The sequence below is a fragment of the Sus scrofa genome, chromosome 6, assembly GCF_000003025.6.
Source record: "Sus scrofa isolate TJ Tabasco breed Duroc chromosome 6, Sscrofa11.1, whole genome shotgun sequence".
Classification (NCBI taxonomy): Eukaryota; Metazoa; Chordata; class Mammalia; order Artiodactyla; family Suidae; genus Sus; species Sus scrofa.
Window position 1 is genome coordinate 34,326,511 of NC_010448.4, and position 576,716 is coordinate 34,903,226.

The 576,716-nt window shown below is 47.3% G+C and overlaps 6 protein-coding genes and 1 pseudogene across 22 annotated transcripts; 3 read left to right on the plus strand and 4 right to left on the minus strand.

The window, feature by feature from the left end:
• On the plus strand, nucleotides 151,498–193,112 carry BRD7 (bromodomain containing 7). 2 transcript variants are annotated; one of them, XM_021094213.1, is made up of 17 exons: nucleotides 151,503–151,785; nucleotides 152,225–152,433; nucleotides 167,333–167,462; nucleotides 167,796–167,853; nucleotides 171,601–171,745; nucleotides 175,416–175,526; nucleotides 180,081–180,265; nucleotides 181,748–181,871; nucleotides 182,499–182,574; nucleotides 185,873–185,980; nucleotides 186,506–186,641; nucleotides 188,656–188,767; nucleotides 190,034–190,090; nucleotides 191,469–191,583; nucleotides 191,875–192,018; nucleotides 192,249–192,392; nucleotides 192,923–193,112. In XM_021094213.1, exons 1-17 carry the CDS (start codon nucleotides 151,737–151,739, stop codon nucleotides 192,976–192,978), a joined length of 1,959 nt encoding a protein of 652 aa, XP_020949872.1. In that variant the 5' UTR covers nucleotides 151,503–151,736; the 3' UTR covers nucleotides 192,979–193,112. The 2 variants fall into 2 exon arrangements, with proteins under 2 accessions (XP_020949873.1, XP_020949872.1); XM_021094214.1 differs by lacking the exon at nucleotides 185,873–185,980 and having other exon boundaries at nucleotides 151,498–151,785.
• On the minus strand, nucleotides 194,993–259,874 carry ADCY7 (adenylate cyclase 7). Of its 13 annotated transcripts, none has more exons than XM_021094204.1 (26): nucleotides 259,852–259,874; nucleotides 224,186–224,623; nucleotides 221,964–222,167; nucleotides 220,642–220,803; nucleotides 219,656–219,805; nucleotides 219,212–219,360; nucleotides 217,833–217,944; nucleotides 214,246–214,373; nucleotides 212,447–212,605; nucleotides 212,091–212,223; nucleotides 208,457–208,648; nucleotides 208,162–208,196; nucleotides 207,582–207,665; nucleotides 207,287–207,359; nucleotides 205,974–206,071; nucleotides 204,994–205,078; nucleotides 204,442–204,567; nucleotides 203,544–203,642; nucleotides 201,846–202,039; nucleotides 200,900–200,990; nucleotides 200,345–200,500; nucleotides 199,553–199,699; nucleotides 198,881–198,985; nucleotides 198,418–198,532; nucleotides 197,674–197,798; nucleotides 194,993–197,503 (listed from the first exon to the last, which is right to left on the minus strand). In XM_021094204.1, exons 2-26 carry the CDS (start codon nucleotides 224,354–224,356, stop codon nucleotides 197,357–197,359), a joined length of 3,240 nt encoding a protein of 1,079 aa, XP_020949863.1. In that variant the 5' UTR covers nucleotides 224,357–224,623; nucleotides 259,852–259,874; the 3' UTR covers nucleotides 194,993–197,356. The 13 variants fall into 13 exon arrangements, with proteins under 13 accessions (XP_020949863.1, XP_020949865.1, XP_020949862.1 ...); XM_021094206.1 differs by lacking the exon at nucleotides 259,852–259,874 and adding an exon at nucleotides 259,796–259,817; XM_021094203.1 differs by lacking the exon at nucleotides 259,852–259,874 and adding an exon at nucleotides 259,735–259,756.
• On the minus strand, nucleotides 276,647–343,269 carry PAPD5 (poly(A) RNA polymerase D5, non-canonical). Of its 3 annotated transcripts, XM_021094216.1 has the most exons (13): nucleotides 343,173–343,269; nucleotides 341,941–342,542; nucleotides 295,335–295,458; nucleotides 293,105–293,151; nucleotides 291,107–291,227; nucleotides 289,310–289,417; nucleotides 285,403–285,531; nucleotides 284,465–284,678; nucleotides 282,881–283,007; nucleotides 282,677–282,780; nucleotides 282,386–282,573; nucleotides 280,554–280,718; nucleotides 278,204–279,380 (listed from the first exon to the last, which is right to left on the minus strand). In XM_021094216.1, the coding sequence occupies exons 2-13, from the start codon at nucleotides 342,507–342,509 to the stop codon at nucleotides 279,204–279,206; spliced, it is 2,073 nt and encodes a 690-aa protein (XP_020949875.1). In that variant the 5' UTR covers nucleotides 342,510–342,542; nucleotides 343,173–343,269; the 3' UTR covers nucleotides 278,204–279,203. The 3 variants fall into 3 exon arrangements, with proteins under 3 accessions (XP_020949874.1, XP_020949875.1, XP_020949876.1); XM_021094215.1 differs by lacking the exon at nucleotides 343,173–343,269 and having other exon boundaries at nucleotides 276,647–279,380; nucleotides 341,941–342,788; XM_021094217.1 differs by lacking the exon at nucleotides 343,173–343,269 and having other exon boundaries at nucleotides 278,454–279,380; nucleotides 282,386–282,432; nucleotides 341,941–342,795.
• Nucleotides 351,468–376,517, plus strand: LOC110261351 (annotated as a pseudogene).
• HEATR3 (HEAT repeat containing 3) lies at nucleotides 380,051–432,662 on the minus strand. Of its 2 annotated transcripts, XM_021094219.1 has the most exons (15): nucleotides 432,346–432,662; nucleotides 432,026–432,198; nucleotides 429,444–429,531; nucleotides 428,405–428,517; nucleotides 425,093–425,202; nucleotides 421,147–421,287; nucleotides 416,569–416,846; nucleotides 409,389–409,479; nucleotides 409,125–409,282; nucleotides 408,490–408,572; nucleotides 406,640–406,776; nucleotides 398,581–398,669; nucleotides 389,780–389,923; nucleotides 387,824–388,000; nucleotides 380,051–382,762 (listed from the first exon to the last, which is right to left on the minus strand). In XM_021094219.1, the coding sequence occupies exons 1-15, from the start codon at nucleotides 432,478–432,480 to the stop codon at nucleotides 382,640–382,642; spliced, it is 2,040 nt and encodes a 679-aa protein (XP_020949878.1). In that variant the 5' UTR covers nucleotides 432,481–432,662; the 3' UTR covers nucleotides 380,051–382,639. The 2 variants fall into 2 exon arrangements, with proteins under 2 accessions (XP_020949878.1, XP_020949879.1); XM_021094220.1 differs by lacking the exons at nucleotides 432,026–432,198; nucleotides 432,346–432,662 and adding an exon at nucleotides 431,695–431,713.
• Nucleotides 448,934–461,798, minus strand: CNEP1R1 (CTD nuclear envelope phosphatase 1 regulatory subunit 1). Its single transcript, XM_021094221.1, has 6 exons — nucleotides 461,641–461,798; nucleotides 460,494–460,565; nucleotides 458,273–458,346; nucleotides 453,935–454,044; nucleotides 453,756–453,810; nucleotides 448,934–450,295 (listed from the first exon to the last, which is right to left on the minus strand). Exons 1-6 carry the CDS (start codon nucleotides 461,663–461,665, stop codon nucleotides 450,254–450,256), a joined length of 378 nt encoding a protein of 125 aa, XP_020949880.1. The 5' UTR covers nucleotides 461,666–461,798; the 3' UTR covers nucleotides 448,934–450,253.
• LOC110260966 (nuclear receptor coactivator 5-like) lies at nucleotides 474,197–531,053 on the plus strand. Its single transcript, XM_021094222.1, has 11 exons — nucleotides 474,197–474,370; nucleotides 482,392–482,455; nucleotides 486,733–486,799; nucleotides 503,809–503,889; nucleotides 508,109–508,194; nucleotides 508,374–508,494; nucleotides 513,267–513,466; nucleotides 517,568–517,843; nucleotides 519,677–519,889; nucleotides 522,908–523,063; nucleotides 530,289–531,053. The coding sequence occupies exons 3-11, from the start codon at nucleotides 486,741–486,743 to the stop codon at nucleotides 530,303–530,305; spliced, it is 1,209 nt and encodes a 402-aa protein (XP_020949881.1). The 5' UTR covers nucleotides 474,197–474,370; nucleotides 482,392–482,455; nucleotides 486,733–486,740; the 3' UTR covers nucleotides 530,306–531,053.

Consider the following 576,716-nt stretch of genomic DNA (forward strand, 5'->3'; position numbering starts at 1 on the left):
AGGACGCAGGTTCAACTCCTGGCCATGATCAGTGGGTTAAGGATCCAGCATTGCTGTGATCTGCAGTGTAGGTCGAAGATGGGGCTCAGACCTGACGTTGCTGTGACTATGGTGGAGGCCGGTGGCTACAGCTCTGATTAGACCCCTAGCCTGGGAACCTCCATATGCCACAGGTGCAGCCCTAAAAAGATCAAAAAAAAAAAAAGAACGCAATCTGGGCTGAGACCTGAGAATCTGCATTTCTGTGGATGCTGCTGATCTATAGCCCACGTCTGAGGCTCTAGAGAATGAGGTCTAGCAGCTACTGGGGTTATAGAAGTTGCTCCATCATTGAGTGAATAGCAGTACTGGGTAGGAGAAGAAGGAACAGACGGTGAGGAGGAGGGACCTGAGAAATAAAAGCGCTCTCTTTTATTCATTCAGTCAGTCAACAAAGATTTGTTGAGGGTCTAATTTATACCAGGCTGTTATGTTAACAGAACAGACAAAAGATAAGTCAGTGACAAGTCAGTGATTTTGTGTATGGGAAAAATCAAGTGGGGAAAAGGGAGGAGAAATACCGGGGAGGGGTTGCAATTTTAAGTAGAGGAGTCAGAAGGTAGCTTTGGGGAGTTCCCGTCGTGGCGCAGCAGAAACGAATCCAACTAGGAACCATGAGGTTGCGGGTTCGATCCCTGGCTTCCATCAGTGGGTTAAGGATCCGGCATTGCCGTGAGCTGTGGTGTAGGTTGCAGATTAGCCCTGGATCCCGCATTGCTGTGGCTGTGGCATAGGCAGGTGGCTACCACTCTGATTGGCCCCCTAACCTGGGAACCTCCATATGCCGAGGGTGCAGCCCTAAAAAGACATAAATTTTAAAAAATTAAAAAAATTTTTTTAAATAAGGTAGATTTTGGAGCAGAGCTGTGAAAATGAGGAAGGGGACCATAAAGATGCCAGGGGAAAGCAGGTTCAGGCGGGGGAACAGCAAGTGCAAAGGCCCTGAGGTGATGGGAATGCTTTGGGAGAGAGGAGCCCAATGACTCTGAAGCAGAGAAAATGGGTGGGGGGAAGGAAAGATGCGACTGGAAGGTGACCAGGCTAGATCATGAAAAGCCTGCAGGCCTCGGCGAGAGCTTCAGCTTTACTCGAGGGAAATGGGAGACATCAGAGGATTGTGACTGTGACCCGGGCTGCTGAGTTGAAAGCTGAGTGTGGGAGCAGAGGTGGTGACAGATGACAAGGCAGAGACAAGGAGACCCACCAAGAGGCAATTGCCGCAGCCCTGGCGACATGTGATGGTGGCTTAGACCATGATGACGGCAGTGAGGAGGGGGGAGGTTGGATGCTGAATGTATTTGGAAGTCAGAGGCGACGAGATTAGCTAATACTCTGGATGTGGGGAGAGAATGAGCAGAGTTAAGGAAGATGCCAAAATGGCCTGAGCCACTGGGAGGAAGGAGCTGCCATGAACTGAGATGATGAAGCCTGTGAAGGGGAGAGAAGGCAGGTGGGGGAAGCTGTCTGCTGAGCAGGGAAGCTCAGGGCTCAGTTCGAACACGTTATTTTGAGAGGCCTGTTGCATATCTGAGCAGCCAGATCAAGTAGGCAGTTGGATCTATGAGCCCAGAGTTCAGAAGCAAGCTGCAGGCTACAGAGATACACCTGGGTGTCATAAACCTATAAAGGGAATTTAAAGCCTGACATTGGATGAGATCCCCTGGGGAGCGAGCGCAGACAGAGAACAGAAGCAGCCCAAGGATAGAGCAAGTTTGGGGATCGGCAAGTATCTGCCCATCTCCGCAGGATCTCAGCAGCTCCGTGACCTCTTGACCTCCATCCAGTTTTCATGGGCTCCTGGAGAATCCCCTTCTTGGCAAATCCTTCTCATACCTGCTCACCCCACCCCTGTGCACACGCACGCGTGCGCACACACACACACACACACACACACACCCATAGCAGACAGGATTCCTGGCTCAGCATCTGAACTCTCAAAGCAGTTCTTTGTTCACAGCAGCCCTAGAGATAAACGAAGCGCTCCGGGCGTCCAGCGCAGGACCTGGTGGATGCCAGCTCCCTCTCTGATGAGGTGGTTACAACAGAGCACTCCGCCCCCCCCAAGTCAGCCTCATACCACCCTGTGACAGGGACTTTAGGAATATTTGCCATAGGCAGGAATGACTTACCAAACGAGCCCATCTGACCAGAGGGGACACTGTCCCCCATAGCATCTCCCAGAGTCCTCCCCGGCCCCGATCATTTTTCTTTCTCTGGGCTCCATGCCCAAAAGAAGGTCACTGCCACCCTACCACTCCAAGCAGCTTTTGCCCATCTCACACACACACACCCAGCCCTGGCCAGGGCAGGAAGGCAGAGGGAGCTGATCAGACACCTGACCACCATCGTCCCTTCCCTCTGAAACCACAGGGATGAGCTTTTGTTTCGCCGCAGCCCTAAGGATGCTCCATTTGCATCTTCCGACAGAGAGCTGGGGTACATCCTCCACCTGGCGCCTCTTTTAACATCCTCATCTGCAGGCTTCTCTGGGTGACAAGTATCTTTGTACTGTGCCCCCCTCCGCCGCCCCTCCCTCTCTCCCTGGGTTCTGACTCTCTCTCACAGGCTTCCGTCTGCACAAAGGGACCATTGAGAGGCAGGCCGTGGGACGCCGCCTTTGATCTGGGGTTCTAATAACGTGTGTATGTTTGTGTCCCAAAACAATGCAGCAGCCTCGCTGGATGGATGGAGGTGGGGGGTGAGGAGGAAGAGACAGTCGGCAGGATGGAGGATGGTTCCGGTGGAGGCTTGTCGACGAGCATCCGCACGTTGGCTGGTGCATTTCAGGAGCACGTCTGCTGCGTTCTCCGGTGAGGCACACTTGTCACACAGACAGTGGCCCTGGCACTGCCCATGACTTGCCAACCCAAGACCTGAGAGGTTGCTGGGACCGCCCTGGAGCTTTTCAGAGCAGGCAGCCAGGGGTTCACCAGGGGAAGGGTAAGAACCCTAAGGGAAGGACTTGGACAGGTAGAACTGGTGGCATCTGCTCAGCCTAAACAGACAGCTACTGCCCAAGGGCCCAGAGTTGCTAGACCGCTTTGATTTTTCAGGAGCAGCTGCAACTCCAAGCTCCTAGGTGGAAGCTCCAAATTTTAAAATACTGGCAGCAGAGAGTTGCTGCTGTGGTGCACTGGGTTAAGAATCTAACTGCAGTGGCTCTTGGGTCACTGTGGAGGCACAGGTTTGATCCCTGGCCCAGGAGAGTGGGTTAAAGGATCCAGCATTGTCACTACTTCAGATGCCATGGGTGTGGCCGTAAAAAAAATAATAATAAATAAAATAAAACATTGGCAGCAAATTTTAAAAATTCCAAGTCATGGTGTGGTTCCTGAAACATGCGTTCCTGCTGGGACCCAGCCTCTGAGCACAAAATCCACTCTTCGTTTAGGTAAGTGCATCCAGAGAAAGTGTACTTTGGAGACAGGTAAGGTGGGGGGAAGGCCATAATTCAGACGAAGCCCAGGCTCTCCCCCAAAAGGGGAAAAGCAGGGTGATGATGGGGCTTCCTGCCCCAGTGTCCCTCAGACACCTCCTGCTGCCGTCAGCATCATTCCTCCAGTCTCCCAGCAAAAGGGTACCAATTCCTTCCAATGTGTCAGGACTTGGCTGGGCACTGGGGATGTAAGCACAGATCAGAAAGGACTCCCCCAAGTCCAGGCAAGCAGACAGTAGCATGGCCAGCTAAGCTGTGCTGAAGGCTCACTGTGCACATTGCTTTGCCTCACAGAATCCCCACCAGCCCCTGAGGCGAAGGGACTGTGATTACCATCCCCACTTTAGAGATGAGGAAATGAGCTCAAGGAGAAAAATAGAGCTTCTCAACAAAGCAGCAGAGACTAGATGCCCAACTTACTGCCTGCCAGCTGAGCCCTTGTGTGTGGCTACTATTCTACACTGGCTCATGGGCTGCAAGATGCAGCACCCAGCTTTATGCCACGGAACTGTTGGTGTTGTGCAGTCAGCAACCTGTGCAACTGTACACACCCACCTGTGGTAGGACAGAGAAATTATAACGAATTAAGGGTTCATCGAGGAATATAGAAAGCCCAAATGTTGAGATTGGGGCCTCCCCTGGGAGCCTTCTTCCCAGCATAAATCTTGCTTCTGGAGAAGAAAAAGTTCCTTCTTTGCCCAGACCTTCCCCCTTCCACGGGTACCTGAGAGAAGCAAAGCCAGAACATTAGCACTTTCTGGCTCCAATATCTGCCTTCAGTTTTCTTGTCTGTCAATGGGGATGGTAGCTAGGAAAGGAATCAAACATCCAAAACAATGGGAGAGGGATTCTAGACTAAAGGGGGGTAGCTCTGCCTTCCTCATCTGCCAAGGGGGTGACCTTCACCCATAGATGGTAGAGACCCTCCCTTCCTCCATCCATAGATGGCAGATAGCTCCCAGGCTTTGAGAGCAGGAGGGGGTGGTTCTCTGGAACCATCAGCCGTCATTAATGTTGCCTCACTATTGCCATCATCGTGACCTTCCACCGCTGGAACCATGCTCGGGAGGGGCCCTGCCTCCCCCCTCCTCCCCCCACCCTCCCGCATAAAGCATCCCATGGTTCCCGCTCCCATCAGGCATCAGGCCAGCTCTTTCCAAGAACTCACTGGGCTGCACAGCACAGCTGACCTTCTGTGTTTGCAACACAGACGCAAAGTGACGAAGCTCCAGACAGTGTCAAGTAAGGTGGGGCCCGCCTTGCCCACTGCCCTCCATCCTTGGTTGCTTGTTGCCCTGAGCAGGGCTGAGGGGTGGAGAGGGCCTGAGGGGCAAGAGCTGAAGTCCCTCCATCTGTTGCCTTGAATCTCTCTGGGGAGGGTGCTGGGGAAGAGGGCCTGGGTCACATCTTATAATCCACAGGTGGCAGGTCAGACCCTAAGAGAGGAGAGGAGAGAAGGACTGAGCCCCTGGGAGGCCCTCCCCCTCTACTCCCTGCTCCTCCTCGAAAGCCTTAACCTTCCTCTTTGTAGGAGGAGATCTCGGGGGCCCGGTTGGTTCAGGGGGACCTACAGAGGACTAGAAGGAGAGCTGCAGTCCCTTTCAAACCCAGTGTCCCCTTTGGATAACATTGCAATGCACATGGAACTTGCTGGATATCTCTAACTTCAAATGAAAATCACTCCATTTCAAAAAATTTTAAATGCCCATAAAAATGCCAGCTTTTCTGTCCTCAAAAATCAGCAATGTGGACTTCCCATTGTGGCTCAGCAGATTAAGGACCTGATGTTGTCTCCATGAGGAGGTGGGTTCAAACTCTGGCCTCACTCCATGGATTAAGGACCTCAGCTCTGACTCGATCCCTAGCCCAGGAACTGCCATATGCCACAGGTGCCGCTGTAAAAAGAAAAAAAAAAAAAATCAGCAAGTGTGCCAGCATATGGAAGTCCAGAGTTGGCATGCCTGCTCTCTCCCTCTTCTTGTACCCCAGGCCTCTCTGAGATCCAGCATCTGACCAGCTCCTCAGTCGCGCAAGTGGCCTCCTGAGTCAGTCCTCTGGCTTCTGCTCTACTTTGGTTTCCTGCTTATCCATCGGCCCCAGCATAGCTGTCGCCTCTTCCTCCACAAGCCAGCTGTCTTTCTGCTGTTTCAGCCCCTAGCCAGAGCTAGGGGAGTGCTTAACTTCCATCCAAGCAGCTTAGTTAAACAGTTCTTCATCCCCCACTCTCAGCCCCCAGATGGAATTCCGGAGCCAGCTGTTAATAGACTAATAGGAAAGGAGCAGCCAAGCCTGGGGTTTAGAGGATGAGCAGGAGTGGGGAATCCATCCCACTTTTACGCAGCTACCCTCTGAAGATCAGTCCCCAGCCAACTCCTGGCCAGAGGACCAGCTCCTTGGAACCCAGGTGGTGACAGACGGTCTCCACCAACCACCCCATCCACCCCATACTTGTTGCTAAGTTCAAGGTGATCCATTGAGACACTGTCATCAGGCTAAACCAGACCAGCCTGATGTAGAATAGGCACCCAGCTGGGTGCTCTAGGCAGGGCTGAGATGAATCCAACCTTGGGAGATGAGCACAAAATAGCATTAGTGGAGGTGAATCATAAGCTAAGGTATGGGAAGGCTTAGCACAGAGCCTGGCAAGCAGAGGTACAGTAAAAGAGATCTCATCATTATTCATATAAAAGCATCAAAAATAATGTTTTCTTTAGGACTTTTTGCTTGTAAGTGACAATGACAGAAACCCAATAGTCCCAAGCCAAAAGGAATTTTATGGGCTCATATAACCCAAGGGCTAGAAGGACAGATCACGGGCAGCTTCAATTACAACCTAACGACCATGTGTTGAATGTGAAAAGAGAATGATTCTTCCCCAGCTCAGATGAGAAAAATCCTGGGGAAGGATTCTGATTGGTCTAGCTTGGGTCATGTGCATAATCCTGGACCAATCACTAGAGGAGTTTGGTTGGTCCAACTTGAGTCAGAGGCCCAACCCCATGGCCAGATGGAGTTGATTGGCAGCCCCACCTCAACCTCAAACACCCACTGAACCTCCACACTTCTTAAGAATAAGAAATGAGTTCAGGAGTTCCCATTGCATCCCAGCAGTTATGAACCAGACTAGTATCCATGAGGACGCAGCATTGATCCCTGGCCTCGCTTAGCGGGTTAAGGATCTGGCATTGCCGTGAGCTGTGGTGTAGGTCGCAGACACGGCTCGGATCCCGCATTGCTGTGGCTGTGGGGTAGGGTGGCAGCTACAGCTCTAATTCGATCCCCTCGCCTGGGAACCTCCAGATGCTGCAGGTTCGGCCATAAAAAGACAAAATATAATTAAAGAAGGAGTTCATACTGGCAAAGCTCTTGAATTTTTCCAGCACATAGTCAGTACCATATGAATGTTTCTCAAATAACTATTGAAATAAGTCCCTTCCAGGCCTATGGGTGCAATAAGGCTTTTTTGGTTGCCTTTTCCCAATGTGGTAAGTTCAGGTCCTTTCAAGGTGAACTCAAAAGCTACCCTTCCCCAAGGCCTTCCCTAAATTCCAGCTGGGAAGTGACTTCTCTTTCTTCAGTACCTAAACCCACTTGATCAGCCTTTCTCTTCCACTGCTGGGCAGGTCTGGAGTCTTCTGTGAACTCGTGAGGCCTGAGGTCTCCCCCAGAGCTGAACCCAGGGCCTGGTGCCCGGTGAGTATGGAGGAAATCCTGGGAGAATGCCTGAGCCTTTCACCCACTGTGAAAGCCCAGCCTGCCTCCAAACCCTCAAAAGGGCAGCAGCAGGAACACCACTGGAGCTGGGGCTAAAACATACATACATATACAGCCCAGCCCAGCCTGCTGGTGAAATGCCACAGTGCCACAGACCTCTGGGTCAAAGTCCCTAATTCCACAGGCTGAGATTTCAAATGAGTACTCCAGCTTCTGAGCTGAGCACATGGAACCTTCTCTTTGGAAACACTTTGCAAATCGGCAGCTCTAAGAGGAGAGAGGCCTGGAGCCGGAGTGGGTGAGGTCTGGCTCAGAGGCAGGAGGCTGTCTTCTCCAGCCCTGGCCCTTTCATTAACATCATTTCCAGGAGTTCCTGTCATGGCTCAGCAGTAATGAGCCAGACAAGCGTCCATGAAGACTTGGATTCAATCCCTGGCCTCGTTCAGTGGGTTAAGGATCTGACATTGCTGTGGCTGTGGCGTAGGCCGGCACCTGCAGCTCTGATCTGCCCCCTAGCCTGGGAACATCCATATGCTGCAGGTGCAGCCCTAAAAGAAAAGATACCAAAAAAAAAAAAAAAATCATTTCCAGCTACAAGTCTCTTGAGTCAATGTGAGAGAACCAGTGGGGACAGAGGGGCCACCCATATCTTCTTGAACCCCTTGACCTGACTCTTCATTGCTGGAGATCTGCTTGCAGGTGGCCAGAGATCTCAACCAATATCCCTCTGTGTGGGAGTGCCACTACCCCAGCTCTGGCCACTCGGAGTCGTGACTCACATGACCCTAGAGCTGCCCTGGGGACTGAGCCCAGACCACACTCTGGAGGACCCTGCTTCATAACACTCCTTGCTGGGGTAGCTGTGCGCTGGTTCCTCTCCTTCCTGGCCCTGCCTTGCCAACCCCATACGCACACTCCTCTTCTGAAATCTGCTTCTGGGAACCCAACCTCAGAGAAGACAGAGGGAGGGGGATTAAAATGATGGAAGTAGCTATGGGTTATTGAATGCTCACTCTACTTCAAGATCTTTTCATGAATTATCTCTTTTAATGACCTCAACGACCTTGCAAGGAATTTTTATCCCTATCTGTGTGTGTGTGTGTGTGTGTGTGTGTGTGTGTGTGTGTGTGTGCATGCGTGTGTGCATGCGTCTTTTTAGGGCCACACCCATGGCATATAGAAATTCCCAGGCTAGGGGTCCAATCTGAGCTGAAGCTGCCAGCCTATACCACAGCCACAGCAAGGGGGGATCCAAGCGTGTCTGCAGCCTACACTACAGTTCACAGCAACACTGGATCCTTACCTCACTGATTGAGGCCAAGGATCAAACCCACATCCTCATTGACACCAGTCAGTTTTGTTACTGCCGCGCCATAACAGGAACTCCTATCCCCATTTTAAAGATGAAGAAATTGAGTCTCAGAGAAGTAAAGCAACTTGCCCAAGCTTATAGAGTGACCAAGTGTTGAGCAGGGTTTTCTAACTGTTCTGTATACCTCCTTCCATTGGAAAGATGCCATGGGTAAGGTCTATACACATATCTGTAAATTAAATTTGAAAATGAAGCCATAACCAATCCATTAAACAAGCATGGAGGACAGGACACATCTACGAGAGATCGAAAGTGTGATAGCGATTGCTTCTGTCTGCCAGGCATAGCTCCCCCTCTCTACCCCATCTTTTTCGGGTATCAAATAAGGGTAGAGGTACACTAACCATTCTTTCCCCCTACCTGGTCCTTGAACTCAGAGATGGATGGTGCCTGCAACAGAAACATCAGCTGACAGAACCTCTTGCCGAGATCCAGCTCTTCAGCCCCATCTTCAATCCTCTGAGCTACCCACCCCGGGATTAGGCCATTAAAAGCCCCCCAAAGGCTCAGGTTAGTCAGAGGCCATTGCTGCAGTTTATCAACAAGTCACCCCAAGGGATGCAGAAATTGGGATGAGGAGCAGGGTGTGAAAAGTGACTTACCCCCAGATATGAAATTGAGTGAGAATATGAGCCAACAAACGCCCGCTCATTATGTAAGCAAATGTGAGTAGAATTTTTGCACGTGCAGCCAAACAGACCTTGGGGATGCGTGAAAGAAAAGGGATGGGAAAATGCCTTCTGTGGATGCCCTTTTTTAAGCTACGTCTCTCTGCCTGTTCGTCTTGTTGACAGTGCGCAATGCTTTTGCTTCCTTCTTTTCACATTTAAACCATGTTGGTGATTTGCAAGGTGACAGGGCATGAGGAATCTGATGGTCAGCTTGGGTAAGGCTGGGTCCTGGATGGAGCAAAGAGTTCTGGGTGGTTCAGCAGGAAGGCCATAGGCTGGGGAGTGAGGCTGGGGGGATGGCAATCGGTTCTAGTGACACTCTGGACTTGCTGCGTGTCATTGGACAAGCGTCTTCCCCCTCTGGGGCTCAGCCACCCTTTTATAAATTGAGTGGGTATCTCTGAGGTCATGGCTGAATCTAACAGGCTCACATGTTTGGGATAAGCATGGGGGCACCTGACCTAGGTCACATGAAGAGACGGACAAGAGGAGGAGAGGTGGCAAGGCGGGGTTGCCGAGTCCATTCAGGCCTCTCTGGGCTTTCGCCTGAGACTCTTTCAGAGCCTGAGAGCCTATATACGCCGCATTCTTGCCATTCCCATGTCCTTCTCTCCTGACCCTACATGACTCCCATAAGTAGCAGAAAGAGTTATTGATGCCCAGGATCCACTCTCCCAGACTCCGTTTTCCTGCCTCCCTGGCAGCTGAGCATGGCTCTGTATGACAGCACACGAGCAGAGGGGATGTGTGTTTGCCCTTCACCTTGTCCTTCCCTCGTTTTGCAGGTTGGAGCTTAGGCACAGGTACCGATCAGCTTCAAACGTAGGGATGGGCAGAGGATGAGACCGAAGTCACTTGGGCCCCTGACCCGCATCATCAAGCCCAGCTGCCCTGCACTCCAGACCACCTGCTAACTTGAGTTTCACCTGCTAGAAAGAACCTTCTTTGTCATTTAAGTTACATACTTTGGGGGACCATTTTTCCAGCTGCTCACCCTGTGCCCTACCTGATGCCTCTTAGCCCCCATCCGAATTCATACCAGATCTTCAGAGGCTTTGCCAGCCAGGATGGAGGAGCTAATCTCCGCCAAAAAGAGAGGAAAGGAAAGAGAGAACTGGGAGCAGGCGAGGAGAGCTCATTCATTGGACGCCCACTCTGTCCCAGGCATCCGTTATCTCCAAAGCTTTCAATTTTATCATCGGCAGCAACTACTGTCCATTTTTTCCCCTTGAAGTGACAGGTGCACTTCTTTCCTTTTTGGGAAAAGGTCTCAATACTCAAGTCCGAATAACCGTAACTTCTCTCTTAATAATTTTTTTTCTTCCCCAAGTGAGGATGGTGTTCGGTGGGGTCAGCTCACACTCAAACAACTGCCCAAGCTCTTGTCCTTGGGCGGTTGCATTTGCACTTCGGTGCACAGGAGAACTGCCACATGCATTCGGTGGCACAGAATCTGAACCTGGCATGTACTCAAGGGTGGAGAAATTAAATTTTTTATTTATTTTTAATTTAATTTAATTTTGTATTTATTTATTTTGTCTTTTCCAGGGCTGGACCTGTGGCATATGGAGGTTCCCAGGCTAGGGGTCTAATCAGAGCTGTAGCTGCCGGCCTATACCACAGCCACAGCAACTCGGGATCCGAGCCGCATCTGCGACCTACACCACAGCTCACAGCAACGCCCGATCCTTAACCAGGGATCGAACCCACAACCTCATGGTTCCTAGTCGGATTTGTTAACCACTGAGCCACGACGGGAATGCCATAATTTTAAATTACAGTTGATTTATCATGTGGTGCCAGTCTCTGCTGGACAGCCAGGGGACTCAGTTATACATACATATATACATTCTTTTTTATATTATTTTCCAGTCTCGGAGATGGGATAGAGTTCCTTGTGCTCTACAGTCAGACCTTGCTGTTTATCCATTCTAAATGCCATAGTTGGGGGTTAGTAGATGCAGACTCACCAAGGACATTCATAAGTGGTGACTGTCTCTTTGTCTGTCTTTATTTTTTACTGTGAGCGCATCACAGCCTGATGCGGGCTGCAGCCAAAGCAGTTTTATCCACCCTCACTCTTACACCATCAGTGCAAAAGTCCACACAGTAAGAAGGGCAAAAGGGAGTTTCCAGTGTGGCTCAGGGGTAACAAACCTGACTAGTAACCATGAGGATGCGGGTTCAATCCCTGGCCTCGCTCAGTGGGTTAAGGATCCGGTGTTGCCATAAGCTGTTGTATAGAACAGCAGCTATAGCTCTGATTCTATCCTAGTCCGGGAACTCCCGTATGCTGTGGGTGCAGCCCTAAAAAGCAACAAGAAAAGAAAAGGAAGAAGGAAAGGAAGAGGAAGGGAGGGAGGGAGAAAGGAAGAAAGGAAGGAAGAAAAGGGCAAAAGGCAAATGACATCTGAGTATGGTCAGAAAAATAGCTCTTAGAGTTTCTTTCCATCGTGGCACAGCAGTAATGAACTTGACTAGTATCCAAGAGGTTGCGGGTTCGATCCCTGCCCCCCGCCCCACGCGCTCAGTGGGCTAAGGATCCAGCATTGCCATGAGCTGTGGTGTAGGTCGCAGACGTGGCTCGGATCCTGTGTTGCTGTGGCTCTGGCGTAGGCTGGCAGCTGTAGCTATGATTTGACCCCTAGCCTGGGAACCCCCATATGCCGCGGGTGCAGCCCTAAAAAGCAAAAAGGAAGGAAGGAAGGAAGGAAGGAAGGAAGGAAGGAAGGAAAGAAGGAAGGAAGGGAGGAAGGAAGGAAAATAGCTCTGACCTTGTATATCCTCTGACAGGGACCCAGGCATTCTCAGACCACACTTCGATGGGCACCGCCTTTCACTGTTCTGCCTTTTTCCATAAGCATAAAAATGTGCGCTCGCGCACACACACACACACACACACACACACACCACAGCTTCTATCATTTGATTTTTAAAAGGGCATTTGAATATCAAAAAGAAGGACGTCATCTCAGAAGAAAGGATACCCCATTAAACTGCATGCGTTTAGATTTATGAACAACTCACCGCATTGTCCTCCCTTTTCTGGTTTTGCCAAGGCCAAGGGGCAGATGCTGGCATAGAAGAATGGTGTTTGGAAACCGCCTCCAGCCTGACACACCCCTTCTGGCTCCGAAGAGGGGAATTATGCCCCAAGGGCAGAGTACTAGCAGGGGCATCGCCAGCCAGGGTTCCGTGGGGCTGGATCCTGGTTTGCCTCCAGGTAGGGACCAACTGGCAGGAGGACCCTGAGGTCAGATGTTACTCCCATCTCACCCATCCCAGGAGATCTAGGAGCAGAAGAGCCCCCCTCGAAGCCCCCAGTGAGGCATGAGTTGGAAGCAGGCTTTGTCTGAAGGAGGTGAAGGTTTGGCTCTAGTCGGAGCATCCTAGAGAATCAGTCTGATCCATCAACCAGCCGACACTGCTTGGCCCTTACCCAGCTCTCTTGGCCCCTAATCCAGCATCCACTGTCTGGGGTCACTGGGTAGGAGCCGCAAGGACTCACTACCTACTCTGCACATGGCATAAGCATGTCTGGGGCACACCCCCAGCTCACACTCACATAACTCCCCACCCCCGTCTCCACCCCCGTCATACCACTTACAGCCTTTCTCCTCACTGCCCCACCACTCCCACTATCCCAGGGAACACATGGGAAGACCAGGGCCCGAGGGTCAGGGCAGCGACCCCAGGCAAGTCCCCTCCCCTCTCGGGGCGCAGCTTCCAGCAGCAAGGAGGCAAAGGCAGATTGCAGAAGATCCTCCATCTCTAAAAAGCAACACCCAATGGGTCTAGGAGGTGGGAAGAGCGTTGTGAAGGCCAGGCTGGTGGCCCAGGTGGGACAGGGAGAACGAGGCCTCTAGGAGGCAGGAGGTGAGGGGGTGTCAGTCATGAGGTGTAGGCAGCTGGGACCACCCAGGACCAAGGATCTGGGATTGGATCTGAGGGTAAGGGGGAATTTTGTGGGGTGGGGGTGGGGCTAAAGGGTGGGATAGGGAGAGCACAGAAATAGGGGTGTGGGGATGCAGTTTAGGGGGTACCGAGGGCTCATCAGCAGATGGTAAAATTGGGGTACAGTCATACTGACCCTTGGAAGTCCCCGCAGTGGCCCACAGAGTGGCACGATGCCTTTCTCTGGGTCCAAAGCTTTCCCTCAGCAATGCCAAGGCGGGGAGCATAAGCACAGGGGTCCATGTCTTTTCAAGGAGTTGGCATCTCTGGGAAGTGGTGATGCTGATTTGCGTGTGTCAACCTGAGTGGGTCCCAGGGTGTGCAGACACTTGGTCAAACACTATCCTGGGCGTGTCCTCGAGGAAACTTGTGGATGAGATTCAGTTTTGCATCGGGGGACGGAGTAAAGCAGATTGCCCTCCCTCCTGTGGGTGGCAATGCCCGATGGATTTTACCAACAAGGGAGCCCTCAGCACCCAGCATACCACAAAGGGTGGGGACCCTCTTCACGGTGATTTGGGTCCTGCTTGGATTGACACTCCGCAACGTGATTGGTGAGCAAGTGGACAGAGGTCTGACTTCATGAACCTAACTCAAAAGTTGGGTGGATTTTATGGAGTTTCCATTATGGTCAGCCCATTAAGGACCCAGCGTTGTCTAAGTGAGGATGCAGTTTCAATCCCTGGCCTTGATCAGCAGATGGAAGGATCTGGCGTTGTCAAATGCTGCAGCGTAGGTCAGAGATGCAGCTTGAAATCGACCCCTAGCCCAGGAAATTTTATATACAGCAGATGCAGCTGTTAAAAAAAAAAAAAATGTTGGATGGATCTTAAAAATCTGTGACCAATGAGAAGAAAAACACTCATGTGTGTCTATAAAACTGCTTCCAGGGTGGCCTCCTGGATTTGCTTGGCCTTGCTCAGTGGGGACTTGGCCTGACCTCACAGGCTCACAAATCTCCTGTTTCAGGAGCTGAACCAGAGTCCCATCTCCAAGACGCCCCCTCCGTGGATCCCTCTCCCCCCTCTACCACCAGGAGGATGGGAGACGCTGCCTCCCCAGGGACTTACACTCTTTTTTAAAAACTGCTGTGTAGCATTGAGAACTATGTCTAGATACTTACACCGCAACACAACAATGGGAGGAAAAAGTATGTATACATGCATGTATAACTTGGTCCCCATGCTGTACAGCGGAAAAAAAAATTTTTTTAATTGAAAAAATTTTTATTTTTTGCCTTTTTAGGGCCACACCCATGGCATATGGAGGTTCCCAGGCTAGGGGTCGAATTGGAGCTGAAGCTGCCAGTCTATGCCACAGTCACAGCAACATGGGATCCGAGCCACGTCTGTGCCCTACGCCACAGATCCTTAACCCACGAGTGAGGCCAGGGATCGAACCTGCATCCTCATGAATGTTAATCAGATTCGTTTCTGCTGAGCCACAGCGGGAACTCCGAGTTAAAGTCTTCAAGAGTGGCTTTTCATGTCACAGAGGAGACAGGAGCAAGGCTAATGTCCCCATTACATCTGCTCGCTGGTAATACAATGGATGTCAGGTCACACCAAAGGATCTGAAGCTAATAATTGGAAACAGAAAGCATAAAACAAAAGCTAAAGGAATTCCATGTCAAAGAAAGGGCTGCCTTCTATTTTATATACTGTCGGTCGATAAAGCCAGACTGTCCTTGGGCTGTCTCCCCAGATGTAGGACCCCCTTTCAAGCAGGGAGCAGGGAACGGAGCAGGGAGAGGCATGGCCTGGGGGCCAAGAAGGAGGAAGCCTCCATCCTTTCAGAAAGTTCCTGTCTTGGAGTCCCTGCCCACAAGAAAGGGACACACATGGTCCGGGACCGAAGAAATATTCTCCCTCCAGGCTTTCTCAGGTGAACGGAATCAGCAGCTTAAAAGGGAGAAGAAACCAAGCCGGAAAAATGAGGCCACGGAGCCAGACAGTGTGGTAAGATGCACCGTGGATAATATCACAGGCTTGGAGGGTCCAGCTCTTCAGGGTCAAATTCCTGCCATTCTGCTTTGCTAAAAGGCCACGTTACGTCAAGTCCACCCTCTGCCTCAGCTTCCTCATTTGTAAAACAAAGATGATAATCCTCGTGATCACCTCAGCAGGAAGCGTAAGGATTCAAGGGGTTCATGTACACAGAGCCCTAAGAGTGTCTGCTAGAGAAATCGCTAGTCCAGGCTGTCGCCTTGTGTCCTCTTCTGAGGAGGTAACATAAGGACTTCAGGGGCCAGGAGGACACACATTTCCTGCTCAGTCACCTTGCTTAGGGGATGTCACTGAACCCCTCTGAGCCTTAGTTCCCTCATTTGAGAACCAAAATGACTGTCTTGCAGCATTATCGTGGCGAAAAATGGAATGTTGGGAACAGTCAAGCCCTAGACCGTCAACAGCATCTCTGGCTTGTGCAGTGCACAGCCTGAGCAACGTCTGCTGCAGCCCTGATAATGAACATAAAGCAGTTGGCACACTGGAGACACCAACCCCATGCCTCCATCTGCGGGCGCTTACCTACCAAACCTTCGACCTAAACTCAAAGTCCTTCCTGCAACTTCCTCCACAAACAGCACTGTGGATGGTGCAGTGGAAACGAATCGGACTAGGAACCATGAGGTTTCGGGTTTGATCTTTGGCCTCACTCAGTGGGTTAAGGATCTGGCATTGCTGTGAGCTGGGGTGTAGGTCACAGACGTGGCTCAGATCTGGCGTTGCTGTGGCTGTGGCATGGGCCGGCAGCTGTAGCTGCGATTAGACCCCTAGCCTGGGAACCTCCATACCCCTGGGGTGCGGCCCTAAAAAGGCAAAAAAATAAGAGTACGGCGGATGCCAACGCTGAGAAAGAACTGCCATCCACCATCCATGAGGATTCCTGCCTTCAAGGAACAAACATTTCTAGGAGGAAATATCCCCAGCCCTGCAGTAATGCAGAACCAAGCTCCACGGGCCAGGCTCCAGAGAGTGAAGCAACCCACAGCCGGTGAGGGGGACCAGGCCAGGCACGTTCCCCACAAGAGAGTCCCCAGAGAAGGCCTGGACTCCTACACGTGGGCAGAAGGCGAGAGGTCACGTGGGTGGCAGTGTCAGCAAAGGTGAGGAAATCGTGCTCCTGCTGTCTCCTCTGGGGGGGTCCCTCCACGTGCACCCAGGAGTGGGGGTGAGGGTGGAACCCAGGCAGAGGCTTTGGGACCAGCCCCTCGTCCTGTCCTGTACCAGTCGGTTGATCTATTTCAAATGGGCCAGCTCGGGGAGAATCCAGAGTGACCCCATTGTTCTATTACGCTTCGTCCCCACTACTTAGATCTTTTATTTTATTCCGAACGTTCTCTAGCCCAGTCACGGGCTGATCTCCTAATTGGAGCCGCCGCCTCCACCCCCTCCCAGATCAAAGCCGCCCTGTTTGTTTGTGGAGGATGGAGGATGAACCGTCTTGCCGGCCTTTGAACATGAAGGCCCCTTTGTCTTTCTGCTGAAGTCATCCCTGGCACCGGGTGGGGAGGGGGTTGATGCGGGGGTGGGAGGGGGCGGTGGCCTGGCCAGAGACTCGGCCAGAGCTAGAGTGGGGGCCAGCCTTCAGAATGAGACCCCAGATCTTTCCCGGCTCTGAAGAGGGCTCGCAAACCGGCAGCCCCCCGGGGAGAACTTATTTGACTCTCATGGTGATTTTTTATTTAAATATTTAATTCAAACATATTTTTTGACTTCCAGTAGAGCAGACCTTTACATATTTCTTTAGACATAGAGTATTTCCTTTCTAGTTTTTCTTTAAAAATCAGAATACCTGGCAATACCGGGCCTCTGCAGAAGGAGTGAGCTAACCAGCTTTCTGAAGGTTTTCTTCTCATCTGTGGGGCATCAAGGGGCTTTTCAGGCCCCATTTTTTTTTTTTTTAGGGCCGCACTTGCAGAGTATGGAAGTTCCCAGGCTAGGGGTCAAATTAGAGCTGCAGCTGCCAGCCTACCCCACAGCCATGGCAACACCAGATCTTAACCTCGTCTGTGACCTACACTGCAGCTTGTGGCAATGCCAGATCCCTAACCCACTGACCAAGGCCAGGGATCAAACCTGCATCCTCAGGAACACTATGTCCGGTTCTTAACCCACCAGGCCACAATAGGAACTCCCAGGTACTTTAAAAAAAAAAAAAAAAATCAACCTGTGGCTGTGAACTATTGTTTCCCTTGAAGTTCCTGCTTTTATTTCCCTGGGCCCACCAGCACCTTAGCCCTGCCGTTGGAGATGGCAGGGAGTACTGGGGAAATGAGCATGCCCATTTTACAGAAGGGAAAACTGAGGTCTGGTTACATTCCAATAACTGGCCTGAGGTTACACAGAGGTTAATGACAGACTGGAGAAGTAAGTATTATAAGACAAAGGGAAATAACATTTTGTCCTTTCTTCTTTTGATGTTATGGTCAATGTAACTTTTGAAAGAGAAAAGCACAACAAAGGGGCCTTCCTGTTAAGCAGGGAAGCTTCATGTTAACCCTAGAGGTCTATGAGCCTGCAAGTTGCTGAGTAGACATCACCTACTCTTCACAACAACCCTATGAGCTGGGTTCTAGTTTCTGCATCTCACAATTGAGAAAATCGAGGCTTTGGAAGCTCAAGGACTTGCCCAAGTCGAATCCAGCAGGGCCGAGGATTAGACCCTGGTCTACCTGGCTCAAAACCCTGCCAAGTGGTTCTGCTATGGGCTCATCAAGAGCTGGGCGGTTACTTCTCAGCGCCTCTGGTTTTCCTACATACATGGAGGCCACCTACTCAGAAGACACTCCGCCCACCCAGGACTGGACCTCCCTACCCCGGAGACACCCACAGCCTCGCTTAGCTCCGCCCCCCTCTGCTGTGCCCGCCCTCGAAACAACCAATTGGGCCAGAAGTGGTCACCTGACCCCAGCTGGGCCAATCAGATCCTTCCTCGCGGGGAGCGGGACCCTGTTGTGTAAAGCTAGGCTGGTGTGACCAAAACTGGACCACAGCCTGCAAGCGGGATGATGATGACGTGTCTGAAGGGAAAGGAGGATGGAGCTGACGTGCAGGGAGAAACAGATGTTGAGGCCAGATGGCCCCAGAGATCCCAGAGAGAAGCCTCAACTCTCCACGTCCAGTCTTCCAGCTTCTCCCCTTCCCTCTGACATCACCCTGTATCCTTCCTACCGAGCACCGTTTTATATTTAAAGTGATTTGAGAGATTATCTGTTCTTACAGCCATACAATCCCTCAGGTAAACAGTGTAAACAGAGCCGCATTTTAATCCTGTCTTTGCCCCTGGCCGTGTGCTTTTAGACAAGTTATTAACCTCAGTTTCTCCTATTAACAAAGTGGGAGAATTAAATTCCTATCTCAGGGGTCTTTTGAGATATTCAAAAAAAATAAATAACTGGAGATTTTTGCACGCAGAACCCACCACAGTAGACCCGCAGCACCTGGCTGGTGCTTTGACCATCGTTGTATCTGCTTTAGAAAGCTTTTAGTGCTAATTTTCACCAACGCTTTTTAAATTATTATTAAATGTTTATATTTTTATTTTTTAATTGTAATTTTATATTAGAGTATAGTTGATTTACAATGTTGTGTTTGTTTCAGGTGTACAGCAAGGTGATTCAGTTATATATACCCATATATCCATGCTTTTTCAGATTCTTTTCTCATATAGGTAATTACAGAATACTGAATTCCCTGTGCTACGTGGCAGGTCCTCTCTGGTTATCTGTTTTATATAGAGAGGTGTGTATATGTTAATTCCAAACTCCGAATTTATCCCTCCCCCCACCCCAACCTTTTCCTTTTGGTAATCATAAATTTGTTTTCCATGTCTGTGAGTCCATTTCTGTTTTGTAATTTCATTTGTACCATTTTTTTTAGATTCCACATGTAAGTGACATCGTATGATATTTGTCTTTCTCTGTCCTCCTTCATTTAGTATAATAATCTCTATGTCCATCCATGTTGCTGCAAAAGGCATTATTTCATTCTTTTTATGGCTGAGTAATATTCCACTGCATGTATGTACCACATCTTCTTTATCCATTCCTCTACTGATGGACATTTAAGTTGCTTTCATGTCTTAGCTATTGTAAATAGTGCTGCAGTGAACACTGAGGTGCATGTATCTTTTCAAATTATGGTTTTCTCTGGATATGCCCAGACATGGGATTGCTGGGTCATATGGTAGTTCTATATTTAGTGGTTTTTTGTTTGTTTGTTTTGTCTTTTTAGGGCCCTACTTGTGGCATATGGAAGTTCCCAGGCTAGGGGTCAAGTCAGAGCTGTAGGTGCCAGCCTACACCATGGCCACAGCAATGCCGGATCCTTAACCCACTGAACGAGGCCAGGGATCGAACCCACATCCTCATGGATACTAGTTGGGTTTGTTACTACTGAGCCACGATGGGAACTCCTATATTTAGTATTTTAAGGAAACTCCATACTGTTTACATAGTGGCTGCACCAGTTTACCTTCCCACCAACAGTGTAGGAAGGTTCCCTTTTCTCCACACCCTCTTCAGCATTTATTGTTTATAGACTTTTTAATCATGGCCATTCTGACCAGTTTAACCAACTCTTGACTATTCACTTTGCAGAATATCCACAAACTATTTTGTATCATCTGCTGACATCTTTCTACATATTCTCAGGAAAGATGGAATTCTTTATCGGTGGCAAAGCCTTACAATCGTGGAGACAGAGGTACTTACAATTCAATCATCTAGAGTGGGTATGAATTTTACTCTGTCATCTTAGGTATTAATTTATTTTTCTAAAACCAATTTAAACATGATTCCAGGCATGTTCTCAGCAGCCTGACTAGAAATTTGTCCCTGGTAGCTGTTGATCAGTCCTCATCCCAAGGCAGAGCTGGACAAGCCCTCCAGGTCCCTCGGAGGCTGCAGCTTGGATGCCTCCAGCCATGTGTGGGCACGGGGTTTTTGCTAAGGCCTGGGGTCTTGGTCCAGCCACCTTAGGTGTAGCCATTTCCCTCAGGGGGGCTGCCACACCCCTCTCACCAGGTTCCATCCTGTTACTTTAAGGATGTGAGAATTCCACACAGCCCTCTCCTCCCGCAGGGAATTTCATTTTCCTCTCGTCACCTCCCCTCTTCAAATTAACCTCCTCCACTCAGAATTGTTCTCCTCCCTCTGCTTCATTCTGGAATGATCTAGGACAGTGGTTCTCAAAGTGGCCCAAGCCCAGCAGCCTCTGCATCACCTGGGAATTTGAGAGCCATGCAAATTCTCAGACTCCTCCAGGGCCTGCTGAATCTGACCCTCCGGGGGTGGTGCTGGCAATTTCTGTTTCAACAAGGCTTCCAAGTGATTATAAAGCATGCTAGAGTTTAAGGACCAGGATAATGATCACAGTGAATCTGTAAGAGTAAAATCAAAAGCCAAGAAGGTGGGGTTATCTTGAGACGACTTTAGGCTCTGGTCTCAGCTACATGGCATCCTCCCACCTGGTGAGCAAACAATAAACACCTGAATCCAGGGCTGGGGAGGAGCAAAGGATTTGGCTAGTGTGTACAGCAGTGTGAGTTGTGCACTGCACAATTCCAGAGGGCACCATCCCCATAAACTACCACCTGAATAGTGAAACATGGTGACCGAGTGAGGAACATCAAGGAACCAGAGGGCATAAGGAGGGATCTTGCGGTCATTTGAATAATGAGGTTTGGGGGATTCAGTCCCAAGGCAAGGAGTGATTGGGAAAATGGGAAGAAAAACAGTGCAAAACCTGAACTCAGCCCTAGGGGGCGCTGTCTATGTGGACAACACACATTACAGGTCAAATAGAATAGTGCATTATTCAGAGGGTCTCAAACTTAAAAACCTACAGGAACCAGGCTGGCCAGTAAAGAGGCAGGAGACTGGAGGATGCAGCCAGTGTAAAGATGCAGGCACTATCCAGCCTCAGCCACTGTTGCCACGAGGGATACTGGGCTCAACCTTGCCAGATCTTCCAAAAATTTTTTTTAAACCAGAAATCCCACTTTTACGTGAAATCTCTTAAAATCCTTTTAAATATTATAAACATCTTTTGACTTTTAAAACACTTTATATTGCATCTGAAATATATAAAAATACTCTCAAATCCTAATTAAAAACAAATGAAACAAAAGTTTCAAACAGTGCACCAGTGATATACAGATGGCAAATAAGCAAGTGAAAAGGTGTCCAACATCCTTGGTCATTAGGGACATGCAAATTAAAATCACACCTACTAAGATGGCTACATTTTTAAAAACTGACAATACTAAGTGCTGACAAATATATGGAGCAACTAGAAATCTCTTGCATGGCTGGTGGGAATGCAAAACAGTACCACTGCATTGGAAACTTTGGCCGCTTCTTCTAAAGTTAAACATACCCTTCTGTGCAACCCAGCATCCCACTCCTGAGTATTGTCCACGACAAATAAAAATGTATGGCCACACAAAAATCTATCAGGGTGTGTTTATAACAGATTTATTTGTAATCGCCCAAAATGGGAACAATCCACATGTTCCCTCCACTGGGTGTTGGATAAACAGACTGTGGTATAGCCAGGTAGTGGAATACTAAGCTGCCGTAAACAGAATGAACCCCCTACACATGCTACAAAATTGCTGACTCTCGTATGCATTCTGCCAAGTGAAAGAGCTCTGACTCGACAGATGCCATAGTGTAGCATTCCATTTCCATGACATTTTGGAAAAGGCAAAACCATATAGGGACAGAAAACAGGTCTGTGATTGCCAGGGGTTGGGGATGGGGCAGGAATAGATTAAAAGATGCGCGCGGGGCAGTCTGGGGAGTGATGGAGATGATCTGTGTGACGCTCGTGGTGGCGATTTGTCAAATTTACAGAACTGTATACTAAAAAGCGTGAATTCTAGTGTATGTCGATTATGCAGTAAAATTACACTCATACATCAGTATGTCTTGATAAAACATGAAGAATGAAATAAAATCACTCTGGGGGCCAAACAAAGCAGCAGTACGAATCAGATCCAGCCCACAGCTTGTCCTATGCTGGGCATCTTGGGAAACACAAGGAGGGATGGAAGACCTGGCCTCTGCCGTCGAGGAGCAGAACTGCAGAGGCACGGCTTTCAACCATGCTCCTCAGTGACAGCCCTTTTCTCTGATTTGAATCTGGGGTTATATGGAAGACGCCAAAAAAGATTTCCTGGAGCTTCTGTTGTGGCTCAGTGGTTAATGAACCCGACTAGTATCCGTGAGGACGCAGGTTCGACCCCTGACCTCGCTCAGTGGGTTAATGATCCGGTATTGCCATGAGCTGTGGTGTAGGTCACAGACGTGGCTCGGATCTGGCGTTGCTGTGGCTGTGATGTAGGCCGGCGTCTACAGCTTTGATCCGACCCCTTGCTGCCTGTCCACCAGGGCCCCTGGGAGACCCAGTGAGACAGGCGTATGACCAGGTTCCGGTCTGTGAGGGGTGAGATGGGCAGGAGTGTGGGGAGAAAATCCTGGAGTGGCGGAGACACAGGTTGCCCGCCCCTGGAAGTAAGCAGAGAAATGCCCATTAAAACAGCAGGGAGAGGCGTTCCCATCGTGGCTCAATGGTAATGAACCCGACTAGTATCCACGAGGACATGGGTTCAATCCCTGGCCTTGCTCAGTAGGTTAAGGATCCGGTGTTGCCGTGAGCTGTGGCGTAGGTCGCAGATGTAGCTCAGATTCAGGGTTGCTGTGCTCTGACGTAGGCCGGCAGCTACAGCTCATATGCAACCCCTCCATATGCCATGGGTGTGGCCTTAAAAAGACCAAAAAATAAAAATAAAACAGCGGGGAGGTACTACTTTTCTTCATCACATTGGCAAAGGTGAAAAGAATACTGAGAGTGGCTGAGGTAGTGGTGGGGAGGGAACCAGCTCCCGGGGCTGTATGCTCTGTCCTCAGCCCTGCTGCATGCTGGAATCTCCGGGGCAGCGTCCAATCATCCTGAAGCCCAGGTGAGCCTAACCAATTCAGTAGAATCTCAGAGGTGGAACCAGAATCAGAATTTTTAAAATAATTTTTAAATAGGTGCTTTAAAAACAAAGCAAGCAAGTATGTGTTTGTGTGTATGTGTTTATATATTTAAGGAAGACATTGCCTGTTACTAGAATACCCTCTTCTTCCTCAAGGCAGAGGTCCCAGGGTTTGGGGGGGTTTCTTGCTCTTGGATTTGGGGTTTTTTGTTTGTTTTTTGACCACACCTGTAGCATGCAGGTGCAGGGATCAAACCCATGCCATAGCAGTGGTAACACCAAGTATTTAACACCACTGGGAGCCACCAGGGAATTCCCGGTGCAGGTTTTAGAGGGAGTCTGGACTCCATCCCCAGGAAGAGTCTTGACCAAAATCCATCATAGCGGTTCCGTTTCTGGTGTTGAACCAGCCTAGTGTCACTTCTGGCCCGTGAGAGGTATAGGTTGGGCTGGGGATGCTTCTAGGAGAGGGTTTATTTCCCGCAAAGAGAGACACATGAAAGAAAGCCAGCCATTTCCTGTCCCCAGATGGTGACACAGGAACGTTTAGAGGTGCCATGGCCATCTTGAGGCCAAGAGGAGGGCCAGGCCAAGAGGCCGTGCAGATGCTGAGAATGGTGGCAAGAATAAAGGGACAGGAACCAGGTACCCAAGATGCTGTGGACCAACATAGAGCCACCTTGTCATTGGGCCTCTCTTAGGTGCCATAACAAGCGGCCTAGGGAGTTCCCGTCGTGGCGCAGTGGTTAACGAATCCGACTAGGAACCATGAGGTTGCGGGTTTGGTCCCTGCCCTTGCTCAGTGGGTTAACGATCCGGCGTTGCCGTAAGCTGTGGTGTAGGTTGCAGGCGCGGTTTGGATCCAGTGTTGCTGTGGCTCTGGCGTAAGCCTCCGGCTACAGCTCCAATTCGACCCCTAGCCTGGGAACCTCCATATGCCGCGGGAGCAGCCCAATAAATAGCAAAAAGACAAAAAAAAAAAAAAAAAAAAAAAGTGGCCTAGTTGTCAAGGTCCCTTCTTGTTGGGTTCTCTGTCCCTCCAACCTGACAGCATCCTCAGAGCCCCCTCTTAGAGAGGCGTCCAGGAGAGCAGAGTAGCCACCTTGGGTGCCTGGCTGAGCAGAACTTCCCGGGCCTTTATGGAGGTGGCCTGGCTTGACGATGTCCCAGGACTCAGGACTGCTGGCGGCTCAAACCTCCATGGTCTCGCTCAGTGGGGACCTGTACCTTTCAGGGCATGGGGGAGCACGTGGAGTCAGGGTCTCCTTGGAGCTTGCAGAGGAAGGACCCCCAGAGCTCCGAGGTCTTGACTCTTGAGCGCAGGGCAAGAGCAGTTTCTATGTCTTCTACCCTCACAGACCCGGCGGGGAGGTAGGAACAACGGAGGAGTGATTTCCAGGCTCAGTGCTATAAGGAAACTGAGGGCCACCGAGTTTGAAGGCAGAGCCGCTATGAAAACAGCAATCATGAGGCCTCTTCTGCGCACCGGGCATCCACCTGCTCAAAGCACAAAGGTGTGTAGCAAGGAAATGCCCAGGCCTCCTGGGTCCCTTCTACTTAAGACCCCACAGAGCTGGTGGCAGCCCCGGTGCCAGAGGACACCTGGGCCTGCCCCTGAGGTGTCCAGTCAAGGTGAGAAACAGGCCAGGGCCCCAGCTCCAGGCTTTGGAGGACTCAGGCTAGATAGATGCAGAACATCCAAAAAAAAGGAGTTCTGGCAAACTAGACCTCAGTCTCCCCACCTGTAAAATGGGCATAACATTAACATCACAGGGCATCTGTGAGCCTTGAATGTCTCCAATGTGGCAGGTGCATGGCTGGTGCACAGCGATGCTAGTTTCCTTACAGAGGATCCCACCCTCCCACTACCACCACCACCCACTTTCAGTAGCCATCAACCCAGGTGACAAGTCACCCAGGTCCCTGGGACGTCAGGCTGCTTCTTGCCTTAACTGACCAGCCCTGCCCGGAATGCAAAGACAGGCTCCTGTCCTGGCCATTCATCTTGAAAGGCAGCCACCAAGACTGGAGGTGAGCATGGAGGTGAGAAAGGCCAGTCCTCCAATGAGGATGGGAAAAGAAGGGGTATCCCCAAGAAGCTGAACGGAGGAGCCCGGCGGAGGAGAGGGTGGTTGTGAGGGGTCGTGAAGGACGAACGGGTTGAGGAGTCAGTTACAAACAGCGCTCAAGGAAGCCCCCTTGCACACCTCGGCCTTGCGTCCTGCTCCTTGGAGGACTCAACTTCTCTCTGTTTTTCAGGCAGAGAAGCTGAGCCCTCCCAACTCCACCCCCCCCCTAACAGCTCACACCCACCCTTTATAAGCCACCAACCTGGGGTTCAACTTCATAGGGTCTCAGATTAAGGTCGAGCCACGAACCCATTCAGGGAGATGAGGGGAGTCCTAGCTCCGCTCTGGGCCTCTGTTTCCCCGCACTATTGACCCCTGGAAAGCCTCCCAGGTCCGAAAGCCCCAGGTCCCAGAACTTTGATCCCTTCCCTCTGGGACTGGCTGGAAGCCACCCCACCCTACCCTGTGGCCCTGCTCCAGCAAGAACCCCCCAGCCTGCCCTGCCCTGCCCTGAGGTATCACCCCTAGGAGATACCCCAGCTTGGAGCAGTCAGCTTTCTGGAAGAATGACCCCATTCTTCTGGCTCATCACTGTCCGCAGCTACCCCAGGCCACATCCTCCTCCCCGCCTCTGCAGACAATGCCCCGGCCCCAGGCCAGACCCCCTGATCCCCGCCCAGCCCTCCCCCCACACCATGGCACACAGATGCCCCCCAGCCCCTCGGCATCAGGCATCTGCCGCCCTTCTGGAATCTGTGTCAGACAGAGCAGGGGCGGGCAGGCCTCCAGCCCCAGAGGCCCAGGGCCCCCCAAATGCCCTCTGGACCCCCCAGGGCCTGCCCAGGTTGCTTGGGAAACCATTTCAGGTCATTTGAGACGATTAGGAGTCTTAGCTCTGTTTTGAGCTAAACAACGTGAAGAAACAAACCCCTGTCTGTCAAAATCCTTCAAACGGAGTTTTCCTGGGGGCTGGGAGGGGCGCCACACCTCACGGGATGGTGGGGTGGGGGGGACTCTTCTCTGAAGCCTCTTTATTCAGCTTCACAAATATTTATCAAGAGAGTTCCCTGCCTTGCTGGCATCAGTGTTGGGGAGGTTGGAGGGGGGGATGGGTGGGTGAGCAGAAGAGAGAGGGGAGCCCCCGGAGGGAGCAGACTGGGTTTCTGCCTCTCTCAAAGCAAATGTGTTCACTACCTGTGTGGCTCGGCCATCCTCCAAACAGCCAGTGGTGTCCTCCACGTCTAAGTGGTCCTGAAGATGGAAAGAACCCAGACGCTGGCCATTTGCTCCCACAGGGGAGACGTTCTCATTATTCTTCCCCGGGTGTTCCCATTTAACGCCATGGGCAATGATTACTTTTAAATTTGGAGAGGAGTTCCACTGTGGCTTAGCAGAAATGAACCCAACCAGTATCCATGAAGATGCGGGTTCGATCCCTGGCCTCGCTCAGTGGATTAAAGATCCGGCATTGCCATGAGCTGTGGTGTAGGTTGCAGATGCAGCTCAGATCCAGTGTTGCTGTGGCTGCAGCCCTTTTCACCCCCTAGCCTGGGAACTTCCATATGCCACCAGTGTGGCCCAATTTGCCGCAACGCCAGAACCTTAACCCACTGAGAGAGCCCAGGGATGGTACCCAAATCCTCATGGATACTAGTCAGGTTCTTAACCCTCTGAGCCACAACAGGAACTCCAATACTGCCAATTTTTAAATTTAAATCTTGGAGTTCCCTGGTGGTTCAGTGGGTTAAGGATCTGGCATTGTCACTGCTATGGCTTGGGTCATTGCTGTGGCAGGGTAGGGGGTTCAGTCCCTGGCCCCGGAACTTCTGCATGCCATGGACATGCCCCCCCCCCAAATTAAAACTTATGCCAAACAAGTACATTGAAAAAGGAAACTGGCAAGTAATGATTATCACCAGGATTCCCTAAAAGGATGAGCATTTAAACACAAAAATAGGAAGGACAGACTCTCAGAATAAAGGGCTCTATGAAGAAGTCGGCATGCTGCTCTTGCCTTATTTTGCTGTGAGGAACTCAAACCCTCGATGAAAGGCTGCAATTCAGAGTCAGGCTGGGAGACATGGATTTTCTCCTCTCTCTGGACCTCAGTTTTCCTATTGGTCTAAGATTTTTCTTGCTCAAAGATTCTGAGTCCCCTTAACCCACCCCACGCCCATCATTTCTCTCTCTCTCTCTCTTTTTTTTTTTTAATCTCCAGTGACAAACAGCTTTGTCCTAATGGTCACCTTCCAACATTCCATACATAGTAGGTTATTTGAAATGCCAACCCCTAGAGAGAGGGGCAGAGTGACACCCTGGGAGCATCAAAAGGGAGGCTGGGATAGAAGGGGCAGGGAGGTGAGGCCACAGAGGCATCTGAGCTAGACAGGGAGGCTCAGGGAGTCCAAGGGAAGCTGATAAGCTGGGGGAAGGTGGAACCGCCAGGGCTGAGGGTCTCTGTCATTCTAGAAAGGGGTGTGAGTTGTAAAAGGAGCCAGGAGAATATCTCCAGAGGTAGGGTTGTTTTCTGGATGGTCTTTCTCAACGTAAAAGCCACATCCTCCCCATCAGTGGAGTCAGCGCTACGGCGGGATGGCAGGATGGAAGGAAGGCGTGGACCCTCCGGCTTGCCCTGCCCTCCCCAGCACTGCGGTTCCTTCCGGAACCCCTTGGGACATGTGCTCTGAAAGTCCCCAGCCGAGGCTAGTCCTCCAGGGCTGGGATCTCACTGGGAGAGCGCAATGGGAAGAGGGAAGGCTCCAGCACCCCCTTTTCCCTCCAGGACCCTCCTCCTCTCCTTCAGCAGCCTCGTGCCCTCTCCCCAGGATCTCCCCACCATCTGAAAACTCCGGCCACACAAATAAGGGGGAGTGATGGGAGGTGAATTCAGGGCTGACATGGGTGTGGGTGGATCATCTCATTCAATCACTGCTCACTGCACAGAGAGGACACGGAGGCCAGATGCCCTGAAGCTATTGCGTGTTAATCAGTGAGTGGGGAGCTGAAACAATAACAGTCACTCTCCCAATAATAATAATGATGATAAATATTTGTCGGATTCTCATCTCCTATATCTCTCTCCTGGATTTAAGCTGGATCTCAGAGCCAATGGGTCTTTCAGACCCTGTGGCCTGAGCTGGAGAAGCACCTGGGGGATCCAGAAGCCTTCACAGTGCCTCCAGGGTCACCCCACCTGAGACCATCACAGACACGCGAAGCCGGCTGGAGGCAGACAGTCTGCGTGTCTCCCGAAGTGGACATTTTTAAGCAGTTAGATTTTCTCGTCTTCCCAGCCCCTCGACCCCACCCCCACCCCTCCCAGCAAATGGATAACAGGAAACAGCCAAAGCGTCTTAACTTTTCTTTAATCTTTCCCTCTCCGGCAAACTAAAAAATCAAACGATAATTGTCTGGGTGATCTCATTATTGTCAACAAAATCCAAGCCTTGAAGTCCGAATCCACTGAAACGCTGACACATTAAACACAAAAGGAAACTGAGCTTGCATGTTGTTCAATAAATAAATAAGGCTGGCGGGAGCTCGGCTCAGGCCTGGCACGCGGAGGGGCCAGACTGGCGGAAATGTGGGCAGGCGAGGCGACGGTGGGACCTGCGAACCGTGGCCTCTGAGAAAGACCAGGTCCAGGGGTCGACATCCCATCCTTCCTGTTTGTATCAGTTCGGTCCCTGCAGGAAACAGATGGCATCTTCCAAAGGGGAAAGTGAGAGGAGATTGCGATGGGGGAAGGGCAATCGGAAAGGTCCCAGAGACAGTGAGCACCAGCAGGTAGCAGGTACCACCCTTAGACCTGAAAGGATAAGGGGATGATGGAGCCAGAACCAGCATCCAGAGAGGGTGGCATCTGGAGAGGCCACCAGGTAGGGGCTGTGGCTGGGCAGGGAGAATGAACACAATCGCACTCCCATTGGCCAAACCCATGCCAAAGCCAGAGGGAGGTGCCCGTGGAGAGATGGAGCTGCCCAGAGAACAGAGCAGGATCCGGAGGGGCAGGCTCTCCCCTGCGGGACACCCCTGCAGTGTGCGCCCCCTCTGGCTCCTGCATGCCTGGGAATGGGAAGCTCCCCCAGCTCCTCCTGCAAGGAGCCCATCCACGTCTGAATACTCCAAATCTCAGCTCCTGGCAAAACTCCGTTCTGGGGTTGGGGAGCAGGCCTGCAGGAAGGGGAGCAGGCTGTCGTTAAGTGTGGGAGCATGAGGCTGGGGATGGAGGGCCAGGGCAGAGCTAGAGGGGAGGCTGGCCTCCTTGGAGCATTGGTTGGTAAACACAGAAACAAAGGGATCCCCATTGGATCACTTTCTCTTTACGGCTCTTGGCCTCGATTTTTCTTCCATCTTAATCAGAATCCTCACCAGTGCCGTAACAACACGGTACATGTCACTTTTATGGAAAATGGGTGCTTTGGGGGAGAGAAGTGGGTGCTCGCTTCCTCTCTGTGCTGTTGCAGGCTTGCAGGGACAGACCGGGCTGGAGGCGGGGTTGGAGCCAGCACTGCCCGCACCCAGGGCAAGCTGGGAGCCGCTGTCCACCCAAGGCCATCGCACCTTCCTTCCTCTCTGGCCCCGAAGCAGCTATGGAGCAGGCCAGTGGACGGAAAGGACATCAGGGGACCTGAGTTCTCACCTGTCCTTGCCACTTCCTGGTCATGTGACCCTGAACAAACCCTTCCCTACTCTGAGGCTCTGTGTCCCTATCTGACAAGGAAAAGAGACTTTGATTCTGATCCCAGCCAGCCCAAGACCCCCGACATAGAGAGGAGCCCCCTCCCTCACTCTGCAGAATCCCTCCCCCACCATCCTCGCCTAACTCCCTTCTATCCTAAAGGGGAAACTGGCTGCTTCTGTACAACAGAAAAGTTAACTCTTTTTTTTTTTTTTTAAGGGCTGCACTAGCAGCATATGGAATGTCCCAGGCTAGGGGTCAAATAGGAGCTACAGCTGCTGGCCTACACCACAGCCACAGCAACGTGGGACCCAAGCTGCATCTGCGACCTACACCACAAGTCACGGCAACACCAGATCCTTAACCCACTGAGTGAGGCCAGGGATTGAACCTGCATCCTCATGGATACGAGTTGGATTCGTTTCTGCTGCACCGCACCAGGAACTCCCCAAAGTTAACTCTTTATTTGTAAGAAATCTCTGAGCCGTCTGGATTTTTGCTAAGAGCTTCTGTCTGGGGTATTGTCACATTCGGTGCATTGCCAAAAACTCCGTTTTGCCTGTTCAGCCATGGCGTGATCAGAGGGGGAGAGGGAGGACCTGGGTGGCCTTGACCCATTTCCTCAAGCCAGAGACTGTCCCCACATCCCCTCATCTCTCCCTCCTCTTGTCATTGCTGCCTGGCTCTCTGAGCCTCCGTTTTCTCAACCGTAAAATCGGGGCGCTAATTATAACTACATGAGTGACAGCACACGATAACTTTTGCCTTGATGCCTGGCACATAATATGTCCTTTTCTTTCACCCTCATGATTCTGCCCTCCCTGAGGGCAGGTGGATTTTCTCTGCAAAGCCAGCTGGTTCTGATACCTGCCTGTCTGGTCACTGAGAAGTTCCCCAGAGCTTCATTCCCCGGCTTTCTTCTCCTCATAGACCAGGAGCAAAACCCCTCCCCGGAAGACTATGCAAATGAGGCTGAAAAAGCCACCTACAAAATGCAAATGACGGCATCCTTCTAAGGAATTAAGAAGATATGTTTGTCCTTTCATCTGTCTCTAGCTCGTGACCTTGAACAAGTGCTAAACTCTTTGAGGGTAGAAAATAAAGGCAGGACGCTAATGTTTATTGAACACTGTGGGATATATTACAAAGACGCCCTGATATGTGATTAGCTTTTCCTTCCTGAACATATAGAAAACTACGTAACAGCACCCTTGCTGTTAGATGGGGCCATGTGACTAGTTCCAGTCAATTAAAATGGAAACTAGGAGTTCCCATCGTGGTGCAGTGGTTAACAAATCTGACTAGGAACCATGAGGTTGCAGATTCGATCCCTGGCCTTGCTCAGTGTGTTAAGGATCCGGCATTGCTGTGCACTGTGGTGTAGGTTGCAGATGCAGCTCAGATCCTGTGTTGCTGTGGCTCTGGCGTAGGCTGGTGGCTACAGCTCCAATTAGATCCCTAGCCTGGGAACCTCCATATGCTGCAGGAGCAGCCCTAAAAAAAGACAAAAAAATAAATAAATCAATAAAATAAAATGGAAACCAAAGTCTTCTGCCTAGTTCTTTACTTAAACCCTTCCTCTGCTGTAATGAACATGGGGTGGGGGGCTTCTTATTGGAATAGTGGAACCAGAACTTGATCTTCCGGATCATGTGTCCTATATGGGGGAAAGCTGCCCTGGGGAGTGGCCTGGACCGACAACAAACGTTTTAAGAGTGAAAAATATACTCTTATTGTGTTAAACCACTGAACTTTGGGGGATGTTTGTTACTGCAGCTTAGCCTTGCCTGGACTGACTGGTACAAGCACTATCATGTACAGGTATTTTCATATGCCTTATGATCTCACTTGATCCTACCCACAACCCTTGAGATAGGTTTTATTAGTAGTATTATCTCCATTTTCCCGAGGAAGAAGCGGACTCGGACATGTCAGATAACATGCCCAACGTCAATGGAAGGTAGATTCGAGGGTAAATGGAGGATTTTTTGCCTCCCGAGTTCAGGGTCTTCCCAAGTAGGCAGGTTCTACTCCCCAGAAAGGCCAAATTTGGGAGGCAGACATGTAAATGGTCAACTCCATGGAGAAATGCTCTCGGTCACTTTGGGGTCTTTATTGAGTAAATTGTAATCCTTCAAGTGTGGCCTTCCAGAGTCTGGGAAAAAAAATGTTCTCAGCTAAAAGTAGCTACACCAGAGGGTCCCAGCCAAAGTCCAACTCTAGGCTGGCAGACTTCTCAAATGGCTTGGAATTCCTGCTGGCCAGAGCTCCACCGGCATGGAAGTGTTTACTCTCGCCTCAAATTAGTTCTCCCACGCCTTCCAGAGCCCAGCCCATATTTGGGATGGAAAAGGGAAAATGATGCCCAGTGGGGATTCAAAAGCATCAGAAAAATTCCACAGGGGCCACAGCCTCTCTCTACATGGACCAGGTCTCCCAGCTGTCACCTTCCTGGTCCCTCACACCTGGACCCCACGCCCAGCGGGGCAAAACCCCCTCACACACTAACTCAGAAGGAAGGCATTTCTGGAAGGACCCTCACGAGGGCCTGTACACCTCTGCAGCCACATGAAAGGCAAGAAAGAAGAAAAGACCTAATTTTGTTTCCTGTCAGTTGAAAGTGGGCTTTTCTTTTTCCCTTCAAGAAGGCGCCATGTGGCTGGATTGCCTTCATCTGTGGGAGCAAAAGCCCCCAATAAAAGTGTCTTTGCAGAAAGAAAAACTCCCAGAAGACCACGTGGTGTGTACCCTTTTATAATGCTCAAAAGCCAGCAAAACAAAGCAATACGTTGTTTGGATGTACATTTAGATGTGATGAAACTCAACACACACACACACACACACACACACACACACACACACGGGAATAGTAAACGTAGAATTCAGGGCAGTGCTCATCTGGGGTGAGGGGGCTGGGGTGGAGTTGTCAGAGGGCCAGTTCAAGAGAAACACCCATCAAGAAGTAACTACAAGTGGCAATATTCTAGTTCTTGAGTTTTGAGTCAAGCGATGGGTCCACAGGTGGTGTTTGATTTTGTTTTTTGTTTTGGACACCCGCGGCATATGAAATTCCCAGATCCAAGCCGCGGCTGGGACCTACATTGAAGTTGTGGCAAGGAAGGATCCCTAACCCACCATGCCAGGCCAGGGATGGAACCTGTGTCCCAGCGCTCCAGAGATGCCTCCAATCCCATTGTATCACAGTGGGAACTCCATGTGTTCATTATTTTATTTTATTTATTTTATTTTATTTTATTTTGTCTTTTTGCCATTTCTTGGGCCGCTCCCTCAGCATGTGGAGGTTCCCAGGCTGGGGGTCCAATTGGAGCTGTAGCCACCGGCCTACACCAGAGCCACAGCAACACAGGATCCCAGCCGCGTCTGCAAACTACACCACAGCTCATGGCAACACCGGATCCTTAACCCACTGAGCAAGGCCAGGGAATCGAACCCACAACCTCATGGTTCCTAGTCAGATTCGTTAACCACTGTGCCATGCCGGGAACCCCTGTTCATTATTTTAATAAATACACCAGAGGCATGTCATGAACCAAGGCATATGATGAACCCAACATGGTCTGCCTCTTGACCTAGATCTGTCTGTAAAGGGGGCGTAAACAACCCGTCACAGCCACTGTGTACGCCATTCCCCGCGGGCCAGTCATTGCTGTAAGGCCTCCACACGTACAAACACATTTACACCTCACAGCAGCCTTATGCAAGTGGGTTTATTTTATGTCCATTTTGCAGAGGAAGAAACCAAAGCAAGAGAAGTTAAGCATCCTGCCCCAGGTCAGTGGTAAGTGGTAGGTGTTAAGATGTCAGAGACCACAGTCCGGGCTCCTACACGAATGAGAATGAAATCACCACCTCAGAGGACTACAAGCCCAGAGCCAGAGCTGGTGTGTGTGTGTGTGCGCGCGCACGCGTGCGCGCGCTGGGCCAGAGGGTAGTTCTGTGGTTCAGCAACATCATCAGAGCTGCTGTCCTCACCACGTCCACCATGTCTCCCCACCCCCACTGTCACACTGTAGTTGCAGCGTTTTCGGGAAATCACGTGCAGTTCAGCAATCCCTCTTCCAAATCTAACTTTTGAGACTTCCCTTTAGGACCACTGACCAAGCTGAGTTTCAGGCCCAGAACCAAACGAAGCATCGGCCACCACAGTAAGTTGAGAACATTTGCCATTTCACCCCCTAAGGCTGCAAGGTAGGTGGGAACGGCTGATGGGGGGCTGGTAGGGGGCAAGCGACAGTGTTTGCCTTTGCGAAGTTCCCCTCATGGCTGAGCAGTAACGAATCCAACTAGTATCCATGAGGACCTGGGTTTGACCCCTGGCCTTGTTCAGCGGGTTAAGGATCCAGTGTTGCTCTGAGCTGTAGTGTAGGTTGCAGATGTGGCTCAGATCTGATGTGGCTGTGGCTGTGGCATAGGCCTGCAGCTCTAATTCAACCCCTAGCCTGGGAACCTGCATATGCCATGGGTGCAGCCCTAAAAAAACAACAAACAACCCCCCCCAAAATGTTGACCTTTACCACCATTTGGGGTTCCCCTGCAAGGGTTCTGAGAGGATTAGATGGGTGACTCCACTTGGACTGTGAGCTCCCTCATCAGAAACCACGTCTAGGGGCTCTCCTGTGGAGCAGCGGGTTAAGGACTTGGCATTGTCACTGCTGTGGTGCGGGTTTGATCCCTGGCCTGGGGAACTTCAACATGCCATGGTGCAGCCAAAAAAAAATTTAAAAAAAAAAAGAAATAAAGAAAGCATGTCTAAGTTTTCCTCCTCTCCCTGGCTCTCTCTGCCTGGTCAAGGCCCACCAAAGAGCAGCCACCCAGCTGTACTAGATGGGTCAGTCCTGGGGCCTGCCATACTCACAGTCCCCATACTGAGGGAAGAGGGGGCAGACAGACTGTGCCCCTGGAGTGGATTGGCTGGTATTTATCCTATTCTGCCTCTGACCAGAGATGATTGGTTGAGAAGTGATCACCTGACCTGAGGGAACTTACCTCATAGGTTAGCCAACAGCCTATGACACGTCGCAATACAAAGGTCTCCCCAATCGAAATGGTGGTGGCTTAGTGGATGTCTCACCCCAGATTCCCCAGAAAGAGCCTGGGTCAGACTTACCTCCTAATGCCAGAAGGTGGGGACAAGGGAGTGAGGCGGGGAGAAGAGCACAGTGGACTCCCCTTCGGCAGTCAAGAACTGGGGAGTTCCCATTATGACACAGGGGGACATAATCCGACTAGTCTCCATGAGGACGTAGGTTCAATCCCTGGCCTCGCTCATTGGGTTAAGGATCCGGTGTTGCCATGAGTTGTGATGTGGGTCACTGACGGGGTTCCAACACCCACGTTGCTGTGGCTGTGGTGTAGGCCAGCAGCTACACCTCCTATTTGACCACTAGCCTGGGAACCTCCATATGCCACAGGTGCAGCCTAAAAAGACAAAAGGAAGGAAGGAAGAGAGAGAGAGGGAGAGAGAGAGAGAGAGAGGTAGGAAGGAAGGAAGGAAGAAGAAAAAAAGAAGTGAAGAGATTTTCCCCCAGCTCCTGGAACTGCTGTTGGAAGACCAGCTGCCAGCCGTCTTCCGAGCTGTCTTCACTGAAGTCACGTGGGCCCAGGCCTTGCCCCCTTCCTGGAGCAGCTGATGGAATGGCTGATAAGCACAGGGCCGTGAAGGCTGGGCCTCTCACCCCAACTCGGGACATCCTGAAGGCCGTGCCAGCTTCAGGACTCCCCTCAAGGAAACTACATTGCAACTGGCTTCTCCCTCTGCCCAGCGCTGCTTCCATCCAGCCTGTCCACCAGCAGTGACTGCAGGAGCACCCCCCAAACCTCCTGCGTGCTGAGCTCCAGCTCAGGCGCTGCTTCCCAGGGAACCAAGAGGGACAGAGGGAAAGCACCATTCAAATGTAAGTGTGACCTAGTTGGTTCCAGCACCCTGGGACAATACAGGGCATTGGTCAGCTCTACGGAGATGGGACCAGGGGAGCACCGCAGGTAAGAAAGGTCTGGCAGAGGGAGGACAGGTGAGAAACCACATCTCTGACTCTTGCTGGTCCAGGTTCGCCTCCCAGGGTGGTCACTCTTCTTCCGCATGTCTCTCAGCTCCTCCAGGCAGCCGCTGGTAAAGCTTGTGCCTCCCCGACAAGCGATCAGATGGATCCCAAAGGCTTCTCCCACCTGGGCAGGTACCGTGGAAGCCATGCCAAAGCCAGAGCTTTGTCCCCAAGGGGGGGGGTTGAAGTGGCCAGCAGTACTAAGAGGTGAGCTGATAGGAATGGCAGCCAGGGTTTTAATACCTACAGGAACAGCACTAAGCACTCTGGCTGGGGACAGAGCGTGGGGCCAAGGGCTCAGAGCAGGTGCAGCTGGATCTGCTCAGGGTCTAAAACACAGGCCCAATCTGACTCTCCTCTCTGAACTGGGAAGCACGTGGGGGCTAGAGGCTGAGAGGCAGTGACAGTGGAGCCACAGGGGCCTTGAGTGGGCAGAAGTTAGGAGAAAGCTGATGTGAGGTGGAGGGACGCTGAGCAGTACCCAGTGAGGGCTCCAACTGCCTACAGAGGAATCCCCTTCTGAGCGGAGGACTCCGAGCTCCACGCTGACAGCCCTGTGAGGATGGCTGCCTGGCACTCTGAACTCCCTTCCATGCCCTATTGCTCAGTGAAGCAGTGACCATCCCTATTCTTAGAGCCCCCTTGGACAGTGTTATGGCGATAACTTGAGAGGCTCTGTTTCCTGTGGCAGGAACAGCTCCTGGGGCTCTAGGTGAGTCCAGTGAGAGCCAGGCTGAGGTTGGACAGCTGCAGAAAGAGACTGGCTCTGTCCATCCAAATGCTGCTCCCTCTCTTTTGGTGATACAAGAGGAGGCCTTGGAACAAGGAGGGCTGAGGAAGGGCAGACACCCCTGGAAATCCAAGGATGAAGCCAACGCCAAGGAGGGTGAAGTAAAGAGACAGCTCCGATGGAGAGAAATCAGGTCTAGTATAGCGTCTCATCCTTGAACTTTTCCATCTGTATTCCGTCTTCCATCAAAAGTTTCCCTTCCTAGGAGTGCCCATCGTGGTGCAGTGGTTAACAAATCTGACTAGGAACCATGAGGTTGCAGGTTCAATCCCTGGCCTCGCTCAGTGGGTTAAGGATCCGGCGTTGTCGTGAGCTGTGGTGTAGGTCACAGACGAGGCTCGGATCCCGAGTTGCTGTGGCTGTTGTGTATGTAGGCCAGCCGCTACAGCTCCGATTCGACCCCTAGTCTGGGAACCTCCATATGCTGCTGGTGCGGCCCTAAAAGTACAAAAGCCAAAAAAAAAAAAAAAAAAAAAAAAAAAAGAAGTTCCCCTTCCTAACCCTTGTGCACTGTTAGTGGGGATGTAAGTTGGTGCAGTCACTATGGAAGACACTATGAAGGTTCCTTGAGAAATTAAAAATGGAATTACCATATGATCCAGCAATTCCACTTCTGGCCATATAGCTAATGGAGATGAAAACCATTCTTGAAGAGATAGCAGCATTATCCCAATAGACAAGGTGTGGAAACAATCTAAGTGTCCATCAGTGGATGAATGGCTAAGGAAAAGGTGGCATATATACAGCGGAATACTATTCAGCCTTAAAAAAGGAGGAAATCCTGCCTTTTGTGACAACATGGATGAGCCTAGAGGACATTATGCTAATGAAATAAGCTAGACAGAGACAAACAAATACTGTATGACTTCACTTATATCTGGAATCTTGAAAAAAAAAAGTGGAACTCAGAGAAACAGAAAGTACAATGATGGTTGCAGGGGGTGAGGGATGGGGGAAATGGGGAGAGGCTGGTGAAAGAGTACAAAGTTTTAGCTAGAAGACGAGTAAGTTCTAAGGATCTATTGTACAGCATGGTAATTATAGTTGACAATACTGTACTATATGCTTGAAATTTGCTAAGAAAGTAAATCTTAAACATTCTCACACACACACACACACATTTAAAAAAAAGGCAACCATGTGAGGTGATGGATGTTTAGTAACCTCACTGTAGGACTCTTTTCACAATGTCCATATATGTCAAACCATCACGCTCTACGCTTTAAATACATTGTAATTTTATTTGTTTATTATACCTCAGCAAACCTGGAAAAGAAAATTACCATTCCTTAGTACCAATCTTTCAGAGCCCTTCGAGGAGATGAAAAGCCAGAAACAAACAATCCAATTAGGAGTTCCTGTCATAGCTCAGCGGTTAAGGAATCCAATTAGGAACCATGAGGCTGGGGGTTCAATCCCTGGCCTTGCTCAGTGGGTTAAGGATCCCGCGTTGCCGTGAGCTGTGGTGTAGGTCACAGAGGCAGCTCGGATCTGGCGTTGCTGTGGCTGTGGTGTAGGCTGGCAACTGTAGCTCAGATTCATCCCCTAGCCTGGGAACCTCCATATGCCTTGGATACGGCCCTCTAAAGACAAAACAAACAAACAAAAAAATTCTGATGTGCTGTAACACCAATGGTCCTTGAAAACATGCGAAGAAGCAAGTCGCAAAAAGATAAAAACTATGTGATTCCACCTATATGTAAGTGCCTAAAATAGGTCGAATTCATAGAGACTTTAAAGGGGAATGGTAGAATGTATACATGTATGTGTGACTGGGTCACCTTGCGGTACAGTAGAAAATTGACAGAACACCGTAAACCAGCTATAAGGGAAAAAAACAAAAATCTTTTAAAATTAATTAAATAAATAAATAAAGGAGAATGGTGGTTTCCAGGGGCCAGGGGCATATGAGAGTCTCGAGTTATTATGTAATGTGTACAGAATTGAAATTGGGTAAGATGAAAAGGTTCTGGAGGTTCATGGTTGCACAATAATGTGAATATATGTAATATCTCAGAACAAGGCACTTAAAGTGGTTGAAATGCCAGGGGATGGGGGGCAGGGAGTGGGAGTTTGGGGTTAGTAGATGCAAACTATTCCATTTAGAATGGGTAAGCAATGAAGTCCTACTGTACAGCACAGGGAAGTCTATCCAATCTCTTGGGAGAGACCATGATGGAAGATAACATAAGAAAGGGAGTGTGTGTGTGTGTGTGTGTGTGTGTGTGTGTGTGTGTGTGTGTGTATGACTGGGTCATCTTGCTATACAGTAGAAATTATCACTATGCTTTAATTTAAAATTTTTAAAGACTATTGCAAAAAAAAGCCATTGAAATGGTTAATTTTATATTATGAGTACCTTATCATAATTTAAAAAAAAAGTAGATTATTTGGTCAAGTGTGAGAGCTTGTAGGAACCCATGAGACCACTGGGACCCCCGTTCACTGAGTAGATGAAGCTCATCAGAGGAAGAGACTGGTTCCAGGTTGGAGTCGTGATAGCAGAGGCAGGGGGGAATTTAGGTATCCGGACACTCAGGCCTCCAGCTCCGGCCTTTTGGCTCAAGCACTCCATCCTCTGTCCAGCATCCCCGATTGATGGTGCCACACAAGTCCCAGCTCTTCCAAGTGTCTTAGAACCACCAGGACCACTGACCCGTATCCCCTCAAGGAAAGGGACAGGCCCAGGGGACTCACAGCTCTGGGGGCAGGCAAGGCTGCAGAGACATAGCCCGGGTTTCATCAGAAGATTTCTTAAAGCGAAAAACCTTGGGAATTCCCATTGTGCAGCCCCGACCATCCATCCCTCATGGTAACTTGATGGTAGGTCATTGAGGAGATTTGCCGATGTCACGCCTCTCTCAGCAAACCCGTTTTTGTTTGTGGTTCTTGTTGGTTACAGCCATACCTGCGGCATACAGAAGTTCCCAGGCTAGGGGTTGAATTGGAGCTGCAGCTGCAGCTGCAGCTGCCGGCCTACGCCACAGCCACACCAACACCGGATCTGAGCCACATCTGTGACCTATGCCGCAGCTTGTGGCAACGCCAAATCCTTAACCCACTGGCCAAGGCCAAGGCTCAAACCCACATCCTCACAGACACCATGTCAAGTGCTTAATCCACTGAGCCACAACAGAAACTCCAGCAAACTTCTTTGGATTTTCCTCTTCTTGGTCTTGCCAAAACACTCCAAGAAGGCCTATTTCCAGGGCCTGTCTCAGAGCATCCCTCTGACGTCTAGGCAGAGATGACAGAAAACTGGCATATCCACCACCACATTCCCACAACTGCTCATGACAGACATCATTAATCGATCAAGGGTCTGTTCCCCACCAAACAGGAAGACCTCGGAATCATATCATCAGAGCCTCCAGCTGCCCAACTGGTCAGCACTCACATTCAAAGTGAGAGCTCTTTGCCAGCTGTCATCTACACTAGCCTAACCCTCTCTGGGATCTTCAGAAAATCACTTCTCTTTTGGCCTCAATTTCTTCATCTATTATACGAAATGATTTTTGTGTCCCTGCCAGCTCTGTGATTCAGTGAAATCTATACTAGTGGACTGGAAAATTCTATACTGTGGAGAGTAGAGGGAAATTCTGTTTGGTTTCAAAAAGAAGTTTCAAAAGAAACTCCTTTTCACATATTGTTTTGGCAGTAGCTCTGCCCTCCTTGCTTTATTTTACTGGGGAGCAGTCACGAAGCCAGGCATCAGGAGCTGACTGTGGGGCTGGCCAGCCAGGGTTCTACTGCCTTCTGGGAGTCATTTCCCACTTCCTGGAGGGTCCCAGAGCCAAGAAAGTCCTGACACTTCCATTCAAGGTGGGACACTTCAGCCCCGCCACAACCTACCAGCAGGAGACGGCCAGGATTGACATTTCTGCCCCTCACATGGCCTCCCACTTGTCCCTGTCCCCTGTTCTGGGCGGGCGGCTATGTCGCTCCAATGGGGCTTAGACAGCCTTTCTTGTGTACTTGCCAGCCAGCCAGGCCACCCTCTCCACGGGGTTCTCAACCAGCCAGATAGGGATGCATCAGAAGCGGGGGAGAGGACAGGGCCGCCCTCTTGCCACCAAACTCTATAAAAGAGAGCATTAAATCTTGGCCTCCACCAGGGAACTGCCTTAATTAGGGTGGCGCCGAGCAGGACGCCGTAATTAACTGTGTGTCTGTGTTTCCATCCCAAACACCCATTTCCAGAGCTTTGTGATCCAGTCTTCTAAGAGAAGCTCGGCCAGAAACTTGGCACCAGCAGCCCCAGAGGGGAGGGATGGCTGGCTTTCCCTGTTCTTTCCTTTCATGGCCCCACTCAGGGCGAGTCTCTGGAGGTGGGAGCCATGGGTCCTTCCTTAAAAGGATTTTAATTGTGGGCTCAGAGCTACTGGCTCGTCCTGGTCCCCCAAAGCAGGGAAACCCAAAGGTCTGATGTCAGTGTGGGTGGATACATGTTTGTTAGTTTTGCTCGGATAACATGCGTAATTCCAGCAACTTTGATTTTCTTTGAGGAACCAGTCTCAGCCACGTGGAGCTTTATGGGATTGAGCCCAGTGATCTGGGCTGGCCAATCAGAGCGTTCATCTCCTGGCCGATGATTGGCTCAAAGTTGGACCAATAAGGGCCTGTTGCAGGAGGCTGGATGGAATCATTGGGAAATGAGTATATTTGCTTTCTGCTGGGGCTGCTGGGGACCAGGTTTGCCACCTCATGAGAATCTGCCTGAGAATAAGGCTAAGTTGAAGAAAGCATGGAAAAAAGATGGAGAGTTTTTATTGTTTTCTTTTTTATAGTTGATTTACAATGTTCTGTCAATTTCTGCTGTACAGCAAAGTGATCCAGTCTTTAGACTGATGCAGTCTAAAGGATGTATATATACACATTCTTTTTCACAAAGAAGAAGGAAGGACGGAAGGGAGCAAGGGAGGGAGGAATGAAAGAGAGAGAGGGAAAGAAGAAAGACAAAAGAAAAAGGAAAGGAAAGAAGAAAGAAAAAAGAAAGAAATAAAGGAGATGTGGTACATATGTAATGGAATATTACTCAGCCATAAAAAAGAATGAAACAATGCCTTTAGCAGCAACATGGATGGACCTAGAAATTATTGCACTAAGTGAAAGACAAACATTATATGATATCACCTATATGTGTAATCTAAAAAGAAAGGATACAAATGAACTTTTTTGCAGAACAGAAATAAACTTGCAGACTTTGAAAAATTTATGGTTAACAAAGAGGACAGGTAGGGGTGGGAGGGATGAACTGGGGGTTTGGGATTGGCATATGCACACTGAGGTATATGGAATGATTGGCCAACTCTACCTAGTGTTCTTTGATCATCTATGTGGGAAAAGATTGAGAGAGAATGGATATGTGTATATGTATGACTGGGTCACTTTGCTGTACAACAGAAATTGTTACAACTTTGTAAATTAACTATTCTTAATTTAAAAAAAAACTATACTTAAAACTTAAAAAGAAAGAATAAGCTCAAAATAAAGAAAAGAAAAAAGATGGAGAGTGCCAAGAGACAGAGAGAAAGACCTGATGGCATCTGTTATGCAACAGAATCCAGCCATACCTGAAGCAAAAATACTCCCACATGAGAGGCATTACATAAGAGGCAATAAATTCCCCATTTTTGTTTCTGTTGATTTGAACTGTTTGTCACCTAAAACTTAAAGAGATTTGGCTAAGGAGTTCCCATGGTGGTTCAGTGGGTTAAGGACTCAACGTTGTCTCCGTGAGGATGTGGGTTCAATCCCTGGCCCTGCTCAGTGGGTTAAGGATCCAGCGTTGCTGCAAGCTGAAGCCTAAGTTGCAGATGTGGCTGGATCTGGTGTTGTCATGGCTGTGGTGTAGACCAGCAGCTGCTGCTCCAATTCAACCCCTGGCCCCGGGAACTTCCATATGCCGCAGGCATGGCCATGTAAAGAAGATAGATAGATAGATAGATAGATAGATAGATAGATAGATAGATAGATAGATAGATAGATAGATAGACAGACAGACAGACAAACAGACAGACAGATTGATTTGGCTAAAACAGAGGTCATTACATGGACTCCATGAAATGCAACCCACACACCCCCATGATGTGCTTGGCAGCAGGGAGAGTTCAGGGGTGGATGAGAATGGCGCTCAGCCTTCTTGAGCTTCTAGCTTCTTGGAGAAAAGGAGACATAAGGGTAAGCTGGACTTCCTGTTCTAGTGCCCCCCACACACTGAAAGGCTGTCTTTCTTCTGAGCAGCTTGAATCACCGCCTCCAAAGGAGACTGTTATCCCTTTATTGGACAGCTGCAGATGTGCCCACCTAAAGAGCAGTCACACTTCATCTGATTAGAGTTCCTTGTTTCAGAGTGACTTGTGTGAATCATTTGTGTGAATTAGCCCTTGGTTCGAGGAGTGACCTCATGACCAGACCTAAGTCCTCAAGAGATTATGCCCCCAGCCATAATGATTGGTGTAGGAAGGAGCACATAACCCAAGGTAAACCAGTGAGCATCTTTTAGAGCTTTGGCTGAAATTACCAGGGGAAAGATACTATGCCTCCCGGAGCTGCTAAATAGAATTTGGGTCTGATGTGGCCAGTGAGGTGCTCTCTTTGAGAAATTAAGTCAAAAGAGAGGAAACTAGGAGTTCCTGTCATGGTGCAGGGGAAACAAATCCAACTAGGAACCATGAGGTTGTGGATTTGATCTCTGGCCTTGCTCAGTGGGTTAAGGATCCGGCATTGCCGTGAGCTGTGGTGTAGGTCACAAACGCAGCTTGGATCCCGCATTGCTGTGGCTCTGGGGTAGGCCGGCAGCTACAGCTCCGATTTGACCCCTAGCCTGGGAATCTCCATATGCTGCTGGTGCAACCCTGAAAGTACAAAAGACAAAAAAAAAGAGAGAGAGAGAGGAAACTAGAGCCACAATAAAGCGAATCAGAGAGATTCTGTCCTGATACAAATACAGTTTGAGCACCTGGAACTACCTGTGCCTGAAACCCATTCTTCTGGATGGTTCCATTTGAATAGGGATTCTGTGATTATAAACCTAAAGAAACTTGATTGATGCCCCTAGGACTCAAGGCTCCTAACAATCAAACCCCAGCCCACCTCTTCATTCTTGTCTCTAATAATGAGCCTCATACTCAACCAGCTAAGCTGCTTATCATGCTACTATGCACCCAGAATTTTGTAAAGCTTTGTGCTCCACTTTTCTCCCCCAGTTGCCCATAAAAATCCTGCCCATCACTCAAGGCCCAACTCAATGGACTCCTCCTTCAAGAGGCCCTTGAAAGGCTCTCCATTGTCTGTGTTGTACAGCAGCTCTGGACACTTGGACCCATGGACACACCCTCTAGTTCTCACCTTCCCTGTTGGCCAATGAGCTCCAAGAGGGCTGAGAAATGGGGTGGGACAGCTTCCCCACCACCTCATCCAGTTGAGTCTGCATCCAGGCCTGAAACCCAATTCATTGCCAGATTTTTCAGTCGCAGGTGCCAATTAATGGTGTTTTTTCTTTAAATAAAACTGAGCTGGGTTTCTGACTCTTACAACTGAAAAGTTGTAATGGTGGTTATGTTTGTCCCTAATTACAAAATGAACACATACTCATTGAAGACAAGCAGAAAATGCTGATAAATATGCAAAAGGAAAATAAAAATGACTCCTACTCCCAACACCTAGAAACCATTTTAAATTGATTTTTTTTTTTTTTTTTTTTTGGCCGCACCTGCAGCATATGAAGTTTCCTGGGTTAGGGGTTGAATCGGCACTGCAGCTGAGGCCTATGCCACAGCCACAGGAACACCGGATCCAAGCCAAATCTGTGACCCATGCCCCAGCTTGTGGCAATGCTGCCTCCTTAACCCACTGAGCAAGGCCAGGGGTCAAACCGTCATCCTCATGGATACTAGTCCGGTCCTTAACTCACTGAGCCACAATAGGAACTCCCAAATTAAATATAATAAATGTCACTTTAGGTAGTTCCTATTGTGGCTCAGCAGAAATGAACCTGACTAGTATCCATGAGGATGTGGGTTCTATCCCTGGCCTCCCTCAGTGGGTTAAGAATCCACTGCTGCTGTGAGCTGTGCTACAGGCCGGCAACTGGAGCCCTGATGCGACCCCTAACCTGGGAATTTCCATATGTCAGAGGTGTGGCCCTAAAAAAGCAAAATAAAAAATAAAAAACAGGAGTTCCCGTCGTGGTGCTGTGGTTAACGAATCCGACTAGGAACCACGAGGTTGTGGGTTCGATCCCTGCCCTTGCTCAGTAGGTTAAGGATGCCGCGTTGCTGTGGCTCTGGCGTAGGCCAGTGGCTACAGCTCCGATTCGACCCCTAGCCTGGGAACCTCCATATGCCGTGAGAGTGGCCCTAGAAAAGGCAAAAAGACCAAAAAAATAAAAAATAAATGTCCCTGATTTTATATACATATGTGTACATATTTATTTAGATGAGATCATACTCTAATGTTGGTGGGAGATTTTTAATCTTTGTTGAACATATATACAGAAAAAAGGCACAAATCACAAGGATATAGCCTGACAAATTGCACAAAGTGAACACATCTGTCATCAGTATCCAGATCAAGAAACAGTGTTGGGGAGTTACCATTGTGGCTCAGTGGCTTAAGAACCTGATTAGTACCCGTGAGAATGCAGACTTGATCCCTGGCCTCATTCAGTGGGTTAAGGATCCTGCGTTGCTGCAAGTTTCTGTGCCAACTGCAGATTCGGCTCAGATCCTGTGTTGAGGTGGCCATGGTGCAGGCTGGCATCTGCAGCTCGGACTTGACCCCCAGCCTGGGAACTTCCATATGCTGCAGACGCAGCCCTAGAAAAAAAAAGAAAGAAAGAAACAGTGTCGGTCAAGGACCTTCAGATCTTTTTCTGGTTCATCCTGCAATGGCAGAGAGCATTGCCCTCGTGGAATAAGCCTCCTTAATTCTTGATGAGCAGTCAATTTTTTTTCAACTTTTTTGCTGTTGAAAACAAAGCTTCAGGGATCATCTTCTGTATACACATCACTCTGCACGTCGGAGCTTCGGTTCCAGGACAAATTCCTAGTTATAACTCCCATTTCTCAAGCCCTTTCTGCCAGGCACTGCATTAAATGCTTTTTATGGAATAGCTCACTGGAGACTTGCAGCAATTAATTGAAATAGGGACTTTTATTGTCCCCATTTTACAGAAGCGGGACTTCGGCGTCAAAGATCAGGCCCATTTTCCATCTCGATTCACATTTTCTAAGTGCCCTCCATCCAATTAATTCCCGCTCCAACAGTACAAAGGGTCAGTTTTCCTTCCAGACGCTGGATACTATCAATTATTTTAATTGCTAGTTGAGGGCAAACTGATATGCAAAGAAATCATAGCTTATTATAGATATTCATTCATTTCTTTCATTTTTTTTTAGTAAGATTGAACAACTTGTTTCATACGAATCAGCCATCCATGTTTCTTTCCTAAGTTGCCTGTTCATGTCTTTTGCCTATTTTTTTCTTTCTGCTGAGGACACTGGATTTATTTTTGCATATTTATTTATTTCAACTTATTAAAGTACAGTTGATTGACAATGTTGTGTTCATTTCTATGGTACAGCAAAGTGGTTCAGTTATACATATATCCATTCTCTTTCATATTCTTTTCCATTATGGTTTATCACAGGATATTGACTATAGTTCTTTTTTTTTTTTTTTTTTTTTTTTTTTTTTGTCTCTTTGCCATTTCTTGGGCCATTCCCGCAGCACATGGAGGTTCCCAGGCTAGGGGTCCAATCGGAGCTGTAGCCACTGGCCTACGCCAGAGCCACAGCAATGCAGGATCTGAGCCTCGTCTGTGACCTAGACCACACACAGCTCACAGCAACGCCGGATCCTTAACCCACTGAGCAAGGCCAGGGACCGAACCCACAACCTCATGGTTCCTAGTCGGATTCGTTAACCACTGCGCCACGACGGGAACTCCTTGACTATAGTTCTCAGTGCGAGACAGTAGGACTTTATTGTTTATCTGTTCTGTATATAATCGTTTGCATCTGCTAATCCCAAACTCCCAATCCATCCCTCCCCTCCCCCAGCCCTTGGCAACCACCCGTCTGTTTAAAGATATTCATATTTTGCTTTTCATATATATTACAGAGATTTTCCAACTTTGCTTTTTTTTTTTCTATTCTAAAGTTGATTTTTATGACATAAAAAGAGTTGGTAGGGTGTGGGATGGGGGCGATTGCACTTGCATGATCATCAACAATTTTCCATATGATTCCTCATTTGTAAAATAGAAAGGAATGGACCAAATCGATGATGTTTAAAATGTGCTCCTGGAGTTCCCGTCATGGCTCAGTGATAACAAATCCAACTAGTATCCATGAGGATGCATGTTCGATCCCTGGCCTTGCACAGTGAGTTAAGGATCTGGCGTTGCCCGTGAGCTGGGGCGTAGGTTGCAGCCCCTGTCCCTGCTCCTGCCCTTCAGAGCCACCTCAGCCTCATGAGCCCCAGACCCGTGGTGCCTTGGTGCCTCTCACAGCCCATGCTCCACTCCCTCAGCATTGGGATCAGCCCCTCAGGCCTCCTTCTTCGTCCCAGTCTTGCTTAGTCGCTACCCTTGTCCGCTTTGGCAGGTTTTAATAACTTTGAATGTCAGGAAGACGGTCCTCCCAGAAAATAACCAGAGTGTTTAATAGCATGTCCCGCGCTTTTCACATTGAACTTCAAGCTCTGCATAGTCCCTCTAAAATACTGTGATGTGGAGTTCACATTGTAGCTCAGTAGGTTAAGAACCTAACCTAGCTTCCATGAGGATGTGGGTTTGATCCCTGGCCTCGCTCAGTGGGTTGAGGACCTGTCACTGTTGCAAGCTGTGGTGTAGGTCGCATGTGTGGCTCAGATCCTGTGTTGCCGTGGCTGTGGTGTAGGCCCGCAGCTATAGCTCCAGTTTGACCCCTAGCCCAGGAACTTCTATATGCTGCAGATGTGGCCATAAAAAGAAAAAGAAAAGAAATAAATAAAATAAAATACTATAACACTCTCCTCACCAGCTTGTCTCTCTCTCTCACTCACACACACACACACACACACACACACACACACACAAGGATTAGGAATATCAAATTCTGGAATCTTTGCTTTGCAATTTATCTGCTGTGCCACCACGGCCATGTCACTTACCCACTCTGGGCCTATGTTCCTTAATTTCTAAGAAGAGAGTACCAATATCTATGACCTAGGATGGCTGAGGATTAAATGAGATGATGCGTGTCAAGTCACTCCTTGTCAAGACTCAGAAATTGTCATGTTATGGTTGCATCTCAACCTCTGAATAGCGTTTCAAAGCCTGCAGAGTGCCTGACTCCATTTGACCATCAGACATCCACAGGGGGGAAAGGGCTATGTCCCATGTTACAGGTGAGGCAACCGAAGGCCAAAGAGGTCAAGTGATCTAGTCAAGGTCACGCAGGCAACTCAAAAACCAGTTCTGTTAGCCAGGCTCTCAGATTCCAAGCCCAGGACCCAGATCATACCACCTCCCTGACCTCCATCTGTATGGCCCCAACTGCTCAGCCACCAAAAGCCTGGGAAGTCTTGTAGGAATCAAGTCTGGGCCCTTGGTCCTCTCAAGGTCAGAAGGAGCAGGGGTGGCTGCAAATACCCAGGACAGGGGAGGAGGGTCGCCTCGTCCAGCTCACAGCCCAGGAAGGGAGAGTAGCTTCTTAAAGGACCCGAGTCAGGAGTGACCTTCCAAGAATGCAAACCCAAGACACAGAAATTAAAAAGACAGACGCATGTGACTACATAAAATGTTCACCTTTTGAAAGGCAAAAGATGCCACAAGCAAAGTTAATAGACAAACAATAAATTCGGAAGAAAATATTTGTGATGCAGAGGACAAGGGGTTACCATCCATCATATACAAAGGGCTCTTACAAAGTGAAGAGAAAAGGGCAAACAACCCAAAAGAAATGATGGCAAAGGACATGAATAGGCAATTCACAAAAGAATGAAGCCAAATGGCCACAAACAAATGAAAAGATGCTCACACTCATTAGCGGTCAGGGAAATGCAAATTAAACTGACAATGAGATGTCGCAGAGGAATATTTAAAAGAACAAGAACGCAGTGGCTGGCAGGGGTTTAGGGAAAAGCCATGTTCCTCCATCAATGCTGAACATGTAAATTCTTACTGTCTTTTTGAGAGGAAATGTGGCCCCACCAATTAGAACTTCAGGCATTCCATGAACATTTTGCATTTAAAAATATCTCTCAATCTTCTTTGACCTGGCAAACCTAACCCTGGAACTCCATTTGATAGAAATTATACTACCCTATCGTAAGGACAAATGACAAAAGATGTTTATTGAATTATTATTACCAATGGCAAAAAGGAGTTCCTCTTGTGGCTCAGTGGTTGGTGAGCCCGATTGGTGTCCATGGGGACAAGGGTTTGATCCTTGGCCTCGCTCCGTGGGTTAAGGATCCGGCGTTGCCGAGCTGTGGTGTAGGTTGCAGATGCAGCTCGGATCCTGTGCTGCTATGGCTGTGGTGTAGGCTGGCAGCTGCAACTCCGATTGAACCCCTAGCCTGGGAACCTACATGTGCCAAGTGATCAAGGGGTTCAGCTCTTAAAGACAAAAAAAAAAAAAAAAAAAAAAAAAAAAAAAAGACAAAAAAAAATAATAATGGCAAAAAAATTCTCAAAAGAAAGCATGACAGACTGACACACAAGGAAGACCTGGTTTCCTAACAGCCCTCGAAGCTTGGTTGGGACCATGTGATGGGGTTCCAGCTAACAGACTGGGGGGAAGAAGTGATGTGTGGCCATAAAGCCCACGACCCAGCCCCCCTTCTCTTTCTTCCCCTCTGTGGTGACCACCCGAAGCTGGACTCCCTGTTTGGAGAACACCATCCCAGGGTTTCCCAATCTCACTGCCTGGGGACAGGAACAAGAAATAAACTTTTTTTTTTTTTTTTTGGCCATGCCCACCACAGGCAGATGTTCCTGGGCCAGGGATTGAACCCACACCACAGCAGGGACTACGTGGAATCCTTAACTACCAGGCCACCGGGTAACTGCAAGAAATAAACTTTTGCTGTGTTTGGGGGCTGCAATCTCACCGCTTCCTTGTGGCGAAAGCAGAGCTTCGCTCACTTTAATGAATGCACAGCCTGAGTGTCCCTCAGTGGAAAATGACTGACGGAATGACAGCACAGCACAGCCTAGACTCGTCCTCAGCCTGGGGTTTCCACACCACCAGAGGAGAAAAGCAAAATGAAGAGACGTGCCCATGATATCTCATTTGGGTAATATACACAATGGTGGAGGTGACCCTCTAACAGTCCGTGTGTACATGTCTGTGCCTGTGTGTGTGAGACGTGCATTTGCGGCTACGTGAGAATAGATGGAGACCTGGAAATACGCTTTTAGTTTGCAAACATGAGTTGGGAAGGAGGGGGAGAACAGAGTGAGGAAGATCAAGCAATAAAGTAGAAAAATGCATCAACAAACATAGTGTTCATGAGTATGTTTTTGCATTTACAAATGTGCAGATGTAAACACACAAAGGTTTTCATATTAGTGAATAAAACCTATTTTCCTTAAGGCAAGAGAAAAAAGCAGTCACATAGCTGGAGGATGCAGGGAAGGATGGGGCTGGAAGCACCAGCCGTGGGTGCCGAAGGTCCAGCCCAGAGTTCCCATCATGGTGCAGCAGAAACGAATCTGACTAGGAACCATGAGGTTGTGGGTTCGATCCCTGGCCTCACTCATTGGGTTAGAGATCTGGCATTGCCGTGAGCTGTGGTGTAGGTCGCAGACACAGCTCGGATCCTGCATTGCTGTGGCTGTGGCTATGGCTGGCACCTATAGCTCCCATTTGACCCCTAGCCTGGGAACCTCCATATGCTGTGGGTGTGGCCCTAAAAAGGCAAAAGACAAAATGTATCTGCTGAATGAACAAAAGGACCACCAATTCAGACTTGAGCCGCATTGAAAGGCCTGCTCGTCCATGCAAGAAAGACATGTACAGACACAAGACCCAGCTAGTGTGAGCAGCATTTTCTCGGCCAAATGTAGAGATGCCTCTGCTCATTCCAGGTGCCTCCTCTGGCCCACCTTCCCCCCAGTCCAGAAGTGTACTCCTTCTCTCCCTCCTGTACGGCTGATCCACTTCCTGCAGGAAGTCTTCCCTAACTTTGTGGCCACACACACACACACAAAAGCATGCAGCACAAACCCTTACACACTCTCAAACCCCAAAGAGCAATTAATTGTGGGCCTTGGAGATCAGGACAGAACAATTGGAAGGCAAGACTCAGTCTCAGCTCTTTTCCATTCCACCTGCATTTCAACAGGTGCCCGCCCTCCCCCACGTCATCACAAGCCCAGGGAACGTGTCCTCATTAGATCAGTCTTCCAGCCGTGGTGAGTCCATCTCCCCTCACCTCTGGATCCACATGGGATGTGATTCTGAGACCTGAGGGGGAAACGGGCTGGGGCTTCTGTGAAGTTTCCTCACTGACAAAGTGTGAGGTACAGGAAGAGAGGCTGCCTTATGGCCACATATTGTTGCAAGTGTGTGAGAGCAGCCAGCCTGAGCTTGCAGAATAGACTCTGAGTTCCTCGACGCTCTTGTCGTGGACAGCCCTGGGCTCTGCAAGACCCCCTCGGGGGCCTGTCCCTATGTCTGTGCCGCTGTTCCCCACTTCCAGCTCCTGCCTTGCTTCTGATGGCCTGCACCTGCACCTGCACCTGCACCTGCACCTGCACCTGCACCTTCCTTCAGAGGCCTGCCTTTGGACCGCTGGGGTCATTTCTTTGCAAAGGAAGAAAGCCTTAGTTTGTGGTTAGGAGGGAGCTTTCTCTGTCCTGCTGGACATGGCCAAAGAAGCCTGTGGCTCCTCTTGTCACAGGCAGTCCCTTTACAACCATCTGGCTCTGAGGATGACAGGGTAGAGAGACAGAAAGAACTATATCTTTGAGCCGCCGATTATCATGGCCAAAGCCCATCTTACCTCTAGACTCCTGGGTGGGTGCAATAATAAAGCTCCTGGCTCTTGAGCCAGTTTGATGTGGGGTTTCTGTGCTGTCCAGCCAGAATTATTCTAAATTGTCTAAAGGCCATGCTCTTGTTAGAGTGACCTCTACACACACACACACACACAAAATGCATGTACATGCTCAGGAATGTGCACACAAATTGAGAGATTCATTTTCAAAAACCCAATAGCTTTCCTACCGACCAGCAAAATTAATTTGAAGGAAAGTGGTGCCGCCACTATGGGCAAACAGTGGGGCAGTTTCTCAACAAATGAAACCGAGAATTACCATATGATCTGGCAATCCCATCTCTGGGCATCCACCCAAAAGAACTGAAAGTAGGGACTCAAAGAGATACACCAGGTTTATGACAGCATAATCCACAATGGCCAAAAAAAGAGAAACAACCCAAAGTCTGCAGATGGATGAATGGATAAACAAAAGGCCATCTATACATCCAATAGAATTAGCCTTAGAAAGGAATGAGATTCTGACATGCGCTACAACGTCGGTGAACCTTGAAGACATGATGCTAATGAAACAAGCCAGTCAATTTCAGGGTAAATATTGTCTGATTCCACACATATGAGGGGCATATAAAAGGTACATTCATAGGGACAGTAAATAGAATGGCGGTTTTCTGGAGCTGGGGAAAGGGGCTAGTGTGTAGTGGGTTCGGAGTCTGAGTTTGGAAAGGTGAAAACATTCTGGAGATGGATGATGGTGATGGTGGCACAGCAATGTGGATGAGCTCAATACCACTGAACCATATACTTGACAGTATATAAATTTAAGATGGTAAATTCTATGTGTATTTTACCACAATTTTTTAAAAAGACTTGAAAACATAAAAGAAAAAAAATCCCCTTCAAACAGCAATGACACACAAGGCACAAACTCAGGATTTCGCAGGACTGTGGAGAAAACCACACCACTATATGGAGGAGATGTAAAGGTCCATCCAAAGTGGAGATATACCATGTTCATGGAGGAAAAGAACCAGTGTTGTAAAGAGGGCAGATCTTTCCAAATTAATCCATAATACAACACAAATTCCAACTAAGATCCCAACAGCATTTTGTATCGAACTGACTAAACTGATTCTAAAAATCCTATGGCAGAAGGACTATAATACAAGAAATAGCACACACTCAGGAAAATGCACAAGTTAGAAGGGTACAATTCAATAAAGTTGTTTGTGTGTGTGTTTGTTGTACCCAAGGCATATGGAAGTTCCCAGGCCATGGATCTAACCCAAGCCAGAGGTGCAACCTATGTCACAGCTATGGCAGTGTCGGATTCTGAACTCACTGTGCCACTGCAGGAACCCCCTCAACAAAGTTTTAAAAAGTGAAGCATACCATTTCACTGAGACTCAGATCAAGAAACAGAATACTTTTTTAGAAGACCTCCCTGTTACCCTCCTGCAGTCACTACCACCTTTAAGGATAACCATTCTCCTGGCTTCTATCTTAATCAACCCGCTTTGCCTGGTTTTAAACTCCTTATGCCTGGACTCTTACCATAGATGCTCTTTTGTATCTGGCCTCTCACTCAACACCATGATTGTACAATTCTTCCATGTCGTTGCCTGAGCTGTCACTCATTGATTCTCATTTCTGTGTAGTATTTCACTATAGGGCTATCTCACCCTTTATTGATCTATCCTACTGTTCTCAGGCATTTGAGTAGTTTCCAGCTTGGAGACACTGAAATAGCATTTTGGTAGGTTTTTTTTTTTTTTTTTTTTTTGTCGTTTGTCTTTTTAGGGTCACACCCACAGCATAAGGAGGTTTCCAGGATAGAGGGTCCAATCAGAGCTGTAGCCACCAGCCTACACCATAGCCACAGCAACGTCAGATCCAAGCCACGTCTGTGACCTACACCACAGCTCATGGCAATGCTGGATCCTTAACCCACTGAGCGAGGCCAGGGATTGAACCTGCGTCCTCATGGATGCTAGTCAGATTCGTTAACCACTGAGCCACGATGGGTACTCCTGTTTCTTGTTTTTTGACCCACATTTACGCACACATTGGTGGGGCACTTTCCTAAGAGTGGGACTCCTGGATTATCAAGAAGAAGTTTTTAAAGAACAGAGGGTGTTTGTGGATGCAGTGGGAACAAGGCAGTCTTGCCCTACTGGAGATGGAGATGCATTATGAAGCTATAGTCATTCAAAGGCACACATAGTGACGCATTCCCAGATCTACATATCCACACACACACACACACACACACACACACACACACACACACACACGAGCATATACAGGCATCCACACACAGGCATGCTCTCCCGCCCCACACACTCCACCAGTCAGCACAGACAACTCATGGTCGGACTTCCCAGACCAGATAACTGAGTGTCGCGGTCCCTTTCAAGTGGTATCAGAGCACAGGCCGGCAAGTATCCAGGAGACGGCTGATGGAGAAGGGGAAGAAGAGAGAGAGCCCCCCCTCCTCAACCCGCCCACTGGCTTTAAAGGGAGAACAAAGTGAGCGGGATCAGAGGGTGCAAGGTGATGGCAGCGACGCTGAAGCCATTTATCACTGCCAGATGTGTGAAGGGTCAGGCTGCGGGGCTTGCTGGAAGTGCCAGCAGGGGTGCCTGGACCCCAGACACGGCGAGAAATAGCCTGTCCGGTGGGTGAGGGACCTAGGAAGGGCTGCCAGGATCCTCTTCTTAACAAAATGACAATGCGCTTGCTTTTTCAGCAGGGCCAGAAGGGGCTGGGGGCCAGGACAGAGGCAGCAACAGCTTAATAAAGGGCTGTCAGTCAAAGCTCTAAAAATACCCACCCGCTGCCAACAGGCTCGCTCCTGCGTCTAAATGGTCCCTCAGCGACACACAAGGACAAATGTTTGCCCAGAGAGGCCTGATGTCAGGCAACATACATGGCCCTGCTGGGGCTGGCATCTGTCCTCTTCCCCTACTGCACCCCTCCAGGACCCTCAGAGAGGCACACCCTGGGCCAGGAAGCAGGTCGTGAGGATCGTGCCATCAAGATATACGTCCTCCCTGGGCCTCCCTCCTCTCTGGAAAGGCATGAACATTTGACACCTCTCCTTGCAGGCTCCCAACCCCCCGCACCCCCCGCACCCCCCCCCAAAGAGTCACAAGGGAGCCTGGAGACTTCTAATCAGATGAGGGAGGCACTCCAAGCTTCAGGCAAACTCCTGGTCTGGAACCAAAACCCAGCTCGGCTTCTGCTAAGTTTCCAGTACGGTGGGGGAGGACCAACACCTGTCCTTGGAGAGATCCCAGTCTGCCCAGGGAAGTGTGGCCACTGGCCTGGAATCGCTTCTGGTCTGATGGAGGAGGCTCAGCTCTTGGCTTGACGAACTCCCGCTCTGATGCAGGAGGAACCGCTTCCCAAAGACAGCTTCCCGCACAGTGACAATAGCAGACTTTTAGCCAAAATGTCCTGATAATCCAGGGCTCCTCAAACTTTCATGCATGTCCAATTCACTGGGAACCTTTTCAAATCCAGCTTTCATCTTGCAGGCCTGGGGCGGGCCTGAGATTCTGCATTTCTAACAAGAGCCCCAGTGCTGCTGGAGCCTGAGTAACAGGATGAGATGTATGGCGGGTGGAGACGGCTAGGCCCTATGGGCTATTCTGCTGACCAATAGAACCCTGAGCTGGGACTACCTGGGAAGGCTCCTTGGAGGAAGCAGGGTAGAATCTGATGGGCAGAGGGAGAACTCTACAGTCCACTGGCCCTAGGCCTTTATTAGCTGTGGTCACCTCTCTGAAATGAGGACAACAATGTCCCGCCTCACGGGGTGGTGTGAGCAGACTGGAGCACTGGCACAGGCCTGGCACTCACCTGGCACATGTTAAGGGCTCAAGATATGCCAGCCGCTGCTATTATTATTATTATTATTATTATTATTATTATTATTATTATTATTATTATTATTATTTTGGTCTTTTTAGGGCTGTGCTCATAGTTTATGGATGTTTCCAGGCTAGGGGTCGAATTAAAGCTGTAGCTGCAGGCTTACACCACAGCCACAGCAAAGCAAGATCCAAGCCATGTCTGCCACCTACACCACATCTCATGGCCACCCTGGATCCTTAACCCACTGAGCAAGACCAGGGATAGAACCAGCATCCTCATGGAGTCAGTTTCTTACCACTGAGCCAGAGAGGGAACTCCCAACCACTGCTTTTATTTTTATATTTTTTTGTCTATCTCTCTTTTTAGGGCCACACCTGCCGAGGCATACGGAGGTTCCCAGGCTAGGGGTCCAATCAGAGCTGTAGCCGCCAGCCTACGCCAGGGCCACAGCAACGCGGGCTCTGAGCCACGTCTGTAACCTACACCACAGCTGATGGCAACGCAGAATCCTTAACCCACTGAGCGAGGCCAGGGATCGAACTTACGTCCTCATAGACGGCAGTTGGGTTCCTTAACTGCTGAGCCACGACCAGAACTCCCAACCACTGCTTTTACAATCAACTGTAACCATGGTGACAATACCTGGAAAGGCCCCGCCACAGACAGAGCTGGAAGAGGGCTGCTCCCAAAGGCAGAGATACAGACAGACGCTGGGCGGCGGGCAGCATCGGTGCTGGGCAAGTCCTTGACTTTCTGAGCCTCCGTTTCCTCACCGGTAAAATGGGAATCATAGTCTGGCCTGTCTCTGCAGATTGTAGTGAGACGTTAGGAAATCTTACACACGCCGCTCCTGGCAAACAGTAGGCGCTCAATAAAGCGCTCTCTGGGGTTGGGAGGTGGGGGGACAGCCTTGCAGGAGCCGCCCGTGGGCTGGGGCCAGGGATGAGCTCAGGAGGCCCGTGCACCCGCCCGTCCCCCACCCCCACCCCAGGCCGCCTTTGAGCCCCGCGCTGCGCTTTGAAGTCCCAGATGGGCCTGGAGGAAAGAGGATCCCGCGCCCAGCCCCCAGCCCGCACCTGGATAAACACGCGCCGCCAGCCCCGCCGCCAGCCCCGGACCGACGGCCTGGCGGCAGGGACGGCCAGGCGGCCGGAGCGGCCCGGCAGCGGCTCACTTCAAAGCGGCAGCGGCCGCCAGCGGGAGGGGGCCCTAATCAGGCCCGGCTGCCGCCGCCTGGGCGCAGAGCCCTGCCCCGCCCGCCCGCGCCGCCCCCGCCGCCCGCGCCGCCCCCGCCATCTGCTCCGCGTTAGAGCGCGCGCGGGAGGGGGCAGGGGCGCCGGCGATTGAATGGCACAGTCCCGGGCTGTCCGAGCTGGGCGGCCACGGCGGACACCCCCCCCCCCCGGCGAAGTCCGTGTCATCACCCCTGCATTAGTTCCTTCGTTAATTCAGCAACTATGTGCTGAGGGCCTGGGAGGTGCCAAGCCCAGAGCTTGGTGAGGGAAATGCGGTTGATGCCTGCCTGCATTCATTTAACCGGTATTTGTTGAACTCCTCTTTAGGAACAGACCTTAAGGATACAATGCGTGCATGCATGCATGCATTCATCCCCGAAATAATTTTTGAGTGTCTGCCATGTGCTACATGCTGTCCCCTGCTTCATCACCCTCCAGCCACACTGCCCAGCCGCCCTAAACCCCTCACAAGCTCCTCCTTGCTCTCCTCCCCCACCTCTATGCTTTAGCACTTGTTCTCTCTGCCTAGCATGTCCTCCTCTGCCCTGAACAAACTCCTATTCATCCTGCAAGAGCCCAATTTGAAAGTTTCCTCCTTTGTGAAGCCTCCTCCCGGCTGAAGTCACCAATCCTAAGCCCACACAATGCCTCCCTCCTGGCAGAGAACATATGGCTTTGAATGAGTGATTTATTCCTTTGCAGGGTCTGTGTGTCTCCCCCCCTCCCCAGACTGACAGCTCCCACCAGGGCCGTGTGGCTCTGTAAGCTCTCTGTGCCTCAGTTTCCTCCTCTAGAATCAAGAAAGGAAAAGATCAGGAGTTCCCATTGTGGCACAGCAGAAACAAACAGGGCTAGTATCCATAAGGATGTGGACTCAATCCCTGGCCCTGCTCGGTGGGTCAGGGATCCGGCGTTGCCTTGAGCTGAAGTGTCGGTCGCAGATGCAGCTCAGATCCCAGGTTGCTGGGGCGCAGGCCGGCAGCTGTAGCTCCAATTTGATTCCTAGTCTGGGAACTTCCATATGCCTTGGGTGTGGCCCTAAAAAGCAAATAAAATAAAAGGAAAGGAAAGGAAAGGAAAAGATCCCCCTTACAGGGTTGTGGGAAATAGAAATAATTGGGTGAAACACAAGGCTAGACTGGGTAGCCCAAAAGCCTGGTCAAAGGCAGCATTCGTTTCCTGGTCCTCTGACTCCAGGAGGTTTATGCACCTCCTCCAGGAAGCCCTCCTGACCTCCTGAGGACAGACTTCCTCTCCTTCAGTTGAGTTCCTACCAGTCCAACTCAGCCTATTAGCCACTGTCATCCAGTTGTTCCTGGCTATTTGGGCCTTCCAGGCCTGTGTCCTGGACCCCATGCTCCAGGAGAAGGGGGGAGCTGGCCCTGGGTGTCTCTTCTCTCCCCCTGCAGTGCCCAGCACATGGCTTAGCACACCCTGGATCCAGCAGATGAGAGTCTGTTTCCAGCCCTTGTCCAGTGGGGAGCTCGGGCTAAGTAGGGCACTTGGATGCTGGGCTATCACCCCCGGGGGCACCAGGAGGTGCCTGAGAGTGGTGGGGAGGTAACAAGGCTGCCTGCCCTTGGCAACCTGTGGGCTGCTGGGTGCCCAGTGGTTGAAGATAACCAGGCCTTTGGCTCTGAGAGCCACTGAGACCTCCTGGGCACCCCAGGGAGCCATAAAAAGCAGCCGCAGGGATGAAGGCTGAGATGCCTATCGAGGAAGCCAGAGTGGCCAGGGTTGCCAGGGAGTCTGAAAGGGCCTGGTTACCCAGAGACACTGACTGGCACACAGACAGACAACAGGAAAAGCACTGGACCCCTGAGGTCATGGCCTTCCCAGGCTCTCTGGTCCCCTCTCCCTTTTTCTCCATCCTCTTCCTCCTGCAGAGTTCACAGTCACTGTCCCTGATGTGGCCTCCGTGTCTCTCTTGGCCCATGAGGGGCGGGGAGGAAGAACTTGGAAGATGGGGTGCTTGGAAGAGTCTCAAGCCCAGGGCCTGCAGCCAGTACATGCGTGCGGCTATTTGGGGGGAAAGAGGAGTGACTGGGTTTTCAAGCCAAAGACTTGTGACCAAAGATCCAGGTTCAAGTCCTGACTCAGCCACTCACTCGATAGGGGAGATGGAGGGGTGCCCTGAGAACATCCGCCTGGCGGTCCCTGAAAGCAGAGTACGTGGCTTCCCAGCACTTTCTCTGAGCACACACTGCATCCTCTGTCCCCCCGGGGAGAGCCTCCCTGTGCTCTGGGGAGCTGGTCCCTGTGCAGGATGGAGCAGAGCTTCATGCTGGGCCTTCTGTGGGTGCAGCCGTCGTAGGTCCGAAGCCCCAGGACCAGATACCGAGGTAAGAATTCAGGCACATGTGATATTTGGGAGCTGCTCGCAGGGAGGCTGGCGGGGGGAGTGGGGGGAGCAGAGAGTGGGACCAGGCGAGGTGCCATCTCAGGCAAAGCCCCGCAGAGGGTGGCGTCACCTTGATCCCGCAGGGGGCTCTGGACGGTGTTACACCTTGGACTTGTCCCAGCCAGGGCAAGGGAGCTTTCATACACCTGTCCTGATGAGGCGTGTTAATTCTCAGACACTGTAGACTCCCCAAGGTGTGGACAAAAAGCGTTGCAACCCCCTAGGGCTCCCTCAAAGAAGAGCCTCGCATGCCGGCTGGCCCCTGACAGCACACATAGGTGGAGCTGGGTGCTCAGAAATGATAAAAAGGGACCCAGAAGTTTGCCTACGAATCCAAGCCCTGCCCCTTGGAACACTTTCTTGGAAAGAGCTTCCAGGGGCCACCCAGGACGTGGCAAGCAGGAAGGATTCCCCAGATGCTCAGAGCAGATCCAAAAATCCTGCTGGCCTTGCAGCCTACGGTCAGGGTACCTAGTGCTGCTGAGCAGGTGGTCTTGGCACCTGTGCCCTGAGGGCCACAGAAAGTCATGCTTTGACCAAGTTGCTGCCCAAGTGAAAGAGGCACCCTCCCAAAGTCAGGATAGGTCAGGGTTCAAGAGCTTAAAAGTGCCACAAAATCTGGCCCCCCATTTATCAGCAGCGGGCACTTAAGTCAGTGATTTTACCTCCCTGAGCCTCAGCTTCCTCAGCAGGAGATGGGGGATGATTATGACAATGAACCAGACCGGGGCCAAGCTGGTCTTAGACCGCTGGGCTTCCCGGGTCCTTATAGCTCATTTTTCACAGGCAGTGAGGCTTGGAAAGTTTTAACAACCAAACCATGTATCTTGAATTTCATTCGCATCACCAACATTCAAAAAACAAACTACTCCTGAGAATCCTAGGCTAATTAACAAATTCTTGATGTTGATTTTGGTAACAAGCGTTTGAAGGTGTGGATTCCCGATGAGGACCCTTCCTGTGTAACGTAACAACCTCCAGCGGAATCCCTTGGTACAGATGCACAGGTTGTGCACTGCACAACTCCAGGAAGTACCACAGTATGAATGTGCCCCCGGAACCTTCTAAGTGCTGGGCTTGCTCAACCTCTTCCCTATAGCCCTGAACCCAACAGTGTGGATTGCTGACTTAGGTAGTTGTGGCATTAACCTCCACCTCTAGGATGTAGTCACCCTATGTGTGCACATTCATCACAAGATTAAAAGTGAAGCTTTTGTTTGTTTGTTTGCTTTTTAAGGCTGCACCTGTGGCATATGGACGTTCCCAGGCTAGGGGCTGAATTGGAGCTGCAGCTGCCGGCCTACACTGCAGCCACAGCAACGAGGGATCCAAGCCACAGCTGTGAGTCACACCACAGCTCACAGCAACGCTGGATCCTTAACCCACTGAGCAAGGCCAGGGATTGAACCCGAGTCCTCATGGATACGAGTTGGGTTCGTTTCTTCTGAGCCACAACAAGAACTCCAGTAGTGAAGCGTTTTTAAGGTAATTACACAGGCAATTAAGCAAGCACTTACCCCATGGCTGGCACACACAGTCTTAGAAAACAGTGTTATTATTTTGGTTCCACCTCCAGCATTTTTCAGCCCCAGCATCAGCACTAGAGTGGCTTTGGCTTTCAGAGGTCCAGCTCCAGCTCTGAAGACCCTTCTAGGAGACCTCAGCAGGCTAGGAATTCCACCCTGGCCCCCAGCTCCCACCCACCAAGCCTCTGCTCCTATGGAGAGGGCCCCCCCAGAAGCCAGTCACGTCCCCTGGGGAGATAAAAGGTTGGATTGCGATGTCTCTTCTCTTCTCAGGGTTCAAAGCTACCGCCAGCCCCCACGTGGCCGGCTTGATTTGTTTCTTATCTTTAATTTTTTTTTAATCGAGCAGATCCCCTCTGGTTACTTTTTCCACAGCATCTTACAGCATCTTTGGAGCGGGCAACAAAAGCATTCTTTTTGGAGCCGATGGGGGGCCAGGGCAGAGCCACTTCAAAGGGAATGCAAAGCGGCAGCGATGTCCCCGTCATTGTCTTCCCTTGCGTGTCTGCCCCCCATTGTCCTGAGGCCGCCCTGAATAGGCAGGCACAAAGGCCACCGTTCAAAGTGGGCACCACATGCTCCATCAGAAGGCCAGCCTTTGCCTCTGCTCTGTTCCCTTCATCCTCACGCACACAGGTTTCCAGCCCGGGGAGGGGAACTGGCCTTGAAGTGGGTTTTTTTTCTTCTCTCTCTTTCTGTCTCTCTCTGTCTCTGTCTCTCTCTGTGTGTCTCTGTCTGTCTGTCTGTCTCTCTTTCTATCTGTCTGTCTCTGTCTCTCTGTCTCTCTCTCTGTCTTCTGTCTCTATCTCCCCTCTCTGTCTCACACTCTCTTTCTGTCTCTCTTCGTCTCTCTCTGTCTCCCTCTCTCTCTTTCTGTCTCTCTCTCCATCTCTCTCTCTTTGTCTCTGTCTCTCTGTCTCCCTCTCTGTCTCCCACTCTCTTTCTGTCTGTCTCTCTTTGTCTCTCTCTCTCTCTGTGTCTCTCTGTCTCCCTCTCTCTCTCTTTCTGTCTCTGTCTGTCTGTCTCTCCTCTTTCTCTCTCTCCTCCTGAGCTAAAATGTAGGATTGTATTTTCCTGTAGCCCCTGCTTGGCAGTCTTTTCCTCTTCTGTAGAACCAGGACGATTCTCCCCACGCTGCAGATCCACCGGAGCTTTCTCTTGGGGCAGGAGCCTGGGTGGGACTGGTTTCCCCTCCACAAGGGAGGGAAAGGGAGAAATCCCACTCCTGACCCCCAGGGCTCAGAGACTCCGGCTGAGCCAGATGGGAATTTAGAAACAGATTATCCAACCATGATTTTACAGAAGCGGAAACTGAGGCCAGAGATCGGAAGCAACTTGTCTATTATCGTCATCTTTGGAGGGAGAAGGAAACAGGCCCAGAGAGGGTAAGCAGCTTGCCCAGAGTCACACAGCTGGTTTGTGGCAGAGTTGGGGTTTGAACCCAGCTCTTCCAGACTCAGTGGGACATTGAACATTTGTCCTGTGGCTCTGCAGTTGTCTTCGAAGGCACACTGTGTGCCGCATCTCCAAGTGGAGGCTGGGATCAGGCCCTATGGGAGCTGAGGGGGAACTAATCACATTAAGTCTGGATTGGAGTTCCCGTCATGGCTCACTGGTTAATGAATCCGACTAGGAACCATGAGGTTGCAGGTTCAATCCCTGGCCTCGCTCAGTGGGTGAAGGATCGGGTATTGCCGTGCGCTGTGGTGTAGGTTGCAGACACGGCTTGGATCCCACGTTGCTGTGGCTGTGGTGTAGGCCAGCAGCTGCAGCTCCGATTCAACCCCTAGCCTGGGAACCTCCATATGCTGCAGGAGCAGCCCTAGAAAAGGAAAAAAAAAAAAAAAAAAAAAAAAAAAAAGAAGAAAGTCTGGATTGAGAAGTTTAGCGACGTCCTTAGCCCTGAGCTGGGAAGGCCCCGGGGAAGCGGAGCAAGCGGGTCACAATGCGCCTTGAGAAGACTCCAGGCCCACAGGAAAGGTAGGAGCTGCTTGTGTGGAAGCAGCCTGGCCATGTGACAACGATGGAGTCCCTCAAGTCACACGGAACCTGAGTTCCAATCCCAGCTCTGCCGCCCTGGGCTTTCATTGGGAGGGTGGGGCCACAGTTTCCTTCCCTTTGCAGGAAAGGGGTCTCAGGCAGCCCCCCGCCCACAGGAGGCGCTCAGAAAGCATCTCCTCTTTAGACACCATTGACTTTCAAATCAGCTCGCTTCTCCAGCCCCGCATGGCAGAAAGAGAGTCCAAATGCAAATGTAGCATAAACGACTCTATAATAAATGCTCATTCAACATTTATTCTTTCTCAAATCATCTCTTAAAGCCCTTTCATGCTAATGTCTTGGAGATGTGACATTAGAAAAATTGCTTTGACATGCTAAGGGGCTCCAAGATTAACAAAAAAAGAAAGGACAAGATAAAGCTTTCGGAAGACCTATTTCAGAGAATTATTCCTGCCTTTGAAAGTGTTCCAAGGTTGCTGCACATTTCAGCTTGTTGGCATACATGTAAATGAAGTGCTACAAAAGTCCCCGGCTAAATTCCACTTGAATGAAAGCTCCCCGCCGCCACCGCTGCCGGCACAGTGACAGGGAGGGCGGCCAGACTTCGGGACAAACCCTGAAAGGGGCAGGAGGGAGCTTTCTGGCCCCAAAAGCAGGAGGAGACAGGCTCCAGTCCAAGCCCTGGACAAAAATGTCCAGGTCCAGCGCGGTTGGGGTGGCCAGCTCCTGATGGGCCCGTTGAAGAGGCAACATCTCCATCTTTTATTCAACAAACGAGCCAACCCACCAGGCTTGCCTCGAGCTTGTGCCACTTGAGCAAGTTGTATAAGCCATGCGGGGCCTCTCTTAAAGGGAGATAACAGGAGAGCCCACTTAGAGAGGAGGCAGTGACAAAGTCTCGGAGAGTGTGCAGGGAAGTGTCTGACACTTAGTAAGCGCTCAAGAAATAGGTGGTGGTTAATGTCAGGATCATGGCTTATTCTCCTAAAACCCTGCTGAGGTTACAGGTTGGAGGCAGGAGAAAGAGAAAGAACAGGGAGGAAGCAAGTGAAACTGACCGCACTAGTGGTCTGAACCCAGCCTAAACCCGACTGGGACTTGAACCCACGTTTTAAATTAGAATCACTCACCCGGTGTCTGGACTTACTGAGGTTCAGGTTCTTTATGTCTCTGTGCAGAAGGAATTCAGGGAGAGACAGACAAAGTGATAGGCAAGAAATAGGTTTATTAAGACAGGGAGTTCCCATCATGGCGCCGTGGTTAGCGAATCTGACTAGGAACCATGAGGTTGCGGGTTCGATCCCTGGCCTTGCTCAGTGGGTTAAGGATCCAGCATTGCCGTGAGCTGTGGTGTAGGTTGCAGATGAGGCTCGGATCCTGAGTTGCAGTGGCTGTGGCGTAGGCTGGAGGCTACAGCTCCGATTGGCCCTCTAGCCTGGGAACCTCCACATGCCTCAGAAAAAGATAGGATGCTTGTGAGAGATGCAAACAGGCAGGCAAGGAGGCTCTGCCCCCAGGATCCGGTGGGCTAGTTTTATCCTCCAAGGTGAGTGGGAGTCAGGAAAGACGGCCTCTTCCTCTTCCTTTGAGTAGTAGCTCCTCCTTAGGTCCTCAAACTCCTGCCCTTGGTCTGAATCTGAATGCAGGCCTCATCCCAATCCCCACCTAATGACCTGTGGCAATTCTCACACCTCCACTCGTCAGGCCAGCCTGCCTTGTGCTGATGGCTTTCTTGAGCAGTTATTAGCTTATGGCAGTCTCCCAATGCCCCCTAGGTTCCCTTGCTGTAATCCTTCACTGGGACTTCTACAACTACCTGTGCCTACTCCATCCGGAGCCAAAGGATGTCACAGATGAAGTCACCAAGGCCCAGAGAGGCTTAGTGACTGTTCCAGGGTTCCCCAGAGCGATGGGGTCATGGCCAAGTCTGCTCTGTGGTCTGTCTCCACGCCCCTCCTCCAAGCCTAGCTTGGGCTGGTCCTTCCCAAGCAGCCCTCACACTGGCCACATTTCATCTCCTAGAGTCCCCGTGTCTTCTGTGCAGTTCCATCAAAGAGTAGACTTTGAATTAAGGGCCCGGGTGACACTCCAGGACACCACACTTCAGACCAAGTCGGGATGTGCTGTAAACATCATGCTTTAGTTACTGGAGTGTCTTAGAATTTCCTGGAAAGGAAGGAAAGGAATTTCCCCTGAGCATCTGCTTTAGGCTCAATTATGTCCCTCAAATTCCCTTGCTGAAGTCTAAAACCTCAGAGTGTGACTGTACTTGGAGACAAGGCCTTTAAAGGGGCAATTAAGGCAAGATGAGATCATTAGGGGGGCCCTAATCCATATGACCGTGTTCTCATCCGAAGGGGACAGCTGGACACAAACAGATGCAGAGGGAAGCCATGTAATAGACACACGGGGAAGGCGGCCGCTTGCAAGCCCACGAGAGAGGCCTCCTCAGGAAGCAGCCCTGCGGACACCTTGATCTCAGGCTCCCAGCCTCCAGAACTGCAAGAAAGTAAATTTCTGTTGTTTAAGCCCCCGCTCTGTGGCCCTTCATTGTGGCAGTCCTGGTAGATTTGTCTAACATCTTCTAATCAGGTTGCATCATTAATGTTGGCAATAGCCCATTGATTGATATTGCCCTCACCTTGTGTGTGTTTTTCCATTTTTAAAGTTTTATGGAAGTACAGTTGATTTAGTATGTTATGATAATTTCTGCCGTACAACAAAGTGGTTCCGTTATCCATGGACACACATCCATTCTCTTTCAGATTCTTACCCCACATAGATGACCACAGAGTTTTGGGGAGAGTTCTCTGTGCTGCACAGCAGATCCCTGTTGGCCAATCATTCTCTATACCTTAGCGTGCATATGCCAATCCCAAACCCCCAGTCCATCCCTACCCCTTCCACCTGTCCCCTTTGGCAACCATAAGTTTTTCTTTTTGTGACTTTTTTTAACTAAAATATAGTTGATTTACAGTGTTGTGCCAATTTCTGCTATACAGCAAAGCCCTAAGTTTTTCAAAGGCTGTTGAGTCTATTTCTGTTCTGCAAATAAGTTAATTTGTATCCTTTTTTTAGATTCCACATATAAGCGATATCATATGCTGTTGGTCTTTCACTGTCTAACTCTACTTAGTGTGAAAATGTGGTTCGTATACACAATGGAATATTACTCAGCCATGAAAAAGAGTGAAATAATGCCATTTGCAGCAACACAGCTGGACCCAGAGATTATTATACTGCCCTCATTTGAAACATTTCTATGTTAGTTGAGGTGAATAAACTGTTCTAACCATTCTAAAACCTCAGTGGCTTACCACCATAAAAGTGTATTTCCTACTCGCCATATCGCCATATCGTCTGATGGGGCCTTGGGTGGGGTCCCCCTGGGCTGTTCTCCTTCCATGCTGATTGGGGCCTGGTTCCTTCCACCTTTTAGTGGCAGATGGAGAAAGATAAGGAAGGATCAGGCCTGGGGAGGCTTAGGGAGAAGCTTGAGGTGGGAGGATCCCTTCTGCCCACATGCTCTTGCCAGAACTCAGTCCATTGGTGAACTCCTGAGCCCCAAGGGAAGGGTGGCTGACCTGAGTCCCCAGCAGGGAAAAGAGAACCATTTAGAACAACCAGCAAGTCTCTGCTGTAGGAAAACAGATTTAAAGAGATTGTGACCTGTCAGAAGAAACAGAACAAGTTAGCTACAGAGCAATCCCCAGGACCTGCTCAGCAGAGACCTTGTCGCCTTCACCACCTTCATCCTCAGACCCTCAGCCAAAATGATAGGCTTTACCTGAGTACCTACTATGTGCTGGATGCTGTTCCGGGCACTGAGACTCGGAGCTGCATCCTGTCTCTTTGGGAAACAAGCTGCATGCTGAGAAAGTGGACACCAACCAGACCCAGCCCTGGTTAGGACCAAGTGCGTGCTACAAATGGCCAAGCTCCCAGAAGCCTCTAGAGCCAGAGATGCTCAGGGAAGGACCAGGGGCTGATCCGTGTGGGAGGAGGAGTCTGGAGGATGGAGAGAAGAAGGTTGGGCATGCCGTAGAGGGAAAGTGTTATGGGAGGGCACAATTCCCAGGGGCCCCCTGGGAGAGGGCTTCCCAGGAGAGGGCTTGTGGAGTGCGAGCGAGGCTGGCAAGGTGGGAGATGCCAGGTGGCCAGGGCCTCAAAGTTCAGGGTTAAGTTGTATGGAGCAGTGAAGAGGTTTGAGGCAGGAGCGTAGAAAATGCCCTCACTGCCCTACCCCTAACTCTGGGCCTTTCTGACTGCCAGCACCCGCATCTCTTTGCCTGAGGGTTTTCTCCGATGGCCAGCGTCCCACAGGTTCACTCCGCCCACGGGATAGCAGTGCTGGAAAATTACCACCACCCAGGAACACACTCTCGAGCTGTCGGAGGAGGCTTGGTGTATCATTACCGCAGCTCACTCGTGCTCAGGGAGGCGGGGTATCTCGGATGTTCTGCGCTGGTTCCCAGGGCTCCCCAGCAGGGTAAAGCCCAGTTGTCTTCAGCGGTAATACACTTGCAAACACGCCCTCTATGGCTACCTTTCCTTTTTCATCTCACTGTCCTGCCCCTTTGCTGATGTTCTCCAGGACCATCTTCCAGATAAACTACTGGGAACCAGACGTGCATGGGTATCATGTGATTCTGCCCTAACAGTAGAAAATGCTGGCACGGATCCAGCAGGTGACAACGTACAGACCTCCTCCTTCATCCCAGGAGCCCCCAGTGGCTGCAGATGTATGGTTGGGGGAAGGGGACCCTGGGACTTTTTTTTTAATGCTAATAAGCCAAGAGCTTTATTGATGTAAGCAGGCATTTTACAATGAACCCAAGAGACCCTACCTTCTCTGAGAGGACGGGATGGCTGTACAAACTCTCAGGGGGGGGTTCCACTTCAAAAAAAAAACCCAGGCTCTCCCTTTTACCATTGCCCTTGGATCTGCACCTGCTCAAACCACCCCTCCCTCATTCTAAATGGGCAGTGCTCCCAGGTACACCTGACCGGCACTGGCCAGCCACTCTGGTAGACAGACACAACGTCAGAGGGGACCCTGGGGCCTGCCCAGCCCCCTGCCTGTCCATCTGCTCAAAGCTACCCAGCTCTCCCAGAGAAAGTCACTGTGACTTAGTACCTTGGGATTGGTGCGGTGGGGGGCTCTTGGCCTTTCCAGCTCGGCACCTGCCATTGATCCAGTAGCTTCTAGAGGCCCAGGAGCCAACAGTATCCATAGCCTTCTCTCCTCCCATGCTGGATGCCTAGGGCATCTTGCAGCCCCTCCCACAAGATTCTCCAACACTCAAATGTGCAACACTTCACGTGCACCATCTTACACCTGCCAAAAATCTCGACTGGGAAAGACCTCTCAGGCCAACCCCTCCAGGCTCCCTGGATCCATCATCACCCCCGACTCTCAGTTACCTTGAGCTGACCCAACCTGAGACAGTCACTCTCCCCGGAGGAGGGGGGTGACATGCGGGAGGGGCATGAGCTCCCTCTTGGGAGCTTGATAGGGGCTAGGGCAGGGGGAGCAAGAGCAAGCAGAGCTTCAGGGGAACACGTCCCCCTTCTTAATATAGATACTGTGACATCAAAAATCAGACCCCAAACCATCAAAGGCACATGGAATCAACCAGTAAACTATGAAACCCAAGCCGGTGTTATGTTTTACAGTGGGAAATTTGCAAGAGGTTTATCAGGGGGAATCACATTTTCTTAATTAAAAAAAATATATGCACCCAGAAGCAGTTGGCTGGATTCCTTCCTGTCCCAGGGTTGAGCAACACGACAGAGCGCTCTTGCCTCGGGACCTGGAGTGAATGGCTCATGCAGACTAATTCCCCCCATCCTGCAGTTTTTGTCATGGTTTCCTCTATTGTCTTAGGCTGGGCTTCCCAGAAGCAGACCCTGAGACCAAGATTTGAAACACTGAGTTTGGGAGTTCCCATTGCAGTGCAGTGGTTAACAAACCCAACTAGTAACCATGAGGCTGTGGGCTCGATCCCTGGCCTCGCTCAGTGGGTTAAGGATCCGACATTGCCGTGAGCTGTTGTGAAGGTCGCAGACTCAGCTCGGATCCCGAGTTGCTGTGGCTGCGGCGTGGGCCGGCAGCTATAGCTCTGACCAGACCCCTAGCCTGGGAATCTCCATACGTTGTGGGTTTGGCCCTAAAAAGACAGAAGACAAACACACACACACACACACACACACACACACACAAAAAGCTCGGAGTTTGTCTGGGAGGGGATCCCAGGAAGCCCCAGTGGGGGTGGGGGAATGGGAGGCAGAGAAGGGGCATAAGGAGTAGGTCACTACTGCACAGCTGGGCTCACCGCCACTGAGATGGCAGAGAGAACTCAGGCCACCCACCAGAGGGGTGAGAAAGTGGCCCATCATCGGCTGAAGTCTACTCCCAGGGAGGCTGACTTCCCCACAATTTCACTAAGTCCCAGCAGCCAGAGGAAGCATCCAGAAAGAGCCACAGATATTGGCATGGGGTCAGCCCAAACAGGAACAGCGTGCGGGGATCCGGAGCTGAGCCCCGGCCACATCTGCTATACCTGTGGGGACAAGAACAGGCTTTCGTGCTCTCCAGGGGTTCACCCAGCTCGGGAATGGCTGCCAGCATCCACAAGACATGGGAAGTGTGATACCAACTTTTCACTATTACCATGTGAAATCTGAGCGTGCCCTGTGGGATCAAAGCTGAATTCTGCAGAGTTAGGCTCGGCATAGGGATGGGACAAAGAGTCCTGCACTGTGTCTGAGGCAGATGTAACCTAAGGAATCAGGGCTGGACCAGGACATGCGGGCCCATTCAGGCTGGCCAAGAAGGCAAGTATCTACCCACTCTTGACTTAGCAGAGAAGCTACATTCTGTGTTAGCCACCCAGTCCTCTCTCTCCCTCTGCTGCTCCTCCAGGCAATTCAGCTCTGGCCCCAAACTTGCATTCCCATTCAGCCACATGAAACCCTAAGTTACCAGGCCTGTCAACGTTAGAAGGCAATTTGGGGACCATCACTTGTTACTCGACTGTACTCCTTAGGGGTCTTCCTCCAACCCCCAAATAGCTGATCAAAGACTCTCTCCCAGCCGGGTACATCACACTCCCACACTCCTATCAAACACAACCTTTCCCATCTTGCTGCATTTCCAGGGACTCCCCTCCCCACCCTGGCCACATCCACAAGCCCTGTTAGGGATCATCTAATCTTCATTTTATCATGGAGGAAACACAGACCCAGAGAGGTTAAGTAACTTGTCTAAGGCCACACAGCAGGTTAGAGGCAGGCCAGGTCTCCCAGCTCCCCCCTCAAAACTCTGACCTCAGACCCCATTCGATGCCCTACATCTGGCTCGGTACTGCTAGCACACCCCTCATCAGAGCTTTCGTCCCCTAGGGTCCCAGAGCCACAGCTGTTGGTAGCTCTGGTGAAGGAGACCAAGGGCAGGTTCCAGATTCTGAGGCCAGGCTCCCCCCGGCCACCCCCAGGCATACCCGCCCATCCCACCACCAACCCTGCTAATACATATTTTATGGGGCCCTTCTCCCTTCCTCACACACAGTGTCATTAATCTGCTCCCTGGCTGTGCAGAATAACACCCCTCAAGAACAGACCACTTTCTGAATATTTTATCATTCCTCATTTGTTCTCCCCAAACTAATATATATTTACACAGTCTACCTCCTGCAGGAGAACTATATTGTTTTCTCTCACTGCCCAAGAACTTAGACACAGAATCATGCATAAGTAAAAAAAAAAAAATATATATATATATATATATATATACACGCCTTGCTCTTCATGTTGAAAGCGAGAACCAATCATTTATCAAGCTGTGAGGGAAGCCGAGAGGAAGATTTGCATACGGAAGGAAAAAAAAAAAAGAATAAAACAGACCCCACCCGCAGAGGGACGAAATGAAAAGGAGGTGGGCATCTTTTCTCAAACAGGGAAACCTCCGCGTTTCTGTGCCATCCTCCCAGCATCTGGCGAATCCCAGCGGTGGGGAGAGCAAAGAGCTTTTTTTTCTTTCTTTCTTTTTTTCATTTTTTTTTTTTATTACTCAAATGAATTTATCACATCTGTAGTTGTATAATGATCATAACAATCTGATTTCACAGGATTTCCATCCCACAGTCCAAGCACATCCCCCCACCCCCCAAACTGTCTCCTCCGGAGACCATAAGTTTTTCAATGTTTGTGAGTCAGCATCTGTTCTGCAAAGTTCCGTCTGTCCTTTTTTCAGATTCCACATGTCAGTGAAAGCATTTGATGTTGGTGTCTCATTGTATGGCTGACTTCACTTAGCATGATAGTTTCTAGGTCCATCCATGTTGCTAAAAATGCTGGTATTTCGTTCTTTTTGATGGCTGAGTAATATTCCATTGTGTAGATGTACCACATCTTCTGGATCCACTCTTCTGTCGATGGACATTTAGGTTTTCCATGTCTTGGCTATCGTAAATAGTGCTGCAATGAACATTGGAGTACATATGTTTTGCGAGTCATGGTTTTCTCTGGATAGATGCCCAGGAGTGGGATTGTTGGATCAAATGGTGGTTCTATGTTTAGTTTTCTGAGGAATCTCCATACTGCTTTCCACAGTGGTTGCACCAATTTACAATCCCACCAACAGTGTACTAGGGTTCCTTTTTCTCCACACCCTCTCCAGCAATTATTGTTTGTAGACTTTTGGATGATGGCCATTCTGGCTGGTATAAGGTGGTACCTCATCGTGGTTTTGATTTGCATTTCTCTAATAATGAGTGACGCTGAACATCTTTTCATGTGTTTCTCAGCCATCTGTATGTCTTCTTTGGAGAACTGTCTGTTTAGATCTTCTGCCCATTTTTGGATGGGGTTTTTTGTTTTTTTGGTATGGAGCTGCAGAAAGTGTTTATAAATTTTGGAGATTAATCCCTTGTCAGTGTATTCATTTGCAAAGATTTTCTCCCATTCTGTGGGTTGTCTTTTTGTGTTGTTTAGGGTTTCCTTTGCTGGCAGAAACTTTGAAGTTTGAGTAGGTCCCATTTGTTTATTTTTCTTTTTATTGTCAATACTCTGATAGGTGGATCTGAGATGATATTGCTGTGGTTTATGTCAGAGAGTGTTTGGCCTATGTTTTCCTCTAGGAGTTTTATAGTGTCTGGTCTTATATCTAGGTCTTTAATCCATTTGGAGTTTATTTTTGTGTATGGTGTTAGGGAGTGTTCTAATTTCATTCTTTTTCATGCGGCTGTCCAGTTTTCCCAGCACCACTTATTGAACAAGCTGTCCTTTCTCCATTGTATAGTCTTGCTTCCTTTGTCACAGATTAGTTGGCTGTAAGTGTATGGGTTTAATTCTGGGCTTTCTATCTTGTTCCACTGATCTATACGTCTGTCTTTGTGCCAGTACCATGCAGTTTTGACGACTGTTGCTTTGTAGTATAGTCTGAAGTCCGGGAGCCTGATTCCTCCAGCTCCATTTTTCTTTTTCAGGAGGTCTTTGAGCTATTTTATCAGCAAGGTCAAAAACGACCTACTTGGAGATCCAAACCGAGGAGACCAAAGTTCTTGCCAAGTTTTACAGCACCGTTTTTTATCAGCATGGGCTAGTTTTGTCAAGGAGAGTTTGAACACTTGCGGGGCCCTTCTGTTTCTCTGGTTAGTATTCTGTTTTGATCCAAAAAAAAAAAAAAAAAAAGCAAAAACCAAAAAAACGGTCTGAGAGAAGGAAAGGAGAGATGGTGACTTCCGTTTACACATGAGGGCAGACAGACCTAAAGAAGGACATGCACGGGGATGCAGGTTAAAAGGCTAAAGAAAGGAGTTTCCGTCATGGCTCAGTGGTTAACGAATCCCGACTAGGAACCATGAGGTTGCGGGTTCCATCCCTGGCCTTGTTCAGTGGGTTAAGGATCTGGCGTTGCTGTGAACTGTGGTATAGGTTGCAGAAGCTGCTCGGATCCCGCGTTGCTGTGGCTGTGGTAGAGGCCAGCAGCTATAGCTTTGATTGGACCCCTAGCCTGGGAACCTCCATATGCCATGGGAGCGGCCCAAGAAATGGCAAAAAGACCAAAAAAAAAAAAAAAAAAAAAAAGCTATACAACAGTTTGTTCCAAAGTCCGTTTTTTTAGTTTGTTTGTTTTGTATTTTATTTTATTTTATTTTTTAATTTCACTTTATTTTATTTTTATTTTTTTATCACATCTGTAGTTGTATAAAGTGGGATGGAAATCCTGTGAAACTGGATTGCGATGATCCAAGTCCGTTTTCAAGAGGAAATTTGGTTTAGAAAAATATCTTGCTGGGGCACTTCGTGGTGCAAAGGTGGGGCCTTGGCACACTCGAACGGAGGATGAGGGTAAAAGCAATGGCTCTGCAGGAGGGTTTGGAAGGGATTGGAGTGAGTTGGAGAAAAAAAAGTGGGGTTGATGTGGCAGAATCCCACACAGAGTGAAGCCATGGTCCGGGAGCCGCGGCTAAGGGGCTTTTCCAGATAAGGATGCTAATACTGATCTGGACTTGTCCGCTTCTGTAACGTAACCTTCCTTCTCCTGAAACTCCCAACCAGCAACGTTGGCCATGCGAAGGTGTGTGTGTGGCATTTGGGGAGATGTGGGGAAAGTGTGAGTCCAACTCGGAGCCACACACAGGGCCAAGAAAAGAAATAGTCACGGGGGTGCAGGGTGAGAAGAGGGGGCCGGGAATCAGGACCAGAAGTGAAGCACAGACACCTTAGAAATCTGCAGGGATCCCAGGCAGGTGGGGTGACCCCCCCCCATTCCAAGATGTCAACTCAGAGCTGGAGTCCACCTCAAGAACATCTTATCAATGGGGTGCCCTCTGCTGACGTCTGGGTTTTGCCAAGATGAATAAAGCCAAATCTCAGCTCAAAGGAGCTTACAGTTTAAGAACAGAGAGGCTGGGAGTTCCCACTGTGGCTCAGAGGGTTAAGAACCGGACTAGTATCCATGAGGATGTGGGTTTGATCCCTGGCCTTGCTAGGTGGGCGAAAAGATCCGGTGTTGCCATGAGCTATGGTGTAGGTTGCAGACGCGGCTCGGATCTGGCACAGCTGTGGCTGTGGTGGCCCTTAAAAAAAAAAAAAAAAAAAAAGCCAGAAAGGCAGGCCTGAGACCATGCATGTGAAGGGAATTGTCTGAGGACTGGTAGGAAGCAGAGTGAGGGTAGAAACAGCCCCCAGAGGGAGTTATTGTTGAGGCTCAGTGGTAATGAACACGACCAGTATCTGTGAGGGCTCAGGTTCGATCCCTGGTCTCGCTCGGTGGGTTAAGGATCCAGCGTTGCTGTGAGCTGGGGTGTAGGTCGCAGACACGGCTTGGATCCCGAATTGCTGTGGCTGTGGCTCTGATTCAACCCCTAGCCTGGGAACTTCCATATGCTGCGGTTGTGGCCCTAAAAGAGAAAGAAAGAAAGAATGGAAAGAAAGGAGAGAGGGAGGGAGGAAGAAAGGAAGAGAGGGCTCCCAGCCTCCCAGCCTCCCAGCCTCTCTTGCCTCCCTCTCCAGTCCAGAGTAAGCCCGCCCCTCAGCCTCGACCTCTTCCTTCCCCTGCTAGGTCCAGTCTTTGTCCCTGAAAGCCTTTTTGCCCATTAAAAGCCTTTGAAGGCTTTTATGAATTATTGTGACCTTAATCATTATTTTATTATCAATGAATCCCACACCAAATAGGTCAGGACACCTGCTTTCCAGGCTCAGTTTTCCAATCAGCCGGCCTCTTGGTGAACAATGGGACTTCTGCCCCCGACTGCCTCAAAGCCGTCCTGGCCTCTTCTGACCTGCTGCCCTCTCTTCTGTGGCCCTTCTGAGATGGTGAGTGACAACTGCAGCTCTTGCAAGAGCCCTGGCCCACGTCCCACAGCTTTGACCACGTGGATCGCCGGCCCTCCTCCCAGGGGCTCGCTCCCCTCGCTGCCTAAGTCACATGGCAGGGGCTTCCTAGTTTGTCTCTGGGGTCTGCGGGGCACAGAGCCACCCCCAAAGGGACGTGGGAAACATTGCCCGGGTGCAGGTTGTCCTCGTTATTATGGAAGATCACAAAGACCATCCCAGCAGGTGCCATGTGTTAAGCATTTTTCGGTACCAGGCTGTAAGTGTCCTCGTTTGAGCCTCACCGTGACACTTAGATTAGCGGCAGTGGGTAGCATCATTAGCCCCATTTTAGGAATGAAGACGCGGAGGCTCAGGGAGGTTAACCAGTTGTCCAGGGTTCCAGACCCGGCCAGGGCTGGGATCTATACCCCAAATGCCTGCAGATCGCTCTGGCTCTTCAACACACTGAGTGATAAACCCTCCTCCCCGGGGTCTTTCTCCTGCAAGAGCACAATAATTACGGGTTGGGCTCATTGGGCCAGAAGTCTTGTCCGTCTCCGAGGGACAGGGTCTCTGTTGCCTCCCCAGGGTGAAGGCAGGAGGCTCCAGATAGAAGGACAGATGTGTGGGTGGGATAAAAAGGGAGACGTTCCCAGCAGTTTGGCCAGAACCCTGGCTGGACTGGCTTCCTGGTTTCCCCAGGGCTGAGGTCAGCTTGGAGAGGCTGGTGCCAGAGGGAGGAGGGGACAGAGGAGGAGGGGGAAGGAGCAGGCAGATTTGACGAGGAGCACTGCCCCCCACCCCCAGGTGGCCTGTGTGGACCGGGATGCAGGGCCCCCCTTTGCACACCCTCGGGGTTTTCCAGGCCCAGGAGTCCTAAGATGCCTGGGGTTTCATGGCCACTTAGATGGACCAACGGAGAAAAGAATTTCGTTCCGCCCGCTTATCTCCTAACCTTATAAACTCAGGATTAGCAGATCAAAGGCGGATTTGGCACAGCTGAGAGACAACAGTGGCTTCGGAGAATAGTTTGGGCTCCATCCTTCATGATCAAATGAGCCTAAGTCATTGATAAATAAACGGCGTTTTGAATTCCTCTAATTGGGCGTGCGGGTCATGCCTGAGCCACACCAGCCCCGCCATCCGGGCAGAGTTAATGAGCTAGAGAGGGCTGGGGGTGGGGGTGGGGGGGCAGACGGTGGCCACGAGAAGAGCTTCCAGGGAGCACCCAGGACACGGGCAGGGGTTCCAAGGCAGCCAAGGGTTAAGGGCATGAACTCTGGAGCCTGGAGAGATGGGTCAAGCTCCCAGCACTGCCGCTAATGAGCTAAGTGCTTGCGGGAGTTGGGGGAATAAGGAGGTGCCCCGTGGTGACCTGTCTACACCTCCATTTCCTCAGCTATAAGAACGGGGAAAATGATGCACCCAACAACCACCCTGTATTGAAGCAGGCACCACTCAACCCAGAGCCCACACTCCTGTGCTGGCTGGAGACCAGCCCTGAGGCGCATTGGCAGCAAGGAGGGGAGAGCAGAACGAGAGCACGAAACCAGGGCTAAAGCCGGTTCCCCCACTGCCTGGCTGAGAAACTTTATTACTGCGTCCATCTGCTTTTTTGTCCATAAAAGGGTTATCGTGAGGTGAAAAGTTACTGCATTATGTACCTGGTGAACATTTAACCAATGGTTGCTGATACAGCCTCAATGCTGTCGCCACAGTGATACTGATGACCTTGTGCCTGTCGATCCCAGATCCTAGCCTTGCTCCACATCACAGGAACTACATTTCCCAGACCCCTTTGCCATCTGGCTTCTGGGTTGGTTTGGCCAATGGGAGGCACTGCAGAGAGTGCAAGGTGTCCAGATCGGGGGAGCCAAGGTATTTCTCCCCTCCTCCCCCATCTCTGGGTTTCCTGCAGTGTCTCCAGTGGAGACTGTGCTGGGTCTCTGGTCCCATGCTCATCAGACAGTCCCTGCCCAGATCTTCCTCTGGCCCCAGCCCTGGTGTGGCAGGAGCTTCCTATGGTTGCTAGGCTACCAGCTTTCTTACGTTTCTCCGCTTGGCTCCTCAGCTCTTATATCGCTTGTGTAATCAACTCCCTCTATTGAATTCTCTCTTGTTGAAAGACCTGGAGAGACTTTTGACGGGTACAGACCTTGGTTGTCCAGGCAAGGAAAATTCAGCAACTGCTCTTAGGGAGACATTTCAAATGAAGGCCCTGCCTCCCACTCAGCTTGATGCCTCCGAAAGCTGGCCTATAACCAATCTACCAAATGGGGCCCAGGGCTCACAGGACTCAGTGGGGAATCAGGCCCACCTAGTCTTAAGCACCTTTGCATCCCTGAGAGCTTGTGCATGGAGCTTGAGTGACTGGTCCCATTATAAATAGGCAGATGGAGCCCCCCGGGGAGCTAAGGTGATGGAAGACCATGAGCTGGAACAGAGGAAGCCCTGGAATAGAGTTAGTACAATGGGGAGTGCCCCTCGGCTAGCAAGTGACCTTGAGTAAGTGCCCTCCTCTCTCTGGGCCTCAGTTTGTCCATCTGAGAAATGAACAGCTTAAAAGAGGTGATCCCCACAATTCCTTCCATTGCCATATTTTGCAGCTTCTTATTGTTCATCAAAAGGAAAGAAAGTAGGGGAGTTCCCGTTGTGGCTAAGCAGTTAGCACACCCAGCTAGCATCCATGAGGATGTGTGTTCCATCCCTGGCCTCACTCAGTGGGTTAAGGATCAGGCACTGCCACAAGCTGTGGCTCGGAGCTGATGTTTCCGTGGCTGTGATGGATGCTGGCAGCTGCAGCTCCGATTCATCCCCTAGCCCAGGAACTTCCATATGCCTCAGGCGCAGCAGTAAAAAGAAAGAAAAAAATTCATTTCTTCAGAATACAAAATGCATTTTAAAAAAAAGAAAGAAAGAAAGAAGGTAGGAAAAAACACCTCTGAGCTGTGGGGTTTGGCTCTTGACCTAAGAAGGTACCAGGTCAGGACTGAAAATGTGCAGAGGGCGCTCCTTTGGGTCAAGCAGGCTTGAGTGTGAGTCCAGCACTGCCACTACTCCCTATGGGGCCTTGAACAAGTCCCTTTCATCTGAGCCTCAACTTCCCCATAAGAAAAGGGAGGCCCAGAGCAGTACCCATCCTAAGGGATGTATGGATTGAAAAATACGATATGGGCACAAAAGCACTCAGCACACAGTAGGCGCGCTCAATAAACACCTGCCACACTGCCGCTGGAACTTTGTTGAAAGGAAGGCGGGGTGGGGGACCTGGAAACGTAACAGTAAAAATGTTAATTTCCTAGGATTTCCTGACAACCGGCCCTGAAGTGGACACTCTCCCTACTGGGGACCTTGCCCAGGAGGAAGCTGGGGGTGATGAAAGTGGGGCACTCCCAGCACCCAGATGATGTTTTACAGCAGCGAAGGAATCTCAAAAGGCTGACAAAGGCTACATCCTCTCGCACAGAGTCTCACAAATGTCCTTGTCCCCTCCACTCAACTATTGGTTTAGCCTTCTCCAGAGCCAACACCTGAAAAGGGAGGGAGGGAGCTCCCCATGGGAGGTGACCATGCAGGTGTCGGAGATGGCCAGCTGCTTTCTTTATTTGTTTATTTATTGTCTTTCTGCCTTTTCTAGGGCTGCTCCTGTGGCATATGGAGGGTCCCAGGCTAGGGGTCCAATCGGAGCTATAGCCGCTGGCCTACACCAGAGCAACAGCAACTCGGGTTCTGAGCTGCGTCTGCAACCTACACCACAGCTCACGGCAACGCCGGATTCTTAACCCACGGAGCAAGTCCAGGGATCAAACCTACAACCTCATGGTTCCTAGTCGGATTCGTTAACCACGGTGCCACCCTGGGAACTCCGCCAGCAGCTTTAGTTGGCTGCACAGCAGAGAGCCTGGCGGGAGGAGACCCCAGCCCCGCCCCCCGTGGAGGTCTGGCTCGGGCCAGTGCCTCTGGGCTGGACACAGTATGTGTTAACTTTGCCTAGGGCCACCCAGCAAAGGAGGGGGTCCTGGGGAGAGGGGCAAGTGGACAGGTGGGTGACCAGCCTACTTCTTTTCAAGCTCCCAGCTCACTCACATGCTCTGGCTAAAAATAATACCTCCCCAGGAGACTCGCTCTTGCTGGCATGGCTGGACCATGCATAAAACATCGGCCGGTCAGGTTTCCTCCTCTGAATGGCTTCATTCAGAGAATGCAGGGGTGAAAGTTTATGGGAGGGATCGCTCAGCTCTCTGGAGGGACTAAACGCCCTCGCCTCTGCCTGGGCCCCCAGCCTCCCTGCCCTGTGCCTGGCACCTTGGCCCCCGTGGCAGCCCACACAGAGGGCTCCCAGGCCGGGGCTGGCCAGCAGCAGCTCCCTTCTGTTATCCCCCAAGGTCCTTTTCTAGACCCCTTAGTGGAGAAAGAGGAACTGTCCTGCCAGAGGCAGACCGACCTGAGCTTAAATCCTCTTTCTTAAACATTCCAGCTGTTTCCACATATCCGCACATGCCTCACCTGGCAGGTAAGAAAATGTGCTCGGAGAGGTTGAATGGCGTTGCTGTGAGCTGTGGTGTAGGTGGCAGACATGTCTCAGATCTGGTGTTGCTGTGGCTGTGGTGTAGGCCAACGGCTACACCTCTGATTTGACCCCTAGCCTGGGAACCTCCACATGCTGCAGGTGAGGCCCTAAACAGACCAAAAAAAAACAAAAAAAAAAGCTAAAATAAAATAAAATCACAACATCCTCACTCCAAGATACCAAACACTGATGTCCTGGCATATTTATTCCTGTGTCAGTACTTCGTTGGATGTAAGCTTGCACAAAAAATTGCACAAACAATTTTGTAATCTGCTTTTTTTTTGGTCCACACCTGCAGAATGCAAAAGTTCCCAGTCCAGGGATCAAAACTGAGCCATAGCGGTGACAATGCTTGATCCTTAACCAAACCTTGAGGCCACCAGGGAACGCCTCTCATTTTTAAAAAAATTTAAAAAAACTTTTTTTTGTCTTTCTGCCTTTTCTAGGGCCACAGCAGCGGCATTTGGAGGTTCCCAGGCTAGGGGTCCAATCGGAGCTATAGCCGCTGGCCTACACCAGAGACACAGTGACGCGGGATCCAAGCCACGTCTGCAACCTACACCACAGCTCACAGCAATGCCAGATCCTTCACCCACTGAGCAAGGTCAGGGATCGAACCTGCAACCTCCTGATTCCTAGTCAGATTCGTTAACCACTGAGCCACGACGGGAACTCCCTCATTTCTTATTTAACATTGGATTATGAGCGTGTTCCCTTGTCATTAAAAACTCTTTATAAACATCATAATATTTTTTCAGGCTCTTGAACAGATGCCTTTTCACAGTTGAAATTTTTTTTTAATTATGAAAAATTTAAAAAAGAAAAAATAATCACTGTCTCAGTATATATATAGTTTTATCTCGGTCCGAGCAAAATACCACTGACTAGATAGCTTATAAACAACAGAATTTTATTGCTCACAGTTCTGGAAGCTGGAAAGTCCAAGATCAAGGAGCCAGCACGGTCACCTTCTGGCGAGGGCCTGCCTCCACCTTCTTACGTGTCCTCACCCGATTAAAAGAGCGAGGGATCTTCTGGGCTTCTATCAGGCAGGAATCCCACCCACAAGGCCTCTGCTTTTATCATTCAAGCATCTCCCAGAAGCCCGTCTCCTACTACCATCAACCTTTAGGGATTAGGACTTCAATATATGAAATCCTAAATTCCAAAGGGATATGTTCAGACTGTAGTTCTAATCCTGATTTTTTTTTTCACTGAACGTGGGAGGATAAGCAAGTTCTCACATCATTCTTTTCATTACCCCCTGCGAGTTAGATGCCCCCTTCACACTGCAGACGAGGAAGCAGAGGTACAGAAAGGTTCCTAATTTGCCCCCACGGTGCCACCGCTGGTATGAACTGGTAGACCCTGGATCTAAGCCGAATCTGCAAGCACTTCACTGCACCATGGGGATGTCAGGGTGGGTTTCTGCCGGCGGGGGTGGGCACCCTGGGTAAGCGGGGAGAGAGTCAGAGCCCTGGCTCCCCCGGTGCCAGGGGAGGAGACGGAGATCGGACTTGACCTCTCCTGGGCATCTGGAAAGAGGCTGGAGAACACGAGCACGCCGAGGGCTGCATCAGCTCAGAGTTTTCTTGGCCTCTAGTGGCTTTTAGGGTGAAGAGTCAAGAGCAGGACCACGGAAAGAGTTCCCGTTGTGGCGCAGCGGAAACGAATCCGACTAGGAACCATGAGGTTGTGGGTTCAATCCCGGCCTCACTCAGTGGGTTAAGGATCCGGTGTTGCCATGAGCCGTGGTATAGGTCACAGACACGGCTTGGATCTGGCGTTGCTGTGGCTGTGGTGTAGGCCAGTAGTAACAGCTCCAATTAGACCCCTAGCCTGGGAACCTCCATATGCCACAGGTGCGGACCTGAAAAAGACAAAAAGAAAAGAAAAGAAAAGAAAAAGAGCAGGACTACCTGCAGGGACCTGAGGGTGGCCTTGGACGGGCCCAGCTGGTTCTCTCCACTCCATAGGAACTCAGGGCTGTGACCTTTGCTCCCAAGACCAACCCCCCCAACCCCCTGGCAGCCCACCCTACATGCACCATGGCAGCAAAGCCTTTGGAGTCTGCCTCCACCTCTCTGCTCCCCATGGCCACCATCCTGGTCTACGTCACCATCTTCTCTGGGACAGTGGTACAGGCTTCCTAGCTGGCCTCCCTGCTTCCCCTCCTGGCCCCCTACATACCATGTTCCACACAGCAGCCCTGTGATTTTTTTTTTTTTTTTTTTTTTTTTTTTTTTGTCTTTTTGTCATTTCTAGGGCTGCTTCCATGGCATACGGAGGTTCCCAGGCTAGGGGTCTAATTGGAGATGTAGCCACCAGCCTACACCACAGCCACAGCAACTCGGGATCCGAGCCGTGTCTGCAACCGACACCACAGCTCCCGGCAACGCCAGATCCTTAACCCGCTGAGCAAGGCCAGGGATCAAACCCAAAACCTCATGGTTCCTAGTCGGATTCGTTAACCACTGCGCCATGATGGGAACTCCAGCCCTGTGATCTTTTATGAAAATACTGATCTAATCGAGTCACCCCCTGGCTAAAACATTTTAATGCTTCCTGTTGATCTTCAGTGAAAAGCAAAACTCCTCAACCTGGCCTGCAAAGCCCTGCAAGACCTGGCGCCTACCCACCTCTGCAGTACCTTCTCCCAGCCCATCACTCTGCATCACGGCCGCACTGGCCTTACCTCAAGTCCTTGGGTCATTAGGCTTCTTCCCACCATGAGCCCTTTGTACATGCTGTTCCCTCTACCAAGAAAGCTTGTCCCTCCCTCCTCTACCCTCAGAACTTCCTCATTGTTCAGGCCCCAGCGTCCTCCAGAGCGACTTTTCCTGTCTCACTACCTGGTGAAACTTCCTATCACAGACCCAGTTCTAACAGCACGGTTGCTGGGCCTTCCATCGCTGTTCTGGACGGTGAGCTCCACGGGGGCAGGCACCACACCTGTCCTGCTCCTCCATGTGCACCTGACAGGGCCAGAGAGGTGCTTCCAGAGACATGTTCCATCAATGCCTGACTTTCAGGAACAGCTGACAGCTGCGGGGCTCCAAGGGTCGGCCACACTCCCTTCTCTTATATTAACCCGTTTAATCCTCACACATGAAGTGGGGCTCAGCAAAGCTGTCATTTGCCCAAAGTTCCCAAGTTGCTGAGACAAGGAACAGTCACAGAAGTGGCAAAGCCACACAAGGATCCTCTGGGCTCAGGGATCGTCCCCACTGAGCCCACCCCCAGGAGGCAGACATCGGCTCAGGGCTCGGCAGTGCGCAGAAACCCAGGGCCACCCACCTCCAGCCAGCCAGCCACCAGAGCCCGGGACCAATGGCTTTGACAACGTGACTATGGACCCAGGGCGGCCAGCCCACCAGGAAAGACATCAGCTCACACACAGGACGAGCCCTTCTTGTTTGCTTTGTATCTGGTTCCTGCTCGCAGCGCCTGCCAGGGGCAGCCAGGGCTGTGCTTTTTTTATCTAATGGTTAAAATTCTTAGAAGTATTATGCTTCTGCTTTGCTTGGCAGCGCCACAGAACATACCTCTGATGCGGCAGGTAACTGGATAGGGTCTTGGTCACAGCAATTTGCTGAACACGGGGTTTTGTGCACGAAAAACACATTACAGCACTCGGGGGTGTCACTCAGGAACACTGCCAGCCATGGTCGGAATTTTGTATATCAGAGAGGAGGGTGCAGGTGTGGGGGTTGGGGACAGAAGAAGGATGCTCGTATGGGGGATGCAGGAGCCCTAAAGTGCTCAGCAAAGTGGACCCCACGACTCACCCTAACAGTAACACTCAGCCTGTTCTCTCAAGGGGGAGAACGTGATCTCAGATGGGCCCAGGGTTAGGTCTAGCCTCACTGACCTTGTAAAAGGCAATTAACTACTCTGAGCCTCAATCGCAAAAGCGAATAAATCAAAGGATTTACATCCTCTGGAGTCCTGCAAAATGCACACACTGTATCAATTCTCTCTGATCGCTGCTGTATCGACCAGACCTGGAGCAATACCCAGCACATAGTAAGAACTCAATAGACATTTGTTGTAGAGACTTGAATTGCTCACAGCTATATGCCCAGCGCCTAGAACAGTATATGACATAGAGTAGTCAGGGCCAAAATTGTTTGTTGAATTGCCTTAATTGTTCACAGCTGTACTCAAATACCAAGCCTAGCACATGGCACCTACTCCTTACTCAAAAGGTGTTTTGTTTGGGGTTTTGTTTTTTTTTTTTTTTGTTCAGTGAGTGAACATTTAGCATTTGGCATAGAACACAGGATACAATGCTTAATTTATGGTTAACTATTAGTCTTTGTTCACTCAACAAATTTTCTTCCTGAGGGTTTGTACCTGATTTTTTCTGACACCAATTCTTTTTTTTTTTTCATTTATAATGATTTTTATTCTTACCATTATAGCTGGTTTACAGTGTTCTCCGACCCCAGTTCTTTAATTCTCCTACACCAACTAGGTCTCCATCGATTCAATTTAATTCTTTTTTTTTTTTTTTTTTTCTTTTTAGGGCCACACCTGTGGTGCATGGAAGTTCCCAGGCTAGGGGTCAAATTGGAGCTGCAGCTGCCGGCCTACACCACAGCCACAGCAACGCAGGATCCGAGCCGCATCTGCAACCTACACTGCAGCTTGCAGCAATGCCAGATCCTTAACCTGCTGAGTGAGGCCAGGGATCAAACATACATCCTCACAAGAGACCATGTCAGGTCCTCAACGTGCTGAGCCGCAATGGAAACTCCTGTCCAAGAGTTTTTATTTTTATTTATTTATTTATTGCTTTTTAGGGCTGCACCAGCAGCATATGGAGGTTCCCGGGCTAGGGGTCCAATCGGAGCTACATCTGCCGACCTACCCCATAGCCACAGCAACATCAGATCTGGCCACCTCTGCAGCCTACACCACAACTCACGGCAACGCTGGATCCTTAACCCACTGAGCAAGGCCAGGGATCGAACCCGCAACCTCATGGTTCCTAGTCGGATTCGTTTCCACTGCACCATGACAGGAACTCCTGTTTTTTTCCCCCCAAGAGTTTTTAATACCTCAATCTCTAGCCCTTTACCAGAGGTTTGGGGGGGGGGGGAGTAGGGCTGAAAGTTCATACCTCTAATCACTATTTAGTCTTTCTGGTGACCGGTCCTCAACCTCTCCCTTGAGTGGCCTCATTAGCATAACCTCTGGTGTGGTTAAAGGGCTCATTACGAATAACAAAAGATACTCCTATCCCTCAGGAAAAAACAAGGGCTTTTTAGGAGGTCCATGCTGGAACCAGAGACAAAGACCAAATATATTCCTTATTATGGCTCAGGCTGCTACGCATATGTCACCATCCTGGGCCCTGGGTAGAGGAGCCAGACAGGCCCCGGCCCCCCGCAGCCTGTGGTCTGTCAGATCTGATCCCCAACCCCCACGTCACCATCAAGCTGCACTCAGTGGCAAGTCTTTGCCGAGGCCCAGTGTAGCGCTGGCACCAGGGGAGGGACAAGAGAAAGGGACCTTCCTGCCTTTGATGAGCTCGCGCCCCTTCGCTAGAGAGAAGAGACTGACGCAAAGGAAATCATTGAGGGCCCAGAAGAACACAGAAGACGGCAGCTCACGGATGGTGCCAGCACCGAATCTCTCTGGGCATCAGAAGATAAACATGGCTCCTGGGATGGGCTGCGGGCCCGGCAGGGCTGGGCGGTCTCCAGGAAACCCATGGAAAGTAAACGTATCTTGTTATGGGGGCAGTTGCCATGGTGTGGTGTCAAGCTGACATTTTTGTGCTTTTACTGAAAAGAAAGAATGGCAAACACTATGGGCATAACCAGCATGTTCCCGGGAACCATGGGCCAAAAGAAGTGTGTGTGGGGGCCGGGGGTGGGGGGTGACAGAGAAAGAGACAGAAAGAAACTGTTCCAACTGCCTCTTGCAAGGTCATGGACAAGGGTGCTCCCTATATGCTCCTCCAGTCCCAGAGCGGGGCTGAGTTCTGTTTAGAGGTGGGGGAGGGCCTCATCCAGGCCTGGTGACCCCCAGAGTCGCCTGGGTCACAGAGCCATAGCTGGGCTCCCAGTCTCATAAAACCTCCTGGTGAGCCTTGGAGCCTCATCAGTTTGCACCTCCAGCTTGTAGCTTCCCCAAAAACCCAGAGCTCAAGGCAGCCCAGGAGAACAGATACCTTAAAGCCCATCTTCCTATCTTCCCTGGGCCCTCTTCTCACCAGATACCTCCACACCCAGGCCAATCAGAAGTTCGTACATACATGAGAATGGAGACGTGTGTGTGTGTGTGTGTGTGTGTGTGCACATGAATACACACACAGCCAAAAATGCCCTGTTCTCTCCCCATCTTACAGATGAACAAACCTGTGTGGGGGGTGCCAAAATTCAGGAATCAACTCCTAATCAGTGTCTGTCCCCTACTTATCAGGCAGGAGCTGCTCATCCCACGGCTTGTCTGGCTGGCAGTAGCCCCAAGAAGTGACTCCTGGATGATTGGGTGGCTTTGGGGGGAGGGGTGCCACTGCGTTTGGGGAGACTCTGCAGAGGGAGCTCGGTGGCCAGTGGAGACTGCTTGCTGCCAGATACAGCCTGGATTGTCCCCTCTTCCTCCATCCACTTTATGAGCTGCAATCCAGTCCATGGGCTCCAGCGACAGCGGCAGCCACAGAGGGGCAACCGGATGGCCTGGGAGGCACCTTCCTGCTTTTTCCCACAACAGATGTGGGGACCACCGGCCCTGCACAAGTCCCATGTCCCCTTGTCCTGTGGTCTTGGAGTGCCCATCAAACAAGTTCAGGGACAACATCCAGGGAGCCAGGAGAAAGTCCAGAGAAGGGCTCTGCTGAGAAAGTCCAGCCCTTGGGGCATGGTCCCCCAACCAAAGCCTCCGCCTGGGTGCTGATCAGGCAAAACCACCTGTCCCAGAGGAGCTGTTAGTTTTCTTTCCCAATCGTTGCAAACACAGATCTGGGAGAGGAAGGACAACTTGCGTTCGTCAAATGCCTACATGATGCACGTCCACTTAATTTGCCATTTCTGCAACAGGGACGTTTGTCTCTACCAAGCCAGGAAAAAGAAGGCAGTGACTAAAATAGCTTATGAGTCCCGGCTGGGTACTTTTACACATTCTGTGTCCTTTGCATCTTCACGCTGTGGAAGGGAACATAATGTCTTCTCTATCAGAGGAAATCTTGGTGACTCCATTTTGCTCCCGTTCACCTTCCTGCGACGCCCCCTCCTCTCTCCCTCTTCTCCCAGTAACAATGGGTTTCAAATTAGCCAACTGGGAAGAAGTGCGCCCTGACCTGACCTATGGGAAGGGGACAGGTACATCACCTGCGTTAGGGATAAATAGGGTAGGGTCCTTTGTTTGGCACGCGTGCTTTTTGGAGCGCCCGCGCCCTTCTGCAGAAGTAAAGAGCCTTGTCGAGATCTCCCCGTGTTCATGTGTCTCATTTTTCGACACTGATAATCCGAGCCATGTCCCCAACAACACTGAGGTAGAGGTTTTTGTTCTCAAAGGAGAGATGCCCCAACCTGACACCCTTCTGAGTAACCCCTCACCTTCTGAGACTTGGTGAGAAGCTGAACGCACCTCCAACCACAGACGCTGAAAGCTTGGGTGCTTGCTTTCTGAGCATCCCTCGCAGCAAAGGTGCAAGCATGGGCCTTGACCTCTCTCCCAGGCAACCAGAGGACATACCTCTCCAGACATAAAGATGCCAAGAATCAGAGACACTTTCGGTGGCGAAGCAGCAGTGAGAACAGCAGGGGTGTTCAATTTGCAGCGGCAGCCAGAGGGTGAAGAAACACAAATCAAGGAAAAGACAAAGAGCCCCCAAGGAAAAAGAGCAGTGGACATGAGTGGGCAGTCACAGAAGAGGGGAGCAAATGGCCAAAACACTCGTGCAAATATGCCCGATTGCACAGGTAAAAAAGAAGAGGGAAATAAAGCGATGACAGGCTATTTCACAGCCATCAGATTAACAGCAATGCTAGAGTCTGAAAAGGGGCAATTGACATCCCCTTAGAGTTTTGTAGAAACAAATTCCAATACGTAGGAAAGCTGACAATGTACGTACCCTACAACCTGCAGGCCCTCACTGAGGTATATCTATAGCCTGTGTGGAGATTTCCAAACCCTGAGTGCTCTTCGTGAGACTGATCCTCTCAGGCCTGGGGGCGGGTGTGGGAGGGAGAGAACCCACTGGAGCCCCCCATCAGCTGCAATGCAACCAGGGCTCCAAACTCTTTCCTCTTCACTCCAATGCAATGTACATATATTTTCATATTCCAACTAGGTTGCAAAAGGCAAACGAAGTGGAAATTCTTGCTTATATGTATTCACAAAGAAAGAAATGTGCAAACGTGGTCAGGACAGCTTTGTTACAACAAGTTGGGGGGAAGGGGGAATAGAAATCTTTAGCCCCTCTGTAGTGGCTACTGTTGTGAGCTGCCCAGATCCCCATTCAGGACTGAGGCCCTCACTCGCCCCTCTCCTGGGAGGGTTGGCCGCTAATGGCCCATCACTGAATTCTCCTCTCAGAATGGCCTTCAGTAGAAGGGAGCTGCCTTGCGCAAGGTTACACACCCTCCCCAGGGGAGCCCAATTCCAAGGACAGGTCAGCTCAGGAACATAGAAACCCAGCCCTTTTGCCTCAATTTAACACAGCTGAGAAGGGTTGCCAAGCTCCAGCCCTCCTGATGGAGGCTTCTGGGGCATCTGCCTGACAGCCCAAGTTCTCCTCCACCTGAGCCTGCTTCCCCCAGCCCCTCACAGGTATTGGTCTTGAGAGCACTCCCCAATGGACCACTTGTGTGCAAATCTTGGTCTCAAAGTTTGTTTCACTGCAAACCCACCTGTCACAGAGGTGGTCCAAGGATGGACAAATGCTCTAAATTGGGATTTTAGAGCTGGATCACTCTACTGTCCAGTTAGCAATGAAGACTACGTCACTAGGACTGGTAGAGTACAGAAAACACCTGGCAAGTGGACATAGTGTAGTTGTTAAAATGTTCACAGGGAGTGGACTGGGATAGGATTAATACAACATCTCAGGCATTTAAGAGAGGCTGTGGACGGCTATTGTTGAGTGCTATAAATGCACTGGAACAAGACAAAGGCTGAAGGTAATTAATTACCATCTTAAGGTGGAATATAAGACTCTCATCTTCTGCAGCAACAGGCCATAAAAAATTCAGGATAAAGCCTAGGACTTACCAAAAATATAACAGCACTCTACTTTGCTGTACACCAGAAACTAGCACAACATTGTAAATCAACTATAAGCTTCAATTTTTTAAAAAATTAGCAGTGCTCCAAAGAAATTCTCAATCCCAACGAATCTATTTATGCTAAAATTAGCACCCTGGTTGAGAAGGAGCGGGACCTTGGTACTTGGGATGGGGGTCAATGTGCTCAAGAATCTTGAAACCCCCCCCCAACCCAAAAAAGGGAGTTCCTATTATGGTGCAGTGGAAATGAATCCAACTAGGAACCATGAGGTTGTGGGTTCGATTCCTGGCCTCTCTCAGTGGGTTAAGGATCCAGCATTGCCATGAGCTTTGGAGTAGGTCGCAGACACAGCCTGGATCTGGCGTTGCTGTGGCTGTGGTGTAGGTCGGCAGCTGAAACTCTGATTCCACCCCTAGCGTGGGAACCTCCATAGGCCGTGGGTGCAGCCCTAAAAAGACAAAAAAAAAAAAAAAAAAAAAAGAATCTTGAACCCTCTAGCCCTGCAGAAGTGGTCTGTCCATCCTTAAAAGTCACTGCTGGAGTTCCTGTAGTGGCTCAGTGGTTAACGAACCCGACTAGTGACCGTGAGGTTTCAGGTTTGATCCCTGGCCTTGCTCAGTGGTTAAGGATCCAGCGTTGCCGTGAGCTGTGATGTAGGTCACAGATGTGGCTCAGATCCCTCATTGCTGTGGCTGTAGTATAGGCCGGCTGCTACAGCTCCGATTAGATCCTTAGCCTGGGAACCTCCATATGCCGAGGGTGTGGTCCTAAAAAGACAAAAAAAAAAAAAAAAAAAGTCACTGCTTCCCTTTGCTTAAAAATGGTGCAGAGGCCTCTACTTTGTAAGATGAGATTTATCCTTACCTCCCCTCCTGGCCACCACCAATAACTAGGATCAGGACATACCCTGGCCATGGCTCTGGGCTTGCAAAGAAAGGGAAAGGAATATACCCTGAAGGAGTCGTGGGGTCTCAGCCACTGGCCAATACTGGCAGGATCCAGGAGAATGTAATGGAATTAGAACCTGAAGATTCTGAACTAAGAGGGAGAGACTATAAAGTCGAATAAAGGAGAGTGTTATGGGAGCCCTCTCCCATGATCAGGTTTCACACTCCAGTAAGGACCTTGGGAGATGTTATATCCACCACTACTAGAACTGATCTTGCAAACTTGGAGAAAGCGATGGACCACACAAAGTAAAGAAAAAAAATCCCAGAGATGTTATGGCAGGTGGTAGAGGAAGGCATCGGAAGGCTCAGAGACTTTGGCGTGCTAGTGTAGACATCCCGTGTAAGGCTGAAATACCTACCAGCTGGCTTGTTCCATGGAAAGCCCAGAGAACACTCCATTTAATAAAGTGATAGGAAAAGACATGGGGAGGTGGCACCAGCATCACTAAGAAGCTTACTCTATATAGACAGACCTATGTGGAACCTTTAGAGAAGGAAGAAAATGCTGCTATAGAACTGACTTTCTCATAGCAGGGAGGATGATAAGATACTGAATTAGTTAATCATGAAAAACAGAATGAGTGCAATTAACATAAGGAAAAGTAAAACTGAAGTCGCAACCTGAGGGCATGATCCAAAGAAAGAGTATGGAACTTATTCATGGAATACGACATCCCCAGAGGCAAGATAGAGGAACATCCAACAAGGTAATGCTCAACCTATCCAACCAAAAGAAATCAAGGATGGTTTACCAGAAGGCCAAGGGTAGCCATCCTGATAAAGTCTCAATTCCTTGCCCAATTTCTGGACCTGAGCCTTTTCTCAGACCCAGAAACCACTGACTAAAGGAGAAGCCCCCACTGCCATGGCAAGTGTATATGGAAATAATCCCCCCCCCAGTTTTTCTCCAAAGGGATCTAAAGTCTTTACATGGATAACCGTACACTAGAGAAAGGCAAACTCTTACATTTCAGTGGCTTTCAGACACAGGATCTGAATTAACACTGATATTTAAGAAACTCAAGTGGGGAGTTCCCGCTGTGGCACAATAGGATTGATGGCATCGCTGCAGCACCTGGACACAGGTTCAGTCCCTGGATGTGGGTTCAATCCCTGGCCCAGAACAGTGGGTTAAAGGACCTGGTGTTGCCATAGCTACAGCATAGGTCACAACTATGGCTCTGATCTGATTCCTGGCCCTGGAACTCTATCTGCCACGGAGTGGCCAAAAAAGCAAAAGAAAAAAAAATGAAGTGCTACCATGCTACCATGCCCGCACCATTAGAGAAGGATGCCCAGAGGCCAGCAATAAATGATATCCTGGCACACATCTGAATCACAGTGGGTTCACTGGATCCCTAGATCCATGCAGTGGTCATTTTTCCAGCCGCACATGTGGAATGAGAATAGACATTCATGGTGGTTGCTACAACCCCACATTGGGCTAAGAGCTATTGTAGCGGTGAAGGCCAAGTGAGAAGCCTCTGACACCACCCTCCCATTCTAGCCAAGGATAATAAATCAAAACCAGTATCATAGCCCAGAGAGAACAGCAGAGGTCAGCGCCATCCTTAAAGCCTAAAGCATATGGGAGTGTGGTCTCCATCCTATTCCCATTTAATTCCCTAGTCTGGCTCCTAAATAACAGATGGATCCTAGAAGATGATAGTGAGCAATTGTAAACTCAAGCGAGTCGCAGCCTCAATTACAGCTGTCAACCAACGTGTAAGCCCCGCTAAACACAGTCCCCAGGACCGTACATGGTGGGCAGCCCATCCATCTGGCAAATGCATCCTTTTCCGTTCCTTTCAGGAAAAGGATCAGAAATATTTCCCATTCACAGGAGAAGAGCAACAGCATATATTTAGTTTCCCCAGGGTTAAGTTAATTCTCCTGCTCTCTGTCATAATAAAGAGACCTAGACGGGCTGGACACCCCACACAACATCCCTATGGTCCATTATGCCAATGACATATGCTAATGGGATGAGCCAGCAGTGGTGAGCACTTTGGAGCCTTCCTTAAAAAAATGTCTTTCAGGAGTTCCCATTGTGGCTCAGCAGTGAACGAATCTGACTGGCACCCATGAGGACGCAGGTTCTATCCCTGGCCTCGCTCAGTGGGTGAAGGATCTGGCGTTGCCACGAGCTGTGGTGTAGGTTGACGATCCCACGTTGCTATGGCTGTGGTGTAGGCCAGCAGCTACAGGTCTGATTCGACCCCTCACCTGGGAACCTCCATATGCCACAGGTGCGGCTTTAAAAAGCAAGCAAGTAGATGAGAGAGAAAGAGAGAAAAAGAAATGTATTTCAGAGAAGGAGATACAGACCCTATGTAAATTCAGGATGTTGCCAACATCAGCGAAGTTCTTAAGAGCCCGGTGGCATGAGACATCCCCTCCAAAGTTAAAAAAGTGAATTATCGCAACTCACACCTCCCATTACAGAGGATAATGTTTGGGAGGCTCTGGAGGCAGCACACTCCACATCTCGGAATAGTGCTCCAGTTCACATACCACACGGTATGTAAGGCTGCTAGCTTTGAGTGGGACCCAGAGCAGGAAAATGCTTTGCAGCAGGTCCAGACTTTAGTGTAAACAGGCCTGCTGCGTGGGTCATAGGATCCAACAGACACTATGGTATTAGAGGTATTTATGGTATTAGAGGTATATTTGGGAAAAGATACCACATGGAGTTCATGGCAAGCCTCTTAGAAGAGCAGGAATGTACCATTTGCAACAGAAAATTACACACTTTTTATAAAACAGCTCCTGGAGGGCTGCTGAGCCCTGGTTAGAGATGGACCGTCTGAACTTGGGTGACCATGTAGCCCATCATGAGCTGAGTTCCATCCGACCCCTAATCAAAAAGTTGGCCAGGGCCACCAGAAATTTAGCATATGATGGAACTGGAACATCTAGGATCAGGAATAAGCAAAGTCAGAGGGCATGAGGAAGCCGGATGGCTGGGAAGTCCACGCTTTCACGTGATCCACCTCTGTTGCCCTGATTCTTCTCCTTCAGCTCCCACCCATGTCTTCATGGTTGGGGGAAGAGTCTTGAGCAGCTGATAGAGAAAGGAAAAGCCGGAGCCTGGTTTACAGAGGAGTCATTTCTTAAAAGGAACAAGCCAAAAAATAGACTGATGCTGCTCTACGGTCTTGAAAGACAGGGATGGAGGAAGATCTTCCCAGCTTAAGGTGACGTGTCTGATCCTTCCATCAGTACAGGAAGGGAAGCGGCCCAAGGTCAGACTCTACATGGATCCATGGGCAGTGGTGAGTGGCTTGGCTATTTGGTCAGAGGCCTGGAAAGAGAAAGAACAGAGGATTGGCATCTGGGTCTGGCAAAGAGGGCTGTGACAGGCGAATGAGAGTGAATAGGAAGTGTAAAGATGTTTGCAGTTCGTGTTAACTCCCATCAGAGCACATCTACCACAGACAAGGACTAAGCGACCAAGTAGACAGAACCACATGGCCAGTCAATGTCAGCCAGTCTCTGTCCTTGGGCACCCAATGCTGCTAAGATGGGCTCATGAATGGAGTCACCAGAGTGGCGAGGATGGAGGCGACTTGGGGGCCAAAAACTATGAGCATCCAAAGTGGATCTAGTTATGCCACTGAAGGATGCCCCGTGTGCCAGCAACAGAGACCAAGAATGAATCCTCCATATGCTGCTATTGATTGAAAAGACCAACCAGTGCCTTGGAGATAAGTTGCCTACACTGGACCCCTCCCCCCAGAAGGAGTCAGCAAATCTCCTTGGCTGAAATCAGTACACATTCTGAATATGGACTCCTCCTTTCTTGCCTGCAGGGTAGCAGACAGCAATACTATCCCAGGATTTGCAGACCTTATATGACACTTCCCCAGATCAAGAAACCCTCCTAACAACGAAGGAGGTACAGCAATGGGCGAATGACCACAGGATCCCCATCACAGACTGCATCATTCAGAAGCCACTGGCCTGAAATGAGTAGCTGAGAGGCCAGCTTAGAGGTGGTGTCCAGGGAGGATGGCACATCATCCTTCAGGATGAGTATAAAGTCTAAAGCGATGGTCACTATGCACGGAATTCCCAAGAGACAAAGCAGAGGAGTCCAGGAATCACAGAGGGAGGTAGGAATGGCCTCCTTATCGTCATTTCCAATAACCCAACTGAGTCTCCCATTCCCTCAACTTTAGACTTTGTGGATCTAGAAGTTCCGGTTACCAGTGGGGAGCAGGGTGCTCCCACCAGGGGACACGGTCAGAATTCATTGAACTTAAAGCTATGGTTGTCACACAGCTACTTCAGTTTCCTGATGCCAGGATGCCAACAGACAAGATGAGTTACTGTACTGTCAAGGGAATTTCACTGGTGTCAGAAGGATGTAGAGCTACCATTACATGAGAGCAAGGAGTCCAGGGAATCCACTGAGTGTCTCTTAGTAGATCCCTGCCCAGTTCTGACAGCAAATGGACAAAGACAATAACTATGGCCTGAGACGAAGTGATAAACCAGGGTTCAGCCCCTCAGGGGAGAGAGTCAGGGTCGCTTCAGCAGGAAGGCCACCTAGACTGGCACAGGTGCTAACTGAGCATGCAATGAACAGAGAATTGATATGAAACAAACATACATGGAAAGTAGCAATGACAGCGAGATCCTCACATAGTTTCAACCAGCTGTGGTGACAAGGGCTACAGTTTGTCCAATTAAGTTTTTTCTCCCCTGGAAAAAAGAGATCAACCAGAATCCTGGAGGAATAGTCGCCAGATGTGGTGAACATGAAACAAGTGGATCAAAGCAGCACAAGGGGTGGACTGTAGTGGGTGCTGTGGTCAGTGGCTCAGAGCCCTCTAAGCTGAGAGGCACTCACTCCCCCGGCTGCCACAAGTGTTGGCTGCAGATGGTCCACAGGTGAGTCTTTCCTGGGACTTGACTGTGGGCAAACAGAGCTGCCTCACCCAGAGTCATGACCCTTCCTTGGAGGCAGCCTTTATCCAATGACTGGGCAATGAGGGATACCAAGGCATGGAGGGACACCAAGTCTTTTTTCTGGGGGGTCTTTTTTAGGGCAGCACCCGCAGCATATGGAGGTTCTCAGGCTAGGAGTCAAATCGGAGCTGTAGCTGCTGGCCACAGCCACAGCCACACCAGATCAAAGCTACATCTATGACCTATACCACAGCTCAAGTCAATGTTGGATCTTTAACCCACTGACGGAGACCAGGGATAGAACTGACATCCTCATGGATACTAGTCAGATTTGTTACTAATGAGCCTCAACGGGAACTCCTGGAACCTCGTCTCGGTAGGTCATCCCAGCTCCAGCACTCCTGGTAGAGATCAGCTGGGGTCTCTGCCCAATGACACCACAGTCCACCCTCTCCCTTTGTTCAACTCTGTTGCTCTCCATCCCTCACACGTAGTATTCCTGAGCGCACTTCCCAGTAAACTTGCTGCTCACAAATCTCCATCTCTAAGTCTGCTTCCCGTGAAACCAAGTAGATCAAATGGGAAAAATATATACATTCTCTTTCATTCATCAATGGAATTTCATACAGATCCTAGAAGGAACGAACCAGAACCAGAGAGATGAACAGCAGCAACAACCACAAAATCTCAAACATTTCGAAAGTATAAACTTGTGCGGAAAAAAAAAGCAAGATATTAAAAGATAAGAGCCTGTAAAGATTTTAGACACAAGAAACCACATTAGGGGAGTTCCTGTCATGGCTCAGTGGAAACGAATCTGACTAGCATCCATGAGGATGCAGGTTCCATTGACCCCTGGCCTCGCTCAGTGGGTTAAGGATCTGGCGTTGCCGTGAGCTGTGGGGTAGGTCCAGACGCAGCTCGGATCCCGCGTTGCTGTGGCTGTGGTGCAGGCCAGTGGCTACAGCTCCGATTCGACCCCTAGCCTGGGAACCTCCATATGCCACGGGTGCGGCCCTAAAAAAAAAAGACACATACAAAAAAGAAACCATATTTTATACTATTTATTGCTGAGCAAAACTGTAATAAATATATAAAGACATGGGCTGGCTCACCAAATTCTTCACAGTGGCAGTTTTGGGGAAGGGGGGAAGAAGATAAACACAAAAGGGGTTCCAAGAGGACTTTCATGCTTTAAGTGATATATCTTTTATTTAAAAAAAAAAATCCAAGGAGTTCCCATCGTGGCGCAGTGGTTAACAAATCTGGGCTAGGAACCATGAGGTTGTGAATTAATCCCTGGCCTTGCTCAGTGGGCCGACAATCCAGCGTTGCTGTGAGCTGTGGTGTAGGTTGCAGATGCAGCTCGGATCTGGCATTGCTGTGGCTCTGGTGTAGGCCAGTGGCTACAGCTCCGATTAGACCCCTAGCCTGGGAACCTCCATATGCTGCGGGAGCGGCTCAAGAAAAGGCAAAAAGACCAAAAAACAAACAAACAAAAAAAACCCACACACACATACATGTAAAGGCTTTAGATCCAAATTAACCTTAGTCCTCCCAGGATCTTCAGCTCTGATCTAACAGCCTCACACAGACACACTGACGACTCCATGGAGAAGGATAAATCCCAAACTGTGCAAAATGTGGCCGAAAGTCTGACCCAGATTGTACATTTTCGTGCATCTGATGTCCTGTAATAAAGACAGTAAATAACATACTCTATGGACATAATGAACCACTTTGGGCCAGGACCCTGTGGTCAAGCCAAGCTGGGTTTGCTCTGCCGTCAACCATCTGACAGGCCTTGAGCAAGACAATGACTTCTCTGAGCTTCGGTTTTCTCATCTGTAAACTGCGGGTGACAATCAGCCTTCCTGTGAGGGGACTGCAGAGATGCAGGGAGGTGACCCATGTCCCGTGCCAGACACAGTGCCGGGCACAGAGTCAGCCTCCCCATCCCTAGGAAGGACCCTCCCAGTGCCCCTGCCTGGTGCTCTTCTCGAGAAAAAGCCACTCTGCCTTGCGAATTAGGAAAGGAGCCCTTCCTGGGCAGTCCCCAAATTCCTCACTCCTCAAACAGGAGGGGATAAAAGAGTTCCTTAATTGGTACCACAAAGACTTTTCCACGGAGAAAGACATAGAACTTCTAAATTAAAGGCAGATTTCTCTGCAGGAGGGGCAGCTGGCCTGGAGTCAGAGCCCAGCTGCTGAGCCATTTTCCAGGAGGGAGGCCAGGGTGGAGAGTGTGCTGTCTGGGGACCCCACCCAAACTCGCCTTAGCGTCTTCATGTTTGGTATCCGATGGGCACCCTCTGGGTGGGTGGCGGGCTATGCCAGTGTTGCGTGGCTGCATCTCCAGCTGTAGCTTGGCCTGGCTGGTACATTGTGATGGGGCCCTAGGGAAAAGAGGGGGTCTGTGCAGAGCCTGCCTCGGGAAGGTATAACCCCCAGGGGAGCCTGGCCAGCTGGGGCATTGGGTGGAGGAAGGGCCTCGGCACATCAAAATGGGCTCCCGGAGTTCCCGTCGTGGCGCAGTGGTTAACGAATCTGACTAGGAACCATGAGGTTGCGGGTTCGGTCCCTACCCTTGCTTAGTGGGTTAACGATCCGGCGTTGCCGTGAGCTGTGGTGTAGGTTGCAGACGCGGCTCGGATCCCGTGTTGCTGTGGCTCTGGCGTAGGCTGGCAGCTACAGCTCCGATTCGACCCCTAGCCTGGGAACCTCCACATGCCGCGGGAACAGCCCAAGAAATAGCAAAAAGACAAAAAAAAAAAAAAAAAAAAAAAATGGGCTCCTGTGGGAACAAGTCCCAAGCTGAGACCCACTGAGAGGTCTCCTGGTACATGGCTGAGCCTCTTGAATGGCCTCTGGCCTGAGAAAGGACTGGGGACCCAAAGACAGTGTAGGTTTCAGGAAGATCAAGAGCCCAGCGTTAGGGCTCGATAAGCATTCAACCATCTGCTTGCCATGCGTTCATGCATTCATTTGTCAGGAAACATTTTGGAGGCTTGCAACACGCCCCAGGGCCCAGAGACTCGGCAGTGACACAGTCCAGCCTCTGGAGGGCTCAGTGAAATGATGCATGATGCCTGACTTGCAGGTAGGTCACTGAGGACAGTGCCCCCCAACCCCATCTGACCTCCTCCCATCTCAGGCCTTTTCCTCTCCTGGGCCTGGTAAGGGTCCACACCAGATGGTTCCAGCTGAAGGGAGGACAGGCCTCCAGGGGCCAATGGCAGGCAGATTTCAGATCAAACCCTCATCTCACAGAGTAGAAATCCTGGGTCCAATGTCCACTCTTGGCCCCGCATGAAATCACTGATTCAGGCAAAGATGATCAACTGATGTGTAACGACCATTAGCTGAACAGTTGATGCATAACTGGGCATTCGAATAATGCAAAGAAAGACCCCACAGACTTCCTTCTGGCTCAGGAGGAAAAAACAGAACTGGGGGGTGCCCACCCTGATCCAGGAGTCAATCTTGCATCAGCAGTGGTACCACCAGAAAGCCTTTCTCTCTTCAATGACACATCAACTCCCATGACACATTCCAGCCCCAAATGTTCACCTGGGTCCATCAATCTTCAGACTTGACTTCCGGTTCACAGGATGGAAAGCAGATCAAGGAAGACGCTAAGTGGTGACAAAAGGATGTCACCGCACTAATCCAGACAGCGGGATCTTCTGCCAGATGGGAGAGCTGCTCTCTTCAACCTGCCACACACAGTAAGGGTCACTGTGCTAGGAGGAAAGCAGTGGAAGGGACATGTACCCCAAGGCACTGCAAAGGTCCCGGACAAGACTCTGCTTTGGACAAACCAGCTAAAACACATTGCTAAGAGAAGGGCTTCCCTCACTAAATATGGGCCAGGTATGAGATGATATGTAGAAATATTTATTTTGTGAAGTAGGATAGCGTTATTTTAGCTCTATGGGAAATGCTCGTATTTTTTGAAGATGCACACTTGAATGATAGAATCACCCCAGTATGTTCATAGTCACTTGTGGCAGAGAGAATTCCAAGATGGACCCTAGATTCCCATCCCCACTCTACATGCCCTGAGTGTGCATATGATCAGAGATCACTCCTGTGATAAGGTTATGTTATGTGGAATGATGAAGGAAATTTTTCAGATGTCCCTAATCAGCTGCCTTTAAATTAATCAAGGCTAGAGTACCCTGGGTGGGCCTGACCTAATCAGGTGAGCTCTTGCAAAGAGGGTCTAAAGGTCAGAGATGGAAGAAGTCAGAGAGCTTTGAAGCAGCCAAAGTTGTACCCCTGTTGGCCTGGAGGAGACAAACTGGCATGTTGTGGAGAGGGCCAGGGAATAGGTGACATCTGAGAGCCAAGAACTTCAGTCCAACAACCACAAGGAACTGAATTCCACCAACCATTCTATAAATATGGCAGAAAACCCAGCCCTAGAAGACACCTTGATCCCAGCCAGGTGAGACCCTGAACAGAAGGCCATACTAATACCTGCCTGGATACCTGACATCCAGAAGCTGCGAGATAATCATTTGTGTCACTTTTAGCCATTACGTTTATAGCAATTTGTGATGCAGCCATTGAAAACTAATATACTTCTTTATTCTCAGTCACCAAAAGCCTGAAATATCCTTCAGCCAGAGACTAAACAAACTGTGATACAGTCACATAATGAACTAATAATACTCAGCAATAGAGAGCAATGAACTATTGATACATGTAAAAACTTGGATGAATCTCAAAAACACTATGATGAGCAAAAGAAGCCAGACACAAAAAGCTTGTGAGTCTGTGTTCTTATGCCACAATTCTGTTTACGTGGTATTTAAGAACAGACAAAAACTAATCTATGGCCACGGAAATCAGAACTATAATTGCCTCGGGTGGGAGGCGGGGAGGATTCCCTGGAAAAGAACATCACGAACTTTCTAGGGTGATAAAAATATTTTCCACCTTCATGAGGGTATAGGCTCATTGGTGAAAACGAATCAAACTGTATACTTGAGATGGCATATTTTACTGTATGTAAATTATTTGTTGATTTTAGCATAATACTACTTCTACCCCAGATGATTAGAGGTTGGCAGATGGTTCTTCCTGAATTGGGGGGCAAGAGGGCAGTGGGTGGGGGGGATCATTCTTCAGTATGCTCACACTCACACGTATGTGTACACACACACACACACACACACACACACACACACACAGATGGCGGCATTCCAGGCCAAGGAAGCCTCCCCTTTGGCCTTTGCCTCGTTTAATGTGGAGAGAGCAGCTGCCTCCCAGCTCCCAGGTCACCGCTCCGTGTGTCTGCCTGTCAAGATAAGAAAGCAAAGGCAGATGCTGCTAATTACCTGGCCTTTCAAGTGGTCCCGCCGCCTCACATCTGGCTCCATCTCCAACATCCAGCTTGAGCCAATAAAAGCCAAATAAAATCACAAAGGGCTAATTTGGTGGTCAGGGCTCTGACAGGCTGCACATGAGGAGGTGTGGGGGCAGGACGAGGACATGGCTGGGAGCGGGGGGTGCAGGAGAGGAGCCTGGCTGCCCAGGCCAGCAGGGCAGGGAAGTTGAGAATGCTGTCCTGACCTCTTGGCAAACTGCTTCTGCTCTGGCCAAGCCCAGAGCTGGTCCTGGGCAAAGACTGGCAGCTTGGATTGGTTTTGCTGAGCGCCCACGGAGGAAGGCATCATCTTCCCAGCCAGCTGGTGGCCAGAACCAGTGCATCCTGGGAAGTTCAGTCCCAACGGCAGGTGTGGTGACACCAAACATGTGCCCCAGAGCCCCTGCGGTCCTGTTTCCCATGGCAACCAGGTCGTGTCCCTGGCAGTTCTGTGGGAGAACAGGAACCTATCCCAAATACTGGCAAGGGGAGACCTACCCCAGGGACCACCTCGGACTGAGCAGAATGGACAATTACCCAACACTTGAGGGACATTTGCCCTTGTCCTCCAGCCCTGTCACTCTGTCTGAAATCCCACCATTGAAGAGAGGTATTTCTTTGACTCATAAAAGCTTTTCGGTGTCCCTTATTAAAATGCAAATTCTGGAATTTCTGCTGTGGCCCAATAGGACTGGCGGCATCTTGGGAGCACAGGACACAGGTTCAATCCCCAGCCCCCACGCAGTTGGGTTAAGGATCAGCATTGCCACACGTGCAGCTTGGGTCACAGCTGCACCTCGGACCTGACCCCTGGCCGGGGACCTCTTGTGGGCCATGGGGCAGCTGAAAAAGAAAAAAAATTTTTTTTTAATTAAAAAATAAATAAAATGGGGAGTTCCCATTATGGCGCAGCGGAAATGAATCCAACTGGTATCCATGAGGATGTGGGTTTGATCCCTGGCCTCACTCAGTGGATTAAGGATCCGGTGTTGCCGTGAGCTGTGGTGTAGGTCGCAGATGTGGCTTGGATCCTGCATTGCGGGGGCTGTGGCGTAGACCGGCAGCAGCAGCTCCAGTTCAACCCCTAAGCCCGGGAACTTCCTTGTGCTGCAGGTGTGGCCCTAAAAAGCAATAAATAAATAAATAAATAAATAAAATGCAAGTCCTGGGGAGAGGTCCCTCATACGTTGGGGAGTACCTGTCTTGAGTCTTAGAGGAGAGAGGCAGCAGGTGGAGGAGAAAGATCAGTGAGATCTCTGAGAGAGACAGGCCTCGGTTTCCCCATCTGAGACCATGGTACCAGACGACCCCTCAGATTAAAGGGGAGAGGTGAGCCTGCCCTCCCCGCCTCTTATCTCTGCCTCCTCCTCACATTGCCAACTGGCAGCCCTGCGAGCCAGCTTCAGCCAGAGGACATGTTTGGTTTGGCCCGCGGGGTGTTTGAAGAGAATGTGGGCCAACACTTAAAAACGGGCAGATTTCACATTTTTTAAATGCCAAGCGCCTTGCTCCTTTGGGGGAACGGGAAGCTCTGAAGGCACAGGGCCCACATTCCCAGCCAGCAGCCATGGTTCTGCGCGAAGACCAGCTGCCCCCTTTAGATGGGACCTGCCGTCTCCAGTTTGCCTGAGTCTTTACCCCCCCTCGATGGTTGCTCCAGCTCACTCGGCCCATTTCCTTGACTCGCCTGACCCTTGCAGGCATCCGAGTTGCCAAGCCCCTTCTGGAGGGGCCTGGCCGGCAGCCCCTCACCGCACAGTGGAGGAGTGACCTCTGGCCCTACACTCCCCATGGGCCCATAAGCACCGTTCGACTCCCTCTCTGGAAAACTGGCATAGAACTGGAGAGTGTGATGCTGAGAACCCTTTGAAGGCGAGGCTGTGGGATTATTTTGCTAAACATAAAAAGCCCAAGGCAGCAGGGCCACTGATGTGTTTTTGCAAATTCCAGCAAATTAAAAAAATGTGTGTGCAGAATTCAATTGGGGGCAAGGCCTGGCTTTCATGAAAGAATAAATTGTGGGCCAAGACAAAGCAGCAGATTAACTTTTACAGAATATGTTTCTCTCCAGGATGCGGCTCCCACAAGCAGACTCCTCGTGTCTATGACGAGAGATGCCGCTTCAGCCTTTATCTGCAGCCAGTTGAGCTGCCGAGGCCAGCGACAAGCCTGTAGTCGGACTTTAAATGGCACGGCAGCAAATGTCAAAACTGTTTGATCTGCTTTTAGAAAGTCACCTTTCAAGGCACTGGAAGATACTCGACACTTTGCAAAGAGATTAGAAACTTTTCAGCTGACTTGGAAAAAAGGGACCAGGGAGGTTTGATTCCAGGGGAAGCAGGGGATGGGGGTGGGGGCTGGGGTGCCCGGGGCCAGTAAGCCTGAAGCCAGTGACTTCACTTTGAAGGGACGAGCCAGCTCCCAGCATGGCTTCAGCTGCCAGCACCTGCCCTTGGCCTCTGGGATGGTCCCCGAGAGCTTTCCTTTCTATGGTCTTGGGGAAAGATGGCTACAGGGAGGGCTGATATTCAATGAAACAGTCAGCGAGTTGTGGACATCAGCATTCAGCCAACTGCCAGTAGCCTGCCCCACTGCCCCAGCCCACCAGCTGGTCTGGAGTCCATGCAGAATCAGGGCAGGGCCTGGGCTGGCTGGCTGGAAGCAGGAAATTGGATCAGTCAACACAGGTGACTTGAAGCGTGCTGAGAAGAGTCATGCAACTGTCACCGCTGCCTGTTCCTCCTTCCTCGGGCTCTCATGACTGTCCTTCCCCATCACACCCACAGGCCCGCCACTGCCCTGAACCTGCATCAAACAACCACCTGCATTACTGCAACGGCTTTGCAACTGGTCCCCATCCTCTGCCCTCCTTCACCCTATGCCAGGTCCCCAGCTGGAACTTCCTAAAGCATTCTGCTTCTGCTCTCTCTCTCTCTTTTGCAACAACATCATGTGCAGCATATGGAAGTTTCCAGGCTAGGGGTCGAATCAGAGCTGCAGCTGCAGGCCGACACCACGGCCACGGCAACACTGGCTCCGAGCCACATCTGTGACCGCCACCACAGCTTGCGGCAACTCTGGATCCTCAATCCACTGAGCAAGGCCAGGGATCGAACTCACATCCTCATGGAGACTATGTCAGGTTCTTCACCCACTGAGCTGCAGGGGGAACTCCTGCTGCTCTTAAATCACCCACTAGACCAAAATCCTGGCATTCAAACTTCCACAGTCTTCCGCTAATAATAGTGACTATGGTAGCTTGCTGTATTTCAGTCATACGTCAAGTACTTTTACGGTTTAATTTAATACAACCTCTTTCTGATTGGCCTCATTTTACACCTTAGAAAATTGAGGCTTAAAGGGATTCATTGATTTGCGCGAGGTCACAGAGCTAATAAGTGGGACTATACCTTGGGCCTCCCTGACCTAAAACCATGCGCTGTACCATCAGATCATACACATGGTCCCCCTTCTAAAACATTTGCCGGAAAAGTCCTGTCTACTAAAGCCATGACAAAGATCAGTGACAACTCTAATAGGCTGCACCCCCACACCACCAGCTGCCTTTCTCCACAGTGAGTGGATCTGCATTGTTACAGGAAGTGATACCATAAAATGTGGGCTGATAGTAGGAACTACAGGATGAGAGAGAGTTATTCTCAAGAAAATGATCCTTCCGATCATATGAGGATCCCCCCATGTCAGGTCGGCCCCTTTTATTTATTTTTTATTTTTTGCTTTTGTTTAGGACCACAGGTACAGCATATGGAAGTTCCCTGGCTGGGGGTCAAAGTGGACCTACAGCTGCCAGCCTTACACCACAGCCACAGCAACAGTACGTCTGAACTGAGTCTGTGACCTGCACCACAGCTCACGTCAATGCCAGATCCTCAACCCACTGAGCGAGGCCAGGGATCGAACCCGAAACCTCATGGATACTAGTCAGGCTCATTACCTCTGAGTCACAATGGCATCTTCCAGGTCAGCCCATTTCAGAAAGCTATACATATTGGCAGAAGGCAGTAGCAAGGAATCTAGGATGGGGGATTAGGGAAATGCGTTCCATCTCCATTTCTAAAATTAAATTATTTGCATGACATTGGGTAACCTCTTGCATCTCAGTTTCCTTCTGTATAAAGGAATTATAGCACTGCCTAATTCAATAGTCAGGATAGGCTTGGTGGTGCTGCAGTGACAAACAAACCCAAAGCTTTCGTGGTTTGCCACAACAAAATTTAATTTCTTGTACATATCATATGTGTTACTGAATGCAAGTTCAGGTGCCAAGGTGAGGCCAAAAAAATTGAAACGTCAGAGTTTGGAGCAGAGAAAGGTTTTTTGCAGGGCCATGCAAGGAGATGAGTGGCTTCAAAACCCCCAAACTTCTTGAAAGAGTTCAGCAAAGCACTTTTAAAGGCCAGGTAAGAGAGGGACATGGTTGGTTGTTGCAAATTTATTGGTATAGGAGTCTTTTGTCCTTGCAACTGTCCACGTAGATCAGGTCAAAATGTTCCTATAAATCTCTAACAAGAGAAATACTATTCTCTGTTCTGCAAATTTTATCTCTATATGAAAGGACTCTTAAAGGTCAAAGCCCTGAGAACAGACTATCCTGTATATTTCAGACTATAGACAACATTCTTTTACAAAAGGTGCAGACGTGTGTGTGCTCTGTTGCCCGTGCTTAGTCATGCTGGGTCTGTACTGAGCACAGGCAACAGAGCACAAACGTTAAAGCAAAAGAAACAGATCTAATATGGAGTCAGTCTTGTTCTTCCCTATTACATATGCATGTGGTCAGCAAAGGACTGTCCTCTACTGTATTACTCTTCCCTCAGGAACCCAAGGTGACAAAGTTTCCTTAATCTATAACCTATAGCCATCATCTCAAAACAAGTCTGCAGATTCTCTGCAGCAGGTGTAGAGAGGGTGAGAGAGTAAAGCACCAGATATTAAATGCCTCAGCTCAGGAATGACACAGCACTTCCGCCTACATTTCATTGGGCAGAACTTGCCACAAGATCCTGCCTAACTTCACAAAATTTTGGAATCATAACCCTGTCTACCAAGAAGCAGACAAGAAGTGGGTTTGAATGAACATTAGCCATGCCCACTACACCTGCCTCTCAGGTTGCTGCCAGCATCAAATGAACTTCCCAGAAAAGGTAACTGGGGAACCGGCTTAAGCCAAAATTCTGATCCCAGGTAAAGTCCAAGTCCTGGTTTCAGGAAACTGCCTGTGACCTTGGGAAAACTACTAAACCCCTCAATTCCAGTTCCTGATCTGTGAAATGGGGATATTAATACCTATCTCATAGAGTACTATGCAAATGAAATAAGACAATGCAGGAAGTACTCTGAGCACAGAACTTAGTAAGTTCTCCATCATTGGTTAGTGGCATAGATGAAATAAAGTTGGCCAGGATTTGATAATTTGGAAAACAGTTGGTAAATTCATGGGGATTCATTAAAATACCCTCCTCACTGTGGTGAATGCTTACATTTTTCAATAATAAAAAAAAAAATGTTTAAACCTGGGAAATTTTGCTTTATGTCACAGTAATGGAGGAGTAAGGAACTCTAAGAATTGAAGCAATCATTAAAAAAAAAAAAAACCTAACAGATTTAATTCTTTTGGAAATCTAGAATCTAATTTTAAAAAACTTATAGCAACTAGAGGAATGCTTAATAAACAGTCTACTAAATTTTAACAAGAAAGTATTTAGCATTTTGCTTACTTGCCTATCATCCTCTATTCTCCAGTTCAGTGGCACCCATGGGGATGGCAGCCAGCATTCCTGGTGTGGCTCACCGGAGCTGGAGGGCAATATAGAACTGGTTCTCAAAAAGTTGTGGTGGTGTGTTTCGAGTTAATCGGAAGTTCCCTGAGGGACCAGCACAGAAGCTGACCTTTGTTTTGTCCTCCTCAGGCTGGAGTGGCTTTCTGTGTGGCATCTGTAGAAAGCATTACACTACCTGTAGCCACCTGGGTGGGACAGATAAGCAAGCAGCATACAGATTCATAAGTCTGCGAAGGAGGAAGCTAAGAAAGAACATTCTTGGAGCAATAAGGGCTTCAAAGGACTACCACATATACCAGGGAATTTGTAGTGCAACGTGCATGCCCAGGGCTGGATACATACTCAGAAAAGATCTGATTCTAGGCTTCCACCTTTGACTGGTCTTTGGGATCTGCACAAGCAAGAGGTGAAAGCTAAGGCAGAACTGTATATGCCTGGATTAGCATTGAAGGAGTAACTGAGTTGAGAGCCAATCTGCAAACACCAGGAGAGTATTTATCTTCTTTTTGGCACCAGGATTTTAAGGACATTTCTCATGTCACTGGCTAACCTCTGAGATAAAGGAACAGAGAATTCAGTGACCACACATAACATGGAACACAGTATGTGTAAAAATAGTTTGGAAAAGTCATTAAACGAACCATGGCTGCAGCCCCTCAAAAATCAACAGCACTCTCTGGGGAGAATCTGATTTCAAGAGTTACCATAATATAATCTTCAGAATGTCCACTTTTAGAAACAAACAAAAAAAATTTACAAGCTCTACAAAGAGACAGGTAATTTTCACCCATTCACATGGGGAAAGAAAAGATATTCCCAGAAACTGTCCCTGGGGGTGGCTCAGATATTAAACTTACCAGATAAAGACTTTGTCAATTATTTTAAATATGCTTAATGAGCTAAAGGAAACCATGGACAAAGAACTAAAGGAAACCAGAAGAACAACATATGAACAAATAGCGTATCAGGGAAGAGATAAAAAGCATAAAAAGGAACAAAATAGAAATTCTACAGCTGAAAATTACAATAGCTGAAGTGAAAAGTTCACTAGGGAGATTCCACAACAGATTGGATCAGGCAGATGAAGGAAACAGCAAACTTGAAGATAAGATAATCAAAATTATCCAGCCTACTATGGAATGAATTGTGATCCCCAAAATTCATACGTTGAAACTCTAAAACTGTATGTGGAGTTGGGGCTTTAAGAGGTAATTGAGATTAAATACGGTCATAAGGATGAGGCTCTCACCTGATAGAACGGATATCCTTATGAGACAGAGACAGAGGGGGCGCAATCTTCCCTCTTTTGTGTTTTGTGAAAACACAAAATACCAAACTTATGGCATGCAACGAAGTCAGTGCTAAGAGGGGAATTTATAGGAGTAAACACATACATTTAGGGAAAAAAAAAAAAAGATTTCAAATCAATAACCCAGTTTCACCCTCTATGGAATTAGAATAAGAAAAATGAACCAAGTCAAGCTAGCAGAAGGAAGGAAATAATAAAGATTAGATCAAAGATATAGCGAAACTATTTATCAATAAATATATTTTAGAGAAGAGAAAAACAATAGAGCAAATTGACTAAACAAAAAGTTGGTTATTTGAAAAGATAAAAAAATGATGATTTTTCCTATATCGACTAAGACAAAAAACTAAATCAGAAATAAAAGCGGGGACATTACTACCAATTTTATAGAAATAAAAGATTATAAGAGAATACTATGAATAATTATATGCCAGCAAATTGGATAATCTAGATGAAATAGACAAACCCTAGAAAAACACAAACTGCCAAAATGACTCAAAAAGAAATAAAAAGTTTGAGCAGACCTAACAAGGAAGGAAATTGAATTAGCAATCAAACATTCCAACAAAGGAGTTCTCGTCGTGGTGCAGTGGTTAACGAATCCAACTAGGAACCATGAGGTTGCGGGTTCGATCCCCTGGCCTCCCTCAGTGGGTTAAGGATCTGGCGTTGCCGTGAGCTTCGGTTCAGGTTGCAGATGCAGCTCGGATCCCACGTTGTTGTGGCTGTGGTGTAGGCCAGCGGCTACAGCTCCGATTCGACCCCTAGCCTGGGAACCTCCATATGCCACAGGAGCGGCCCAAGAAATAGCAAAAAGACAAAAAAAAAAAAATCTATTAATGTAACATATCACATTACAAGAACAAAGGGGAAAAACATATCTCAGTGCAGAAAAAGCATTGCAAAACCCAACATTCTTTCATGATTAAAATGATCAAACTGTGAATAAAGTAGAACTTCTTCAACATGAGAAGCAGAGCTAACATTTTATTCAATGGTGAAAGACTAAAAGATTTTTCCCTAAGATCAGGAACAAGACAAGAGGCCTGCTTTTGCATTTTCTGTGGAACATCGTACTGGAAGATCTATCCAGAGCAATTAGGCCAGAAAAAGACTTAAAGGGCATCTAAATTGGGAAGGAATAAATAAAATTATTATTTATCTGTGTTCACAGATGACATGATCTTATATGTAGAAAATCCTGAAGAATCCATACAGGGGGAAAAAAAAGAGCTGATAAACAAATTCAGCAATGTTGCAGGATGTAAAATCAACACACAAACATCCGTTGTATTTCTATATGCTAGTAAGGAAAAATCAGAAGACTAATAAAATAATTCTGAGTTCTCATATGGTGCAGCAAGTTAAGGATCTAGAGTTGTTACTGCAGTGGCTTAGGTTGTTGCTGTGGTGTGGGTTCCATCCCTGGCCTGGGAACTTTCACATGCTGTGGCTACAGGAAAAAAAAAACCTAATAGAAGATTTCCATTTACAAGAGCAACTGAAAAAATAAAATAGGAATAAATGTAATCAATAAAGGGAGAGATTTGTACACGGAAAACTAAAAAACATTGCTGACAGAATAAAAATGGCCTAATAAAGGGAAAGGCATCCTGTGTTCATGAATTAAAAGACTTAACATTGTTAAGATGGCAGTCCTATTCAAACCAGTTTACAGATTCAATACCATCTCTGTCAAAACCCCAACAGTATTTTTTTGCAGGAACAGAAAATTATTTCTTAATGGGAACAAAGTTTCGTGGCTCAGCGGTTAGCAAATCTGATTAGGAATCATGAGGTTGCGGGTTCCATCCCTGGCCTCGCTCCGGGGGTTAAGGATCCGGCGTTGCCGATAGCTCTGGTGTTGGTCTCAGATGCGGCTCGGATCCTGCGTTGCTGTGGCTGTGGTGTAGGCTGGCGGCTACAGCTCTGATTGGACCTCTCCCCTGGGAACCTCCGTATACTGTGAGTGGGCCCATGGCATATGGAAGTTTCCAGGCTAGGGGTCCAATCAGAGCTGTAGCCACCAGCCTACACCACAGCCACAGCAACGCGGGATCCAGGCCAAATCTGTGACCTACACCACAGCTCACGGCAATGCCGGATCCTTAACCCACTGAGCGAGGCCAGGGATCGAATCCGCAACCCCATGGATGCTAGTCAGGTTTGTAAACCGCTGAGCCATGACGGGAACTCCCATTGGTGTTATACTTTTTAAATTTCTAACTCTTCCTTTAGTTTTTCATCTGTTTTAAAGTACAAAGGCATAAAACAATAATTAAAATTTTATGTTAATGTGCATACATGTATAAAAATGCAAATTTGACAATAATAACATAAAAAGGAGGGGACAGAGAGATATAGGAACAGAGGTTTTGTATGCTCTTGAAGCTAAGTTGGAATCAATTCAAACTAAACTATTATAAATTTATGATATTAATTGTAATCCTCATGGCAAACACAGGGGTAAATATTTAGGAGCTTGTATTTGGCAGTAGAGTCTTAGCTGTGATACCAAAAGTCCAGGCAATAAAAGAATACAATAAATAAATTGAATTTCATCAAATTTGAAAACATTTGTGCACTGACTGCACTATAAGGAGTGTGAAAAGACAGCCCAGAAAATGAGAAGAAAATATTTGCGGATTGTATATTTGAAAAGGAATTCATATCCTAAAAAATCCTACAACTCAACAAAAAAGAAAGCAACCCAATTCAAAAATGGGCAAAGGGCTTGGCCAGACATTTTTCCAAAGACATACCAATGGCCAATAAGCACCTAAAAAAATGTCAGCATCACTAGTCATTAGGGCAACGCAAATCAAAAATGGGGATGGTACTTCACACACCCTAGGGTAGCTACATTTTAAAAGGAAAAGGAAAAACAGGAGTTCCCATTGCGGCTCAGCAGTAACGAACCCAACCAGTATCCATGAGGATGCAGGTTCGATCCATGGCCTCGATCAGTGGGTTAAGGGCGTTGCCGTGAGCTGTGGTGTTTGTCACAGATGTGGCTCAGATCCTGCATTGCTGTGGCTGTGGCGTAGGCCAGCAGGTGCAGCTCCGATTCAACCCCTAGCCTGGGAACCTCCATATGCCGTACCTATGGCCCTAAAAAGACAAAAGAAAATAACAAGTGTTGGTGGGGATACAGAAAAATTGGGACCCTCAGACTCTGCTGGTAGAAATGTGAAATGGCTCAGCTACTGTGGAAAACCATTTGGTAGCTCTTCAAAAATTAAGCAGAATCACCACAGGACCCACCGGTCTCACTCTTCCCGTATATACCCCAAGAACTGAAAATAAGAACTCAAATACTTGTATCTTCATGTCCGTAGCGGCCTTCCTCCCAATAGCCAAAGAGTGGAAACAACTCAAATGTCCCCTGACAGCTGAGTGGACAAGCAAGTTCAGGTGTTATTCAGCCATAAGAAGGAATGGAGCCCTGACACATGCTAGAACGTGGATGAACCTTGAAAATATTATGCTTGGTGATCAAACCCAGACACAAAAAGGCACATATTATAGGATTCCACTTTTATGAAAAATGAGATAGAAAGCCAATTGGTGGTTTCTAGGGAGTCGGAGGGGGTGAGCAGCCGTGGCACCAGGGAATGGAGAATAGGCAGGGGTCGTTGAAGGGGTGCAGAGTTTCCGTTTGGGAAGACGAAAAAGTTTTGCAGGTGGGTGGTGATGATGGTTGTACAGCATTGTTCACAGGCACTAAATCTACAGAACTCTTCCCTTTAAAATGGTTCATTTCTATAAATTCACTTTTTTAAAAAAATCCTGGGAGATAGGTTTTTTTGGTTTTGTTTGTTTGTTTGTTTTTGTCTTTTTGCCATTTCTTGGGCCGTTCCCGTGGCATATGGAGGTTCCCAGGCCAGGGGTCTAATCAGAGATGTAGCTGCCAGCCTATGCCAAGAGCCACAGCAACGCAGGATCCGAGCCGCGTCTGCAACCTACACCACAGCTCACGGCAACGCCGGATTGTTAACCCACTGAGCAAGGACAGGGATCGAACCAGAAACCTCATGGTTCCTAGTCGGATTCGTTAACCACTGCACCACAACGGGAACTCCGGAGATAGGTTTTGCTATTCTTTATGGACTGGTGAGAAATCTAAGGCCCCAGGAGGCAAATAATTTGTTCAAGGTCACGCAGGTGTCTCTTAGCAGCCAAGGTCAAGAATCACATCTTCTGAACCTAAGGGCAAGCCATGGCTGCCCCAGCCTCAGGAGAGGTGACGGTAAAGGCAGGAGGATGGGGGGAGAGTGAGACACAATTCGTGGACTCCACCTAGATTTTATAGACCTGGCTGGTTGTTTGGTTTTAAGGGCTTTGAAAGGTTTTTCCAAGGGCACACTTACCTTTCCAAGGGTACATGTGTATTTCTTGTGCGGGAGCCAAAGTATTGAATAAATTTCGTAAATCTAGCCATAAACCCCAGCAATGCCTCCCACCGGGGCTGGCGGGCCACCAGCATGGGGGATCTCAGGCACTGTGGCAAAGTCACTCCCTGCCACTCCCGGGCCCCACCACCCACGTCTCCCCGGGTTATTGTTGCTGCGGGGACCATAAAGTCAGCATTTTATAGACTAGCCCGTTTTCTTTTTCCTCCATCAGTCACTGCCCTATATTTGTGCTATTTGTGACCAGACTAGTAAGAGGTTTAAAGGTTTTCGTATGCGCTGGAATATTTTTAAGCTTTTTGAAGACACGTTTGAAACATACTGAAAAGTAGAACAGGAAAATGAACATCCAAAAACTTCCCTCGGAATTTGACATATTTGCTTCACCCGTGTTTTTCATTTTTCCTAAACCATTTGTAAATTGCAGGCATCGTAACGATAATACTTCAGCATTGGAGTTCCCATTGTGGGGCAGCAGAAACAAATCTGACTAGGATCCGTGAGGCTTTGGGATTCATCGCTGGCCTCGCTCAGTGGGTTGGAGACCTGGCGTTGCCGTGAGCTGTGGTATAGGCTGGCAGCTATAGCCCCGATTCAGCCCCTAGCCTGGAAACTTCCATATGCTGGGGTGCAGCCCTAAAAATAATAATAATAATAATACTTCAGCATGCATTATCAAAAAATAAGACATTTTCCTACAATACCACTATCTCATCTAACAAATAGAGTAATCATTCTGTAATAGCATCCTGTAAGTAGCCCATATTCAAATCCTCATTCGTTCCCAAAATGTCTTTTATGGTTGTTTAACCTGGGACCCAATCAAAGACCACACTTGAATTTGGCTGTTATTTCTCTAAGGCCTCTTTCCGTCTAGAACAATCCCGTTGATCTTGTCTTTTTCTTCCCCCATGACACTGACTTGGTTAAAGATACTGAAATTGTTATCCCAAGGACGATGGCACACTCTGTATTTGTCTATCTGAGTGTTTTCTTGTGGTATCATTTAATTTGGCCCTCTGTCCTCTGTATTTTCTGTAGACCGAAGTTAGGGCTAGAGAGTTGGTTAGAGGCAGATTCAACATCATTGGTAAGAATACCTCAAAGGCAAATCTGTGCTCCATCAAGTCATCCCATCAGGAGACCCAGAACAACAGAGTTCCCACATTAGTGAAGCTCGGTGTGATTCCTGGGTAAGGAGGCATCTTGCCATTACGTAATTACACATTTCCTTTTGCAAGTAGACTCTAGGGTTGATACCTGACATTATGCAAAAATCTAGTTCTCAATCAACTTTTTACCTACTCGCTTCCAATATTCATTGATAAACTTTGCCTAAAGCAATTATTTCATTGATGGTTGCAAAATGGCCATTTGGGAATTGCCTCATTCTTCCAATTATTAGCCAGCATTGTTCCATAAAGAGGAACCTGGGGCTGTTTGGCCGCTGGAATGCAGTTCCTAAAGAAAAAGCAGGATAAATGTTCAAACATCGTAAGTAATCATTTTTTTTTAAGTTAGTAAGTAATCTTGACAGAAAATCTAGAAGCAGAGTCTGAGTGAGCAGCACCAGACCCCCCACAGTTGGAGGAGCTGGATGCACCTAGGACGCTGCAGCATCCTTCATCCTTCAGCCATTTGACAGACATCTACAGCTGCAGGTGAATTGGCAGATGGAACAATGGTCAAAGCAATGAAGTGTCAGAATTAGCCACCAGTTTTCCTTTCTTTCCTTTTTGTTTACTATCTCATGATTGTTTTCATTTCACTATCCGATAGTTTGGCTGCACTTAACTCTAGCTCAGCAGTTTTTAGACTCCGGGCCGCAGGGGTGGGGGCGTTGGTGTCTGTGAATTCTACACTCAGACAACATTTTTTAAAATGCCCTTATCGGTCTTTTTGTTCAGCTTTAAATTTTTAAATTTCAAAATCATTTTCAGGCAGGCTTGGCTTTCCCAATAACTTTACAATGTTGTCTATCATAAATTTTTAAATTTGTCTCTAGTGCTAAGTGAAATGCCCAAAATGAATGGCCAAAATGAATGCTTTCCTTAATAACTTTGGCTGTACCCAGTGGTGGGGTTTTTTTTTTTTTTTTACAACTTTGTAAAATTTACTTCAGGGACTACTATCTGCCATCTAGTTTTGCCTTTAAATTTTTTAAATGCTTATAAATCCAATACTGCTTACTTTATATACTCAGCAATATTTCTCACATTTTTATGGCATATTGACTTTGTATTTGAGTAGCTTTCATAAAAAAAAAAACACAAAACTTCCAACAGCAACGAGGGCATGAACAATTTCTTTTATTGGCTATTCCCGAAAACAACATTAAGATTTTCAATGTTATCTTAAGATTGGAATGTGAAATAAAGAGGTGAGAAATCATTGCCTAAATCATTTCCAAGTTCAGCCTTCCATTTATCAGAGGTGTGGCTATAGCTCTTGCCCTGTGCGAGGTCCTTGGTCCTCACTGTTGGATGGGGCTGTGACTTCAGCTGGACAAATCATTGTCAGAAAAGCCTTGAATCCTTCATTTGACTGTTCTTTGTTTGGGGCAGCAAAGTCATGATTGGGGTGGGGGAGAACGCAAGGTGGGAAATTACTAAGGGTGACTTTCGGCCCCTTAGGGAAGCCTCTCAACAGTTCTTCCTCCTGGGCCTCCTATTTGTGCCAAGAAATTTACATGGGGTCAGTTGGGAGGGACCAAAGGGCTTTCCAGGAGAGGGCAGGACCCAGATGAGGGCATATTCAGGCTGTTAACAGGCTAAGAGGGTTGTGGCAGATGCCACATCCTGAAGAAGCCCTTCTCTTCCACCCCCTCTCCCTCCTCTCCCTCCCCCTCCACCAGCCCCCTCCCTCCTCTCCCTCCCTCTCTCTGTATCTCCCTCTCTCTCTCCCCCCAACCCCATCCCTACCCAGAATCCAAATGTCCTTCCTATTTTGAAAGAACATCCCTTGCTCCTGGACTCTGGCCTTTACTTGAGGGGACCCCAACCCCCCGTTGATGCTACGAGCTCCCCAACGCTCCTCCCTCCCATTCCTCTTGAGCTTAAGTCTGCCATGGCCCATTTCTGTTGTAGGAAACCAGAACCCAGAAGGACCTGGGAGCATGAAAATACAAATCCTCCTAAAGAAAGAAAAGTCTGATGGTATGAGCCAAACTGGGCAACTGCACCTGAGAGCGAGAGGGGGAGAAAGGTTCTTGCCCTGCTGGCTCTTGTTCAAGCTCCTCCCAAGCCAGTAACGGTGGCAACAAGAGCTAAGACACCGGGGCTCAAGCAACTTAGCGGCGGGTCCCTCTGACCCAGTCCAGGGGCCCCTGCCCCTGCCCATTTCCTGTGGAACATGAGCACACAGCTCATCAGATGCCAGTATGAGGGCGGCCAGGGAAGAGGACCCCAGAGCAGCACCAGAGAGTGGCCTGAAGACACAGGATACCCTGAGGGCAGCTGTCTGAGCAGAACAGGGTGAGCAAGGCTTTGCTGCAAGGTCCAGGAGAGGAGGAAGGGGTGGCCCAGAGGCTGTGGCACAGAAAGATGGCACTAATAGGCATGTGAGATAAGGGCTAAGGGGACAGGCTCTGAAGACAGACTTCATGGAGTTTAATGACAGCACTGCTACTTCCTAGCTGGGTATCCTGGACCAGGTAACTCCCCGCCTCTGTGTCTCCATTTCCTGTTAAAATGGGATGATATGAGGTGTCCAAAGGGTCGATGTGGGCATTAAATCAACCAGTCCTTGTACAGCACTTGTACACCATGCCGATCAAGGACTCAGTAGATGGTCTCATTCGTAGTAATTGACAACTGTTTTAGTGTCTAGAGTTCTACAGACGAAGCGGGGAAGGGGGGTTGCTATCCAACAAAGGAAGGCCCACTTGATGTGTTAGGGTGATCTCATCTGAACCCACAGGCAGGGGAAGCTTAAGGATATTCAGAACACCTGAAAGCTCTGAGGCCGGTTGCAAGCCCTACGGCAAACAGAACTCAGCCCTGGGATGGGAACGTGCATTGTTTGGCAGCATCTAACTAGAGCTAAACATTTCCTCCTCTAGGACCCATCTGTTCTACGTCTACTTATATACCCAATAAAAGTCCATGCGTGTGGACACAGAAAGACCCATGAAAGAACGCTCAGCAGAGCATTCTGCATATGGGCCAAAAAAAAGGGGGGGACCATCTAAATGCCCAGCAACGTAGAATGGATAAATAAAATTTATAGATGATAGATGGATAAATAGATATAGATACATGGACATATATATAACATATATATGTGAATATATATACACATAATACAGTGAGACTACATATATATACGTCTCACATATATGGTGAGGAAATATATATATGCAAATATGTAAATGAGACTATATAGAGTCTCATTGTCTGCATGTGTTCATTCATGTTGTTGGTTGGGTGTAGTTTATTTTGCTTATGCTCATTAATGAAGAAGTATGGCACGATATATATGCCAACTAACAACGTGGATGAATCTCAAACATCATGTTGAACCAAAGACACCAAACACAAAAGAATATTCACTGGTGATTCCATTTACAGAACGTTCAAGTTTGCAACCAGGCTATTAGAAGCCAGGAGAAAGGGAAGTGTCGGGGGTAGGACACAGAATGAGTTTCTAGGGTGCTGGTAAAATTCTATTCCTCCATCTGGGTGCTCATGGGTATGGTCACTTTGTAAAAATTTATCACACGCTGATGCTTTGTGTATTTTCCTGCATGTTCATTACACGCCAATAAAGATGTACTTTTTTTAATGGCTGGAAAATATTGCTTTTAATTAGTTCGTGTTCCAGCAACTTATTGGCTTCTCCCCATTCAATGCCCGGCACAGCACGAACCACAGAAGGGATCCAGGGTGGTCCAGGCACAACCCTCATGCCTCAAAACGACACATGTGATTTAGCCTTTGCCCCTTCTGGTCGGAGCCCTTCCCTCATTGCCAGCCTGGGTCTCAGGTTGCTGACTCCACAGAGGAATGTCCCACCTTGGGCTCGAGTATCAGAACTGTCCGAGCACCCCGCATCGCCCCCAGGGATACCAGAGCCAAGTTTGCTCTCAGCTCCTTCCCCTTCTTGCTCCACGCCCTCCTGCCTCCCACTTATTGTGTGTTAGGTGTGATGCTCGGTTGCATGTATCAGCTCCCACTTGAGCTTCCTCTGCCCAGCCCGGCCCTCCACACAGAGCCCCAGGGAAAGGGATTAGAATGGAATTCGATGTGCTTTCTTGTGCTGGCCCTACCTTGTAGGAACCAGGTAACTTGGGCAAGTCCCTCCCCCTGAAGGAGCCTTAGTTTCCTCACCTGGAAAATGAAATTCCAGGGAATTCCCTTTGTGGCTCAGTGGTTAACGAACCCGACTAGGATCCATGAGGATGCGGGTTCCATCCCTGGCCTCAATTGGTGGATTGGGGATCCAGCATTGCCGTGAGCTGTGGTGTAGGTCGCAGATGAGGCTCAGATCCCACGTTGCTGTGGCTGTGGCGTAAGCCGGTGGCTACAGCTAGGATCGGACCCCTAGCCTGGGAACTTACATATGCCATGGGTGTGGCCCTAAAAAACAAAAAAGAAAAAAAAAAAGAAAAGAAAGAAAGAAAGAAAGGAAAGGAAATTCCAGTGGTACCTACTTCACAGGGTGGTCGGGATTACCGAGGGTCAATACACGTAAAGTGCTTAGCGCGATGGCACGTGGTAATTGGCAGTGATAATGGTTCAAATTTCCCAGGTATACATCAACGTCAATTTCAAAGGGAAAAGTCTCAGACGTGAACAGCCCAAAGCTCACAGTGCAAGAAAGTCATAGCCAGGGATGCGGGCAGGAGCAGCAGCCAGAGGCTGGGAGCAGAGGGATGGGCACCTCTGCTCCTCCTTGTCCTCTGAACCAATGACTTGGGGAATCCTGTTAGGAGGACACAGGGAGACAGGAACTCACAGGCATTGCTGGCAGGAAAACAGACTGTGTAGCCAACTTGAGAGCAACTGGAGCTATTCAGAAACGTTAGGCCTACTTATAACCTGATACAGGAGTCTGCAAACTTCCAGGTCCATTCCGGCCAGACCTTGTTCTTATAAATAAAGTCTTGGTTTTTTGGTTTCTGGGGCGTTTTTTGGTTTTTTTGTTTGTTTGTTTGTTTGTTTGTTTAACAGCCACAGCATACAGAAGTTCCCAGGACAGGGATCGAATCGGAGCTGCAGCTCCTGGGCTATACACACAGCCACAGCAACACCAGATCCAAGCCGCATCTGCCACCTATGCTGCAGCTTGAGGCAACCCCAGATCCTTAACCCACTGAGTGAGGCCAGGGATGGAACCCGCGTCCTTGTGGATACCTGCTGAGCCACAACAGAAACTCCTCAATGTTTATTAGACTATAGAGAAGCACACTCATTTACATATGCCCCAGGGCTGCTTTAGAGCTACAAAGGCAGAGGTGAGTAATTCCAACGGAAGCTGTGTGGACAACAAAGCCCCAAATATTTGCTATCTCACTTTCTTTTTTTTTTTTTTTTTTTTGGTCTTTTTAGGGTCACACCCAAGGCATACGGAAGTTCCCAGGCTAGGGGTTGAATCAGAGCTACAGCCACAGCAACATCAGATCCAAGCCGCGTCTGTGATCTATACCACAGCTCCTAGCAACGCCAGATCCTTAACCCACTGAGTGAGGCCAAGGATCAAACCCTCATCCTCACAGATACTAGTCAGATTCACTTCCGCTGTGCCACGGTGGGAACTCTGCTATCTCACTCTTTGTGGTAAGTTTGCCAACATTGATCTAGGGCCCAGGGCTCCCATTTTTAGGGGGACAAATCCTCCCTCTAGTCTGTGAGGAATACTCACTGCTACAATGCCCATTAAGGGTCGATCTCTAAGGAATCAAAAAGTAAAATGTAGGCATTGTACACTGTGGAATAAAGTGAAAAGGCAGGCGAATTCCTGTCGTGGCACAGTGGAAACAAATCTGATTAGGAACCATGAGGTTATGGGTTCGATCCCTGGCCTCGCTCAGTGGGCTGAGGATCCAGTGTTGCTGTGGCTGTGGCATAGGCCAGTGGCTACAGCTCCAATTAGACACCTAGCCTGGGAACCTCCATATGCCATAAGTGCAGCCCCAAACAGACAAAAATAAAAATTAAAAAAATTAAAAGCCAGGAACCAGAGGCCTGGGTGGTTCTCAAAAATATCATGCTGAGGGATAGAAAGCAAAAATGAGAAATAGAATAATGAACGTAGCTAACACTTTCTGAGCACTTAGCATATGCCGGGGAGTGTTCTGAGTGCTCCTTAAGTATCACCTCATTTAATCTCCGCACAGATATACTAACCCATTTCACAGATGGAGACACTGAGGCACCAAATGGCTAAAATAACAGCTAGCGAGTGACAAAGCTGGGGTTTGGAACTCGGGCAGTTTGAGTCCAGAGCCTGTGCTTTTGACGGCTACACTATACAGAATATAATACATCTCTCATTAAAATCCCAGACACTGAAAAGGTATATGTTATGTGACGTGTATTTTACCTCAATTAAAAATAAGCATACATCCACATACAAAGCAACATTATGTATTTAAGCATATTTACCCAACACATGGGAAGGCTGCCTCCATGCTAGCAGAATAGGGGAGGGATGGGATTGGGGCAGGGTGGTGGGGGGAAATACAGACAAATGAGAGTAGCCTGCTCTGAACTGAGCATAAACTCCATTCCGTGCACCTAGAGATGCATACTTTTCTCAGCTTTAAAACGTTTCAAGTGAATTCTAGCACTCCAAGTCCAGCGTGAGGGTCCAATCGGAGGCGGTGGCCGGTGCTGCCCGCTGCCTGGTCCCCCACCCTCCTCACCCTCACCTGCGGCCCAGCAGCTCGGCGGCCCGTCCCAGCAGCCACCAGCGGTGCGGGAACCAGGGCTGGCACAGTGGGCAAGGCAGGGCACCTCGGGCTGACTGCCTTATCGCGCCGGACAGAACAACCAGCGTGGGGCCTGACACAGGCCCTCCCCGTGGCCGCAGCAGGGCAGCCGGCTTTTTTTTTTCCTGACCATCTTTGAGCTGGAGATCAGACACAGGGAAAGATTAAAACAAATATGAATTTAATCAAGGGATTCTGCTATCCTGGGGTGGAAACAGGAGCCTGCTGACATAAAGAGAGGCTGAAACGCTAGGGAGCCAGAGTCGAATCAAAGCTGCTTGCTTACCACTAACCGCTCAGATGATCCATATCATAACAACAAAAAAGAAAAACAATTATTTATTCTTTTTGATGTTGCAGCTCAGCAGCAACTTGCTTTTTGAAGAGAGCAAGGTCAAAACCAAGTTATTGTTTTTGCCTGAAACTTCGACAGGAACTCCAAGTTCTTCCGTGTGACCTACTTAGAGGAGGGATGTGGGAAACTTGGAGAGGTTCATTTCTTCTGGGCCACGGATTAGGGCTCCCTGTCTTCCCGGCCCTCCCTCCTCCTCGTGCTTCCTCGAACCACTCTCTCTCTTCCCGTTGAGGACATGAGCAAGATGTCACGGGGAACCCAAAGGCCACCAAGCAAAAGTTCCATCTCCTGCAGGAGAGCCTGAAGCCAAGGTCTCGACACGCACCCCTCTGGGCCAGGCCTGAGAGAAGTCACCCCTTTCACTCCGCAAGTCACTTCCCAGACACCACTGTGTCCCCAGAGGCCAGGGGTACAGTCAGGAACACATCAGACGAGGCCTCTGCCCAGAATTTACCTTCCACGAGCAGAGCAGCATGATTAAACAACAGGTTATAATTCAGGGGATTTACAGAACCACGGGGGTTCGTGAGAAAACAGGCTCCCGTAATCCCGACCAGGGATCTAGAGGCATCCACGCCGTGGAAGTGGCGTTGATGCTAAAGCTAAAGGATGAGTCGGGGGTCGGCCAGGGGAGGAGGGAAGAAGTGTTGGGGCAGAGAGAAAGCATGTGTTAGGCCAGAAGGTGAAAGAAAGTGAGGTCTGGGAGTTCCCGTTGTGGCTCAGAGGGTTAAGAACCCAACTAGTATCCATGAGGTTGCAGGTTCTATCCCTCGGCTCACTCAGTGGCTTAAGGCTCCGGCATGGCCACAAGCTGCGGTACTGGTCACAGATGCAGCTCGGATCCAACATTGCTACAGCTGTGGGGTAGGCTGGCAGCTGCAGCTCCAATGTGACCCCTAGCCTGGGAACTTCCATGTGCCGCATGTGCAGACCTAAAAAAGAAAGAAAGAAAGGCAGGAGCTCAGACTGTGGCGCAACGGGATCGGTGGTATCTTGGGAGGCTTTGGGACATGGGTTCGATCCCCGCCCCTGCACAGTGGGTTAGAGATCCAGTGTCGCCGCAACTGCAGCTTAGGTTGCACTGTGGCTCCTATCCGATCCCTGGCCCAGAAGTTCCATATGCTGTGGAGCAGCCAAAAATGATAGACAAGAAAAAAGAAAGAAAGACAGACGAGAAAAACAAAAACAAAAACAGTTGAGTGCTTGCTCCAGACTCCCCAGTAGCAAGAAGGATACATCAGAGGGCATCAGAAAAAGCAAGAAATAAACATAATCTGACCCATTCCATCCCATCAAGGGCCAGAGAGAAGCCCAGAGAAGTGACACATCTGAAAATAGTCCAGGAATTCCCGCTGTGGCTCAGCAGTAACAAACCAAACTAGGATCCATGAGGACATGGGTTCCATCCCTGGCCTTGCTCAGTGGGTTAAGAATCTGGCATTGCTCTGGCTGTGGCGTAGGCTGGCAGCTGCAGCTCCGATTCGACCCCTAGCCTGGGAACCTCCATATGCCGCGGGAGCGACCCAAGAAATAGCAACAATAACAACAACAACAACAACAAAAAAGACAAAAGACAAAAAAATAAAATAAAATAAAAAAAAAAGAAGAAGAAGAAAGGGAAAAAAAGAAAAAGAAAATATTCTGGAGAAACATCTCCACATCCAGAGAACAACAAAATGTTAAGGACGTTCACTCCATTTCTTCCTTGAAGGAAGCAGGTGATGTTTCTTTCAATGACGGGGTCGTGTGCTGGGGGGGAGGACAGGGCGCAGCTGGTGAGGGGCCCTGGAGGCTGGCCCATTGGATGCATCACTCTTTGCTGGCAGCTGCCACAGCAGACCTTACCATTTCCACACCCAGTGACCCAACTTTCAGCCCCGGTGCCTCTTCCTCTGGCAACTAGAGCCCCGGCCAGAAGTGGCAGTGAATTACCATCCCCTAGGGAATAGCCTGAAGGAGCAATGCCTGGGGAGTTGGTGGGTGGTTATCCCAGCCCCTCGCCCCGCGGGGTAACGCAGAAGACTGTACTGCAGGCCCCGTCCAGCAGTCCCAGTGGTGCTGAGCTCTAGGGGCTTGCCCTGGGGTCTGGCTTGATTTTACATCATTTCATCCCCCTTCCCTCCCTGCCTCACTGACCCAGGTGTGCTGAAGCCAGCTCTTAGAGCCCATTCTCCCCATCTCTTTTTATTTTTATTTATTTTTTGCATTTTAGGGCCACACCTGCGACATATGGAAATTCCCAGGCGAGGGGTCCAATCAGAGCTGCAACTGCCGGCCTACGACACAGCCACAGCAACGCAGGATCCGAGCCGCATCTGAGACCTACACCACAGCTCACGGCAACACCGGATCCTTGAATCAACTGAGCAAGGCCAGGGATGGAACCCGCATCCTCATGGATACTAGTTGGGTTAATTACAGCTGAGCTACAACAGGTACACCTTTATTTTTATTTTATTATTTTTTTTTTGTTCTTTTTACAGCTGCACCGGTGGCATATGGAAGTTCCTGGGCCTGGGAGTCAAATCAGCGCTATGGCTGCAGCCTATGCTATAGCCACAGCAACAGTGGATCCGAGCCCCATCTGTGACCAATGACACAGCTCGAGGCAACACCAGATCCTTAACCCACTGAGTGGGGCCAGGGCTCAAACCCGCATCCTCACAGAGACAACATCAGGTCCTTAACCCTCTGAGCCACAATGGAAACTCCCTCCCCATCTCGCCCCAGCTCCTCACTCAGTTGCACTAGGCCAGTAGCCTGAAATCAACCACAGTGGGAACATTTATACCATGAAAATTGGCAGACACTAGTAATCAGAGAGCCAGGTTACCACTGCTCATTTACCTACTCCCCGTCAATGTTTCTTGGCATCACCACCCAAATAAACTAACGTGCACCCAAACCCTTGCTCGGGATCTGCTCCTGGGGAAACACAATGAAGGCAGCTCCCTGGAGGCTGGCAGACCAAGAAAGGGTCATCTGGGTCACATGGTGGCGTCACAGAAGCAGGAGGCCCTTTTTCAGTCCTTACATTATACTCCAGCCTCTTCTCCTACAGGCCCTTCTCCACCCCTCGACACCCGGCACAGCCATATCTGTCCCCCACCTTCCTGACACCCTCAGTGGACATGTACTGTTCATATCCACTCAGTAACCATTCTCCTTCTGCTATTGACAGTGCCCTGGTTTTCTTTAGGAAAGAAAGGTGCTAATTTATGTCAATGGTCCCAATCCTTCTCCCCTCCCCAATATTTCTTGTTACAGTCAGAAACCATCCCCCCCACATTCTCAGTCCACATGGTTCAGGGAGCACTGACCCCATCTCCTAGATCCAGACAGCACACTCTGTACCCTGACACTTTGTCCTCAGTAGCTCTTTCACAAAGGGGCATGTGATTCAAGCCAGGCCAATGAGACCCAACCCTGGGACATTTTCTGGAACTCCTGGAAAAGAGGTACTTGCTTCCCATGGGGGTTGCCTAGGTAGTGGGGTGTCAACCGGTTGCTATGGGCTGCCCTCTTGCTACTACAAGGAAAGTGACTTTTAGAGAATGGAGCCATTGTGTGCTAGTGAACAAGCCCTTCCATCACAGAAAGAAAGAAAGCCCTGGTTTGTGGCATTTGCCAGTTTCCATGATATAAATACTCCCACCATGGCCAATTTCATGCTACCAATGATTTAACAGCACTGCCCAAAATTCCTGAGTGTTTTACAGTTGGCTCCAGCACACCCCTGGAATGGAATCTATACCATGGAAAGTAGAGCCAAAAGATGGAGAGATAGACTATACCCCGGTGATATTATTTGAGCCTCTGGATCGAGCCATGCCTGAAATTCATTAGTACCCTCAGACTTTACTTTCATGTGAGCCAACAACTTCCTTTTGTTTTTGAAGTCAGTCTGACTTAGGTTTCTTTCATTTGCAACGGAAAGAAGACTGACTAATACATACCTCCTCATGCTCTGCCAAACTTCTCTACCTTGATAAATAATGATAATTCAAAAATAATAACAGTAACACAACTAGGTGTTTTACTGAGTACAAACTATGTGCCAAGCGCTTTATAGAAAAGTGCTGTCTGTAATATCCCCTATCAACCTTACAAGACAGACATCACTGGGTCCCCTTTTTAAATGAGAAACTGAGGCATGAAGAGGTTGAAGAATCATCCACTAGAGCCACTCTACCTCATAGAGGCTCCCAAAGTTTCGAACTCACTTTCTCTCAATCATAAATCTCCTGGAAAATAGAATTCCCTTTCCCTAACACACAAAAATAGTGAGCTTGACTTTCATTGACCCAAATTGGGACACGTGGCCATCCTTGAACCACTCCCTTTGGTAAAGGGATGGATATATGAGTTAGCTTAGGCTAGCATCACAATCCATGCCCTAGGTCTGGGTGTGAGGTCAACCCCACCCAAACTATTTAGACTTATTTTGGAAAAGAGGTGGTTTCCCCAAGGAAAATGGGGGAGTTCTTACTAGAATAAGCAACGGTGAATGCTGAACATAAAGACAACAAATTCCTGTGATATCCATATCCATTCTAGGCCACCATCCAACTCTAGACAGCCATTATTTCTCACCTGGTCTTCTGACCAACTCCCTAACTTCAGCCTCTCCATCTTAACTGTCCTCTGCACAGCTCTGAATCTTCCAACCTCCACTGAAAAAGAAAAAAACAAGCACACACTTCAATGGCTCTCTATCATCTAACCCATGAAAATCAAATTCCTAGACCTTCTCTGCTCTGACCCCAACAGAATTCTGTAGGCTCATTGCCCCTGCTGTTTTCCTCTCCCCACTTACCTAACATTTCACCCAAACCAAACTAGCTGCTGTTCTTCTAACCTATGTTTTCTCCCCTCTGACCCTTTAGCTCATGCTATGCCCTTCATCTGGAATGCTCACCTGTTCCCCTCTCCTCTTCTCCGAGACTGAAAGCAAACCCAGCTCAATGACCACACCACCACCAGGAGGGTTCATCTTCTGCCAAATCCATGCCAACTGCACTTCAGCCCAGCCACTCCTCTTCTGACTCCCAGCCCTTCATCATCTGGTCCTCCTTAGCATTCATCTCCTAGTATGGCTTCTCTATTGAGGGAGCTGTGAGCTCCTATGAGTGACAGTATTGTGAGCACGAGATCAGGCTTCCCAGGCAATCAAGCCAGCCTTGCCATCCATTGATCAGGACTCTTTCAATTGCAAGAAACCCAACTCAAACACTTGAAGTACAAACAGCAACTGACTCAGCCTTACACATATGCAAAATGGGAGTGCCTACATGGCAGGATTCAGGGCTTCTTTCTCTCTCTCTCTCCCCCCTTCATGTTTTATTTCTGCTTTCCTTAACTAGATGGCCTCATTTCCTCCAACTATATGCATCTGGAGAAGGTGTTTTCTAGTGATTCCAGCTTACAGCATCATTAGAGCTTGGGTCTCAGAGGATGGAAAAGCATCTTTCCTGACAATTCTGGCAGCAAAATTTGGGGAAGGACTCTAGCCTGGTTCGAGTTCTATGACTCCCCTGAGCCAGTCAACCACTGTAGTCACAGCAGATGCCACACCACCTTTAGAATTACATGGGATAGGACCCTTGGAAATAAGCCTGTTGTCAGAAGATAAGGAGAGAGAAAAGACAGCACTTACCCTAGTAACCCAACAACACTCAAGCATGAGAACTGGTTCACAGTGTGGGTTATCAGCTTAGCTGTTGCTGGCTGAAGACTGAACTACAGAAACAAGGAAAAAGAAAAGAAAAGGAATGCCCCTTGTGCCTCAGCAGTAACAAACCCGACTAGTATCCATGAGGATCCCACAGGTTTGATCCCTGGCCCCGCTTAGTGGGTTAAGGATCCAGCATTGCTGAGCTATGGTGTAGGTCACGGATGTGACTCAGATCCCGTGTTGCTGTGGCTGAGGTGTAGGCCAGCAGCCGAAGCTCCAATTTGACCCCTATCTGGGATCTTCCATGTGCCGCAGGTGTGACCATAAAAAGACAAGAACAAACAAAAACCAGTAGTTCAGATTTGTTGACTACCAATGTTCCAGGCCCTGTTCTAAACCCTTGACACATATTAACTCATTTATGCCTCATGACAAGCCTATGAGCTAAGTACAATTATTAGTCCCATTTTACAGATAAGAAAAGTGAGGCACAAAAAGAAAAGGCATTTTCCCAAGGTCCCCCAGTTGAGAAGCTGAGGAGCCAGTATTCAAACCTCAGGAATGTGGTCCCAGAGCCTGTGAGTCTGTACTGTGCACTACTGTCCACAGGGGGAGCTTGGTAGTGTCTGCTGTGCATTGTACATACAGGAGAGCAGGGGAAATAGATCCCGCCACACTGCCGGAGCCTTTAATCTGCCCCAAGCCTCCTTTACTAAAGTAGCCCAGGGGCCTGGCAAGCAGCTTCCGCCTGGCTCTGCTCCACGGGAGGACAGGCGGTGTGCCATCCCAGTCCTTGCCACCCCACCCCACCTCCAGCTAGCCTGCACCCCACAGGCTCTGGGGCTTCTCCACCTCTCACCACCCCCACCCCAACCCCAGCTCCTCACTCAGTGACAGGTGCAGCAGGGAGATGAGGCACCAGAATTACCTGGAGGCTATGGAGGCCCCGGTCCAAGAACAAAAACCAGAGCCCCAGTCAGGAGAGGTATGGGGAGGAGACAGGCAGACAAAAGTGGGAGACCCACAGGGAGAGAGGCAGAGGCAGAAGGAGGAGGAAGAGATGGGGCCACCCCCTCCTTGCCCTTCCCGAAGGTGCTCACATGTCGACACATCTAACGCTCTCCTCTCTGGGGCTGAGAACAAGACGGGGCAGATGGAAAGACCTTTTAACACCGGCAGGTAAACGCTGGGCAGCTACGTTTCTTTCTCGTTCCAGTTCTCCTCAAGTCTCAGGCCTGCGGCAAGTCACCAGAGGAGAAGGGAGTGAAGACACGCCCACGGGGGAGGTCTCTCACCTGCCTGCACCCTGACAAAGGGGCCTGATGCTCAGGGAGCCCCAGAAGCTCGTCTTGGCCAAGGCTCCAGAGGCCAAAGCCCACAGCCACTGAGCCCTGCCAAGCAGCAAAGGAAGGAGCCGGAGGGGACGTGCCAGACGCTGGCCATCTCTCCCATGGGGATCTGAACTCTCTTCTGACCCCACGTCACACAAGCCCCCATTATCTCAGAATATCTGAGCCTTGTGGGACACAGACTTCAGTCTTGCTTTGTCCCGAACCGGCTGTGGACTTTGGTTAAGCCCTTCCCCTCCCAGGCTCAGCCTGCAGCCTCTGCAGTGAGGGGCCCTTTAAGAGCTGGCACTTGGGGAGCCTGTGATTCCGTTGGCCTTCCCCAAAAGCCAGTGATACTCAGAGCCACACACCCCCAAATGTCCACCCTGAGCCTTCCCTGGTAGCCCCCCAATACTGTCCAGGTTTCTGCCTCCTCCCTGCCTGCTGTCCCATCCCTTCAAGGGCTTGCCAAGGAGCTGACCCACCATCCACATCAACTAAGATGACCCCAGGGGAGAGGGGAGGAGCTGGGAGCAGCCTGGAAGCAACATGCCTGCTGGAAAACTTGGCGGCACCGGATGGCCCTGGCCTTTGGGCTAATAGGGTGTGTGCCATGGAAAGACAGCTGCAGGCTCCCCCAGCCTTCTGAGGCCCCCAGAACAGGGCTGATCCCCGAAAGAGACAGCACGTGCTGGCAGAATTGCCGGGCAGAGGACCCCTCCCCAGGTCCCGAGAGACAGATCTTGGAATCTTAAAGAAGGGCAAGTGGGCAGGGAGGCTGGCCCTTGGGCACCTCGGCCATCTTCTCAATGGATGACAGGTGTTGGCAGCCGGCGCGGGCGCTTGGACCCTGATGTGATAGAGCAGCCCATCACACAACCACAACCTGTGCCAAATGTCAGCCACGTGGGGCAGCCCCCCACCCCAGTCCCGAAAACCAAAGGCATCCCTTCCCAAGAAAAAAAAAAAAAAAAAGAGGCGGGCGCCTCATCATTAATAGCGCTGGCGGCAAGGTAAAGGCACCCGCCCGCTCAGCGCACCCTCGCCCATAATTATGCCAGCCAGGCTTTCATCCCCACGCGCACGCGGAAAGTTTATTGTTGTATTTCGGCCTTTTTCTCAGTCTCCTCTGCCTTTTATGCAAGGGGAAGGGTGCTGCGGGGTCAAAACATCCTCCCCCAGCTCCGCTCCCTGCTTCAGCCCTTTTAGAAAAACACCCAAAGCCATAATTTGTCTTAGAATTTCTTTTGAAACAGCTACAAGAAAGACTAACGACTGCTCTTTTCCCTCTGTTTCTGATTCCAGCCATCCCTTTATCTGGCTTTCATTAGAGCCTCGGCCGCGCCTCTTTTGTGGGAGAGACTTGAGGGAGCCGAGGCAGTTTCCCAGCCGCTGTGATGTTGCTAAAGATTAAAAAGGAGCTTTGAAGCTGCACCATTCTCTCTGCGCCCCCTCGGTACAGGACCTCAGAAAGACCCAAGCCATCTGGCAAACCTGACATAAAGACAAAATAAAGTGATTGAAACAGTCTCTTCAAAGCCACAATGGCAGATTTGTTGATTTGGGCGTTATCTTTCATGCAAGGCCTTCAGAAGTCACCAGAACACCTAGGTAATCTCAGGCAGGCCTGACTGGAGCGGATGGAGCCTTCCAGGCCCCGGGCTGGGAGAGAGGCTGGCCATGCAGGGCGGGGCAGAGGGATGGACAGAAGGCAGCCGGAGGTGGGCCCCAGGGAAACTCCACGATTGGATCCAGAGCCCGGTCCTGGCGAGGGTTTCCAGCGAGGCTGGCTCACCCTGAACCCCCCGATCTGGGGTCCCACCCCAGGAGGGGTGCCTGACAGCGGCCAGATGGAGTCAGGGCAGGACGCGATGCTGATGCGAGGCTGGGCTGTCCGGAGCAGGAGAGTGGCGGGGAGATGAAAGGCCACTGCCCTAATTGCAACCGACAGCCCGTTAGTAACGCCCTGGCAGCTTCCATATCAGAACCTGCTTCTCACGGCTCCTGGCTGGGCCAAGCCTGGGCAGATGGCTGTCTGCCAGGGCCCTTGGGAGGGTCTCGGTTGGCAGCGGAGCCTGGAACAAGCAAAGATCCAAGAGGAACAGAACCAAAGGCAATTCTTACGCAGTCCCGTTTTAAGGCCCCTGCTGACACCCGCGTCATCTGGAGCCTGGCCCTCTCTAGATCTCAGCTGGCCCTCCTGCAAAAAGGGACAGGGCCTACTGTCACAGGCAGAGTTTCTCTTATCCTGTTGGGTAGCCGTGCCCAGAGCCCAAAGCCTTGGGTCACAGGTCCTGCACTGGCCCAAATGAGGAGCCTGGGAGCTGGCACCAGAGCCAGTCGTCCATCTGAACAGACACCCTCAACCCACACTGAGGTGCAGTCCAGGATTTTGGGACCTATCACCCCATACACCCAACACAGATGTGACCTCAGGCAAATCGTTCCCCTCTCTGGGTCTCAGTGTCCTAGTGGTCAAATTTGAGGGTTTTTTTTTTGGGGGGGTGTCTTTTTAGGGCCACACCCAAAGCATGTGGAAGTTCCCAGGCTAGGGGTGGAATCAGAGCTGCAGCTGCCAGCCTATGCCACAGTCACAGCAACTCGGGATCCGAGCCTCGTCTGAGACCTACACCACAGCTCACAGCAATGCCAGATCCTTAACCCACTGAGGGAGGCCAGGGATCGAACCCCCATCCTCATGGATCCTAGTCAGGTTCATTACCACTGAGCCACGATGGGAACTCCCCTAGTGATCAAATTTGAGAGTTGGAAATCAGCAGAGATATTTAGGTCCTGGGGAAAATCGGGTCCCATATACACTCCTTGGGGGCCAAGGTGGGGACAAGTGAAAGCTGTGCAGACAGGCCCTGCTTCTTTGCTTTTATCTGTTACACACTTTAAGCTTCAGGTAAAATCTCCAGGCTTGTTTTAAGGTTCTGCTGATAAAAACACAGTTTTTGATAGTTTAAAAGCCTCAGGTCTCTGTATCTTGGCTCCTTCCACTGACTTCCTTGAAGCTGTGATTCTAATTGGACCCTGATGAACTAAGAGATAAAATTCAGTCTACCCAGTTTTAGCAAAATGATGAATCCACAAAGTGTGACCATTGATCAACAACCAAGTATCTGTTGAAGGAGTTCCCACTGTGGCATAGAGTTAAGGATCCAGCACTGTCTGAGCAGAGATGCAGGTTTGATCCCTGGCCCAGCGCCATGGGTTAAGGATCCAGTGTTGCTGCAGCTGCAGTTCAGATTTGATCTCTGGCCTGGGAACTTGCATATGCCATGGGTGCAGCCAGGGAAAAAAGTCAAAAAAGAGTCTGTTGAAGATCTACTCACACCCGCCTGTCCCCAGAAAAGATACCTGCGGATGTCCACACTCACGGGGGCAGGTGATAAACTGCCATCTGCTTTCTAAACGAGAGAGAGGGTCGCTGGTCACAGGCCTGTGGGACGACTCACCCATCTCTGTCTCTCTTTGCCTCTTCCCTCTGGTCAGATGTAGGACCAGGTTCCCAGCTCTTCCTCCACTGCACTGCCCCCTTCAGAAGAACCAAAGAGGAAATTTCTCATCACAGCTGGCCCCCAACCACCCTTCCTTCCTCCTAGAAGCACAACTGGCCTTGGCGCCAGGGTGGGAAGCTTACTGCAGAGATTTCCTGGCATCTCAGCAGTGATGCACCAGCATGAGATCAGGCCGTGTGTCCTCCCAAAGAGAGGGAGGAAATTCAGCTCCCGAAAAGGAAGAGTGACAGAAGAGCACCTATGGGAGGGGACAGCTGCCCCAAAGTCCCAGATGAGAGCCTCCCAAGTTGACAAAGCATCTCTCCTTTTCCAACCACGCCTCCCCATCTTCTCTGTCTGGTAAACTCCCACTCATCCTTTAAAACCCTTGTCCAACATCACTCCTTCTTTGAGGGGTTTCTCACCCTCAGTTAGAGTCACCCTACCTGTCTTAGGTAGTTCTGAAATTAAATGACAGTGATTTTTCCATGAAGAGGGCCCCTGTCTGGAAATCAAAGGACCTTAGTTCAAATCTTAACTCCCTTACTGACCAGCTGTGAAAGCTTGGACAAGTCTCTGAGCCCCAGTTTCCTCTGGTGTAAAGTAGAGAAAAATAAAACTTACTCTCTAAGCTAGTTGAGGATTAAATAAGGTAATACATAGGAAAGGGCCTGAGATTGTGTTCAATGCGTAGATGCACTCAAGAAAATTGAGCTTCGGGAGTTCCCGTCATGGCTCAGTGGGTTAAGAACCTGACATAGTGTCTTTGAGGATGCAGTTTGATCCCTACCCCTGCTCAGTGGGTTAAGGATCCACAAGCTGCAGCGTAGGTCGCAGATGCAACTTGGATCTGGCATTGCTGTGGCTGTGGTGTAGGCTGGCAGGGGCAGCTCCCATTCGATCCCTAGCCCCGGAAATTCCATATGCCACAGGTGAAGCCCTAAAGAGAAAAAAAAAGAAAAGAAAAGTGAGCTTCATTCCTTTCCTGGTAAAGTGTGAGCATTTCAAGGACAGGAACCAGGTCTTTATTCATTCATTCAGAATTCAACCATCATCACTGAGCTCCTGCTGAGGAGCAAGCCCTGAGCCAAAAGCTAGGTTCTACAGCAGGTCACCAGACAGACCCCACCTAGGTGCCCATCTCACAACTGGTCTCCCTCACCACCCAAGTATCTTCAAGCACCCACCTTGGCTGACATGCCCCCACCCTTCCCAGGTAGTTGGCTCAGAGCAGGTCTGCAGAGTCCAGGATAACAGCTGCCCGCCCCCAAGAATTGTCAGCAGCCATTTCTCCTGCACTAGGCATCCTTTGCAGACAGAGCCCTGTCTGAACACTCTGGGAGGAGAGAGATTAAGAGGTGTTTCTTGGGAGCTCCTGGTCTGATGGGGGAGACACGCACCTCATCCCTCAGGAATTTACAGCCTGATGGAAGAGTCAGATACATCGTTGTCAACCTTGAAAACTCCCAATCTGGCGGGAAAGTTACATCACCTGATTTGGGGAACTCCTGGTCTGAAAGCAGATCATGGAGTCTCGTTTTCCCTCATCCTGGTGACTCTTAGTTTGATGGCAGAGACGTACTTATCCCCGGCTGTAGAACTCCCAGTCTGATGGAGGAGACACATGGTTCCTGATATTGGCCCCGTCCATCACTGATGGGGATGAGATGGTTCCTGGCACGGGAGGGCAACGCCTCTGATAGGAGAGGCAGTCTGTGGCCATAGATAGCTGGAGAGTCAGATAAAAACAACATGCATGGAAAAAAAAGAGATCAATCTAGGGTCCCTTTGAAAAGTTAGCTGTGCAGTGTCTCTGTGTATTTGTCTGGAGCCTCAGAAGTGATATTCTTGGCTCTGCAGATGCAGCATCCTAATCCACAGGGCTGGACACAAATGACATAGAATCTTCCGCCTCACAAACATCCAGCCATGCCCCCCCAGCAGAGAATCCTAGCCAGAGCTGGCCTCAAGCCCCCATTGCTGGCATCTTATGCCAGCCTTGCCAGGGAAGACTTTCTCACGATCAGGGACATCTGGGCTGGCCCAGCTCCCAGAAGGCCACCGACATGAAAAGCGAAGGGCTCGGCGGAAACACCATCTGCACATCATAAAGCCTCTTGGTGGTTCCCAGAGGCTGCCTCCAGCTGCGGCTGTGCTGCCCGGAAAAGCAGAGGAAGGTACCAAGTGGCCAGGAGGGGGTGGGGGGTAGAATGGCCAAGAGGGGAGAGCTGGCCTGGAGTTTTACCTCCAAGCACCCAACTCATTTTGTCAACGAATGTCACCTGTTTGCCTCCTTGTCACTGCCCGGGACCACAGCTCATGCCTATCTGAAGGTGACTTAGTGATGTGAGCAGTGTACAGGAGAGGTCATACACTCGGATTCAAATCCCAGACCCACTCTCTAGACAAGCGAATGGACTTGGCTGGGTCTGTTTTCATACCTGTACATCGAAGATAATAATAATCACACCCATAATCATGGGGTTGCTAAAACAAAACAAGTATTTATTGTATCTGTTGAGCTAATGCACTTAAAATTCGTGCACTAGGGAGTTCCTTTCGTGGCGCAGTGGTTAACGAATCCGACTAGGAACCATGAGGTTGCGGGTTCGATCCCTGGCCTCTCTCAGTGGGTTAAGGATCCGGTATTGCCGCGAGCTGTGGTGTAGGTCGCAGACGTGGCTCAGATCCCGCGTTGCTGTGGTGTAGGCCTGCAGCTACAGCTCAAATTGGACCCCTAGCCTGGGAACCTCCATATGCCAGTGGGTGTGACCCTAAAAAACAAACAAACAAAAAAAAGATTCGTGCACTTGTTCTACTTTGATAAAATTTCATTATAAATAAGGTAATGTGTGTCCCAAGCCAAGTTAAAGAAGTGTGCAGTCACCACCGTGTCTTACTATCATCATTGTCCCTCCCAGACACTGTGCTCTGGGAGCCAGCAACTCAAGGCATTGGAGCTGTTGGGGATATTTCATTGGCCACCCTCCCCAAGACCCCACCCCCAGCACCACAGTCACGGCTGATTGGACAAGAAGTGGGACCTGGCCCAAGGGAAGCTGTCTATTGGCAATTGAGCAAAGCCGGTCAGATTCTCCTGGGAGAATTCGAACTGCGGTCAGCCTGCTAGGTCCTGTGGATTGACAATCATATTTAACCCTGAAGAACAGAGGAAGGAGGCAGAGAGAAGAAAGAGACAGGTAACAGAACAGCAGAGATGAGAGACACAATGTTCCTAAGAGAAAGAGATGAGAAGGGGGAGGGGGAGGCCCGCAGTCCCCAGTTTGGGGAGCACTCCCACACGGTTTCCCAGTAGGCATATCTCCTGACTTTGAAGCCTGTGAGATGAATTCTGCCAAGAAGCACAAACACGCGTACACACATGTGCACATACTACACCCAAATGCCACATCTCATCCCACCAACATTCGGGCGCTCCTTTTTTACTTTTTCTTTACAATTCATCCCTTCTGAACAACTTCCAGAAGGATAAACCTAGAAGGAAACTGATTTCATTGAGTCCATACAGAAGCTAAGGGAGATAGAAATGAATCGTTCTGGACATAGACTTTTTGGAGAGGGTTGAGAGGAGAAGAGAGGAGGTGGCTGGCAGTAGAAGAGAAAATGCACAGAGAGACCTTGTGGGGAATTTCATAAAGTGTCTGAACAGTGGTATATGATTCTACTAGTAAAAACGTCATTAAAATCACCTCACCTGCCATCTCAATTCTCCTCTCTTCCATGTTGGCTCCATTCTTGGAAAGTCTGCCCCTCAGGGCTGGGGAGACAGCTGTGGCAGCTCCTAGAGCTGCATCATCCCTTACCACAGTGTACGGTCAGGCCACTCAAGATGGCTGTTCTCTTGCTCTCAGAACACACCTTGCTCAACCAGTGCCCGCTTCACCTACACGGTAAGCATAGGACCAACCTTCCTAGGTACTTGCTCCAGGCTGGTGATAGGTTATCACTAGGGTGATGAAGGGTGTGTTCTTCAATGGTTTCCCTGGTAACTAATGAGCCAACCTGATGTAACTGACAATCTTCCCTCCCCCTCCCCCAATGAGTGAAGACTGCCAATATGTCCCGCCCACCACTGTCCACTATCCATGGTGGGGTGTTGCTCCAGGACCTTGCTTCAAATGTGTAAGCTCCCCAACCCATGAAACCATTCATATCTCTGTTGCAGACTCCCAGCTAGTTCTTCGATTTTTTTTTTTTTTTTTTGTCTTTTTGGTATTTCTTTGGGCCGCTCCCGCAGCATATGGAGGTTCCCAGGCTAGGGGTCGAATCGGAGCTGTAGCCACTGGCCTACACCAGAGCCACAGCAACGCGGGATCCGAGCCGCGTCTGCAACCTACACCACAGCTCACGGCAACGCCAGATCCTTAACCCATTGAGCAAGGGCAGGGACCGAACCCGCAACCTCATGGTTCCTAGTGGGATTCGTAAACCACTGCGCCACGACAGGAACTCCTAGTTCTTTGATCTTGAAGCTGGGCAAGCACAGGGACTTGCAGGCCTGCAGGGTGCAGCCCAGCCCACAGCCAACAGGTGTCTTGGTTTGGGCTCTTCCAGAAGCTGACCCTGAGACAAGGATTTGAGTATAATTGGTTCACTGGGAAGCGATCACAGGAAATGCTGGTAGGGGAATGGGGAAGGGAGCCAGGGAAGGAAAAGAAGCCAATAAAGGCATGTTACTGAGCCAGTTACCTCTGCAGGCATCCAGAGCCTAATCTCACTGGAGAGCTGTGAGAAAGAGGGTAGCGCATGTACGCCAAAGGGAACTGGGCATTTTTCTACCAGCTCCCATCAGCCACTGGTTGAGGGCTGCTCTGAGCAGGGCCTAGGACTCCTTACATTTGGCACATGAGGCATGCCACTCCCCTCACCCCAGTCTCAGCCCTGGCTGCTCCTTGGGGGCATTGACTCTGACTCTGGCCTTCTGCTCTCAGGAGCACAGTGGGCTCCAACAGCCGGAGAAAGTCATCAGGCAAGGCCTGGGGGTTGGAAGTTCAGCCACTTTTCCTGGAAATGGCAGGTGCCAAGGGGCCATGATGGAGCAGAGGCAGCAGCTATGGAAGCAAAAGTCTCTTTGTTTTTTGTTTTTGTTTGTTTGTTTGTTTGTTTTTGTCTTTTGTTGTTGTTGCTATTTCTTGGGCTGCTCCCGCGGCATATGGAGGTTCCCAGGCTAGGGGTCGAATCGGAGCTGTAGCCACCAGCCTACACCAGAGCCACAGCAACGCGGGATCCGAGCCGCGTCTGCAACCTACACCACAGCTCACGGCAACGCCAGATCCTTAACCCACTGAGCAAGGGCAGGGACCGAACCCGCAACCTCATGGTTCCTAGTCGGATTCGTTAACCACTGCGCCACGACGGGAACTCCCTGCAAAAGTCTCTTTGTATCTCAAAGGTTTTGATTGGGTCATATGTTCAACCCTGGACCAATCACAGAGGCCAGAAGGATGTGCTATGCTAATTACATTAGGCATGGAATGAGGAGGTAGGAGGTGGGAGGGAGGGAGGGTGGGAGGCACCAGAGGGTGGTGAGGAGGTGTTCCCTCAGCACTTCATCGGAATTGGTGAGAGTGGACCCCAGCAGCTCTCAGCAATAAGGTGAATGGATGCTGGGCGACCAGAAAAATAAATCACACAAAGGACCACTCCTCAAGCCAAAATGGCCAAGTTAATTGGAAGAGGAGAAGGTTGCATTTGGCTGGTCAAAAGCCCTTCTAGCCAAATCTTTGATCTGGCCACTTTCGCTTATCAGAGTATAAAGCATTAATTGAGTGCTGATGTGTGCCAGACACTGTGCCAGGCAGTAAAGGGGCACACATAAAAAGGTGTCACTTCTGCTCTCTGACAGCTCCCCGCCCCCTCCAGGGCAAGGGTAGCAGGGTAGGAAATGACAACGACAAGTGTTTCAACTATGATCTCATCAAGTCTGTTCATTCCCTGAATGCAACCCACGCAGTTTTTATGAACCACCCAGAAAAACTGAAAGCCACCAATTAAACCATGTTACACCATGGATGACAATTCCTTCCAATTTCAGAAATAGGAAATGTTTTTAAAAAGCCCATCTCAGAACTGATGGATGAATGAAATATTTTTATAGTTTATAAGGGCTTTTCACAAACTGTTTTTTTGTTTGTTTGGTTGGTTGGTTGGTTGGTTTTTGGCTTTGTTTGTTTGTTTGTTTGTTTTTGCTTTTGTTTTTGCTTTTTAGGGCCACACCAGCAGCATATGGAAGCTCCCTGGCTAGGAGTTGAATCAGAGTTACAGCTGCCAGCCTATGCCACCGCCACAGCAACGTGAAATCTGAGCTGTATCTGCAAATTACACCATAGCTCACAGAAATGCCAGATCCCTAACCCACTGAGCAAGGCCAGGGGTCAACCCTGTGTCCTCACGGACACTAGTTGGGCTCGTTACCGATGAGCCACAACAGGAACTTGCACAATTTTTATTCCATTAGATGTTCACTACAAACTTGTCTGGGGTAATAGCACTGCTATTTTCCATTTCATGAAACTGCACTCGGAGAAGTCAAGTGACTTGCCCAAGGTTGCTAAACTTCTAAATGGTCGAAATGGGACTCTCCTCCGGGTCTGCCTGGTTGCAGAGCCAGGACACCATCAAGTCTTCCTTCCAAACTTCTTTGACTCCTGGTTCTCCTTTTTACCAAATGTGGACTCTTTCCACCTCTGCTTCTATCCTGCTCAGAACCTACAAGAAACCAAACCAGCACCGCCTCTTCCTGCTACAACTTAACTACATGCCCAAGCTTGAGATATTTCCATTCTCAAGAACTTGCCCCTTAGAATATCTTCAATTAGAACTATTTGGTAACAGTTTAGATGTTGGTTTCCTAAATGGTCACAGACTGAGAACCAGGGCTGGCTTCATGAGCGAGCCACCTTTGCAGTTAACACAGAGGTTCGTATTTGGTTTCATGCTCTGTTGTTGCCATCTTAGAATTCTTAATAATTTTGAACAAAGGATCTCAAGTTTTCATTTTGTTTGGACCCTGCAAATGAGATGGTCCCGTTGCTCTCAAAAGCATCTGAGCAAGGAATTGGCTTTGTTGCCCCCCATTCCTGGGACTCCTTTAATAGCAGACAGTGTTCAGTCCCAGAGCAGAGGGTATACTCAATAAGAACTAAATGAAAGAGTTCCCATCGTGGTTAATGAATCAGACTAGGAACCACGAGGTTGCGGGTTTGATCCCTGGCCTCACTCAGTGGGTTAAGAATCCAGTGTTGCCATGAGCTGTGGTGTAGGTCACAGACACAGCTCAGATCCCGTGTTGCAGTGGCTGTGGCGTAGGCTGGTGGCTACAGCTCCGATTAGACACCTAGCCTGGGAACCTCCATACACCACGGGTGCGGCCCTCGAAAACACAACAAAAAAAAAAAAGAAAAAAAAAAACTGAATGAAGTGTGTGGTGGGTGTGTGTTGTGTATACATACACACGTGCACACACAGGTCAGATTCTGGGTTCTTCAGGTGCAGTTGATAGAAACCCAGTTCAGGACGTCCGCCTTGCCTCTGCAGTGGCTCAGGTCACTGCTGAGGTGTGGGTTTGATGGGCCACAAGTACAACCAAAAACGGGGGGCGGCGGGGGGGGGTGGAGAAAAAAATTCTGTTCAAAGCAGCCAGAACTCGAAAGGGGAATTTATTGACCCCTTTGGATTAAAGAGACTGATGATCCAGGAACTCAATCACTGTCACCAGGGCACTAACTCTGGGCTCTGCTTTCTCCACTGTCACCCTTTTTCTCTCAAGCCCCAAACCCTCTAGGCTGACATACCACCAGTTTAGCAACCTCAGAGAAAATTTTTCACCAAAAGTTTCCACCAAAGTCAAGCCCCAGTCACAAGCCCACTCCTGCACCAATCACAAGCCAAGATCTGTGATGGTCTCATTGGCAGGTGTGGGTCACGTGACCATCCCTGCACCAATCACAGGCCAGGAGCCGTGATAGTCTCTGTTGTCAGGCTTGGGTCACACGCTCACTCTTGTACCAATCACTGGCCCTTGCAGCTGTAACATTTTCACTGGCCCGCTTCTGTCATTTAGGGGTGAGGAGAGTCTCCAAGGGGGAAGTCGGGATGGTGGTCTCAGAGCAAACGGAACTTGGTACTGGATTAGATCAACGAACCCCAAAGTGAACCCCAAAGCTTTCCTCTGCCTCTCTCCTGACTGGTCTCTTAGCTCTCGGCAGCCTGAGAACCCTGCTGATCAAGAAGAACAGCCTTGCAAACCTTGTAAAAAAGGGACGGTTTGGGAAATTACCACAGATCCAGCAAGCAAAAGCCAAGAATGTGGAACGGTCAGCATGATTCAGGCAGAACGGGCAGGGTCCCAGGGCAGATGGTCATTCTGCACAGTAACCACCAGAGGGCAGCTCTAACTGGAGACTACGGTAAACAGGAGGTTTACCTCTGAAGCCTACAGGTGACTTCTGTCCCTGCCTGAGTATAGCAAATAATGCCTGCCAACCCTTATTGTGTCTAACCCTGTCCTAAGCACTTGCCGTGCATCATCTCACTGAATTATCACCTATGAGGCTGGTACATATTACCCCATCCTACAGTGGAGAAAGATAAGTAATGGGTCCAAGGTCACACGGAAAGGGGCAAGTTGTGTACCTGTTCAACTAAACCCTGAACCTCCTGAGGTCAGGGGTTGTATCTTGTTCTGTGGGCCCCATAGACTCTAACACAGTCACTATTTACTTAATGAATATCTGTCAAAGTGAGAGCCCCTGTCAAAGCATTCCCCACCCTCCCACCCCACTCATCCCTGCCCCTGGAGGAGATCACTGGGCCCAATTTAGGCAGTACCTCATCCAGATGTGTTGTATCTTGTATGACGATTCTCTCCTGGCTTGAGATTGAGCCAGAATCTCTGGGACCACAACTCACCAGTGGACGAGAGAGGATTGCTATCTTTACTACTTCCAAGAGTGGCTGGCTTTGCCATTGAGGAGGGCTGGAGGTTGGGGATGGGGCTTGGGGAGAAGAGCCCTTGATGTGAATTCATTCAACAACCCCCTGAATGGGATCCCACTGTGGGCCAAAATGTAGGCTAAGTGCCTTGAGGGAGATAGAGGCAAATGTGACACAATCCTCACCCCTATTCTATTTCCCTTCGGGAAGAAGAAATCAGTGGTGGCCAGAGAAAGAGCATGAAAGGAAGTCTTGCCACCCTAACGTGAGAATGTCAACCCTCTAATCAGGTGGGCAACAAAAATGTATTATATACGTAATAAGTGCCAGGTGCAGGGGATATAGCAGTAACAAAGCAGAAAAATGGGACTGTTCTTGCCCTCATGAAGCTCTCAGTCTAATGGGGAGACTGATAACAGATAAACGCACAATTGCAAATGTGGCATGTTTAAAGGAAACAAGAAAAGCAGAGAATGTGGTGAAAGAAACTAAAGAGGACTCATTTCAGCAGGGTTTAGTGAGGGTTATTTTTCTGAGAAGGATGAGAAGGAGCCTGCTGTATGGGGAATGCAGAATAAGGGAAAGGCACATAAGAAGGCCCTGTGTGTAAAAGAACGTGGCATGTTTTTCAAAGACTAAAATTAGGGGTAGTATGTCTTTAGTATTAATGACTCAAAGTGGATTATGGTGCAAGATTGGGTCAGTACAAAGGGACCAAGGCAAAAGGTCGCATTTTATCTGAGTGAGAGGGAGGGCCACCAAAGGGTCATGAACAGGGCGATGGTACAGTCTAAACTCATCTGTGTTTGCAGAGGTCACACTGGCTGTCGTAGGGAGAATGGATGGAGAGTGGGGCAGAGTGGTAGCCGGGAACCATGGCAGCTCTTGCTAAGTCAATGTCAAGGACACATAGATGAGGGTCCATTTCTTCCTATTGGGACCATCGGGGAAGGCTTTGAGGAGGGGATTTTAACCCCCCCCCCCCCCAGTGAAATCCAAAGAGGCAGAAATGAAGGAGAAGGCTGCATTTCCCCCTTCCAAGTTTTTTCCTCCTGAATAAAGGGAAAACTCATTTCTCCTTTTTCTGCCTCAGAAACTAGAAAGAGATGGGCATTCATCAATCGATACCTTCCAAATCACCTACATGGAAGGTTAAACAACAATTATAACAAACCATCAGCAGTTTCAAGTGAGAATAACCCAATGACATTGTCAAATTTGGCATAAATAGATCTGGCTTAGCCTCACAAATTTTCTCCTGGGGCTGACAACGTCAGCAATTCCAAGTCTGATCCCCACTGGCCTCTGAATGACAAGATCACAGGAGAGAGAGAGAGAGAGAGAGAGAGAGAGAAAGAAAGTTCTCCCTGGTTGTATTTCCCTGAGCAAATGGGCATATTTGCCTCTGGGATGAGCAGGGCAGTGTCGACCAAGCCAATGAGAATGTGATCTGTTGGAGTCTCTCTGCCAGCTCTTCATTGGTGACCAGTCTCACAAAGGGCAAGAGTTCACATTTTGGGACACCTGTTGTGTTCCCTCAATACTGTATGTTCTTGTTCCACCAGGCATTGCCTGCCAGTCAGGTTTGCACAGCGACATGCCTCTCTGACTGTTTCCATCTCAGAACAGGTACCAGTCCCCCAGATTGTCCACATCCTCCTCTCACCGGGCTCTCACAGCAGTGGTCCTCTCAAAGCAAGTAGAGAAACTGAGTCTAGCGTTTTGTTTCTGTTTCTACTGAAGTACTTTGCCTATATAGCATCCAGTCTCCAAACCTGTGGTGACAGCACTCTAATTTTTCTTAGGGATCTCAGCCTAGGCCACATAGTTTAGGTGGCATCAGCTTCCCGCCCAAATTCCAGGGGTAGATTTACAATCCAGTTTTGGCTTGTCATTGAAATCCATCACTGTCGTGGCCATGCCCCGCCCCTTCATGGTGATTGGTTCAGAGTGGGCACATGATCTAAATCGGTTCAATCCGGTAACACCATGACTTTTTGCTGCGGGGGGAGCAGGAGTATTTTCTTTCCTCTGAATTAAGATCTCTGTGCATGTCAATCTGGAGCTGCTGGAGGCCACTCGAGCCTGTCCGAGAACGGGACCAGGGCAGAGGAAGCAGAGCTAAGAGATAGAAAAAGCCTGAATCTGTGACATCATTTGAGCTTCTGAATGTAGCCATACCTAATGTTCAGCCTCATTGGGGGGGTGTTTCTGACACCATCAAACAAAAGCATTCTGACTGTTACATGAAGGGGGAGTCATACAAGGATGAATATTTTTAGGAGTTGCCATATTTTTAAAACAAAAACATCTGATCACAACAGCATTTAAACTAATTGAATCACAGAACCCTGGAAGGGCCCCTGGAGATCATATCATTGAGTGGTTTTCCAGAATTCTTAGCAACTTCTTATTTCAAATGAAGTACTAAGCAGGGCTCGTGTGCGTGAGAAATAAAAGCAATGTCTAAGTGCAAATGTATTTTATCTTTTAAGTTAAAAGTTTTAACATGTACTTTTTTATAATTAATGACCTAAACTTCATGTGTTTTTTCCAAGGTATAAAAATTGGTTATATGGGAAATCAATAGAGGAAAATCAATGAAACCAATACCTGGTTCTTCAAAAAGATCAATAAAATCAATAAGCTTCTAGCCAGGCTAAGAAAAAAAGAGGAATGATGCAATTACTAATACCAGAAATTAAAGAGGGGACATAATTACAGCTCCTATGGACATTAAAAGGGTAATAAAGGAATGCTATGAATGACTCTATGCCCATAAACTTGATAATCTAGATGAAAGAGAACCATTCCTTGAAAGATGCAATTTGCCAAACTCACAAAAGAAGAAATATACCATTTGAATAGGCCCATATCTATTAAGGAAATCGAGTCAATAATTAATAACCATCCAAAAGGGGCCCAGATGGGTTCACTGGTGAAATATACCAGACATTTAAAGAAGAAAATACACAAATTCTCTACAATCTCTTTCCAGGGGTAGAAGCAGAGGGACTACTTCCTTACTCATTCTATGAAGCCAGCAATACCCAAATACCAAGGCCAGTCAAAGATATTACAGGAAAAGAAAACCACACACTAATAACTCTCATGAACATAGATGCAAAGTCCTCAACAAAACATTAGCACATAGAATCCAGTAAAGTGTAAAAGAATGATTCTTGACAACCAGGGAGGATTTATCCCAGGTATGTAAGACTGGTTTAACCTTTAAAAATATCTTGGGAGTTCCTGTCGTGGCGCAGCAGAAACGAATCTGACTAGGAACCGTGAGGTTGCGGGTTCAATCCTTGGCCTTGTTCAGCGGATTAAGGATCCGGCACTGCTGTGAGCTGTGGTGTAGGTCACAGACGTGGCTCGGATCTGGCGTTGCTGTGGTTCTGGTGTAGGACAGCAGCAACAGCTCTTATTAGACCTCTAGCCTGGGAACCTCCATATGCCACAGGTGTGGCCCTAAAAAAAGGCCCAAAAAAAGCCAAAAAAAATTTTTTAAATAAAAATATCTTGGAGTCTCCACTGTGGCACAATGGGATTGGCAGCCTCTTGGAAGTGCTGGGACACAGGTTCAATCCCTGGCCAGGCACAGTGAGTAAGGATCCAGCATTGCTGCAGCTGCTGCTTAGGTCATGACTGCAGCTCAGATCTGATCCTTGGCCTAAGATCTCCATATGCCACAGGCAGCCAAAATAGGAAAAAAAAAAATCTCTTAATATAATCCATCATTGGGAGTTCCCATCGTGGCTCAGAGGTTAATGAACCCCTTTAGTATCCATGAGGATGTGGGTTCAATCACTGACCTCGCTCAGTGGGTCAAGGATCGGGCATGGCCATGAGCTTTGGTATAGGTTGCAGAAGTGGCTTGGATCCTGAGTTGCTGTGGCTGTGGCATAGGCCAGCGGCTACATCTCTGATTCAAGCCCTGGCCTGGGAACCTCCATATGCCGTGCGTTCAGCCCTAAAAAAAAAAAAAAAAATAGGAAAAAACATAATCCATCACATCAATAGGCTAAAGAAGAAAAATAACATGATCATATCAATAGATAGGGAAAAAAGTATTTGACAAAATCCAACACCCAAACACCCATTCATTATTTTAAAAAACAAAAACAAAACTCTCAGTAAACTAGGAATAGAGGGGAACTCCCTTATCTTAATAAAGAATAACTACCAAAAACACCTCCAGCTAACAGTGTACTTAATGGTGGGAAAGTCAAAGCTTTCCCTCTAAGATCATGTACAAGGAAGGATGTCCCTTCTTAACACTCCTTTTCAACATGATACTGGAAGTTCTAACCAATGCAATAAGACAAGACAAGAAAACACAGATTGGGAAGGAAGAAACTGTCTTTGTTCCCAGATTACATGAGGGTCTGTGTAGAAAATCTGAAAGGATTGAGAAAAAATGAAACTATTAAGTGATTAGAGCAAGGTTGTAGGAATAAAGGTCAATATACAAAAGTCAATCCTTTTCCTGTATACCAGGAATGAACGAGTGGAATTTGAAGGTTAAAACACAATACCGTTCATATTAGCACCCCCTAAAAAATGAACTACTTAGGTATATATGTAGCAAAACATGTACAAGAGGAGTTCCTGTCATGGCTCAGTGGTTAACGAATCTGACTAGAAACCATGAGGTTGCAGGTTCGATCCCTGGCCTTGCTCAGTGGGTTGGGGATCCGGCATTGCCATGAGCTGTGGTGTAGGTTGCAGACACAGCTCGGATCCTGCGTTGCTGTGGTTGTGGTGTAGGCCGGCAGAAAAAGAATGTACAAGGTCTATGTGAGGAAAACTACAAAGCTCTAATGAAAGGAATAAAAAAAGAACTAAATAAATGGAGGCATATTCCACATTCATAGATAGGAAGACAATATTCTCAGGATATCAGTTGTTCCCATTGGTATATAGATTCAATGCAATCTCAGTCAAAATCCCAGCAAATTATTTTGTGCATATTGACAAACTGATTCTAGGGTTTATATGGAGAAGCAAAAGACTCAGAGTCGCCAGCCTAATGCTAAAGAAGAACAAAATTGCCAGGCTCACGCTACTCAACTGCAAGATTTGCCATAAAGTTACAATAATCAAGAGAGTGTGGTATGTGGAATTCCCATTGTGGGTCATCAGGTTAAGAACCCGACCAGCATCCATGAGGATGTGGGTTCAATTCCTGACCTCACTTAGTGGGTTAAGGATCTGGCATTGCTGCAAAATGCCTCGTAGGTTGCAGATGCAGCTCATATCTGGCATTGCTGTAGCTGTGGCGAAGGCCTGCAGCTGCAGCTCTGATTCAACCTCTAGCCCAGGAACTTCCATATGCCATAGGTGCAGTCCTAAAAAGATATAAAAAAAGATAGTCTAGTGTTGATGAAAGAACAGACAAATAGATCAACAGATCAGAAATGATAACCTGGAAATAGATCCATATAAATATAATGAACTGATAGGAGTAAAGGCTGTATAACAGGAGAAAAGTCTTCTTGACAAATGGTCCTGAAACAAGTGCACATCTACATGTTAAAAAAAAAAAAAAAAAAAAGATTCAGGACACAGACCTCACATGCTTCACAATAATTGAGCCGTGTTTCCTGTTTGATGGACAATTCCAGGTTTATCTTTGTCACAGCAGACTCTGAGTCCAAATGACTTTGGGGTTGTTGGCAATGGGCACCATGTCTTGGACTCACTGCACCCAAAGCAAGCAGCTTCAGGGCCACGAGGACAGAGGCAGCCCAGAGTCCCTACATGGACAGCTGCCATCTGCCACCCCTCTTTTGTTCACTGAGAGGTAGGCAGCTGGGGCAGCCTTTCCTGTGACCATGAGCAACCCTGGAAGCTGCACCATCAACAGCCTGTCACAGCGAATCACTTCAAGCCACTGCTCCCCAAAGAGCTGCCCACCAACCCAGCCACAGCCCCTTCTTGGCCTCTCCCAGCAGCACAAACAGGCTGGTGCCAGGTAGACCTGTCCCTGGTAGCAAATTGGGGCATCTGCTGCAGCTGCTGGGGACCTGGGCTTGGGAAATGCCACCTCCCCTTTCCTCCAGGGGACAGGAGGCAGGGCACCCCAGGGTATCCAGGAGAAGGGGCCCTTTCCTGCCCCCTTATACACAGGAAGGCCTTCGTTGTGCAAGAATGTGCCTTCATGTTTGCTGCCCCTCATGCCATCCACACAGGCTGTGCAGGGCTGGTTCTGCCCATTCCTCAGGGGAGAAAACTGAGGTCCAGGCAAAGAAAGACAAATGACGAAGCAGGAGCCCAAGGACAGCCGGTCGTGGGACTTCCTGGCCCTGCCTCGCTACTGCGTGAGAGGGCTTTGGGGGAACACAGCAGGGCAGAGGCGAGGGACATGGGACTCCCTGATGGGCAGGGCTTTCACTTTCCCTGTGTCTGGATCAGGCTCCCAATAAGCCTTTTTTCATCCGTCAGTTATAAGGGGATTCCTAGAAAGGGGTCCCAGGGGCCCTCCCAGAACTGCTTCTACCAAGGAAAGCCACACTCTACCCAGGGTCAGGGGTCCGGAACATCAGCTGTGTTCCAGAGACCCTCTCCATAGACGCACCAAAGCACCCGCTGTGGTGGGAGCCTGGCCACACTTGGGGTAACCAGTCTGCTCAGGGCCTGGCCTGCCTGGTTTCCATTCCCCCCACCTGGCAACCGCAGAGAGGCCGGGGCCTGAGACCGCTGGGCAGAGGCCATTTCCTGGGAATGCCACACCCCCCAGTGGCCAGCCTTCCTCAGTGCCTCTCTCCTCCTCCTCAGCCTCTGCCCAAGGCCACAGGTTACCTCCTGTCACCAACCAGAAAGACCCTCAGGGCAAGAGAGCCATAGCAAACCCTCGTCACAAAACAGGAGCAATTATTCATTCCTTCATCCCACAAACATTTCTGGGCGGCCTGTGTGGAGCCTGACATGGCGTCAGGTGTGGAGGACACAGTGTGAGGAAGACAGGCCCTGTCCCTGTCCTCAAGGAGCTGGGAGTCCAGTGAGGAGAGAGGGCAGACACACACACAGACAGGTAGCAGATAGGTGACTCGACGAAGACAAGCAAAGCCGGGCAGGGCTGAGGAGTCACAAATGCTGCTTGTGGATGGCTGTTCTGGAAGCTTCTCTGAGGCAGTCACTCTGCAGACCAGTCTGACATGAGGGCAGGAGCGGAGGGGTGAGAGTCTGAGACACAGGGAAGAGCAGAGGTGGGGGTCCCGGGCAGAAGCAGGCCTGGTGTGACAGACGAGGGAGGAGGCTGGCGTGGCTGTCTGCCATGATGGGGAGGACAAATGGGCCCAGATCAGGCCCTGAAAGCCAAGGTAAGGGGTTTGGTTTTGACTCTGAGGGAGATGGAGAGGGATGAGACAGTTCTGAGCAGGAGGTGACATTATCTGCATTATATTTTGAAAGGATAAAATATTTTAAAAATTAACATTAGCAGCTGCTGGGAGCTCCTGTTGTGGCTCAGTGGTAACCAACCCAAGTAGGGTCCATGAGGATGTGGGTTTGATCCCCGGCCTCGCTCAGTGGGTTAAGGATCCGGCATTGCCGTGAGCTGTGGTGTAGGTCACAGATGCAGCTCAGATCTCACATTGCTGTGGCTGTGGTGTAGGCAGCAGCTATAGCTCCAACTCAAGCCCTAGCCTGGGAACCTCCATATGCCGTAGGTGCGGCCCTAAAAAGCAAAATAATAATAGTAATGATAACATTAGCAGCTGCTATGATTGAGTGCTTATTCTATTACCAGGTCTCCATCTTGGCATTTTGGCATGATTTCCTTTGTCCTCATAACCACCCTATGAAGCAGCGGCCTGATTCCCTTGTCCTTGTTCCAGAGGAGGAGACTGAGGGTCAGAGAGGTCCTGTCTGGTCCTGATGCTGCCACAGCTCCATCCTCTGTAAGAGGGACACGCTACATCCTCCCTGGGTGTTTCAGGGAGGACTCTGAGGAAGGTTCTGGGCTGGTAACGGGTGCACAGCAGATGCTCAGAAAGCATCACAGCACTTATTCATCCCCAAAGCATCAGGGGCTGTGTCCTAGGGATCTGGTGGAATGCCCCAGGCCAGTCCACCTTAGAAGGAAGAGGTACCATCCTGCCTCCATGATGGAGCTGCAGCAAACCAGGCTGCAGGGGAGGTGACAGAGGCCCGCAGGTATAGGAAGGTCCTAGGTGGGACTAAGCAAGTACCGAGCCAGCCTTGTCCTCTCCCAAGATTGTCCTCTTCCTCTTCTGCCAGTGACAATGCACAAAACAGAAGCCTTCCTCTCCTTTTTTTTTTTTTTTTTGTTTTTTTTTTTTTGTTTTTTTCTTTTTCAGCTGTACCCACAGCATATGGAAGTTGCCAGGCCAGGGATCGAATCTGAGCTGCAGCTGCGACCTATGCCACAGCTGCAGCAACACCAGATCCTTACACCACTGCACCACAGCGGGAACTCCAAGCCCCCCTCTACTTTTAAGGGGTGACTGGCTGCTGCTAAGAAGCCTCCCCTCACAGCCCAGGTCAGGCTACCTGCACACGCCTATGCAGGTACTACAAGACCTAAAGATTGGCCATTAGAGAGCTTATCCATTAAGCCGAGAAGTTATCTTTTTTTTCTTTTAATGATTGCTTCAGCATTTCAAATTCTCTCAGGCTTTATTCATTTATATACTTATTTATTATGGCCAGGCCCATAGCATGTGGAAATTCCCTGGTCAGGGATTCAACCTGTGCCACAGCAGTGACAACCAGGGATCCTTAACCTTCTGAGCCACCAGAGACCAGAGAACTCCTGAGCAGTCATCTTTTATTGATCAAGTTCTCCATGTTTCAGAAATAAAAAAATAACTCTTCCATTTTTTTTGTTTGTTTGTTTTTGTTTTTTGTCTTTTGGAGCCGAACCTGTAGCATAAGGAGGTTCCCAGGCCAGGGGTCCATTCAGAGCTGTAGCCACCAGCCTACGCCAGAGCCACAGCAATGCCAGACCCGAGCCATATCTGTGACCTACACACCTACAGCTCATGGCAATGCCAGATCCTTAACCCATTGAGCGAGGCCAGGGATCGTACCCACGTCCTCATGGATGCTGGTCAGGTTCATTAACCACTGAGCCCCGACAGGAACTCCTCTTTCCATTCTTTAACGTACCTTCCGATTCTTTTCAATGCACAAACATCCATTCCTACGTGTTTCTGGGAGCATATGGATCCTCTTCTGGAATTTATTTTCATCTAGTGCTACTGCAAACATTCAAGAGAGGACTTTGGAGTCATCTGACCCTCTTTTTGAAGAGCAGTGTGGCCTAATGGTGAGAATGTGGGCTTTGGAGGCAAAGATTCAGATCCCTGCCAGGCAAGTGGTGTGACCTTGGACTAACCACCTGACTTTTCCGGGCTTCAGTTTCCTCCTGTGGGATGGGGATGAGTGCTCCTCTCACCTGGCCAGGAGAGGATAGAAGGGGGTGGGCAGCATGGGCAACACTCCAGCCAAGTACCCAGCACAGGGAATTGCTCAGTTTGTGTCACTTTAGTCCTTACTGAGGTACGTAGCAAGCTCAGAAAGTTTCTGTGTTTGAGATGATATTTCTATAACCTTTCTATTGCTATGTAACAAATTACTCTAAAGCTTAGTGGTTTAAGTAAACATACATTTATTATCACAAGCTCCTATGGATCATAAGTGTGGGGATCACTTCCCTGGGTCTTCTGCGTTGGGGTCTCTCTAAGGCTGCAGTCAAGGTGGGAGCCAGGGCTAAGGTCTCATCTGAACACTCCACTGAGGAAGGATTCACTTTGAAGCTCAGGCAGTTGTTGGCAGCACCAGCGGCTCAAGGGTAGCTGGATGGATTGGCTCAGTTCTTACGGGATATTGGCTGGAGTCTGCCCTCTGTACTTTACACGGGAGCCTCTCCAACTCAGCAGCTTGCTTCTTAAAAGCATGCAAGCCAGGAAGGCAGTAGAGTTGGCCAGCCAGATGAAAGTCATGATTTTCTGGACCTGAATCACAGAAGTGACATCTCATCACCTTTGCCATAGCCGATGGTCAGAAGCAAGTGTCTAGGCCCGTCTTCACTCTGTTGCAGTAAATGACTACCAGGAGGCAGGAAGCTGTAGGGTCATTTCTAAATGGTTGAGTTCAACTAGAATTTTCTGGTGTCTTTTATGTACCAGGCACTGTCTATCTCCCAGGACCTCCTTTTTGTGAGGTGTTTTATGTGTTAGGGCCTTACTCATTTTTCACAGCTATGAACACTTTGGGACCTAAGCAAGATCTCTGTTGAGGAAAGGAGGGAAACTGCTAACTTCCTAATGTAAATGAGTTAGCCAGTTCCTTCTCCTTTATTATAAGGTGGTCAGAGAGAAGACAGACAGACAGGCGCACAAACACACACACACACACACACACACACACACACACACAGAGTGAACTAGTTCTGAGGGGCACTGGCAGAGTAATGGTCACTGTCCTGGGTGCTGTGAACACAAAAGTGCAATGCTCCCCCATATCCATCCCTGCCTTGGGGGAGCATGCTGGGTAATGGGGAGAAGGCAGGTAAATTCACAGGCCTGGATAGAGGCCAGACCCAAAGGGGGAGGTGGCAAAGCAGTTCTCCTTAGAGCAAAAAGAATTATCGCTTGTTACAGGGAGGTACTAGACACAAACTTTTAGCCTTTGTGAAAAAGCAGCTCCCCTCCTTGAACGGAACCTCGTTTTCCCTGGCTAACCACTGGGGGCTGGTGGGGACTGCCAGTCACAGATTGTAACTCCACTTGGCTATACGGGTGGACTTGATATCCAAGATGGATCGATCTCCCATCCCCTTGGCTATAAAATATGTGACCTACGCCAAGCCAATCAGAGCCCTTCTCTGGAGCGAAGCCTTTTCCCAACTGGTCAGGGAGCAGCTGCTGTAAGTCGGAACCCCATATACACAGAGAGGAGGCAAAGAAAGAGAGAGAGAGTGAGACCTATGGCATCAAATCCCTGGTTCCCATCTTTTTTTCAGGCAAGCGTTACTTCTGCCCTTCCTGGACATGTGACTCAATAAATCTTTTTACTTACTTGAAGTCATTCAAACCGGGTTTCTATCATTCTCCAACCATCAGACCCTGAATTACAGGGCTACCATTTCACCCACTGCTAAAAGCTGCAAATCTTCCTGGGAGAAGTGATCCAGAGAGGCAAACTCTTACTCAAGTATAAATGACAAATGTCAGCCCCTTTCTTGAAAGCAGTCTGTGATTATGGGTTTATTTGAAAATATACAGGGCCGTAAATTTAAGGTAGAGACAATCAAGAATCCTTCATCATGTTCACAAGTAAAAAGAGCTTGTGGGAGTTCCCATTGTGGTTCAGCAGGTTAAGAACCCAACACAATGTCCCTGAGCACATGGGTCCAATCCCTGGCCTTGCTCAGGGGGTTAAGGGTCCAGAACTTCCATAAGCTGCAGGTGCAGCCACTAAAAAAAAAAAAAAAAAAAAAAAAGCTTGTGATTCAGATTCGGAAAACCTGAATTTGAAGCCTGACTCTACAATTAGCAACGTCCTTCATTTCTCTGGGCATCCATTTCTTCATCTGTAAAATGGGAACAAGAATATTTCTGCTCTTCCTATCTTACAAGGTTGTCATGTAGAAAAACGGCAACATTATTTTGTCTCCCTACAGCCAACATCCCTGGACGTGTTATATGAAAAACATCTTAACTTTTTATTTGGATGAATGCCAATGAGCAGACATGTGAATAGCTCATCTCACTAGCAGGGTTCAGCATCTTCGGATAAAAGTAAAGAAGGGCTTAAAACAGGATTGAGGAGTACACATGAATCTACAGAGCAAGAGCGTAAGTCTGGCCCCCACTTGGTGTGGATCCAGATATATTTTCATTGTTTTTTCTATTTAATTTTTAAATTTCAGTTTTCCCTTCAAAAAAAAAAATTTAACATGCACTTGAGAAAATTGTTAAACAGTGTAGAGACAATCCACTCCACCTCCAGTCATATCACCTGAGATAACCACTGTTAACACTTCTGTGTAGCCATGACATACTTTTCATCCAGATGTCAACATTTATTTCCTTAAATGCATCTTACCCAACACACTCTGCTCTATACCCTGTTGATGTGGTTTTAATTAAGGTCTTGGAGGCCTTTACACATCATCACATACGATTTTCTTTTAAGATCAGAAGTCTTGATTTACCAATGTGCTGGATCAGGTATCCAGTAAAGGGATCAGTAAGTATTGTTAAATGGAAGATACAAGCAAGGGGAAGTGGGATATAAGGGAGGAGTCAGGAAATGAGGGTGATAAGAAGGAAAGAAAGAGGAAGAAAGGAAGGAAGGGGGGAGGGAAGGAATCAAGGCGGGGAGAGAGGAAAGAGGAAGGGAGGGAAAGAGCCGGAGGGCAAAAGGAGTTCCAAAGCGGTGGGCCACGCCCCCTGCCCGCCCCCGGCCCGCCCCCAGCCCGGACCCCGCCCCTAGTCCGCAGGCTGCGGCGCCACCTCCAGCCGCCAGGGGCCGCCACTCGCAGCTACCTGCTCTCTGCGCGCGCGGCGGGCCCTCTCTCCCGCCTCAGCGCCAGCCGGTCGCCGACCCGCCGCCGCTCTTGGGCTCCGGCCGGGTCTCGCGCGCCGTCTTCTCGTGAGGGGCCTCGCGCCGCCCGGCGCTCGCCGTCCCCCTGCCTCGCGGCGCGGGGTCTCGCGGGCCCCGCTCCCGCCCTCCGCTCGCCTGGCCCGGACCGGAAGCGGCGCCGCACGGCCTGGGCCTGGCGCGGGGGGCGGGCACCGGGGCCCGGTCGGACATGGGCAAGAAGCACAAGAAGCACAAGTCGGACAAACACCTCTACGAGGGTGAGGAGTGGGCCGCGGTGGGGGGCGGCGAGCCCGCGGCTGCTCGGTGGGGTTTACGTTCCTTCGAGACCACTCTGGAGCATCCGAGGCGGGCCGGGGGGATGCCCAGGTCCCTCGGGCAGGCCCGGACCCGCGAAGGGGGCGCGGTCCATCTGAGCCGCACAGACCCCACGCAGGGGCGGCATTCGAACCCGAGACCCCCGGCCCGGGAGGGTCTCCTGTGGGGAGATGCGAGGCGGCCTCGAAAGGCCCGGGAGCGTTCGGGACGGCCACTTGGTAAGTGCCTGTCATTCAACAGGTGCTTCGCGGGGCGCCCACTGCGTGCCCCGGGCCGCCTTGGCCTGTGCGCCTCCTTCTTCCCCTGCCCAGGGGTCACTCTGCTCGTGGATACCGCCCAGCGAGGCCCTCCTTTAATCGAGACCCTTTTCTTTCGTTCAAGAATATGTAGAGAAGCCCTTGAAGCTGGTCCTCAAAGTGGGAGGGAACGAAGTCACCGAGCTCTCCACGGGCAGCTCCGGGCACGACTCCAGCCTCTTCGAGGACAAAAATGATCATGACAAACACAAGGACAGAAAGCGGAAAAAGAGGAAGAAAGGAGAGAAGCAGGTTCCAGGGGAAGAAAAGGGGAGGAAACGGAGACGAGTAAAGGTAAAGTCATTGCATTGCTTCAGCTTTTTTTGGTGCTACCACTTTCTGAGCATTGCCGCCTCCCGCTGCCAATCTTTTTACTTATTTTGTGTCCAGTGAAATGCTCAGCTGCCTATAAAATCAGACTTGTTTTGAGGAGGAGCAGGGCAGAATAGGAACGTGAATCACCTGTGAGCTTCAGCAGCTCTTTATTAGACTAATTGTACGCACACATCAGGTGATCGAGCTAAGTCCTGATTTTCAGGAGCTGCTTCAGAGTGCTTTTTCTATCTAGGAAAGGTTAAAGTCATGCTCAGTAAAGCCTCAGTGTTCGAGGTTTGTGGAAAACAGTCGTTTGAAAAGTGAATGAGTATGACTGAATCACTTTGCTGGACACCTGAAACTAACACAGTTAGTATATCAACTATATATCAGTAAAAAAAAAAAAGTGAGTAGGATCTCTTGGGGTTCAAATTTTGTTCCAAGATAAGTACCGTTATGCCACATGCATGATGAACAACTTTCATCTTTTGAAACAAAGTTTGAGTCTGTTGAAGAGAAAATTGGATTAGAAAACTTTAAGGACTATGACACCAGTAATTTTTAAAAAAAGTTTTCTTAATCACACACGGTTAATAGAAAAAAGCTGGGAGGAGTGAGCTGCCATCTTGGTTTCTAAGCTGGGTAAAACAATAACTAACTTTCCTTTCAAGGATGATCACATACACACTTGGAATTGTCCTACATTTATTCTGCGCTTCCTAAATATAACTTGTCACTGAGTGACTTGTTAATTTTTTTTGTTTTTTCTTTTGCTTTTCAGGGCCACACCTGTGGCATATGGGGTTGAATCAGAGCTACAGCTGCTGGCCTCCACCACAGCCACAGCAACCCAGGATGTGAGCTGTGGCTGCAACCTACACCACAGCTCACAGGAACACCAGATCCTTTCACCCAGAGTAAGGCCAGGGATCAAACCCGTGTCCTCATGGATACTAGTCAGGTACATTACCACTGAGCCATGACAGGAACTCCAAAGCGACTTATTATTAATGACTGGATTTTGAAGCTAGGTTTCTGTAGGTTTAGTTGTAAGTTTATATATACAACAGAAGTGTTCTGGTCCATGTGATTTTTTTTTTTTTTTTTTTTTTTTGGCTTTTTAGGGCCACACCTGAGGCATATGGAGGTTCCCAGGCTAGGGGGTTGAATCGGAGCCGCATCTGCTGGCCTACGCCACAGCAACACCAGAACCTTAAACCCACTGAGTGAGGCCAGGAATCGAACCCACAACCTCATGGTTCCTAGTCAGATTTGCCCCTTCTGCTCTACGATGGGAACTCCTGGTCCATGTGATTGAACACACTGATAAGTCACTAAATCTTAGAGGTTTCTTTCTTTGGAATTTCTTAATTCTATTCTTTTCTGCCCTGGTCTTTATTGCCTTTGTCTGTGACTGTGACAGCATAAAAAAAAACTTAATGTTTCTTTCTGAAGTTCCCATTGTGGCACAGCAGAAATTAATCTGACTAGTATCCTTGAGGATGCGGGTTGGATCCCTGGCCTTGCTCAGTGGGTCAGGGATCTGACATTGCCATGAGCTATGGTGTAGGTCACAGACACAGCTCAGATCCTGCATTACTGTGGCAGTGGTGTAGGCTGGCAGCTGTGGCTCTGATTCAACCTCTAGCCTGGGAACTTAAATATGCTGCAGGTGTGACCATTTAAAAAAAAAAAAAAAAAACCCACACTTCTTTCCTAAATTGTAAAAGCCACATATGTGTTTTGTTTTTGTTTTGTTTTGTTTTGTTTTAAGAAAGTCAAGTGGAGTTTCCGTTGTGGCTCAGGGAGTTGAGGACTGGGTGTTATCTATGTGAGGATGCAGGTTCCATCCCTGGCCTTGTTCAGTAGGTTAAGGATCCCTCTTTGTCTTCAAGCTGTGGTGTAAGCAGATGCAATTCAGATCCAGTGTTGCCTTGGCTGTGGCATAGGCCCCAGCTGCAGCTCCAATTCGACCCCTAAAAAAGTCAAATAATGCAGAAGTGAACAAAATGGAGGACAAAAAGGCTTACCCCACCCCAGAACGTCATTTAGTCTTCCTCTCCAGAAATAATCCGGTTTTTTAAAAAATTATTTTTTATTAGTAGTAAAGTTTGAACATAGTTTTTAAAAGTCAGGAGTACTATAAGCATGGAGTTTGCTTGTGGCTCAGCAGGTTAAGGATTCGGCATTGTCACTGCATTGTCTAGGTTTATCCCTGGCCCAGGAACTTCCACATGTGGTAGGCATGGCCAAAAAAAGAGTACAAAAAGCCTTTTAACATCAAACATAAAAGTCTTCTCCATCTTGGAGTTTTACTTCCCAAACTTTTAATTTTTTTTCTTTGGATATTTATCTTCATTTCTAAATGTGGGTCTGTATTGCGGTTTACTGACTTACCGGTTTATGTCTTTTACTGACATCATGTTACAGAAGATGAGCGCTCAAATTAGCATTCTTGTCCTGCTCCACCCCCACCCCCCCAATTTCCCTTCCTGCTTTCTCCCAGTGTGTGTACATCACAGTTGTTGGTTAAGTCAATATTCAGTGTTTATTCCTTTTTTTTTTTTTTTTTTAGGGCTGCACCTGAGGCACATGGAGGTTCCCAGGCTAGGGGTTTAATCAGAGCTGTAACCCTTAGCCTACACCAGAGCCACAGCGACACGAGACATGAGTCTGACCTACACCACAGCTTATGGCAATGCCAGATCCTTAACCAAATGAGCGAGGTCACGGATCAAATCTGTGTCCTCGTGGATGCTAGTCAGATTCATTTCCACTAAGCCATTATTTCTAATTATTGTTCACTGGAGACAAATGTAATCTATAGATCCAATCTTGACCAGCTGGTTAATTGCTTTCATTTATTTGGTTATTGTGTACTGATTCTTACCAAACTCTGATTTGTAAAACCCATCTGTTTTGTATTTTTCACATCATCAAACACTTTTTTTTGAGACATTGCAGCCCTCTGCCCCATCCTGCTCTGGCCTGGGTGAGTTGTTCTCTAGGCCTCCTGGGGCTCTCCTTTGCCTGCCTCCTAGGTCCCATGTCTTCCTCTTGATTTACTCTCTTTTTCTGGTGGAGTCTGTGAACTTCCTAAGAAAGCATTCATAGGTGGTAGGTTTTTATAAGTTCTCACATATCTGAAAATCTTTATTCTACTCTCATATAGTCTCCTTATATAGATTGATGGTTTGATTTAGCATGGAATTCCAGATTGGAAATTATTTTATCCTAGAATTTTGAAAACATTGCTTGTTATCTTCTGGCTTCCAGATCTGCTATTGAGAAGTCTGTTGCCACTCTGATGCCTAGTCCTTTGTATATGACCAATATGTGCTCTCTTGAGACTTTTCGGATCTTCTCCTTTATCTTCAGTGTTCTGTTGCACAATGAATAATCTTGCCTTCAGTTCTGAGATGTTTGCTTAAAGTATTTCTGTGATAGTTTTCTTCCCTCTATTCTCTTCTCTCTTTCTAGAACCCCTGCCATCTAGATGTTGAACTTCTGGATTTCATTATGTTTTCTCTCCTTTTTTTCCTCTCTCTGTTTTTGTGTTCTTCAAGGAGAGTTCCTAAACTCTGTCTTCTGGCTCTGCTGTTGAATTTTACTTCAGATCTTGTCTTTTGAATTTCCAAGGACTTTTTCCTGGCCTCTAATTGTCCATGTTTAATAGCATCCTGTTCTTGTTTTTACTTGCAGTATCTTTTTTTATTTCTCTGAGTATGTTCATTGACGGGGGTTAATTTTGTTATTTTTCTTTTACATTTTCTTTTGCTCCTCATGCTGTGTCTATTTTCCCCTCAAGTTCTTCAGTTTTTTTCGGTCTCCTTTTATGTTAAAAGCATCATTTAGTTACCTGTTGCGCCTCTGTAATCTGTATTTTAGATGTGCAACACAAAAGGCTGATGATATGCTTTGTGCCTGGTTCGTCAGCTGATGGACTTCACTGTAGGTCTTTAAGCAGAGACCTGATCATTTGGTGGGGAACTGTCAAATATCTCTCCTCTACTGATGTTTTCTCTGGGCTCTTGAGTTTCTCCAGAGAAAAATTCTTCCTGGGAGAAGGATTTTATCTGGCTGCTGGTATTTCAGAGCCAGCCAAGGAAAGGAGGCTGCAGGTCTTACCACCCAGTGCTCTGTTTTCTCCCCACTTCTGACTGGCCTCCAGGTTTGGAGATTCTCTGGTTCCTTATGGCTCCAGGGTTTCTAGGTTTCCGGGTTTGAACTTTTCTCAGCGCTGTCTCACCTGCAGTACAGGTGTCCTGCTTTCTCTGACCTATAGACTCCTTTGCTTGCCTTTGCTCTCCCAAGCGTGTTGACATCTTTCATTCACTGTCATCTCCTCTGTATTCTTTCTTCCTGCCATTGTCTTGTTTAACTGAAAGTTGAAAGAACCCCTTTTAACCACTTCTGGTTTTTTAGTTCTGGCAGTTACCACCATGATGCCAGCTGATAGACTCATTTCTTGTTTTATCAGTTATTTCATCTTTTTAGTAACTGTATCATCTTTGGTTCTATTGCTGTACCATATTTTATTTTATATAACTTTTAAAAGTTACAAATAATGCTGCATTGAACCCCGTTGTTCACATCTCTTTGTATATTTTATAAGAATGTCTTCAAGGTAGGTTCCTGGAAGCGTCCCCTCTGCCCCCTCCCCCTTTTTTTTTAGGGCCTCACTCACAACATATGGAAGTTCCTGGGCTAGGGGTCAAATGGGAGCTGCACCTCTTGGCCTATGCCAGATCTCAGCTGTGTCTGCGACCTATGCCACAGCTCACGGCAACACCAAATCCTTAACCCACTGAGTGGGGCCAGGGATCAAACCCACATCCTCATGGATACTAGCTGGCAGTTCATTACCACTGAGCTACAACAGGAACTCCCCCTCTGCCCTTGCTTGAATGTGGCTCTAAATATCAGTAACCTATGTATTTTTATTGCATTGCAAATTCAGATGCTTTTGGATCCGTAATTTCATTTGGACATAATACCCTGCAGAGTAGGGCAAGTCAGTGGGTGGTTTCCATTTTACAAAAGGTAAGGCAGAATTCAAAGAAATGAAGTAAATTTGCCCACAGTCTCACTTCTCTAGGATTCAGGGGTAGGGGCCATGGAACACTTCCGCATTTCTCTGGAGTGTCTTTGGTTCAGAAGAGACTGTTTTGGTTATCCTTTTTTCCAGGCCGGACTAGGGGTGGGGAGGAGGGCTCTTGCTAGGGAGACTTGCAGAAGGGCATTTCTCAGTGAGCTATGCACTGGTTCTCCAGGGAGTTTTAGGAACAGCAGTTGCCTCTAATCTCTTCTTGGAGAAAGTCAGCTGTGTGTTAACTCTGGACCTGAAAGAGGCTAGAGTGTGTGTGGTTCCGAGGGACTGATGACTTAGCTGTCAGTTCCATGTAGCGGAAAGGAGGAAGAGCACAAGAAAAATTATGCCTTTTCCCTTTTAAAATGTTTTTTAAAAGGCATTCATAACTTCTCATATTTCATTAGACAGAACTTAATCACTTAGCCACCCTAGCTACTCAGGAGGCTGGGAAATGTCTTTTAGTTGGGGGAAGGGGTGGGGGCATTGTATCCAGTAAAAATCAGGAATCTGTTACTTAGGAAAATAAGGAGAAAATAAAGGTTTGGGAAAGCACACATGCTTATCACACAAAACCCTATAATTTTTCAAAGATGTTTTAGTTAAGTGATTTTCTGATTTTGAGTAGGAACACTCTGATTATAGTAGTTTAAATGCCCCAACAGATAGGATCAGTAGTATCTCTGCCTGTAGAACTGTGGTGTTTAAGACCACCCATAGCATTAAGAATACAACATGCCGAGTTCTCGTCGTGGCTCAGTGATAATGAACCCGACTAGTATCCATGAAGATGTGGGTTCAATCCCTGGCCCCGCTCAGTGGGTTAAGGATGTGTGGTGTAGGTTACAGATCTGCTCAGAACTCTAGTTGCTGTGGCTGGCAGCTGCAGCTCCAATATAGTCCCTAGCCTGGGAACTTCCACATTACCACAGCAAAAGAAAGAAAAAAGAATACAGCATGCTTTAGGTTTTTTTAAATTTTATTTTATAGGGAGTTCCCGTCGTGGCGCAGTGGTTAACGAATCCGACTAGGAACCATGAGGTTGCGGGTTCGGTCCCTGCCCTTGCTCAGTGGGTTAACGATCCGGCGTTGCCGTGAGCTGTGGTGTAGGTTGCAGACGAGGCTCGGATCCCGCGTTGCTGTGGCTCTGGCGTAGGCCGGTGGCTACAGCTCCAATTAGACCCCTAGTCTGGGAACCTCCATATGCCGCGGGAGCGGCCCAAGAAATAGCAACAACAACAAAAGACAAAAAAAAAAAAAAAAATTATTTTATAGCCACACCCACAGCATATGGAAGTTCCCCGGCCAGGGACTGAATCCAAACCACAGCTGTAACCTACACCACAGCTATAGCAACGCCAGATCCTTTAACCCACTGCACCAGGCCAGGGATCAAACCCAAGTCACTGCAGTCAGATTCTTAACCCACCACAGCACAGTGGGAACTCCAACATGCTTTTGTTTTAATCAGACCACAATCTAGATACCACCCTTTTGGAAGTCTGCTGGTGTTTTTGTTTTTTGGTTTTTGTTTTTCCTGTAAACATTTGAGTGCTAAGCAGTTGACAGAATTTGCTTGCTGGCAACTTATTACATAACATTACCCTTTCCTAAGGATTCAGCCTTATGTTTTCAAGTCATTTATTCTCACATTATATAAAAAATAAGAGCTTATGAAAAAAATCCTCATACCATTTGACCTAGTAATATAGGCACAAGAGGACAATTAAGCAAAGCTAAGATTCAGAGTGCCCGTCATGGCTCAGTGGTTAACAAACCCAACTAGCATCCATGAGGACGCAGGTTTGATCCCTGGCCTCACTCAGTGGGTGAAGGATCTGGCGTTGCCCTGAGCTGTGGTAAAGGTTCAGATGTGGCTCGGATCCTCAGTTGCTGTGGCTCTGCTGTAGGCCTGCAGTTACAGCTCTGATTGGACCCCTAGCCTGGGAATCTCCGTATGCCACAGGTGCGGCCCTAAAAAGACGAAAAAAGCTAAGGTCCACTAGGCAAAATTTTTCGTTGGCCATTATATTGATGATTTATAAAAATTATAGACATTTATAACATCATTTTAAGTAAAATGACAACCATACATATGTTTGTGTATGTGTGTGTGTGTGTATACACCTCTATAATGATTACTAAAAGCTACACATACCTTTTACAAATGACAGCTAGTACTTAGAAAGCATGTGTTACATGCTAGGTTCTCAGCTTAGTGCTCTATGTTATCTCACTTTACTCCCTACCATAAACCTATGAGACTGAGTTTATCATCTCTTTTTTTTTTATTGTAAAATATACATAGCATAAAATTTACCATCTTAGCCATTTTTAAGTGTCCAGTTCCGTAGTGTTAACTATACACACACTGTTGTATCACCGATTTCTAGAACTAATTCATACTTACAAAACAACTTGCCATTTCCCCCTTACCCAGCCCCTGGTAACCACCATTCTGCTTTCTGTCTGTGGGTTTTGACCGATGTAGATAGCTCATACACGTGTAGTACAGTAACGCAGTATTTGTCTTTTTGTGACTGGCTTTTCACTTAACATAATGTCCTCAAGGTTCATCCATGTTGTGGTATGTGTTACAATTTCCTCCCTTTAAAGGCTGAATTGTATGGATATATTACATTTTGTTTATCCACTCATGCATTAGTGGCCATTTGGTTTGCTTTTTACCTTTTGGCTTTTATAAATAATGCTGCTGTGAACATGGGAATACAAGTATTTCTTTGAGCTCCTGCTCTCAGTTCTTTTGGCTGTGTGTATATCCAGAATAGAATTGCTGGGTCATGTTATATTCTCTTCATAAATGAGAAAACTAAGGCTCAGAGAAGTTGAGTAACTTGCTTAGGGTCACACAGTCAGTGCCAGAACAAGGACTCAAATCCTGCCATTAAGGCCGTTAGGCTAAAAGAGTTGTTAAAATGGACACCAACCTCCACCCCCTTCACAGTACATGGAAGAATAAAATCAGTGCCCTGACTGAGGCGACATTCTAGTTCTGAGGCTCCTGAAATTCCTTAGAGCTGGGGGATCACGGAAGACTTTGCTCAGGAAATAGCATTGGAGCTGATCTTTAGAAATCAGAGTATAGTGAGATTATACTACACTCAGCATGGGGTCAACTATATATTCTGAGCTATTATTGTAGTATAATAGAAATATTCTTTTCATATCATTAAACATAAAGGATCATATGTCTAAAGCCATTTATACTTCATGAGGTACTTCAGATATTTTCAAAGGTAATCTAACAACTCAATTTATATGCTGACTTAGGAGGCTGATCCCTGAACAAAATGCTAATTTTGCACAGAGATTTGGAGTTAAGGAAGCTTGCACACAAAGTAGAAAATAACACTAGCGTGAAAGTGGGCAAATGTGAGGGTGTGTAGGGAATATAAAGTAGTTCTCTTTTTTCAGCGCAGAACACATGAAAGGGGTGAGTATAGGATAAGATCTGAAAGGCAGTTGAGATGTCAGAGTAGGAAGTTTTAACTTGAATATGTAAGCTGTGGAGAGTCAGAAACTTTGAGTGAAGTTGAGCCTTAGTGATGTTAATCGGTTAACCGTATCTAGCAGATATTGGAGTAGAGGCTGTGTGTAAGGAAACCTACTTAAGAGGCGTTTCGGAGTTCCCGACGTGGTGCAGGGGAAATGAATCCGACTAGGAACCATGAGGTTGTGGGTTCGATCCCTGGCCTCTCTCAGTGGGTTAAGGATCCGGCATTGCCATGAGCTGTGGTTTAGGTCGCAGATGCAGCTCAGATCTGGTGTTGCTGTGGCTCTGGTGCAGACCAACAGCTGTAGCTCTGATTGGACCCCTAGCGTGGGAGCCTCCGTATGCCGCAAATGCAGTCCTAAAAAGCACAAATAAATATAAATAAATAAATAAATGGCTTTTCATTGAAATAGTTTAAATAAGAGGTCTAAATTCTTTTACTGAGACTCAGACCTGTTCTTCTGAAAAGCATAACCCTAACCTTAACTTCTGTCTTAACAGCGTTACAAGTCCGTTTCGAGTTGAGATGCTCAAAGGAATTAAGCTAGTTCCCTTACAGATGTTATCAGAATAAAATGACAGGGGTTTTTGTAAATTTCTTTTTTTTTTTTTTTGGTCTTTTGTCCTTTTAGGGCTACACCCACGGCATGTGGAGGTTCCCAGGCTGGGGTCTAATCAGAGCTGTAGCCGCCGGCCTACACCACAGCCACAGCAATGCCAGATCTGAGCCGCATCTGCAACCTACACCACAGCTCATGGCAACGCCGGATCCTTAACCCACTGAGCAAGTCCAGGGATCAAACCTACAACCTCATGGTTTCTAGTCGGATTCGTTAACCACTGAGCCACGACGGGAACTCCTTAATTTTTAAAAATCTTGAGTATTAATGTATATAGGATATTATTGATAACGCTACAGTTAAGTAAAACTTTGTTTTATTTTTATTGAGGTAACATTGGTCTATAACATATTTCATGTGTGCAGCTTTAATATTTCTCCTTTTGTATACACTACAGCATGCTTACCACCAAAAATGTAGTTTCTCTCCATCACCGTATAGTTGATTCCCTTTACCCTTCTAGCTCCTGCTGACCCGTTCCCTTCTGGTACCACTACTCTCTTCTTTGTATCTTTGTATTTGGGTTTTTTTTTGGTTTGTTCATTTATTTTGTTTTCTTGTTTGTTTTTTATATTCCGCATGTGAGTATTTGTCTTTCTGTGACTTATTTCACTTAGCGAATAATACCTCAAGGCCCATTCATGTTGCAGATGGCAAGATTTCATCTTTTTATGGCTGAGTAATATTTCATTGTGTGTCTGTGTGTGCATGTGTGTGTTTATACACATATATATATATAGATATATAGATATATACATACACCACATCTTTTTTGTGTGTGTTCATCCATTGATAAGCGCTTAGGTTGTTTCCATATCTTGGCTATTATAAATAATGCTGCAGTGTACATAGGAGTGCTTGTGTCTTTTCAAGTTAATGTAAATAAAATGTAAAACTTGTTCATATAAACTCCTATTTTATTAAAGCACTTACTAGGTCCCAAAGAGCATATGTAACCCATAAAAACTAACGTTCGAGTGTTTACTATATTCCAGGCATGTTCTGAGTTCTTTATGTTTACTATTTTAATACTTAATAACTTTATGGGGTAGGTACTCTTATTATCTCATTTTGTTGCTGAGTTAGCTGAGGCATAGAGGATGAAGTAGTTTATAACTAGAGAGGAAAAATGAATGGCTATCATCATTAAGCAGAGTGGGAATTTTGTCACAGTGCAATTCATTGACTTCTGTGCGAATCTGACACACCCAGGAGGGCTGCTGTGGCTTATTCAAGTTGGCAGAAGATTCTCCCCCCTTTTTTCCCACTCTGCCTTTCCCTCTTGAGGTTGTCACCTTAATCACAAAGATCTTCCTGGAGAAGAAAGGACTCTGGCTAGGAACAGAAGAGTTGGTCTTCAGATAGAAGGATTATTTATTTGTTTCTTTATTTAATAAATATTTACCAGAAACATGTACAAGATTCAAATGATGAAGATAATCTCTGTGGGAGCCCAGAGTTGGGCTGGAGAATCAGACACAAAAGGATAAAAAACTGTATGGCCCAGTGAATTCTCATAGAGGTGTGAATAAAGTGTTCTGTGAGTCCAGAGGAAAGTGTTTCTCATTTCTACCTTGAGGAACTAGGGGAAGGCATCGTGGAGATAAGAGCCAAATTGTGTGGCAGATGCTGTTTTGAACCTAGGGCCAAAGGTGTGAAGTATAGCTTCAAAGTCATAAAGCTGCTTTTTCAGTTGAATTCTCAAATCAGCTGTTAAAGTGAAGTTCTGAAGTTGTTTTGTACACTTATCACCTAGGACTTCAGTTGTTAATTCTCATGTTTTCATGTGCCTGTTTCATGCTATCTCTTATGATTGATTAATTCTGCAAATATTATGTATTAGGCATTATTGAACTTGGAGGTCCCCCGGAACTCCAGTGAAAGAAGCAGTAAGTGCTACAGTACTAATAAAATGAGCAAAGATTTGCTTCAGAAGTGTTACTCACAAATTAATAAAATAACTTGCCATCGAGTCATGGATAAATTAGAATCTAATCTGAAATAACATCTCTTTCTCTCTCCTGCCTCAGACCTTCATGCACACAGGATATTTACACTCCCTGGGATTCTGTTACATCCTCCTCCTACTTCCACCCCCAAACTGGCTAAATTCTTTCTCCTTCAGACCTCAACTTAGATCTTCCTTCCTTATAGAGGCCTTCCCACACATCACCAGTCTAAATTAGATTTACCCTACAGTTAGTGTCTCCGTGAAATCTGTTTGGTTTTGGTTTTTTTTGTTTTTTTTTTTACTGAGTTGTTTAATGTCTGCTTCTATCTTAACACTCAGCTTCCTAAGGGCAGAGCTTAGGAAGTGTGTGTTTTACCTACCAGTGTATATCCACACAGTACAGCCTCATTTATTATTGAATGCATGAAAGAATGAGTATTCACTATGCACTAGGTAGGTACTGCACTAAAAATTCACATACAATATCTTATTTAATCTTAAAAGCAGTCTTCAAAGGTATGTATTGTGTCTATTCTAAAGATGATGAAAGTGGTCCCCTCTTAAAAATTATGTAGTTTATCCATTATCTCAGCTAACAAGTGGCGAAGCCAGAATTTGAACCCATTTTATAAACTGTAATTATAAACCCTTCTTCTTTGGCTACCTGAAGTTAAATTGCACTAGTATTTTTGTTTAGTTTTCTGTATGTAAATTGCAAAATTACTGTTAACCAGAACTGCATTAACCTCTGGTTTTACATATCTGTTACTTTTAGTGAGTGACATTTAACAGTAGGAGTCTATAATATATTCTGAATTATTAAAAAAAAGAAAAGTGGAAGGTTGGAATCAATGTTAGATGGAGAGAGAACTGTAAAGATCAAAGCCTCTGGTTTTATAGGTGAAACTGAGACTAAAATAGTGGAACGACTTGTGCAGGGTCACATTCTAGTAAATTAGAAACTAAAGCTCCTAATTCCTAGTTGGCAATAACATGTTACAGTATCTCCATTCGCTTTTGGGCAGTTTCCAGGTATATGTTTTTTATATTCTTTTTCTCTTTTGGACTCTAGCCCAGAAGGCTGTATTCTGTTTGCCATACTGAATCATAAAGTGGTTCCTGTAGAGTTTCCAGGTAGGGGTATAGTTCAGAGACATTATACCTTCCTTTGATACTTTTTCAGTTTTTCTATTTCATGATCATTTCCCCATCTTATGAGCCATATAAACTATGTAAGATGAATAAAAAGCAACATTTAAATCTCATCTCACTAGATGATAAAGAAGTCTAGTAAATGAGTACCTAAGAAGATCAGAGTGTGTTAAAGATGAAGCCGGAACTAAAACTTGAGCCTCTAGACCAGGTGTCAGCAAACTAGAGCCAGTACCACTTGATTTTCTAAATAAAGTTTTATTGGAACACAGCCACACCCATTGATTTACATATTGCCTATGGCTGCTTTTGTTCTATACTGGGAAGTTAGTAGCTGTTGATAGACATTACAGACCACAAAGCCTAAATATATGCTACCTGACCGTTTGCCAACTCCTACTCTAGATTTCTTGCACTATGGCCTTAGTTCTTTCCACCTAGGAGAGTACTTACTGCCTTTCAAGCTGTCCTTTCTCCACAATTTACATTTAATAGGAAGAGATCTTCTCTGTGGGGTTCTTTTTCCATTGAACAGATGTTCTAAACCTGCCAACCTATGAAAGATTCATGCTAGTTTTTCTGGGGAAAAAATAGAAAACTTTCCTGTGTCAAAAATTACTGTTCTGAAATACGTCATGAGGCTATAAAAAAATAGACACCAATCATCTTAATGGAAACTGATATCAAGTGCGCAAGAATACAGTTTATAACGTTCTCTGGAGCTTTAAGCAATCATATGTTATATATTAGAGGTTTTGGACCCTGAGAATAGACTGTGAAGCTCTATATCAGTGATACTCAAAGTGTGATCCCCACACCAGTGACACTCACATGGTCTGGGAATTTCTTCTTTTCTTTTCTTTTCTTTTTTTTTTTTTTTTTTTTTGTTTTTTTTTTTAGGAAAGAGACGTATTTAAGGTAGGATTTAATAAAGAGAGTAGGAGATGCTTGATGCTCTGCCCCAAGGTTGGCCATTAGCACCAGGGGAGCCAGTGAAGCCAGCAGGGCTGGGGCACCAAGGTCTCCAGGAACGCCCTGTTCACTGGGTTGGCCTGCTTCACCAGGAGGAGGACCAGCAGGGCCAGGGAGACCCTGGAATCCAGGGGAGCCAGTAGGACTTTGTTTTTCTGTCACCAGTGGAACCAGGGGGTCCAGGAACACCTTGCTCCAGCTTTGTCAGGCGAGCCGGCGGCACTTTAGGCTCAGGGAAAACCATCACAGTCTGACCATGGGCACCATCGGGGTCTGGGGCAACCACTGACCAGGGGGGCCAGTTTTACCCTTAGCAGCAACAGCACCAGGAAAGCCAAGGAGACTATTAGGGCAGGGGGACCGCATTCGCCAGTGGAACCCTTGGGAGCAGCAACAGCATCTGCATAAGGGAAACCATGGTTATCAGGTCCATCACACACGCCAGGGGGTCTAGGCAAGCCAGCAGGCCCCAGGTTTAATTTTTACCAATCATAGAGATTCTAGGGAGCTTGAAGGTAGTTTTCATGGTTTGTAACATTTACAGTTGTTTTCTAAGATTTACCTGTGATGTCCCTTACCCATTTTCTCTTAGGTGATTTGCCTTATTACATAATTTTGTAGATGCTCTTTCTGTAATCTTTGCTAATTCTTTGAGTTATTTGTATTTCAAGCACTTTATCTCTGTCAATAGCTAGTCTTTTAAGCTTTGTTTATGGATGAGAAAATCTTTCCCTACTCTTGGGTCTTGAAGATTTTTCTACTTTATATCAAGTTTTAAAGCTTTACTTTGTACAATTACATCTTTAATCTATTTGGAATTTACTTTTGCATATGGTATGAGGTAGAGATCTAATTTCGTATTTTCGGTCCATGTAGGTACCAGATGTCTCAGCACTACCCTTTTGCCATTCATTTATAATGCCACCTCTGATGTATCAAGATACAGATATATCTACATGCTTGGGTCTGTTTCTGGATTCTATATTCTGTCCTGTAGGTCTGTTGTCTATCCCTATGTCAGACCCACATTGTCTTGATGCAAGTACTTTATACAAATAATATCTGGTAAAACATATTGTGACCTTATTCAAAACCATTCTGACTTTTCTTAATGATTCACTTTTCAAGATAAATTATACAATTGGCTTATCAACTCTCTTGAAAAATTCTGTCTTACAATTTTGATTGGCATTACATTGTTTTTAATAGAGCAAATTGACTATTTTTCAATTCATGAACATGGTATATCTTCTTTATTCAGGTCTTCCACAGTGACCTTTCAATAATATTTAATAATTTTTTCCTAATTTTTCCGTCTTTTAGTAGATTTACTCCTAGGTATTTTATCTTGTGTAAATAGTGTTATTTTTCTGATTGGTTATTTCTGGCATATAGAAGCACTTCCCCCCCAACATGTTATTCTCTCCTTTTCCAGTAGATGGCAGTAAAATACATTAAGATTTCATTATTAAGAATCTTTTCAGTGATAAAAGTATTTTTTTCCACTGAAGTTAAAATGATTTGTTTTAAAAGTTTTAATTGTAAAGTATTTCTAAATTATCTCCTTTTGTTCCATTTAGGAGGATAAAAAGAAGCGAGATCGGGACCGCATGGACAATGAGGCAGAAAAAGACCTCCAGTGTCAGGCCCCTGTAGGATTAGACTTGCCTCCTGAGAAGCCTCTTGCAAGCTCTTTAGCCAAACAAGAAGGTTAGAATAACTCTGAATTAACTGTCCTAAATGAAGAGGCTGAAATTATTTTAGGAATGATAGCTAGGGGAAGTGAGTGGGTTTTTAGCATTTGAGTTAAAGTTTAATATCTGTTTAATGAAATTTTTAAAATTTAAGTGTTCTTATTTCTATCACTGCTTAAGAGCTTTAAATTAGCTTCAGTTTTGTTTAATTTGATATTCTTTAACATATTTGAAAGATAATCACAATTTCTGTATGAGAAATTTAATGATGGTTTAAGTCATAGAGAAAATAAGATAAATAGTACTCTCTAGAATCTTTTTAAAATACCCTTTTCCTTCTTTACTTTAGAAGTAGAACAGACACCCCTTCAAGAAGCTTTGAATCAACTGATGAGACAATTGCAGAGGTAAATGTTTTTTCCAACATTTTTATAACATGGAAATCGAAATGGGAAATATAGATTCAAGCTATTTTTTTTTTAAGCCACATTTTGTGGCCTAAATCCAAATGTACTTGATTTAAAGTGGATGATAAATATTTTGCCTGGCAATAGAAGTACTCCAAGAGGCTGGCTTTTAAATGTTCTCATTTGGTTTGTTTTAACTGGCAGCTTGAAGAGTGTTACATAATACCCTTAATGGCAATTACTCCTTAATCTAAAGTAACTTCTGATGTTAAAGCTTTAAACTAGGAGTAAACAATACGGATATTTCCACTTTACAAATAGATGAAAATACCTTCTGTATGTTTGTGCATTGCTTATCATGTAATTCAACAATTACTAAGTCTGGGGGAAGAAACAAAATACCATGTAGGATTTGTGACCCTCTCATAAATGCATACATTTGCTCTAAAAAGTAGAATATCTGGATAAAACCAATGTTAAGTTCTTAAAAGGGAAAATAATAACTTGATCTTTATTAAAATATTTATTTTGAGGAGTTAGCATCGTGGCTCAGCAGAAACGAATCTGACTGGGATCCACAAGGATGCAGGTTCAATCCCTGACCTCGCTCAGTGGATTAAGGAGCCAGCATTGCTGCAAGATGGGGTATAGGTTGCAGACGAGGCTCAGATCCCGCATTGCTGTGGCAGTGGCGTAGGCCAGCAGCTACAGCGCCAATTCAACCTCCAGCCTGGGAACCTCCATATGCCTCAAGTGAGGCCCTAAAAAGACAAACAGACAATATTTATTGTGATACCTCTCTTTACTTAGAATTTGAATTTTCAGCTTGAAGACATTTACATTATGTGCAGAGGATTCATGGGTATAAGGCATGTAGTCTAACAATGAACTTGTCACTGTGACAGACTTATATGTCAACCCCAGAACACATCATAAATGATTTTTGAAGATAAAGCCTCTAGTGCTATCTGTACTCAACACCTATTCACCTTTGCAGTTAAGGTCAGAAATTAGTGGCTTCTCTTCCTTTTTGGTGTTACAGAGCAGTTGAGAAAATTACAGCTCAAGTCTTTACATTTGAATAAATCATTCATTACTTGTCCCAAAGGAGTGAACAGGTAAGTATTGAGCATTCCAATTCAGAATGTATGACTGTAAAGCATTTTATCTACTTTTTCATTTTTTTCTTTACAACGTAAGTCCATAATGTAGGTCAGTGATGTCACCTTAAAAGAAACCTACTTACCATAGTCTCTCTTAGTCCAAGGATATTCACATTGCTCAGAACATTTTGGGAATTAAGAACCCAGAGCCACATTTTTTTTTTTACTAGCCTTAGTGATTCTTCATCTTTGAGGCTCAGCACAAATGCTGGTAAAGAATATAATTGACCAAGTTTAGTAATGCCATTTATGGTCAAACCAAGTAGGACTCTATATTAAAATGACTAATTCTAGGGGGTCTCCGTAATTTTCTCTGAGAAAGTCCTCCAGAGAAGCTTCATGGTGTTATTCACAGTGGCTACTATGGGCAGCATGCATTGGGATGTATAAGTTCCAGACTGGATATTTTGCTTACTCTCTAGTCTCGAAGCCTAGGCATCCTGCTAGGAGGAACAAAGGCAGTTTCACACACACCTGAGTTTGGACTCCATCTCTCTGTTTTATCAGATTTGTGACCTAGAACAAATGATTTTTCCTCTCAGCCTAAGTATCCTCATCTAGGTGAGGTTATTGCCTCCTTGATAGCTTTTGTGAGGATTGGATAGAAAACAATATTAAGTGTTGGAGTTCCAGTCATGGCTCAGTGGTTAACGAATCCGACTAGGAACCATGAGGTTGCGGGTTCGATCCCTGGCCTTGCTCAGTGGGTTAAGGATCCAGCATTGCCGTGAGCTGTGGTGTAGGTTGCAGACGTGGCTCGGATCCCAAGTTGCTGTGGCTGTGGTGTAGGCTGGCAGCTACAGCTCCAATTCGACCCCTAGCCTGCGAACCTTCATATGCCGCAGGAGCGGCCCAAGAAATGGCAAAAAGACAGAAAAAAAGAAAAAAGAAAACAATATTAAGTGTCTACTATTGGACCTGGCCTGTAATAAATACACTTTTTAAATTGCCACTATTAATATTTTTAAACCATATTGTTGCTTTGATTTTTTGGAGTAAGAAAGCTTTGGTATGCCAGATTTCCAGAGGAAAATGTCAGCCTGATGAACTAATCATATAGAGCAGTGGTTCTCAACCCTGTCAATATTGGATATACAAAAACTCAACCCTAGAGGAACCAGTGCTTGGACCCACTCTCCTTTCCCCAAGAGATTCTCATGTAGTGGGTCTAGGGTAAGCCTCCCACCCCACTGGGATTTTTTATTTTTTTATTTTTATTTATTTATTTATTTTTTTTGTCTTTTGTCTTTTTTGTTGTTGTTGTTGTTGTTATTTCTTGGGCCGCTCCCGCGGCATATGGAGGTTCCCAGGCTAGGGGTTGAATCGGAGCTGTACCCACCAGCCTACGCCAGAGCCACAGCAACTTGGGATCCGAGCCGCGTCTGCAGCCTACACCACAGCTCACGGCAACGCCGGATCGTTAACCCACTGAGCAAGGGCAGGGACCAAACCCGCAACCTCATGGTTCCTAGTCGGATTCGTTAACCACTGCGCCACGACGGGAACTCCGGATTTTTTAAAGCTCTTCTAATGATTGTCATGCACAGCCAGAGTTAAGAACCCCTGACAGAAAGCACTGGATCTCAAGTTTCAGGGTTGAGGGCCTTTTTAATATTGGCTTTTTGAGTATCCTTTACAAACACAATAGAAATTGTATCCATTGATTAAGAAACTATATATACAGTCATCCCTTCGGATTCATGGGGGATTGATTTCAGGAGCCCCAGGGGATACCAAAATCCAAGCTGCTCAGATCCCTGATGTAGAATGGCAGTAGTGCAGTGAATATAGTCAGCTCTTTGTGTCTGCATTTGGCAAACCCACAGATACATAGGTCTGGGTATACTCACAAGGATGCAACAATTCTGTGGTGCACCAAGAGTGCAAACCTATAGTTAGAAACCAATGTGGAAGATAGCAGATGTGCATTCAGTTTTTTGTTTTGTTTTGTTTTGTTTTTTTGTCTTTTTGCTATTTCTTTGGGCCGCTCCCACGGCATATGGAGGTTCCCAGGCCAGGGGTTCATCGGAGCTGTAGCCACCGGCCTTCACCAGAGCCACAGCAACGCGGGATCCGAGCTGCGTCTGCAACCTACACCACAGCTCACGGCAACGCCAGATCGTTAACCCACTGAGCGAGGGCAGGGACCGAACCCGCAACCTCATGGTTCCTAGTCGGATTCGTTAACCACTGCGCCACGACGGGAACTCCGCATTCAGTTTTTATTTCTACCTTTTTCCTCAATGATTCATAAAAATAGTACAAATCTCCCAAAGTACAAGACATTGGTCACTTAGTTTAGGTTTTTTATTTTGTTTCATTTTTCTCTATGTAGAAGGTGCTACAAATTAATTAAGCTGCATGTTTTAAAAGATTCTCTCTTAAGGGTACAATTTGTATATAAAAACATCTTAAGCTTGTTAAATAGTTAGGTCTTTAAAATCATTACTTCAGTTTTCAGTGAAAAACATTAGCCCACTACAGATTCTTTCTGCATCTAAAGGGTTTCCTCTGGCTTCTGCTCCTTGACCAGTAGGTTTGTTTGTAGTAGAAATAAAATTGCCTTTTTCCCATATCTTCACAGAAAAGATCCAAGTGCTTTCTTTTCATTTCCTGTGACTGATTTTATTGCTCCCGGCTACTCCATGATCATTAAACACCCAATGGATTTTAGCACCATGAAAGAAAAGATCAAGAACAATGATTACCAGTCCATAGAAGAACTAAAGGTACTTTTTCTGTGTTGAAAACATAGGCTGAGCTATGCTACAAAGTAACATGTCAGTTCGGTTGAGAATAAGACTTTTCGACTTTTTGTAAGGATAACTTGATCCCCTTGCTGTACAGTGGGAAAAAAATAAATAAAATAAAAAAAAATAAATAAAAAATAAATTTTAAAAAAATAAAGACTTTTGGATCCTGTGTGTACAAAATCTTGGTAGAAATCTGCATGTCTGGTATTCAGGGTCTTTCTGAAGTTTATTTTAATGTCAAAATATATTTTTCTGTCATAGAAAACATTTTTGAGCTTGGTGATGGAAAACCAGACAAACTAACCCATTTTCTGTCTTTTATTATTTTGTGGATTTTGGTAAAATTTTGAATTTTGTGTGTTCTGCAAAGTATTTTCTCAAGCTGTAAGCTAAAAGATGTTTGGTTTTTAATTTTAGATCAATAGAGGTAAAATCAGTATTTTTTTAAATTAAAGTATAGTTCATTTACAGTATTAGTTTCAAGTATATAGCAAAGTGATTCAGTTACTTTTTTTTTCAGATTATTTTCCATTATAGGTTATTTAAAGACAGTGAATAAAATCTGTATTTTAAGGGAAGTTGATTTAGTTTCTTTTTCTAGACATTTTCTGATAAATTGGCTTATCCAGAAGAACCAAAACAAGTTTTAATTACATACGTTGAAAGTCATTTGCTCCCTGAGTTCACTTCACTATATGTTTAGCATATCTTTTTATGAAAATGAAATTAAAAACTTAACCTACAAGCTGCCAAGATGATATATCTCCCTAATATTATAGTTGAAATTTTTTCCATTTTTAAATAGCCTTGGTATGTGTTGGTTTCAGAGTTACACTTTTCATTTTAATGTTCCAGAGAAAAGGAATCCGTGGTTTTTTTAAAATTTGCTCTGTACCAAACCATCTCAAACATAACTGAACTGGTATAGATAATGTCTATCTTACCTAAGTTTTCTCTGTGTGAACATTATAGTGTTCACCTGACCCAAGGGCTAGACCCTAATCAGTTATAAAAGGAAAATAAAACAGCAAGCATTATCTTTATTTGGTCTCTCTTTTTTTTTTTTTCATCCATGTTGATCAGCTGAAATTTGTGACTAACACCAGCATTTAATGCTGTCTTTACTATCAGCTTGAATGTGTGAATAATATTTCACTTACTCTGAAAAACTGGAATTTTATTCAGAGAAATGCAGACTTCTCCCAGCTTTTCATCTGGTGAAAATTAGGCGAGAACTGTTTATTTCAGCATATTTCTGACCTTATTATTGCTTAATAGAAAATTTATTCACAGTTTTTTTTCCATTTTATGAATAATTTTTCTCTAGTCTTCCTCTTGTGATGACAGGAGGGAGAAGTATGCCCCCCTAAGTGTTTTGAGCAAATGTTTAAGATTTATCATGATTGAAACAAACATGTATTTTTAACTTTCTAGAGTTTTATACATTACTACATTTTTTTCCCTCAGGAAAATTCAGTAGCCTGATGTAATATTTATTAGCTTATCCAGTTCATTAGTTTGTTCAATTTTTATTGCTATTATTATTACATGAATGTATGCAGAAAGGTCATTCAGCCTTATGATTCATGGAATCTACAAATAGCCTTAACAGATCAGACCTGTAATCAATAGAGCAATCCATTTTCCTCTTGCCAGTTATACATAGGCCAGTGGTCATCTAGTGTCTCTCCTCACTTGCCCCTCCTTTTAAATATATAAATTATTACATATTTAATAATTCTTAATGAATGGAAGCTTTTCAGATTATCTGTAGCAAGAGTTCTTAACCTGGGGTCCTTTGGGTAGCCATGGATGAGCCTTTAGGCTGACCAGAAACTTCATAAAATTACATGAACATTTTTGTGTTCCCCTTTCTGTGTATGCTTGAGGAGTAGATCCATAGAGTCCATCATACTCTTAGGGATCCAGGACCTAACTTATTAGAGACATGGCCAAGAACTGAGGATGCACACGTACTACATCTACTTCAATACCAAATATATTCATGACCCTTAAGTCAGTCTTCTCAGATGCTTCTAGGTAATATTCACTCTACCAGTTTTCATTACATTACATGTTCTGAGCTGCCCTAGTTATTAAATAGTGTGGCTTGAATGTTTTGTTTGAGATTTGGAGGAGGAGTTTGGGAGTCCTTATTGCTGGGTTTTTATCATTTTAACTTAGTAAGGCCTTGACATAATCACTCTCACATTTATACAATGTAAAATTTTCTTAACCATGAAAATACGCAGTGAGATTGAGTTCTCTAGCACATGTGCATACTTTGAAATTTGAACCATAAGTACCCTTTTGATAATTTGCCTACTCCAGTTACATGTTGTAACTCCTTGAGGTTGTATGGGTTTATTTCACATTGGCATGATTTTGCAACATTCTGCACATTATGTTTAGCTTATAATAGTATGCAAACACTTAAAATTACTGTAAATGTTATGCCATTTTTGGTCAGTTAATTTGAATTTGGTAGGAAATATTGTGATAACTTAGCATTGTCCCAGTTTTCAGTCAAGTTCTGAAATAAAGTTCTTAATTTATAAGTGTAAAATAAACATGTTTGTTTTAAAACTAAAAATAGGATTTCCCTTGCGGCACAGAATGTTAAGGATCTGGCCTTGTTGCTGCAGTGGCTTGGGTTGCTGCTCTGGGGCAGGTTCAGTTCCTGGCCTGGGATCTTCCGCATGTGGCCAAAAAAAGAAAAAAACTAAGAATAATGTTTTTTAATTAAATAAACTACTCAAGTTAAAATTATTAAATGTAAGAAGTATTCTAATTTTTTTTTTTTTTTCCTTTTTAGGGCCGCACCTGAAGAATATGGACGTTCCCAGACTAGGCATCGAATTGGAGCTGCCACTGCCAGCCTACTCCACAGCCACAGCACCACCAGCTCCGAGCCACATCTGCAACCTACACTGTAGCTGATGGCAACACCAGATCCTTAACCCACTGAGTGAGGCCAGGGAACGAACCCACATCCTCATGGATACAAGTTTATTTCCACTGAGCCACAACAGGAACTCCTCTCTTTTATGTCTGCAGTAAGATTATACTGAGGAATTCCATTTTAAAGTTTCTCTCGGAATCAAAAGTTTATGTAGTTTCTCTAGAATATTAAAGAATTTATAAAGGAATGTAGTGGGATGTTTTATTTATTTATTGTCTATTTAGGGCCACACCATGGCATGTGGAAGTTCCTAGGCCAGGGGTCGAATCAGAGCTGTAGCCACCTGCCTACACCACAGCCACAGCAATGCCAGATCTGAGCCTCATCTGCGACTTACACCACAGTTCACGGCAACGCCAGATCCTTAACCCAGTGGGCAAGGCCAGGGATTGAACCCATGTCCTCATGGATACTAGTCGGGTTTGTTACCGCTGAACCACAGCAGGAACTCCTGTAGTAGGGTATTTAAATTGATTTAGCCGTATTTGTTTTAGTGACTTTTAAAACTTAATAAATTGCTGTTAATGTTTAGTAAACAATAAAAGATTAGATTTTCTGTTGTTTTTTGGGTTTTTTGTTTTTTGCTGTTGTTTTTAGTTTTGAGGAGCTACATGATTTCAAACTGGGATAGGAAGGCACTTTGTTTTGTTTTAATGCATTTCCTTCTTAATATTTTCTCTGCAGGATAACTTCAAATTAATGTGTACTAATGCTATGATTTACAACAAACCGGAGACCATTTATTATAAAGCTGCTAAGAAGCTGTTGCACTCAGGGATGAAAATTCTTAGCCAGGTAAAGGAAATTCTTTGTCATAAATAATAATTTATTGTAAAATCTATATCCCTTTGTTTTTTGGTCATAGTGATACAGATCCAATACAATACTGGTTTTATTTTAAAGGCTGGTCATATTTAAGTAGGAAATATTAAATGAAAAAAAGAAGAAAATTAAAGCAGGAAGATTCTCATTTGGAATTGATAAATAGTGGCATTCACTTATTTAGAAACTGTCAAATTGGTATTCACTAGATAGACTTGTATTTGCTGTGAAAGAAACATCAACCTGAATTCCAGAATGGGATAGATTCGATGAATTATGAGACTTTTTAGGAGGAAAGCTACTTCGCTTTTGTAAGGATGGAGTCTACTGTTCTCCTTCAAGTAGAAAGAAACTAAATGTACAAATGAGCAGTAACTTGGAATTTTCTCAAAGCCACCTCCCCGCAGGAGCAGACTCTCCCTTAAAGGACAAGAAGTGGTGTGTAGTAAGGCATTTGAGATGGGAGAAACATGTGCAAAGACATGGACACATCATCATCAAGCTTCAGGAGGGAGCTTAAATTTGATAACTTGTTCAAAACAGATACTGTAAATAGAAGCAGAGCGTTACAGGAGTGGCATCGCTGAATGATGGCTGACAGAAGATCTCGAAGGGTAAATTGAGGTGATTGATGGCATTAATCTGCTGGGAGCAAAGGAGAGCTCACAAGATTAAGTCACATCTTTTGAGGTTTTGCTCATGGTTCCACGTAGGATAGAAAATTAACTGAGATAATCCTGGCCTCTTGCCCTGGCAGGAAGTCAGAGGACTCTCAGCCCTTTTCCACCAATGTGTGGACCTTGGGCAAGACTGACCACTCGGGACCTCAGTGTTCTCATCTGGAGAGGAAAAGGTTTAGTCTGAGATCTCCAAGGTAATTACTAGCATCAGTATGCTGATTCTCAGCAAGAACTAGAGTAGGGAGGAGAGCAAGAAGAACAGATAGGAGAAGGATTTTGCAAAGAAGAAATGAGTGGCTACAAGGCCTAGGAAGAAGGAAGAGAAATCAGAATCAAGGGCTTGAGCTGAGAGTCGGAGGTTAGAGGATAGTAGAAGTGAGTCCTGTGTAAATGCACATGGTTTGCCATTTTTATGGTGATCAGTTGTATCACAGTTTTACATTTGAAGAATTGCCTTGGTGTGCAGATGTCTGAGTGTCTGTGTGCTTGGCTCTGAAAGATTCTTGGATTCACTTAACTAGGAAAAGAAAAACATTTGGATTGATGATCATTCTTGCACTCCTAATATTTAGACAACATCAGTTCCCACCCTTTCCTAAAGACTTGGGAAGCTGTAATGTAAGCCAGTTACCATCTTTGGCAAAGTCTTCAGAGGAAAGGGAAATATAAAATGTTTATCCCACTCTTTGCAGCAAGACTGAGAATCCAAAACCAAGCCATATTCTAGGTTTTAAAACCTGCAAATATTTGTTATTTCTGAATTTGAAGTAAAACTGCGCCCAGCAAATACAGTCCTTAGTCACTACAAAATATGTACATTGAATTTTTAGGATAAGTTTTTATTTGCAGACGTAACATATCCGAAGTAAATTTATCAATTCTGATTTACCAGTTTTCTCACCTTTAACTAGTGTAGTTAATATAACATACAAAAGATTCCAGTATCTCTTGCATTTTACAGGGGGTGGGAGGGCTGGAAGCACAGAAAATAAACTTTCTTCTCCACTTTCCCTTTTCTCTCTCTGTTGTCTTCCTTTTTTTCAGATCTCTTCCTGTTGAGGAGCCCTACCCATCCTGTGTTATAGCTTCCTGTTGACTGTTCTCTCCACCCTAGATGGGAGGGATCCTTACAACAGTGATTTTTACACATTTAAATTTAGACCTTCTAAGTCACTCTTCTAATAGCACATCTCCCAAGAGAGCCCAGTGCACCCTTCCATGAATGGTGTCTTTTTACAGATAACTGGTTTTGAATGTTCAGTGTAAAAATTGTAGAGCAGTTCATTCATCATTTTTTTCACATACAAATAGTGATTGTTAGTGGATATATTATTTTTACAAAGAAATGGAATATGTAGAATAACTTATGACCTCCTAAATAAATACCAAATGCTGCATTATAGTATAAATTTGTAGTATAGTGGCTTTGGATCAGAGTAATGGAGATTCAAGTCCTGGCTCTGTCAAGATGCTCTGTGACCCCAGACAGGCCATGTAACCTTTCTCAGCCTTTTTCCGGTCACATAAAATGGCCTAACAATAGTGCTTACCTCATAGAATTTTGCCCGGTGTGTGGGTAAGTACTCACTAGGTGTTAGCTATTATCAATGGCAAGGAATCAAGCCTTCTTAGTCATTTTCAAAATCGAGAATTGATAAACTGTGCTGATTTGAAGACATTCGAATTACCAATAAAGAAAGACACTGCTTCTGGAATAAAGTCAAACTCAGCTTTTTTCCATGACTTATGTTGAAATCCAGAAGATTTCTCTAATTGAACGATTTTAATTTTATACATGTTGTGTTTTTTTTAAATCCCCAAATGTTCTTAATGTAGATTCTGCTTTATAAAATTCTACAATGGAAATTAAAAGGTTACTGAGAACTTTGTAGAGTTCCCATTGTGGCTCAGCTGGTTAAGAACCCGACATAGTGTCCATGAAGATGCAGGTTCAAGCCCTGGCCTTGCTCAGTGGGTTAAAATCCAGCATTGCCTCGAGCTGCTGCATAGGCGTAAGATGTGGTTTGGATCTGGTATTAGCTGTGGTTGTGGCGTAGGCTGGCAGCTGCAGCTCCAATTTGACCCCTAGCCTGGGAGCTTACATGTGCTGCAGGTGTGGCCCTAAAAAGAGGGGGGGAAAAAAGTTACTGAGAACTATGTGATCTAAGCCCATTCATTTAGCCAACATTTATTGAATACCTACGACAAGCCAACCTCTGTTTCACGTACTAAAAATAAAAAAGTAAGAAATGGCTAAAGTGACATACACAGGGGGAAACACAAATGGTCAGTAAAGGCGTAAGAAGTAACCACACACTAGTATTTTTAAAGTATGTATTAAGACCTGTTTTAACAGTCAAATCAGCAGTTTTTTAAAATGGTATTCAGTTTGCCATGGATTCAGAGAAAATTTCAAACACTGGTGAAACTTTCAGATAAAGTTGTATAAATTGATACAACTTTTCTGGAAGGCGGTTTGGCAGTAAATATCAAAAGCCTTAAAAATACTCATTTTCTCTGACCTAGGGTTTTCACTTCTAGGATTTATCCTGAAGAGATAGAGACTCCTAAAGACATTTATTTATAATAGTGGAAACTTGGAAATAAGCTAAATGTCCAATAGGAAGCTGTTAATTAAACCATGGAAGGCACATGGGATGAAATACTATAAATTTGCTTGTTACAGAATGTTCAGGATAATTCCCGTTTGCTAATATTTGTGCAATGCTTAGAAAAAATACGAGATTGATAAACCCGTTAAGACTTTTCCTCTCTGGAGAATAAATTAACAAGATTTTTCTTTTCTCCTCTACCCATATCTTTGTCTACAACAAAATATATTACTTAAATGGTTTGAAGATTATTTTAGAATGCAGTCCAATAAAAATATCAGGGTCTTTTTTCTTGAGGCTCTCCCAGTCTGCACTGCTAACACAGCAGAGTATGATGAGGGAAGGCCCCATCGTGAGAGACAAGAGTCCTGGTCTTAGTCACTGGTTCTGTGACCTTAGGTGAGTCATTTAGCATTTCTGGGCTATATTGTTATTTGAATGACCTCTGTCCTTTCCATTCTTAGTGTCTGTTCTGCAGAAGTCTTCCATGCTGTCGTAGGCAGCCCTAAGGAGACTGCACTCCGTGTTTTATCCAGTGATGAGGACGCTCAGAGTTACAAGGCAGAGCAGTCGCTAGAACAAATCTGCCTCTTGAACATTTCTTCAGAAACTTCAAGCCCTTTAACCGTGATGAAAATTTCACAGCATATCAATGCAGTGGAAAATTCAGCACATGTTTCACAGAATAGAAATAACATTTCTTTGGTCAGAACATTTTGCACTCTGAGGAAGTAGCTGTGCTAACCCCCTTTAACCCTCTTTTATGCTCCTTGAGGCGTATTTTCATGCAGAGAAAAAGGCCAGAGTCATCAGTGGTCATCCCAGGATACCAGAAGCTTCACATGTTGACATGTTCCAGGTTTTACACACCTGAGAAAGAGAAAGTAATCTGTTCAATGTAAAATCTGAACATGCCATTAAATGAAATTTTACTTTTTAAATTTAGTACTGGAAAGTATGCTTAATCTTTATTCACACTTTCTCTTCTATGAATTTTTAATGATGCAGTAAAGTTACAAAATATTCTCATATGTTGGAAATTATCTGAGTTGAAGGAAGGGACGTTACTGTCCTCGTTCCTGAATACTCTACTCCGTTGGTATAATTACATTTAATTGGTTTTTCTTCCCTAGTTAATGACAGGATAAGTACAAACTCTGGTGGGGGAAAAAAAATGCTTCACTTTAAAAATGGGGTGACAAACATGCAATAAGAATATTCTTGAATATTTTCAGGAGCGAATTCAGAGCCTGAAGCAGAGCATAGACTTCATGGCAGACCTGCAGAAAAGTCGAAAGCAGAAAGATAGAGCAGACACCTCGCCGAGCGGGGAGGACAGCGGCTGCTGGCCGAGGGAGAGGGAGGACTCCGGAGACACTGAGGCACAAGGCTTCAAGAGCCCCAATAAGGAAAATAAAAAGTAAAGAATCTTTGCAATATTAAGGTTAAGCTTCTTTGTCAGTCCGGTGACGGGGGAAATACTGAGTGGAGGCCTGCCTTGGGTCTGTGGTTGGTTGGGTTTGTGGTGAAAGTCCGTTTTGGTGATGTGATACCCCTCTTCTGCTACAGAGCACTGTGTGGGATTGTCCAAACACAATTCCAAAAATAGTTCTGAATGTGTATTCTTTATGAAAGTAATTTGAAAGCCAGCAAGTTATCTTTAGAGGGTCATATTGTTAGTGAATTTATTTTAATAGAACTATTTGTTTAAGAAAAAAAAGCATGTATTCATTACCTCATTCCACAAAGGAGTTGAGACAGTACTTAAGCCTAAGCACAGTTAAAGCTACTTTATAAACACATGGCTGTCACTGAGATGTGTGCATGTTTTCCACTCAACGTCAGCTAGTAGGATCAGTAATGAACCACTGGTCCTTCCAGGCAGCAGCTGGTGTGGCTGGACACGGTCCTGCTCATACCATTGCCCACCAGCCCCGACGCCCAGCACCTCGCCGACAGCTCTGGGAGAGGGTTTCAGCAGCTTGGATGTTTGCTGTCATAATGCAAAGAAAGTAAACTTGTGCCAAAGTTTTTGTTTTATTTCTAAGGTTTATACGTTTTATTCTTTTTTTTCTTTCTTTTTTTGGGGGGGTAGGGGGGAGTGGGGAGGAGGGAGGCACTTATGGCATGTGGAAGTTCCCAGGCCAGGGATCTAACCCATGCTGCACTTGTGGCCTGTGCCATGGCTGCCACAATGCCAGATCCTTAACCTGCTGCTCCACAAGGGAACTTCTAGGTTTATATGTCTGTGTGTGTGCATTGGCCAGGTTTATGCATTTTAAATATATGTTTATTTTAAATTTAAATTTTAAAAATTGAACTTAAAAAAACAAACTGTAAATAAAATAAAGCAACAAGTTCCCATTGTGCCTTAGCAGTAACAAACCCAACTAATATCCATGAGGACAGAGGTTCAATCCCTGGCCTTGCTCAGTAGGTTAAGGATCCAATGTTGCTGTGAGCTGTGGTGTAGGTCACAGACTCAGCTCGGATCTGGTGTGGCTGTGGCTGTGGCTTAGGCCGGGCCACTGTAGCTCCAATTTGATCCCTAGCCTGGGAACTTTCATATGCTGCAGGTTCAGCCCTTAAAAAAAAAAAAAATTGTGCATCCCTCTCCCTTTAAAATATATTTGAGGTAAAATTCATTTCTGTGAATGTACTAAGAAAAATGTTTAAAGCAGATAACACTGGACAAAAAAAGGGAGTAAACTACCCAGCATACTTGGTTTGTTTGCTTTACTGCTTGTATAATATTAGGGCCCCTTACCAGGCCATTAAGGAACAGTGTTTTAATTAGTGCCAGTAGTGCAAATTTTTCCACTTTAGTTGTATTCATATTTGGAATTACATTTTAATGTTTTCATCTTTTCTTTTTTTACTTAGTATTAATGTGTGTTTTCAGGAAAGACAAAGATGTGCTTGAAGATAAATTTAAAAGCAATAATTTAGAAAGAGAGCAGGAGCAGATTGACCGCATTGTTAAGGAATCTGGAGGAAAGCTGACCAGGCGGCTGGTTAATAGTCAGGTGATGAAGCTTTTTCATTTTTTACATAACCTACTGATTCAGGTTGTCTGAAACTTTTCATTTTTAAGTTGCTTGTGTACTTCCAGTCTGTATCTGCCATAGTGCTCTTCAGGACAGCATTCACAGAAGAAAAAGTAATATATTTGTTTTTAAAGTACATAATATTGTCCTCACTTGACGGATGAAGGGGTTTGGGATAGGTGTTTTTTTAAGTGATGTTAATACGTTCTGAAGTTGGAAAATGAAGCACGTACTTTAAGCTTACCAGAAAACATTTACATACCGGTCTTTTGCACTCATACTGTTTAGCACATTGGCTTTAAGACCAGATGAATTCATATATGACTTGGGGCAAGTCACTCCCCTTCCCTGGCCTTTAGTATCCTTTTTTAATAGAGTGAGCAGAATCTGTGGCCTTAAGGACCCACACAGCTCTTTAAAAATCTGAGATGTCGCTAACCTTCATTTCTTTAACCCATCAGCTCCTATGTACGTGGAGACAAGTGTGAAAGTTGATGACTGAGTACAGGTGATAGCCACCTGTAATATTGGTTAGACTAAACATATATGAGTTACATATATGATATACAAAACTTTATGCCATTTGAATACTTTGGGTCATTGCAGTGTGAATTTGAAAGGAGAAAGCCAGATGGAACAACAACATTGGGACTTCTCCATCCTGTGGATCCTGTTGTCGGAGGTAGGTTGACAGAATTACACTGTGCATGAGCTTGATGCTAATTTGGCAATGAACAGTAGCCTTGGTTAACGTTTTAAAGCAGCAAGTCTGAATATTGCTAAACCCAACTGTGTCATTATCCACAAAGAACTTCCCTAGGCCTGTGTATTTCATGCTAACAGCTAGCCTAACTTTATTTCATCCCAAAATAGGTACTATAGATCACTTTCTTTAAAATATAAAAGTTCCTGGAATATCATACCTACCATTAACAAAGCCAAAATACTAAGCAGTAACTTCTAGCTCTGGTTTTAAGAGACTGTGGTATAAAGGTCCAGTTATTTCTTGAAGTAGCTTAAAACCCTCAGATTATGGCATAGTAAATTTAATTGGCTTTTTTTTTTTTTTTTGTCATTCGTCTTTTTAGGGCCGCACCTGTGGCATATGGAGGTTCCCAAGCTGGGGATTGAATTGTCACGGTAGCTGCCAGCCCACGCCTCAGCCACAGCAACGCAGGATCCAAGCCATGTCTGCGACCTACACCACAACTCATGGCAATACCAGATCCTTAACCCACTGAGCAGGGCCAGGGATCGAACCTCATGGATACTAGTCAGGTTCGTTAACCACTGAGCCACAATGGGAACTCCTTAATTGGCTTTTTAATTTCAGAGAATAAAATGAACATATATGCCATGTAGTACCTTAATAGTAATGAAATAATACATAGTTAATGACATTATGTCTTTCACTGTGGTTGATGAAGTTTTTATAATGGTTGAGAATCACTGTCATATTTATATTTTTCTCAAAAGATATTTTAATGGAGATAGTATAGGGAATATTTTAAAATTTGATGTAAGAATGGGAATTTTTTGTCATCCAACAGGGGAGTAAATCATGTATTGTGATAAGCAAATATGAGTGTGTTAATTTATTTTATAAATATCTATTTTTATACCACTGTTAGGGGAGAGAGAATTGGAGATACAAAAATGAATAATGACAGAATGCCTGCACGTGGCTGAGATCCAGCGTGGCTGTGATGCAAGCTGGCAGCTGCAGGTCCGATTAGACCCCTAGCCTGGGAACTTCCGTATGCCACCGGTGTGGTCCTTAAAAAGAGAGTACTCCAGTACTCCAGAGTTTATTGTTTGCTGTGAGCAAGGCACTCTCTACGGAGCTTGAAGTGTACAAAGGGGGGCAAAGCAGGAAGAGCCAAGTCCCTTCCTCTTATGTTCTGTGGGGTGAGGGAAAGGAGGACACAAAAAAGAATCATGTGAAGAGATGGTGACTTGTCTACTGCGAATCTGTTCATCAGAGTAACAGCACAGCAGAGTAGTAAGTAACAGGAGATGTACCTGTCTAGTGTCTGGGGGTCAGACACGGCTTTTTGAAGAGATGTTTGGGTTGAGCCCAAAATGGTGAGTAAGGGATTGGGAAATGGCAGGTCAAAGGAAAAAAAAAAAAAACCTTGAAGCAGAGAAGAGGAAGAGCTTGATGCATTTTAAGACTGAACAGGGAGTTCCCGTCGTGGCGCAGTGGTTAACGAATCCGACTAGGAACTATGAGGTTGCGGGTTCGGTCCCTGCCCTTGCTCAGTGGGTTAACGATCCGGCGTTGCCGTGAGCTGTGGTGTAGGTTGCAGACGCGGCTCGGATCCCGCATTGCTGTGGCTCTGGCGTAGGCCGGTGGCTACAGCTCCGATTCAACCCCTGGCCTGGGAACCTCCATATGCTGCGGGAGCGGCCCAAGAAATAGCAACAACAACAACAAAAGATGAAAGACAAAAAGACAAAAAAAAAAAAAAGAAAGACTGAACAGGCAAGCCTATCAGTGTACTCTTTTAGCCTTGCATTCCACTCATGAAATGCTGAAGAAGGAAAACATTATTAGTCTCCTTAACTTAGAAGAAAAGGAACTAGTGGTTGGTTTTCAAAGTGAAGGTCATTTTTTACTTTCACTTGAAGTTTTCATAGTAGAATCTTTCAGAGTCTCAGGTCAAAGAAAAGGCCACAGTTTTCAGAACATTGCTCTTTCTAGTGTATCTGTGGTGAAAATTTGGTGATAAGAGCTACAACTAAATTGACTTAGGTGACCCCTCAAGATCTGCCCCTTTCTTTGTACCTGGGGTTCTGGTCTCTGCTCTTGGTCTGGTTCTCGGGGTTTCCTGGAGGCATTAGGAAATGCCTCACCCTTAGAGCAGCTGACTTGACTGCTAACACTTAAAGCAGCTCCCCTGGGAGGCCAGTTGACTGGTTTAAGATGGAGGATGCCCCAGTTGACGTCTCAGTTTCATCCTCTTGGTTGGAGGTACCATTATCAATTAGGACACCAAATTCCAGACTGCTTATTACCAAGCAAAGTCTGATGTACACATTTGAAGTTTCTCACAAGTGTGTTTATTTTATCTCAGTGATCACCCGTGCAAGTGGACGCTGTTCCAGGGTCATGTTACAAAACTGAGATCTTCTTCAGGAGAAAACACCCTTTCTGTTGGATTTTGCCAGAGACCACATTTTCTTGTGCTTGGCCTTGATTCTTATTCTTGCATCACAGATTTCCATTGTCATTACAGGGGTTCATTCCTCGTTTGCAGCTCTCACATCTTTAAGGGCTGTTCTTCCCTGTACTACAAGTCTGCCTCTTGTAGAGATTAATTTATCCTGAATATAAGTGCTTTTCTTTAATGAGGTATCTTCCCTCACTCAGTCTTTTATTTGACCTTTTCTACTGGTTTACTTCCATCATCTTAACATTAAAAGGACCAACTTTTAATGTTTTTTTAAAGTGAAGTGCAACATGATTATAAAGAATTTCAGGGAGTTCCCGTCGTGGCGCAGTGGTTAACGAATCCGACTAGGAACCATGAGGTTGCGGGTTCGGTCCCTGCCCTTGCTCAGTGGGTTAAGGATCCGGCGTTGCCGTGAGCTGTGGTGTAGGTTGCAGACACAGCTCGGATCCCGTGTTGCTGTGGCTCTGGCGTAGGCCGGTGGCTACAGCTCCGATTCGACCCCTGGCCTGGGAACCTCCATATGCCGAGGGAGCGGCCCAAGAAATAGCAACAACAACAACATCAACAACAAAAAAGACAAAAAAAAAAAAAAAAAAAAAAAAAAAAGAATTTCAGGAGGCAACAGAGCGTAATGAAAAGGACCAGACTTGGGTTCCTGCCTTTCTCAACTCAGATTGTCTTATGTTAAAAATGGGTATAGTGAGGCCGCCCAGAGTCACATAGACTCAGACTCAGACACTGCAGAGCACCTGGTGGCTCGCTACCACATACACTTCCTCCACCGTGCTCCGTCTTATATTTTAGAGCCAGGCTACTGCCCTGTGAGACTGGGCATGACAACTGGAAGACTGCAGTCTGGGGTGAATACTTTGCAGGGGTTCAAAGAAGATAAAAGGAACAAAGTAACTCCAGGTAAGGCTCCCACATGGTGGTGGTTTTTTCTTTTCTCTCTTTCAGGGAATAGGGGGAAGATGCATAATTACCATGAATTGCTTTATACACTAACTCTCTTTATGATATTTTTGCAACATTAGTTAGCTGTTTTTTTAAGGAGAAACAGAAGGAGTTCCTGCTATGGCACAGTAGGTTAAGGATCCAGCTGCTCAGGTCATTGGCGAGGTGTAGCTTCAGTCCCTGGCCTGGCTCAGTGAATTAAGAATCTGGCATTGCCACAGCTGTGGCATAGGTCACAACAGCAGCTCAGATTCAGTCCCTAGCCCAGGAACTTCGTATGCTATGGGTACGGCCAAAAAAAAAAAAAAAAGGAAGAAACTAGAAAATCAGTATTAATGTTCCAAATGAGTCTTGTGATTTCTTTCCCCTTTGTGGGGAAAAATTCACTTGAATTGCAACTTCATTAATAATAATTAAAAAAAATAGAATGACATACAAGTTAAAGCATAGTATTGTAATTTTTGTTGTTTTTTTAATCAACAGTGTTATACTTGAATTATGGACCCTACAGTTCTTATGCGCCACATTACGACTCCACATTTGCAAATATCAGCAAGGACGATTCTGATTTAATCTATTCAACCTATGGAGAAGACTCTGATCTCCCAAATGATTTCAGGTGAGCCACCAGTTCATCAGTATTCTGAGTGCTACATTGTCCTAAAATAGAGATACATATAAGTAATCTATCAACACAGTTATTCAAATGGTAGAAAATGTGTCTAGCAGTTTTTTTAATTGACATTAATTAAATAGACCTGTAGTTATCATCATTCTTTAGTGGAAACTAAATACTTTAAAAAGAGAATGTATCTCCCTAGTATTTTCTGATGGTGGTATGTGCAGTACTTTAATTCTTGCAAAAATATCTTTAAAGATGCTATCTACCTCAGCTTGCTAAAGTTCAGGAGCTTGTTGCTTCACAATGTTGATGTGCCACTTGTTCTTCTGTAACATTTTTGTGTGGCAGTGAGTTGTTCCAAACTTGATCGGTTTGGGAAGCCGCAGCATATTTTCCCCAGGATCAGAGGGGGACATGGTTCGATTCCTAAGGCAGCCGTAACAATCGCAGCTGCACTCAGCCGTCCCTTATTCCATGTTTCTGTGGGAAGATCACTTTCCGTGTTGTGTAGGGTACTGAGTACTTTGCATCCCATCAACTTAATGAGATTTTGTCCTGGTTTACTGGGATTCTGGCTCGGGGTGGGACACTGAGCTTGGGTTATTCCTTCTTGGCATTGGAACCTTGTTAACTTCATTATGTGTAAGAATTTACTCCATAGATTAGCCAATCTCTTGGTCTTTCTGACAAAGAGGGGATTGTTCACTTTTATACATGTATGGTGGTGGTGGTGGCAGTGTTTTTACAGGGCAGAGGTCCTTAAGTCAGAGACTGACTCTGGTTTAAGATCAAGGTATTTGTATCCTTTAGACCTCTTCTCACCAGCTTGAACAAGTTCCTTCTGGATTATTCATACACGCATTCTACAAATAGGCATTGCATGTTCCTTATGTTCCAGGCAATTCTTCTAGATGCTGGGGGTTTCCACGGGGGAACAATGCTGTCATCAGATGATGACAGGGGTTTTGAAGAAAAGTAAAAACACAAAGGAAGATAGTGGCTAGGATTGAGAGAGGGGTGCAGCTTTAAATAGGATAGTCAGGGAAGGCTTTGCTAAGTGAACTTGGAGCAAAAACTAAAGAAGCAAACATAGCTGTCTTCCAAAAGAAGAGCGTTCTGGCCAGTGGAATAACTGTGCAAAGGCCCTGAGGTGGGAACCTGCCCTATACCTTTAAAGAACAAGAAGAGCGGTCAGGGGCAGAAAGAGTATAGGTAGATCTTTGCAAGGACTTGGAGTCTTATTCTAAGTGAAATGGGAAAATATTGGTGGATTTTGAGCAGGGTAGTTACTGAATCTGGCTTATCATTGTAAAAGGATCGCTGTGGCTGCGGTGTGGAAAACAGATTGCGGGTGGTAAGGGAGGAAACGGGAGCTGCTGTCAAGATCCAAGTGAGAAATGGACCGTGGAGGTGGCAGCTGAGGTGCTGAGAAAGGGCCAGTGGTCAGCCAGTCGGGTCTCTTGACTGGTCGAAATGGGGCATGAGAGTGAGAAGTCCAGGACTCCACGGTTTTAGACAGAGCCTAGAAAGATGACATTGCTGTTTACTGACAAGGGGAAGATTTTAGATTGAGCAACTCAATTTTGGACGTTTTGAGAAGCCCATTAGAGCTCCCCATGGAGCTGTCCAAAAAGTACAGTCCAAACCAGAGGTGTAACTTTGAGAGGTTTCAGTACACATGAGAGTCGTGAGTGACTGCAGTCGCCTGAGGGAGGCAGTGAAGGGAGGAGCAAAGAGCCCTGCTGACTGAGCCCGGGACCCCGTCCTCACCGAGGTCTTGTTTTTCCTTGAAGGTTTCCACAGGAGCATCTCCTTTTCACCGTGTTCTTGATATTGTTTAATTCCGTCCTGATCCCTGGTAAATACGTCAGTAGTGCTGTGCCTAGGTGGAAGGTGTCACACCGTGGTGTGTGAACCCAGGGTGTCTGGTGAAACAGCGGGCTGTAACAGGGAGATTACGCCAGTGGAGGTGATTTATGTGAAAGTGACTTTCCTAACACTCTTTTTTCAGCATCCATGAGTTTTTGGCCACATGCCAAGATTATCCATACGTTATGGCAGATAGTTTACTGGATGTTTTAACAAAAGGAGGACATTCTAGAACCCTGCAAGAGTCCGAGACGGTAAGAATGCTGCTCAAGAAACAGGGTGATTTGTCATTGGCTCTCAAGTGTTAGTCATCACTGTTATGAAACCATGGGATTAACCACTGTGACAGCTGGACTCCATTCCGCTGAAAAGACAGCCCAGCCCGGGTGGAGACCATGGGTGGAGGACAATGAACGGAAACGAGTAACTCGGCCACTAGGATCTGTGAGGCCAGAAGATTGTCATTATCGCCTCATCTTGAGAACGTAGGAATCAGAAATGGGGGTTATAACTCAAGAAGTCAGCTCATGTTATGTACCCTAACAAAAAAAGGAAGTCTTACTCACTTGAAACTGAGTCGACTAAAATGATAGGGAATGTCTTTTTCCTTATTATGCAGTAACAGCAGTGGCAGAGCCTTAAGTGAAAAAGTAAAAAGCTTTCTCACTGCTGTCTTTTATTAATACTTTAAACTATCTGGGATAATTCAGAGACTTGGCTCAAAGATTAGAACCAGAAAATGTTCCTTCTGGTATGGAGGAGAGTTCATCTCCAGAATGTCCTTGTCACTGTAATTAGATGAACCCTGTCTCCTCTGGGTCATAACTCTTCCTCGTGGCTCTGACTGTATTTGTCTTGTCCTCTGCCCTCACTGTACCTGTCATTTGGTTACCCGTCAGCAGAGCTGAGTCAGCACCTGAGGTTCAGTGAGAACTAAATATATATATATTTGCCACACCTGCAGCAAATGGAAGTTCCTGGGCCAGGGATCAAATCCGAGCCACAGCTATGACAGCGCCAGATCCTCAACCCACTGACCTTAACTCTCACTAAGCTGGGCTGGGGTTCAAACCCTCACTTCCACTGCAGTTGGATCCTTAACCCACTGTGTCACAGTTCGTTTTTTGTCCTTTTGTCTCTTCTAGGGCTGCATCCTCGGCATATGGAGGTTCCCAGGCTAGGGGTCCAATCGGAGCTGTAGCCTCCAGCCTATGCCAGAGCCACAGCAAAGCCAGACCCACAGCTCATGGCAACGCCGGATCCTTAACCCACTGAGCAAGGCCAGGGGGATCAAACCCGCAATCTCATGGTTCCTAGTCGGATTCGTTTCTGCTGCACCACGACAGGAACTCCTCACACAGTATTCTCAAAATGCAAATAATTATATCTAATTCATTTTTGTTTTAAAAATTATATTTTAATCATGTTCTTATTCCTTTTATCTTGCCATGAAATTCTTGATATTTTTCTATTTTCCTTGTATATATCTTTTAATAAAGTGTTTTTCTTTCTCCTTATAGTCATCACCTGAAGAGGAAGGCCAGCCTAGGACACTTGACACAGCAAAAGAAATGGAGGTGATTATATTTTTTTATTGTATTTTATTCTTTATTTCTTGTTTCATTGTTATTGTTTTTGGCCCATAGCATGCAGAACTTCACGGGCCGGGGATCAAACCCATTCCACAGCTATAACCAGAGCCACAGTAGTGACGATGCCAGATCCTTAACCTGCTGAGCCATAACAGAACTGCTGTATTTCATTCTTTATAAGAAATATTTAAATAGAGAATAAGCTAAAAAGCGTAAATGATAAAGCTTTTTTTTTTTTTCCCCCCATGTGGGGGTTCTCAGGCCACGGATCAAACCCTTACTACAGCAGTAACAACACTGGATCCTTAACCTGCTGAGGTTACCAGGGAACTCTGAAAGTTTTTATTTTAAAAGAAAAATATGAGTTCCTGTCGTGACTCAGGAGAAACAAATCTAACTAGTATCCATGAGGACACAGGTTCGATCCCTGGCTGTGCTCAGTGGGTTAAGGATCCAGCATTGCTGTAAGCTGTGGTGTGGGTCCCTCTGTTGCTGTGGCTGTGACGTAGGGCAGCAGCTACAGCTCTAATTGGACCCCTGGCCTGCGAACCTCCATATGCCGCAGGTGGGGCCCTAAAAAGCAAAAAAAAGAAAAAGAAAGAATCTTAAGAATGGGAAGGAAAGCTGGGCAAGAAGTTTATAGAGTAGAGTTGTAAGGCCCCGGCTGAAATGGCAGTCAGTATGCACTGATACCATTTTCTGCACCACACACTTTTAGCTCATATGTACACAGAGAAATTGGGTGATCAGACTGTTTGAGCTCGGAGTGCATACCGCAGTTGAAACAGAACCCTTAACTTTTGGTTACTTGTTATCAGGATTGATCTCTTCCTACAAAGCAGCGTTGGGGTTATGGAAACTCTGGGTCTTGTGATTCCAAAAATAAAACACTCTTTTTAGGATTTTGTTTCTTGCTTGCAATTCTGACAGTCTGGCTTTGGGGCCAGGAGGAGGCCCAGGAAGTATCTCGTGTTTGAGGTCTGTTGTAGAGGAGTGCCACTGTGTAGACTGAAAGATTGCCTGTGAACCTCAGAAACATGCAGCACTGTGATAATCAACAAAATCTTCACAGTGTAGGCAGGCAGTAACGAAGCCTTTATCTTTGGAGTAGTGATTAAAAAGGAAAAAAAAAAAATGCGGATTGTGTAAGACTCACTATTCCATTACAGAGAAGTGTGGATTTGTGGACACTGTTGCCAGGATTTGGAAATGGCATTCTAAAGGTTGTTATAGGCATCAGAATTATAACAATAAGTAAGACAACTCAGTTAATAAACACAAACCGTCTTACTAATTTCTCGTTCTAGCACTGTTAGGGCTTAGCAAACTGAATTTTTTTTTTTTTTTTTTTTTTTTTTTAAAGCTGGTTGCAGACATCGAGCCAGCAGGCTATTTAGACTCCAGTAATCAGGACAGGCTCATAGCACTGAAAGCAGTGACAAACTTTGGAGCTCCCGTGGAAGTTTTTGACTCTGAAGGTGAGTGTCTCCAGAAGGTTTGAAAGAAATTCTTCATGACCCAGGCACTCAAGATTGAATGTCACGCTAGCACAGAGCAGCATGGCCACTCTCTACAGGAGCATCTTGGCCGGCCATGCTTCAGTGAAGAGAAAGCCTGTCTGCAGTGTTGCTTTCTTGAGGGGAATCACTCCCTTGAGGAGAGAAGACTAACCAACAACTAGCAAAACCCCAGAGCATAGTACTCAGTTTATTGCACAAGATCGGAGAGACGTTAAGTCCATGCTGTAAGTTGTTTTTCTTACCACACAGAAGCCGAAGTGTTCCAGAGGAAACTCGATGAGACCACCAGACTGCTCAGGGAGCTCCAGGAGGCCCAGAATGAGCGTCTAAGCACCAGACCGCCTCCCAACATGATCTGTCTCTTGGGTCCCTCGTACAGAGAAATGCATCTCGGTACGTTGCGCCTCTGGTAGGAGGAGAAGCAGGGGGCTTAAAGGGAAACCTTCCCAGGAGTGACACAGCTATAAAGTAACCACGAAAGACCACCATGGACAGTTGATTTTTTGCATGTATATGTTTATTGGGCTTTTGATTTTTTTTTTTTTTTTTCAGTTATCTAAAGGAAACACATTTCAGTACCTTAAACTATTTTTATGTTGATTTTTTTTTTTTTTTTTTTCTAGCTGAACAGGTGACCAATAACCTTAAAGAACTGGCACAGCAAGTAACTCCAGGTGATATTGTCAGCACGTACGGAGTCCGAAAAGCAATGGGGATTTCCATCCCCTCCCCGGTCGCTGAGAACAACTTTGTGGATTTAACAGAAGGTACGTGCCTGTGTCTCGGGAGAGCAGAGGGCTCGATGTGAGTGAAGGGACTATCAGCCGTCTCCCCCCAAGTAACATCGGCAAAGTTGGGCCTCTTTGTGTTAATAATGCATGAGCTGTTTTAGTTTTACTTCCATCGTGTCTAAAGACTAAATGAAGATTTCACACATTCACAGAAAAAGCTCCAGTTATGCACCTAGTCTTTAACCTTGAACATGGTAAAAAAGGACTGTCAGCAGTTACTCTTCATCTTCACATCCCTTTTTTTTTTTTTTAAGGGCCGTACCTGTGGCACATGGAACTTCCCAGGCTAGGGGGCAAATGCAGAGCTGCTGCTGCCAACCTACACCACAGCTTGTGACAACACTAGATCCTTAACCCACTGATCGAGGCCAGGATTGAACCCGTGTGTTCATGGATGCTAGTCGGGTTCGTTACCACTGAGCCCCAGTGGGAACTCCTTCACATCCCTCTTTTAATTAAAAGGAAAAGAGTGCTGAATGAAGGGTTTTTTTGGTTTTTTTCCCCAGATTTTGAAGAACCTAAAAAGACTGATGTTACTGAGTGTGGACCTGATGGGATTTGAAGCTAACTGGTATTTGATTATATATTATGTACATATTTTTTTTCACTCTTAACTTGGAAATGCTTTTCAGAAGATATTAAATATTTGTAAATTGTGTTTTTAATTAAACTTTGGAACAATTTTAATGTTCCAGAGATTGGGCTTCTATTAGGTAATAAAGCTGAACCTGGGACTGTGAGCTGTATTGTGCATCTCAGCTAAGTTACCCCTTTGCCTTTCCCTGGGGCTGAACTTCAGGATGAAGTGATAGAGAAAAGCTTGGTAATGAAGCAGCCTTTTTCATGACCCTCCATTGAAAGAAGTTTCCCCCAAATTGGGAGTTCCCATTGTGGTTCAGCAGAAACAAATCTGACTAGCATCCATGAGGCTGCAGGATTGATACCTGGCCTTGCTCAGTGGGTTAAGGATCCCGTGTTGCCAAGAGCTGTGGTGTAGGTTGCAGATGCAGCTCGGATCTGACAATGATGTGGCTGTGGTATAGGCCAGCGGCCACAGCTCCAATTCAACCCCCTAGCCTGGAAACCTCCACGTGCCACAGGTACAGCCCTAAAAAGACAAAAAAGGTTTCCCCCAAATCATTTAAATCCCTCATTTCCCATATTTGCTATGCTTCTCATTAAGGAAATTATAACCAAATGGTTCCTAACTTACTAGATTTCACCTTGGTGTTTTATTCAAAAAGTGGCCTGGTTGGAGTTCCCGTCGTGGCTCAGTGGAAACGAATCTGACTAGTATCCATGAGGATTCAGGTTCGATCCTCTGGTTAAGGATCCAGCGTTGCCATGAGCTGTGGTGTAGGTCACAGACATGGCTTGGATCTGGCGCTACCGCGGCTGTGGCGTAGGCCGGCAGCTGTAGCTCTGATTTGACCCCTAGTCTAGGAACCTCCATATGCGGGTACAGCCCTAAAAAGACAACAACAAAAAATGCCCATCCAGTGAGATATTCCATTGTTATACCATGAAAACAAATACACTTAAAATAACCTTAGAATTTACTAGTATGTTCCTTATATACCTGTTGGGAATGATGTCCTTTTGTAGGTGGATGAGGTGATTACGGGTTTATCACCACAGGAAAAAAAAAGAAAGAAAATGGAGTTTCACATCAGTAATTTTGTCTGGTGTTCCTTTTCGGTTTGTTTTTCCCATTTGTAAGAGGGTTATTCGGAACTATAGTAAAAGGATAAGCCAGGTAGGAGAACAACAGACTAAATCACCCTTGAATACATAAGGAAATCACCACGCTTAAAGGAAAGTTTACGTTTCTATTTACTGTTTCTCACAGGTCACTTATGCCTCTGCCATGTGCCTAAACTAATACTCATCTACTTTTATCTGAAATGCAGACGTCACGTGCCTGAGCAGCTTATGGTAGGAGACCATGAGATGTGGTCCTTTTCTATGTCCAGGCACTAGTTCTTAAGACCCTGCTCAGGCTGTATGGGTCCCATCTGTAAAACACCAAACACCAAGCGAGAAAGTGTTTTACTATTTTCTTGACTTTGAAAACTAACATTTAAAAGAACAAGTAGGGTAAAGGAAAATTGATTCTCTCAAGAGAGTTAAGATGACCTAATCTTTCAAAAATTTGTATATTCTTGAAAGCATATGCCAAGAGAGTTAAAAAATCAGTTCAAATATTTATGTTTGTTAAGTATAATTCCTGCAGTAACTTTAGATCTAGTTAGCTAAAGTAAGCTCCTGAAGACCAAGAAAACATTTAAATTCAAAACACTTTAGGATGGGGAGTTCCCGTCGTGGCGCAGTGGTTAACGAATCCGACTAGGAACCATGAGGTTTCGGGTTCGATCCCTGCCCTTGCTCAGTGGGTTAACGATCCGGCGTTGCCGTGAGCTGTGGTGTAGGTTGCAGACGCAGCTGGGATCCCGCGTTGCTGTAGCTCTGGTGTAGGCCGGTGGCTACAGCTCCGATTCAACCCCTAGCCTGGGAACCTCCATATGCCGCAGGAGCAGCCCTAGAAAAGGCAAAAAGACAAAACACTTTAGGATATACAGGTTTTTCAGATTACTAATTTAATATATGAAAAGCTAAACAAAGTAGAAACTCTGGTACTTTATAAAATGAAATAATAACATTTCGAAACAAATGTTACAGATCTATAAATATTCAGTATGTAGAATAACCCCTAGTCAATTGCATGTACTTTCTCAAAGCATATTTCTGTACATATACACAATTTATACAGTGGTTAATAATCTTTTTTGTTAGGAAATTTTCTTGCTAAGTACACCAGAAACCTTCATGTGTGATTTTCACTAGTGTCAGGGAGGCCCCCTTAGTAGAAACCTGAAGCCAGTCCCTGACCCATAGAGAAGGTCACTGTTAGAAAAGATGCTTGTCCTGTTGTAGAGCAAAATGACAGTTGTGGAGAAATGACCTGGTGATTGGCAAACAGATTTATAAAAAATAAGTGATTTTTACGGTCAGTTACACACTATGATCTGAACATCAGAAGCCCGAAACGTAATATTCTTACCTGAATACAGTGCTTTAATTAAAAATAAAAATAACATGAATGATTACCAATTATTTTTTAAACTCCCAACTGGGATAACTCTTGGAACAAAATAATTTGCATATTATGGGAGTAGAAATCTGTCCACCCCAGAGAGGCCAGCTCACTGATGTGTATCTACACCGTATCATCGACAGAACCTTCCTGACTCTCCAGGAGAGCCCTGCCGAACAGCCCTGGTCACTGCTGACTTTAACGGTATAGAGTTCAGCGTAGTACTCACCTGCAACCAGCACTTTACATGAAGAGTCTGGGTGTAAAAAGGCAGTTTAAGGCTTATTTCGCTTACCAGCATTTTTCACCCTAAAATTTCTTTAGGACAAGTTCTCGTGATTTATTCATACCTATTTCAGTTTCATGCAGTGCCTCAGAGCTGCCGCTAGTCCTCCCTTTTCCGTGCCTGGGGTGGGCCTCAGTCCAGAGCCTTCCATCCTGGGCAGACCCGGCTGCAGCTTGGGGTCATCTTTTGAAGTCTCACATATGCAAGAATTTCCATATAATTTCAGAGGAATTCGTGGATGACTTCTGGCTAAGAAACCCCGCTGTGTAGTGAGATTCAGCTATATATTCCAAATCCCGGGGACGCGCCGCGCTGGGTCGGAGGCAGTGATGTCCGTTTGGAGAAGGGAATGGGCAGTTTGGCTACTCCTCACCTGGCACCAGGTTGACTTCTTTTGACGCTTGGAGCTGAAGCGCTCTGAGACCCCGCCTTGCAGACCCGGCTCTTTCACCCGCCTAGATTCATTCAATTCAGAACAAGAACATCCCAGCACTTGTGCGAGGGCTGGGCTCCCCACATACGGGAGCCTCTACACGTAGATCCTCTCTGCCTGGAAGCTTCTCCCAGCCAGCCCTGAGGACTGAAGGAGAGAACCACAGGTTGTCCAAGTCCTCGACCCAGACTCCATTCCTTTCCAGTGCAAAGCCAAGACAGAGTCGGAGGTTGCAGAGGGCACTCAAAAACTCATGAGGAGTCGGGGAAGGGCTGAGAGCGTATACCTTTCCTCCTGGGCTCTGCTTATTGAACCTGACCTCAAAACGCCGGCTTCAGAGTTGTCCGATTCCGAGCCAAGGCTGTGCTGCCCCAGCCTTCCTGGTAGGATCCCCGCTCCTCAGCTCCATCCCACGCTTGAGCTCATCCCCTAAGCTCACACTGGAGGGAGGAGAGTGTGTCTGGCATCTCAGAAGTCATTAAAAAGGATAATACCTCCATTTAAAACAAACACATGCCAGAGGTGACGGGAAGTAAGAAGTGTCTGTTACGGGGTTTTCTCCCTATTGTTGGGAACCATTTATAGATTTAAAACACCGTTTCAACTCTGTTTGCCTGTATGAGAAATGTGGAGTCTTATAGCTGCTCTGCTAGGGAGAAAGGGGTCATGTGTGTGTGTGTTCCAGGCCCACCATATCCTGGACCAGGAAAGAGGCATCTCCCCTGTGCAGCTCACAGGTGATGGGGGAAGAGGGGGGCGAGTGAGTGTGGGTGGCGGCATCTCTGGGTCATGGTCTAAGGTCTCCCCCACAGCACCTGGGGGAACGAGAGGCTAAAACTCACAAATGAGCCTTTCCCCGCTGTGTTGGAGCTGTGCAGGCGCCGACAGCACAGGGTTCTGGCTGCCTGTGTGTGGTGCAGCTCGGCGGTCACTTCAAGCCAGCATCTGGCACGGGTTCCAAGATTTCCTCCAGTGCAAGTCCGAGGAAGCCACGCACAGCCACCTGCCGGGGTGGTGATGGCCAGGGCCTGGGACTGCCCCTGTGACTGGAGGCGGGGGCTGAGCCGTCCTGTCTCTGGCTAGCTTCAGGGAAGATAATGGGCTTCCAGCATGTTACCAAAAGACCCTCAGTTCATCCCCAACCCTTGACACTTGGCCGTATCCGTGCAGACGAAGTAAGTCCTCAGTTCGCCTTTGCCTTTGACGTTAATCAGTCCTCGGCATTCGCAAGAATAGCCTAGTCCCTGGAGGATGGTACACGTCTCTTCTGTAACCTGGAAAGGAAAGCTGAGTCTTCAGAGGCTTGGAGGAACCAAGGGAAATCGGCCGACAGGAGCATACATGTCTGGTTTCCCTCAAGAATTTTGTGGCTCCAATCCCACAGCTGACTGATGCCAGGGAACGTCTCTCCCCCCGGGCCCAGGTTTCTTAGGTGAGTTCCTACCTGGATTTTCCCGAGCTCCCCAGTGCTCTCCATTCGACTGGCAACATTGACTGTGTTCCCCCAGATGTCGTACTGAGGTTTCCGTGCCCCAATCACTCCAGCAATCACAGGCCCGTGGTTTATGCCTGAAGGTAATGTTTGCAGTTGGCAGATCATAGAGGCAAAGCCTCAGGCCTGTAAGGCCACAGAATCCACCACCAACCACAGAAAGGGTTGACCACACACAAATGAGGGCTGGAAGGGTGCTTCCTGAGTCTGTGACGTGAGATGGGGAGTTGGTGCTGCGGCTGCAAGGAGGGTGCACCCTGGGCAGGCCGTTTTCAGACTTGGCTTTACTTGAGAAGAAGCCTGGGTCCAATGTTAACACTTTTCTTAGACCTAATCTCTTAAGGAGTGAATGGGCTTTGAGCACTGCCCCTTTTAGCTAACAGTGACTAGTTAGGTTAATAACTTGGCTTTGTTCTCAGTCTGTTTTAAGGTCACTTGTTTACAGCTAAGGGTTTGGGCTTTCCCTTCTCTGTAGCGATATAGTCCTATTGCAGCTTTCAAAGATAACTTCATAAATAGTATGCAAGGAAAGAACACTTAACCCACTTGCTGGTGTTGGAAGATCAGAGAGGGATTTCTGAAACTTCTCATAACAGATGGCAACATACACGGGGCAGAGTGGGGGCGTTGTCAGGAGCAGGGGGCCACACAGTCCCACCCAGAGCCCAGGCCCAGTCCGCTTTCCCCGGGCCTCACCCACTCGGAGGCGGAAGGAGTTGAAGGAGTGCCGGTTGATGCCATCCAGCTTGCTCATCAAGGCAGTGCTGAACTCCACCATGATGCCGATGTGGGCATGCTGCCGCTCCAGGTCCTGCAGAATGGGACGGCTCAGCTGTCACCCGACTTCCCACCTCCACCAGCCACGTGTCAGGTGGACCCTCCAGAGCACCTGACCTGGCATGTGCCAGCCAGGGTGTAAAACCCATGGTGGAGGCCACTGATGGGCAGAGATGTACCGAGGCGCCTCCACAGGGTCCAGGACCTGCTCCCCTCCCGGCAAGGGGCCTCCAAAGCCCCCCTCGGGCTGAGCCATGAGCTCCTTCGCCCTTCCCTCCGAGGACGGCACACCGGGAGGCACTCCCTTTAAGGGAAGTTGGGGCCATCTACTGAATTTCCCTCATTTGCGGCTGGATGGGGAGGCCACCAGATTACTGAGTACCTGGTTCTCGTGCCCTGAGGGGATGCTGAGCCCTGCAGCTGCCATGTACGTGCTGCCGATGGTCTTGATCTTCTCCACGCCACTGAACTTGGGCTTTAACAGAAGCTGTGGGATGAAGGAAGGCGGGGCCATACAAGGGGGCTGCAGCCCGGCCTGCCCGGGTTCTGAGAAGGGCTGAGGAGTCCCTTCCACCACCACTTCTAATACAGCTGGTCCCTTCCCTTTTGAGGTCACACCTCCGCACAGGTGGGGACACAATCCCTAGGTTCTCTCCCGGCTCCTCTGCTTGTCTCTGCTCCCTGACATTCCCGGTCTCTTCCTTGTCTCCATTCTCATCTGTCTCACTCCACTGAGGCGCTAACACACCACTTAGCAGTGTCTACACAGGCATGTCAATTATTTGTCTGCAGCTAAGAGCTAAGCCCAAACTGAGTGACTTCCTCTGAAGCAGGTTGATAGCATAGGCTCGGCAGGAAATCGGACTGTTCTTTGAGGACCTGTCTCTAACCTAAGCACGCTGCGCCTCACAAATGTAACAAAATACTTACTGAAGAGGCAAAAGGGCAAGTGTGTGTGTACTTTTTTTAATTTGTGTGATGTGTGCTCCCCCGGAGGGAGCTGCAGCCCGGGTGCCACCCTGCCCCCTGCAGCTCAGGCCTGGCGGGCCCGTACCTCGTCAAAGTCAGCGATGATCTCGTTCAGCAGGCGCAAGCACTCCAGCCCTTCCTTGTTGACGTCGCACTCCGTGTAGAACACTTTAAAGTCCGGCACGGAGGCAAACATGACGCACACGCAGTCGTAGGACTGATGGTACCAGTCCTGGATGGATGGGAGTGGGGAAGAAGCGGGACCCTGTGACCCCCGGCCTCCTGAGGGGCGGGAGCAGACTGGGAGGCGATGCCTCGAGCCCAAGGAGCGGGTGCTGGGGGGATGGGGGCGCTGAGCAGCGGTCCTACCCCCCCCCCGGCCCCCCAGCTGCGGCCGTGATAAAAGGGAGATTCAGAATCAGCTAGTCAAGGAGGCTCGGGCTCCAGCTGGCACCTGGGTCTGCACAGCTGGACTCCAGGACCCCCAGGTAGCAGAGGTTACAATCAGGAGGCCTGGGTTCTATACCCACTGGGCCCGAGTTTCTGTATCTATAAAACTCACTGCTACACAGAATGGGTAGAAATGCATTTTTTCATCAACAGATGGCCCAGGTTACATACACCTGGACGTTTGATCCTGCAGCAGTCCTGCCAGCCCCATTTTACAGATGTGAAAATCAGGGCCCAGCAATAAGATACCTTGTCCGTGATCACACTGGAACCCAGGCCTCTGATGCCAAAGCCTGGGCGCTTGGGTGAAGCCGAGAGCCACGGACACCAAGGGCAGACAGCACCGAGTGGCTCTGAGGCCCCTCCACAGCATGCATGTGTGCCCTCGGCCTCCCCACCCTAGTGTCAGCCCCTTTCTTGCCCACACCTCGTTTAACTTGTCACCAATGAAGTGGGCGGCCACGTGGGCTGGCAGGACATTCTCTAGAAGAAGGCGGTTCACGTTCTCCATGGTTTCAAACTCCTCGTGTTCCTTCTTGAACTTCTTCTTCCACAGACAATCCAAGCGGCAGTAATAGTCGATCTGCGGACAGCGGTTGGGGACCATCAGTGTCCCAGCCGCAGGGAGCTCAGGCCGACCACACAGGCCAAGCAGCTGGCAGGTCATGCTTATCACCCTGGGGGCTATGGAGCCAGCCCCTCAGCACTACCCTGTGCCAGGGTAAATGTCTCCAACTCAACAGCCATCCCCCAGTGACTTTACAACCCTAGTCAGCCAGGACTCAAGTGACCCACAGGATTAAATGTCACTCTGTCCTGATGGGAGTTAAGGACACTTACTCAGGACCTCTGACCCAGGGGCCGGAGTGGCCCTGAAGACTGCTGTCTTGGGTGCTGCTCCAAACCCAAGGCAGCCTGACCACCCCCCGTCGTCTCTCCAAGTAGGAGATAAAAGCAGCTCTGTTGAGCTGGGCTGCGGTACCTGTCTGGAGAGCATGATGAGGGTGGCGTAAAACAGGACCAGGTAGAAATTGATCATTGTCTTCAGATCCCATGAGCAGGATGGGGAGCTGCTGGATGGGGAGGAGAAAGGCAGGCGTCATCCCAGGTCCCCCTAAAGCCCCCCGGGGCGCAGGAGGCGGCGTGGGGCCCGGACACAGTGCCAGCCCGTGGGAAAGTGAACAGACGGAGAGGGCTGTCCTCAGAGCTCACAGGGGGACTTCAGGTTGTAAAGGAAAGAGGGCTGGGGGTGGAGGTTGACAGGGAGGCGGGGAAGGCATCCCTGAGGTGGCATCTGGGTGACAAGGAATAGCCAGAGCCAAGGCTAGAGGAAAAAAAGGCACCCCAGGCAGGCAGGGGAGCAGCCCAAGGTGAGCAGTGTTCGCAGGTCAGCAGGAGGAATCTGCAGGTGCAGGCCAGACCCACAGGAGCGACCTTGTCCTGGGTCCCAGGTTCCTACCTTTTAGTTCAAGGGGAGCCAGGCCCCTCTCCTCAGACCAGTGGCCCCAGAACACACACACACACACCAGCCCCTCCCATGCTTTCCAGGAACAGACAAAAGACAGATCTCGAGATCTAGGACGTGGCTCAAAGCAGGGGACTGGGCTAGAGCTGAAACCTCTGCCACCCCACCCCCGGGCTGGCCTAGAGACAGGATGACCCAGTGACCTCCTGGGACCGGGTTTGGGGAGGCGGGAATGAGTCACACTCAGCTCTGAGTGCTGCAGACCTGGGGCCTGAGCCCATCACTTCTGCAAAATGGAAACCAGGCCACCAGCCAGCCCACCCCCAGGGTGTCCAGAGGGGACTGTGAATGCAAAAGCAGCTTAGTTTAAAATGACACTGAGACGAAACAAAAAGTGCTACCGTGGGCCACAGTCACGACGGGTACTAGGACAGCGTCCTGGTGATAAATGACCTGGGCCTACCTGAAGGTGCCATTGGTCTTGGTGAGGTTGCCCAGGCTATGGCCACAGCAGTCCCACTGCCAGCATGGGGAGATGTTGAAGAGCACCAGGTAGGCCACCAAGGCCACTGTCAACAGCACGACCTTTAGCTCCAGGCTCATCCTCAGGAAGACAGAGCAAGCAATGAAGGCCAGGATGCAGCTGCAGGTGTAGTACTGGAAAGACAGGGACGTTGGTCACCCCACCATCTCCCGTCACCAAGAGGCACCTCCTGAACCAGTGATCACCAAACGGAGGGACACCTTTAGCCGCGGGGGAATCCATGAAGAGCAGGGTGTCTTCAGCATCGCTTGCCTGGCTGACCTCCCTTAATAAGGAGCAGGTAACGGAATCTAAAACTTTCTAGGAGTTCCCATCGTGGTGCAGCAGAAACAAATCTGACTAGGAACCATGAGGTTGCAGGTTCAATCTCTGGCCTCGCTCAGTGGGCTAAGGATCCAGCGTTGCCGAGAGCTGTGGTGTAGGTCACAAATGTGGCTCGGATCCAGCGTTGTTGTGGCTGTGGTGTAGACCGGCAGCTGTAGCTCCAATTCGACCCCTAGCCTTGGAACCTTCATATGCCATGGGTGCGGCCCTAAAAAGCAAAAAAAAAATTACAGTAAAAAAATAAAAAATAAAACTTTCTAGTATTGTGTGCTTTATACTGTATTTTTACTCTCACTTATTGCAAGTGAACGTACTTAAAGGAAAAAAATATAGTAAATAAGAACACAGGTGGTGTGGAGTTCCCACTATGGCTCAGCGGTAATGAATCCAACTAGTATCCGTGAGGACGAGGGTTCAATCCCTGGCCTTGTGGGTCAGGATCCGGTGTTGCCGTGAGCTGTGGTGTAGATTGCATAAGCAGGTCCAATCCTGTGTTGCTGTGGCTGTGGTGTAGGCCGGCAACTGCAGCTCCAATTTGACCCCTAGCCTGGGGACTTCCATATGCCACCAGTGCGACCTTAAAAAAAAAAAAAAAAAAAAAAAAGAATGCAGGTGGTGTTTGGCTGTGACAAGGTCAGGGCAGTGGTCTGAGTTCTGCCATGAGCTGGCCCCTCCCAAAGTGCATCCCCGCCCATGTTACTCTCCTGCTCAAGATCACGGTGTGGCTCCCCAGTGCCACCAGACTAGAGACCAAGCTCTTCACCCTGGCACTCAGGTTCCACCTGGAGCTGAATCTAAGCTACCTCTGGCCGCATCTCCCAATCCCCTGAAACCCGCTTTGCCCACTACCTGCCATGCCTTTTTCCCACTGTCCCCTCCCCCATCCCCCATCCCATAACCTCTCTGCTCTTTTAGAGACCAGCTCAAGTTCACCACCACCCCCTCAAGTCCCACAGCCCTCTTCCTGTCTGGAAGGGCACTCTAGACCGTTTCTGGTGTCAGCCACCTGCGCCCAGACCTGGCTCCACCGCCTGTGAGACAAATCCATCAACCCCTCTGCACCCGCTTCCCCATCGATGATGTGGGGCTCATGACGGGAGTGTCAGGAGACACCCACCAGCACAGGGCGCTCCCACTATGACCCAGCTACCAGACTCCTGAGCCCCACCCCGCCCAGCTCACTCTGCATCCCCAGGTGAGGCCAGACACCCGCGAGCTCAGGTGCTCAGCCTGTTCCGAGCACGTGCATGGCATTCGGCATGAGGACTCATGGTGCCCGAGGGACACACTCACCGGGAGGAGCTGACACAGGATCCTCTCCCGGCTGCTCACAGTCCTCAGGCCCGTCTCATTCCCAGCAAGCAGCCCCGGGGCTGGGAAAGGCATCAGCGGCTACAGAAAAGACAGGTGCCCATGAGGGCGGTCTGGGGGTTCCAGGCCTGCCCAGAGGGCAGGACGAAGGACCTGGAGGGGCCAGGGGGTGGGCCCGGGCTTCTGCAGGCACTGTGGGCATCTCCTGCAGGTCCAGTTCTAAGCCCAGCTGGAGCCATGGAGCCTCAGGGTCTCACCACAGCCCAGAGTCGTGCAGAGAAAGCATACAAAGGAAGCTGCCTGGACCCACCCCAGAGCCCTGGAGGCATTTTCAAGGAGCCCTCTTCTCCCCAAGTGACGTGGAGGGAGGTGGTCACAGAGTCACAGAGTGCAGGTGGCACGGAGGTGGGGGAGAGAGATGCTGGCTCTCGATGTCAGAGCAGGGAGGAACCGGCCGAGACAGGTGCATCTCAGCACAGAACACATGAGCCCAGCCTGAGAAGCCGGGTCCTTAGGGTCCCTGGCGAGGAGGCTGGGTCTCAAAGAGGCTGGGACAGGGGCTCCTCAGGGCCCAGGCAGGAAGACTGAATGTCAAGGACACCAGTGGCTCCAGACATCTCGGCCTGTGGGCTAAGCACATGCGCACTCCAGGGCCCCAGGTCCTTAGACAGAAAACACAGGGTGATGAGCTCAGAGCCACCACAGGAACCACGCAGGGCCTGCCCACAGGGCTCCGAATCCGGTCACACCAGATGCCGCTTTTAGGCAACAGGATTATAGGATTCTAGAATCTGTAGGTTCCCAGCATCAAAGACTGACTCCCTCCACCCGGGAAGCATGCACAGCCACCAGGCCCGCCTTTCCTGCCCCCAGAACCCACCAGGTTGACAACAGCGATGGCGAGCAGGCTGCCGATGGTCAGGACGGCCAGGGACACCCGCAGCAGGGGCTGCGTCTCCACACTCTCGGAGATGGCTCGGAGCGTCCCCCGGGCTGGGCAGCACCTCTGTGAATCATAGAGTCAAGTCACCCATCACCCACACCCAGACATGGAGGGGGAGCCTGCAGGAGGCCTGGCCCAGGAGACCCACAGCCCCAGGACCCAGCAGGTGTGAGAGCTCTGCTGGGGAGAGTTAGCAGGTGCTGTGCCACCTGGCCCACGGCTCAGGACATGTGTGGTGTGCAGACAAAAGGGCCATCCCCACCTCTGGGGCCAGGGACAGCCAGAGCTACTTGGGGACTCCTGGCACCCAGGAAAGGGAATCCTGGGAGAAGCTTCCAGAGCAGGCAGCAGACTGTCCTCCAGGTGGAGAGGCAGAGCTCAGGGGAAGCGGGTGGGGCAAGGAGGGGAGAGGGGCAGGGGCTCGTACCGCCACAGCCCCAGCACCCAGTGGGGCTGGCCGGCTGCTCCGTTAGGGGTCTCCCCACTCACCAAGAACCTGTCGGCAAAGCACAAGCCCAGCACCAGCCCCAGCAGGCAGGCCACCACCCCAAAGGACACGCCCAGAGCCGCCATCCTGCAAAGGAAGGAAAAACCTCAGTTCTGGGGGACCCTCTGCTCAGGGCCGAGCCACAGGCGAGCTCCCAGCCCCTCAGTTCGCCTTCCGCCCCGACCCAAACGGCTACCCTACTCTCAGCCAAAGGGGGTCTTTGAACACTGTGGTCCAGCTGCCCCACGAACAATGCACGAGGCCTGGCCAAGACATGAAGATCAAGATCAATGTCCCATCTGCCTTTCGGGGCCAAGTTACAGGAAATGAGTGATTGCACAGCCTTTCGACTCCTGTCTGGCACGAAGGACCATCCAGCGTTCCCTGTCTCACCTCTTAGGCACATCCTGAACCACAATCCTCGTGGAGCCTTTAGCCTAACCATCCTCCCAGAAGCTGCCATGTAGCTGACCTTCCTCCCTGGGACCTCAGCCTCCTGTCCCTGCCCTCGCCACACCAACAGGGCCCTTTGGCAGAAGCATGCATCCCTGTGGCTCCTGCGTACTGGTCGCCGACCCTGGATAAGGCATTAACCCCTGGTCCCTCCGTTTCCCACGGTAAGAGGGAGATGGTGGCGGCTACAGCTTGAGGCATCAGCCCTTCCAGGCATTCGAACACCTGAGGGAGGAGTCACAAAGAGAAATGCCAGCCGGGCCACACAGACACCTGGGGACTTTCAAGGTGACAGGCATCTGGGAGGGGGGAGGCCTGCAGCTTAGGAGACCAAGCACATTCAATTAAAACAAAATAAAAGTTGGCAACTCCGGGTGAGGGGACCATAATGCCTGGTCTGGTTCCGGGGCTCCAGGGTCTAAAAGTACCAACTCTGACAGCCAGCTCCTTCCTGCGGGTTTTCCTGTGGGTTCTGCAAGGTCCATCCCTCCTAGCCTGAACCCGTGGACTTGACCTTCCCCGGACCGACCTGGGCATCAGCAGGACATGGATGAGCAGGATGCAGACGAAGACCAGGCCGGCACAAGCGAAGTAGTAGCGGGCCCGGGGGATGGGCGCCAGGCGGTACTGGGGGCGACAGAGACCGTGAGGGGTGACCAGCAGGCTGAGACCCCCACCTGCAGGGTCACTTGCTCTGACCCCTTCTCAGGTCTAGTTAATCATCTGAGAAAAAAACACCTTACACCCCCCACCTCGACCTCCAGGTAATGCTGTTACATCGTCATGAATTAATATGTGTTTCCATCTTGCAGTTTCTCTTTCATATTTAGAGGGGCTGCCTTTCCCTCCCCCACCCTCTCAGGTCTCTGACTTTATTTCCAGGTTCCTGGAAAAGCCCGTAGCCCAAGTCCATGGACGAGACACAAACATGAGCTCTGGGGCTGCTGTGACCAGGGCCAGTGGCGGGTCTGTCCTCACCCCAAACCAAGGAGTACGGTCAGGCCTGAGCCCCGACCTGTCGGGTGCCCGCCCCTCACCAGGCCCCTGGCTCAACAGCTCAGGCCCCAGCGCTCTGGCTGCAGATGAGCAAACTGAGGCTCAAGGGAGCCCGTAGCCGGGCCAGGTCCCAGAGCCAGCAGAAGGCCCGCCCGGCGGCTCTCCTGTGAATACACCTGCCTCCAGGTCCCAAGCTCTTCATCGAGGGAGCCCCCCAACTCAGGGAGCCCCCCGGTCCTGGAGGCTGAAGCGGCAGAGAGGCCCAAGCACCAGAGCCATGGGCTAGTCCACCCTCTTTGGGCCACACCTGCAGCCAAGACACGCCAAACCTTCGAGTCTGTGAAATAGGCACCAGCGCCCACTTGAGCCAGCAGGGTGATGGCGGAATGACACTTATGTGTGCCCTGGATGCTGCCAGAACCAGCAGGCACTCATAGGTAAGTAAATGGTCACTAGTGGGACAAAAGCATGGTGTCACAGCAGCCAGACAGGAGAACATGTCAGGTCCCACCAATGGTGATGCCAGGTTTGCAGCTCTTTCCTAAAAAGGCCGACACTGTCAGCCAAAGGTGGGCCTGGCCCTTATCCGCTGAGGTTCTGGCATCTGAAGAGATGGCCCCAACCCAACTGGGCACACCACCAACAGGCACGTTGTCAGGTACCGGGTGAGGCCCACTAGGAAGAGAACCCAAACAGGGCCGGACTGAGTCCCATCCCCACCTCGACGGCAGCTGCAGTGACTCCTCAGCACCCTTCCTGAGCAGACCTCGCGGGGGTGCTGGCTGTCCGGTGGCTGACACTCCACACCCTACCAGCCCATTCCTGGGGCTGCTCAGAAGTCCTCACCTCTCGCTCAAAGCCCTTCTCCAGGAAGATGGACCCAAAGGTGGAGAAGTCATCAGACTTGGCGCAGCAGGGCCTATGGGGCAGCAGACACAGGCGGTGAGAAGGGGAGTCAGGGAAGCAGGGGTGGGGCCCACCCTTGGGGGGGAGGGGGGCAGGGGGCACAGGGGTAGAGGACCGGGCCCACCCTTGGGAGGCAGCACCATGGACACACCTGGTCCTGGGCCACACACAAAGCAAGCCACGTGGGGGGACCTCTTGGAGGGGGACGGGGCGAGCAGAGGTCTCAGTGCCTCACCTCGTGGAACTGAGCCCCTCGATGGCCGACAACATCTCATCATCGGACGAGTCATCCTCCGACCGCCCCTTGAGGGAGGCACTTCTGCAATCAGACACCCACAACTGCAGAGCCCCAGGGACCTACATCCACCTGCCCAGAGGCAGGGGTGTGGACGAGATGACTCACCCAAGTGGGGCTCCCAGATGCCAGAGGGAGGTCCCAGAGCCTCGTGCAGGATGGCGGAGCCACAGGAGGGTCCCAGGGAAGGCCCAGCAGCCCACAGCGTCACTTAGACAGCCAGCAGCCCAGCAACAAGCAGAGGGCATACCCCAGCCCCCGGTCCAAGGCCTCGTCCACTCATCCCCAGGGTTCCCTCTCCCCAGCCCCGCTGACTCCATACAGGATGGGTATACAACAGGCACTCAATCTTTGTGAAGTTCTGGGTCCTAGAAACACTCAGACCCCAGCCACAGCCAAACCCACAGTCAGGGCTGGGCCTCATGGAGCTGCCCTCCTGGACAAAGGCTGGTCAGGGCCGCCTGCCTAGAGGAGGGGACAGGGGCAGGAAGTCAGGGAGGCAGGGGGACAAGGTACGCACCTGTCAGGGGCCCAGTGGCGTCTCAAGGGAATGGCCTGGAAAGGAAGGGAGCGGGAGATGGTTATTTTCCAGGATACAGGGCCTGGGTCTACCATCTCCAGCCAGCCTGGAGCATTGGCCAAATGCCTTCACTGCCCCAAGTGCCCCAGAAAGGAGGGAGGGAGGCAGGGCAGGGCTCAGAACCCCTCTGCAGATGATAAATGTGAGCCTGGGCTGCAAGGACGCCCTTAGCACGTGCTCTCCTGCCCCCTTCCCAGGGTCCCTGTTCCCAGCTCTCTGGGGGGAGGGGTCCCACCTTAGGCCTCCGCCCATTGAGGACAGGCATCTCGTTGCTGCTCACACTTTCCCGCTGGTTGAGGTGAGCGAAGGGCCGCGCTGCCCCCCAGGACTCCAGGTATCGGGTCATGCGCACGGATGCCCGCATCTTCAGGGTCGAGTCCCCCTTGCTCCTGGGGAGGTGTTGGCTGGGCTGGGGTGGCTGCTGGCTCTGCAGGAGACACAGACACCACCTGTCCCACCCCTTCCCTCTCTGGCCAGGAAGTGGCAGCCACCCGCATCCTGCTTCCCCAGAAACACAATGCTGCCCTGAGGACAGGGCCATAGGACAAAAGGGGGACATGGCCAAAAAATAAAAAAAAAATAAAAAATAAAATGTAAAAATAAAAAAGGTTGCTGGGTCTGCAGCCCCTTCAGGATGGACGTAAGCCCAGTGCATTCCTTGGTTGGGCTGGGGGGATGCCCCAGCTCAGGGCCCTGTCCCTGCCTCAGGCACAGCTGTGCATGCCCCTCGGACCCTCCACTGCCCCAGGGCAGGAGGTGGGTAAAGGTCCTAAGCCCGAAGGCTGCACGTGACCCGTGAAGCCCCTCGGCCCCTCCCTGTGGAGGCAGCCCAGGGAGACGGCGCCCAGGGAAGCCACAAGCATCCTGCCCTGCCCACCCACATGTGGCTGGCACATGTCCCTCCTGCAGGAGCAGCTGGGAGGAAGAGGAGTGCTGGCCAGCAACCCGGAGAGATGGCCAACCCAGGGGCTGCCCCCTCGGCCCCCTTCCAGGGCCAGCATTCCAGAAGGTTCCACCTGAACAGCCCCCAGACTACAGCCTGGGTCCACTACGTGCCACATGCCTGCCGTGGCCATGTCAGGGACACAGTGGCTTAGCCAGGCCCTGAATGAGGGGCCCAGCCCCACGTCCTTCTCCCTCCCACTCCGACAACCCCGACCTGCCTGGGACCATTCTCAGCTGGCAAGGCCAGGCAAGCCTGGAAAAGGGGGGAGGGAAGCGAAAGACCCCCACAGCCCCCAGAAACAAGCTTGGGCCACCTCAAGGCCTGTTGCCACCCCCACCCCCTAACATATCTGCCTCCACGAGTCCCCGTCTCTGCAATTCCCACAAACGCCCAGATGAACCAGCACCTACAGCCACAAACACTCGTTAAGCCACAAGCGGCAGCTTTCCTGGAAACGTCTTGCCTCCTTCTGGGATAGAAACATTTTTAAAGCCTGAGCTGCGTCTGTCTGCCAGACCTGAGGCAACAGCCTGGAACTCAGCCCTTGGGAGGAGATCCCAGGGTCCCGAGAATGAGCTGTGCCCTGAGATGAGTGACCTGCCCGGGGAGGGGGCATTTCTTGGTCTCCTCCACTGCCAGCAGTTCTGCTGGCATGGCCTCCAGCCGTTCAAGGTCAAAATCACTGGCACTTCTCTCTTAGGGCAGGGAAGCCAGACACCCCGGCTCCCTGGAAATTAAATGTCTACTGAAGATCCATTTGTTCTGAGTAAAAACACCCCCAGTTCAGAAGTGGGGCTCAGGAGCTCCCATTGTGGCTCAGTGGAAATGAACCCAACTAGCATCCACGAGGATGCAGGTTCGATCCCCGGCCTCACTCAGTGGGTCAGGGATCCAGCATTGCCATGAGCTGGGGTGTAGGTTGCAGATGCAGCTCAGGTCCCACATGGCTGTGGCTGTGGCTGTGGCCAGAAGCTGTAGCTCCGATTCGACCCCCAGCCTGGGAGCCTCCATATGCTGCAGGTGCAGCCCTTAAAAAAAAGAAAGAAAGAAAGAAAGAAAGAAAGAAAGAAAGAAAGAAAGAAAGAAAGAAAGAAAGAAAGAAGTGGGGCTCAGGGAGGGCACCTGCAACCCTCACTGTCCCCTCTGGACACTCTTCCCCAAGGCCTAACACCTGTAAGCCTATAGAAACCAGAGCCGGGAAAAGACCGCCCCGCCCACAACAGGAGGTGCCCTCGAGCATCCGTGTGGTGCACGCTGTGCAGTCATGAGGAGAGACGAGGGCGGCCTCTGTGCCCAAAACCTCTGTCCGTGGGTGAAGAAGGCAAGATACGTCCTGGTGGGGGTGCGCTACCTCTGGGGAGGGCAGAGAGTCTTTCCAGCTACTTAAATGCACACAGACACCTCCGGAAGTACTGGGAACTCACCACACTGGTCCCCTTTAGGGGGGGATGAGCTGGCTACAGAGGGGGATGCTCGGAATGCTTTCTACAACATGCCCTTCGTGTGTTTTGAATTTCCAACTATGCAAATGAATAAAATTAAACCAAGAGAGGGGAAGGTAGCACTGCCAGATAAAATACAGGCTGCGCAGTGAACCTGGTGCAAGACACTTGTGCTAAAACCGTCTCTGCTGTTCATCTGCAACCCGAGCCTGGGCGTCCTGGGTCCTACCTGCCCATCTGACGTCCCTGAGGGGTGGGTTCTAGGGCTACACCTGCCGCCCCCTGGGGTGGGGTCAGGGGCTCTGCTTCATTCATTCATGAGCTCTGTGGGCCCCTGCTTCATGCCAGGTTGTTGTTCTAGGCATGGGGGTTTCACCCTGGAGAAAAGGAACCCCCACCCTGAGCCTGCCCACGTGGAGCCCCGACTGACAACGAACAAGTGCAAAGGATACACAGGAGCACCTGGGACAGAGGGAAGAGGGCCCTGGGCACTGGGAGCAGCAGTGGCAAGGGTCCTGGGGCGGAAGAGCCTGGCAGTGGAGGGACAGGAGGATGGCACAGGGCTGGGGGGGAAGGAAGCGGGGTGGTCAGAGAAGTGGGTGGGGCGCAGAGCTGTGGGTACAGGGTGACGGGCTGGGAACAGTTCCCAAGGTACCCCAGAGGGGTTCCCCAGATGCCAACTCAGCATCGCGGGGGCAACATCAGCAGGATGAAGCCTGAGGGGGTCGGAGAGGCTCACAGGCTGGCCCTCTGCTCCCCTGGAGACTGGCAGGGGAGCCAGCCCTGAGGACGGCCAAGGCCAGAGGGAGAGGGGGCTGGAAAGAGCCAGCCACAGCCAGCATTCTTGAGCAAGCCCCGCGGGTGATTCACGGAGGGCCGAGGGCCGCCAGGCGGCTGGCCTCCCACGGACCAGAAAGAATGGCCCCTGCAGACACAGGCAGGCCGGGGGGCAGGACCAGGGGCCACCCGCCTAGAAACAGCCCCACGGCCTCCGCCACCACGGGGTCCTGAAGAAGGGGAGGCCCACAGAGAAGACGGAGACACCAGCCAGGCAGGCGGACACGGCGGGGCCCCCGGCCATGGCCCGACGCTCATCCAAAGCGTGTTTTTAAAATGCGTCTTTGGGAAATCTGGAAGATTAGTGACGACCTCATGGAAAATAAACTGAGAGTGACTATTATTTCTAGAATGTCCATGATGCACCCAGTTCACGGCGAGGGCTCGGCCCAGATTAGCTGGTGCGCCTCCTGAGGTGGGCACTGCGGCTACTCCTGTTTCACAGGAAAGAACTGAGACGTTGTCACTTGGGGCCTAGGGCCCGCCTGGGTCTGGGGTGCTCCCTCCGGCCCTGGGTAGGTCTCTCCCCAGCTCTCCGCAGCCTTGAAGGGGAAGCCTCTCCCCTCCACAAGGGCCCATCCCCCACCCCGGGGCCCCCCCGCCCCCCACCCGCACCCCCAGCCTGCTGCGTCTGAGCCTCGTACCCGGGGGTCGATGACCAGGTAGGTGCGAATGTTCATCTCTTTCAGGTAGGGGTCCCGCTGCTGCCCGTGCCCATCTTCCACCTCATACGCCTTGTCCAGGTGGTTCAGCGTCGCCTCTGTGATGTGCACCCGGCTGGGGGAGACCAGAGTCAGACGGCAAGCAGCAAGGCCCAGAGAGGGCGGGCACCTGCCCAGGGGCGCCCAGCAGCCAGGGCCGAGCGGGTTGGGGCCCAGACCAGGCCCCCCCCACCACCACTTCGAGGTCACTGATTCCACCTCTGGCCCCGCCCTGGCCCTCCCAGCCCAGAGCCGGGGTCACGGGCCTGTGACCCCACTGCCGTCCAGCTGAGCCTCACCCAGGGACGCCAGCCGCCTCCATCCTGTTGGCCAGGGACACGTCGTGGGACCACACGTCGTACTGCCACTTGCGCAGCCCGATGACACCGCACAGCACGTTCCCCGAGTGTATGCCCACGCGCATGCTGATGTCCACGCCTGTGGCCTCCCGCACCTGCCTGGGGTGGAGGCCAGTCACCCCACCCCAGCCGGGGCTGCAGGGGGCCCTAAACCCTAGGACAGGGTCGAGGTCCCAGGCAGCGGGAGTGGCATGGGGCGGGGCCAGAGCAAGGGTGTGGGGGGCATGTGGGAACAGGGCAGGCCCAGCTCACAGGAGAGAGAATGTTCTCAGCCTGAGGGGCTGCCTCCCTGAAAGGGGATAAGCCTCCCAACTCTAGGAGTGTGCAAATGATGTGGCCGACTCTAAGCTCAAACGCTGTTAAATGGAGGAGGGGAGTTCCTGTCATGGCGCAGAGGAAACAAATCTGACTAGGAACCATGAGGTTGCGGGTTTGATCCCTGGCCTCGCTCAGCGGGTTATGGATCCAGCGTTGCTGTGAGCCATGGTGTTGGTCACAGACGCGGCTTGGATCTGGCATTGCTGTGGCTGTGGTGTAGGCCGGCAGCTATAGCTCCAATTAGCCCTCTAGCCTGGGAACCTCCATACGTCGTGGATGCGGCCCTAAAAGGTGAAAAAATAAAATAATAAAAGGAGGAGGAATTCTAATTGCCATTGGTCCCTACAGCTCATACTAAAAGCCTTAAGGTACCATCACTGGGTGTTCCCTGCCCCCACCCCCACCCCCACCCAGCAGCCCCGGCGGGGGTCTGCAGAGGGGTCCAAGCACCACCCCAAACCCAGCAAACAAAGAACATGGAGCCAGCCTTGGGGAGCCTTCTATGCCCCCATCTCTGGGGAATGAAAGCTCTGAAAGCTGCAATCCCTACTCAGTACGAGGAGCCCCAAACTGGAGATTCTGTGGGGTGCAAGGCCCCCCAAACATGAGCAGGGCCTCTGGGTCCCACTGACAAGTAAGCAAGGACCCAAGGAGCAGCTGGTGTCTTGTGTCCACCAAGACCAAGCCTGCCAAGGTCAAAGCCAAGGGGAGCAGAGGGCCCTGTACATCCCCTACCTGTTCCAGGGAGGGTACTGACCCCCGGGGTGTGGCACCAGCCCAAGGTCACACAGGTAGTGACACCGAGCCAGGCCGGGACTTGGACCCTCAACTCCCTGGCCAGTGCTTTCTCGGTGAGACTTTAGGAGGAAGACAAGCTGGGGCTGAATTTACGCCAGGAGCTGTGCCCCTTCCAGCAGCCCAGAGGGCCCGCTCTGCCCAAACACCAGGGGGTTTGGCCAAGGTCACTGGCTTGACCGCCACAGACCACACATGTTTGGGGCTCCAGAGCACCTGGCGGAGCCAGATATTGGTGGCAAGGGGTCTCAGTGAAGCTCTGAGAGCTAGCCCCCAACTCCAGGCTCCACCAGGGGAACAGGAAGCAGAGGGGGGCTTGGAGTGGCAGCCTGAGTCTGTCAGTTCCCCCACCTGCTTCAAGGGCTCAGTCTGTGGGGAACGGAGCCCAGCTGCCCAACCTCACGGCCCTTGGCTCTAAGTTTCTGAGACTCTTTGGAACTCTGAGTGCCAGTGGGCCCAGAGGGAGGCTTGCAAATGCACTGCCAAGCGGTCCAGGTGAGCCACCTTCACCCCAAGCCTGTTGTCTGTCTGCAAAGCGGGGACCATATGCTCCTCCCGTGTCTTGAGGGGCAGGGTTCCATCGTGGGGACAGGCCCCAGTGCCCTGGGCCTGCCCGAGGTACCTACTTAATGGCCTCACACATGTCCAGCCCCATCTTCACGCAGTTGCGGGCATGGGTGGGCAGGGACACGGGCAAGCCCGACACGCAGTAGTAGCAGTCACCCAGGATCTTGATCCGCATGCATTCGTTGGCCTGGAGGTGGAGGGAGAGGCCTGGTCAGTACACAGCCCGGGCACAGGCGTGCCGGGCACCTCTCCACACCCTCATGGGTGAGCCAGGCTCCTTCCTGCCCAGGGGCTTTCTCCTGGACCACCAGCCACCAGCAGCTGCCTTGGAGCCCAGCGAAAGGACAGGGGACACAGAGGCTCTGCAGGAGGAACCCCAGGTAGGTGTCAGGGATGAAAGCAAGTGTTAGGAAGGGCAGCCCCCCGAGTGCCTCTAGAGAGGTGCTGCCTTTATTTCCTTCGTCCCGCAATGTTTCAGGATCTACTGAGCACCCAGCCCTGCCCCAGACACCAGGCAAAAGAGAAAACAAGCCGGGGGCAAAGTTAGACATGAAGCTAGATAAATAAAATCTTAGATACTCACCCATGATGACAAGTGCTAAGGAGAAAAATAAGGAACGGGAAGGGAGGGGAAGTTTCCAGGAGGCCAGATAAGGCCTCTCAGTGAAGGAAACATTCGAGCAAAGTCCTAAAGGAACCGAGGGAGCAAGCCATGCCAGGATCTGGAGGAAGAGCAAGGCAGGCAAAAGGCAGCAGCTTGTGCAAAGGCCCTGGGGCCAGACAATAGGCCAGACATAGGCTTCAGTCAGCGGGGTAAAGCAGAGAGAGTAGGGGAGATGCAGACAGAAAGGCAGCAGGTGCCATAAGCTAAGGGGTCAGCAGGTGTCAAGGTAACCAAGAGATGGCTATGCTGCCAGGGACACAGGATGTGGGGGGAGGCTGGGGTCACATAGGGAAATGTCCCTGGAGGGAAGGGGAGGCCCAGACAGGCTGTCTGCGGTTCCATCTGAGGTGATGCTGCAGCTGTTGGACCCTCTGTAAGCCCTTGACAAAGACAGCCACACATCCCTAGGCCTTGGGGCTTAGGGAACAGGAAGGAGGAACTGCCTATGGGCTCCAGTCCTCTCCCCCCACCCCTCACAGAGGCCCTGGCAGGGAGTCCTGCCCCAGCTCCCTGCCTAGAGGGCCCCAAAGAGCTGGCCATCCTCCTGGAACCAATGTACCCTCTGTCTCCACAGCAGGGCTCACTCCCTGGTACATACCCCCAAGGCCTGGGGGTGACCAGCCAGCACCAATGACCAGGCAGGGCACCATCCCTCCCTCGAGGTTCCCCACCTGCCATGCCTCTGGGAGCAGTCCCCTTACTAAGGCCTCCTCCAGGAACCCATCTGAGCGTGTGCCAGCTGCTTCCTGCTGGGCCCCATCTGGCATGTGCTGAGTTCTGAATGGCCCAGTGGAGGCGGTGAGGGCAGTGTTTTCGTAGAAAGCAGCAGGAAGCTTGGCGACGGCCAGGACACCCAGGCACAGGCTCAGGGCGCCACCACCCTTATCTCCTCCAGGGCAAGACGCAGGATCTCTGTCTGCATCCAGCCCCGCTGTCAGGGATCTCCAGGAGGCCACATTCCCCAGGCTGTTCCTCCCTGTGCCTGAACCCAGAGGCAAGGCAGACACCTCTGAGACCAGACCCTGGCTCGTGCTGGGAGGTGACAGTTCTGGAATCTGATTGCTGACAGGAGAAAAAGCTGGGACCAGCTCTACCTGTTTCTGCCCAGGGCTGGATGCTCCAGCCTGAAGACCAGCACCTGCCATGGGCTCCTTCTTCCCACTCTGGACAAAGGGGCTGCTTCCCGGGCCTGCCATGGAGGGAGGATCAGGCCCAACACGGCAAGGGCAGGTCTTTGGGTTTTGTGGCAGAGAAAGGGCCAGCTGTGGCCTTGCATACTGAGGATGGAGCCTGAGCCCACATAAGGCCCAACCTCTGGGAACCCCCATCCACGGGTTCAGAAGTCAGGAAGCCTGAAGGAAGGCTCCCAGCTAGACAGGCCCTCAGAGTCACTCCGTCCACAATACCCAGGCCACCCCTGGCCAGTAGTGACCAACCATAGTTTGGTTACCTCCTGTGATGGGAAACTCATCCCCTGAGATGGCACCTACTCCCACTGAGGCAGTCCCTCCCAAGACTGAACAGCTCCAACCATGAACAATCTTTCCTAGTGTGGGGCCAGAAGCTGCCTCCCATCAAGTTCTAGACCACTGATTCTCTGCACATGGAGTCACCTGGGAGGCTCTTAAAAACTCTCATAGGGTGTTCCCGTCGCGGCTCAGCGGAAACAAATCTGACTAGCACCCATGAGGATGCAGGTTCAATCCCTGGCCTTGCTCAGTGGGTTTAGGATCTGGCGTTGCTGTGAGCTGTGGTGTAGGTCACAGACGCGGCTTGGATCCTGCGTTGCTGTGGCTCTGGTGTAGGCCAGCAGCTATGGCTCCGATTCGACCCCTAGCCTGGGAAATTCCATGTGCCATGGGTGGGGCCCTAAAAAGACAAAAAAAAAACCTCTCATGGGTGTGAACATGGGTACTGGTGTTTTAGTTACGTTTTCCGTGTGATTCAAACACGCAGCCAGGATGGAGAGTCACTCCCCCAAATCTACGCTCGGGTCTCTACCTAATGACCCCCACTTCTGGAAGCCTTCTTGACCACCTGAGGCTGGGCTAGGCACTCCCTAGTCCCGCCCCCTGTACCCCTCTTCGAACCACATAGCACGTGGGCCAGGAACAACGTGAGGGCACCACAAGGCCCCATGTGACTCCCCTGCCCCTGTCTCTCTCTCTCTCTCTCTCTCACACACACACACACATGCACACACCCCGAGCTGGGTGCTGCTTGCAAAGGCAAACCAGTGAGATCCCAGCTCAGCCCTGTCTGGTCTCCAGTGCTCTCCCACCTCGGCTGTACCCTGGAGATTCTCCTTGTCCAGTGCCCACCCCCTGCTTGGCACCTGCTATGACCCTCGGGGTCCTCAGATCAGGTCCTCATCTCAGCCCTCAAGTCTTTGCATGTCTCATCTTGTGACCTTGTCCCCCTCACACTCTGTCCCATTCACAGTGAGCCACTTTCATTGCCCGGGCACACAGGCTTTTGCACATACTGTTCCCTCTGCCTGTAACACTGTTCCCTTTCCTCTTCAGGTCTCTTTTGAGGTTTCTCGGACTTTGCTGTGCATGCTATCCACCTGCAATCTGTTCAAAAGGCAGATTCTGGATGAGGCCTGGCCTCCCACAGTCCTCCCAGGTTCCCCAGTGAGGCTGAGGCTGCTGGCCTTGCACAGGGAGGATGGATACATAGCCTCCTCCAGACAGCCTTCCAGAGCTCTCTCTGAGCTCTGAGTTCCCTGTTCATTCCCACATACTGTCAGTCTCAGTGGACTTGAACTTTTGAGGGATAGGATCCTGGCTCAGCCTTCACTTTGCCACTTTGACCATGGGGCGCTGGGAAGCCTTTGCCGACTGAATGCCAAAATCCAGCCCAAGCCCCTCCCATGCCCATCTCAGCACGGTGCTGGGCACAGGACACCCCATGGATGCGGTGGGAGGAGTCCTGACTTTACCAGCAACAGAGAGGAGGCAGCAAGGCCGGCAGGCTCACCTTGGCGATCTGGTCAAACTTGCCGAAGAGCTCATTCAGCACCACCACCAGCTCCTTGGGGGAGCAGTCGCTGGCCAGCTGCGTAAAGCCCACGATGTCAGCGTAGAGGATGCTGGGGGTGAAGCGGGGCAAGGGGGACAGTCAGGGCAGGTGGAGCCCGAGCATCCGCCAGCCCTGTGCCGTCACCCCTGCGAGTCTCAGGCTCCACAGGGATGGGAGAGAAGCCCCAGCCAGGAAGACACGTTAAAGTTCCCAAGGCTTCACATTAAGCAAAACAGTGAGTTCCTGTTGCAGCGCAGCAGAAACGAAACTAACAGGGATCCAGGAGGATGCAGGTTTGATCCTTGGCCTCACTCAGTGGGTTAAGGATCCGATGTTGTCGTGAACTGCGGTATAGGTAGCAGACATGGCTCGGATCCCGCATTGCTGTGGCTGTGGTGTAGGCCGGCAGCTACAGCTGCAATTCTACCCCTCGCCTGGGAATCTCCGTATGCAGCAGGTATGGCCCTAAAAAGCAAAAAAAAAAAAAAAAGCAAAATAGAGCAAACCCCAGTTGGCAGGGGCTCTTTGGAAGCCCAGCTCCTTTAGAGCCTGTGCTGCGGATGACTGAGCGGTGCCCTATGGGCAGATTCTCTGGCCCCTGGGAACCCTCCTCCTTCCCCACCCTGCATTTCAGCTCTGCGCAGACTTCAGAGCTCAGGCCCTTCTAAGATGAGACTCTGCGCCCCTCCAGCCGAGCTCCAGTGCTTCTACAGTCTAGTCTTTGCACTGCCCTTGTAGGACCCCTAGAATGGGTCCTACAGATGAGTAAACTGAGGCTCAGAGAAGTTCAGACTTGCTGGGAAGCCAGAGGTGCAATATGCCCCAGCTCTCCTGGCTCCTGAGTCCGTAGTCCTAGACCATCCACAGCCCAGAGAGAGGCAGCGGGCCAGTGTCAGGGGTAAGGCTGAGCCTCCAGGCAGGCCTACACTTCTCTAGGGTCAGCGCCAAGTAAGACTCTTGGCCCCTTCAAATTGGGCAAAGACAGGTATCAAGCCTGGGGACACCTGGTGGTCACCTGGCGGGGGGGCTTTCCCTGCTTCTGGGGGGCCTGTGCCCCTTGGAGAATCATCTGAAGAGACCCCTTTCTTCCCAACAGCCATGTGTGTGCACAGTTTGGAAATTTCAGGGGGTAGAGGGCCTCCCCCACTACCCATCGAATCAGACCCACCCCCTGGGGAAACAAGTGGCAGCCTGAGGCCCTGGGAGGGGCCTGGATTTCCCTCCCCACCGCATCCCCACGTGGGCTGGGGTCTGGGCCTCCAGGCAGGAGGGCAAGGGGCCGGCTGCCCGGGGGTGCCCAGGAGACACTGCACACCCAGGCCCAGCCGGCCGCCCACCTGACGTTCTGGTGCCGCTTGACGTAGAGGCTGTGGAAGTTGTTATCGGGCAGGTAGCGGCGGTCTCCACGCTCCTTGAGCCGCTCGATGATGGCCAGCTTCATGCCCATGGAGATGTGAGCTGGCAGCACGGACAGCAGCAGGTTCTCCTGGCACATGGGGCACACGCGGGGTGGTGTCAGGCTCTGGGCCCTGCCTCCATCCTCTCGGCCTTCCTGCCGCTCTGCCACCGTATCTCCATCACCACTGGCCTCTGCTCTGCCACCAACCCGGCGGGCACACACCCTCCCATGTCCCCAGCAGCCCCCAGGGTTAGGCTGGCACCGGTGTCTGGCCAGGTGCCCCGCACACGCTGTTCAGTGAGCACATCTTCAGAGAAAGGATGTGGGGTGCGGGGCCTTGGGGGTGGCTAGGGGGCTGGGCAGCGGGGAGGCAGGTCCCCACCTGCTGGCGCTTCTCGATGCGCAGCTTACGGCGGATCTGGATGCACTTCACGGTGTAGGTGAAGAGGTCGCGGGAGGCGTCCTGCATCTGGTGCTTGTGGAAGGCGCCCGTGAGGTTCCCGCACAGGAAGACCACAGCATTGGCCAGCAGCTGCAGGCGGGCCAAGGGGGCGCTTGGCATCCAGCCTGGCCTGGGCCCTCAGGACACAGGCCCCCTCGGCCAGCTGGTGCCAGCACCCCCCTCCCCAATCCCTGGCCTCCAACCCACTCAGGTTGCAACCTCCCTGGCCAGGCAGGCAGGGAGACAGCGGCCCAGATGGGGGCTGGTCCCCTAGTGAGCTGCGGTGACTCAGGCCCGTCTTGGCATCTGCTAGGCATTTCCTGCTGCAGAAGGGCTCGGGCCCCAAACACCGGAGAAGCCAGCCTCTGCCAGGGAGGCAGGAGCACATCCCCTCACAGAACCCAGAGCTCAGAGAGAATGCCAAGGCCAGTCACAGGAGGCACAGCGCCTGGCTGGCTGCCCAGACCCCTGGCCTCTGTCTCCTGGACTGGATACCAGGGCCCGTCAGGAGGAAAACACATCATAAATCACAACTAATTGTTCATGGTCAACACAAAGACACCAGACAGGGTGCCCAGCGGGGACCCCAGCCCTGTCCAGACGGGGCTCTGGGCTGAGCAGGTAAAACCTCAGAAACAGGGCCTCACCTGACAACACCGCACTGGACCCAGGAAAGAGGCCCGAAGTCAGGGCTCCAGTGAGAGGCTGAGCCTCCAGGAGTCCGCAGGCCAGCAAAGAAAAGGGTGCAGGGCAGGGCGCCTACCCCCTCGGAGGAAGCCCGGCCTTGAGGCCGTCTGGCTGCAAACACCTCTGTCTCCAAGGCCTCCAACTCACACGCTTGTGCCTTGGCCACCCTCTGCCCCAACCACAGCCCACCCGGAGGCCTTAGCCGGCCCCGTGCCCACACCACCCCCCTCACCCCTCACCTGCAGCCCCACCCGGATGCTGGGCCTGGTGAAGGCCCCCGTCAGTGCACCGAGCACCAGGAGGTGGGAGATGCTGGAGACGAGCCCGGCCACGACGGCCCCCCTCGTGCTGAAGGGCAGCAGCGTGTACACCACGAAGACCACGAACAGGAAGAAGGGCACCTGCACACAGCGCACCGTGAGCCCCGCCGCCAGGCCGCCCCCGCCCGGACGCAGCCCGAGGCTGTGCTGGGACCACCCCACAGCCGCATCTGATGGGACGACGGCCCCGGAAGCCTGAGCGCTGAGAACTCAGCGGCCAGTCCAGGCCCTCCGTGTCCTCAACCCCCAGGTGGGTCCCTTCCCCCCGCTGTGTGGTCAGAGGCAGTGACAGACACACAACAGAACAAGAAGAGGTCAAAATCTGCCCAGCCAGCCTCACTTTCTACACGCTGATGAATGATCTGGGGCCAAGGTCAGGCCTCCCCAGCCCTCGTGACCCAGGGAGCTCCCGCCTGGTACCCACCGCCTGCGGCTCCCTTCTGCAGGAATGGAAATTCCCAGAGGGCTGGGCAGGGCCCGCTCACCTGCCACCGCCACCACACCGTTCACTCCCAGAGCTGGCCACTGCTATCCCCAGGGGCCCTGCTCCTGCCCCTCCTGGGAACAGCACCCTCCCCTAGGCTGCTGAGCTTCCAGGGGTCTCACCCCAGCCCAGGCACAGGACCAGCCCCATGGGTCAGAGGAAGCCACTCCTTGGGGACAGGGAGCATCCAGGGCTGGGCCCATGACACAGACCAGCCAATGGGACACAAGCTGGTTGAGAAAGGGCTCCCTCAGCCGGCCCAGGCAGCCTGCTGGACAGGCAGCCTGGAAGGGCTGCAGCCATCTCTGTCCCAACCTGGGGACAGCCTGGCAGAATGGAACAGCACAGAGGACAGCAGAGCCGAGAGAAATCGGGATCTGGCCATCCTGCTGGAGCCCCGGGACCAACCCCTGGGCCTTTCCTGGCACTTGAGCCAATTCGGGCCTTTCTACCCCAGAGGTGGAAAGGTGTCATTTCCAGACATGGCACAGCCAGGCATTCAGGTGGACACGCTCCCCACCTCACCCCCTCTCACCAGCCCAGAGCTGAGAGAACAAGATCAGCCCAGGACTCTCTTCACCCATGGCCCACAAAGACGGAAGAAGGGCCGGGGCTGACACACCCAGGGCAGCCCCGTGTCCAGAAGGGACCTAATGCCAGAGAGGGCAGGAGTTACTGGGTGCACACCTGCAGGGGACAGGGACAGCTGGCTGGCCGCACCCAACCCCCAGGGACGCTGGGCCCCCCATCCTATTACCTGCTCCCAGGCACAGGCCTCCTTTGTCCATGAGTCAAACACCAGCACATAGCCCAGGGTCACGAGACAGGCCCAGATGAGCAGCGCCGAGGCCCTCAGCCACTGCCGGACGAGGCATTCAACATACACCAGTACGTAGAGAGCCACGAACACAGCAAGTGTCACGAACGCCGTCCCCAGGACAGCCTGGTGTCTGGAGGGCTCCTGGGCGGGGCAGACATACACAGAAATGCCACAGCTTCCCCCAGCAAGATGCCGCCTCCTCCAGAAAGCCTGCCAGGCTAGCCTGTCCAGCCTGCCCTAAGCAAAGTCACCTGCAGCTTCCTCCACGTGGCTGGTGCTCATTCCCCCTCTAAACGTCAGGTTTTCGTATCTCAGCCTTTGGGCACTTGCCCTCTGCCAGGGTAGCTTCACCACCACCTTTCCCCAGGCACCTGTGGGGTGCTGAGCATCCTTCCCCGGCGAGCCCTGAGATGCTCTCACTCTGCACCCCCCCACCCCCAGCGGGCCTCCCCCAGGGTTCCCAGGGGCTCTGTGCACACCTGCAGCAGACAGGTACAAGGACACAGGAGCAAAGCCATGGAAAGCCTCCTGGAGGAGAGGCCACAGCTCCTGACTCTCAGAACGAATGATGTTTATTACCTAAGGCATCCCGGACGGGGGGAGAGCTGAAGGAAAAGCAAAGTCACTGGTGGGGAGGGTGTGGGCAGGGAAGATGATTCAGAGCCGGACAGCCCCCGGTTTCCCCCAGGGGCCCCTAAGCTCAGACTGATGATGAGCACAGTCTATGATGACCACAGACGGACCTGGGGGTAGCACCCAGTGGGGATTTTATAATCATGTGCCGAATGATGAAACAAACATCCTTGGTATATCCACAGAGGTCCAGGCAGCACTGGTGGAGGACCTACTGGGTGCCGGCCACCTTACATGTATCCTGTTAACACCCTGTAGTCGCTGATATTTTCTGTCCCCGCCCCCTTTGATGGCCACACTTGGTGGCATACGGAAGTTCCCGGGCTAGGGGTTGAATGGGAGCTTAAGCTATAAGCCTAAGCTACAGCCACAGCCACGCAGGCTCTGAGCCACATCCGCGACCTGCGCTGCAGCTTGTGGCAATGCCAGATCCTTAACCCACTGAGTGAGGCCAGGAATGGAACCCCCATCCTCATGGATACTACGTTGGGTTCTTAACCCACTGGCCACAACAGGAACTTCCTCTGATATTTCCTCTAGAACTTTAAGGTCTTATGTAGTAACTACTAGCCACATGTGGCTATTCAAAGTTAACTTTCCATTAATTAAAGATAAAATTGGGGTTCCCTGGTGGCTAGGCAGGTTAAGGATCCACTGCTGTCACTGCTGTGGCTTGCCTTGCTGCCGGGATGTGGGTTCAATCCCTGGGCCATGAACTTCTGGATATCCCAGGCAGAGCCAAAAACAAACGAACAAAAAATTAAATAAAATAAAACTAAAAATTCAGTTCCTTAGTCACACTGGCCACATTTCAAGTGTTTAACAGCCACACACAGTATAGGTCGGCTGTGGCAGAGAAGGGCCTAGATCAGAGACAGTGTTAGTGGTTCTGCCTTCATAGCTGTGGAGAAGGATTCCGAGACTACAGCCAGGCACCATGAGAAGGAGTGCTGGGATTGATTCATGATGTCTGCCTCGGTACTGGAAGGGGCAGCAGTGATACATAGGCCACCTCTGACCTAGCCTGCAACAGCATCAACGTTCATTGTGGAGAAAGTGAGAGTAAGTTATTTGGCCAAATAAGTATAACATCTAAAACCATTCTAGGAGTTCCTGTTGTGGCGCCCAGGAACCATGAGGTTGAGTGTTCGATCCCTGGCCTCACTCAGTGGGTTAAGGATCCAGTGTTGCCATGAGCTGTGGTGTAGGTCACAGACACGGCTCAGATCTGGCATCGCTGTGGCTGTGGTGTAGGCCGATGGCTGTAGCTCTGATTCGACCCCTAGCCTGGGCACTTCCATGTGCCAGGAGTGAGGCCCTAAAAATCTAAAATAAAATAAAATAAAATCATTCCACATTTAAAAATGTGTCTTGCTCCAGCTTAAAAATGCTCCATAGTACTTTACAGATGCAGAAAGAAGCCTCAAGAAGATAAGGACTTGCCCAAGGCTCACAAGTACAAAGCATCAGAGCTGAGCCCTGGACCCCAGAGAAGCCCCTGCTGCTCGCGGGCCACTCTCACTCACCCCGTAGCTGAAGGCCAAGACGATGAGGGCGGTGCAGGCAGTGATGGCCACCAACAGCAGCGTGAGAAGCAGCGGCCCGTGCTGGCTGGTGAGGCGGTACTTCTCATAGAGCGCATCCTGGTCAGGGCCCTCCTCGCCCTCGTTGAGGAAGTAGCGCCCCTTGGCCGGCATCCTCCACCCTCGGCACTCCCGCCCAGCAGTCCACTCAGGAAGCCCCCTGGCCTGGCGAGCATCTGTCTGCAGACCCCCGCCCCTGTGTGCCTAGGCCTCTGGCCTCTCTGAGCCTGGCAGGCGGGGCTGGGGAGGTGCCCCCCAGGCCTGCAGCTCCATGGGCCCACGGGGCCTGCCCTGCTCCAGCTGCCAGGCCTTGCTCACTGCACCGCCAGCATCTTCCTTTGCATCAGGGCTGGACTGAACAGACACGCAGGATCTTCAGCTCTGCAGAGACACAAAGCAGACCCAGATGTGACCAGACTGAGACGGCTGGCCTCAGAGGAGACTGGGGCCGGGCCATAAAAATTAGGTTTGGGTTAAGGCCCTAAAAAGGTCCTGTTTAAAACATTGCCCACCCCCCCAGGTCATAAAGCTAGTCCCCTGTGTTTCCTAGAACTACACTGTCTGACACAGTAGCCACTAGCTAGATGTAACTAAAATTAAGCTGATCAAAAATGAAATTAAAATGGAAACAACCTAAATGTCCATCGGCAGATGAATGGATTAAGACAATGTGGTACATACATACACACAACAAAATACTATTCAGCCCTAAAAAGAACAAAATAATGCCATTTGCAGGGACATGGACGCAACTAGAGGCTCTCATACTAAGTGAAGTCAGCAAGACAAACACATATGACATCACTTATGTGTGGAATCTAAAATATGGCACAAAGGAGCCTGTCTACAGAACAGAAACAGACTCACAGACCTGGAGAACAGGCTTGTGGTTGCCAAGGAGGAGTGGGGGGGGTGGGATGGCCTGGGAGTTTGGGGCTCATAAATGCAAACCATTACGTTTAGAATGGATATGCAAGGAGGTCCGGCTGTACAGCACAGGGAACTCTATCTGATCACCTGTGATAGAGCATGATGGAAGACTACATGAGAAAAAGAATGTGTGTACATGTATGACCAGGTCACTTTCCTGTACAGCAGAAATTGACAGAACACTGTAAATCAACCATAATAAAAAAATTCTCTTTAAAGAAATTAAAAATTCAGACCCTCAACAGCCACATGCAGCTAGTGGCTATTCTACTGGACACCACAGATACAGAATCATTCTATCATCCAGAAAGGTCTACTGGACAGCACGGCTCTGGAAGTCTCTACCATCTCAAGGAATTCTCATGGACGGTGTGAGGCAGGGATCACGCTTCTTTTTTCCAGATGGATATGTAATTATCTCAGCAGCTTTCAGTGAAGCTACCACCCTGGCCTCAAGAGTTTCAGTGGAGCCACCTTTGTCCTAAGTCAGGTGACTACACATGTGAAGCCTGTTTGCAGGCTTTCTTCTGACCCAATGGCCCTTGTGCAAAGACCACACTCACTCAATTACTTGGGCTTTTCAGTGAGTCTTGTGACTCAGACTCTAACACCCGCTCCACCCAGAGCACCTCCCTTGCATTCATATTATGTTAAACTTCCACATAAGACTGAGTTTTTCTCAAAGGCCTTGCTGACAAGAATCTAAGAAGTTTGCAAGCCCTGTTTCATAGAAAAGGAAACTGAATCTCAGAGAAGAACACAGGGGACCCTTTATGACAAAGTTGACAGCAGACCAAAGAGGGGCTCCCTCTTTCCCCAGCACCATTCATTTATCTGCTCTTTTGATTATTCCGAAAAGTCTTGTCAATCATGCTTATGGCACACCAGGCCCCCTCCACCTCCCGTGTGCCAGACTGGCTCACTCTCCCTCTAGGGCTCCCAGTCTCCAGAGAGAGGAAGTGTAATCCCTGGATGCAGTGATTGGGGCTTGGGGCAGCTGCCATATTCCCAGCAGGATCCTTGTGTCAAGGGGGAAGTCCTGGACCAGGAGTCTAGGCCCCTGACATCCTCCAGCCTGCCTTGGAGACAACAACCAGGACAGGGCAGGTGGCAGAGAGCCTGTGAGACCTGGGAGGGCTCAGGAGTGTCACAATAGGTGCAAAGGGCCACTGCTGGAAGCTGCAAAGGCAAGGCAATCCAGATCCCCCAAAGGCAGAATATCAGGGTACCCAGAGTTCCAGAGTCTGAGTGAAGCCCCCCAAGAGTGCCTTGAGTAACCTGGGCCACCTTGGATCCAGGAGCCACTGTGGCACTATCTTATCTGCCAGCTCCTACAAACCCCAGGAACAAGATGAAAAACCACATATTTGAGGGAGGATAAAAGGGGTTGTTTGCCAGGGGTCCTGGTCCCTCTGCTCCCTCTGAACCCAGACAGGTGTCCACAAGTCTTGGCAACTACCTGTTTAACTCCTATACAGCTGGTCATTTTGGAAAAATCCAGCCCCACCCATCAGGGCTGAGAAGTCCCAGGCCAAACAACAAACTGAGTGAGAACACAGCCCCACTTATCAGCAAACAGGCTGCCAAAAGACCCCCCCCCCACCCCAAGCACATAGCCACCTCTAATCACACCCAGAGACAAAACCCCACCCACCAGAGAGATAAGAATCAGCTCCACCTACCAGTGGGCAGGCACCAGTCCCTCCCACCAGGAAGCCTGCAGCAAGCCCCCATACCAAGCTCAGCCCCAAGGTGGGTGGACATCTGAAGCAAGAGAGGGTACAACCCTACAGTCTGCAAAAAGGAGACCACACCAAAAATCTATACAAAATGAAAAGGCAGAAAATTATGACTCAGATAAGGGAACAAGGGAAAAAACCCAGAAAAACAGCTAAGTGATCTGGAGATTACCAACCTCCATGAGAAAGATTTTAGATTAATGATAGCAAAGATGATTCAAAATCTTGGAAATAAACCGGAGGCAAAGACTGATAAATTACAAGAAACACTGAGCAAAGAAATGGAAGATTTACAGATTAAGCAAGCCAAGATGCAAAATAACTGAAATAAAAAGCTAACTAGAAGGAATCAACAGCAGAATACAGGAGGAAGAAGAATGAATAGGTGAGGGGGAGGACAGTGGAAATCACTGATGTGGAGCAGAAAAGAGAAAAAAGATTGAAAAGGAATTAAGACACTCTAAGAGAACTCTGGGACAACGTTAAACGCACCAACATCCATGTTATAGGGGTGCCAGAAGGAGAAGAGAGAGAGAAAGAGCCAGAGAAAATATTTGAAGAGATAAAAACTGAAAACTTCCCTAACATGGGAAAGGAATCACTCACTCAAATCCGGGAAGCATAACAAATACCATATAAAATAAAACCAAGGATCGGAGTCCCCGTCATGGCTCAATGGTTAAGGAATCCGACTAGGAACCATGAGGTTGCAGGTTCATTCCCTGGCCTTGCTCAGTGGGTTAAGGATCTGGAGTTGCCGTGAGCTGTGGTGTGGATCACAGATTCGGCTCGGATCCCGCGTTGCTGTGGCTTTGGCATAGGCTGGCGGCTACAGCTCTGATTAGACCCCTAGCCTGGGAACCTCCATATGCCGCGGGAGTGGCTCAAGAAAAGGCAAAAAGACAACAACAAAAAAAATTAAATTAAATTAAATTAAATTAACCCAAGGAGGAACACCCTGAGACACATATTAACCAAACTGTTCAAAATTAAAGACAAAGAAAATATTGAAAGCAGCTATGGAAAAGAAACAAATAACATACAAGGGAACCCCAATAAGGTTATCAGCTGATTTTTCAGCAGAAACTCTGCAGGCCAGAGGGTGTAGCACAATATACTTAAAGTGATAAAAGGAAAAAACTTCCAACCAAGATTACTCTACCCAGCAAGGCTCTCATTCAGATTGGAAAGAGAAATCAAAAGCTTTACAGGCAAGCAAAAGCTAAGAGAATTCAGCACCACTAAACCAGCTTTACGACAAATACTAAAGGAACTTCTCTAGGTAGAAAAGAAAATGCCACAACTAGAAACAAAAATATTACAGGAGTTCCCGTCGTGGTGCAGTGGTTAACGAATCTGACTAGGAACCATGAGGTTGCAGGTTTGATCCCTGGCCTTGCTCAGTGGGTTAAGGATCCGGTGTTGCTGTGAGCTGTGGTGTAGGTTGCAGACACAGCTCGGATCCTACGTTGCTGTGGCTCTGGCGTAGGCCGGTGGCTACAGCTCCAATTCAACCCCTAGCCTGGAAACCTCCATATGCCGCAAGAGCGGCCCAAGAAATGGCAAAAAGACAAAAAAAAAAAAATTACAAATGACAAGGTTCACCAGTAAAGGCATATATGCAGTCAAGGTAGGAAATCATCCACCCACAAATATGCTACCGAAACCAGAAACCATGAGAAGAGCAGGGTACAAACACAGGACATTGGAGATGGACTTGCAATTAAAAGACCAACAACTTAAAACAATCTCATATATATATAGAGAGAGACTCCTCTATCAAATATTGGCAGCTAATTTTTTTAATTTGCCTGGTCCAGGCCACTAGTTCGCCACCTCTAAATCCACACTAGCTAGTCTTTGTTCAAGAGGATTTTTTTGAGTACTAACTATATATGCCCAGCCCTGTGCTGAAGGATCCATAAAATAAGATAAGATCCCCACTGAGAAGCCCCCACTTCGGGGCTCACCGGAACCAGCTGTCACACCAACTGCCTGCGCATGCGCCTCCATTCTCACCTTCATAACCTGCTAAGGCCAAGGTGTCACAGCCATTTTACAGATGCAGAACTGAATCCAGAGAGGTAGAGTGGCTTGCCTGAGATCACACAGCTGGAGGTGGCTGGTAGAAGGGCTGGGATTCAAACCTGGGTTGGCCAGCTCCTTTGGCCCAGCCTTGCCGTCTCACCCAACAGAGAAAGGCTTCCCAAGGAAGCTCCTTCCAGAAGCAGCAGCTCCCAGGGAATGATCCAGTTGCCAAAAGTATAAACAACACTGCCTATCCCTCCGGTCTGGTGCCAAACACAGGTGCCCCCCAGAATGCACCAAGAAACCCCAGATTCCAAGGCAACGCCCTGCTGTTGCTCCATCTGTCAGGCAAAGCCCCCAGACCAGAGTTGTGGAGGCCAGAAATGCACAAATCCACACGAGGCCTCCTGCAGATAACCCGGCACCAACAGCCATCTCCACGGGCCAGCTCCTCTCTGAAATGAAGACCCGGAGCGCCCCCCGCCCAGTCCATCTGCCTGTTGCCAACTCATCTGGCACCTGGGAGGGCCTCTCTGAGGCCCTGGATGAAGGAACTCCTTTGCCATGTCTCCACGGCTTGCAGGCCTGAGTGGTGGGGAGCTCATGCTCTCTCAGGGCAGGCTTCTCCAGCCGTGGGGCATCCCTCTGGCTATACGTCCCACTTCCGGTCAAGCCAGGCCCCGCCTCCCAGTCCCTCCCTCCCCCCACACCCCCGCCTGTGCTGCATGAACGCCAAAGACACCAAGACATCAAGGCCCCTTCACCTGGAGGGGCTGAAGTCCCAGGGTTCCCTCGCTGTCACTCACATCTCATGATAGCTCTGGTGGGGGAGCAGCCCCACATCAGAGGAGGGGGACCCCCAAGGGTCCTGTTGGGAGGGTGTTTTCTGCTTCTGCTGGATGCTATGCTCACCCCCTCCCTCAGCCCCTGGTTCAGGGACCACCTGCCCGAGGTCTGGCCATCAGCACAGTCTGTTCCAAGTCCCAGTGACTGCTTTAAGGATAGACATGTGGCCCAAACCATATCAGTGAGACCCCCCCTCTTTGGGACTTCTGCTGGCCCTCTTTTGGCCAGAGGCCTGGAGCTGCTGGCAGCCACCTGAGCTGCCCCAGCAGAGAGCCCCCCCCGCCCCCCGGCCAAGGAGGAAGCCCACACAAAGAGGTGGAGACAGGAAGCCCTGAACTACCCCGGGCCCCTGGACCCAGCTCTGTCTGAGGCTCAAGCAAATCCCAGGTATTTACTCACAAGGGCTAAGCAAGAACCCTGGCAGCAACTGAGAGTCCCAAGGTCCACGTGGGGCCGCCTGCCCCAGTTGGCTTCATCCAGAATGCCCTCGTGGTCCAGAAAGCTCCTGGATGAATCCAGAGCCGGGAGGATTAGCTCAGAGGTGATGGCGGCCCCCGCGGACGCAGCCAGTCCTGGCTAAGGCCTCCTCTGGAAGGGGGCTGGGCAGGGAGCTCCCACCCCACCCCCATCGCAGCTCCCAGGCTCACGCCTCTGTCACCCAGTTCCAGACTAACCAGGGTGGCAGGAGGCAGGGCTCCCCACGTCCTCTCCAGAGTCCTCCTTGCAGGAGGAACAGGAGCTGAGGCATAGACTTAGGAGGAAACTGACACCCAGGGAATCGAGCTTTTCCCTGAAGCTCCTCCCCTAGAGCTCTGAGCTTCCCGCAACCCTAGGGTGTGTGACTGAGCAGGACAGATGATCCCAAACACAAAACCTACTGAGTGCTTACTGGGTGCCCAGCACTGCGGTCTCTCTAACTCTGCTCCCCTGCCCTGTAGGTGAGTGCAGCTACTGTGTCTATTTTATGGATGTGGCAACGGAGGCACAGAGAGATGCATTAATTGCCTGAGGTCACACAGCTAGCGAAAGAGAGCTGGGATTTGAAGACAGGCCACCCAGGGTCCTGCCCATCACCCTCCCTGTGCTGACATCCACTGAGCCCGAGCTGTAACATCTCAAAATGCCAACCCCCTCCTTCCCTCCCGCTTCAAGGCCCCAGACCGGGTGGGGCGGGGCGGGGGGGGGGCGCGGGCGCGGGCAGAGGGGACAAAGGTACTTCCCTCTGCCTCAAAGGAGCAAGATCAGGCAGCCAAGCCAGTGAGCTTCCTTGCAGCCAGCCAGATCCAGGAAGGCCTCTTCCTCCAGGATGCCCTCTGAGCTAGCCCCCACATCCCGTCTTCTCTGTTCCCTGCAACCGTGACAAGACTGGGGTCCCCTTGCCAAATACTGACAGGCAGGGTCCAGGTCCCTCCGCTGGAAGAGCTGCTGGAAATTGGGGGCTGGGCCCTCAGGGGCATTCAGGAAATCTTTCCCCAGCAAAATTGATCTGGCGGTGCCCCCAGCCCTACCACACCCTTGGCGGGGGGCGGTTCTAGCCCACCCCAGCTTTCACAGACACAGACAGGATACCCACTTCCTCACCCAAGCACTACTGGCAGGAACCCAGCCTGGCTTCCTCTGGCCCTGCCCTGGCCCCGGAGCTGTACAGGGCCTGGTGGCCCCAGAAAGGGGAAGTGGGGCCTTAGGGTGTGAAGTGGGGCGGGCAGGCCTAAGGAGAGGAACGGCCAGTCCCTGTGCCCACACTCTGACCGGGAACCCACATGTAGTCTGGGCCCTAGGCCAGCCCAGCGCCTGGTGGGCTGGATCCTGGTGGACTTTGTTTGCTGGGGAAACCTCATATTAAGAAGGCCAGGTCAGAGTTCCCGTTGCGGCTCAGTGGTTAAGGAATCCGACTAGGAACCATGAGGTTGCGGGTTCGATCTCTGGCCATACTCCCTCTGTGGGTCGAGGATCCGGCGTTGCCGTGAGCTGCAGTGTAGGCCGGCAGCTGTAGCTCCAATTGACCCCTAGCCTGGGACCCTCCATATGCCGGGGGTGCGGCCCTAGAAAAAGACAAAAAAAAAAAAAAAAAAGGCCAGGTCCCTCAAGAGACCCAGAGCTCTGTGAGAGAGAGCCAGCAGCGGCTCTACCCAGCCCAGGCCTGGCACCAAGGGGCACCCAGGAAACCTCGTGGGACCAAGGGCCTCTCCATGCCTTAGCTCCTGCTGGGACCTCGCCTCCCTCCCCGCGCCCTCTCTCCTGGGCACCTCCCCGCCTTGGGAGGCCTTCCGAGACACCTAGCAAACATTCCAGCACCTGCCTCACCAAACTTGGATTTCAGTCTGTGTCCTATGGCTGGCCCTGGCAGATGCTCTTGGGATGGATGGACAGATGGATGAGCCAACCAGCTGGCAGCCTGAAGCAGGCAGAAAGGAGGGGGAAGCGGGCCGGGCAGCTTTAGTGAGGAAGGGGTGGGCATTAGGGATGAAGATGATGAAAACGGACAAAAGGGTCTCCTTCAGAACAGGAAGCACCTGCTGCATCCCACCTTTCCCCAGGTGAGCTACACTTAGGACGGAAGAAGCCTAGGTTCAAATCCCAGCTCCGCCACCCTTGGCCTTAGGAGTTGGCAGAGTCTCTCACGCTCTGGGCCTCGGTTTTCTCATCAGTCAACCCTTCGTTTTGGGGGGAGAGTGAGGTGCAGGACCTGATGGCCGACAGCAAATGAGCCCAGAAGGAAGTCTCAATTTCTCCAGCTAAGGAAGCCCAACCACAAGGTCCAAATAGAAGTGAGAGAGGTGCAGAGGGGCCAGAGCCCCTACCGACTCTCCACTCAAACTCCTCATTTCCGGGCGACAGTCTGCAAAGCCACCAGGTAGGGGCAAAAGCCTAAATCCTCCAAGAGCATAAGCCCCCAGCCAGCCCTGCTCCCCAGGACCCCCCAGGCTGGTGCTAGAACCAGAGGCTGCCACTTCCACTCCCAGCTCTGCCTCCAAAGTGCTCTGGGACCCTTACCCAGCCGGGGCCTCGGTTTCCCCTGTGGCAAAGGAGTGGTTATGTCAGACCTCGGAGACCCAGCTCTGGGCTGGGCAGGGAGTGGAGGCTGAATCATAAAACAAAATGGACAGAGGACAAGCTGAAAAGCCCGCGTGCTGTCACCTGGCCCTCAAAGGCTAATTCCAGGGGTGGGGTAGCGAGTTATTCTTAGTTCAGAAAGTCCTCCCTTGTACCCCGGGGTTAGGCATCACCCTAGTCAGCCTCTCCGCTAAAACACAAACACCTTGTCACCCCTCATCCCCAGCTGCCCCGGATAGTAAATCCAGTTTGCTATGTCCTGTGCCAATTCTATGCAGTCACTGACTGCCTCGAAAGAGCTCATCTATTCATTCAGTCACCCTGACAGAGAGTCATGCGTTCATTCCTTGAGCAGATGTGCACTAACGCCTTCGATGTGCCAGGCAACCACCAGACCAGCTGCCAAGAGGAAACTCAGCTCCACGCACAAACGGTCAAAAGGCAGAGACCTCGGTGCCCCCTTCCCTTAGGTGTCTGCAAGGGCTCTGCACACAGGCAGTGTTCAGGCAACAGTGTTCATTAACTGACTAATCAACCAAGTTCCCATACTGAAAAGACTAGCTATGTTTCCCTCTGACCCTTGCCTGAAATTCCACCATTAGAGATTCATTCCTTTAAAGCACCCCCCTCACTAGGCTCCCCCTTTAGAATGAAAACACTTTCACATCCATGTTTCATTCCTAATTGCTTTCCCCTCGATAAGGAAGGAGAGAAAGGGGAAGTCTAGATGGCTCGCAGGAACCTCACACGGTGTTAGTTCTGCCCACAGTGGCAGGACAGTAGGGTTCCCACGGCCCACCCAGCCAGCATGTCCACTGGTGACAGTGGCTATAACCCAGAGTCCTGGAGAGAGCAAGAAAGATTCAGGTGTTAGTCTTAAAGTACACCTGCCCTGCCTGTTTAAAGGGGCAGCAGAGCCCAGAGAGGGGAGAGAAACCTGGAATCATCACCGTGATGAGTTCCACGAAGAGCAAGAAACCGGGAAGGAATTCTCGTATGATGCAGTAGTGGGTCAGTCCTCTCTAACCTGACACAAATCCTCAAAGCCATAATGAAAAGACTGTTACATACAATTACATGTTCCATTTTTTTCAACATAGTAAAAACTATCAAAAGCAAAATCAAAAGACAAGCAAGGGAATAGGAAACATTTGCCATTTTTATCACAAGGAGCTAATCTCCCTCCTATGTACAGAGTTCCTGGAGTTCCCGTGACGGCAGTGGTAACGAACCCGGTTAGTATCCATGAGGAGGTGGGTTCGATCCCTGGCCCCACTCAGTGGGTTAAGGATCTGGCGCTGAGGTGTAAGCTGGTAGGTGCAGCTCCGATTCAAGAACTTCCCTATGCTGCAGGTGCAGCCCAAAAAGACCAAAAAAAAAAAAAAAAAAAGAATGTTTACAAATCAAAAAGACCAATAACCCAATAGAAAAATGACACAAGAGTATGAACAGAAAGTTCATAAAAAGACAATACAAATGGCTCTTAAACATTTGGAAAGAAGCTGACCTCACCCATCATAAGAGAAATACAAATCAAAACTGCTATGGAAACCCATGTTTACCTACCCAATTGGCAAAGATCAAAGCATTTCATAAACCTTTGTTGGCCAGGGGAAACACTCACCCCTGGCAGGCATGTGATTCAGCACAACCTCTGAGCAGGCAGTTTAGTCATACCCAACAAAGCCAGTATTGTACACCTTTTGACCTGGCAAATCCACTTCAAGTAATTTATCCTACAGACACTTTCACATGCATGAAATGACAGAGGTACAAGATTATTCATTGCAGCATTATTTGGGAAAGACTGAAAACAATGCATCTATCAGTCTGGTGAAGATAAATCACCATACCTCCTGACAGTGGAATACTATGCAGCTGTCAAAAAGAGTGCCACAGCCTGAACCATGCTATGGCAGGATATCCTGTGAACAATCCACCTAGTGACAGTTAATGCCTGGAATGGATTAGGACTGAACCAGGACACAGAAAAACCAAAACTGCGATTTTGACAGAGTGAACAAATCTTACTTCTTCTCATTTTCAGTTTCTATTTCTATTGTTATCATGCAGCTTGTACAATTTTTGTTACGTTTTCAATAGAAAAATAAAATAAAATCTACTATATACATAGTGCCTATCATTAACAACACAGCATGGTATACTTAAAAGTTTTCTAAGGCAATAGATTTTATGTGTTCTTATAAAAATGATAATAATAAATAAAGGGGGGAGCAAACTTTTGGCTGTGAAGGACAGGTTTATGGCATAGACCGTGGTGATGGTTTCATAGGCATATACTTAACTCCAAACTTAAGTTGTATACAATAAACATGCACAGATTTTTGTATGTCACACAAAGGGATTTTTTAAATAAATACATAAAGTAAAACAATAAAGACCCAAATAAAAAAATTCAAAAGGCAGTGTAAAGTGATCGATCACTGAAGTGACACTCTGAATTTATTAACATGGAAAGATGTGTTTGTTCCTGGCACGTTGGTCAGAGTGTGTGTGCGTGTGTACACATGTAAGTGTGTATATGAATACACAAAAAATAAATAGAGCCTATAAACCAAAAAAGGAGGAAAGAAAAACGACCCCCAGGTCCTTCATGTCCAAGTTGCCTGACCCTGAAAACGTCACTTCTCCTCTCTGAGCCTCAGTTTCCTTATTTGAAAAAAGAAAGACTCCCATTCCAACCACCCAGGGCTTTGGGGAAATTCAATGCGGGTGATGTGGGCGGAGTGTGGGCGCTGCGCCTGGCACAATGAGTCTAAGTCAAGATGACAAGTATGATCAAGGTAGCAGAAAAGGCTGCAAGATCTGGGGCAGGAGGCCAGAACCTGCCCCTTCCCCTCCAGCCCACTCCGTCGTGGGATCAAGCAACCCTCTCCCTGCCCACCTCACTCCCCTACCCCCGCTCTGGAAGTGGCCTGGCCCCTGGGGTGCATACAGCAGTGTCAGCACCCCAGGAATGCTTTCTAGGGCACGAGCAGCATTTCCAGCCAGCTGACACCCCCGTGGATACCTCGTCGGGTCTCCAGGGAATAGCTCTCCGCTGGGTCAGAGAAGGTGTCAATGTGGACCCGAGCTGGAGAGAGCTCCCAGGGGGCACTGGGTCCTCACTCCAAGGCTTCTGGGGCGGCGGAGAGAAAAGCGCAGCATTCAACCTTGAGACACTCGGCAAACTTGGAACCCAACGGGGAGACAGACGGCAGAAAACCAGCCAGGAGCTGTCCCCGGCTTGTCGGCCTCTGAGTACCTGCCAGGAACAGGCAAGGCCCTTGCAGCCTAACCCTCTGGGTTGCTCTCACTGTATTTCCAGCCAGGAGAACCTATTTGTCCAAACCCCCAGCTAGGATTCCAACTCAGACTGGCCCACTCCAAGGCCCAGACGCCTTCTTAACCCTGTGTCTGTGTTTCCTGAGGTTGTGTGTTCCACCCAACAGCCGGGCTGTGGAAAGCCACACGCACAGAGCCACACACACACCAGTTTCTGAGGAGCACAAGCCACACTGGGCTTAGCATTCTCTTCCTTCTCCTTCTCCAAAGACAGCCTGCCCACATTAGCAAATGAAAGGTTCTGAGAAGTCCTGCAGGAAAGAAAGCTGCTGGATTAATAAACACAGCTATATATTTCCCAGTCTTTTTGGCTCACAAGGATCTTTCCAGATCGGATCTCTAATGAATCCCCGTTGAGAAATGCTGACTTTGACACCTCTGAGACTGAGCTCAGGGCTCCTCCTCCAAGAAGCCTCCCCTGGGCAGCGGTGGCCCAGAGAGGCCACTACCTGCCTTAGCTGACTGCCTGGAAGCTCCCTCAGGCTGGGGCTCCACCTCCATCTGGCCCTGGGCTGAGCTGCATGGGCACAAGGGGACCAGCCCTGAGCTGGGTCTCCAGGGTGGGGTGCAGGGAAGATGGGGTGCCTCTGCCTGCCCTGGGGAAGAAAAAGTGAGAAAGAGGGAAGCCAGGAAGGACCCCCCCACCCCCACTGTACTTCCTGCCTCTCCTGTTCCAGGCAAAGAAGTGTCCCCACCTGGGTATCCCCACTTGCCACAGGCAAAGCAGAGCAGGGAAAAGAGACCCAAGGCTCAGGTCAGCTCTGCCTCCCCTTCTCTGGGCCCGATTCCTCCTGGGGCAGGAAAGTCCCCCAGGGCCCACGAGGTCCCCTCTCACTCAGACTGCCAGAAAAGCTAGCCCCAGAAAGGCCGGCAGGAAGGGCAGGTGGAAAGGCACCTCCGTGGGGACTCAGCAGGTCCCTGGGAGCCACGGACTCTCCGGAGCCCACTGAGGCATCGCCATCTAGTCTGGCTCCCGAGAGCCACCAGTTTGACTCCCGCCGTGCCAGCCACCGCAGGGCCAGGCCCTAATCCAAGATGCTGAGACCAACCCCACTTCCCCGGCTTCCTGAGGACGGTGCGAGGCTAAGAGGGCACAGGGCGGGCACAGGGCTGCGTGGTGCAGCCCAGCCCGGAGCCCGGAAGAGCCCTTCTGCAGGGGAAGCAGCCCCAGCCAACCTCCCGGCAACCCCCAAAACCACAGCCTGGCTTCCGGAGCTGCAAACAAGGGGCTCAGGAGCCCCTCCCCACGGCTGTCCCCAGAGCCGAGCACCCTCACTCCTGGGTGGTCACTCCTCTCTTCCACGGACCCCTGCCTTCCAGCGCCAGGCTCTGCTGGGCACAGGAAGTCGCTGTGATGGAGCCTCGGCCCTCGGCAGCCGCAGGTCCCCTCCAACCCAAGTCTCGCCTGGGCTGTTCCCACCACGGCGCCGCAAGTCCATCCACCATCCCAAGGACAATGAGCCCAGTCCTGCTTACCCCCCGCCAGCACGCTCCTCAGGGCGTCCGGAGGCCTCCGTGGCTGCGTGATTTGACTTATTTCGGTTCCCCAAACAAGCCCCACCCTTCCAGCTCCAGGCTCGGGCAGCCTGCAAGCACGGCCGCCGTCCCCACCCCCCAAACTCCCTCCGCCTGGCAGACTCCTGCCTGCGCTTCAGAGCCACGCTGCGCTGCCACCTCCTCCAGGTGGGCTGCCCAATCCAGACTCAGGGTCTGCAAGACCCCCCACAGCACAGGGGTCCAGTCTGTGACAACCTGACCACACGACGCCTCTCTCAAGGCTGATGTCCGGCCACAGGCCTGGCTTTCAGGATCCAGCCCTGCCTGGCACGTGGGGGACATTCAAACCCCAAACTCATAAGCGGAGTCAAATACAGCCTGCCCTGACATGGCAGGCAGGGCTTGGGGCCTCAATTTCTCAGGCCTCGATTTCTCACCCGAGCAATGGGGTCAAAAATGTTCCCTACTCCCCGGCCTATTCCGGCAGACAAATGACCTTGAGGCTATACAAACGCCTTATACATCCAGAAACTTCACACAGGGAAGGGGACTGGCCTTACTGTGTTGTTTTCACCTGGGGAAATAGGCCTGAGCCCCAGGCCCCCCGCACTGCCCACACCAGGTACCAGGTGAGGTGCTAACGCTGCAACAAACAAGATGGACAAGGGGCCCTTGGGAGCCCACGTGGGGGCAGGGAGAGTCACATGCCATATGAGCCACATGAGGAAAAGAAACGCCACAGTGGCGAGGGCCCAGCCTCAGGAACGCCTGGTGGCTGCGAATACAGGTTCTGAGACCAAACAGGCAAACCCAGGCTCCACATGAGGAGCTGTGTGATCTGGGGCACATCACTTAACCTCTCTGGGCCTTGGTTTCCTCATTCACAGAATGGACTCATGTCCCGGGGCCTCACCCAGAGGCTGGCACATAGGGAGTGCTGTCGCGTGGGGCCATCCTGACCCACTCTGAATAGGAGAGATGGCCTGAGAAACTCTGGCACGGCTCCCACCCCATCACCTCAAGCTGCGCCCAGGAGAAAGAGACAGGAGGTGGGCCTTGGGGACCAGGAATGCCGCTAAGGGCTACGGTACCTGCAACAAAGACCTGGGGGGGGGACACTACAAATCCCTGGGATCTCGGCCTCACCTCCTCTCAGCCCCCAAGGGGCAAGTCTCCGCTTCCCTTTTGCTCCACTGTCCAGGAAGGAGCATCAGACAAGGATGCCCGAGAGCCAGCCCCTGCCCGGCATTACAGCACCCCATCCCCGGGGACTGGGCAGCGGCTTCAGGGAGTCGGAGGGTTTCAAAAGAGAACGCTTCCCCAGTAGCTCAGGACCCCATTAAAGGGGTGCCTTCAGCCGACTTCAAAGGGCTCCTCCTTCCTGAGCTGGACGGGGTCCCAGGGGATGGGGGACAGGTGTCGGGGGCCAGCAAGCAGGGTTGGGCAGACCCTGCAGGTACCTGGCCCACACGGCACGGAGATGCACAGAGGTAGAGTCAGCCTGACCACCGCCAAGATGGGGAGACTGAGGCCAGCGGAGGGGACGACACCCCAAATCTACATCCCCCAGGGAGGGAGGCCAGTGGAAATGTGCCTCCAACACAGCTCTGACCAGAAGACGCATGGGCCGCGAGTCCCTGGGCCTCAGTTTCCCCATCTGTACAGAGAGGGTCTGTACCCCAGGGTCTTGGGCCTCTCCTTGATCAGCCAGCCAGTGACGCCGGGAACTGTCGACCCCAGTCAGCTGCACCAGAGGTAGCAACCCTGAGCCACATCCAAGGGGCAGGAAGGCCTGGATCCTGGAAGACAAAGAGGCCTCCATTCCGAAGGTAGGTGATGGCACCACTGACTGCATCACCCCTGGGGGCCTCATCATGCCCGAGAGCCAGGCCTGCCATGCCACCACCCCCAAGCGGGCACACAGTCCCCTTTGGGTCACAAGCACTCCCACCCCGTCACCTCAGGAGCACATCTGAGAACAAGGGTCCCCAAAACACAGACCCGTTTCTTTCTTTTCCCTCAGGCACAGTCACATCTTTCAGCATCAGGGGGGTGGGCAGCGTCAGGAGGAAGGAGGGGTGCTTCTGGTGTCCCCCAGCATGGGCACCAGCAAGAGGGGTCTCATCACAGAGCCGAGGACGGAGGGGAGGCGACCAAGGGGAGCAGACACACTCGAGCCCCTTCTTTTCCCAGCCAGAGGACCCCAGGGCGGGGGGGCCTCTGGGTGACACAAGGTAAGAGGGGGCTCAAGCGGTGGAAGCTCTTCAGCAGTGGGGACGGCCCAGCAAAGGGCAGAAGGAGGCAAGCCAGCCTGCTGACCAAGCCGCAGCTGGGCCCAGAGCGCACAAGACGGGGCACGGAAGTAGGGGAGAGGCTGGGCCAGGAACAGGCCAGTGGGGTGGGGAGAAGCCGGGAGAAGGGGTTCAGACATGCAGCAGCCAGGAGGAACTGACTGACATACATTAGAGGAGCCCAGAAAGTCCGTGGGCCTCCTCTCCAGAGCCCAGGGCCAGCTGTCCCACCCCATCTGGACAACAGGGTGGCTGCAGGGCAATCTCCCAGCACAGCCCTTAGTGCTCAGAAAACAAGGGTGAAAGAGAGCCACCCAAGAGATCAGCAGGTGGCAGGAGAACAGACGATCCCAGGGGTCACAGAGAGAAACGGTCGTCAAAGAGGAAATGAGCCCACCTCTGCCCAGGGCTCATGCCCTGCCCCACCCTGACAAGCTGTCCTGCAAAGGCTTGGGGTGGGGTGGGGTGGGGGGGAGTGTGGGGAAACGGAGGTGCTGCAGTGCAGCAGGTCTGTGCCTGGGGTTGGGCAATGCCCCAGCCATGACGTCGCCCCTTGTGAAATCCACGGGCAGAAGCAGGTTGAGCCAGATGCCGATGGCTGTTGGGTGGGCACCATGCCACCCTCCTTGGGGGATGCAGCAGCAGGAGCCCCAGGCGGGCAAGCAGAGACGCCATAGGGGGGTTTGGCTGGGAGGGTCGGGGTAGAGCTGGAGGGCCTCTGGGCAGAGGAAGGGGCTGACAGGACTCACCCCCCGCCCGCCACACACAGACTGGGGTCTCGTCACTGCTGGGAATCTCGAGGCCTGAGTTTGTTGGTCTCAGCTGCCTAGGAAGCATAGTTCACGCATTAACTTTCCCAGTGATCTGCCTGGGCACTGCCATTTTACAGATGAGGAAACTGAGCAGCAGAAAAAGAGTGAGTACCCCGAGGGCTAAGGGAGGCTCCTCAATGACACCCCTCGGCCTACCCTGCCCATCCTCACGTCCCAGGTTCCCTTCCCCAAGGATGTCCCCACTCCCACCCAAGGCAGGACTTGGTAGAGAGCCCCAAATACAGCCACATGACAGAAATACCGACAAGCCCCTCCACTTGGGTAGCGGCTCCTCTGCTAGCCTTCCACACCCTCTCATTTAATCTTACAGCTACCTTGACGGTCCCGTCGTGGCGCAGCAGAAACAAATCCAACTGGGAACCGGGAGGATCCGGGTTCCATCCCTGGCTTGGCTCAGTGGGTTAAGGATCCGGGGTTGCCATGAGCTGTGGTGTAGGTTGCAGACGCAGCTCAGACTCCACGTTGCTGTGGCTGTGGCGTGGGCCAGCAGGTGTAGCTCTGATTCAACCCCAGCCTGGGAACTTGCACTGGTGTGGCCCCAACAGCAAAACCATAAAATAAAAATAAAAGCTTACAACTACCCGGCATGTTGAGTACCACGAGCTACCTATTTTATAGATGCAAGAAAATGGCTCATGAGGTCCTGTTGTGGTGCAGTGGTTAACGAAGCTGACTAGGAACCATGAGGTTACGGGTTCGATCCCTGCCCTTGCTCAGTGGGTTAAGGATCCGGCGTTGCCGTGAGCTGTGGTGTAGGTCGCAGACTCGGCTCAGATCCTGCGTTGCTGTGGCTGTGGTGAAGGCCAGCAGCAACAGCTCCGATTAGACCCCTAGCCTGGGAACCTCCTTATACCGTGGGAGCGGCCCTAGAAACGGCAAGCAAAAAAAAAAAAGAAAGAAAGAAAGAAAAAAGAAAATGGCTCAAACCATTGCTCATCTCGCACACTGCCAGGAGGAGGCAGGGTGAGGTTTGAACCCAGGCCGTTATCCAACTCTGCCTGGAGGCAGGGGACTGGACCTAATGACCTTCAGAAGACCCTGCTCTTCTAGCTGCTGTTTCAATTCTGCAGCCGCATTCGCTCAGGCAAACTCACTCCCAGCTCTTGGCTACAGGGGTTTTTAAAACGCAGTAAAGGACCTAAAGGTCCATCAGCAGCAGCTCCCTCTCATCCCTGAGACCCAACCCCACAAAAGGCTAGAATCGGCTGTTTTGACTCAGGTCCCCAGTGTGACCCACTCTGCCTGCTCCCTCAGAGGCCCTGGAACTCTGACTTAACCATCGCCCTCTGTCTGGGCAACGGGACGTGGAGAGAGTGCCTTCGGCTCAGTGGGAACGGGCCCCAAGACAGGAGAGAGGCGAGGGGTGGCACTGAGGGACAGGCCACCGGCCACCCCTGCATGATCCCTGGTCACGGTGGGACAGCGAGCCATGGAAAATGCAAAGAGCCGGGTCGTCCACCTCCACACGGAGGCAGGACTGCAGCGTCTGTCCAAGGACACACAGCCCAGCCGGGGCCAGAGCCCTGACGCAGCCCCGGCCTCGCCATAGCGGGTGCCCATGAGACACTCTGCCAGTAAGGATCACCCCCCAAGCCACCCAGATCTCCTGTTCAGTGGTGCCCCCACAGCCTCTCCAAAGATGAGGCACAGTGTCCTGACCCCAAGCCCAGGCCTCAAACTTGGCAGCTCTCCACGAGAGGCGGTGCGGTGTGGCCCCTCCAGAGCATCTCGCTGTGTGGCCCTGGACACCACGGTGCCCCGCTGGGCCTCTGGCTTCTCCTCTCTAAACTGGGGGCAGATGACAGCATCACACAGGGCAGTGGGGGAGGCAGGGAAAGGGTTAAACCAATAGTCACTAACTGTAGAGGAGGGGACGCACCCCAAAGCGACAACACGTGGGACCCCGCTCTCCTCTGGAATAACACCTGTGGCCCATTGGGAGGCCCCCTTCCTGCTCCCCCCTTCCCTGCCTAGATGCTCACTCTACCCTCCGCCCCCCTCCCCAGAGCCCACAGGGAGACTGTCCCTCCCCCAGCCCATGCCAGGCAGGGACCACCGCCCACCCCCGGGAAAACAGCTCTCAGGCAACAGTTGCTTCTCTTCAACGAATTACCACTGGAGACTCTTCCCCACAAAGCGCACACCTGCCCGCTGAGAACCCACCCCATCTGAGACCCTCCCTCCCCAACACCAGGAGCCGCAGGAAAACTCCAGGAAGTCCGAGGCCCCAGCCTGGTCAGAAACGAGGGCCCTCGGACAAGACAGGCCTTCCAGACTCTGCGCCCCCGGGACGCCTGCACTTCCTGCAGGGCCAATCCCGGCTGCACTTCCTCTTAAGGCTACTCATTGCATCTCAGTGTCTTCTTCAGCCTTGTCCGAGGCAAAAATAAATGCATGAAGTCACAGATCCAAAGTCCTACTTACAGATTTTTTTCTGAAATACAGGAACGTATATACTCACATTTTAAGCATGCGCATCCACATACAGACCAAAGCCATCTGGGGAGCAGGGCCCCCACCCCGAGAAAGGCTGATCTAATCACCCCTCACATCATCCATCTGCACGTCTGCAGCCGAGAGAGCCAGTGACAGCCCACAGTCCCACAGCCACTCCAGGCCAAGCCAGCCTGGACTCAGGCTGCCTGTCCAGGCCTTGGCACCAGGGACCCTGTCTACTCGCTCAGGCCTCTGCCTTCCCTTCCCTCTTTCTCTCCTGTCCCCTAAAGGCTGGCCATGGAGGAAGCCCCCAGGGCCAGCTGTCCCCGGCGTCATGTGATGACAAAGACAAGAGGTGCCTGCTTCACCTCAAGTCTGTGCGCATGTGTTTGGATGAGTGGGCAGAAAGATCCAGAAGGCCCCACCCCCGCCTGGTCCCCAGGGCCTTGGGCTGGGAGGGCTCAGAGGGAAAGAGAGACTCTTCTATTTTCTTGAGGCTCTTGGTTCTCTGCCTCTTGGGTGTGTAACACTCTCAGAGTTTGGTTTTTGCTGGGTTTTTGTTGTTTTTTTTTTCAATCTAACAACATTCACCAGTCCCCCTTCCCCAGCCAACTTTGACTTTCATTGAGAAAAGCAGAGTGTACTCGTAAACATAAAAATTACAACCTGGAAGAGACATGCAGACACATCTGAGGGAGCGTGGGTCATGGCCCTCGTGGTGGACGGAGCCCAGTGAACACCACGCGGCAATAACAGTGCCTTCTTGTCCGGCTGGAGAAAGCCAGGGACGAGCTGCCTCCCTTTTGTCCAAGAGCCAACCCTCCAACCCGGGTGTCTGCCCAGCAGACTCCCCCAAAAAACCCCCCTACCATCATCCACTCCCAGGCCAGAACTGCCTGGTGGGGAGGGGCTGCCGGGCAGGCAGGGCAAAGAGGGCACCCCATCCCCACATCCTGCTTACCTGGCTCTCCTCCAGGGCCCCTCGGCAGCCGGCTTAGAAGGGGCCGTCGCCTGCCCCTCCTCGGCCAGTGTCCAGGCTCACACATGTGAAGGCTTCTTCCACCAGCTACCTAATGAGAGTGAGTCACATCTGGGACCCACAACTTCCTGCTCTGCCGGCGGCGGCGGCAGCGGCGGGAACAGCAGAAATTCTAACGCCGAACCCTCAGCTTAGCGCCTTGCGGGTGGGGGTTTGGGGGGTGCCTCTCCCAGCCACAGTGGAGCCCTCGATAGGCGTGGGGGCAGCCGTGAGGCCAGGCACCCGGCTCCAACAACTTCACGGAAATTAGAAGCTTTAAGCTGAAAGCATTTTCAAAAAGTAAAAATAAAACCAGCACCAAAAGCCTCCATTAGAAGCCTGGCGATGACGGCTGGAGGCAGAGAGTAAATGCCTCCTTAATGAGCAATTAGAAGCGAGAGCAGCCTGGCAGTGAGACTCATTCTGGCTCCGACACTCACACAAGGCGCTGAGCCTCAGTTTCCCCCCCTATGCACCCACCCACGCAGTGAGGGGGCCTCATCCATCTCGAGAGGGGATGGGCTGAGGGGTCAAAGATCTCCAGACTGGCCTTCTGCCTCTCCATTTCACAGCGGCCCCCCATGCTGGGGCCAGGCCAGGGGGCAAGGCCAAGGTCCACGCTTGGAGTCTCTGTTCCCAACACCCCCCCCGGAGCATCCCAGCAGCCCCAGACCGCAGGAGGCCGGGAACCAAACCCCAGGTCGCTTCCGCTTTGCCAGGCCTGTTCCCCACTGGGATCCTGGGGCGCTCAGTGGCGAGAAGTCCAACTGGGAAGGACTGGGAAGCAGGGTGCAGAGACCTCCCAAAGCAGAAGGGGAAAGCACCTGCTAGTCATCAGGGAGCCCCATGAGCATGTGACATGGGGACCTGGGGTCATTACCTTCTATCTGACAGTAAACCCTGCTGTTTAGTAACAAAGTGGGGAACAGAGTTCCAGTTTTCCTGGCTGAGCCGTCTTGCGATCCCTGGGCCCTCCTTCTGGCTCTTTCTTCACTGCTGACCTGCTGCACCCCTAGCCCTGGCCACCTGGCATTTGACACCCGACCCATCACACCAACTGCCAGGTCCCAGCAGGCAGGACCTGTGCACACAGGCTGACACACCCTGGAATCCGCATTTAAACGCTGACTGTTTGATGGGTAGCCTGCACAACCCCCACGAGGAGGTCCTGCTATTATGGCCACTCTATAGAAAACAGAGGCTCAGGGAGGCTACTCACTTGCCCAAGCACACACAGCTTAAATAATAATGATAATAAAGCAGAGCCAGGATTCAAACTCAGGCCTGCTGACTCTGTGGCCTGCGTTCTCAACCACTCACCTTCCCCAGGAGCAAAGGAGGGCTTCCCTGCTTCAAACCCCACTACACCCTCCACGGCAGGCGCCCTCACCCGAGATCTCGCAGCCCCGGCACTCGGTGCTCCCAAAACTGCCGGAAAAACTCGAGCAAATGGGGGCCGCTGTGGGCTTTCTCAGCATCGAGCAGGGAAGCCTGGTTTCTGGTTGCCCAAGGGGCCAGGCACAAAGCACAGCCGAACCCTCTCCTGTTTTCACTCAGCAACACCTGCCATCCTCCCTGCGGGCACGACCCTTGTCTGGTGCTGGGGACACAAGCATGACTCGGTTAAGATGTGCCGACCGATGACATATCACAAAGATCTGAGAGAAGCATCCGTGAAGGCAAGATATGTGGTCCAAGGAGTTCCCGCTGTGGCTCAGCAATATCAAATCCGACTAGTATCCACGAGGACTCCCATTTGATCTCTGGCCTCGCTCAGTGAGTTAAGGATCTGGCGTTGCTGTGAGCTGCGGTATAGGTTGCAGACATGGCTTGGATCTGGCATGTGGGGGAGGCTCAGGGCCTCCCTGGAGGAGGGGGCCCAAGAGAAGGTCTCCCAGGCCCTGGAGATGGCCCAGCCAATCCCTGACGGGGGCATGGGAGCATCAGGCTGTAGAAAGTGGCACGGCTGGGAGTTCCTGTCATGGCGCAGTGGAAATGAATCCAACTAGGAACCATGAGGTTGTGGGTTCGATCCCTGGCCTCACTCAGTGGGTTAAGGATCCGGTGTTGCTGTGAGCTGTAGTGTAGGTCGCAGACATAGCTCAGATCTGGCATTGCTGTGGCTCTGGGGTAGGCTGGTGGCTACAGCTCTGATCCTCCCCCCTAGCCTGGGAACCTCCATATGCTGTGGGTGCAGCCCTAAAAAGACAAAAAAAAAAAAAAAAAAAAAAGAAGAAGAAAGTGGCAAGGCTGTGAAACAACAGGCAAGAAAGAATAAAACTGCAACAACACCAAGGCAGACACGGTTGGCTGGCAGGCATCCAAGAGACAAATAACGCTGAAGGCTGAGCAAATAGCTGGGCCTCATTTGACAGATCCAGCTATCAAGCCCTTCTCCCTCGGGAAGAAACCTCACAGCACCCCCAGCGCATTTCGAACTCCAGGCAGATTTCTGAGATGGGAGATGAGCATGGAAACCACCTATTCTAGAGTCCCCGCGCCCCAAAGGAGCCCTGAGAGGGTCTGAGCACTCAGGCTGGCTGACACCCCCAACCCAGCCCCTTGTCCCAGGAAGGTGGGATGAAGACATGAGAGCTCTACAATCAGAGTCCCCATCGAGTGACCTTGGCCAAGTTACATGATCGTGGCAGCTCAGGAAGCCCATCCGTAATGTCAGGACAATATCATCCAACTCCTTGGGAGGCCATGAGGGTTAACATGAAAAACATATGTAAGGCACATAGTAAGTGCTCAATTAAAGCCAAAGACAGAGCTCCCATCATGGCGCAGCAGAAACGAATCTGACTAGGAACCATGAGGTTGCAGGTTCGATCCCTGGCCTCGCTCAGGGGGTTAAGGATCTGGTGTTGCCATGAGCTGTGGTGCAGGTCGCAGACGTGGCTCAGATCCAGCATTGCTGTGGCTGTGGTGTAGGTCAGCAGCTACTATAGCTCTGATTAGACCCCTGGCCTGGGAACCTCCATATGCCGAGGGTGTGGTGCTCCCCACCGCCCCCCGCAAAAAAAAAAGGCAAAAAGAAGGGAGGCCAGACATAGGGTGTCCTCTCAGTCCCAAAGCCCACCTCCTCACTCTACTCCTGCGCACCTACCCCAGGCAGAGACCTTCCATGGCTTCCCGGGCCTCCTGAGTCAAGTCCTGGCTCCTTCTCTTGACGCCCCTCCCCCAACACCTGGCCCATCTCATCTTTCCGTCCTGATCTCCCTTGACCCCAGGGTGCCGTTGCCCCAGCCTGCCATACCTCAGCCCCTTTTGCCACCAGGAACAGTCCAAATGCTACTCATTCTGCCAAGACAAGTACAGATGCCACCTCCTTTGAGAAGCCATGCCCCATCGTCACCTCCCCTGGGCCTGAGTACCACAGGCCTCTCTCTCCTTAGAGGATACGCCCTGGTCCCTTCCTTGGGTCGCATCCATTTCCACTTCCAATACGTAGCGCCCTATTCCTATGGGAACCAGCCCTTGAGGGGTGGATTGCTGATCACTGAGGAATGGGCAGGTGGCTCAAAGGGGTCTGTACTGAGATATAATTTGGGGACGTTTGTTGGAACTAAATGGGTTGGGAGGGATGCTCTTTATTGCACCCGGCTGGGAGCATATGAGCTGGAAGCTGCAGGGGCCACCTTTGCCACAGTGGAGCCAGCATCCAAAGGAGCCTTCATGACCCTTGCCTCCTGGTGTCCACACCCTCACCTGGTGCCCGCCCACATTCGCTGGGTGACCAACAAAATATCGCAGCAATCACGTTGGACTTCTGAAGTCATGGGAGACACTGTGGCTTCCCCGACCTTGCTCCCTCTTGGATGACTCACCCGGCAGGAAGCCAGCCAACATGTGGAAGGGACACCTGAGCAGCCCTGGGGTGAGGAACTGAGGCCTCCTGCCCACAGCCAGCACCAGGCTACCCGCCACAGGACCAAGCCACTTTGGAAGTGGATCCTTCAGCTCCAGCCGAGGCTGGGCTGGCCCGTTCTTCCTGGAGCATCCCTACCTGAGCAGGGGTGATAGAAGCTCCCCTCTTCTCTTCTGACAGACCCAGCCTGCCCCAGTCCCAGGCACTTAAGAAGCCTTCAAGACATTTCTGCCAAACCAATCTGCACCCAGTGTCCTAACAAGAATACAGAGCAGAAACACACAACCCACTCTGCACAGCCAGCAGTGCTCACCTCGCCTGGGAGGACAGAGCAGGCTTCCGGTCTGCCGGTCCCCTTCCTCCAGGCCCCCAGCTCTTCCATGCTCTAGGTCAGGAGGACGGAAGTGAGATTCCTAAGGAGACAGCCTCGCTGAGGCAGGCACAGCCCTGTGGTCCTGTCACTCCCCCTCCTCCCAGATTGCTTTTGCACCCCGAGGGGAGGGGGGTTGCATTCCAACGCAGCCACTCACCTCCAGCCCCTCTGCCTGCATCTCCTCCCGGCTGATGGACCGCAGGCTCAGGGATACGCTAGGATCCCTGCCTTTCCCAGGCTGAGAACATATGGAGGTGCTCTGGCTCACTCCTGCACTTAAGGGGCAGAAAACTGGCTTTCCAGAGAAGGAACCGACGGAGGTCATGCAATCAGTTACAAGTTAAAGGATGGAACAAGGGCCTTCGCTCCTCATCAGTGAGGATCCTAAGGGGTAACTTGGGGTGAGCCAGAAAGCCACTCCAAAAAAACACATGTGCTAATAAGTACACAGCATCTTGGCTACCAAACTCAGCTCCCCGTAGCCACAGCCCCTCCTCTGTCGAAATCGAAGTAGCTGCTGCTTGTTCCAGTTCCAAGGCCAGAGATGGAAAGATGTACACCCTTGCATCATGGTGGTGGTACAACCTGCCAGAGGGCAGAGGGCTGGCTCCCATGACCCCCATGGCCTCAGGGACAGGGCTTTAGAGAAGGAAAGGGGCAGCCCAGGTCATGGCATGTTGAGCAACTGCAGACAATCCTAAAAGAACAGATGTGAAAGCAACTGCCCTGCCAACCAAAAGTCCTATTTCCTTTGAAAAACTTGGCAGCCGGGCTACACCAGCGGCTGTCTGTCCTTCCCCACACCCCGCCTGGTATGAACCGTTGAGGGAGGGGAATGGGGAGGAAAAACACGCCCCTCCCTGCAGATCCTGAGAAGGGGATTCTAGAGACGCCATGGCGTGAAAACAGACCTGCCCGTGAAGTGTGACCCTTCATTTAACAGCATCACAGATGTGGTTAAGGATCTGGAGTTGTCACTGCTGCAGCTCGAGTCACTGCTGTGGTGAGGGTTCAATCCCTGGCCCAGGAACTTTGGCATGCCACAGTGCGGAAAAAAATAAAATAAAATCACAGATGTGCATATGTTTTTTTTTGAACACAAGAAAATCTGGAAAAGGAGTTCCCACCACGGCTCAGTGGTTAACGAATCCAGCTAGGAACCATGAGGTTGCAGGTTCAATCCCTGACCTCCCTCAGTGGGTTAAGGATCCAGCGTTGCCATGAGCTGTGGTGTAGGTTGCAGATGCGGCTCGGATCCACCGTTGCTGTGGCTGTGGCGTAGGCCAGTGGCTACAGCTCCAATTAGACACCTAGCCTGGAAATCTCCACATGCCATGAGTGCAGCCCTAAAAAAAAAAAAGAAAAGAAAAGAAAAGAAAAGAAAGAAAATCTGGAAGAATATACTCGAAATCTTAGGAATTATCCCTGGGTGATCAAATTAAGCATGGCTTTAATTTCATATTTGTCTTATTTATGCCCGTTTCCCTGTTTTCTCTAATGAAACTCTACTCCCCATGTATTCAAAGATAACAGAGAAAAGCAACCACTCTGAAGAAAAAGCGGGAATAAGAAAATACAAGAACCTGAGACTAGAAGTTCCCCACCCAATGCCAAACTCGGCACCACTGGTAACGAGGTGAAAATGGAACTTTTTCATGATAATTAAAAATACTGCTACCTTAAAGTCATCGCAGATCACAAAAAGAGATTGAGCCAGACTGAGCAAGCCTCCCAGTAGAAGTCTGCAGCTCCATCTCTAACGTGCTCTTGTGTGAAAACTAAATAAGATCAAGGCTCCACATACAACTACTAACCTATATGTGGTTCAGTGCATAAAACACACATTATATAGGAATCCCTACTATAGAAAAAGGAACCCAGCTTCCAAATACACAGCACAAGAGAGAAAATGAATGAATATTATTCCTATAGATGAAAGAAGACTTGAGAAATATATCAGCCACTTTCTCATTACAGAAACTTCATTTGGATCCTGATTTAAAAAATCTAAAATAACAGATTTTTCTCTGGGTTATTTTTTGGAGGGGGGGGAGGTGTTTGGGTTTTTTTTTTTTTTTTTTGCTTTTTCAGGGCTGCACCTGCAGCATATGGAAGATCCCAGGCTAGGGGTCAAATCTGAGCATCATCTGCAACCTACACCACAGCTCACGGCAATGCCGGATCCTTAACCCACTGAGTGAGGTCAGGGATCGAACCTGCATCCTCATGGATACTAGTTAGGGTCATAACCTGCTGAGCCACAACGGGAACTTCCTATACAGGACTAGCTTGATGGTATTGCAGGTTCAGTTCCAGACCATGCAAAACAAAGCAAGTTTTGCAACAAAGTGAGTCACAAGAATTTTTTGGTTTCTAAGTGCATATAAATTTTATGTTTACACTATGCTATAGTCTATTAAGCATGCAACAGCATTGTGTCTCTAAAAGGGTACATACTTAACTTTAAAAGACTTTACTGCTAAAAAATTCTAATCATCGTCTGACAAAGCAAGGTGGCCACAAACCTTCAATTAAAAAAAAAATAAAGCAATGCCTGCGAAGCACAATAAAACGAGGTATGCCTGCAGTACAGTTTTTACAGATGAAGCGCTCTGAGGTCGGGAGTGGGGGAAGTGTGTGGGAGCAGAGATGACTCCAGGTTGGCCAAGAGCTGGAAGCCGTGGCATCTAGGGGATGGGTATGTGGGGGTGGACGTGCTATTCTGTCTTCCTTTGTGGGTGTTTAATTTTTTCATAATGAAATGTTGCAACGCTGTCACTGTAAGAGCTCTGGCATTTGTTGTCTCCCTTTCGACTCGCTCAGTGAAGGGGTCATTTTCAGCCCCTTCCTACAGATGAAGAGTGTCTGGTCCCTTCCCCCCACCCCCAGGGAGTCTCAAAGACAGCAACACAGCATCGGCCTCAGCCCAGCTCCCGCCCGGAAGGGGTAGGGAAGAGCTTACCTCCCCACCCCACCCCGACTCCGTAGACCCCTCCCAGCCTGAACCCCACGCATGGGCAGCGATCAAACCAAGCCCTTCTGCGGGAAGCACAGGAGGCTCCAGGGCTGCAGGCGCAACCGTCACGTACCAGCCTGGAGCGGAGGCCACCTTCTCTGTGGCCTCCACCTTCACCCACCTCCCCCACAGGAGCTTAAAGGCTTCCAGGACCAGCCTGGGTGGCGGCATCTTAACCCCTCTCCTGGCCAAGCCCTCCAGTGGGAGCCCCTCCCCGTCTCATCCTCTGACCACAAAGCAGTTTACCAGGGGGAGCGGGGAGCTCTCGGCGCCCTACCGAGACGGGGCCCTACCGCAAACCTGAGTCCAGTCTGCAGCACCTCAACGTTGAGGAGTGGACCTGTCTTTATTTACCCTACAGCAAAGAATCCCCGACTCCCGCAAAGACTTAGCTCTTGGCTACTGAGCACGGAGCTCTGTCTGCAGCAACACTAGAAACAACCTCAAGTGTCCAGCAACAGGGGGCCCAGAAAAGCTACCAGACATGTGCCAAACACTGGGGTGAGCCTGACATGTGTCTAGGAACCCCCAAAAGTCTAAAGCCTGGGGCAAGCGGGACAGACCCAGTAAGAAATGTTATAATGTGCAATTTTTTCTCTCGTCACATGTGGAAAAAAAGAAAAAAGAAGTCACCAGGCAAAGAACTGCACCAATACATTAATGGGTTACAGAAGTGAGGACAGATTCTGGTTTTTCTCTCCACTTTACCGCTTAGGTATTCAGATTTCTCATGCATCCGTGTGAAGTAGGTCTGTAATGAACACAAATATTAAAGCCATTTGAAAAGAAGAAGAAAGGAGCTGACCTCTCCACCTTCCCAGGAAGGCAGCTCAGAGTCTTGGCTCAGGAGGCAGAAGTGACCCGTGGGATTTCTCAAGGTCACACCGCCTCTCTGAGACGCAAACCGAGCCTCAGGGTCCCCACCTGTCAGACACCACACCCAGCGCATGCGCTCCTCCCGCCTCTCCACGGCGCCTGTTCCCTCCTCGGTGAGCTGGGCCCTGTGAGGCACAGCCGCAAGGCCACCTAAACAATGCCCTCCCGGCCTCTCCTCCCCCAGGCCACGTGGACTGGTGCCCCCATTTCCAGCCTTCTGCTCCTCCGTCCCCTCTTGAGCCCCTCATGACCCAGCATCCAGCATGGTAGGGAACCCGGGGCCGCAGAGGCCAATTGTGGGATGAAATAATCCTCACGACCTATCGACAGACCTCCACCTGCCCAAGGCTGACGTGCTAGTCCCTTCGATCCTCCTAACCCCCCTCCAGGAAGGTGGTAGAGCCCCATTTCACAGAGGAAGAACCCAAGACTCTGAAAGGAGAGATCACCGCCCACCAAACCATCACCAAACCAAGATGAAGCCAGCACCTGCGGCCTTTCTGTGAGTTCCTCCTATTCCTTCCTCACCAGGTACCAGCAAACCAGCCTGGACCCCTTCTGAAAAGCTAAGCACACTGCTTAGGGTGGCGGGGACCCCTGAGGGAGGCCTGGACCGGGGGAGGACACAGCAGGCTGGAGCCACAAAACTGCAGCCTCTTCCTCCTCTGAAGCTCCCCCCGGCCCCTCCCCGCTACACACACAGTCCAAGCTGAGCAAAGGAGAGGCAATGCGGCACCTTCTGGAGGATGCAGCAGGTGAGGGAGGGGAGACCCCGAGGCAGGGCATGGGGCAGGGGAGGGCCCGAGCCTGGGGCCTGGCGCCCTGGCATCAAGTGTACAGTGGCATTCCCCCAGGACAGCAAACTCAGAGCCTGCAGAGGCCAAATGGGACATCCACAAGTGAGGCTGGCTAGCTGGGTGGGGACAGGGGCCAACCAGAGGCCCAAGCCCTGTGTAAAGAGGAGCTGTTGCTGAGGTTCAGCCAGTAGCTGCTACAAAGGAATGTGGCCTTTTTTTTTTTTTTTTTTGGTCATTTTTTTTAGGGCCACACCCGCAGCATGTGGAGGTTCCCAGGCTAGGGGTTGAATCGGAGCTACAGCTGCTGGCCTACACCACAGCTCACGGCAACACTGGATCCTTAACCCATTGAGCGAGGCCAGGGATCAAACCCACAACCTCATGGATACCAGTCGGATTCGCTAACCACTGAGCCACGATGGGCACTCCCTGTTGCAGGCCTTTTGAGTTATCAAAGGAAATCAGAAATCTAGGCTTACAGAAACAGTCTCGCAGACATAGAAAACAAACTTATGGTTACCAAAGGAGAAAGGGGGTGGGATGGATAAATTAGGAGAATGAGATTGGCAGCTATACCCTATTATATGTAAAATAAACAATAAGGATTTGCTGTATAGTGCAGGGAACTATATTCAATGTCTTGCAATAATCTATAATGGAAAAGAATTTGAAAAAAGTATATATATTTAAATTTCATATGAAATTTAAAAATACATATACTTTGTTTTCTATACACACACACATACATATATCTGAAAAAAGACATCTGGATTTTTATGTAAAATCTCATGGTTTCAGATGCTGTCAATTAATCCAAAATAAGTCTGAAGTAGTTCTATCAGTGCTCTGGGCTCTCTGCTGTGTGGCCCTGAGAAAACCACTTAACTTCTCTGGGCTTCAACTGCCATCTGTAAAGTGGAAAAGTAACACAGGGTATTGTGACAGTGGGATAAGATACTGTTGCCACGTTAATGAGAATATAACGCAACAGTAACAACAACAGCTACTGTTCACTGAGTGCCAGGCATTGTTCTGAGTAACATGAGTTAATGTCATTATTAACTTTGTATTTTGAAATCATTTCTCTCTCTCTTTCTTTTTTTGTTGATCTTTTTGCCGTTTTTAGGGCCACTCCAGCAGCATATGGAGGTTCCCAGGCTAGGGATCTAATTGGAGTAACTGGAGCTGAAGCCGCCAGCCTACACCACAGCCGCAACAACACTGGATCTGAGCCAAGTCTGCCACCCACACCACAGCTCATGGCAACACTGGATCCTTAACCCGCTGAGCAAGGCCAGGCAGGGATCGAACCCTCAACCTCATGGTTCCTAGTCAGATTCGTTAACCACTGAGCCACGACGGGAACTCCTGAAATCATTTCAAACTTGCAGAAAAGTTCCAAGTTCCAAGAATTCTCCTATACTTTAATTCAGATTTGCCTCTGTGTGCCACTTTTTCTTTTTTATTATCGGTCTATGTATGTGTTTCTCTTTTTAAAATTTGAGAGTGGTTTCCTTATGCTGTGCTCCTCTATCCCTAAACACGTCAAGGCATATTTCCTAAGGACGAGGACTCATATAAATAGTTGCCATGCCATTGCACATTGATACACTACTTTAGTCTACAGTCTATATCCAATTTCATCAGCTGGCCCAATAATGTCCTTTAGAAAAGGATGGGTTTTTTTCTGCCCTGATTCACATACTACATTTGGTGGTCATGTCGCTGTGGTCTCTTTTAATCTGGAATTGTTCCTGGCTTTTGAGATAAGTATTCTTATTCTGGCTCCATCTTAGAGATAAGAAACGGAAGCTTAGAGAAGCCGAAGTACCTGCCCAAAGTCCCACAGCTAGGAAACACTTGAGCTGGGACTCAAGTCCAAGGGGTTCCCTCTGGAGCCCATGTTCTTGTCCTCCAGGCATAAAATCTCGCAAATAATAGCCTTTGTTGCTAATAACTGAGAACAGTGGCTCCCTCTGCAAACAGGTGGATGGCTGCTCACAGCCACCTCACTCAGCAGGTGGTCATTAACTGAAGGAGTGGCCTTCTGGGCACACACTGGCGCAGCCTCCTGCTGCCAGCTCCCCGCACTTGGCAATGGCCCTGGCCTAATGCCCACTACCCCACCCTCTGGGACCCCTTTTAGCTCCCTCTACACAAGCTGGGCAGTGGAGAGCTCTGGTGGCAAGGCGGGAAGCGGGGAGGACCACAGCTCCTACCTTTCTTTTTCCCCCTCGCAAAGGGACAGTCCGGGCTCAAATGCCCACGTCCAAAAAGCAGAGGAAGCAAATACTCCAGAGACAGAGCCTGAAGTCAGAATGGCCCCCAAGTCATGTCCCTGACCCCCAGACCACCAGCACTGAAGGGGACCCCTGAGAAGAGTTGTCCAAGAGGAGGCCGAGCACGTTCTAAGACACGTGACCAAGCTGCACTGGAAGGAAGGGTTGACAGGAAGAAGGAACCGCAAGAGCAAGGGCTGGGGGTGGGAGTTGCGGGGGGCTCTCCGATAGGGAACAGAAGGGATTCAGGACAGACACCACACAGCCTGTGGTACAGGCAGAGAAGACCAGGAGGCTGTGGGCTGTTCCCACAGACCCAGCTTCCTCAGTGAGGACCCGCAGGGATGGAGTCATCCATTCCTCTTGGGCTCGAGGCCCCTACCTCAACTCCAACGCAGACCAGGTGGCATCGGCTTAGAAAACCTCTCCCTTTGGTCCCCAGATGGGTGTGGCTCAGGGCCTGGAAGCTGCCATCAACCTTGCCTCCAGCAGTTCCCGTTGTGGCACAGTGGTTAACGAATCCGACTAGGAACCATGAGGTTGCAGGTTCGATCCCTGGCCTTGCTCAGTGGGTTAAGGATCCGGCGTTGCCGGGAGCTGTGGTGTAGGTCGCAGATGCGGCTTGGATCTCGCATTGCTGTGGCTCTGGCGTAGGCCAGTGGCTATGGCTCCGATTAGACCCCTAGCCTGGGAACCTCCATATGCCACGGGAGCGGCCTAGGAAAAGGCAAAAAGACAAAAAAAAAAAAAAAAAAAAAAAACAAAAAAAAACCTTGCCTCCATTAGCCCTGGGCTGGTGTCTCTCCCAAGAGGGGTCACCCTCACCTCTGTTCACCCACCAGCCAGACCCCATCCGATAGCTAACAGTCAGTCATGCACCACAGATAGCAGACTCGCAGCAGGAAAGACGACACGGCCACCCAGAAGCTTTGCAATAGATGTCATCTTTTGCCCAATTTCCAGACCACTCTGTTGGGTTTTGAGGCTAATTTGTGCTGAAACGATCTCAAAATCCTCGGACCTTCCCTTTGGGCGTCCTGTTAAATTCGGAAGTTTACAGACCTTACCTGCAAATCCAGTTCCAAGTTTCAGAGGCAGAACATCTCTGGAAAATTTTCCAGGACAAACAAACAAAAAACAGTTCTGCTTTTCTTCTTCATTGCAGACAATTTTGAAAACACAGAAAGCATGAATAAATAAAATGACCTATTAACCAACTTCCCCAAAGATACCCCAGGGAAGACCCCTCAGGCCATCCTTCCAGTGCCCAGCACACAGATGCCCACCCACCTAGGGGGCCTCTCTCTAAAGAGGTATTTGGAGTCAAGGTGCAAGTACTCTGTTGCCCCTGTTGGCCAGTGGGCTTACAGGGAAGGGACCACACTAACTCATTTTTCGGTCTCCTGCCCCAGGCGAGCCATTCAAGCCTCCTTTGCTGGAATGGGCTTCAGAGTCAACATGAGCCATTACGTCCCGATCAGCAGTCCCTTTGAGCCCAGCTACAGAGGAAGGGGGTCCAAGAGGTGGGGTCAGCAGCAAAGCCCCAGTGCATCCCCAGGTTTGGGGTAGAAGAGGAGGAAAGGGGACATAGACAGGTAGGCAGGCCATGAGTTTTGCCCTAGAAGGGGCTGTAACGGGTTAACGTGAGACTCTGCCTGCTGGGGTGGGATCAGGCTCCTGATGGCACCCAGATGCCACCAGAACCAGGCCCAAACAGGATGGGAAGACCCAGAGGCCAGGCCCCAGTCCCAGCTCCAGGCCTACCTCACTACAAGACCTTTGATGAGTTCAGCTTCCCACTCATAAATGATGCGGCTCATTCTGGCCCTAACTCCCAGGATCAAACAATACGAGGGACATGCCACAGCTCTGTAAACCTCCTGGCCTTAGAAATCGGAGCTCTCCTCCTGCTTTCCACCTTCCTCCACAAAAGGTCCAAGAACGAGCCCTCTCAAAAGCCCAAGGGCTGAGGGACAAGACCCAGCCTCTGAAGAGCCTTGAACATTCAGCCCTGGGGATAGCATCTCTAAAAGGTACCCTGTAGACCCAACTCTGCCCCCTAGACCCAGGCAGCCACTCCTGTGGGGCCTCCTCACTACACTCGGGGTGTGGCTCAGGGCCCAGAAGCTGCCCCTGGAGGTCTGCCCCCCGCCCCAGCTCCAGGTCCGCAGGGAACCTGGTCCCCTCTCCTACGGAGGCACCACCCACTTGTGAAAGCAGTGACTGAGTACCGGAGACCCTCATCTCAGAGCCCAAAGGCCCAACCTGCCAAGTCCCGTCAGCCTCATGTCCTGAGACCATCACAGTCCTGCTGATCATTCATTCTTTCATTCATTCACTTGTACTTTTTTTTTCTTTTTTTGGGGGGGGCCACGCCTGCGGCATATGGGAGTTCCCAGGCTAGGGGTTGAATCAGAGCTACAGCTGCTGGCCTACACCACAGCCACAGCAACGTGGGATCCATAACCGGCTAAGTGAGGCCAGGGATCAAACCCACATCCTCACAGATGCTAGTCGGATCCGTTTCTGCTTTGCCACAGTGGAACTGCTCATTCACACTTCTGGTGAGCATCGCCCTGGACCAGGTCTGAGGGGGCTTCAGCAAGTGCCCCTTAGGACTGAACCTACAGCCAGTCCAGATCTGGCCACTCCAGGCACAGCCCCACTACCAAGGCCACCTGCGGTCCTGACGTCAAAGGCTCTACTTCTAGTGACAGAGCCCAAACTCTCATTTTCCAACTCCGGCTCTGGGACTCAGAGAGAACATGAGTGCCTGGCCTCTGAAGGAGGGGACCCAAAATACAAACCCGGAGAGAGAACAGCTCCAGGCCACACTGAGAAAGGTTCCAGCATCTTGCCCCCAACCAGGGGCGGTTACCACCTCTGTCCAACCCCTTCACAGGAAAGGCTGGGTTTCCCATTCCCCCAGTGGGCATCCAAGCTGGGGCAAATGCCTCCTGGGTTCTGCCATCAACACACCGCCCCCTCCCCTTAACTGGGAGGGGTCCGCTCACTGCTGCCTGTGACTAGACTGCTTCCAGCCCCAACCACTGGTCTTGCCCTTAAGGCAGGCTTCTCCCTTTGAGTTATTTTTTACTTTAAAGACTACATGGCCTGTCCAGGGGCCCCTGCCTCGCGCGAGTTCGGAAAACCGGACAAACCACCCCTCTTTACCATCCTAAGCCAACGGGCGGTCCCTCAGAGTGGTCCAAGGGTGCTGGGCCCGGGGGGACCCAGAGCCAGGTCCCACGTGAGGTCTCAGTCTTGCCACCTGGAGAGTGGGGTTGGGCCCCCAGTTCCTGCCAGGTGGGGTCCTGTCGAGAAGCATCTCCCCGCAGTACCTGAGGGAGGGGACAAAACCCAGCCCAAGCCTGGGCCAGAGAAAGAGCAAGACCGGGAAAGGGGGAGTGGGCGGCCCGCCGGTCCGGGGAGTTGGCCGGCCGCGCGCCTCTCCCGCGATCCAAAGGCCAGGGAAGGCAGGCCGAGCCACGGGCCCGGCTGCAGCCGTCCCGGCCCACACCTAGCCCTCCTCCCGGGTGCCGGCCGCCGGGCGCGAGGCGCGGAAGCCGCAGATGCCCCCACGCCGGCGCCCCGCCTCGCGGGGATCTGGAGCCCGGCCGATCGGCGTATCCCCGGGGCCCGAGCCGCGGCGCCAGCCCCCTCCGCCCGCCGGCCGCGCCTCTCCCCGCCGGGGCCGCCCGCGCCCGCGCTCACCTGCCGCCGCTGCTCCGTTCCCGCTCCGGCCGCCGCAGCCGCCGCCCGAGTGGCCGCGCGGCCGCGGGCGGGATCCAGCTGCGCGGGCGGGGGCGGCGGAGCGGCCACAGGCGCCCCCGCTGGCCGCCCGGGCCCCGGGCCCCGGGCCCCGCGGCCGGGAAGGCGGGCGACCCCGACGCTCCGGCCCCTTTGGGGCCCCGTGTGCCACCGCCCTGCCCGGTTTTCAGCAGAAAAGGCTGCAAACGCACAAACATCCCACCGCCGCCGCCGCCGCCGCCGCCCGCCGCCCCGCGCGCGTGGAAGCGATCGGCCAGGCCCCCTCGGAGCCTGAGCAGGAAACAGGACGTTTTCAAAACACGTTTTCTTCCTCAAAGTCACGCACGTGTTTGGACGCGCCAGGTGCAGCCCCACCCCAGAGGGCAACACTTTCTAGCAAACTCTCAGCTGTTTCTGCTCCTGGTTCCCACCCCATCCCCACCAGGAACGCCTGTTTCTAGAAGGATCTAGTGCCCTCCTGGCAAGTTGAAGGAAACTTTGGTCGAAACCTACTGTCTCATTCCGGCCTTAAACTCCTAGAGGGGCGGGGGGCGGGGGAGAGCCACCCAGGCACCTGCTGCCAGTTGGGTCTATTGGCTTTCTTCTCTGGCACCAGGAAGACCAGCCCACCTCAGAAAGTAGGTGTCACCTCGTCCTGATGCCGCTCACCGCTGCCTACAACCCAGGGTGGGGCCCCAGAGCTGGCAGAAAAAAAAAAAGAAAAAAAAAAAAAGTCTGTCCTGTTTCCGAGGCACCCAGGCTGGGAGAGCTAGAAAGCCCTCCTCTGAGTCACCGCTGGGAGGGACAAAGGAAGCGGACTGAAGGAGTAATCAAGACCAGGAGGGCTTTCAACTCATAGACTCTCATGAGTTTTTCCTTCCCTACCTGTCCAAAATTCCCTCATGCCCACGGTGGCATCCAGGCAATCCCACTTTGTTGAGAGGAACCACGTGAGCATCTGTTATACCCACTTGTCAGGTCTAACCTCAGAGGCCCCAGCCAGAGCTGCTCAGCAACGATTCCCGGGAATCAGCAGTTTAACGAGCCTCCAGGTGATCTGACGACAAGCAGATAGATGAGCTCTGGTCTACTTGGAATCCTGAGCCGGGTGGCAGCTTACCCCAGGGGGAAGAGACCCTGGATATGTCACAGCATGACCACGCAGGGGCACTAGAACCCAACACAGAGGCCACCTACTTCGGAACTATCAGGAGGAATCCGGTGATGGGTTTGCTGGAAGGTGAAAATCTAATTTCCATCCCAGATGGAAAGATCCAGCTGAGACTTCTGGAGTCAGCAGCAAGCCCTCTCTGGTCTCCCAGAGACTGGTTAGGCACCTCCTCTGGGTTCCCACAGCCTCTGGGCATCTGGATGGTAGCCCTTGGCCCTCCAAGCTGGAGCCCTGGCAAGGTCACTGGTGCTTCCGAGGGCTCACAGGGGAAGGTCTCCCCAGTAGCTGGAACTTGCCTCCACTGGAAATGCAAAGCACTGCAGAAAGTTACCTTCGTGGCTCAGCAATAACAAACCCGATTAGTATCCTTGAGGCCGCAGGTTCCACCCCTGGCCTCACTCACTGGGTTAAGGATCCGGCATTGCTGTGAGCTGTGGTGTAGATCACAGGCACAGCTCGGATCTGGCGTTGCTGTGGCTGTGGTGTAGACGGGCAGCTGTAGCACCAATTCGACCCCTAGGCTGGAACCTCCATATGCCAAAGATTGGGCAATAAAAAGCGGAAGAAAGGAAGGAAGGAGAGAAGGAAAGGAGAGAAAGAAAGCACTGCAGCCTCCAGTGGGTGGGCACACCTAACCCTTAACAGAGCTGCCTTGGGAACTGTGCCCCGCCTACCTCCTGCAGCTCCTCCCACTCAACCACCCAGAAGCTGAGGAGACCCACCTGTTTGCCCCAAGGCCTCAAGAACAGCAGGTGCCTCTGCCCTGTGGCAGTGACGGTGACAGTGTGTTCTGCTGGCCCAGGTCAGCCCAGGAGAGGGACATTTTGCCCTGGGCAAGGGATGGCCCGGCTCTGGCTTGCAGCTCAGCTCTTTCCCTCTCTGCTGGTCTCTCCACACAGTGCACTAGAAGCCTTCAGCCCTTTGTGGGGGGTGGGGGGGGAGCGATGCTATGACTTCCCACCCTGTCATGTATGTGTCATCTTGGTGCAACTCTATGACCAAGCCTCTTGGCAGCAGACCAGAAAGCAGAGCTGGAGAGAGTGAGGCAGGATGCTTGCATCAGTGCCTGCCATTCATTGCCAGGATGGCCCCATGAGTGCTGTGGTCACCTCAGTGGCAGTCGCCCCATCCCATACTCAGTCCTCAGTGACTCTCAAACTGTAGCCAGATCACCGCTGGATCACCCCGAGGCCTGGTGAAAAAACACACACTGCTGGGCCCCACCTCGAGTTTCTATGCAGCAGCTCTGGCGTGGCTACCAGGAGTTTTACCTTCCACCCAACTCCCAGGTGATGCCCATGCTGCTGGTCCTCAGGGCAGCCTGGGGAGCAAGGCCCGAGGGCACCGGTCTCCAAATGCAGCTGGATCCTTCTCTCCGAGATTCTGCTCCTGGGATGGGTCTACAAATATGCGGTATGAAAAAACCCGCATGGAGTTCCCATTGTGAGACCTCCACAGAAATGAACACAACTGGTTATCCATGAGGAAGTGGGTTCAATCCCTGGCCTCACTCGGTGGGTTAAGGATCTGGTGCTGCCGTGAGCTGTGGTGTAGGTCACAGACAAGGCTAGGATCCCCGTTGTTGTGGCCGTGGCATAGGCTGGCAGCTGTAGCTCTGTTTTGACCACTATCCTGGGAACCTCCATCTGTCATAGGTGCACCTAAAAAGAAAAAAGAATAAGAATTGGGGGGGGGGAAGCTTATGTGGGAGTTCCCGACATGGCGCAGCGGAAACGAATCCAACTAGGATCCATGAGGATGCAGGTTTGATCCCTGCCCTCTCTTTGTGGGTTAAGGATCTGGCATTGCTGTGAGCTGTGGTGTAGGTCGAAGACACAGCTCAGATACCCTGTTGCTGCGGCTGTGGCATAGGCTGGCAGTTGTAGCTCTGATTAGACCCCTAGCCTGGGAACTTCCATATGCCATGGGTTCGGCCCTGAAAAAAAACCTATGTGAGTTTCGTGATGGTACTTAAAATCAGAAAGGGAAGGAACGGCTTCTTCGATTACACCCTGTTGAATGAATTGGCTACCCCTGAGGGAAAACAACAGGCCACCAATAGATTTGAGATCTCTGTGTATGAAAACAAACCTTATAAAAGAAGATATTTTAGTAATTTGGGGGTGAAGATGTCTGCCTACGAAACCAAATCCACACGGAATGACTGCAGTTAAAATTTAATGTCAGGAGTTCCCTTCTGGCACAGTGGGTTAAGAACCCGAATGCAGTGGTTTGGGTCACTGTGGAGGCTCAGGTTCAATCCCTGCCCACAACAGTGGGTTCAAGGATCTGGCATTGCCACAGCTGTGGCATAGCTTGCAGCTGCAGCTCAGATTCAGTCCCTGACCTAGGAACTTCCATATGCTGCACGTGCAGCCATGGGGGAAAAAAAAGTTTGAAAAAAATATTGGTTATCAGAAGTCCCCGGTGGCTTAAAAACCCAGTAGGTTAAACCCAGTAGGTTAAAAACCCAGCATTGTCACTGCTATGGCTCAGGTTGCTTTGGTGGCGCAGGTTCAATCCCTGCCCCTGGAACTTCTGCAGGCCCCAGGCACAGCCAAAAAAAAAAAAAAAAAAAAAAAAGTTGAATGTTTCTATCCAGGTGAGCGTTCTCCAAATGCCCACATCTAGGATGTTTCTGGTTTTAATTATCCACTGTGTTGAAAACCTCCAGCGCACATCTGTCTCACTATCTCAGCGTTCTCCACGTGGATGAGCATCTGCCACTGGAAAAGCATCAGCACATGTGGCCTGAATGCATTTCTGTGGTAGGCGACAGTGCAGGGGCCTTGTTTCACTTGTGGAGCGAGAAGAAGATTCGCAAACCTAAAATCAGTCGCTACTACAGAAGCTATGATGCGTTTGTCGGAGCAAACTCAGCCCATCTCTGGAGCAGGCCAGGGAGGAGAGCATGCACGCTTCCTGAGGTCGGTGCTTGTCGTTTCTGTGCCGGGACAACTGCTCCACCCATCACTCCGTGGAGCAGCGTTAGCGTTCCCCGCCAGATGGCCCTTGGCACTTACCCCTCGCCCTCACTCCCTCCAGTAGCACTTGCCATGGACAGATGCCCCCTGAGACCCCGTGGACTGGCTGTGCAGCTACTGATCATTCATTAGACAGGGGGTATGTGTTTCACTGATAAAAAAATGAAACAATACAAAGATATGAAGGACTGGCAACCTAGCCTCTCCTGGATGCCACTCCCTGGGATCTCTGACTCTCGAGGCTTGGGATATACTCTTTTGACACCCTCCTCCCTGGCAATTTCACAAGACTGGCCAGATCACATCATTGTGCTGTACCCCTTAAACTTAGGCAGTGCTGTAAGTCAGAAAATAAGGTGGATTGAACCCGTCATCTACTCCTGCTGCCTCCTTAAACCCACTAAAACAGCACCTGGAAAGGATGTTTTGGTGTGTGTGGCCACGCCCATGGCCTGTAGAAGTTCCCCAGGCCAGGGATCAAACGCACACCACAGCAGTGACCATGCCAGATCCTTAACCTGCTGTGCCATGAGGGAACTCCAAAGGATTCTTTATAAGGCCCACAAAATGGAGAAACTGGAGTTCCTGTTGTGGCTCAGCAGTTAACGAATCTGACTGGCATCCATGAGGATGCAGGTTCCAATCCCTGGCCTCACTCAGTGGATTAAGGATCCTGTGTTGCCGTGAGCTGTGGTGTAGATCACAGATGCAGCTCAGATCCTGTGTGGCTGTGGCTGTGGCTGGGAGCAGTGGCCCCAATTCGACCCCGAGCCTGGGAAACTCCATATGCCCCAGTGCAGCCCTAAAAAGCAAAAAAGAAAGAAAGAAAGAAAAAGAATGGAGAAACAGGGGAAAAGTAAACAGTACGAATTTGGAAAACAAGTGGACCAGTGGTACAACTTGGCAGACATGAGAAACTGAATCTTCCGCTGGCAGGTGGGAAAACGAGGACTTAGTCCCAATGATGCTAGAGTAGGCTCCAAAGTCTTGGAAGGTGGAAGTGCTACGTATCTCAGGAAGTAGGGTAGAGCTCAAGCAAAGGTGGTGAGTTGAAAACCTAAGTAGGTAAAAGTGCCAATCACAGGAGTTCCCCCTGTAGCTCAGTGGTAACGAACCCAATTAGCATCCATGAGGATTCAGGTTTGATCCTTGGCCTCACTCAGTGGGTTAAGTATCTGGCATTGCCATGAGCTGTGGTATGGGTTGCAGGTGCAGCTAGGATCCTGTGTTTCAGTGGCTGTGGTGTAGTCTGGCAGCTGTAGCTCCAATTGGACCCCTAACCTGGAACTGCCGCTTGCTACAGGTGCAGCCCTAAAAAAAGAAAAAAACGGGGGGAGGGCCAGTCACTCCACCACCCTGACCACCACCACCACCCGCTCCTGACCCAAGCAGAAGTCTGCAGGGTTTTTCTCTGGGAAAGCTAAAATAGAGTCTCTGAATTAGACCACACCAAGCCCAGCTGCGAGAAAAGAGAAATTTCAAAGGCAAATTTATTTGGGAAGCTGAGACATACCCCCCACCCTGACCCCCAAGCCAGCCTCTTCTGCACTCAGCTCCCAGGATGCTGGCAGCTAGACTCTTACTCCCAGGCTGGAGGTATTCTCTGCTCTCCTCACCACCATCAAGCCTAATCACCCTGAGAGAAGCACAGCTGGCTGCCACGCTGAGTCCAGATCGTCCCACGAGCTTGTTGGGCCTCATTCTTACACATGTGCAGGCAACCAGAAAATACCAGGACTCTGAGGAAAGCCTCTCACCCAAAATAAGAGTCCAAGACAACAAAAGGCGGGGAGGAAGGTCACAGAGACTAGGCAGGTGGACAAAAACTATGTCATTCCTATCTTCAGAGATTCAAAACTACATTGTAACCATAAAATCAAATAGGACACTATTTTTTTTGACAAGGAGCATCTGAGGGCAAAAAGAAAAAAAAATCTCAACCAAAAAACATGAGAGCAAAAGCGAAAAGCCAAGAGAGGGGAGTTCCCGTGGTGGCGCAGTGGTTAACGAATCCAACTAGGAACCGTGAGGTTGCGGGTTCAGTCCCTGCCCTTGCTCAGTGGGTTAACGATCCGGCATTGCCATGAGCTGTGGTGTAGGTTGCAGACACAGCTCGGATCCCACGTTGCTGTGGCTCTGGTGTAGGCCGGCAGCTACAGCTCTGATTGGACCCCTAGCCTGGGAAGCTCCATATGTCGCGGGAGCGGCCCAAGAAATAGCAAAAAAAGACAAAACAAAAAAACAAAAACAAACAAAAAAAAGCCAAGAGAGGGAGTTTCTGTTGTGGCTCAGGGGTAGCAAACCCCACTAGTATCCATGAAGACAAAGGCTCAGTGGGTTAAGGATTTGGTGTTGCCATGAGCAGTGGTGTAGGTCGCAGACGCGGCTTGGATCCTGCGTGGCTGTGTCTGTGGTGTAGACTGGCAGCTGCAGCTCTGATTCAACTCCTAGCCTGGGAATCTCCATATACCACGGATGCGGCCCTAAAAAGCATAAAAAAAAAAAAAAAGGCAACAGATAAAGTTGAATAAAAAGTCAGAGATGGAAAATAGAGAAGAAGAGAGTTAAGAAAGGGAGACATCAGTCCAGGAGACCCAATATTTGAATAATTATGGAGTTCCTGAACAAACAGAAAGGAGGAAGAAAAAAAAGAATACAAGATTTCCCAGTACTAAAGGCCATGCAGTACCAGACTGGAAGGGCCTGTATCATCGAATGCACAGTACAACAGACAGAAACAGAACCACCTCATTTCACTCGCAGAGAAATTTCAGACCACTGGGGACAAAAGAGACTTTTTGAGATAGAGGAGGGGGCAAAAATGTTACTACCAAGCCTTCTCACAGCATTAGGGGAAGGGATGAAGGAATGTTTTCAAATTCTGAAGAAAAACTGTTTTCCAACCCAGAATTCTATATCCAGCCAAACTATCAGTTGAGCATAAATAAAGAACAAAGACTGTTTAGTTGGAAATTGACAGAACACTGTAACCCAACTATAATGAAAAAAATAAAAATCATCATTAAAAAAAGAACAAAGACATTTTCAGATGTTTACCACCTGGGCACACTTTCCCAGGAAGCTACTGGGGGCTGGGCGCTAATGAAAGGAGAGTCAAAAAGGGAAATAGAGGACCAGGAGAACAGGAGTTGCAGCCTGGGATAGGCAAAGGTCACGTCCAGGTGGAGGTGGGACAGACAGTCCAGGGTGATGTGTGCAAGGCCACGGCTGGCCAGAAGCTCCAGAAGAGATGCCTCTGATGCACCTGAGATTTGGAGAGGCTTAGAAAATTGGCAGAGTTTAGGGCGAATTAACATGGAAAACTAAAAACAAGCCAAGGGGGGAAAAAACTTGTGCAGAAAAAGGAAAGGAGGCGTTCCCGTCGTGGCTCAGCATCATGGGAAGTGATGAAGAAATGTTAACGAACCCAACTAGGATCCATGACGATGTGGGTTCGATCCCTGGCCTCGCTCAATGGGTTAAGGAGCTGGCTTGGCTGTGGCTGTGGTGTAGGCCAGCGACTGCAGCTCTGATTCAACCCCTAAGCTGGGAACCTTCATATGCTGTGAGTGAGGCCTTAAAAGGCAAAAAAAAAAAAAAAAAAAAAAAGGAAGAAAGAAAGAAAGAAAGAAAAGAAAGGGGAAAAAAAAGGAAAGGAGTCCTATTATCACAGAGTGCAATGAGTAAGAGCAGCATCTACACAGTGGCAATAATGTAACCACTGTATATTGTGCGAAGCAAAATTCAATCTGACTGTTGGGATGCACAGATCTAGGGGTGGTAGGAAGTCAACACATAATTTCAAGAACAAGAAAATAGAGAAGTGGCATTAGAAGAGTATTATTTAGAGACACGGAGGTAAACGCTCCACCCCCACGCCCCCAAAAAACCTCCCACTAACAGTCATAAGTGGAGAGGAAGAAAGAAGAGGGAAGGAATGGGAGAAAAACTTTTTGTTGGTTTTCATTTTGTTTTGTTTTGGTTTTGTTTCGATTTTGTTTTGTTTTAGGGCCGAAGGTGCAGCACATGGAGGTTCCCAGGCTGGGGGTTGAATCGGAGCTGCAGCTGCTGGCCTACACCACAGCCACAACAATGTCAGATCTGAGCTCCATCTGTGACCTACACCACAGCTCACGGCAATGCCAGATGCTTAACCCACTGAGCAAGGCCAGGGATCGAACCTGCGTCCTCATGGATGCTAGTTGGGTTCAGTCACAATGGGAACTCCCTAGAACTACTGGTTTAAATGACAACCACACTGCCGCTCTGCCCCTGTTCACCTGCCTTTCCCTTTCTCGGCAGGGCCCAGCTCCCCAGGGTCCCCTCACGCAGGCCTGGCCACCTGACACATCCCTCTCTCCACAGGCTGTTCTGTCACCTTTTCCCCTTCACTCAGCTTCTCCTGTGGAGATAATTTGCCTATTTATGTGAAAGCACCGCTTTCTTGAATCGGATTTTAAAAAACAAAGATACATGACTTAATCACCTTTCGACTATTTTGAGTGCTTGCACAAAACCACATTCCAGAAGATACCTGCTGAGGGATTCGAGTGCCAAAGTGGTTTGCAACCCAAATTGAGCAATAGCTCCTCTGCACAGGGATATGGGGATACAAAGCCACTTGATACTTTTTTCTTTTTTTTCGTCTTTTGCCTTTTCCTAGGCCGATCCCCTGGCATATGGAGGTTCCCAGGCTAGGGGTCTAATCGGAGCTGCAGCCGCAACGTGGGATCCACGCTGCGTCTGCAACCTACACCACAGCTCAGGCAACGCCGGATCCTTAACCCACTGAGCAAGGGCAGGGACCGAACCCGCAACCTCACGGTTCCTAGTCAGATTTGTTAACCACTGCGCCACGACGGGAACTCCAGCCACTTGATACTTTTAAGCCTCTCCTTTCATTTTAATATTGGCGTTAAACATCGACGTGTCTAGCTCTCATGGGTTTCTCAAAAACGTTTTCATCCTGTGTTTTCAAATCTGGGTTGCTTACTGCCTTATAAACGCACATGTAACACAAATGCATGCTATTTCCCAAAGCGATTATTTTGCATTTTCGTTTGGATTGTTGACAAGGAAAGTAATGGTCGATCTAAGATAAAAGTGGTTAGTTTTATTGGAGCCAGACTGAGACTTAGAACCCAGGAGACAGTCGGGGAGCTCTGAGAACAGTTCTGAAGAGCTAAGGGGGAGACACGAGTATATATTTAAGTTTGGCCACGGAGCGAGCGAGGTGGAATCAAGCCCACATCTGGGTAGGCGGTTGCTGCTCGCTGGGAGGAACAGACACCGCAGTTCATGGTTTTCTAAGTCTGGGGAAGAGGCCAGAACCTGTGTTCATCATATTTTCTCCTGAAAATACCCATCTGAGGGCTAGTCTCTCAGCTTTTCCTGAGCACCCAGGGCCTCATCCTGATGGTCCCCTCGAACCCCTGTAGACAGGTAGGGCAGGTCACCAGCATCAGTGGCTGATGACTGGATGGTGGGCGGCATCCCTTATTTACAATCCCTTGCCTTTAGGTCTTTTTTTTTTTTTTTTTTTTTTTGTCTTTTTGCTATTTCGTGGGCCGCTCTCGCGGCATATGGAGGTTCCCAGGCTAGGGGTCGAATTGGAGCTATAGCTGCCAGCCTACGCCAGAGCCACAGCAACGCAGGATCCAAGCCGCGTCTGCGACCTACACCACAGCTCACGGCAACGCCGGATCGTTAACCCACTGAGCAAGGGCAGGGATCGAACCCGCAACCTCATGGTTCCTAGTCGGATTCGTTAACCACTGCGCCACGACGGGAACTCCGCCTTTAGGTCTTAATTTTGACCACGGCAAGGGGGGCCGTTTGGGACCAGTTTGTTCCACGGCACCAAGAATGCTCATTCCCAGGTCAGGCGAGGAGTTCACTGATGGGCACTGCTCCCAGCAGCCAGAAGCGTCTGGACAGCCTGTTGCTACTAGTGTTACGATCCAGGAAATGGTTCTCGCTCGCTGCTTTTTCGCACATCTGGAGTTACCCTCTTACACTCATCGAGCCATTGTTTCCAGGTGTCGGATCATCATGACCTTTATCTGGGGCTCCGTCACATACGTGGCAGCACAAGAAACAATAATCTTGTAAAATAGGCAGGATATAAGTACTATAACTAGTAACATGATTCAGCTGGTAAGTATTTAAGAACTTCTATTAGCCTAGTGCTCGCCCCAGGTCATCTGACCAGTCCGTTCTGTACCCATCATTGTCTTTAAGGGAAATGGTATGTTGGCATTGCACACAAAGTTCACCAAAGAAAGATGTCAGCTCCTCATGGCAAGAGTTGAGAAAAAAAAATATTATCCTCTAAGGAGTTACATAGTTGACAGCAGCAGGACAAAAAATTGATCTTTACGGTGGAGCAGGTGTTTCTGCCATTGGGGAGATCTTGTTGGCACATAAGGCAGAGATACAACACATACTCAGTGGGAGGCAGGAGGCCAAACAGGCAGAGATGTTTGTCTAAATTGTTCTTCTCTTGTCTTAAAATGTAAATTTTTATTTCATCACTGTTTTGAAATGGTTTTCTTAGACAAGCAAGAAGCATAAAGCTTTTTTTTTTTTTTTTTTGTCTTTTTAGGGCTGCACCCGCGGCATATGGAGGTTCCCAGGCTAGGGGTCCAATCAGAGCTGTAGCCACCGGCCTACGCCACAGCCACAGCAACGTGGGATCTGAGTGCATTTTTCTTACAAAGTGAAAAATAGTCCCAATTTAAAAGTCAAAGCTGTTGCCTTCCTAAGCTAGCATGGTAAACATAGGACATCTCATCACAGACTTTACTGAGCGCTAATGAACAGAGATCACAGCAGAAATTCTACATCCACACAAAAGCCTGATAAAGTGATTTCAAAGAAAATATCTCCTTAAATGATAGCTCCTAAAAATTAGGGAGATCACTGTCTGGAATTTCCCACAGCTACCATTCATCCTCTTTTTCCAATAAATTTTTTCCAGGGGATTTTTTTCAATAAAATCCAAGGCAGTTCTCTGCCTTCTCTTGACCCAAATAGCTGGGTTCTTTTTCTCACCAGAGTTCTCTTTGCTCACTATGATTCTCTCTACTTTAAGACAGATGATAACTAATTTTTAGACATAATTTTACAGCTGCTGCTGCTGCAGTTATTGAAGGGTCTTAAAAGATTAAGTGAAAGGGCAGGTGGTAGAACGTGATCAATACAACTAATTTTTTCTCTGTTTTAGGGCCACACCTGTGCCATATGGAGGTTCCCAGGCTAGGGGTCCAATCAGAGCCACAACTGCCAGCCTACACCACAGCCACAGCAACGCCCAATCCTTAACACACTGAGCAAGGCCAGGGATTGAACCTGCATCCTCATGGATACCAGTTGGGCTCTTAACTCCCCTGAGTCACAATGGGAATTCCAACTAATATTTTTTCCTCAGTTTTGCCAAGGTTATTTTTTTCAAGTGGAAATACAGAAAAAGCAGGGCATAGTTTCAGATGACCATGTTGCATTTAGAACATTAGATCCTAGCACAAATATCCAAAAGTCACTCGTGAAAATTCTCCTAAAAGAAGATAAAACCGAGGGAAACTTTTTTCTCATAAAAGTGCGGAAGGAGAGTGCCATCAGATAGTAATACTTTAGAAAACTATTCAAGTTGAGCTCAAAAGTGCTGAACATTTCATAAGCACTTACGAGCGTCTAAGAGCCTTGGGGTATCGGACCTGTGAATTTACCAAAGCTCCTTGAAAGCAGAAGTCGGCATCCTAAGAAGGAAATGAGGCAGATCTGCAGGTGCACTGACGTGGAAAGATCCCTCCATACGGGAAGGGATCTGCAGAACACTCCAGAATGATTCCACTTAGGTAAAAGGGGGAAAGACCCCTCTGAAATTATATTTGTGCAGATGTTTCTGTATGAAAATGCATTTTCTAAAATCTAGAAGTAGACATCCCCAAATATTAAAGGCGCTAGCTTTAGGGAGCTCAATGGGACTAAGGGGGTGAAGGGTCACAAGCTCCTTTTATGCGGATATTTACATATTGTATGTACAATGGAGCATACATTCACATAGTAGGTGAGAAATTAAGTAAATTCACTGTTTGGGGAGCTGGCCAAAGCTGTCCTGTGTATTGTTTATTTTCTCATTTACCATTTGAGACGTTTCCGACATGCTAGTTGACAGGGTTATGCTTTTTTGCTTTTTTAAGGGAGCATTTCCAGTACACACATAAGAGGTGAACGGAAGAAATCAGGCTGGAGTGGGCAGTCTGGTTTTACCAGCTAGTTGTCTACAGACGGCTGAGCTGCTTTTCACCGAAACCAAGCTTGTAATTATCCCGAAGCAAACTACCCAGGGATTTTCCCCACCATCATTCAGTTGGGTTCCAGGCAAGCACCACTGGTCCGTGCCATGGAACTGCCAGGTCTACCCCCTAGGTGAGCAGAATCCTGAAAACATGTTTGAGCTGCACTTATTAACCCTGTTTCTCTGTTCTTTGGAAAATCAAACACTTTCATGACTCTACTGTTAGAGTCTGTGTCTGTCCCACTGAGCAATTTCTCGGTACAGAGAGCACAACCCCTTATATTAAAGCAAAGAATAAAACGGGGCTGATACTTGGGAATAGCCAAATTCTAGGGAGTCAGTTTCCAGGCTTGCAATGGCTGTGGGGAGGCCAAAAGGCTATCTTTGGCCAGGATATGGGCAGGAGGCGGGCAGGGGAAGCATCTTAAAGCTTCTCCCACTCCACTGCCGGCATTAAAAAGGATGAACTCCACCCCAAAGAAAGGGGAGTGCCTGTTGTGGCTCAGTGGGTTACAAACCCAACTAGTATCCATGAGGATGTGGGTTCAAACCACAGCCTTGCTCAGTGGTTTGGAGACACGATGTTGCCATGAGCTGTGGTGTAAGTCACAGAAGAGGCTTGGTTCCCGCATTGCTGTGGCTGTGGCGTAGGCCTACAGCTGCAGCTCAGATTCAACCCCTGGCCTGGGAACTTCCATATGCCGCAGGTGCGGCCCTTAAAAAAAAAAAAGATGAAAACCTCCCGAAATGGTATCCATATAGGTACAAGAAAACCTCTTAGTCTAAATAAGGGCTGTCCTTAGAATTACAAGATTAAAACTAAACTTTTAGGAGTTCCCATCATGGCTCAGCGGAAATGAACCTGACCAGCATCCGTGAGGTCGGAGGTTCGATCCCTGGCCTCGCTCGGTGGGTCAAGGATCCGGGGTTGCCGTGTGCTGTGGTGTAGGTCGCAGACGCAGCTCGGATCCAGTTTCTGTGGCTGTGGTGTAGGATGGCAGCTTCAGCTCCGATTCTACCCCTTGCCTGGGAACCTCCATGTGCTGTGGGTGAGGCCCTAAAAAAACCAAAAAAAAATTTAAATAAAAAAAATTTTAAGTAGCCATTCAAGTTTTACACAAAGGCTCATACCGGAGGTTTTGAAGATAAATCAAACCACGAAGCCTTTATTAAATTGCAGGTTATGAATAATAAACCCAATGTGAGTACTGTGGGCAGATGCACGTAGAAATGCAATTTATAAACTTTCCAAGGCAAACAATTGACATCTTTGAAGAAATCGTCGTTAGTGTTAAAAAAAAAAAAAAGAAAAAGCTTCCAGGTGCAATTCATTCACAGCATTGGTAACTGGTGCCCAGTGACAGGACCTCAGGAAATGTGGAGATTTCATAAATCGTTTGTATCAAATCTCTTTTCTCTGTAAATTCCTTAGTGCCTCTGCAGCGGTTAACTAGACAAGATTGGAAAGCTTTCAAGATGATTCAAACCTCCAGCACCTCGCAGGAGTCCGCATTTCTTAACACAGAAGGCAATGCTAATCAAAGAAGGAAATAAACAAACAAGTTGTTAAAAATAAACACTGGTTCATCAAAGTGCTAAACGTATGTATCTACATATATGCCACTAAAAATGTTTATCTTGGTCCTTCACATGCGTATCCAGAAACTAGACTGGCTGCCACCTAGCTTTTCGCCCTTAACTTTCGGAGGTAAACCCGTGTTTTTCAATAGTGAATGTAAAGTGAAGACTCCGAAACTTGCAACAAGTCTTTGAATTGTTTTAGGAGTACAAGATTTTCAAAAAGACTTTTTTTGGTCTAATTGGAGCTACAGCTGCCAGCCTATGCCGCAGCCACAGCAATGCAGGATCCTTAACCCACTGGGCGAGGCCGGGGATCGAACCCGCAACCTCATGGTTCCCAGTCGGATTCGTTTCCGCTGCGCCGTGACAGGAACTCCCAAAGACGTTTTAAAAAGTGCCTCTGGACTTTGCAATATGTAAAAATCAGAAAAGAGGGGATCTTAAATTTCCGAGATTTAGGGACAAAGAGACATACTATACGTTGCAACCAAATATAAAAGGTAATGGTAAAATGATGCAGGGAACAGCTCTGAGTTGCACAGAACCCAAGCGGAAAGGTGAAGATAAAATTGAAACTCAAAAAATGTGGCTGATAACCAAAAATCTCATTCTCTTTAAAAGGTACAGCTGACCCGTCCATGAGAGACAAGGATGAAATTTCCCCAAGTTACTGGCTTTAGGGAATGCTTCTCCTAGGCTTCTCTCTTCCTCGCTCCTCCCACCCAACCAGCAGGGTAATGACTAGCTTGCTTCACTTCATAACCTCTCACTACCACAGCATCTTTAAGAGAAAACAACACTCCAAACACATTCATCCAGACTGTTTGCTTAGTGGAGACCTTCCCTTTAATCAGGACACGAAGAGGCTGTTGCAATGAAAAGCAGCCACGACTGCGTGGAACCAAAAGGACTTAAAAGGCAAAAGTAAGATGATGGGCAAATGTCAATAAACACATTCGCTGAGGTACACAAAAGAAGAAGAACAAGAAAACACCTGTCTTCCCTCTTAGCATCTGTTCTTATGGCTAATGTCTCTCTCAGCAAATCCAGGAGACACCTCGAGCTTACAGTCATCAAAGGGGGTGCCTATCTTCATCGTCTGGTTCAGCCGCTCTCTGAAGTGTTACCTCCTTCTGCCTAGGAGACTACGGGCTCGGCGAAACTTAGTAAGGCACATACTCAAGTAGAAGACGTGAATGCCTAATACTCTGGGGTGGGGGTGGGGGAAACAAACTAAACAGCCCAACCTGACATGAGTAAAATGACATTAGTTTACTAGCTAAAAACTGTCCTTGAGTAAATATTTAACTCTGGATATCGAATAAATCAGCAGACTTTATAAGCAATTCCTCTGGTTAATAATTCTGTCAAAATTCAATGTACACAGATATTTAGTTCATTGTCTTTGACTTAAAAAGTTGCTTAAGGTGTAAAGTCAAGATAGCTCACAAGAAGATGGTCAAGGAAAAGGCTTCTGGGTTATGTTTTCCAGTCATGCAAATAAATAAAATCTGGTTGGTGTCTTAGTTATGTTCCGTATCAAGCAGCATATTAAAATTTGTTCTTTAACATTTATTCTGCCCAAAACTGTTCTGACAAAATTGCAGGTAGTTAAAGAGTCTTGGGCTTTAGAAACTGAGGCAAAAGGTCAGGACCCCACTCCCAGGAACCGCTTCTACTATCTCTGCTCCCACGTCAAGGGCACACCATTCTCTACATGTGTCTCACTGGACGAGCTCTGTCACTGATGACGACCAGCGTAAAAAGTACAAAATCTACCTTTTCTACTCAAGTTTAATCAACTCGTTTATAGAATACTTTGCTCACAAAATATGAGAATGCTGCCTTCCACTAATTCAAACAGTTCAAATGAGAGTTAAGAACTGATGGATAAGCATAAATTATTATTTTTGCTTTTTAGGATCGTGCCTGCAGCTTATGGAAGTTCCCAGGCTAGGGGTCGAGTGGGATCTACAGCTGCTGGCCTACACCACAGCCACAGCAATGTCGGATCCGAGCCGCATCTGGGACATACACCACAGCTCATGGCAATGCCAGATCCTCAGCCCACTGTGCGAAGCCAGGGACTGAACCCGCGTCCTCATGGATACCGGTTGGGTTCATTTCCACTGAGCCACCCCGGGAACGCCTAAGCATAAACTCTTCTGATTGTTAAATTTTAACATTTTCATATTTAATCACAGCAAGCCTGGAGATATTTTTACACCTTACCGTTTAACGTTTGACAGAGTAACTGAGAAGCAACCAATGTCCTAGCAACACTTCTAGTTAGTAACTGAAACACGAAGAAATCAACAGCTTGTAGCAAGTAAAGGAGCTGATGGGTTTCAAACTTTAGATTAACATCAAAATTGAGAAGAAATGTCAGCAACAATAAAAATAGCAGCAAAACTTATCAACAGTACCTGATAATGGTGACCTCAAGGATTCCCATAGAGCAACCTAGAAAACTACATTCTCGTCGTGGGGGATGTCTTTGCAGTGAGTACACGTCACAGCAATAGGGCCCTGTAGCTCAGAGCTGTCAGACTCTTACGACCCGTCTACAGATCAGAACCCCAGACACCAGTCCACGGGGTAAGGCAAACACAATGTCCACTTACCATCGCACGGGGTGGGGTGGGGGGAGGAATGAAATGGACACACACGGAGATAGAAGACTCCAGAGGAAAAAGACTATGAAAAATGCTCTCCCTACTGCAATGTATTTTGCTCCGTGAAGACTTTATCCAGGAATATTTGGAGCCAAAGCAAATAACCTAAATATGAATAAGAGGCTCAAAATGTAAATAAAGGCGAAACACTCAGAACAGGACCAAAAATATGCTGCGGTCAACTGTGGAAGACAGTGGGGGGCAGGGGGGCAACTCCATGTAAAACCAGTAGATCCCACAGATCAAAGGTGGACGTGAAAGCCACACGCAAGACTGCCAAACAAATCAAAGACAATAAAAACTGGGCACCTTCATGGACACCTTAAAACTGGAGGAAAAAAATGCATTTATCTTTATCATCAAACGTAAGCACTCAGCGTGCGTGCTGATACCTCTTTGACCCGTCAGCACCTCTAAAAACCAGTATTTAAATGTTTATTATGACTTCTGAAGAACACTTCCACACCAACCAGGCACACAGACATGACCGCCAGAGAAATGTCACCATAGATGCAGAACCTATAAGATTCCATTCTGCAAGTACTGGAAAAGGAAGGTTATGAGTCATGGATATGGATGGACTCTAATATATAAATGGCACGTTTCTGACACAGTCACAAAATCCTTATAGAAAATATTAAAACTCAAAAAAAGAAAAAAAGACAGGAGTCAAATACAGAGATGAAATGTACAAAACAAATGAGCAGGCAAACTAAAAGTTCTTGAAAGTATTTTACTTCAGATTGAAAAATGAACAGCTTCCACACTGTTCATTGCAAGATACATAGTATTCACGAATACAATGCTGGTCATTTGAGGAAATGTACACACCTCAATTTCTCCTTCATGCTTTTTCTTTTAGAAAGATACTGTTTACCAAAAAGAAACTTCAGCAGTACAGGAAAAACTATTTTCCCAATAAATTTACGAAAACCTAAGATTCCCAATGGAATCAAGATTATCTTCCCGCTACCACCACCTTAATATAATCACATGCTTATTGGAACACTAATATCTGCACCCTAAGAGTACATTTACTTTCAACAATGAGGGTGATTCTTTGCAAAAACAAAACAAAACAAAAACTTCAGTGTGGTTATGTAACATGGATCTCTCTGCAAGTATTAAGTGTCTGAGATAGGCAGCTAATACTGGATTTAATATTATTTTATAAATAATTGTTCCCTTAGTAGTAAACATAAGTCTACACATTCACAAGAGTCCTAGAAAATAAATACTGTGATTATGCACAATATGTTATGACAAACTAGTTTCAAAAAACAAAAGCTCAACATCTTGATAAAAAATTCTGATCAGAATAAAATGTGACTAAAATTTAAAACATTGTCAAAATAACATCACATTTAAAATCTTCCACAGTTTACACAAGTATTATGAATTTCCAGTTTTGGAACACATTTTTCCGTTGTGAATTAAAATACGAACATATTGAAAACTGTTACTTTCAATGATGACATCAGTTTTGGTCTTACTTTAGCATTATTTTCTCTATAAAAAGTTGCACTAAGTGTCCATTTATGGGCTGATTGGTCTTCAGTATTTCATAAATGCATATAAAAGAAATTCCTAAAAGAAGTATAGTACTTTATATGTGTGTGTGTGTGTGTGTGTGTGTGTGTATATATATATATGTATGTATATATATATATATATATATAAAAGAATCTCATCTCAGAAATGGCTGGAATTAACAGAGCCACACACACTGATGCTAAACATAAGAGCATTCACTTAGAAAACATTTTCAAACGTCACTTACATTCTATTAAATACTCCCAACTGAGTTTCAAACTCGACATGTGATGAGTAACAGAATTATACATCTCCTTTGCACTCAAAGCTGACCACAATCAAAATTTACAGTATGATTGAAACAAGCCAATGTTTAAAAAAGTTTTAATTAACGATAACAATTCCATGAAATGAGAGGATAAAGAATGGGATGACAAGAAGTATTTGGTCTTAATAAGGCAATACAAAATAGATCCATTATCAAAGACCATTTAATTTTTAAAGATCAACAATACCAAAAGCATAAAGTGGAGTATAAGAAAATAGTTTTTTATAAGTATGATTTAATTAAAGCTGTTTACAGTTATTCTCTCCCACAGTAGTTAAGCATGACTTTAAAAAAGAATACGAGATGAGAAAAACAAGCACACGCAGCACACAGGGTTAGAGAAGCCAGCATGCAAAGGCTGTGGAACTCGAGGTTTCACTGCAACGGGAATGGGACCAGACGCGGGCGGCCTTTTTTTTTTCCTACGAGGAAGAGTTTGGGGGGGAAAAAAAAAAAAGACTGCAAAGGAAACAAACACAAAGTCATGTAATTGCCCATTGCCCAAGACGACAGCACTATAGAAAACAGTTGCAAGTTAATTCTTAGAGATGACTAGAGATTTTTCAGTGTTTACACAAAAGTACATAGTACATATTTTTTTTTCTTTTTTTACAAAATAAAATAAACGTCATTTGCCACCATAACCTTTTCTTTAGAGAGGAAAATTTTTGCAGCAGGTCACAAGGGTTCTATTAAGTCATTTCAATGCTGAGGAAACAAATTGAGTAATAGAACTAATCACTTCCCTATAGATGGATGTTAAGATGACAATTCAGATTATTTTTCAAACTAATCCTGAGAAAAATCTGTTTACAATTTAAACAGTAATGTTATGTAAAAAGTATTAACAAATCCACTATTACAAATATCAATTTCCTATATGGTCATCTATATATACACACAATAAAATGGTAAATATATGCAAAAATATTAAAAAAAAAAAAGAAAGAAAGAAAGAAACATGCACAGATCACTTTCCCCTTTGGAATCGGGACTTCCTATAAGATACCTGTGTTTTCCTTCCCCACCCCATCCTCTGAAAATGTTTCTTGTTTCTATACCTACCCACACTGAATACTATTCCCTATAACTCTGCATAAAGCCAATGAGAAATAGATTTATTTTACATTCAAGCTTTAAATCTTAAAATGACCCTGTTGTAGCATATGACTTAACAAATGAGCAGCCTGTTTTTTTTTTTTGTTTTTTTTTTTTCCCCTTTTTTGCTTGCTTTTTGTTTTTGCAGTTGTCCGTCTTCATGATCCATTCCGTGGCGAGCTGGGAAAAAACGCAGTTGCTAAATCAACGTCTGAACAGTGTAAGGCTCCCGAACGTCTCCCAGGAGTCCCTATCCAACTGTCCTGAGCATGAGACCATTGCACACAGAAGACAGTCCATCGTGCAACGCCGACTATCTACAAAGGTCTGAGAGGGGGGCGTCCCTCTTGTGTTTCCTCTTTTTGCCATGGTAATACTGATTATTTGATTTGCCTTGATGTTGTTTGTTTGTCATCAAGGAACCATGGCTTGTTTGGGTTGTACCTTGGAAGCCTTTGCTGGAAGAACGAAAGAGCCTTGCTGATCCATGCTGCAGAGAAGGAAAGCGGTCAGAAAGACGTTAGTACCGTGGATTCAACAGAGCCCTCGCTACGACCTGACTCGGGCAGCTTTCCTAACTAGGAATACGCTGACTTATCTAGCAAGAGGAAAATGATGCTACAGGGCTTAATTTCCTTAGGCTTTAAAACTTTTACATTATTTTTTTTATGGAAATATTGAAAAACACAGACCACATCTTCTGTTAAGAAGCAGTCTTGCCATCTTAACAGAGTACGTGGATTGAAGGCTTTTCTTAAGGAATTTATCAAGCATCACAGCACATGATAACCAGCAGTACTGGAAGAAGCCTTTGGACAAGCAGGTGTGCTGCTAGCCCGGGGTCATCACGGCTGGGCACTCCTTTCCTGCTACCACCTGCTACTTAAACTGCATTTTCGGAGTAAGTCTGTGTTTGGTGTACATAACCAAGTCAGACATGGGGTGACTGACGTTAACAGTCAGTCTCTACAGCAAGCGCCTTCCCCAGGGTGCCCAAAGCACTGGGAAGGGTGGGATGGCCTCAGACCAGAGTCCCGTACGAAGTGGCTTCTTCCTCTCATTCTGATTCATTGCTCAGGATTAATAAAATTTTAGGCAACTGAGAAACTTCCAATAGAGTATCTCTGTGGCCTTTTGAAGTCAAAGCTAAAGCTAATCAGCTGACTGTGGCTGACTGCTATCTGATCATTTCAACCCAGGCAACTAACTCGGTATTGAATACTAAAATATAAAAAAAAGGTTGTTTTGTTATAAATTAATTAAAAAGGCTGTTATTCCCAGATGTGCACAGCACTGCAATGAGATCGTGCAAAAGCTTCATGTGTGTTTACTTCAAGTACAACTAAACCTTTTTATAGCCTGAAGAAATGTTTTTTGTAATGAGGTGGGTTGGCTGGGACATCTTATAAGGACGAGTCACTAGATGCGCACAAAGCCGTGTGTTACACTGGTGTCTCACAAAGACTCTCAGGACATCCTGTTACCTGTCATGTTTTAGAATCTCCTAGAACAAAATACGTTTGTCCTTCATCCTAGAGCTTTCTTCAAACCTGTGATATGTGTGTGTCTATGTGTATGTATGTATATACGTGTGTGTGTGTGTACACAAAACTCTAAAGTTCTATACTGAATCCTAACAACTAAAAACACAAGTTCCACACACCTGGGATTTGTTGGTGCTGTTGGAGGTGCTAGTGGCCTGGGCGCTCTGCATTTTTCCCACTGCCTGAGAGGATTCCAAGGACACATCCTGCGACCCTACTCGATTCCCAGGGGTCGGACGGCAGAGCAGCTGTTTGGGGGTTTTGCATGGCGTCGCGTCGGAATCCTAACACAAGTCACACGAGTCATAACGTGACACAGGAATGATGGAGATATCCAGTATTAAGAAGGGAAAACAACATCAGCTAAGCACTCGTTGGACTAAGTTTAAACATTTGGGAGTTAAAGGAAGCACAGCGAGCAATTTATAAAATTAACTGCTTAAGTTTTCCTCCAGACATTTCAAGTGGCTTATGGTATCAGAGGGCTTCTGTTCACTGGCAAATCCACTGCCCACGCCTGACCCTGTTAATCGGCCTTGAAGGAGCTCCACAGAGGTCCAAGTTTATTTGCATTTTTATTGACAGCGAAGGAGCCGTGCTAGAGTGGAAAGTGCATGGCAAAGAGTGGAGACCTAGACGCCAGTCCCTGATTCGAAGTCTTCAACCAAATACGAAACGATCACTTCCAAGGACGCAGCCTTTGAGAGTCTGCGGTGACAAATCGGCGTTTCCTCCAACCAACACGGCGTGTGGCGGGGGGCTTCCCACCTGTCTCCGGCGGCCTGGGCCATGACTGCTACTCTCCCGGGGTCTGCCCTTTGCCCTCGCTGCGCTCTGCCCAGCACTTAGGAGACACAGATCCTCAGTCCCTCTCTGCTTCCACCCGTCTGTGCCTTTAGCTCAGCACTCCGCCCTCCACGGCTCTGCCTCAGGTACCCAAACAGCACGTGGGTATCTGAGGATTTGTGTCTCCACTGTGATAAACGGCAGTCAGCAACATAAAACTGTCTCTTGTATATTTCGATGACTTTAGGTCATACACCTGAAGTCAATAAAGCCTGTTTAGATCTCAAAATTTTACGTAAACTCAGAATTCATCCTGATGAGGGTAAGTAACTGTAGGTATAACTGATACTAAAAATTCAATCAGGACAAGACAGAAAGATCCGGGATTGCCATTGCATTGGGGGTGTCGGGGGGAGACAGGAATTGTCAGGGGCTGCCTCTAGGCTTCTTTTTGGGGTGATGGAAATGTCCTGGAATCAGGCTGTATAATTTTGTAAATATGCTTTAAAAAAAAAACAAAACCTTGAATTGTACATTTAAAATGGTGAACAGAAGAGTACATATGCCACTTATATGACTATTGAAACAGATAAAACTAATCTGTGGTGTTAGAAAAACCATAACAGCGGTTACCTCTGAGAGTGAGATTGGGAATCGACTAGAAAATAGCAGGAGGGAACTTTCTGGGGTGATGGTATAATAGCCTATTTTTGTCAGGATTCTGGGTTACACGTGTGTATGTATTTGTTAACATTTATTAATTGAATAATTAAGATTTCCGCATGTGTCAACTGCCTATCAAAAGAAAAAGCTGGACAAACACTGAACTCTGGTTAACGATGAACTCATGACAGTCCTTTGCGGGAAGTGCGCTGATGTCTGCAAAACTGACAAGGTGAACTGGTGAATGGATGACTAGCTACGTGATAAATCAGTCAAATGTTAATGGTAGAATCTAGTGCTGCTGTGTATGGATATTCACTAAAATTCTTTCACTTTTGCCGTATGCTTGAAAACTTTCATACAATGCTGAGAAAAAGTACAATCATTAAAGTTTTCCAGGGACGAATAAGAAAAGGAGTTAGCCTTGGACTCTCGATAGAATCACCCCCCACACCACAGCTCCCAAGGGTCTAGGTTTAGCAAACTATGCCTTCATACTTACAACGTCACTAGAGCTGGACTGTGTGGCAGAGGAGGAAGACACTGGACCTGATGAAGAGTTTGAAGAGTGTTTACTAAGAGATTCCGAAGTTTTACTTCTACATTTTCCAAGGGCTTCATTTTCTTCAGATAGATTATTATTACATTTATCTAACTGCTGAGTATCTACTATCAAGGTAACACCATTTCCTGAAAGAGTGGCAAAAGATTGGAAAACGTTTCTTCCCATTAAGCACGCACAACAGAGCAAAGCCTCTAATACCCAGTGCATTGATCAAGGAGAAATGCTTACCATTGCATGAAGGCTCAGGCCTATTCTGCAAGCCCCACTGCTTTGATATCCAATCTCTGTATGTGGCAACTTCATCCGTTACTCTAATGATTCTACCTAAGATGCTGCAAGTGTTTTAAAAAAAGAGGGGAGGTAACGTTAATTCGAAGATAAGAAGCCACAACCAATTCTGACCCCAATGGGCAGACTTTAGTTAAACTTTACCTCTCCGTTTCGTTGTTGGGATAGTACTTTGCTATGGGCGATACAGCATGACTCAAGACCACGTAGGCATAATCGAAGGCCTGCTTCACCTGCATGGCCCCATAGGAACTCCTTCCAACATCATTACCTTTAAAAGAAATGCATACAGAAGACAGTCAAATTCACCGTCACTTCATATGAACGGAAAGTTCAGGAGAGCAAGGGCGATGACTATCCTGCTAGAGCTGCGCTCAGAATCTGAGCTGCCCGTCGGGGAGCCACCAGCTCCCCAGGCTCTAAACATGCTTATCAAGCATAAGTATGTTATGCTGGCATATAAACTGCCTACATATCTTCTGGTCCAAGAGAGACCATCCCAAACCCAGTCATGCAAATAAAGGAAGTAACTGCCTGTTCTCTCCTAAGAGTGAAACCAAGCTAAATTAGAAATGTCTATTTTTTTCCTTGTTAGCTCTATAAATATCTCCTGCACTAAATTATGAGCGCCTGAAAAGCTGTCTTGCTGAAAAAAATCTTTGTGTCCTTTACATAGAGTAGACTCCTCAATGAATAAACACACACAATTACTTTATACGATGGCTCCTAAGCAACTACTCTTTTCCTTTTTTTTTCTTTTTTTTTGGGGGGGGGGCCTTTTTAGGGCCACACCCTTGGAATATGGAAGTTCCCAGGCTAGGGGTTGAATTAGAGCTGCAGCTGCCGACCTACACCTCAGCCACAGCCATCGGGGATCCAAGCCTCGTCTGTAACCTGCACCATAGCTCATGGCAATGCCGGATCCTTAACCCATTGAGCGAGGCCAGGAATCAAACCCACTTCCTCACAGTACCAGTCGGCTTTGTTACCACTGAGCCACATTGTGAACTCCTACTCCTAACTCCCTTTGTTTTACTCATTTTCAAAGTCAGTGCATTAAAGCAAATGACTAAAGGCATTTCCACTGAAGTCCAAAAACACAGAACCTAAATACTTTATAATTATACAGGAAAAATACTGCCAATAAAAACCAGGATACAAACAATCAAACACTGCTTCATAAAAGAACAGAAGCAATACATTTTCTGCTCACTTTCGAGCCAATGAATGTAAAAGCTGGGAAAAGCACAGGGAGACTATGTAAAATTAAAGAGGAAAGAAGGGGTCCAAAAGGAAAATAAACCTGTCTCTTGATGCCCTTTCTCTCACGAGTTCTGAGATCTATCAGTATGCTTACTGCCTCTAAGGACCTCAGCATTCTCGCTTAAAAGCCCTAGCTGACAAATGCATAGACTCAGGAGCAGTGAAGGCTCAAGAAAGAAGAAAAATGGACACCAAACTGGACATGCCAAACCCACCCAAATAACAAACACCTTCTCTCCTCTGCCTTTAAGAGTCCCAGCTCACGGGAAAGTGTGCAGCAGGTCTTTCCGGTGTGTGCGTTTGTTTCTGTTCACGTGTTTGTTTATAAAACATTTTGATGAAAAAAGAATAACTGCAATTACAAGTAAATCCTTGATTTTTCATCTGAAAAGAGGTTACAGCATAATAGGATGACTGACGATGCCCTTTTCTGTGAATGCCCACAGATTTACCTAAATTCAATACCTGGTTGTAAAGGATCTTCAATATAAAGCATTGATGGCCTGTAGCCATCTAGCATATTTTTCTGTACTTCATCTTTGGCCACATAGGAACCACCATCCTTTATCCGGATGCCAGTCTTTAAATAATTGAAGTGTCGTCCATATAATTCAAAAAATTCTATTAAGAGAACACCATAGTTTGTATTGGGGATGCAAGCATCTTCCCTGGGATGTAACTAAAATGAGAAGAAAAAAAATCATATTGGATTTTCTCTCTATTATCAAGGTCAGGATAATAAATGACATTCTGGTTTCTATAAATAACACTATTATAAAAACGGTTTAGTATAGCAGCCAATAGGCAATGGAGGTACAGCGAGCTAACAGTAACAGTACTTCTGTTACAGACAACATTAGAGCCTCATGGGTGTGGATGGAACTGGTGAGGGACAATCTATAAGGCTGACAGGGCTGGCTTGGTCCAACATCATCAGGAGAGTCATTCTGACTCACCAACAGAGTTGGGCAGGTGGCCACACTGAGCCACATAAACACACTCGCTGATGACAGTAAGATTTCTAATTCATCTTACCCAGATAGCAAGTCTCAATTCCAGCTAAATTTATAGGATTAGCTGCTTAGAAGACATTTTTATTTTTGGCATTTATATGACTATTTTACACTTATGGAAACCACACCGTACCTTTGTATATTAAAATTTGTAGTGTAAAGTCTCAAAATACTAGAACACATGGGAGTAAGAAAAAAAAAAATTCCCCCCCTAGGGATTTAAAAATATTTGCTAAATTATAAAAGGTATCCAGTTTAAAAGGAAAAGTCATAAATAATCAAGGAAAAAATTCCAATTAGAGTCTGATTTACACATTTTTTCCAAAATGACTCTCAAATGATTTACTTAAAAACATTTTTTAGCATACACTAGCATGGTATGTAACTTACCTGAAGGAAACTGACTGCCATTAAAAAGAGACTGTAAGAACCAATCCCACCTGTAAATACTTCATTAAGGTCCCTCTGTAATAAGAATTGTTTCAATACTAAAACCAAGTAGGGTAATACAGGATATTTCTGAAAAAGAAAATTATATTTTCAATGAATTCCTACATTAGTAATTGCTCTAAGCATCAACAGCGTAACAGTCTCTAAGTATAAATTGGTCCTTAAATTACAAACTTTAGTGGAGATATGTAATAAACAATTTTTTAAATTTTAATTTTAATCTTTTGCTTTTTAGGGCTGCATCCACAGCATGTGAACATTCCCAGGCTAGGGGTCGAATCAGAGCCATGGCTGCTGGCCTACACCACAGCCACAGCAACACCAGATCCTTAAACCACTGAGCAAGGCCAGGAACTGAACCGGTATCCTCGTGGTTATCAGCCAGGTTCGTCACCCTTGAGCCACGATGGACACTCCTAATTTTCTAATTTAAAAACAACCTATAAAAGTATGCTCTAAGTAATTAAGGATTTTCTCCTCAATCTAAAATCTAGAACATGCAGGCATAAATAACAGCACCCAAGCACTCATTATAGAATAGAAACACTAGCAATATTACATATTTTCTGACACTCACTTATGGCCGTTACCAAGTAACACTCCACTGTAAACAGGTAACAGACAGTCTGGGGCAACATCTCAACTTTTTCTTCTTTTTTTTTTTGGCCATGCCCATGGTGTGCATAAGTTCCCAGGCCAGGGATCACACCCACACCACAGCAGTGACAGGAGCCATTGCAGTGACAGCACTGGATCCTTAACCGGGATCGCAAGGGAACTCCTCGGTGGGATTTTAAAGAATCACTTTTGGTGGGTGGCACTCCACCAGGGAGACTAGCATCCTTCAGATTATTCTGCACAGCCCAGGAGCAGTCCTGCCTGCTGCTTCCATGCAGGCAGGTGAACACACAGACCACCTTCCAGGCTTTACGAGGAAGGGTGAGACCATCCACACTGGCAAATATGGACAGTGTGAGGCTGTCATTCACTCAAGCACACACTCATTAAGCCCAGAAGGCAGGCTCTGGGCTAGGGACACTGACGAGGACAGAGCAGAATGAACATCTTAATAGCCATCATCTAGGGGTGGTAGAATTACCAGTGATTTCCACGCTTTTCCTGACACTTGGAATGAACACATACTGCTTCCATGAGAAAGAAAAATGTTTATACTACTGAAAACCACATCAAAGGAAGCAAACATGAGAAATAACAAAAATATGGAGAAATACGAGGCTCAGCAGGTTAAGGATCCGGCATTGTCCCTGCTGTGGTTCTGGTCACAGTTGCCGTGTGGGTTCAATCTTTGGCCCAAGAACTTCTGCATGCTACTGATGGGGGGGTGGGGGTGTGTATATATACATATATATATATGGGTTTTTTTTGGGTTTTTTTTTGTCTTTTTACGGCTCCACCTGCGGCATATGTAGTTCCCAGGCTAGGGGTCATATAGGAGCTGCAGCTGCCGGCCTACACCACAGCCACAGAAACCTATGCTGCACCTTATGGCAATGCTGGATCCTGGTACCACTGAACAAGGCCAGGGATCGAACCGGCCTCCTTAAGGATACTAGCTGGGTTCTTAACGCGCTGAGCCACAATGGGAACTCCAAGAAATAAGCATTTTTAAACCCTATGGTTAACTCAGAAATAGATATAGGCTCTTTAAAGAGTAATCAGGCAAATTTCCAACAGAATTTTCTCTGCATATAGCCTCTGACCCAGAAATTCCACTTCCAAGAATCTTCCTACAAATAATTTATTATTTATTTATTTATTTATTTATTTGTCTTTTTGCCTTTTCTTGAGCCGCTCCCGCAGCATATGGAGGTTCCCAGGCTAGGGGTCCAATCGGAGCCGTAGCCACCAGCCTACACCAGAGCCACAGCAATGCAGGATCCGAGCCGTGTCTGCAAGCTACACCACAGCTCACGGCAACGCCGGATCGTTAACCCACTGAGCAAGGCCAGGGACCGAACCTGCAACCTCATGATTCCTAGTCGGATTCGTTAGCCACTGCGCCACGACGGGAACTCCCTTACAAATAATTTATTAGTGTAAAGAAAAACATAGGCACAGAAAGACGTCCGCCAAGCACTTTTCGCAGCAGCAGAAAAAGACGGGGAGCGACACAAGAGAGGTGCCACACAAAGCAGGACACATCCTGACAAAGAACAACTACGCAGTCAGTGAGCAGACGAAAGGAACTGTGACTGTGCTGATACGGAAAAGCCCTGTAAAATAATACATTTTTTAAAAAGCAGGAGTTCCCTGGTGTCCTAGAGGTTAAGGATCTGGCACTGGCACTGCCGTGGTGCCAGTTTGATCTCTGGCCTGGGAACTTCCCCGTGCTGGGCACAGCCAAAAAAAAAAAAAGGATAAGGCATCGTGTATAAAGTGTGCTATCCTTTTATTAAAAATTTCAGAAAAAGGATCAATAAGCAAGAAAAAAGGTCGACGATGGCAAATCCTACGAAGCTGATCTAAGTAATAAGCACATAAGGTTTAAGAGTGATCACTCTTCACTACTCTTTTATACTGTAAGTTTTTTTTTTTTTTTTTTCTTTTTCAGCACAACCATGGCACATGGAAGTTCCCAGGCCAGGGACTGAATCCAAGCTGCAGCTGCGGCAAAGCTGGATGCTTAACCCACTGTACCAGGCCATGGGTCAAACCAACACCACCACAGAGACAAGCCAGATCATTAGCCCACAGTGCTACAGTGAGAACTCCCATACTGGCAAGGTTTTTTTTCATCATGCATATTATTCTCAGTTTTCAAAAAAGGTTTTTTTGTTTGTTTGTTGCTTTTTAGGGCCACACCCGTGGCATATGAAGGTTCCCAGGCTAGGGGCTGAATCAGAGCTACAGCTGCAGGCCTACGCCACAGCCACAGCAATGCGGGATCCAAGCCGCGTCTTCGACCTACACCACAGCTCACGGCACTGCTGGATCCTTAACCCACTGAGCGAGGTCATGGATCGAAACCATAGCCTCATGGTTCCTAGTTGGATTCATTTCCGCTGCGACGCAACAGGAACTCCTAAAAAAGTTTCTTTTTCAGTAAAAAGAACATTTACATACACATAATACCTCCCCAAAACAGTGGAATTATGGATTTCTCTTTTTCTCTGCACATTTCTACAAGAATATAATGTCTTCTTAAAAAAAAAAAGAATATAATGTTTACCACACAACAAAGCAGTTAACATTTTTTTCTTACATAAAAAAAAAGGTGAATCTGAAGAGCTGCTAAAGAAAAAAATTGTGAATGGACAGAAAAGATAGTCTACATAAGCCAAAGTAGTTCAGGCTCAGCTCAGGGAGAAAAAAGCTGATGCGTTCGAGCAAGTGAGATGTTCTACGGATGATGCTGACACACTGTGCACCATCTGGGAAGAAAACACCAAAAGCCGAAACAGACTGAGACCACTTCAGGATAAAGTAAGGACACCTACAGGACCTACTTTACAGGTGACCTGGGATTAAAATCTAGAAGAGGCTCCCTAAAGAGGGTCTTCATCGGAACTCTTGGGAACTGAAAGCAGACAGCAACCACTGTGCAGCCTGCCTCAGTCCTTATCTCCCCGAAGCGAAAGGAGCTACAGCAGAGAAGTTCTTCAACAGCTTCCGCGACCTGAATTCTTCCCTGAGGCCGCATTATAAATTACTGATTATTACAAGCAGATTCAAGGCAAGTAAAGCCACTGCACAGAAAAGAAGCATTTGTCAGCAGTACACATGCAAAAATAGTTTAGCCAGGTATATCAGAACACCACACGAGAATCTCAAAACCCAACTCCATTGCCAGTTGTTTCACTGAATAAACACTAGAAATTTCTCTGACCTTGGTAAAATCTTTGATGAGGTCAGCTGCTCTCACACCATTTTGTACATTAAAGCTGATATCAACTTTCACTTCGGTAAAAGAATCTGTTAATTTAATAATAGGTACCTAGAAAAAGAAGAAAGGTAAAATATTTAAATACTCTAACCAAATTAAGGGTCAAAATCAGAGGACACAAGGTTACCAGACTTGAGGTCCTGACCTCCCATGACAATGTAAGAACACTGAGTGTTCTCAACACTCGGTACCATAGCTGACTTGGCCTTCCAGACAATCCTAGATAATTTATGTTACATATTTAGCATTTAACTTCACGCAATGTAGTCTGTAATTTCCACTGATTGAGAATTTTGAAATCAGATAACAAAAACCATTCTCAACGTTATCTCCTTTGCAAAACAGTTTCCAACTCAAGAAGATCACGAATAACAAACGTCAGCCGATAGCAATGAACTGTTTCCAGTAAGAAAACTGATCGACAGATTAAGTCGCACACAATGACTCACTGGCACTGCTGGTCACTTTTGCAAATGGCCCAAGCAACAACCTAACAAGAGAACTTAAAATGTAAAAATTATTCTTAAATGAAAAATGATAGAAGAGCTTATACGCAATATCAGGAATTCTTCAAAACAAACAAAAAGGTTATTTGCACCAGTCATTAGAAAACTCAGGCCAGCAAACTGTGCATAAAACTGGGTTTCCAAATTAACAGCTTTTAATAAATCTTTCTTTTAATTAAAAAAAAAAAGTTGTTTTGCTCTCATAAAACCTAGTAAGCAAAAATCCAGGTGTTCCCATTGTGGCTCGGTGGTTAACAAATGAGCATCCACGAGGACCCTGGTTCAATCCCTGGACTCGCTTAATGGGTTGAGGATCGGGCACTGCCGTGAACTGTGGTGTAGGCCAGCAGCTACAGCTCTGATGGGACCCCTAGCCTGGGAACCTCCATATGCCACAGGTGCAGCCCTAAAAAGACCAAAAAAAAAAAAAAAAAAAATCCAAACTTTTAAAAGATACATTATTTCCAAAATAAGCTTCTGTGAAAATTCTTTTTTTTTTTTTGGCCGCACCATGGCATGTGGACGTTCTTAGGCAGGGATGAAACCCACGTCACAGCTGTAACCAAAGCCACAGCAGTGACAATGCTGCATCCTTAACCCACTGAGCCACGAGGGAACTCTTTCCAGAAAAATTCTTTAATGTCCATTCCATTAGTTAAAATATAACTTGATTTACAAAATTTCAATTACACTCAATTTTTCAAGGACACAAAATATGACAGAATAGAAAAGTAACATCTATAGTTATCTTCTGCGTAACTATAAACTTTCTATTAGATGGTCACTTTTTTTTTTTTTTTTTGGCCACCCCATGGCACATGGAGTTCCCAGGCCAGAGACCAGATTCAAGCTACACTTGTGACCCATGCCACAGCTGCAGCAATGCTGGATCCTTTAACCCACTGTGCCAGGCCAGGGATCGAACCTGCATCCTGGCGCTGCAGACACTGCCAATCCTGTTGTGCCACAGTGAGAACTATTTATACTCTTCATATTAAAAAAAAAAAAAAAAGCTACAGTGAGTATTGTGTATGATAAAATTGTGTAATATTTTTTTTCAAGAAATGTATAACCAGGATCATTCATTTGTCGCACAAATATAACTTTTTATGTCAAAGCACTGTGATCATTAACAAAAGGAAAAACAATCTGTGCTTACCAAAATTAAATTTTAATTCTACAAATTTCATGCATAAGAAACAAGAGAGTTTAAGATGAAATGCTGAAGACTTACAGTTGCTTTGTCTAGAACTTTCACCGAATCTTCATCTGCAACCTTATGCTTCCGAAGAGCTTCTTCCAAGGTCCAAAGGGGGAGGTTCTCCCACTTCCCAAACACCACGAGATCGATGTCACTGGACACAGAGCACATGCGAGAGTTGTTTAAAGAAGCAAGACACTGTACTTGCTTTAACTTACCTTCAAGCTACAGACTGCAAGTGAGGCCAATGAAAACCTATTTCTCACCCTGCCCGATGGAGACCAAAACTGTTGGTGAGGACTGTTTTTTAGAGAGGAAGTGAAAAAGGCTGGTGATTTTAACAACCTCCTCCTTCTCCAAGTCACTGCCCAGGGTGACTCTGAGAGAAGTAAAACCTCAAAAACACCACTGAGTGTTTCCTGTTCCTAAAGGCTTCTGGTACTGAAAACCTTAAGACCTTCTGGGTGAATGAGGTTAACTGAGTAACTGTGACTTAGATTACTACGGATAAAAAACAAGATGCAGGCAGTATATCTAGTGTGCCACCATTTGTGTAAAAAAGGAAGAAGCACATATTTCCTTTTATATGCACAGAATATTTCTGGAAGGATATGCAAAGAACTGCTAACACTGGCTCCTCCAAGGAGAGAAACTGGGGGACAGAGGTGGTATCTAGACTTTTCTTTGTCATTATTTTTGTGCCCTTTTCAAATATGAACTAGATGAATGTACTACCTATTCATAAAATTTTACTAAATTTTTAGAAAGATGACTCACAGTTTTCCTGAAGTTCAGAACCTAAATAAAGAAAACTCAAAGTGGAATATTTTCTGGCTTTTTTAGGCCTAGGAGAGCAAAGGGAAGAATGGAAACTGCTAGGATCCATCCACTTAACACATAATTTTAAGTGGATGAAAAACACCATGGGAAGTTCCCGTTGTGGCACAGCGGAAACGAATCCAACTAGTATCCATGAGGATGTGGGTTCTCTGGCCTTGCTCAGTGGATCAGGGTCTGGTGTTGCCTTGAGCTGTGGTGTAGGTCGCAGGCGAGGCTCAGATCCCAAGGTGCTGTGGCTCTGGTATAGGCTGGCAACTGTAGCTCCAATTCAACCCCTGGCCTGGGAACTTCCATGTGCATGGGTGTGGCCCTAAAAAGGAAAAAAAAAAAAAAACCCACAATGGATGCCTACACTAAATCATACTGCACTGTGCACCTAAACATTTGTGAAGAGGGTAAGTCTCATGCTGGGTGCTTTTACCGTGATAAAAACAAAAGCAAAACATGATGAAATGTTTTTGCTTCGTAAAGACAAGAGCATTTCAATTCTTAGAGAACTGGTACTCACCCCTCCAAAAGCACCCCCGACACATACACACCACCCCCACCCCCAGCTATGGGTCAAAACAGTCCTCATTTGAGAAGATGAAAATAAACAAGAAGCCTGAAAAGACAGAGACTTTCCTGAGAGAGAAGTCTGTACCCTGAATTTCTGGGTCAGAATGCTGGGACAGGAGCTAGGAGTATGAGCTCTTCATAAAAATGAGATACACACTCCTATCTACAAAACAGGTCCTACTGCAGAGCACTGAGAACAACCCTCATCATCCTGTAATACCCTCTAACAGAAAAGCCTCTGAAAAAGAATGAGTATCTAAATGTATATATATTTATATACATATACATATATGAGTACTTTGTACACTTGAAACTAATACAACATTGTAAGCATTGTAAATTAACTACACCTCAAAAGTGAGAGACCTAGCATTCCAGAATATACAAAACTCTGCAGCATCATCAGGTGTTTTACCATAAGACTGCATTACCATCTGTGTTAGTGAGTTAAGTTATGGGGGTGAACAGTTCTTTGCAGTAATATTTTACCTCAAGGTAATTCAAATAAAATATAGGTAAGTGACTTTTAGTTTCATAAATCTGTTTTGTTTCTACTCTTACCCCTTCAACAGTCAAAACAAATGCGCTATAGAAAAATGCATAATCTTTTAAAAGCTTCATAGAGGTACTAACCTAGTAGGTAAATAGAGGCCAGTTTTAAAACTTCCAAATATCTGGACCTGAAATAGAAAAAATTATTATATTATAATATCAGAGGAAAAAGCCACCGAACTCTGGAGAAATGTGAGATTTTGCTACCCTCTACTGGTAGTTCTTAGTACTACAAGAGCATTTTTTCTAGCACCATGCTTTCATGAAGCAGGATCCTGTGTCTCACAGGCAGACATTTGGAATACAGTTTAAACTTATTAGGTCCAAATATCAAACATGCAGGCTAAAAGAGAAACTTCCTAAAGTAATTTTCAGGTCACTAACGTTCCTTTATAATCGACAGACACAATCCTTAACATTGGTTCTCTAAGCAGGAGTCTTCTCACCGACGACTAAATTAGGGTCGGACTCCTTCGACTACAGGGCAAGTGCCGGCCTGCAGGCCCTCCCACTCCTCCCCACAGAGAACACAGCTTTATTTATGCTGTTACATAAAACCAGGACACAGGCTTTCTCAACCCACAGAGAACAGGCCAGTATGTGTATGCAAGTCATTGCAACAAAGGATGAACAATGAAAAAAGCTCAACCTTTGAGATGAGATGGACCCAGGAAAATAATCACAGCCTCGTGTTCCTCAAAAATGGTGGAGAAAATCCCCCACCTCAGAAGGCAGAGGACTGATTTAGATCAGGGTTTCCAAACTTCAGCACTGCTCACATCTGGGGCAGATCATTCTTTGTTGTGAGGGGCTGTCCTCTGCTCTGTGAGATGTTTAGCAACTGCCATGGCCTCTAATCACTACGTGCCAAGAGCACCTCTCCAGTCACCATACTCAAAAAAGCGTTTCTGACAACTGCCAAATGCCACCCAGGGAGAAACCTGTCTCCGGTTGAAAGCCACTGATCTAGATCACACAGGAGAAACAATATGGCATACAGTAGCTGCTCAAGAAAATATTAGTGTCCTCCCCTCTTCCCTGTATATTTGAAGCTTCTCTGTGTTGCCAACTGTACCAAAAAAAACTTCCTTGGCTTTGGCTTCACCGCCCCATGAGAGAGTCTAAAGAAGAGCCATATAATGCAATGGAATGGTCTAGTAAGTTACTTCTCTGAATGCATGAAATTATAGAACAGACCCTCAGAGGAGCCCTAAAAATAAATGTCAACAATAAGAACCACAAGGGAGTTCCCACTGAGGCTCAGCAGGTTAAGGATCTGACACTGTATCTGTGAGGATGCGGGTTCAATCCCTGGCCTCACTCAGTGGATTGAGGAGCTGGTGTTGCTGCAAGCGGTGACAGGTCGCAGGTGCAGCTTGAATCTGGCATTGCTGTGGCTGTGGTGTAGGCCTGCAGCTGCAGCTCTGATTCGACCTCTAGCCTGGGCACTTCCACATGCCACAAGTAGGGCCGTTAAAAAAAACAAACAAACCGAAAAGAACCACCAAAAAGCAGAGGAAATCTTGGGCAAAAGTTCCGTTCCCTGGGTGGGGACTACAGTGGGAGACAAGGAGTGATCAGAGAGAAGAAAAGAGCAATTTCGGGAAAGCAAAGTAGATGCGAAGCCATGCATTAGCCTATGAAAACACACTTCGAATGATATAAGGAATTCCTACATATACACTGTTTATACTGACAGGGTGGAACAAAATAGTAATGGGATTCTGGTTCGGGTACATCACATCCAAAGAATGCACGCTCTGCTACAACGAGGCTTGATTAGTCTTTCTTCTCTTTATACCAATGATTCCTAAGTAACACTTTGCCTTTGTAGAGTAGGTGCTGTTCAGTACGGCAAAGAAATAGTTTGTTTTTTTTTGTTTGTCTTTTTTGTCTTTTGTTGTTGCTACTTCTTGGGCCGCTCCCACGGCATATGGAGGTTCCCAGGCTAGGGGTTGAATCGGAGCTGTAGCCACTGGCCTACGCCAGAGCCACTGCAACATGGGATCCGAGCCGCGTCTGCAACCTACACCACAGGTCACAGCAACGCCGGATCGTTAACCCACTGTGCAAGGGCAGGGACCGAACCCGCAACCTCATGGTTCCTAGTCGGATTCGTTAACCACTGCGCCACGACGGGAACTCCAGCAAAGAAATAGTTTTAAAGCAAGTCATCCAACTCAATGCAAATAACTGAGAAGCCCCAAATTCTGAAAGCTGAAGAAAACTGCTTTTCAAATGTCACTAAACCACAGAAGCACACCCACAGGGATACTATCCTAAGCACCCAGTGACCCAGACAGGTACTCACGTCAGCGCTGGGCCAGAGCTCCTTAATCACACTCTCGATCCGGTTCACCACCTCCATCCGCATCTTCTCCTCCTCTGGTCTTGGAGACATGTACTCATAAAAATCACTGATTTCTTCATGCAGACTGGAGGAAAAAAGCAGAAAAGTTAATATAAGCAGGGCCAATCCAATGAGAAATCACTATCTTAACTAATCTTATCTTAAATTAAGTCTTACAACTCAGCTAATGATTCTACATTCATAGATTTCTCAACCTTAAAGGTTATGATTCATGCTAAGCTAAAATGGGAATGTACAAAATTTAATCAAAATGCCAAAATAATTAAATAAAACAAGGAACTCCAAATTCCAAAAGTTATTATTTTTTTTGCAGGCTGCACCTGCACCACAGGGAGGTTCCCAGGCTAGGGGTCAGATCAGCGCCTCAGCTGCCGGCCCACACCACAGCCATGCCAGATCCAAGCTGCACCTGTGACCTACACTGAAGCTTGCGGCAATGCTGGATCCTTACTTTACCCACTGAGCAGGGCCAGGGACCGAACTCGCATCCTCATGGATACTAGTTGAGTTCTTAACCCACTGAGTCACAACGAGAACTCCCAAAATTCCAAGAATTCTTAATGGATGTGTACTAGCACCTGCCACAGCATTTATTATCTGCCAGTGCAGAATACTTGCTCAGGGCTGCTGATTTAAAATTCTTCTAAATTTCAAGTGTAAGATCTGCCCTCTGCCTTTACACTTTGGATCCAGTAGATACTAACACATGAAGATACAGAATCCAGGTGTCACAGACAAGCTTCCTGGCAGTGGGGACCAACCCTCCCACCGCTATGTAATCCATTCCTCACAGGAGTGAAATAGCCAAACGTCTTCCATAATGCTTGCTTAGTGACTTCAGTGTCAAATGAACAGGTCAGCCAGTGAGTATCAGCCAAGACCTGAAAAGAATGCCCAGCAGACAAGGCTCTAGGAAGGAGCTAAAGACCTGCAGGGACCAAGAGGAACGGGCACACTCTGGGAGCACCGAGCCAAGAGCAGCGCCTGGGGCCGAGGGAGGCGTGGAGGGAGGAGCAGCACCTGAGAGGAAGGCGGGCGCCTGACAGCAAGCTTGAGCAACAAGCTAGGCGGTTCAGACCTCCCCCTACTCTGACAAGAAACTATTTAAATGTTTCTGAGAGGGACCACGGAAAGACCAACTTCAAAAACAAAGCATTTTAAGAAGATTCATCTGGCAATGGTGCAACCAATGGACGGGCAGTGACAAGACTGGATGCAGAGGGGATGGCTCAGAAATTACTGCCACAGTAGAAGCACTGGATGAAAGCCTGGAGGATGGTGACAGGCAAGAAATGGGCTCCAGAAACACCACACACAGCCTCAGGGGCTGGGCCGGAGGATGTGAGCAGCAGTGGAAAGGGAGGAGCGAGGACGCAGTGGGAAAGCAAGGGCCGAGGCCTGAGGGGCTGCGGGAATCGATGAACAAGAAGAAAGGACAAGCGAGGCTGGCTAAGGCGCTGGATGCAGTCAATTACTACGGCGGAACTGAAGACAATGAAAACAGCTGTCCTTTCCAAGCTGGCGCAAGTGCGCAGAGCTACCTTTAAGAGGGACACTGAGTAGAGAATGGGAGGACATCTGCTAAACTTGTGTGGGATGCAGACAGGCGGAAGGGCGGGCTCCAGAGAGCAGGAGGTAAGCCAGAGGGAGGGTATTCTTGCAGGGGCTCAGTCTAGCACAGCTGGGATGGGCCAGGAAGCCAGGGGAAGGGCACTAGTTCAACAGCAATGGGTGCCAAGTGCCAGAAGGGAACATGCTGAGGGGCCGTGCAGGAAGGGCTGCCTTGAAGGGAGAGGATCTGGAAGGAGGGGTGTGCCCCCAAGGGCAGGCCCATTAGGGTACAGGACTGACAGGAAGCTAGAAACACCCAGACCCAAAATGGCTGTAAGGAAAGGAAAGGAAAGGAAAATGCCTAAGTCCCAAGCACCACTGGCTATAACACTGACTGAAAATGTGGCCGAGCAAGCAGTCAACAGTTTCTGCCTCTTTCGATGTTTTCTTTTTAGACAGAGTCAAAAACCTTGAGTTCCAGACTCGGCCTCTGCCTGACGGCAGCTGCATTCCTTTTGAAAAGTGACTGGCAATTTCCGAACTCAGCGTCCTTAGGAACAATCTAGAAGTTGGCAACCAGGAGCCTTTTCAGGCCCTCAGGGCCGTTTGTAAGGCATGATCTAGAGCAGCGTTCTGCCTGCTCACTGTGCAACACTACAGCAAAACTGGATTTTAAAACTCCAGGGAGTTCCGCAGGTGAATCCAGAGACCCCCCCCCCCCCCCATGGAGTCAAGTCTTCCTTGCTATGCTTCTAGGTACCTTTGCATCTTCTGAAATTTTTTTTTTTTTAAGCTTCCCAGGTTTTAATATATTTCCTAAAGCCATCCTCCCTTCAGATTCTTCCCCCCCCCCTTTTTTTTTTGGCTTTTTAGGGCCGCACCCATGGCATATAGAGGTTCCTAGGTTAGGGGTTGAATTGGAGTTGTAGCTGCTAGCCTAGGTCACAGCCAGAGCAACGCAGGATCCGAGCCACATCTGCAACCTGCTCTACAGCTCAAGGTCACATCCTTAACCCACTGAGAGAGGCCAGGGATCAAACCTGCATCCTCATGGATACTAGTCAGGTTTGTTAACCGCTGAGCCACGATGGAAACTCTTCATAGTTTTTTTCTTTCTTTCTTTCTTTGAGAATCTTAAAGACTACATCTAAAACAACTTGTCAGTTAGAGAGCTTCACAGCTTGCATTACTCTTCTATACTTTTGGAAAGGACGGGGACCACAAATGAACAACAAAACTAATGATTTCTTATCTAAACGGACTATTTGCTATGAATTATCGGTTTCTTTGTGGCTTGAAAGCATATCATTCTATAGCCAAGACATGGAAACAATCTAAATGTCCATCAACAGATGAATGGATTAAGAAGATGTGGTACATATATACAATGGAATACTACTCAGTCCTGAAAAAGAACAAAATAATGCCATTTGCAGCAACATGGATGCACCTAGAGATTATCATACTAAGTGAAGTCAGAAAGAGAAAGACAAATACTGTGTGATATCACTTATGTGTGGAATCTAAAATATGGCACAAACGAACCTATCTACAGAACAGAAACAGACTCACAGACATGGAGAACATGCTTGTGACGGCCAAGGGGCAGGGGGTGGGCGTAGGATGGACTGGGAGTTTGGGGTTAACAGATGCAAACCATTACGTCTAGAGTGGATAAATGAGGAGGTCCTACTGTACAGCACCATGCAATCTCCTGGAATAGACCACGATGGGAAAGAATATTTTTTAAAAAAAGAATGTATATATATAAAACTGAGTCACTTTGTTGTACAGCAGAAATTGGCACAACACTGTAAGTCAGCTGTACTTTAATAACAGTGATTTTCAAAAAGCACATCACAGTAGAACACATCCATTTTAACCAACGGAAAAAACTTCCCAAATTCGCCTTACCTACTCTACAAAGGCCCGCTTAACACACTTTCTAATTCAAATACAGGCAAAAAGTATTTAGGCCAACATCCAGTGGATCTTCAAGTCACAGGCAACTGAGTAAGAATTCATTCTCTGAACACTACAGTGCGCCTGTGTTCAGGACATTAGAAGGAAAATGGCCAATCACACCTGATCCTGGCCTAGGTAGTTTCCCCCTAACCATGAAAAGAAATACTCATTTGAAACAGCTTTGTGATGGGTAATATATATGTGCCATCCTGTTCCTGCACAGGCAGATTGCAGATGAATAGAAGGAGTGATTTCCAATGATCACAACTTGGGGAAACGGAAAGGGGTTGCCTCACAGGGAACAGATGTCTCCGTCACTGCACATGTAAGTAAAGAAACCAGACAACCAAGAAGCAAGCAAAGGTCTTTTTTTCTTTCTTTCTTTCTTTTTTTTTTTTGTCTTTTTGCCATTTCTTGGGCCGCTCCCACGGCATATGGAGCTTCCCAGGCTAGGGGTCGAATCAGAGCTGTAGCCACCGGCCTACGCCAGAGCCACAGCAACGCGGGATCCAAGCCACGTCTGCAACCTACACCATAGCTCACGGCAACGCCAGATCATTAACCCACCGAGCAAGGCCAGGGATTGAACCCGCAACCTCATGGTTCCTAGTCAGATTCGTTAACCACTGCGCCACGACGGGAACTCCAAGCAAAGGTCTTTTAAGAGATTTCTGGACCTGGTAAAAAGTGGAGCAGATTCTAAAATTCCTATTTACCACTAGGCTTTTAGGTTTCTAATGAGCACATTAATTTAGAGGTAAGACATTACAGGTTTACAAAACAAACTCTTAAATTAAGACTACCCTAAACCCAGGAGTTTCCGTCGTGGCACAGCAGAAATGAATCTGACTAGGAACCATGAGGTTGCGGGTTCGATCCCTGGCCTCGCTCAGTGGGTTAAGGATCTGGCATTGCCTTGAGCTGTGGTGTACGTTGCAGACGCAAATCAGATCTGACATTGCTGTGGCTGTGGTGTAGGCCAGCAGCTGTAGCTCCGATGAGACCCCTAGCCTGGGAACCTCCATATGCCACAAGTGTGGCCCTTAAAAAGCAAAAAAAAAAAAAAAGACTACCCTAAACTTTAATATTCCATGAATCATCCTCCACAGAATATACAGTTCTACAGCTTATCCAGTTCTTTCATTGATTCGCATTTGCCATACTGGAAGAGGGGAAAAGGAATTAAGGACAAAAAGGAGAGCTCTTAAAATAAAACTATACTTGAACAGTAAGATCAAGAGAACCCGGCTGGGAGTTCCCTTCGTGGCTCAGCTGATAACGAACCCAATCCATGAGGATGCGGGTTCGATCCCTGGCCTCACTCAGTGGGTGAAGGATCTGGTGTTGCCGTGGGCTGTGGTGTAGGCCTGCAGCTACATCTCTGATTCGACCCCTAGCCTGGGAACTTCCATATGCCAAGGGTGCGGCCCTAAAAAGCAAAAAAACAAAAACAAAAACAAACAAAAACAAGAGAACCCACCTCAGACCAGCCAGGATCACCTCCTTGCCCACACGAAACACAAACATCACCACCTATCTCGTCTATGTTTAACCAGCTACATGTAAAATGCTTAAAGAACTGAGAAATCTTGGTATATTTAGGAAAAGAACTTCCAATAAAGATTTTAAAACAGTTCTGAGGGGCTCTAACTCTGTGGCCTGCACAGTGTTACAGGCAAGGTGCCATGTAGATCTGGGTGCTTCAAAAATCCCCAAGGAGCTGAATCCCATTTTTGGAATGCCCACTACACACCTGGCACACTTTTGAGTGACATGATGACCTAATAAAGGCTGGAAACGAGAGAGACTTTCTAAGTTTGCTTTCACATATTAATGTAACTTTATGCTACCAAAATCAATGACACACAGACGACTTCAGTTTCTTCCACATCTGGGCCACAACTCAATGTGATTAATTAGTAAATACTGCTGTATGCTACACACCCAGCTCTACAGTTTCTCATCTTAAGTTATAAAACACAACTCCCTTGTGATCAAAATACAGTGCCCTCTACTGGGAATAAATTAAAAAAAAAAAAAAGATAAAGTGAGCAAGGAAGCACATCACTTCCTGTTTTTAGAGGAAAAGCATATAAAAGCAACACAAAATAAGTGCCACTACATAACTGGAAAGGATGCCCGGCCCTCAAAAAAATTAAAAAATTGAGAATCAAGATTAATCTGCTGGAGTTCCCGTCGTGGCGCAGTGGTTAACGAATCCGACTAGGAACTATGAGGTTGCGGGTTCGGTCCCTGCCCTTGCTCAGTGGGTTAACGATCTGGCGTTGCCGTGAGCTGTGGTGTAGGTCGCAGACGCTGCTCGGATCCCACGTTGCTGTGGCTCTGGCGTAGGCTGGTGGCTATGGCTCTGATTAGACCCCTAGCCGGGGAACCTCCATATGCCGCGGGAGTGGCCCAAAGAAATAGCAAAAAGAAAAAAAAAAAAAGATTAATCTGCTGGGGTAAAATTTACATTAATCTCAAATTAATAATAGTACAAAAATTTAACAATCACAAGGGAAAATATCAATTAAAAATAGCTTCTGTATTTTAAAAAATACAAGCCTCCAGATAATTTAGGACAAAACAGAGACATGAAAAAAATCATTGTTGCTCTGACAAAAAGTTCTACCGGAAAAGAAATGCTAGCCTTTCAAAATGACCCTCAAAGGCTATTTCTCTGGCTATAAAAGGAAAGATTCTGCTTCATACCTTTTCGTCTGGGCTGCCCAGGATGGAGGTGTGAGTCTCTTAGGAGCTTCTGTACCCTCAAGAGCAGAGGCAACACGGCAGCCTTCCTGAAGCCTCCCAGGCCAAGGCAGGCAGATGACCCACCACCAACAGCCCTCTGCGCAAGGCCACCCTCTGAGGCACACCCAAAACCCGTTCAGAGCTACCACTGCTTCCTGAAGGACACCTGCCCAGCTTGCAATGTGCCTGAGCCCACTGTTGCATCAAGGTCAAGCTTTCTGGTTTTCATAACTTAAGTCCTCATTAATTATAACTTCAGGCTTACCTGAAGGCACCGACAAAGTTCTATTCAGTTACTGTCAATAACAAGATTACTCCCCCAAATTTTATGATTAAAAATAACTACTTCTGACAAAGATATATGGAAAAGGCATTCATATGCCATGTGTAAAAAATATAAATTATTACAACTTCTCCAAGGTGGTTATATTAATAAGCGCTAAATAATATTTACATAAATAATTTTTAAAATTCCCCTTCTTTCATTAACATCAGCCAAGACATGGAAACAACCCAATGTACACTGACAGGTGAACAGATAAAGAAAACATGGCACCTTTAACTATAAGGACATATTACTCAGCCTTAATAAAGGAAATCTTGCCATTTGCAACATAAACAAATCTCAAGGACGTTACACTAGGTGAAATAATCAGAGGAAGACAGATACTGCGTGGTTCCACTTACATGCAATATCTAAAACAGTCAAACTCACAGAAACAGAGAACAGAATGGTGGTTGCCAAGGGCCTGGGTTGGGGGCGGGGGTGGGGAGCTGTTCACCGGGTGTACAGTTTCAGTTCAACAAGATGAGTAAGTTCCAGAGATCTAATCTCCAATACTCTGCTGGGCACTTAAAGTTGTGTTAAGAGGGTAGATTTTATGTTGTATTCTCACCATGAAATAAATGAGGGGGACACGAGTAAACTTTTGGAGGTGCTGGACGGATCTCTTACCATGGTTGTGGTGATGGTTTGGGGGGGGGGCGAGTATGCATATGTTCAAACTCATTCTGTTGAATACTTGCATTAAATATGTGCAGTGTTTTATGTATCAATTATACTTCAATAAAGCTGTTTAAAAACAAATCCCTGGGAGTTCCCGTCATGGCGCAGTGGTTAACGAATCCGACTAGGAACCATGAGGTTGCGGGTTCGGTCCCTGCCCTTGCTCAGTGGGTTAAGGATCCGGCGTTGCCATGAGCTATGGTGTAGGCTGCAGACGCGGCTCGGATCCTGCATTGCTGTGGCTCTGGCGTAGGCCGGTGGCTACAGCTCTGATTCGACCCCTAGCCTGGGAACCTCCATATGCTGAAAAAAGAAAAACAAATCCCTCTTTTTTTTTTTCGTCCGCCAGAAATAGTTCCATGAGGGAACAAGGATATTCGCCACAGCATGATTTGGGATACTAAATAAAATACAAAGAGCCTAAACATCCATCAATGGGATCCAAATAAATAATCACAGGAGCACTCACTGACCTTCCCTTGAATTATAGTCAATAATTCATTTAGGAGTTCCCGTTGTGGCGCAGGGGTTAACCAATCCTACTAAGAACCATGAGGTTGTGGGTTCGATCCCTGGCCTCGCTCAGTGGGTTAAGGATCTGGTGTTGCCACGAGCTGTGGTGTAGGTCTCAGGCGAGGCTCAGATCCTGAGCTGCTGTGGCTGTGTGTAGGCTGGCAGCTCCTTAGCCTGGGAGCCTCCATATGCCGTGGTGCAGCCCTAAAAAGACAAAAGACAAAAAAAATAAAATTAAAATGCATACATGTTAACTACCATTGTAATCTTTATAACAACATCTTTATAACAAGGAAAAACATCACTAAAGAATATAACACACACAGGAGAAAGACTCACGTTACTCTAATAACCTAGCTTTGCAGACCAGAAGGCTACACACGAGGCACCTGGAAGACCCAAGCACAGAGGGACCCCGAACCCTGGCACGCGGCAGCAGACCGGGAGACATGTGCAAAGTCACGGCATGCACAATGCAGTGAGTGTAGCAGTGAGCTTCTGTTGGTGTCTGCCTCACCCTTCCTAGGGATTTACAGTCCTAGACGTGTGTGTAAGACCAGTACAGTGCAAGACCAATTTCTGGAAGGATACATAAAAACTGCCTGCAGTAGTTTCCTCCAGAGGGGGTGGGACTGAGGTCTGAGGGGCAGGGATTTAAGTGCCCTCTTGTACCGTTTGATATTTTTTCAAATGTACACAGGCACCAAGAAAAGTGAGTAACAGCAAGCCCTAGGGCCATCCCTAGAGCGGTCGGAGCGCTATCTTCAGGAGGTTCTACAATTCAATTTTTACAAAGAAACTGTCACACACACATATACACACGAATCCATTCTCCTGTATTTCCAGCTGCCAGCTAGACTCCTCTACCTAGATTGTCATCTCAGACTCAGGAAGTTCAAAATGAAATTCCTTCTCTTTCTCCAAAACCTATTCTTCCTCCTTGCATTTTCCTCCTTAGGTTATTATTTTCCCCAAATGGAAACCAAACTGGTTCTCCCTTCTCTGGGCCACCTTCCACATGATCCCCTGGGGTCCCCTGCCTCAAGCTATCTGTGTCACTTCCAAACACCTTACCAGAGAACGATCTCGCCAGCTGCCGGTCTGATCCCTCTGCTCCCCAGTACAGCCACAAAGAACCCGACCAGAACACACCAGGAGCAAGGCACTGCGTGGCCGGAATGCACCAGGCCTCTTCGACGGCCCTGCCCTTGCACAGGCAGGCTCTGGGCCCAGGAGACCCTCTCACTCAGCCGTTGAGAACTCAACTAGCCCCTTCTCCATCAAGTTACCAGAAGCAACAGGACTTTAGCGCCTGCTCAATGTTCCTGTCCGCTCTGGACCTAGTCCCGCCTCCTGCGCAACCGTCAACGCCAGCACATTCAAAGCCCATCCCCACGCACAGGCCTCCCTGCCCTGATTCTACTCTCTGATTCAGCTCTGGGGACATAGAGCCAGGACGCAGCACAGAGAAGTGCTTCTTGAGGAAGGAAGTCTGAGGTGACGTATGTACATCTATCCACAGCCATGTGCATGTGTCAGGAAAGGGAGGTTATGGGCCTTCAAATGAGCTCGATACTTGGATCCAAGGAAATGGACACTCACACTATGAAAAATGACAGAACCAGAAAGGGGGACAATTTGGCCCCCAAACTACAGATGTCCTTTAGAGTTAAAGACGGTAATTCCACTTCTCAGAATGTAGCCTAAGGAAATAAGTCTGCATGTGCCTAGAGATATGACTGTAAGAAAATATCCACAATGAGCATGTAACTTTTTTAAAACACAGCTAAAAGTATTTCAAGAATGAATTACCCTATTATCTTTACCTTTTATTTTATTTTTGTGGATTTTTTTAAAAATTAAAGTATAGCTGATGTACAATGTTGCACCAATTTCAGCTGTGCAGCAAAGTGACCCAGTCATACACACACACACACACACACACACACGCCCTTTCTTATATTCTCTTCCATCATGGTCTCTCCCAAGAGACTGGATAGACTTCCCTGCGCTACAGAGCAGGGCCTCATTGCTTACCCATTCTAAATGGAATAGTTTGCATCTAAAACCCCAGACTCCCAGTCCATCCCCCTCTCCGCATTTTAAAATTTGCACAATGGGTCTAATTTTCTATAGTATTGATAAGGATACAGCAAGGTTGCTTGGAAAAAACTAACTAAATAGGAACATCACCAGTATCAAAGTCAAAAGGTAAAAGCCCTCTACCTCTTCTTTTTTATTTTTGGGCCACATTCACGGCATGTAGAAGGTCCTGGGCCAGGGATCGAAAACCCATGCCACAGCAGGGACAACACTGGATCCTTCACCCGCTGTGCCACAACAGAACTCAAACCTCTTCTATTTATAGCCAAGAAATGTATTCATATCCCAAATAACTCGTAGTACATCCTAAGATTTAAAAAAACAAAGAAGGGAAAATATGGATAATAATGTAAAATTATTTAAAAGAAAAAAAGAGTCTAAATATCTTGGATTTGCAAACCTTGTGGGCATTTAAAACTTTTACTCATAGTTAAGCAATGCTGTATGTGCTATGTCAACCCCTCCTTGGTTAGGACATGGGAATAACTGCAAATAATGGATACTTGTGCCTGTATCCTAAGTTTTCTTTTTTTTTTTTTTTTTTTTTTTTTTTTTTTTTTTTTGTCTTTTTGTCTTTTTAGGGCTACACCTGCGGCATACGGAGGTTCCCTGGCTGGGGGTCTAATCGGAGCTACAGCTGCCGGCCTACACCACAGCCACAGCAACACCAGATCCAAGCTGCATCTGCGACCTACACCACAGCTCAAGGCAACACTGCATCCTCAAACCCACTGGGCAAGGCCAGGGATCAAACCTGAAACCTCATGGCTCCTAGTCAGATTCATTTCTACTGCGCCACGATGGGAACTCGTAAGTTATCATTTTTTCTTCTCATTTTCTTCTTGTAAGAGGTGCTCATATCTGCTTTCCTAGAAATTAGAGCAGTTCATTTCTTTTTTTTTTTTTTCCTTTTTTTTTTTTTAAGCTGCATCCGCGGTACATGGAAGTTCCTGGGTCAGAGACTGAGTCCAAGCCACAGCAGTGACCTGAGCTGCTACCTGAGCCAGATCCTTAACCCTCTGTGCCACGGCAGGAACTCCAGAGAATTCCTTTTAAATGCCATCATCTGTTGCTCTCAATTTCTGGACCCCATTTTCCAATGTTTCAGAAGGACGGTTTTTTTCCTTTGATTTCCTGTCTCTTCCGCCTTCACTGCTATGAAGGGAGATAATGAAAACCATCTGACTTTTCCCAAGTCTCTTTGACCACCCACCCCTGCCACTACTCTCAAGCAAATATAAGGAAAAGGAAAGGAAAGAGGAAGGAAACTATTACCTAAGAGTTGCCTTATCTAATTCTAGTTTTTAACTCTTCCCCCTTCCAGTAAAAATTCTGAACCCCGACCCCCCTCCTGTGACTAGATCTAACCAAATTTGGATAAAGTTGAGAAGCTCAAAGAAGAGTAGATGATATTTCCCAACTAAGAGTAAATATCTTCAAATAAAAGCTTAGTGAACAGATTTATTCCCCTATTGGAAGGTACCCAAATATGTGCTGAGTGAAAAAACAAAAAAAACAAAACAGAATCTTTCCTTATCTACAAGGTTCAAATGTCAACAAGTACAGTCCATTCTACAGCAGTTTGGTATACTCTTAAATATAACAATGAAATGTGGATGTGTTTAGCCCATACAATTCTAATACGAAAATCTCATTTCTTATTTGTTTTTCATTTATTTATTTATCTTTGGTTGGAGGAGCTGGTGTTTAAGAACAGACACCGTTGTATAAATAGACCGGCACTTGCAATGTCATCCCCTGTGTGGGAGCACTGGTAAAGAGGCAAAGGGCAAACACGGGGAACCCCACTTTCAAGGACCCCTACATAACGATTAACAGTGATCGCCTTGGATAATGGAACTGCAAACAAGGCTAACTTGGAGAAAGGCTTTCATAACTAACTACTTTTTGCCTGTATTGCTGAGATCTTTGGGATAAGTGCTGGCATTATTAACAGAATCTTTTAAAGCTTAAGTAAAAAGAAAAAACCAAATTGATTCACAAAGAATTCACTTACATATACACAAAAAACATAATGTTTACAAACCTAGGATGACTTTTTGAGATCCTACATTCTTTCAAAATGAACAACAAAACAAGCATTGAGAGAAATATGGAAATTCTGCAGAAACTGGCACAACAATGTAAACCAACTATACTCTAAATTTAAAAATATATTTAAAAAAGAAATATGGAAATTTACAGCTGTTTGGAAAAGCACGCAGGGGGAAAAAAAAAAAAAAAAACAAACTTTAAAATCACCTATAGCTCCATTCCCTAAAACAGCAGCAAAAACACAGCCGATGGTGACTATGTGCCAGACACACACACTCAACAAACACCTGCTGCAAACTGTTTTACTGCACAATCTTATTTTTTTATATTTTTTTGGGCCACTCCTGTGGCATATGGAAGTTTCTGGGCCAGCGAAAGAATCTGAGCCACAGATGTAACCCATACCATGGCTACAGCAATGCCAGATCGTAAGCCACTGCATCAGGCTGGGAATCAAACCCACGCCTCAGCGGTGATCCAAGCCACTGCAAAGACCACACCAAATCCTCAACCCACTGTGCTACAGCAGGAACTCCTCATGTACCATTTTAAAGTCAGTAGAAAAACAGTGGCTATTTCATGGTCACAGTGCATGTCAGCTGATACTATACAAATCAATTTATTATGACTGCACTTTATTCTAGTATATGAATCCAGACAAACTTCATGTGATTGCACTTCACTTTGTTGCAACTTGCAGTTACTGTATTTTTACAAACTGAAGGTTTGTGGCAACCTTGTGCTGTCAGATGAAGGTAGCATTTTTTAGCAATAAAGTTTTTGTTTGTTCGTTTGTTTGTTTAGGGCCACACCCACAGCAAATGGAGGTTCCCAGGCTAGGGGCTGAACTGGAGCTGAAGCCTCTGGCCTACACCGCAGCCACAGCAAAGTGGGATCCGAGCCACATGTTGGACCTACATACCATGGCAATGCTGGGTCCTTAACCCACTGAGCAAGGCCAGGGATTTGAACCTGTGTCCTCATGGATACTAGTTAGATTCATTTCCGCTGAGCCACGACAGGAACTCCAGTATGCACATTATTTTTTAAGACATAAATGCTACTGCACACTTAACAGACTACAGAATAAAGACAGCTTTTATAAGAGTTCCCTTTGTGGCTCAACAGTTAACAAATCTGACTAGGATCCATGAGGATGCAGGTTCTATCCGTGGCTTCACTCAGTGGGTTAAGGACCCAGCGTTGCCGTGAGCTGTGGTATAGGTTGCAGAAACAGCTCAGATCTGGCGTTGCTGCAGCTGTGGTATAGGCCAGTGGGTACAGCTCCGATTCGACCTCTAGCCTGGGAACCTCCATGTGCTGAAAGAGTATGGCCCTCAAAAGAAAAAGCAAAACAGAACAAAACAAAACAAAAAGATAGCTTTTATATGCACTGAGAAATCAAAAGATTTGTGTGACCTGTCTTATTGCAATATTCACCTCACTGCAGTGGTCTAGAACAGAACCTGCACTGCATCCCAGCTGTGCCTGTATAGCCTAATCTATTTTATCAATCCCCTGTCACTGAGGAGTTAGGCTGCTTCCAATTTTTCACTACTATAATGAATATTATAACTGCTATCTTTGCACATAAATCTATAATCTCTTACTTTAAAAAACTCTAATTTTTCTCTTAGAATAAATTCTCAGAACTGGAACCCCTTGGTGAAAAGATATGAACAGTTACTACTTTTGAAGGATATTCCCAAAAGGCCCTCCCCCAAAATGGGTGTTGATACAGTCTCTCACAGAAATGCCTGAGGGTCCTTTCCCAACCTCCACACCAATGGAAAGTATTGTTTTGGGGGGTTTTGTCTGTTTGTTTTGCTTTTTAGGGCTGCACCTAAAAAGCATGTGGAGGTTCCCAGGATAGGGGTTAAATTGGAGCTACAGCTGCCGGCCTGCACCACAGCGACAGCAACGCAGGATCCGAGCTGCATCTGCGACCTACATCAGAGCTCACGGCAATGCTGGATCCTTAACCCAGTGAGTGAGACCAGGGATCAAACTCGTATCCTCGTGAATACTATTCAGGTTTGTTACCACTGAGCCACCACAGGAACTCCCAAAAGAGTTTTGTTTTTATTCTTCAATTGCTTATAAGGTTAGGAATTTTCTCCATGTTTATTGAATATTTGTATTCCTTCTTTTCCAGTTCATTGCATTAAGCTCTTAGATGGAATTAATACAGTAGTTTAAAGAGGATGAGGTTTGTAGGGACTAAAAGAGAGTATGGAAAGGGGTCAGCCCAGGGTTTACTGCTTACTTTGCATAAACCCTCAATAAATATCAGCTATTTACTAAACACCTACAAAGCATGAGGCACTGTGGGAGGCAGTAAGATACGACACTGACCAAGACAGACACAGTCCTCGCCATCATGAAGCTTACAGCCCACTGGATGGGCGCATGACCCCAGCAGTCTGGGTGACGACCTTTCTTAGGGCATTACACGCAAGCACTAGGGAAGGTCATTTTCTTCTCTGACCTGATGCTGTAAAAACAGAAGCCAGGAAGTGTCAACAACCACACTTCCTTTTCCTCTACCTGCAGAAAAGGAAGCCCATCACCAACAGGAGAATGGAGGGCGTTCCTATTGTGGCTCGGTGGGTTATAGACCTGGTAAGTATCCATGAAGATGCGGGTTCTATCCCTGGCCTCGCTCAGCGGGTTAAGAATCTGGCTTTGCTGTGAGCTGTGGTATATAGGCCACAGACCTGGCTCGGACCTGGTATTGCTGTGGCTGTGGCATAACCCAGCAGCTGCAGCTCCAATTCATCCCCTAGCCTGGGAACATCTATATGCTGTGGTGGTAGCCCTAAAAAGACCAAAAAAAAAAAAAAAAAAAAAAAAGAGAGAGAGAGAGAAAGAGAGAATGGAGCCAACTCTGAGAAAGAAGCAAAAAGTCAGGAGAGACAGACATTTGAGCCATCTCTTGGTGTAACTCAAGCAAGTACCACCCCAAGGGAGCCCCAGGTGCTTGACAAAATAAATACTGCCTTTGGTTTTTCCTGAAACCAAGACGGCTGATTTTCTTTCCACTGCACTTGAAAAAATCCTGATTTACACACAAAGCCTTTGATTGAAATCAGTATATATGTATTAGTTATACTTACTCTATTTTTAGTATAGGTAGGTAATTTTTAAGTTGTAGTTTTTTTTTAACTTTTTTTTTTTCTTTTTTCAGCCACACCCAAGGCCACCTAAGGAAGTTCTCAGGCCAGGAACCGAATCCGAGCCACAGCTACAACAATGCTGAATCCTTAACCCACTGCGTTGGGCCAGGAATCCAATCCACACCACTACAGAGACAACACTGGATCCCTAAACCACTGTGCCACAGCAGAAACTCTGCTAATTTTTTTAATTGAAGTATAGGTGACTTACAATGCTGTGGCTTTGATTATATATTAAACTCGCACAGCTGGGTCAGGTTTCTACTGCTATTATTGCCTATTCTAGGGCTCAGGTTACCCCTTTAAAATTTTTGTATAACTCTATCAAGAGTTGATAGTACAAAAGCAATCCTTCCCTTGGGAGTTCCCATCGTGGTGCAGTGGAAACAAATCCGACTAGGAACTATGAGGTTGTGGGTTCGATCCCTGGCCTCCCTCAGTGGGTTAAGGATCCAGGGTTGCCATGAGCTGTGGTGTAGGTCGCAGACGTGGCTCGGATCTGGCGTGGCTGTGGCTGTGGTGTAGGCCAGTAGCTATAGCTCTGATTCAACCCCTAGGCTGAGAACCTCCATATGCCGAGGGTGGGGTTCTAAGGAGCAAAAAAAAAAAAAAAAAAAAAAAAGGAATCCTCCCCAAACTTATCTATAGTTTTCTTGGCTATTCTTGTCTGTTTATTCTTCAGAAACCCTTAAGAATCATTTTAACGAGTCAATCTCCCCTCTCAGAAAAAATTCACTGGAATTTTTATTTGAACAATATTAACAAATTACTGAGTTGATTTAACATCTTCAAGTCTTAGGCCACTCACTGTAACTTTCTAAATTTTTCCTCACATTTCTGGCTGTGTTTTACTTTATTTAGAGGGTCTGAAGCTGTAGTGAGTGAAATCTTTTTTCCTTTTTAATATTACATTTTCTTACTTAGGTAGAAAAGCTGAACGGCTTTTATGTTTATTTTATAACCAGCCAGACAATTTTCTAACCCAACTATACGAGCTAGAGTTACCACGATAAGGCCACACAATACCTGTAAGGGTAGGGATTCAATAGGAAAGGTTTCTAGTGTTTCACATAAGGTTGTGTATTGGTTTGAAAGTGTTACTCTTTATCGGGTTATGGAAGTGTCTACATATTCCTAGTTTACAAAAGTTGTACTCTTTTTAACAAATTTCACTTAAGGCTTCCCTAAATAAAGTTATTTTCAACAAACATTTATTAGACTTTTTTTGTCGGAACAAGGCAACATGGTAGCTTCTTCCTTTCTTAATGACACTAATGATGATGGACGTGATTAAAGTGGCTTCAGAGTTCCCATCATGGCTCAGTGGTTAACGAATCCATCCGACTAGGAACCATGAGGTTGCGGATTCGATCCCTGGCCTTGCTCAGTGGATTAAGGATCTGGCGTTGCCGTGAGCTGTGGATTAGGTCGCAGACGCGGCTCAGATCCCTCGTTGCTGTGGCTCTGGTGTAGGCCGGCGGCTACAGCTCCGATTGGACCCCTAGCCTGCGAACCTCCGTATGCTGCGGGAGCGGCCCTAGAAAAGACAAAAAGACCAAATAATAATAATAATAATAATAATAGTAATAGTTTTAAACATCGATTATAAAAAGTATTTGCACTTGGGACTGTATCATCATGTTATCTCTCAGACCAAATGTATTTTAAATACACAGGTCTGAACTGTGCAGGTCTATTTATACACAGATTTTTTTTTTTTTTAACAGTAAAACTACAGTACCAAAGGACTGTGTTGGTTGAATCCATGGATATGGAGGAACTGCAAACACCACTGAACTGCGGATGTAGAGGGCCAACTATGATATGCACAGATTTTCAACTGCATGGAGTCGGGGTCCCTAACCCCCACGCTGTTCAAAGCTTACCTGAACATGTGTCTCATTTACCACCTAACTTCTCTTAAAATCTGCGGAAGTTGTTAGCACGCACATCTATCTGCAATGTACTGAGACATTCTCCACACTATTTCTTCTACTTCAAAGTAAAGCCTGATGATCACTATTTCAAGAGTATTTCCCCCCCATTTTTATTTTGCTTTTTTATTTATTTACTATTTTTTTAGGGCCACACTTGCAGCATATGGGTGTTTCCAGGCTAAGGGTCAAATCGGAGCTACAGCTGCTGGCCTACACCACAGCCACAGCAACGCCAGATCCAAGCCTCGTCAGCAACCTACACCACAGCTCTCAGCAACGTCGGATCCACAGCCCACTGAGTGAGGGATCGAACCTGCATTCTCATGGTTCCTAGTCAGGTTCATTACCACTGAGTCACAAGGGGAACTCCTCAAGAGTATTTCTAATATGTCTACACTGAGCCATACAGCACTTGATATCATAATAATGCTTACTCATCAACCTTGTAAACACTCCCACTAAATTTATCCTTAACCCCCGAGAACAATTTAAAATTTTAAAAAATTTGGACAAAATAAGAGATCTATTCAGACAGCCTATCAAATCTATACACGTTTATACACATCCATTTTTTGGAAGACACTGTCAACACTTTGATAACTTGAAAGAGGCCCTGTAATGATAATAAAACAAGGCCTCTTCACTAAAAGAAAATGAAATATAGGAATGCATAAGGCAATGAGATCCTGCTGTGTAGCACTGGGAACTATGTCTAGTCATTTATGACGGAGCCTGATGATGTGAGAAAAAAGAATGTATACATGTATGTGCAACTGGGTCACCAGGTTGTGAAGTTAAAAACGACACAACACTGTAAACCAGCTTTAATGAAAAAAATAAAAATCATTACATGAAAAAAAAAAAAAAAACAGAATCACAGAGAAAAAAAAAATGAAATATATAAGCACTGCCAAACATTCCTCTCTACATGCTAAAACTTTAATTATGATAAAAAGTATGCTGTATCACTCTACCAGACATGATTTAAAGCCATCCTCTGGGGAGTTCCTGTTGTGACGCAGCAGAAACGAATCCGACCAGGAACCGTGAGGTTGCGGGATCGATCCCTAGCCTTGCTCAGTGGGTTAAGGATCCGGCATTACCATGAGCTGTGGTATAGGTCGCAGATACAGCTCAGATCTGGCGTTGCTGTGGCTCTGGCATAGAGCAGGCTGGTGGCTACAGGTCCAATTAGACCCCTAGCCTGGGAATCTCTATATGCCGTGGGTGTGGCCCTAGAAATGGCAAAAAGATGAAAAGAAAAAATAAATAAATAAATGTGAGCTCTGCTGCTTTGCTATCGGCTTTCTCTTACCATGACATTCTGACTTCTGCCCCTTCTCTCTCTCAGCTTCCATTATGCTTAATATGGGCATTACAGGAACGTGGACTCACTGAGAGCTTCAGGGTTTCTCCAAAGAATCAAGTGCCCGGTTCTGGCACTAGGCTTTGAAAGCAATATTGATAGGATAGGAGTGCACTTTAGAGGAGGCCTCACCTTGACAGAGTGTCTCACTGCTGTATGGTACTTCACACTCTGCCAAGAGCTCTTACCTAATCAAACCAGCTACAATAACTCTGTGAGGCAGGCTAGGCAGGAGGTACTAACTACAGGAGTTTTTTTTTTCTTTTCAGCTGTACCCATGGCATGTGGAAGTTCCTAGACCAGGGATGGAATCCAAGCCAGAGCTGTGACCTGTGCCACATGTGTGACAACACCAGATCCTTAACCCACTGCACCACAGTCAGAACGCCAAGAAATTTTTAAAAATAGGGAATAATTGACTTCCCTAAGATGACACAGAAAATCAGTGGCAGAATGAAATCTAGAAAAAAGATCTCACTTCACACACCAACCATCAAGATTGCAGGGGTAAAATTACTCCCAAATCCCAGTGAAGACTCTTCTAGCTGAGTGAGCTTTCAAAAGCTACCAACTTCCCGCAGTCTCAATGCCTACATCTGTAAAACAGGGATACTGATGCCAACTTAGCAGCTTTCTGAGGCTCCAGCCCACACTGGTGCTCCAGCCCACGCTGGTACCCCAGCGTGGCCCTCGGTATGCTACAGAGTCCCTAGGGACGTTCTCAGGCTTCAGCTGTCTCGGGTCTTCATGAGCTCACACCTACACAAGGTCAGTAGAGAGGGTATGACTAGTCACTTCCGTAAGACAGGTCTACCGTGAGAACGACAGAGTCACTTAACATGGCAGCCACCAACCCTCCTCCGCCCCCTTCGTCCTTCTCGGACCACCCCTCACTCTTCCTCCTCAGTACCTACATTCCCACAAAGCCTTACGGAAGGTGATGGTGTGCCAAGCACTGTGCCAGATGCTGGTTCAATCGCTTAATCTTTGTTACATCAGACACACATTGCATCTGAGATTGCAGGATCTACAGCTCTGAGCTCACTATTCCTCTCCGGCAGTCTGACTCTCTTAACCCTTGGCCCTTTGCCTGGACTAAAAAGTCATTTTCGTTTTCTTTTTTGCATTTTAGGGCCACACCCACAGGATATGGAGGTTCCCAAGCTAGGGGTCGAATTGAAGCCACAGCTGCCAGCCACAGCCACAGCCACGCACGATCTGAGCCACATCTGTGACCTCCACACAGCTCACAGCAATGCCAGATCCTTAACCCATTGAGCAAGGTCAGGCATCGAACCCACATCCTCATGGATCCTAGTCGGGCTCATTAACCGCTGTGCCACGAAGGGAACTCTCCAAAAAGGTCATTTTCTTTTTTTTTTTTTTTTTTTTGTCTTTTTTGCCATTTCTTGGGCCGCTCCCGCGGCATATGGAGGTTCCCAGGCTAGGGGTCTAATTGGAGCTGTAGTTGCTGGCCTACGCCAGAGTCACAGCAACACAGGATCCAAGCCATGTCTGCGACCTACACCACAGCTCACGGCAACGCCGGATCCTTAATCCACTGAGCAAGGCCAGGGATTGAACCCGCAACCTCATGGTCCCTAGTCAGATTCGTTAACCACTGAGCCATGACGGGAACTCCAAAGGTCATTTTCTTAATAAGTATGATCCTCTGGTTGTTTCTTGACAGAAATTTAGAAGACCATTATATTTTTGATAGAAATATTTAAATACATCCTAGAATTAGATTAGGCCTAAATTTCATGTCATGCACAGAAGACAAGAGTTTGATTTTAGGTGCTAAATATAGGCATTAACACTAACAGGAAATGCACTTACACACTGGAACACTCGAGAGAGGGAGTGAAGGGATTTCCTGACAAGAGAGTGGCAAGGGCTTTAGCTCGTGTCTTTTAGCCATTTGCCCCCAGACCTGCCTAAAGAGTGAGAGGGTCTTCCCTCAAAAAAAAAAGGAAAAAAGGAAAAAAGCTGTCTTCAGGTAGAAACAAATGCCAAAGCATTTACACTCAGAGGAACATGAAGGTTCTTTCTTCATAGCTTTATCTCACCATAATTCACTTCCAATATTTTAAAACCAAACTGACCAAATTTTAAAACCAAAACTTTTAAAACCAAAGTCTTACACTTTGAATAGGGACAACTTAGTTGAGAATTTAACAGAGAGAAGACACAGTATTCGAGGGTCACCTTCACCACATAAAACAAAACTAATGTAACAAAAGCCAACTTGACACATTTTTGGCAGTAAGATTATATTTAAGTATATACATCATGATCTGAGATGAACAATACCAGCTTTTATTTTGGCTGTAATCAAGGCAAAAAGCAGTAAGATATTCACACTAAAAAGAAGCAATAAAAAAATGAAGTTATAAAGAGCTGAAAGTAATACAATTAGGAAAAAGAGAGGGACCACCAGCTAAAGGTAAGGAATCTTATACCTCTGGGTAAAGGTAAAGCGGACAGCAGGGAGATGCCCGAGAAACGGCTACCACAGAAAAGTGGGGGGGGGGGGGGGGGAGGCAAAACAAGTTCTTCCTGCCAAACTTGAATATCAGCATCTCTACCCTAATCGTTTAATCCTGACTAGAAAAAAATTAAATTGTATAAGCAGCGTAGGAAGTAAGTGAATGTTTGTCAAATATTAAGATAGGCGTCTCAGACCGGGTCTGCAGACACGTCCTCCGAGTCCATACATTCTCCAGGAGAATTTTTAAATTGTGTTTTCACGTCCATATCACTCTAAAAACAGTAGCATAAGCTTGTTCTGGATCATCCAGCTGCTTCCCTGGAAACAGAGCTGCCCAGGGATTCCCCAGCCCACGTGTGGCTGTTGTGTGTACCATCAGGCTAAGGCCAAACGAGAGGATTTTAACTGGCATGTATTAACAGTCAAGAGCGGGGTAAGACCCAATACCTGCATCGCACGTATATGCCAAGTGCCCTGAAAACATTTACAGTTTTCTGAAGAGAGAAAAGCGATTTGAGAATTGAGTTGTCACCTGGCAAGGTAATAAGGGCATTTCCGGTGCACTCCCAAAACCACAGCAGGCACCATCACATTCACACTGAAAATCCAATTTAAGTAAAACATCATCTGTCCCATAAAGTTAATTTTATTGATTTTGTTATTTTATTTGTATTTAATTGGTTAATTGTTCTGTTTTTGTAATTTTTAGGCATAAGAAATTCATATTGGTGTACATTCTTTTTTTTTTTTTTTTTTTTTTGACTGCTCTGAGTTATATGGAGCTCCTGGGCTAGGGATCAGATCCGAGCCACAGCCTCAAAGCTGTGGCAATGCCAGCCTGTACCAGGCCAGGGATTGAACCCATGTCCCCGTGCTCCCAAGACACTGATGATCCCGTTGTGCCACAGCAGGAGCTCCTACTTGTGTGCATTCTTACAATAAAAATAAGTTAGGGTGCCAAGTTCAGTCAACTGGGAAAAGACAGTCCTTTCAACAAATGGTGCTAGGGAAATTGAATATCCATGTGAAGTTGGACTCTTACCTTACACTACATACAAAAATTAACTCAGAATGGATGAAGGGCCTAAACTTAAGAGCTAAAACTATAAAATTCTCAGAAGAAACAATGGAGAGTCATGATGGTGAATTTGGCAATGATTTCTTGGCTATAAAACCAAAAGCACAAGCAACAAAAGAAAAAAAAGAGATAAATGGGACTTCATTCAAATTGAAAACTTACATGTATCAAAGGGCACTATTAAGAGAGTGAAAAGACAATGAACAGAATGGGAGATAATATTTTCAAATCATATATCTGATAAAGGACCAATATCCAAAATATACAAAGAGCTCCTACAATTCAACAACAAAACCAGACACCTCATTTCAAAAACAGAGAAAGGACTTGAGTGGACATTCCTCCAAAGATATACAAATGACCAGTAAGCAGATGAAAAGATACTCAACATCATTTGTCATTGGAGAAATGCAAACCAAAACCATTATATACTATTCTCAAGCCATCAGGATGGCTATTATCAAAGAAACAGAAATTAATGAGTGTTGGTGAGGATGTGGAAAAATGAGAACTCTCCCGCACTGCTAGTGGGAATGGAAAATGGTTAACTGAGGTGGAAAACAGTTTGGCAGGTCTTCAAAAAGTTAAACATAAATTACCACATGATCCAGCAATTCCACTCCTAGGTATAAGCCCCAAAGAATTAAAAGCAGAAACTCAGATACACCAGTGTTCATAGCATTACCTGCAATAGCCAAAAGGTGGAAACAAGCCAAATGTCCCTCAACATATGAATGGATAAACAAACTGTGATATGATCACACAGTGGAGTACTAGGTGGCATTAAAAAGGAAGGAAATTCTGATATATGCCATAATATGCATGAACCTTAAAAACATTATGCTAGGAGTTCCCACCGTGGCTCAATGGTTAACGAACCTGACTAGTATCCATGAGGACAAGGGTTTGATCCCTGGCCTTGCTCAGTGGATCAAGGATCTGCGTTGCTGTGAGCTGTGGTGTAGGTCGAAGCCACGGGCGTGGCTGTGACTGTGGCATAGGCCTGCAGCTACAACTCCGATTCAACCTCTACCCTGGAAACCTCCATATGCCTCAAGTGCAGCCGTAAAAACGACAAAAAGACAAAAAACATTTAAAAAGCCATTGTGCTAAATTAAATAATAAGCCAGGCACAAAAGGACAAATACTGTATGTTTCCATTTATTTGAGACTCCTAAAATAGGCAAATTCAGAGGGAAAAAAGGAATAAAAGAATAGAACTTAGTTACAGGGACTGGAGAGGAGGGGGGAGTGGGGAGTAATTATTTAATGAGTAGACTAGTTTGTGCGGAATGATGGAAAGTTCTGGAAATGGATAGTGGTAATGGTTGCACAACAATGTGAATGTACTTAATGCCCCTAAATTACATACTTAAAAATGGTAAATTTTGTTATGCGTATTTTATCACAATAAGAAAAACTTAAGCTAACACTAGATATCTGCCAAAAATATTTTATGAAGATATTAATTTGAGAAACATTATTGTAAAATTAAAATTAAAAATTAAACCATTTACGTCATGTTTACAAATACAGACACCAATGGTATATACTGCTACAGATGTAAACATAGAAACATAAAAACAACTGCCTTGCAAGAGTGGTTACCTCTGGGAAAGGAGGGCGATAAATAGGAGGTATGCTAAACAGTATTCGAGTATATCTGAAAAGTTATACTCCTTAAGCAAAGGGGGAAAAAGGAAATAAAGAAAGAGAAGGGAGGGGAAAAAATCCTCAAATTTGTAAAATCCAGGTGATGGGTATGCAGGGGTTAACCGTTATTCCACATCTTCCCCACATGTTTGAAATAGTTAATAGTAAAAATCTGAGGAGCTCCCGCTGTGGTGCAGCGGGTTAATGATCCAGCTTGTCTCTGTGATGTTGCCAATTCTCTCTCCAGCCCAGAGCAGTGGGCTAAGGATCTGGCATAGGCCACAGATGCGTCTCAGATTTGATCCCTAGCCTGGGAACTCCCATATGCCGAGGTTGCAGCCAAAAAAGGGAAAAAAAAATTGAAATGACTAAGAATCAAAAGTTTACATAGTTTAGCAGATGTAAACGATTGCATTTGGAGTGGATAAACAATGAGATCCTGCTGTAGAGCACAGGGAACTCTATCTAGTCACTTGTGATGGAACATGATGAAGGATAATGGGAGAAAAAGAATATGTATGTGTGTGCGTGTATGTATGCGTATACATATATATGTGACTGGGTCACTGCTGTACAGCAGAAATTGACAGAACATTGTAAACTATAATAAAAAAAAAACACTTTTTTTTAAGTTTACAGAGTAAGGAATTAAAACTTCCTTTAGCTGGGGTTCCCAGAGTGGTTCAGCGGTAACAAGCCAGCCTAGTATCCATGAGGACGTGGGCTTGATCCTGGGCCTCGCTCAGTGGGTTAAGTACACAGCATTGCCATGAGCTGTGGTGTGGGTCGCAGACCCAGCTCGGATTTGGTGTTGCTGTGGCTGTGGCATCGGCTGGCAGCTGCAGCTCTGATGTGACCCCTAGCCTGAGAATTTCCACATGCCACAGGGGCAGCGCTAAAAAGACCAAAAAAAGTCTGAACACTTTCCTTAGCCATTCTACACGACGATGACGAGTGAGCAGATGGCCCTGACACAGGCATGCTCCTCGACTTACCAAGAGCTCCTCCCACCTCCCGTCCCCCCCTCTCCCCCAGAGGTGCGAGCTGCCGTCAGCAAGCAGTCAGAATTGTCCACCAGCCTTCACTAGCCAGACTCAACTCTCTCTCGCTCTGAGACCATGATTGGTCCAACCATTTGTGCTTGCCTCCTAAACAGCAAGTTAAAGAAACGATAATCCCCACTAGGATTAACGAAAAAACCGCAGCATTTCTACCAACATACGATTAACTTCACACCAGGCTAGTAACACTGTTAAGATCAGTTCATGATTACTTACTATTGGTAACTAAAACCTGTCAACAACAACAACCAAAAAACCCTATTCATAGTAATTCATATTCTCTCTCTCAAACACACACACACAGAAAACTAGATCTTTTTTTTTCTTTTTAGTCAAAACACTATTTTCTGGGTCACTTTGCTATACCGCAGAAACGGGCAAAACATTGTAAATCAACTATAATAATTTAAAAAAAAAAACCCACTATTTCCATGTAAGTGAGGGACACTGCTCAAAATCACACTAAGAGCCAAAAGGAGGAACACGCTTAGGTATCTACGCAAGAGAACTGAAGAGGTGTGCCCACAGAAAAAGCGTTCACAACAGCATTATTCACAGCAGCCAAAGTGGAAAATATCCAAACAATCGACTGATGAAGAGATAAACAAAATGTGGACTCATTGAAATGTTACTCAGCCACATAAAAGAATGAAGTTTTTGATACATGCGACAACATGGACGAACTTTAAAAATATTAGGCTAAGTGGGGGCTCCCATCGTGGCGCAGCGGAAATGAATCCGATGAGGAACCATGAAGTTGCGGGTTTGATCCCTGGCCTCGCTCAGTGGGTCGAAGAGCCAGCGTTGCCATGAGCTGTGGTGTAGGTCGAAGACGCGGCTTGGATCCTGCGTTGCTGTGGTTCTGGAGAAGGCCGGTAGCTACAGCTCCGATTCGACCCCTAGCCTGGAAAGCTCCATATGCCGTGGGAGCAGCCCTAAAAATAGGACAAAAAAAAAAAAAAAAAATTACGCTAAGTGAAGGAATGCAGACACAAAAGGATACCTATATCAATATGATTTCATTTATATGAAATGTCCGAGATAAACAAATCCACAGAGACATAAAGCAGACTGCTGGTTGCCTAGGCCTGGGGAGTTCTGGGGGAAAGATGGGTGTTTTGAGGAAAGTAACTGCTAGTGAATATGAGGTTTATCTGCGGGGTGATGAAAATGTCCTAAAACTTACTCTGATGACAAGTGCACAACTCTGTGAATATACAAAAAAACATCTGAACTGTACATATCTCAATGAGACTTTTATTAGGGGGAAAAAAAGGACAAGCTGCCATTACAGCCCAAGAAGATTCTGCCTTAACTTGTATGTTTTCACAAAGCAAAGTAAGAGAAACAGAAGAGTCTAGGAGTCAATACAAAGACTTGTATATCTAGGTAATAAATGACTTACTCAAACCCAAGACAAAACAACTTGATATTTTAGTTAACACATGGACCAAGGTAACAGGTAAATTGTCACCCTTTCTGAAATACTAAAAATACTAAGACCCTAAAGGGCCTAGGAATCCCAGGGTCAACATTTATTTAAGGCATTCAGAGCTTTTAATGCAAAATCAACCTAATCCTGGAGTCCCAACAGCTTTTCTCCGTGTCACTAGGGAGTCCGTGAACCTGTGTCTGACAATCCCCACTCCCTCCTGAGCATTTTTGGTTTCAGAGGATAATCTTCAAGCATCCACAGAAGCTCACAAACAAAAACCCTTTTCGCCATTAACTTCCCTGCCAACGAACACATATTCTATGGCCTTAAATCTACCATCACTTGGGGAGCCTTGTCTCATTTTATGGAACGTTACATAAATCTGAACAACCCTTTGGCATTCTTCTCCATCGGAAGACACGACCACTCATGTAAGGAACTGCTGAATCCCTCACCTTATCTTGTTCTTAGACATATGATCTCTGGCTGAGGACAATCTGCCAATGTGCTAATTCAATGGTGCCAAGTCCACTGTCACATCACTTTCAGATAAGAAAGTGATACACGTGAGAAAAATTACATTAACACACCAGTGAAACTTCAAAGTAGAGTAACAATATAGCCAAAACATTCACACATACCTCAAAACACAAACACACACATACACACACAAACACACATGCCAGCAGACCCAGGGGGCAAAAATCTAACCACTATACCAAGACGAAAAGAAGTAAACTAATAAAACTAGATCTAGCTGAGCCTGGGAGCCTTCAGAAAAGCAGTGAACTTCCCTCCCTCAGCGTTAACCCTCACGGTCTTTCTGGCAACACATAATGAGAAACCCAGCAATCTTATTTTGAGGAACACAGATGGAGAAACTGGCTGAAAAGTAAACAGCACTTGTAAGTATGCTTCTCATGCTTTAATCACAATAGAAAATAAAAAACAACGTGTGGATGCCCTACAATGGGGGAGTGCTTAAATAAACCTTGGTAGTCATATAGGAAAATATGTTTTACCTCCTCCAAAAAAACCTACATCATAGACTTTGTAAGTATAGGGAAAAGACCGTGCAAAAGGTAAACTAGGAGAAGCACGAGATCTTTCATGTAAAAGACAAAAAAATTTTTTTGTCTCTTTAGGGCCGCACACATGGCACACGGAAGTTATCAGGCAAGGGGTCGAATCAGAGCTATATCCACTGGCCTAGGCCACAGCCACAGCAACTGGGGATTCAAGCCGCATCTGCAACCTACACCACAGCTCATGGCAACACCAGATCCTCAACCCGCTGAGCGAGGCCAGGGATTGAACCCAAATCCTCCTGGATTCTAATTGGGTTTGTTACCACTGAGCCACGACGGGAACTCGGAAAATCTTATTTTTAAAAATGGATCTTTTACAATGACACAAATAAGAGTTTATGGAAACTAATAATTTATACCTATTAATTAAGAGGTTCTTTGAAAGGCCATATTTGTTATTTTATAATCAAGTTAATAAAATATACAAGAAAAATTATTAAATATATAACCTAACACTATTATGAGAGGCAAGCACCAAAGAAAATGCAGAACTCATCAGATTCTCTTGATATTTCTTGCTGTTTTGACACAATTATTCTGGCTACCATTATCTGTTAATCATCTTCACATCACTAACCTAATTCAGCATTTTTTATAAACTATTTCCAAGTCAGCAGCCAGCACACTGGCACTGAGCATACAGACATTCAGGGTCCGCAGAGCAAACCCCAAACACTGCTCACATTTTGACAATTATAAACGAAAAACTGAACTTGCTCTACTACTTTGTGTTTTCCCTCAAATATGTGCAAATTCAACGAAGTTCAGAAAATTCTCCTGAGTCCCCTTCTCAACCCAACAACTCTGCAGCATGGCCTGGCTGGAGGACAATTTAGCATTTTGGCCCAGCAATCACTGCACATGTGCACACAGAGGCATCTACAAGAATGGTCACTGCACCACTGCAATAGGAAACAGTGGCAAAACATTTGTGTTCCACCAGAAGGAAAATGGCTTCAAAAATCATGGTCCAACTATACAGCTGAATTCGGCCCAGCGTGGAAACTGACATGAAAAAATTTCCAAGATACATTACGTGGAAAAAAGCAAAAGTTACAAAATAATATGTATTTCCTGTGACCAGTCCTCCTGGTAGGAAAAGGTCTGGGAGGATTCAAGGGACTCTGGAAACAACCACCACATCCAAGGAAGCGGCTAAGAATAAGAACAGTGGTCACGTGAGCCTCCTGATTTTTCTGTGATGTTTAGAGTCTTTACAAGGAAAATAAATGTATGCCTTACAAAATTACAATTTAAGAAAAATCTCTGCATCATAAATCACATCTGGTTTATCTAATACTCCATATGAAGGAACTTTGCGCCTCTGTGAACACAAGTAGTTTGAATCTAACTGATGAAAGGCATTGACCGTGCCCTGTCTTCACATTTAAATACACAAACGCACTTCCCTCTGCCTGTCAACAATATAAACACTCTTCCTTGCTTAAAAACAATCCCATTCGCCCTCTCTGCCAAAAAAGGAAACAAGTACAAGACGAAATCTTTTTTTAAAAAAATCTTACACATAATCTCAAATTCCTTACTAAGACGCATTTTTACTTCTCATCCAAAATACAACAGTGTTACAAGGCCTTAGCCAAACTTTACCTCATTAAAATGATGTGTGTTGCCCACATAACTACTTTGAAGTTGTTTCATTCACTTGGTCTGGTTTTAATCAATACAGAAAAGTTAGTCGGGAAGGCAAAGCTACTCCATTTTGAGCATAACCTCAGAGGACTTTCAGCATCTCATTTCTCACCCCAACCAGGGGTGGAATCCCTCTGTAGCAGCGGGGTCTGGGGGTTCTGAGTTCCTGAGGGGATTCTGAATAATTAGCCAGGTTTGGGAACCCAGGCTTCAAAAGATCCTTTTAAGCAGTACTTCTCAACCCATGCTGCACATGACTTAAAGAAAAACACTTGATGTGAGAGTCACCACCTGCTACAGACTTACTCAGTCAGAATCTCTGAGCAGTGAGGAATGTTATGAACCCACAAATCTGATAACCTAGATGAAACAGTCCAATTCCTTGAAAGAGACAATCTACCGGAATTTACACAAGGAGAAAAGGAGAACCTGAGTAAGCGGGTATATATCAAGGAAACTGAATCAGTAACTAAAAACCTTTTTAAACCCGAAAGAACTGAAGTTTTATTGCGACTCAGCAAGTTAAGGATCCGGCATTGTCACTGCTGTGGCTCAGGTCCCTGCTGTGGCACAGGTTTGATCCCTGGACTAGGAACGTCTGTATGCCATGGGTATGGCCAAACACATAAACAAATAAATGTATGTAATCTATCACATCATCAGGCTAAAGAAGAAAAATCCCACGATCATATCAAATAGACAGAGAAAAAAGCATTTGAAAAAAATCTAACACCCAATCAAAAATACTTAGCAAACTGGACACAGAAGAGAAGTTCCTCAACTTAATAAAGAACATACTACAAAAATACTACAACATCATACTTAATGATGAGAAATTATATGCTTTCTCACTAAGATTAGGAAGAGGGCAAGATGTCCACTCTCACCACTCCTGATCAACATCATATTGAACGTCCTAACACAGTAAGACAAAACAAGGAAATAAAAAGTGTACATATTGGAAAGGAAGAATAAAATTGCCTTTGTTTGCTAACATCATTAACTACGCAGAAAATCCCAAAGAAAAACAAACAAAAAGCCCTGTGGAACTACTAAGCCAGTATAGCAAGGTTACAGGATACAAAGTTAATAAGCAAGCCAACTGTTTCCTTCTATACAAGCAATAGAAAATTGAAATCTGAATTTTAAAATGCAATATCATTTACATGAGCATTAAAAAAAAAACCCAGATAGGCGTTCCCGTTGTGGCTCAGCAGAAACAAATCTGACTAGTATCCATGAGGACGCAGGTTTGATTCCTGGCCTCGCTCAGTGGGTTGCCGTGAACTGTGGTGTAGGTCACAGACTCGGCTTGGATCTGGTGTTGCTGTGGCTGTGGCATAGGTCAGCGGCTACAGTTCCAATTCGATCCCTAGCCTGGGAGCCTCCAGATGCTGCAGGTGCAGCCCTAAAAAGCCAAAAAAACCCAAAAAACAAACAAACAAAAAAAACCCAAAAAAACCCATATAGAAATATTTAGGTATAAATCTAACAATTTATATTTAAGATCTATATAAAGAAAACTATAAAACTCTGATGAAAGAAATCAAACATCTAAAGAAGTGAAGAACTATTTATTCCATTTCTTCCCAACTTGATCTACAGATTTAATAAAACCCCAATCAAGGAGTTCCCACTGTGGTGGAGTGGGTTAAGAATCAGACTTTGGCAGCTCAGGTTGTTGCAGAGGCACAGATTTGAGCCCCAGCCCAGCACAGTGGGTTAAAGGATCCAGCACTGCTGCAGCTGCAGCATAGGTCAAAGCTATGGCTTAAATTCAGTCCCTGGCCTGGGAAGTCCACATGCCACAGGTGTAGCCATTAAAAAAAAAAAAAAAAAAAAAATCTGGAGTTCCCATTGTGGCTCAGCAGGTTAAGAACCCAATGTTGTCTGAGGATTTAGATTTGATCCCTGGCTTCACTCAGTGGGTTAAGGATCTGGCGTTGCCACAAGCTGTGGCATAGGTCGAAGATGCTGCTCAGATCTGGTGTTGCCATGGTGCAGGCCTCAGCTGCACCTCTGATTCCACCCTTAGCCCGGGAACTTCCATATGCTGCAGGGGTGGCCCGAAAAAGAAAAGGGGGAAAAAAAATCCCAACCAAAATTCCAGACAGTGTTTTGTGCAAATCAACAAGGTGATCCTAAAATTTATATGGAAAGGCAAAAGATCTAGAATAGCCAAAATAATACAGAAATGAAGAATAAAGTCAGAGGAGGGACACTACCTGACCTACTATAATGTTAAAGTAATGTGATACTATGACGAAGGATACATATCATGACACATTTGACAAAACCCACAGAATATACAACACAAAGAGCGGATCCTAACTGTAAACTATGGACTTTACTAAAGCGTAATGTATCAAATAAGGTTCACTGATTCTAACAAGTACAGTATGTTAATTACAGGAGAAACTAGAGTGAGAAAGTGAGGGAGTATAAGAGAACTCTGTATTTTCTGTTCCATTTTTCTGTAAACATAAAGCTGAAAAAAATCACACACACACACACACACACACATAGCTCCTGGAAAAGAAAAATAGAGGACCAGCTACTTCAGATCAGAAACGTCCACGAATATCTCCATTTCGCCTGTCCCTGCTAATGACCTCCCCAAAGGGGCGACCACAAACTCCTAAGGAAGCTGAAGCCAAATTAGGACCCAGAAGCTCGGCTCAGGTCATCTTCTCGGCACCTTCCCTTACAGAGGCCACGCTGCCCTGCCTTTACGCAGAGGCTACAGTGCTTGCTGCATGGTTCTTACATGTAAGAAATGACTTTTAAAATAAATATTTGATTGGAGGTAATTTTTTTTTTTGCAAATAGCTTTTATTTTCATTTATTTTTATTTTTGCTTTTTCAGGGCCACACCTGTAGCATATGGATGTTCCCAGGCTGGGGGGGGCGGGGTGAAATCGGAGCTACAGCTGTCAGGCTACACCACCGCTCACAGCAACATCGGATACCTGACCCACTGAGCAAGGCCCTGGATCAAACCCACATCTTCACGGATATTAGTCAGCTTCGTTTCCACTGTACCACAACTGGAAATCGGGAAGTAAAAATGTTAAAAGATTTACTCCCAATAGGAATGTTTCCTATAATGTTGTATGAGTTACATGAGCTTATGCTTAAAGAGTATCAGCACACAATGAAGAAACATAACCCAGCTTTAATTTCAAGGAAGAAATAAATGCATTACTCCTGGCTGCTGAGTTAAGGCTGTGAGACTCCTGTCTCCTGAGCAGAGGCTCACAGGCCACTACATCCATCTTGGTTTTCTTCGGCCACCACAAGCTGCAAGCAAAGGTCAGGTGAGGCTGCGGGCCAAGGGCTCCCCTGACAGTCCCAGCCACCAACCAAAAGCCAAGCCCAGTTCACTAATGCCTTTTCCACACCCCAGGCACTGGTCAGCCCAAAGCCCACTTGAGCTTCCTGCAGCCCACCTTCATCCTCTTCCCGGGGGAAGATGGCTCACTAACAGAACCAGTCCGAAGTTCTGTCCCCTTTCTCACTCTTACTCCATTTTCCCTATGAGCACTGTCCTCTCAAGACAACCAAGTGGCTGAGGAAGAAAAGCTTCTCCTTTTAGGAGTGTTCCAGCCCGATAAATGATCAAGAGAATATCACAAGATATAGATATAGATAGATAGATAGATACCACTAAAATATACAGGCAATGATCATTAATGTCTATTAGTATCACAAAAAGAAAGACATTCAGACATTATTTGTCTTCTGGGAAAAGTACACACCACCATCTAAGAAGTATTCTTGCAAAAAAAAAAATAACAAGAAAATCTAAACAAGGCTCTAGATCTAATTACAAATTTAAGAGAAAATACAGAGGGACAGCGAAACATATTAAAGTGATACCACAAGAATGCAACTGGCAAAACTCAGAAAGTAGAAGAGTCTATAGGAAAAACAACCCAGTTTCTTCAACAAATTAATTATTCCAGGGGAAAACAGATGGGAGAGGAAGCTGTTGATTAAAAGATTTATAAGACATTTCCTTTAAAACAGTTAAAAGCAATAGCAATGCAAGAGACTCATTTGGATTCTGATTTGAACACACTGTTTTTAACATAACATGATAAAATAATCATGGGACAATTGGGGAGATATAAACATTAGATATTTAATGCAACTAAGGAATTACTGTTAATTTGTTTAAGAGTAATAATGATATTATGCTTGAGATTTCTTTTTAAGTCCTTATCTAGAGCCACATACGGAAACATTTTTACAAAATGACTTGACATCTGGAATTTGCTTGAAAATAATGTGGGAATGGACTGGAGTGCAGGTGAAATGAACTTGGCCATGGATTGATGACTATTGAAGCTGTGTGATGAATACACAGAGGTTCATTATTCTATTCTCTGCTTCCCACACCATTTGCAATTTTCCGTAATAAAAGGTTTGGAGAAATGAAGTAGAGTAACTTCAGATCTCAAAATTCCTCTGAGAAAGGTCAACCATCAGAGTAGATGCCACTCCTATCTATCTCAATTACTAAATACTGCACTGTTGGCCCTCTGTATCTGTAGGTTTCACACCCTCAGATTCAACTAACTGCAGATCAAAATTTCAATCAAACATCAGTTGAATCCAAAGATGCAAACCATCTTGCATGGATGGATACAGAGCGCCAACTGTATTCACTGTACCACACCATTTTATGTAAGGGATTTGAGCATCCCCATGTTTTGGTAACTGCAAGGGCTCCTGGAATAATCCCCTGCAGATACAGAGGGACCAATGTATATCCAACCTGTCCCTTTAGGGTTCATCATATGAAACCAATACAATCAATTTTTCCTTTCTGATCCTCCACAACTTAACCAATCTTTCAAAACATCAGCAAAAATCTCCACTCCTCTCAAAGTTTGCCCTTACCTTACGAGTCAAAAGCAACCTCTCCACCCTTTACAATTTATCCAAACAGACCATAATTTCTTAGAAGGCAGAGAATGTTTTACTGTCTTTACTTCCCACAAAAAGTCTAGCACAGTGGTTTGCATACAGCAATTGAATATCCAGTCAAAAAATGTGTGGATCATTCTGGTCTGTTCAGAGATGAGTCACAAAATCAACAAGTGATAAAGAACCAAAAGCAGAGGCAAATTCTACAGGTCATAAAGAATGTGAACACACTGTGACAGGGCCATACAATCAAATTAAAAAGTAAAAAACAATATTACGCACAACATGGATGACTCTCCAAGACACCATGCTAAGAGAAAGAAGTCAGACACAAAAGACTACAGGAGAATCTATAATTCCATTTATGTGAAATCCTAGAAAAGACAAAAGTGGTTGCTTGGGGCAAGGGATGGGGTAAGGGCACTGAATTTTAAGTGACTCTTGGAAATGCGTGACTATTTTATGCACAATTAAAATTAAATTGGGCGAATATTTTAGGTATGTTATATCCTAGTATAAACTTTATAAATCATAAAATCAGGATTAAAAATTACATGTACTTGTATGGGACAGACCAAGTGCTCTTACAAATTAATAAGACAAAAGGTCTCCAGAAGAAAGACATGCAAGAGAAGTAAGAAATTGAAGAGAAAAATAAATAGCCAATTAATGTGAAGGCATGTGCAAATGAAATCAGTAAAATCCTCTTTTTTACCTACAAAATTGGCCAAAAAAACCCACAAAACCCTGTTTTCTTTTGTATTAGGACTTGGTTTTCATTGTAATCTGTAGCACTGGTGAAGATTTAGGGAAAATTTGGATTCTTGCACACTGCTGCCAAAGGGTGAACTGCTCTAATCTTTCCACAGGAAAATTTGGCCAAATATAAACATTCTCCAATCTAAAACTTTATCCTCAAGAAATAACCACGTGCCAAGACAATTTATGGAGAAAGAATAGTCTTTAACAAATGGTGCTGGGACAACCTGATATCCACAGGCAAAAGACTGAAATTGTACCTCTACCTCACATCATATACAAAAGTGAATTCAAAATGAATCCAAGACCTAAATATTAAGAGCTAAAACCATAAACTCTTAAAAGGAAAAATAGGGGTTAATTTTGTGATCTTGGATTAGGTCATGGTTTCTTAGATAGGACACCTAAAGCACAAGCAACAGAAAAAAGTAATACACGAATTGGAATTTATGAATTAGAAAAAACAAACAAAACTTTGTGCTTCAAAACACAGTATCAACAATGTATAAAGACAAGCCACAGAATGGAAGAAAATATCTGCAAACCATCTCTCTGATAAGAGTCTATACTTCAGGGAGTTCCCATCATGGCTCAGCAGTTAACGAACCGAACTAGTATCCATGAGGACGAAAGTTCGATCCCTGGTCTTGCCCCACGGGTTAAGGAACTGCTGTTGCTGTGAGCTGTGGTATAGGTCGCAGATGCGGCTCGGATCCTAAGTTGCGTTGGCTGTGGTGTAGGCTGGCAGCTACAGCTCCAATTCAACCCCTAGCCTTGGAGCCTCTATGTGCAGTAGGTGTGCCCCTAGAAAGACAAAAAAGAAAGAAAGAAAGAAAGAAAGAAAGAAAGAAAGAAAGAAAGAAAGAAAGAAGGAAGGAAGGAAGGAAGGAAGGAAGGAAGGAAGGAAGGAAGAAAGGAAAGGAAGGAAGGAAGGAAGGAAGGAAAGGAAGGAAGGAAGGAAGGAAAGGAAGGAAGGAAGGAAAGAAAGAGGAAGGGAAGGAAAGGAAGGAAAAGAAAAAAGAAAAGAAAAGAGTCTATAGTCCAGAATACATAAAGAACTCTTACAACAAATAATAAAGAATAAAGACAATCCAACCAAAAAAAAAAAAAAAAAAAAAAAAAAAAAACGGGCAAACTTGAAAATACATTTCTCTAAAGGAGGTGTACATATGGCCTGCAAGCACATGAAAAGATGCTCACACCCTAGTCACCAGGGAGATGCAATCAAATACGTTCATACCCACTAGGATGGCTATAATCAAAAGACACATAATGAAAAGTGTTCACAAGAACATGGAAACCTCATACATTACTGGGAGGAATGAAAAACATTAATATAAGCCACTTTATATGACCCGGCAATTCCACTTACCCAAGAAAAATGAAAATACATATCCACACTCACACACAAAAAATTGTACATGAATGTTCATTATTTATAATAGCCAAAAAGTGCAAACAACCCAAACGTCCATCGATTGATAAAGGGACAAAGGTGCCTTCAAATACAAAATGTGGTATATTCATACACTGGAATATTTAGGCATAAAAAGGAACGAAGTACTGATACCTGCTACAATACGGATGAACTCTGAAAACATGCTAAGTGAAAGACGCCAGACACAGAAGGCCACATATTATAAGATTCCATTCTTATGAAATGTTCAGAATCACAAATCCAGAAAATATATACAAGGTTGCCAGGATCTCAAGGGGAAGCAGCGAGCAGGGGGTGATAATGGATACAGGGTTTCTTTCTGTGGTGATGAAAATGTTCTGGAATTAGATAGCTATGATGGTTACACAACCTTGTGATAGTCTGAACTCACTAAACTGAACACTTTAGAAGGGTGAATATTATAACACGTCATCTTTATCTCAGTAAAAATAAGTCCAAAGTAAAAGAAATAATCCTCACTGGGACAAAGGATCAGCCCAAAGCATGTCTTTTATTAAAAAAAACAAAATACTAGAAACAAACTAAATGTCCAACTGGGGACTGGGGAAATAAATTTAAGGTGCACTCAATCAATGGAATACCATGCCCACACCCAGAGGTACACAGAATCGTATTCAAGGTAATGGGGTATTAAAAAGTGCTGGAGAAATGTATTCAATATACATGATGTTCATCACATCACAATTTTTTTAAGTCAAAAAGATAGGCCCACAATAGTCTGTTGCCTTTCTCCCAAAGGAGAAAACAATTTTAGGATTAAAAACCCAGTTCTAACTTCTAGCCTCCAGATTGTGAAAGAATAGGCTTCTTTAAATTGGAAAAAAAGGAGTTCCCGTCGTGGCGCAGTGGTTAACGAATCCGACTAGGAACCATGAGGCTGCGGGTTCGATCCCTGCCCTTGCTCAGTGGGTCAAGGTTCCGGCGTTGCCGTGAGCTGTGGTGTAGGTCACAGACGCGGCTCGGATCCTGCGTTGCTGTGGCTCTGGCGTAGGCTGGCAGCTACAGCTCCGATTCGACCTCTAGCCCGGGAACCTCCATATGCCGCAGGAGCGGCCCAAGAAATGGCAAAAAGACAAAAAAAAAAAAAAAAAAAAAAAAAAAAAAAAAAAAAAAAAAAAATTGGAAAAAAAAAATTTAAGTATACACATGGTGAAGTCTGTATTGATAAGACAGAAAAAAAAGGATATAAATGTATATATATATTAAAAAGTCTAAAAATATCTACATCAAAATGCGTTTAACAGAAGTTATGTCCTGGTAGCCGTAGTATAGGGGGCTTTTTTTTCTTCCTTTGTTTTAGCTATACTTTCTAGTTTTTTCACAATAAACATTGGTTGGTAGCATATAAAACATATGCTGTTTTTTTTTTTAAAGTATTCTAAGGAACAGTGGTATTAATGTCTCAAAGAAGAAAACAAAGGGTGAAATAACTAACTTCAAGGAATAAAGACATCAAATTTTAAAACTTCATCATAAACCTAACACTTCATTAAATTCAAATTACTTGAAGGTAACTTTTAAAACTCCACAACCACAACCGTAATGCATTCTTACCCTTGGCTTTGGCAGAAATATACAATATAATATATTGACAATTTATAATACAAATTCCATAGTATTAAAAGTTACGTTATTTTGACAACATCAAAACAGTGTCTATAGGGGGCTAGTAAGGGAAGCAGGTGAGACCAGACCCAATTCTCAGTTCAGAAAATGGTTTCAAATGAAACAGTTTATCTTAGCATAGACATAAAGTATTTATTCTACAGTCTGAAGGCATTGTTCAGATATAAAAATATTTTTAAAAGAAAAACTTTGGGGATGGAAATGCTATAAAATCTGGTTGTGATCATCATTGTATAACTATAAATGTAATAAAATTCGTTGAGTAATAATAATAAAAAAAAAACTTACCAGTACGAACAAAAAAACCGCTAACCACAGAGAATTATTATAGCCAAACCAAGGGAAAATAAAATTTCTTCATAACATATGAAAGGAAGGACTCTAAATTTTGAAATCAACTCTGCAGTTATCATTTTATATTTTTTTATTTTATTTATTTATTTATTTTTTTTGTCTTTTTAGGGCCGCACTGTAGCATATAGAAGTTCCCAGGATAGGGGTGGAATCAGAGCTGTTGCTGCCGGCCTACACCACAGCTCACAGCAACGCCCGATCCTTAACCCACTGAGCAAGACCAGGGATCAAACTCAAGTCCTCATGGATACTATTTGAGTTCCTTAACCACTGAGCCACGACGGGAACTCTTGTTTTTATTTTTTAATTTTTATTTATTTATTCGCCACACTCATGGCATGCAGAAATTCCCACGCCAGGAATCAGACCCAGGCCACAGCAGTGACCCGTGCTACAGCAGTGACAATGTCAGATCCTTAACTGCAAGGCCACCAGGGAACTCTTTTATATGCTTTTTTAGAAAATGAAAAATAAGTTCTACTTATACTGGTGTTTAACCAGTTTCTAAGAAAAAGCAACATGTAAAGGAAACACTGAAAAGTAGTTCAAAGATAAAACAAAGAGTTAAAATGATACTGCTAAGAAGACTGAGAAGTAAGGCCCCCTTAAGTCAATTTTACTTAAGACATTTTTAACTGCAGGCATTCTCAATACCGCCAAGAAATTTTTAAAATAAAAATTAAAGTTGGGGAGTTCCCGTCGTGGCGCAGTGGTTAACGAATCCGACTAGGAACCATGAGGTTGCGGGTTCGGTCCCTGCCCTTGCTCAGTGTGTTTAACGATCCGGCGTTGCCGTGAGCTGTGGTGTAGGTTGCAGACTCGGCTCGGATTCTGCGTTGCTGTGGCTCTGGTGTAGGCCAGCAGCTACAGCTCCGATTTGACCCCTAGCCTGGGAATCTCCATATGCTGCAGGAGCGGCCCAAAGAAATAGCAAAGGACAAAAAAAAAAAAAATTAAAGTTGGGAGTTCCCTTGTGGCATAGCAGGTTAAGGATCTGGTGCTGTCACTGCAGTGGCTCAGGTTGCTGCTGCAGCTCGAGTTCAATCCTTGGCCGGGGAACTTCCACACGCTATGGGCACAGCCAAGAAAATAAATTAATTAATTAAAAATAAAAATGAAAGTTAAAATTAAGTGGAGTTATGAGAAGGTAAACACGATAAAAGCACAATAAACTATTGCTACCCATATCAGAACAGCTAAAATAAAAAACAGTGATAATACAAAATGCTGGCATGGATGCAGAGAAACCAGATCTCACATACGTTGCTGGTAGGAATGTAATCTGATACAGCAACTCTAGAAGAGAGTCTGGCAATTTCATTTAAAACTAAACATGTACTTAGCAAATGACCCAGCGCTTCTGGGCATTTATCCCCCCAAAATGAAAACTTATGTTCACATAAAAATGTGCACATGAATGTTTATAGCAGCTTTATTTGCAACAGCCAAAAACTATAAACTCTTCTGGAATGTCCTTCACCAGGTGAATCGTTAAAACTGTGGCAAACCAAATTTTAGAACACTGCTCAGCATTAAAAAGGAAGGAACTATTAAGACATGCAACAATTTGGATAAATCTCAAAGGAATTATGCTAAATGGAAAAAAGCCAAAGTAAAGTACAGTATGATTCTGATTATATAACATTTTGAAAATGAAAAAATTATAAACATGGAGAACAGATTAGTGGTCATTTGAGGCTAGAGACAAGGGTGGGTGTGCATAAAAATAAAAGGATAGCATGAGGGATCTTTGAGGTGATGGTAGAATTCTGTATCTTGATTTTGGTGGTGGTTACAGAAATCTACATGTGAAAATTGCACAGAACTAAACACACAAACATAAACTATACAAATGAGTGCGTGTTATACAGGTAAAATCTGAATACGGCTGTGGACTATAACAATGTCAATTTCCTGGTTGCGGTATTAAACTACAGTTATATAAGATGTTATCACTGCACGAAACTAGGTGAAAGGAACATGGGATGTTTCTGTACTATTTTCTGCGAATGCATTTCAAAATAAAAAGTTAAAATTAGATAAAGCTATACATGAGGTTAATTAACGAATACGAAAGATTTAACACAGCATATGGTAAAAAGGCTCCATGAGTACTTTTATTATATAGAGCACTTTTAATAAGTCAACAAATTTGGAAACACAGACTTCTGTATACGATTCAAACCATCTCAGCAGAAAGCATGACTGGAGCTCAAGTTCAGTTACCAGATACTACACGAAATCTCTCACACACGGCAAGACGCTTCTTTTTCAAATCTGAAACCCTCCAAGTGATTAAGTAGCTTGCACAGCAAAAGCGTCTCCACATTCAGTTTTTCCCCCAAATCTCTAATTCAAATTTCCACATAGCCCAAAGCCCTTAGTATACAAAAGCCTCTAATATCATCAAGTAACTTACAGGACAGAAATAAATGTATCACTTGCTGTTTGGGTTCAAATTAATGAAAAGCCTAGCCCAAGGCCATCCTCAACTTCAATAAATATTCTCTTAGAAAAAAGTAATTTCGTGTCATGTTAAAAACGGTAAAAAGTGAATTTAAAGCCTTTTTGTCATTCTGTAGCAGCTGGGTCCCTAACAAATACTCTGAGGGTTAGAAAGAACATTCTATCAGCCATCCCCTGAATTCCTGAAGCAGGCTGAGCTGTCCAGCCAGCTCTGCAGCAGAGCCAAAATAGGAGTCTCAGACTAGGTGCTGGGAACTGGATCCTAATTCTTCAAAAAAGCATCCTCTCCGGCCTATAACCCCTTCAGGATTACTCCATACCTGTGTGTATAAATGACTAATACACACAGTCTCCAGTGCAGTGGGTGTGATCCTGAAATAGTTTCCTCACTAAATGTTATTTTAAAGGATTCCACAGAAGGAAAAATAGAAAGCTGAGTAAAATCATACAACAGCTTGCGCTTCCACCTTCCATACAGAAAAGTGGCGTAAATTTTTCTCAGCTTTAACAGGTATAAGAATATCGAACCCACAACTATCTGACCAGTCCAATATCTGCAAGGGAGCCCCTGAATTTTCTTGCCACGGACCCTCTTTGGAGTCCTAACACTAGGATTTACTGGCCAGGGTTTCACGTAAGAGGTTACAATGTCAGGCCATCTACCACACCAGGACCAGAAATGTTCTCACACACTCTCCCTCCTCCTCCTCCCTGACCTTAGCTTTTTCTAGTAGCCACGCTTCCTTTCCTGGGGGGTCGGGGGGAACAACAACTAAATCTTCTCTGTGACCCCAGGGCAGACTCTAAAAAGCCCTAGTCATTGTTTCCTTTTGCCCTCCAACACCTAAAAACTTAATAGATGCTGAAAACAATTCCACATGTTAAAATGCCAGTGATTCTGACACTGTGACAGCAGTTCACTGTTGCACATTTTATAGACAGAAGGTGAGTCCTGGCATGGAAGCAGCTTAGTTGAACACAGTATACTAGATTTGGGGAAATTCTCAAATATGAATTACACTGTCGGTGCAGAACCTACACTGCAGAAAACCCAACGTCTTCTTGAAAGCATGTCTCAGCATCCAAACGCAGTAAACTTCAACAACCTGAAGGTCCTGGTTCACTGAAGAAGTACCGTGGGCTAACGCTTACAAATGCACAGAAATTACGCTTACAGCAAACTGTAGAAATATGCCTCTGAATTATTTCATGTTAATCTGCCTGGAGCCCAGTTAGTTAGTTAGTCAGAGCCCAGCACTAACACCAATCCCACTGATCATACTGCGTAGACATAGGCAGAAAGAGGCCACAATGCCAATGCTGCAGGAGAGGGTCAACATCCTGGATTTACTGTGACATAGTGTCATACAGAAGGAAGGACACTGCCCCACGGCAGTAAGGACAATGTTATGTCAGCCCCCAAATTTCCATTCCCTGTTAGATAGTTCCATCTAAACAGCACTGCACCCTTTGCTTCAAACCAACAGGCCTCACTCTTACTTTCAGTAATAACCCAAACATTTCCCCAGTCACTCAAATTCAAAGCTTAGGGTGATTATTAAATCTATGACGGGAGTCAGAATCTTTCCTGTCCTTAACTTACAGCACTTCTCACGTTAATTCTTTCCCTTTCCCATCCCCATCACCCCAGTTCGAGAAATTATTTCTTAAACCCAAGTTTCCCGGTATGGACTTCTTGATGTCCCATAGTCAAAGTCATACTCCAAAATGTTATTTGAACAAGTCATTCCAGCCTTGAAAAACTTTCTACAGATCTGGCAGTGCAGCCAACACAAGCCTACCCTTATGAGCTTGGACAAGCCCCAAGCACCTTCCTTAAGAAGTTTTTAGACACCAGGGCTCAGGCCCAATGACTCTGAGGCTCCCAAATTTCCCATGTTTGTTACTTTTTTGTCATCTCTCTCCATGGTGATCAACAATTAAACCTTTTTTTTTTCTTTTTAGGGCCACACCCGCAGCATATGGAAGCCGGGCTAGGGGTCAGATCAGAGCTGCAGCTGCTGGCATACACAACCACAGCCACAGCAACACGGGATCCAAACCACATCTTTGATCTATGCCACAGCTGGCAGCAATGCCGGATTCTTAACCCACGGAGCAAGGCCAGGCCTCGTGGATACTAGCTGGGTTCTTAACCTGCTGAGCCACAATGAGAACTACCGACAATGAAATCTCTGAAAAGGGCTTAAAGTTCATTTTCATGGACAACCAGAAAGAGCAGGTAGACTTCTTCCTACACCATAGCCAGCACAGAAAGGGAATGAATCCCAAGAAATAGAATAAGTGAAAGCAACTTTAGGGAGTTCCCTTGTGGTGCAGTAAGTTAAGGATCGGCATTATCACTGCAGTGGCTTGGGTAGCTGCTGCCATGTAGATTCGACTCCTGGCCCAGGAACTTCCACATGCCATGGGCACAGCCAAAAAAAAGAACAAACAAAAATACAGAAAACAAAGACACTTTATAAAGAGAAAATAGGAGTTCCCGTCGTGGTGCAGTGGAAAAAAATGCGACTAGGCATGAGGTTGCAGGTTCAATCCCTGGCCTCACTCAGTGGGTTGAGGATTCAGCGTTTCAGTGAGCTGTAGTGTAGGTCGCAGACGCAACTCGGATCTGGTGTTGCTGTGGCTGTGGTGTAGGCCAGCAGCTGTAGCTCCGATTAGACTCCTAGCCTGGGAACCTCCATATGCCGCTGGTGCGGCCCTAAAAAGACAAAAGACAAAAAAAAAGAAAGAAAGAAAAAAGAAAAGCAAACAAACTCCCTGGATCTGTAGGCACAAGACAAGAATGCTGAGATAGTAAACTCAGGTGAGTTTCAACTTTGAAAGAGGACGATGAAGCCTTCACGATGAAATCCAAACATCGTACTCTACGTTTACAAACCCTCCATCTTACCTTAATTAATAATAAAAATTGGGAGTTCCCGTCGTGGCGCAGTGGTTAACGAATCCGACTAGGAACCATGAGGTTGCGGGTTCGGTCCCTGCCATTGCTCAGTGGGTTAACGATCCGGCGTTGCCATGAGCTGTGGTGTAGGTTGCAGACGTGGCTCAGATCCCGCGTTGCTGTGGCTCTGGTGTAGGCCGGTGGCTACAGCTCCGATTCAACCCATAGCCTGGGAACCTCCATATGCCATGGGAGCGGCCCAAGAAATAGCAACAACAACAAAAGACAAAAAGACAATAAAATAAAATAAAAATTTAAAAATTCCCTTTATTTTTATTTATCTATTTTTATGGCTATACCCGTGGCATATGGAAGTTCCTGGGCCAGAGACGAAATCTCAGCCACAGCTGCGACCTAAGCCACAGCTGCAGCAACACCGGATCCTTGAACCCACTGCACTGGGCTGGGGGATCAAGCCCCGCGCTTCTGCAGCGACCTGAGGGGCTACAGTCAGATTCTTAACCCACTGTGCCACAGTGGGAACTCCAAAATTTCTTAGAAAGAAATTTCATTGCACCTAGTGACCTAGTGGGTAAGAGAAAACATATACATAAAAGGAAAATTAAACATAAGCAAGCTCTACCAAGAGCATGAATCAAGTCCGGTAAGATTTCAAAGGAGGAACCAAAAAAACAAGAGCCTGGGCAACACGGTCAGGATTGTGAGCTGTATCTTGGTGTGTTCAGGGAGTAAGTCAACCAGTCTGGCCAAAGCAGAGAACACTGGGAGATCAAAGATATGAGAGTGTACACAGCTGTCCTACAGATTCGGTCTACTGTTCTTGGGCTCTTTCTTTCTCTCCCTGTCTGGACAGTCAGAGGCCCAGGGACCACCACAATTTGTTAACCTATTAGGTAAGTGTCAGTCACATCCCAAGAATAGCTTTACTATATTTAATCTCCGAAGAGCATAACATTGAGGTGCACTCTGAATTCAGGCTTCTTTAAATACTTGTATTAAAAAGCAGCAAAACTTTTGTAACAGCCAAGCAATAAGGATCTGTAAATCAAAACAAGAATTTTTTACGGACGGAGACACTCTTACAAAAACACTCTTAGGAACTGCTTAATAAAATGTAAGAACTTTAACTGCTGACATCCTCTAAAGAGGGAGGCAAAAGAATGGAAAGTCTGATGAAGTGATAAGCAGTTTTAAGGCAGGTTTACAACCAGTTTTTAAACAGTAATCTCTCTGGGAAATGCAAATTCCCCTCCTTAATCCCTTTGAGACCAATATAATATGTGAATTAGAAACAAGAACATCTTGCTTCTACCTAAGTTCAAATATGAGCCTTTTCTAGTATCCTTGACAATAAACAGCAAGTAGAGAGACAAGAATTTCTAATTTATCAAAAAGAGAGGTAGCCAGCATTTGGGGTTTAGAACATATCTTTGCTACACACATACACAGAAGCTTCAGGAAAACGAAATTAGGGAACTTCGAGGTTTTTAGTTGACAGTGATTACTTAACTGGAGCGTATTCCTAGGAAATGAAACTACCAGAACCCCTTAACATCAATTTGCTTGTCACTAAACCACAGGTTTATGCTTCATCTTGGAAATGTGAACAGGGTGAAACCATGAGCCTTTTATTAAAACAAGATGACCATGGAGAGCGCCCTTGAAGCTTTAGCACAGAGGGCTCAACCCTAAAAGGTTCCCCTCTGGAAAGTGAGGACAGGTTTGATATGTACCCCCGTGCCAGTCCTAGAACTCTTCACGGCATCTTCCATAAAAGGTGGGAGTTGTAATAGTAGCGTATAGCAGACACCAGCCCACTAGAAGCAGATGGAACCCACCAACTCATTTTACCCAGACCTTCAAAAAGGTACACAGAACGGTCTCTGCCTGCCAAATCTAAGAAAAGGTTTCACAGGGGACCACTGATGGTGATTTCATTTGCCTAGTGTGGCCCACAATGTAAAAGAGGATCTGGAAAGTGAAAATGTTAAAGCTCATTCTTTAATACTCAAAGGCAAACACACACACACACACACACACACACACACACACACACAGGCCCAAAGCTTTGTTTTACAAAATAAAAAAAAAGAAGACTGTAATCTATTCCAGCACAGGGGCTCTTCCAGGAGGGAAATCTAGCTGGAAATATCCCTGCTTCTGTACATAATTCACTAGGGGTCAGGTAAGATTCCATTTTGTAACAGCTGAACTTTAAACAGAAAGTCATTAGTGGTGCAACATTCACTCATTAGCATAAAGTTACCCCCTAGAATGAAAAGCACTGGCTGTCTCTGCCAGGATGACAACTTTACAGTGAGAAACTGGGGCCAAGGACCATGAACTCCTAGAAAGTTCTATCCGCCTTAGAAGGAAAGCTCACCATCTCCACCAGCCTAAACTTAACTGTCACTCCATTCCTCACTCCCCACAGAGCAAGGCATCGCTAATACAGGAATTGTTGAAAAAAATAAAAATAAATAAAATAAAAGGATGGGCCAAAGGGTCAATAGCAGGCGAAGCCTTTCAGGGCTGACACGATTCCTGTTTGGGATTGGGGGAGGGGGAGGAGCTTTCTGGATGTTTCTATTCTTGGCAAGGAAAGCACCTCCAGGTCCTGTACCGTCAAAAGGCGCTAACACAGGAATGTTCTCAGGGAATGAATGATTTGCCTGTGCTAAGCGACTTCATTCTGGGGTGTGATGATGGGGAGCACGATGGGAAGGGCTAGAGAGAATAGAGAGAAGGTGTGTTTGACGGGGGGGGGGGGGGGGGATGGGAGGAAAAAGTGGATGGATAAGGGGGGTCGGAGAAGACCTGGATGGTTAAGAGGGAGGATGTGGATGACTAAGGGAGGAGAGCAGAGAGTGTAGATGGCTGAGGGGACGTCCAGAAAAGGCGTGGAGCTGAGGGGGAGGGGGATGAGGTGTGGACCGCTAAGGAAGGTTGGGAGGAGGTGTGGATGGCGGAGGGATGAGAGATGGCCATCAGCTCCCAGAGGGGGAGAAACGAAGGCAGGCCGACGGCGGGGGTGGGGGGGTGGCCTCACCCAGACTCCCCCCCCAAAAAAACCCCTTCTGTGGGCGTGTGCCCGGCTGCGCGTGTGCAAGGGCCCAGGCCACCAGGCCGTAGGGCCATCACTCACCCCACGACTCCCTGGTTGTAGTTCCTCCGCTTCCACGGGGTCCCGCTGTACACGCCCCCGCTGCCCTCCGCCCGGCCGCCCCCCGCGGCCCGCCCTCCGCTGGGCTGCAGCAGGCTGTAGTTGAGTCCGTAGGTGCTGGCCTTGTTGTCGCGCTTCCTCTTGTTGCTGCTGCCCGAGGCCGGGTCGGCGGGCTCCGCTGCGGGGAGGGCGGCCGAGGAGTGCGGGGACGAGGACGCCGAGGGGGACGGGGACGCCGAGGGGCCCGTGGTAGCCCGGCGAGCCCAGGCCGCGGGCTGGTGGTGGTTGTTGTTGTTGTTGGTCGTCTCTAGGGGCAGGAAGTCCCGCTGCTCCGCCGGCTGCGCGTGGCCGCCCAGCAGGCGCTCCCCGGAGCGGTACATGCCGGCCGGGGCCGAGGCCGGGGCCGCGCCGCCCGGGCTGCCGGTGCTACTGCCGCTCCCGCCGGTGGCCGTGCTGCTGCTGCCGCCGCCGCCGCTCGCGCCGCCGCTGCTGTGACAGTGGTGGTTGAAGTAGAGGTTCCTCAGTCCCTGGGTCGTCTCCCAGATCTGCATCCACAGACTGTTGGACGGTCCGAGCTGCTCTGGCTGGAACCAGGCGATCCTCGGATCCATCAAACGGCGGCGGCCGTTGCCCCCGCCCCTCCCGGCTGCCCGCAGGGCCGCCGCCGCCGCCGCCGCCGCCGCGCCTTAGGCGCACGCCTGGCCTCGGCGGCTGCTGCTGCTGCTGCTGCTGCCGCTGCTGCTCCTGCTGCTCCCGGCCCGCCGCGGGCGGCGGGGTGGCGCAGGGAGCCCGGCCGGCGCCGGCGGCGTAGCTCCCGCCCTCGGGGGCTCCGCGGGCCCTCCCCCCCTCCCTCCGCCCCTCTGCCGAGCCCCTGTCACCGGGGTCCCCGTGCAAATGGCGGCGGCAGCAGCGGCTCTGGCAAAGGGCGAGCGGCGGCGGCGGCGGCAGCGGCGGCGGCGGCAGGACGCGCCTGCTCCGTAGCGTCCTCGCTCCTCCGGCCCCAGGGCGGGGCCTCTGCCGGCTCCGCCCCGATCGCTCCGCCCCCCCGCCCCCGCCCCTCCCTCCCGCGCTCGCCCCGCCCCCGCCGCGCCGCGCGGCCAGCCCTGCCCGGGAGGCCGCGCCGTGCGTCACAGAGGCCGCTGGGCCCCGCGGCTAGGGCCGCAACCGCCCGGCCCAACCGTCCCGGTGCTGTCTGTGGAGGGTGTCGCACATACCTGGGCGTCCGGGTGCCCCCTGACGCGCGCGCTGCCTCCGGTCTCAGTTTCCCGACCCCAGATACGGGGCGAGGCTGGACGGAGGTGGCCACCAGCTACGTAGGAAATAGATTGTGGGAGGTGCCACCCCGCCCACTGTCCCTTCCCCCACTCTGCAGCCGCGGGACACCCCTCCCCGCCCCGGGCTTCTCGGACAGCTCCCGAGATCTCCGCTCTAAGCTACGTTCCAGATGGGAGAAAATGTGCCCCCTCCCCACCCGAGCATGTGCCCAGCACCCTCCCTGAACGCAGGCTGCTCTGATTGCTCTGTTGTGGGGCCGCCCTGCTATTCCCTGCGCCCGCCTGGCCGCGCCCTGGCCAGCGTTGGGAGCCCGCAGGCCTTGGCAGAGGGTCCCCCCACCCGACTTCGAGACTGGAGAAACTTGTGCCCACCTACACGGCTGGACGCACTTCTTCGTAGAGTGCGTAAGCCGTGAGCTCAAAACCACCATCACGTTCCCCAAACCCACTTTACACAGACTTGCGCGCATAAGCACGCACAGACGCACGAGCTCCGAAGCGAGTAAAGAAACCTCACTTGAGCTGAGGTGCACCAGCAACCATGAAAAACCCTTCTTAGTTCAGATTAAAGAAAACCCAAAACCTTTTAGGCCTCATTTGAGGACCATGTTGTTGGCATCAGAAGAGATTTTCCACAAACGGGTCATGTGCACACCTTCCCCATCCCTGCGATAGAAGACGAGGAAAAGGGAATTTTAAGTATTTTAAATCATCAGGAGAAAAAAGGAAAATAAGTGGGCACGTTTCACCTGTGCTCTATATGGTTAGTCCAAAGTCCAGAAGAAGTCCTTAACACCCAGTTTTGACCTATTTGGGGAGCTCAGTATCCTGGAAAGATTTTTTTTTTCCAGAGATGAAAAATTAACAAATTTCTTGCTGAGAGAATAGCATAGGTATAAATATTGGAAAACACATCAAAAACCCTAAAGAATTTTGGTTCATTCTATTTGTTGCTTTACTGTATACCGGTATTAAACCTTTTCTTAGAATGGAATTTTCTGTGTACTGAGAATTACACAGCCAGAAAAATGACTGGAGATTTTTATGCTGTTAACACTGGCAAATTTAACAAAAATAAAGCATTGTATAGAAATAAGTTCATTTTCACTTTAAATTTGTTCTAAAATTCAAGTGAGAAAAATGCAAAGCTGAAAAAAGTAAACATTATCAAGGTCCCACTATCTAAAAATAACCATCACGAAGACTTTGTAAAACCCTCTTTGAAAAATCTCTCCATGCATATATGTGTCAAGACAGTCCTCCTTATTTTTACTTGTTTACTTATTTATTTTAAATCTTATTCAGGGGTTTAAAATATTTTTTCAGGAGTTCCCTTGTTGGCTCAACGGTTAACGAACCCGACTAGGATCCATGCAGATGCGGGTTAGATCCCTGGCCTCGCTGAGTGGGTTGGGGATCCTGTGTTGCCATGAGCTCTGGTGTAGGTCGAAGTTGTAGCTTGGATTCCGAGTTTCTGTGGCTATGGTGTAGGCCAGCAGCTACAGCTCCAATTTGACCCCTACCTGGGAACATCCATATGCCTTGAGTGTGGCCCTAAAAAGGGAAAAAAAAATTTTTTTTTCAGATGTCCAAAAGCACATTGAATGTCAATGATATCTACAACCAAAAAAAAAAAAAAAAATAGTATTCAGAATTAGCAATAGTACATGCCAGAAATTAACATTTGTTGTTATATTTGAGGCAAACCTTAAGAATTGAGGAAGTATTGGAGTTCCCGTCATGGCTCAGTGGTTAAGAATCCGATTAGGAACCATGAGGTTGCGGGTTCAATCCCTGGCTTTGCTTAGTGGGTTAAGGATCCAGCATTGCCGTGAGCTGTGGTGTAGGTCGCAGATGCAGCTCAGATCTGGCATTGCTGTGGTTCTGGTGTAGACCAGCGGCTACATCTCTGATGAGACCCCTAGCCTGAGAACATCCATATGCCACGAGTGTGGCCCTGGAAAAAGACAAAAAAAAAAAAAAAAAAAAAAAAAAGAATTGAGAAAGTATTAGCAAAGTATCAAATGAGTTAATATACATAAAATTACTTTGTAAAATATGGGCTGAAAGGCAAGACATCGCTGTTTTTATTCACCTGCAAGCAATGCTAACTGGTTAGCCATGTAACACATCCATGTTTCAAGGCATTCATTCAGAAAATCTTGGTTGAATGTCTAGCATCCTTGCAGAACTGAGTGAATTGTTTTAGAGAAGATAAATAAGCAGCCAGGGCCTTTGGCTGCCTTCCATACATTTTCTGTCTGGTTAGGGAGGTTAAAGAAAACAAAACAAAAAACAGGGGGAGTTCCCCTCGTGGCTCAGCATAAATAAATCTGACTGGCATCCATAAGAACACAGGTTTGATCCCTGGCCTCACTCAGTGGGTTAAGGATCCAGTGTGGCCATGAGCTGTGATGTAGGTCGCAGATGTGGCTCAGATCCCAAGTTGCTGTGGTTGTGGTGTAGGCCAGCAGCTACAGCTCCAATTTGACCCCTAGCTGGAAACCTCCATATGCCACAGGTGCGGCCCTAAAAAGACAACAAACAAAAACAAAAACAAAAACTGGTAAATATTTAAAGTTAAATTACAGTTCATTTAGTTAATTCAACAAATATGTCTTGAGCCATTATTATGTGCCAGAAGCTGTATTACAATGATGAACAATACTAATGAGGTCCCTGCCTTTGAGAACCTTATGTTTTAGTGAGTAGGGCTAGCATTTAAGGTCAGACAGTGGCTAAGTGCTATGAAGAGAAAGAAAGCAAGCTAAAAGGATAGTGACAGTATGCTATTTTTAGATGGGCTAATCAGGGAAGGCTGCCCTGAGGAAGTGATATTTGAGCAGGGACTCAAGTGAAGGAGTGGACCATGACCATCTAGGGAGTGATCCATCAAACAGAGGGAATAGCAAGTGCAAAGGCCCTGAGGCAGCAATGTTCTTTGTGTGCACAAAGATAAGGCAATGTAATGTTGAACGTGTATCATGGTATAGAATCATAAAGTTATCTCTTCTGGAAGTTTCCTCAAAAATTATCCAGTCTAAAGTAAGAGTAGGGAATTTTAAACACACAAAAAATGTATTCACTTTCCCCAACAAATCTGCAATGTTTTGTCTCAAAGTAATCTACTGCATCCAAAGAGAAAGACTACACTAATTTCAATAATAAATTTTGATTACTCAGCCTTTTCATTTTGCTATTTAGAATATTGCATTCTTTAAAACCACCTTCATTAAATTGATGAGGCAAAAACACAGCTATCAAAAACCGAGACATTTTCCTGCATAATGTCCTATTCATTCTCAGTACTCTTGTTCTGGGGTGGAGGGAAATATTGAGTTGAGGATCTCAGCTTGAAAGATTTATAGAAACACCAAGATTCTGCAGAGTAAAAACTGAGTAGAGAAATGAGAATCAAGTTACCCAAGAATCAATTTAAATGTGATTTCATTGATTTATTAACTTGAAAAAAAAGGGGGAATTGCACATACTACTACATGGTATTATTAATAATTGTCATTATAATTAAATCTTAGTGTGTGATTATATTACCCCACTCCAGAGTTAACAAAACCATGAATAATAGCCATATGGTTATAGTTATGAGAATCTTCTGTATTTATGAAATGAAGCATTTGCTCCAGGTATTAGTAATCTTGGGTTTATGCACCATTTACAACTTTTCCCTTTTTTTGCACAAAGTATGCACCATTGTACCATGTTATTTCCAACTTTATGAATACAAAGAGGATTCCAAGTAGGGAAATAAATTTCCATGAGACTTCAAAACCTGTATCTTGTTCTGTACAGTTAAAATTTCTTCCATTCCTAACTTGTAGGGGAAAAAAATTGCTCAAATTGTGTGTGTTCTGGCATCTTTAGTGAGTGTGTATGGATATGCATGTGTGTGTGTGTATACGTGTGTGTTTAAAGACAATAGTGTAATTTCTGTACTGTAAAATTCACTCATTTTAGGGAGTTCCCGTCATGACTCAGCGGTAACAAACCTGACTAGTATCCAAGAGGATGCAGGTTCAATCGCTGGCCTTGCTCAGTGGGTTAAGGATCCGCCATTGCCTTTGCTGTGGTGTAGGTTGCAGACAAGGCTCAAATTCCAAGTTGCTGTGGCTGTGACACAGGCTGGGAGTTATAGTTCCTATTTGACCCCTGGGAACTTCCATATGCCACAGGTGTGGCCCTAAAAAGGCAAAAAAGAAAAAAAAACAATTAACTGTGCAGTTCACTGTCTCTTTTTTAACTCATCACTACAGGGCGGTCTGTGGATGAGGGAGGAGACCCCAGGAATGGTAGTCTTGCCTAAGAACCTGCTCATCTACAACTGCATTTGTCACCTGTCAGTGAGCAGCCCAAGCAGAGAAATTCCATTTCCAAAGACAAAGGCTGTAACTAAAAGTCAAACAGTCTCTCCAGAATATTCTCTTGTTAGGACTTGAAATGCAGTCCAGACCTTCTCCTTGAAAAATATTTATTTTTCTTTTTGGGCCACCCAGCAGCGGATGGAGTTCCCCAGGCAGGGATCGGATCCTAGCCCCAGCTGTCACCTACACCGAAACTGCAGCAACATGGGATCCTCAACCCACTGTACTGGACCAGGGATTGAACCTGCTTCCCAGGAGCTCCAGAGAAGCCGCCAATCCCATTGCACCACAGCAGGAACTCCGAAAAAATAGTTATTTTGTATGATGGTTAATGTTATGGATCATCTTGACTGGCCATGGGGTGCCCAAGATGAAGCATTATTGATGGGTGTGTCTGCAAGGATGCTTTCAGAGGAGATTAGCAAACATTTGGTTTGCCTTTGTTTTTTTTTCTCTTAGAGCCACACCCATAGCATATGGAAGTTCCCAGGCCTAGGACTCGAATCAGACCTACAGCGGCCCGCCTGTGCCACAGCCACAGCAACTTGGGATCTAAGCCTCACCTATGACCTACACTACAGCTCACAGCAACACCATATTTCGGACCCACTGAGTGAGGCCAGGGATCGAACCTGCATCCTCATGGATACTAGTTGGATTCTTTCCCACTGCGCCACAACAGGAACTCCCAGCACACATTGGATTTGAATCGTGGATGCAGGAAAGTAGACTCCCCTCCCCAGTGTGTGCAGGGCTTACCCTATGGTGACGGCCTAAATAGGACAAAAAGAAAAGGAAGGAGGAATGTGCCCCTTCTTTCAAGCCTTAAGGATTGAGCTGAGACATCTCATCGAGGATCTTCTTTTCCAGCCCTTGAACTAGGATTTGCATCATTCGTATCCCTGGTTCGAAAGCATTCAGACTTGGACTGGTGGTCACCACTGGTGTTGCTAGGTCTCCAGCTTACAGACAGGAGGTCATGAAATTTCTCTACCTTCACGTTTGCATGACTCAAGTCCTCAGAGTAAAGCTCCATATAAATCTCTATATCTGGTTATAGATCATATATAATTAATTGAAATAATAAATAGTATATGGATCCTCCTGGTTCTCTTTCCCTGGAGAACCCTGACAAATATAGACTATTGGTATCAAGAAGTGGGGATGCTGCTCTAATACCTAAAATACCTAAAAATGTAGAAGCAGCTTTAGAACTGGGAATTGGGAGTTCCCATTATGGCACAACGGAAACGAATCGGACTAGTGACCATGAGGTTGTGGGTTCGATCCCTGGCCTCACTCAGGGGGGTTAAGAATCCAGTGTTACCATGAGCTCTGGTGTAGGTCGCAGATGCAGCTCAGATCCTGTGTTGTTGTGGCTGCAGTGTAGGCCAGAGGCTACAGCTCTGATTCAACTCCCAGCCTGGAACCTCCATATGCCATGGGTACAGCCCAAAAGAGACAAAAAAAAAAAAGAACTGGGAAATGGTTATAAACTGGGAGAGTTTGGAAATGCATGCTAGAAAAGCATGAATGGCCCTTTAAAGGTAATTCTGCTGAAAACTTTGTCAGGGAAAAGTGATTCGTAGAGAAACAATGAACCTTCTTTGGGGATACCTAAGTAGTCATGAACAGTATGTTGGGAGAAATACGGATGGTAAAGGCCATTCTGGTGAGGTCACAGATGGAAATAAGAAACAGGAGGGAGTTCCCGTTGTGGCTCAGGGGTTAACGAATCTGACTAGAGACCATGAGGATGCGGGTTCCATCCCCGGCCTTGCTCAGGGGGTTAAGGATCCGGTGTTGCCGTGAGCTGTGGTGTGGGTCACAGACGAGGCTCAGATCCTGCGTTGCTGTGGCTGTAGTGTAGGCTGGTGGCTACAGCTCTGATTAGACCCCTAGTCTGGGAACCTCCACATGCCGCGGGTGCGGCCCTAGGAAAGACAAAAAAGGAAAGAAAGAAAGAAACAGGATATTGGAAACTGGGGGAAAGGCAATCCTTACTATAAAGTGGCAAATACTTGGCTGAATTGTGTTTGTGTTCCTGTATTTTGTGAAGGTAGAATTTGCCAGCAATGAAATTGGATATTTACCTGAAACGATTTCTAAAAAAAAAAGTGTCAAAGGTGTGGCTTGGCTCCTCCCAGCTGCTTAGAGTCCAATTCAAGAAGAGAGAAATGACCTAAAGCCACATGGGTGAGCAAAAAGGAAGTAGAACTTAATGAGTGGGAAAATCCTCAGCCTATTCATATTGCAAAAAATGAGAACACTTAAGGATGTGGCCAAGTGATCATTTGGGGCCCTGAAAAAGGAGAATGGGTATGAACTGGAGATTCATCAACCACCCCCGGAGGAAAGTTGCCAGTTGGAACTGAAGGAGAAGGAAATGGGAAGGAATGAAGGAAAGCCGTCACACTTCGTGAATTTTGCAGGATGAGGCCATAGAGCTATTTGGTGAGCTCACGTGCTGTTCTTCAACACAAGGAAAGAGTGGTCACAAAGGCGACACAGAGATCCTCAGGGCTACCTCCCTGGTTTCAGAAAAGGGGACTATGGGCATTCCCGTTGTGGCTCAGTGGAAAGGAATCCGACTAGCATCCATGAGAAAGAAGGTTCAATCCCTGGTCTTGCTCAGTGGGTTAAGGATCCCGTGTTGCCATGAGCTGTGGTGTAGGGTGCAGACCCTGCTTGGATCTGGCGTTGCTGTGGCTGTGGTATAGGCCAGTGGTTATAGCTCCAATTCAACCCCTACCCTGGGAACCTCCACATGCCACAGGTGCAGCCCTAAAAAGACAAAAAAAAAGAGGGGTGGGGAATATTGCCTTGCTGCTAACAGGGAAGACAGCCTGTTTGCCCAGTAGATCTTTCCCCAGGGGAGGTGGGGCCACTGCCCCAGGGGGTCAGAAAGGTGGGATTTCTGCAACAGTGGACTCGGAGGGGAGAGTACAGAGCAAAAGAGCATTATTCTGGAGGTTTAGGATCTCATGGAGACACTTTGCTAAGTTCTGGACTTGCTTGGAACACATCACCCCTGCCTTCTTCCCTATTCCTCCCTTTCATTTATTTATTTATTTTTGTCTTTTTTTTTTTTTTTTTTTTTTTTTTGAGGGCCACACCTACGGCATATGGAGGTTCCCGGGCTACGGGTTGAATCCGAGTTGAAGCCACTGGCCTACGCCGCAGCCACAGCAACTCAGGATTTGAGTCGCATCTGCAACCTACACCACAGCTCATGGCAACGATGGATCCTTAACCTACTGAGCAAGGCCAGGGATCGAACCTGCATTCTCATGAATACTAGTCTGATTACTAGATTCCAGTGAGCCACGATGAGAACTCCCTTATTCCTCCCTTTCAGAATGGGAATGTCTGTTCTGGGCTTGTCCCATCACTGTAGCGTATAGAAGCACAAAATTTGTTGGGTTTCACAGATTTACAGCTGGAAAGACATCAACCTCAGGATGAATCATACTTCGAGACCCACCCATACCTGATATGGATGATGTTTAGATGAGACTTTGCACTTCAGACTTTAGAGTTAATGCTGGAATGAGTTTACGGCTTTGGAGAGTTGGGGCGTGGACCAAATGTATTTTGCATGTGAGAATGACATGGATGGGGTGATCCAGGGGCAGAATATCATAGACTGAATGTTTATGTTCTTCCAAAATTCACATGTTGAAGCCCTACTTCTCGATGTGATGGTCTGGGTTGCAGGGGTGCCTTGGGTATAGGATTAGGTTTAGATAAGGTCATGAGGGTGGAGCCCTCGTGAATGGGATTGGCGCCCTTGTAAGTATCGTGAGAGAACTTGCATCCGCTCTCTGCCCTCCACCATATGAGGATCCATCGAGAAATGGGCGTCTGCAACCTGCAGGAGGGTCCTCACCAGAACCTGACCCTGTGGGACCTTGACCTTAAGCTTCCAATCTCCAGAATGGTGAGAAATAAATGTCTCTTGTTTATAAGCCACCCCATGGTATTCTGCAGTATTCTGTTACAGCAGCCTGGACGAAGACACTTGCTCATGAAAGAAGTTTTCACATCCCTTGTGGAGAAGTCAGTTTTACTATTGTTCTTTTTTTTCTTTTTTTACTTTTTTGGGCCACACCCACGGCATGTGGAGGTGTCCAGGCGAGGGGTCAAGTCAGAGCTACAGCTGCCAGTCTACGCCACAGCTACAGCAACACCGAGTCTGTGACCCACAGCTCATGGCAATGCTGGATCCTTAACCCACATATCGAGGCCAGGGATCAAACCTGCAACCTCATGGTTCCTAGTTGGATTTCTTTCCACTGCGCCACGATGGGAACTCCAAGTTTTACTATTGTTCTTGTTCTACTTTGTGTGTCACCTTCCGCTCTGTATCCATCAGACACATATGGTCTTTCCTGCAACAAAACCATTCCTGCTATGCTCAGGCAACCTTAAGACCTTCCCGACTTTACCTGCAGGACACATCTCAAGCCCTTTTCCTTCCCCCTACTCCCATTCCCTCTGCTGAGCCCCAGCCACCAACACTCCTTGCCAGGGCCACTGAAATACCTTTCCATTTGTTGTCCCAGAGCATCTGCACTTTAACTTCTCAATCCTGTGTGTCACAGCAGCCAGAGAAAACTTTTTTTTTCTTTTTATAGCTATACCTGCAGCGTATGGAAGTTCCCAGGCTAGGGGTTGAATCAGAGCTGCAACTGCCAGCCTAGGCCGCAGCCACTGCAACTTGGGATCCAAGCCACATCTATGACCTACACCAGAGCTCACAGCAATGCCAGATCCTTAACCCACTGAGCAAGGCCAGGGATGGAACCTGTGTCCTCACAGATAATAGTTGGGTTCGTTTTAGTTGAGAGCCACAACAGGAATGCCTGTGACTTCTTTCTTTTTTTGTTTTGTTTTGTTTTTTCTTATTTATTCCCAAGACTTGTTTCTAACCAATACAACGTAGCAAAGTGATTGGCTGTCAGCCCCATGATCATGTTACATAATATAAGATTATGTTACATAATATAAGATTATGTTACAGAATGTCTGTCTTGCTAGGGGATTCATTCTCACTCTCCTTCTGGATGGGAAGAAGCAAGCTGCCTTTCATGAACTCTCAGAGCAGCATCTGGGACCTACGCATCTCTGACCCAGAGCCAGGTGAAAAACGGAAGCTCTCAGTCCAGTTGCCATAAGGAAATGAATTCTACCAACAACTGGAGGGAGCTTGGAAGCAGATGAAGAATCCTGTTGAGGAGTTCCCATCATGGCACAGTGGAACCAAATCCAACTAGGAACCATGAAGTTTCAGGGTTGATCCCTGGCCTTGCTCAGTGGGTTAAGGATCTGGTATTGCCGTGAGCTGTGGTGTAGGTGGAAGAGACTGCTTGGATCCTGCGTTGCTGTGGCTGTGGCAGCTATAGCTCCAATTCGACCCCTAGCCTGGGAACCTCCATGTTCTGTGAGTGCACCCTAGGGGGGAAAAAAAGAATCCGGTTGAGTCTCCTGATGAGAACTCAGCCCTGCTGACATCTTCCTTGCAGTCCATCGAGAGCTTGAAGCAGAAAACTCTCAACTAAGTAGCACCCAGACCCTTGACTCATTGAAACTTAGCGATAAGAAATGTCTGCTGTTCTTAGCTGCTTAATTTGTGGTAATACATTACCTAGCAGAAGAAAACCAACCTCGTTTTTTTTGTTCATTGTTCTATCCTAAGCACTTATAACAGGATCCAGCATGTACTAGGCACCCAGTAAATGTCTGTTGAGTGAATTTATTGTTATGAAAAAGCAAAACAGAAGTTCCCATTGTGGCTCAGTGGGTGAAGAACCCGACCAATACCCATGAGCATTGGGGTTCGATCCCTGGCCTCGCTCAGTGGGTTAAGGATCCAGTGTTGCCATGAACTGTGGTGGAGGTTGCAGATGCGGCTCAGATCCCATGTTGCTGTGGCTCTGGCTGTGGCCGGCAGGTGCAGCTCCAATTCAACCCCTAGCCTGGCAATTTCCATAAGCTGTGAGTGCATCCCTAAAAAGATAAAAAAAGCAAAACAGAAAACAAAATGGACAACAGCGTTGTCCAGCTCTGTGTGTGTGTGTGTGTGTGTGTGTGTGTGTGTGTGTGTGTGTGTGTGTAACTGCATAAATGTAGAATTTCTCTAGCAAGGTATACAAGAACTTGACCAAAGTCTGGGGAGGAAAACAAAAGTACTAGAAACTCATGAAGGAAGGAGATTTTCATCTCATTTTATACCTTCTTGAACTATTTGAAAACTAGTTTTATTCTATAAATGTGTTACCTAAACACAGAGAACACAATAGAACCAAATTGCCTCTGTGACTTCAAATTTTTTTTTTTTTTGGTCTTTTTGTCTTTTTGCCATTTCTAGGGCCCTCCTGTGGCACTTGGAGGTTCCCAGGCTAGAGGTCGAATCAGAGCTGCAGCCACCGGCCTACGCCAGAGCCACAGCAATGTGGGATCCAAGCCGCGGCTGCGACCCACACCACAGCTCACGGCAATGCCAAACCCACCGAGCAAAGCCAGGGATTTAACCCGCAACCTCATGGTTCCTAGACAGATTTGTTAACCACTGTGCCACGATGGGAACTCCTTGTGACTTCAAATGTTAAAGCTTTCTAATGGAAAATCACTTCTTCCCCATGGGCAGGGCTCTGCCTTCCCCATCCAAGCAACACCTTGGTCTATCATTCATTTCCACCTAAACCTCTCTAGCAGGATATTTCATGGCAAGCATCTTCAGCAAAAGAATTGCTGCTGACAGAACTAAACATGATTTGGATCTGCATACCATGCTTTGACTATCTCACAAAGAAGCAGAAAAGCAAATTTTGTTTCCAGACATGTGTAAGCCAAGCCACAGGGTCTTTTCTGCAGCAAAATGCAAGACAAAAGGTGCCAAGTTTTCCCCTTATTGTTATTGGGTATGCAGTCTAAAAGGCATGCCATTCAAGAAAAATGTGAAGAAATTAAGTTACAGAGTTACCCTGGAGTTTGGGGATGATTTGACAAACTTTGAAAAGTGTGGCCAGGAGTTCCCATCATGGCTCAGTGGTTAACAAATCTGTCTAGGAACCATGAGGTTTCAGGTTTCATCCCTGGCCTTGCTCGGTGGGTTAAGGATCTGGCGTTGCCGTGAGCTGTGGTGTAGGTTGCAGATGTGGCTCGGATCTCGCATGGCTGTGGCTCTGGTGTAGTGTAGGCCAGCAGCAACAGCTCCGATTAGACCCCTAGCCTGGAAACCTCCATATGCCATGGGAGCAGCCCTAGAAAAGGCAAAAAGACCAAAAAAAAAAAAAAAAAAAAAAAAAAAAAAAAAGTGGGGCCAAAATAATAGACAGGCAATTTCCACATTTGTTTGGCAGAAGTGAAAAACACACACACACAACAGAAAATTCATAGGCTGAGAACAGACAGAACCTATTACATAGCAAGGAAAACTGAGGCAGAGAGCACAGCATGGAACTCCGAGGGGCACATACACTGTATGCCACAGATAGAAATTGACAAGGTAACTGCTTATGGAGAAGAAAAAAAAAAAGCCTTGTAGGAGTTCCTGCTGTGACTCGGCAGTAATGAAAGCGACTAGTATCCATGAGAACACAGGTTCCATCCCTGGCTTTGTTCAGTGGGTTAAGGATCCAGCATTACTGCAAGCTGTGGCGTGGGTCGCAGACTCGGCTCAGATGCCTTATTGCTGTGAGCTGTGGTCTAGGCTGGCAGCTGCAGCTCCTATTCGACCCCTAGTCTGGAAACTTCCGTATGCCTCGGGGGCGGCCCTAAAAAGACCAAAATAAAACAATATAAAATTTAAAAAGCCTTGTAGAAATCATGCTAGTGGAATAATTTCTAATTTGTAGCCCTGATCTGTCTTGAAACTAGCCTAAATGAGAAATTTAAGATACACTAAAAGCCATTTCTCCTGGTACTCTAGATAATATTTGACATAATTATTCACTCTCAGTAATTAGCAAGGACTATGACCACAACAACACAAGGTATTGACCTTGTTCAAAGTTTAAAATGGAATCAGAAAACACACAGCCATAATAAGTGTTCAATGATTAATCAAATCTGTGAATTAATGGCTAAAAAACCAGTGAGTTATAAACTATCATTGCTGTACAGGAGGTCCCCTGTGACTCAGTAGGTTGAGGCTCTGGTATTGTCACAGCAGCAGCTTGAGTCTCTGCTGTGCCACAGGTTCAGTCCCTGGCCTGGGAACTTCCACAAGCCATAGGCACCGCCGGAAAAAAAAAAAAAAAAAAAGATATCATTGCTGTCCAGCATCTCAAATCATTTCTTGAGAGTGTATATATGAGTGTTTGCAAAATACTTCAGTGTTTCATAGGTCGACATGATTATGCACTCTGATCAAGCCACAGATTTTGCTAATGTGGCTACAAGTTCATGACTGAATCCTATGAAGGTCAAAAGCTATGCTCAGCCTCTTGGGTGCAATAAGATCCTTCCCAAGAAGCATTTGGATACTTTGCTAATTAGCATCTTTGCCATTTCATCCCATATATTACATACATTCTTTCATTCATTCCACTAACACTGCACACTAGGGTACCAAGAGGTACTGAGTTATGACTCAGTCCTATGGTCCCTGGGTGTGTGGGTATGTTTTCTAATCAATATATGTCATTGTAGCCCATCCTTTTGCACTTTTTGAATTTTTATTTATTTATTAATTTTTCAGGGCTGCCCCTGGGGCATATGGAAGTTTCTAGGCTAGGGGTCAGATGGAGCAGCAGCTGCTGGCCTACACCACAGCCACAGAAACCTATGCTGCACCTTATGGCAATGCTGGATCCTGGTACCACTGAACAAGGCCAGGGATCGAACCGGCCTCCTCAAGGATACTAGCTGGGTTCTTAACGCGCTGAGCCACAATGGGAACTCCAAGAAATAAGCATTTTTAAACCCTATGGTTAACTCAGAAATAGATATAGGCTCTTTAAAGAGTAATCAGGCAAATTTCCAACAGAATTTTCTCTGCATATATCCTCTGACCCAGAAATTCCACTTCCAAGAATCTTCCTACAAATAATTTATTTTTTATTATTTATTTTTTGTCTTTTTGCCATTTCTTGGGCCGCTCCCGCAGCACATGGAAGTTCCCAGGCTAGGGGTCTAATCAGAGCTGTAGCTGCCGGCCTACGCCAGAGCCACAGCAACTCAGGATTCGAGCCACGTCTGCGACCTACACCACAGCTCACGGCAATACCAGATCCTTAACCCACTGAGCAAGGCCAGGGACCAAACCTGCAACCTCATGGTTCCTAGTCGGATTCGTTAACCACTGTGCCACGACGGGAACTCCCACAACATTTAGTTTTCTGTTCATCCACAATGAGCATTTGAGTTGTTTCCATCTTTTGGCTATTATGACTATTGCTGCTATGAACATTTGTTTAGATGGGTTTTCTTCCTTGTTCTTTTTTTTTTTTTTTTTTTTTTAAACAAGTGGCCGCACCTGCGGCATATGGAAGTTCCCAGGCCAGGGGTCGAGCCACAGCCACTGTAGAAGCAACACCGAGTAGTTATGTTGTGAGCCACACAGGAAGTCCCCTTGTTGTTCTTTTGTTTGTTTGTTTGTTTATCTTTTGTCCTTTTAGAGCCGCACCTGAGGCATTTGGAGGTTCCCAGGCTAGAGGTCTAACCAGAGCTAAAGCTGCTGGCCTACGCCAGAGCCACAGCGACGCCAGATCCGAGCAGCATCTGCGACCTACACCACAGCTCAATGCCAGATCCTTAGCCCACTGAGCAAAGCCAGGGATCAAACCCGCAACCGTATGGTTCCTAGTCAGATTCGTTTCTGCTGTGCCACGATGGGAACTCCCTTGATGTTTTTACTTGAACACCTGTTTTCAGTGCTTTGGGGTACCTACCTGGGAGTGGAATTGCGGGGTCATGTGGTATTTCTATGTTTTAACTTTTTAAGAAAGAATGTTACTTTTTATTGTAATTAAATATTTAGTTACATGCCGCAAATGAGAAAGTATATGACAGGATCTTGAAGCGTCTTTTAATCTAGTCTCTCTTTGACCTTGGAGATTATTTACCTGAGTTAAAACAGTAATTTGGGGTTTGCATTATATTTTGTCTTGGAGTCTATTAGACATCCTGTACAAAATGAGAAGTCGAATGCTCTTGCTGTGAAGTTGAACTGCAACAGTGCATCTCAAAAGGATACAAGTATCTTTTGTAACACTGATACCCTCAGACAAGATGCCATGCAATAAAGTCATTATTCTAATTTTAGAGATACTGTTTATTTGTTTATTCATAAAACAACTATTCACTCCTTCATACCATTAGAATGGCTATTATCAAAATATAGAAAATAGCAAGTGTTTTCAAGGGTATGGAAAACTTGGCAGCCCTGTGCAAAGGCGACGGGGGTGCAGCTGCCGGGAAAACAATATGACGGTTCCTCTAAGAATGAAAAACAGAACCACCGCATAGCACAGCAATTCCACTGCTGGGTATATGCGCATAAGCATGGAAACCAAGGGCTTCACAGCAGCATTATTCATGATAACCAATGCGATACATGTTAGGACATGGATGAAACTTCAGTAAGTAGTTTTCTTTTTTTTTTTTTTTTTTTTTTGTCTTTTGTCTTTTTGTCTTTTTTTTTTTTGTTGTTGTTGTTGTTGTTGTTGTTGCTATTTCTTGGGCCGCTCCCTCGGCATATGGAGGTTCCCAGGCTAGGGGTTGAATCGGAGCTGTAGCCACCGGCCTACGCCAGAGGCACAGCAACGCAGGATCCGAGCCACGTCTGCAACCTACACCACAGCTCACGGCAACGCCGGATCGTTAACCCACTGAGCAAGGGCAGGGATCGAACCCGCAACCTCATGGTTCCTAGTCGGATTCATTAACCACTGCGCCACGACAGGAACTCCAGTAAGTAGATTTCTTTTTTTTTTTTTTGTCTTTTTGCCTTTTCTAGGACCACTCCTGCAGTATATGGAGGTTCCCAGGCTAGGGGTCGAATGGGAGCCTATTGCAGAGCCACAGCCACGCCAGATCCAAGTCACGTCTACAACCTACACCACAGTTCACGGCAACGCCAGATCCCTTAACCCACTGAGCAAGGCCAGGGATGGAACCTGCAGCCTCATGGTTCCTAGTCGGATTCGTTAACCACTGCGCCACGACAGGAATTCTCAGTAAGTAATGTTAAGTGAAATAAATCAGTCCCAAAACAAAAAAGATGATATGATTCCACTTATTTGGGGGTAACTAAGCAGTCAAATTCACAGAGACAGAAAGTAGAATGATGGTTGTGGAATGACAGCTGGGCTGTAAGGTGGGGGAGTTAATATTTAATGGCTACAGAGTTTGGGTTGAGGAAAAGGAAAAAAATTCTGGAGATGAAGAGTGGTCATGGTTGCACAGCAACGTGAATGTCCTTAATGCCACTGAACTGTACAGTTTAAAAAGATTAAAATGGTAAATTTCTGTTATTTTATGTATATTTTTACAACAAAAAAGAGAAGAGAAATACATACACATACACATAAAAATAACTCCTGCTAAAGATACTGAAGGTATAGAGGTGAACATAACATATAAAACATAGGCCCTGATTCTGGAGTTCCCTGGGAGCTCAGTGGGTTAAGGACTTGGTGTGGTCCCTGCTGTGGCTCTGGTTACTACTGTGGTACAGGTTTTTAGCCCCAGAACACTCTCATGCAGCAGGTGTGATTTTAAAAAGGAAAAAAAAAATTAGTCCTGATTTTATAGAATTTACTATGTAGCGAGGAGAAAAACAATAAAAAACTTAAAAATTCAGGGAGTTCCCATCTTGGCACAGTGGTTAACGAATCCGACTAGGAACCATGAGGCTGTGGGTTCGGTCCCTGCTCTTGCTCAGGGGGTTAAGGATCCGGCATTGCCGTGAGCTGTGGTGTAGGTTGCAGACGCGGCTTGGATCCCAAGTTGCCGTGGCTCTGGCATAGGCCAGTGGCTACAGCTCCGATTTAACTCCTAGCCTGGGAACTTCCACATGCCTCGGCAGTGGCCCTAGAAAAGGCAAAAAGACAAAAAAGTAAATAAAATAAAATAAAAATTCAACATGCACGCAAATACACACCCTTAGACACATACACGTGTCTTTATAAAAACATATAGCTTGTCTTAAAAATATAGATATGTATTTTGTAATGTCAGTTTCTTTTCACTCCACAATCTGAGAGTCCTGTGTTAGTACATGTACACCTATCTTCCCCCTTTTTTAACTCCATACAGAATTCCACAATGAGGAGTTCCCTTGTGGTGCATCAGGTTAAGGAGCCAGCATTGTCACTGCAGTTGCTTGGGTTGGTGTTGTGGCTTCGGGTTCGATCCCTTGCCCAGGAACTTCCACACGCCCAGGGCTTGCCCCCCCCCAAAAAAAAAGGAATTCCACAGTAAGACTATACTGTAATGATTTAGCCACACCTCCACAGGTGGACATTTGGGTTGTTAGCAGTCTTTTGCTATCATAAACACTGCTGTAAGGAAGATCTTCATAGGCGCCTATTCCTTTCAACTTTTTTTTTTTTTTTGCTTTTGCTTTTTAGGGCTGTGCCCGTGGCATACGGAGGTACCCAGGTAGGGGTCCAATCAGAGCTACAGCTGTCGGCCTACACCACAGCTATAGCAACCTCAGAATTGAGCCACATCTGTGACCTAACCACAGCTCATGGCAACGCCAGATCCCTAACCCACTGAGTGAGGACAGGGATCAAACCTGCAACCTCATGGTTCCTAGTCGGATTCGTTTCCCCTGAGCCACAATGGGAACCCCTCATTCTACTTAAAAGTGGGTCTTTCTTTCCTTCCTTCCTTCTTCTTTCTTTCTTTCTTTCTTTCTTTCTTTCTTTCTTTCTTTCTTTCTTTCTTTCTTTCTTTCTTTCTTTCTTCCTTCCTTCCTTCCTTCCTTCCTTTCTTTCTTTCTTTCTTTCTTTCTTGGCTGCACCTGAGGCATATGGAGGTTCCCAGGCAAAAGATCTAATCAGAGCTAAAGATGCTGGCCTACGCCACAGCCACAGCAATGTGGGATCCAAGCTGGGTCTGCAACCTACATACACCACAGCTCACAGCAATGCTGGATCCCAACCCACTGAGTGAGGCCAGGGATTGAACCCACATCTTCATGGATCTTAGTAGGGCTCGTTAACCACTGAACCACGAAAGGAACTCCAAGCAAGTCTTTCTATAACGACCTTTTTTGTATTTTTCTAAATGAATCCCCAGACCTATCCAAGCAATCACAAAGGTGATTCCCCCCTTGGTAGAGGCAGAAATGGAAGCACAGTTTAGAGAAGCAAGTTCTCACACTGTTTATACCTGATGTGTCTCTCCTGGATGAAAACATTCTTTTTTAAACTAGGGTGCATTGCTCTGATTTTCCAGGATCTCATTTCATCTTTCCTATTAGATAAGAACTTATCAGTTGGCTTTTCAAGGGCGGTTTCACGTGTAGTTCAGCAAGTATTTCCATCCACAAACTTTTAGATTAGATCTCAAAAAGCCGCTTTGAAGTCAGTTGTGTGGCCGTCAGAATTCACCAGTTTTGAATTTCAGGGTGAAAGATTTCCCTCTTGAACTTGCTTCCCATGTAACTAGCAATGACATTAGTGTGGGCAGTACCAGCACATTTTCCCATTAGTATTATTATAACTGTTTTTCATCTTTTGTCTTTTTAGGGCCACACCTGCAGCACATGGAGGTTCTCAGGCTAGGGGTCAAACTGGAGCTGTAGCCGCCGGCTGCACCACAGTCATAGCAACGCAGGATCCAAGCCGCGTCTGCAACCTACACTGCGGCTCACAGCAACACTGGAGCCTCAACCCACTGAGCGAGGACCGAACCCGTCCTCACGAATACTAGTCAGGTTCATCAACCACTGAGCCACGATGGGAACTCCGGCCATTAGCATTATTTACCACATTTCCCCCCCAGTTCAAACAGCTATAGTATTCTGACCCTAAATAGAACTAAATATAATTCAATTAATCATCAAATTAATTTCTATTAAATAGATATTTGGGCTGATGTAGGCAAGTTTTGATATTTGTAGAAGGAAATAAGTTTGATGAATGGAAATGAGGATTATCTTCCATCCTATGACAAGAAATCTAAGATAATCACTTTGCACAGAGTTGACCAGCTTCATTCCAAGGGTGTGGCTAATGCACACAACTCTTTTTGTTGTTGTTGCCTTTTCTAGGGCTGCTCTCAAGGTTTATGGAGAGTCCCAGGCTAGGGGTCTAATCGGAGCTGTAGCCACCAGCCTACGCCACAGCCACAGCAACACAGTATCCGAGCCACGTCTGTGACCCACACCACAGCTCACAGGAATGCCGAATCCTCAACCCACTGAGCAAAGCCAGGGATCGAACCCGCAACCTCATGGCTCCTAGTTGGATTTATTAACCACTGAGCCACAACGGGAACACCCAAATGCACACAACTCTTGCACACCCAGAAAGTAAATTTATGAACTTATGAATTTGGCACACACACAATTTCTCCCCTAAAATGCAACTTAAATACGTCTTGTGTTGTTTGGGGTTTTCCCTGAAGTGGGCACAAAGCCAAGGTTTCTTTTCTTTCTTTTTTTTTTCTTTTTTAGGCCACACCGGCATCACATGGATGTTCCCAGGCTAGGTGTCGAATTGGAGCTGTAGCCCCTGGCCTACGCCACAGCTCATGGCCACACTGGATCCTTAACTCAATGAGTGAGGCCAGGGATCGAACCTACGTCTTTATGGACACTAGGCAGATTCTTTTCTGCTGAGCCACGATGGAAACTCCAAGCCAATGTTTCACGTGCAAAGAGTTTATGTGGGAGGTGATCCCAGGAAACACCAGTGGGGGAAAAGGAAAGCTAGATGGGGAAGAGGGGGCAGGAATAAAAGGTTTATTTTGAAGCAGGGTACCCGTGTAATTATCCAAGATTTAATCCTGCTGGAGAACACTGGGACCTCGGAGCCACCCTGTCCAGGGGCAATTTCGCTGGGGAGCTATTACACCTCCTCCTGCCCATGGTTTTTTTGTTTTGTTTTGTTTTTTTTTTTTTTTTTTAGGGCCGCAAGTGCAGCATATGGAAGTTCCAGGCTAGGGGTTGAATTGGAGCTGCAGCTGCCAGCCTACACCACAGCCACAGCAACCCCAGATCCAAGCTGCGTCTTTGACCTACACCACAGCTCACGGCAGTGCCAGATCCTTAACCCACTGAGTGAGGCCGGGGGTGGAACGCATCCTCATAGATACTATTTGGGTTTGTAACCGCTGAGCCTCAGCGGGAACTCCATCCTGCCAGTAATTGATGGAGGGATCAGTAAGAGGGCAGTTTCGTCCATCACCCCCCTTGTACTTCCAGCCTGTCATGCTTGGGCAAAGAAAGACCGGGAGGCCAAAGAAAGTCCTCAGGCAAGGAAACGAGGGTGGGGCGTGGAGGGGGGAGGGCAGCTGGCAGTCAGGCTGGTGTGCACCTAAGTGGCAAAGATGAGGGCATATCCACAAGAGAGCAGCTACCACATCCCTCTTCTGGAAACTTCCAGGTAGGATTAATTGCTTTTTTTTCTCCTGTTTTTTTCAGAATTTATCTGGCTGCCCATGTCTTTACACATCAGATTCTCACAGGTCTCTCATTCTCTGCAGGGATCCTGCAAGCCCGCCCTGCCCCCCTTCCTGGAGGCAGGCACAGAAACTTCCTCACCTTCCAGCATTAGCAGGGAGGGCACGGTAAGCACTAGGTAACATGCAGCTTCCTGATGACCCGTTCTTTCTACAGCCCTCTTTAAAGCAATGGAAAAACCTGGAACCCAGGAGGTTTCTTAGGTTTCTGGTTACTATTTTGCTTTCCAATCGCAGAAAAGAAATCTGGTCCAATTCATGGAATTTAATGTATAATGCACTTCTAAATGTAATATATAAATATAACATACTTGTAAAAGTAAAATATAATCAAAACTATAATGAGAGGACTTCCCGTCATGGCACAGCAGAAACGAATCTGACCTGGAACCATGAGGATGCGGGTTCGATCCCTAGCCTTGCTCAGTGGGTTAAGGATCCGGTGTTGCCATGAGCTGTGGTGTAGGTCAGCAGACATGGCTCGGATCCCATGTTGCTGTGGCTGTGGCTCTAGCAGCTGTAGATCCGATTCGACCCCTAGCCTGAGAACATCCACAGGTCATGGGTACAGCCCTAAAAAAAAGGCAAATACATAAAATAAAATAGATAACCAGCAAAGACCTACTTATAGCACAGGGAACTACAATCGATAGCTTGTAATAATCTATGATGTAAATGAACCTGAATATTTATATCCACTGAATCGCTTTGCTGCACACCTGAAACTAACACAATATTGTAAATGAACTATACTTCAATAACAATAAAAATACAATTTAAAAATATATGTTGTTCTAAATAAATGTATAGGAGTTCCCTCTGTGGCACAAGAAGATCAACGGCATCCCTGCAGCACCAGGACACAGGTTCCATTTCCAGCCCAGCACAATGCCAGATCCTTAACCCACTGAGCCCATGCAACTCCCAGAAAAACTTTTCAAGGACTTTTCTGGCATTAATTCCTTATCATACATATGTAATAACTATTTTATTAAGTATAACTTTAAAACATTGAGAGGAGGCGTTCCCGTCGTGGTGCAGCGGAAATGAATCCGACTAGGAACCATGAAGTTGCAGGTTTGATCCCTGGCCTCACTCAGTGGGTTAAGGATCCCGTGTTGCCATGAGCTGTGGTGTAGGTCACGGCTGTGACTTGAATCTGGCATTTCTGGGGCTGTGGTGTAGGCTGGCGGGTGCAGCTCCAATTGGACTCTTAGCCTGGGAACCTCCACATGCCCTGGGTGTGCCCCTAAAAAGCACAAAAAAAAAAAAAAAATTGAGAGGAAATATAAGTTCTCTTAATAGAGCAATGGAAAATGTCATCTGAGTTTTTCAGACTTTATTTTACTTTGTCCATCAAGGTCAAAGTGAAAGGCCAGAGGTGAAAACGTCCTTATCTTTCCTACGGCTTAAAAAAATTTTGGTGGCTTATCAGTTTTACTTTCACCAAATTGTGAAATGCATTAAATTCATGTGTACATTTTAACGAAAACAATTGCATGCTATGGAGTTATTTCGTTAGAGTGTGTAATGTTTTTAAAACTGCCATATACTAGAAAACTCTTAGAGGAAAACATAGGCCAAACACTCTCTGACATAAACCATAGATAGCAATATCGTCTCAGAGCCACCTCCTAAAGTAATGACAATAAAAACAAAAATAAACAAATGGGACCTAATCAAACTTCAAAGTTTCTGCACAGCAAAGGAAACCCTAAACAAAATGAAAAGACAACCCATGGAATGGGAGAAAATATTTGCAAATGAAACGACTGACAAGGGATTAATCTCCAAAATTTATAAACACTTTCTGCAGCTCCATACCAAAAAAAACAAACAACCCCATTAAAAAATGGGCAGAAGATCTAAACAGACAATTCTCCAAAGAAGACATACAGATGGCCAAAAAACTCATGAAAAGATGTTCAACATCACTCATTAGTAGAGAAATGCAAATCAAAACCACTATGAGGTACCACTTTACGCCAGTCAGAATGGCCATAATCAAAAAGTCTACAAACCCCTAGAAAAGACAAATAAAGATAAATGGAGTTCCCGTCATGGCTCAGTGGTTAACGAATTCGACTAGGAACCTTGAGGTTTCGGGTTCGATCCCTGGCCTCACTCAGTGGGTTAAGGATCCGGCGTTGCCATGAGCTGTGGTGTAGGTCGCAGACGCGGCTCAGATCTGGTGTTGCTGTGGCTGTGGTGTAGGCTACAGCTCCTATTGGACCCCTAGCCTGAGAACCTCCATATGTCTCAGGTGTGGCCCTAGAAAAGACACAAAAAAAGTCTACAAACAATAAGTGCTAGACAGGGTGTGGAGAAAAAGGAACTCTATTACACTATTGGTAGGAATGTAAATTGGTGCAACCACTGTAGAAAACAGTATGGAGATTCCTCAGAAAGCTAAACATAGAATTACCATTTGATCCAGCAATCCCACTCCTGGGCATCTATCCAAAGAAAACCAGGACTCGAAAAGATACACATACTCCAACGTCCACTGCAGCACTCTATACAATAGCCAAGACATGGAAACAACCTAAATGTCCATTGACAGAGGAGTGGATAAAGAAGATGGGATACATACACACTACGGAATATTACTCAGCCAATAAAAGGAAAGAAATAACGGCATTTGCAGCAACATGGATGGACTTGGAAATTATCATGCTAAGTGAAGTCAGTCAGACAATGAGACTCCGACATCAAATGCTATCACTTACATGTGGACTCTAAAAAATGGACACAATGAACTCTTTGCAGAATGGATACTGACTCATGGACATTGAAAAACTTACGGTTTCCAAATGAGACAGTTTGAGGGATGGGGGGATGCACTGAGGGCTTGGGATCAAAATGCTATAAAATTTGGTTGTGATGGTTGTTGTACAATGACAAATGTAATAAAATTCACTGAGTAATAAAAAATATAAACATAAGGAAAAAAATTAAAAATAAAAATAAAAATTAGAGCATGGAAAAAAATAAAAAATAAATAAAACCGCCATGATTTTAAATGTATTTTCTGACAGTGTACACTAATCTTGGAAATAAAAAAAGGAAAAAGGAAGACAACTATTTCAAACACCTTTGTGAAATCATTTCAGCTCCCTGTTGTGTACCTGTTCCGCTCTCTGTAATTTAAAATCTCATGGCCTAAAAACAAATCCTCTTCCTTGATTCAATCACACCCATGCAAAAAAAAAATTTCATTTCTTCCTATTTTACTTGAATAACTTTAATTATCTTCATGTTAAATAAACTCAGGAAATTGGTTCCTATGAATGAGAGAGCCGAGAAGTATTTTTTCCTTGTTTCAGTCATACTAAATGGAAGTAATTGAAGACTCTAATTCCTTTATTCAAAAAGAATTTATTCTTTTCATGGACACGCTTACATTGCCAAAAAAAAGTTCACATTTAAGGGCAACTGTATTCTCATGATTAGGATTCCTGTACAAGACTAGGGAGGGTAAAACCCAGTCAAGCAAACACTGAAAACCACTTGCTTATAATTTCTCACTCTGTCTAGAAAAAAGTGACTCAAGTTAATTCTTTTTTTTTTTTTTTTTGCCTTTTCTTGGGCTGCTCCCGCAGCATATGGAGGTTCCCAGGCTAGGGGTCCAATCAGAGCTGTAGCCATCAGCCTAGGCCACAACCATAGCAACCTACACCACAGCTCACGGCAACGCCGGATCCTTAACCCACTGAGCAAGGCCAGGGACCAAACCCGCAACCTCACGGTTCCTAGTCGGATTCGTTAACCACTAAGCCACGACGGGAACTCCTCCAGTTAATTCTGTTCATTAAAATAAGAAAATGTTCAATGAAGAGACCCAAAATAGTTTCAATTAAAGGCATAAATTTTTCTAATGGAACAAAATTTGAGAACCTTCCACTATATGAAGACATGACATTTTTTGGTTAGAAGGTAAAACGAAGGTGAACTTTCCACTCCAAGAAAGTTTCATTACGACTTTGAAACTCTCAATATTTATTACCAATGGAAGCAGTAAGCAGGTTTTGAGGCTTGGGGAGGAAAAAAAAATGACTTCTTGAAAAGGGAAATTAGGATTTCCTAAGAAAACACTTCCTCTACTCAAACTCCAGGGATATTCCACCTCACATTGGGTCTTGCTCACCATCTCGACAAACAGACCACTAACTCTTCAAGTAGTTCCATAAGCTGGACACCAGGATCCTCCCGGGCTTTTCTTTTGCTCTAGCCTCTGTATCCAATGCATCCCTCATCCATCCATCCATCCATTCATTCACTCATAGTACATGAACGAGTATGACTCCTTCCTTCAGCAGCTGCCTTAGCTTATTTTTCCCCTTCGCAGAGCTCTCTGTAGACGGGCACCTGCACCAGTTTCATTGCCTCCCGTGCGCTCATCATTCCCCAGCTCCCCCTAGTCTGACTGCTGCCCTGATCGCTCTATGGAAATAGCTCTTGCTAAGGTCACTGGTGAGATCCGGGTCACTTAACCCAGGGGCTGTTTCTCCTCTCTCGTCTTCCTGGACCTGGACCAGAACCACATTCCAGGCTCTTGGCCCCTCCCTCCTGAAAGCATTCGCTTGGCCTCCCTGACTTTGCACTCTGCCGGCTTTTCTCGTCTCAGGTTACTCCTGTGCAGCCTCTTAGGTTCCTCCCCTAACCGGGCCATTAAATACTAGATTTCAAGGCTTGGGCGCAGGCTGCCTTCTTTTCTCTTTTTACCTCTTTCCACTAGACGAGCAGTTCTCAAAGTGTATTCCATAGAGCCTTTCCCGGGGCCCACAAGGTCAAAGCTCTTTTGACAGCAATGTTAAAATGTTGCTCTTGCCTTTGTTATTACTGTGTTGACACATTGGCAAAGCAGTGGTGAGTAAAACCGCTGGTGGCTGGGAGTTTCCTGGTGGCTCAGTGGGTTAAGGACCTGGCATTGTCACTGTTGTGCACGGGTTTGATCCCTAGCCTGGGGACATCCACAAGACACAAGTATGGCCAATAAACAAATAAATAAATAGTGTTAGAATAACTGATACCAGGGGCTCCCGTTGTGGTGCAGTGGAAATGAATCAGACTAGGAACCATGAGATTGTGGGTTCCATCCCTGGCTTCACTCAGTGGGTTAAGGATCTGGCATTGCTGTGAGCTGTGGTGTAGGTCACAGAGGTGGTTTGGGTCTTGTGTTGCTGTGGCTGTGGTGTAGGCTGACAGTTGTAGCTCCGATTCAACACCTAGCCTGGGAACGTCCATATGCCACAGGTGTGGCCGTAAAGAGAAAAAAGAAAAAAAAAAAAAAAAAGAACGGATATCTATATGGAAAAAGACAGGGATTCAAGAGACAAGTTGTAATAAACTTTAATTTTTTGTTGTTTTTTTCCACCATGCCCTCAGCATGTGGAAGTTCCTGAGCCAGGGATCCAATCAATGTCACAGCATCAGCCTAAGCCACAGTAGTGACAACACCAGATCCTTAACCTACTGAGCCACCAGGGAACTCCTCTAGCACCATTTATTATTTCTCTATTGAAGTAGTTTTGTACCTTAGTCGAAAAGCAATCAACATAAAATTATGGGTCTATTTCTGAACTCTCAATTTTGTTTCATTGATTTCTATGTCTTTCCTCAATTAATATAGCTTTATAATAAGTTTTATTTATTTATTTATTTTGCCTTTTCTATGGCCGCACCTGCAGCATATGGAGGTTCCCAGGCTAGGGGTCCAATCAGAGCTGTAGCCGTCAGCCTATGCCAGAGCCACAGCAATGCCAGATCAGAGCCGCGTCTGCAACCCACACCACAGCTCACGGCAATGCCGGATCCTTAACCCACTGAGCAGGGCCAGGGATTGAACCCGCAACCTCATGGTTCCTAGTCAGATTAGTTAACCACTGAGCCATGATGGGAACTCCATTTAGGTTTTCTTTAACTTCTCTCAACAATGTTTTGTAACTTTCAATGTACAGTATTACATATCTTCTATAAATTTATTCCCAAATATGATTTTGGATATTATACATAGAATTGTTATATGAATTTATTTTTTGGAGGTATTGCTAGTATACAGAAATACAACTGACTTGTGTGCATTAATCCTATATTCTATAACCCCACTACATTCACTTACTAGTTTTAATAGTTTTGGGTATGTTCCTTAAGATTTTCTACATACAAAATCGTGTCAAAAGCAAATAAAAACAGTTTCACCTCTTTATTCCCAATATATATTTCTTTTCTTTTTTTTTTTTTTTTTTTTGGTCTTTTGTCTTTTTTAGGGCTGCACCTATGGCATATGGAAGTTCCCAGATTAGGGGTCAAATCGGAGCTATAGCTGCCAGCCACAGCCACAGCCACAGCAACTCGGGATCTGAGCCGCATCTTCGACCAATACCAAAGCTCACAGCAATGCCGGATCCCCAAACCACCGAGTAAGGCCAGGGATCGAACCCACAACCTCATGGTTCCTAGTCGGACTCATTTCTGCTGCGCCACGACAGGAACTCCCAATACACGTCTTTTATATTTATTTACCTTATTACAGTGGTTAGGATCTCCAACATCTTAGGCAGAAATAATTCAGTCTTTTACCATTAAATATGATGTCAGCAGTAAATTTTTCTGTAGATTTCTTTTTTTTCCTTTTTTTTTTTAACAGCTGCGCCTGTGGTATATGGAAGTGCCTGGGTCAGGAGTCAAATCAGAGCTGCAGCTGGGGCCTACCCCACAGCTAACACAACATCCAATCTGAGCTGCCTCTGTGACCTACACCACAGCTTGCAGCAATGACAGATCCTTAACTCACTGAGCGAGGCCAGGGATGGAACCCGAATCCTCCCAGACACTGCGACAGGTAATTAACCCACTGAGCCCCCACAGAAACTCCCTGCAGATGTTCTTTAAAAGGTTGAAAACATTCTCTTCTATCCCTAGTTTGCTGCGAATGTTAGATCCATGTCAAATGCTTTTTCGGCACCTAAGATGATCATTTTAGTTTCTACTTTCATGCTTTACAAATAACGGAAAATGTGAATTGGCAGGTTTAAAACATATTAATTTTTTTTTTTTTTTATCTTTTCTAGGGATACTCCCATGGCATATGGAGGTTCCCAGGCTAGGGGTCTAATCAGAGCTGTAGCTGCCGGCCGATGCCAGAGCCACAGCAAAACGGGATCCGAGCTGTGTCTGCAACCTACACCACAGCTCACAGCAATGCTGGATCCTTATAAGGCCAGGGATCAAACCCGAAACCTCATGGTTCCTAGTGGGATTCGTTAACCACTGAGCCGAGACGGGAACTCCACTTTTTTTTTTTTTTTTAAACCATAATAAATTTTTATCTCATTAAAAAAACATCCAATGAGAGGGAATGGCTCACTCTTGGGGCTGAAACATGGCTCCAGCAATGCTGCTTTTGTATTCAGTCTGTTGGCAATGTGTTATGACTGAAAAATAGGAGGGGAATCTATAATCACACAGATATAATTAATAGATGCCACTCGTGGTAATTCCATTCCCCTTACCCGTGGTATTAGTAGAAAGAGACATTTGACCCAATACTCTGGCCAGTGACATATGAGGGAATAGAGGATTGGCTGCACACTGACCAATCCTGGCTCCTCTTCCGGTCACAGATTAACTACAATTCCCGGCCTCTTACGGCTGTTAGGTTAGTGTGGAGAACTAGTTTTGGATGATGTTATGTGGGCAGAAATAACACTGCCACTTGGGAGCCTGGTCCAAAATTTTCAGGTGAGATCCATAGGTCACTCTTTTTACCCACATGAAGGAAAGGACTCCAGGTTGGCAGGGGCATGCAAAAGAGGGATCCTAGATCCCTAAGAGAGCCACCTAATTTGCATGGATCTGTGATGTGAGTGAGAAACGTTGACTGTGTTAAGCCATGTGGATATTAAGTTTGTTTGTGGAGCTCCCGTTGTGGCTCAGTGGTAAAAAACCCGACGAGTATCCTTGAGGATGTGAGTTCGATCCCGGCCTCACTCCGTGGGTTAAAGAGCTGGTATTCCTTCAAGGGATAAAAAAATAAATAAATAAATAAAGAGCTGGTGTTACCATAAGCTGCGGCATAGGTAGCAGATGCGGCTCAGATCCCACGTTGCTATGGCTGTGGTGTAGGCCGGCAGCAGTAGCTCCGATTCTACCCCTAGCCTGGGAACCTCCATACGCTGTGGGTGTGGCCCTAAAAAGACAAAAAAAAAAAAAAAAAAAAAAATCTGTAAATTCTCTGAATGCTGATGCAGAATGAAGTGTATGAGGTGGTTTCAAAATCTGTCCACCAATTCTTTGATAGCCCTTCCTTCGAGATGTGCACCTTAATTGTCCTCCCCCCAAGTGTGGGTGGGGACTCAGTGGCTCACTTACGACAAATAGAACATGAAGTGATATGTAGAAATAGAAAGTGAGTGATGCTGTGTTACTTCTGAAAATAGGTTACAAAAGGCATCACCGCTTTCTCCTTCTTTCTCTCTTGGATATTGACTCTGGGGGAAGCCAGTTGCTGTGTCATGAGGACTAAGGCTTCCTGCCAATATCTGTGTGAATGGGCCACCTTGGAAGAAATCCTCCAGCCCAGCAAAGCCTTCAGCTGACTGCAGCCCTGGACGGCATCGTTACTGCATGCTGGGAGACCCTGAGTCAGAACCACCCAGCCAAGCTGCTCCTGAATTCCTGATCCCCAGAGACTGTGAGAAAACTAATTTTGTGATCTTAAGCTACTAAATTCGAGGTAATTTGTTACACAGTAGCTACCTAATGCAGAGCATTTATTTGAAGGGTCTGTGGTTTTCATCAGATTATCAGCTTGATTCATGACCCAGAAAAAGTTTGAGAATCACTTTTGTAAAACCAAGTACTTAGATTTCTAAAAATCTTTAGTCCCCAAAGTCTTATGGTTTCAATGGACTTATTTTTTATTTGTATTTATTTTTTGCTTATTTTAGGGCTGAAACTGCAGCATATGGAGGCTCCCAGGCTAGGGGTCAAATTGGAGCTGCAGCTGCTGGACTATGCCAGAGCCACAGCAACACCAGATCCGAGCCGCAACTGTGACCTACACCACAGGTCACAGCAATGACAGATCTTTAACCCACTGAGGGAGGCCAGGGATCGAACCCACAACCTCATGGATCCTAGTTGGGTTTGCCGCCACTGAGCCACAATGGGAACTCCTCTATGGGTTTATTTGTAATGCAAATTTGGGATTAGGTCTAACAAATAAGGCAATTCAATTCTCCAAACTCCTGGAAGATTCAAAAGAATGTTTAAAGTGCTGTCTCGAGAACATGCCCAGAAATGTGAAATTCACCCCAACCTATCAAACTCAGATCTAACAGACTACCTATTGAAAAATGAAATAATTGTTTATGTTCAAGAAGAAAGTTTCACCCTAAGACCTAAGCAGGATTCTGACATGACAGTACAACCCTCAATTCCTGTTAAAGAAACAAAACCAAGGGAGTTCCCTTAGCGGCTCAACTGGTAACCAACCTGACTAGGATCCATGAGGATGTGTGTTCAAACCCTGGCCTTGCTCAGTGGGTTAAGGATCCGGCATTGAGCTGTGGTATAGGTTGCAGACGCTCCTTAGATCCTGTGTTGCTGTGGCTGTGGTGTAGGCCTGTAGCTCTGATTGGACTGCTAGCCTGAGAATTCCATATGCCTTGGGTGTGGCCCTAAAAAACAAGAAAAGAAAAGAAAAGAAAAAGAAAAAAGCCAAGATGCAAAACATTACGTCCCTAGTGTAGAAACAATGTATTCACGTCAGTATAGAATATACCATGTACAGAAAAGTTCTAAAAGGATACCTGTCAATCAGTGTTTTTAGGTTGCAAGCAGTGGAAACTGAGTATAGCTCCTAAAAAATAAAGCGAAGTTCCTGTCGTGGCACAGTGGTTAACGAATCCAACTAAGAACCATGGGGTTGTGGGTTCGATCCCTGCCCTTGCTCAGTGGGTTAACGATCCGGCGTTGCCGTGAGCTGTGGTGTAGGTCGCAGACACGGCTCGGATCTGGTGTTGCTGTGGCTCTGGCGTAGTCCAGCAGCTGCAGCTCCAATTTGACCCCTAGCCTGGGAGCCTCCATATGCCACAGGAGCAGCCCAAGAAATGGCAAAAAAGACTAAATAAATAAATAAGTAAATAATAAAGCTTATTATCTATAGAGTTCTAGTTCACAGCACTGATGAAAGGGCAGGAGGATCAGTTTCTGTAAATGGACAGGAAATGGAGGCCCAGGGCATGAAGGGCCCAGTGCAGCCACAGGAACAGTCTAGTAAGAAACTGTCACCTCAAAGAGGATGCCACTGTGGCCACAGGCCTCTTGTTCCTGCCATGAATATCTTAGTGACCATTGATTTTTCGTTGGCTCCACAACCGTCCAAGTCCGGGGACAGAAGCATCCAAAGGACAGAGAATTTCTTTGGTAGCAGACAAGCTATCAGTATCACAGTCTACTTAAAATAGAAACCAATGCTTAGAAATAAATCTAAGCAGTAACAAGATAGAAACACAGACTTATTTTGAAGGGGACAGTGCACAGGGACTAGCCATATACTATAAATCTGTATTTCATAAAAATAAAATGACAGGGAGGGAGTTCCCTGGTGGTCTGGTAGTTAGGACCTGGTGCTTTCGCTGCTGCAGCCCAGGTTCAATCTCTGGTCTGGGCACTGAGATCCCACATCAAGCTGCTGCACGGTGCAGGGAGGCGAAAAAAAAGAAGGAAAGGGGAAAAAAATGACAGTGAAAGGAAGTGTTCTGTTCCCGAAAGTGGAGGGTTTAAAGTAGTATAGTTCACCGTTATTGTTGCTGAAAACAAAGGGTTTCTGGATATGGAGAAGAAAGTGTTTAAATTGCTCACGTCCTACGTATCATTTAAATCAGGCATCCTGGGAGTTCTCTCCATGGCTCAGCAGTTAACGAACCCAACTAGGATCCAAAATGCGTGTTTGACCCCTGGCCTCGCTCAGTGGGTTGAGGGTCCAGTGTTGCCATGAGCTGTGGTGTAGGTCACAGACACGGCTCGGATCCCAAGTTGCTGTGGCTGTGGTGCAGGCCAGCAGCTACAGCTCCGATTCTGACGCCTAGCCTGGGAACGTCCATGTGCTGTGAGTGTGGCCCCAGAAAACAAACAAAAAAATCAGGCATCCTAGTGTGGTTCCACTGGCCCAATCAATTAGCACCCGGTACTTATAAATCAGGCATACCTCATGATTCACAGATATGGTGTTTTTTACAAATTTCAGTTTTGGGGGCCGCCCTGTGTAGAGCAAGTCTATTGGCACCATTTTTCCGACAGCATTTGTCGGCTCCATGTCTGTGTTATATTTTGTTAATTGGCACAATATTTCAAACTTTTTTTATTATGGTTATGTTTGTTTTGGTGATCTTCGGTCAATGAACTTTTTTCCCCTTTTTTGGCTACCCTGCAGCAGAGGAAGTTCCCGGGCCAGAGAGCAGATGTGAGCCTCAGCTGTGACCTATGCCACACCTGCGGCAACACTGGATCCTTAGCCTACTGTGCTGGGCGAGGGTTCCAATCTGCAACCCAGGGCTCCAGAGACACTGCTAATCCTGTTGCACCACAGCGGGAACTCCATGGGATCAATGATCTTTGATGTTTACTATTGTAATTGTTTTGGGGGCACCACAAAGCACACCTACATGAGACGAACTTAGTTGATAAATGTCCTGTGAGTGTTGTGTCCCTGACAGAGCGTTCTGTTCCTCTCCCTCTCCTTGGGCCTCCCTACTCCCTAAGACACCACAATATTGCAATTAGGTCAATAAATAGCCCTACAATGGCCTCTAAGTGTTCAAGTTAAAGGAAGAGTTGCTGTCTCTATCTTTACTTATTTTATTTTTTGTCTTTTTGCCTTTTCTAGGGCCGCTCCCGCAGCATATGGAGGTTCCCAGGCTAGGGGTTGAATTGGAGCTGTAGCCACCGGCCTACACCACAGCCACAGCAACGCCGGATCCTTAACCCACTGAGCAAGGCCAGGGATTGAACCCGAATCCTCACGGTTCCTAGTTGGATTCGTTAACCACTGCACCACGACAGGAACTCCCGCCTCTAACTTTAAATTAAAAGCTAGAGGAGTTCCCTCATGACTCAGTGGGTTAAGGATCTGGCGTTATCACTGCTGTGGCTCTGGTTACAGCTGTTGCTCGGGTTCAGTCCCTGGCCTGGGAACTTCTGCATGCCACAGGCATGGGGGGAAACAAAAGCTACAAATGTTTAAGCTCAGTGAGGAAGGCATGTAACAGCCTAGATCAGCCAAAACCTCAGCCTCTTGCACCAGGTAGCCAAGTTGTCAATGCAAAGGAGAAGCACTTGAAGCAAATTCAAAGTTCTACTCCAGCGAACACCCAAATGATAAGAAAGTGAACAGCCTTAGAACTGAAGTGGAGAAAGTTTTAATGGTCTGGATAGAAGATCAAATCACCCACAACATTCCCTTAAAGCAAAACCTAATCCAGAGCGAGGCCCCAAGTTGCTTGAATTCCAGGAAGGCTGAGAAAGGTGAAGAAGTTGCAGAAGAAAAATGTGAAGCTAGCAGAGGTTAGTTCATGAGGTTTCCGGAAAGAAGCTGCCTCCACGACATCCAAGTGCAAGGTGAAGCAGCAAGTGCTGATGTAGCTGCAGCAAGTTATCCTGCAGATCCAGCGAAGGTCATTAATGAAGGTGACACCACTGAACAACAGATTCTCACTGTAGATGGAACAGCCTTCTATTGGAAGAAGATGCCATCTAGGACTTTCATAGCTAGAGATGACGTCAATGCCTGGTGTCAAGGCTTCAAAGGACAGGCCGACTCTCTCAGTAGGGGCTAATGCAGCTGGTGACTTTCAGGGGAAACCAAAGCTCACTTAGCATTCCCCAAATCCCAGGGCCCTTAAGAATTATGCTAACTCTACTCTGCCTGTGCTCTATAAATGGAACAACAAAGCCTGGATGACAGCACATCTGTTTACAACATGGTTTACCAAGTATTTTAAGCCCACCGTTGAGACCTATTGCTCAGAAAAGTAGATTTCTTTCAAAATAGTACTGCTCCTTGACAATGCACCCAGTCATCCAAGGGCTCCAGTGGGGATGTACGGGGAGATTAATGTTGTTTTTGTGCTGCGAACACAAGATGATCCTGCGGCCCATGGGCAAAAGCGTTAATTTCCACTTTCAAGTCCTATTATTTAAGAAATACATTCTGGGAGTTCCCGTCGTGGCGCAGTGGTTAACGAATCCGACTAGGAACCATGAGGTTGCGGGTTCGGACCCTGCCCTTGCTCAGTGGGTTAACGATCCGGCGTTGCCGTGAGCTGTGGTGTAGGTTGCAGACGCGGCTCGGATCCCGCATTGCTGTGGATCCCGCATTGCTGTGGCTCTGGCGTAGGCCGGTGGCTACAGCTCCAATTCGACCCCTAGCCTGGGAACCTCCATATGCCACGGGAGCGGCCCAAGAAATAGCTAAAAAGACCAAAAAAAAAGAAAAAGAAAAAGAAAAAAAGAAATACATTCTGCAAGGCTGTAGCTGCCATAGATAGCAATTTCTCTGATGGATCTGGGCAAATAAACTGAAAACCTTGTGGAAAGGATTCATCACTCTGGATGCCATCAAAAACACTCATGATTCATGGGAGGTCAAAATACATCTACAGGAGTTTGGAAGAAGTTGACTCCAACCTTCATGGCTGACTTGGAGAAGTTCAAAGCTTCCATGGAGGAAGTAACTGCAGATGTGATGGAAATAGCAAGAGAACTAGAATCAGAAGTGGAGCCGGAAGATGTGGCTGAACTGCTGCAATAAAGCTTTAATAGATGAGGAGTTGTTTCTTATGGATGAGCAAAAACTTTGATAAAGCAGCAGAGTCTGAAAGGATTAACTCCAATTTTGAAAGAAGGTCTGTGGGTAAAATGTTATCAAACAGCTTTGCATGCTACAAAGAAGTTACTCCTGAAAGGAAGAGGGATTCGGTTTCACTGGTGACTTAACAAATTGCCATAGTCACCCCAACCTTCAGCTACCATCCTGATCAATCAGTAGCCATCAAGATCAAAGCAAGACTCTCCACCAGCAAAAAAAAAAATTACAGCTCACTGAAGGCTCAGGTGATGGTTATCAGTTTTTAGGAACTTTTTTTTTTTTTGGTCTTTTTGCCTTTTCTAGGGCTGCTCCCGCGGCATATGGGGATTCCCAGGCTAGGGGTCTAATCGGAGCTGTAGCCGTCAGCCTGCACCACAGCCACAGCAATTCGGGATCCAAGCCACGTCTGCAACCTACACCACAGCTCACGGCAACGCCAGATCCTTAACCCACCAAGGAAGGCCAGGGATCGAACCACAACCTCATGGTTCCTAGTTGGATTCTGAGCCACGATGGGAACTCCAGGAATATTTTAAGTTTCATTGAAGTATAGTTGGTTTCCAAGGATGTGATCATTTCTGCTGTACAACAAAGTGATTCAGTTATACGTGTACACACATCAATTCTCCTTCAGATTCTTTTCCCATGTAGATGATCACAGAATATTGGGTAGAGTATACAGCAGCTCGGTTTTCAGCAATATTTTATTTTACTTATTTTTGCTTTTTTTTTAGCGCCCCACCCACAACAATATGGAGGTTCCCAGGCTAGGGATCTAATCAGAGCTACAGCTGCCGGCCTACACCATAGCCACAGCAACGCCAGATCCATGTCTGTGACCTACACCACAGCTCACGGCAACGCCGGATCCTTAACCCAGTGAGCGAGGCCGGGGATCGAACCTGCAACCTCATGGTTACTAGTTGGATTTGTTTCCACTGCGCCATGACAGGAACGACCTGCACATAATTTTTTTAAACATAACGCTATTGCACACTTAATAGACTACGGTGTAGTGTGAACATAACACTTACATGCACAGGGGAACCAAAACATTCGTGACTTGCTTTATGGTGGTGTTCACTTTAAGGCGGCTATTTGGAACTGAACCGCCCATATCTCTGAGGTCCACCTGTGCAATAAAGTATTAGTCTGTGCAATTTTAAAAGGGCAGGAGGCAGGCCTACAAGAGAACTTGCCGAACCGGACCGCTGAAGAGATAAGGACCTTTCCCTATCTTGATGACCCAAAGGTATTCTTTGAAAGACTAGATAAAAGCAAAAGATAAAACTGCAAATAAAGAAACCAAAGGACTAATATTTCAAAATTAAACCTATTTAAAAATAAAACGAGTTTCCAACTTCAAGACAAAACAAAGAATTAAAGCAGTGATTTTCTTTTCTTTCTTTCTTTTTTTTTTTTTTTGCTTTTTAAGGGCTGCACTCTCAGCATATGGAAGTTCCCGGGTTAGGGGTCGGAATCGGAGCTACAGCTGCCCGCCTACACCACAGCCACAGCAACGCAGGATCCGAGCTGCGTCTGCGACCTACACCACAGGTCACGGCAATGCCGGATCCTTAGCCCACTGAGCGAGGTCGGGGATCAAACCTGCATCCTCATGGTTCCTAGGCAGATTTTGTTTCCACTGCACCACAGCAGGAACTCCGATTTTTCTTTATTTGGGTAAATATGCCATGGCAGGCTAAATGCTTAAAAATATCTTCTAGGAGTTCCTGTCATGACTCAGTGGTTAATGAAGCCGACTAGTATCCATGAAGACATGGGTTCAATCCCCGGTCTCGCTCAGTGGGTTAAAGATCTGGCATTGCCGTGAGCTGTGGCGTAGGTCCCTGACGTGGCTCAGATCCTGCATTGCTTGTGGCTGTGATGTAGGCTGGCAGCTGCAGCTCCAATTCGACCCTTAGCTGGGGAACCTCCATATGCTACAGGTGCAGCCCTAAAAACACGACAAAAATTTAAAAAAATAAAAAATCTTCTATGTACAGCAGAAATGAACACAACATTTCACATCAATTCTACTTCAATAAAATAAATATATCTTCTAAAACACGGGCTCTCACATGAGAGACAATATACTTCAACCCTTAAAACAGTGTGTTTTGGGGGGATTTTTCTAGCTCATTTACAAATAAATGTCTTTTAAAGCAGACTGTTTTTTTCCTTTAGGAAAAAACTTATAGTTTCTATTTTACTGTGCCATGAAGAATATTCATATGTTTACTGAGCTATTATGTAAATAGTTAGAGCTGTAGCGTATACTTAAATCTTTTCCTATCTTTCTTGTTCCAGTAGCAAAATTAAATGGTAGCAATACAAACTATTAATGCCTCAGAGCCTAAAAAACTGGGGGGATGGCACATTTCCAAAATAATAACTCATGTTCTGTGGTTCCATAGGATCGTTCTGAATTCAGCAACTGCAACAAACTTGCTTAATAAAACAGAAACTCACTAATATTTATTTGTTCAACAAATACTTATCAAGTACGTACTATGTATTAGGACCTGCCCTAGGTAATTTGCATAATGATTACAGGTTGGAAAGTGAGGGGAAGATGACAAAACTGGAGATTTTCTTCTTGAAATTGAATACATGCCATAAATATATGAAGCAGAGAGGATTCTGAAACTTCTCTCCCTTGGAAGAGTTTTTCTCTCAAAAACACAATGAACCTTACACCTGCTAGAATGGCTATTTTCAAAGAGATAAGAGATAAGTGTTAATGAGGATGTGGAGAAAAGAGAACTCTTGTGCAGTTCTCGTGGGAAAGTAAACTGGGGTAGCTGCTATGAACATAGTACGGAGGTTCCTTGAAAAAATAAATAGACCCATCATACGATCCATCAATTCCACCTCTGGTTATAGGACTTAAGGAAACAAAATCATAGTCTCAAAAAGGTATCTGTACCTCACGTTTATTGCAGCATTATTCACAGTAGCCAAGACATGGAAACAACCTAAATCTCCAGTGACGTATGATGTATTACAGATAAAGAAGAGATAGCGTAGGAAGTACCCTGGTGGCTGAGTGGGTTAAAGATCTGGCATTGTCACTGCTGTGGCTTGGGTTGCTGATGGAGTGCTGGTTTCATCCCTGGTCCCGGGATCAATGTCCGCATGCCACAGGTGTGGCCAAAAGAAAACGAAAAAGAAAGAGATAGACAATGGAATATTCCTCAACCATAAAAAGAAGGACATCCTGCCACTTGTGACAACGTGCATAGACCCTGAGGGCATTATGCTAAGTGAAATAAATCAGAGAAAAACAAATAATGTATGATCTCACTTACGTGTGGAATCTATCACAAACAAACAAAAAGCCAAACTCATATATAGAACAGATGGTTAGTTGCCAGAGGCGGGGGTGGGGGAGGAGGGCAAGTGAAATGAGTGAGGGCTGTCCAAAGGGACAAACTTGCAATTATAAAATACATTATTGGACATGTGACAGCATGCTGACGACAGCTAGGAACACTGTATTGCATATTTGAAAGTTGCTGAGAGAGTAGATTCTAAGGGTTCTTATCACCAGGGAGAAAAAAGTAACTATATGAGGTAATGGATGTTAACTAAACTAAAGAGTTAAGAACTATACTGGGTATTGGCCTTTTTAACAGGTCAAATGAGATCAATGGTGGGGAAATTTTCAAATCTCCACCAACTCCTCATATTAGACAAACGGACAGGCAAGAGACTAGTCCTGGTCTGGGGCCCTCCCTCCCTCCGACACTGATAGGACCCAAAACGCCTTCCCTTTGCTCCACCTGTCACCCTGTTACTTCGAGGACATGGACAGGAATGCTGGAGTCTTGTTTTTATTTTTACTTTCTTTCTTTTTTGGCCAACCCACTGCAGATGGAGTTCCCGGGCCAGGGATCAGATTTGAGCCAAAGCTGTGACCTAGGCTGCAGCTAGAACAAAGCCAGATACTTGACCCACTGTGCCAGGCCAGGGGATCAAACCTAAGTCTCACCACTCCAAAGACGCCGCCAATCCCACTGAGCCACAGCGGAACTCCAAGTCTTATTTTTAATATCACGCATATATTCAAAGCAAGATCCATTAGCAAGGAGTTCCTGCCATGGCTCAGCGGTAACAAATCCGACTAGTATTCATGAGGACGAGAGTTCGATCCCTGGCCTCGCTTAGTGGGTTAAGGATATGGCGTTGCTGTGAGCTGTGGTGTAGGTCACAGACACGGCCTGGGTCCCGAGTGGCTGTGGCTGTGGTGTAGGCTGGCAGCTGCAGCTCCAATTCAACCCCTAGTCTAGGAACTTCTATACACAGCAGGTACGGCCCTACAAAAAAAAAAAAAAAAAAAAAAAAAAAAATCCATTAGCAAGCAAACACTCAGGAATAGGGTTCTCTGAATTTTAAAAAAGATTTTTCCAATACACAGAGCTTTCAAGTAAAAAGCTATTGAAAACCATTTTATTCTAATTCTGATTTCATATCAAATTAAATCATGAGTGATGTTACAAAGCAATAACTGATCAGACCGCTTGTATGGAGGATGACAAGGACCACGTCAGCTCATTAGTTAGCAGTGTAATCTGCAAACTAATGCAACACCAATAGTGGAACATTCCCCCTTTTTTTGTTTTTTGTTTTTTTGCTGCACCCGCAGCATATAGACGTTCCCAGGCCAGGAATCAAATCTGAGTCACAGCTTCGACCTATGCCGCAGCTGTGGCCATGCCGGATCCTTAACCCACTGCACCACAGTGGGTACTCTGGAACATTGCCCCCCTTCACAAAAGGTAGGCATCATTGATACACTTCATACCAAAATAAATTCATAAAGCTTGTCTTCATATTTCAGTTAAAAATTCAAAATGATACAGGCTTCAAAGAAGATCCAAGAAACGCTTTGGATTTTTCTTCTTTTGCAAAATTCAAGGCAAACATGATTGTTTGGAAGTGTCTTCACTGCTCACGCACAACCACCTGAGACTGTGTTTCTACTCTTCCCCACTTCAGGTTTCCACTGGTTAAAACATGCTGGAAAGGTTTTAGTGAGCACTAGAAATGCCACACAGATCCCGGAGCTTAAAAAAGAGTTGCTGACCAGTTTTAGAGTTTTTATGAACTTCAAATTAATGTACACAATACAAGCATTAAAAATAGAACTTTCAGGAGTTCCTGTTATGGCACGGCAGGTTAAGAACCCGACTAGTATTCAAGAAAACATGGGTTTGATTCCTGGCCTCATGCAGTGGGTTAAGGATCCAGCCTTGCTATGAGCTGTGGTGCAGGTCACAGATGTGGCTTGGATCCTGTGTTGCTGCAGCTGTGGTGGAGGCCAGCAGCCACAGTGCCAATTCAAACCCTAACCTGGGAACTTTCACGTGCCCCAGGTGAGGCCCTAAAAAAAGGAAGAGACCAAAAAAAAAAAAAAAAGTGACTTTCAGAAATGCACACACTGAAAGGAAACCCACTACAATTATTCATCCCTGAACACTTTGGGTTAAGGACTGGTCTCTTTCAGTGGTTCAAGTAGTCAGTCTTTTCTCAACAGTTTCTTGATAAGCAACAAATCTTCTCAAATTCATCTTCACGTTGTCAAGAACACAGAGCTGATCTGGACTGTATTTAGCTCTCCCTTCTTTCCGTATCTGCCAAAAAAGAAAAACAAACAAACAAAAAACACACAAAAAACAAACAAATATGGTCTATGTTACTAATTACTATAAGAAAACATTTAATTTGAGGAGTTCCTGTCATGGCGCAGTGGTTAACGAATCCGACTAGGAACCATGAGGTTGCGGGTTCGGCCCCTGACCTTGCTCAGTGGGTTAACGATCCGGCGTTGCCGTGAGCTGTGGTGTAGGTTGCAGATACAGCTCGGATCCCGCGTTGCTGTGGCTCTGGCATAGGCCGGTGGCTACGGCTCCGATTAGACCCCTAGCCTGGGAACCTCCATATGCTGTGGGAGCAGCCCAATAAATAGCAAAAAGACAAAAAAAAAAAAAAAAAAAAAAAAAAACATTTAATTTAATTTGAGGTGCGTTTATTTTCAGAATAACAGCTGCCAGAATTTGAAGAAACATTTCACTTCCAAGGTGATGGAACACAGTACCATAATAAAGGTAAATGAAGATTGTGCACCTTTTGTTTTTATTTTTGGCTGCACTTGCAGCATGCAGAAGTTCTTGGGCAAGAGATCAAACCCAAGCCACAGAAGTGACCTGAGCCACTACAGTGACAACACCAGATCCTTAAGCTGCTGAGCCACAATGGGAACTCCAGAAGCCTTGTTAAAAAGCAAGGGCTCACCTTGCACCAGTCAGAATGGCTACCATTAATAAGTCCACAAATAACAAATGCTGGAGAGGGTGTGGAGAAAAGGCAACCCTCCTACACTGTTAGTGGGAATGTAAATTGGTACAACCACTATGGAAAACAGTATGGAGGTACCTCAGAAAACTAAATATAGAACTACCATGTGATCCAGCAATTTCACTCTTGGGCATATATCCAGACAAAACTTCCCTTGAAAAAGACACATGCATCCCTGTGTTCACAACAGCCAAGACATGGAAACAACCTAAATATCCACCAACAGATGACACTGGATTGAATGGATTACGAAGATGTAGTTTATATACACAATGGAATACTACTCAGCCATAAAAAAGAACAAAATAATGCCATTTGCAGCAACATGGATGGAACTAGACTCTCATACTAAGTGAAGTCAGAAAGAGAAAAAAACCATATGACATCACTTATATCTGGAATCTAATATATGGCACAAATGAACCTTTCCATGGAAAAGAAAATCATGGACTTGGAGAACTGACTTTTGGTTGCCAAAAGGGAGGGGGAGAGAGTGGGATGGACTGTGAATCTGGGGTTAAAAGACGCAAACGATTGCCTTTGGAATGGATAAGCAATGAGTCCCTGCTGTATAGCACTGGGAACTATATCTAGTCACTTATGATGGAGCATGATAATGTGAGAAAAAGAATGTATATATGTATGTATGACTGAGTCACTGTGCTATACAGTAGAAAATTGACAGAACACTGTAAACCAGCTATAATGGGGAAAAAAAAAACATACCAAAAAAAAAAAAAAAAACCCAAAAAAACCCAAGCGAGGGCTCAAATCAACTATAATGGAAAAAATAAGAATCATTAAAAACAAAAACAAAAGCAAAAACAAAAAACATAAGGGCTCTGTGGGCCCATCCTGAGTTTCTGATTTTCAGGTTTGGAGATGGCTTGAGAATTTCCATTTGTAACAAGTTACCAGGTGACGACACTGGTGCTGCTGATACCAGGCATTTTTGAGAATGGCTCTAGGGAAGTTTTTTAGTAAAATGCACTGTACTATGTTTAAGAGCAATTTGGGGCTAAATATATATTGAACAGCCTTTAATGCAACTGTAGCTTCATTCACAAAGAAGTATGAAAGCCACATGCTGTCACTCTGGCGGACAAAGAAATTTCATCAGGGCTTTAGAGCTTTGAAATAAAAAAAAAAATCAATCAGAATAACGGACGTTCCAGAGTTTGGGGTTATGTTCCTGGTTCAGAGTTTACATAACTACTCTCTAAGCATTCGCTTCTGCAGAGCTTAATGACTCGGAACTGCATCTGCTTTCCCTACAGCTTCGGGAAAAGGGGCTATTTTCTCCTTACCACGCAGACTCCTTTTTCAGAAGTTTAAAGGGCCTGTGACCTTTAAGAACAATGTAGACACCCTTCGTGTACGGGTATGGAAATGTCCCTAGGAGACAGTGTTAATAAGGAAAAGCACATAAAGTGAAGGACTGTGAGTACATCATGGTACCTTTTGGATAATAAAGGAGGAAAATACTAATTACATTTGTCTTTGCTTAGAGAAACACCATTCAATCCGGTTACCTATGAGGTAAGGAACAGGTGCTTAAAAAATAAATACCAGGGGATGGAGACAGAGTGGGGGACATGGGATAAGGTGGCCAAACGGTACACACATGCAGTTACAGCTGACCCCTGAACAATGCAAGGGGTAGGGGCGTCAACTCCCCACCCTCTAGTCAAAAATCCAAGTATAGGGGAGTTTCCGTCGTGGCTCAGCAGTTAATGAATCCACGAGGACTCAGTTCAATCCCTGGCCTCACTCAGTGGGTTATGGATCCGGCATTGCTGTGAGCTGTGGTGTAGGTCGAAGATGCGGCTTAGATCTGGTGTAGGTGGGCAGTTCTAGCTCCCATTCAATCCCTAGCCTGGGAACCTCTATATGCTGTGGGTGTGGCCCTAAAAGTGGAAGAAAAAAAAAAAATCCAAGTATAAGCTTACTACTGGCCACAGATTCTACCAACTGTGGATCATGCAGTACTGTAGTATGCACCATTGAAGAAAATCCACATAGTTAAACGGATCTGGACAGTTCAAACCCATGTTGCTCAAGGATCAACCATATAAAAGAAATGGGTCCTGGGGATATAATGTATCACAAGGTGGCTGTAGCTAATAACACTGTGTTATATATTTGAAAGTTATTAAGAGAGTAGGTCTTAAAAGTTTCCATTACAAAAAAAAAAAAAAATTTGTAACTAAGCTCATTGCTGTAATCATTTTGCAATATATACATGTATCAAACCATTATGTTGTACACCTAAAACTAACACGATGTTATACATCAATTAAATATGAAACAAAACCAAACTGCAAAACCCCAGTCAAACAAAACTACAGCCTTAAACAATCATAAACAATCATAAACTGGTCAATTTTTCCCCCTGAAGACTAAAGTCACCTGGTGGTGAAGCTTAAGTCAGTAAATGTGTGTCAGACACTATCGCTTCATTTTTTAGCTTTTTTTTTTTCCTTTGCTTTTTCCACAATTTCCTTTAAGTTCTTTGGCTGTTATTTCTAATTACTGAAGAATTTCACATTTGGGTCCAATGGCTTTTTTTAAAATACATTCTATTTTCCATCATGTTCTATCCCAGGAGACTGGATAGAGTTCCCTGTGCCGTACAGTGGGACCTCATTGCTTATCGATTCTAAATGTAATAGTGTGTATTTAGTAACCCCAAACTCCCCATCCGTCCCATTCCCTCCTCCCTCCCCCTTGGAACCAAAAATCTGTTGTGTGAGTCAGTTTCTGTTCTGTAGATAGGTCCATATTTTCGATTCCACATATAAGTATCACTACATTTTTTTTTCTTTCTTATTTTTAGGGCCATCCCTGCAGCATATGGAAGTTCCTGGGCTAGGGGTTGAATCAGAGCTGCAGCCGCTGGCCATGGCCACAGCCACAGCCACAGAAATGGGGGGATCCAAGCCAGGTGTGTGACCTACACCACAGCTCACGGCAATACCGGAAACTTAACCCACTGAGTGAAGTCAAGGATCAAACCCTCGTCCTCATGGATGCTAGTCAAGTACGTTACCGCTGAGCCATGAAGGGAACTCCCTCACTACATTTTTAAATCTAAGATGCTAAACCATTAAAATGTTAAAAAAAAATGGGAGTTGTTCAGTGAGTTGAGGATCTGGCATTGCCGTGAGCTGTGGTGTAGGTCACAGATGTGACGTGGATCCCGAATTGCTGTGGCTATGGGTGTGGCATAGGCTGGTGGCTACAGCTCTGATTCAACCCCTAGCCTGGGAACCTCCATATGCAGTGGGTGCAGCCCTAAAAAGACCAAAAAAAAGAAAAGAATTAAATTCTGCTTTAGAAGCTTGTTAGAGAAAAGAAATACGTACTGGAAAACGACACCAGAAAAAGCTAATCTTTCATTAATGCCTCTCTTCCCTTGATAAAGATTTAAAAGCAAAGGTTAAATCTATAATGTAAAAGCCAAAAATACAATTTGTTTTTTTTTAAGGGCCACACTCGAGGCATACGGACGTTCCCAGGCTAGGGGTTGAAACGGAGCTATAGCTGCTGGCCGATGCCACAGCCACAGCAATGCCACAGCCAATCTGTGCCTGCGACCCATATACCACAGCTGACAGCAACGCTGGATCCTTAACCCACTGAGCGAGGCCAGGGATGGAACCTGCTTCCTCCTGGATGCTAGTCAGGTTTGGTTCCTCTGAGCCACCAAGGGAACGCCCAGAAATATTTTTATTTCTTAAAATGAAATGGAGATTTAGATAAGAGGAGAATGGTGAATGTGTGGACATGGGATGCAAGGCTAGGTTTTTCAATTTTCTGGTTGCTTTCTCCCAACGGCCAAAACAGATTTTCAAAATTATTTTTTTGATTCAAAGTCAGCTTTGATGCTTCTGATGAAACCAGCCATCCACCCATCAATCAACAAAAAAAGAGCAAATGAAAGTAGCTCCCATTCTCTATTACAGACCGACCTGGAGCCTGCCCTTCTTTCAGAGCACCAAAGAGAAATCTTCCTAACAATGAAATCGGTATATAAAGCTTTACATGATATAAAATAAATTGAACGTGACTATGAAAGTGCTTTGCAGGTTGGGCTGTAGCGCTTACACGCAGCATGACTAAACCACCGCAGAAAGGGGAACCTGTCGACACCGTTTTGGCTCAAGTCACAGTGATTCGACAGAAAGGACGACGGAGCGCTGACTCAGCCCACAGGCACGGACCCGGAACGGAGGCTGGAGTGTGATTGGAATCACTGGGGTTGCACGGAGGGAAGCACACACACCCTCCTCCCACAGAAGGCTGAGGCTCAGCCTTTCTCCACAAAACCTACCCACCTTCATTTTGAAGACCGGCTGGAAGTCTTTCAGAGCAGCTAACAATCTAATTTGAACGGAGGCCCTTTCAGCTTCTTTACCATCTGCAAAGACATCGAAGAGGGCATCCAAAGCCTCTCCTGCTACGACGAGGGAGGGATCCTTGGTGGCAACCTCCAGCAGAAAGCACCCGATGGTCTGGAGACAACAAAACAGAGGTACTGTCCGACATTCCAAGTCAGCATCCGAGAAATAAGTACTAGCTCCAAATGTGGCAACAACTCAGGCATAGTGTTTTATATAAAACTGCTAGGGAAAAATTCAAACTTTTAAAAGACGCAAGACTTAACACATATTTATAAAAATACCGAGTATAAGCAAGATGAAATTAAAATCTTAGAGTTCATATTCCGACATAAAATGAATTAAGATCCATAAATGATATATGAGAGACTGATATTGGAAATGATTAAAATTTCCCTCTGTCTCCATCAAAAAGGCTTTTCTTTTCTTTCTTTCTTCTTTTACTTTTTAGAGCTGCACCTGTGGCATATGGGGTCAAACTGGAGCTGCAGCTACTGGCCTACACCATGGCTCACCACAATGCCAGATCCTTAACCCACTGAGTGAGGCCAGGATCGAACCCATATCCTCATGGACACTAGTCAGGTGTTTAACCCGATGAGCCACAACAGGAACTCCCAAGATGTGTATTTTCACCATAGATTCTTTCCTAATTTCCTATATGTTTTGCTATGTGTATGCATCATTTTTTCAAAATAAATTTCTTAAAAACATCAGTCACATTGTTATCTTCTTAGCAAGAAGTACCTTAATCAGTTTATTATCCATTAATCAGTAATCCACACTTGAGCAATTATTATTAGCACAATGAAGGGTAATTTTACTCTTACTGTCCTGTGAGTTGCTCTGCTGCATCCCTAGCAGAGGCATTTCTGAGCAACTGTGCTGAGCTGAAGCGCTGGAAGCAAACATGCTGAGTGAGTTCCTAGTGTGTTGGCATCACCAGAGTTGCTGCTTACAGTTTACGGGGTGGTCTTAGGACCAACTGTCTGGTGCTATGCAGAATGCATTTCAGCCTGGGGTGCCGAGAAAACTGGCTGGACTGTTCCTTCATCAGTAGGAGAGTATAACAGACACACAGTTTACACCACAGCAAAGGCAGAGGCATCATTTTTTTTTTTTTCTTTCTTCAGGCTAGGGGTCAAATTGGGGCTACAGCTGCAGGCCTATGCCACAGCCACAGTAATGAGGGATCTGAGCTGCTTCTGCGACCTACACCACAGCTCATGGCAATGCTGGATTACTGATCCACCAAGCAAAGCCAGGAATCAAGTCCGCCACCTCATGGTCACTAGTTGGATTCGTTTCCACTGTGCCACAATAGGAACTTCGAGGCAGAGGCATCTTTAACAATTCTGAACCTTGATCTCTAACTGAAGATCAATTTATTTTTGAAAAAGTATCTCCAGGGAGTTCCTGCTGTGGCTCAGTGGTAAGGCACCTGACTGGTATCCATGACGATTTGGGTTCAATCCCCGGCCTTGTTCAGTGGGTTAAGGATTCAGCATTGGGGTGAGTTGCAGTGTAGGTCGCAGACGCAGCCTGGATCCAGCATTACTGTGGCGGTGGCGTAGGCTAGAATGGACCCTTAGCAGGGGAACTTCCATATGCTGTGGGCCTAGCCCTTAAAAAAAAAAAAAAAAAAAAGTATCTCCAGGATAAAGTTAAATGGCAAAATTCCACTTGACTTTTCAAACAATTATCTGACCCATGGAGTTAGATCAAGCCAAAGGGAAAACTTTAATAACATGCCTGAGTAAGCACATTCTGATATGATTTCTTCTCATAAAGTCCACAGAGGTTTTTAAAAATCCCAGACCTGGATTTTTATATAGTTACCCTACTCCCATTTCTAGTGATTTAACAGTTCGGGGTAGACGCATGTTGTCTTACCTTCAGAGTGTCCAGTGTGCCATCTTCTTTGGCGAGGACGCTGCCGGTGATTCCCAAAATACTGACCATGTTTACTCGAACCCCGACATTGCTGCTCTGGATGCCCGCGGTGCAGAGCGTCATCAGCTGGTCAGGAGTCATGCACTGTTGGAAGAGAAGCGGGGTGGTATCGAGAGTGTGAGGCTCAACCAATTCCAAGAGCATGTGCTCAGGACTGACCGGAGTCCCTTTACAGGCAAATCTACCAGTGACACAAACACTCAGAGAAGTTCTAATCACTCCCCAGCACAGCTGGAAATTCTGAACTCGGACGAGGGCCTTGACATGAGGTGTCGTGTCATCACCACATTATCCATTACAGCAGTTAAGCCTGTAAGAAGGCCTTCGGTTCCTAGTCATCTTACTGAAAACTTTCATTCAGAGGCACACATAACAAGGAGATTCTAATTTCTTTCTTTCTTTCTCTTTTGCTTTTTAGGGCCACACCTGCAGCATAGGGAAGTTCCCAGGTTAGGGGCTGAATTGAAGCCACAGCTGCCGGCCACGGCCACAGCCACAGCCACTTGGGATCTGAGCCACATCTGCGACCTACACCACAGCTCACAGAAACACCAAATCCTTAACCCACTGAGCGAGGCCAGGGATCGAACCCGCACCCTCATGGATACTAGCCAGGTTCCTAATCCTCTGCAACACAACTGGAACTCCCTCTGATTTCTTTAATAACACTGACCATAAAAAATACTTTAAGAATGTACAAAGAACCATGCAGCGTGAATAAAAATGGGCTGACTCCATTATAAGAACTTACTCTGAAATGTGTGTGTTATGGTAAATGACTGAAGACTGTAAAACCCATTAAAGTTGAGAGGGCTTCCACCGTGGGGCGACAATTTTCATTTCAAGCTGATGTGAACACACAACGTAGATGCAGGTATCATGAGAGAGTGTGGATGTCACTTTTCATTTCATAGAAATTGAGGGTCAAAAGTTGTGTTCTTGAAAAACATTCTCAAGTGTACAAAGAAAAAAAAAATGAAAGTAAAGAGTATATATACATCAGAGGTCAAGAGCATAGACTCTATTTAACAGTAAGACGCCAGAGACTTCCTGTTAAACCTACAGCAGGACCAAGTCTGGGCAGCACTGCTGCAGAGGTGCAGCCGTGGGATGACTCAGGGAGGGAGGAAGACAAGCCTCAGGAGGAAAGGAAGCCTAAGAATTACAAAGCCAGGTTCCTGCGGAGAGCATCCGTGTGCATTCTGAAATCACCTAGAATCATGACAGACTGGTGAAGAGTAATGGAGCTGGACAGCAGGAATCTTCAAGGAATGAGAGGCGCCCCTGGGAATGGTGAGTGACTACCACCAAGCAAGGGTGTGGCTGGTGTTTGTCTGGTTACACGTTACTCAAAACTGGAGGGTTTTAGGGGAGTTCCAGTTGTGGCTCAACCCGACTAGTGTCCATGGGGATGTGGGTTTGATCCCTGGCCTCACTCAGTGGGTTAAGGATCTGGCATAGCCACAAGCTGCAGTGTAGGTCACAGACGAGGCTCGGATCCTGCGTTGCTGTAGCTTCAGTGTAGGCTGGCAGCTACAGCTCCAATTCGTCCCCTAGCCTTGGGACTTTCATATGCTGTAGGTGTAAAAAGAAAAAAACAAAAACAAAAAACTGGAGGATTTTAGAAAGGAAGGAGTGAGGACGGTTTAGACCTGTGGTTCTCAAACTTCAGTGAGCACAACAATCACGTGGAGAGCCTGTTAAAATGCAGACATCGCTGGGCCCCTCCCCAGAGTTTCTGCTTCAAGGACCACAGGCAAAGTCCTAGGATTTGTACTTTTATACAAAAGAGGGAAAAGACCATTGACCCGATATGGCAAAAGATAGGAAAAGTGAAAGAAACAGAAATGCAAAGACCCTTAAGACACATGAAAAGATATGGAATTCCTGATAATAAGGGGCATGCACACTAAAAGTGAGATATAATTTCTCACCCATTCAATCAGTAACAATCCAACATTCTAACAAGACAGTCATCTTTTTCTTTCTTTTTTTTTTTTTTTTTTTTTTTTGGCTTTTTAGGGCTGCACCCACAGTGCATGGAAGTTCCCAGGCTAGGGGTTGAAAATTCGGAGCTACAGATGCTGGTCTACACCACAGCCACAGCCACACAGAATCCAAGCCTCGACTGTGACCTACAGCACAGCTCATGGCAACACCAGATCCTTAACCCACTGAGTGAGGCCAGGGATCAAACTGGCATCTTCATGGATCCTAGCTGGGTTCATTAACTGCTGAGCCACAAAGGGAACTCCCTGACAACATGCTCTTCCGATGAGGCTTCGGCAGAACAGACATCCTCAAACACTGCAGGTGGAGATTCAAAGTGGCTCAGACTCAAAGGAGGGGGCGAGAGCAATACCTAGCAAAGCTGTGAATCCACCTGTTCACTGAGCCGGCAAGCCCACTTTCAGGAATTGGTCCCAAGGATGCAATGGCAAAAATGCGAAAGAACTTCTGGAAAAACGCTATTCACTGCAGTTCTATTTGTTACAGCAAAAAGCTGGAAACAGCTAGGATATCCATCAAAGCAGACAGGTTGAATAAATATAGACTATGTACTCAATGGAGGGATATGAAGCTGTAAAAAGAAATGAGAAGCATGTTTATATACTATGATGATTAATAAGGGAGAAAAGCAAAGTGCACAAGCACTACTTTTAAGGAAAGGAGTGAAATACAAACACACAGATATTTTGCCTAGATTTTCAAAAAAGACAACTGAATGATAAAGAAAAAATCAAAAAGGAGGATTACCAATGGCACAGAGGAAAGAATAGGGGCAAAGGGACAGACACTAGATCTTCCCCTCTCCATATATATATACATGTGTAAAATTGTTTTTGGGAGTTCCCGTCGTGGCGCGGTGGTTAACGAATCCGACTAGGAACCATGAGGTTGCGGGTTCGGTCCCTGCCCTTGCTCAGTGGGTTAACGATCCGGCGTTGCCGTGAGCTGTGGTGTAGGTTGCAGAGGCGGCTCGGATCCCGCGTTGCTGTGGCTCTGGCATAGGCCGGTGGCTACAGCTCCGATTCAACCCCTAGCCTGGGAACCTCCATATGCCGCGGGAGCGGCCCAAGAAATAGCAACAACAACAACAGCAACAACAACAACAAAAAATTGTACTATAAAAAAATAAAAATAAATAAATAACATTGTTTTTGTAAAATATACATAAAACCTACCATTTTAACCTTTTTTTTTTTTTCTTTTTTGGCAGACCTGTGGCATATGGAGCTCCCAGGCTAGGTATCAGAGCCAAGCCGCAGTTGCAACCTACACTGCAGCTTCATCTATGCCAGCACCTTTAACCCACTGGGCCAGGCCAGGGATTGAATCTGTTTTGCTATAACAAATAGAACTGCTGATCCCTTTTTGTGCCACAGTTTTAAAAAAATTCCCCTTTTTTTTTTGCTTTTTGTCTTTTTAGGGCTGCACCTGTAGCATACGAAGGTTCCCAGGGGAGGGGTCCAACTGGAGCCATAGCTGCCAGCCTATACCACGACCACTGCCACACCAGATCCAAGCCGCTTCTGCAATATACACCACAGCTCACAGCAACACTGGATCCTTAACCCACTGAGCGAGGCCAGGGATCGAACCCAAAACCTCATGGTTCCTAGTCGGATTCGTTTCTGCTGCACCACGATGGGAACTCCAAAAACTCCATTTTTTAACCATTTTTAAAGTACAGTTCAAAAAAATAAAATACAAGAAAAAAATAGTTCAGTGGCAGTAAGTACATCCCCACTGTTGCACAACCAATATTACCAGCATCCATCTCCAGAACTTTTTCATCACCCCATACTGTACCCATTAAACACTGTCTCCCTACTCCCCCCTTACCCCAGTGTGGTAGGCACTGTTGTCCTTCTGTGCCTATGAATTTAACTAGTCTAGGTCCCTCATAAGAGGATACAGGCAGTATTCTCCTTTTGTATCTCGTTATTTCACTTAGCATAATGTCTTCAAGGTTCATCTATGTAGTAGTATGTATCGGAATTTCAATCCTCTTTAAAGCTGTAAAATATTCCACTGTATATACTAGACTTTTCTCTGAATATATCTGGTTTCAGTTTTAATTCTGAAACTGTGTAAATATTTCATATAATTAAAAACTAAAAATTAAAGCAAGCAAACAAACAAAAAAAACCTAAAAAAAGTCGAAACATCTGAAGCTAACATTTTAACAAGCCACAAAGAGAATTTTTTTCAAGCCACTTTAAAACAATAATTTGTACAGTCTTAGATTTTTTTCCCTAAGGACAAGAAGAATCACAAAGAAATCTTAAACTGCCTTCTGCAGTACTGGTGTTAATCGCTGCATTATTTTGAAACGATTAACTATATTCTGTAGGACAGGAGTTCCTGCTGTGGTGGAATGGGAAGAGCAGTGTCTCTGGAGGGCTGTGATGCAGGTTCGATCCTCGGCCAAGCAGAGTGGGTTAAGGATCTGCTGCAGTGTAGGTGGCAACTGAGGCTTGGATCTGATCCCTGGCCAAAAAAGGAAAAGAAAAAAACCGCAAACAAAAACAAAACAAAAATACATATTCCAGGGCGCTTCCACTGTGGCTCAGCGGAAATGAATCTGACTAGTACCCATGAGAACTCAGGTTTGGATCTCTGGCCTTGCTTAGTGAGTTAAGGATCCAGTATTGCCATGAGCTGTGGTGTATGTCACAGACGTGGGTTGGATCCCATGTTGCTGTGGCTATAGTGTAGGCCAGTGGCTATATCTCCAATTCCACCCCTAGCCTGGGAACATATGCCATGGGTACAGCCTTAAAAAAAAAAAAAAAAAAGAAAAAAGAAAAAAAAATATCTACATGTCCTGTAGGACAAAGTAAATAATAATGAGTTTTATCATGGTACTTTTTAAAAAACTTTAGTCATTTTTAGAGACTGTTACGATATTAACTCACTGTTCTAAAAAAAGAGTGGGGTGGGAGAAGGGGGAGAATCATACCCTACCTTTTGTTTTGTTTTGTTTTGTTTGTCTTTCTAGGGCCACACACGTGGCCTATGGCGGTTGCCAGGCTAGGGGTCCAATAGGAGCTACAGCTGCCAGCCTACACCAGAGCCACAGCAACACGGGATCCGAGCCACGTCTGCGACCTACACCACAGTTCACGGCAATGCCGGATCCTTAACCCACTGAGCGAGACCAGGAATCAAACCCAAGTCCCCATGGTTCCTTAGTCAGATTAGTTTCTGTTGTGCAACAGGGGAACTGCCATACCCTACCGTTTTTGGTATGAAGTTTATTTCACAGTTACTAAATAACTGATGAAAAAGGAAGTTCTTATTTATAGAAGAATCATAGCTAAAAAATATAAAAGGAATGACACAATAAGGATATCTTCACTTGCAAACCGCAAATGAAAGAAGGCAAAAATAACTGATTGCTACAAGTGAATCCATTGAATAATCTTTTTTTTTTTTTTTTTTTTTTTTGTCTTTTTGTCTTTTTGCCATTTCTTGGGCCGCTCCTGCGGCATATGGAGGTTCCCGGGCTAGGGGTCGAATCGGAGCTGTAGTTGCCAGCCTATGCCAGAGCCACAGTAACACAGGATCTGAGCCGCATCTGTGACCTACACCACAGCTCACGGCAACGCCGGAACCTTGACCCACTGAGCAAGGTCAGGGATCGAACCCGCAACCTCATGGTTCCTAGTCGGATTCGTTAACCACTGCGCCACGACGGGAACTCCTCATTGAATAATCTTAACCTCACTCCCTAAACAACAATATAGGACTTGTGACAGGAAAGCAGAAAAGGAGCTCCCACTGTGGCACAGTGGGTTAAGATCTGTCTGGTGTTGCTGCAGCTGAGGCATACGTCACAGCTGTGGTTCAGATTGGATCCCTAATTAGAAAACTTCCTTATGCAATGGGTGCAGCCAAAAAAAAAAAGAAAACGTAGAAAATATATACAGCATCATGAATTATTTCTGTGAAAAAAACAAAACAACATCTCAACCTGAATCTAAAGCTCTAAGAGTTCCCGTTGTGGCTCAGTGGTTAATGAACCCAACTCGCATCCATGAGGACTCGGGTTCGATTCCTGGCCTCCATCAGTGGGTTAAGGATCCAGCATTGCCATGAGCTGTGGTGTAGGTTGCAGACGCGTCTTGGATCTGGCTTTGCTGTGGCTGTGGCGTAGGCCGGGGGCTACAGCTCTGACTGGATCCTTAGACTAGGAACCTCCATATGCCACGGGTGCGGTGCTAGAAAGACACAAAGACCAAAAAAAAAAAAAAAAATACCAAAAAAAAAAAAACACCCACAAATAAAGCTCTAGACCTAGATCACAATTTATAGGAAATGGGGGAGACAGAGGGACATATTAAACAATAGCACTGTTTAGTCAACCAAATCTGAGAAGGGGGGAAATTCTTAGGGACAAACGACAGCTTTTTCAATGAATAAATAGTATGGGGAAAGGGAAATGTTTCAGCTTCAGAGATTTAAGAATCTGTCGGCATACTAAAAACTACTGAACTATATACTTTAAATGGCTGAACTGTATGATACGTGAATTAAATATCATTAAACCATTTTTTAAAATATTTAAGGAGTTCCCATTGTGGCTCAGTGCTAACAAAACTGACCAGTATCCATAAGGACATGGGTTTGATCCCTGGCCTCACGCAGGGGGTCAAGGATCTGGCATTTACTGTGGTACAATGGCAGCTACAGCTCTGATTCAACCCCTAGCCTGGGCACTTCCATATGCTGCAGGTGTGGCCCTTAAAAAAAAAAAAAATTAAGAAACCAAAATATCAACCAATAATATGTAGACCCTGTTTAGATGCTGATTGCAACAAACCAGTTGGAAAAAAAAAAAAAAAACACCTTTTTTTTTAACCAATCTGGGAAAACTGAACTCAGACTGCAGGTCAAACAAAAATTTTAAAATGTCTGGGGGACAGTTTTTTAAGGCATTAACCCACTGTGTCCCCCTTTGCCTGGCAAAGCAATGAAGCTATTCTTTTTCCTTCACACACACTAACAATTTTTAAATTTTTTAAAATGTCTGTTAATTTGGGGGTTCAAGACAATGATATGGTGGTTAGATTTTCTTTTCTTTTTAAGGCAGCACCTGTGTCATATGCAAGTTCCCAGGCCAGGGGTCAAATCAAAGCAGCAGCTGAGGCCTACACCGCAGCTATAGCAATGCCAGATCAGAGCCACATCTGCAACCTGTGCCTCTGCTTGTGGCAACACGGGATCCTTAACCTTCTGAGAGAGGCTAGGGATCGAACCCCCAACCTCATAGACACTATGCCAAGTTCTTTTTTGTTTTTTTTTTGTCTTCTTGCCTCTTCTAGGGCCGCTCCCTTGGCATATGGAGGTTCCCAGGCTAGGAGTCTAATTGGAGCTCTAGCCCCCGGCCTACGCCAGAGCCACTGCAACACGGGATCTGAGCCACGTCTGCAACCTACACCACAGCTCATGGCAACGCCAGATCGTTAACCCACTGAGCAAGGGCAGGGACCGAACCCGCAACCTCACGGCTCCCAGTCAGATTCGTTAACCACTGCGCCACGACGGGAACTCCACTATGTCAGGTTCTTAACCGGCTGAGTCACAACAGGAACTCCATATTTGTCTCATTTATTTATTTTTCCTTTTCGCCTGCCCCATGACATATGGAGTCCTGGGCTAGGGATCAGATCCAAGCCGCAGTTGTTACCTAAGCTGCAGCTCTGGGAACGCTGGATCCTTAACCCACTGTACCAGGCCAGGTATCAAACCTGCAACCCAGTGTTCCAGAGACACCACCGATTCCATTGCATCACAGCAGGAACTGTGTTAGGTTTTTTTTTTAAAGTTCATTTTCGGAGTTCCCATCGTGGCTCAGTGGTTAACGAACCTGATTAGGAACCATGAAGTTTCGGGTTCAATCCCTGGCCTTGCTCAGTGGGTTAAGGATCCGGCGTTGCTATGGCTGTGGTGTAGGCCAACAGCTACAGTTCCGATTGGATCCCTAGCCTGGGAACCTCCATATGCCGCGGGAGCGGCCCTAAAAAGCAAAAAAGAAAAGACGAGACATTGACAACTTGCTGACACTGGGTGATAATGCATGCAGGTTACTGTACTATTATCTTGGATTTTAGGAATGCCTAAAGTTTTCCTTTTTAAGTAAAAAATAAAAGTGATACGTCACCTATCACAGAGATGCACACAGATCTCGTGGAGGGTCTGGAGAACATGCTTGAAAATTTTTATAATAAAATGTTTTGTTTTCTACAATAAAATATTTTAAAAAAAAATGAGTTCCTGTCATGATTCAGTGGAAACGAATCTGATTAGCATCCATGAGGATGAAGGTTCGAGCCATGGCCCTCGCTCAATGGGTTAAGGATCTGACGTTGCTATGGCTGCGGTATAAGCCAGCAGCTACAGCTCCTATTTGGCCCCTAGCCTGGGAACCTCCATATGCTGCAGGTGCAGTGCTAAAAATACACACACAAAATAAATAAATAAATAAATGACTTTCAGAGAAAATACCTAAAACACATTCTACCAGGGAGGGAAAAAATGTATGTTTTGGTGGTGGTGGAAGGGTGAAGGAAAAGATTTTACTTTTTATATTTTAAGTAATTCTTTTTTCACTTTACAAGGATCATGCATTACTCTTTTAATGGAAATGAATACTTGAAGATAATTAAGTAGCACATTTTGCCTGCATAATACAGAATCTTTACTAATTTCACAAAAAAATTTAAAACCATTACCTGAGGAATGTTCTGGGAGGCCATTGTTTGCAAAAGGGCCCTCAAGGCACTACTTATGGCTTCTAAGAAGTCAACATGCTTAGCAAAATCTGAAACACAAAAGTGAAATATACATGTCTTTCTCTAAGAATATTTTGTAGAAAAAGAATCAAAACAGAGCATGTTAAACTTTATTACATGCTACAAGAAGAAAAAAAAAACACTGGATATTTAAGCCCAAACGTCATTAACAGCCTCCTGCGAGCTGTACTCTCAAGTTTGAAAGATGAACCACAAATGAAGTCATCTCGATACTCCATGACATCCAGATGCTGGATTTCCATGTACCTCACACTCGAGCTGGCCTCTGAGACTGAGGTCAGCTTTATGGATTGCCATCACAATGCTGGGCAATATAGGCAGAGAGTCATCTCTCAAATCGGATCTCCTTGCCAACCCAAACCCACTGCCTGGCCAGGAAGCGTTGCTTGTGCATGGTGGGGCCACTGTCCCTCTCTGGTTTTCAAGGGCTCCCACGGTTTTCCCTGACCCACCTGCCCTTTCCCACTCTGCTCATTTCTACTCTTTTCTCATTGTCCCTTCTTCCTGTGCAGGACAGACAGAACAACAGCTATAAACAATTATGCTAGGAGTTCCCGTCGTGGCACAGTGGTTAACGAATCTGACTAGGAACCATGAAGTTGCGGGTTCTATCCTTGGCCTTGCTCAGTGGGTTAAGGATCCAGTGTTGCCGTGAGCTGTGGTGTAGGTTGCAGACGCGGCTCAGATCCCGAGTTGCTGTGGCTCTGGCGTAGGCCGGCAGCTACAGCTCTGATTAGACCCCTCGCCTGGGAACCTTCACAAGCCACAGGAGCGGCCCTAGAAAAGGCAAACAAACAAACAAAAAAACCAATTATGCAAACACAGTCATACCACAGCGTAAGGGCCATCCAGGGGACCCGCCCCTAAACCCCTTGGGTAGGAGGGGAAAGTGACTGACGTCGTGTGATAGATTATTTTTTTCCAAAAATAGCCATGACAGCATTTCCAGTTCTGCATGATCCTGCAGAACCCTGCCACTTCCCATAAAGAAGTGGCGGCTGTGTCCTCTCCCTGTGAACCCGAGTGGGACTTTGTGGCTTCTTCAACCAAGAGAACATGTGAAAGTGACAGGCTGGGTGGGAAAAGGCATGACCTCTACCTGACTCACATGTGTCTGCTCACTTCTCTCTCTCAATTCTGGCCCTTGGAACCGAGTTATGGAAGCCCAGGTCACAGGGAGAGGTCACTTGGGGGGGATGTTCCAGCTGACAGCTCCCAGAACAACACTCAGCCATGTGAGTGCACAGACCTCAGGTGATCCTGGCTCTCTGTTTTCCAGCAGAGGCCCTAGGTTAGGGTTTACTCAAAGTCAGCATTGTGGACATTTTGGGCAGATAATTCTTGGCTGTTCATGTGGGGTCCTCTGTGCACTAGGGTATTTTATTTTATTTGCTTTTTAGGGCCTCGCCTGCAGCATATGGAGGTTCCCAGGCTATGGGTCCAATCGGAGCTACAGCTGCTGGCCACGGCCACAGCAACATCATCTGAGCTGCGTCTATGACCTACACACCACAGCTTACAGCAATGCTGGATCCTTAACCCACTGAGTGAGGCCAGGGATCGAACCCACAACCTCATGGTTCCTAGTCGGATTTCCGCTGCGCCACGATGGGAATTCCTGTGCACTAGGATATTTAACAGCACGTCTGGCATCTCCTCTCTAGATACCAGCAGTAATCCCCAACGAAAAACACCTCCAGACATTGACAAAAGGCCTCTCGGGCAAAACTGCTGCTAGTTGAGAACTAGTAGCCTAGACAGTGTAAAGTAGACAAACCACCTCCACTGGCCCTGCTAAATCCCTGACCCGTAGAAATCCTTAGAAATAACACATGATTACGGCTGCTTTCAGCCACAAAGTTTTGGGGTGATTTTGTTATGCATCAAGAGACACCTTGGCTTTCTCCCCCATGCCCATGACGTTTCTAAGAATTCTGGGCTGCCTACATGACAGCGAGGCAGCTTCTGCAGATCGGGACAAGGCCTGTTATATTTTTCGGCTCTCTCATTTGCAGACATATGTTATGCACAGAGGTAGGGAATTCCTGTCAGTCTCACAGAACAGACACCAGGATACTTTAGAATCAGACAGACCTGGGACAGAATCCAGCCTGTGATATTAATGTGACCTTTCACTTTGGACTCAGCTCAAGCGTTACCTCCTCAGAAGGGCCTTTCCACACTAACTAATGCAACACCTCAGACCATTCAGCTTTTATTTTTTCCCTTCCTGGCCAAAATGACATTGTCTTTATTTATACGAGAACGCAAGTACCATTGGCACAATGGCCTTGCCTATCTTGTTCATGCCTATATCCCTTGGACAGTGCGTGGCATAAAGTAAGTGTTCAATGAATAGGGGTTAGGGATTCCTGTTGTGGCTCAGTGGGTTATGAACCTGACTAGTATCCACGAGGATGTGGGTTTGATCCTTGGCCTCAGTGAGTTAAGGATCCGGTGTTGCCACAGGCTGTGGTGTAGGTCGCAGACTCGGCTCGTATCCCACATGGTTATTATGGCTGTGTAGGCTGGCAGCTATAGCTCCGATTTGTCCCCTAGCCTGAGAACGTCAATATGCCGCAGATGTGGCCCTAAAAAGCTAAACAAACAAACTCACTATATCCCAGGTTGGGTGCTACTACCAAACTAACTGTAATGACAGAGATTGCTGCTTCTCAAAATCTAGAGAAATGGGATCCTAAATGATTTTAGAATCCATGTAATGGAGCAAATGACAAACTGACCTAATTAGAGAACTGCTAAAAATTTCTCAAAGTTTTGAAGGTCAGTATTTTAAATGAAGGAGACAAAGATATTGGTGGTTTAAACGCAAGGACCAGATTCTACTTAAAAACTTTCTCCTTTTATCTCTGATGTCAGCCACAAAAATATACATAGGGGAGTTCCCGTCGTGGCGCAGTGGTTAACGAATCCGACTAGGAACCATAAGGTTGCGGGTTCGGTCCCTGCCCTTGATCAGTGGGTTGACGATCCGGCGTTGCCGTGAGCTGTGGTGTGGGTTGCAGACACGGCTTGGATCCCGTGCTGCTGTGGCTCTGGCGTAGGCTGGCGGCTACAGCTCCGATTCGACCCCTAGCCTGGGAACCTCCATATGTCGCAGGAGCGGCCTGAAGAAATAGCAAAAAGCCAAAAAAAAAAATATATATATATATATATATACATAGGTATGTATCATACATTTGATAACTATTCAGAACTGCATTTTAGCATTAAAATTGAAACAAGGTGTACCCAACATGACTCAGCTGAAACAAATCCGACTAGTATCCATGAGGACTCAGGTTTGATCCCCGACCTCGCTCAGTGGGTTAAGGATCCAGTGTTGCCATGACTGTGGTGTAGGTCACAGACGTGGCTCGGATCTGGTATTGCTGTGGCTCTGGTATAGGCAGGCAGCTACAGCTTGGATTCGACCCCTAGCCTGGGAACCTCCATATGCCGTTGGTGCGGCCCTAAAAGACCAAAAAAAAAAAGAAAATGAAGGTTTAAACAAAAATTTTTTTTTAAATTGAAACAAGTTAAATATAGCTGTATAACCCTCAAACATTTAACTTTCAAACATGGTAACACAAAAGTTAGAGAAATGTAAGTCCACTCTCCCCACCAAATTCTCCACTAACAGTTCCCATTATCCACACAGCACTCAGAGGGTGCCATTATTTAATAAATCCCAAGTTTCCTCGTGGTCTAGTGATTAGGACTCGGCACTCTCGCCCCCTAACCACCAAACTGTTTGGAAGGACTACATTAAAATATCATCTTTTTTTTTTTTTTTTTTTTTTTTTAAATTTTCCCACTGTACAGCAAGGGGGTCAGGTTATCCTTACTAAAATATCATCTTTAAACATAAGCAATTATCTGGAGTTTCCGTCGTGGCTCAATGGAAACGAATCTGACTAGCATCCACGAGGACAGAGGTTCGATCCCTGGCCTGGCTCAGTGGGTTAAGGATCCAGCATTGCAATGAGCTGTGGTGTAGGTCGGCAGCTGCAGCTCCGATTGGACCCCTGGTCTGGGAACCTCTATATGCCGCGGATACGGCCCTAAAAACAAAAAAAACCAAAAAACAGAAGCAATTATCCTTTACCAAAAATTTCATTCTGGGGACTTTCCTTCGTGGCTTAGAGGTAAATGAACCCAACTAGGATCCATGAGGATGAGGGTTCCATCCCTGGCCTCGCTCAGTAAGTTAAGGATCCAGCGTTGCCATGAGCTGTGGTGTAGGTCGCAGACTCGGCTTGGATCCCACATTGCTACCGGCTGTGGCGTAGGCCGGCGGCCACAGCTCTGATTCGACCCCTAACCTTTGAACCTCCATATGCCACACGTATTGGCCCTAAAAAGCTGTAAAAATTTTTTAAATTAAAAATAAAAATATTTCATTCTGATAAAAAGGCTATGTCAACAATAGTTATGAAAAATTGGAATTTATTTTAACTCAAAGTGTTTAATTATACTTTCCCACAATTCAGAAACTTTCCATTATTTTTCTTAGGCTCAGCTGGTTATAGTTTTCCTATGATCCTTCCAGGCAATAAATGTGCATGCACCAGCAACCACAAATAGCCAGCTGAACTAGGAGAAACATATTGAAGTATTTTCTGCCTAGCAGAGGCACAGAATATGTGCATTTATTTCCAGTGAAATAAACTCTTCATTCTGGTTAGGGATGGGGTTGTGGCTCCTCGATCAGACACTCACTGAGAAACAAACGGCCCAGAGGAAAGTGATGGCAACTGTGGAACTAGGGCAGATGGCATTCTCTCAGGTTAAGCAGATCTTCAAAGCATCAGAGGCTTGGGGAGGTCCAGCTCACCTGGGGGCCTGGCTGTGGACTCCCCTATCTGGCCCTGCTCCCTGCAGGGAGCCCATGAAAATGGGTGAATGGGAGCAGGAGAGAGCAGTAGCAGCCCTCCCCCTTCACCCCGCCACTGGACATCCTACTGGGCTGATGGGAGCCATCCCCCTGCCCCTTATGCCACCAGATCTCTTCAGGTTTACAAGGCTGGGGGAGAAACACAAAGCTAGTCAGCATCCGGCCAGGCCCCTCTGTACTCTAGAGCTGGCCCAGACCTGGCTTGGAATGGGTGGGGGGCTAGCGAAGCTTACAGCCCGTCTTGATGCCATGTTAGATATGTCTGGGCATGATTTCACATGCTCACACCAGCCAGAGAACATACAGCCTGAGGTCACTTGAAAACCACATCTGTTCACTGACAAATGTTGAAAAGGTTGATAGAGACAGAACGAAGCATAACTACATAGGAGTTTCTGAACACTGATTTACTTCACCTTTCAAAACTAATCTAGGACTAAAACATGCACCATTAACACAGCGCCTCTTGAGAGAGTGCGGAATAGGCGTCTCAAAGAATTGGGGGCTGACTCTGAAATGGAATGTTTACACAGAAACTTGCATTCAGTCAAAAGTGACTATACTTGGATCTTTTAAGAGTTTCAATTCTTGGAGTTCCCGTCGTGGCGCAGCGGTTAACGAATCCGACTAGGAACCACAAGGTTGCGGGTTCGGTCCCTGCCCTTGCTCAGTGGGTTAAGGATCTGGTGTTGTCGTGAACTGTGGTGTAGGTTGCAGATGTGGCTCGGATCCCGAGTTGCTGTGGCTCTGGCGTAGGCCGGTGGCTACAGCTCCGATTCAACCCCTAGCCAACTTCCATGTGCCTCGGGAGCAGCCCAAGAAATAGCAAAAAGACAAAAAAAAAAAAAGAGTTTCAATTCTTGGACTTAGTGTTGTGTCTGAGAAGGGGAAATGTGATGAGACAGCTCTCTAAGGGAGAAAACCAATTCCTATTTCCCATATTAACTCTCACTCTAGATATACAAGCCTGTTACAGTAATGTGAATTTCCCTTTACTATGTAAAATACCACTATTTCCTCTCACTCAGTCTCTGTGAATTTCATCTGAGCGCCAATAGTTTAAGGTGCTGAAACTAAATGAGATTCTACTACAGTGAACGATGACAATCTGTTAGGTCATTTAAAAAGAACAGTTGGAGTTCCCGTCGTGGCGCAGTGGTTAACGAATCCGACTAGGAACCATGAGGTTGCGGGTTCGGTCCCTGCCCTTGCTCAGTGGGTTAATGATCCGGCGTTGCCGTGAGCTGTGGTGTAGGCTGCAGATGCGGCTCGGATCCCGCGTTGCTGTGGCTCTGGCGTAGGCCGGTGGCTACAGCTCCGATTCAACCCCTAGCCTGGGAACCTCCATATGCCCCGGGAGTGGCCCAAGAAATAGCAACAACAACAACAACAACAACGACAAAAGACAAAAAAAAAAAAAAAAAAAAAAAAAAACAGTTAACTCTGAGAGGGAGTTCCCGTCGTGGCTCAGTGGTTAATGAATCTGACTAGGAACCATGAAGTTGCAGGTTCAGTCCCTGGCCTTGCTCAGTGGGTTAAAGATCCGGCATTGCTGTGAGCTGTGGTGTAGGTTGCAGATGAGGCTCAGATCTGGTGTTGCTGTGGCTGTGGTGTAGGACAGCAGCTGCAGCTCCATTTCAACCCCCATAGCCTGGGAACTTCCATATGCTGCAGGTGCAGCCCTAAAAAGCAAAAAAAAAAAAAAGTTAACTTTGCACAGTATCCCTCTAGGTTTCTGTGTATAAAGGAAATTAATCCACATCAGAGACCTGCAACCTAGAGGTTCAGCTTTTACCATGCTAAGGTGTTTTAAGAAAGACATGTGTTAGAAAAAAAGCCAAGGTATAGAATTGTATGGTAAGTCATTTGTCTTAAAAACACACAACCATACATAGTTTCATATCAAGAATCTCTCTGGCAGAATACACAAGAAACTGGCCACAGTGACCTATTCCGGGAGAGGAACTGGGTGATGTGAGAAAAAGGAGGGAGGCTTTCCACTTCACATGCTCTCAAGACTTGTGAATTCTGTCACAGACTTGTATTACCCAATCAAATATAAACCAAATGGTTTTATTTTTTATTTTTTTTTTTTATTTTTTTTGCTATTTCTTGGGCCGCTCCCATGGCATATGGAGGTTCCCAGGCTAGGGGTCGAATCAGAGCTATAGTCTCCGGCCTACGCCAGAGCCACAGCAACATGGGATCTGAGCCGCATCTGCAACCTACACCACACCTCACGACAATGCCGGATCATTAACCCACCGAGCAAGTGCAGGGACCGAACCCGCAACCTTATGGTTCCTAGTCAGATTCGTTAACCACTGCGCCACGACAGGAACTCCCCAAATGGTTTTGCATTTAAGACGAAAACTAAAGGAGGTCCTGTCATGGCTCAGTGGTTAACAAACCCGACTAGTATCCATGAGGACTTGGGTTTGATCCCTGGCCTTGCTCATTGGGTTAAGGATCTGGCACTGCCGTAAGCTGTGATGTAGGTCACCGATGTGGCTCGGATCCCGAGTTGCTGTGGCTAGGGCAAACAGTGGCAGCTGTGGCTCCGATTCAAACCCTAGCCTAGGAATTTCCACATGCCATAGGTGTGGCGCTAAAAAAAAAAAAGAAAACTAAAGAATAGAAAAGGACCTACATATCTTAATGAAGCCTAATCTTTATGATTCAGCCTTACTGGTCCTGACATAAGTGGATGCAAGCAATTTTTTTTTAAAAACTGGTTGGCTGCACCCATGGCATGCGGGCTGCACCCATGGCATGCGGAAGTTCCTGGGCCAGGGGTGGAACCAGTGCCGTAGCAGTGACAACGCTGCGGAGTGAGGCAGTAGGCCACCAGGGAAGTCCCAAGCATTTAAAAAAAAAAAAAAAAAAGAAAAATATAACCCACGGGCTTCGGTGCATACCTTGTTTTGACTGATTATCACTGGCAGCCATAAATATACGACCCATTAACTGGGAAAGGACTCTGCAGGTTGGATGAGCAACAGTGCACAAACTCCAAGTTCCTAGCTCTTCAAGATGCTGTTCCATCTGAGTAGTTTTCCACAATAAGGCCTAAATATTTACCTGGTTGAGAAAAAAGCAGTTGTGACAAGTGCTGGGCAAGTGTCTGAAGGGCTGCAGGTCCTCCCAGATGCTCCACATCCAGGAGGGACACCAGGCTCTGGAGACACACGAGGGCTCTGCACTGGATGGTGCTCATCCTGGAGAGGAAGACAGAGATCGCTGTCTGTTCCTATCAGTCACCCAGCAGAAGTCAGCACTGACTTTGAACCTGAGCTTCAGGTTCTGACAGGGACTATCTCTAAGCCGAAGGAGGTCTATGGCAGTTAGCAATACTCTCAAGGCGGACTGTTCATCCTCTGGGGCCTTGTGAGCACTCAAGGCCACAGGGGCACAGCCCATTTATGAGTCATACGGCACCTGCTTGAGAAAAATTCTATGCATGGCAGTATCTTTACAACTATTTTTAATTGTGAAATATGGCAGCCATCCAGTAAAGGGCTCAACAAATATACAAAGCTTAACAGTTTATAAAGCAAACACCTATGCACCCAGATGAGAAATAAATGCTGCTACCGCCCTCACAGCCCAACTTCTCTTCTCCATCATGCCCCCACCTCCGTGACTCCTAAAGGTCACCTCTTTATGGACTTTTCTGGCAAATGTTTCCTTGTTTTTCCTTCTTTCTTGGCTTTTTAGGGCCACACTCACAGCATGTGGAGGTTCCTAGGCTAGGGGTCCAATCGGAGCTGTAGCCACCAGCCTACACCACAGCCACAGCAACGCCAGATCCAAGCCACATTTGCGACGTACACCACAGCTCAGCTCACGGCAATGGGGGACCCTTAACCCACCGACTGCGGCCAGGGATCGAACCCGAGACCTCACAGTTATTAGTCAGGTTCACTTCCATTGAGCCACAACGGGAATTCCTTCCTTGTTTTTCTTTATAAGTTTACCTTCTAGGAATACTCCCCTAAAGAAAACAGTTGAATGTTACCTGCTTTTGAACTCTGTAAAAATTGCATCACAGTATTTTTCTTTTGTACATCTCTTTTTTTTTTCTTGGCTCATAACTGTAAGTTTCATCCATGTTATGAGTCGCTCTGGCTCAGATTCTTTTTTTTCTTCTTCTTTTTTTTTTTTTTTGGTCTTTTTGCCATTTCTTGAACCATTCCCTCAGCATATGGAGGTTCCCAGGCTAGGGGTTGAATCGGAGCTGTAGCCACCACCTACGCCAGAGCCACAGCAACTCGGGATCCGAGCCACGTCTGCAACCTACACCACAGCTCATGGCAACACCAGATCCTTAACCCACTGAGCAAGGCCAGGGATCGAACCCACAACCTCATGGTTCCTAGTCAGATTCGTTAACCACTGAGCCACGACGGGAACTCCTTTTTTCTCTTCTTTTTAGGGCTGCACCCACAGCATATGGAAGTTCCTGAGCTAGGGGCATAATGCAAGCTACAGAGGCTGGCCTACACCATAGCCCCAGCAACACCGGATCCAAGGGGCACCTGTGACCTATGCTATAGCTCACGGCAAATACAGGATCCTTGACCTGCTGAACCAGGCCAGGGATCGAACCCACATCCTCAGAGAGAGAATGTCAGTCCTTAACCTGCTGAGCCACAACAGGAACTCCTCAGATTCTTTTTATTGTTGTATGTATTCTACTGTATGGCTAAGTCAATTTTACCCGTTCTGCCAGTGACAGACAACTTGGTTGTTTTCAAGTTGGGGCAACTTGCTATGCACGTTCTCCACACATATGCACACAATTCTCTAGGGGAACCTACACAGGAATAGAACCCCTGAATCCAGGGGAAATCAGCAGCTTTTATTTCACAGTCTGGGGTTTCATATAATAACATAGTGACAAATGGTTTTCAAAATAGAAACATTCTTACTTTCTAATCAAAGGTTTCCAAGTGGGGTTCCTAGAACACAGGTCAACTGCAGCGCTATTTGGAAAGGCAGTTTTGTCAAAAATCTAAATTAAAAAGAAAAAAAAGACAGTTAAGCAAAGGTTAAAGGCCATTTTTTACGCATGATTCCTTTATAAAATCCCAACATAGGACTTCTGAGTGAGAGGGTAAGGCTTGATAAAGATATACTTCAGACTACTTTCAGTGCTGGGGGGGGTTATTTTTTAATTTTTTTTGCTTTTTAGGGCTGCACCCGTGGCATGTGGAAGTTTCCAGGCTAGGGGTTGAATCAGAGCTGTAGCTGCTGGCCTACACCATAGCCATAGCAATGACAGATCCGAGCCTCATCTGCAACCTACACCCCAGCTCACGGCAACACCGGATCCTCAACCCACTGAGTGAGGCCAGGGATGGACCCCGCATCTTCATGGATACCAGTCGGATTCATCTCCACTGCACCCCAATGGGAACCCCCCCTGCCCCCCCCCGTGCTCTTTTTTCGCGTCCCAGATCTTCCAATGACCTACACCTGTGTGCTGTTTTGCACACAAGACGAACAGCTTTCTTATGGAGGCTTTGCCACGCTCCAGAATGAGCCCAGACTGCAAAGAGCTCACCTTCTTTGGGATGAGGTGGTTGGTGAGAGCGGTGTGCACCTCATGGGAGAGGCAGAGGGGAGACAGCAGCTGCCCCCCGCACTCGCTGAAGGAGCTCTCCATGAACGCATCGCTTTCGTCGCTGCTGGAAAGCTCTTCCCATTCGTCGTCAGTGGGGTCTGGGAAGAGTGCGAATCACACGGAACTGGAATCTTTAAGATCATCCTCATGGAAGCTGCCCTCCCAGCCCCGGGGAGGGTATCTCAGTGTGAACTGGGCACAAACCTTCACTGCAGCACATGTTGACAATAATTTCCAGAGCCGTCTGCTGCGCTGTCAGCAGGGCTATGGTCTCTCTCAGCTCCTTGTCGGTGGGCTGGAAAAAAAACAACAGGTAACAACCAACGCTCAAATGTTTGGGAAAATATGTTCATGTGACTGTCCTTGGTGAAAGCCAACTAAACGGCATCTGCACTTGGAATTCTCAACTGAACTCACCCTCAAACTTAATCTGATGTGTTAAGAAGCGACTCACCATACTAAGATTGGAACAAGAGTTCATTTCACGCAGCTGACACTTCCACACAACAAACATGCTCTCAGGCACTTAGATATCTTCCTGGAAAAGCCTGCATTGACAAGAATTACTGGAGTTCCCGTCATGGAGCAGTGGTTAACGAATCACTAGGAACCATGAGGTTGTGGGTTCGAGTCCTGGCCTTGCTCAGTGGGTTAAGGATCTGGCGTTGCTGTGAGCTGGGGTGTATACTGCAGACACAGCTCGGATCCCATGTTGCTGTGGCTGTGGTTTAGGCCAGTGGCTACAGCTCCGATTAGACCCCTAGCCTGGGAACCTCCATATGCCACAGGAGCGGCCCTGGAAATGGCAAAAAGACACACACACAAAAAAGAATTACTAACAGGCCCTTAGACAATCAAGAGAACTTGGCTAAAGAGCAGACAGCCTTGCTGCTGCCTGGCTTCTATGAAGACTGCAATAAAGCATTTCTTTAAGACTCAAGAAAGAGCGGGATGGAGGGGAGAGGGTGGTTCCCTGGTGGCTCAGCTGGTTAAGGATCTGGCTTGTCACTGCAGGGGCTTGGGTCACTGCTGTGGTGCAGATTCAATCCCTGGCCCAGGAATTTCCATATGCTTCGGGTGCAAGCAAAAAAAAAAAAAAAGGGAGACCTGTTCTTCTGGAAATAAATAATATGAAATTAATTTATCAATTAACCTTCTCAAAATGAGTTGTATAAATTTACATGACCTTAATTCTCAAGTCACCTATGAAAAGTGAAATAGCTATACTGATATTCCAAGAGTGCATAAGCTAAAAATAATGTATATTTTGTTGTGTTTCTCAATTTCAACAGTTTTCTAATTGTCTTTTAAATAAATGGCTGTACAATACTCTATTAAGTAGATGCATTATAATTTATTAACCATTTCACTAGTGTGGAGTATTTCCCCTCATTTGGCTATCTTATTTCCTCAGATTTACTGGGTCAAAGGTTAAAAACACATCTATAAGAGTTTCGGTCATGGCTCAGCAGAAACAAAATCTGACTAGTATCCACAAGGACACAGGTTCAATCCCTGGCCTCAGTCAGTGGGTTGGGGATCCGGCATTACTGTGAGCTGTGGTTTAGCTCACAGATGTGGCTCGGATCTGGCCTGGCTGTGGCTGTGGTGTAAGCCAGCAGCTGCAGCTCCAACTGGACCCCTAACCTGGGAACCTCCACATGCTGTGGGTTCAGTTCTAAAAGGACAAAAATAAATAAATAAATAAATAAAAACCACATGTATAGATCTTGTGACATATTCCTGTCCTTCTTTCCACGATGTTCCTACTCATTTATGATCCTCCAGCAACTTCTTTGTGCAACAACTTAACTACATTTTAACTACAATTTTGTCTTTTTTTTGGCCTATGTGGTACAATTTAACTACTATATATATTTTTTTTTCTTTTTTCTTTTTCTTTTTTTTTTTTTTTTTTTTTGATTTTAGGGCTGTACCTGCAGCATATGGAGGTTACAGGCTAGGGGTCCAGAGCTGTAGCTACTGGCCTAACCACAGCCACAGCAATGAGTGATCTGAGCCCTGTCTGTGACTTACACCACAGCTCATGGCAACACCGGATCCCTTAACCCAAATGAGTGAGGCCAGGGATTGAACCTGCATCCTCATGGATGCTAGTCAGATTCCTTTCCTCTGAGCCATGACGGGAACTCCTTAACTACAATTTTGAACCACATTCTTAAAAAACAAACAAACAAAAAAGCAGATTGCTAATTGAGTAATTAGATGTAGCTTAGGATCCATGTATTTACACTCCCGTTACTGCTGGCACGAATACATCTAAAATTTCTTCCTCTTTGCTTTCTGTCTGCTACGTTACTCAACTAAACACAGCTTAGAGGAAATGCAACGCTAAATAAAACATGCCGTTGCTGGGCCCTCAGCCACAGAACGCGTGTGAAGATCCAGCTTAGAAGAACTCGGAAATTAAGTTCCACTTCTCTACCGGACTTTCCTGCTGAGAACATTGCCCTGCTTCTTCTTGTTCTCAAATTGACAGGAAGAACCAATCTAGAGGAAATGTTAGGATATCTGATGTTTGCTTCAGAATATTCAACAGTGAGGGGCGAGGGGGTAGGGAAAGAGATGAAATAAAACAGACCGTGGGGAGTTTTGGTTGTGGCTCAGTGATAATGAACCTGACTAGGATCCATGAGGACGTGGGTTTGATCCCTGGCCTCTCTCAGTGGGTTAAAGATCTGGCGTTGCCTTTTAAGCTATGCTGTGGGTCGCAGACTCTGCTCGGATCCCACATTACTGCGGCCGTGGTGTAAGCCGGCAGCTGCAGCTCCAATTCGACCCCTAGCCTGGGAAACTTCCCCATGCCGCATAGGAGGCCCTAAAAAGCAAAACAAACAAACAAACAAAAAAACAGACTGTGATTTGATAATTGATAACTGTGGAAACTGAGTAGGAGTGTTCTACTTCTCGCTGTAGCAGCAACAACTTGGGTTGGTTTTCTATAGATTTGTGATCATACCTTCTTAAGTTAAATGATGCAATGAAAGGCTTTGATTCTAAAGGACCTCTGCACAAACCACTGGGCATTGTGAGAGACCAGAGCTCCCTGACGATAAATCTGTATTCCTGGCACACAGCAACACGATGCCTAGCACCCTACTGGCATTTAAACACTGGCTGCCTGACCAGCATGTTAATTATCCAGTCTACTCATCTACGATAGACTGTAAAAGGCAGGGTTTTGTTATAAGGAAAAGCCAAATTTTTCTTCTCTTTCTTTTTTGGTCTCTCTCTTTTTTTTTTTTTTTTTTTTTTTTTTTTTAGGGCTGCACCCTCAGCATATGGAAATTCCCAGGCGAGGGGCCTAATTGGAGCTGTACCTGCCAGCCACAGCCACAGCAGCTTGGGATCCGACCTGCATCTTCGACCTACACCACAGCTCACAGCAATGCCAGATCCTTAACCCACTGAGCAAGGCCAGGGATTGAACCTGAGTCCTCACAGATACTAGTGGGGTTTGTTACTGCTCAGACATGATTGGAACTCCTGACAAAACACTGCATTTTTCTAAGCACCATAATTCTAAGCAATACTCAGGAAAGTGAATCTCTAAATGACACTTAGGGAGTTCCCATCGTAGCTCAGTGGTTAACAAATCCAACTAGGAACCATGAGGTTGTGGGTTCGATCCCTGGCCTCGCTCAGTGGGTTAAGGATCGGGTGTTGCTGTGAGCTGTGGCACAGGCCAGCGGCTACAGCTCTGGGAACATCCATGTGCCGCGGGTGCAGCCCTAAAAAGACAAAAAAAAAGACTACATGACACTTAAACATTGATCCTTTTATACAGTGGCACTTCATCTTGGTGGACTCGGATCTCCATCCCCACACACTCCCTTTAGGGTCTCTGGCAGCAAGACTGGCGATGGGGAAGCCGGCAGGAGTGCTGGTCCCCCGACTGGAATTTCCACTTCTACCCAGATGAGAGTTTGAGAGTTCGTGGTGGGGAAGGAGTATGCATGCATCCATCACGATAAGGTAACCTGGGCAGCATGATGCTGGCACCTGCAGACGAGCCGCCAAGCCCCGCTCTGTCACGCCTGAAGTTCCACCTGTGGGCCTCAGATTTGTAACTTACTCCATGGGGCAAACGAGGAGATGCTGCTGGGGTTCCTGATAAACACCCTTTGGGATGACAAGACACAGAGCTATTATGCCTTTGTCTCTCTTGCTTGACGGATTTTAAACTCTACCCAGTCTAACTCAGATGCACAAGAGAGACAAGGAGTAAATTTGGGGTTTAAACATGTGTCCCTTCCACCAAAAGGGGGGATATGATTTTTAAGATGGTTTATGATTTGCAAACAACTCATGGTCTTTTCAGTTTTCCATTCGCCCCAGCACTTAACACAATGCTCTGTGCCTAACAGACATTCACAGGGATTGAGAAAGCAGTTATTTTTTTCTTTTCTTTCTTTTTAGGGCTGTGCCTGCAGCATATGGAACCTCCCGGGCTAAGGGCTAAATTGGAGCTATAGCTCCCGGCCTACGCTACGGCCACAGCAACGCTGGATCCAAGCCGCATCTACCACCTACACTGCAGCTTGTGGCAACACTGGATCCTTAACACAGTGATTGAGCCCAGGCACTGAACCCACATCCTCAAGGACACCTTGTCGGTTTTTTTTTTTGTCTTTGTATAGGGCTGCACCCATGGCATATGGAACTTCGCCGGCTAGGGGTTGAAATGGAGCTACAGCTGCTGACCTAGGCCACAGCCACAGCAACTCGGGATCCAAGCCATGTCTGCGACCTACACCAAAGCTCAGAGCAACGCCAGATCCTTAACCCACTGAGTGAGGCCAGAGACCGAACCCTCGGCCTCATGAATACCAGTCAGGTTGATTAACCACTGAGCCACAATGGGAACTCCAAGAAGACAGCTGTTTTTTTTTTTTTTTTTTTTTTGGCTTTTTAGGGCTGCACACGCGGCATATGGAGGTTCCCAGGCTAGGGGTCTAATTGGAGCTGTAACTGCCGGCCTACACCAGAGCCACAGCAACTCCAGATCTGAGCCGCGTCTGCGACCTGCACCACAGCTCACAGCAACGCCGGATCCTTAACCCACTGAGCAAGGCCAGGGATTGAACCTGCAACCTCATGGTTCCTAGTCAGATTCGTTTCCGCTGCGCCATGATGGGAACTCCAGGAAGGTACTTCTTAACTACAACAGGTGATTGCTTTAAAACACCACCAATTCAGCTTCACAAGTCTTCATGAATGTAGGAAAGCAGCATACTTTATGCCCATTAAGAATTCTCTGGAGTTCCCGTCGTGGCGCAGTGGTTAACGAATCCGACTAGGAACCATGAGGTCTTGGGTTCGGTCCCTGCCCTTGCTCAGTGGGTTAACGATCTGGTGTTGCCGTGAGCTGTGGTGTAGGTTGCAGACGCGGCTCGGATCCCAAGTTGCTGTGGCTGTGGTTTAGGCCAGTGGCTACAGCTCCGATTAGACCCCTAGCCTGGGAACCTCCATATGCCGCGGGAGCGGCCCAAAGAAATAGCAAAAAGACCAAAAAAAAAAAAAAAAAAAAAAAAAGAATTCTCTAAAAATACAGTGAGGTCCTACTGTACAGCACAGGGAACTATATTCAGTCTCTTGAGAGAGACCGTGATGGAAGATAATATAAGAAAGGGAATGCAGGAGTTCAATAAAAAGAAAATTCTTTAAAAATAAATCTATCAAAGCTCTAAGACACTGAATCAAAACACTTCCCAGTTTCAGTTCATGGTACATGAAATCAGGACAGGCCACGTGTGAGATGGCAGGAAGTATGTGGATATTACTAGGGTTCTCTAGTTCATGCTTCATCATCTTTCTTCAGAATGACTTCAGCAGCCTCCTGACTGGTCTTAGTGTGTCCAACCCCCTTAAACAACACTAACCTGCTCTCACCATGTAGTGTCTTACCCTGTTGGTACGACAGCTCAGGTGTTCTGCCCGCAAAGCCTTTTCTGAGAGCCTCGTCCTTTCCTCTCCCACCAGGGCTCAGGCAGGTGTACACTCCCTTAGAAGTCTGTGCACAGCTCTAGCCTGATTTTAGCACAGGCATTAGAGGAAATTATAATTACATGTCTATCCTCTCAAGATGGAAAAAGTCCCTGAAGATAGGAAACATGTCTTTTTGGGGGGTGGGGTGGGGCCGCACGAGCACCATATAGACGTTCCTAGGCTATGGGTCAAATTGGAGCTACAGCTGCTGGCCTACACCACAGATCTGAACCACATCTGTGACCTACACCATAGCTCATGGCAATGCGGGATCCTTAACGTGCTGAGCGGGGCCAGGGATCAAACCCACATCCTCATGGATACTAGCTGGGTTCATTATTGCTGAGCCACAACAGGAGCTCCAGGAAATAGGTCTTCATCATCTTTCTACCACCAGCATCTGGCACAGTGCCTGGCACACATGTAAGCACAGAAAACAGGCACCTGGATGAAATAAAGGCCAACTCACCATGGTCCTCCCTGCTTTCCTGCCTCTACTTGCTCTCCTCCTCGGAGGGAAATGTTTTCCCAAAGTATGGCTCTGGCTCTGCTGACAGGCTCAGCTGAAATGTTTCCTGCACCCAAAGAGCGCCCACCTCAGCCCACTATCACACCCACTAGCACAAGAAAGCAACAATCACCCAGCCTGTAAAAACTACAACCATCATTAATCCTCACAGTTGCCCAAACTCCTCTGCTCAGCAGTGGTGGCTAAACCAAAGTCTGGCTTGCAACTCTGGTAAGGCTAAACACTAAGATAAAAGAGACACGAATGCGGGGCACAGTCCAAGCAAAGTAAAAATTCCTTTAGTCTGAAGATAGTAACTGGGAGAGAGTAACTGAAGTTGGGAGATGTAAGAGTTAGGAAGACAATCGCACATTTCTGAAGTATTCTGAAAGTACTGGTCTACCCTATACATACATATATTCTTTGTGTCCTTTTAGGGTCGCACCCGTGGCATATGAAGTTCCCAGGCTAGGGGTCAAATTGGAGCTGCAGCTGCAGGCTTATACCACAGCCACAGCAACATGGGATCCAGGCCATATCTGTGACCTACGCTGCAGCTTGCAGCCAACACCAGATCCCCAACTCACTGAGCGAGGCCAGGAACCACACCCATGTCCTCATGGATACTACTCAGGTTTATTACCGCTGAACCACAAGAGGAACTCCTTAAGGGATTATTTTTTTTTTTTTTTTAACCCTTTGGGAGATTTCTGATGTTATAATCAGAGTTAATGGGAAAACATGACTGTCTTTACTGAAATTCGCTTAATAATCAATTCTGCTGCACCATTTTCCTACAAAGCGTAGGATACCCACAGAACGAAAATGGCTGTATTAACCATGTTTGAAAGCATCAATTGGACTTACTGGAAGTAAATCTGAAATGAAAGTTTTCCTTCGGACTTTCCTTTTATGGGGAATTTCTTCCATTTCATCATCTTCAATCAGGTCATCCCCGTTAGTGCTCTGTGACGTCTCCTCCGTCTCTGCTGCAGTTTTTAACCTGTGCGCTTCGGCCTCCTTCATCTGAATGACCGTTTCACCAGCATCCATTTCCAGAACTTCCGATAAGATCTTTAGTATGGCATTTATGATTTCAGCCTGACTTTTGGATGGAATAATGTCCTTTAGATTCCAAATGGTGCCTGGGCGGGGGCAGGAGAAATGAGCATAAAGATAATGAAAATTGACAGTGAAATCACTTATGAAATAGTTTCCATGGGATCGATTCTTTAAGCTAAAGCCTAATTTCTTCTTTTTTTTTTTTTTATTTTGGTCTTTTTGCCTTTTCTAGGGCTGCACTCGTGGCATATGGAGGTTCTCAGGCTAGGGGTGGAATCGGAGCTGTAGCCGCTGGCCTACACCACAGACACAGCAATGCAGGATCCAAGCGGTGTCTGCAACCTACACCACAGCTCACGGCAACGCCAGATCCTTAATCCACTGAGCAAGGCCAGGGACTGAACCCGCGACCTCATGGTTCCTAGTCGGATTCGTTAAACACTGAGCCACGATGGGAACTCCACTAAAGCATAATTTCAAAAAATCTGGATCCCACTGCCTTTGTTCAATCTTTATTAAATATCAGACAGCTCTGCACAGAAGCAACTCTCCCGTGATTACAGTCCTGCACAATCATCTTGCTGTCCTGGCACACAATGCCTCGCTCTGCTACACCGCAGAGCAACAGACCAAGAGAAACCGCATCAAGTTTCTTTGAACATGACAAATTAAGTGGCCTTGGTTTCTTTCATTTTAACCTGGGCTGCTCTCCTAAGCAGCTTCTTCTATTTCAAGAGTGGACTGGAATGTCCTAAAACTCCATGGTCTCATAGAAAAGCCAGGGAACAGGTTCTTGTTTTTCTGTTTATGAAACTAGAATAGTTAAAGAAAAGTAGTTAAAGACTATTTTAAAAATGTGACTGTTGGAGTTTCCTTCGTGGCTCAGGGGAAACGAATCTGACTAGCATCCATAAGGACACAGGTTCAATCCCTGGCCTCGCACAGTGGGTTAAGGATCCGGCATTGCTGTGAGCTGTGGTACCAAAAAATTAAAAATTAAAAATAAAAATGGGACTTTTAAAGAGTTCCTGCTGCAGCAAAGTGGGTTAAGAATCCGACTGAAGTGGTTCGGGTTACTATGGAGGTACGGGTTTGATCCCTGGCCTAGCAGAGTGGGTTAAAGGATCTGGCATCATAGCTGTAGACTGGATTCAGCCCCTGGCCTGGAAACTTCCATATGCTGCAGGAGCAGCCATAAAAATTTTTTAAAAAGGAATTCTCATTGTGGCTCAACAGGTTAAGAACCCAACTAGTACCCATGAGGATGTGGGTTCAATCCTTGGCCTCAATCAGTGGGTTAAGAATCTATTGTTGCTGCAAGCTGTGGTGTGGGTCCCAGATGCAGCTTAGATCTGGCATTGCCATGGCTGTGGTGTAGGCTAGCAGCTGCAGCTCCAATTCAACCCTTAATCTGAGAACTTCCATATGCCTCGAGTGAAGCCCTAATAAGAAAAAAACAAAAAACTTTTTTTTAATTTTAAAAAGTGACTGTTAAAATGAAAGCAAGGATCACGGAGTTCCCGTCGTGGCGCGGTGGTTAACGAATCCGACTAGGAACCATGAGGTTGCGGGTTCGGTCCCTGCCCTTGCTCAGTGGGTTAACGATCCGGCGTTGCCGTGAGCTGTGGTGTAGGTTGCAGATGCGGCTCGGATCCCGCGTTGCTGTGGCTCTGGCGTGGGCCGGTGGCTACAGCTCCAATTCAACCCCTAGCCTGGGAACCTCCATATGCCGCGGGAGTGGCCCAAGAAATAGCAACAACAACAACAACAAAAAAGACAAAAAGACAAAAAGACAAAAAAAAAAAAAAAAAAAAAAAAAAAAAATGAAAGCAAGGATCAGATAGATATTTGTAGACCCGTATTCACGGCAGCATTGTCCAACAGCCAAAAGGTGGGAGCAACACAAGTGTCCATCCATGGATGAATGGGTAACCAAAATGTCATTTGGGCTTTTTTTTTTTTTTTTTTTTTTGTCTTTTTGGGGCCATGCCTGCAGCACATGGCAGTTCCCAGGCTAGGGGTCAAATCGGAGCTGTAGCTGCAGGCCTACACCACAGCTCATGGCAACAGTGGATCCTTAACCCACTGAGCGAGGTCAGGGATTAAACCCACATCCACATGGATGCTAGTCAGATTCGTTTCCCCTGAGCCACGATGGGAACTCCCAAAATGTCATCTATATGTATACACAGTGGAATATTATTCATCCTTAAAAAGGAAGGAAATTCTAGGAGTTACTGCTGTGATGCAATGGGTTCGGTGGCATCTTGGTAGCCCTGGGATGCAGGTTCAATCCCCATCCCACTACAGTGGGTTAAGGACCCAGTGTTGCCATACCTACAGCTTGGACTGCAGCCGTGGCTTGGATCTTATCCCTGGCCTGTCAACTCTACATGCCAAAAGGTGGTCAAAAAAGAAATTAGAAAAAGGGAGTTCCCATTGTGGCACAGCGGAAATGAATTAGACTAGGATTCATGAGGTTACGGGGTTTGACCCCTGGCCTCACTCAGTGGGTTAAGGATCTGGCATTGCCGTGAGGTGTGGTGTAGCCTGGCAGCTGTAGCTCCGATTGGACCCCTAGCATGGGAACCTCAGTATGCCACAGATGCAGCCCTAAAAAAAAAAAAAAAAAAAAAAAAGGACAAAAGACCAAAACAAAAAGTGGGAAGGAAATTCTGTCATGTGCTACCACATGGATGAAAGTTTTATTATGCTAAATGAAAGAAGCCAGTCACTAAAAGAAAAATACTATATGATTCCACTTATATGAGGCACCTAGAGTCATCAAATGCATTGAGAGAGAAAGGAGAATAGCATTTTGGGGAGCATAGAGGAGGGAGAAAAGGGGGGTTGTTTTAATGGGTATGGAGTTTCGGTTGTGGAAGGTGAAAAGTGCTCTGGATGAAGGATAATATGAGAAAAAGAATGTATGTATTTGTATGACTGGGTCACTTTGCTGTAAGCCAAAAATTGGCACACAACACTGTAAATCAACTATACCTCAATAAAAAATTTTTAAGGAGTTCCTGTTGTTGTGTAGTGGAAACAAATTCAATTAGTATCCATGAGGATACGGGTTCAATCCCTGGTCTTGCTCAGTGGGTTAAAGATCTGGCGTTGCCATGAGCTATGGTGTAGGTAGTTGAAGTGGCTCGGATCCGTGTGGCTGTGGTGTAGGCCAGCAGCAGCAGCTCCAATTTGACCCCTAGCCTTGGAACTTCCACAGGCCACAGGTGTGGCCCTAAAAAAAAAAAAAGCAAAAAAAAATTTTTTTTAAAGAGAAAAAAAGCACTCTGGAGATTGGTCATACAACAATGTGAACATACTCCACACCACTAAACTATACACTTAAAAATGGTTACAATGGTAAAATTTATGTTATGTGTATTTTACCAGTTTAGGAGGGGGGAAAAAAAAAAACCAAACTCCTCTTAAGATAAATCCCTCCAAGACTAAAGGGCAAGAGGAAAATACAAAATAAATTACTATTACTCGACATGTCATCAGGTTATTTCTTATTTGTGTATTTAGAAATTCATGGGAGAAGTGCTGGGTGAAGGTTTTATAGAAAAGAGGCCTACGGTCAACTTCCGAACTCCATGGTTTATAAATAGGCAGGGGGAGGGGGTCCTGAGAACATCATTTATCAGACAACAGTAGTTTGGTAAATTGAAAACCAATCTAGTCTCAGAAGGCTCTGAAATTATGCAAAACTGCTTGAACTGGGGGCTACTTAAATATTAGAAGTTTCAAAACAAACGTGAGCACACAAAGCCCTGATGTGATGAAATGAAAGAATGGGAGTTCTCGTCGTGGCTGAGTGGTTAACAAATCTGAATAGGAACCATGAGGTTGTAGGTTCGATTCCCGGCCTCGCTCAGTAGGTTAAGATCCGGCATTGCCATGAGCAGTGGTGAAGGTTGCAGACATGGCTCAGATCCTGTGTTGCTGTGGCTCTGGCGTAGGCTGATGGCTACAGCTCCGATTGGATACCTAGCCTGGGAACCTCCATGTGCCACAGGTGCGGCCCTATAAAGCAAAAAAAAAAAGAAAAGTAAATTTAAAAAAAAAAAATAGGAGTTCCCCTCTCAGCGCAGTGGTTAATGAATCCGACTAGGGACCATGAGGTTGCGGGTTCGATCTCTGCCCTTGCTCAGTGGGTTAAGGATCTGGCATTGCCGTGAGCTGTGGTGTAGGTGGAAGATGCAGCTGGGATCTGGCGTTGCTATGGCTCTGGTGTAGGCCGGCAGCTACAGCTCTGATTTGACCCCTAGCCTGGGAACCTCCATATGCCGAGGGAGCGGCTCAAGAAATGGCAAAAAAGACAAAAAGAAAGGAAGGAAGGAAGGAAGGAGCACACTATCGCATATGGCTACATTTTACCTGCCACCAATGTCTTTAATAGAATATATTCCGTGGAATTGACCGGAGAAAGCATTGCTGATTCCAAAACATGCAAAGCTGGGGCACTGAAAGACTTTAGTAGCTCTGGATTATCTTCAGTCACCGTCTGCAAACAATATGCTATAAAGAGAAAAATCAAACATTTAGAAACGTGAATTCTAGGAATGATTTAAACCAAAAAAACACATCTGCATTCTTTACAGCTTCTTTAGACAGAGGCAGCTTTTGCAGGAGGCACACACTTGCCCTCCAACATGTGCATGCAAAGGAGGCTTCCTAAACTATCAGAGCCATAAAAGGTCCTTTTCTCTTTTCTTTTTCTTAGAAGTTTCCTTTGGGGCTCAGTGGTACCTACGAGGACTCAGGTTCGATCCCTGGCCCCACTCCGTAGGTTAAGGATCTGGCGTTGCCGTGAGCTTCGGTGTAGGTCGCAGACGCGGCTTGGATCCTGCATTGTTATGGCTGTGGTGTAGGTCAGTGGCTACAGCTCCTATTTGACCCCTAGTCTGGGAACTTCCATATGCCACACCTCTGGCCCTAAAAAAAGAAAGAAAAATACTAATCCTTTACAGAACCATACTTTTATAGAATATAATTTAAAAGGCTCTTCACTGTCATGACAAGATAGAATTACTATAAACATCTATAAAGTTTTAGCCTCAATTGCTGTATTCACTGCAAGCCAGTAGCGAAGAGCCTGCAGACCAAACACCAGTGCACAGACAACGCTCCCAGGGTAGTTCTGTTGTCGATAAGCCCTAGGTTTGGGGATATTCTGGCTTTGACAGTCAGCATGACCTTAAAAGTTAGGGTTATCTGTGATGAAGCAATATTTAAGGAAAAATTTACTTTATATACAAATATGAAGAAGTTCCCGTTGTGGCTAGTATCCATGAGGACACAGGCTTGATACCTGGCCTTACTCAGTGGGTTAAGGATACGGCGTTGCTATTGCTATGGTGTAGGCCGGCAGCTGTAGCTCCAATTCCACCCCTAGCCTGGGAACCTCCATATGCCGCGGGAGCGGCCCAAGAAATGGCAAAAAGACAAAAATAAATAAATAAATAAATAAAGAGCAAATTAAAGGATGCATAAAATATTAACAGACATATGATTCATTTAACTCCTCTCTGGTGTTAAAAAAAGCTCATGGATTACAACTTATATATTAATCTACTTATAAACAACTGGCAGTGCATAAAAGCTTTGATAAAAGAGACCTCTGAAGTATACAAAAGAGGAAGCAAGCACAAATTTATTTTCTTTGAGATACTGTATTCCATACAAACACATTTCTTTCCAGGTATAAAAACCCCAAAACAGATTGTTTCCATTCAAATTAGTAGTCAAAATACTGCTATTGCCCTGATCTAGTTTGGTTTCCAAATACATTTATATACAAATCCATATATAAGCATATATGTACATATACATATATCCAAATGTAACTTTTTTCATTAAGAGACTAATTAAATTCACTCAGGCAAAAAGCTAAAATAAACTGTGATTGCTAACATGACAGAAATTCAAAGAAAGCTATAGTAATACATGGGATGAAATACCAGAATTTCACTTAACTTTACGTAAGCCTCGCTTTTCAAAAAAAAAGTACTTGGACATTTGTTTTAAAAATTTATGAACCTGGCTAAATGCAGAAGGGAAATACTGTTACACAAACGTAAAAATACTTTATTCAGATCCATTTTTTATAAGTTCCTTTTTAAAAAAATAGTTCTTGGGGTTCCCATTGTGGCTCAGTGGTAATGAACCCATCTAGTTTCCATGAAGACTCGGGTTTGATCCCCTGGCCCGGCTCAGTGGGTCAAGGATCTGGCATTGCCATGAGCTGTGATGCAGACTACAGATGCTGCTCGATTCTGGTGTTGCTGTGACCACGGCAGCTGCAGCTCCAATCTGACCCTTAGCCTGGGAACTTTTTAGGGCCACTATGAGTGCAGCCCTAAAAAGACAGAAAAAAAAAAGTTTTTCAGGAAAAAAACCTAAATACATAATCAAATCTAAAAGACTTTTAAGGAGTTCCCGTCGTGGCACAGTTGTTAAGGAATCCGACTAGGAACCATGAAGTTGCGGGTTCGGTCCCTGCCCTTGCTCAGTGGGTTAACGATCCGGCGTTGCCCTGAGCTGTGGTGTAGGTTGCAGACGTGGCTCGGATCCCGCGTTGCTGTGGCTGTGGTGTAGGCCAGTGGCTACAGCTCCAATTGGACCCCTAGCCTGGGAGCCTCCATATGCCGTGGGAGCGGCCCAAGAAATAGCAGAAAAGAAAAAGAAAAAAAAAAAAAAAAAAGGATCCAGGGTTGCCACTGCAGTGGCTTGGGTCACAGCTGTGGCATGAGTTCCATCCCTAGCCCTGGGAACTTTCACATGCCACGGGCGTGGCCAAATAAATAAATAAATAAAAAAAAGATTTTTTAAAAATAAAAAAAAAAAACTCTTTTGAGGCCCCAAAACAAAAGCAAAAATTTTCTTTTAAAAGCTGTGAACTTTCCTGTAATAAAGACTGTCCTCTGAGAGCAAGTCACCTACCCATTTCCTAGTTCAGCTGTGTTTAAAATCCACAAATCTCCCCTCTCCCAAAGATTCCATTTTGAGAAACTAATTTTTACATTTTTCTCAGCAGTATTTAATCCACCATTATGTTTTTCTTTTCTGTTCTTTTTTTTTTTTTTTTTGTCTTTTGTTGTTGTTGTTGCTATCTCTTGGGCTGCTTCCGCGGCATATGGAGGTTCCCAGGCTAGGGGTTGAATCGGAGCTGTAGCCACCGGCCTACACCACAGCCACAGCAACGCAGGATCCGAGCCGCGTCTGCAACCTACACCACAGCTCACGGCAACGCCGGATCCTTAACCCACTGAGCAAGGGCAGGGACCGAACCCGCGACCTCATAGTTCCTAGTCGGATTCGTTAACCACTGCGCCACGACGGGAACTCCTCTTTTCTGTTCTTAAAAGTAGCCACTAGAGCCAAGGGAAACACTGCTAAGGGGAATAAACTTGTTCTTGCCAGGAAACGTGCATAAATAAAAGGACATCTGGATGCCTACAGTTCAGATGAGTAGAAAAAAATGTTCATCCACTATTTCTCTACTTGCCCCAGAGTTCTGCTGAGCCTCCCAGCCTCTGGTTTCTATCTCCTCCCTCTGATGAGTAAGGACCCCCAATGGCTCTCGCACCCCATGTCCTGCAGGCGAGGGAGCTGAAGCTGCCAGACTTTGCTTTCCTCCTCAGGCAGGGAAGCAGGGCTACGTGAAATTCCAGTCTCTTATCTCCTCACTCAAAAAAAGCCCATGTGGAGTTCCCGCTGTGGCTCATCGGTAACAAACCCAACGAGGACCCATAAGGATGTGAGTGCCATCCCCGGCCTGGTTCAGTGGGTGAAGGATCTGGCATTGCCGTCAGCTGTGGTGTAGGTCACAGACGTGGCTAGGATCCCGCATTGCTGTGGCTGTGGTGTAGGCCGGCAGTTGTCACTCTGATTCGACGCCTAGCCTGGGAACCTCCATATGCCACAAGTGTAGCGCTAAAAACCAAAAAAAAAAAAAAAAAAAAAGTCTACATTCCAAGTAACTGTGGCTCAAAGGCCTGGAAGTTGTGGGTTGCTATTTCTCAGGAAATGGGAGATGAAAGCTTCAAGAATTAATAAAGCCTTCTAAGAATGGTAACACTCTAGACACCATATGCTCACATAATTATCTTCCTCCCTCTCAGGGTCAAGATCAAAAAAACTGTATGAATAAGTAAAGCATTAATCACAGATTTTAAATGATTCAGACTAGAACTCAGCTATGCATTTCTATACAATGAGAAAAACAAAATCACTCCTGTACAATAAACATGCAATGTTTGAATTAAAAATCTTGAATTAAGGCCACACATACTTAAGAAATCATTAGCTTTTCTTCACTTACCTACTGAAATAGCCAGGTCAACATTGGTGGAAAACCTACTTAGATACTTTAATACAATCTCCAAACACCCTTCTTTGTTGAATATAGACACTGCTCTACTATTGCATTCACTGAATTGAAGGGGAGAAAAAAAAAAGTTTTACTATTCACATTTTAACATGAAGAAATCAACCCCAAAATTTCATGACAAAACAGGTAGGCTTTATAAAAGAACCAGAGGAGTTCCTGCCGTGGCTCAGCAGGTTAAGAACCCAACTAGTGGAGTTCCCGTCATGGCTCAGTGGTTAACATATCCGACTAGGAATCATGAGGTTGCAGGTTTGATCCCTGCCCTTGCTCAGTGGGTTAAGGATCTGGCATTGCTGTGAGCTATGGTGTACGTTGCAGACGTGGCTCGGATCCCACATTGCTGTGGCTCTGGCATAGGCCAGCAGCTACAGCTCTGGTTCGACCCCTAGCCTGGGAACCTCCATATGCCACAGGAGCAGCCCAAGAAATGGCAAAAAGACAAAAAGACAAAAAAAAAAAAAAAAAAGAACCCAACTAGTATCCATGAGGATGCAGGTTCCATCCCTGGCCTTGCTCAGTGGGTTAAGGAGCCAGCGCTGCCAGTGTAGGTTGCAGATGCAGCTCAGATATGGCATTGCTGTGTCTGTAGCGTAGGCCAGGAGCTGGAGTTCCAATTTGACCCCTAGCCCAGGAACTTCCATATGCTGCAGGTGTGGCCATAAAAAGACAAAAGTAGTAATAATACTAGTTATAAAAGAAGCAAAGAGTTGGCGTCAAACACCTGCAATTTCACAGATGAAGAAACCAATGCCCATTCATATTTTCTGCACATGACCACCACTGGCTATCTGCATTTTTAATCCCATCACAGTGGCATCTTTGAGCCAATCTCTTTACCCAGCTTCCTTACAAGAGGTTGTAAAGAAGGAAGAGGTCTCACACCTTATTTACTTTAATTCCTCCTTTTGTGAATATGGAAGCCAAGACCCCAAAGGGTGAAGTGACCTGTCCAAAGGTCACACGTTTTCTCAGTGGTGAGTCCTTGAGTCCTGCCTACCTGTCTTTTCACTATATCACCATAATAATAAATTAAAGGAAGGATAAAAGGCCTCTACACTTAGCCCATGAAAAGCACAAATTTACAAGAAAATAAAATTACATTTTATTCATTCCTTCTAGGCTGCTATAATTTTGACAGAATTTGCAATCTTCCACAGAGAAACTGTTACAATAAATATTTTTGAAGTTGCACTACCTTTCAATAAAAAAATCAGAATTCATGTTACTGATGTTATTAAGGAATATAAATGCTAATGATAGGGTAAACAGAGCTAATTATAATAATTTTATCCATGTTTCCAGAGAAGAGTATTCCTCTAGACATACCACATACACATATAATTGACTAAGGGGTGACAGAGCTGACGAAATTATTACATTCCATCCTGTTGTCTAAAAATAAACTATTTTGGGAAGGAGTGGAATGGACTGGGAGTTGGGGATTAGAAAATGCAAACTATTACATTTAGAATGGATGGGCAATCCTGCTGTGTAGCACAGGGAACTATATCTGATCACTTGTGATGGAATATGATGGAGGGTAATGTGAAAAAAAAAAAAAGAATGTATATGGACGGCATTCCCGTCGCGGCGCAGCGGAAATCATCCCACCAGGAACCATGAGGCTGCAGGTTCGATCCCTGGCCTTGATCAGTGGGTTAAGGAGCCGGCATTGCCGTGAGCTGTGGTATAGGCCTGCAACTGTAGTTCCAATTAGACCCCTAGCCTGGGAACTTCCATGTGCCACGGGTGTAGCCCTAAAAAGACAAAAAGACAAAAAAAAAAAAAAAAAAGAATGTATATGGATGTAAAGCTGGATCACTTTGCTGTGCAGCAGAAATTGACAGAACACAGTAAATCAACTACCAAAAAAAAAAAAAAAAAAAAGAATGGATGGACAATGAGGTCCTGCTGTCCAGCACAGGGAACTGGGTCCACTCTCCTGGGACAGAACATGACAGGGGAATGATATGAGAAAAAGAATGTATATATGTATGACTGGGTCACTTTGCTGTACAGCAGAAACTGGCACAAGATTGTAAATCAACTATACTTTATATATGTGTGTGTGTGTAAAAGGAAAAAAAAAGAAAAAAAAAAGATAAACTATTTTCTGTCTATTCCATCTAATTCCTGCAGCACAGCTAAGAGCCTCTCTTCAAGAAGCCGAGGAAAGTCAGGTACAGTAGGGAAAATAAAGCAGGTATGTGTTAGAGTAATTTAATATATACACGTGTAAATTCAATTTAAAACATATACTATGAAACAAAAATGTTAAGAGCTACAGTAACCGGAAATGATACAGATAGGGCTCTCGGGCACTCAGAAAGAGAGATCACTGTGGAGTTCACTTTTTTAGGCTCTTTTCAAACAAAAACACTTTTTGAAAAATTTCCAAGTTAAAGTTATCTGAAAAACAGCACTCACTAGTTTGCTCCAATGCCACTTCCTCAAATCTGATCTCTCCAGTGTTCCCGGTGGAATGCATCCACTAGGTTAAAACAAAATCATAGCAAGTTTGGATGCTGTGTAGGCAGCTTTCCAGGGTCCAACTTAACCCTGCATGGTAAGAAAAATCTGTGCTTTGGGGTCAGAAATAATAACCCTCCAGTCTGAAAATTAGGAATGCAACAAAGTCTTGCGAGAAATGTGGGACAATAAAACAGGGTAGTTAAAAACAAAACCAAAAATAAATCCCAGTGTGTTTCTAGCCATTTCCATTCCTAAACGCAAGTCCACTCTACCCTCCCCCGACCCCAATCCCACCCTCAGTGCAACAATGTTGGAGGGTGTGGAGGGGCCAAAGGAGCTCTTCTCAGGTATCTACTTTCCTGTCAAATAGCACCTGCAGGGGGGAGGAGTAAAGCACCTGCCCAGGCCTGCGGTCCATGCCTCATTCCAGATGCCAGACCAAAGCGCTGACTACACTGGAGCCTGGCAGACATTAAGACAACTGCTGCTTAAGGCGCATGGGGCAGTGGGGGCGGGGGAGGGCCATGATTCCTCTTATTTTTGTCAGTAGCAATGACTGGGGAAAAGGGCTGTAAAGCAACAAAAGATGCAGTGATGCTACGCGGAAAAGGCACGGCTGATCTTAGGTCCCTTGACGAGACCTCCTACCAAGCATTAACATGGCAGATTTACAGGCCTACCAAGGAGAACAGAGATTCCTCTGCGGTTTAACAGCGAGTAGCAGCCCGCGTAAGCGCTGCAGCAGGAGGCTGTGTTTGGAGAGCATCTTACCATATATTCCATAGCACGTTTACGGCCTCGTTGGCTATGTTTTCGATAGAATTTCTGTTCTGATCTTTTTTTTCCTGTGGAGACATCTCATTTGAATCCAGTCCAGTACTACACTGTAACCAAATACCATGGTTAGCACCCTGGTTCAAAACAGTAATTAAACAGAAAGGCTCAGGGCAGTAAAGAATCACAAGAACTAACCATTAAAAATGACAGTGGTGGGAGCTCCCATTGTGGCTCAGGGGTAACGAACCAGACTAGCATCCAGAGGATGGGGAATGGATCCCTGGACCTGCTCAGAGGGTTAAGGATCTGGCTTTGCCGTGAACTGTGGTGCATGTCCTAGACATGGCTTGGATCTGGCATTGCTGTGGCTGTGGTGTAGGCCAGGAGCTGCAGCTCCAATTCCACCCCTAGCCTGGGAACTTCCATATGCCGCGGGTACGGCCTTAAAATTAAAATTTAAAAAAAAAAAAAAAAAAAAAAAGGAAAAAGTTAAAGGAGTCAGTCCATAGTTTTGGGATGGCCTTTTCCAAGAAGCATATAAATAAAAGTATTGGGGACAAACTAGAGACTAGTATCGACAGTGAGAGATCATCAGTGTTTGCAGGAGAAGAAATAAAATTCCCTTAGAATGTTTTGAGGGAAGACAAAACAACTAACACCAAAGTACTTAAAAAAACAAAAAAAAAAATAGGAGTTCCCATCGTGGCGCAGTGGTTAACGAATCCGACTAAGAGCCATGAGGTTACGAGTTCGATCCCTGGCCTTGCCCAATGGGTTGGGGATCCAGTGTTGCCGTGAGCTGTGGTGTGTGGGTCACAGACGAGGCTCGGATCCCGTATTGCTGTGGCTGTGGTGTTGGCCCGTGGCTACAGCTCCGACTGGACCCCTAGCCTGGGAACCTCCATATGCCGCGGGAGCGGCTCAAGAAAAGGCAAAGAGACAAAAAACAAACAAATAAATAAATAAATAAACAAAATACAAACTCCTACTGTCTGAGTGTGTACACTACAAGCTACCCAAGAGCACGGCCTACCTCTTTCAGCAGCGCGACCAGCGGAGTCATGATATCTTTGGTCACCATGTCGTCACAAACTTCAAAACCACCACAAGCACTGAGATTTCTACACAAAAAGTTTAAAATAAGTTTTCCTGTCAGATCCCATGTCACAGAACATATTAAACACTCAAATGTATTTCTATTTCTAACCATATGTAAGGCATCCTGGATGACATCACTTGTGATTTCTTTTTCTCCTTTCTGCTTCTTTAGGGCTGCACCCACCGCATATGGAGGTTCCAGGCTAGGAGTTGAATCGGTGCTGTAGCTGCCGGCCTGCACCACATTCACAGAAATGCCAGATCCGAGCCTTATCTGCGACCTACACCACAGCTCACGGCAACGCCAGATCCTTAACCCACTGAGCAAGGCCAGGGATCGAACCCGTGTCCTCATGGATACCAGTCGGGTTTGTTAACCACTGAGCCACGACGGGAACTCCGCCACTTGTGATTTAAGAGGCTGCAGAACCAATTCACACATCTCCACCTGTTCTGATCCTTGCTCTACATGCTGTAAACGGATGACTGTATCTTGTAACCTAGTTCTCAGGACTGAGACAGGACTCAGGGAAAGGGAAGACTTTTGTCTATTTAATGAGAATCAATCACTGCCTGATCTCATATGAAGGGAACCCTTTTTGGAATCAAGATTTCAACGGTAAAGAACGTATGACTGGGTCACTTCGCTGTACAGCAGAAATTAACAGAACACCGTAAATCAACTAGACTTTAATGAAGAAAAAAAAAACTTAAAGGGCAGCAAGTGTGAGGCTGCCGAGAATGACATTCCCTGAAGCAATCTTCACCAAATTTAATTTTAACTGGACAGACACTACTTGCCATCTGAGTGCAGAGCCCTGTGCTATGCACTGAGGATATGGGATGAGGAGAAATGAGAAGATACGTCACCACCTTCCAGGAGCTCCCAGTGCTTGGGGATAGAGGGCAGGCAGGGGAAGTGTATGGCCTTCCACACTTTGTTTGTTTCCTCCATCAAGTGGGGAATCCTGGCGCATGATCCAGACCTCATCTTTTTTTTCTTTCTTTTTTTTTTTTTAGCCACACCGGCAGCACACACAAGTTCCCAGACCAGTGAGCCACAGCAGTGACAATGCTGGATACTTAAACTGCTGAGCCACCAGGAAACTGCCCCCCCGCCAAGTCACATCTTAAACATCACACCCTTAGGGTTTTCTTCCCTGAACCCCGGTGATACCTTCCCATAGCATCTTTTGACCTGTGTGGTTATTTGCAATAATGCCTGCCTCTCTCAATACTGTAAGATCCATAAAGGACAGAAATTAGATGTCTTGGTCACTCTCATGTGCCCACAGCCTAGCCCACTGCCTGGTGCACAGGAGGCACTCAATATATACTTGCTAAATCAACAAATGAAACAATTTAAACAGAGAGCTATGACAACTACAAGCATTAACTTTACTCTTGCCCCCTCTACAGTCCATTCTCTGCACAGCTAACAGAGTGGGCTTTTGAAAAGGTAAATAAATCATGTCATTTCTGCTTAGACTAGGTCCTTTCACTCTACACCAGGAGGTCCAGCCTCAACTTCTTATAATCCCTGCCCCCTACGCTACTTGGCCACACAACCTTCCCACACAACCTTCCCATTCTTTTTTTTTTAGGGCCTCACCCACGGCATATGGAGCTTCCCAGGCTAGGGGTTGAATCGGAGCTATAGCTGCTGGCCTACACCACAGCCACAGCAACACGGGATCCAAGTTGCATCTGTGCATACCACAGCTCACAGCAATGCCAGATCCTTAACCCACTGAGTGAGGCCAGGGATTGAACCTGTAACCTCATGTCCTAGCTGGATTTGTCTCTGCTGTGCCACGATGGGAACTCCTACAGCCTTCCCATTCTTTAACCATGCCAAGCCCTCTGCTGTTGCTGTTCCCTCTGTCAGGAATACTCTTTGCCTTGTTAGTTCACGTCTGGCTCTAGCATCTGTCAGCTCTCAGATCACAAATGTCATCTAGAAGTTACCCAATCTAAGGTAACTTCCCACAGCCAACTCATCAATCTCTTGGTGTCTCCACAGCACTTTTTACGATGTAGTATTTCTACCTGTCTCCATATCAACATGGGTTCTGTGAAGGCAGGGATATTGGCTGGCTTGTTCAATGTCCTTCGTGCTCAACCCCCCTCCCCCGCCGCCCCACGCCTAGAACACCTGGCACATATACTGGAAGAGTTCATTAAACCTCAGGACTCCATGGAGGGTTCCTGGAGACGGTACAACGTGCGCTAGACCTTCGGGAGAGGATGCTTGGCAGGTGGCCACTGCAGGTGAAGCAGCCAGATGGACAGATGGAATGTGTGAGGTCCGAGGGACACGGGGTCCCTTGGAGTCCGAGTTCAAATCCCTCCTCTGCAAACAGGAGAGCCTGGGCAGTTCTTGGCCCTCCCGAGCTGCCGCAGACAGTGCACTGAGGTTGAAACCGATCAGCGACGGTGCGTGGCCCTCAGGAAGCGCCGACTGGACGCTGTGCCGTCCAGATCCGAGTCACCACCCTGGACCCCCTCCCGGCTCACCTCAGCGCGCCGGCAGCCGTCTCCCTTACCGCCAGGCTGGGGTCAAGCAGCAGCGGCCCGACGCGGCGCACGGCGTCCCGTCGAGCCAGGCCGGGGAGCGCCGGCCGCTGCTGCACCAGCCGGGCCAGCCCGGCGCAGGCGCACTCGCGGACCTCAGCGCTCGGGTGCTGGAGCTGCGGGACAGAGCGAGTGTCAGAAGGAGAGCAGAGCGCACGCGCGGAGCCGCCGCTGCAAGGACTCGAAGCACTGATGCGGGGCTCCGCGGGAGGCCGGCCCCTCCCCAGGCCTTCCCCGCGGTGCCCCGCGAGCCCACGCCTCACCTTTTCTAGCAGCTCTGCTGCCGGCCCGTCGTCCTCCTCGGGCTCAACCCCGTTCGCCGCCGCCGCCTCGGCCTGACAGTCGCCTGTAGGGGAGAACTGAGGGCGCTTGAAGCGCTTCGTCCGGCTCTTGCCCATGGCGAAGTGCGCTGGCGGGGAAGACCGAGAGAGGAGGGCGATACCAAGACGGTGGAGGCTGCAGAGCTGGCAGCAGGGTCTTGTAGCCTAGGGTGCTACGTGTCACCGTTCAGCTGGGCCCGAAGACCGCCGAGCCCACATGGTGAAACAATGCGCCTGCGCACGGCTGTCGGGGACTGGGCTGGCGTGGGGAGTGCGCAGGCGTAGAAGGGACGGTGGGCGGGGCCATACCTTGCCGAAGGGTAGGTCCTACGGGCTTTAAGGGAAAGGTTGAATTTCAATGGCAGACTTCAGCTCCCACCAGCAAGAGATGTTTATCAAGTCAAAACCTTATTTCCATACTAATCAAATGCGATTAAGGATACCTAACTTGCAAGGTTATTGCGAGGCTTAAGAAAATATTATGTGGAAGTTCCTGTCGTGGCGCAGCGGAAACGAATCCGACTAGGAACCATGAGGTTTCGGGTTTGATCTCTGGCCTCGCTCAGTGGGTTAAGGATCCCGCGTTGCGGTGAGCTGTGGTGTAGATCAAAGATGCAGCTTGGATTTGGCGTTTCTGTGGCTGTGGTTTAGGCCAGCGGCTACAGCTATGATTCGACCCCTAGCCTGAGAACCTCCGTATGCCGTAGGTGCGGCCCTAAAAGGACAAAACACAAAAAAAACTAAATAAATAAAAAAAGAAAATATTATGTGAAGCACTTAACTCCAAGTCTAATGTATGTAGTAGCTGCTCAAAAAATATAACACTAGATAGAGAGTTCGCTCAGTGGCTCAGCGGTAACGAACCCGACTAGTATCCTTGATGAGGCAGCTTCCATCCCTGGCCTTGCTCGGTGGGTCAGTGATCCAGCATTGCCCTGACCTATGGTGTAGGGAGCAGACGCAACTCGGACCCCACGTTGCTGTGGCTGTGGCTGTGGCATAGGCCAGGGCAGCTGGGGCTCCAAATAGACCCCTAGCCCGGGATTATATATATATAAACCATTACAGAGTTCCCAGTTGTGGCTCTGCGGGTAATGAAGCCAGCTAGTATCCATGAGGACCTATTTCGATCCCCCACCAGCTCAGTGGGTTAAAGGATTTGGCATTGCCATGAGCTGTGGTGTAGGGCACAGACTTGGATCTGGCATGGCTATGGCATAGTCCAACAGCTGTAGCTCCAATTCCACCCCTAGCCTGGGAACTTCCATATGCTGTGGTGAGGCCTTAAAATACATATATATATAATATGTATATTATATATATCATTTTATTTTTGCCTAACACAGCTCCTGCCATAGACAAGGTGCATATTTGATAAGATGGACTTGCCAAGAAGTTGCTTAATTTTACTGCCTCAGTTTGCTCATCACTGAAATGAGGATACCAATAATATGTACCTAATGGAGTAATTCTTTTTTTTTTTTTAGAGCCACACCCAGGGCATATGGAGGTTCCCAGGCTAGGAGTCGAATCCGAGCTACAGCTGCAGACCTACGCCACAACCACAGCAATGCAAGATCCGAGCCACGCCTGCAAACTACACCATAGCTCATGGCAACGCCAGATCTTTAACCCACCAAGGGAGGCCAGGGATTGAACCTGAAATCTCATGGTTCCTAGTTGGATTCATTTCCGCTACGCCACAGCAGGAACTCCTCCCCTTTCACATTTTTTGTGGAGTGATATTCCTAAAGCACATTCTGATCAATATTCATTGAAAGACTCTGAGAATCTCAGGTTAAGGATCCGGCGTTGCTGTGAGCTCTGGTGTAGGTTGCAGAGGCGGCTCGGATCCCGCGTTGCTATGGCTGTGGCTTAGGCCAATGGCTACAGGTCTGATTTGACCCCTAACCTGGGAATCTCCATATGCCGCAGGAGCGGCCCTAGAAATGGCAAAAAAAAAAAAAAAGGCCTCCGACAGTCTCATGTAGGTGCATGAGTGAGCCATGTGGAATCAGGCTCAGACCCTGTGTGGCCATAGCACCCTGCCACCTGCTTCCAGCACCTCACCTCTGGCCCAGGAGCTTCCTGGGGCTCCGCCTATAGCTCAGCAAGCTTCCACATGCCCCCTGGCATGAATCATTTCCATTTTCCTGGAACGCAGCTTCAGGTTCCCTTCCAGTTCCTCTGAATGTTAGAGACTCATTGTGGGGTAGGAGACAAAAACCCAAAAGACGACTGTCCTGTGGGGCCGGGCCTGTTATCCTCATGCTTCCTCCTGGCCCAGCAGATACTCCGTGCTCAGCCTTCCATGTGCTCCTTGTGCCCTGTAACTCTCTCTTACAAGCATCTATGAATTGTCATCGAAAGTCCACAGGTGTCCTACTGCCCTCCCCCAGCCTGAGAAGTCCTTGGAAGGCAGTGATCAGTGCCAGTCTCTATATGACCAGTGCCTGGCCCCCAGTGGAGTAAAAGTGCTGGAGATGTCCACTCCTTCTTCGTGGTTGCTGTCCTCAGCTCAGCTCACCCTACATAAAGTGGCTTAACAGTCATGAGGCAAGGACCGTAGCTGCTGAGAAGTCATCCCTAGACAGACACCAGGCCTTCCATTCCAGATCTGCTCTAATGAACTGTATGATCAAGGCACTCTTTTCTAGACCGCAATTTCTCTATTTACAAAGAAGCCTTTTTATGGCTAAAAAGCAACATGGATGGACCTAGAAATTATCATGCTAAGTGAAGTCAGCCATGCAACGAATGAGACACCAACCTCAAATGCTTTCACTGATGTGTGGAACCTGAGAAAAGGACAGACTGAACTTCTTTGCAGAACAGATGCTGACTCACACACACTGAAAAACTTATGGTCTCAGGAGGAGACAATTTGGGGGGTGGGGAGATGTGCTTGGGCTGTGGGATGGAAATCCTGTGAAATTGGATTGTGATGATCATTATACAACTAGAGATGTGATAAATTCATGTGAGTAATAAAAAAAATAAAAAAATTAAAATTAAAAAAAGAAGCCTTTTTATGTTTCTTTGAAATACCAGAGACTTTTTTTTTTTTGGCAGCAAGTTCATTTGAAAAAAGCCATGCCTAATTAAATAGAAAGATCACCAGTATCAGTGCTAAAATGAAAAACCCTCTACCTCTCCTTCTTCTTACTGTTTTCTTTCTTTCTTTCTCCTCCTTCCTTCCTTCCTTCCTTCTTTTCTTTCTTCCTTCCTTTCTTTCTTTCTTTCTTTCTTTCTTTCTTTCTTTCTTTCTTTCTTTCTTTCTTTCTTCCTTCCTTCCTTCCTTCCTTCCTTCTTTTCTTTCTTTCTTTCTTTCTTTCCCACACTCACAGCATGTGGAAATTCCTGGGCCAGGGATACAGCCAGTGCCACAGCAGTGACAATACCAGATCCTTAACTGTGAGGCCACCAGGGAACTCCCAACAGGCTTTTTACTTTTATTTTCGTTTATTTATTTATTTACTTATTTATTTATTTGTCTTTTGTCTTTTCAGGACTGAACCCGGAGCATATGGAGGTTCCCAGGCTAGGGGTCACATTGGAGCTGTGGCTGCTGGCCTATGCCACAGCCACAGCAATGTGGGATCTGAGCCACATCTGTGACCCACACCACAGCTTACAGCAATGCTGGATCCTTAACCCACTGAGCAAGGCCAGGGATAGAACCTGCATCCTCATGGATACTAGTCAGGTTCATTAACCACTGAGCCATGACGGGAACTCCTATTTTTATTTTTTTATTTATTTTTAGGGCCATGCCTGGGGCATATGGAGGTTCCCAGGCTAGGGGTTGAATTGGAGCTACAGCTGCCGGCTTATGCCACAGCCACAGCAATGCCAAATCCCAGCCAAGTCAGTGACCTGCACCATAGGTCAAAGCAATGCTGGATCCTTAACCCACTGAGCAAGGCCAGGATGGAACCCGAATCCTCAGGAATATTAGTTGGGTTCATTCCCACTGAAACACAACAGGAACTCCCAGAGGCTTTTTAAATACCAAAAAATCTGCTGAGTATTTCAAGAAAGGACATCGAAGGAAAACTGGATGTTGAGTGCCTCGTGAGCAGGTGTCAGAGACTGGAATAGGCATTCTTGCCACTGATCTTACTTGGTCCTCAAAACTTTCATGAGCTATATGTTACTGTCGTGTCATTGCTGACAGCCACCCCCAGAAAGTCATTGCAAAGGGGCTGCTGCTCATCAGATTCCACTGTCTTCATTGAATAAGTATCTCCTGGAGTTCCCGTCGTGGCGCAGTCGTTAACGAATCCGACTAGGAACCATGAGGTCGCGGGTTCGGTCCCTGCCCTTGCTCAGTGGGTTAACAATCCGGTGTTGCCGTGATCTGTGGTGTAGGTTGCAGACGCGGCTCGGATCCCGCGTTGCTGTGGCTCTGGCGTAGGCCGGTGGCTACAGCTCCAATTCGACCCCTAGCCTGGGAACCTCCATATGCAGGGGGAGCAGCCCAAGAAATAGCAAAAAGACAAAAAAAAAAAAAAGTATCTCCTGTTGAGTGTTTACTGTGTCAAGTACTAAGACTCCTTCCTGATGTCATGGAGTTATACTCTAGCCTTGGAGCTCTGTGCTCCTTTAACAAAGTTACTGCAGAAGCCTACTGTTAAGAAAAAGTATCCCAAACTGGGAGATACAAGGATGACTGTATATTTTTTCAATGTCACATTGGCCCAATGCCTAACAGACCCATCAAAGCTTTCCTTCTCGAGGCAGTGCTGTCCAATAGAATTTTCTACAATGATGAAAGTGTTCTCTGTCTGACCTGTCTGGCTATTGAGCATTTGCAGATCGAGGAAGTCCGTTTCCAATTTTAATTCCTTTTGGGGAGGGGGGACGAACACGCGGCATATGGAGGTTCTCAGGCTAGGGGTCAAATTGGATCTATAGCTGCCAGCTTATGCCAGAGCTACAGCAACGCCAGATCGGAGCCGTGACTGTGACCTACACCACAGTTCACAGCAACGCTGGATCCTTAACCCACTGAGCGAGGCCAGGAATCGAACCTACAATCTCATGGTTCCTAGTCAGAGTCTTTCCGCTGTGCCACGACGGGAACTCCTCCTTTTTTTTTTTTTTTTAAGATATAAATTGTACTTTATTTTTTCCCACAAATAATTATTGATATGTCATGTATAGCACTGGGACTTCAGGTTAGACAAACAAAAACCTATACAATCCAGTAACTTTCGTGGGCAATTTTAATTGATTTTAAGTTAAATGGTCCAAACCTACGGCAGGGTTTTTTGTTTGTTTGTTTTTTTCCTGCGGCATGTGGAAGTTCACAATCTAGGGGCCAAATAGGAGCTATAGCCACTGGCCTACAGATCCAAGCCGCATCTGCAACCCACACCACGACTCACCAAAACGCCAGATCCTTAACCCACTGATTGAGGCCAGGGATCGAATCTGTGTCCTCATGGATGCTAGTCAGATTCATTTCCACTGAGCCACGACGGGAACTCCCATAGCAGGGGTTCTAAACAGAGTGGTACTTTGCCCCTCAGAGGACATTTAGCAATGTCTGGAGACATTTTGGTTGCTCTAACTGTGCAACCTCTCATGGGTAGAGGTTGGCACAAATGACATTTGGACCTGGATAATTCTTTGCTGGCTTGAGGACTGTCCAGTACATTGTATAATGGGTAGTAGCAACTTGACCTCTACCCACTAGATGCCAGTAGCAATCCCCAGTTCTGACAACCAAGTATGTCTTTAGCCATACTTTTTTTTTTTTTTTCCTTTTTTGGCCCTTTATTTGACGGGAACTTCAAAGAAATTATAATTTTCAAAATAAACCCAATTAATACCGCAGTTTGGGGGAGTTCCCATCATGGCTCAGAGGAAATGAATCTGACTAGGAACCATGAGGATGTAGGTTCGATCCCTGCCCTTGCTTAGTGGGTGAAGGATCCGGCATTGCTATGAGCTGTGGTCACAGACACGGCTCAGCTCTGGTGGTGTAGGCCGCAGCTGCAGCTCCGATTCCGCCCCTAGCCTGGGAACTTCCATATGCCTCAGGTGTGGCCCTAAAAAACCTTACCCACTGAGCAACGCCAGGGATCAAACCCGCAGCCTCGTGGTTACTAGTCCGATTCCATTCCACTCCGCCACAACAGGAACTCCCCATCTGGTCTTAACTGAGCTTGTCAAGACTAGCTTTGGGTTGTTTAAAAGATTACTGTATTATAGTACATGTTTTAATTGTTTTAACTGATCAATGGGATGATATCACTTCAGTTTTTTATAAGTATCTGTGATTACATGTTTTTGCTTTTATATTGCCTTCCATGCCAGATCAAAATCAGGATTTAGGAGTTCCTGGCAGCAGCCAGCCTACACCACAGCCGCAGCAATCTGGGATCCATGCCTCGTCTGAGAACTATACCACAGCTTGAAGCAATGCTGGATCCTTAACCCACTGAGGGAGGCCAGGGATCGAACCCACATCCCCATGGATATGAGTCAGATTCATTTCTGCTGCACCAATATGGAACTCCTGTTTTGTTTTTAAGAAAGCTAATACCTAGTGGTCTTGCCTAAAATGAATTGTATCAATTTTGGATAGAGATAGATGATAGACAGACAGACAGAAATATATATTTCTTTTTAGGGTCAGACCTGCAGCAAATGGAAGTTCCCAGGCTAGGGAACTGCAGCTACCAGCCTACTCCACAGTCCCAGCAACTTGGGATCCGATCCTCATCTGCAAGCTATATACCACAGCTCCTTTAACCCACTAGCAAGGCCAGGGATCAAACCTGCATCCTCTTGGTTTTGAGTAGTCAGGCTTGTTACTGCTGAGTCACAGTGAGAACTCGGCATATCAGTTTTGTGTTGTAGGATACTCCTATCTCTGCCCTCAAAAACTATTGGCTGCTTTGTTGCCTGTTTCCCAAAATAAACACTGTGAAATACCTAGATTAGAACAAATCACTTTGGGAGTTCCCATTGTGACTCAGTGGTTAACAAATCCAACCAGGAACCATGAGGCTGCGGGTTCAATCCGTGGCCTTGCTCAGTGAGTTAACAATCAAGTGTTGCCATGAGCTATGGTGAAGGTTGCAGACTCGGCTCGGATCCCGCCAGCAGCTACAGCTCCGATTCACCCCTAGCCTGGGAACCTCCATATGCTCGGGTACAGCCTTGGAAAAGGCAAACAAACAAACAAAGAAAACAAATCACTTCTACTAGATGGGATTTAATCCTAATACAGATTGCCCTAAATCCCATCTAACTCACCCCAATTTCTTTTTTTTTAAGTTGCACCTGAAGAATATGTATAAGTTCCAGAGATGCAGCTGCTGGTCTTCACCACAGACTTGGCAACTCGGGAGCTGACTGCATCTGCAACCTATGCTGCAGCTTGGGGCAACTCAGGATCCTCAACCCACTGAGGGAGGCCAGGGATCAAACCCGCATCCTCACAGACGCTATGTCGGGTTTTTAACCTTTTGAGCCACAATGGGAACTCCTCACCCAACCTTTGGAAAGCAACAAACCTTAAATCGTTTTGATCCAAACAGAGATGAGAGAACATTTTAAGCCCACAGAGTCTGTTGTTCCATTTCCTTGCCCAAACTCGTATTGTTAGTCTTTCTCATCTTAGTTCTTTCAGTGGGTGTATAGCTGCTGGAAGTCTCAAATGTCGCCGATGGGAATGTAACATGGGGCGACTGGTACAGAAAACAATTTGATAGTTTCTCGTAAAATTATTTGCACTCACTCCATGGCCCAGCAATTCCATTCCAGGATGTCCGAGAAAAATGACTACATCCCCACTGACCGATGCATGAATATTTGCAGCTCTATTAACAACAGCCCCAAACTGGAAACAACCCGAATGTCCATCAACAGGTAAATGGAGAAACAAAAAAGCAACAAGGAGTTCCCGTCGTGGCGCAGTGGTTAATGAATCCAACTAGGAACCATGAGGTTGAGCGTTCAATCCCTGGCCTGCCTCAGTGGGTTAACGATCCGGCATTGCCGTGAGCTGTGGTGTAGGTTGCAGACGCAGCTCGGATCCTGCGTTGCTGTGGCTCTGGTGTAGGCCGGTGGCTACAGCTCCGATTCAACCCCTAGCCTGGGAACCTCCATGTGCCGCAGGTGCGGCCCAAGAAATGGCAAAAAGACAAAAAAAAAAAAAAAAATAAAGCAACAAAAGGAGTGCATTACAGATACATATATTAATATAGATAAAAATCTCAAAACCATATTGAACAAAAGAAACCAGACAAAAGAGTTATTGTACTGTATGATTATACTATGATTTCACTTAAACACAACTTTAGAAATCACAAATCTAATTTAGAGTGATAAAGCCAGACAACAGTTTGCAGAGCCAGGGGTTGGGGATGGGAACTCGGAAATGGTGCAAGGGAATCCTTTGGGGTGACTGAAGTGTTCTGAGTCTTGAATGCTACACTTACCAAAATTCACCAAACAGCACCATTAAAAACAGTATTTTAACAGAACACTGTAAACCAACCATAATGGAAAAAATAAAAATCATTTTAAAAAACAAAAATAATAAAAACTGTGCTTCATAATGTTATTTTATATAAATCAACCTCAATAAAGTTGAGTTTTTAAAAAGCCTACAGAACCTGTTTGTTTTGATCAGTTTCCCAGATTCCCTGGTAATTATAATGGGTTCCATTGCATGTGAGGTAACATCCCCATGTTTTATTTATTTATTTTTATTTTTTTAACCAAATGAATTTATTACATTTATAGTTGTACATATCATCATCACAATCCAATTTTATAGGACTTCCATCCCACCACCCCAGCGCATCCTCCCCACCCCCCAACATCCCCATGTTTTAGAGATGAGAGAACTAAGGCACAGAGAAGTTAAGCTGCTTACCTAAGAGCACATGATTTGTAAATGTCAAAGATGGGATTGTCCCTACCCAGTCAGATTTGAGTTAGCTTTTTTTCTTCTCTTTATGGCAGCACCTAGGACATATGGAATGGGGCCAGGGATCAAGTCTGCATCTTTTTTTTTTTTTTGTCTTTTTGTCTTTTGTTGTTGTTGTTGCTATTTCTTGGCTGCTCCCGTGGCATATGGAGGTTCCCAGGCTAGGGGTTGAATCGGAGCTGTAGCCACCGGCCTACGCCAGAGCCACAGCAACTCGGGATCCGAGCCGCGTCTGCGACCTACACCACAGCTCACGGCAACGCCGGATCGTTAACCCACTGAGCAGGGGCAGGGACCGAACCCGAGACCTCATGGTTCCTAATCGGATTCGTTAACCACTGCGCCACGACGGGAACTCCCAAGTCTGCGTCTTTGTGGATACGCGTCAGGTTCCTTAAGAGTAAGCCACAATGGAAGCTCCTTGAGTTAGCATGTGATAGCTGCAACACACTCTTTGCTACTGAGATTTGTTGCTATTGACTGAAGAGCTGGCACAGTGAAGAAATCAAAGTTTTAATGGGTAATATGAGATAAAGGAACAAAGAAAATGAAGAGCATTGCAAGGGCTCCCAAATTAGGCAGCATATTCTCTCCATCAGTTTGCTATTGCTTTCTTATTTGTCAGTTTCATACATTATTTCTTAGCTTCTTACCCTGGTGGGTAAAGACTTAGTGCTCCTGTAAGCTATTCCCCATTTCTTCTTCATCCAACAAAACTGTACCACAATTATTAAATCAACAATCAGGAGTTCTCGTCGTGGCGCAGTGGTTAACGAATCCGACTAGGAACCATGAGGTTGTGGGTTCTATCCCTGGCCTTGCTCAGTGGGTTAACGATCCGGCGTTGCCGTGAGCTGTGGTGTAGGTTGCAGACGCGGCTCGGATCCCGCTTTTGCTGTGGCTCTGGCGTAGGCCGGCAGCTACAGCTCTGATTAGACCCCTAGCCTGGGAACCTTCATATGCCGCAGGAGTGGCCCAAGAAATGGCAAAAAGACAAAAAAAAAAAAAAAAATCAGTGTCAAATTACTAGGACAATGCAAACATTCCTCTCTGCTAAACTTCTAAGACATCCACTGAAACCTCTTTTTTGTTTTCTTCCTCTTTTATGGGTATACTATTTTATTAAATTTATTTATTTTTGTCTTTTTAGGGCCACACCAGTGGCACATGGAGGTTCCCAAGCTAGAGGTCTAATCGGAGCTGTTGCTGCCAGCCTACACCAGAGCCACAGCAACACCAGATCCGAGCAGGGTCTGCGACCTACACCACAGCTCACGGCAACACTGGATCCTTAACCCACTGAGGTGGCCAGGAATCAAACCTGCCACCTGATGGTTCCTATTCGGATTAGTTTCCACTGCACCATGGTGGGAACTCCTGTTCAGATATTTTTAAATAAGATAAATGGACGGACAGCTTTAAGAGTGCAGTGTGTTAAACACTGCATAATATGTATCAACAACGAGAAAATCTAGCAGGTGGTATAACTGTATGCCTTTACATACAAGAATAGCATCAAGCTCGGCAATTGGAGGAAATACCTGTTCGGGACTGAACAGGTTGCTGACAGAATCTCCCCTTGACTTCAGACTTGAGACAAACCAGGGAGTCTGTCAGTATGCAAAAAGCACTGACTTCAGGACAAGCAGTAACAGGATAGATTGGCAGGAGCCCATTCAGATTGTAGGGGACGGTCTGAAGTGAGTGGGTCTGGCTAGAGGCTGGAAAATGCTGCAGCTCAAGTCCAGGATCTGCAGATTAGAGCAGATCCTGGTTGAATGGTTGATGCACTCTTCTAAAATTGTTTTGGAGTTTCCGTCATGGCTCAGTAGTTAATGAATCCGACAAGGAACCATGAGGTTGCGGGTTCGATCTCTGGCCTCGCAGTGGGTTAAGGATCCGGCATTGCCGTGAGCTGTGGTGTAGGTCACAGATGCGGCTCAGATCCCATGTTGCTGTGGCTGTGGTGTAGGTAGCAGACATGGTTTGGATCCTGCGTTGCTGCGGCTGTGGTGTAAGCCGGCAGCTACAGCTCTGATTCAACCCCTAGCCTGGGAATCTCCATATGCCGAGGGAGCGGCCCTAGAAAAGGCAAAAAGACAAAAATAAATAAATACATAAATAAGTAAAATTGTTTGTTTCTTTCAGAGTTCCCATCACGGCTCAGTGCTTAAAGGACCCAACTAGTATCCATGAGGACTCGGGTTTGATCCCTGGCCTCAGCTGTGAGCTATGGTATAGGTAGCAGACGCAGCTCCAATCTGGTGTTGTTGTGGCTGTGGCGGAGGCCAGTGACTATAGCTCTGAACAGCCCTTAGCCTGGGAACCTCCATATGCAGCAGCGGTGGCCCCAAAAAGACCAAAAAAAGAAAAAAAAAGTTAAAATAATAAAATCACTTGTTTCAAAATTTCCAAGATACTTTTCCCAAACAGGGCACAGTCTTTCTTATAGAACCCTTCGTTTTTCTTGGGTGTTAATAATCACCTTTTTTTCATTATCCTGGTTCCTATCAATCTGTCATTATTTTTCTTTCAAATACCTAACATCACGGAGTTCCCATTGTGGCTCAGAGGTTAACAAATTTGACTAGGAACCATGAGGCTGTGGGTTCAATCCCTGGCCTTGCTCAGTGGGTTAAGGATCTGGTGTTGCCATGAGCTGTGGTGTAGGTCGCAGACGTGGCTCAGATCTGTCATTGCTGTGGCTGTGGTGTAGGCCATCGGCTACAGCTCTGATTAGCCCGTGGCCTGGGAACCCCATGTGCCATGGGTGCAGCCCTAGAAAAGAAAAAAGAAAAAAAAAGACAAATATCTAACATCTTTGTCCGCAAGATTTTCTGTATGTGCAAACATACCCACTCCAGTTTCCTCCTGTGCTCTCCCCTCTTCCCTCCACATCTTTATCTGGACTGGGAACTGAGGATGCTGCACAGCAGCCGTACCAGACTTTCACTGAGGCTTGCGTACTGGGTTTCCCATTTCCTCTGAGGTTGTTAATACACGATGAGACAGCAGTGGTGTTCACCTAATTGTTGTGTGCCGTGGAAGCCCTTGACTGCACTCGCTTTAGCTTTACATTATTTATTGAAAAAGTATTTTCGATATGCATGCCTTCACAAATGTAATTGGATAGCGTTCAGAAATAGGGATTTCAGAAACCCCAACCTCAGCCCCAGCCCTTAGGTTGTTTTTGTCCGAACTGTTGTTACTCACATTTACTTATCTGATTTTCATTCAGATAAACCAACTGTAAAAGAGAAATTTATGAGATGACTAGGGACGTATAAGCTGAATATTTGATGGTATGAAGTTGCTGTTCATTTTCTAGATGCATACAGTATTGCGGCTACGATAATAAGAGTTCTTAGGGAGTTCCTGTCATGGCTCAGTGGTTAACGAACCCGACCAGGATCCATGAGGACACAGGTTCAATCCCTGGCCTCGCTCTGTGGGTGAAGGATCCGGCGTTGCCTTGAGCTGTGGTGTAGGTTGCAGACTCGGCTTGGATCCTACATTGCTGTGGCTGTGGTGTAGGCCAGCAGCTGCAGCTCCAATTGAACCCCTAGCCTGGGAACCTGCATATGCTGCAGATGCGGCTCTAAAAAGACCAAAAAAAAAAGAGTTCTTGGAGTTCCCATTGTGGTGCAAAGGGATTTGTGCCGTCTTGGGCCTGCTGGGATGCAGGTTCGTTTCCAGCCTGGTGCAATGGGTTGAAGATCCAACATTGCCAAAGGTGTGTTAGGTTCCAACCACAGTATGGATCTGATCCCTGGCCTGGGAACTCTATATGTCACATGGTTGCTAAAAAAGAAAAAAGAAAAAAAAAAAAAAAGAGTTCTTATATTTTCTGGATATTTACTGGACTCTTTACAGGTTAAATGATAAAATATCTGTGATTTACCTCAAAATGACCCTAGAAATAGGGTCTACATAAGAGACAAAATTGGTTATATGTACATTGATAACTGTTGACATTAAGAGACTTGATATTCACCTGCTCTCTCATGGCCTCTTACTAAGTCCTACTCATTTAATTGCTAAAAGCTCTTACTTTTGGAGTTCCCGTTGAGGCTCAGTGGTAACAAATCTGACTAGCATCCACAAGGATGCAGGTTCGATCACTGGCCTCGCTTAGTGCGTTAAGGATCCAGCATTGCCGTGAGCTGTGGTGTAGGCTGCGGACGTGGACTGGATCCCGAGTTGCTGTGGCTGTGGCACAGGCTGGAGCTACAGCTCTGATTTGACCCCTAGGCTGGGAAGCTCCATATTGCCTTGGGTATAGCCCTAAGTAAAACAAACAAACTTCTTCTCTGGTCAGGAGCCCTCATGCCCTCATCCCTCCCCTGGACTACACAGCAGCAGCTCCCGAATGCCCTCCCAGTCATGATCATAAAATGCAAACCCAGTTAAGTCACTCCTTTTTTTTTTTTTTTTTTGCCATTTCTTGGACCGCTCCCGCGGCATATGGAGGCTCCCCAGGCTGGGGGTCGAATCGGAGCTGTAGCCGCCGGCCCATGCCAGAGCCACAGCAACACGGGATCCAAGCCTCGTCTGCAACCTACACCACAGCTCACGGCAATGCCGGATCCTTAACCCACTGAGCAAGGGCAGGGATCGAACCTGCAACCTCATGGTTCCTAGTTGGATTCGTTAACCACTGCACCACGACGGGAACTCCCCAGTTAAGTCACTTCTTTACCAAAACACTTTGGTGGCTTCCCAGTTCCCTCATGAGATTCCCAAACCAGATGTCTACTTCCAGCCTCATCTCTTGCCACAAACCCTCTGCGTTCCATGCTGACAGCCAAATGCAGAACTGCCTCTGTCCCACCCACCAACCGCCACGACTAACCGTACAGACCAGAAGGACATAACCTGCTTTTTTTTTTTTTTTAATTTCTTTTTATCTTTTTTGGAAATAACCTTCTTTAGAAAGAAGGTGTGGGCTGGCCCCCTTCCTCAGAGTTCCTAAAACATCCTGCACGTTCTCCTTTTATAGCACTTACAATCACATAGTAACTGCTCAATCACTGGTCCCCAGACCAGTTTTGAGTGCAAAAACCCTTCCTCACACAAATACCCAACAAAGCACAAAGGGCAATGCACAAAGGCGATGTAAGAGCACACCTACAACTTTCAGGTAACAGCCTTTTTCTGGTCTCCAACAAGATCAGACCTAAAATCAATCTTTCACTAAAAACATCAATTTTTGGAGTTGCCATCATGGCTCAGCAGTTAACAAACCCGACTAGCATCCATGAGGACATGGGTTCAGTCCCTGGCCTAATTCGATGGGTTAAGGATCTGGTGTTGCCATGAGCTGTGGTGTAGGTCGCAGATATGGCTCGGATCCTGCATTGCTGTGGCTGTGGTGCAGGCCAGCAGCCATAGCTCTGATTGGACCCCTAGCCTGGGAACCTCCATGTGCCTCCTCAAAATAAATCAGTTAAAACATTTGTTTTTTATGATGCAGACAAAATGCACCTCCTGTTTTCAGTGGGAAAAAAAGAGGGGAAGAGATAAAAATTATACTTTCCTAATGCAAAGCATACAAAACATTTAGTCAGGAAAAAGAATGAGACTGTTTCTATGGTTTCAACAGAGAGGAAATGATAGAGCCACTTTACTTGCTGATGAAGGCAGAGCATCTGTCATGCAGAAAGATGCTTAGCTCAGTCTCCTCAAAATGCCCAGTCCAGTTCCTCTTTTTTTTTACATTTTCATTCCATGATTTTTTTCTTATTGAAGTATAGCTCATTTACAATGTTGTGTTAGTTTCAGGAATACAGCAAAGTGATTCAGTTACATACATTTTTCAGATTCATTTCACTTATACCATAAAATACTGATACATACTAGGTCCTTGTTGGTTATCTATTTTCTAATAGTATGTTTATGTTAATCCCAAGCTTTTTTGAGTGTTTTTAGGGCTGCACCTGTGGCATATGGAAGTTCCCAGGCTAGGGGTCCAAGTGGAGCTGCAGCTACTGGCCTACACCACAGCCAGCAATGCCAGATCTATACTGTGTGACCTACACCACAGCTCATGGCAACACTGGATCTTTTTTTTTTTTTTTTTTTTTTGTCTTTTTTTTGTCTTTTGTTGTTGTTGTTGCTATTTCTTGGGCCACTCCCGCGGCATACGGAGGTTCCCAGGCTAGGGGTTGAATAGGAGCCGTAGCCACCGGCCTATGCCAGAGCCACAGCAACGCAGGATCCGAGCCGCGTCTGCAACCTACACCACAGCTCATGGCAACGCCGGATCGTTAACCCACTGAGCAAGGCCAGGGACCGAACCCGCAACCTCATGGTTCCTAGTCGGATTCGTTAACCACTGCGCCACGACGGGAACTCCCACAACACTGGATCTTTAACCCACTGAGCAGGGCCAGGGATCAAACTTGCGTCCTCATGGATACTAGTTGGGTTCCTTACCACTGAGCCACAAAGGGAATTCCAGAATCTACTTTGCTTTTTTTGTTTGTTTCTTTTTCTTTTTTAGGGCCTCATTCGAGGCATATAGAAGTTCCCAGGCTAGGGATCAAATCAGAGTTACAGCTGCTGGTCTATACCACAGACACAGCAACTCGGGATCCGAGTCAAGTTACGACCTACACCGCAGCTCATAGCAATGGAGGATCCCTGACCCACTGAGTGAGGCCAGTGATCAAACCCACACTCTTGTGAATACTAGTTGGATTCACTTCCGATGCGCCACGATGGGAACTCCTGAGTCTGCATTCTTAACCGTCACACTCTTACGCCTTATGACTTTTGAGATCAACACAAACACAAAACTCCTTTCAATCTAAGTCAAAGACTTGGTTTTGGTTCTGTCTTCAGTTAAGTCATGGGGATCCAGAGTAAAGTCTCTGTGAAAATCAAGACTGTGTTCCCCGCCTGTAAAGTCAGAGGACTGGACTTGACAGGAACGTCCTACTAGTACGAAGGGTTATGAGAGCCTGAGGGTGCTGGTGATGAGAAGCTCACCTGGCAAGGGTCCTTAGACCATTTCAAGCAGGGCAAAGGCTTTTTTGGAAAATGAATTTGTTCTGCTAGAAGTAAAAGTGTGAAAAATCTTTGGAACTGTAACAAAAATTTCTTTCTTGGAGCCAATGAATTCCAAGTAGTCTGGCATCAGGAAATCCTGTACTCCTCTCCAAGTACATGCTCAGTACACGTACACAGTCATACTTTGCTGGGGGAGGAGAGTCAAGGCTTTTGTTAAATACACAAAGTAGGTGACAATCCCAAAAAGGACTTAGGACATGTAAGATCCCTGTTTAGCATTCTATTCTTGCAGGAAACCAGCAATTCAAGTTTGTAAAGCTCAATTTTTGAGAAAACTTGCATTTCCTGATTAAGCACTAAATATCAGACCACGATGAGTAAAAACTATTAAAAGTGTTCACAGCCTAATCAACTGGGTACCTTCAAATGCTACTTGAAACCTGCTCTACTGGACACAACACTGGAATAAAATATCTCCTTCGGAACTAGCCTGTATCTGACAGACACAGTATGCTTTAAAAAAATTTTCAGTTCCAGACTTACAATAAACCAAGGAAAAAACCCAATCACTAAGTATATATAAAGTATTTATTTTTATGCACATATTTACCTACAAAATTTACAGAAAATAAAACAATGCAGAATATACATCATACCCTCTTAAGACTTCGTAGGAGCAGAGGGTTTTATTGCTGCAGTTCCAAGGATGAAATTTTATACACGTGAAAGCCAAGATGAACACATTTAAATGTAGTCTTATTAAAAAGTTTTTGTCTTGTCTTTGAATTTTTAGCTTTCGTTAAATGAAATGTAAAAGACTGCTCATGAAATAATTTAAACCTTTTCAAAATCTTCTAATAAACAGGTAAAAGGCACCTCCAGTTCTTTAAAATATTTACAGCAATTCCAATAGTTTAATTTTAAGGGTTATTATAGTCTATGTGGCTAATATGCATACACAGTATGTCATTAACACTCTCTAAACAGTGAGAATTGAAGACTGGTTTGTGGCACTGCTCCCAAGTTATCCTTGTGATGGAGTGAATGATCAATCACACCTGCACAATACTACTGCAACAGCACGCCTACCGCAGCATAAAATCCAATTATCTAAAACAATGACGATCACATTCCCAGATAATACATAATTTGGAACTAAACTTGTCTATTCAGAAGCCTCTGGAGTGTTCTTAAAATCATTAAAAAAATATCAAGTATATTAAATGAAAGTATATATTAATAAGCATATATTAAGTGAAAACAGCAAACTGGAAAGTATCACTGTAGTGGCTGAAGTTCACTATTCTGGTTTAACAAAAACTATTTCTCAAAACAGCTACAATTTCTTACAACATAATGGAGATGAGTCTTCCTCAGTCTAAGCTCAATCTGGTGCTTTTCCTGCACTATGATTAAAAGAGTGAAAGGCACAGCTATACATAATAGCCGGTTTTAAAGAGCTGTGGAGACGGCAAGCAGATGTTCCTGAAATACTGGTGCAGAACAAAGTCCACATAACATTTCCTCCTTAACATTGGCATTGATTTGCTATTTACAGTAGTTTGCAAAAATACATTATAAAAACTGGATGAGGTTCTGTTTCTAAGTTTAACTTAGTAACATACATACATACTTCATCTGCAAAACTCCTTGCAGGACCTGAAGTACTAAAGTGACACTAATACTGAAACACAGATAATCAAAAGTACCAAAGTACTGATAGCGTGAGTCATCATCAGGAAGATGTTCTGGGGAATATTGCACACTTCTTGTCCATTGTTGCTATGACCTTCACATATCCAACTGCAAAAGGAATCCTTTATGGCTTTCTGCTGTATCACTCATCCCAAGGAAGGTTGTTTTAAGTCCCAGAACAATGAATGCGGATTGTCATTGAACATGAGGCCTAGGTTTCAAAATTAGTTTTCCTGTCTGTAAAAATGGAAGAAAAAAAAAAAAGTTTAAAAAATACACAGTTTTATTAAAAACACTACTTATTTAGAAACTTTAAAGGGCATTCAAAGGGCATTAGGACACCTCTCCATATTTAGTCAAGATTAAGCTATTAATAAGTTATGTTTTAAAAATTTCCTTGTGTTGAACTTTCTTCTAAAATATTTAGTACTTTAAAATGCACATACAGGAGTTCCCGTTGTGGCACAGTGGTTAACGAATCCGACTAGGAACCATGAGGTTGTGGGTTCGATCCCTGCCCTTGCTCAGTGGGTTGAAGATCCGGTATTGCCATAAGCTGTGGTGTGGGTCACAGACGCGGCTCAGATCCCGCGTTGCTGTGGCTGTGGCATAGGCCAGTGGCTACAGCTCTGATTAGACCCCTAGCCTGGGAACCTCCATATGCCGCGGGTGCGGCCCTAAAAAGACATAAATAAATAATAAAATAAAAATTTGGGGCTGTAATTGTGGCATATGGAACTTCCTAGGCCAGGGATCAAATCAGAGCTGCAGCTGCAATCCATGCAACAACACCTGCAACAACACTGGCTCCTTAAGGCTGGGGATCAAACCCACGCCCCAGTAGTGACCCAAGCTGCTACAGAAACAATGCTGGATCCTTCACCAACTGTAACACAGCAGAATTCTAACATTAAAATTTTAATTTCCTCAAATTAGAATGTAAACCAATGGTTGGAACAATAGACACTCATATACTGTTAGCCTGGGAACTTCCATATGCCACATGTGTGGCCCTAAAAAACAAAACAAAAACAAAAACAACCAAAAAACACATTTTATTCTTTTGCTTTTTTTTTTTTTAGGGCCACACCTCAGGCACATGGAGGTTTCCAGGCTGGGGTCGAACTGGAGCTGCAGCTGCCAGCCTATGCCACAGCCACATCAACGCTGAATCCTTAACCCACTGAGCGAGGCCAGGAATCGAACCTGCAACCTCACGGTTACTAGTCAGGTTTATTTCTGCTGGGCCACAACGGGAACTTCATAAACAACACATTTTATTATCACTCTCAGGTCAAAAGTGTTGTCAGGATTCTGGCTACCTCTCAATTCTCACTTTAATTTTTGGAAATTCCTTGATAGCTTGGTGGACCTTTGATACTAATTTTCCTATTGTTTACTGGGTATAATTTATATACAATAAAATGCTCAAATTTTATGTAGTTTTATGAGTTTTAACAAATATATACACCCACGTAGTCATCACCCAAATCATGCTAGAGAACACCACCACCCAGAAAGTTCCTCCAAGCTCCTTTCCAAGGTCAATGGTATCCCCACTCCCTATACCACCTAAATGCTTACCAAAGGTTAATGATGCCTACCACTGATCTTCGGATAAATGGAATCACACTGTGTGTGCTTTTGCAGCTGCTTTTACTTAATATGTTTCTGAAATTCATCCATGTTACTATGTTTCAGTGGTCTGTATCTTTTTACATTGCTATGAAATACACAGTATTCCAATGTATAAAAATATCATGGTCCCAGTTCCCCTTGTGGTTAAGGACCCGACAGTGTCTCTCTGAGGAGGCAGGTTTGATCTTGGCCTAGCTTAGTGGGTTAAGGATCTGGTGCTGCCTCAAGCTGTAGCACAGATCACAGACGCAGCTCAGATCCAGTGTCAATGTTTCTATAACCTCAGCTGTAGCTCCAATTCGACACCTAGCCCAGGAAGTTCCATATGCTGTGGGTGCTGCCTTCAAAAATATAAATAATAAAATTAAAAAAAACCTATGGTTTGGAGATCCCCCTGTGGGGCAACAGGATTGGTGGCATCTCTGGAGCACTGAGATGCAGGTTCAATCCCCTTCAATCTTTGGACAGGTACAGTGGATTAAGGAGCCGGTGTTGCCATGTTGCCATGGCTGAGGCGGAGGTCGAAATTGTGGCTTGGATCTGATCCCTAGCCCAGGAACTCCATTTGCTATGGAGTGACCAAAGATAAAACAAACACACAAATAAAAATCTACTTTATTTTATTTTTGGCTGCACCCACGGCATGAAGTTCCTAAACCAGGGATCACACCCAAGCTACAGCAGTGACAACACTGGATCCTTAATCCACTGAGCCACCAGGGAACTCCTACTTTAAACTATTTTAAATTACATGAGTTAAGATATTAATGTAATCTCACTGTAAAAAGTTCAAACAATACATATTAAGCTAAAATAATCCTTTCTACTTCAGATCTAGCCCTCTAGGGAAGAAAACAATTTTAGCATGAATTCTTTCAGACTGTTTTCTACAGATTTATATTGACACACATGAAAAAAATGAGGTGCTACTAACATGCTGATTGAGGGTAAAAGACATCACCAATGATTTGTTTCTAAATAATCCAATGAAGGGAAGGTGGACAGGGTACACATGAAATAAGAATGGCCACCATATACTGCAAACCAGCTATAATGAAAAAAATTAAAATCATTATAAAAAAAATTAAAAAAGAATGGCCACGAGTTGATTTATTGCAGATGATACATGGGAGTTCATTTAACTCTTTTCCTTACTTTTTAGTATTTTTAAATTTTCATAATTAAGTTTTTTTTTTTTTTTTTTTTTTTTTTTGGTCTTTTTGTCCTTTTAGGGCCGCACTGGTGGCATATATGGAGGTTCCCAGGCTAGGGGTCTAATCAGAGCTGTAGCCACCAGCCTATGCCAAGAGCCACAGCAACTGGGGATCCGGGATCTGAGCCGCGTCTACAATCTATCTAATCTGTTTTTTTTCTTTTCTTTTAAAGGGGAGTTCCCATTGTGACGCAGCGGAAATGAATCCGACTAGGAACCATGGGGTTTTGGGTTTGATCCCTGGCCTCTCTCAGTGCATTGCTGTGATCTGTGGTGTAGGCTGCAGATGCAGCTCAGATCCTGCTTGGCTGTGGCTGTGGCATAGGCCGGCAGCTGTGGCTCCGATTAGACCCCTAGGCTGGAAACCTTCATATGCCACAGGTGCAGCCCTAAAAAAAAAAAAAAAAAAAAAAAAAGACACCATTGATTAGATGCATTTCAATTTCAGAGATGTTAAAATGTGTAAAAAAAAAAAAAAAAGAAAGAAAGCCTTAGAAGTAATGCTACAATGAATATTCCACAGAATCGATTGGTTAATAAAATGTTGGAGTTCCCGTCATGGCGCAGTGGTTTAACGAATCCGACTAGGAACCATGAGGTTGCGGGTTCGGTCCCTGCCCTTGCTCAGTGGGTTAACGATCCGGCGTTGCCGTGAGCTGTGGTGTAGGTTGCAGACGCGGCTCGGATCCTGCGTTGCTGTGGCTCTGGCGTAGGCCGGTGGCTACAGCTCCGATTCAACCCCTAGCCTGGGAACCTCCATATGCCGCGGGAGCGGCCCAAGAAATAGCAACAACAACAACAACAACAACAAAAAAAAGACAAAAGACAAAAAAAAAAAATACTTACATCATCACAAGACATATTGTACTCTGCTAATACAGTTCGACATCGAGCAGCTATACTGAATAAATGTGGTCAAAGGAAAATTTAAATTTCAAGAGTAAGCTTTTAACAACACCTAGAGATCATTAAAAGGTACTTTAATTTAGTTCTGAGAAAAGAACTCAATTTGTAGTAAAGGATACATTGACGGTGCAACTACTCTCTTGTGTATTCCAGCAAAGAACAAGCCTATTAGAGTGATACAGCTAATCGTGAAAAATGGATGATTCCATAACGATGTGAAGAAAGACACCTGTAAAAGAAGAGTTTGAAATACAAAAATGTTAAAAACCTCAGAATATTGATTCCTACCTCCCCATTTGTGCATACACGTACCATTTAATTATCTAAACTATACGAAATTTTGAAGACTTTCAATTGTCCTAGTTCTGCACATTGCCATACAATAAAAATTGAAATGTTTTATATGTTCAGAATAGCAAGACAATATAGCAATATTCCCTTCATTCATCCAAAATACTTGAACCAATTACAAATTCATTCCTGTAATTCAAAAAGTGCCCTACCAAAAATATTTACTAAACTCTTGCTAGTGAGAAATAATTTTAAAAGTGCAAGAAAGGAGTTCATGCTGTGGCTCAGCGGAACCATGAGGATGTAGGTTCGATCCCTGGCCTCACTCAGTAGATTAAGGATTTGGAGTTACCAGGAGTTATAGTGTAGGCTGCAGATGGGGTTTGGACCCGAGTTGCTCTGGCTGTGGTGTAGGCTGGCAGCTGTAGCTCCAATTCAACCCCTAGCCTGGGAACTTCCATAGGCTGGACCTGTGGTCCCTTTTTAAAAAAAAAAAAAAAAAAAAAAAAGCCAAGTTCAGCACACCCTGCACTCAAAACCTGGTCGGTCTAATCATATCCTGTCACACTTTCACATCTAGGGTATCATTTTCCTTATGTCCTCTCCACCTGGCTAACTCCTATATAGCCACCTCATACTCAGCTCCAGCATCACCCTTTCTCTCTAAACAGGCAAAACATGAATTTGGTTTTGAAACTACTGAGATTAAGATAGCCACAGAACACTCAAGCGGGGGGAAAAAATTAGGGCTCAAGAGAAACAAAGGGCTAAGTTCAGATCAGGGCATAATGAGATGATAGCAGAAAACAAGACCACACACAATTCTACGAATATACAAGACAAAAAAAAAAAAAAAAAAATTTGGAGTTCCCGTCATGGCACAGTGGTTAATGAATCCGACTAGGAACCATGAGGTTGCGGGTTCGGTCCCTGGCCTTGCTCAGTGGGTTAACAATCCGGCGTTGCCGTGAGCTGTGGTGTAGGTTGCAGACGAGGCTTGGATCCCGAGTTGCTGTGGCTCTGGCGTAGGCCAGTGGCTACAGCTCTGATTCAACCCCTAGCCTGGGAACCTCCATATGCCGCGGGAGCGGCCCAAGAAATAGCAAAAAGACAAAAAAAAAAAAAAAAAAAAAAAAAAAAAAGAATATACAAAGACAAAGGCCCAGGGTCCAGGATCGGAACAGGAGTAAGCACTGGCCAGACTACTAGGGAACAAGAATGTTGACTGAGGGAATTAAATATTTAGAGTCTAGAAAAAGAAATCAAGTGGACTAGAAACAAGATGGGAGCAATAGAGCCAAACTAAGGGTAGCTGCACTCCATTCTCATACTAAGATATGTGTACCATGTGTACGTGTTTTAAGATAGAGAACTAAACTTGTGAAAAGAGCCAAGTGGATGGCCCAGCATGGTACCAGTTAAATAAATTTGTCAAGTGAAGACATGACAGGCTGAAAACATCAGGAAGGAAGAAGCTCTTAGAAGGATGAGACCTTGAAGAAAGGTTCCAGAGCAACATAGTCTTTCTAAAACCTTTAAGGACTGTGTAATCCCCCCAGGTCATCTATGCTTTATGTGGCCTGCAATGTTAGCACATAGAGTGTATTCGTTGTATTTTTAATTAGGTGAGTCAGTAGCAACCTTCCTTTCTCCCTGACAACTGTCAACTGCATCCAAGCAACAGTTTCCTCCTTCAGTTCGATCATCCATGTACTTTGCAGTTTGCCACATTCCTTCTCTCCTCGGGTCCTTCCAGCTAGCCACTAGCTTTTGAGTTTGCCGCTCCTCTTACAGACACAAGTGCTGTTTTGTCTTGTCAGTTTTGAGGTTACTAAACATCGAAATATAAAGAGCCAACCCTTAGGCTAATAGTTATACTCTCACCTAATTTAGATAATTACATTAACTACAGAGTTTTGGGCCCATTTCAAATTACATTTAATTCTGTGTTTTACTAAGATCTCAAATTGCTGAAATCAGCTCATATTTTTCCCAATCAGAAGTCAGATTCATTTCCCAAGGTGGACCTTTTTCAATCTTCTTGCCAGCTTCCTTCACTCTCCCCTTGAAGATGAGTACCACGTGCTGCCTTAAAATCAGATTTTTATAAATGAACACACAGGAGAGTTTCCTGTCACAAAACCCCTCCATTAACATGAAATCCCATCACTAACCTCCCCTGCTTCCTACCCCTTTAAATCTCCACCTCAGTGGATAAAGTCAGGAAGACTACATGCTAAGTAACTTGCTGGTTTTCTGAACTGCCATTCATACCTCTGACAAAAGCTGTATTATGTGTTTTTTTCTATACAACCTAAAAGGTTGCAAATAAAGCTATTGCAAGTAGTTTACCTGATTATAGTTTAAAAGGGAAAGGGGGTGAAGATCTGTAAAATTACAGCATCATTATCACCTAAATAAAGCTAAATGGGGGCAGAGGGGGTGGGAACTTCACTGAAAAATTGAAGATGACTTTTTCTCTAATAAAAAAGCCCACGTTGGTGGGGAGTTCCTATTGTGGCACAGAGGAAACGAACCCAACTAGTATCCATGAGGAATTGCCTTCAATCCCTGGCCTCGCTCAATGGGTTGAGGATCTGATGTTGCCATGAGCTGTGATGTAGGTCACAGATGCAGCTCAGATCCTGAGTTGCTGTGGCTGTGGTGTAGGCTGGCAGCTGCAGCTCAGATTTGATCCCTAGCCTGGGACCTTCCATACACTGCGAGTGTAGCCTTAAAAAGCAAAAAAAAAAATTAATAAAAACATAAAAAAGCCCAAGCTTGAAATTAAGACAAGTTGGTTCTACAAAGAGGTAGAAATTTGAGAAACACACATCAGCTTTCATCAGCAGATGTTTTAAGAAATAACATCATGGAAGCTGTTGATGCATTTGATACAGAGATATTCTTAAACAGTGCCCAATGGGAGATCTGTTTCCTATATTAAACTTCAGGCAAGAAATTTTTTTTAAAAAGATAAATGCTTAGAAAGGAAAGCTTTGCTAGCTCAAGCAACTCACATGGTTCTCTTGAGAGGCAATGAAAACAATGGAAGGGCTGTGACTTTAGAGACTAATTTATAATTCAGTCCTGGCAATATTGCTGGCTCACATGTCCTATGGTTTCAGTGACCTGGTTTCCGTCTTGGGTTTTTTTTTTTTTTTCTTTTTCTTTTTCAGAGCCGCACCTGTGGCATAGAGAAGTTCTCAGGCTAGGGGATGAATGAGAGTTGCAGCTGCCACCCACAGCCACAGCAACACCAGATCCAAGCTGCATCTGCAACCTACACCACAGCTCGCAGCCAACACGGGATCCTTAACCTACTGAGTGAGGCCAGGGATCAAATCCACATGGATACTAGTTGGGTTCTCATGGCTGAGCCAAGATGGGAACAACTCCTTCCTGGTTTTAATCTCTAAATCTAATGTTTTTTTCCTCATCCTGGCTATTCTTTACATTTATATTTGCTACTTTACTACATATGTCTTCTGAAAAATCACCTCAAATACTTTAAGGAAAGGCATTAATAATGATAACGCATAGAAAAAAATGTTTTTATACTTTTCTTTTTGTCTTTTTAGGGCCACACCAGTGGTACACAGAGGTTCCCAGGCTAGGAGTCTAATCGGAGCTGCAGCCGCCGGCCTACACCATAGCCACAGCAAAGCCAGATCCAAGCCGTGTCTGCGACCTACACCACAGCTCGTGGCAATGCTGGATCCTTAACCCACTGAGCGAGGCCAGGGACTGAACCCAAAACCTCAAGGTTCCTTGTTAGATTTGTTTCCGCTATAACATGATGTGAACTCCTGTTTTTATATATTTTAAGCTGGCACTGATGACACTAACTGAACAAAACAAAGACAATGTTTACAATGAAATATGTAAAAATGAAATATGTAAAAGCTATACACAAGTTCAGAAATGACTAAGTTATATATTCAGTGAAGTAATATTTCTCAGGTCTTTTTTCTGCAAAGATACTTAATCTACAACAGCCAGCCAAAGTTTTCCTCAAGCAAATTAAGATTAGCCATATTTTAATATAATGGTTAATATCAGAACTAGTAGTAATAGATAGCATTTAACTACTTTACAATGAACAAAGCACTGCTATATCCATTATCTCACCTAATCTATTAAAGATTTTAAATCAAAATTTCTACCTTTTGCGTCTCGGGATCTATTAACCAGTTCCAGGCACCAGTAGCTGTACAGACAGATACCACTATAAGAAGCACTGATGAAAGATAAACACGAAATTAGTACGGAAATAAGCTATATTAATGATACTACCACCAGTTCCTCATACGTGACAGCCGAAGGATGCAGCACTTCATTAAATGAAAAATGTACTCAACTCAGAAATTAAGAGACTTGCCATTTGACCTTGAGGAATTCATTAAAACTATGTGAACTTGAGTAATTGAGGAACACAGTGCCCCCTTATGACTTTAGTCAGAATTTCTGAAGATTAATGCAATTAAAAGCAGTCAGAACAGAGATGGTAAGAGATTTTGTTACGTAACTTTCAATGTGCTTTATGCTAATTTTGCAGATCTTGTTAATTAAAACAAAAACAAACCGCAAAACCAAAACCTCATTTTTAAATGAAAAATAAAAGACTCCTTTATGAATGCACTGAGAGTTTGGACTAAAGGATTTTGGGTTGCAGACAACCGCCTCTTGTTGAACTAAACAAAGGTCCGTGTTAGAAAGGATGGAGCACATCAATCAATATCAGATTTTCCTCCAGCGACTTAAGGAAGGTCAGGGTAGAAATTACTGACAGTGTAATTTTTTCCTTACTAAGCTACAAATGTTTTAGAAATTCTAAATAGATCATTAGAAAATTTAAACAATAAAGGGGCACCAAGATGTAGTTACAGTTCTGGGGATTGGAGTTCCCATCGTGGCTCAGCAGTTAATGAATCCGACTAGCATCCATGAGGACACAGGTTCGATCCCTGGCCTCATTCAGTGAGTTAAAGATCTGGTGTTGGCGTGAGCCATGGTGTAGGTTTAAGACGAGGCTCAGATCTTGTGTTGCTGTGGCTGTGGCGTAGGACAGCAGCTACACTCTAGCCTGGGAACCTCCATATGACATGGGTGCTGCTCTAAAAAAAAAAAAAAAACCAAAAACAGAAAACAATTCTGGGGATCAAGACAATCACTGCCTTTTAGTTGGGATGTATACATTTTTAAATCGTAGAGATCAAGTTTCAAAGACCAACAGAAATACAATAAAACTTTATAAGCTAGAACATCATACACATTTTAAAAGATTCTCAAGTAACACTGAAACAAGGTTTGGGGGGGTCATTCACAGGTACACTGAAGAATCTGAGAAAATCATTACTTGTGAATTCTGACCAATGAAAATGCCTAGAGCACAGGATTAAAATTTTTGCCAATATATTAGATAAAAATTAAGCCAAAAAAAGTCTCTACAAAGAAAAAGACCCCCATCTTTTACAGTGCTCTTCTGGTCCCACAAAATATAATTAACACTTTGTAATAAAGTTCTGTCCTCAATGTGTGCTGCTGTACTTCCTTCTTGGGAAAGATTAAATTTCAACAATGAACATCCAAAAAATTAAGACTATACCAACATAAGTTAGCCAAGTATTTTGCTTGCTCATGTCATCACTGGTCAATTTTTCTGCATTTCCTATTTCCATGGGGCAGTAACTCCAATTATTTCAAATCATTTTTGCAATACTTGTTGAATATGGTTTTCCTTAACAAACTCTATTTCAAAAGTTTGTAGGCAAACTGCAAAACTGTCAAACAGATTATTGAAATTATCATGTGTGCTGGTTATCAGATTTGTAATTTTTTTTTTGTCTTTTGTTTTTTCAGGGCTGCACCCACCGGCACATGGAGGTTCCCAGGCTAGGGGTCGAATCGGAGCTACAGCCGCTGCCTATGCCAGAGCCACAGCAAAGCCAGATCTGAGCCGCATCTGCGACCTACACCACAGCTCATGGCAATCCTGGATCCTTAACCCACTGAGTGAGGCCAGGAACTGAACCCAAAACCTCATGGTTCCTAGTCGGTTGGATTCATTTCCGCTGCACCACGACGGGAACTCCAGATTTGTAATATTTATTTAATAAAAAAGTGTATGCATTTTAATGGAAAAATAATAATTCAATCACACAAAATATGACTATTCCCTTAGGGTAGTCAGATTCTTAACATTTCTCTATAATGCATTATCTATGATGCTGAGCAAACGTGAAAACTATCAAAAGGAAAGCTTATGGTTTAGTAATGCAAGCATTTGTTAATTGAAAGTTTTACATGAAAGCAAATCATTGCTAGGCAGGAATAAAAATGTCAACTGTCAGTTTATTTCCCCCTAAAAAAAATTCAGGCACTTACTTCTCCAACGTCCAGTGGCAGGTTGCAAACAATGAATATATTCAGTAAGTCTCCTCTCAAAAGCCTTGAGATCTAGGTAAAAAGAGATTTCAATTTTCTAATTAGCTACTCTTACTGGCTCAAGTCTATTAAGATGAAATTTTGATACTCTAACTGCTCCAGCTCTTACACACCAACCTACATTTATCACTGCGCTGTTTACTTCGTTTACCATGACAGTTTTTAAATACTTGACAAAATACTAGGTTTCCTTAATTCCAATTTCTCATAAAAGGGAACTGGCTGGTTCACTTTTAGAAGCTTAGGAATGGTATGTGGAAAACCAGCAGCAGCCACAGTCAGCGCCAAAAGCTAGACATGTGAGGGTTGCAAACACGAGAAACAATATCAGGTCGAGCTTTAAATCTGTTGGAACGAATAACTTCCTATTAGAACGTATTACCTACCATCCAAAGCCTATTTGACTGCAATTACCTGACTCCGACTTCAAACCCTTATATTTACCTAATGGCTACGCTTTGGACCTCTGATCTAACGGGTGGGTACGGAAAGACTCTCCCCTTTCCTCCCCAGGAACAGGTTACAGGTGATCTTTGTGGCACCAGGCCGACGCCTAGTTACACAGGACAGGGGCGTCCGAGATGCTCCCTCTGAATAAGACCGGGTATCATTTTCAGTTGTGATTTTTAAACTTTAAAAAGGGAGATCAAGAAGCACTCCCTTAACTCAGCAGTGACCAGAAACCACAGCAGGAATTAGGGATACAACTCGTGGAGGGAAAGGGGGGGAAAAAAAAAAAGTGAATCAGCACACGACAAAGCAGAGTGCAGACGTTCAGTAAGGAATAATAAAAAAGAAAATTAGCCCCGGCAACAAGCTCCCCGGTCTACGCCGAAGGAATGGGAGGGGGGGTAGCTGACGCAACGCCCCCCAGCACCGGCGGAGAACACGCGCGCCGGAACTAGCGCCCGGCCGGGTCTGACTGCCCCTTGGCCCCTGGGCCGGCCCGCGCGCCCCCCAGCTCCCGGCCCCGCCAGTACATCCTTCGCGGCCTCCTCTCTCAGGACGAGGTTTCCCGGACTCCGGCCCCTCTGGCTTCCGAGAGGAGCCCAAGGCCGGCACGGGCCGCCAAGGAGGCCCACTCTACCTTCCGCCTGCTCCAGCGAGTTCATGTCGGGCGGCAGCTCGGGTCACCGCCACGGCCCCGTCCGCATCTCAGCTCCACGGCCCCCGCCCGGCCCGCAGCGCCAACTCCCACCTCTAACCGCTCCCCTCTGCCCCTTCCCGTCGCACCGCCCCTTGCCTAGACCCGCTACGCTCATTGGACATCTCTACCGGACCCCTTAATTAAAACAATTTTCTATTGGCTAACTCCTGCTCGGGCCTCGGGGCCTAGCGTTGGACGGTCAGCCAGAGGGACCAAGAACTGCCGGCGGACGAGTTGGCGCAGCACTGGCGCCGCCTCCTGCCCTGGGGAGGAATTACAGCCTGTCTGAGAAAGTTCGATCTTTTCTGTATTTCTAGTTTCTTGCTTGGTTCTTTCATTGCTCATTTCTTGAGCGCCCACTATCTTTCGGGGAGTGTTCTGGTCACTAACAAGGGATACAGAAATCAACAAGCTAGCCCTGCCTCTAGGACTCAAGGAGAAATAAGGTACAAACAGAATTAGAATCCAAATAATGCAATTTCCTATTTATAGTGCATTTTCCATAGATACCTAACCCCTTAAGTAAGTATTTCTCCCTTGGTTGTTTTTTTTTTTTTCTGATGTCACTCAAATTTCACTTTATTTTTTTTTTTTTAGGGCCACACCCGCAGCTTATGGAAGTTCCAAGTCTAGGGGTAGAATTCGAGCCATGGCTGCCAGCCTACACCGCAGACACAGCAACACCAGATCCAAGCCACATGCATCTGCGACCTACACCACAGCTCATGGCAACTCCAGATCCTTAACCCACTGAGCAATGCCAAAGATCAAACCCGCATCCTCATGCATACTAGGCAGGTTCGTTTCTGCTGAGCCAGGACGGGAACTCTTTCTATTCTTTTTATTTTATGGCTTCACTAGCAGCATATGAGAAGTTCCTGAACCAGGGGTCGAATCAGATCTGCAGATGAGGCCTACACCACAGCCGCACTGGATCCGAGCTGCATCTGTGACCTGCAGCTTGCCGCAACACAGGATCGTTAACCCAGGCGGCCAAGGATCAAACCCACATCCTCAAAGAGACAACGCTGGACCCTTAACCTGCTGAGCCACAACAGGAACTCCAGCAATTCTGTTCTTATTTTTCATTGTCATACATTTAAGCACTGAAAAAACTTTTTTTCACATAAATTATATGGGCATACAAGGAATTTTGTAAAGTCGATGTTACTCAGTTCTTTAAAGACCTTTTGGGAGTTCCCCTCCTGGTTCAGTGGGAAGAATCTGACTAGTATGCATGGGGACGAAGGTTTGATCCCTGGCCTCGCTCAGTGGGTTAAGGATCCAGCATTGCCATGAGCTGTGGTGTAGGCTGGCAGCTGCAGCTCTGATTATACCCTAGCCTGGGAACCTCCATATGCCACAGGTGTGGCCCTAAAAAGCAATAAATAAATTAAATAAATAAATAAATAAAATTGAAATTTGTGCACTGCTGGTGGGAATATAAAATGATGCAACTGCTGTGGAAAACAGTAGGGCAGTTCCTCCAGAAATTAAAAACCAGAACCCCCATATGATCCAGCAATTCCATTTCTGGGTAGATACCCCAAAACTATTGAAAGTGGGGTCTCAAAGGGATATTTGGGGTTTTGTTTTTTTTGCTTGGTTTTGGGTTTTTTTGGTCGAGCATGTGGCATATGGAAATTCTCAGGCCAGGGATCAAATCTGCCACTGCAGAAACAATGCCCAGTCCTAAACCCTCAGTGCCACAGTAGGAACTCCCTCAGAGATATCTGTACACCTGTGTTCCATAGCAGAATTATTCATAATAGCCAAAAGGTAGAAGCAACCCTGGTGTAGGATAAGTGAAATGTGGTGTTTCTATATGCATGAAATGATATTCAGCCTTAAAAAGAAAGGAAATTCTGACACCCGATACAATGTGGATGAACCTCGACTTTATTTATTTATTTTTTTGTCTTTTTGCCTTTTCTAGGGCCGCTCCCACAGCATATGGAGGTTCTCAGGCTAGGGGTCTAATCGGAGCTGTAGCTGCCGGCCTGCACCAGAGCCACAGCAACTCGGGATCCGAGCCACGTCTGTGACCTACACCACAGCTCACGGCAACACCAGCTCCTTAACCCACTGAGTAAGGCCAGGGATTGAACCTGCATCCTCATGGATACTAGTCAGATGCATTTCCACTGAGCCATTACGGGAACTCGGAACCTTGACTTGATAGTAAGTGAAATAAGCCAGTCGATAAAAAAACAAATACTGTATGATTTCATTTATCTGAGTTACCTCGAGTAGTCAAAATCAGGGAGACAGAAAGCAGAATAGCAGTTGTTAGGGGCTGGGGAGTTTGGGTTTAACGCACACAGGATTTCATTTCGGTTTTATCAGATGGACAGAGTTCTGAAGTTGGATGGTGGTGATGGAAGCAGAATAATGTAAATGTACTTAATGCCACTGAACCGTATCCTGAAAAATAGTTAGGCTGATAATTCATGTCTGTTTGACCAAAATTTTAAAAATCTCAGGAGTTCCCATCATGGCTCAGTGGTTAATGGATCCGATTTGCAACGGCTCAGATCCCTCGTTGCTGTGGCTGTGGTGTAGACCGGCAGCTGCAGCTCTGATTGGACCCCTAGCCTGGGAACCTCCATATGCCACGGGTGCAGCCCTAGAAAAATACCAAAAATAAATAAATAAATAAAAACAAGTTCACAGGCGACAAGCAGCATTTATTCGCACTGTGCTGTTGTTATTTCTATCTTGGAGTATAGACAGGTGGCTGGTTGTGCATGTTTGTCCTGGAGCCCACCTATCTCCTTCCTCAGCAGGTGTAAATAAGAGGCTAGTTGCAAATGTCCTGCCTCAAGAAGCATAAATAAGAGGCCAGTTGTGAATGTCCTCCTGGAGCCCATCTCTCTCCTGCCTCTGCAGGTGAAACCCTGTACCTGATCCGAAATCTTTGTTTCGAAGTAAAAAGCATTTCCTTGAGCCTCCCAGGTCTCCCTCCATCTCAAAAGGTTGACTCAAGACTTAATGATGATGGAGTTCCCTTATGGCCCAACGGTAAGGAACCCAGCTAGGATCCGTGAAAGAAGGTGGTTCCATCCCTGGCCTCGATCAGTGGGTTCAGGATCTGGCATTACCGTGAGCTATGGGGCAGGTTGCCGAGGCAACTCAGATCCTGCGTTGCTGTGGCTGTGGTGTAGGCTGGCAGCTGCAGCTCTGATTCGATTTGACCCCTAGCTTGGGAACTTCCATATGCCTTGGGTGCAGCTCAAAAAAAAAAAAAAAAAGAAAAGAAAAGAAAAAAAGAAAGCAAGGTAATGCTTAGGATATATTGTTACAGCTAAAAACGAGTTAATTCAGTCTCCGTTATGTTATGTCCTGCCTTGGCCCACGAACTTACTGCAACTATTTACTTTCTAGTTAGAGTTCTAGTGTTTTCTTTTTTCTTTTTTGTCTTTTTTGCTATTTCTTTGGGCCACTCCTGTGGCATATGGAGGTTCCCAGGCTAGGGGTCGAATCGGAGCTGCAGCCCCCGGCCTACTCCAGAACCACAGCAACGCGGGATCCGAGCCGCATCTGCAACCTACACCACAGCTCACGGCAACGCTGGATCGTTAACCCACTGAGCAAGGGCAGGGATCAAACCCGCGACCTCATGGTTCCTAGTCGCCATGACCGGGAACTCCTAGTGTTTTCTTTTGTAATTGAAACAGTCCCTAACACCCCTTCCCTGGAGTCTTCCCTGGAATCTTCATTCCTCTTCAAGGAACGAGGACCCCAAAGACAACAGAAACAGTCACTGGACCCACTGACGCTGGCCTTGACAACTCTGAAATGATCCCTGGATGAAGAATAATACAGGCACCTTAATCAAACCTATAAAACCCTTGCTATCCCCTTTCAGGATGGGACATAGTTTTGACACAATGGCCTGCTGTGTCCTTCTTTGCCTGGCAAAGCAATAAAGCTATTCTTTCTCTTTTTAATTTATTTTTATTTTATTTTATTATTTTTATTTTTGGCTTTTTTAGGGCTATGCCCGAGGCATGTGGAGGTCCCCAGGCTAGGGGTCTAATCAGAGCTATAACCACTGGCCTACAGCGCAGCCACAGCAATGCCAGATCTGAGCCGAGTCTTCAACCTACACCACAGCTCCTGGCAACGCCGGATCCTTAACCCACTGAGTGAGGCCAGGGATCGAACCTGCAACCTCTGGTTCCTAGTCAGATTTGTTTCCGCTGCGCCACAATGGGAACTTCAAGCTGTTCTTTCTCTTCCTCAGAACTATCTCCGAGACTTAATTGGTGCTGGTGTGCAGAAGCTGCATTTTTGGCTATATGGGTACAGCCAAAAAATAAAACAAGTAAAAGTAGAAAGCTTTTATCTTCCACCTTAAATATATTTTCATTAAAGTTCCCATTGTGGCTCAGTGGTAAGTGAACCTGACTAGTGTCCATGAGGACATGGGTTTGGTCCCTGGCCTCCCTCAGTGGGTTAAGGATCTGGTGTTACTGTGAGCTGTGATCGAAGATGGGGCTCAGATCCCAAGTTGCTGTGGCTGTGGCTGTGGCTCTGATTCGGCCCCTGGGCTGGGAACTTCCATATGCTGCCGTGTGGCCCTAAGAAGACAAAAGACAAATACACACACACACACACACACACACACACACATATATTCATTAAAGCTGGAAGAGGCAGATTGAGATCAATTAATGTATAGACACTCTTCACCATTTACTGCAATTGGTGAAACCAGCCCGTGTTGTCAAAACAGTAAGTGAGCTTATTAGAGCGCCAGGGACAGACAGACAGTTGACCGGAGCAGGATGATCTCAAGCAGGATGGATTGACCAACAGAGTGGCTGGGAGGCCTGAGCAAGAGGAATGCAGGCTCCCTGGGCAAGGGCTTTTTTATAGTTAGGGCTTCGTGGAACAGGTCACAAAGTCTCCAGGAGAAAGTGGAAGAGGGCTTAGGAAACAGGCAAGGAGGATTTAGGTCCTTCAGGGTGAATTTTAACAGTCCTGTGGGCTCTGTTTATTTTGAGGCTTAGCAGCTCCTTAACTCTCCTGGTCCTGGGGCCTTCCTCCCTGCGGGAGTGTGTTTTTCCTGTTTAGTCAGCAGAAATCTGGGGCCTGGGTGGGATCTTCCATGGTGGGGGGGCTACAGCCTCCATTCGGTCTCTCCCTCGGTTTACAGACACCACCTCTCAGAAATCACTCTTTATTTGTATCAGAAACTTTCCATCCTTCTGAAGTTGCAACACTTATTTTTTTTTTAATACAGATGTATTAAGATAGGACGCTTGTGAGAGTTGCAAAGCGGGCAGGCAGGGTGGCCCTGCCTAAAGTTGACAACACTTAAGACTTGAACCCACAGGCCAGGACCCAAACCCAGCCAGAAGCCGTGTTGGGTCTTAAACCCATGTACAAGGACTGAAACCCAGCCAGAAGCCAGTTTGGGACTAGAACCTACAGTGATTTTTTTTTTGCTGTTGTTCGTGTGTTTGGTTTTTGGTTTTTTGTTTTTGTTTTTTTGCTTTCTAGGGCCGCACTCTCGGCAAATGGAAGTTCTCAGGCCAGGGGTCGGATCGGAGCTACAGTTGCCAGTCTACACCACGGCCACAGCAACGCCAGATCAGAGCTGCATCTTCAGTCAACACCACAGCTCACAGCAATGCCGGATCCTTAACCCATTGAGCAAGGCCAGGGATCGAACCCGCAACCTCATGGTTCCTAGTCGGGTTTGTTAACCACTGTGCCACGTCGGGAACTCCCATTTATGGTTTTATAGTCAAGCAAGCCGGCACTGTTCTGGTGGCCCTCTGGAGTGATGATTAACTTACTTCAAAGTGCCCAAGGTTTCCCTCTCGATTTCTGGTCCCCTATTGGGATGTCCACGACCACCTGTGTAACCATCCTACCCCATCCCTCTCAGTGTGACCGGTTTGCTCTGGGCTGAACCAGGATAGTCGGTCTGGTCACCCTACATAAGGCTCAGGAGGCTCTGAGCCAAGCTACCTCCATAACAGCTTGTCAAGGATTCCTCTCCTCCTGCCCCCCGCCTCACTTCCTCTCCCCTCTTCAGCTTACTTGGCTCCATTCCCATAATATTCTTGCTGTTCCTTGAAAGAGTCATGCATGTCTCGGGACCTTTTTTTTTTTTTTTTTCTTTTGTCTTATTAGGGCTGCCCTTGTGGCATATGGAGGTTCCCAGGCTAGGGGTCCAATCAGAGCTGCAGCTGCCGGTTTACACCACAGCCACAGAAACTCGGGATCTGAGCCACGTCTTCAACCTACACCACAGCTCACGGCCACTTCGGATCCTTAACCCACTGAGCGAGGCCAGGGATCGAACCTGCAACCTCATGGATGCTGGTCAGATTCGTTTCCTGCCTCAGGACCTCTGCACGTGCTCTTCCCTCTCCTCTGAACGCTTGTATGCTAGCATCATGCTCCCTCCTCAAAGATGCCTTAAAGATGCCTTGGGTAACTCCAGCTAGAACAGTTCTTTTTTTTTTTTTTTTTTTTTTTTTTTTTTTTTTGCTTTTTAGGGCAGCACCTACAGCATATGGAGGTTCCCAGGCTAGGAGTCAAATTGGAGCTGTAGCCGCTGGCCTGTGCCACAGCAACGCTGAGTCCTTAACCCACTGAGCAAGGCCAGGGATCGAACCTACGTCCTCATGGATGGCCAGTCAGATTCGTTTCTGCTGAGCCATGACAGGAACTCCTGGAACAGTTCTTTTACTATCACCACCTGGCCCCTGTTCCCTTTGTCACTGAGGAGGACCCTGGGAGGTCTTCCCAGAGTGGACTCTCCTACTCATGTCCCCCACTTGCCATTTTATCTATAGAAAAATTTTTGTCAAAGAAAAAAATTTTTTTAATCAGGGAATTAAAAAAAAATACAGAGAAAAAAGAAAATAGTATACTCAGCCCTTCAACAAAGTCAAGGACCTTCAGTTCTTCCAAGACTGTAGGAAATATTCTGAGCCATGTCCTTGAAGCTGTTTTGCAGGCGCTGAAGCCCCCACTCGTGGAAGAAGCCAACTGGATGCTGCCCACAAACACGTAGACCCCAGACCAGTTGGAACCAGAAGGTTGATGATGCTGACTCCCAGTTATCCCGTCACCCACCCCTCAGGAAAATGTCCTTGAGTGCATCACACCCTGCTCCTCAAACAGTATAATACTCCTCATCAGCCCCTGGTGGGGAGGGAACGCCACAGTCCTTGAGGCACTAGCCTTCTTTTTTTTTTTTTTTTTTTGCCATTTCCAGGCTGCTCCTGTGGCATATGGAGGTTCCCAGGTTAGGGGTTGAATCAGAGCTGTAGCCACTGGCCTACGCCACAGCCACAGCAACATGGGATCCGAGCCTCGTCTGCAACCTACACCACAGCTCACGGTAACACCGGATCCTTAACCCACAGAGCAAAGCCAGGGATCGAACCTGAAACCTTATGGTTCCTAGCCAGATTCGTTAATCACTGAGCCACGACGGGAATTCCGAGGCACTAGCCCTCTGTGTTCTGGCCTGGCAATTAAAGCTCCTTTTTCTGTTTCCTCCAACTCTGCCTCCGTGTTTCTATTTGGCATCAGTGTGCAGAGGCAACTGAGATTTCGGCACCTTCTACCTATTCACCCGGGAATTTCTGTTGGCTTTTGCCATGCAAAATTTCCTGGGCCACAGAGATCAAACCTGAACCACAACTCTGCTTCACATCAGTGACAATGCCAAGTCCTTAACCTGCTGAGCCATCAGGGAACTCCCACTCATTGTGGAATCTGAAGCTCTTTGTGCTTCTAGATTTTTTTCCCCCATGAAATTGATTCTATCCCCCAAAGACAACTCCTTGCTAAGCCCTCAGATCTCTGCTGGAAGGTAAGTGTTTCATAGTGTTGCCAAATCCCAGCCTCTGTTCACCAGTGCCGAATACAACTCAGAGACAAGAGTTCTGGGTGAAGGAAGAAAAGATAGCTTTGTCGATTTGCCAGGCAAAAGAAGCCACAGCAGGCTAATGCCTTAAAGACTGTGCCCCCCTTCTTGGAAGAGAAGAGGAATCGGTTTTATAGTTTGAGGAGTGGAAAATAGGGCCACAGGTAAGGATCAGGGTAGACGCCAGTTTGCTTTTTTGTTTGTTTATTTTCTTTGTTTTTTAGGGCTTCACCTGTGGCATATGGGGGTTCCCAGGCTAGGGGTCGAATCAGAGCTGCAGCTGCCGAGCTACGCCACAGCCACAGCAATGGGGGATCCGAGCTGTGTCTGTGACCTACACCGAAGCTCATGGCAATGCCAGATCCTTAACCCACTAAGCAAGGCCAGGGATCGAACCCACATCCTCCTGGATACTAGTTGGATTGCTGAGTCACGAGGGGAACTCACCATTGTTTTTCTTTTTTTTCTTTTTCTTTTTTTTTTTTTTTTTGTCTTTTTGTCTTTTTTTTTGTTGTTGTTGTTGTTGTTGTTGCTATTTCTTGGGCCGCTCCTGCGGCATATGGAGGTTCCCAGGCTAGGGGTTGAATCGGAGCTGTAGCCACCGGCCTACGCCAGAGCCACAGCAACGCGGGATCTGAGCCGTGTCTGTGACCTACACCACAGCTCACGGCAACGCCGGATCGTTAACCCACTGAGCAAGGGCAGGGACCGAACCCGCAACCTCATGGTTCCTAGTCGGATTCGTTAACCACTGCGCCATGACGGGAACTCCCACCATTGTTTTTCAAAGATGGCGTTTAGGAGTTCCCAGAACTCGTGCTGGTGGTCTTCCTCTTTTCTGGAAGGAAGACTGCTTCATTAACCTCTTCCATCTGTTGGGGGTTTTAGTTCTGAGGACCAACTCAAAAATACTGTTATCTAGACTCCTCGAGGAGGAGCCAGGCCCCTGCCCCAAGGCTGCACTATTGTGTCTTAACCTTTCCTCCCTGGTCCCTCTGTCCCCTCCCTTCCCTGATTAGCAATTGTTTGAACCTGCCCTTTGGAACTGGGGGAAGAAGGTCTGGGAGGCTGAAGCTTATTCCCTAAAAATAAGAAAAGGGGGACACAGAAAGGCTTGTGTGCCCGGGGGCCCCACAGGGCCCTGCTCAGTGTCAATAGCAACTGTGATGATTGTCCTGTCCTGTTTTCTTCCTAGCACCTGTCACCATCTGATACAATTACATGTCTTTATTTCTTCCGTGTTTACTCTCTGTTTCTCTAACTAGAAAGGCGAAGATCTGTTTTACACTCTTCAGTGCCTGGACAATCCCAGGCGCACAGCAAGAGCTCCAGACCAGGGAGTTCCTGCTGTGGCATAGTGGGCTCGGTGTTGTCGCTGCAGATTCCATCCCCAGCCGGGCACACAGGGTTAAGGGATCCAGCCTGGCCCTGGCTGCAGTGGGTCACAACTGTAACTCAGATCTGATCCCTGGCCCCAAGAACTCCATATTATTAGAGCAGAAAAACAAAGAAGAGGCAAGAGGCCAGAGCGCCAAGATTTCAGAGGAGTTTTATTGGCCCACAGACTGGCCGGGAGCCCTGAGAGAGAACTCAGGTTCCTCGATGCTTAGGGAGCTATTAGTTATATGGGAAAAGGGATAGTTTCTATTGTTAGCACAGGTTCCTTCTTGGGCTAAGTCAGTATTCAAGGAGGCAGTCTCCTTAGGAAGATGGGTAGGGAGTTCCCATAGAGGCTCAGTGGTTAATGAACCCGATTAGGAACCATAAGGTTGCAGGTTCGATGATCCCTGGCCTCGCTCTGTGGGTTAAGGATCCGGTGTTGCTGTGAGCTGTGGTGTAGGTTGCAGATGCGGCTCGAATCCCAAGTTGCTGTGGCTGTGGCAGTGGCATAGGCCAGCAGCTGTAGCTCCAATTCGATCCCTAGCCTGGGAACCTCCATATGCTGCAGGTGTGGCCCTAAAAAGACAAAAGATGAAAAAAAAAACCACAAATATGGGTAATGGTTTTGGGATGGGGGTAGAGGAACAGTGTGGTAAAGGAACATCCCTTGACAAACGAGTGTTTGGGTTTAACTGGTCTTCAAGGCAGCTCATCGTTGGGGGAGGGATCAGCCTTCTACATTAAGTCTGATTGGTTTTGGTGGCGCCTAGCCAGTCATGTCTGTTAGAGCGCCAGGGAAAGAAAGACAGTTGACTATAGAAGTGAGATCTTAGCAGGATTGATTGACCAGCAGAGTGGCTGGGAGCCCTGAGCAAGAGGAACTTGGAGCTCCCCCACTGGTTGGAGAAGTTTTATTAGGCAGGGGGTCTGCTGAGTTCTATAGGTCCGGGATGGCAGTGGAGATCATGGTATAAAAATTTAACTTTCTTGGAGTTTCCATTGTGGCACAGTGGAAATGAATCCAACTAGGAACCACAAGGTTGCGGGTTCGATCCCTGGCCTCGCTCAGTGGGTTAAGAATCTAGTGTTGCTGTGAGCTGTGGTGTAGACTGGCAGCTACAGCCCTGTCTGGGAACCTGCTGCAGGTGTGGCCCTAAAAAGCAAAAAAAAAAAAAAACAAAAAACACCAAACTTTCTCCTTGGGGCTATCTTTGTCCTTGGCAGGTCAACCGCTTCAAGGGTTTAGTTGTTGCAACTATGGAGGTCTGATAAAGTGGAGACTGCAGGTTTGGGTCTGAGTGGGTCAATGATTCATGCTGACTTATTCTTTTTTAGGCCTTCCTTTTAGTTTCCACCTAAGAACGTCTGATTCCACACCTAGGACCTATGCCTTGGGGCGGCCAAAAAAAGAAAAGGAAAAAAAAAAGAGCTCAAAACCTGTATTAAGCATGAATAAGCCTTGATGGCTGCCAATGACATGAATGTATCTAATGTTAAGGAAAAGAGAGGTGGTTACAGAAAGAGATGAGACGGTCTCGACGGAACCCGATTGCCTTGAAACAGCAAGGAGGGGCGGCAGTCGGGTTTGAGGCCAGACGGTTGCGCCAGGGTCTTGGGGCTTCCAGAATATATAGGGGGAGTTTAGAAGGCCTGTTTTTTGTCAAGGTTATTTTTATCAGTTTATCAGTTACCGTTTAGGAAGGATGGTCAGTTGACCTGGCAGGGATTGTGTGTCTGGTGCTGTCAGGAACTGTTCGAGCCTGGAGTCAGCAGAAGTTAGTTTTGGTATTTCTTCCTGGGCGACCTGGGCTTCCCTTCACCTAATGCCATTGAATTATGCCCTTAAAAACAGCAAACATGGTAAAATTTGGAGTTCCTGTTGTGGCGCAGTGGAAAGGAATCCAACTAGTATCCGTGAATGATAAAGACCTTCCCGCGGAATCCCGGTTCTCGTTCAGGGAGCCTTAGAAGGAACAGGGAGAATTAGAGGGGAAGAGAAAAATTAGAACAATGAGATGGTTGGGGTAGGAGTCTGAAGAGCAGAGAAGTGCAGCAACAGGAATTCCTGTAGTTAATCTTTATACGTGTTTTTTTTTCTTTTTTCTTTTTAGGGCTGCTGTGCCACAGCAGGAACTCCAAGAACTCTTTTTCTTTCTCTCTCTCTCTTTTTTTTTTTGGTCTTTTTAGGGCTGAACTCACAACATATGGAGGTTTCCAGGCTAGGGGCTGAAGCAGAGCTACAGTTGCTGGCCCACACCACTGCCACAGCAACAGCAAATCCGAGGTGTGTCTGGAACCTACACTACAACTCACCACAATGCTGTGATCCTTAATCCACTGATCAAGGCCTGGGATCGAACCCACAACTTCATGGTTACTAGTAGGATTTGTTTCCTCTGCACCACGACGGGGAACTCCATATAGGCGGTTAATCTTCACAGGCAGTTGTTTTTGGTGGACCCATTGTCTCTTGCTGTCCAGCTTGGAAGGGCCACTTTCCTAGGGCACGGGGCTTCTTTCATTCTCCTGGGAACCTATCAGTGTTATGTTTATTTTACAATAAATAATGAACACTGATGTATTTTTTGATAATGCGTATTTGATGCATCGTCAAATATTGCATATTTGATAACTTTCCTAGTTACAAAAAAAAAAAAAGACAATTGTAAGGTGAGTGCGGAGAAAAAGAGAACAAGCCTGGTGGTCAATCAAAGAGAAGGAAATTTATTAAAGGGAGACTAGAGGGAGACTGACCCTTGAGAAGAACCAGCCCCCTGCCCTTCTGGCGGGCTTTTTACACCCCTTAGCCGGAAAATAGGATCCCCTGGGTCGGGAGGTGGGGTGGGGGTGGGGGTGGGGGTGGGGGGGTTAGTTTATCTTTAGCCTGCAGCTGGACTCTGGTGCTCACATCCTCTTGGGAAAGCCGGAGGTGTCCCACTGCAGGGTGGTCTTGGGAGAGGAGGCGCCAGGATGTCGCTTGAGCAATGCGGTCCGTCTCATGGGTCACCGTGACATCATATTTTGTTTGCCAGGTCAGCACAATGAGCCATTTAAACAATGAGCCCCCACGGAGGCCCCAACACTGCTAAGTCCGGGCATTCCAGGAGGGGTCATCCCCTCCGAGAGGGGGAGGTGGGGCTGGCAGTTTTCTGGGACTCTTTTACATAACACTCCGCCTTTTCACTGCCTCTTATTGGCCTGCAACCACTCCAGGGGAGGGGAGCTGGGGAGGGGGCTGGGAGTCTCCGGGGATCCGCCGCAGGGGTCGAAAACCTTCGAGAAGAATTTTGCATCTTTCACGCAGCGCTTAAGGAGCGTCGGCCGCCGAGCGAGCTCCGCAGACTGCTTTTTGTCACCCGTCCTTGGACAGTGTCTGCAGCTGATGCGTCTTCGGTAAGTTACCTGCCCTGCCTGTGCTTCCCTGTAAATGGGACCAGGAAGAGAAGGTCTCGTTCAGTGTGAGGACTCTGCCTACAAAGGTACCCCTCCCCGCCCGCCGCATAGTAAGTGCTATCTACCTGCTAGCTTTGGCGTTCTCGTTGGGGCTCAGCGGTTAACGAACCCGAATAGCATCCATGAGGACGCGGGTTCGCTCCCTGGCCTCGCTCAGTGGGTTAAGGATCTGGCATTGCCGTGAACTGTGGTGTAGGTTGCAGACACGACTCGGATCGTTGGTTGCTGTGGCTGTGGTGTAGGCCGGCAGCTGCAGCTCCGTTTGGACCCCTGGCCGGGGAACCTCCATATGCGGCGGGTGCGGCCCTAAAGAGACAAAAAGACCAAAAAAAGTTAGCTTTTATTATTGATGTTTTTATTATCCATCCAGTTATTTCAGCTAAAAATTGAGGAGTTCTGGATGCCCTTCCTCCCCTTCCTTCCCATTTTCATTCTCCAAAATGTATCTTTTTTTCTTTTTTTTTTTTTGGCTATTTCTCGGGCCGCTCCCGAGGCATATGGAGGTTCCCAGGCTAGGGGTCAAATCGGAGCTGTAGCCACCAGCCTACACCAGAGCCACAGCAGCGCGGGATCCGAGCCATGTCTGCAGCCTACACCACAGCTCATGGCAACGCCGGATCGTTAACCCACTGAGCAAGGGCAGGGACCGAACCCGCAACCTCATGGTTCCTAGTCGGATTCGTTAACCACTGCGCCATGACGGGAACTCCTCCAAAATGTATCTTAACTCTGTTCATTTTTTTCCTGAACGTTCTCGACTTTTGCCTTTTACACTGAAGTCTTTAGCCTGGTCAGGGATATATAACGAATTTCTTTTTATTTCCATAAGGACTGTTGAGAGGGATGGGGTAGGATGCTTATTATACAGGTGGTCGTGGATGTCCCAATAGGGGACCAGAAATCAAGAGGGAAACCTAGGGCGCTTGGGGAGAGCCCTGTAAGTTAATCATCACTCCAGAAGGCCACCAGAACAGTGCCGGCTTGCTTGAATATAAAACCATAAATCAAAGCACCCGATGCCACAGGTCATGAAGTGAAGGATAAAGTGAGGCCTGCATTCAGGTTCAGCAAGATAATGATCCTGAGGCTCAAGGAGAGGAATTTAAGGGAAAGATGACCTTCCAAAGTCGGAGACCCTCATTATACGGAAACCTGAGATGATTCAACATGTTTTAGTAGAAGTTACCGTCCTTCTGCTGATTGGAATTAGCGCCATGATGGTCTTAGTTTGACCTCCTAGGGTCAAATACTCTCTTACCGGATACAAAGGAGGAGCTAAAGATGTGAGGAAGAGGCGGTCTTTTCCCCTTCCCACGTTTCTTGGATTATAAAACTAGCTCACCAGATCCTCGGGGCAGAGCCGGCTTGCATCTCTCGCAAGCATCTCATCTTAATAAGCCTGTTTCTTGCCTATCACTTTGTCTCTCGCTGAATTCCTTCAGCTCTGAGACACAAAAGACCTGAACTTGAGTAAGTCCAGACGTGGGGTGAGTCCTTTTAATTAATAGATTGGGTTCTAGTCCAAAACTGGCTTTTGGCTGGCTTTGAGTACTGGCCCCATGGATTCAAGTCCCAGTCTGGCTTCTGGCTGGGCTGTCAGTTTCACTCAGAGCATCATTTACTGAATAGCCTATGTGTCTTTTTTTTTTTTTTTTTTTTTTTTTTTTTGTCTTTTTGCCATTTCTTGGGCTGCTCCCGCAGCATATGGAGGTTCCCAGGCCTAGGGGTCGAATCGGAGCTGTAGCCACCAGCCTACGCCAGAGCCACAGCAACGTGGGATCCGAGCCGCATCTGCAACCTACACCACAGCTCACGGCAACGCTGGATCGTTAACCCACTGAGCAAGGACAGGGACCGAACTCGCAACCTCATGGTTCCTAGTCGGATTCGTTAACCACTGCACCACGACGGGAATTCCCTGAATAGCCTATGTATCTTTTCCCTCTTCATCTGCTTGGAAGATGGCTCTTCCATTGCCCAGGCATCATTGGACCCCATTATTTCCCAGCTGAACATGGGGCTCCCATCTGCCCCTCCACCCCACTTATACTCTGCAAGCCCCCACCCCTGCCCATTCTCCTTACTGCAGCTCAGGAGACCACTTTCCCCTTCCTAAAATAACCAAATATTTGATACATGCAAAAATCTAAAGGATCAGAGTTCCTGCTGTGGCACTTTGGAAGCGCATCTGACCCATGAATATGTGTGTTTGATCCCTGGTCTCACTTAGTGGGTTAAGGATCCAGTGTTGCGGTGAGCGGTGGTGTAGGTCACAGACACGGCTTGGGTCCCACGTTGCTGTGGCTGTGGCATAGGCTGGCAGTTGTATCTCAGCCCCTAGCATGGGAACCTCCATGTGCTGCAGGTGCACCCTAAAAAAAACATGTATATATATATTTATGACCTATAGAAAGGACCATGGGTGGAGCTTATGAGGCGAGGACATAAAACAACCCAGGCCCCCATTCCCGGCCCTTCCGGGAGAGCCCACCTTACTACCTAGGAAACCCCAGTAGCAGGTCCTTTGATGTCCTGAGTGTCCTCAACACTAGCAGGACTTTCTTTTTTTCTTTCTTAATTGCTCTTTCATTCTTCCTTCCTACCCTTCCTTCCCCTCTTTCTTTCTCTCTCTCGTTCCTTCCTTCCTTCCTTCTTTCCTTTCTCTCTCTCTCTCCTTCCTTCCTTCCTGTCTTTTTAGGGACAAAGCTGCACATATGGAGGTTCCCAGGCTAGGGATCGAATCAGAGATGTAGCTGAGGGTCTACACCACAGCTAGCAACACAGGATCCAAGCTGCACCTGCGACCTACACCACAGCTCATGGCAAAGCCGGATCCTCAACCCACTGAGCGAGGCCGGGATCGAACCCACAACCTCATGGTTCCTAGTGGAATTCGTTTCTGCGGCGCTGGGTCGGGAACCCCTGTATCCACTTTAGACTCGGCTGGAAACATTTTATGACTAACTCCGCTGAGACTTTGGAATTGTACTGCCTCTGGAAGTTGTTTTGAGGAGTTGACATCTTTATGATATCATCTATCCCATCAGTAGCATTGTGTAGCTCTCCTTTAAAAATAATTGAGACATTGTCTTAATGTTTGATGCACAGAGTAACAATTTGATATATGTATATACTGTGAAATGATTAACACAATAAGTTCTGTTAACAGCCATCACCCAGTATAGTTACCAAACTTCTTGTGATGAGAGCTTGTTAAGATTTACTCTCTTAGTAACTTTCAAATATATTGTCGACTGTAAAATTGCACAACTCCAAAGTTGAGAATTACGTTTTTATTCAGCAGATTTTTTTCTGAGCTCTTAAGCCCAGAAAACAGTCCCTCAGAGGGACTGCTAGCACATATAGGAGTTTTTGCCATAAAAACCAGGTAGTTGGGGGAGTTCCCATTGGGGCTCAATGGTTAACGAACCTGACTAGTATCCATGAGGACTTGTGTTAGACCCCTGGTCTTGCTCAGTGGGTTAAGGATTCAGGGTTGCTGTGAGGTGTGGTGTAGGTGGATTATGTGGCTGGGCTCCCGTGTAATAGGCAGCCAGTTTGTATTCATCCTGAGTTCCTTCAGGACAGCTGGGGTGGGTCCCGGCTGCAACATCTTTTGTTTACTTGTGTGGCAGGTGACAATTTTCATCCACAGCAATATAATATTCTTCTTCTTTTTTTTTTTTTTTTTAAATAAATGTCTGCAACCAAGGCATAGGGAAGTTCCCAGGCTAGGGGTCACATTGGAGCTGCAGCTGCTGGCTTACGCCACAGCACCGCTCTGAGCCGCATCTGTGTCCTACACTGCAGCTTGTGGCAATGCAGGATCCTGAACCCACTGAGCAAGACCAGAGATTGAACCCACATCCTCACTGTTACTATGTTGGGTTCTTAACCTACTGAGCCACAGTGGGAACTCTTTCTTCCCATTTTTCAAATCAGATTTGTGGTGGTGGTTGTTATCGACTTGTATGAGTTCTTTACATATTTTAGATGTTAGTCCCTTATCAGATATGATTTGCAAAAGTTTCCTCCCATTCCTTAAGGTACCTTTTCATTTTGCTGATGGTTTCCTTTGCTGTGCACAAGACTTTAAGTTTGACATCTTTCACTTGCTTATTTATATGTTTGTTCCCTTTGCTTTTGGTGGCAAATCCAAAAAAAATCATTGGCCAACTGATGTCAAGGAGCTTATTACCGTTTATTTTTCTTTGTTTTTAGGGCCGCACCTGTGGCTCAGATTCTGTGTTCCTGTGGCTGTGGTGTAGGCCAGCCTCCATATGCCATGGATGTGGCCCTAAAAAGACAAAAAAAACCAAAACCCAAAAAACATGAATAGAATCATGTGAAATGCTTTCTACATTTGTTTTTCTATTGCTATTTTTTCCTTTTTTGTCTTTTGAGGGCCGCAGTGGTATATGGAGTTTCCCAGGCTCTAGGGGTCTAATTGGAGCTGTAGCCACTGGCCTACGCCAGAGCCACAGCAACGCCGGATCCGAGCCGCATCTTCGACCTACACTATAGCTCATGGCAACGCTGGCTCCTTAACCCACTGAACGAGGCCCGGGATCAAACCGGAAACCTCTTGGTTCCTAGTTGGATTCGTTTCTGCTGCGCCATGGTGGGAACTCCCAGACTCTTCTAAAGAGTGTCTGGGAGTGAGATAGGGCCTGGTTGAGCCTGGCCTAAGGGCAAATCACTTTGAATATAAGTTTCTTAAAAACCTCTGATTTTTCTTGCCTCAGGGTCTTTGCAACTGCCACATAGGAACCTGGAATTCACACTTCTCCCCAGAAGACTCTGCTTAGTTACTCCTCTACCCACCTTTGCCTCTCTCCCTCCCTCCCCCATCAACTTTTCCTCTTTATACTCTTAAAATATCTTGCTCTCCTTCATAGTCAGTTGTTTCTGTGTGAAGTTGTGGGTTCCCCTCTGGCCCCTGGGGCTCTGGGCCTGCAGTTACTTCCTTGCACATAGTAACCCTGTCCAGCCTCAGAGCCTTTGTACTTACCATTCTCTTTGCCTGGCAACCTCTCATCCAAAACTTAGCTTAGGAGTTTCCTGGTCCTCAGCGGGTTAAGGATCTGGCATTGTCACTGCTGTGCTACAGGTTCTGTCCTTGGGCCAGGAATTTCCACATGCCATAGGAGCAGCCAAAAATTAAAAACATGGTGCAGCGGAAATGAATCCAACGAAGAACCATGAGGTTGCGGGTTTGACCCCTGACCTCTCTCAGTGGGTTAAGGAGCCGGCATTACTGTGAGCTATGGTGTAGGTCGCAGACACGACTCAAATCTGATGTTGCTGTGGGTGTGGTGTAGGCCGGCAGCGGTAGCTCCCAATAGACCCCTAGCCTGGGAACCTCCATATGTTGCGGGTGCGGCCCTAAAAGGACAAAAGACAAAAGCAAAAACAAAAAAACAACTAAGCTTAAATGTTACCTCCTTGGAAAGGTCTTCCTGGCCACCTATCTAAAATAGTTCCACCTTCCAATCCCTTTCTTGTATTCATTTCCTAGATCTGCTGGACCAAATTGTCACAGACTTGAGGGACTTAAAACAACCACAATTCATTCTTTCCTGGTTCTGGAGCCAGAAGAATGAGATCAAGGTGTCAGCAGGGTTGGCTCCTGCAGGAGATTCTGAGGGTTTGTCTGTCCCCAGCTGCTCCTGGCTTCTGGTGGCTGTTGCTATGCTTGGCTTAAGGATGCAAGTTCCAGCATTCACCTCTGTCTCATTTCACCTTCTCTATGTCTTCTCCTCAATGTGTTAAGGATATTTGTCATTGGGTTTAGGCCTCACCCAGGTAATCCAGGATGATCTTATCTTGAGATCCTTAACTTTTTAAAAAATTCTTTTATTTGCTTTTGAGGGCCACACCCACAGGACATAGAAGTTCCCAGGTGAGGGGTCAAACAGGAGCTACAGCTGTTGGCCTACACCACAGGCACAGTAACTCAGGATCTCAGCTGTGTCTGCGACCTACACCACAGCTCACAGCAATGCCAGATCCTTAACCCACTGAGGGAGGCCAGGGATTGAACCCACAGCCTCATGGATACTAGTCAGTCTCACTACCACTAAGCCACAAAGGGAACTTCTTCAAATCTATTTTCACAGCCGCACCTGTGGCATATGGATGTTCTCAGCTAAGAGTCGAATTGGAATTGCCACAGTCCCGGCAACACTGCATCCCATTGGCATCTGCGACCTACACTGAAGCATGCGACAATACCAGATCCTTAACCCACTGAGCAAGTCCAGGGATTGAACTCACATTCTCACAGAGACTACATTGGGTTAACCTGCTAGGGGTCAAATTGGAGCTGCAGCCGCTCGGCCTACGCCACAGCCACAGCAACTCAGGATCTGAGCCGTGTCTTCAACCTACACCACAGCTCACGGCAACGCCAGATCCTTAACCCATGGAGCGAGGCCAGGGATCGAACCCACAACCTCATGGTTCCTAGTTGGGTTCCTTAACCACTGAGCCACGACGGGAACACCCTGAAATGATCTAGTTTATTGATGTTTTTTAACGGCCGCTTATGACCCATTGGAAGGCTTGGACTAGCCCTCAAAAATTTGAAGAGGGAGTTCCTGTTGTGGCGCAGTGGTTAACGAATCTGACTAGGAACCATGAGGTTGCGGGTTCGGTCCCTGCCCTTGCTCAGTGGGTTAACGATCCGGCGTTGCCGTGAGCTGTGGTGTAGGTTGCAGACGCGGCTCATGTTGCTGAGGCTCTGGCGTAGGCTGGTGGCTACAGCTCCGATTCGACCTATAGCCTGGGAACCTTCATATGCCAAGGGAGCGGCCCAAGAAATAGCAAAAAGACAAAAAAAAAATTTTTTTTTGAAGAGAAAATTTTCAGTGTTGCTATATAAACAACACACACACAAGATAGATAATATTGGAGTCTGTCACCTAGAATAAGGATGAGGGCTGAGACCAGCTATATCCATGTGGGTTGGATATCGAGATTGAGAACAGAGGCCACATGCCTCATTTGTTCCAGAGTAATCTTGTCTGGGAAGATAAGGCTGTAAACCAATAAACGACTTGGCTGTTTGCTTGAAGAAATTCGCATAAACCCATTGGTCTGTCCAGACAGTTTGTTCATAGAGCTGCTCATTTACCAATGTTGAAACATGGCTTCCTTCAAAATCCTCGCCCTGTGTGGTGACCGATTCTAAACCTTAGTGTTTCGATGTTCGTCTAGTCCTAACCAGCGACTCCCCTTGAAAGTCTCACCTTGGAGTCACCTTTGTGGCTCAGCGGTTAACAATCCCGACTAGGATCTATGAGGCTGCGAGTTCCATCTCCGGCCTCCCTCAGTGGGTGAAGGATTCGGTGTTGCTGTGAGCTGTGGTGTAGATCACAGACGAGGATCACATCCTGTGTTGCTGTGGCTGTGGAGTAGGCTGGCAGGTGCAGCTCCAATTCGACCCCTAGCCTGGGAATTTCCATATGCAGTAGGTATGGCCCTAAAAAGCAAAAAAAAAAAAAAAAAAAAAAAGTCTCACCTTGTACCCCTCGGTGTCTCATCCCAATGCCTATACATTTCTTTCTTTTTTTTTTTTTTTTTGTCTATTCTAGGGCCACACCTGTGGCACATGGAAATTCCCAGGCTAGGGATCTAATTGGAGCCGTAGCTACCAGCCTACACCAGAGCCACAGCAACGCGGGATCCGAGCCGTGTCTGCAACCCACACCACAGCTCACGGCAACACCAGATCCTTAACCCACTGAGCAAGGCCAGGGATCGAACCCACAGCCTCATGGTTCCTAGTTGGATTCGTTAACCACTGAGCCATGACAGGAACTCTATGCCTACACTTTTCTTCTCCTGCCCTCTCCCTTCGGAGGCAGCACGGAGAGTGTGAAGGTGGTTTCATCGCTCACTGGGGCAGTTATGATACATTCAGTTGTGCGTGGTTACAGGGTTTCTGCTGTTTTTTTCAGGAGTTGACATTCCACCAGGATCCATTTGAGACTCCCCTCGCTGATAATCTTAGATTCTCAACAGGTAAGTCCTCTGGAACCTCCTTCCCAGGAGTTTCTGCAACCTTGACAGTCTGTGTGTCTCACAATGGAGCTGATCTCTTATTGTTGAGCCCCTAAATGTTTTTTGTTTTTTTGCTATTTCTTTGGGCCGCTCCCGCGGCATATGAAGGTTCCCAGGCTAGGGGTCGAATCAGAGCTGGAGCCACTGGCCTACACCAGAGCCACAGCAACGCGGGATCCGAGCTGCGTCTGCAACCTACACCACAGATCACGGCAACACCGGATTGTTAACCCACTGAGCAAGGACAGGGACCGAACCCGCAACCTCATGGTTCCTAGTCCGGTTTGTTAACCACTGCGCCACGACGGGAACTCCGAGCCCCTAAATGTTGAGCTTTCTTTGACTCCTAGGAATAATGTTTTAGGCATCTTTGATGATCTGATCAGATCTGAAACCTTCTGTCCTTTGCAGAATACGTCCTGTTATTAACATGTTACTTACTGTGTTGGCGTTCCTGTTGTGGCTCGTGGTTAACTACCCTGACTAGCATCCAAGTGGACACGGGTTCGATCCCTGGCCTTGCTCAGTGGGTTAAGCTTCTGGCATTGACGTGAGCTGTGGTGTAGGTTGCAGATGTGGCTCGGATCCTGGGTTGATGTGGCTGTGGTGTAAGCTGGCAGCTGAAGTTCCAATTTGACCCCTAGCCTGGGAACCTCCATATGCCGCAGGTGCGGCCTTACAAGGCAAAACAAAACAAAAAACTAACTAAGCAAAAGAAAAGGAGGAAATTCTGACACGTAATACAACATGGATGAATCTTGAGGACATGCTAAATGAATGAAGCCGCTCACCAAAGGATAAATGTATTATTCCACTTCTATGAAGTACCTGGAGTAGTTAAAATCGTAGAGACAGAGAGTAGAAAGAATTGGAGTTCCGGTTGTGGCCAAGTGGTTAACGAACCTGACTAGCATCCATGAGGACGTGGGTTCGATCCCTGGCCTCGCTCAGTTAAGGATCCAGCATTGCCGTGAGCTTGGTGTAGGTTGCAGAAGTGGCTTGGGTCATGTGTTTTAGTGGCTGTGGTGTAGGCCAGTGGCTACATCTCCGATTGGACCCCTAGCCTGGGAACCTCCATATGCTGAGGGGACAGCCTGAAAAAGACCAAAAAAAAAAAGAAAAAGAAAAAGAAAGTAGAAACAATTATGGAGGTGGATGCATAACAGCATGAATGTATTTCATCCCACAAAACTGTATACTTTAAAAATATTTAAGGTGGTAAATTTTATGCATGCGTGTTTTACTAGAATTTAATGCATGCGTGCTTTGAATTAAAATTCAAAAGCCCTTACTGAAAGCATGTAGATTCCCTTGTATTCAGAGTGCTGAAGAAATACAAAGTTAAAGTTATAAAAAGAAAAAATATCTTTCAGATGAATATAGGAGTTCCCTTGTGGTGGAGGAGGAGCTGACGTTGTCACTGCTGCAGCTTGGGTTGCTGCTGTGGCATGTGTTTGATCCCTGGCCTGGGAACCTCCACATGCTGTAGGCGTGGCCAAAAATAAAAAATTTAAATTAAAAAAAATCTTATAGATAAATGTAATTTTTTTGGTGGGGAGTCTTTTTGCCTTTAGGGCTGCTCCTGAGGCATATGGAGGTTCCCAGGCTAGGGGTCTCATCAGAGCTGTTGCTGCCAGCTTACGCCACAACCATAGCAACATCAGATCTGAGCCTTGTCTGCGACCTATATACACTACAGCTCACGGCAATGCCAGATCCTTAACCCACTGATCGAGGCCAGGGATCGAACCCGCAACCTCATGGTTCCTGGTCGGATTTATTAACCACTGCGCCTCGACAAGAACTCCATCCAGGAAGCATCCTAATTTCCCTCAGTTATGTTGTGTTCCTCCTTTTCTCCTGAAAAGATCCTTGCACATGACCCTTTGTTTTCCTTCCTTAAAGTACATTTGTTTCAACAAATGTTATATTACGTACCTGCTGTGTGCCAGGTGCTGTGTTTGGCTCTAAAGATAATATGGTGAATAAAGAAATAGGCATTTCCTTCCCACCATGGAACATTCAGTCCAGTGGGAGATACAATGCCAGTGAAATAGCCACACAAATAAATGCCAAATGACAAGTGTGGTAAGTACAGGGGGAGAGACACGTGACACTTGGTATGGTTCCAGGGGAGGACTTGTTAGGGAGGCCAAGAAAGCTGCTCCGAGGAAAAGGGAAGTAGTTGAGGAGTTCCCATCGTGGCTCAGTGGTAATGAATCTGACCAGCATCTATGAGGATGCAGGTTCGACCCCTGGCCTTGCTCAGTGGGTTAAGGATCTGGTGTTGCTGTGAGTTGTGGTGTAGGTTGAAGACTTGGTTCAGATCCAGAGTTGCTGTGGCTGTGGTGTAGACCAGCAGCTCCAGGTCCCTAAAGAACAAACAAACAAAAAAAAAACCAAACTTTTTTTTTAAGGCCTGCACCTTTGAATATGCAGGTTCCCAGGCTAGGGGTCAAATCAGAGCTGCAGCTGCCAGCCTACACCACAGCCACAGGAACGCAGGATCCGAGCTGCGTCTGCAACCTATACCACAGCTCACGACAATGACGGGTTCTTAACCCACTGAGGGAGGCCAGGGATCGAACCTGTGTCTTCATTCAGGAACTGCTGAGCCATGATGGGAATTCCCAAAAAGAAGAAAGAATTCTATCAACAAAGTGCAAAGCAACCGCAGAATGGAAAACGTATTTGCAAGTCATACATCTGCAATGGGTCTAATATCCAGAATATGTAGAGAACTCTCAACACACAACCACAAAAAGACAAATAACATAATTAAACAATGGACAACGCATTACAATGACTTTTCTTCAAAAAAAAAAAAAAAATTGGGAGTTCCCGTCGTGGCGCAGTGGTTAACGAATCTGACTAGGAACCATGAGGTCGCGGGTTCGGTCCCTGCCCTTGCTCAGTGGGTTAACGATCCGGCGTTGCCGTGAGCTGTGGTGTAGGTTGCAGATGCGGCTCGGATCCCGCGTTGCTGTGGCTCTGGCGTAGGCCGGTGGCTACAGCTCCGATTCGACCCCTAGCCTGGGAACCTCCATATGCCGCGGGAGGGGCCCAAGAAATAGCAACAACAACAACAACAACAAGAAAAAGACAAAAGACAAAAAAAAAAAAAAAAAAAAAATTTACCTTAAAAAGGGTGATTTTTATGGTGTGTGAATTACACTGGTGAAAAGATGGAGTGGTTTCTTAAATTGGGTGTTTCTTTTAGCTCATTTTGACACTTTATGGCTTCTGCCTCTTAGTCTTAGATATCTCAGCATCTTTTAGGAGATGGGGAATACAGAAAGCAATTCATGAAAGAAAAAAAAGATCCTGCTGGCCCCATATCTGGCCCCTGACAGTGAATTTTGTGGTGGTTTGGCTTAGCCATGGTGCCTTCTCAAGCTGAATATGATTTTGAAGGAAGACATAGGACACCAAGCTGGAACTGATATCAGTGAAATAAAATTCATGTTTATTTCCTTTTTTAAGCCCATGCCTGTGGCATCTGGAGGTTCCCAGGCGAGGGGTTGAATCAGAGCTGCAGCTGTGGGCCTGTGCCACAGCCAGAGCAACACCGGATCTGAGCCGCATCAGTAGTCTAGGCTGAAGCTTGTGGCAAAGCTGGATTCTTAACCCACTGAGCAAGGCCAGGGATCGAACCTGAGCCACAGAGGGAAGTGACATTAATTATGCATTTCCAGTGTGGTCCTTAGTTCCTCTTTTCCCTTTCTCCAAAATCTGGGACTTTCTACCACTGCTCCCTGCATCTTCCCTAGATGTTTTATTGACATAAACTTTTTTGCTTTTAGGGCCACACCCAGGGCATATGCAAGTTCCCAGACTAGGGGTCCAATCAGAGCTACAGCTGCTGGCCATAGCCACAGCCACAGGGACACAGGATCCAAGCCACGTCTGCCACTTAAACCACAGCTCGCGGCAACTCTGGATCCTTAACCCACTGAGCGAAGCCAGAAATCGAATCCGCAACCTCATGGTTCCTAGTTGAATTGGTTTCCGCTGCAACACAAACGGAACGCTGATAAACTCTTTCTTGAGTAGAGAAATAGAATTAGGAGAGTATTTGTGGGTAGTGATTAGCTGGCCCTCACAGTGGTGTTTATTTGAATATTAGTATAATGGAGTTTGGGGGGGCAAGCCTTTCTACTTAAGTTTCTTGGTGCTATCGATAGTGTGAAAATGAGTTTCTAATTTCATCCTAAAAAGAAAGCAATTTATTTTTCTAGGATTTAAGATGTCTTCGTTGCTCAAACTTCATAGAAGACGAAAAAGAAAACCTTCAGTAGCTATAAGGTAAAGTGAGATATTCTTTAAATTTGTGTCTTGGGTTTTTGTTGACACCAGGGTAAAATAGCAGAAAACGAGGACATAAATACAGATATCAAGATTTAATTTTTTTGCTGATTTCCCTTCAGTTTTATTTATTTATTTATTTTGTCTTTTTTGTCTTTTTGTCTGTTGTTGTTGTTGTTGCTGTTGTTGCTATTTCTTGGGCCGCTCCCGCGGCATATGGAGGTTCCCAGGCTAGGGGTCGAATCGGAGCTGTAGCCGCCGGCCTACGCCAGAGCCACAGCAACGCAGGATCCAAGCCGTGTCTGCGACCTACACCACAGCTCACGGCAATGCCAGATCGTTAACCCACTGAGCAAGGGCAGAGACCAAACCCGCAACCTCATGGTTCCTAGTCGGATTCGTTAACCACTGCGCCACGACGGGAACTCCCCAGTTTTATTTTATATTTAAAAACTGTGTCTTTTGGAATTCCCATCATGGCTCAGCAGTTAACGAATCTGACTACCATCCATGGGGACGCAGGTTCAATCCCTGACTTTGCTTATGCTGCTTCTGAGGTCTAGGTTCCAGGGAGCTTGTTGAAATAAGTAGCTCAGCCGACTCTGCACTCAGTGTTGGAACCACTTTAGGAATCCTGCCTCCGGTGGAAGCGAATCCGACTCGTATTCATGAGGATGTGGGTTTGATCCATGCCCTTGCTCAGTGGGTCAGGGATCCAGCGTTGCCATGAACTGTGGTGTAGGTCGAAGTTGAAGTTTGTTGCTGTGGCGGTCACGGTGGCCGGCAGCTGTAGCTCTGATTTGACCCCTAGCCTGGGAGCGTCCGTAGGTCACAGGTGCAGCTCAAAAAGCAAAAAAAAAAAAGAAGAAAAAAAGAATCTTGCCCCCCCAGTAAATTGCTGGTACCACTTATTTAGGAAACTCTGCTAAACAGCTACTCGTAGCATGTGACGCATGGCCAATTGCTAATGTTGGAGTGGAGGTGCTTGCATTTTTTTTTTTTTTGTCTTTTGTCTTTTTCTTGTTGTTGTTGTTGCTATTTCTTGGGCCACTCCCGCGGCATATGGAAGTTCCCAGGCTAGGGGTTGAATCGGAGCTGTAGCCACTGTCCTACGCCAGAGCCACAGCAACGCGGGATCCGAGCCGCGTCTGCAACCTACACCACAGCTCATGGCAACGCCGGATCGTTAACCCACTGAGCAAGGGCAGGGACTGAACCCGCAACCTCCTGGTTCCTAGTCGGATTCATTAACCACTGCGCCACGACGGGAACTCCGGTGCTTGCATTTTTTTGTTTGTCTTTTTTTAGGTCCCAACCTGTGGCTTGTGGAGTTTCCCAGGCTAGGGTCTAATAGGAGCTGTAGCTGCCAGCCTACATCAAAGCCACAGCAATGAGGGACCTGAGCCGTGTCTACCCCCTGCACCACAGCTCATGGCAACACCGGATTCTCAACCCACTGAGCGAGGCCAGGGATCGAACCTGCATCCTCATGGATGCTAATGGGGCTCATTAACCGCCGAGCCACGACGAGAATTCCAAGGTGCTTGTAAATAAAGCCAGCGTGGGAACTGCTATAGATCTGAGTGTTAGCCCGCATCACAGCACCTCGCCTGCCGTCCTGCCTGCCTGGTACGGAGTAGGCACTCCTTGGATATATGCTAGTTGGCATTGAGTGAATGAATGAATGTTTATTTGCTTTCTCCTCCCATAGCCCATTTGAAATGTTAAATAAGCAGCAGTTGTATAGGCTATAACCTTATAGCAAAGGAAAGTAGGGAAAAATTGTAAAAGGCAGACAGAAACATTCAAAATTTCAGCTGTTTTGAATCATAGTTTTCCATATCAAATTATCCCATATTTAGCCGTTTAACAGAACACGCATTTATTATAATTACAGCTTTGTGGGTCAGAAGTGCAATGTGGGTCTCACCGGGCTAAAAAATCAGGGTGCCAGCAGGCTGTGTTCCTTTCTCAAGAGGCTGTAAGCTTCCTTATTCATTGAGAATATTGGTAGAGGCGTTCCTGTTGTGGCTCAAGGGTTTGAGAACCTGATACAGTGTCCATGGGGATGCGGGTTTGATCCCTGGGCTTCCTCCATGGGTTAAGGATCAGGCGTTGCCACAAGCTGTAGCGTATGTCACAGATGCAGCTCTGTAAATTCAACCCCTAGTCCAGGAAACTTTTGCATATGTTGCAGGTTCAGCCGTTAAAACAAAAACAAACACACAGGCAAACCAGAATATTGGTAGAATTCAGTTCCTTGTTATAGGACTGAAATCGACATTTCTGGCCATTAGCTGAGGGCCATTTGTATCTTCTAGAGGCCCATTCCTTGGCCCGAGACCCCCTTCCTCCGTCTCTAAAGCCTGCAACATCATGTTTCAAATCTTTCCTCCTTCTCCAACACCCCTCTCTGGTTCCAGCCTGGAAAGGATCTCTACTCATGTGATTAGATTTTGAACCAGGTAAAGTACAGTGCACCCATCTCAAGGTCTGTATCCTTAATCGCATCTCTGAAGCCCCTCTTGCCCTGTAACGGAGCACCGTCACAGGCTTCAGTAATTTTGCCGTGAATGTCTTTGTAGGCCATTCTTCTGCTTGCCTTTAGGGCTCATGGCCTCAGTGGCCCTTGAGAGCATTGCTCCACGAGGGGCCAGCACAGCTCTTCTCTTTGATTCTAAGATACCATTAATTTATTGCAGATTTTTTTTAGGATCCCACCAGTGGCATAGGGATGTTCCCAGGCTAGGGGTTGAATCAGAGCTGCAGCTGCCGGTCTACACCACAGCCACAGCAATGCAGGATCGGAGCCATATCTGCAACCCACACCACAGCTCACAGCAACACCAGATCCCCACCCCACTGAGCGAGGCCAGGGATCAAAACCTCATCCTCATGGATACTAGTCGAATTCGTTTCTGCGGCGCCACAATGGGAACTTATTAGAGAAATTTTTCAGATAAAAACTGAAGTAGAGAAACAGTGTAATATACCGCTGTGTATCCATCCTTTTATTCTAGTAAATACTGACTTGGTAAATTGCGTGTCATCTATCCCCTTCCCACCCCAGTTTGAAATTATTTCCAATCAATCTCGGAACATATTTTTACCTGTGTATTTATTTTAATATGTATTTCTGGAAGATGTCAGAGTTTACTACTGCAGCTCCCCAAAATCGATTTTTTTTTTTTTTTGTCTTTTTGCCTTTTCTAGGGCCGCTTCCCGCAGCATATGGAGGTTCCCAGGGTAGGGGTCTAATCGGAGCTGTAGCCACCGGCCTACACCAGAGCCAGAGCCAGAGCAACGCCAGATCCCAGCTGCATTTCTGACCTATACCACAGCTCATGGCAACGCCAGATCCTAAACCCACTGAGTGAGGCCAGGGATCGAACCTGCAGCCTCATGGCTCCTAGTCGTATTCTTTAACCACTGTGCCGCGACGGGAACTCCCCTAAATCACTGGTTTAATATCACCAAATATCTAGAAACTGTTTATAGTTCTTGATTGTCTTATAGAAGTACTTACAGTTTACATATTTTATATTTTTTTTCTTCCAAGGCTGCAGGTGTGGCACATGAAAGTTCCCAGTCTAGGGGTTGATTCAGAACTACAGCTGATAGTCGTAGCAATACCAGTTCCGAGTTGTGTCTTCAAACTACATCACAGCTTGAGGTAATGTTGGGTCCTTAACCCACTGAGCATAACCAGGGATCAAACCAGCGTCCTCATGGATACTGGTTAGGTTGGTTTCGTCTGAGCCTCGACAGGAACCTGCTTTCAGTTTAATTGAGATCTAACATGTGCATATTACACTAGGTTGATGTCTCTCTTCTTTCTTTTTTCTTTTGCATAAGATGGACAGAACACAAAATTGCCATTTTGACAGTACATTTTTTTCTTTTGGTTGTGCCTGTGTCATGTAGAAGTTTGCCGGCTAGAATCAAACCTGAGCCACAGAGGAAACCTGCCACAGTGGTGACAATCTTCTCGGTCACCAGGCAACTCCCTTGACTGTACATTTAACTGTGTGGTTTCGTGGCATTAAGTACATTCAGCCTTGTGCAGCCTTCGTCATCATTCATCTCCAGAACGTCATCATTGTTTCATGCTGAATCTTTTTGCCTGTTAAATAACTCCCCATTCCTCTAGCCTATATCAGAATATCCTTTTCTTTAAAAAAATTACCATCTTGGAGTTCCCATTGTGGTGCAGTGGTTAACGAATCCGACTAGGAACCATGAGGTTTCGGGTTCGATCTCTGGCCTTGCTCGGTGGGTTGGGGGTCTGACGTTGCCATGAGCTGTGGTGGAGGTTGAAGAAGTGGCTCCGATTCTGAGTTGCTGTGGTTGTGTCATAGGCCTACAGCTTCGCCTCTAACTAGACCCCTAGCCTGGGAACCTCCATATGCCGTGGGTGCAGCCCTAAAAAGTCAAAAAGACCAAAAAAAAACCTTACACTGTATTGAAGTTTTCTTCTATATGTGGTTTCATACAAGTCCTTTTTTTTTTTCGTCTTTTTGCCTTTTCTAGGGCCAATCCCTCGGCATGTGGAGGATCCCAGGCCAGGGGTCCAATTGGAGCTGCAGCCGCCGGCCCATGCCAGAGCCACAGCAACGCCAGATCTGAGCTGTGTCTGCGACCTACACCACAGCTCACGGCAACACCAGATCCCTAACCCACTGAGCGAGGCCAGGGATCAAACCCACAACCTCATGGTTCTTGGTCGGATTTGTTAACCACTGCGAGCCACAACGGGAATTCTATACTTTAGTGCTTTTGTGCCTGGTTTATTTCATTTAACATAATGTCCTCAAGGTTCATCCACGTCATGGCCTGTGGCAGGATTTCCTTCCTTTGCAGATTTCCTTCCAATGGATGTGCGATATGTCAATTTGACTGGACCATGCTGTGCCCAGGTATTTGGTCAAAAAAAAAAATTTTTTTTTTTTGTCTTTTTGCCTTTTCTAGGGCTGCTCCCACGGCATATGGAGAGGTTCCCAAGCTAGGGGTCTAATCGGAGCTGTTGCTGCCAGCCTACGCCACAGCCACAGCAACGCAGGATCCAAGCTGTGTCTGCGACCTACACCACAGCTCATGGCAACGCCGGATCTTTAACCCACTGAGCAAGGCCAGGGATCGAACCTGCAACCTCATGGTTCCTAGTCGGATTCGTTAACCACTGTGCCAGGACGGGAACTCCTGGTCAAACATTTTTATGGGTGTATCTGTGAGGGTGTTTTTTTGTTTGTTTTTTTTGGCTGTGCCCACTGCACATAAAAGTTCCTACACTAGGGATCAAACCCTTGCCACTCCAGCAACCACAAGCACTGCAATCCTTCAGTGCGGATCCTTCACCCACTGCGTCATAAGGGAACTCCTCTGCGAGGGTGATGAACAATTAAGGGAGTTCCCATTGTGGCTCAGCAGATAAGAATCTGACTGGGGTCCATGAAGATGAAGGTTCGATCCCTGGCCTTGCTCAGTGGATTAAGGATTCAGTGTTCCCGTGAGCTGTGGTGTAGTTTGCAGATGAGACTTGGATCCCATGTTGCCCTGGCTGTGGCTGTGTCAAGGCCAGTGGCTACAGCTCCAGTTTGACCCCCAGCCTGGGAATTTCCATATGCTGCAGGTGCGGCCCTAAAAAGACAAGGAAAAAAAAAAAAAGATTGACTTGTTTTGTGGTGTAATATAGCCTAACTTTGAGTCTCTTCAATATGTACTTGAAAAACGTGTATTCTGCTGCTGTTGGGTGGAATGTTCCATAGTGATTGATATTTCTTAAACCTTCTTTTTTCTGGTCCCATATCCATGGCATGCAGAAGTGCTCGAGCCAGGGATTGATCCCATGCCACAATCATAACCCAAGTCGCTTCAGTGACATCACTGGATCCTTAACCTTCTGAACCACAAGAGAACTCTTTATCTCCTAAACCTTTTTAATTCCATAGATTCCTCATCTTTTTAAAAAAAAAAGTCTTTTGAAGCAGATTTTCTAGAGTTTCCTGCAGGCTGGATTGTGTCAATTTGCATCCTCTGGTTTTTCTTTTCTTTTGCTTTTTAGGGCTGCACCTGTGGCATGCGGAGGTTCCCAGGCTAGGGGTCTAATTGGAGCAACAGCTGCCAGCCTACCTAGTATCTTCAACCTACATCCCAGCTCACAGCAACGCCGGATCCTTAACCCACTGAGTGAGGCCAGGGATCGAACCCACAACCTCATGGTTCCTAATCGGATTTCTTTCCGCTGTGCCATGACGGGAACTCCTATTTGTATCCTTTGATGTCGTTTAGCCTGTCCTTCTGCCTCTTGTATTTCCTGTATGTTCTACGCAGGTTTTGACGTGTTTGTGATTCAGGTGGTTTTTGGCAGTAAAATTCCATAGGCGATGTTCACTTTTGTTGACATATACCTAATGCCTAATTATCTTTCTGTTTATATCGTTAACAACTATTGATCTTTGTCTAGGTCCATTAATTCGCTGGGGGTTGTGAACTGTTGATAACCAATAATTCTATTATTCTCTCATTATTTATTGACTGTTCTCTTTCTGTGATACTACCTTTCTTAGGTGGAACCCTTCACCCTTTGGAACAAAATAGCGTCAAACCACATAAATAAGAATTGCATAAATCTATCTGTTGGACATGCTTGAGGTTTATAAATTATCTCAGAAAACAGGTTGGGCAGAGAACACTTCAGTGTATCTCAAGAGTGTTGGCTTTTCAGTATCTGGTGTTTTGTTCTTGCTTTTGGTCATATTCTTTCTTTGGTCATTTCATTAGAATGCATTAATTTCCTAGCCCTTGGGGAGGTTAAAGGTATAAATTGTTTCTTGCTGTGGGATTGATTGGTGATCATTAAGCCCCAGCATCTCTGTGGAATTGCTTGGCCGTGTTTTTCTTCTTGCTGACGGTATTGTTAGATTTCCCTGGGATCATAGGCGGATACCCAGGCAGTAACTGAGGGAATGGGCCATGTTATGGTTTTATGTGGCGTAGGCTGCATATCAATTTGTAATCCCCAATAACGGAGGGTTTTCATGTACTTGTATTGACCGGTATGATCCCACATGGCAGAAATGGCAGCAAAACAACGGACAGTTACTTTCCTGTGAAGTAAGGGGGCAGCAGAGTCCTAACAGGCTGTACTGGAGTGTGAAGCTAAGGAGATAACCTGACATGCTGACAGTATGGCATGCAAAGTTTGGAATGTGTTGCTGTTGAAACCCACTGTCCAGAGAGCGGTACAGCATCTTCCAAGGGTAAGGTCAGCTATATGTTTGGGTTATTGGTAATAACAGCAGTATATTGGGGTTTTCATGAAATAGAAAAATGGAAGCACTAGGTGTTGAAGTTCTCCTTTATATAGCAATTTTTTTTTTCTTTCTGCTTTGTAGGGCTGTACCCGAGGCATATGGAAGATCCTAGGCTGGAGGTCCAGTTGGAGCTGCAGCTGCCGGCCTATGGCACAGCCGCAGCACCACCAGATCCAAGCCACATCTGTGACCTACACCACAGCTCATGGGAACACGGGATCCTTAACCCCCTGTGCAAGGCCGGGGATCGAACCTGTGTCCTCATGGTTATTAATTAGATTCATTTCAGCATTGGTATTTTCTTTCTTCTGTTTTTTCACTTATGTTTATAAAATATTAAGGGCAAATACAATAAAATACTCAAGTTTTTACCCCAAATAAATACCACTACACAGCAAAAGTTGTTGAAGTTGGTAAGAAGGAGTATCAGCTCCCCAGTTCCCCTTTTGGGGAAACTTGAGGTGTTGGCAGTGGTGTTTTGGGGGTCCTGGTATATGGCAGTGTGTGGGTTTTTTGAATAAGGTAGTTGAAAAAGGTCAAGAAGTTTCTAGTTCTGGTTCCAGTAATTGTTTTCATGTGTTACATGGGCTCCGTAAAACCTAAAGTTTTATTGAGTTAAAAAAAAATTTACAGAGTTCCCTTGTGGTGTGGTGGGTTAAGGATCTGGCTTTGTCACTGCAGTGGCTCTGGTTGCTGCTGTGTTAAGAGTTCTCCCCTTGACTGGGGAACTTCTGCATGCCAAGGGTGTGGCCAAATGTAATTTAAAAATGTAAAAAATGTTAAAAAACCATAGATGGGAGCCGTTGTGGCTCAGTGGTTAACGAATCCAATAGGAACCATGAGGTTTCGGGTTCCATCCCTGCCCTTGCTCCGTGGGTTAAGGATCCGGCACTGCCATGAGCTGTGGTGTGGGTCACAGACACAGCTCGGATCTGGCGTTGCTGTGGCTGTGGTGTAGGCTGGCAGATACAGCTCTGATTGGACCCCTAGCCTGGGAACCTCCATATGCTGTGGGAGCAGCCCAAGAAATGGCAAAAAGACAAAAAAACCAAAAAACAAAAAACCTTAGATAACTTCTAAGTTGTCATTTTAACTTTTTTTTCTTTTTCTTTTTGCTTTTGAGTGCTTCACCCACGGCATGTGGAAGTTCCCAGGCTAAGGGTTGAATCAGAGCTATAGCTGCCAGCCTATGTCACAGCCATAGCAACTTGGGATCCGAGCCACAACTGCTTGCTTGGATCCTACAATGCTGTATCCTCAACTCACCGAGCGCGGCCAGAGATCGAACCCTCAACTTTGTGGTTACTAGTTGGATTTGTTTCCACTACACCACAACGGGAACTCATAAACTGTTATTTTCGTAGAAATCATATAGGGAGATCCTATTGTGACTCAGCAGGTTAGGGACCGATGCAGGTGAGGATGTGAGTTCGATTCTTGGCCTCCCTGTTCAGTGGGTTAAGGATCTTGCATTGTCGCTGCAGTGGCTTGGGTCGCTGCTGTGATGTGGGTTTAACCCCTGGCCTGGGAATGTCTACATGCCGTTTGGCCCAAAAACAAAAAGCGTTCACTTTAGTACATTTGTTCCTTCTTTGGTTACGCATTGAACACCTGTCATGTGGCAAGCACTCTTCCAAGTGCTGGAGTTGAAACAGTGCATGGGACAGACCAAAACTCCCTGCCTTCTGGGAGCTTCCCTTCCTTCTCGGGATTAGATCACACATGTGCGTTAGTAAAAATCCATAGTGTGTGGCTGGTGCTCCTCAACACTGTCAGCAAAGCCAAGAAAAGTTTGAGAAACTGCTGCAGCCAAGACATGTGGACTGTATGTAAGGTGGTATCTGGAATGGAATTCTAGACCAGAAAAACATGCATTAAGTAGAAATTGAACAAATCAGAACAAAGTATGGGCTTTACTTAACCATAGCCGTTCGTCTTATTGTGACTAATGTGCCATGCTAGTGGGAGAGATTAGGTATGGGTTCTCTTGGAGCCCCCCCTCTTTTTTTTACGTTTTAGGGCTGCACCTGCGGCATATGGACATTCCCAGGCTAGGGGTTGAATCGGATCTGCAGCTGCTGGCCTACACCACAGCCACAGCAACACCAGATCCTTAACCCACTGAGTGAGGCCAGGGATGGAACCCAAAACCTCATGATTACTAGTCGGATTTGTTTCTGTTGTGCCATAATGGGGACTCTGGATCTATCTTATATACGTACTATCTTTTTACAGTTTTTCTAAAAATCTATAACTATTTCTTTTTTTTGGGGGGCCTTTTTAGGGCCACACCCACGGCATATGGAAGTTCCCAGGCTAGGGGTCAAATCAGAGCTACAGCTGCCAGCCTACAGTACAGCCACAGCGACATGAGAGCCAAGCTGCGTCTGCAACCTACACCACAGCTCACGGGAACACCGGATCCTCAACCCACTGAGCAAGGCCAGGGATCGAACCCGCAACCTCATGGCTCCTCGTCGGATTCGTTTCCGCTGTACCATGAAGGGAACTCCCTAAAACTATTCTTAAAAATGAAGTTTATTGTAAAAAACGTGTGTGTGAGAGAGAGAGAGATGGAGAGAGGGAGAGAGCAGATCTTGATGTGTGACATGAAGAAAAGTGAGCCAGGTTGGAGGGGGAGGGGGCGCAGGTAGGGGGGAAGGCGAGGGAGGGCCCTGTAGAGAAGATGACAGTTGGGCAGAGCCCTGGCTGGAAGCGAGGGAGCTGCCCACCTGGGTACCTGGGTATGGGGCGAGGGGGAGAAGTGTGTGTTCACGACAGGGAACGGCAAGGGGCAGGTCGCTGCTGGGGCGAACAACCCGGAGGCCTGCTGGTTGCCTTGGGGGAGCTGTGGGAGATGAGGAGGGAATGAGGTCTGCCAGGTGGGGAGGGGGCTGGGCATCGGGAACCTTTTAAGCCCTGGTCAAGATTTTGGCATCGACTCTGGGCCAGATGCAGATGAAGCCGTGGCTCTGGCCTCCTTCCCTGTGGCACGGATCCCACCTCCCCATGGCCCACCTTTCATAGGCTTTGAACAGTCCCGTTGGAGGGCAGCATTAGGCTTTAGAGCAGGGGTCAGACCACACCAGCCTCGGGGTCACATCCTGTCCCACCTGTTTTTGTACAGAGCCATGTGCAAAGTTGAGCCTTGCCTTTTCCCTTCCTGCCTGCAGCAAGGCTGTTTCATACATTCAGAGTCCGTTTTGTAATGGATTTTCACATTCTATATTCCATCCCGGGGTCCTCTTGACTTCCTAAATTAGTGTTAAAATTTATACACGTTAAGGTTCATTTTATGCTGTATTTAGTGGGTTTTGACAACTGCCTGTGTGTTGTGTCTCCACCATTATTGCATCATGCAGAATAATGTCCCTGCTTGGAAAAAAAAAACCCCTGTGCTTCACCTCTGCAACTCCTTCCTGGCAGACCCTTGCCCACCACCAATCCTTTCCTCATCTCGTTAATTTTGCCTTTCCCAGAATGTCGTATAATTGGAAGCACACATGATGTAGCCTATTGAGACTGGCTTCTTTGACTTAGCAATATGCATTCAAAGATTTATCCAAGTCTTTTTTGGGAGGGCGAGCTGCAGGTGGGGCATATAAAAGTTCCCAGGCTTGGGGGTCACATCGGAGCTGCAGTTGCTGTACCACAGTCCTAGCGACGCAAGATCCGAGCCTCGTCTGTGACCTGCACCGCAGCCCGTGGCATTGCCAGATCCCCAACCCACTGAGCGAGACCAGGGTTTGAACCCTCATTCCTCACGGTTGCTAGTGACCGTGAGACACAATGGGAACACCACTTATTTCTTTGAATTGCTCAAATATTTCTACGGATGTACTGTAATTTGTTTATTCACCTATGGAAGGGTATCTTGTTGTATACAGTTTTTGGCAGTTGTGAATAAAGCTGCGTAGGCATTTGTGTGGATGCTTTTGTGTGGACATACATTTTCTGATCAGGTGTGACTGCTGACTGACCTCATAACACTGTATTCAGCTGTGTACTGACCCCTGCTCTTTAAAGTACTGTGGAAGGAACCCGTGTCTTTTTTGTTGTGTCCTTTTAACAGTGCCATGTCACTACTCTTTTCCTACTTCTGGAGACTTGACTGAAATTTCTCTAGAGGAGTGTTAAAATTCAAATTGTTTTCAGTGAAATTTGAAATGATGATGGAACTTCTAAGAGTAGATTCTTAAAAATCTTTTTAATTTTAAAATTTATTCCCAGTGGGTCCTATCCTGAGAACTTAATAGATCAGCGGTCTAATAAGTTGAGTAATTGAGATACACCAGTAAAAAGTTAAAAATAGTTGCACTAGCATTCCTCGAGGCGTTGGAGTGACATGTACATTTAATTTGAAATTGGAAGGAATGTGTTTCGATGGACTTTCTCCATAGGTACATAAGGTTCTCTCCCGATAAAGACATCAGACCGAAATAAAAGGAGTTCCCGTTGTGGCACAGCGGTAATGCATGCGACTAGTATCCAGCAGGACACAGCCCTGCTCAGTGGGTTAAGGATCCGCCGTTGCCTTGAGCTGTGCTGTAGGTCGCAGACGTGGCTTGGATCTGGTTCGGCTGGGGCTGTGGCGGAGGTTGGCAGCTACAGTTCCAATTTGACCCCAGCCGGGGAACTTCTAAGTGGGACGGGTGCAGCCATTAAAAAAACAGGTCACATTCACAGAGTTTTTATTACAGTATATTCTAATTATTTTATTATTATTGTTCATATCTTCTGTATCTAATTTATAAATTACACATAGATTGGTATGTGAATGAAAAATTTGATATAAATAGGGTTTGGTGCTGTCTGAGGTTTCAGGCATCCACTGAGGGTTTTGGAATGTGTCCCCTTTAGATAAGGGGGACCACTCTGTATATTTTTGTGGAGGGGAAGTTTCTGGTTTTGTTTGGCATAATTCTCCTTTTTCTTAATGATTTTTATTTTTTTCCATTACAGTTGATTTACAATGTTCTGTCAATTTCTACTGACATATATATACTGATATACATATTCTTTTTATATTCCTTTTTTTTTTTTTTTGAGGGCCCCACCTGTGGCATGTGGAAGTTCCCAGGCTAGGGGTCAAGTTGAAGCTATAGATGCCAGCCTACACCACAGCCTACACAATGCCAGATCCGAGCTGCATCTGTGACCTACACCACAGCTCACGGCATTGCCAGAACCTTAACCCCCTGAGTGAGGCGAGGGATTGAACCTGTGTTCTCATGGGTACTAGTCAGATTTGTTTCTGCTGAGCCATGTTGGGAACTCCTATATATTCATTTTTCACATTCTCCTCCATCATGTTCCATCACTAGTGACTAGATACAGTTCCCTGTTTTGTTTTTTTAGTGGCTGCACCTGTGGCATATGGAAGTTCCCAGGCTCTAGGGGTCAAATCTGAGCTCTAGCTGCCGGCCTACACCAGAGCCAGATCCGAGCTGCGTCTTTGACCTACACCACAGCTCAAGGCAACGCCGGGTCCTTAACCCAACAAGTGGGACCAGGGATCGAACCCGTGTCTTCAGGTTTACTATTTGGATTTGTTGCTGATGAGCCAAGATGCGAATTCCCCAGCATAATTATTTTGAGATTCATCTGTGTTGGGTAGATTAAGTACATCATGTCTTAATTTTTTATTTTTTTATTTTTTTGCTATTTCTTGAGCCGCTTCTTACGGCATATGGAGATTCCCAGGCTAGGGGTCTGATCGGAGCCGTAGCCACCAGTCTATGCCAGACCAACAGCAACGCTGGATCCGAGCCTCGTCTGCAACCTACACCACAGCTCACGACAACGCCGGATCATTAACCCACTGAGCAAGGGCAGGGACCGAACCCGCAACTTCATGGTTCCTAGTCAGATTCGTTAACCACAGAGCCACGACGCCACGACGGGAACTCCCATCATGTCTTTATTGCAGAGCAGTTTTGCATTTTACGGGGCTATGGCCTGTGTCCCACTGTAGTTCATGTGTTGAAGCCTTAACTCCCAATGGGACTTTATTTGGAGACAGGGCTTTTAGTAGGCGAATAATATAAAATGAGGTTGAAAGGGTGGGGTCCTAAGCCAATAGGATTGGTGGCCTTATATAAGAGGAAGAGAGATCTCTTTCCATGTGGATGCACAAAGGCCATGCAATGACACAGCAAGAAGGTGGCCGTCTGCAAGCCAGGAAGCGAGCTCTCATCACAGCTCAACCATGCCGACAGTCCTGATCCAGGACTTCGGCTTCCGGAACTCTTACACATTTCTGTCATTTTGGCTGTCCAGTCAGTGGTATTTTGGTGTGCACCGAGCAGGCTTAGACGTATGGATGTACTTACAGTTTATATTTTTCATTCACACCGATATTTGAAGGATATTTGCAGTTGGGGCTATTGGCAAGTAAAGCTACTGCATACATTCGTGTACAAGTCTTTGTGGCGGCATATGCTTTCATTTTTATTGGGCAGATGTCTGGATGTGGAATGGCCTAGTGATGTGTTTTCCTTTTTCAAAGCTGCCAAATGGGGAGTTCCCATCGTGACGCAGTGGTTAACAAATCCGACTAGGAACCGTGAGGTTGTGGGTTCCATCCCTGCCCTTGCTCAGTGGGTTAACGATCCGGCGTTGCCGTGAGCTGCGGTGTAGGTCGCAGACGCGGCTCGGATCCCGCGTTGCTGTGGCTCTGGCGTAGTCCGGTGGCTACAGCTCCGATTCAACCCCTAACCTGGGAACCTCCATATGCCGTGGGAGCGGCCCTAGAAAAAGCAAAAAGACAAAAAAAAAAGCTGCCAAATAATTTTCTCAGGAGATGGTACCATTTTCCATTCCCACCAGCAGCAGATGAGGCTTCTGGTTCCCCTGCCTCCATCTTGAGGTTTGAATTTTGAATCGCTTTTAGATGGTCCACCCAGAAGTGTGGGGAAAGACACTTCCCCTGATGCGGCATGGCCAGGCGAGGCTTCCCAGGTAGTGTGGATCTCTCCCTCAGGCTCCCTATGTTCTCAAATGACCTTTTTTTTTTTTTCTTTTGCCTATATGAATTTACTTTCCACAAAAATATAGCTTGACCAATTTTTTTTTTTTTTTTTTTTTTTTTTTTGCTTTTTTTTAGGGCCGCACCCATGGCATATGGAGATTCCCAGGGTAGGGGTCCAATTGGAGCTACAGCTGCTGGCCTACAGCACAGGCTCAGCAACATCAGATCTGAGCTGCATCTGTGACCTACACCACAGCTCACGGCAACGCCGGATGCTTAACCCACTGAGCAAGGCCAGGGATCGAACCCGCAACCTCTTGTTTCCTAGTCGGATTCGTGCCTAGCCACGACAGGCACTCCAGCAACTCTGGATCCTTAATCCAGGGAGTGAGGCCAGCAATTGAACCCACATCCTCACGGAGACTGTGTCCGATTCTTACCCACAGAGCCACGATAGGACCTCCACCTCATGTTAAAAAGTGTGTGTGGGGAGGTTGACGTGACCCAGCTCGCATGGTTTTTCCAAGGCTTAAATATAATGCATTGAAAACATCTTCAGTGAACATCTGGGAAACTGGTCATTTCCTGGGATGTATTTGTAATTATAAGTTCCATTTTTCTACTTGACAGTGAGTGGTTCACCTGCTATTCCCGAAGTGAGTAGGAGAGGAACTGAAGTTGAATGGGTGCCTCTGGTTCGAGGGAGGTCGCAAAGCATGTGGCAAAATACCGTGGCCTCCCCAGGGCTCCTGGTGACCTTGCAACATTTAATAATGTCCAAGCTTTCCTCTGGACGTTTGTGTTGTAATGGGCATGTCCTTCCCGTGCATATTTGCAGACACCCACAAAGGTAATTCCTCATGAAAGAAGCATCTTCTGTGCTTGAAGAAGGATGTTGCTCAGGCCTCTGGGGTCCTAGCTGGTGCGGGTGCCAGCCTACGTCAGTGCTTGGGCTGCTGTGCCCGAGCACGGGTCTTTTGGCCTGTGAAATCCTTTGTCCAGCTGGCCGAGGTGCATTCTGAGTGCACGGGGCCTTCCTTCCCGTGGAGGAGTGGAAGTTATTCTTTGATGGCTGGGCCAGACTGCTCATCCGATGTTACTGGCATTGGAAAGGTGGTTCAGAAAGGAGATTCAAGGAGTCGTGTAATTGACATTAGCCTGGCCAGGTAGGCTGCAGCGGGAACATACATCCAGGGAAGTGGGAGGAACCTGTGAGGGGGGGAGGTCCCGGTTCTGGATTCATTTCGCCAGGTGGGGGTGTCTGGAGGCCTTCTCTCCCCTGCCTGACCGCTGGGTTCCAAGAATCCTGCAGCGTTTCTCCTTAGAGCCGGCTGGCTTTCTTGGCATCGTTCAGCCTAGTTGCTAGGAAGCCGAATAAAGCCAATGCAACTTCCTTTTGACTTACTCACATTGAACCATCTGCTTATTCCTTCTCATGGCCTTCAAACTTGGCGAGAATCATCGAGAAGAGGGTCGAGCAGAGCATCTGTGCTCCTTATCCTTCTTGGGGATGGAAATCTTTCTAATAACTCTTTAACCCTCGCACTCCAAATGTATAAATAGTTCGTCTTGTTCATCCCCCTTGTTTCTTCCAGCTAACCATTTGAAGCAGGCCTTTTCTTCATAGGTTGTGCCCTTTTCTTGGTTTTAGATCAGCTTTGTTATTTGTCATCCTCGAACCTTTTGAATGAGGAGGAAGGCCTCACTGTATGTCAGAATGCATTTGGTGTGTGTGTGTGTTTTTTAACAGTGGTTTTTTTTTTTTTTTTTTCTTTGTCTATTTGCCTGTTCTTGAGCCGCTCCCGCGGCATATGGAGGTTCCCAGGCTAGGGGTCCAATCAGAGCTGTAGCTGCCGGCCTACGCCAGAGCCACAGCAACACGGGATCTGAGCCGGGTCTGCAACCTACACCACAGCTCATGGCAACGCCGGATCCTTAACCCACGGAGCAAGGCCAGGGATCGAACCCGAAACCTCATGGTTCCTAGTCAGATTCGTTAACCACTGCACCATGGTGGGAACTCCTTTAACAGTGGTCTTAATCGAGGATTAATACTTGCAATCGATGCGAATCATTTAGGAATTTTTCTCTCATAAGCTCCATTGTGGAGTCAGGGTCAGATACATGCAAGGTGGCAGATCATCCACAAAAATTTACGGTGATACTGATGGAGCATCTTTCTGGCAAAGGGAAGCTTTAAAATACAATAGTGATTTATTGGTATTATCATTTTTCCTAATTCCCAAACACCACCAGCATTGCATCCTTCACTTTCAGGTTGGCAAAGGGAAGCTTTAAAATACAATAGTGATTTATTGGTATTATCATTTTTCCTAATTCCCAAACACCACCAGCATTGCATCCTTCACTTTCAGGTTTAGTTCAGCTAAGGTGGGAAGTCAGCTTCATGCAGTTGAAGTTCCTTGAGTCCGTAGTCAATGAGTTTATAGTGGTCCTTTCTTGGTGACACAACTGTGCCTTCCATTGTCAACTCTCCCAAAGCAGTGAGCAAACCAACCAGACAAAAATAGAAGTAGGCATTACAAACTCAAATAAGGGTTCTTGGAGAGAACGTCTGGAGAAGAGCCATTGTTCGAGTTTTTAAAACCCAGTTGAACAGAAGACTCAGTCCCCTTTGAATGTATCAGACCCGTGGAAAGCAATGACAGGACTATGGGAAATAATTTCTTCTTAAGTGTAATTTGCTCTTTGTTGGTTTTTTTTAGCAGTAATCCACATAAACCTTTTACACCGACTTCTTATTCTCCCCAAGAGGGCCACTTAAAGGAGAGCGAAGATAGGCTAAGGTAAAATTTTATTGTTGTGGCTCCATTTGCTAAAAGCTTTGGTAATAATTTAGATGTGGTCTTACAGTGCAGACGTATGTGTTTGTTAAAAATGATGTTATTAATATTTGCTTTCTGGAAAGTCCCTCAGGTCAACTTGATCATATTTTGCCATTCTGCTTCAACCTCCACCTTTTGGGAGGACTTTAGATCCTAGGAAGTAAAATAGACCTGCAGCCCGAAGGGACTCAACCCCTCTTTGTGGGTTTCTCCGTCAGCTCCACCTGGGGGACCCACCTGGTGGGTTATCTGTAGCAGGCCCTCGATGTCTTTCTTTTTTTCTTTTTTTGGCCACACCCGCAGTATATGGAAGTTCCTGGGCCACATTGAACCCATGCCACAGCAGTGACCTGAGCCAGATCCTTAACCATTAAGCCACTGGGGAATCACCTAGATTTCCTTGTTTTATAATCTTTTCAGGGCTGTACCCACAAGATATGGAGGTTCCCAGGCTAGGGGCTGAATCAGAGCTGCAGCTGCCGGCCTACACCACAGCCACAGCAATGCCAGATGCAAACTACATCTGCGACCTACACCACCACTCACGGCAATGCTGGATCCTTAACCCGCTGAGCGAGGCCAGGGATCGAACCTGCATCCTCATGGATATGAGTCAGGTTCATAACCTACTGTCACAGCGGGAACTCCTACCCTTCCTTTTTCAGCTCCCTTCTTGCATACCTCCATACCTTTTCTCTGCTACCATCTAACCATTGGTATGTGCTCAAAAAATGCAAATTTGGAGTTCCCGTCGTGGCGCAATGGTTAACGAATCCGACTAGGAACTATGAGGTTTCGGGTTCGATCCCTGGCCTTGCTCAGTGGGTTAAGGATCTGGCGTTGCCATGAGCTGTGGTGTGGGTCGCAGACGCAGCTCAGATCCCACGTTGCTGTGGCTCTGGCGTAGGCCGGTGGCTACAGCTCCGATTCGACCCCTAGCCTGGGAACCTCCATATGCCGCGGGAGCGGCCCAAGAAATAGCAAAAAGACAAAAAAAAGAAAAGCAAATTTATTTTATTACGAAATGAACCAATACTCCAGAGCACTTAAATATAAAAAAGATCACTTAGGAGTTCCCATCGTGGCGCAGTGGTTCATGAATCCAACTAGGAACCATGAGGTTGCGGGTTCTATCCCTGGCCTCGCTCAGTGGGTTAAGGATCTGTCGTTGCCATGGGCTGCGGTGTTGGTCACAGACGTGGCTTGGATCCTGAGTTGCTGTGGCTTTGGCGTAGGCTGGTGGCTGCAGCTCCGATTAGACCCCTAGCCTGGGAACCTCCATGTGCGGTGGGAAGCAGCCCTAGAAAAGGCAAAAAGACAAAACAAAATAAACAAAAAAAAAGTCACTTAAATTTTTTTTGAACCCAAGAAATGGATAAATAGATGTAAAAGTGTCTGGTCAGAAAAAGTGAAAATCCCTCTTCGGAACTCCGCAGTTTTCCCCTCCCCTGCTAATAATGGAAACGGCTCCCGCTGGTATCCTGTTCTGGAACTCACGTCTTTCACTAATGTTATGTCCCGAGGGTTATTCCTCCTCATTGTTTTTGAGCATTGGGCAGTGTGCTAAAGGCAGCCAACTGGTTTTGAAGGTTATCTTGTGTAGTTTCCTCTGCCGTCTACCTTCGGCAGCGGGGTTCTGAGACCCCAAAGAGGTAAATCACCGTGGCAGTTCAGGATTGTTGCCTCGGATCTACCTCTGTCGTTTGGGTAAAAGCAGCTTTCCTTGAACTGTATTTGAATTGATTTTTGTATGTATGAACCTTGACAGGGCCTCTCTCTTGTCTGCATGAACGTTGAGCTTTGTGTCAGATTAGATTAATAATTCAGCATTGAAAAATGCTTTCTTCAACTGCGGAAGCACTTGAAAGAAGAGAATTCGGGAGTGACTATTAATGGGGGTTAGCGTCTCGCAGGTAGCATTTCCTGAAAAGGAGACTTAGCTCCTTGCACTGTTTGGTGATTTTCCTGATTCGCTTAGCCTTGGGCCTGAAACTTTTTAAAGTGAAGGAGGATGATAGGGCTTTCATCCGTTGGTACCTGTATCAGGCACTCGTTTACGGGATTTACCTGACGAGCTCCTCGAATCCTCATAGCAACTCTTAGAGGCAGGGTCTCCCAATAGCCCCACTTTACAGGTGAGAAAACTGAGGCATAAGGAGGTTCCGGCTTACCTGGTTAGTAAGTGGCGGAGCGGAGATGCACATCCAGGCAGTGGCAATTTTCACATTATACAGCCTCTCCTGGACGAACTGGTCCTTGCTTCTGCCCTCACCCCCGACCCCCTCTAATTTCTTAGGCTGATGGTGGGGCGTTTCCATACCACTTTATGAGAAGAAAGCAAGTGTGTGAAGTTGGCCGTTTGTGCCTGCCAGGGCCCAGTGTGTAGTAGAAGCTGGAGCAGGCAGGTAGCCTGAAGAATGCATGGCCTCTGGAGTGCATGACGGAGAGAAAGCCTGCCTGGGGGAGGGAGGCGTTCTTGGGTTGCTCAGCATTCTCAGGGCAGTAGGGCGGCATGGACTCAGGCAGAAGCTCAACATTTGGAAGTCTGGAGCTGCAAGTCTGCTCTGTTGGGAGGGTGGATGTGGACACGATCCTGAGTGAAAATTATACAGGGGGAGTTCCTGATGCGGCACAATGGAAACGAATCCGCCTAGGAATCATGAGGTTGTGGGTTCAATCCCTGGCCTTGCTCAGTGGCTGAAGGATCTGGCATTGCTGTGAGCTGTGGTGTAGGTTGCAGACATGCCTCAGATCTGGCGTTGCTGTGGCTGCGGCGTAGACCGGTGGCTACAGCTTGGATTAGACCCCTAGTCTGGGAACCTCCATATGCTGTGGGTGCGTGCGGCCCTAAAAAAAAAGACAAAAAGAAAAATTATATAGGGGAAGAACAAAGGGAGCTAAGCTTGCACACAGCTTTTTGAGCAGTTATGAGGTGTTTGTTTGTTTTGCCTTTTTAGGGCCGCACCCGTGGCACATGGAGGTTTCCAGGCTAGGAGTCCAATCGGATCTGCAGCCACTGGCCTATACCACAGCTGATAGCAACGCCAGATCCTTTACCCACTGAGCGAGGCCAGGGATCAAACCCACATCCTCATGGATGCTAGTTGGGTTCGTTAACCGCTGAGTCACGATGGGAACTCGAGTCATGGTTTGACTAAGGTGTTCTGTGGCCGCTTTGCCATGCAGTGTGATGCCTCTAGTGAGAAAAGAGCTAATTGCTGTCTGCCCAGGTGGTTCTCTCCCTGGCAGGACATTCCTTGTGCCAGAAAGCATTGGTGTCTGGATGCTGGAGGCCTGAAGTAAAAACACCTGATTTAGGGTACATGGTGCATCAAATGCTCCCCTTTCTTTTTAAATCACAGCAAAGGGGACTACTTTAGATGGCAGATAGATTACCTAGCATCTGTGCATCTTTTTCAGGCCATTAGCAAGGGAAAAGAGCTTGCTCATAGGAGCTGTGGCGTGTTGAGAAGTAAAGTGAGCAGATCTTGTTGATTCATTTTGTACCCATATCCAAGGAAAACCATCAGAGATAAGTGCCCCTTCTTTACAAAATGAACTCTACAGATGAAATTATCTCATATCCTTTAGAATTAATGCCTTAAAGTATGAATCTCACTCTGTGTCGGAGTCTTAGGTGACGAAGAACCATGGCTCCATGTAGTCCGTTTTGTTATAACAGACAAGAGGAAATGAATGGGAAAGGGTAGATTCCCAGATACTGGGAGTTCCCATTGTGGCTCGGTGGTTAACGAATCTGACTAGAAACCATGAGGTTGTGGGTTCGATTCCTGGCCTTGCTCAGTGGGTCAAGGATCTGGTGTTGCCATGAACTGTGGTGTAGGTCACAGACATGGCTCGGATCTGGCGTTGCTGTGACTGTGGGGTAGGCTGGAGGCTACAGCTCTGATTTGACCCCTAGCCTAGGAACCTCCATATGCCACAGGTGCAGCCCTAAAAAGACCAAAAAAAAAAAAAAAAAAAAAATTCCCAGATACTAAAAATATTCTAAAAGAAGAACAGATTATTGAGCATGATTTTACTGCTAAGTAGACGCCACCTTTATTTAGGGGCTTATATATTGTGCTAGTGATCTTGTATTTATTTTTTTGGCTTTTGGGGACATAACATTTGGAGGGAAACTGTATTTGCACAAACACTTCTATTTTCCCTCATCCAGCAGCCCTGAGGAATTGCAGCAGAAGGCGGCCGATTATTCAAAAGAGACTGAGGGTGCCCCCACCCAATGCCAGGACTGTCACTTCGGTAAGAGTCTTGTTAAGAATCCATTCTGCTTTCCGCTCTCCTCTATCCTTTGCAGAGGTGTCGTCTTTCACTTACACTTTTTGTAACAAACCCCGAAAACCTTTCTTGGGATGAGCTTTTGCTCACCGGTGCTCTGCTCTTGGCCTTGCAAAAAGCATGAATACATCAATATTTTTCAGATGATGCCAGGGACGCTCGGGAAGAGAGGCTTTTCCAGTACTTTTATCAAGTGATTCAGAAAGAGCGTGATCAAGAGAGGCCTTCAGATTGCATTATCGTTTTTATCAACAAAGAACAGAGGTAGATGCATTTCTCTTCGGCGTTTCATATAGGTTGTGTAAAACAAATTGACGTAGCTAAGTCACACTGAGCATTGAAACGCAAAGCGATCTGCTCGAACACTGCTTTAAGAGTTACAAGAATTACGCTGTTGGGTTGATCAGAGTGGTGATAGAGGCATCCTGTGGGTGGAGAGATGCCTGAAGATTCCTGTCTAATTCAGCTCTGTCTAATTCAGCTTTTCTTTTTCTTTCTTTTTTTTTTTTTTTCTTTGTCTTTTTAGGGCTGTACCCAAGGCACGCGGAAGTTCCCAGGCTATGAGTCGAATCGGAGCTGTAACTGCCTACACCACAGCCACAGCAATGCAGGATCCCAGCTGCATCTGCAACCTACACCACAGCTCACGGCAATGTTGGATCCTTAACCCACTGAGCAAGGCCAGGGATTTAAACTGTCCTCATGGATGCCAGTCAGATTCGTTTCCTCTGAGCCACAGTGGGAACTCCTTATTCAGCTTTTTTGTGTTGCCCGAGTTTACTACAGTGAGCATCTATAAATTTTTTTTTTTTGCTTCTTAGGGCTGGACCCATGGCATATGGAGGTTCCCAGGCTAGGGGTTGAATCAGAGCTGTAGCCACCAACCTACACCATAGCCAAAGCAATGCCAGATCTGAGCTGTGTCTGCAACCTACACCAGAGCTCATGGCAATATAAATTTTTTTTTTGCCCACCCCTCTTCGGCTTATGGAGTTCCCGAGCCAGGGATCAGATCCGAGCCACAGTCTCAGCCTCCGTCACAGCTACAGCAATGCTGCATCCTCAACCTACTGTGCCAAGCTGGGGATCCAACCTGTGTCCCAGTGCTTCTAAGATGCTGCCACTCTCATTGCGCCACAGCAGAAATTCCTGCTAATTTTATCAGTCAAAAGAAAAAACCGAAGCTATTTTCTGGGTGGGGTTCCCTGTGCCAGCCCTGATCTAGTGTAATGTGCCAGAAAGGTCGCTCTTACTCATCTTTCAGAGAAGGGTCCTCCCATTTCATAGCTGTGTGTTGAACTCCTCCCAGCCTTTGTGCTGTTTTTGCTTCGATCTGCGATGCCCATTTCCTCTTCTCCTCCGGCACAGCTCGCACAGGCCGTGTAAGCATAATTGCCTCTTGGTCTGTCTCCAGCTGGTATGTTGGGCTCAAGTCATGCCCTGATCTCCCACACCACTGCCTGGCACTTGATGGCAGACGGGAACTTCACATTTGAGGGTAACTGTGTCTCTGGATTTTGTCGGGTTTTATAGTGCTTGGCAGAGAGCCTGGCCTGTAGGCGATTGGTCGGATGGCAGTATACACAGTTACTCCAGGCCAGGCCCTGAGTGTGTTATACGAAGACCCAGACCTGGTGAGGACTAATAATTCCTGAACAGAAGGCCAGGCACACACAAAACACAACCCAGCATTAAGGTAGCATTCGTTTTCGGCACATATTTATGTGAAAATAAACAGTTTAAAACTGACTCAAGGTTCCTGTTGTGTCTCAGCAGAAACGAATCTGACTAGCATCCATAAGCACGGGGGTTCAATCCCTGGCCTTGCTCAGTGGGTTAAGGATCTGGTGTTGCCATGAGCTGCAGTGCAGGCTGCGCTGGCGTGCCTGTGGCATCAGCCGGCAGCTGCAGCTCTGTTTTGACTCCTAGCCTGGGAACCTCCAATGCCATGGGTGCAGCCCTAAAAAGACCAGAGGAAAAAAAAAATGACTCAATTTTTATTCTATGATGTCTCCTTTTCAGAGAGCTACTTTATTTGTAGGTAGCATCTCTGAGTTTGTAAAGCCACATCATAGCTCCATCTCGTTTGGAAGGGTATGTGGGTTGGACCTTGGGAGACAGCATCCTAGAAGAAATGAGGTCAGTCGTAGCGTGGGGAGGGTGAGAGAGGGCAGTTCATTTTACATTAGAAAATGATGGGATTTCCCTTTAATAATTGAAAGACAACCAGCCATGCCCCGGATTAATTTGATCATGTAGCAATTTAAACTGGTTTTGAACCCAGAGGCGGTCAGGACGCAGCATGCATAGGAGCCTTGTTTTCCCTCAACATTTGGCAAGCCTGCTCCCATCCCCTGCATCGGCCCTGGAAGCTACGTTAATCTTCCGACTAGATGAGCTTTCTCAAAACTTGTAGCAAGCATCCCCCCCACTGACTTGTAGCCTTTTGCTCTTCCTTTTGGATCGTGACTGATTCTAGCGGCCATTGGACTTCAACAACCCTGATGTTCTTGCCAGGGCCAGGCTGGCTGGTGTGAATTTGAGTGCAGAGCTTTGTGGCGGAGAAGGCTGGTCTCCCCGGTCACCCTGGAGGGGTGGTCACTCCACTGCCTGGTGCTCTGTGGGTCTGGCATGTAGCCATGGATCAGAATCCTGGTGGATGCAATTTAGGAATTCTGCCGTGTGGGCTCTGCATCTGACAGAGATGGCACACACCAGGCGGTGTCTCTGGCTCTCTTGTCTCTTGAACATCGGAAAGATTTGGAGGGATCAGTTAGTGGGCTAATTCATCCCTTTATATTCCAAAACAGGAATTAATTTTCAAATCATGTGTCACCCATTTTTTGGGGGGGTCATTTTAGGGCCACACCTGTAGCATATGGAGGTTCCCTAGGCTAGGGGTCGAATCAGACCTCAGACTAGCCTGCATTGCAGCACAGCAATGCCAGGTCCGAGCCGTGTCTGCGACCTAAACCACAGCTCACGGCAAGAGGGGTCCTTAACCCACTGAGCGAGGCCAGGGATCGAACGTGTATCCTCATGGGTACCAGTCAGATTCGTTTCTGCTGAGCCATGTCAGGGGACTCCTCAAATCATGTCATCTCTTGAACTATTTTGTGACAGTTTTCACTCATGGGCTGTCACTTTGCAAATATGAAGTGTCATGTGTTTGTTTTCCTCTTGAATTTATTTTCTGAAATCGTTCCTACTTTACTAAACCGGCTTCTAGAAAAGCTTTTTTTCTGCCATCATTAATTTTTCATTCACAAAATATACCTTTTGCGCACTGTTACATGTCAAGCTCTGTGCTGGGCACAGACAGAAACGTAAAGATAATGAAGTAACAATTCCTATTTGGACCACGCATAGTCTAATAAGATGCCACATGCATAAATAACAAATGGAAGGTGGACTATGCTAAGGGTTGTTGCTGCTCTTAAGTTGCGTGTACACACAAGGAAGAGACGGTTACCGTTGTGGGGGCCAATGAGATGAATCAAGGAGGATTCAGGGAATAGTATCATTTGAGCTGGGCCTTTTTGGGGGGGCATCCTCATTTCATGACAGTTCATATTTGCAGAGTGAAAATTATCACAAAGTAGTTCACATGAGATATCATGATTTGAATTAGTCAGGTTCATTACCACAGAGTCACAACAGAATCGCCTAATGCAGGTTTCTCAGCAGATATGAGACAGGAATGGAAGCATGAAGCCGAAGGAGTAGCAGAGGAGCGATTCTCAAGGGCTGAGGCCAAGGAAACAGGGATGAGATGACTGGGTTTTGATCCAAGGTCCGTTATGGGGTGGTTGGTGTTGATTGGATGCTTAATTCCAGTGTTGACCATTTACTCTTCTGCAAGGAATTGTCTCAGTGGTAATAACCTCAATAAGGACTGGTCTCTCCCAGGAACTAATTATCAGGAGCATTTGCTTGGTTTTTCTGAAGATACAGCCCCTCTGTTCTTTAATATAGTTGAAAATTTTCACTGTGGTCTTTAAATTTAATTGATGTCAGTGAATAACACTTGAATCATTCCATTTTGAAAAACATGGGCCAGGAGTTCCCGTCGTGGCTCAGTGGTTAACGAATCCAACTAGGAACCATGAGGTGGTGGGTTCGATCCCTGGCCTTGCTCAGTGGGTTAAGGATCTGGCGTTGCCGTGAGCTGTGGTGTAGGTTGCAGACTCGGCTGGAATCCTGTGTTGCTGTGGCTGTGGTGTAGGCCGTCAGCTACAGCTCCGATTGGATCCCTAGCCTGGGAACCTCCATATGCCATGGGAATGGCCCATCCCGTGGCCCAAGAAATGGCAAAAAGGCAAAAAGAAAAAAGAAAAACACGGGCTATATTCATGGTGCTCAGACCCAGTGTATCATGCCACACAGAAACACGACTTTGACCAACCCTGCTTTCTTTATAAAATTATGTACATAATCAACCAAAGGAGGATGCTAAGTTTTCAACAAAGTTTTCCTTTTGGGGAGAGTTGCCTCCAGTTCTCTTAACTGATTCTATCAGATGCTTACACACCCTGGAGTGTTTTCAACATGTCTAAGGATGAAGAGAAGTTGCAGGACATGCGTGATTTTTGGAAAAATGTGGCATCTCCTCACTTAATACAGTAAAAATATGGTATCTTGCCGCTCACTTGCTTAAATTGGTGGCACGTCAAAGTGCCTGTGGAGCAGCTCCCTTCGGGGCTCAGCAGTCAAGGAATCCGACTAGTAACCATGAGGATATGGGTTCGATCCCTGTCCTTGCTCAGTGGGTTAAGGATCCAGTGTTGCCGTGAGCTGTGGGGTAGGTCGTGGACAGGGCTCTGATCCCATGTGGCTGTGGCTGTGGCTGTGCAGTCGAAGCTCCAACTTGACACCTAGTCTGGGAATACCCATATGCCCCAGGTGCAGCCCAAAAAGCAGTAATAATAATAATAATAATATATCTTGGAACAATTGCTTTGTGACATAGTTTTTTTTGTTTGTTTACTTGAAAGTAACCCAACTTTTTCATGTGTATGTTTGTGTGTGTTTTAAAGGGAATATGCAACAGACATAGGTCATCGGTTACAGGATCATGGCCTCGTGGTGGAAATGATATTCCTTGCCTCTGAATCAGACGTCACTCGAGCACTCCAGGAAGTTAAGGATGATGGGTCCCCGTTTTGTATTCTTGTTGAACAGTCTAACGTAGAACTTTGCTCTTGTACCGTGATTTTGCTTCATAAGTCTACCAAAGGTAAGTTGAGCGCAATCTAGAACAGTCGCTCAGAATAGATCCTGCTTTCAAAACGTAGTAGTTTTTTGTTTGCGGGGGCTGGTACATTTTAAAGGTTTACATTTGTCAGTAATTAAATCAAATCCCTTTAAGATAAAATGATTTGAATAGGTATCACAGAGTACTCATGGGTGTATTAGAGACTATTGAAGCTTAAATCGTCTTAAGTGCTTCTGCCTTAAGAATCCAAAATATTAGGTAACCAGAATTCCTATAATGGTGCAGCGTGTTAATGATCCGGCTGCAGTGGCTTGGGTCTCTGCAGAGGTTGGATCCCCAGTTTGGCTCAGTGGGTTAAAGGATCTGGCGTTTTCGCAACTATGGTGTAGGCCACAGCTGAGGATGGGATTCAGTCCCTGGCCTGGGAACTTCCATATGGTATGGATGGAGCCATAAAATTTAAAAAAAAGCAACCAATCCAAAGCAAAAAACAAAAGAAATTGGGCTTTTTCTCAAAGAAAATATCTAATTTATTTTAAGGACATAATAAGCCTAAGTCATTTATGTCATTCGTAAGTACTGAAAATGTAAAAGAAAATGCATATTTTCTTATTTATTTTTAAGGGCTGTACCTGTGGCATCTGGAGGTTCCCAGGCTAGGGGTTCAAATCAGAGATGTAGTTGCTGGTCTGCGCCACAGCCACAGCAGTGCCTCTTCTGCGACCTACCCCACAGCTCACGGCAATGCCGGATCCTTAACCCACTGAGCGAGGCCATGGATTGAACCTGCATCTTCATGGATCCTAGTCGGATTTGTTCCAACTGAGGCACGACAGGAACTCCGAAAATGCATATTTTCAAAAATGGCAAATCCCAGTATCCTGGGCTGAGGCTGGGGAACAGTATAGTATGAACAGATAGTGCAAATGTCTAATAACCACATCTGGTTACTTAAGTGTTAATATTCATGCAAGATTGTTTAGGAAATTACCACTCAAGTAAGTAGATTGAATAATTTGTCGAATACTAAAATGCTTTTTTTTTTTTTTTTTGGTCTTTTTGCTATTTCTTGGGCCGCTCCTGCGGCATATGGAGGTTCCCAGGCTAGGGGTCCAATCGGAGCTGTAGCCACCGGCCTACACCAGAGCCACAGCAACGCAGGATCCGAGCCGCGTCTGCAACTTACACCACAGGTCACGGCAACGCCGGATCGTTAACCCACTGAGCAAGGGCAGGGACCAAACCCGCAACCTCATGGTTCCTAGTCGGATTCGTTAACCACTGCGCCACGACGGGAACTCCCTAAAATGCTTTTAAAAACACCCAGCACTTTTTGGAAAGAAGTGCTATCTGTTTTTAACAGGTTACAAATTCAAAAGATAGTATCTTTTTCTCATCTCTGGGATATGGTATATAGGTAAATGTTTCATGTTTCATCCATGAATTTCATTATTGATCTCAGATCATAATTAAAAAGAACTTCTCCTATAAGGCACATCTATTTCATTATATTTGTTGGTTTTTGCTTTTTAGGGCTTCACCCACAGCATATGGAGGTTCCTTAACCCACTGAGCAAGGCCGGGGATTGAACTTGCAACCTCATGGTTCCTAGTCAGATTCGTTTCCACTGCTCCATGACAGGTGCTCCAGCAAGGTTAGTCCTAGGCTCACCTTCACAGTGCTTTATAGCCCATGGTTGGCTTCATACTTAAGTGCAGCCATTATTCACAAGTGTGTGGACCTACTTCTCTGCCAAAGCAAATGTTTAAAATACTCAATGAAACTTCAGCACCTGATGGCAGACATATACATATTCATGTTTCTTCCTAAATGTAACCTTTTTTTTTTTTTTTTTGTTATTTCTAGGGCTGCTCCCTCGACATATGGAAGTTCCCAGGCTAGGGGTTGAATCAGAGCTGTAGCGCCGGCCTACACCAGAGCCACAGCAACACGGGATCCGAGCTGCGTCTTCGACCTACACCACAGCTCACAGCTCAAAGCTCAGCTGGATCCTTAACCCACTGAGCGAGGCCAGGGATCGAACCCACAACCTCATGGTTCCAGTCAGATTTGTTTCGACTGTGCTCCTAAAATTAAACTTTTATTAAGTTTTATTAAGTCTTATTCTCAGTAGATGCACTTAGGAGAGATCAGAAGTTAGCTGGCATTGACTACAGCCATCATGTAATGTAAAACCTGCTCTTGGTATCTAGAGTTTATTTATTTATTTGTTTTTTTATTTATTTATTGTCTTTTTGCCATTTCTTGGGCTGCTCCTGTGGCATATGGAGGTTCCCAGGCTAGGGGTCTAATCGGAGCTGTAGCTGCCAGCCTATGCCAGAGCCACAGCAACTCGGGATCTGAGCTGCTTCTGCAACGTACACCACAGCTCAGACAATGCCGGATCCTTAACCCACTGAGCAAGGCCAGGGATCGAACCCTCAACCTCATGGTTCCTAGTCGGATTCGTTAACCACTGCACCACGACGGGAACTCCTAGAATTTATTTTTTTAAATGTATTTATTAGGGTTCAGAGCACTCCAAACCTGACCGGGAAAGGCTTTTTTTGGCGGGGGGGGTTATGGAAGTTCCCAGGCTAGGGGTTGAATCAGAGCTGCAACCGCCAGCCTGCCCCACATCCACAGCAACATGGGATCCTGGCCGCACCTGCGACCTACACCACTGCTCACAGCAAGGCCAGATTCCCCAACCCAGTGTGCAAAGCCAGGGATCAAACCCACATCCTCATTGATACTAGTCGGATTCATTTCCGATGCATCACAATGGAAACTCCTGGAAAGGCTTTTTTTTTTTTCTTTTTTTTTTTTTGTCTCTTTAGGGCTGCATCTGCGGCACATGGAAGTTCCCAGGCTATGGGTGGAATTGTAGCTGTAGCTGCTGGCCTACACCAATGGATCTGGTCCGCGTCTGCGACCTACACTGCAGCTCACAACAATTCTGGATCCTTTACCCACTGAGCGAGGCCAGGGACAGAATCCACGTTGTTATGGATACCAGTCGGGTTTGTTACCACTGTGCCAAAACGGGACTTCTGGAAAGGCTTTTGAATCGCTTTAAGATCCTGTAGACCTGGGCCAAGGACTGGGGAGCCACGTAGATGGCTGTTATTCCATGTGCAACAGTGACAGAGCCTGGAAGCCCCTACCACGGGTCTGTCTGTTGTCACCCTCAGTGTACGCGTTGCATATACAGAGTTAAAAGATAAACACTAAAAGGCGCATGATGAGAAACGGCCATACCTGCTTCACTCTGTTCTCATCCCTTCTTGCTGTGTAAAAGCTGCTCGTCTCAGTTCCTGGTTGTTTCTTCTCTGAATCACACTCAAGTCACACACCCTGATTGCTGGAAGCAAATGAAAACCTTCGCCTTTGGGGGACAGAGGGTGTGTGTGTGTGTGTGTGTGTGTGTGTGTGTGTGTGTGTGTTTCCATTTTTCAAGTAGTCAGTAATGGTTGAAGTTGGATCTGTTTTGTGTGTTTTTTGTTTGTTTGTTTTGTTTGTTCGCTTTTTAGGGCCGCACCTGCAGCCTTTTGCAGTTCCCAGGCGAGGGGTCTAGTCGGAGCCACAGCTGCCAGCCTACACCACAGCTCACAGCAACACTGGATCCTTAACTCACAGAGTGAGGCCAGGGATCGAACTCTCAACCTCATGGTTCCTAGTCAGATTCGTTTCTGCGGAGCCACGACAGGAGCTCTGCATCTGCTTTTTTTTTTTAAGGCCAGATTTGTTTAGTTGTAAGAATTCCCACAGACACACATGCGGCATATTTCTCCTCTCTCTCTCTAGTCAACTTAGCATGAAGCCATCCAATGGTGAAATAAGGGTTTGTGTGGAAACGGCAAACCAAGCTGCCACATGTTATAATTTTGAAGCAGAATGTAATGTTTGATTTTTGGAATCTGACAGGGCACCTGCTGTTGAGAGTCTCTTGAATCAGTCGATAGTCACATCTGTACTGAAAGCTGAGACTGTTTAGACAACGTGTCGTTCCATTAACTGTGTTCTTTGCTGATTGCCTTAACTCTTTTCTTTTTGTGCATGTGTTTTAAAAGCCATCAGGGCACCCATTGGATGTAAAGCAAGGTCTCTCTTGTCTCTAGTCCTTCGTCATATTCCCCTGGAGAATGCCCTGGAGCTGGTGGCGGAAGAACATAGGAGATTATTCGCTAAACGGGAGCAGCGGGAACGTCCTGGCATTTCTCTGCGGGCTGGAGATCTGGTGGATGACTTCCTGGCCCGAGACAGCCTCACCAGCTACTCCGTCCCTTCGTGCATCCGGTATCTTCTCTTCCTGTTGGATGAGGGCAAGCATCTGTACAAGAATGAGCTGGACCTGCTCATCGACTACCTCCACACCAGAAAAGGACAACTGGAAGGTGTTTGCAATAGTCCCTTTTCCTTGCGAATATTCTTCTTCTTTTTTTTTTTTCCCCCTAGGGCACTTGTGGCACATGGAAATTCCCAGGCAGGGGGTCGAATTGGAGCTATAGCTGCCAGCCTCCACCGCAGCCACGCTAGATTTGAGCTGGGTCAGCGATCTGTGCCACAGCTCTGGCAATGCCGGATCCTTTACCCACTAAGCGAGTTCCGGTTCCCTATCAGTTTATGTTTTTCTGATTTTTTCAGTTTTTTTTTTTTTTTGTCTTTTTGCTATTTCTTGGGCCGCTCCCGTGGCATATGGAGGTTCCCAGGCTAGGGGTCTAATCGGAGCCGTAGCCACCGGCCTATGCCAGAGCCACAGCAACGCAGGATCCGAGCCATGTCTGCAACCTACACCACAGCTCACGGCACCGCCGGATCGTTAACCCACTGAGCAAGGGCAGGGACCGAACCCGCAACCTCATGGTTCCTAGTCGGATTTGTTAACCACTGCGCCACCACGGGAACTCCTCAGTTTGTTTTTTAATTGACACATTTTCAAGGGGTCTTTGAAGTGAATGGTAAACATGAAGAAGCAGTTCCTAATCTCCCTGATTTTAAAGAGCCCTTCAGGTGGTTATAAGCCTTCAAGGAGTCACTTTTCAGATTGTTTGTTTTGCGTTAAGTAGGTGAGAAGAAAATAATAGTCCATTGTAGGGAAGAGTAGCTGAGGTTATAAGACCCATGTGAAAGCTTTAGAGAAATTGTTATTATCAATTACTGTTTATTTTTGTACACTTTTATTGAACTTACTTTCTCAGGCTGGGGAGGGAACCCATAAGCCTAAAATATAACAGTTTTGTTTTTTCTTTTTTTGTTTTTTTTTTCCCGAATGCTTACTTGATTTATTTCTAAATTTATTTGTATTGAGATATATTAGTTTTGGTGTACAACATAATGACTCAATATTTGTATGTATTGTGTAGTTTTCATCACAGTCAATCTAGCTAACATACGGATTTTCTTTTGTTTGTTTGTTTGTTTGTTTTGAAGTGTAGTTGATTTGCAAAGTTGTGTTAGGTTTGGGTGTACAGCTGATCCTGTTGTCTTTTTTTTTTTTTTTTCTGGGCCCCACCCACAGCATATGCAAGTTCCCAGCCTAAAGGTTGAATTGGAACTGTAGTTTCTGGCCTTTGTTACATCCAAGCCATGTCTGTGACCTAAACCATGCCTCATGGCAACTGAGCAGGGTCAGGGATCAAACCTTTGTCCTCATGGGTGCTAGCCAGGTTCATTCCTGCTGAGCTACAACAACAGGAACTCCTGATGCTGTTGCTTTTTTTTTTTTGCTTTTTAGGGCTGCACTCACAGCATGTGGAAGTTCCCAGGCTAGGGGTCGAATCAAAGCGGACAGCTGCCCGGCTGCACCTCAGTTTGGGATCTGAGCCACATCTCTGACCTACACCCCAGGTCAGGGCAACACCGGATCCTTAACCCACTGAGGGAGGCCACGGTTCCAACTTGCATCCTCATGGAGCCCAGTCAGTACCTGCTGAGCCTTGAAGGGAACTCTGATCCTGTGGCTTTTTGTTTTGGTTTTTTTTTTTGTCTTTTTTTTTTTTTTTTGCTATTTCTTTGGGCCGCTCTCGCGGCATATGGAGGTTCCCAGGCTAGGGGTCGAATCGGAGCTGTAGCCACTGGCCTACGCCAGAGCCTGTGGCTTTTTGATTAGAGACACCTCTAAGTCCGAAGAAGGGAAGGTCTTCCTGGAATTGTTACTTCTTGTTTGTGCAGCAACCTGACCTCTGCAGCAGGCTTCTGCTGACCATTTGTTTTCTTCATTTTTCCAGGCTGTGAGACACCAAATCCTTCGGCCAGCAGTGATCCTCCCTCATTTCAAGGCAGTAACACCCCCATCTTGGGCACTCGACCTCCGCTCCTTCCAACCCCGGGAAAGAACTGCTTCCTAGGCCCTCCTCCCGCAGTTTCAGCTAAGACCCCCTTGCTAGGGGACAGGCCAGTCGGGCTCCTTCCACGTCCAGGTGGTCTTCTTCCACTGCCAGGTCAGTGTGTCCCTCCAGGAATCTGATGCAGGGAGGCTCCCTTGCTTCTATGAGATGCTTCTGAGGAAGCAGGACCTGACAGCTTAGAGCAATTGCAGTGTCTCTTGTCATGTTTTTAATGCATATTTAGATTTCCAAAGACCAGGAGAGATGCATTGAGGTTCAGTGTGTTCTGGCACTTGATTGAGTTGCCTTAACTTTTGATACTGGGAAAAGTTTATAGAAGCTCGTCAACCAAGATTGATGGCCATGATTGGAGGGACTTAACAGGTGTCGTAATAAGCCCTCTGAATTCAGTAGTGTGTTTGAGGTTTCTTTTCTGAGTAGTTAGTGTCAAATTGTAGCTGACACCTGCCCAGAATGAGCTTGTACTACTGGGAACTCCCATTTCCAGGGTCATGGAACCTACCTCGAGGTTGATTAAAACAAGGAGACTTGGGAGTTCCCATCGTGGCTCAGTGGTTAATGAATCTGACTAGGAACCATGAGGTTTTGGGTTCGATCCTTGACCTTGCTCGGTGGGTTAAGGATCCAGCATTGCAGTGACCTGTGATGTAGGTCACAGACGTGGCTTCGATCCCCCCACGGCTGTTGCTGAGGTGTAGGTCGGCAGCTACAGCTCCAGTTTGACCCCTAGCCTGGGACCCTCCATATGCCATGGGTTCAGCCCTAAAAAAAGCAAAAAATTCAGATGCCTAGGATGCAGCTTCTTCCACCTATTCCATCTCTTCCTTATCTTCCAAATATTTGTTCCTACAGTCTGTCTCCCCTCCTCTCCTCCTGTGTGTTGACAGCAGGAGTGGAGAAGAAACTGGCTGAGTGCGCTTTCAGTCCTCCGTGTTCACGAGAAAGAGTTGCTAGGGAAGTCCTCATAGGCTTTTCGCCTGGGCCTTAGATAAAATGGGAGAGTCAGATGCTGCTTTGGCCTCTTTTGTGAGCAGGAGTTATTTTATTTATTTATTTATTTATTTTTTGTCTTTTGTTTTTTTAGGGGCGAGCCCGCGGCATATGGAGGTTCCCAGGCTAGGGGTCGAATCGGAGCTGTTGCTGCTGGCCTACACCACAGCCACAGCAAGAGTGGATCTGAGCCGCGTCTGCCACCTACACCATAGCTCACCGCAATACCGGATCCTTAACCCACTGAGGGAGGCCAGGGATCGAACCCTCAACCTCATGGTTCCTAGTCGGTTTTGTTTCCATTGCACCACAATGGGAACTCCTGAACAGGGTAAAATAACCCCTGTTATTTTAGTGCTCTGGGACTGTAGTGTCTGCATCTTTGATCACGGGGTCTGTGTACTGAGCATTTCTGTGTCCCCTCCCTTTGTGACCTGTTGACCTTCAGGATGAGCAAGAGTGTATCAGTTTGGCATCTTCTCCGAGCCCATCCTAGTCTGTATTTTCTTGCTGCCATGTCCTTGTTCTTTCCCTCCCTCTGCTGTGCTCTCATGCTCCCCTGCATTGCAGCCACAGGCCTGTCCTTACCACAGGCTCTTTCCTGTGAGAAGTGAGTGAAGACAAGGGTGGAGGGCTCAGGAAGAAATCTTCTTGCCCCGGAGTTCCTGTTGTGGCGAAGTGGAAACGAATCCAACTAGGAACCATGAGATTGCGGGTTCGATGCCTGGCCTCACACAGTGGGTTAAGGATCTGGTATTGCCATGAGCTGTGGCGTAGGTCACAGACGTGGCAGATCATTTTTTTTTTTCTTTTTTTTTTTTTTTTTTGTCTTTCCTAGGGCCAAATCCGAGGCATATGGAGGTTCCTAGGCTAGGGGTCTAATTGGAGCTGGAGCCGCATCTCCAATCCAATCCCGCGGCGGGATCCTCGCCGCATCTGTAACCTACACCACAGCTCACGACAACGCCGGATCCTTAACCCACTGAGCAAGGTCAGGGATTGAACCCACAACCTTATGGTTCCTTGTCGGATTCGTTTGCATTGCGCCATGACCGGCACTCCCCAAAATGTAACTATTTAAAAAATGAGAAAACCATTCTAGCTTGCAAGCCATACCAATATAGATAGCAGATTGCATGCAGACCCCAGACTTCAGTTTGTTGAGCTCCAGATGCCCACTTGGCCAGTTTGGGCCCAGAGGCCTTGGCAGAACTCTGAGGAGCTGAGGTTGGGCCTGGCGTGCGTGGCAGGTGCTCCCAGCTCAGCCCCCTGCCCTTTTTTTGAGAGTTACATTTTATTTAGGGTGAGATTAGGACTTAAGCCCCCGAGACAGCATCTCTGGCCGCCCTGAGAAACTCCTCCGAGGAGGAGAGGGGGGAAGCTAGGATGTACACGTTTCTGCAACAAAGAGAAGGTAGTAGGAACAAAAGATTTGTAGATAACCAGATTTACAGAAAACCCTTTCTATGGGAAGGGGCTTTCTGGAATCACTCCTTTGATCTGCTTTCCTGAGTTCCCTCAGTGCCCATTGGCCCACCCTTAGGAGTGGCTGTTTTCACAGATGACATCTTTTGTTTTGCCCACTAGCTTTTGCTTAGCGCACTCACTGCAGCCCAGGAGGCAGTGTTGCAGAGCTTTCTGAAATACTGAGCAAAGGTGGGGATATCAAGATCCAAGTTGTAACAGGGAAGGGGGTGGTGCCTGCAGCCAGGCACACCGTGTACAGAAGTTTGCTGCTGGTCTTTGCTGCTTTTTTCGGGCTGCACCAGCAGCATATGGAAGTTCCCAGGCTAGGAGGGGTCCACTCGGAGCTACAGCTGCCGGCCCATCCCACAGGCACAGCAATGCGGGCTCTGAGCCTCATCTGTGATCTACACCACAGCTCATGGCAATGCTGAATCCCCAACCCCACCAAGCGAGGCCAGGGACCAAACCTGCATTCTTATGGATATGAGTCAGATATGGTTTTTGCTGTGCCGCAACGGGAATTCCCATCTTGAGGATTGTCGTGTTTTTCTAGATCAGCCCCTTTTTAGATCAGGAAAGATCCCTTTGGGGCAAGCAGCTGGAACAGGGTCCTTTACGTCTTCGTGCTTATGTTTTGAGTTTTGTTCTCGGCAGGACTGGTCCACCCCAATGGTCTGTTTCCCCCTCCTCTTCCCCCGGCAGCCCCCTCTGCCCCCTCCAAGAGGCCTGCTCCTTTGCGAAGACCTCCTTCCAAGCCTGCCAAGCGTTCATTACTTGGAGAGAAACCAGGCCTTCTACCACCACCGCCAGGTGAGTAGCCAGGTGAGCGGTGAGCGGCATTCTAGGCTCGTGCTGACCAGTAGAACTTTCTGTAGTGGGAGAAATGTGTTGTCCATTGCGGTAGCCGTCAGCCACACGTGGCTATGGAATGCTTGAAATGTGGCTGGTACTACTGAATTTTTAATTTTAATCAATTTGCATGACTCTGATCACATAGTAATTGCATCCTGGTTCTAGGTGGCTGGTGGCTTTTGGGCTGTTGAAGTTATCAATCATTTCTGTCTTTTTTTTTTTTTTTGCCACACCTGGGGCATGTGGACGTTCCCAGGACAGGGACTGAACCTGCACTGCAGTTGCAGCCTATGCTACAGGCTGCTGTGGCAACACCACATCCTTAACCATTGCCCCACAAGGGAACTTCCTTTGTCTCCTCCTTTTTTTTTTTTTTTTTTTTTTTTTTGCTTTGCTTTTTAGGGCTGTATCTGCAACATCTGGAAGTTCCCAGGCTAGGGGTTAAATTGGAACTGCAGCTGCCCACCTACGCCACAGCAACGTGGGATCTAAGTTGCATCTGTGACCTACACCACAGCTCACAGAAGCGCCAGATCTTGAACCCACTGAGCAAGGCCAGGGATGAACCCACATTTTCATGGATCCTAGTTGGGTCCGTTAACCACTGAGCCACAAAGGGAACTCTGGAAACTCCTTTTTTTCTTTTTTTCCTGTCTCATTCTGAAAATCCTCTGACTACATTTTTATTTTATTTTATGTGTTTTTTTTGTTTGTTTTGTTTTGTTTTTTTTGTTTGTTTGGTTTTTTTTTTTGGCTTTTTATGGCTGTACCTGTGGCATAGGGAAATTCCTGGGCAAGGGTTGGAATTGAGTTGCAGCCGCCAGCCCACGCCACAGCCACAGCAAGCCCAGATCCAAGCCTTGTATGCAACCTATACCGCAGCTCAGGGCAATGCTGTGTTCTTAACCCACCAAGCGAGGCCAGGGATGGGACCTCACGGATACTAGTCGGGTTCATTACTGCTGCACCATGACGGGAACTCCGCAGAGAAAGCTTTTTTAAAAGACAAAAATGAAAATAAGATCCATACCTGTACAGGGTCTACCAGTAATAGTTGCTATGTATTGAGTTCTCGTTAGGTGCCAGGCATTGAGATAATTTCATTTAGTCCTCAAACAACCCTGCGAGCCAGGTACTGTGATTGTCATCTCCGTTTGCTCCATGAGTCGCCTACATCTCCGAGGGTGGTGAGCTGGCCCGGGGCCCCTGGTGGAGCCGAGACTGCACACCTGCCGTGTGATCCCTCGCTCCGTGCTCTTAACCAGCACACAATCCCAGCAGCACGTCAACAGTTTCAAATTGGTATTGCTTTCAAGAAATCATAGATTTTTTGCTTGAATTTCAGCCACATTTTTCCATCCATAGCCCCTATTGAGAAAAGGCCAAAAGCAAACTCACATCCCTTGCCTGTTCTGATACATCCCAGGGTAAGGCCTGTAGAAATTCAGAGGGAAGGCGTAATTGTGGTTCCTGTGGGTCTCAGGTGAAGCCCCAGAGGCCTAAGGAGGAACTGGTCTTGGAGGAAGGCAAATAGTTGGGCGCCTGGTGGGGAGAGGCGCCAAGATCTCCTGTTAGAGAAAGACTTTCAGGTGAAAAGTGTTTGTGACTCCAGGATGCTGGGGTGAGATGTCCCTGTTTCTCTCTTTTTTTTTTTTTTTTTTTTGTCTTTTTGCCATTTCTTGGACCACTCCAGCGGCATATAGAGATTCCCAGGCCAACGGTCGAATAGGAGCCATAGCTGCCAGCCTACACCAGAGCCACAGCAACGCAAGATCCGAGCCTTGTCTGCAACCTACACCACAGCTCACGGCAACGCCGGATCCTTAACCCACTGAACAGAGCCGGAGATCAAACCCGAAACCTCATGGTTCTTAGTCGGATTTGTTAACCACTGCGCCACGACGGGAACTCCCCTATTTTTTGCAACATGAGGGCTGTCACCAGGATTAAATGAGATAATATGATGGCAGTCTTTTATTTCATTTCATTTTATTTTTAAACTAGATCTTACCCATGTTTTATTTCTTTATTTATGTATTGTTTTTAGGGCCCCACCTGTGGCATATGGAGGTTCCCAGGCTAGGGGTCAAATCAGAGTTCCTGCTGCCTGTCTGCACCACAGCCACAGCCATGCTGAATCTGAGGCGAGTTTGTGACCTACACCACAGCTCCAGGCCACACCGAATCCTTATCCTGCTGATCGAGGGCAGGGATCAAACCTGTGTCCTCTTGGATGCTAGTCAGATTTGCTTCTGCCAAGCCACCCAGGGAACTCCTGTGATGGGAATCTTTTAGACACTACATGGGTTGCACAGATGTCTGCTGATGCTGCAGCTTGGTTCATCTTGGCCTGCAAACGTGGATGTGGCTGGAGGAGTCTGGCCAAGCTGGGAGCTCTGCAGATCAGGGAAGGGACATAGACTGACGCTGCTGGGTTCCTCCTCTTTCCAGTTCTGTTGCCCTTGGCGCTGCCCAAGCAGCCAGCTCAGCCTGTGTCTTTGCTGAATGAAGGAAATCACTCAGCCAGGAGAACAAGGTATCTGTGCTTAGCCAGGAGCTCACTCCCCTCTGAGGAATCGAGGCCCCATCTGGCCTGCAACTCCCTTCTGTCCAGTACATGGTCCCGTCAGACGCTTTTTGCATGTTTGGAGTCTTTTTGCACCCAACTAGATATTGGTGGGAAGTCATTGTTTTAGACATGGGATCTTGCAGTTGTTCAATGATAGGCATGTTAAAGACTGGTGACAATGTCTTGGCTTTTATAACTCGTTGCTCCCTTTTAAAAAGAAGGTTTATTTTGGAAGAATTTTAGGTTTACAGAAAATTTGCAAAGAGAGTGCAGGGAGTTCCCCTTTATCCAGCTTCCCCTGAACATCTTTTATAACCAAGGCAGATTTACTAGGAAATGAGCATTAGTGCAGTAATACTAACTGTGCTATAGACGTTACTTATATTTTACCAGCTTTTCTGCTAAGGTGTTTTTTTTTTTTTTTTGTTGGTTTGTTTCAAGAAGCTGTTCTAAGGTACCTTATCGCATTTAGGCCTTTTATTTTATTTTATTTTATTTTTATTTATTTTTTGTCTTTTTGCCATTTCTTGAGCTGAGCCGCGTCTGCAACCTACACCACAGCTCACGGCAACGCCGGATGTTAACCCACTGAGCAAGGGCAGGGATCGAACCCACAACCTCATGGTTCCTAGTCGGATTCGTTAACCACTGCGCCACGCCACGACGGGAACTCCGCATTTAGGCCTTTTAAACTTTATTATGTTCCAGTTTTTTATGAAACTTTAAAAATATCTAGAAAATTTGAATGAAGTCTATAATAAGCTCTCATATATTCTGTATCTAGATTCAATAATTGTTACCACTGTCATTTTTTTAAACTTATATGTATGCTATAGAAATAATTTTTTTTCTCAACCACAAAAGTAAATTGCAGAGTTCATGACATTGACCTTGTTTTTGTTTTTGTTTTGTTTTTTTTTTTGTCTTTTTGCCTTTTCTAAGGCCGCTCCCCCGGCATGTGGAGGTTCCCAGGCTAGGGGTTGAATCAGAGCTGTAGCCACGGGCCTATGCCAGAGCCACAGCAACACCAGCTCCAAGCCACGTCTGCGGCCTACCCCACAGCTCATGGCAACGCCAGATCCTTAACCCACTGAGCGAGGCCAGGGATCGAACCTGCAATCTCATGGTTCCTAGTCAGTTTCGTGAACCACTGCACCATGATGGAAATGCCTCATGACATTGACCTTTAAGAACTTGAGCATGCCTCTCCTAAGAATAAAACATGCTCTTAAATAATTATTGTACTGCTACCGCATGTTAAAAATTAATAGCAATTCTATAATATCTAATATCTGGTTCTTATATTTGAATTTCCCGATTGTCGTAGAATGCTTTTGCTTTATATATCTTGGTGCTCCTATGTTGGATGCTTCTACATTTTGTGTGTGTGTAGTATGAGGGGAGCTTGTTTGGCTGTGCCGACAGCATTTACAAGTCCCATTGACCCTACACTACAGCTGTAACCTGAGCCACAGCAGTGACAACACCAGATCTTTAACCCCCTGAGCCACCAGGGAACTCCTGGGTGTATTTACATTTATGAATATTGTATCTTCTTACTGGACTGACCTCTGTATTATATAAAGCTCTTCTTTGTCTTTTTTTTTTTTTTTTTTTTGTCTTTTTGCTATTTCTTGGGCCGCTCCTGCGGCATATGGAGGTTCCCAGGCTAGGGGTCCAATCAGAGCCGTAGCCACCAGCCTACGCCAGAGCCACAGCAACGCAGGATCCGAGCCGCGTCTGCAACCTACACCACAGCTTACGGCAACCCCGGATCCTTAACCTACTGAGCAAGGGCAGGGACCGAACCCGCAATCTCATGGTTCCTAGTCATATTCGTTAACCACTGCGCCCCGATGGGAACTCCAAAAGCTCTTCTTTGTCTCTTATTTCTATCTTTGTTTATAGTCTGTTTTGTCTGATAGGCGTATAATTACTTTAGCTGTCTTGTCCCAAGGATGCTTGTGTGGCCTTTTTTAAAAAACAAGATTTAATTAAGATTTATGCCCAAATCCGAAGACACATTTGGTTTTTATGTGTCTTTATAGAGCAATCCTTCTACTTCTTTTTTTTTTTTTGCCCCCAGTGATACTGCCTTAGAGTCCAAGCCAGTTTTTGTAGACTGTCCTACATTCTAGATTTGTCTGATTGTTTCCTCATGGTGTCACTTAATAATTCTTCTATACCCTCTATTTTCTGGAAGTTTGGTTTAGAAGCTTGACTAGGCTCAGGTCATACATTTTTTTGGCAAGGAGGTTTTGTGGTTTTTACTTTTTAGGGCCATACCTGTGGCATTCGGAGGTTCCTAGGCTAGGGGTGGAATTGGAGCTACAGTTGCTGGCCTATGGCATAGCCACAGCAACACAGGATCCGAGCTTCATCTGCAACCTACACCACAGCTCGTGCTAATGCCAGATTCTTGACCTCCTGAGCAAGGCCAGGGATGGAACCTGTATCCTTGTGGATACTAGTCGGATTCATTTCCACTGTGCCACAGTGGGAACTCCTGGCAAGCATATTTCATAGGTGGCATGGCTTTATATTGCATTATATCAGAAGGCACATTAGGGTCTCCCACTGGGAGTGCTAGTCTGGTTGGTCACCTGGGTAAGGTGTGGTGACTGCCGTGGAACAGGTAGGTTTTGTCCCCTGAGGCACTGAGCAAGTATCTGCTTCCCCAATAACTCTTTTAATGTCCATTGATGATTTCATGCCTCATTCAGGTTTTGTCAGATGCTCCCCGCTTTTAGTTGCACTATAACATCTTAATTGTTGAGTTTACTGAATCTTGAACATGGTACATGCCCATGTAACCTGCACTCAAAACAAGGTATAGACATTCCAGGAACTTCCCTGTCCCTCCCCTGGCCCCTTCTGAATTCTATTACCTTAGTTTTGTTTGTTCTTTTACAAACAAACAAAAAAATGGATTCATGCAATGTATAGTTTCTTGAGACCAGCTTCTAGTCTAGAATGCTTTTGTGTTTCATCTGCATGAACCCCTAAGTCTCTTGTTGCTGAGTGGGAGGTCACTGAATGGATGTGCCATCGTCTCCTCCTGATGATGGACTTTGGGGCCGTTCCCACTTTGTAGCTGTTCTTAGATTGATATGAATGTTCTTGTCCATGTCCTTTGTGGACACATTTTCACGTCTCTTGGGTAGATACCTAGGAGTGGAATTGCGGGACTAGATGCATGTTTAATGGATACGACTTGGCCTGACTGGCTCTACCGTTTGACCTGGCCACTGCAGTGTCTGAGAGCTCTGACTGCTCCATCCCCTCACTCAATTTTGAGGTTGTCAGTCCTTGATGTCAGCCTCTCTGATGGCTACGAAATGTGTTTTAGTTTGCATTTCTCTGATGACTGAGGATGTGGAGCACCTTTTTCATCCTTTTATCTGTTTAGGGAATGGGTTAATCCAGTTACAGAAATACTTTTTTTTTTTTTTTTTTTGTCTTTTGTTGTTGTTGTTGTTGTTGCTATTTCTTGGGCTGCTCCCATGGCATATGGAGGTTCCCAGGCTAGGGGTTGAATCGGAGCTGTAGCCACCGGCCTACGCCAGAGCCACAGCAACGCGGGATCCGAGCCGCGTCTGCAACCTACACCGCAGCTCACGCCAATGCCGGATTGTTAACCCACTGAGCAAGGGCAGGGACCGAACCCGCAACCTCAGGGTTCCTAGTTGGATTCGTTAACCACTGCGCCACGACAGGAACTCCCAGAAATACTTTTTGATCCGTGTACTCGTGTTTTTAGGGCTGCTGTAAAAAAGTAACTGCAAATTGGGTGGCTTAAAACAAATAAACTGTCTCGGAGTTCCCGTCGTGGCTCAGCAGTTAATGAATCCGACTAGGAACCATTAGGTTGCGGGTTCGATCCCTGGCCTCGCTCAGTGGGTTAAGGATCTGGCGTTGTCGTGAGCTGTGGTGTAGGTTGCAGACGCGGCTCAGATCCCGAGGTGCTGTGGCTCTGGTGTAGGCTGGTGGCTCCAGCTCTGATTGGACCCCTAGCCTGGGAACCTCCATATGCTGCAGGAGCGGCCCAAGAAATGGCAAAAAGACAAAACAAACAAACAAACTGTCTCACCGTTCCGGAGGCCAGAGATCTGGAGTCAAGATGCCGCAGGGTTGTGCTCCCTCCGAAACCTGTCGGGGAGGCTCCTTCCTTGCCCCTGGCTCTGGGGTTTGCCCGCCGTCTTTGTAGATGCTTCGCTGCTGTCTGCCTCCGTCATCACGCAGCTGTCCTCCCTCATGTATCTTTGTGACATCGGTCTCCTGTGTGTGAGTGATGTCTTCCCACAACTTAAAAAAAAAACACCTGGGAGTTCCCGTCGTGGCACAGTGGTTAACGAATCCGACTAGGAACCATGAGGTTGCAGGTTCGGTCCCTGCCCTTGCTCAGTGGGTTGACGATCCGGCGTTGCCATGAGCTGTGGTGTAGGTTGCAGACGCGGCTCGGATCCCGCATTGCTGTGGCTCTGGCGTAGGCCGGTGGCTATGGCTCCGATTGGATCCCTAGCCTGGGAACCTCCATATGCCGCAGGAGCGGCCCAAGAAATAGCAAAAAAAAAAAAAAAAAAAAACACTTTTTTTTTTCCCCTTGGTCTCCAGGTAACTCCTTAGAGTGAATGAACCTGAAGGTCTTCTCCGGCATCGTGTGAAGTCTTGCATCTGGCCGTGAGCTCTGGCTTGCTCTGTTGACCTTCAGTGTTCTGTCCTGCAAAATGCGTGACGTGCGGCAAGGGGGCAGCCCTACTCAGGGGCCACATCCCAGGCTGCCAAGTCCTCGTGGTCGGGGGTGGGAGTGGTGGGGAGGTGGGAGTGGGTGGGAGCGGGGTCTTGAGGAGCCCCTGCCTCCATCCTGCAGGCTGACCTCAGGGGCTGGTGTGGGCTAAACCTCCATCAGGAGTGCTTGTCTTAGGATCCCCCCCCCCAGGGCGCTGGATCCCTCCTTGCACAGAAATACACGTAAACTTTCTAGAGACCTTCAGAGTTGTTGGATTAATCACTGGCATCTGCAGGGGAAAGACTTTTTCTTTTCTTATCGTGATCTAAATTATTTAGTAGAACAAGATTAGAACCGTAACTTGTGTGCAGGTTTAGAAGACAGTTTGTATATTTTTCAAAAGCATAGATTTTTCTGATCTTGGCTTATGTCCTCTTTGAGAAATTAGTGGTTTTAAAAAGAGATAATAGAAACATTGGTACAAAATTTGAAGGAAACATTAAACAATAAAAGTAGTTCTCCCTCTTGTTTTTCTTGTCTTGACAATTTCTTGTGAAGAATGCGCATGTGTAAGTGTGTAGAAATTTACCTACAAGTGGTAAACACGATGTAAACATGATTCTAGCTTTTTGATTTTTTTCCATTGTGCCTTGGAAATTATTGTATAAGAAATAACAAAATTGGGCCTGATACAGGATATTGAACAGGAATACAAAGAAAACTCATGCTGATTTTTTTTTTTTTTTTTTTTTTTTTTTTTTTTGGTCCACACCAGTGGCATATGGACGTTCCCAGGCCAGGAATTAAATCCATGCCACAACTGTGACAGCACTAGATCCTTAACCCATTGCCCCAAAGCTGGAACTCCTCATGTTATGATTTTTTTTCCCTTTTTTGTCTTTTTAGGGATGTACCTGTGGCATATGGAGATTCCCAGGCTCGGGGTCGAATCAGAGCTATGGCCGTCGGCCGCACCAGATCCGAGCTGAATCTGGGACCTACACTGCCACTTGCACTTGCGACAAGGCTGGATCCTCAACCCATTTAACTCACTGAGCGAGGCCAGGGATCAAACGGCCATCCTCTGGGACACTGTGGGTCCTCAACCCACTGAGCCACAGTGGGAACTCCCAGCCTGTCTTACTGGCCCTCAGGCCTGCATCACTGTTCGCCTGGATCCCTTCACTTACCCCTTCCCTGGTGTCCTCACTCCAGGGCCTTCTGACTCCTGTCAGCATCATTTTTCCGTAATACTGACTCAGCGTCCTGGAAACGGGATAAATCTATTACGGTCACCCTTGTACTCTCCCCAACCCTGAATATAGACTTAAGACCTTTCAGTGCCTACAGGAGTGTTTTTTAAATTGGGACACAGCCCCCTTGGGGTCTTCAAAATTGTATCAGGGTGACTGCGAGTTCTACAAGGACCTTTTTTTTTTTTTTTTTTGGAGGACAAATTTAGATTTTTTTTTTTAATTACTCAATGAATTTATTACTTTTGTAGTTGTACAATGATCCTCACAATCCAATTTTATAGGATTTCCATCCCACAACCCCAGCGCATCCCCCCACCCCCCAGAGTGTCTTGTTTGGAAACCATAAATTTTTCAAAGTCTGTGAGTCAGAATCTGTTCTGCAAAGAGGTTCATTGTGTCCTTTTTTCAGATTCCAAAAAGATTTTGATCTTGTGTTTCAGTTTTAATGAAGGTTACTTCAAGACCTTTTTTTTTTTTTTTTTTTTTTGCTCTTTTTAGGGCCGCTCCCGCAGCATATGGAGGTTCCCAGGCTAGGGGTCGAATCGGAGCTGTAGCCGCCGACCTACACCACAACCACAGCAATGTTCGATCTGAGCCGCGTCTGAGATCTGCACCACAGCTCATGGCAACCCAGGATCCTTAACCCACTGAGCGAGGCCAGGGATCGAACTTGTATCCTCATGGATACTAGTCAGATTTGTTTCTGCTGAGCCACGATGGGAATTCCATCAGTGCCTCCATTTTTGCTTGGTTTGCTTTGGTGGCAGAACAACCAAAGTGTGATGGGGTTTTAACTGTTCTTGCTGGGAGATTTGCTGCTCTGAATAATTGAGGGCATCCTGCCGTGTGTATACTAGGTGCTCGATTCACCTTTCTCTGCTCAAAATTAAGATTGAGGGTAATTTTCTTCCCTTATATGTGAGTGTTTTATAAAAGAAAAAAATGAGAACTATCAAGATTCCAAAGGCATGGAATTCCCTATCGCTAAATGGGTTACCTCTGAGCATGCGGGCTAGATCCGTGGCCTCACTCAGTGGGTTAAGTTTCAGCATTGCCGTGAACTGTGGTGTAGGTCTCAAATGTGGCTTTTTTTTTTTTTTTTTTTTTTGCCTTTTTCTAGGGCGGCTCCCACGGCATATGAAGGTTCCCAGGCTAGGGGTCTAATTGGAGCTGTAGCTGCCAGCCTATGCCAGAGCAACGCCAGATCCGAGCTGCGTCTGTGACCTATACCCCAGCTTATGGCAATACTACACCCTTAATCCACAGAGTGAGACCAGGGATTAAACTTGTGTCTAGTGTACTAGTTGGGTTTGTTAGCGCTGAGCCATGATGGGAACGTCCTGAAAAAAAAAATTTTTTTTTTAAAGATCCTGAAGAAGCATTGGTGGCCTAATATTTTGAAGTTTTCCTTAAATTCTGCCTCACTTGGCTTATGTATGGAATGTTTGTTGAATTACATTGCAAGCGTTGTTTTTGGACTCTTCTGGACACATTGAAATTGTCCTTGAATTCTTTTCGGAGTTCAAGGCTCATCGGAAACAAATCTGACTAGTACCCATGAGGACGCAAGTTCGATCCCTAGCCTTACTCAGTGGGTTAGGGATCCGGCATTGCTATGAGCTGTGGTGTAGGTTGCAGACGAGGCTCAGATCTGATGTTGCTGTGGTTGTGGTGTAAGCTGGCAGCTGTAGCTCTGATTCGACCCTTAGCCTGAGAACCTCCACATGTCACAGGCGTAGCCCTAAAAAGACTAAGAACAAAAAAGCAATTGTCCTTGAATTTCGTTTCAGGAACTTTCATATGCCACACCTGCAACCCTGAAAAGTAAAAATAAAAAAATTTTTTAAGTAAAATTTTTTCCCTTTTACGACCGCACCCGTATATGGAAGTTCCAGTAGTGCAGGCTGACTTGGCCTCCGAACTGTCTCTGTGTTGTCTCTGGTTATACTTACGCCACAGTGCTTTTCATAGCCAAACCCCCGAAGCCTGAGTGTCCTGCCAGCCTGCGTTTTGCCTGCTTAGGGAGCTGCGCCCACGGCCTCTGTGGCGGACTCACACTGAACGGTGCTTGCGTTCCCTGGGGCCGCTGGGCAAACGAATTGGCTTGACCTTGAACCCCCGTCCCTCTCCTGTGCTTGTTTGTGTATGATAAACTTTCCGAAGATGTTTGAAAAGCAAATGTTTGAATTACACATCCTTATTGGATTGACCTTTTGTGCTCCCCCCACTGTCTGTCGGGTTAGAGAGGGGCTGCCTGGCTGGCTTGCCGGCGGCAGGAGAGACCCGAAGCTACTCCCTTAAGAAGGCACCTGAGCAGCTCTCTGCATCTTGACCGTTTCCTAATACTCCTCTGGCAGAGGCTGGCTGCTGGGTAGAAATTAATTTAATGGGAGTGTTTTTGCTGGTAGAACCCTCACCGTCTCTCCTGAGAATCACGATGGAGGGCACGGCAACCCTCAGGGATTCTGTTGTCTCCGATCTGATACCTGAGCAAGGGAAGAGTGACAACCCGTTTATAAAAATAACATTTTTTGCTAGTATAGGAGTCATAGACACTCGAGGCGGAGAAGTTGGAAGATTCAGAAATATAACGAGTATCAAAGGCACGGTTTCAACAGCCTGAGGTGGCTGACGGCGTCTTTCTTATGTTTCTATCCACTTTTCCTCTGCACATTTATGGCTTTATTTTACAAATGTAGCTTACCGCTTCTTTCACTCCTCAATAGGGCATAAACACCTCACCAGGTCAATATTTATTCCTTTACCGTATGCAGATAGCACATTTTACTTGATGCTGGTAGGACGTTGGTTTGGTTTTAATTTTCCATTATTATAATTATCCTGTGATAAACATCTCTATTTGTGCATCTTTGTTGGCGTCTCTTTTATAATTTCCTGAGGATAAATTCTGGGAAATATAATTCATGAATCCTAGAGGATGTACATTGGTAAACACCAAAAGGGAACCCTCCTGCACAGTTGGTGGGAATGTAAGCTGGTACAGCCACTATGGAGAACAGCTTGGAGATACCTTAGAAATCTATACATAGAACTTCCATATGACCCTGCAATCCCACTCTTGGGCATCTATTCGGACAAAACTCTACTTAAGAGACACATGCACCCGCATGTTCATTGCAGCTCTATTCACCATAGCCAGGACATGGAAACAACCCAAATGTCCATCGACAGATGATTGGATTCGGAAGAAGTGGTATATATACACAATGGAATACTACTCAGCCATAAAAAAGAATGACATAATGCCATTTGCAGCAACATGGATGGAACTAGAGAATGTCATCCTGAGTGAAATGAGCCAGAAAGACAAAGACAAATACCATATGATATCACTTATAACTGGAATCTAATATCCAGCACAAATGAACATCTCCTCAGAAAAGAAAATCATGGACTTGGAGAAAAGACTTGTGGCTGCCTGATGGGAGGGGGAGGGAGTGGGAGGGATTGGGAGCTTGGACTTATCAGACACAACTTAGAATAGATATACAAGGAGATCCTGCTGAATAGCATTGAGAACTTTGTTTAGATACTCATGTTGCAACAGAACAAAGGGTGGGGGAAAAATGTAATTGTAATGTATACATGTAAGGATAACCTGACCCCCTTGCTGTACAGTGGGAAAATAAAAAAAATTTAAAAAAAAAAAAGAATAGATAGACTTAGGAGTGCCTTATGTGGCTCAGTGGAAATGAATCTGACTAGTATCCATGAGGATGCAGGTTCGTTTGCTGGTCTCACTCAGTGGGTTGAGGACCCGGCGTTGCCATGAGCTGTGGTGTAGCTCGTAGAGGAGGCTTGGGTCCTGGGTGGCTGTGGCTGTGGCATAGGCCAGAGGCTACAGCTCTGGTTCGACCTCTAGCCTGGGAACCTCCATAGGTCATACATGAGCTCCCCCAACCCCCCAAAAAAGACAGACTAGATAGATTTAGCAAGTATCATTCTTGGAGGATATTATAGGTTAATCTGCAATCTCAGGATCAATGGGAATAGCTGAGTGACTTAAAATTCCTTTCCACTTTGCTGTGGATGACATCATGTCATGCACATTGGGAAGCTGTATAAGAACAACTTTGGGAGTTCCCATTGTGGCTCAGGGGTAATGAACTTGACTAGTATCCATGAGGATGTGGGTTTGATCCCTGGCCCTACTCAGTGGGTTAAGGATCTGACATTGCCTTGAGGGGCAGTGAAGATGGCAGATGTGGCTCTGCTCCTGTGTTGCGTGACTGTGGTGTAGGCTGGCAGCTGCAGCTCTGATTAGACCCCTAGCCTGAGAATTTCCTTTGCCGCAAGTGTGGCCCTAAAAAGACAAAAAACAAACTAATAAACAAAAAAACGAAACCCGAAAAGACCAAACAGACTTTGGAGCCACATTGCCAGAGTTCTGAGTTCTGTTCCACCACTTGTGACCTTGCCACGTCACTTTAGCTCTCCTTGCCTCGGTTTTCTTAGTTGCGAAATAGGGACAATAGACATATCTACCTCATAAAGTTATAATTAAAGATGAAATGAATTATTAAGAGTGAAGAGCTTAGAATAGCCCCTGGCACATAGAAAGTGCTTGCTGTTATTTCATTTTGCGGTTTTTCATTTAAGTCATTCTGCATATGAATGAATATGGATCCAGTTCCTGTTTTTAGTGGCTGTGCAGTATTCCATTATAAGAATGTGTGTTAGGAGATACCACTTGGCTCAGTGGTATCTGAGTAGTACCCATGAGGACGTGGGTTTGGTCCCTGGCCTCGCTCAGTGGGTTAAGGATCAGACATTGCTGTGGCTAGGCCGGCAGTTGCAGCTCTGATTGGAACCTTAGCCTGGGAACCTCCATATGCTGCCGGTGCAGCCTTAGCACAGCTGATATTCAGTGGTGGAAAGCTGAGAGCCTTCCTGCTAAAATCTGGAACAAGGGTGTCCAGTCTCACCACATCTCTTTAACATAGTATTGGGAATCCTAGCCACAGCAATCAGAAAAGAAAAGGAAATAAAATATATTCACGTCAGTAGGGAAGAGGTAAAATTGTCACATATAGATGACATGATACCATGTGCATACGAAACCCTGAAGACGCCACACAAAAAAGACTGATAAGTAAAAACTTATAAAAAACTTATAAAACTTTATAAAAACTTTATAAAACTTTATAAAAAACGTATAAAAACTTATAAAAAAACAAAAAAAACTGATAAGTAAGGTAGCAGGATATAGGATTAAAATATAGAAATCAGTTGCATTTCTTTATACTAACAAGGACAGAAAGGGCATATAAACAAACAATCCCTTTTTTAAAAATACGTAGGAATAAATCTTGCCAAGGAGGTGAAAGACTTACATGCTGAGAACTACAAAACGTTATAAAGAAAATTGAAGGTACTCTAAAGAAATTGAAAATTATCCCATTCTCTTGATTTGAAAGAATTAATATTGTCAAAATTGCCATTCTACAAAAGCAATCAACGAAGCAAATGTGATCCCTCGCTAATTATCCATGACATTTTTCACATACATAAAACAAATAACCCTAAAGTTTATATGAAACCATGAAAGACCCAAAATTGCCAAAGCAATCCTGAGATAAAAGAAGAAAGCAGGAGGCATCACCCTCCCAAACTTCAGACAATACTACAAAGCTACAGTAATCAAAAGAGCATGCTATTGGAACAAAAACAGATGGATCAATTGAACAGAATAGAGAGCCTAGAAATAAACTCACATACCTGTTGACAATCTTTGCAAGAGGCAAGAATATACAATGGGGAAAAGACAGTCTCTTTAGTTATGTGGTGCTGGGAAAACTGGACAGCTGCATGTAAATCAATGAAATTAGAACTCGCTCTCACCCCACGCACAAAAATAAACTCAAAGTGCCTTAAAGTTTTAAACATATGACAAGACACCATAAAACTAGAAGAGACCATAGGCAAAACACTGACATAAATCGTACCGACGTTTTCTTAGATCAGTCTCCCAAGACAATTGAAATAAAAGCGAAAACAAACAAATGGGACCTAATCAAACTCACAAGCTTTTGCACAGCGAAGGAAGCCATAAACGAAAAGAAAAGACACCCTACGAACCTGGAGCGAATATATGCCAATGATACGAATGACAATGGCTTAATTTTCAAAATAAACAGCACATAGATTCAATAACAAAAAAACAAATAACCCAATTAAAAAATGAGCAAAAGACCTAAATAGACATCTCTCCAAAGAAGACACCAGATGGCCAATGGGCACATGAGGAGATGCTAAACTTTGCTAAATATTAGAGAAATGAAAATCAAGACTGCAATGAGAAGACCACCTCACACCAGTCAGAAGGGCCATCATTAAAAAGTCTGCACATAACAAATACTGGAGGGGTGTAGGGAAAAGGGAACCTTCTTACACTATTGATAGGAATGTAAATTGGTGCAGCCACTATGGAAAACTTTGCAGATGTTCCTCAGCTAACTAAAATTATAGTTGCCATGTGATCCAGCAATCCTGCTCCTGGGCATATACCTGAACAAAAGTATAATTTGAAAAGATACACGTACCACTATGTTCATAGAAGCATTATTTATAATAGCCGAAACATGGAAGCAGACTAAATGTCCATCCACCGATGAATGGGTAAAGAAGAATAGAATACTGCTTGGTCATAAAGAAGAATGAAATAATGCCATTTGCAGCAACATAGATGGAGCCAAAGATTATTATACTAAGCAAAGTAAGTCAGAGAGAGAAAGGCAAATGCCATATGATATACGATATCATTTATGTGTGGCATCTGAAATACAACACGAAGTCAGAGAGAGAAAGGCAAATGCCATATGATATACGGTATCATTTATGTGTGGTATCTGAAATACAACACGAATCCACTTATCTACAGAACAGAAACAGACTCATAGAGAACAGACTTGGGGTTACCAGGGGAGAAGCAGGGTTGGCGGAGGGATGGATTGGAAGTTTGGAATTAGCAGAGGCAAACTCTACATATAGGATGGATAAACAAGGTCCTGCTATATAGCGCAGGGAGCTGTACTCACTACCCTGCGGTAACCGCAATGGAAAAGAATATGAAAAAGAATATATACGTGTATAACCGCGTCACTTGCTCTACAGCAGAAGGTAACAGCATCATAAATCAACTATACTTCAGCTGTTGTGAGGTGATGCTCCAATGTGCGTGTCAGCAACCAGGAGTCCAAAATGGTTTTGTCACTGTCACCATCTTAGCCTCTTTTTTTTTTTTTTTTTTTTTTTTTGTCTTTTGCCATTTCCTTGGGCTGCTCCCAAGGCATATGGAGGTTCCCAGGCTAGGGGTCTAAACGAAGCTGTAGCCGCCAGCCCACACCACAGCCACAGCAACTCGGGATCCGAGCCGCGTCTGCGACCTACACCATAGCTCACGGCAACGCCAGATCCTTAACCCACTGAGCAAGGGCAGGGATCGAACCTGCAATCTTATGGTTCCTAGTCAGATTCGTTAACCACAGTGCCACGTCGGCAACTCCTCTTAGGCTCTCTTATAAGACATACAATACAGGGCAATTATCCAAATGCAAAGGAGCATTGGTTCAGTTTATCTCTTTCCATTGTTTTCTTCTCATTTTCCCCACCCTTTGTAATGTTTTAATTGGAAATGTATTTCCTGCAAAAATTTGCAACTGGTGGGGAAAAATAAGGTTTAGAATGAAAAATAAATCTCTCTTCCTCTTTGAGACCCTAGCCTTCCTCCTAGAGGCAACCAGTGTTACACAGTTTTTTGTGTCCTTTTAGAAATATTCTAGTCCCACTTAAATATATAGCTGTGCCCTAATTGTTTTTCTAGAATAATGGTGCACTCAATCATTCTGTGCTTTGTTTGTTTCCCCACAAAAAAGCATAAAAGGTTTTCTAGTCTTTTTTTTTTTCCCTAGGGCCACACATGCAGCATATGGAGGTTCCCAGGCTAGAGGCTGAATAGCAGCTGCAGCTGCCAGCCTACACCACAGCCGCAGGAACTCAGGGTCCAAGCCTCATCTATGGACCTACACCACAGCTCACAGCAACAGTGCCGTGATCCTTAATCCACTGAACGAGGCCAGGGATCGCACCCACATTGTCATGGATACTAGTTGGGTTCATTACGGCTGAGCCACAACAGGAACTCTGGTTTTTATCATTCTTGACCTGTCTGAAGGCTATTTGGTGCTAATGCCTTTTAGCGGTGAACAAGCAGGTGACTAAGTGTGAGTGGACTGCTTCCTGTAATGTTTGGGGACCAATTACTCTCTGATCAGCTGCCAATCCCTCTCTCACAAAAGTCCCGTGGAAGTGAAATGAAACAGTTACTTCTGCCCATCACTCAATGCAGACCAGACGTGGAGCAGAACTGGGCAGGACCTGGCATTCCAAGATCAAGTTTGGCAGCTGACTGACTACCTGTGCATCACTGAAGGGCCAGTCTCCCTTCTGGGCCCCAGTTTCCTCATTTTCATTTTAGTAATTTTTATTATTTTTTTTTTTATGGCCGTACCTGTGGTTTCCCAGGCTTGGGGTCGAATCAGAGCTACAGCTGCCAGTCTACGCCACAGCCATAGCCACGCCAGATCTGAGCTGCATCTTCGACCTATACCACAGCTCACGGCAACCCTGGATCCTTAACCCACTGAGCGAGGCCAGGGATCGAACCCGCAACCTCATAGTTCCTAGTCAGGTTCATTTCTACCACACCACAACGGGAACTCCAGTTTCTTCATTTTTAAAGTGAAGACTTACATTACAGGATCTCAGGTGAGTGAGCCTTGCAAGGTCAAGGCCTTTGTCTCCCTCCCCACTGTCCCCCCTGCTCCAAGAGCAGCACTGGGCCGGCAGAGGCATGATGGGCACGTGCCCCCTGCCAGCTCCCACCCCCAGCCTTCTGTGTGTCCATCATATGCAGAGCCCATCAGCGAGGAGACCCGGGCTCTGCCAGGACAATGGCTCCTGACCTTGTGAGTTTATAGTCATGGACAGAAGGAGGAGGGCCTTTTCAGAGCCTGTGCTGTAGCAGCAAGCTTTCTGTGTCTCCCATTGTTTGGTTTGTTTCTGGGTTTTTTTAGGGCCATACCTGTGGCGTATGGAAGTTCCCAGGCTAGGGGTCGAATCAGAGCTGTAGCTGCTGCCCTACCCCACAGCCACAGCAACGCCAAATGGAGCCTCATCTTCCACCTACACCACAGCTCACGGCAACGCCAGATCCTTACCCCACTAAGCGAGGCCGGGGATCAAACCCGAGTCCTCGTGGATACTAGTCGGGTCATTACCACTGAGCCACAACGGAAATTCCCCCAGGCTTTTTTTTAAAAAATGGGCTGAGAAGCAACAGGTTCATCCTTCTCCTGATTCATGTGGATAGTTCTTTCTTTTCTTTTTTTCTTAAACATGTTTAATTAAATATAGTCGATTTAGAGTGTTGTGTCAGTTTCTGCTGTACAGCAAAGTGACCCAGTCATACATATACATACATTCTGTTTCTCATATTATCTTCCATCATGTCCTATCACCTGTGGGTGGTTCTAATGATCCTGAATCACAATTCAACCTCTCCGGGCATCCTTGCCTTCAAGATGAATTTGGCTGAATGTCTGCTGCATGTAGAATTTCCCTAGGAAAAACGCCTTGCCTGTTGAGAATTCATCTTAGGCTTTGAGTCCAGGGAGAAAAGAATTCTGGGCCATTCCAGAAACTCGAACAAGAGGGTTTTAGTAGAGGAGAAATAACCATGCTGGAAGGCTGTAATTTGTCACTGAAGCACAGAGGGACTTGGTGAGTGCTTTCTGGGGACTGTCACTTCCTGGTACCGACCCCGCCTGCTTTCCAAGCCTTCCTTGTCTACCCACAGTCCAGGCATTGCTTCAACACCCACCTGAAAGCGGCCTCCAGGGCCTCCGGGTCCCTCCTCTCCCAGCTCCACGTGTCTGCTTTGCACGGCATCACCTTCATGCTGGGTCGTTGGATATTGAGTTTTTTTGCCGAAGCCTCTTTCGGCAGCAGCGTTCAGCATGGTTGTTTTCCCAACACGCAGGGGGCATGCTGGGAGCACAGTGTGGCCTCTCTCCCTACCCGGCAAAGGACGATCGATGGTCATAGACTTCCCATCAGTCCATATTAGCAGCTTAAAAGACATTCTGCTTTGATCCCCAATTTCTACTTTTGGGTCTATCGCTTAAGAAAACGAAGGATTTGCACTGTGGATGAAAATGTATCGTGACAAATCAGTAATAGGACTTAAGATCAGAAACGCAGCTTACACTGAAGCACACAGGAGAATTTATTAGGTCATGTGACCTACGAAGTCAAGGAGTCCAGTGTTAGGTTTAGATGGATCCAGGGGATCACCATGCTGCTGTTTGCTCTTCTCTTGGTGGCAAGATACATACCTGTGGCTCCAGGCGTTCTTCTTTCCCGACCAGGACTCCAGTGGACAGGCCCAGACGGCCTCTCTTCACAGGAGTTCACATCTGTCCCAAAATTGATCCTCTGGCTCTGATTGCACCACATGCTCATCCTGGGCCCAATCAAGGCCGGAGGGATGGAAGAAGCTGATTGGTCGAGCCTTGGTCACGTGCCTTCTCCTAAAGCTGTGGTCCATCTCCACTTGGACCACTTTATGAAGCAGGAGGGGCTCCCTGGGGATACTTGGGGTGCCCCTGCCAAAAGAAGAGTGAATGCTGAGCGGGCAAAGGCTGCTGAAGCCCATGACTTTCTCACAGCATCACGTGAACAAGAAGCAAACACATGCCCAGCTCTGGAAGAATGGCTTAAATTGCAGCTTATTTATTTATTTTATTTTATTTTATTTTATTTTCCCACTGTACAGCAAGGGGATCAAGTTATCCTTACATGTATACATTACATTTTTTTTCCCTAGCAGCTTATTTATTAACTACAATATTACGCAACCACTGAAACATGTTAACATTAAATTTACGGAGAGAATTTAATGAGAGGATTTATGCTAGAATGATTTGAAAAAATAGGTTACAACGTACATATGCCGGATGGTTGCAACTGTGTGAAATAATTACGCTTTGAAAAAGGCCAAGAGAAAACACACAGAAATGTTTGTAATGCTGATCTCAGAGCGATGTGGGTAAATTTCATTCTGTGATTTTTTGCTTTTTTCTTTTTATGTTTTAAAGTACTCCTTTTCTGCCTGCCTAAGGAACAAACACCAACTTTTAAAATGTGAGCTGCAAGGCGACTTCCACTTGGCCCGTGTGTGGCTGTGCTGCAGCCAAGTGGGGACAAGAATTGGGGGTGGGGTGGGGACCGGGGGGAGGATGGCACCGAGGGGAGGGGAGGGGATGGGAGGCAGCTCCATCAAGTCCACAGTTGTAAGCCCTGAAGGAAGCAGCGGGCAGGTTTGGGCCCACCTGGAAGCCACCTGTGAGAGGTGTGGCTGGGAGGGGCAGTGGTTACCTTGATAGGCGGACCGGCTCCGCTTTTAAAACCGTGTCTCTTTATTTGTCCATCTGTTCAGTCACTCATTCATTCAGCCGATGAGTGCCGCTGTGTACCAGGGGATGTGGAAGGAACAAGGCACATCCTTGTCCCCTGAAGCTGGGCGGGCGTTAGGACATGTGTGCACGCAGATGGCTACCGCAGGCTTGCCATGTATCATGGGCCTGGTGACCTGTCATCATTGGCAGAGGAACTTTTTTTCTTGGCTGCCCCACAGCACATGGAGCTCGGGGTCCAGGGATTGATTTGAGACCTAAGATGCAGGTGCAGTAATGCCACATCCTTACGTAACCCACTGTGCCGGGCAAAGGATTGAACCTGTGTCCCAGCGCTCCCAAGATGCCGATGATCCCATTGCACTACTGCAGGAACTCCCAGAGGAGCTTTTTATTTTTATTTTTATTTTCTTGTCTTTTTGCCTTTTCTAGGGCCGCACCCGTGGCATATGGAGGTTCCCAAGCCAGGGGTTGAATGGGAGCTGTAGCCGCCGGCCTATGCCACAGCCACAGCAATGAGGGATCTGAGATGTGCCTGCGACCTACACCATAGCTCACAGCAACGCCGGATCCTTAACCCACTGAGCAAGGCCAGGGATTGAACCAGAAACCTCGTGGTTCCTCTTCGGTTTCGTTAACCACTGAGCCATGACAGGAACTCCATCAGAGGGGCTTTTGAAAGGAAACTGATGCACTATTAGGACGCAGCAGCTGACTCTGAGGGGGGACCATGAGCTGAGGCACAGTACAGGCAAGAGAGGGAGGGAATGTTGGGCCATAAGTAAGCCTGGGTGCTGCCTCCCTGGCTCTGAGCAGGGGACGGAGGGTACCAGGCCCTGGATGAGACTGGACGGGGATGTGGGGGAGCCCAAGAAAGGCTGAAGGGAGCATATGGGTGGGAGGCAGCACCAGAGGGTGGCAGAGGGACAAGGAGTCGTGTGGCTGGCTGGCTGGCTTCTGCTCAGAGGAGGTGAGGCAGAGATCAGCCTAGCAGTCAGAGGAAAGGTGGCATGGGGCCCAGGGGTCCAGTTTGCCTCTGGGCAAGCTCTACTTTTTTTTTTTTTTTTTTTTTTTTGGTCTTTTTGCCATTTCTTGGGCCGCCCCTGTGGCATATGGAGGTTCCCAGGCTAGGGGTCGAATGGGAGTCATAACCACTGGCCTACACCAGAGCCACAGCAACGCGGGATCCGAGCCGCGTCGGCAACCTACACCACAGCTCACGGCAACGCCAGATCCTTAACCCACTGAGCAAGGGCAGGGACCGAACCCGCAACCTCATGGTTCCTAGTCGGATTCGTTAACCACTGCGCCACGACGGGAACTCCCAAGCTCTACTTTTTGCATCTGGAAAAGGGAACGTCATCTTGCTCTCCTTGGCGAGCACCTGTGGACCAGCACTAGACATTAAGAACCTGAGGCAGCATCAATTAGATGGAGGCGCACAGCTCCCAGGAAGAGGATGTACAACAAACCTGTGACCCCGTCCCCACTGGCACCCTGGCCTCAGCTGTACCAGAAAGCTGGTCACCCAGGCAGACTGTATTTTCTTTTTTCTCGTTAGGGCTGCACCCTCGGTGTATGGAAGTTCCCAGGCTAGGAGTTGAATCGGAGCTGCAGCCGCCGGCCTACACCACAGCCACAGCAACGAGGGATCCGAGCCTCATCTGCAACCTATACCACAGCTCACGGCAATGCTGGATCTTTAATCCACTGAGCAAGGCCAGGAATCAAACCTGCCTCCTCATGGATACTAGTCTGGTTCTTAATCTGCTGAGCTACAGTGGGAACTCCCAGATTGTATTTTCTAAAGAGAGCCATGACTGTCTCCCATCCTATGTATTCTCACTCTGTGTGCCTTCTGGAGGTAGGTCATGAAGCTTCTGCCAGCTCTCCTCTTGTCCTTTTTCCTCCCTCCCTGTCTCGCCAGAGTCACCCTTGGAACGTGGTCGCCAAGCTTCAAGGAAGCCCAGGACCCATGGAAAGCCCACATGCAGATGAGTGGCTAACAGCCCCTGCTGAGGTCCAGGGACTCTAAGGCCTCAAACGTGAGCAAGGAGGTCTTGGAGGTGACTCCAGCCCCAGCCCCATCTGACTGCAACTGCATAGCGGACCCCATGTGAGAACCAGAAGCGTGATAAGTAATACAAATGATTGTGGTGGGGGGGTGTTGGCCATGCCTATGGCATGTGGAGGTTCCCCGACCAGGGATCGAGCCTGCACCACAGCTGCAACCTGAGCCACAGCAGCGACAATGCCAGATCCTCAACCCGCTGCTCACCACCAGGGAATTCTGCTTGTTGTTGTTGTTTTGCTTTTTAGGGCCACACCAGCGGCGTATGGAAGTTCCCAGGCTAGTGGTTGAATCGGAGTTATAGCGGCTGGCCTACACCACAGCCACAGCAATGAGGGATCCAAGCCGGGTCTGCGACCTGCAGCACAGTTCACTGCAACGTTGGATCCTTAACCCACTGAGGGAGGCCAGGGATTGAACCCACAACCTCTTGGGTCCTAGTTGATTTTGTTACTGCTGAGCCACCACAGGAAGTCCCTGATTGTTATTCATTTGATAGATTTTATTTTTCAGAACAGTTTTAAGTTCATAGCAATATTAAGCAGAATGTACATTTCCTATTTACCCCTAACCACCATATAACACAGCCTTCCCCTCTATCAACACCCTGAGCTAGAGGCGTGCATTTGTTACAACTGATAAACCTGTGTTGACACCTGATTATCACCCAAAGTCTATACTTGACTTCATGGTCCACACTTCGTGTTGCAGCTTAGGAGTTTGGACAAATGTATAATGACATGTATCTACTATGATAATATCATACAGAGTATTTTTACTGCCCTAAAAAGCACCTGTGCTAAGCCTCTTCATTCCTCCTTTCCCATACCCCCATCCTTTAATTGCCTCCATAGTTTTGTCTTTTCTGGAATGTCGCATGTCGTACAGTACGTGTGCAGCCTTTTCACATTGGCCTCTTTCACCTCGTAATGTGCATTCAGTTTCCTCCATGTCTTTTCACGGCTTGATAGTTCATTTCTTCCCAGAGCTAAAAAGTATTCCATTGTCTGGGGGTTGATTTATTCATTCACCTGCCGAAGGACATCGTCTTTTTCCTAGAAACACAGAACAACACCCTGAACTTCTTTTGTGAATGAAAGATTTATCCATCCTGGGCCTCGATGGTCTCAGGTCACCAGGGCTGGGGTGCTGGGAGCTGGGAGTCTGGACAGCTCCGGGTGTCAGGGCAGCCCCAGCTCTGCGTGAGGCCAAGGTTTGGTGTTCTGTCTGGGACTGGAGAGTCAGTCAGTCTTTCACTGACTCCAGCGAAAGATCCTCTGTACTCTGGATCTTTCCTAGCAGCCAGGGCAGGGGCCCTGGGAGTCTCTAGTCCCCGGGTCCACAAATGAGCGCTAGTACATTTTCTGTTTGTTTGCCATAAAAGAGTCCCAAACCCAAAAAGCCCCAAACTCCTCCTCCCACTCCCAAAACACCTTAGGCTATCAAAAACATCCGTTTTTTGGAGCTCCTGTAGTGGCTCAGTGGTTAACAAATCTGACAAGCATCCATGAGGACACAGGTTCGATCCCTGGCCTTGCTCAGTGGGTTAAGGATCCAGCGTTCCCGTGAGCTGTGGTGTAGGTTGCAGATGTAGCTCAGATCCTGTATTGCTGTGGCTGTGGTGTAGGCTGGCAGCAACAGCTCTGATTCCACCCCTAGCCTGGGAACTTCCATATCCTGCAGGTGCGGCCCTTAAAAAAAAAAGAAAGCGAAAACCAAAACCAAAAAGCATCCTTTTTTTTTTTTTTGAGTTCCTATTGTGGCTCAGTGGGTTATGACCCCGACTAGTATCCATGAAGATGCGGGTTCCATTCCTGGCCTTGCTCAGAGGGTTGAAGATCTGATGTTGCAGTGATCTGTGGCGTAGGCCAGCAGCTACAGCTCTGATTCGACCCCCAGCCTGGGAACTTCTATTTGCCACAGGTGTGGCCCTAAAAAGAGCAAAAAAAACATTTTGCAGTGGACACCTGTTGTTTTCACCCAGGTGCGCGTAGGTCTTTAGCTCACAGATAGTCGGGACTCTCACCCCCTCAGAGGTGGTCATGTGACTCTGGCTTGACCAATGAGCATAGCCCACTGGCTTGGCCCCTGGAGGGGCTCAGTCTCCAGTTAACCCAGTGATAGCCCTCCTTAGGACTTTTGCTAGGACTTCCTTGGACTCCGCCACCAGCAGGCACTTTCTAGTGGGACTGCCAAACTCCAGGTGTCATCCTAGAGCTGGAAGTGGGAGGCAGACACCTGGAGGAGGAGCTGGGTGGGAAGGTCCCACAGAAGAGAGAAACTAGGGGGTGAGGCCCTGGGTCATACTGAGCCTGAAGCAGGTGTGTCCTGGCACTTCCAAGGTACATGAACCAATAAATCCCCTTTGATAGTTCATCCAGTTTGAGTGGTGTTTGTCGCTTAAACAGGAAAGAGGCTACATGGACACCCTCTAAGAAAGGGCAGAGGGCTGCAGGCAGCAGTCCTGGTGCTGGAAAGACAACCTGCAGACTCTGAGGAAAGAAGCCGGGTCTGTGCCTTTCACGTTATCCTGGAACCTGAGCCTCCCTCTGACCTCCCTCCTACCCCCCAACCCTCACATCTGGGCTGACCTGTCAATCTTCCGAGCCCCAATCCCTGCCTGCGGCCCTGCCCGCGGCCCTGCCCTGTGGCAGCGCAGAGCAGCCTGTCCATGCTAGACAGCAGCCTGGGCATCCATCTGTCTCCTCCAGGAGAATGTGAGTCCTGGGGGAGCTGGAGCCCAGTCTGGTCCTCCCTCACCTGCAGGCTCTGGCCCTCTGCCTGCCGCTCGCCAGGGGCCCCGTGCACTGAGTGGAAAAAGGTAAGCAGCTCAACAGAGGGGCCAGATCACCTGGACATGGCAGACTGGGGACGAGGAGAGGGCACTCGACGTGGTGTCCAGAAATGAAGGAGGGCATCGTGGCCCTGCAGTTATTCAGGGATTTGCTTGGGCCTCTTGGAGCTGCAGCTGCCTGGACCACTGCAGGAAGGTCATGAGCCCGACGCTGGGAGTGTCAGGGCAAACACTCCAGCAGGTGGGACTAAAACAGGCCCCAGTTCATGGGGTGGGCACTGGCTTTGTGCTATACACAGTCCATGTGCCATCTCACCAATTCCACTCTGCTCCTGGCTCAGGAGGCCTGAGTTATTAGCCCCACTTTACAGATGAGGAAAACTGAGGCATAACGAGCAGGTCAGTGGACAAGGCTGCACTTGAACCCAGATCATCTGACCCCAGAGCCCTTGGCTCTCTTGTCTCTAAGAAGGCAGAGGCAACTTAGCACCTTAGAAGTTCCAGAACTCTCTGGGATGAAGGCCTTCCATCCTCACGTCTCAGTTGGCATCCGGTCCTGGGAGGTAGGCAAGGCCAGGTTATTTCCAGTTTTGAAATTTCCACGTGCTAAAAAGTGTGGAAAGGTGTTCCTGTGGGGGCACAGCACTAACGAACCCGACTAGCATCCACGAGAATGTGGGTTCCATTCCTGGTCTTGCTCAATGGGTTAAGGATCCAGCATTGCCATGAGCTGTGGTGTAGGTTGCAGATACGGCTTGGATCTGTCAGTGCTGTGGCTGTGGTGTAGGCTGGTAGGTGCAACTCCACTTTGACCTCAGGCCTGGGAACTTCTGTATGCCAGGGTGCAGCCCTAAGAAGACAAAAATAAGTAAATATATATATATGTTTTGTTTTGTTTTTTAAAGTGAGGAAAGAGTTCCCATTGTGGCTCAGCAGGTTAAGAGCTGAACATACCATCTGTGAGGATTCAGGTTTGATCCCTGGCCTCACTCAGTAGGTTAAGGATCCAGTGCTACAAGCTGAGGGGTAGGTTGCAGACGTGGCTTGGATCTGGCATTGCTGTGGCTGTGGCGTAGGCTGGCAGCTGTAGCTCTGACTCGACCCCTAGCCCAGGAACTTCTATATGGTGGTGGCTGTAAAAAAGATTTTAAAAAAAGGAAAAGAATTATTGAAAAAAAACCAAGAAGCAGGGAGTTCCCGTCGTGGCGCAGTGGTTAACGAATCAGACTAGGAACCATGAGGTTGCGGGTTTGGTCCCTGGCCTTGCTCAGTGGGTTAAGGATCTGGCGTTGCCATGAACTGTGGTATAGGTTGCAGACATGGCTCGGATCCCGCGTTGCTGTGGCTCTGGCGTAGGCTGGCGGCTACAGCTCCAATTCAGCCCCTAGCCTGGGAACCTCCATATGCCATGGGAGCGGCCCAAGAAATAGCAAAAAAAAAAAAACAAAAAAAAACAAGAAGCATCAAAACAAATTCCTATCATTGTTGTATACTTAATATGAATAGATGTAAGAAACAAATGCTCCTAACATGCCCACAACAGTGAAATTTAACTGTGCCAAGGTAATTAGCATATTCCTTTTTATTTATTTACTTATTTATTTTTATTTATTTTTTTGGCTGCACCTGTGGCATGTGGAAGTGCCCGGGCCAGGGACTGAACCCGTGGTGCCGTTGATCTGCGCCACAGCTGTGGCAGTGCCAGATCCTTAACCCACTGTGTCACTAGGGAACTTCTAAATACTCCTTTTTAAAAATTAATTTATATGGAGTTCCTGTTGTGGCTCAGTGGTAAGGAACCTGACTAGTAGCCATGGGGATGTGGGTCGGTTCCCTGAATTTGATCAGTGGGTTAAGGATCCCGCGTTGCTGTGAGCCATGGTGTAGGTTGAAGAAGCGGCTCAGATCTGGTGTTGCTATGGCTGTGGCGTAGTCTGACAGCTACAGCTCCAATTTGACTCCTAGCCTGGGAACTTCCATATGCCTCATGCGTGGCCTTAAAAAGACAAAAAAAAAAAGTTAATTTATAGGTCACTGAAAGTAGCTTGGCCTGGAAACTGGACCCAAGTTTTTTTTCTTTTTTTCTTTTTTTTTTTTTTTTTGTCTTTTGTCTTTTGTTGTTGTTGTTGTTGTTGCTATTTCTTGGGCCGCTCCCACGGCATATGGAGATTCCCAGGCTAGGGGTTGAATCGGAGCTGTAGCCACTGTCCTACGCCAGAGCCACAGCAACTCGGGATCCGAGCCGCGTCTGCGACCTACACCACAGCTCACGGCAACGCCGGATCGTTAACCCACTGAGCAGGGGCAGGGACCGAACCCGCAACCTCATGGTTCCTAGTCGGATTCGTTAACCACTGCGCCACGACAGGAACTCCTGGACCCAAGTTTTAAGATGGAGAATATTACTACTTTGCCTCCCGTTCCTATTACCCTTGCATAACAGCATTTGCAGGCAAGGTCAAAGGCATGTGTGTGAGGCCCTTGTCGTGGAAAGGAGGATGGGCACACCTCAGTCAGGGCCTGGGAGGGGCACCCAGGTGGGCTTTCCAAGGCAGGTTCAGCCCAATGCCTTCACCCTGGAGTTTCCGCCAGCCGGTGACTTCCTGAGAATTTCCAGCCACCAGAAGGGGGCAGATGGTGACTTCTGAAGCCAGGACACAATGGGTCTGTGAGGAGGCAGGTGGGAAGGGACCGAGGTGCCAAGGGGCCACCTCGGGGACAAACTGAGCCATAGTCTGGTGTGGTGTAGCTCTGAGACCCCATCTCAACCCCGGGTCTAGCATCAGGTCACTGAGCAGGTACAGCCGGGACAGCTCCAGGGAAAGCAGTGCCGCTGAGAATTGGGGTTGGGGGCTTGTCTTGCAGCTGAAAAACAGACACACCGCCTTTACCTGTATTTACTTGGGGTGGTTGGAGGGGTTGGCGGAGATTTGAGATGGGGTTTAAGCCACCCCTAGACCTGGCCACTACTCAGGGAAACCCTTCAGACCTCAGAAACCTCCAGAGCCCCCACCCTGCCCTGCGTGGAAGACACAGAGGAAACCTCTGAAATGCCCTTGTCTGAGCCTTGTGGCTCCACGTGGGCAGTGCTGGGCGATGAGGGTGCCCCCTCCCCCTCCATGACCCCCTTCACCCCTACCCACCAGTGCGGGTGGCCAGCAGGATGCCGAGCGCTGATGGAGAGCTGGGCTTTCCTCATGGGCTGGCCCTTGGTGGCAGGTTCTCCTCAGTCCCAGCAGCCAGCTTCCCAGATCTCAACCTCTGCCCAGACTGAGTCCTTTGTGGATTCCTGGAGCCCAGTGGCCCAGGTTGTCGGATGGCGCAAACAAAGAGAATTTTAAAGTGACACAAGCTGGACATGCAGCCCCGAGAAGGTGTCTGCCCAGATTAAGGCAAGCTTCAGCTTGGGCCTTTGAAGGGCGCTTGATTTCCTGGGGTGAAGATCGATTTTCACAACAGAATTAAGAAAAGCCTCACTCCTCGGACTCATCTGCTGGGACAGGCTTCAGTGTGTCCCCGGGGTTGTGGTTGTGGGGAGGGTCGAGCACCCGAGAGCCTGACATCCCCGCTGCACACGCGGCCCCAGGGGGTGGCACCAACATCGCAGTCCTGGACCTGTTTCTGCACTGAGTGTTCTGACTCCATCCTGCTCTCCCAGCACAAGTCCTGCCAGGCTAAGCCTCTGCTGAAAGGCTTTGCATCGTCCCCGCTGCCTGTGGACAGAGTCCAGGGCTTTACCTGCCTCTGGGAAGCCCAAGCCTACCTTTCCCACCTTTGATCCCCTGCTCCCCTTGTCTTCCCTCCCACCCACCGCCAGCCTTGCCAACTGCTTCCGGTATCTCTTGGCTTCTCTTTGCACCATCAAGCTTTGCTTTGCCTCTGCCTGGACCCTCCTCGACTGTGTGCAGCCAACTCCTTTCCATCCTCCAAGTGTCAGCTTCAATAAGTGTCTTTTTGGAGTTCCTGTCGTGGCGTAGTGGTTAACGAATCCGACTAGGAACCATGAGGTTGTGGGTTCGATCCCTGGCCTCGCTCAGTGGGTTAAGGATCTGGCGTTGCCGTGAGCTGTGGTATAGGTTGCAGACGCGGTTCGGATCCCACGTTGCTGTGGCTGTGGGGTAGGCCGGCAGCAACAGCTCTGATTAGACCCCTAGCCTGAGAACCTCCACATGCCATGAGAGCGGCCCTAGAAATGGCCAAAAAAAAAACGTTTCTTCTTCTGAGAGCCCCTCCCTGACCACCAGGACCCTGGTCCTGTCCCCCAGCTCTGTGTTGTCATCAATCTCATCATTAGTAACTAATGCCACTTGCAGTAACATAGATGGATCTAGAGATGATCATACGGAGTGAAGTAAGTCAGAGACCAACATGATATGGTATCACTTATATGTGGAATCTGAACTAATAATAATAATAATAATAATAATATGGGGGGAGTTCTCTTGTGGCTCAATGGGTTAAGGATCTGGTCTTATCACTGCCGCAGCTCAAGTCGCTGTTGTGGGTCGAGTTTAAAGGAAGAGGGAGTTTCTGTTGTGGCTTAGCAGGTTAAGAACCTGACATAGTGTCCATGAGGATGCAAGTTCATTCCCTGGCCTCACTCAGTGGGTTAAGGATCTGGCGTTGCCACAAGCTGTGGTGTAGGTCCCAGATGTGGCTTAGACCTGACGTGGCTGTGGCTGTGGGAAATTCCTAGCCTGGGAAATTCCATATACTGCACATTTGGCCCTAAAAAGCAAAAGGAAGGAAGGAAGGAAGAGACAAAGAAAGACCCCAAAGAATTTAAAAATAAAAATTAAAAAATGATACAACTGAAACTAATTACAAACAACAGACTCAGGAGTTCCCATAGTGGTATAGCGGAAACAAATCTGACTAGGAACCATGAGGTTGCGGGTTCGATCCTTGGCCTCGCTCAGTGGGTTAAGGATCCGGCGTTGCTGTCAGCGTTGTTGTGAGCAGTGGCGTAGTTCACAGACTCGGCTTGGATTCTGCGTTGCTGTATCTGTGGTGTAGGCCAGCAGTTGTAGCTCCCATTTTACCCCTAGCCTGGGAACCTCCATATGCCATGGATGTGGCCTTAAAAGGCAAAAAAAAAAAAAAAAAAAATTTACGAAAACAGACTCACAAACTTTTTTTTTTTTTTTTTTTTTTTAATCTTTTTGCCATTTTTAGGACTGCTCCCTCGCCATTTGGAGGTTCCCAGGCTAGGGGTCGAATCGGAGCTGTAGCCACCTGCCTACATCACAGCCACAGCAACGCAGGATTATGAGCCAAGCCGAGTCTGCAACCTACACCACAACTCACAGCAACGCCGGATCCTTAACCCACTGAGCAAGGCCAGGGATCAAACCCGCAACCTCATGGCTCATAGTCAGATTCGTTAACCACTGAGTGATGAGGGGAACTCCCAGACTCACAGACTTAGAAAACAAACTTATGGTTACCAAAGGGGAAAAGTGGAGGGGGGCTAAATTTGGAATTTGAATTAACATATACACACTTCTCTATAAAAAATACATAATCAACAAAGACTTACTGTATATCACAGGGAACTCTACTAAATATTCTAAATATTCTGTAGTAATCTGTATGGAAAAAGAATCTGAAAAAAAAATGAATATAAATATGTAGAACTCAATCACTTTGCTGTACACCTGAAACTAACACAACATTGTAAATCAACTATCCCCCAATATAAAATAAAAATTAAATTGAAAAAAATCTCATGGGAAATAAATGTGTCTGCTTCTCTCCTATAAGGGGATGCATAAAAATAAAAATTAAAAAAATTAGTCTCAGCGTGCGTGTCGTGGTGCAGCAGAAATGAGTCAGACTAGGAACCATGAGGTTGCAGGTTCGATCCCTGGCCTCGCTCAGTGGGTTAAGGCTCCAGCGTTGCTGTGAGCTGTGGTGTAGGTCGAAGACGCGGCTCAGATCCCGTGTTGCTGTGGCTGTGGTGTAGGCTGGCAGCAACAGCTCCGATTAGATCCCTAGCCTGGGAACCTCCATATGCCTTGGGAGCAGCCCAAGGAAATGGCAAAAGACAAAAAAAAAAAAAAAAAAAAAAAAAAAAGTCTCATTATTGATTTGTGTCACTATTGGTCACAGGCTACCTTCTCAGCCCTGTAGCCCAGCTCAGTGACAGTCGCAGAGAAGACGCTCAACAGTTTTATCTGAAGACAAGCAGGAAGGAATGAGGGGCAGCTATGAGCCAGGCATCTGCTTCCTCCAGAAGAGATACACTGAGGGTAGGCCGTGGCTTTAGGTCCAGGAGCATGCAGACAGGCATCTGAGCCACACCTGCAGCCGCTTATCTGCCCACGACGTGCTCCTTTTCCTCTCTGGAAATGCAACTTCTTCATTTAACACAGATCTAGGGCTTCCCGCAGGAACGAGCTGATTTGGTTGCCTGCAAATTCCCAGGCAGGGAGACGCCATGGTCAAGAGTCCAGAACCTGCCTGAGGGAGGAGCCTCACTTCTCAGGCCCCGCCCATGCCACCTTCCTCAACCCCCATCCCTGAGCCCACCTGCCTGGGCAGGAAGAGGCCCCAGCCCCACCATTCCCCTGAACCCCCACCTCTAGCCTCTTGCTGGAAGCACAGTGATCGGAGGGAAAGGGGTCCCTTCGGACCTCACAGTGGGAAGGGCCCAGGTCCCTCTGCGAGACCTCAGGACTTGGCTTGTGGCATATGGTCCATTCATCACTCAGTCACCATTCAGACGGGTCCTTTGAGCCCCGTGCTACACTCAGACTTGGATACAGGAAGAATAACCATAGCCCTGCCTCCCCAAACCAAGCTTATTCCAGGAGTTCTCATCTTTTCTGCTCAACAAAATCTTTCTAGGCGTTCCTGTAGTGGCTCAGTAGTAACGAAGCCAACTAGTATCCATGAGGACACGGTTCGATTCCTGACCTTGCTCAGTGGGTTAAGGATCTGGCGTTGCTGTGGCTGTGGTATAGGCCAGCAGCTGCAGCTTTGATTCATCCCCTAGCCTGGGAACCTCCATATGCAGCAGGTGCAGCCCTAAAAAATCTTTTGAAAAAATAAAAGTTAGTGGCTCACAAGGAAGGGGAAAGAGGACTCAGAACAACTCTAAGGCAGCGAGAAGGACATGCCATTGGTGGAGGTGGGGGGCAGAGTCCCTGGTGTCTGCCAGGGAGTCCTCTGCTGTCTGCTCAGGGAGTCCTTTGATGGCAGGACAGAGGCAGGGCGCCTTGGACTGGCTGCCGGAGCTAACAGCGTTGCAGGACGCAGCAGCGAAGCAGTTCCCCTGGGCTTCGGAGGCCCTGCCTGGCTCCCACCAGACCCTCTCTGACCCTGGACAAACTCTGAGACCAACACTGCGAATCAAATGGCTACAGGGGCCAGGCCACAGTATAAATGAGTCCCTTGTGTCCTATAGGGAGAGCCCCACCTGAACCATTGGTTATTCAAGCCCACTGGTACCTGGCAGAAAAATGAGGTGCCAGAGTTTCCAGAACTGATGATTACTTTCAAGAATTTTTTTAAAAAATCTGAGTTGTTATAGAAAATTTCTCATTTTAAAAATTGGCTCTCGGAGATCCCTCTGTGACTCGGTGGTTTAAAAATCTGACTGTAGCAGCTCAGGTCACTGCAGAGGCATGGGTTCGATCCCCAGCCTGGTGCAGTGGGTGAAAAGGATTTAGTGTTGTCACAGCTGTGGCAGCATAGGTTGCAGCTGTAGCTTGGATTCAATCCCTGGCCCAGGAACTTTCACATGTCTCAGCTGCAGCCATAAAATTAAAAAAAGAAAAAGAATTGGCTCTGGGAAAAAAAAAAAAAAAAGAAGGGGAGTTCCCTAGTGGCCTAGTGGTTAAGGATCCCATGTGTCACTGCTGTGGCCATGGGTTGGGTCCCTGGTCTAGGAGTATCAATTAAAACAGCACACCTGGAGTTCCCATCTGACTAATGTCCACGAGGACGCAGGTTCGATCCCTGGCCCCCCTCAGTGTGTTAAGGATCCGGTGTAGCTGTGAGGTGTGGTGTAGGTCGTAGATGCTAAAAAACAAAAAACAAAAAACCCACAAGGCAAAGCAAGGCAAAAACATGTATCTGTATGCCTTGTTTGACAGGGAGTAGTCTTGGAGTTAAGCCCTTAGAGGGGTCTTATTGAAAAAAAGAAATTGGAGTTCCCATTGTGGTGCAGTGGTTAACAAACCCGACTGGTAACCATGAAGGTTGTGGGTTCAATCCCTGGCCTCGATCAGTGTGTTAAGGATCCGTCGTTGACGTGAGCTTTTTGGTGTAGGTCACAGACGCAGCTTGGATCCCGTGTTGCTCGGGCTGTGGTGTAGGCCGGCTACAGCTCCGATTCGACCCCTAGCCTGGGAACCTCCATATGCTGCGGGTGCCGCCCTAAAAAGACAAAAAAGAAAAAAGGAATTGTTATTTCCTAGTTCCTCCCAGTGACTCTGCTCTGTCCACAGGCCACATGGTCCCAGGCCATTGCTGACTTGGGCCAGGGGTGGGCGCCTGACCCAGGGCAGCCAATCCCAGGCTGGCAACAATTTATGCTGTAACTTGGGGCCAGTATTGCTTTGGGCCATCCCCCCCCCACACACACTCCTGGTGCTCAGGCCCTGTCCCTTCAGATCTGATGGTACCTCCTTGCTGAGGCCTCTTCTGATCACTCTGTTTCAAGTGCCCAGCACCCCGAGACAGATTTTTTTTTCCTTCTCCATTTTTTTTCTGTTGTATCCACAGCACCTAGAGTGGTGTCTGACACATCACAGGCTCTTACCAAATATTCGCTGAAGGAACCAGTGAATTCCCACAAGAGTCCATCTCCCTTGTCACTCCATGAGGTCCCTCCCCTCCCCCTCGGTCCCCCCTCCCCAACCACCATGTGACTTGTGCTGGCTTCTGGGAGACACGTTTTCGCCATGAAAAGAAGTATATTAAGGCGTTCCCGTCGTGGCTCAGCAGAAATGAATCTGATTAGCATCCATGAGGACACAGTTTCAATCCCTGGCCTCGCTCAGTGGGTTAAGGATCTGGTGTTGCCAAGAGCTGTGAGGCAGGTCGCTGAAGTCGCTCAGAGCTGTGGTTTAGGTCGCAGATATGGTTGCTGTGGCTGTGGTGTAGGCTGGGGGCCACAGCTCTGATATGACCCCCTAGCCTGGAAACTTCCATACACTTCAGGTGCAGCCCTAAAAAGACAAAAAAAAAAAAAAAAAAAAAAAAAAAGAGGAAGTACGATAAAGCACGACCTCATCGGCTGCTGTGCAAAGCAAAGGAGGTGACACAGTGACAGAGCCAAGTGTAGATCCTAGCTTGCAGTAGCTGCTCAATACATGTTCGGATTTGTTTTCTTTTTGGGCTTTGATTGCATGTCGTGTGCAAGTGTTTCAATGTGAACGGCCCAGAGGCCTCAGGGGGCAAATGGGAGCCCTGTTTGTCACCTGTAAAATCCTCTGGGTGGTTCCCCAGCCCCACACTCTCACCAGGTCTGAAGCCTTCCTGGACCCCCGAGTCTGGGCCAGCTTCAGGCCTCCTCGCAGTGTCCAACCATGGATGAGTATCATGCCAGCGCCTACGGCTGATAAAGAGATCACTGAGCAGCCGGTTCACACTGTGTGTCATCCAAAAAGAAAATCAATTTTAAACATCAGATAAAATATGACAGGCGTTTTCAGAATGTATTTTACCACCAATACACTGCGCTGGAAACAGGGCTGGCAGACAAGGTGGGCCTCGCCGCTGAGCCCGGCAGTAAGGTCTGACATGGAGCCTCCTAAGGGCTCCACTGTCTCTGGCTCAGCATCACAGCCCTGGTTGTCCAGACTCACAGGCGCCTGCAGGCCAGGCTGATGGCATGTGCGGAAAGCCAGCCAGAGAGGGTCTCACCCTCGAGGTAACTGCCACACTGATGCTGGAATCCCTTCTGGATGGAGAGTGAGGAGGCTGGTGACAGTCCAAGCCTGGCTGGAATCTTCTAGGGACCATGGACCAGTCACTCTGCCTCTCTTCTTTTCTTTGAAAAGGCAGTAACTACACCTGCCCAGAAAGAGGGTTAATTAAGCTCTAAAGGGGGGGGTAATTAAAACACTTTGAGGAGTTCCCACTGTGGCTCAGCAGTAACAAACCCAACTAGTATCCATGAGGACTCGGGGGTTTGATCCCTGGCCTTGTTCAGTGGGTTAAAGGATCCGGCACTGGCATGAGCAGTGATGTAGGTCGAAGGCGAGGCTCGGATCCTAGATCCCCCATTGCTGTGGCTGTGGTGTAGTCCAGCGGCTATAGCTCTGATTCGACCCCTAGCCTGGGAACCTCCATATCCCCCAGGTGTGGCCCTAAAAAGACAAAAAATAAAATAAAATAAAATAAAATAAAATAAAATAAAATAAAATAAAATAAAATAAAATAAAATAAAATACTTTGAAATACTATGAATCTGGGAGTTCCTGTTGTGGCTCAGCGGTCAGGAACCCAGCTAGTATCCATGAGGATGAGGGTTTGATCCCTGGCCTCGCTCAGTGGGTTAAGGATCCCACAGCGCTGTGAGCTGTGGTGTAGGTAATCCTGAGCTGCTGTGGCTGTGGTGTAGGTTGGCAGCTGCAGCTCCGATTCAACCTCTAGCCTGGGAACTTCCATGTGCTCCTGTGTAGCGCTAAAAAAAAAAAAAAGAAAAAAAGAAAGAAAAAGAAAAAGCATCTATTTTAAGCAGATCAAACTGCATATGACAAAAATTTTCAAACAAGGCAAAAGGCTCTCAGATACAGAGTAGGCTTCCTTCAGTTCCTCGGACCCCTGCACCCCCTTTCCTCTGCCCAGAGGAAGAACCCTTTTCCTCTGCTCCACTTCAGGGGTACCCTTCCAGAGATGGGCCTCTCACGCACACGCATGCGCATACGCATTCCCCTGGCTTTGGCTTTTTTTTTTTTTTTTAACCTGTTAGCGTTACATCTTTTCAATGCTCATTCCTAGAGTGGCCTCCTCCTTTCCGGTTCCTGTCCTCAAACACGTGGGCTTTGCCACCACCCCGACGAAAACTTCACCGAGCTTCCAGCCCCTGGGTGTTGCTAAGGCAGGGCTAGTGGGAGGGGCAAGGGGGGCGGGACGGGCAGGAGGCGGGGCTCAAGGGAGGGATAGAAAAGGTGTGCGGGAGAGGAATGGGCCGTGGGGATAAGAGAGAACAAAGAAACAGAATGGGCTCCTCATCTTGCTAGAGACAGACCCTTGAGAGATGGGAGGAGAGGAAAAGGACCCTAACACTATACTGTAAATAATGATAATAGCAGCTATTATTTATTGTAAAAAATCCACCATGTGGCTGCTCCATGCTCTGCGAGCCAGTCCTTACCCTTGAACACCTGAATGCTTCAAACAGTGTGGGTCTGTGTGTGCAAGCACTTGCGAGTGCAAAGAAAGCACCAGGTAAGCTTAGCTGTTGCATCGGGGACTTCGAAACAACCCTCTCAGCCTGAAAAGTCTATGTTTTTGTCCCCGACTTAAAGCATAATGAAGGGGAGGTTGGGGCTGGTGGGAGTCTGGGACCTGGAGCAATGGTTTCAGGGCTTGGCTTTGCTGACTTTATTCGTGAATCTTCTTCCACAGCCCAAATCTTATTTTAAACTTGTATGTGGTTTGAGCTGAACCACACACAAAAATGAGTTTTCCAGACATCCAGCCCTTACCCTGGAGGAACATCTGTGAGGATTCTGCCAGCATCCTGAGGGAAGAAACTTCTAGATTCCCAGAGTCCACAATGGCAAGAAGGTGGATCAAGGCTGCTGGAACCTAAGGAGTCTCTTGTGCCCTGAGATTGATTCCTTCTTGTGTGTCCCTTTTTTTTTCTTTTTCTTTTTTTTTTTTCCTTTTTGACCATCCCGAGGCATATGGGCTTCCCAGACCTATGCCACAGCTATGGCAATGCCAGATCCCTCTACTCCATCGTGCTGGGCAGGGGATCGAACCTGCGTCCTGGCACTGCAGAGACACCGCTGATTCCCACTGTGCCACTGCAGAAACTCCCCCTCTCTTTTGGAACCTCTGGATGTCATAGATACATGAGGAGGGTGCCGGGTTCATAAGGGCTCCTCGGGGGCCCAGCTCCACCGCTTCCCCCTCTTCTGCAACAGACACCCCCCCCAGGTGTGAACCTGTTCCAGCCAGCCCAGGCCAGGCTGTTCTTGATTCCTCCCTGGGCCCCGCCTCTTGTGCAGATGATAGATAGTGAGGAGGGTCTGGTCAAAGAAGAACAGCTTCCAGGAGTTCCCGTCGTGGCTCAGTGGTTAATGAATCCGACTAGGAACCATGAGGTTGCAGGTTCGATCCGTGGCCTTGCTCAGCAGGTTAAGGATCCGGCATTGCTGTGAGCTGTGGTGTAGGTTGCAGACACGGCTCGGATCCCGAGTTGCTGTGGCTCTGGCGTAGGCTGGCGACTACAGCTCCGATTAGACCCCTAGCCTGGGAACCTCCGTATGCCGCCAGAGCGGGCCCCAGAAAAGGCAAAAAGACAAAAAAAAAAAAAAAAAAGAACAGTTTCTGGAGTAGGGGTGTGGCCTACCCAATGGGTCCTGTTGGGCAAACTGCAACAGAACCCAAGTCAACTAGACCATCAGCGTCCAAGAGCTCTCACCACTGAGGACTGGGGGAGAGCTGGGGAGAGTCTGGTATGGTTTCTAGGCCTCTTTCAGGGGATACAACTCATGTTTGATGGGCTTGTGGGTTATCTGTGTTACGGTCACATAATCACAATCTCTGTACTTTCTTTCTTTTCCCTTTTTTTTTTTTTTTTTTTTTTTTTTGTCTTTTTGCCTTTTCTAGGGCTCCTCCTGTGGCATATGGAGGTTACCAGGCTAGGGGTCCAATTGGAGCTGTAGCCGCCGGCCTACAGCACAGCCACAGCAGCATGGGATCTGAGCCACGTCTGCAAACTACACCAGAGCTCATGGCAACGCCGGATCCTTAACCCACTGAGCAAGGGCAGGGATCGAACCCGCAACCTCATGGTTCCTCGTCGGATTCCTTAACCACTGCGCCACGAAGGGAACTCCTGTACTTTCTCATTTCACTGGGGGCAGTGGATAGAGTCATTTCCAATGGCCAGATGGGGGTGCTGAGCGTGGGAGATACTGTTGGTTGCCTGTCCCACAGCCATGCCCCCCTCTCACACTCATTTTTTCCTTCTTCACCCCCATTTTTCTTGTTCTCTTCCTTACACGAGACGTCAGTCACTCCACAGCCCAGGGAGTGATTTTTGACTGATTTCATCTTGCTGGGGACGTGTGGGCATGAGAAGAACCACAGGCTGAGAAGTCTGCTGGGGGCTGGTTTTCCTTGCTTTGGTAAAAGGACCCAATTTAGGGATACTCACCTCGCCTTTTAATTTTTGCCTCTGGTCGTTGTTGGCTGCATGTAATTTCTAGCGTTGTGGTAGCCATGGGTACCATGAGGACAGTCCAAGAGCCCATGTGCTGAAAATGCGTATCAGTTATCTCTGACTACGACAATGCTACATAACAACAATGACAACAACAAAACCCCGAAAAACTTAAAGGCATTCAGCCAGGAATATTTATTGCTCATTCGACTGGAGTCAACTGATCTAGGCTGTCTCAGATCTGCCCCACATGTCTCTCATCCTCTAGCAGGTTCTCAGGTGATGGCAGAGGCACAGAGGACAAGTCCCAGGTGGGTGCCCATTTCACACCTCTGCCTGCATCCATGGGTTGACATCACATAAGTCAAAGCAAACCATGTGGTTGAGCCCAGGGTTAAAGGGGACAGGGCCTGTGACTCCTCTGGTGTGGGCACTGCAAAGTCATAGGGCAGAGGACATGGATGAAGGGGTGACGAATGGGGCCATTGTTCTAATCAAGGGCAGGTAGCAGGGCAGAAAGGTAAAAGGAATATGCTCCTTTTTGATGTGGTCAAGTTGCTAAATTAACCAAATCTGCAGCTGCTCTTTAAGGAAAAAAAGTTCTCATCATATAAGCCATTGTGGGTTGCATCTTCTGTTACTTGCAGCCTAAGTCACCAACAAGCCCGAGATCACTCAGCTAGAAAGTGATGGAGCTGAGACCTGGCAGGACCCTCAGGCTCTGGGTCTGAACCTCTTTGCCACCCTTTTTTGGGCCTTTGCTCTATTTTAGTTCATGTGATTTAAGCCTCCTGTTCTCTCGTCCCATGCCATAGGGCGCTGTATTGTGCACATGGCCTTGTGTGTGTGGTGGGGAGATGGAGAGAGAAACACAGGCTCTATGCTTCATCTTGGAGCAGTTCTTCTGGTGCACTGTGTGTCTGGGGGGAAGGATGAGACTCTGGAGAAATGGCCCAGTTTCTTCTGGGGACACTGATTATCCCACCGAGGAGAGGGACCCATGCAATGGCTTCTGTCCTAGGCTTTGGGGGTTACCACATATGGAGACAGTCTCCTTCAACGATTGTCTTTCAAGTGTTTTCAAATCTGGATCATCCAGAGCCATTTGGTCCATCCCCCTGCACCCGAGTAGGTATGTACATATACCACCCCAGGCTGATCAATAATCAGTCAAGGTCGCCATAGCATTCTCACCAAAGTCAGTGGCTTTCCTGGGTCTCCTGTGACCAAAGAACCCAGAAGAATTCCAGACAAACCATCCTTAGATTCCTTCTCTTCAGCCCATTCCATGGATTTACTTGCAAAGGGTAAATCTAATGGATTGGATTTCCCCCTTCTTTCTTCAGGTGGTGAATGGTAGACATGGAATTAAGCAGTCATGCCTTGGAAGAGGGTAGATAAGCTAGGAATTAGGTTCAGCTATATACAATAGAAAACCTCAAAAATAATAGTGGTTTAAAGAAGATAAAGCTTATTTCTGTCTTGGAAAACAAGTCCAGATGCAGATAGCCCAGCATGGGAGGACAGCTCTATCACTATCACTGATCCAAGCTCCTTCTCTTTTTCTGCCCTCCTAACCTCAGCATTGGTTTCTATCCTCAAGAACAATGCATGGTCCAAAATGGCTGTCAGAACTCCAACCATCACACCCAGGATCGCAGGAAGGTAGAAATGCAGAAGAGACCCAAAGGGCTCCTCTCAGCTCTATCAGTTCCCTTTAAATATCCTTCCCAGAAGTCGTATTCAATAGTTGGAACATAGCCCCTGGCTGTTGGGGGGAGCTGAGAATTGTGTCTATTATGCCAGGGAACATGATTCGCTAAAAATCGAGGTTTGATAATTTTAAAGAGGAAAGGAAGAATGGATGTTGGAGAAAGTAGAGAGCAGCTTCTGCCACAAGGAGTTCAATCTACATCTTAGATCAACACTTATTTACTGGGTACCTAGAGTATGCCAGGCACAGGGCTGGGCTGTGCCACAAATAACATATGGTCCTTACCCTTCAGGAGCCAGCAGTCTAGCATGAATGTTGGACCACAGCTGAAATGGCTTTTAGTTTATGAGTATTTAAAAAGGGAAAAGGGGAGTTCCCGTTGTGGCGCAGTGGTTAATGAATCCGACTAGGAACCATGAGGTTGCGGGTTCGATCCCTGCCCTTGCTCAGTGGGTTAAGGATCCGGCATTGCTGTGAGTTGTGGTGTAGGTCACAGATGCGGCTCGGATCCCGAGTTGCTGTGACTCTGGTGTAGGCTGGCGGCCACAGCTCAAATTAGACCCGTAGCCTGGGAACCTCCCATATGCCGTGGGAGCGGCCCAAGAAATGGCAAAAAAGACAAAATAATAATAATAATCATAAATAAAATAAAAAAATAGAAAAATAAAAAGGGAAAGGATGCCATTATTGAAACTTAGGGGAATTTACATATGAACTAGAATTCTGGGGTCTCTTGAAACACTTGACACTCTGGCAACACCAGACCTGCTTTAGATCATTGTGGCAGCCATTGGTCAGAGAAGCAGCTGTCCCTCTAGAGAGAAACCTTCTCCTGTTGGCCACAGTCCCCACCAAGCTCTGTTGCCTCATACCACTCAAGATACTGCCTGGCATGGTGGGCACTGGAGTTAACAACCTCTACTTAGAGAGAAGGACCTAGGTGGGTCTCTGGACAGGCTTCAGACGTCTTTGTGTGGACAGCAAGCTGACACTGCTGAAATCACCATGGCAGATGTGAACACACTTGAACTTGGGCGTCTCAGGGAGGAAAACAGCCCTGAGCTGAAAAGGCACACCTGCCAGAAATCCTCTGCTCTAACAGAGAGACGGAAGATGTCAAAATATCCTGTTCCGGATTCTCTTTAGTTTGAGACGGCGTCTCCTCCGGCACGTGGAGGCAGGGAGGGCTGACACAGGCAGGCATGTCTTTCTTCCCAACAGACGACCCCTGTGTCAGGCCAGAGGCATCCCCACCTCTCCCAGGCGGGAGCAGCTGCTGCGGGATCCTCCGGCTTCAGCCGAGACCTGGGCTCCCGGCTCCGTTCCCCTCGAAGCCCAGGCCCCGCATTAGTGCTCAGAGCCGTCTTTGCAGGCTGTCCCCCGGAGCCTTTCTCCCAGAGCCCAGGGCTGGCTGAGATCTTGCTGGAACCACCTTCTGTTTCGCTTCAGAGCGCCCGCCTGGCCGAGACAATCCGGGCGCCGTGTGGGCCGCCTGGAACGTGGTGGCCCATTCTGGGTGGCCTCCCTCCTGCTCAGCCCAAGGGCGTCTTGCAGCTATAAATTGAGTAAATTGAAAATGTTACTGAGGGTTGGAGATAAAAGAGAGAGCTGGGTGTCTCCATGAATAAAACATGGGAGGGAGGCCATTTCTTGGAAAAATAGAGAGAATAAATTGTGGCGGATCAATTTTATCTAATTTCTTGGCCGAGCTTCTGACATGCAAATGAATGTGCTCATAATTTATGAGTGAGCTGTGGAGATTACCAGAGGGAAGGGGTGCCTGGATTGCTAGTGGAGGAAGGAGGGGCACGGCTAAGGATTTAGCAAAAGTCCACTAGGCTTTTTCTCCTTAAAAGCTAAAGATTTAGGATGTGAGTTCTCACTGTGGCTGAGCAGGTTATGAATCTGACCGGTATCCTTGAGGATGTGGGTTCGATCCCAGGCCTCCCTCAGCACGTTAAGGAAGGATCCAGTGTTACCAGGTGCTGTGGTGCAGGTGACAGACACGGCTCAGATCTCACGTTGCTGTGACTGTTGTGTAGGCTGGCAGCTGCAGCTCCCATGAGACCCCTAGCCTGGGAACTTCCATATGTTGCCCTAAGAAAGCAAAGCAAAGCAAAACAAAACAAATAAACCCTAAAGATTTAGGAAACCTCCTAGGGAAGGCAAAAGCCAGGCAGAGTACATTCTGGGTTCCTGGGTCTGTCTTTAGAGCCAGCTCCTCTGGGCTCTCACTGTCCCAGCCACGCCAATGGCCGGCTGGCCAGCCCTGGCCACAACAGACAGGGCCTGGCCACCAGGCCTTTGCTCGGTTGGCCCCCATCTCCTAACAGCCCATCTCCTCAGCCCTCTTCTCTCCCTTGACCTTGGTTTCCAGCCTGAGTTTTCCCCAGTAAGCCCCAGGGTTCTCCCCTTCTATCTGTGTTCTAGAACAACAGAGCCGCCTCCTTGCTCAGAGTGGCAGGCTGGCCCAATCCTGCCTACAGAGGTGTTTTCTTTGGCCTGAGCCGTGACTCTAAAACATCTGAATTGGTTGCCAACCTGAAGAAATAGGGTGATTTCCCATGCATCCAGGGGGTCTGGCTGCTATTGGAAGATCAGAACATCTGGTTATGTGGCCTTTTGTTTTTGCCACATCAATTGGCTGGAACCAAGAAGTAGCCACTGGCCTTTCAAGGCAGAGGTGCATACCCCAATTTGCTGCAGACCCCACTGCTCCCTATTGCCTCTCTGGCCCTGAAGCGAAATATTAGCAGCCATTTATTATTGGGTTTACACTGTTTTTGCTTAGAATGGAGTTAATGGGAAAGTGAAACCTCTCTTCTTGTGACTCATGAAATGGGAAAGGTAGAGAGACAGAGAGGGCAAATTTCAAGAGGGAAAGGGCACACTTTTTTTGGGGGGTGGGTAGGAGCGCCGAGTGCCCCTGTGGTAAATGGTAAAGGGGGCAGTGATGTGGCGGGCTGCCTCATCACTGAGTTCCCTGCAAATCCCTGCAGGGCCTTGGGTTTGCAGCCTCTGTCTTAAAGTCCCAAGTCCTTTATCTGACCATCCTGCTTCTCTGCTCTGAAACCACCGGGACTCAGAGCTGGGGGGAGCTTGAAGAAGGACTATGACTGGCCTGAGCCAGTCTCTGCAGGCCACTTGACTCTCCCTGTGAGGCTGATTTTCAGTGAGACCTATGACTGCTCCCACTTTACAGATGAGCAAATGAAGGCGCAGAGAGTTTGGTAACTTGTGCAACTTGGCTGGTTGGTTGAGAGAGACAGGATTTGAACCCATGTCTAGCTGGCCCCAGAGCCCTCTCTGGTTGCCCTTTTCTTGGTCGGCCAGGTTGACAAGTCTTGTGGTGAAAACAACTTGGCTAGACAATGGCTGCAGACAAGACGTGGTCACAGGATCTGTACCCTCACCCCCACTTCCCGCATGACATGGCTTTCTGTCCCTCAAGCACATCAAAAGCAGGAGCTACAAGGAGTTCCCATGGAGCACCAGTGGTAATGAACCAGCTAGTATCCATGAGGATTTGGGTTCGATCCCTCGGCTTGCTCAGTGGGTTAAGGATCCAGTGTTGCCATGACCTGTGGTGTAGGTAATGGACATGGCTAGATCCTGTGTTGCTGTGGCTGTGGTGTACGCTGGCAGCTGTAGCTCCAATTCAGCCCCTAGCCTGGGAACTTCTGTATGCCGCAGGTGCGGCCCTAAAAAAAAAGAAATAAAAAAAGAAAAAATGAATGAAAAGGGGCATACTCAGGTGTCAGACACAGAGGAGCCTTTGAGGGAGGGGTGCTGGGGAGGAGCTTCCTGGGAGGGAGACAGGGGTGGCATAGCTGCCCTCTGAAGTGTCAGGTGGGGGTGAGACCTGGCCACTTGCTCTGCAGCCGCTGAAATGTCTGCTGGTTACTGGGGAACCCAAAGCATCCATATATGGAGTCATCTGCAAGCCCACCTGTGCTGGAACAGCACTGGAAAGACCGTGCATGGAGAGGCCACTGGGAAGGGGGTATCATCAGCTGGGCGGGCTCCAGATGAGGCCTGGGGTGCCCCCTGCATCACCCCCAGGGCATCATTGTGGCAGCAGCGAGAATCTGAGCATCCTAGAATGTCAGGGCTGGGAGGGAAACCGAGGCTCAGAGTGGGACCTGAGCCACAGCAAGTCTGTGGTCAGAGGAGTCTGCTGGGGTTCAAACCCTGCTCCTGGGTCCTCTGAGAGTCCAGCCAGATGTGGGCACTGTCATTTTTGAGTCTCCAGACAGATGAAAACAAGTAGAGAAATGCCCAAGAAAGGTTTTTTTAAAAATTGTGGTGTATTTAAAATTTTTGCATTGAAGAAACTCATACTTTTTTTCTTTTCTTTTTTTCTTCTTTTTTTTTTTTTTCTTTTCAGGGCTGCACCTGCAGCATATGGAGGTTCCCAGGCTAGGGGTGGAATCGGAGCTGTAGCTGCTGGCCTACGCCACAGCTGCAGCAACACAGGAACTGGGCTGTGTCTGTGACCTACATCACAGCTCAAGGCAACGCTGGATCCTTAATCGAGTGAGCGAGGCCAGGGATCCAACCTGCATATTCATGGATGCTAGTTGGGCTCTTAACCCACTGAGCCACAGTGGGAACTCCAAAACTAATACTTTTAACATGTTCAAAAAATATCACACAATGTCATTGTGCTCTTCAGATGATCACAGTGTTTAAAAACAATGGTCAATTCCTGAGTTTTGCAGTGGGGGGGGGCGGGGGTGCAAGGGAGGCCTGTGAGTGAATGGGTATGTTATTTATTCCTGCCAGTTGGTCTCTGTGACTCTATGTAGACCCATTAGGAGATTCTTTGTTGTCTGCCTTTGTGGTCCCTGGGGGAGGGGGTCAAAGTCTGCACAGACTCTCTGTGGTAGGCTCTGGTCAGGATCCCTCTGGGCCTCAGTTTTCTGATCTAAAAAATGGGCACCCTCCTGTGTACATGGTGGGGCTGAACTGCGGATGACAGCGTGGAGTGCTTAGCCCTGTGGGCTGCTGGGGTCCCACCCCAAAGCTCCTGCTCTTTCTACACCACCCCTCTGTCCCCAGAAGCCCAGCTCTTGGGAAGGTTTCAGAGCTCTGCTAATAGGACCTATCCCTTGAAAGCAGAAATGGGATTTTTCTTCCCAAATCCGTTCCTTGGGGGAAGTCTTCAAAGAGAGCTCTTGTAATTTCCCGTTATAAAATTTTATGTGCAATTACAAACAATGAACTGTGAGCATTAATTGGGCAGACCGGGAGAATTTGTTTTTAAATCATGGACTGTTTTAAAATCTTCCAGACCATGAGAAACTGGCTAGAAGAAATAAACCTGCAGAGGGTCGCCCAGCAGCCCCTCACCCCTGCAGCCCCTCTTGCTGCAACTTGGATCCTCCAGGAAAGGTGACCACTGCGTCCACCTCCAGGAAAGGTGACCGATGCGTCCAGCAGAGCTTCAGGGGCCGCCGTAGCAAGAGAAGCAAAAGGCTGCCTGGTTCTCCTGGCGCGCAGGGCTGTGTGAATAATGGCTTTCCACCGACTCCAGCGGCCTAGCACCCAGCAGGCCTGTACACAGCCATCCATCCAACCAAACACTATTAGCTAAGTGCCTACCATGTGCCAGGCTCTGGGAACACAGAGCTGTGAGCAAGTCAGGCAAAAATTCCTCCCCTCCCGGAGCTGATGCTTTAACAGGGGAGGCAAAGATAGTGAACACAGGGAGTTCCCGTCCTGGCGCAGTGGATAGCTAATCTGACTAGGAACCATGAGGTTGTGGGTTCGATCCCTGGCCTTGCTCAGTGGGTTAAGGATCCGGCATTGCTGTGAGCTGTGGTGTAGGTCGCAGATGCGGCTCAGATCCCGAGTTGCTGTGGCTCTGGTGTAGGCTGGTGGCTGCAGCTCTGATTGGACCCCTAGCCTGGGAACTTCCATATGCCATGGGTGTGTGTATATATTTGGAGGTAATGAGTGCTTTGAAGGAAAACTAAACTAACTTGGGATGAAGGGTGAGACAGGGAGGAGAGAAGGAGTGCAGGGCGCGGGTTAAATAGGGTAGACGGAGCGGGGCTTCCTGAGGATGGGACATTTGAGCAAATATTTGAAGGAGGCTGGGAAGCAAGCCACAGGGATGTCTGGATGCAACTGTTCCAGGCAGAAGAAAAAGAGTGAGTGTGAGGGCCCTGGGGAAGGTCTCGGCAAAGGGGCTCCCTGCAGGCTCGCTCACACTTTGAATTGACTCCAAAAGAAGTGGGAGCCATGGCAAGGTTGTAAACGGAGGAGTGATGTACACTGGTCTGCGTTTTGAACTACGTGATTTTTTTTGACGGTGCCTGTGGCACGTGGAAGTTCCAAGGCCAGGGATTGAACACTTGTCGCAGCAGCAACCCAAGCTGCAGCAGTGACAATGCTGGATTCCCTCATCCCCTGAGCTACCAGGGAACGACTTGGCCTACGTTTTAAAGGACTGGCTGCTGTGTGAAGAATAGTGCTGCCGTTCCCTCTTGAAGCCACTGGCCACGTGGCTGCCAAGTGCTTGAAATTGTGGCCAGTCTGATTCAAGATGTGTTGCATGGCGTTTACATGGTACATAGCTTTACTAGGAAAGAAACGCTCATGAATTTTTTTTTTTTCTTTTTAGGGCTGCACCTGCAGCATATGGAGGTTCCCAGGCTAGGGGTCAAATCGGAGCTACAGCTGTTGGGCTACTCCACGGCCACAGCAACGCAGGATCCTAGCTGTGTCTGCAACCCACACAACAGCTCACAGCAATGCCGGATCCTTAACCACTGAGCGAGGCCAGGGATTGAACCCAAGTCCTCATGGATACTAGTCAGGTTCATTGCTGCTGAGCCACAATGGGAACTCCCTCATTAACTATTTTAAAACATTAATTACATGTTGAAATGATACTATTTGATTATATTTGTTTAAAATCGATATAATTACAATTTAATCCATTTCTTTTTACTTTTTTTTTTTTATATGGCCACACCTGCGGCATATGAAAGTTCCCTGGGCTAGGGGTTGCGGCTACAGGCCTACACCACAGCCAAGGCAATGGCAACACCAGATCTGAGCCGCATACGCAACCTCACCACAGCTTGCTGCAAATCTGGATCCTTAACCCACTGAGTAAGGCCAGCAATTGAACCCACATCCTCACAGAGACCACATCAGATCTCAAACACATGAGCCACCACGGGAACTCCTGTTTCTACTTTTTTACTTTTTTTTTGCTTTTGAGGGCACCTGCAGCATATGGAGGTTCCCAGGCTAGGGGTCCAATCGGAGCTACAGCTGCTGGCCTACATCACAGCCACAGCACTGCAGGATCTGAGCCGAGCCTGCAAACTACACCACAGCTCAATGCAACGCTGGATCCTTAACCCACTGAGCAAGGCCAGGGATTGAACCCACATCCTCCTGGTTCCTAGTTGGATTTGTTTCTGCTGTGCCACAACAGGAACTCTTCTTTTTACTTTTTTGAACGTGGCTACTAGAAAAGGTGAAATGCTGTCCATGGCTCATAGTCAGTTTCTGTCGGACAGTGCTGCTCTAGACAGGGCAGGTCAAGGACAGAAGCGGGGAGACACTTAGAAGGCCAGGTGAGAGGTGGTGGCAGCCACGCCAGCGGACAGAGTGGTGAGAAGGGGTGGAATTCTAGGTGTGTCGTGAAGCTGCATTTGCGGCTGGACAGCGGGGTGTTGCTTCACAGATGTGTGCAGGATGAGTGCTTGGCACGGTGAGGAGGTGTGAGGGAAGGAAGGTGTGCGAGAAGGAAGACGGGATCCAAGGACTCAGGGCCCTCTCTCAGAACCAGACCCTGGGACCACGCCCAGGGAGGGATTGTGGGTGGAGGCCGCCAGAGGAGAACTGGGCATCTGCATGTGGACAGTGTAAGCCCAGGTCTCATCTGACAGGTGCTTGAGTGATTCTGGGTCTTTCCTTCCCCATCTGTGAAATGGAGGCCGTGGAAACTTCCCAGAGCTGTGAAAGTTAACTGGGTGCATTGGGAAGACATGGCACAGACTATGTGTGTAACTGATGAGATGCTACTGTTATCCCAGATACAGCAAATAGGGGGCAGTACTCTAATTACAGATGGCAAGAACCAGGAGTTGCAAGGAGCTGGGGCTGTATGTACCTGCTGCCTTTCTCTCTGATGAGTCTGCTCTAATCGACAAAAAAAATCCCACTAGAGCTACTGTACTTGTTTTATTAAAAGGACTCAGGCCAGGGAATTCCCACTGTGGCTCAGCAGTAACGAACCTGACTTGTATCCATGAGGATGTGGGTTCAATCCCTAGCTTCGTTCAGAGGGTTAAGGGTGTGGCGTTGCTGTGAGCTGCGGTGTAGGTTGCAGAGGTAGCTTGCATCTGGCATTGCTGTGGCTGTGGTGTAGGTAGGCAACTACAGCTCCGATTTGACGCCCAGCCTGGTAACTTCCATATGCCTTTGTGCAGCCCTAAAAAGAAAAAAAAAAAAAAATGCTCAGACTAGGAGTTTCTGTTGTGGCTCAGAGGGTTAAAGACTTGATGTTGTCTCTGTGAAGGTGTGGGTTTGATTCCTGGCCTTACTCAGGGGATTAAGGATCTGGCATTGCCGCACGCTGTGCATAGGGTTACAGACGTGGCTTGGATCCCCTGTTGCTGCGGCTGTGGTGTAGGCCGGCAGCTTCAGCTTTGATTTGACTCCTAGCCTGAGAACTTCCATATGTCGCAGGTGCAGCCCTTAAAAAAAAGTACTGAGGCCAAGATGCAAGATTTTGGCCTGGTCTGCCCAAGAGGAGGGAGCCCTCAGGTCCCTCCCAGGTCACTGCCAAGATGCTAGGTGGAGGCCTGGGGGCCATGGGGGAAGCTGTGTGTCCTGCAGCTTCCTTGCTGGGTTAGAAGCAGGGGGACCGTAAACGGATGATGGAGGGGACTTCAGGAGGTGGGGGCGGGGGTGGGTTGGGGGAGTGCTATGGTGTAAGAGAAGGAGGAAGCTCAGCCAGAGTAACGAGAGAGCTGTAGGCAGAAGAGCGCCTAGGAAATTTGGCCGCCCTGGACTCAGGGCTCTGCTTCTTTGGTTTCTGCTAACATGCTGGGGTGGAGGGGACCTCTGCTTTCCCCTGGCACCTTCCTTTAGCTCAGTGTAGTGCTGAGCCTTGCACACAGTAGGTCTGGAATAAATATCAGTTGCATGCATTAAGCAAGGCGTTGGAATGCACCGGGATGATGTTTGCTGAAGCCACGGCAGGAAGAGCCCCGGATGGTCACCCCTGCTGTTGCCTGAGTTGTGTGCAATTGCATTGGTCCACTTCGGTCCACATACCACCTCCTAAGACATTGCCTTTCTTCTGGACACCCACAGTGGCCCCCTTCCGCGCTTCCTTCCTTCCACTCTTGTCCCCTCTGTCCTTTCTCCGAGAGCTGTGGTGTAGGTCAAAGACGCGGCTCAGGATCTGCATTGCTGTGGCTGTGGTGTAGGCCGGCAGCTGTAGCTCCAGTTGGACCCCTAGCCTAGGAACCTCCATATGCTGCGGGTGTGACCCTAAAAAGACAGAAAAAAAAAATTCTCACTGTCTAGATCATCTTTCCTGTCCTAGAACTCAAGCCAGCTCCTGCCTCAGGGCCTTTGCACTTGCTGCTACCCCGCCTAGAATGCCGTTTCCTCCCATTTTTTGCCTGGGTCAGTTCTTTCATATCTCAGGGCAAGTACTTTCTCCTCAGAGAGGACTTCCTTGAGCCCCTCAAGCTAAGAAACCCTAAATTACTTTTTTTCTTTTTTTGGTCACCCTGCGGCATATGGAATTACTGGGCCAGGGATCCGATCCGAGAACCAAAGTTTCAAAGTTTCGACCCACACCGCAGCTCATGGCAATGCAGAATCCTTCACCCGCTATGCTGGCCCGGGGATTGAACCTTCATCCTTGGTGCTTCGGAGATGCCACAGATCCCACTGCGCCGCAGCAGGACATCCATATATATTTCATATTTTAATATCTGCTCATCATAGTTCACCATCCACAGGTCTCTTGCATATGTATTTGGTTGTTTGTGTTTTGTGTCATCAGAGAGGCAGCTTCCTGAAGATTTTCCACCCTTGTGCCTCTCCCATACCCAGCCCAGCGCCCGGAACATAATTAGTACAAAGTGACTATCTGTCCAATGAACAAATGTGCGTATCTGTGCGCATCTTGCGCACTTTGGGTGTGTATCTGAGCTAATCCTTATGAGGCCCTCTGTCGTCATGGAGACAAGTAAACTGTCTAAGGATTGAAAGCTCTTGTCTGACGCCACCGCATGTGCGGTCAGACCCCTCCAGACCCTTTTCTCAGACTCTGGTTCTGGCTCTAGTTCTGCCAGGAACCAATTCTGTCTGCGACTGGTATGTCCAGCTTAGGATTCCTTCTGACTCCACCGGGGAGTCAGTTGAGTGTTTTTTTTTTTTTTTTAAAGGGCTGAACATGCATACAGGCATACGGAAGTTCCCAGGCTAGGGCTCGAATTGGAGCTGCAGCAGCCAGCCTTGCCACAGCCACAGCAACACGAGATCTGAGCCACGTCTGCCGCCTATGCCACAGCTCACGGCAACACCAGATCCTTAACCTACTGAGCAAGGCTTGGGATCGAACCTGTGTCCTCATGGATACTTAGTTGGGTTCGGTACCTCTGAGCCAGGATGGGAACTCCAAGGTTGAGTGTTTCTGAAGTCCCTGAAGCTCTGACCATCTAGGGCGTGGTTCTCAGCAGGGCTTAAGTGTACCCTTGGGAAAGTTTCTCTTTAGGGTGTTCCTATGGGAACATTTGCATCCTGCACTCCTGTCCTTACTATTTTATTTTATTTTATTTTATTTTATTTATTTATTTATTTTTTGTCTTTTTGCCTTTTCTGGGGCTGCTCCTGTGGCGTATGGAGGTTCCCAGGCTAGGGGTCAAATCGGAGCTGTAGCCACCGGCCTACGCCAGAGCCACAGCAACGCGGGGTCCGAGCCGCGTCTGCAACCTACACCACAGCTCACGGCAACGCTGGATCCTTAACCCACTGAGCAAGGGCAGGGACCGAACCCACAACCTCATGGTTCCTAGTCGGATTCGTTAACCACTGCGCGATGACGGGAACTCCAAATGTTTGGTCTTTATGACCTGTTGTTTGGATGCCATCTTCTCAGGACATGCTTTTACATGAAAGCAAGAGAGACAGAAGTCAGACTTAAGGAAGCACTTCCTGACTACAAGTGATAAAGTACTGCGCTAGGGAGGTTAGATGTGGTCAAGCTGGGAAGCAGGACCTGGAGCTGTGAGATCTGAGGTCTCTAGGGCCCAGCGTCTGATTCTCCATGAGCTCCTGGCTCTGGGGACCCCCCCTCGGAAAGAGTGAGGCCAGCCAGGCATTTGGCCTCCAGGGACCTGCGCCCTGTGTTCCCCGGAGCAGCAGAGGCCCGTGAGGCCCTGAGGGTACCTAGGGGAGAGAGAGAAAACTGGCAAACTTTTCCAAGCAACTTTCCAGTGGCCGAAGTCTTCCCCAGAGGACCTGGCCTGCTGCTTCTCTGGGCTCTGGCTCCCATGGGTGCAGGCCCTGGGGAGGGGACTGTGGGTGATTGGAGCCCGGCAACTCCCAAGCCAACCATGCACCCCTCAGGGCCCCTTCCCAGGAGGGCCCCTGACCCTGGAGCCTCTCTTTCCAGTCCTTTCATTCGGGGACCTGTTCCCTCCCAGGCCGGGGCCCTGGTTGCTGAGCAGAGGCCACCAAAGACCCTGAGGACCTAGAGAAGCCTGAAGAAAGCCCCGGAGGAACTGGTGCTCTCAGGCCTGGTTGCCAAGCCCCCGCTCTCCTCCTGCCCTTGGAGGGTGGCCTCCCCTGGGCCCTGAGAGGCCTGGGTGGAAAATGAAATACCGCAGTAGGACCCGCCAGGAGCACCTTACAGCGCCTCCTAAGCAGGGAAGGATGGATTTCCAAGTGGAAGAAGGGAGCCTCCCTCCCCAGCAGCTCTTGGCCCTGCGTCTCCTACCTCCTTCGTGTGGTCTTATTGCACCTGCTTCCATTACCCGGTCATTCACGCAGCACAAGGTCACTGAGCCGGACAGGGGCCAGGTGCCAAGGATGCAGTGCGGAACAAGGGGACAGGGTCTCTTTTCTCAAGGAGCCGACAGCCAGTGAGCAGGTGCCTAAGAGACAAATTGACACATCTTCCAAAAGTGATAAGGGCTAGGGTGACAGTGAATGAGAATGACCTGCCAGCAAGAGATGAGGTCAGGGGTATGACACAGGGTGAGTGCACGGAGGCCCCACGCAAGGGCAGAGTCCTGGAGGCAGGGAGTGACGGCAAAGTTCCAGGGGCAGGGGGGTGGCCGGAGGGTCAGGGCATGGTTGTCAGGGCGAGGAGGGGTCAGCGGGGGCCCCCGCATGCTGGGCTGGGCTGGCTGTGGGTGCAGGTTGACTTTTTTCTTTTCTTTTTTCAAATTCAACCTAACTTTATTTTATTTATTTTTACTTTTTAAAAAAATTATAGGAGTTCCTATCATGGCTCAGTGGTTAACGAATCTGACTAGGAACCATGAGGTTGCGGGTTCAATCCCTGGCCTCTCTCTCAGTGGGTTAAGGATCTGGTGTTGCCATGAGCTATGGTGTAGGTCGCAGATGCAGCTTGGATCCCGAGTTGCTGTGGCTGTGATGTAGGCTGGTGGCTAGAGCTCTGATTAGACTCCCTAGCCTGGGATCCTCCACATGCTGTGGGCAAGGCCCTAGAAAAGACAAAAAGACAAAATAAATAAATAAAATTATAGTTTGTTGTTTTTTTTTTTTTCTTTCTTTCTTTCTTTTGGTCTTTTTAGGGCCACGCCCGAGGCACATGGAAGTTCCCAGGCTAGGGATTGAATAGGAGCTACAGCTGCTGGCCTACGCCACAGCTACATCGATGCTGGACCTGAGCTGTGTTTGCAACCTACACCACAGCTCATGGCAACGCCGGATCCTTGACCCACTGAGCGAGGCCAGGGATCGAACCCGCATCCTCATGGATACTAGTCGGGTTCGTTAACTGCTGAGCCACGACAGGAACTTCTACTTGATGGCTATTTACTGAATGCCTCCCAGAGCCAGGCCAGCAGGTAAAGATACAACGGTGAACCCAGCTGATTAGCTCCTAGCCCCCATCCCTACAGCTTAGATGCTCATGAGGAAGACAGTGACAAGCATGGCAAGGGATGACAGTGTGACAGGGCCACAGTGGGGGAAATCAGGGGTGGATGTGAAGCCCCAGAGGAGGCATCGGCTACACCTGAGAAAGGTGCCCTGTGGGAGACCCCACTCCCACCTGGTGACTCCCATGAATCCAACGGCCAGTTTCTTTGGACCAAGGGATGTGTTTGGTTTGTGTTAAGGGATCTAGTGATAAGAGAAGCACAGATCTTGAAACACTAATTGCCCTATGCCAGGTACCTCAGATGGCATCATTCTGTGTCTGGCGTGTTCCACTTAGCATATTTTTAAAGTTGATCTATGTTGTGGCATGTATCAGAATTTAACTTTTTTTTTTTTTTTTTTTTTTTGCTTTTTATGGCCACACCTGCGTCACATGGAAGTTCCCAAGCTAGGAATCGATCCAGATCCCAGGCTACAGCTGCCGGCCTACACCACAGCCACGGCAGTGCCAAATCC

Coding starts and splice junctions, on each gene's coding strand:
- LOC110260966 (XM_021094222.1), top strand. CDS start 486,741: ATGTCTTCGTTGCTCAAACTTCATAGAAGACGAAAAAGAAAACCTTCA. Junction 486,800..503,808: donor AAACCTTCAGTAGCTATAAG/GTAAAGTGAGAT, acceptor GGTTTTTTTTAG/CAGTAATCCACATAAACCTT. Junction 508,195..508,373: donor ATGCCAGGACTGTCACTTCG/GTAAGAGTCTTG, acceptor AATATTTTTCAG/ATGATGCCAGGGACGCTCGG.
- BRD7 (XM_021094213.1), top strand. CDS start 151,737: ATGGGCAAGAAGCACAAGAAGCACAAGTCGGACAAACACCTCTACGAG. Junction 167,463..167,795: donor CTCTTTAGCCAAACAAGAAG/GTTAGAATAACT, acceptor TCTTTACTTTAG/AAGTAGAACAGACACCCCTT. Junction 167,854..171,600: donor CTGATGAGACAATTGCAGAG/GTAAATGTTTTT, acceptor ATATCTTCACAG/AAAAGATCCAAGTGCTTTCT.
- ADCY7 (XM_021094204.1), bottom strand. CDS start 224,356: ATGCCGGCCAAGGGGCGCTACTTCCTCAACGAGGGCGAGGAGGGCCCT. Junction 206,072..207,286: donor AGAAGGGCTTTGAGCGAGAG/GTGAGGACTTCT, acceptor TGTCGCCCCCAG/TACCGCCTGGCGCCCATCCC. Junction 198,986..199,552: donor TCATCGCTGACTTTGACGAG/GTACGGGCCCGC, acceptor TTCATCCCACAG/CTTCTGTTAAAGCCCAAGTT.
- CNEP1R1 (XM_021094221.1), bottom strand. CDS start 461,665: ATGAACTCGCTGGAGCAGGCGGAAG. Junction 454,045..458,272: donor TAGATCCCGAGACGCAAAAG/GTAGAAATTTTG, acceptor CTTCTTTTACAG/GTGTCTTTCTTCACATCGTT. Junction 450,296..453,755: donor ACAATATGTCTTGTGATGAT/GTAAGTATTTTT, acceptor CCATTTTTACAG/ACAGGAAAACTAATTTTGAA.
- HEATR3 (XM_021094219.1), bottom strand. CDS start 432,480: ATGGGCAAGAGCCGGACGAAGCGCTTCAAGCGCCCTCAGTTCTCCCCT. Junction 408,573..409,124: donor ACCACCTCATCCCAAAGAAG/GTGAGCTCTTTG, acceptor TTTTTAATTTAG/ATTTTTGACAAAACTGCCTT. Junction 398,670..406,639: donor ACTGCTTTTTTCTCAACCAG/GTAAATATTTAG, acceptor TTTGTGTTTCAG/ATTTTGCTAAGCATGTTGAC.
- PAPD5 (XM_021094215.1), bottom strand. CDS start 342,569: ATGGATCCGAGGATCGCCTGGTTCCAGCCAGAGCAGCTCGGACCGTCC. Junction 284,679..285,402: donor TGGCAGTCAGTTTCCTTCAG/GTAAGTTACATA, acceptor TTCTCATTTTAG/TTACATCCCAGGGAAGATGC. Junction 280,719..282,385: donor AGTCCAGCTCTAGTGACGTT/GTAAGTATGAAG, acceptor GACTTGTGTTAG/GATTCCGACGCGACGCCATG.